A 443,122-nucleotide genomic window follows, 5' to 3' on the forward strand; every position below is an offset into this window, starting at 1 on the left:
CGGGCGCGGCCTGCACTGCTGGGGGGGGGGGGGGGGGGGCGGGGGAGGGGGGGGCGTCCCGGGCCGGGCTCTTCCCTCGGAAATGCAGGGGCTTCGCGCCAGCTCGGGCGCGCCTGGGTTTCAGCGCAAGAACAGGCTGCGATCGTCGTGCGGCTGAAGCCAAGCAGCCTAGCGGCCCGGAGGCCCGGCTGTGCGGGTCCCGGCCCCCCGCCCGGCCCCCCGCCCGGCCCCCCGCCCGGCCTCCCGGCCCGCTGCCCCGCCGACTGCCACATCAGCGCCCGCGCCGCGCCCCCAGGTCCCCGGCGGGGATGCAGCGAGCCCGCCCGGCGGCCGGGGGCGGGGCGGGGGCGGGGCCGGGGCGGGGCGGCGGCGGGAGTGGCGGGCGGCCGGGCCAATGGGCGGCCAGCAAGGGGGCGCGGCCGCCAATGAGCTGCGGCTCCGGGCCGCCGGCCCGCCGAGCTCCGTGCCCCGCGGGGGGGCCCAGATGAGGCACATCTGGACAGCTGCGCCGAGGGGCTGTGCGGCCCCTTGGCGGGCCCCACGTCAGCTGGGCACGTCCCCCACGTCCTCGGCGGCCGGCCACTTACTATTATTCATATTCCCAGAGAAGCCACCGAGGATCCCAGCTTCCAGCGCCCCCCACCCCCGCTAATTGAGACGCGGCCAGAGCCCGTCCAGCGCACAGTTTAATTTTCATGGGGCTCTGGCATCAGCAACAACAAAAGCCCAGCTGCTGTCTGATTTAACACTGGCAAAGTGAGAAAAATAGTGTGGGGTAAACACACCAAGTTGGGTAAGTTGGGGAGACGGGCCGGGGAGCTCACTGCCCCCGCGGGGCCTCTCTCCTGCGCGGCTTCGCTCCTCCGATCTGCTCCCCGCAGGGATGCAAACGGCGCGCCCCGCGCAGACCCCCCCCCCCCCCAGCTTCCTTTTCTTCTGCTTTGCTAACACTTTAATTTGGGGAGGGGGGCGGTTACGTGTGTGTTGTTTTAAAAGTTTCCTGGGAACCGAGATTTAGCGGGTATCCTGTCGTGACCCTCCCCAGACCTCGGAGCGGAATCCACTGGTGAATTTCTTTTCCGGTTTTCCTTCTGCGGGGACAGAGTGCACATTTGTTAAAGCTGAAATCTTTATCCAGTCGCCCTTCCCTGACTGTTTTGACAGAAGATTGGGAAAGTTACCAGATTTATTCCGAGTTAAGGAAACTTCTGCTTCTGTTAATAGGATGTTTAATATTAAGTAACTAACATTCTGAATTCCATAGGTAACTGCTGTGAATGTAGTTGTAACCCAAATATGTCTTTTCTGTGTTCTGCTGTTCATAGGGGGAGGCCAAATTCCTTTATGGTTGTTAAAAAAAAAAACACATTGAATATGTGACAGATGATTATATGCATTGATGACCTTATACTTGTATGTTGATCCCATAATCCTATCAAACTATTACTTAGGGTCATAGATGTGGATACTTGCAGATCATTGTGGCACATATTTCAGGATTTAGAAGGGACGTGATAGCAAATATTGAGCTAGGTGAGTGGCCCGAGGCCCATTCCATTCAAAATATCTGTAATTTTGTTTGAGCAATGCTTTGGATTTGAGACTTTGTCATATGTTATATTTACTGTCACGGCAGATCTGGCCCGAATTGACGTGTAATTTCTGGCTCAGAGAGCAATAGGTGGGGATTTGGTGCCATAATTGCAAGTTGCAGAGTGTTTTTGCATCAGGATGGTAGTGCAAACAGTGGGTGGAACAGTTTGAAGTGGTTTTCAGCGATGGGCAGGGTTAGAGGGAACAGTGTCGCCGAGCAACAACGGCAAGAGCCCGTTGGCCTGGTTCAACCCACGACCCCAGCGTTTAAACTTCGGGTAAGTTACTCAGCCCATCTGTGCCTCAGTTCCCCCCTCCATAATGTGGAGATATTCATAGCACCTGCCTCATGGGCTGTCTCGAGGACGAAGTGAGTTAACCTGGGCTAAGCCATAGTTCTGGCACCCAGTGAGTCTTTGCTGTTGGACTCCCTCTCCATTTCCTTCCTTCTCGGCTTCCTCTGCCGCCTGCCGGGGTCCCCGCCACCATTCTGAGCTCTGGCCTAGCAGCTAGCATTTGCCGAGGGCTGACCTCTTGGTCACGATGCACTGCATGAGGCTGGGAAGGAGAGAGGTCTCGGGAGGAGAGTGGAATTGATCAGGTGTCAGAGAAGTAGCTGGAAGGTTCTGGGAGTAAAGACGGTGAAAAGGGGACTTGTTATTGTAGGATGGGGTTTGGTTGGTTTTCTCGGGGAGGATTTTGCCAAGCAGTTTGGGTTGAGAGGAAAGGGATCATGGAGGAGCAGGTGGCAGGCGTTTCGCAGGAAGGGAAAGCCCGGGGAGAACACCGAGGCTGGGAGGTGTCCATCTGTCCCGGGGCCGGTGGGTTGTGATGCAGGATCATCTGTGAGCGGTTCGTGGGTGGAAGGGTTGGGGAGGTGGGAGAGGTAGGAGAGGATGGTGTGGAGAGCCTGGGGCGGGGGGGGGGGGGGGGGGGGCGGGGAGAGGAGGCTTGGGACATAGGTGGGCGGGGCGGAAATGGCAGCCGTTATATAGTGTTTCTGGAACCATCTGTCTCCGGGGTCCTGTCTCCACCTCTCGCCAATCCACTGCACTACTTCCGTGACTCCCTTGAGGGCCTGCAGGCCGTGTGGGTAGGACTGAGCAGTGAGCCTGGGCCAAACCTTCTAGACTCTGTGGCACCTGTCTGGGAGCTTTGCTGAAGTGGTCTGACCTTCTGGGCTCTTCCCCAGCATAGGTCTTAGAAACAGGTCTTGCCCAGTCTTTGCTGTGGATGTGATTGCACCCCCCACCCCCCACCGCCCCCCACACACTGTGTCTACCCCTGCTGCGAGAATCGTCTATTCCCAGTCCTTGTAACTGTGTAGTGTGCAGGGTGGCTGTGGATAAAACCTGCAAAGTGTCCCCAAGCGGAGGGGCAGTTGGGAGCGCTCCTGCCTTCTCCCTGAGGCGTTCTGCTGGGGCAGAGAGGACCGAGTCCTGGCCCTGGCACTGCTGCCCACCACCCGTGTGACCTCGGGCAGCACATGGGGTCCTTACGCCCCTCCTCGTGCTGTCATCCGTGCAATTATCTCTAAGGTCCCTGCTCCCTTGGATGACCGTTCTTCCCTTCCTCTCCCATTGCTGGGCCAGTCCTGGCTTGCAGGTGGCTCGCTGGGACGTGCGCAGCCAGCGTTTCCTGACCACTGAACACAAGGCAAACCTGACTCTGAGGGCTGACTGGGTTTTAGCTCATGCGATCCTTTTACCAGCCCCGGGACGATGGGTACTATTGACTGAGGGGACAGAGGCACAGTCATAGTGAGAGGCTTGCTCAAGGTCACACGGTGAACAAGTGGCACATGCACACCCCGTCTAGCTCTGGAGGCCAAACCCTAACGACTAGGCTACACCTCTCTCTCTCTCTCTCTCTGTCTCTCTCTCATCTATCTATATGTGGTTGGGCCACTCTTGCTTGTCCTGATGGAGTCCAGAAGTCCACGGGAGTAGGATCGTTGGAGGGGGAGGGCACATTTGGTAAAATTTCCCTGGAGGGGCCAGAATATCAACAGGTGTCCTGTGTATGGGATGTGCTGTGCGTGGAGACAGAAGGCATTTCACGTCTGGGGCTCAGCGCAGGCCAGCACTCTGTCTTTTCATTTGTCTGAACCAAACCTGCCACAATGCCCCGATGTATAGCAGACGCTCTAGAAATACCAGCTGGATGATGATCCTTTTTGAAAAGCTGGAAGTGTCTAAGAATCAGAAGCAATTGTTTCCCCTTTGTTTACCTGCTTTCTTCTCCTTTTGCTACGCTCCCCACCGGGAGCTTTCGTCGCTGGTTCCTTATATCCTTTTCAGTCCTTCTGTGAGGAGCTACTCGCAGGAACAGATCTAAACACAATTTGAAAATATAAATAAGGGGCACCTGGGTGGCTCAGTCCGTTAAGTGTCTGGCTCCAGCTCAGGTCATGATCTCAGGGACCTGAGATCCTTGGGTCCTCAGGTCCCAAGGGTTGGGTTCTCTCCCTCTGCTCCTCCCCACGCTGGTGCTCTCTCTCTCTTTCTCAAATAAATGAATAAAATATTTTTTATTTTATTTTATTTTTTTTATTTTAAATAAAATCTTAGAAAAAGAAAAAAATATAAATGGGACCACAATTTTTAAAATTGAAATATAATTCACAGTGTTATATTAATTTCAGGTGTAAAATAATTCAACAATTCTACACATTACTCAGTGCTCAACACAATCAGTGTACTCTTGGCCCTCTTTATCTATTTCACCCCTCCCCCATCACTTCCCTTCAGGCAACCCCCAATTTGTTTTCTGTATTTAAGAGTCTATTCTTGGGGCACCTGCGTGGCTCAGTGGTTGAGCACCTGCCTTTGGCTCAGGTCGTGACCCCGGGGTCCTGGAATCGAGTCCCACATCCGGCTCCCCACATGGAGCCTGCTTCTCCCTCTGCCTGTGTCTCTGCCTCTCTCTCCCTGTCTCTCTCTGTGTCTCTCATGAGTTAATAAATAAAATCTTAAAAAAAAAAGAGTCTCTTCTTTTGTTTGACTCTTCTAATTTTGTTCATTTGTTTTGTTTCTTAAACTCCATGTATGAGTGAAATGATATGGTATTTGTCTTTCTTAGTCTGACTTATTTCACTTAGCGTTACCTCCTTTGGGTCCATCCATGTTGGTGCAAATGGCAAGATTTCATTCTCTTTTCTTTTATGACTGAGTAGCCTTCCATTGTGTGTATGTACCACATCTTTATTTATTCATCAAAGAACACTTGGGTTGCTTCCATAATTTGGCTATTGTAAATAATGCTGTCATAACACAGGGGTATATTTATATATTTGAGTTAGTATTTTCATTTGTTTTGTGCACATACCCAATAGTGAGGTTACTGGATCATATGGTAGTTCTATTTTTAACCTTTCGAGAAACCTCCATACTGTTTGCCACAGGGGCTGCACCGATTAGCATTCCCAGCAATACTGCAGAGCGTTCCTTTTTTCTCCACATCTCTGCCAACACTTGCTTCTTGTCTTTTTGATTCTAGCCTTTCTGACAGGTGGAGGTGATATCTTGTGGTTTCAATTGTTGTTTCCCTGACAATTAGTGATGTTGAGCATCTTTTTATGTGTCTGCTGGCCATCTATATGTCGTCTTTGGAAAAAAGATGTCTATTCAGCTCCTCTTCTCATTTTTTAGTTGGATTATTTGTTTTTTGGAAGGTTGAGTTGTTTAAATTTTTCATCTATTTTGGATATTAACCCCCTATTGGATATATCATTTGCGAATATCTTCTCCTATGCAGTAGGTTGCCTTTTAGTTTTGTTCATAGTTTCCTTCACTGTGCAAAAGCTTCCTATTTTGGTGTAGTCCCAATAGTTTAATTTTGCATTTGTTTCCCTTGCCTTAGGAGACAGATCCAGAAAAATGTTTCAATGGCCAATGTCAAAGAAATTGCTGTCTATGTTTTCTTCTATGAGTTTTATGGTTTCAGGTCACACATGTAGGTCTTTAATCTGTTTTTAGTTTAATTTTATGTATAATGTAAGAAAGTCATCCAGTTTCATTCTTTTGCATGTAGCTGTCCAGTTTTCCCAGCATGTCTTTTCCCCATTGTATATTCTTGCCTCCTTTGTCATAGATTAATTGACTATACAAGTGTGGATTTATTGGGGCTCTCTATTCTGTTCTGTTGATCTGTATATGTTTTTATGTAAGTACCCTACTGTTTTGATTACTATAGTTTTGTAATACAAATTGAAAACTGGGATTGTGATACCTCCAGCTTTATTCTTCTCTTTCAAGATTTCTTTGGCTATTTGTTTATTTATTTATTTATTTATTTATTTATTAGAGACACAGAAAGAGAGAGAGAGAGAGAGAGAGAGAGAGAGAGAGAGGCAGAGACACAGGCAGAGGGAGAAGCAGGCTCCATGCAGGAAGCCTGATGTGGGACTCGATCCCAGGTCTCCAGGATCACACCCTGGGCTGAAGGTGGCACTAAACTGTTAAGCCACCCGGGATGCCCTTCTTTGGCTATTTGAAGTCCCATACAAATTTTAGGATTATTTGTTCTAGTTCTGTGAAAAACACTGTTGGTATTCTGATAGAGATTGTATTAAATACGTAGATTGTTTTGGATAGAATGGACATTTAATAATATTGGTCCTTTCAATCCATGAGCTTGGAATATCTTTCTATTTGTTTGTGACTTCTTCAATTTCCTTCACCAGTGTTTTATATTTTGGAGTACAGATATTTTACCTCTTTGATTATGTTTATTCCTAGGTATTTTATTCTTTTTGGTGCAATTGTAAATGAGATTGTGTTCTTAATATCCCTTTCTGCTACTTCATTATTAATAAAAATGCAACAGATTTCTGTATATTAATTTTGTATCTTGAAACTTTACTGAATTCATTTATAAATTCTAGTAGTTTTTTTAGTAGAGTCTTTAGGGTTTTCTCTATATAGTATCATGTCATCTGTAAATAGTGAAAGTCTTACTTCTTTCTTACCAATTTGGATGCCTTTATTTCTTTTTCTTGTCTGATTGCTGTGGCTAGGACTTCCAGCACTAGTGGAAAATGGTGGAAAGCTATTTTTCATCATTGTGAAATGGTGGAAAGCTATTTTTCATCATTGAAAATATTGATGTTTGGAACCACAACATATTTATTTAAAAAAATAGAGAAACTAAGATGCTCCAAGGCTTGTGGAAAAATGAGGCAGGTGTCAGGTAAATATTCTATTTCTATTTCTTGGACCTCAAAGTTTATTGTCTTATTTCTGGAGATGTTGTGGTTTGGGGATAAGAACTTCTCACTATGAAGGTCAATGTATGGTTATTTTAGGTGTCCCATTATTAGTTATACCCAGTCTGGATTTGATATCTTTTTGGCACTTCATTCTTTAAGTATTTTATATTCTTTAACTCTCAAATCAACTTTAAAATAGTATTTGAAAAATATTTTAATTTGCTTTTTACTTCAATATACTAGTGTAGTCATTCTTTTCAGTATAACACTCTGACTGAGCACAGAGACTTTGGAGTCAGACTTTGAGGGCTTCAATTGCAGATCTGCTTCATAGTAGTATACCTTGAATAAGTCACTTTCTCTAGGAGGCTTTATTATATTTATAAAGTGGGGGGTATCAATAGGCATTAAATGAGAAAAATCTATATAAAGAATTTAGTATAATGTCTTGACTCACAGTAAAGCCTATACATATAAGCAATTCATTGTTTATTGTGGTAAGAAGCATGACAAAATTTTAGCCATTTGTAAGTGTGTAGTTCAATGGCATTAAGTACATTCACAGCAACAATCACAACGATCCATCTCCAGAACTTTTTCACCAAACTGAAACTCCACAGTCATTAAACAATAACTCTCTGTTACCCTCTCTGACTGGCAACCACTACTATACTGTCTCTGGAAGTTGACTACTCTGTGTACCTCATATAAGTGGAATTATACAATACTTGTCTTTTTTTTTTTTAATACTTGTCCTTTTATGACTGGCTTATTTCACTTGGCATAATGTTTTCGAGTTTCATCCATGTTATAGCATGTGTTTTTAAGGTTGAATAATATTCCATTGTATGTGTATGCCATATTTTGTTTATCCATTTATCTGTTGAAGAACATTTGGGTTGTTTCCATCTGTGATGGCTAAGTTTTTATGTCAACTTGGCTAGGCTACACTAACCAAATAAAGCTATTCTAGATGTTTCTGTGAAGGTATTTTTTTAGATGAGGTGAACATTTAAATCAGTAGACTTGAGTAAAGCAGATAGGTCTCCATTATGTGGCCTTGTCCAATCATTTGAGGGTCTTTATAGAGAAAGACTGACGTCCCTTGAACAAGAGAAAATTCTGCCAGAAGATTGCCTTTGGACTTAAACTGCAGCATCATCTCTTCCCTGAGTTTCTAACCTGATGGCTTATCTTGAAGATTTTGGACTTGCCAGCCTCCATAATCATGTTAGCCAATCCCTAAAATAAACCTCTCTATATACACATACAGTTATAGATTTAGCTATATGTAGACAATAGATATAGACATACAGATGTGTAAATATACATAGACATCCTATTAGCTTTATTTCTTTGGAGAACCTTATCTAATACACCATCTTTTAATTATTGTGAATAATACTGCTATGAATGTTGGTGTATAATTATCTGTTGGAGTTCCTGCTTTTGGTTCTTTTGGATATATACCTAAAAGTGGAATTATAGGATCATAAAGTACTTCTTATAGGAATAAAAAAAATGCCCAGGGCCCAATAAGGTAAAATTCACAATGTCTGGCACTCCAAAATAATGAAGCAGTTGTATTTATTTATTTATTTATTTTTTTGAAGCAGTTGTATTTAAAATGGAAATATAGACACTATCCCTGACTGTCCTGGAGGTGTACTTACATGCACATATTTGTACTATTAAAAAGTCAAACAGTTGAGGTCTTCAGTATAGTAACATTTTGTACATAATAGGGCAAAGTTTTCCAACCATGATCTGTGTTGATTTTACCTTGGCTCAGTTCTCAGAAGAACTTCTGTCTCAGAAGAACAATGAATATTATTGTTTTTTAAAAAATTCTTTTTCTGTGTTTGATAACTCCAACCTCCCCATTGAATTATGGTGAGGTAAAGTCAGCTAAGAGTAATACTGGTCAAATGCATTATGCATCCTAAGGATTGGAACTAGGAGTAGGAGGTAATGGGTGGGGAGTGAGGTGAGGATAATTTATTGAGGCTAATGGATGACTCAGAATCATAGGCCTTATAGAGCAACAAGGGCCCAAGCAGGGCTGCCAAGATCTGCTGACAGATCTAAGGGGCCTGGCTAAGCTGGAGTCTAGAACCAGAAGCCTTTGAAACACAACAGAAGCACATGAGGGGTGAATTCAGCAAAGTCCAGTTGGGACTGTGACTGAAATTGAAGAGGCAGGACTTAATTTCATTACTAGAGGTATGAGGCTAGGTCAGAGAAGGATGCCAGGAGTCAGGCTTGGGCTTAAAGCTCTGGAGGTTCATAGCTGAGTCCCAGGCTTTGAGCCTGGGCTGTCTATTCTCCTGCGAATTGGACAGTTTTTCTGTTTCGCTGCTCTACTGCTTCCTTGAAGTCCAGTCTGACACCCTATCTTCTGGATATCTCTGCATAAATGCTTTGCTGCTGGAACAAACAAGTTTTTTTTTTTATTTTTTAAAAACATTTGAATATACTTCACACACAATGTTACATTAGTTTCAGGTGTACAATTTAGTAACTTGACAAGTTTATAGAATAAATGAGTTTTCTTCTGTTTGGCTGCTGAGCACCTTGTCATTCTTACCTGCTTTGTGCAGATATATTGCTGTTCTTCATACAATTTACACGTTCCTCGGATGCTCTGTATAAGGCCTATGATTCATTTCTCGGTTACATTTATTAACATGTAACCCAGATCGATTATTACAAAAGCTCTTAAGATGACAACAATATATTATTGCTATCATTTGATAGAGATTTTACTTTCTTTGGAGGATAGGGACTAAATCTCACTCTTTGGGAAAACTGGAAGTCAGTTTGTATTTTATTTTATTTTATTTTATTTTACAGAGGGAAAGAGAGAGAGCACAAGCAGGGGGAGCGGTAGAGGGGAAAAGAAGAAGCAGGCAATTCACTAAACAGAGAGCCAACACCGGGTTGGATCCCAGGACCTGGGATCACGACCTGAGCTGAAGGCAGGTGCTTAACCGACTGAGCCATCCAGGTGCCCCAGTTTGTCTTTTAAAGGAGAGGTACTAAAGTCACATTTTTTTTTATCTAGAAAGGAAGCTTTCAGTCAGATGTCTTGGAAAACTACTTTTCTTCCAGCCATGACCATACTATGGATTGGGATGCAGGGATGGATGCTGGTCAGTATTCTTATGTCACTGTGATGGTTCTCATAGCAGAAATGAATCATTTGCAGTATTTGATAATAATAGCAGCAGTAAGAACAGCCACACTAGATGATAGATGGAGTCTATTTATCACTTTAATTTCTTCCAAATCAGCATTGTTTGGAGGAGGTTCTGTTCCTTTCATGTTTTCCACTGAGAGAGAGGTAGATGCAAGACAGACTAGGAGAGCATGGGTGAGAGGTGATTTCTTCTGCCTCTATCTGATGAACTCAGGGCTGCCTTCCATACTCCTGTGCATATGAGGGGCCATGAGCCTACCAGAAAGATGCCATTCAGAACAAAGATTATGGTTTCTGGAGAGAAATGTGCAAAAACTTGATAATATGTAATTGTTATCTTATTAATTGTGATAAGTGTTGTTGGTTTTGCTTTTGGCATTATTTTTAATTATTTGTGTTTCACGATGGTAATGAGTAAGAGAGGGTGGGGTAGTGAGTGGATGAAACCGATTCTGCACCTTGATAGGTGGTGACATTCTGATTGCTTCTTGGATGGGAGTTGAGTTTTCCACAAGAGAATAAACAAAAAGCATAGTCCGACCTATAAATACAGAGAACAAACTGATGGTTGCCAAAGGGGAGGGGGTGGGAGGGATGGGAAAAATGGGTGAAAGGTTGTGGGTGGTACAAGCTTCCAGTTATGGAATGAATAAGTCATGGGAATAAAAGGCCCAGCATCAGGAATTGTAATTGTGCTATATGGTGACAGGTGGCAGGTACACTTGTGGTGAGCCTAGCATAACGTATCAACTTGTCAGATACTGTGTTGTACACCTGAAGCTAATGTAACATTGTGTCAACTACACTCAAATAAAAATAATTAAAAAAAGATTAGGGCTATCAGTGAAAAAGTACCTGCTCCTACCTTCGGAAAGGACAGTCCTACATTTTATGGAAAACAGTTTTGACTCTTACTCGGCCCACTTAAGCTTCTGAATTTTCCTTTTGGTACATTATCAATCACTGCTTGTGCTGAGTCATAAAGCATATTGCCAGATGTGGAAGTGGATTATTGTTAATGAGGCACTTGGTAAGGCCTGAAAAAAAAATTCAGGAAGGACTGTGGGCTCAATGGCTATTTGCTTTCCTACACTGTTTGGCACATCATCACTTTATTTTTCCATGTTTCATTTAACAAATAATGTTTAGAAATATCCTCTCCTCCATTATCCCCAAACCAGGTTTGTCTTTTTGTCCTTTTCCTGTGGGTATGATCTGAGAAGGAACTCATCAAGGGCAGTTCTGAATCCATGTTGACTAAAAAAAAAAAGCAAGAATGAAGGTGAACTTAAAGCCAGTGAAGAAGCAGCAGAAAGAGGAAAAAGGAAGTGACTGAACCAATCTTCTCAAGAATTTTCTTGGAAGTTTGCTTGAAGACTAATTTCCTCCCTTAGCCATAGAGCTGAGTCTTATATTTTTGTAATTAGTTCTTGTAGAGTTCGACTGCTGCTAAACTGATGACCAAAGTGGACTCTTCCTATTTTTATTAATTAATTAATTAATTAATTGATTTAGTGACTTTTCCAATTAAAAAAATATTTTATTTATTTATTCTTGAGAGACAGAGAGAGAGAGAGAGGCAGAGACACAGGCAGAGTGAGAAGCAGGCTCCCTGCAGGGGAGCCTGATGTGGGACTCGATCCCAGGACCCTGGGATCTCGACCTCAGCCAAAGGCAGATGCTCCGTCGCTGAGCCACCCAGGCACCCTCAAGGACTCTTCCAATTTGATAGAGTAGAGAAATCTCTTCTGTAACCAAAATTATAGGAAATTTTCTGCCAGTAAGCACTCAGATTTCTTACTGGGTCTGCTACAAGATTTGTCTTTCCAGATCAATCTAGTTGGTGAGGTTAATTAGGCCCAGTCAATCTTAAATTTAAAAAAGGAAAAACCATGGGATCCCTGGGTGGCGCAGCGGTTTGGCGCCTGCCTTTGGCCCGGGGCACGATCCTGGAGACCCGGGATCGAATCCCACGTCGGGCTCCCGGTGCATGGAGCCTGCTTCTCCCTCTGCCTGTGTCTCTGCCTCTCTCTCTCTCTGTGACTATCATAAATAAATAAAAGTTAAAAAAAATTAAAAAAAAAAAATAAATAAAAAAGGAAAAACCAGTTACAGAGGTAGAAGGCTTGTGAATCTCCCAGGGAAACAGACACGTGTGTGGAAGTCCAGTTCAGTATTACATCTTATAGAGAAATTGTTCTTTTCCTCTCTAGGGCCCTCCACCCAGGAGACATGACATCTGAGAGCATGTAATTCATCCACAGTTTCTCTCAGGTCTCTTTAAATCACTCAGGGGACAAATCCTTTGTCTGCAGGGCCCACTTTGCAGGTGTGCAACCTGTATAGTTGTGCAGGGTTCCAGTTTTAGGAGGGCCCCATGCTTGTTTTGATGGTCTGCTGTCACTGTTCTGAAAATCTCAGCAATTTATAAACAAAGAACTCCACATTTTCATTTTGCTCTGGGCCCTACAAATCATATAGCTGGTTCTACCTCTGCTTTCAGGGTCACTCGAGTGTAGTAAGAGTGAGAAAGTAAAATCAAGAGCCTGTTTCATCACTTTCCTCCGTTTATGTATCCAGGTGGGCATCTCAGAAAACTGTGGCTCGTTCTCTTGTCTTCGTTGATTTAATGTTTAATCTCTTTTCTGTTTTTAGAGGATCTTTTCCCTTCTAGAATAATCTCTGTACTAATTTAGAGCCTATAGTTAAAAGGGTGAGTCAGGTCTTGGCAACATGTGGTACTTCCATGCTTTGAAAAGACATGTTTTCTAAATCTCCTTGTTTTACTTTGTTTTATGGGATTTTTAAAAAAGATTTTATTTATTTATTCATGAGAGACACACACACACACACAGAGGGGCAGAGTGTTTTATGGGATTTTGATAGTACAACCTCAACTTCATAGGTGCATTGTACACACACTCCAGCAGGTCTTATTTTTAAAGCAAGAACCAAGAAATATTCTGATTGGTTGGTGGGTCCAAATGCTGAAGCCAGCAGCAATGATTGTGAATATTCATTCTGGAGTTTTCTTAGTTTTCATAGATGCCCTTGGGTAGGAGTGGGTATGAGCTAGTTGGCTTGGAAGGTTGGCCCAAGTAAGGGAAACAAAGTCATGGGTGGGCCTAATTCCTGTGGGAACCGACTTTTGCTGTGCTTACACACTGAACTTCTAAGCTGGCTGGTTGGACAGTTTCACACAAATGATTAATCAGGAGACAGACTTGGTGAGAGCAGGAATAAATGAAAGTTTTGGAGTGAGTCAGTAGTGCCTCCCTGACTGCAAAGGACAGTGTCTTTGGTAAGTGAGAACATGCCTACTAGGTTGACAATCAGACTTGCATGTCTGATGATATTAATTGCAGGGTGTTATGGGCCAGGTTTCTGTAGGTTGGGTGGAGATGGAGGCCACTGGCAGTGTACAATGCTGAGGGAGAAATGTGAGTGGGAGGAAGAAAAGAGATTTCTCTGGGGCTGCTGAGAGGCTGATGTTGGTGAAGTATGCTTGTCTTTCTTGAGTATTAAACAGCCAGGATTTGTTAGCTCCTGAGCAGCACATCTTCGGTACTTACGATCCATGAGAAATTTGGGTGAAGGTAGTAGTGTGGTAAGTTTTAATCTCGTGTTTTCCTACTACTTTTCATTGGTGTGTGAATGTGACTGAAAGGTGTCCAGTTTTAGCCTACCAATTTTTTTTTATTCTGTTGGAAAATTTTCAGCATTAATTAAGAAGCAAAGACTCGGTTTTAACTTCTTCTTTCTTATTCTTTCGGTTCCAATTCTAAGATGTTTGCTGTACTGAGAGCCTAGGGAGAATTGATCCAAAACAGTCAAAGGTTAGTTCACCATTTCTAGAGTAATCTTTAGTATGTAGAGAATAAGACATTTTGATTCATATAGATCTAGTTTGAATACTGATTCTTACCATGTGTTTGGGATATTGTGAAAATAACCTCTCTGGACTTCAGTTTCCTGATTTGTAAAATGGGAGTAATAATACCCCCTTCCCAGTGTGGCCAGAAGTTAATGAGATAATGTTGGCCAAGAGCCTGGTGTCCTATCTGTCACGTGGTAGAAACTCAATAGAAACTGGTACTTTTAAGTGTGTCAACTCCACCATCCCTCTTGAGGGGATAGTCATGGCTTGCCATTCTCAACTCCCATATTCATGAATATTTTCCCAGCCAACTTTTTATGAGCTATGGCTGATTGAGACAAAACTAAGCTTAGCCTAATTCTAATGATTCCATGGACATTTCACTTCATTTTAAGTTAGGATCTAGCATGGCAGAGCAGATATGGGGAGACCTGTGTTTTACATGCTGAATTCTCCTTGATTTGTGACATTTCCCACCTCTGGGATCTTTAGAATCTGGCAGTGGAAGCACAAATCCTGCCATCTACTCTTTCCATCCATCCATTGTCCATCCATCCATTCATTCATTTATTCATCCATTTATGCATCTGTTCATCCATCCAACACTTATGTACTGAACAACTTACTATATGCCAGGAATAGTTCTAAGAGCCAGAAATGAAGCAGTAAAGAAAAATAGAAAAACTTCCTACATTCATGGAGCTTTCATTCTAATTGCAATACACAGAATAAGTCAGTAAATTATGCTGTATGTTAGAAGGAGATGAATTATGGGGAAAATAAAGCAAGAAAAGGGGATGGGGTCTTGAGACAGTTTGAAGTTTTAAATAGATAAGGGAAGACCTCCCTGAGGTATTTGATCAAAGTCTTAGAGGAGATAAGAAGGAAGAATATTTCAAGCAAGTACAACTTGGAGGCAGAGGAGAGCCTGATGTGTTCAAGGAGAATCAGGGAGGTCAGTGCGGTTGGTAGGGAGGAGAGGAGATTAGAGAAGTGACGGGGGCTAAATCATGTGGAGCAATGTAGGCCATCATGAGGACTTGAGCCTAACCTACATTTCAACAGGATTATCCTGACTTCTGTGTTAAGAATAGTCTGAAAGGGGCAAAGGAAGAAGCAGAATCCAGTTAGGAGACCATTTTTATAACCCAGGTCTATCCCAGAGCGGTCTCAGGGGAGGTGGTGAGAGGTGGTCAGATCCTACACATATTTTGGAGATAGAGCCAACAGGATTTTCCAACAGATTGGATGTGGAAAGTCAGAGAAAGAGAGGAGTCAAGGATGACCGTAAAATTTTTGGTAAAACTGGGAGGATGAAGTTGTCATTGAGTGGGGAAAATGGGAGGTAGGAGATCTGGTCAAGGTGCCAGGAGATCTGCTTTGGACAGTTTTGAGTTTAAGATGTGTGTTGTTGGACAGCTGAGTGGGTAGTTGGATATGAGGAGTGGAGGGTTTCCGGGGAGAAGTCTGGCTATAGATAAAAATCTGGGAATCATGGGCACACAGCATACTGCTGAGTGCTGTGAAAAGGGATGAGATTCCCCAGTCCTGAGGAGATAGAAAAGAGTTCTAAAACCTGAGCCCTAGGACATTATAATTTTGAGAAGCTAGGGATTAGGAGAAGCCAGGAAAGAAGGAGGGGCCCGTGAAGAGGAAAAATATGGGATGAATATTTTCCAGGAAGTAGGCAGTGATCAGCTCTGTGAAATTCTGCTAGTGGCTCAGGTAAGCTGAGACAGACTTGACCATTGAATTTAGCAACGTGGGCGTCTTTGGTGACCTTGACAAGAAAGCTAGAATCATGTAGGACCGGCAAGGAGGGGAGAGAACGAGGTGGGGAACTGTGAAGTTAGAGATCATGCCACTGGAGCCAGAATTTTCCCACTCATCCAGAGATTTCAAGTCTCTCGATTTCCCATTTTTCTCATTTATCTTTATTTTATGTCACCGGTCTTTGTAAGCAAACTTGAATTCTTATGGAATGGGCCGGCAAATAGCACAATGGGACTCGGCCCCTGGGTAGGTCTGCTTGGGTTGGGGTTCCATTATTGCAACAGGGCCCATGAGGACTCCCTTCACATCTGGTGTAGGCATGTGGCCGCACCCCCCATCCCGAGTCCCAGCACAGCTGTGCACGCACGGTGCCTTTGCGTGCAAAACACAGGCCCTTCTAGGAGGGTGCGTTTGGGGTATGATCACGGGGAGCTGGCCGAGGCTTGTTCTTGCCGCCTCTCGGTGAGGCCCTGGCAGTACTGTCTTAGCACTTGTCCTGTTAGAGGTGGAGAGAAAATAGAACTTTCAAAATTGGCATAAACTAGAGGGATTTCAGAGGGAGGCGACAAAGCGAGCAACATGATGGTGAAAGTAGAAAAGAACTGAGGACACACAAAGAAGCTTCTCCAGCTGGGGCTGTGGCTCCTTAGGGCTCTGAGCAGACCTGTAGGACTGCAGGAGCTGCGAGTGACTGTGGAATTTGACAACTTATTTCGGGGTGGGGGGAGGCTCTTTCCTGGGCCGAGGCCAGAGGATGACTTGGCTGGATGGGACGTAGCTGGCTTCTGTTGGGGTATCAGGAGAGCTCCCCTGTAGCAGGCACACCTTCCGTCAGTCGGAGGGCCTGCTGACTCCCCCACTCCCTCCTGTTGGTTCAAGGACACCTCACCAGCTTCGGGTCATGAAAACAAAAGTTGTTTGGGAGCACAGAATATGATGTTTGGCTTTTCCTCCGGGGCAATGTTAAGATGCTGGATGGATGCCAGATACAGAGGAAATCTGTGGGTTCTCCACCCCCCCCCCCCCGTTTTTTGCTGTCCCTGCTGGTTTCTGGAAAGTGAGAGATACATTTTGATGAACCTTCACTGACACGTTATTTTCACTCAAAGCTCATAGTTTACATTATGGTTTACTTTTAGGGTTGTGCGTTCTGTGGGTTGACAAATGTATAATGACTTGTATCCACCATTATAATATCATATCGAATAGCTTTATTATTTTTTTTAAAGATTTTATTTATTTATTCATGAGAGACAGAGAGAGAGAGAGAGAGAGAGAGAGAAAGAGAAAGAGAAAGAGGCAGAGACACAGGCAGAGGGAGAAGCAGGCTCCATGCAGGGAGCCCCACATGGGACTCCATCCTGGGTCTCCAGGGTCAGGCCCTGGGCTGAAGGCGGCGCTAGACTGCTGAGCCACCCAGGCTGCCCTTGAATAGCTTTACTTGCCTTATTTATTTTTATTTTTATTTTTTACTTGCCTTAAAAATTGTTGGTGCTTTGCTCATTCGTCCCTTCCCGTCCTAAGCCCTGGCCACCACTGACCTTTTTACTGTCTCCACAGTAATGCCTTTCTAGAACATCAGGTAACTGGAATCACACAGTGTTGTAGCCTTTTCAGGTTGGCACTTCCTTCACTTCGTCATGTGCCTTGAAGTTTCTTCCATGTCTTTTTGTAGCTTGAGAGCTCATTTCCTTTTATCACTGAATAATATTCCATTTTATGGACTATTCCATTCTATTTGTCCATTCACTACTGAAGGATGTCTTGGTTGCCTCCGAGTTGCGGCCGTGGTAAGCAAAGCTGGTATGAACATCTGTGTGCGGGCCTCTGCGTGCATATACCTTTTCAGCTCTGGGTAAATATTCAAGTTTGATTTTGTGAGAAGCTGCCAAACTGTCTTCCAACGTTGCTGTGCAACATCGCATTCCCGTCAGCAACGAAGGAGGGTTCCGATCGCTCCACCTTCTCAGCAGCATCTGGTACTGCCAGCGCTCTGGGTTGCAGCCATCCTAGTATGTGCCTCCTACTGTCTCTCTGTTGTTTTAATTATGATTCCCTAATGACACATGATACCGTGTTTTAATGTGCTTATTTACAATCTGTATGTCTTCTTTGATGAGGTGCCTGAACGGTCTTTGACCCACTTTTTAATTAGACCATTGGTTGTTTCCTTTTCTATAGAGATATAATTGCCAGATAACGTTGTATTAATTTTAGGTATACAACATGATGACTTGATGTGTGTACAGACTGCATAATGATTACCGCATAAGTCCACTTAACATCCCTCATGACACACAGTTAAAATTTTGTGTGTGTGGTGAGAACTTTTAAGATCTACTTTCTTGGGCAGCCCCAGTGGCTCAGTGGTTTAGTGTCGCCTGTGGCCTGGGGTGTGATCCTGGAGAGATCCTTGAGTCCCGTGTCGGGATCCCCGCATGGAGCCTGCTTCTCCCTCTGCCTGTGTCTCTGCCTCTTCTCTCTCTCTCTCTCTCTGTGTGTCTCTATGAATAAATAAATAAGTAAAAAATCTTAAAAAAAAAAAAGATCTACTTTCTTAGCAACTTTCAAACATGCACTACAGTGTTACTAATTATAGTTACCATGTTGAGTATTATATCCTCAGGTCTTATTTATCTTGTAACTGGAAGTTTGTACCTTTTGACCACTTGTCCCCATTTGATCCCCCCTGCCTCTCCCACCTCTGGCAACCACCAATCTGTTCTCTATATTTATAAGTTTTATTGTTTTTTATTTTGTTTTGTTTTATTTTAGATTCCACATATAAGTGAGATCATATACTACTTGTCCCTGTCTGACTTAGTTTGCTTAGCATAATGCTCTCATGTTGCATCCATGTTGTCCCTAGTGGCAGGATTTCAAAATATTTCATATATATATATATAATACAAATATATATATATAAAAGAATACACACACACACATCTATATATAACCCACATGCACATACACACACTAGATTTTCTTTATCCATTCATCTGCTGATGGGCATTTGGGTTGTTTCCCTGTCTTGGCTTGTGAACAATGCTACAATAAACCTGGGGATGCAGATATCGTTTTGAGATAGTGATTTTGTTTTCTTTAGATAAATGCCAAGGAGTGTAATTGTTGAATCATGCAGTATTTCTATTTTCAATTTCCTGAGGAAACTTCATACTTTTTTTCATAGTGGCTGCACCAATCTCCATTCCCACCAACAGTGTATGAGGGTTCCCTTTTCTCCTCATCCTTCACAATACTTGTTATTATCAAGAAACAATATTTGCTTCTCTACATCCTTCACAATACTTGTCTTTTTGATAATAGTTATTCTAATAGTTGTGAGGTGATCTCGCATTGTGGTTTTGAGTTGCACTTCCCTGATGATTAGTGATGTTGAGCATCTTTTCACGTGTCCTTTGACCACTTGTATATCTTTCTTGAAAAAAATATCTATTCATTTTCTCTGCCCTTTTTTAAATTGAACTGTTCATTTTTTGTTGAGTTGTAGGAGTTCTTTATATATTTTGGATATTAACTCCTTATTAGATATGTGATTTTCCAATATGTTCTCCCATTCTATAGATTGCCTTTTCATCCTGCTGTTGGTTTCCTTTGCCTCAGGGAGGCAGTCCCACTGACTTTTGCATATTAACCTATATCTTAAAACTTTCAATACAGTTGCATATGAGTTCTAGTTTCTTGTCAATTCTTTTGGATTTTCTATGTGGACAATCAGACCATCTGTGAACAAAGACAGTTTTATTCTACTTCTTATTTCCCTTCTCTTATTGTATTAACCAAGATTTCTAGTACAGTGGTGTCTATTCCTGATTTTAGCAAGAAAACTTTTAATTTCTCACCATCAGGTATGATGTCAACTGTAGATTTCTGTAGATATTATTTATTAAGTTAAAGAAGGTCTCTTTTACTCCTAGTATGCTGAGAGGTTTTTAAAATTAATTAATTAACTGTTAATAGGTGTTGCGTTTTACCAAATGCTTTTTCTGCATCTATTGATATGATTATGTGATTTTTCTTCTTAGCCTATTGTTGTGATATATTGATTTAGTTAATTTTTGAATGTTGAACCAGCTTTGCACACTGGGATAAATTTCACTTGGTTGTAATGTATAATTATTTTTACACATTGTTGTGATTTGATTTGATAATGTTTTGCTGAAGAGTTTTGCATCTATGCTCATGAGATATCTTGGTCTGTAGTTTTGTTTTCCTGTAATGTCTTTGTCCGATTTTAGTGTTATGGTAATGCTGGCCTCAGAGGATAAATGAAGAAGTATTCCATTTACTTCTGTTTTCTGAATGAGATTATACAAAATTGTTACAATTTTTTCCTTAACTATTTGGTAGAATTCCCCAGTGTACCCATCCGGGCCTGGTTCTTTTTTTCTGAAGGTCATTAATTACTTATTCAATTTCGTTAATAGATATAGGCCTATTCAGATTGTCTATATCTTCTCTTGTGTGAGTTTGGTAAATTGTATCTTTCAAGGAATTGGTCCATTTCATCTAAGTTAAATGAAACTTAAAGTTAAGGTGTGTTTTATGGCTCAGAATGTGATCTGACACTAGTGACTGTTTCATTTGAACTTGAGAAGAATGTGTATTCTACTGTTGTTGGATGAACTAGTTTATTGATGTCAATTATATCCATTTGATTAATGGTGCTTTTGAGCCAGTTATATCCTTACTGATTTTCTGCCTGTTGGATGTGTCCATTTCTAATCAAGAGTGTTAAAGCCTCCAACTAGAATAGTGGATTCATCTATTTTTCCCTATTCTATTGGTTTTTGTCTTGGGTATTTTGAAGCTCTGTTATTAGGCCCATACATGGTAACAATTTTTTTTGTCTTCTTGGGGGAATTGACCCCTTTATCATTATGCAATCCCCCCTTATTCCTCATAACTTTACTTGCTCTGAAGCCTGCTCTGTTGGCATAATATAACTTTCTCCATCCCTTTACTTTTAATCTATATGTGTCTTGATATATAAAGTGAGTTTTTTATAGACAGCAAAGTCTTGGGTCTTTTTTATAAATCCACTATGACAATCTTGTCTTTTAATTGGTGCACTTAGACCATTGAAGTTTAAAGTAATTATTGGTATAGTTTAACATCTACCATATTTGTTATTGGTTTCTATTCATTGTCCTTGTTCCTTGTTCCTAGTTTTGTCTTCTGCTCTTTTCTGTGTGTGTGTGTGTTGTGTGAGAGATTTTACCTACAATGCCTTTTTATATAATTTTGTTCCTCCCCTACCCTGCCCCCAAGACACAGACACTCCACAGGAAACTCCCACTCTGTGCAGCTTGAAGTGAACCATGGTGGGGCTGGGCTTCTGGTTCTAGTATTTCTTCTTATATCCCTTGGAGAAGCAAGAAGACACAGACTGCCAATCTGGCTTCAACTCTCTGGACAATAGCAGCCTCTGCTTTCATCATTCTCTGTACCTGAGACAATGGGATCAAGAGTATCTCATCACTAAGACAGACCTGTCATTTTTCCTGTCTTGGTCTAGGAAGTGGAAGAGTAAGGGGAAGTATAAAAGTTGAGATTATCATGGTGTTACAACTAGGCTGGGGCCTAGATGCTACTTTGAAGTGGCAAGTGGGGATTCACATGAAGGAGACTCCCTCATTCTTCTTTGGCCCATGGTAGATGTTAACTGAATGAACATTTTATTAGCCTTCAAGAAGGAAGATATTTGCTTCCTAGTTATTTCCAATTACTGAAGAACCCCTTTAGAAGCTAGAAGCAAAATTTAGAGTGGAGCTCTGTAAATGCCTTGGATGTCTTTTAATTTGGTATTCAGTAGAGCTTAAATTCCTCTGGCATGTGCTCAGTTCCCCAGTGATAGTATTGAACAGAAGGAATTCAGGTGATTTTTGCATCTCTGAAGGAGGTTGGGTGTGGTGGGGATTAATTTTAGTTTCCCCTTTTTGTTGTCTGCCCTACCTTGACAGGGCTTATTCAGATCTCAGATGTTAGCTTCTGCTTGGTGAGGGCTGTTGAGATGCCACGCTAGCTTCAGCACGTACACACTGACACCCTTCGGGCCATTTACTCTATATTACTTTGTGTCAAATGGGTCTGGCCTTCTCCTACCTACTTAGAGCCATAGGTGTGTGATGCCAGCCAGAGCCTCGCTAAGAAGTAGGACTGGTTTGCTACCTGTTCCGAGTGAGAAGTGCCCCTTTGCCACATTCAGCTCTTACCTTCCTCCAGTACCCTGATCCTATTACAGTTTGAGCCCCATTTGCAGTGACTGTGAAGTATATTTCTGATCAGCTTAGTAACATGGGGAGAGGTGTTTGTTTTTACTTTTTTGTCATTTCTGGTTAAGTAAGAGTTCAATAGAAGCCATTATTTCCTAATACCTTTAATTGTATTTTAGGTATTATTGTGGTTCTCTGGTTATGTGCCTTCTCAGCTCTATCCAACCCTGAATTCAGACCTATGCTTGAAAAGACAAGCAAACAGTGTCAGGAGAATAAATGTGGGGCATGGGGTAATGAGTCCAGCTCTACTGACAATCATATCCTCTTCCCCCTCATTTTCCAGCTTGTTTATGAGGCCGTAATGATAGTATGCATGGGAAATTCCATGAGCGAGTGTTTCTAATTTTTAAAGACTAATTTTTCCCTGGGCCATACACTGCCAGAAGGAGAAGTGGGGAGGTGCCAGGCAGTGGTTGTAGGGCTGACTCTGGCCCCTGACCTGCCTCTCTCAATTAAGAAATTTAGGCTATTGGGGGATGAAGTGTCACTTACCTTGATATGTTTGTTTTTCAGGAGTGTGCCATTGTTGAGGACCTGGAATTTATTCTTATGGGTTACTATTATTAACTTACTTTTAGTGGTGCCGTGTACTAGTGTCCCATCTTCCATCTGAATTTTCAGAAACACCCACAGAAGTAGGCTGGTCTTGGTCTGTACTAATATTTGAGAATTCACAATCCTGCAAGGCTGTTGGGCCCAATCCTGGCTTCTATCATATCTATCACCTTCTACCCACCTGGCCCTGTCAAAATTAAATACTTTTTAAAAATCTGAAGTCTCTGATGCTTGCTCATTCACCTCATATAGTCTATGTCAATACTTCTTAACATTTTTCATGCCAGAATTTATGTAGAACATGATACTGTATAGCTGAGAGGGATCATTCCTAAGCAGTAGGCCAGGGTTGGGGAGTCGATTCTGGCTTCCATAAGCATTGCCCTCCCTTACAGTCACCTGGCTGTTTCTAGGACTGAGGGAATTTGTATTTTCCTCTGGCACAACTGTACCCACCAGGGGCACATCAGTGTGCTACATCGAAGGTTAGAAGCTCTGGCCCAACACTAGTACAATCACAATCGCAGGTGTAGCCAAGATATCCATCTATAAATATCTTTTAAGATATCCCCAGAGGGTGCCCAGGGTATTGTGAATTAGGGACAACTAAATTATTGTGGTTTGACCCTTTGCTCAGTGCAGTCTTCCACCATCGCCCTTCTGATGAGTATATGGATACCAACACTGCATGTCCCCTGTCCCCTCCAGGTTAGCATGCTTAGGCTCTTTGACTGTGTTGCCACATTCTGACGCTTAGCATGCTTCTTCCTACCTACCACATGCCTAACTATTCCACATATCCCTAACCTCCCAGGAGCTGACAGTGGGATAAGTCTCAATTTTGCTACATCTTCTGCAGAGCTTAAAACATTGCTACTTATGACATGGTTGGAGGCATCACAGAGTGCAATGCTGAAGCTATCTGCTCATGTCACTGATACCCATGCCTTGATAACTGGCCTGAGTGCTATGCAGATATTGTAAGAGTTCTCTAGTCTTTTTTTAATTCTTTGGACTGTGTGGCACCAGGTATTCCTTTTTAAACAGGGTTATGGGAATCCCTGGGTGGCTCAATGATTTGGTGCCTGCCTTTGGCCCAGGGCATAATCCTGGAGTCCCGGGATCGAGTCCCACATCAGACTCCCTGCATGGAGCCTGCTTCTCCCTCTGCCTGTATCTCTGCCTCCCTCTCTCTCTCTCTCTTTCATGAATGAATAAATCTTAAAAAAAATAAACAGGGTTATGAGCATGCTTATCAATCTATCCATTTTTTTTTCAATTTGTTTAACAGCCCTTCAACAAATGCTGGTCAATGGAGATATAAAGATAAAAGACACAATTCTTGCTTTCCAGATGCTCACAGCCTAGTGAGGGAGACCCTAGGTATATAATGATGGTTTGCATGAAAAATTCCACATGAGCATCTTGTGAACACAATAAAGGTGGCCTTCACACTTGGAGAACAGATCAGGGAGATTTCTTGGCTGGAATGGGATGACTGATGAATTGAGTTTTTTTCCATTTCTTTGTTCTTTCTTTTTTTCTTGAGCTGAGTCATGTAGGATGCATGTCAATCAGGTGAAGGAGGGAAGGGTTCTAGGTAGCAGGAGAACTAAATCGAGCGAGGAAGTGTGGTAGAGAACTTGACATACTTCAAGTGCCACCATTTTGTTTGGTCATAGTGTCCTAATGGGCAGCAGCAAATGTGATAAGGATCCCTCTTAAAGCATTTGTGGAGGAGCAAGGGGAGACTCCCACGTTGGCCTGCAATAATCAGATCATACTTTTGAAATGAGTGTCTGTGGGATTCAAAACAATATATTATAGGAGGATGTAGGCTGTTTTATCTGGATGAGAGAGAGATTTAGATAGCAGTATGGGCCTGACTAGACTTGTTATGTATGGCTTCTGTGAGTGCAGGAAGCACAATTGGGTCAGGGAGATTGCATTCTGAATCTGGGTTCTTTCACTTATAAGACAATGTGATCCTGGGCAAGTTACATGGCATCGCCAAACGAGTGTCTCATTTATAAATATGGTTCTCATTATGCCCACATCACTAGGGTTGAAGTTAGAATCAAATCACGCAACTTACTGAAATATGAAAGAACCTAACCTAAAACACCCAACAAATGTTAATTTCTCTTTTTTTTCGCTCTCCATTTTTTGATTCTTGCCTCCCTTCCCACCTTCCCTTTCTCATGAATCAACTTTTTATTAAGTAACACCTGTCAAGCATCATGCAAAGATCTGTGTGATCCATTGTGGTAGCCACTAGCCACGTATGGTCATGGAACACTTGTTGTGTGGCTAGTCCCAATTGAGACGTGCTAGGAGTGGAAAATACAAAAGATAAAGACTTAGTACAGGAAAAAAATGAATATGAACTATCTTGTTATTTTTTTTCAGTAGATCACACATTTAAATGATAACATTTTGGATATATTTTGTTAAGTAAAATCAAATATATTCTTAAAATTAATTTCACCTATTTCTTTTTTAAAAAATGTGACTACTAGAAATTCATAATTACATATGTGGCTTGCATGCATTTTATCTCTTTGGGACACCACTATGCTGGCTGTGGGGGACTCAATGGTAAAAAGAAATACTCATATTGTAGAGTTTGTAGTGTGTGTGTGTGTGTGTGTGTGTGTGTGTGTGTGTGTTGGAGGAGGTGGAAAACCGCCACTAATGAAAACCACAAAAGGAAACACAAAAGAAATTTTAAAACAACAAGTATAAAATTCCATATTGTAATAAGTACCGTGAAGAAAAGTTTCTGTGGGAAGGAGAATTGGAGGGCCTAATTGAGATTAACTGGTCATGGAGGCCTCTCTGAGGGGGAAACGTTTTTGCTGGGCCTTCAGGGAGGCCTTCCCACATGAAGTTTCCAGGCAGAAGGGGGAACAGAGTTCCAGGAAGAGGAAACAGACTGCCAGTCAATATTTATGAAGTCTACCAAACACCTGGCCTACGGTTGGCAACAGGAAAAAGTCGTGGGGCTTCCAGGCACAAAAAGGCCCCCTGTGTCCTTGGAGCTTGTGGTCTGGTGAGGAGACGGAAGAGGCAGGTTCCTGAGTGTGCAGGGTGGAGGCCACTGCCAGCCCTGGTAGTGTCTTTCCTCCTCTCTTCAGGCTGCCTCAGACCATCATGGACCATAGTCTTGGCTATGCAGCTGCCCTGAAGCCCTTCTTTCACTGTGGGTACCTCTCACATTTGTCCCATTGCCCCTCTTCCCACTGCCCTGTTGCAACTCAGGCTCATCATCTTAGTCATGAGTAGTGGCAATAGCCTCTTAACCAGTTGCCTTGCCTCCAGCCTCTTGCTCCCTTTAATGTCTTCTATGCATGGCTGGCAGATTAATCTCCCTGAAATATCATTTACACCACGTAACTTCTTTTCTTCAAAGCTTTTACTAGTTTTCTGATCCTGGTAGAGGAGCCGTATGCCAGGTACTCTTCACTTTCCTGACTTTGCCCCCTTAACCTTTTCCTTCCATTGATAATGATAGTTCCCATAGAAGCACAGCTTACAGCAGGCAGGGCCGCCTCTTCAGTGACCCTGAGCAGCCTTTGAAGCCTCACCTCTAGGCATCTTCCTGTGTCTCCACTTCTGCCCTCGATTGCTTTCTGGGCCAGGCATGCTGGAGCCCTCAGTGTCTTGGGAGGCTCAGTTGCTCTGTGCCCAGGGAGGGGTAAGGGCATATAGGTAAGAGCCTGGGTTCTAGAATCAGTCACACCGGGTTCCAATCCCAACTCTGCCATTTAAACATCTGTGAGAACATTTCCAACAAGTCATTTATCTTTTTTTAAACCTTGGTTTCCTCCTCTGTTAATACCAGGAGGCTAATAGTAATTTGTACCCCTTGGGGGTAGGTGGGCAGAAAAGACAAGACACTGTAGGTAGAATGTTTTGCAGGTACCCACTCCACACTAAGCTCTTCATCCATCACATTGTTTAAATGAATGTAAGCCACATACGTGCTGATTTACAGTGATGCCTCCAGAAATCTCTGGCCTTGCTATCTTTCTGCATCTCTGATGCCTGTTAGCAGCCTTTCCCTCCCCAAAGTCCTGTTATTGCTGGTTTATCACTGCTTTTGGCCACTTTTAAATAGATATCTTTTTTGACTTCTGTCAATGAGCAACAGGAAAAACAAAAACAAAAACCAAAAGGGCTTGAAGCTGCGAATATAGGAGACTGGTGGTTCAGTTACACCTCAGCTGTGACCCTGCAGGCAAGCCTCTCCTCTTCTTGTGTTCCTGATCATGCTTCATGAGGTCCTTCATGGAATTAGCCAGATCATGGACTTAAAAGTGTTACGCAAACTTAAGGTGCTATTATTCGCCAGTCTTTCCTCACTTGCTTTGTTGTTCCTGGACTTGGTATAAGACTCATTGTTAAAATGAGGAAGCAATGCGAAGTCTTCTCGTAGGAAACATTTAGATAGTGCTACAGGTAGACTTCAGGGAAACCAGCCATTGAGAATTCTTCTCACTTTAAATAAATAATTTTTAAAAATCACGAAAACAATTCTGACTCCCCCCCCCCCACTCCATTAGTTCTGGATTACAACAGGATAGGTCACAATTCAAACAAATCAGGTAACAAAGAACACATTGTACTTCAGAGTCTCCTAAGTAATTAAAGACTCTTTTTTAAAGTAGGATGCTTTAAGTGGAAGGACATCTTTGGTTCAGGACTGACTTTTATATTTGCAGTCAAAGGCAGAAAGTGAGTAAATATGGCTCCAATAATGTTTCTCAATATTTTTAAACCAAGTCAAAAATCTCACATCATCTATTAGTAAGTACTTTAATATAAGTATTTAAAATACGTAAATATAATTTATGATATCTGTGATTTTGAGAGTATCATCTACATCGGGAATCACTGAATAAGAGACTTCATCTTTCTTTGCATTTATCTCTTTGGAAAATACAGTATGCAGTAGTTTGTCATCAAGAGCAGAATGTAATACCTGGAATTAGTGCATCGTAAACACTCGTGAAGTGAGAATAAATGAAAGTTAATAAAAAAGTAAGTTTTTAACAATTCCTTTATGGACACCAAAATATCTATAAATTACCCCGTCTAAATTACTGTGGTATGAACCTATAGGAAAATAAATAAAATCCCAACAGGAATTCAGAAGATGTCTTATATTTGTTAAACTCATTGAAGCGAACGATAAGGTTAATATAGTGACCATGATACTTGACCACTTTTATGACCAGTCCTTCCAACTCTGAGCCCCAAGACTCTTACTCTACTTGTTCAGAACTGATTTTCAGAAGAACCAGCAAAGAACCAATGATGGTGGCTCTGATGCTAGGAATCACGAAGAGGTTGGAAGAAACACTGAAAATCATCATTGACCAATGCTTCCAACCTTATCAAATATGAGATTGACCCATTTTTAACATCAGAGGACTTTTAGGACCCCTCCCTACCCCATCCAACAATGTGATTATGGCTATACTTTTACTATCTATTGATTGAGAAAAAAAGACATTTCATACCACTTCAGGTGGCCTCATACAATGGAACCTTGGCCCAGGGGTTCTCAGCTTATCTGATGAGACCAGTTTCAGAACAAATTTCTCATTGATAAATGAAGCATAGGGGCCATTTTGGTTAAGAAATAGCCAGTGTATTATTCAGAAAATAATACAGAATGTTTAACTATAGATTTGGAAATGTGACCTTGTAGTGCGATGGTAGTGCATCTGACTCTAGAAGTCACAGCCAAATCAACTCGAGATTTGTTACTCAGAGAAACATGCTCGCCTCTTTTAATGGATTTCATTAGAAAGGGGAAACAAATATTCTTGGATTCTTTTCTCTTATTTTCATGTGGCACTTTGCTGTCAATTTCTTCCCCAGCTTCATGGGTATTGCTTGAGAAATCTCTACCTCAAGCTGTTGCAACCCAATGGAATTTCATGCAACTCATTTCATGGGTTGCCAGATAAAGCATAGGGTGTGCAGTGAAATTTGAATGTCAAATAACACATGAAATCTATGGGACATATTTATGCCAAAAAATTATTTGTTGCTTATCTGGGATATAAATGTCACTGGGTATCTTGTACTTTTGTTGTTGCTGCTGAATGTGGCAAGTCTACCTACACATGTCCAAAGTGGTACGAAGTATTGAAGGGCAGGAACTGAAGATGTGGGTGACATTCCTCTGTAAGGTAGGGGCAAAAGCAAAGGTGGATATTTCTTTGGGTTAAAGTAATGACTTTCAGCATCAAATCAAGGGAAGGGGGAAGGGGTGGAGGGTAGGAGACTTCAACTCACTCTGACCCCTCATGTTCCTGTACAGGAATCAGAGCTTTGTCCATGGAGCCTAGCGAACTATAAAACTCTCCACTTTTTGCTGTTTGAATGTGAATTAAGAGAAGGCTGGAGTTTAACTATCAGAAATGCCTATTTCTGTCTCTCTCTCTCTCTCTTAGTTTTTCTCTCTCCTATACATTACATTCAAAATAAAACCGGGACCAACTGTTTTCACTTACTTAATTTGTAAAATTGGGTATCCTAGGATTTATCTTCATTCCAAATGTAAAACCCATTATTTTATTTCAGAATCATGCAGAATACAATGACAAAGTCAAAGAAACAGCCTATTTGAATGAATATTCACATTGAAATTCTGCTACCTCATAGCAGACTTGTGAAAAAGAATGAGTTTCATAACAGGTACTAAGAGTCAGAGTTTTTGCTTTTTAAGAAGTTAGAAAGAAAGCATTACAAATTAATTGTTGTTGCATGGGATTTTGTTTCCTTCCCAGGCACTGGGATTTTGAAGTTTTACAGAATTCTCTGATGGTGAATGCCAAAGTCCATTCTCCACACCACCCCCACCCCCACCATCACCACCTCAAAGTGACATCTCAAATGTTTGATTGTGAGGGAGAAATATTTAGAATCAGAGCATATTCAGGAATTAAAAATGGAGCACTTATGGTAGGCCCTAACAATTAGAAGAAAATTAAAACTAGAAAGGGGTAGCATGAGTTAGCTTAAGCGTAGGCGTTGCTTAGACTCATTCATCCAGCACTATTGAGTGCAAGTTTGATGCTTGGATGAGTAAGAAGCTCCTGGGTAGTGAGAAGAGTCTGAGAGTGAACGTGTGAGAAAGTGCTGTGGTAAAGGGATGTGCAGGAGCAGAGGGTGCAGTGTAAATTAAACTGGAAGTTCAAGATCAAGAGTCATCTTCAAGGCCAGGCCATTCCAGCTTTAATTTCTCCCTTGTGAGCAGTGGAGTCAAAGCTTGAATTTCTCAGGATGGCCTTGGTTTCTAATATGCCATTCTGTTGTCAGATCCAGTGACAGAAAAACTGGGTCTCTGTTTGACTCTCCCATGTATTTTCATTCTTCCCAAGTTTTTAAATGGAAAATTTCAAGAAGATCCAAAAGTAGAGAGGAAAGTATAATGTACTCGTTAGCCAGGTTCGACAATTACTAACTCATGGCCAATTTTCTTTTATCTATTTCCTCATCTACATTTTCTTCCCCCAGATCATTTTTTGTGTGTGTCAGAATTGTCCAGAGAAACAGAACTAGAAGGATGTGTGTGTGTATGTCTATATAAATATATGGAGGGAGTGGAGAGGGAGAGAGAGAGGGAAAGAAATTTAAGGAATTGACTCTTGCAATCAGGGGGCCGGCTAGTCTGAAATCTGTAAGGCAAGACAGCAGGGAAGAGTTGATGTTGCAGTTTCTACTGGGAAGCCAATCTGGACACAGAATTACTTCTTTTCTCGTAAGGCCTTCAAATGAGTAGATGAGCTCTCTCTCCCCACCCACCAGGATGGAGGGTAATCTACTTTACTCAGTATCTCCAAATTTAAATGTTGAATCTTGAATGTATCTAAAAAATGCCTTCTCAGCAATATCTGGGTGGTGTTTGACCAGAAACAAGGTACCATGCCAGCTTGACATAAAATCAATCACGATTTTGAAACAAATCCAAGATGTATTATTTGGTCCATAATATTTCAGTATGTATCTCTAAAAACCAAAGATTCTTTAAAAAAAAAAAACTTAGGGATCCCTGGGTGGCGCAGCGGTTCGGTGCCTGCCTTTGGCCCAGGGCGCGATCCTGGAGACCCAGGATCAAATCCCACGTCGGGCTCCCGGTGCATGGAGCCTGCTTCTCCCTCTGCCTATGTCTCTGCCTCTCTCTCTCTCTCTCTCTCTCTCTGTGTGTGTGTGTGTGTGCGACTATCATAAATAAATAAAAATTAAAAAAAAAAACTTAGACACAGTATCACCCCTATAGAATTTAAAATCCTGAATTATTATTATTATTCAAATTAGGATGCGAATAAAATCCATACATTGCAATTGTAGATACTACTCAGAAGTCTCTATTGGTATACAGGTTCTCCCTTTATTTCTATTTTTCTTAAATTTATCTATTAAAGAAACTAGTTTGTCCTGTAGAATTTTGCATCGTTTGGATTTTACTTGTTGTATCCGCATGATGTCGTTTAACACGCTCTTCTGCCTCTGAACTTTCTGTCAGTTGGTAATTATATAGAGCCTGAATCACACCTAAGTTAATTTTTTTTTGCAAGAGTATTTCATCTTGTTGGGTTATCTCTCTTGGATATCAGCCATCTTTATTATTGGCTGAATTTATCAATTCATTAGGGCTTGTGAAATTCTAAATTCTGTAATTTCTTCTGTATTTACTAGCTAAAATATTTATACAAAGAGGGATTTCCTCTCATTATCAATTGAGGTGTAGTTCTTACTAATTCTTTATCCTAGCATTTCCCAAATTGAAGTTGATAATTCCTAGGCATCTGCTGACATGTTATTGTGAGCAGGAAAAGAAGTCTGTAAACTTTGTATCCTAATAATCTAACTCTGCACTTTCATCTCAACAAGAACTGAGAAATACAAGCATATTCTAGATCACCTGGATGAACATCTTGTATCATAGTTCAACCCATGATATCAGTGCTGGAACTTACATTTCTATTCAGGATTGTGATGGACAAGAAACACTGCTTTAGTTATCAAAGGTTGATGCATAAAGAGTATGGACTTAATAAGCTGAACAACCTTTTGGTGGAATTTAATTTGAATAGAAAAATGAGCCATTTTGGGAATAAAATAATATACATATTCTGGACCAAAAATAATATGCACTGTAGCTGTCAATGCAATAGTCATGCTATGAAAGGCCATTTGTTTTAGCAGAAATAATTGTTATATTTGATTTGCATTAGTTTACTTGATTTGTGTTGGTTTTGTAGTTTTGCTCATATTTAATTTCTAAATTTGTTTCATTTTTATGGTTGTCCAAATATATATTTTTACTACTTAAGAAGGTTTACAGTAAAAACAACTTAAGTCAAGGTGCCCGTGGTCACTTGGTAAGTTGAGCATGGGATCTTGATTTCAGCTCAGGTCATGACCTCAGGGTCCTGAGATTGAGCCCCATGTTGGGCTCTGCACTCAGTGTGGAGTCTGCTTGAGATACTCTCCCTTGCCCCCTACCCCTTCTTGCCCCCCCAACACGCACTCTCTCTCTCTCTCAAACAAACAAACAAAACAATTTAAGTCTATATAATGGCTCTGAAATATTTTTTTCTTTTAAAATATCTGTATATAGTCAAGTTTAAGAAACACTGCTTTATCCCATTCTGGCTTTCATAGGCTATTAGAAAATCTCACGTTCATGTAATTTGTCTTGTTAAGGAGTGACCCTCCTGCTGAGGGTGTTTGGAGTCCAACGGTGTGTATCTAGAAACCAACACCCCGGAACACTCAAAGAAAAAGAGTTGTACTGGGGAAAGGGTGTTTTGGGGCCTGCTGCCTTCCCTGACAGCATTTTAAACCACAAAACAGCAGGCAGCAGCTTCCTTGTATATTGTTCACTGGAGTCGTATGTGGTCTGGTAAATGGAGAATCAGGCTGAACCTATGCGTGACCAAAACAACTCTTTGGAAAGATGAAAAGCAGAACAAAAACCATGTAAAGAAGTCTTTTCTCCAAGTTTACCTGGGGATTTTATTGACATGCAGATTCTGACTCAGCAGGTGGGGTGGGGCCTGAGGAGCTACATTTCTAACCCTCCCAGTGGTGCTGCTGGCCTTTACCCTGTACGTTAACTATTTTGTTTCTATGTCGTGGTCATTTTACTTGACTTTTCCGTGGGGAATGCGTATGAAATTCTCAGCACAGTGTTGGCGACAGAGTCAGCATTCAGTAAATGATTTTTGTTACGGTTGTTACAATTAGCTTTGGAGACATGAAGGGCAGAGATGCTGGGGAAGAGGATGGGGATTAGAGGTGGACAGGCTTGAGTCAAGATTCCAGTTTTTCCATTTACAAGCTTTTTGCCTTGGGCAGGTGAGTTAGCTTTTCAAGTTTCCGTTCTGTTAAACTTAAAGTGGGGAGGAAAATGTTATTTCATGAAATGGAGAGGACTCTAAATGGCTCTCAGGGTGATGGATGCTCTAAAAGGTAATTTTCTTCCCTTACTCCTTTTGGACATAGACTTGGGGTTGGATCTTGGGGTCCAGTCATGACACATGAGTCTTGGGTCTGGTGAGTGGCATTACAATCCCTATGAAATGCACCTCTTTATTATTATCTCGAACATGGGGATAATAATTATGAGGGTTAAATTAATTGGTGCATGTCAGGTGTGTTGGCCGGTAATAGGAACCCAGTCACTGTGAGCCTTTCTCTCCCCTCCCTTCACGTTGCAGTTGGTGAGGCTGACTAACCTATGACAGTGGCATAAGAGAAGGGCGCAGGGCTTTCAACTCTGGCTAAGTAGAATCATCTGGAGAGTTTACAAAAGAAAAAAAAAAAACCAAAGTAAGATTCTCAGGCCTCACTCCCAGAAATTCTGATTTAATTGGTCAGGGTGGGAACCAGACGCTCTAAGTGATTTTATGGCTCCCAGATGTGTTGCAGTGGTAGCCACGTGGAGAACCACCGCTCTAGTAGACAGTGAAACCTTGATCACTATCACACAGCCCTTAGCGTTTCTCCTATTTTGCATGGCCCGCCACACCTTCTCCATCCCTGCTCCAGCCTTTCTGGTTGTTTCTTCTTATTCACTTGTGTAATTTGTATGCATTCCTGCAACTCCCTGCAACTCTGCTCCCCCTGCTGCCCCTCCCTTGGCACACTGGGGTTAGCTCTTCTGGAGCCCATTACAATCAGGCAGGGCAGGGGAGATTCTGCCTGCAGTATCCTCCAACCCCGCTCTTCACATCCTAGACACACACGGAAATCACACCGGGTTCCAGCCCGAGGAGGAACGAGCTTTGAGACATTTATGCAGTACCTCCTATGTGGCAGGAACTTTACTAGTATAATGACAGTTTGTCCTCAGCTTTATAAAGTGGTTTTATTAATAGCCTCATTCCCATTTTATAGAAGAAACTGAGGCAAAGTTAAATAATGTGCTTCAGGTCAAGCACACAGGGGTAGATCTGGCCTTTGAATGCAGGTAGTCTGATTCCAGTATTTGGGTTCTTAAACCTTTACAGGGAATTTTATTTTTATTTATGTATTTTTTTAAAGACTTATTTATTTATTTTAGAGGTAACGGGGAGGGGCAAAGGGAGAGGGAGAGAGAAACCCAAGCAGACTCTGCCCTGAGCATGGAGCCTGACTTGGGGCTCAATCTCATGACCCCAAGATTAGATGAAACCAGGAGTCAGATGCTCAACCAACTGTGCTACCCTGGCCTTCTGTTCTACAGAAAGAATTTTAAGATGCTGATGCCTGGGTTTACCCAGACTAATAGAAGCAGAATCTCGAGGAGTTGCGGCCCAGGCATTGGTTTTCTCAAGGGATCCTATGTACACCCAGAATCAGAAGTAGGTAACAGTGTGCTCTTGAGCCTCCCTCAGTGACGCAGAACCTCAGAGTCTGTTGAAGACTCCTATTCCTGTTCTGTTCTCCCCCACTGTCAGCGATTTTAAAAAACTTTTATTTTATGACTGTCAGAGGCCCTTCTTGTGACTGGCATTCCTAAGGGGGTGTGGTAAGCTTTGGCCTCCCAAAGACGTCCACACCCTAATCTCCTGAAACCCAGATGTTACCATACATTGTCGGGGTGGCAAAAGTTGGCCTCTCTCCATGTTAGGTTTTCAGCTGGGACTCTTTAACAAAAAGACAACAAGAGAAAAGCAAATCTTTTAACGTGTGCAGAGCACATCATTTGGGGAAACCTTAACGGAAAGTAAGTCCAACCAGCAGCTTAGAATTCTGGCTTATATAGTATTTTTAACAAAGAAGAAGAAATTTGTAGAGAAAGGATAGGACAAGATCAAGCCATTTTGCACTTTCAAGGACACCAAACTGTGGGAAGATAAATATATGGGAGGGAACAAATGGAGTAAGCTTTGTTTGCAGATTTCTCTGGTGCCATCTCTGGGCTGATAAGCATCTGCCTCCAGTGAAAAGGGAATTTATATCTGTATTTAGTCAGTAAAGGGGAAGATAAAGAGAGCTTTTCCTGCATTCCTAATTGCCTTCACCTCAAAACAATTTTTATGTTAAAGAGACATATTTTGAGGTCACATATTCTGGTTTCCTTCACATGGTAAGACATTTGGAAAATTTGATTAAGTTAAAGATTTGGAGATGAGATGATGGGGGATTATCCAGGCCAGCCCAATGTAATCACAAGGGTCCTTATGACAGTGAGGCAGGGGGATCCCAATCAGAAGGATGAGTGGCAAGAGAAGAATGGAGTCAGCATCAGCAAGAGAGAATGAGATCTAAGTGGGACCCGTTTCAGACTTCTGACCTCTAGAACCTTTAAGATGTGAAATTTGATTATAACTTGCACTACTTTGTTAAAGCAACAACAGGAAATGAGTACAGGGGTATTTTTAGAAAGAAAATTGCTAACCTGTACCCCAGAGATCTGGGTTCCTTTTCTGCCCTCTACCACTTACTGGTCGTAGACATTCAGTCAAGCTGTCAAATATCTAATGCCTCTTCTGTGAAATGGAACCAGTAAAAATGAGTAGAACTGGGCCAATGGCCTCATCCACGTCACATGCATTCTCTGCGGTAGCTTTGATCTTTCAGCTCAGCTCAGCCCAGCCTACCTCCGAACTCAGAAGTGGAACCACTATCCCCACCATCCCAAGCTGAGCCTGAGTGTTCTCACGTTGCTCTGTGTTATTTTATCACTAGCTGAAATGATTCTGTTTCTTTATTTGTCAGAGGCACTTACCAAAATCAGGTGTCATTATTTCCTAGATTGGGCCTAGTTAAAAAAAAAAAAAAAAAAAGTGAAAATAAACAGTGAGACATACATTTCCTGACACCAAGAGACGGAAAGACCGAAGAGTGATTCTGCTGACATTTCCTCCCTTACGCCAACCAACATTGTACAATGTTCAGATATTGCCATACTGGTTTCAACCTCTGCTTATTTTATTTAATTTTTTCATAAACTGGATTTGAACATGACTTCTCCCTTGCCACCACTTCCGTTATTTGAGGGTGGGCACAGAGCATTAGGCCCACATTAACCATGTTTTTTTTCAAAATGGGAAGGTGTTCTATATAGAACTTTATTTGTTTGTACCTGGTCCACAAGTAATTGGCAGTGATCATGTCCAATGCGATGTATGACATATTTAATGTGGCTCCTTTTTTTCCTTAATAGTAATATCAAACAACAAACTCAAAAGATTTTTGTCTAAAAAGTCATGGGAATCTTACAGATGGTGTTTTTCCAAATCATAGTTCTGTTTTATTAGTTACAATAATGTGTACTTTATCTTTCTGAAAAAGATGCACATAATCTCAGTTGGATTTATTTTGATACAATAGTTAAAGTTAACAGTTAAATTTGTTACATTTCTCTCTTTCCCCAAGAGAAAAGAAAAACAATCCTTTTTTATGTTAAGAGGATTTGATCCAGAGACTTCTAAACCAGTACTTCGTGAACTGGGGAAGGGGATATGATTTTGCCCCTCAGGGGACCTTTATCAATATCCGTAGATGGTTTTGACATCGTAGCTGTGGGAAAAGTACTGCAGGATCTAGTAGGCAGAGGCCAGGAATGTTGCTTAGCAAACATCCTACACAGCACAAGACGGCTCCACACAACAAAGGGTTCCCTGGCCTGGAATGTCAATTGTGCTGCTGTTGAGAAATATTGCTAGACCAGTGTTTCTCAAACTTTAGTGTACATGTGAGTCACCTGGGGATCCAATTACCATGAGGATTCTCATCCTACCTCACATGTCCCCAATGGATAGAGCTGGACTTGAAATACTGTCGTTGTTTATATTATATATATATATATATATTTTAAAGATTTTATTTATTTATTCATGAGAGATACAGAGAGAGGCAGAGACATAGGCAGAGGGAGGAGAAGCAGGATCCACGCAGGAGCCCAATGTGGGACTCATCCCGGGTCCCAAATCACATCCTGAACCGAAGGCAGATACTCAAACACTGAGCCACCCAGGCGTCCCACTGTCGTTGTTTAATAAATGTTTGTTTAAAGCATAGATGGAGAAATAAGAGAATGAATGGGTAAGCAGGCAGCCAAGAGCACTAGTTATCATCCCCAGATATATGTCTGTGCAAACTTAGAGGCACTTATTCCAAAGAAAGCTGAATTTCTTTTCCACAAAGCCAGCAATTACCAAAAGCCTTTCCCAGGGCAGGACATATTTCCTCAGATTAAAAACAACTTCTTTTCTCTGATGTCTCACACTGTCCCTTCAGACACAGGGTGAAAGTTAGTTATCTGGGTGCTCGCCAAGGCTGGATGTGTGTTGGATGCCGTGGAAAAAACTGGAGGCCCAAGCCCTGGCCTCACACCTGAACCTGCTCTCAGGGAAAAGGATCCAGATCAAATCGTATTTATGTGTGTGTTGGCAGCAGGGAGGAAGGAGCAAGTGGATGACTAGAATAGGTTTTTAGAGGAAAATCAGGTTAGAATATATTTCACAGAATTGCCTGGTAAGGCATGGACATCCACCAGTGGGCAACTGGTGGATGAGCTGTGGGAAGGGATGATGGTGTGGTTTGCAAACCTGTGAATTTCAAGAGCTCAGAGATTCATTAGCCCTCGCTGGCACATCATTTCCTTTTTTACACGTTCTTGGCTCTCTGGGCTCCTATGGATTAGCTTCTGTCTGCTGCCTGTCCACACACAGAAATCCAAAAGGAAGCCGAAATTTGAAATCTGATCCCAAAGTACCTCTCCTTCCCGAGATGGTTCCTGTGCTGTTGGAGGCAATTTGCTTAGAATCCAGACACATCTCTGCTGCCTTTCTGAGAATGGGTTGTGGTAGGCAGAAGGGAGCAGGATGCAGGAAGGTGGGGGAAGAAGTGAGGCAGCCACGGCCATGAGAATTGGGCTACGAGGTGTTCTCTGTAGATAGGCCAAGAATTCTTCCAGATGTCCTCATCAGTAGAGCTCCTGACAACAGCAACTCCCCTGGTAGAAGGTGTGATGCAAACGAATATGTCAACATTGTTGACTCAGATGTGGTCATTGCATTTTGTCCGTATGTGTTTAATACTGAGCCTGGGCCACTGGGTGCCTGGGTCTCTGCCCTGAACCACAGTGACATGGCTTTCTTTTGTAGGTGGGGGGTGGGGAGCTGAATACTGGGGTTAGGAGTCATGGCTTTGCTGAAAGAGTTCATCAAGATTGTAAATGTTCAGCACGTTCCTTGGGACTCCAAGAGATCCAAGTTTGTTATGAAGCAGGGTTAATGGAGGGTGAGATTTGGATTTCAGCAGAATGGGTTTCTGAAGGAGTTGGAGAAGTCACCTCTCCTGGACAGCTTTAAATAAAACCAGGTTCTCATATTATGGAAGAGTTTAAAGTTCTGATGCTCAAAACATTCAGTTGCTTGTTCTTGCCCATAGAAGAAAGTTTAAATTTTTTAACCTGGCATTTAAAGCTTTCTATTATCTGACTCTAAACCACCTTTTCAGGTTTTTGTTGTTATTGTTTTCTTTTTAAGAAAAACAATTTAAAATCTGAAAAGCAGCAAAATAGGAATAGAGGGGGACATCCTCAATTTGATATAGAATAGCTACACAAAACCCATAGTTAACATCATGCTTAAGTGTGAGAGCTTGGGGAGGATGCTGAATTTTTAGATGCAATATCAAGTACACAATTCATGGAAGGAAATATGTGTGAGTTTGGCCATATGAAAATTAAAAATTTCCACTCCAGGGAACCTGGGTGGCTCAGTGGTTGAGCGCTGACTTCAGCCCAGGGCGTGATCCTGGAGACCCGGGATCGAGTCCCACGTCGGGCTCCCTGCATGGAGCCTGCTTCTCCCTCTGCCTGTGTCTCTGCCTCTCTCTCTGTGTCTCTCATGAATAAAGAAATAAAATCTTAAAAAAATTTCCTCTCTGTAAAAACACTCTTTTAAAAAGATTTATTTATTTATTTACTTACTTATTTATTTATTTGAGAGGGAGGGAGGGAGGGAGAGGTGCAAGCATGAGGGGCAGAGGTAGAAGGAGAGAGAATCTCGAGTGCAGAGCCCAACTCAGAGCTTAATGTCATGATTCTGAGACCTAGATCTGAGCTGAGATCAAGAGTCAGATGCGAAACTGACTGAGCCACCCAGCCACCCTTGAGAAGCATTTTTAAGAGTAGGAAAAGACAAGTCTGGGAGAAAATACTTGCAAACCATACCTCTGATGGAGAACTAATATCTGAAATATACAAAAAACTCTTAAAGGTCAACAACGAGGAAATAAATAACTCAATTAAAAAGTGAGCAAAAGGGGCACCTGGGTGGCTCGGTTGTTGAGCATCTGCCTTTGGCTAGGGTTGTGGTCCCGGGTCCTGGGATCAAGTCCCACATTGGGCTCCCTCTCAGGAAACCTGCTTCTCCCTCTGCCCATGTCTCTGCCTCTCTCTGTGCGTCTCTCATGAATAAATAAACAAAATCTTTAAAAATCTTAAAAAAAAAAGATACCCAGATGGCAAATTATCAAATGAAAAGCTCCTCAACATCGTATGTCTTTAGGGAACTGCAAATTAAAACAGCAATAACACTACACACCTATTAGAATGCCCCAAATCCAGAGCACTGACAATAGCAAATACTAGAGACAATATGGAAAAATAAGAACTCTCTTATTCACTCCTGGTGGGAATGCAAAATGGTGCGGACACTTTGGCAGGGGTGCCTAGGTGACTCAGTCAGTTAAGTATCTGACTCTTGATTTCGGCTCAGGTCATGATCTCAGGGTTGTGGGATCGAGTCCTGCATAGGGCTCTGCACTTGGTTTGAAGCCTACTTAAGATTCTCTTTCTCCCTCTGCACCTTCCCACCCCTTTCTCCCTCTTTAAAAGAAAAAAAAAAAAAGGCAATTTGGCAATTTCTTACAAAGCTAAACATAGTTTTACCATGTAATCCAGAATTGTGCTTATAGGTATCTACTCAAATGAGTTGTGACTATCAGCGGTGTATTTATTACATGTATCTTCTATGTCTGCCATGTGTCTTTTAACTTTATTTGTGGTATCATTGTGGTAGAGGCATAGACCCAGGGCTGTATATCAATCCAAGTTCCATTACTTATCACTTCCATGACCTTGGACATTTTGGCTCATCTCTAACTTTGTCTCGGTTTTTTCCTCTGTAAAATTTAGGGGTGAATTTTACTGCATGTAAATTATACTTCAATAAAACTCATTGAAAAGTAGACACAGAGACTCCTGCCCTTTCTTCTCTCCTGTACCCTGGAACATGATTGTGATGGTTGCAACTTTGGCAGTTATCTTAGATTATGAAGAGAAGGCTCGTATTGAAGGGGAGGAGCAGGGAAACTGAAAGAGGCTTTTATAGATGATAGAATTTCATTTCCATATCACGTAAAATAGTTATGAAAATAGAGTGTTCGGGGATGGAATGGTAGATCCACAAAGTTCTCAGCAAAAAACAATTTAAATTTATTTTGTGTAACAACAGAAAAATCTTAAAACTTCTAGAAGTCAAAATAATAGCTAACATTTATTTATTGCTTTGTGTTTACCAGTTTCTTTTTTTTATTTTAAATTTTTTTATGTTTACCAGTTTCCATTCAAGTAAGTACTTTGCATTTGCATTTTTAAAAAAGATTTTATTTATTTATTCATGAGAGAGAGAGAGAGAGAGAGAGAGAGGCAGAGACACAGGCAGAGGGAGAAGCAGGCCCCACACAGGGAGCCCAAGTGGGACTTGATTCCTGGTCTCCAGGATCCCGCCCTGGGCCAAAGGCAGGCGCTGAACCGCTGAGCCACCCAGGGATTCCCAGTACTTTGCATTTTAACTTAATCTTCACAAGAAACCTCTGAAATAGATACCTTTATCACTCTGATTTTACAGATGAAATTTATTTAGAGATGTTTCAGTTTGTTCATACATTCACTAATTGATTTGGCATTTGGACTATTTCTGGGGTTTTGGTTATTATGAATAAAGCTACTGTGAGTATCCATGTACAAATCTTTGTGTGGACATAATTTTAATTTCTCTTGGATAAACACCTTAGAGTGGAGGGGCTGAGTCAAATGGTAAGTGCATGTTTAACTTTATAAAAAGTGACAAACTAAAAAATAAAAATAAAAATAAAAAAATAAAAAGTGACAAACTGCTTTTGAATTGGGCTGTACAATTTTGTGTTCCTACTTAGAGTGCATAAGAGATCCAGTTGGTTCACATCCATGCCAATATCATCAGTATTGTCAGTCTTTTTAAATTTAGTCTTTCTGGTGAGTATTGGTATTTGTTATTTTAATTAATGTTTTCCAAATGACCAACGATATTGAGCATCTTTTCCTGTGTTTCATTGCCACTCACACATAAAAGCTTTACTTTTTGAAGAGGTCAAATTTATCAGTCCTGTCCTTCCTTACTTTATTTTTTTGTATTTTGTTTAAAAAATCCTTTCCGGGCAGCCCCGGTTGCTCAGCAGTTTGGAGCCGCCTTCGGCCCAGGGCGTGATCCAGGCGTCCTGGGATCGAGTCCCACATCAGGCTCCCTGCATGGAGCCTGCTTCTCCCTCTGCCTCTCTCTGTCTCTCTGTGTCTCTCATGAATAAGCCAATAAAATCTTAAAAAAAAAAAAAAATCCTTTCCTATCCCAAGGTCATAGGGATTTTCAAATATTTTCTACTAAAATTTTTAAAATTTTATTTTTAGGGCAGCCCGGGGGGCTCAGCGGTTTAGTGCCTGCCTTCAGCCCAGGGTGTGATCCTGGAGACCCGGAATCGAGTCCCACGTCGGGCTCCCTGCAGGGAGCCTGCTTCTTCCTCTGCCTGGGTCTCTGCCTCTCTCTCTCTGTCTCTCATGAATAAATAAATAAATAAATCTTTTAAAAAAATTATTTTCACAATTAATTTCACAATAAATTCCACCTGGAATTTATTTTTTAATCTGATGTGAGGTAGGGATCTAGTCTGATTTTTATTCAGAACTAGAGACTCAATTGTAAAAACACTATTTTTTTACTGATTGGTAATTTGTATAATCATTTTTGCCATTTACCCACTTCCCATATATGTAAGGGTTCCAGGTGCATTTTCTATTGTCTTCTACTCCTGTGGTAGAAGTAGCTTCAATATTCTCTGTAAGTTTCTGCCAGCATGAGTTTATTCATTCTGTTCTTATGTCTAGAATGCTCTTCCCTTTCAGCTCAATCTTTCAAAATCCTACTCATTCTTCAAAGTCCAGCTTAAATGGTCCTTATGGTCTTATAGGATCCTATATGCCTTTCTTACTCTTCTAAATCAAATGAAGGGGCTCAGCAAACCTTTAGTATTTTATTCCTTTACCATAAATCTTGGCTCATCTCCTTGGTATCATAGTCATATGTGTTTGTCTCCTTTGTTCTGTCAAACTGTAAACATGTATGTTGTAAACATGTGTTGTAGACAGAATGATGTCCTCACCTCACCACATTCTGATTCCTGGAACGTGTGAATATATTACTTTATATGGCAAAAAAGGATTCTGCAGAGGTGATAAACTTAATGACCTTCAGAAGAAGAGATTATTCTGGCAAGCCCAGTCTAATCATCTGGGTCTTTAAAATTGGAGAACAATTGCCAGCTGCAACAATGAAAAATAGATATACTTGGTCACCATGGAGTCTTTATAACCTGAAGCAGATTGTTAGATGTGTATGTATTACTCAATCATTGTTTATTGACTTGAATTGTGAACCAGTATGAAGCAGAACCATAGGATGATTTCTTTAGGTTCTTACCACATCACTAATACTTATCTCTAGCATCTTCATTTTGTCAAGTGAAGTCACATTGCAGACAACTCAGACCAGCTTTCCTTTTGGTTAGCATCCCTGTGGACTCTGAGTCTGACTATAATAGTGGTAAATAAGTATTTAGGCTACGTGCAGAGTTTCACTTCCTTTACATGTACTGACAGCTTAATGGTGGGAAGTCCTAAAAGAACAAGCTCTTTCCTTATGGTGTTTAACCTAGTCAAAGGAACCTGATGAATGTTGTTGGGTTCATTCACAAAACTTTTCTGATCTTTGCCCTTATCTAGAGGAATAGTCTGAGATTTGGAATCAAATATATAAGACCTTGAGATTCTGACTCTGATCTTAACTGACTCTGTGACTTAAAGTAGGTTAGTAAATCTCTTGTAGTCTCGGTTTCCTCATATCAATGGTGGAAATAATACTTGCTGAGTTGTCTCAAAAATAGAATAAATGGGTACATGAGAAGTTAGTAGCATGAAGTGGATGTTCCACAAATGCTAACTTCCTTCCCACTACAGATGCACCACTACTAACAGAAACAGTCCAGGCTTCTATTTACTTTGAAGAGTTCGTTACAGGCAGGTGATTCAACATGACATTTGTTCTTACTTTCTGTTTATTGATTTTATTTTTTAATACATATGCCTTTGGATTGGCTCCTCCTGTAGTCTTTTTTTTAATGTAGAGTTCTGTTTGTCCTCCGGGATGTTTGGTTAAGAATAGCCCATGTGACACGGGTAGTTTTAGTATTTAAAGATTGACAGGGGTTTGGGTGAAAGAGGCTGGGGTATAAAAGAGATCAAAATAAAATAAAATACCCCAATAATATATGGTAAAATAAAATAGAGAAGAATGACAGCAATCCAGAATGGGTCTTATTTTCTCTTGGAGCCATATTATCATTCTGGCCTCTGGAGCAACTGTTGAGCCACATACTTCTGCCTGTATGAAGCCTGATGTGAACAAACCCATCAGAGTTTATGACAATGACACTGGTGGGAGACAAATGGCCTCTGAAGTATGGTGATAGGAAAGTCACATTTTAGTATCTTGGTGTCATTCTGCTTTCTTCACATAGTCTAAGCCTTTGGTTCTCAAAATTTAAGAAGATAAAAAAATTAACTGATGAGTGCCTATTAAAAATGCAGACTTATGGGCCTCCCCCTGATGATTGACTCAGTAGATCTGAAGTGGGTCCCAAAAATCTGCACATCAGCTGTTTCTGATACTGGTTGCCACCCAGGTCAGTGTTTCAGGGTGATGGGGTTCCAGGCAGAAGCCATCATTAACTGGCTATTTATTGAGTATTAATTAGTTGCAAAGCATGATAGAGGGTATGGCCCTTGGTCACCATGGGTTTATCATCGAGAGGGGAAATATGACTTGTATACAGATAGGATAACAGCTGCTAGCTCTCCAGGTTAGAGTTAAACTGCTGCTGCTTCTTTGTTTCCATTTCCCTCTGTGTAAACCTCACATTGGTTAGAATACTTTATGCACTTGTGTCTCAACCAGTTTGTGTGTTCCTTGAGGGAAAGTAACCTTCATTGATGACCTACAGCAATTTTGTTCCTTCATCTTTTCTTATTCTTCTAACTTTGGTTTTGGCTATGATTCCACCCCTAGCCCCTGTGATAATCTCTTCGCTTGAGGCACTGCATATTATTAGGAAATGGTTTGTCTTTATCGAACTTATCAGACCTCCTCTGTTATGTTACTGCTGCCATACCATTCTCCTTGTCTTCTGTCCATCTTGATGACCTGGAAGAGATAGCAAAGATTACACATGGTCTATTGTACTTTGGTTCTCACAGCAGGGAACACGTGTCTGAGGCTAGTGATCATGTGGGTGGGTGGCAAGGTGAGTCTTCTTGAGAAGTAGTCTATGGCACAATGTTTGGACAGGAAGTGGGATTTTAAAAGGGTGTGGCCCCAAGATTTACATTTATGAAGGCATTGTGACATATTCTGAAGGTTTAACTGCTGCCTTCATGCTGGAAAAACGTAAACATTTTGGTTTAGTCTCTAAGAAGGAAGAGTAATTAGTTAGACTAGTCAGTATCACGTTTTCCTTCTTGAAGCCGGAACCGATAAAAATTCTTGGGAGAAGAGAATTGGGTTGGACTTGACATTGAGGAAAGTGTGAAGGTAAGGATAATCTAACTAAGAGAAGTCTTTTGAAATAGTTGAAATTTGAGAGAGAATGTATGGAATGTGGTGGAGAGCTTAGATCTACAAATGCTTGTATAACTTTGTTTTGACTGTTAAAGAAAATGGTAAAGTGAAGTTCAAGATATAGTTCAAATTTTTTAGTGTATTGGGATTTGTAAATGTGCCTTGAAACGAATCACTAACTAAGATTTAGGAATACTTCATTTTGGTGGTGGCTCAAGATAAAATTTTAATTTGTTTTCCCCCCATGGTATTCATTTTATATTGAAGTTAGTATTTGGTTGAGATTCCACCAAAAAACTGTAGAATTTTTCTGTGAGCTATTTTGAGTTCTCTCCTCTTTCTGTGCAAAAACCTTGTCTGTTGTTTATGTGACTGTAATACTGGGAATTAAAACTTGACAACTAAGTTAGATCTTGGGATTTGCCCAATATTATCTCTAAGTACTGGAGTTTAAAACTATTTCCCAAAATAAAATAAAATAAAATAAAACTATTTCCCTTTAGGGTGGTGAATGAGTGTGTAAGTTTGGAGAACAGTGAGAAGAAAAGAGGCCAATGAAGGCATCAGGAGTCATTGCTAGTCATTAGCCCAGAGGATGATGTTCGGTGTCATTAGAAGCAGACACTTTCTTTTTGGATGTGGGAAGGGTATGAATTTTTGGGATAAATTGCAGCTGGAAGCCGGTGATTGAATCTTGAAGCCTACCATTTCAGGCCTGGATGAACCCCTTTCCCCAAGAGATTATTTTAAGTGGCAATATCAGGCAAGGAGGATATTGAAGAAGGACCTTTTTGTTTCTTATTCTGGTGATTTTCCTGAGGTTTCTGCTGGTTGTCTGGCAAGTATGATTTGCTATGTGGAGAAGAAAAGCCCTCCTTGTATTCTCTTTCCAAGGAGAATGCATCTGCTCTTTGGATTTAGATTGAATCAAACTCTGGACTACTTGGCTTTTTTGAGCAGTAAATTGCAACTTCAGGCAATAGTAAAGCAGGGAGCAAAAGATAGATTTATGGATAATGGTGTTCTAGGAGATCACAGCGAAGTGATATTTGAGGATTTGAACAGTTTTTTCTCTTCACAATGAAAAATGAAATAAAATAAATATCATTTTTATTACCAGGAGCAACTGGGTCTGTTGTGGCCCTTAGCCAGGTGAATGTAGCAAACCTGCTTTGACTTCATTTTTTTTTTTTTTTAAACAGAGAATAATAGAACCATCACATTGCTTCAGATTAGAAGGCTAAAGATGTAGAGATTCTATAACCGAGGTAGGAGCAATGCTTCATTTCTTTCCCTACCCTGATTACCTCATATCCCGATTTAAAAAACCATCTACTCCCCATTGCCTCCGTATCACATCGCAGTGGCTGTGCTGAAATATATATTGGTTCACTCACCTTTTAGGGGAGCAGGAACCTATTATAATGTTGGTCATAGAGGTGGATCAGGAAAATGATTTGGTCAGAGCTACACATTTAGGAAGGGCCCCAGATTTAAATTTTCATATTAATCTCCAACATAGGTGATATGTTTTACATGTGTATTGAAGGTGTTTGTCGGGTAAATCTAAACATTGCAAAGCAACCATGGTTTCTGTGACTCTGTTTTGGCATTTTCTTCCTTTTTAAAATTTGTCAGGGCATAAAAAATGGAAGACAGCCTAGCCTCCTAACTCTGAGGCCCCAATTGCCCTCTACACAGGCTCTCAAGAGTGATGGACATAGAAGCTAATGAAGAGGACAGACCTTCAATAACTAATCACACAAAGAATTCATTAAAATAAGAACTAGGTACCTTGAGAAGGTATAAGGGGGCCTTCGCCTCTTTGGGCCATCAGGGAAGATTTCTCTAAGCAGATAAAATTGAAAAAGCAAGGGGAATTAGCCAAATTTGGGGCAGGGGAGAGTTGATGTAAGGCAGTAGAAACAATAGGTCTTAATAATCAATTAGTTTTCAGAGACTTAGGTGGACACTAGGATGTTTTCATATTTTGAGTTTGGGCAAGTAAGTTATTGGTAGTGATGTTAACAAAATAAGTGACTAGGAGAAAATTATTTTCTGGTAGTGGGTGGGTAGATAAGATGATTAGTTCAATTTGTAGGTATGCTGAGTATGAGTGAGCTTTGAGACATCAGAGTAGAGATTTTTATAAATATATGATATTATATTATAAAAAGGGCTTAGTTACTCTTGTTAATTTAGAACTTCATAGTGTATAAGATGCTATCCAGGTTCAGTGGTGGAGGGGAGAAAGAATAGATTTGTGGTCCCCACTTTCAAGAAGCTTATTCTTTAAATGCAGTCAAAGAATTAAACAACTACAAAAGATTCCAATAACCCTCTAAGACAACAGCAGAAGTATTATAAACAGTACATGAATGATTGCCAAAAGAATTATATAGATGCATGTTACTTTTCAGCAGTTAGTGTCCAAGTAGAATTTCTCATTTGATTTTACTTTTGCTCTACTTTGGTAGTTTGAGGTGGGTTAGGATAACATGAGCTTGCTTAATACTTATTTGTGACTTATTTGCTTTAGGAGGAATATATTTTAATTTTAGAAGGTAGGTATTATTCTTTGTCCCATTTTACAGAAGAAGAAACAGAGTCACTGAGAAGTTAAATAATTTACCGAAGTCATGTAGCTAGTAAATAGTCAAGTTAGGATTCAGATCTAGGCCACCCCCTTCTTTTGTTAATAACTAAGGCTCAGAGAGGTTAAGGGACATGCCCCAAACCACAGCACTAATTAGAGGCAGAGTTAGGACAAGAATGGGCACTCAGTACTATGTGATACACAGTTGACCCTTGAGCAACATGGGAGTTAGGCGTGCCAACCCCCTACACAGTCAAAAATCCATATATTACCCTTGACTCTCCCAAAACTGAACTGCTAGTTGCCTATTGTTGACTGGAGACCTTATTGATAACATAATCAATTAATGCATATTTTGTATGCTACATATATTATATACTGTATAATTACAATAAAGTAAGCTAGAGGAAAGAAAATGCTATTAAGACATTCATAAGGAAGAGGATATACATTTATAATACTGTACTGTGAAAAATCTGCATAAAAGTGGGCCCAAGCATTTCCACCCTGTGTTGTTCAAGAGTCAAATGTATTGATTCAGGGTCACTTAGAAGGTTTGGATGACTCAAGGGTGTGCCAAAATGTCCACCTGAGGGCTCGACTGGAAATTTAAGAGTCTCTTACTGTTTGAGTTAACTTCACGATTCCCCCTCTGAAATTTACAGTTGTGCAGGATGCATAAGTAACCCAAAGGGGTCTTCCCTGAACTGAAATGCCCAGTACCGGCTCAAGGATATAAAGCACTCTGGTGGGCCAAGGGGAGCCTGAAATCTCCTTTCATCCGTTCTCTTACATTTGGCCTACTGAGATTCATAAAGCTGATTCTGGATTCTCTCTTCATTTTTCTGTTGATGGTACAGTACCTTTGAGCAAAGGGCTGCTCACATAATTCAAGACTGGTTCTCTATAGCATTGATAAAAAATGGAGGATATTTCTTTTTATTATTTGCCGTACCATTTACGTAACAATTGGGTAAATGGAATTTACAATTTGATTTGGCTTGATACTCATCTAGATAGGCTGGGTTAAGCTCTTAAACCTTAAAGCTTCAATAATTTAGCACAGTTAATCTGAAGCAGACTGGTTGGCCATCCATTATGTTGGGGATAAGCCATGCCAAGGTTGCCAAGGCAAGGGAGAGGAGAGTTAAAGGAGTCATGTAGGCTCTTAACTCACTCAGCCTGGAAATGACAAATGCCAAAGTCCATTGACCAGAACTAGAAACACGTTTTTTGTTTGTTTGTTTAGGTAGGATAAAATATTTTTTTCACAAGTTTCTATTTAAGTGGAAGTTAGTTAACATATAGTGTAGGTTGATTTCAAGAGTAGAATTTAGTGATTCATCACTTACATACAGCACCCTGTACTCATCACAAGTGTCCTTCTTAATACCCATCAACCATTTAGCCCATCCTCCTCCCCGACCTCCCCGCCATCAACCCTCAGTTTATTCTCTATAGTTAAGAGTCTTTTATGGTTTGGTGCGCTCTCTCTCTCTTTTACTTCTCCTATTTTCATGTTTTGTTTCTTAAGTTACACATATGAGTAAAATCATGTGGTCTTTGTTTTTCTTTAACAGACTTACTTTGCTTCGCACTCTAGTTCTATGCACATCGTTGCAAATGGCAAGATTTTATTCTTTTTATGGCCGTGTAACAGTCCATTGTGTATACATACCACCTCTTCTTTATCCATTCATCAGTCAATGGACACTTAGACTTTTTTCCATAGTTTGGCTAATGTTCATAGTGCTGCTATAAACATCGGGGTGCATGTACCCCTTTGAATCTGTATTTTTGTATCCTTTAGGTGAATACCTACTAGTGCAATTGCTGGGTTATAGGGTAATTATATTTTTAACTTTTTGAGGCACCTCCATACTTTTTAAAAACATGGTTTTGATTCACCTAAAGAAGAGGCTGTGAAAAGTGTATGGAGGAACACTTGAATATTTGATGAGCACTACTGTTCTCTCTTATATACTTGATACTTTGAAATCACTTAAAAAATTATAGGCAACTTAATGTCATTTCAAGTGTTAAACATAGGTAAAACTTTCATATTAGTTTCCTCCAAATATGCTTAAAGTGTAACTATATGGTATAGCGCATGCTATCATTTTATGAAATTCTTAAGCTCTCTATTAAAAACAACAGAACTCTTGCTTAATAGTTGTGAGATTTGCATACAATGGAATATTACTCAGCTATTAGAAATGACAAATACCCACCATTTGCTTCAACGTGGATGGAACTGGAGGGTATTATGCTGAGTGAAGTAAGTCAGTCAGAGGACAAACATTATATGTTCTCATACATTTGGGGAATATAAATAATAGTGAAAGGGAATATAAGGGAAGGGAGAAGAAATGTGTGGGAAATACCAGAAAGGGAGACAGAACGTAAAGACTGCTAACTCTGGGAAACGAACTAGGGGTGGTAGAAGGGGAGGAGGTCGGGGGGTGGGAGTGAATGGGTGATGGGCACTGGGGGTTATTCTGTATGTTGGTAAATTGAACACCAATACAAAATAAATTAAAAAAATAGTTGTGAGATTTGGGCAAGTCACTTAACTGTCTAAACTAGTTAATCCCAATTGAAAATGGATATGTTGTAAAAATATGGGTAGAGATTGTGTGTGAAATGCTTGACATAGTACCTAGCACAAGGTAAGTGTTCAACAAATACGAAGTTTTCTTCTTGTTGGTATTGTTGATATCGCAGTGAACCTACCACTGTTGACGGTGATATTGAATCCTCTTAAATCAATGGTGTATCCATACTCATCAGAAAACAGTGTATTTTATGCTAACGAGCCATGTTCTGGCTAAGTTCTGGAAACAAAATATCTTCATTTTCTATATGTTCTTATCTTGGTAGACATGGGGAGCTTCAAAGGTCATGCCCTCCCTGGAACCTTCTTCATTATCATGGGTATTTGGTGGACCGTAAAGTGTATTCTGAAATATGCCTGCAAAAAGCACAAACGGACTTCCTACCTTGGTTCCAAAGCATTATTCCAGCGAATAGAAGTTTTTGAGGGACTCATAATAATTGGCATGGCAATCACTGGTGAGTGGACAATTTCTGTATTCTGTTTTCTCCTTTTGGGTATTTCTACATACAATGAGAAAACTATGTATCAAATCAAGAAATTGCTAAAATGAATTTTTATTAAAAAATATCTCTGAACATATATTCTAATTGTAATTTCTATCTGCTATAATTTGTTAGAAGGTGACACTTCAAGTTTACACAAAGGTCTATTCCTTAATGAGTCAAAGATATTGACTTGTCTGCCCACTCAAGGTGAATTTCCTTTATAGAATTAGTTGGAAGCTCTGAAATAATTTTATATCATTTATTCTGATGCCTGAAAGAGTTAACTCTATCAGAAACCATGTTTCAAAACGATACCAAAATAATCATGTAATTGTGGGAAAGCTTCAATCATAAGTTGTTGCAGATGGGTCAGACTGAGGAAGACCTTGCTTTGTACATTCGTCCTTTTTGTGTGAATCCTAAATTGGAAAGGGAAGTTAGGCCAGATGACTTCTAAGATTCTGTGAAATTTTTCTGTGTTTTTAGAATTCCACTGTAGTCTTTCCTTTGTGAAAGACAGCATTTCCTCATTTCCCTTTGGATTTCTTCATGCTTTATTCATGGCAATAGGTCTTTACTATGGACATGAGATTACCGAGCAGCCATTTCCAAAGAGAGAAATGGGCTTGCCAAATTCCATCGAATGACAGCATTTTAAAGAAAGTTTTGCTGTTTGTGTAACTGACTAGACCATGTGCTGTAATCTGTGTTTTCTCAGTTATCCTTAATTGGGGAAAAATTGAACTCTGGTGTTTTTATTCTAAATCAAGCACAACTCCTCACTTCCTGGCAGCTATCCAACAACGAAGGAGGTGTCAGAAGGCAGTAATCAGCCTTTGTAGGATTTATCTAGTCATTGGATGAAAACGGGACCTAAGACCATCAGTGGACCTGACTGATCAGGGAGCTAAGAAGACCTGAAATGCTCAGCTTTGAAGATCTGAAATAACTATTTGTTTGACTAACGTGGCTATCTTTGACTAAAAGTTGATCATCCAAACTGGTGTTTGAACCTCTAAAACCAGCCTAAGCACCAGTGCTTAGCTGTTAGGGGACAGCCCAGAAAGAAGAATCAGGATCATGGGACACTAGATTTGAATAAGCTGTGGTTAATCGTGCATCTACCCACTTTCTTTGTGAAGTTATGGAGAAAGGTACTAAAACTGTGATACATTCCTTTGCAGGCATGATTGGGGAGCAGTTTATTCCTGGAGGGCCCCACTTGGCCTTATACAACTATAAAGAGGGCCAGTGGGTCGAACTCCTAAACTGGCATCATTTCACCATGTATTTCTTCTTTGGGCTGCTGGGTGTGGCGAACATCTTATGTTTTATCATCAGTTCACTTCCCACCTCCTTAACCAAGTTAATGTTGTCGAATGCCTTATTTGTGGAGGGTAAGTATAAGTGAGTATTTTCCTGTACCTTACACTATCCTTGGACACTTGTCTAGCCCTGTACACTAACATTCTTTTCGTGTCTTGCTGCCACCTTGGTCAGTTGGATCATCTGTTGAGCCATCATGATGAAACAGTCAGATGTCCTACATAGGATGCCAGGGAGTAAAAATCCTTGGCATGTATTCATATAGTGCAACAGGACAAGCACTATCATTTGATGTGCTTTATTCACATTTTGCATCATTCTCAAAGAACCACCTACCATGGTTATTTAAGTTTTTTCTGGAAAATATCATTATTTCCATTTTGAACAAGTGGGCTCACGGTAGTGAAGCATGAATATCCTGAAACAAGGAGACCACTCACAGTGACCTCCTAACCTACTAACCAGTCTTTCATATTAGTATAATGAAACTCCACCATCACATGATAAGTAGGGTTAAAAAAATCAGTCACATAAAAAGAAGAGGTCCTATTTTTGAGAGGTTAATAACACTTTTTGTTCAGTTGATGTCCCTGTTACTATGGAGGGAAAACAGATGTTTAGTAATTTGTTTTCTCATATTGTATTTGTAAGGAATACATTGCTTATGGAACTAAAAAAGCCCCAAATTATCAGGAGGCAGTCATTTCCTAACTGTCTACCTTCCTTCCCACATATGAAGATAAGGAATTTTTCCAACCCCTCCCTGAGAACAAAGGCTAACTCAAAGATAGGCATCGACAACCAACAGCATGATTCTCATTATCTCACGGTATCACCATATTTTGAATGAACATCTTTTCTTTCTCATCTAAATGAAAAGGTTGAAGATAAAGCTGGAATCTGCTCATGGGATTAAAAAATATAGGTAGTTACTACTTCTTGCGAGCTTCCAGAGCATCTTGTCATACCCATCAAAGATTTGTGTGTGTGTATATATATATTTGCTTACTCCAATGGACCAAATTCCTTAAGGCAAGGATTTGTCTCATTCACCTGTGTATTCACCTTAACTCTTGTTCCCCTGCCCCCATCACACTTATTATTCATCCTCCTGCATAGAAGATACTTTGAAATATAGTTAGTTGAAAATGTTGTGATACGTTAGACAAGGAAATAAAGTCTGGGAAAGGGAAAAGAAGTGTTATATCTCTATTCTTAAGAGGTAGTGATGATGCTAAAAATGCTAGAAGTTTCCATTATTATGGTAAGCAGAGAGCATTTGATATTTTGGACAAATTTTGCATCTGTACATGTGTGTGCATGTGTATATGTGTGAAATTCTATGGAGCAGGGGAGAGAGAGAAAGGAGAAAAATGGTGGATGACCTTTGGTTTCACTTAAAAAGAGAAATAATTTTCTCCCTCTCTATCAGCTTTTATCATGTATAATCACACTCATGGCCGGGATATGCTGGACATCTTTGTGCACCAGCTGCTGGTCTTGGCCATCTTTGTGACAGGCCTGATTGCCTTCTTGGAGCTCTTCATACGGACCAGTATCACTGTGGAACTTCTTCGGACAAGCTTTATCTTTCTTCAGGGGAGCTGGTTCTGGCAGGTGAGTTGGGGCCTTTAGTTAATGTAGCTGGTGTCTCCATCTGTAGTCTTTTCTCTTTGGTGGGGTATTTTGATCTAGAACTGGAGACTTCTTTCTGATGTGCTGCCTCTTGCCAGAATGTGGGTTTTTGAGAGATGGTGTTTCTTTGAGTAGCCCAGAGGCCCTGGTGGGAGTGCTGACAGAGCAGCTGTCAGGGGAAGGAAGTGGGGTATGCCCATTTTAATCACACACTTGAATACCCATAATGTAGGAATTCTGAGCTTTTGGTTGGCAGCAGTTGCTAATACCAAAGCAGCTTACAGCCTAATGGGTAATAAGCTCGAGAAATATATGAAAGGCAGGAAGGAGGGGAAATTATTAATTATTGAGAAGCAAGTATGTGCCAGTCATTCTACAGGACATTTACATACATGTTGTTTCATTTTGTCCTCACAGTGACCTAGGTATTATACCAAATTTACTAATATGACTCAGCGAGACCAAGTTATTATCCCAGACTCACACAGTAATGGAACTAGGATCTAATAAATGTGGGTCCTAGTCCCCAGGCTTTTTTCATTTTACTCTGTTGACTACCTACCCTTGTTGTGTTGTCAAAAACGTGTGTTCCAATTAGTGAACTTCTATTTTATAGAGACTGGTAAGTCTGGGGTGAAAGATGAATGTGGTCTGATAGAGGAGATGTTTAGTCACCAGAAAGCAGGAACTTGGGATGAGGTGATTGCAGGGATTTGCATTTCTCAGGAGGAGTGATAAAAAAGCATTAGTCAGTGATGGGAAGAAAGACATCATGGTCATAATGAGATAGGAAAGATGTGATAGTTAAGCATAGGAGAGAGTGGAAAGATTGTGGGGAGTGGGGGATAGTAAAGAAGCATTATTTTCAAGGGTTATTTTGAAGGGATAAGGACATCGAAAAAAGTAACAAATATCCATAATGTGATAAAATCGATTATTGATTAATTTGATCAGTTTGTAAACAAAAGTTGTTTTGTTAGATTATAATCTGCTGAAAACTTAAATAAATGGAATGTAAAACACTGTCATGCATTCTGTATCTTCTAATTGGAATGTTTTGCCATGTGCACTCGTTCCCTAATCAAAAATAAAGATGGATTGAAAAAATTTCAAAAGAACTAACTTGTGGTCACTATCACACAGTGAGTTTATACTTTGGTGTATCTCCTCTGCTCTAAACACATTACAATGACAGATGAAATTTGAAAAATACCTAGAAAACAAAAAAAGGAAATTAAAAGAAGAAAAATGTTAAATAAAAAATAAGAAAATGACCTAGCTGCACTGAAATAACACAGACAGAAACAAGGCAAGCCACCTCGTGGGCCAGACCAGAACAGCACTGGGTAGTGGGAGGAGAGCTGAACTGCAGGCCTGTGGGCTCTGGTGTGATTCAAGAGCAAGTCCTAGCATTCCTCTCAAGGTGGGAAGGGAAGGCAGGCTCTCGGAACTCTCCTTGTGCCATTTATATATTCCATCTTCCTATTTGCTTTTCATCTTACTGATCTCTCACTTTCTCATGGAGAGTTTTATATTATAGTTATGGATTTGTCCATTTCTCCTTATTTTCAGTTTTTGCTTTAATGTTATGAGGCTGTATTCTGGTTTTTTTTTTTTAGTTTATTGCTCATTTTCTTTCAGTCTTTCTTGTTGCTAAAGAAATACATCTCTGGCCGTCTACACATTATAACTGCCTCCTGTAAGATTTGATGTGCGGTACTTTTCACTCTTGGGAAATTTTTAATGTTACATTTTCCATTGTGCTTTTATCTTTAATTTGTGAGTTAACTAGGGGTGCACTTTTAAGTTTACAAAGATGTTATTTTTATTATTCATTTTCAGCTTATGCTTCATAGTCAGAGAATACGTTCTCTTTGAAATGTGTTGTGCTGAGACTTCCTTTGGGGACATAGCCCAATGTCAGTGGTAGTAAATGTTGCATGTATTTGAAAGAGGGTATATGTTGTCTTTGTTGAGTTCAGGATTCTACATATATTTACTAGATCAAGTATGGTTAAAGAGCTAAATATTTATTTATTCTTTTTAAAGATATTATTTATTTATTCATGAGAGACACAGAGGCAGAGACACAGGCAGAGGGAGAAGCAGGCTCCCTGCAGGAAGCCTGATGCAGGACTCGATCACAGGACCCCAGGGTCATGCCCTGAGCTGAAGGCAGATGCTCAACCACTGAGCCACCCAGGCATCCCAAAGAGCTAAATATTTAAATAAAGAAGGTAGAAAGTAAGAACAAAAGGGGAAACCCAAGGAGAGAAAAAAGAAAAAAAGGAATAATAAAGAGCAGAATTAATGAAGTGAATTAGTGTTCCATTAATAATTAATGATTAAGAATCTGAGGAAAGAAGCATGGGCTATCACAACTGAGAACAGGCTGACCTAATGTTGTCCCTTTTGGCAGAGAAATAATGTTTTCATATTTTACCAAAAGCTTTTCTAGGAAAGAGCTATGAGGTTAAAATCTTTGGGTGTAAATCTGTGACTATTTAAAAATCTTTTCCATCTATCAGTATGTCTAGACTAGTTTCTTTTTTTACCTGGAGGCTAGACTAAATAACGTTTGGAGGCCTAAAGGAAAATGAACATTTAATACCAATACAAACACACACACTGGCAGGAAATGAAGGTTTAGCTGTAGAACCTCCCTCTCCCCTCAGATTCCTCTGAAACAAAAATGTCTAGAGACGAAGGTGAATTCATTCTGCTTTTATTTTGATGCTATGTGTGTTATATGAATTTTATGGCCAAAACTCTGCCTTAAGCTGATAATATGACATTGTGCCTTGCCTTTCACTGTATTTTCTCTCTACTTGTCCACAGATGGTGAATCCTAGTGCATGCACAACATACACGACAGATTAGCACACCTAGGCTCTTGCAATTCTAAATAAGGAGATGCGAAATGAATGAAGCAAATGTTCAGCTTGGCCATTTTTTCCTGTCATACATAAATGAGGGACTAATAGGTCAACCTAGAGGGAATTACACTCCCAACCTATAAAAACATTTTCCTTCCCGACCCTTATTACAGTCACATATGTTTTCTCAAAAGCTGTCATGAGCACACACGAGTTGTGTCTGTCTACAATGTCAGCTTTACTCGATCATAAAGCAAAGTTAAATCACAATTATAAAGCAGGTTCAGGATTCCAAACTCAAGGACATTTCACCATGTGATTAAATTTGCCTTCTTACACAGTGCACAGAGCAGGACAGAAGACAAGCCCCACGACAAACGAGACCACAGAAGGGGGAGGAGTTGAGGAAGCACAGGTGAAGTCAGTCTGTGGGCGCTCGGTTGAGATAAGGCCTCCAGTTAGGCCGGGTCAGCTTGGGGCACTTGATGCTTTTAATGTTCAAGCAGTGAAGGTTCTCGGTTCTGCCCCCGAGATCATTCGGGCAGAGCCTTCAGTGGCAGTTGCCTTTTTTAAGGGGTCAGACATAGAAGGGCAGGTCTGAAGAGTCTGATAGTTTGCTGCCAAAATCCTTCCCTTTTGAAAGGGATTTCATCGGTTTTGGGTCCCTGCAGCCCTCTCTGGTTCAGCTTGTTCTCAGCTCTGGGGGGTCAGCTGACATTGGTCCTGGCGATATCTCCTTGCTTCCGTACCTTAGCTGCTTGTGTCATTGCTTGACGCAGCCCCTTGCTTGACATGAGAGACTCCATTTTGCTCTCCACAAAAACCTATGCATATTATGCAATTTAAAAAAAGAAAAAGATTAAAAAAAAAAGATACTCTTCAGGCCCATTCATTCCATGAATCATGGTTTCTCTGAGACTCTTTGTGGGAGGATATTTCTTTCTTTCTTTCTTTTTTTAAGACTTATCTATTTGAGAGAAAAAGGGAGGGGGAGAGAGCGTGCATGCACGTCAGCTGGGGGTGAGGGGCAGATGGAGAGGGAGAGAGAGAATCTCAAGCAGGTTCCCCACTGAGCTTAGAGCCCTGGTCAGGGAGTGGGAAAGTTGGGGGGGGGGGGGCCGCTCCATACCATGACCCTAAGGTCATGACCTGAGCCAAAATCAAGAGTCAGGTGCTCAATTGACTGAGCCACCCAGGCGCCCCGTGGGAGAAGATTTCTGAAGCTCACTTTTGCACTTTGTCATTTCCAAGTTGCCTCCCATCATTGTCAGAGTCAAGGCCCAGAGATGATCAGGGGAGGAGGAAGACTTTTGTCTTTGCTTCCCATTACTTGGAACAGTCACTTCTGGGGCATCACCCACCCACCCCCGCTAACTGCTCAGGGGACTCGTCCCACGACTTCCCAGATGGCTGAGCCCAAGGAAAAATTCAGCCTTGTTTTGCTTTTAAGAAAGATAAAAGTTTACTCAAAGATGTCCAAAAGATCTAAGTGGTAGTGGTCTGAGGTCTGAAATGGTAGATCAAACTCTCGTTTAAGGCTAATAGTGTTGAGGGCACCCTGGGTGGCCTAGTGGTTTAGTGCCGCCTTCAGCCCAGGGCCTGATCCTGGAGACCTGGGATCCAGTCCCATGCTGGGCTCCCTGCGTGGGGTCTGCTTCTCCCTCTGCCTGTGTCTCTGCCTCTCTCTCTCTCTCTGTGTCTCTCATGAGTAAATAAATAAAATCTTAAAAAAAAAAAGTCTAATAGTGTTGAAATAAGTGATTAGAGAATAAGACCTAGAATGTTAGGAAATTCAAACTCCCTATAGGAAATGGGGCCCTGGCTTGCTTGTATAGTAGAGAAGATAGTTATTTACATTTTAAACGTAATATTAAGGAAGCTTAAACTAGTCAGAAACAGATGTTCAGGAATGACCTAGAAGATACAGCAAGAAAAAATTCTTTTTCAGACCTTTTTTTGGTTGGAATTTTACATTAGGAAGCAAATTAGAACAGCCAATGTAAGAGTAGTGGCTGATTCTGTATTTAGAGGACGATTTAATGAGCTGTGGCGTATTCTGGCCATTGTTTTTCAGCTTTCCTAATTCACTTGCTTTTAGCCTGAAATGACTTTGGAATGTTTTCAAAATAATCACATCAATTAACTCAGTTCATAGGCTTCACAGTGGTCTTTGGTTAAGAATTTAGCTTTCGGTGTCAGGCTCTGAGGGTCTCAAGGAGATTAGCAATGAGAGGTATTCAACTCTTTCTTTCTTTCTTTCTTTCTTTCTTTCTTTCTTTCTTTCTTTCTTTCTTTCTTTCTTTCTTTCTTTCTTTCTTTCTCTTTTTCTTTCTTTTTGCTATATAACAGTAAACCCTTGACTGGTAGAATTGGTGATGACCAATGAAGGTGACTTAAGATATTTATTTTAGAAGCTCCAAAACACAATTGTGCTTAGTGTGTGGAAGAAGAAGTCCCTGGGAATGTAGTCAGGCAGCCATGGATCTGGAGTCTGGTTCTGCCCTGTTAATCACATGAGTGTACACTATATATTCTATGCTTTACCAGGGGCAGGTAAAGTTGAATTGGTATTTGAAAGATGGATGAGAACCACCAATGTGTTGGGCTTGAGGTTTAGGATGAGTGATACTCCTTTGCCTCTTTTGGTCTTAGCTCCTATATTAGTATCCTAGGGCTACAATAACAAAGTCCTGCAAATTGGATGACTTATCTGATCTATGTATCCAGTCTATCTATCCAATCTATCCAATCTATCTATCTCTATCACTGTTCTGGAGGCCAGAAGTCCAGAAATCAAGGGGTCAGCATGTTGGTTCCTTCCTGGGGGCCCAGCTCCCAGAGAGTGGCCAGCCATCCTTAACATCCCTTGGTGTATGGCAGTGTAACCTCAACCTCTGCCTCCATAGTCACACCTGTGTGTTTCTGTGTCCCTGTGTCTTCACATGGCCTTCCATAAAAAGGACACCAGTTATTGGATTGAGGGCCAGTTCTAATCCAGTATGACCTCATCTCAAGTTGATGATATCTGCAAAGATCTTATTTCCAAATAAGGTCACATTCACAGGCACCAAGTGTTAGGACATCAGCATGTCCTTTTGGAGACACACAATATGACCCACAACAACTGCTAACCCTTACCTCTGGGAGCTGTAGCAAATCACTCCCCAAGCCGGAGTGGTTGGGTGGATGGCATTGGGAGGACATTGGGAGGACCAATAGGTAGGAACTGGGGAGCTGGTGCATAGTACATTACACTCAACTCTCCCTAATAGATACTTACGTGACATAATTTCTCTGCCACCTTTCATGAGTTGCTGCAAGAGGAAGGCATGAGAAGCATGGGATAAAGGTATCTTATTCTTGAAGTTATTATGAGGACAGAAATATTGTGAAGTTTATGTATGAATGAGGTTAAGATGCCCCACACACAGCAGTACATCTAGCAGGTGGTACAAATGGTAATTCTCTTTCCAACTAAAGGGAATCCTTTAAAATGGGAAATGACAAGTGATTAAAGCCTAAGTCTTGTTTTTTCCTTTTACTCATGTTATTTGAAATTTCAAACAGAAATGGAATTAAAGTTTCACTCAACCTTATGGATTAAATGCTTTTTTTTTTGTTCCTATAACATTTCATTTATTAGATATGTGATCCTGGGAAAATTATGAAGCCACCCAATTTTCTCATCTGGAGGATAAAGACAATAATACATTAAAATGGGATTACTAATATCTCATTTAAAGGCCATTTTAAGGAAAACTCCCAAGCACTGTAACTGACATGTAGTTAGCCAATATGGTGGACATTCATATAATTATTCATGTAATTATCTTGGTATTGTATTTCATTTTGTTCTAGAGATCTGACATATGTCCATCCTCCCATCTGTCCATCATCCATCCATCTCTCTCTCTCTCTCTCTTTCTCTATGTATCTATCATCTTATTTTTTGTTGGGATAAAATTTACATAACAGAATTAACTGTTTTAGAATATATAATTCAGTGCCACTTAAGTACATTCATAATATTGAGCAACTCCTACCTCTATTCAGTTCATTGCCTTAGAAGGAAAGCCCAGGACCCTGAAGCAATCATTGTCTTTCATTCTCCTCCCAGTCCCTGAAAACCCCTAATTTGCTTTTTGTTTCCATGAATTTACCTATTCCAGGTAAGATGAATATTTGTTCATCTTCTTGTTGATTGTAGGGGAAAAGCTTTCAGTCTTTTATTGTTGAATATGATGTTAGCTGTGAGCATTTATTTATTTTGAAACCTTTTTTGTACCCTAGTGTTGAAATAATGGAGTGAAACTGCACAACTAAGAAACCTGGCACATTCTCTGAAAGTCTGCTAATCCATAGAGATGATTCCTATTCATATTTTGAAAATTGATCTTCAAATATCCTTAACATTTTTTCCAAAAATATTACCTGGTAGATGCTATCTGTAACTAAAGCAGGCAGTAAGGCCTGATGTCTTATCTGTGGCATCTCAGATAATCGGAGTTACCTTAGTTAAGATTAATCTTGGAACCAACCATTTTGAAATGTACTATCTTTGGGAATGTGGCTGATTATTTTAATATGTGCTTTTTGTTTTAAATTACAGATTGGTTTTGTCCTTTATCCCCCCAGTGGAGGTCCTGCATGGGATACAATGGATCATAACAATGTTATGTTTCTTACCATATGCTTTTGTTGGCATTATGCATTAAACATAGTCGTCGTTGGAATGATTTATGCCTTTGTCACTTGGTAAGTTAGTGATTTTTTTGTTCATATAAATTCTGTTCCTTGGTATATGATCATTGAGACTTAAAAGGGAACTTCATTCTTTAGTATTCCATAAGACAGGGTAATGTACCAGAGAATTATCTGCAAACCTAGCAATTCCCCCTTGAAAGAAGAAATGCTGGTTTAAAGTTAGACTCACTCAGAAGTGTCTCAGCTGTGTCTCTGACCTATGTGCCACCCCTCAGCACACTTTTCTGGGCCTTCCTGTCTTTGCATAGGCTGTTTCCTTTTCCAAATGGTCTTCTCCATCCCAGCAGGGAGCCCTCCATTTGCCCACATGTACATCAATCATAGCAATTCATAAGCTTGGTGTCATTTTTTAAACAACATTCATGTATCCCATCAAATTTGAATCCATGATTAATTTCACATTTACTCTAATATTTCTAACAGTAAGATTCAGTTGAAAAATCATGTTTTTAGACCCTTATGAAATGTTTCACAATGGATGAAGAGCAATATAACAGATTGACAAAACACATATTCCTAGCTCTACTACCTCTCATCAGTATGGCTTTGGGCAAATTACGTGAACACATAAAGTCTCAGTTTTGTTGTTTACAAAATGGGAATAATAATAGTACCTAAATGAGATATGTATTTAAACTGCTTGGGAGATAATAAGGGCACAGCAGAGGTTATTCTTCTTGTTATTCTTGTTCTTTTTATTATTTTCCACGTTCTCCTCCTTTTCCTTCTGTATCACAAAATGCATAAGGTACAGGCCCTATGGGGAGAGACAGACAATTTAGATACAGTGCAATAGGTGGAAATAGTAGAAGAACAAAGCACTATTGGAACCCAGAGGAGGCTTCCTCTCAGTTGAGAATTAATCTTTAGCTTGAAGGATGAGAAGAAATAGAAAGAATTGAACACCGTTCCTGTCTGTAAGGCTGCTAATACCAAACTGCAACAGGCCTGGCTGATTCCAACTACTAGGCCTGCAGGCTCCACACTTAATTTTTCAGACTGCAGCACCGACTTAAATCTTCTATATCTGCAGTCTTCATTTTGGTGGTCATGAGCTACCTGACTATGTGGTTATGGAGCACTTGACATGTGCCTAGTGCCGCATACAGTGCATATCTGTATATGCATAGTGACTACCATATTGGGCAGTATACATCTAGTAGGTTCTCTAGATTCCTAAAATGTGGTAGCTGCTTCTAGGTCCAGTGGGGTCTCAGCCTCTTCAAAAACTAGCTTTCTACTCTTCTCTCTCAGGTCACCTCTCTTGCTTTGTGCTTCTTTGAGCTCCACTGCTGAAGCAGCTTTGGTGCTGGGTCTCTAAATAAGAGAACTATTTTCTTGTCTAGCTCCCAGATGTCTCTGCTAAGCTTCGAGTCAGTTTACTTTGATCTGTACTCACCTCCTCTAGAGATCTAAGTGCTTTGGGTGCTGGGAGATTATAGCTTCTCATTAGATTTCTCTTAGTTCTATTTCATTCCCCCAAAGCATGCTCATGGCTGTTAAGACTGGCTCTGCCATTGAGTGAAACTTGGCTTCTTCCTCTGTTGTTCTAGGCTGACATCTGGGCCTCATCTCCTTAGGGGCTGGGCAACCTCCAAGAATAATGGCAACATTCAAGGAGCCTCTCTAGCTCACGTCAGCTCCCTTCCAGAGCCAAAAGAAGACTACTGTCTCTTCCTGTTTCAAAAGGCTTCAGACCTCTCTTATCCACTTACAGTTTTCTAGAAACCAGAAACTCCATGTTTATTTTTTCCACCTTTACCTTTTTGATCCATTAGTGCCTTCTACCTGGCATATCCAAATCAAATACCCATCTCCTTTATGAAATATGTTTCAGATGCTTTTCAGTTTTGCTCTCATATTGCTCTTGGAAATATAAGAACAAGAGCTCATGCTGTGAGGTATGTTGATAGAAACTTAAGCAATAACTTAAAAATTATAAAGATTCAGTACTGACTTTTGGTGAGGTCACATGGCAGGCTAATTCAGCTCTATAATCATAAGGAGTTTTGACAATCTATCTTTCAGGGTTTGACTGTAGAGTAGTTTGTAATTCAGTCAAGGGTGATGGATTTTTCAGGGCATTATATCAGAATTTGACAAAATGCAAAGATCGCCATGGAAACAAAACTGGATTGTGAAATCACAATTCCCCAAATCTCAGAGAAATAAAGTTTTACTTCCCAGCTTTCCAGAACAATGGTTCAAAGGTTGCCCCTTTCAGCCCCATACCTGCAGTTCTGAAATAACTCATAGGAGAGACTTATCTGTTTGGAAATTTTATTAGACGTTCTACTGTATTTCATGTTGAAACATCACTGCTCATAGGACTATTTCAAAAGCTCCTCTCTGTGGGTAGAGAAATATTTCCCACTTTCAGGCTGGTTTCCCAAGCAAGAATTCAGGTGAGCCATTTCAAAGAATAAAATAGAGATGACCAAATTCCAGGCATATGATGGTTAGGCTTCTGAAAGTTTGATTTCTAAATAGACTCTAGAAGTTCACTCAGAGTCTTGGCTCTGCTCTTTCTCTTATTGACTGAAGAAAACATATAGGAGCAGAAGCTCAGATATATCCTAACCTTAGTATCCTGGACTAACATCATTCCAGGACCTAGCAATTATTTGTACTTCCTGTTTATCATTCTAGCCTTTCATCTGTCTCCAGCAGCCATTTATGCATGTGCCAATACCCAGGGCTACAGGCTTCAGATAGAGTCTGAACATGCCTCAGCTTGGCTGGCGGCGTATAGCAACAGCAGACACAACCCAGAAAGGAGGAGTGGGAAACAGGAGGAGTCACTAGGGTCTGGGTTAACAATTAATTTGTAATAAGTTGCCATGTGTTTGTTTTATTTTCCACAAGAGCCATCAGGAATGCATCTAATTAATGAATTAACAGTTAACCCATTTCATTTAGCATGTATTGAGGTTGTGCAATGTAGAGATAAATGTGTGGATCTAAAAAATGATGTAAACACTGTCCCATCCTTTAACTTATTTAAGGCTATTGGTCTTTCACAAGAACAGTGCTTTGGAAAACTGAGGACATTGGGAGCAACATCAATAGTCAATTAATAATCAAGGCAAATTATTTTGATTGGTTTCCTTGATCTTGATGAGTCAATAGTCATTATTGGTACCACTCGGTTGTATATTGGAGGAGTTAATGCTGAGCTGAAAGTGACTGAAGAATTAACCTCTATGAATACGTGAGTTATATGGACTCTTGCAGATTGCTCCAAAGACCATTGATTAACCAAATGTGTTTTGAGCCACTGTTATGCACCAGACGCCGTTCTAGGCTCTGGCTAGCATTAGGGCACTGAATAAGATAAGGTCTTTGCTCTTATGAAATTTATATTCTAGTAGGATCTAGAGCACAAGTGAAGTCATTGGATATTCATAGGGGCAAGCCAGACCTTCACTGGAAGAAGAAGAGAGGCAGAAAATAAGGGATGCAGATAGGCAGGTGAAGTGTTTCACAAAATGAGAATGATTTTGATGATTTGGCGTATCGAACTTGTTTGTGTATTCCTATGTATTTTTGGAATTTATGTTTTATTTATATGGTCGTGATACAATGTCTTTACAAATAACTATGCACAGGAAAAGCTTTGCTTAGTTTTTGTTCCATCAGAGAAGTGGAGAGTGGAAGTGCTGAGTTTCTGCTACTAAGAACCTTCATATCTTCTAGTGTCAAAAATTATGTCACTGCTTCTCCTAGACCTACAGATCTCTTAATCTATGAAACAATCACAATGGTGGAGGACACTTCTTCCAATTCCTTAGTTCGTCCTGGATCACTACATGGACCATCACATGCACTTGAGCTGTCCATGGCCTGCACAAAAGCACCCCTCTGAAGGCACAAGTCGGACCAGACTTGACATGGGGCTTGCCGTGGGGAGGGGGTTGCCTTCATGCACTTCCATGAGAGAGGGCTTCTTTTTGCAATATATAGCTAGGTGTGGACTTGGAAAAGTTCTCTCTCCACTGAGCTCAATTTCATCTGGGCTTGCTGCAGCCCAGAGATTCTCTTGTTTGTTTTAGAAACGATCAAAGCTATGAATAATGAGGCATTTTCTGATGCCTAATCAAACAATCATGTTATACATTTAAAAGCTATACTGTATCTGTTTACTTATACCCGGCTTTAATCCATGAAAAGTTTTCAGGTAGCTCCAAAGCCAAATAAAAGTGATTTTCTTTTATGAGTTGCTTCTCCCATTTGCATAGATAATTTGGAGTTTGTTGTAGTATAGATACACATTGTTCTGGAATTTTATTAAACAACATAACATGAGATGCCTTTTATTCTCCTCAGGTTGGTTAAATCTCGACTTACGAGGTTCTGCCCCTCGGAGGTTGGACTCCTGAAAAATGCTGAGCGAGAACAAGAATCAGAAGAAGAGATGTGATTTTGATGGGCATCTAGTCTTTCTGGGTGAACTTCTTTTTTGGGGATTTTTTTGCTCATGATCTTGTTTCTTGATCTTTTGCTTGGAGAACAAGAGGCTAAGGATGATTCTTGGTATATTGTTTGTATTTCCAGTTTGGTTAAAGCATTTGAATTCGAATATTTTATTTTTAGATTTGAAAGTACTTTGGATGATAAATGCATTTTGCACATTGGTCATGGTATTTGGGGCCTGGAGTGATCATCTGAAGTTAATGTCCACACTAAGGAAAAGTGTTTTATTTGCCTTATAGATATCTTCAAGGTTCCTGGGCTTACTACAATTTGTAACTCATTGACATGGAATTACACTTGTTTATCTTGTTGCTGCAATGAGAAATAAATGAATGCAGGAACCTTGATACAGACACTTTAAGTCTTTGTTTTTTCACTTCAACTGTACATCACCCTTGCACCATGAAGGAGCAGTGTGACAAATTCCTTTTTGTGAGACTTCTCCTTCTGTAGTAGCCGAGATGTCCCCTGAGGAAAGTAGCCAGCAAGTGTCCTGAGTTGTGCAGTTTTTTAGAGAAGACAAGAAAAATGATCCCTAGGATCTTGGATGCAAAGCCATGAAAGATTAGGAAGGGGGAGTTATGATAGCATCTATAGAGTAAAAGGTAATCACCAGAGCATAGCATGGTCACCATACTGTCTCCTGAAATAGGAGGGGTTAAAATAAGGTAAAGTATTTTATGGAATACTTGGGTAAAAAGTCAGGGCTCTCACCTAGTCTTGAACTAATTAGCCTTTAGTGGAGAGTCAAGAAATTTTTTTTCTAATTCTGGATCTATAACCAACCAACTTCTAGGACTTTAGCGATCACCATGTCCTCTCTAAAGTGAGGGAATTGAACTGGATGAGGCGCTCTCTGGCTGTCATATTTTATGACTCTAGAGTCTCTGAGACAAAGTGAAGGCAGAGACAGCTAACTGGTACAATGTTAGAAAGGCCGGTCTGCCGTGACGGAACAGGTAAGGAGGGCTTCAGGAATCCTTGAGGATTCCTGAATATGGAAGAAAGGAAGCAGCCTCCTAGGCAGCAGGAGGTGAAATGTGGGCAATTAAATCCTGAAGCTCCATGGCATTCTGGAAGCACTGACAAGTCCAGAAACCTGCCCCAGGCTGGTTTTATCACAGTGATGCAGGAGAGGGAGGTGAGTAGATTCTTTAGGCCAAAGAACTGGACACATTCATTCTTCTCCTTCTTCTCCTTCTCCTCCTTCTTCTCCTTCTCCCCCTCTCCCTCCCCCTCCCCTTTCTCCTTCTTCTTCTCCTTCTTCTTCTTCTTCTTCTTCTTCTTCTTCTTCTTCTTCTTCTTCTTCTTCTTCTTCTTCTTCTTCTTTCCTTTTAATGTAAGGATTAGAAAGAACTGATGTGGGTGCCTATAGGCTTATTTTGAATAATACAACAAACCTGAATGCACTTCTGGCATATGAAATACCCACATGTGTGTGATGTCATCATGTAATCATGGCATTCTGCCCCATGCGTGTCCTCTATCTTTTCTAGTCCAGCAAGTTTCTATAACTTTAGCAAGTTTGTGGGATCCCTGGGTGGCGCAGCGGTTTGGCGCCTGCCTTTGGCCCAGGGCGTGATCCTGGAGACCCGGGATCGAATCCCACGTCGGGCTCCCGGTGCATGGAGCCTGCTTCTCCCTTTGCCTGTGTCTCTGCCTCTCTCTCTCTCTGTGTGACTATCATAAAAAAAAAAAAAAATTAAAAAAAAAACTTTAGCAAGTTTATGTTTCAAAAGCGTGAGCTGTCAGCTGCATTTCATGAAAATGGCTTTGCTGGTACATAGGCCTGAGCAGGGACTCTGGGCATAATTAGCCTAAACCAGGTGAAGGCTGGAATTTTGAAACCTGATACAAATATTTTAGCAGTCTTTATGAGAGAGCAGAGATGTCCGTTCCTCTAGTCTCTGGACAGAAAGAATGCAAGTGAGATGCAACTCTGTGAGTTCTCAGTGGGAGAACATTGAGTTCAGGTCTAGTCCACAGCCTGAGGCTCTCTGCTTGTAGTCCCTGACATGAACAATAAATTTGAACACCACTATTGTAACTTTATGAAGCCTTTACCAAAGAAGGAGTGGGAAAAGGTGCCCTCCTTATTTTTATTCGTATTTTATCTCAACTCTTCTGAAACCCTGGGGTCTCGATTCCTAAGCCTTTGTCAAACTTCCTTTGTGGCTATCTAGTGCTTCATTTGTCACAAAGTGAAGAAACTCATGTATATAATTCAGTCCAATATCAACATTGGCTGTTGATGTGACTCCAACGCCTCAATAATTTCTGTAACCTCCAGTCTCCTTTGCTTGGAAATGCGCAGTGCAGCCTCTGATTGCGTTAACTTGCATCTTATTGTTGAAATGAGAAGTTGGGTCATGACCACTGTGGTGTACTCCTCATCATTTTGTCACTATTGGGCTCATTAATTGAGGCTCTACTGGTTATCTTTGGGATGTGGATTCATAGGGTGGTGCAGAAGTAGCTGGGGACTAAGGAACCATGAAAATAAAACTGAGAAGTGAAGAATTCTCCCCAAACTCAATAGATAAAAACATGAAAGAAAAGTTCATACACATGGAGAATAGATCCAGAAATCCTATATTCTGTCTAATGTGAATTCCAGAGAGAGAGAAGATGGGAATTTCCCCCATGTAAATGGCAGTGAGGGGAGATTTTTGCTCTAAGCTTAAGAAGGTACTTCAAGAGATGGGCAGTGATGAGGGTGACTGGGTTTCTGGACTAAACTAGTAAAAATGGGAAAGGTTAATCCTTTTTATATTTTAAGTTCAATTTATAAATATTGAGTCTTGCAAATATAAACACTCGATTTTAAGGAGACTTTGATGTTAGAGCACAATTTTACATTCAGATAATTAGATTTCCCTTTAAACATCTTAAACTCTATTTATGAATTAAGTATTTTTGAAATTCTTCCAGAAGGACACTTCAGTTAACTGACAAATCTTTCCAAGTTGTTGCTATTCTTGCAAATCTAATGTATTAACCTTAAAATATGGAGAAACTAAGTGTTTTGTTTTGTTTTTGTTTTTGTTTCTTTGAGTGGGGAGGGGAGAGGCAAAGGGAGAGGGAGAGAATCCTAAGCAGGCTTCATGCCCAGCACAGAGCCCGACACAGGGTTCAGTCTCACCACCCTGAGAACATAACCTGAGCTGAAATCAAGAGTTGGAGGCCCAACTGACGGAGCCACCCAGGTGCCCCAGTGCGTAAGTGCTCTGCTACAGTGAGTAAACTTACTGAGATTTCAATTTAAAATCACAAGCCTAAATCTGTTACTCAATTAAACGTTTGTAAGTTAGACTTGCAAAACCAATCATCAGAGACACAATTATTTTCAAAATTATGAATGCCTATAGTGCTAAACGTGTATAATTTCTTTCTTAACACAAAAATATCATTATGAGTTTGAATCTCTTCAACATTACTTCTTTTTTTTTAACTTAAAACTTGCCTTTTTATTTTTATTTATTTTTTTCAATCATTTGAAGATTTTATTTGTCCATTTTACAGGTGAGAAAACTGCGACACAAAGAGATTAAATAAAGCAGTCCAAGGTCATTTAGGTAGGGAGTGGTGTGTCAGGATTTGTATCCAGGAAGTCTGACTTCAGAATCTTCATTCTTTTTTTTTTTTAATTGTTATTTTTTTTTTATTGGAGTTCAATTTGCCAACATATATCACCCAGGGCTCATCCCATCAAGTGCTCCCCTCAGTGCCCGTCACCCAGTCACCCCAAACCCCTGCCCACCTCCCTTTCCACTACCCCTTGTACATCACTTACTTCTAAGTCTTTCCATGATAACACAGGCTTACTGTTAAGGAGGTGATTTGTGTATGACAGGCATTGTGGGAAATATCTAGTCTGCCCCTTGAGCTCTTGGATCCAGATACTGAATGGAATAGGATTCTTGGCAGTGATCCTAACCGCACATGCTGAATCCTGTTATTTATGGTCACTACATCAGACTCTCCACTCGGGCTGTCTCCCAGCCTTTTAAAGCACAGGAAAGGCACCATCCTGAGGGGGAGTCATACTTCAAATTACCTGTCTTTTCCACCTACTCATGAAAATCCGCCACCCTCGCCCAGGCTGTCATGTCACTTGATGGAATTTCATTATTCTTTAACTCTAAAGATATTTAAATATATTTCCTTCTAAGTATAAAGACTTCTGAACTTGATGTTATCCTACACTTTGAAAAATATATTTCTTATTGGGTAAGACTATTCAATTTTTACAGATATTAAAGCGATAGCCTAATGAATTCTAGGTCACTTTTCTTTGAAGTCAGTAATTCAGCTAACAGCCGTGAGATTAGATGTCAGTGTTTCTTAGCTTGCTGCTGCTGTAAGGCAGGGAGACTATTGTTCAGTTGTGTGCGTGCGTTGTAGGAGGAATTCCTATGACTAATGCAAAATGTTAAAATAGAGGTGAGAAAAACACCTCTTACCTCTCATGAACTTGGGCAATTCTGGCGGTTTTCAAATGTCCTAAGGGAGGATTAAGGAGTTTAAGTAAGAAGCTTGGGTGGAATCCAAAATAATCCCTCCTTGATGATTTGTGTCTGAAGCTAAAATACATACAGGTTCTAAAATATATAGACAGAAGCTCACCCAAGTAAACAAGAGGCTTGGCAATTAGAATGGAACTCTCTTCTCCGAGGAGAAACTGACCCGGGTTCCTTTGCCTCTCAGATCAGGTCCGAGGTAACTAGCATTATGCTCCAATAAAATCACTTCACTTGAGCATAATTCACCATGCAGGATGCTGTCATACTGTCCAACAAAACCCTTGGACCAGTCAGACTGACTTCTTTTCTGGTCCCCTAAATATGTTTAATTTCTGTATCTATGTTGTATTAACTACCCTGCCTCCCTGGCTCCTTGAAGCTTATCTTCTGGAGATTCTTTGAGGCTCAGTTCAAAGCTTTTTCTTTTCTACTGCTTCATCCTACTCTTCCCTGCCTGCAAGCTCATACAGCGCTAAGTCCAGAGTGGCATTGGATCATGTTCCAGCCAATTCTTCCTTCTTACTATTTTATAATCCCCTAAAGACAGCGATACTTTGCATGTGTGTGTTTTACAGACGTGGACATTTATTATTATAAAATCAACTGGTTTAATAAAAAGCATTATAGTTAAAGATAATTTAATACAAATGCATGTTAAAATGAATGTAAATTGTGATTCTTTTTGACTGCAAACAAGTGGTTACCCAAAGAAGAAACAAGATCTCCTTAATGGTTATAATAAAGCCTATCCCTGAGAAGTCAGAGAGTATTACACAGAAGTATTTATATTGTTCTTCTACTACATCTCATACTTGCTTTTAAAGAATCAGAATTTAAACAGAATATGAAAAAATAAATTATAATCAAATATACCTGTATAAGATTTTTATTGAAGACATGATTAGCACTGTATAAATGCCTGAATGTGAGACTACAAATAAAGTAAAATGTTGAAGGACTCTGTTTTCTCAATTTTAGAAAAGGGGAATTTTCTGAAGACAAGTGTTCAAAGTTAAAGTGCAAGGACTCCACTAATTTCACACACTGCTATAAACAAATTGTGATGAAATGAAAACCACTCTTTTTAAGGCAAACATACTTTCTAATATGAAAAGCACAAACTGGGCTTTCGGAATCACAAAAATTCTGAAACAGGTAAGATGACAAAAAACAAGGTGAAATGAAGAAAAATCGTATTTTTGTGATTTCTTTTTTACACAGCTATGCTTAGTCTAAGTAAATCTTCCACAGGCATGCTTTTCGTGGCATCCAGTTGGTTATATTCCTCTGTGAGCCCTAATAAAGATGACACAGTTCCACGAAATGGCTTTCCTCCATCCCTTCCATTTGTACATAGTGATGAAGATGAGCTTTTTTTCTTGTAGAAGCTCATCAATCTCTCAGTTCCATGAAGGTAGGCTTCATGTATGTGTTATGTGCTAGAGCTAATAATGGGAATGGCCTACCAGAGGGACCAAACACAAGCTGGTTTTCCAGCCTTCTTGATTCCAGGAGACAAGCCTCAGAGGTTCTTAATCTTTCCGTATTTCTTTTTTTTTAAATATAATTTTTTTTATGATAGTCACACAGAGAGAGAAAGAGAGGCAGAGATATAGGCAGAGGGAGAAGCAGGCTCCATGCACCGGGAGCCCGACGTGGGATTCGATCCCGTGTCTCCAGGATCGCGCCAAAGGCAGGCGCCAAACCGCTGCGCCACCCAGGGATCCCTTTCCATATTTCTGCAAAATTCTGAAACCTGTACATTTCTTCTAACCATAAGGGCACAGGCAAAGTCGAGACTATGTTTAGGGTCAGCCTGAATTAGCTGGTGATCTTTACTAAAAGCATCTTAACACATGTGATTGAACCTTTGGGTAGGAATGTTAACATCTGCCAGTGTACGTAGAGGTGTTAGGCTTGACCCTAGACAATGCTAGTTAAGGAAAAGGAACTAAATTCATGCTGATTTCATTAAGGTCCATATTAAGGGGCCCTTCAAACCTTGCAGAGCTTGTTAGGTTCAGCAGCAAATTTGCCACAATGATGTTCATTGCATCAAAGGGCTTCTGGTGCTGTTTTCCAAAAAGCCCCTGAACTTGAAGTAACCAGACTCTTTGGCCTTATAGTTGTACCCAACTCTCTAGAACTCACCATGAGGTCAATTTTCCTAATGATGTCAAATAAAGATTAGTTGTCAGTGGGCAACACACAGTCTGCATGCTCATTAAATCCCTTCATTGCCAAGATGCTATTATAAGGCAAGGTTATGACATCATGCTCACCAGAAGGATAAATTGAGGCCATGAATCTATATAGTATTGGGAATTCACCTTCAAGCACCTTTAAAAGAAGTGTGGCAAGTCCAGATCCTGCTCCTCCTCCCATGGAATGTATTATATTAAAAAAAAAAAAAACCCAAAAAACAAAAAACAAGACTACGAACAATCACAGGGCTCTGCTATCTTTGAGTTTCTCTAAAATCTGTTCTTCATAAAGGCTGCCAACAACTTTGTGATCCACAATCCAATTGTTCCCTGAGCCAGAAATATTGGTGATGAGTTGCTTGCTATCAAACACACCTCTCAATGGTCCCTGCAGAATTTCACATACTACTGCTTCCTCCATGTCCATCAAGAAAGCTCGTGCTTTCAAAGAACAAATTTTCCCCTTGAAAATACTGCCAGCATCACCAACCATTCTGGTATCCACATTTCTAAAGAAGCTGCTTATTGCCTTGTCATAAATTCCCTTCTGGTTGGCCGTGGGATGCTCCCTAAGCACTGGATCCCAGAAGTGGCGGCCCATCTGGTTTCCACACTGGCTGGCCTACCTGTACGACCATCGACCACACTGTGGTGCGGTGAGATCAGGGCACTGGCGAGCCCACACTTGCTTTCATACTCCCAGCCTGGGCCACCCACCAGCAGCAACCATACTTCTTTTTTCTCTACTGTTACTCCTAAGGAACCCTTCTCAACCTGTAGCTACAGGAACAGAATAAAGAGAGAAAAATCAAAGGAAGATATTATTAAGAGAAAGTAGGTCTCAAATGGTTATCTAGAGGTGAGGACACAGATACCAGAGAGTTAGTGATTTGTCCAAGGTCATGCAGTCAATCAGTGGCTGAGCCCATGTTGGAATTTAAGTCCTCTGACACCAAAAGTTGGGGCTCTTTCCACTTTAGAGGTGACACTACTGCATAGTGAATAGTTCAGGTCCTTCTTAGATAGACCTGCCTCATTTTAAAGACCATCTCTCCCCCATCCCTGCTGGCCACAAAGTTTCTGTTCAAATATCTGGTCAGACATTGTCTTGGGTTGGGCTGCTACAACAGAGCACCATAGACTGGGTGTTTGGAGCAACAGACATTTATTTCCTACAGTTCTAGAGGGTGGGAAGTCCAAGATCAAGGCACCAGTAGACCTGGTGTTCGGTGAAGGCCTTGGTTTGCAGACTGGCTTGTATCCTCATGTGGTGCCAAGACAGATTGTCTCCCCCCAACTATCTTCTTTATAAGGAAACTAATCTCAGCATGAGGGCCCCTCTCTATCTGATTACCTTCCAAAGGCCTCACTTCCAAATACAATCACATTGGGGATTGGATTGGATGAATGGCCAAGTACTGAATATCCTGGATAATGAACCGCAGGAAAAAAACAATAGCAACAGTGCTACCCTCTAGTGGCAGAGCGTGGCAACACAACTCCTAAGACACAACCAGGTTCACATCCTAAAACGAGTCAGACCACAAACATTGTTAGAGGTAGAGTTTGGGTTATTTTTTTAAAACCTTAATTTTTAAAAACTTTAAAAAAATTTAAAAAATGAATACATACATGACCTTAAGTTACACTTAGGCTTAGCTTAATGTTTTAGACTTCAAAATAAGGCATGTATTTGAACTGGAAAATGTATGCTGAAGATAATATTACAAATGTCAGGCATGAAAATATTATCTCTCCCGACTGTTGTATTACCAGCTATAAAATGTATTCACCTTATTGAGAAACCTGCTGATAACTTGTCTTGGTTGATACATTTATGCTGTTTTATGGCCCCACATAGGTTGGCAAGCTTCCATAACAGGTCATTTTGTCATTCCAATATTCCTCAAGGAGGAATGTAGGGTAAACACTCACGGAGTAAATCATTTACCAACTAGTGACTTCTGCATTATTATCTTTGCTGTGCTTTAACGCATTATATCCCTGCTCTCTAACTAGATCACAAACTCCTTGAGTATCATACACTATTATTAAACTTTCTGGAGATTATAGATCTAATCTGGAAAATGCGTGGTGTCTGTTGCAAAATGCCCCCTGTATTTTTCAGGTTCTCCAGAAACAATATATATATATGCCAATTAATTTAACAATTAATGAATACTTATTAATTAATAATTAAATAATTATACTAGATGGAGATAATTAGGATTCAGAAAACTATCTTGTCAAGATAAAAATAGTGGAATTTTATGTAGGACATCAAAAATGCCAAGTTATCTCACCTCAGATAAGCTTATGATTTCATACTACTATTTTCAGAAGGTCTAGTGTTCACATGGGACTAGTGCTTCTTGGCTGAGACTATTTTTCCCTGTAAATTCTGGGTCTGCATTTCACCTGAGGGAGCCTTTTTAGAAGGTAAAGAAGAAAATTAAAACTTTTCCTACACTATGCCTCTCAACCTACCCATAATTGACTGATTCTTTCCTCTTTTAATCTTAACCACACACCTGTGGCTGTCAGCTCATATTTGGGGGATATAAAAGGGAAAGATATAAAAGAGGAGAAAGTGGGAAAAGAAAGATGAAGGAACAAGTCAGAAGAGACAAAGAGAGGAATTGAGATTCTCTGGAGCAAGATGCAGAAGTAAACTTCAAACTAAAAAAAGAATTTGAGAGTTCCTTTTCTTTCATCTTCTGGAACACAGAGAAATTAATTCAGGGTTACATTAATCAGAGTCCAGAATCTACTATGGACACACATTGTAGTTTCATAGGCACCAAACATCTGCAAGTAATAAGTGAATTACTTTCACAAAATGATGCTGGGTTTTCCTCTATGGAGCAATCAGTCCTCAAGAAGCCCTCAAGAAGCCCTCAAGACCCTCAAGACCCTCAAGATCTAGAACACCTGGCTCTGGAGAGCATTGGAGGCACCTGGAGAACTAAGGCATCTAGAGGAAGCTAATCTCAGCATGAGGGCCCCTCTCTGATTATCTGATTACCTTCCAAAGGCCTCACTTCCAAATACAATCACATTGGGGATTGGATTGGATGAATGGCCAAGTACCGAATATACTAAATAATAAACCACAGAAAAAACAATAGCAATAGTGCTACCCTCTAGCGGCAGAGCGAGGCAACACAACTCCTAAGACACAACCAGGTTGACGTCCTAAAACGAGTTAGACCACAAACATTGTTTGAGGTAGAGTTTGGGTTATTTTTTTTAAATCTTAATTTTTAAAAACTTTTAAAAAAATTTAAAAATTAATACCTACATGACCTTAACTTACTTACACTTAGGCTTAAAATCAGTTTTAAGCTTAATGTTTTAGACTTCAAAATAAGGCATGTATTTGAACTGGAAAATGTATGCTGAATATAATATGGCAAATGTCAGGTATGAAAGGTCAGTAACAAAGAAAGGTCAGACACCTGGTGACTTCCTTTTGGCCCAGGAAAGGTTTTTCAGTATCTTTCTCCCTGCTGTCCTTTGGCGACCAGGTAGAAACAGAGGTGGGTAGGGTTGTTTAGATCAATAAGCAGGTGAATTCAAAGGTTTCTCTGTTAGCAGTTCTGAGTTTTCACTAGTGAAGGGGCGGCCAATGTCGTTGGGAGGTTTTCCAATGGAGAAACAAACTCAGAGGCTCATCTCTAAGGAATAGCAGGTGGGGAAGTTGAGATTGGCCTTTGTTATTAGTGTCATGGGAGGTAAGGTAAGCAGGTTTCTGTGTAATTAGCTCTCTATTGGGGTCATAGTCCAGAAGGTAGGGAAATAAAAGAGATTTCAGAAGGTCTTGATGTTTTGGGGTTTAAGCTCATTATGAATCTGGTTAAATAAATGAATAAGGTACAATGAAGATTAGTGGTTTCACAGGTGACAGAAATATAGGCTGCTTGTGAATTTGAGCAGGGTCATCTGAAAATCTGGCAATCTTTAAACCCATGAGACTTCCATAAACACTAACAAAGGAATGTTCTAGTACACAAAAATGTCATTTAGTCTCTCGCCATTTGCTGGTTTACTGCAAACTTGATTCACTTGCTCTGGGAGAGCTCCTCTTGAACAGCGGTTACTAAACTTCAGCAGACATCAAGTTGGAGGACTGGTTGCTGGGCCCACCCCCCCGAGTTTCAGATTCAGTGATTTCCTATTTTATTTCATGGGTTATAACGTGAGACCATTGTTTATTTTGATGCTCAAACTGCCAGAGATATTGGGAGAAATCTGTCCTCACTTTTGGGGCAAGAGAAAGCAGAACTAGACACTTCATTCTCAGTTTTGCCCAATTCTCATGCGGAGTGAAAACCTGTGGCCTCCACGTCGGCATTCCCATCCCCTTGCTGTGGTTCTAATGATTTCCAGAGTCCCTGAAAGGGGAGATGGGGCTACCATTCACACAGAGAGTACCCAGGGATAGGTGGGGAGCCCTCAGGATGGTCCTGTGTTATCCTAGAACCAATAGGTTCTGATTTACCAAAGGAAAGACTGCGGCCCTGCCACCGAGGGCTCAGTGGGGTAAGCACGGCCACGGCTGGCCAGCCTCCTCCCTCCTTGGCCTCTTGAGATGCCTGCATTCCAAAGAGCAGACGGCTTGCACATGTGCAGTGTGCTCCAGGACTTGGTTACCCCAAAAAGCACCTGTATCCTCCACCCAAAGATCACTGCACCACAGCCCTGTTCAAACCATTGATCATCAGCCCTGAGCACGTACCAGCTACACCTGAATCACTGCTGCTTCTCTGTTAGCAGTTCTGAGTTTTCACTAGTGAAGGGGCGGCCAACGTCGCTGGGAGGTTTTCCAATATGGAGAAACAAACTCAGAGGCTCATCTCTAAGGAATAACAGGTGGGGAAGTTGAGTTTGGCCTTTGTTGTTAGTCTCTCATGTTCTGTCTCCCTTTCTGATATTTCCCACTCATTTTTTTTTCCTTTCCCCTTTATTCCCTTTCACTGTTTTTTATATTCCCCAAATGAATGAGACCATCTAATGTTTGTCTAATCCAAAGCTGTTAAGTTTCTATTTTGGGGGGGATGCCTGGGTGGTGAAGTTGGTTAAGCATCTGCCTTCGGCTCAGGTCGTGGTCCTGAGGTCCTGGGATGGAGCCCCACATCCGGCTCCCTGCTCAGTGAGGAGCCTGCTTCTCCTCCCTCTGCTCCCCTGCTCCTGCTCTCTCTTGCTTGCTCTCTATCTCAAATAAAATCTTAAAAAAAAGTTTCTGTTTTTTTTTTTTAAGGCACAATGGAAGTTATTTAGTTCAAATATTAGCTTTAAGAAGTAATATCACACCCCTTTCTTTGAAATACTTGACTGTTGCAGACAACAGTTTTCCTTTCTGAGATCAGAAGGTCTTGACTGGGGGGCTCAGTGGTTTAGCGCTGCCTTCAGCTCAGGTCGTGATCCTGGAGACTCGGGATCGAGTCCCACATTGGGTTCCCTGCATGGAGCCTGCTTCTGCCCCCCCACCCCATCTCTCATGAATAAATAAATAATCTTTTAAAAAAAGAAGGTCATGACTGTATTCATGCATTTATCTGATAGCCATTTCCCTTGGATTTTGCTTCCGTCAGAATTAGCCCTCTGTAGCTTTTCTTTTTCCATGTTTCTGATGACCTGTTTTGAAATTCTTATAGAATTCAAATTTTATCCCTTACCAAATATGTAATTCCCTTCTCCTACAGTAAAGAACTTGGTTCTCATATTCTTATATCCTTATCCTTATATCCTTATCAGATATATCCTTATCTGATATTCTTATATCAGCCTGTGTAGAACTAATTTTTGATCTTCAGCCCCACCCTGCCAATGTGTGGATACTCTTCTCTTTGTTTGGGGTCTGACTCCCTATTCTAGGCTCCACTTGGACACCCTCCTCACTCAACTCTGCCTCTGAATTCCCACACCGACCAGCCCACACATGCAGATGCCCCTGTGACCCTTCTTGGTCTGTAAAGGAATGCCCTCCTCTCCCTGCCCTGGCTTTGATTTCCCACATCAGGCTGTCTCTTGCCTGAAGGTCTTCCTCACCCCTTGGTTGTGAGGCCGTCCCTCCCTATCATATGGGTGCCTTAGTCACTCTGCTTGGAATTGACATCTCATTCGAGGTTCTCTTGTACTCTTTGCCCTCCCCTATTGGGCTTTCACATCTGCTCTGGTCTATTGTTCCTCTCTACCCCTACTAAAGACACCTGCCTTGTTCTTCTTCAATGGACTTTAGGACTGAAATTTTCAAGAAGGGAAGGCTTCAACTAAGTTGTTAAAAATATGAGGAAATAGAAGTTCAGATGTTTATGTGGCTTGTCCAGGGTCACAGAGCAAATTTGAGACAACGTACAACGTCAGTACAAATTCAGGCATTCCTGAGTGTAAGCTGTGTGAGGGCGGGGACCTTGCCTCTCTCGTCCACTCTATCATCCTCAGTACTTAGCACAATGTCTGCATTGAGTAGAACAAATAAATAAATGAATTATACTCTGTTGAGTTCTTTTCTTTTTCCTTTTTATTATCTTGATAGATGTGTGTGTGTGTGTGTGTGTGTATAAAATTGATGCCGATATACTTGTCTATAACCAATAGAAATTCATGCTCTTATATAAATGTCAATATCTAAGTATCTGTGCCTAGGATTTCTTCTATTCCATAAATTTCTAGAGTTCCTAGCTGGATAGTTGGCATGTTAGTGAAAATATAAAAGTACTAAGAAGCTACAGCCATTGTGACATCCCAGGATTCCTGCATTTCCATTGAGTGTGGAAAAGAAAATGTCTGAGCACCACCAAAATCAGTTTTTCAGTCACCAGACTACAGCCCCTTTAAAATATTTGAAATACTACCAGGGAAAAATACCATCACCATATGGCAGACGTGGGACCCATGATCAGTTTCTTCAGTCACTCTGCTCAACCTAGTAAGGTTGATCGTGATCATGGAAGGCAGTGGCTTCAAAGCATGTTCTGAAAGATCGCTATCTCTGAGAAATTCTTCTGGAGAAGAGGATTCTGTGGTCAACAATGGAAACTTGACAATTCACAATGTATGTGAGCATATTAAAGGCTCTAAGAAACTCTAGAGTTGAAGAAAACTATTACCATTGTGTAAACTAATATCACTCAAATTTCCTTAACCACAGAGCTCTTGTTTAGAGTAATATCCGCCCAAGTCTCATTTCCTCATTCATACAATGGGCAAAAATACCTGTTATGTGTGAGTAATTGTACAGAATAAATGAGACAAAGATACAGAAAATGAATAGCACAGTGCTTCTAGGCACTTCATAAGAGCTACTTCCTTTTCTTATACATTATGAATTTTAAATGGTTCCTTTTACTTTTGAAAGAATAATAGATGTATTATTATTATAATGGAAAAATATTAAATGCATAAGGTAAAAACATCAAATCACAAAAGGAATGTAAATGAAAAATGCATTTCTTAGATCTCTGAGATTAGCAAGAAGAGTTTTTTTATGTACCCTTCCAGACACTTTCTGTGCATATACAGGCAGACATCTGAGAAATGGATTTTTAAAAATCTATTCACAGCAAATGAAACAACGAATTCACATTTGTTTATTTTGTGCTGCTGCAGCATTACCTCTAAGTTCTTCCATTTTGGGGTACATCGATTTGTTTTTCTGAAATCCTTGGATGGGGCAAAAGTTAGAGGCCGTGTTCATATCCGCTGAAGCTGTATTTTGATAGAATATTATGGATAACAGGGGAAATATATAGTTGTTTGGGGGGTTGAAAAAAGTCAGCTTACATGTGTCCTCTTTTATTTCTTTATTTTTTGAAAATATTTTATTTATTTATTCATGAGAGATACAGAAAGACGAGCAGAGACAGGGAGAAGTCCTCTGTGGGGAGCTCGATGCAGGCAGGACTCGATCCCAGGACTCTGGGATCAGGACCTGAGCCGAAGGCAGATGCTCAACCACTGAGCCACCCAGGCGTCCCTAAATGTGTCCTCTTTTATAAAATCTTTCTTAACCCACCGGGAACAGGACTTTGACTGAGGTTAATAATCATTCATTCAAATACTCAGTTAAGAGTGGAGAGGGTATAGGGGAAAAGAACATGAGAGCCTGGGCAAGAGAGCTGAAGCTTCAGGGATACCAGTTTACACTGACCAGGATGTGAATTAGTCTGCTAGATTAAAAAAAAAAAAAATTAGTCTGTTAGAGCTGCTGTAACAAAGTACTACAATTGAGTGACCTAAGCACCACAAATTTATTGTCTTACCGTTCTGGAGGCTAGAAGCCCCAAATCAAGGTCTTAGCAGTGTTGGTTCCTTCTGAGGGTTCAGAGGGAAGGCTCTGTTCCAGGCCTCTTTCCTCGGCGTGAGGTTAGCCATCCTCTCCCTGTGTTTCTTCCTAAATTCTTGCCTTTGCGTATCTCTGTGCAAATTTCCTCTTTTTTTTTTTTTTTTTAAGATTTTATTTATTCATGAGAGGCACAGAGACACAGGCAGAGGGAGAAGCAGGCTCCCTGCAGGGAGCCCGATGTGGGTCTCGGTCTCCAGGATCACACCCAGGGCTGAAGGGGTCGCTAAACCGCTGAGCCACTCAGGCTGCCCACAAATTTCCTCTTCTTATTAAGGACAATAGTTTCATTGGTTTAGAGCCCACTTTAACGACCTCATTTTAACTTGCTTACCTCTAGAATGACCCTATTTCCAAATAAGGTCATATTCTAGGTATGAGGGTTTAGGACTTCAACACAGGAATTTTTAGGGGGACACAATTCAGCTCATAATAGCTGGCTCATAATACTGGGATTTGTTGCTTTACCAAAATTCACCCTGTGCTAGTAAAGCCCATATACCAACTGCAGCTTTCAAAATGTGGGCTCCTTTAAAAGAGTGCAAATTCTGGAATCATGTGTATGTCAACTGCTTAAACCTCTTGTTGATAAGAGGGAATCTGTGTGGCTTGAAGCACCTGTTAGTTTACCTCTGTGAGGTCCCCCTACAACCAAAGTGTAAGAAGATGACTTGGTCTCTATTATTATTATTATTATTATTATTATTATTATTATTATTATTTTGCTCCCTTCCCCAGCTTCTTGCTTATCTGGACATTTATACTTTGACCCTATTAACTATTCCCTCCCCTTTCTCCTTTATTACCCTGAGTTATCTTCTCTTCCCATAATTCCAACTTCTTTTTTTCATGTTCCCATTCAGCGAAGGATGAGGAAATTGCAATGAGAGCATGTACCTTTTATTAGATGATTCAAACTGCAGCCTGCCTTGATTAACCTGAAAAGTCCTAAGAAATGAGGACTCCTGCCTCATAGATCACTGAAAGGAGGAATTATTTTTATTTTTTAAGGATAGCTTCTGATTACACTTGGCTCGAGAAGAAAGAAGCTAGTTGTTTTTCCGCCAGTAGTGGATTTGTGGTTTGGCTTTCCCATGGCTTCCTGCCGTGCGTGTGACCTCAGGGTGCTGGTGGTCATTGCATGTGGACTGGTGACGATCATCATTTTGGCCCTGGGCATCTGGATGACTGTGATTACGGTCCAGAAAGGTAATATCATTTATGTTTAATTATGTTGTGTTTATCTTTTAGTTGCTATGTTTAACTCAAATCAAGAGAAGGTTTTGAGCCCTCGTTCCTCACACCTGACACACCAGGGACTGCAAATGGCCATGTCTGGGCTGAGGCTGCCCACCATGTATGTATTTCATATATGAAATACAACAGGTAAGGGGCAGCTGATGCCTTGCATATGGTTGTACACACATGAATATGAATATGTGTGTATGAGTGGGCAGGGTGATGAACTAATTACATAGTTTAATTAGCCTCTTCTTGCTCTTTTAACTCCTGATTGGATAATGGCATGATTAAAATCACTCATAACACATGTTTGGGTTTGTTTAGCTAAATCCAAGAAAGATAAATGATGATGGACCCACACAGACATATGCACATAACCAAACACATGCAGAATGGAATTTCATCTCAAGGAGAGAGTTTAGGAATGTTCTCACTAGGATTGTAACTAAAACCTGATGGTTTGTGCACAAAGTTCTCACCTTCCAAGTGTTAAAAACTACTAAAAAATTAAGATTCCTTAGAAAATGTTTTTTTTTCTGGTTTTGAATAACCAAGTATTTGTTAGTAAACTGCTGTGTGCTAGAGCTGACACTGGAAGGTGGGACGGACGGAGGGCAGTGATGTGTAAAACAATGATGTGTGAGGAAAACCCCCAACAAGGAGTTTCTATAATCCCAGTGCTGGTTCCCTTAGGCAGCAGAGGTTTCAAAGCTGGAGGTGCTGAGTATTCCCTTTTGTAATAAACAGAGAAAAATTCTAATAAAATTGAGTAAATAAGGGTAAATAATACCAGTTGAGAGAGCAGAAGGCGCAGTGGTCTACCCTCGAGAAGGTAACTGAGGAGGATAGAAGGTTGGAGGAGTCAGCACAAGCACCTACATGTCGGCAAAGTTCCACTGCTGGGGACAAAAGAAGTCAAATATATTAGCTATGGAAAGAGTGGTAGCTGAGAAGGGATCTAATCATCCTTCCGTCCCTCTCACCCCCGAGAACATTATTTAGAGAATATTGTACTAATAGGATTTGGATAAATAGCATGGGAAAATATCCCAGAACAAAATGATAAAATTTAAACTTGAGAAAAATGTGTTTTCATTTATTTTATTTGTCCATTTAAGTTTTGTTTACAATTTAAAAAATTAAAAAAAATAAAAAAATAAAAATAAATAAAAATAAACAATTAAAAAAATTATGAACAACAGATTTTACCCTATTAAGGCTGCTGAGTTTATAATATCTTTTTAAAAATTATTTATTTATTTGAGAGAGAGAGAGACAGAGAGACAGAGATCATGACAGAGATAGCAAGAGAGAGCATGAGCAGGGAAAAAAGGGAGGAGAAGCAGGCTTTCCGCCGAGCAGGGACCCTGATACCGGGCTTGATCCCAGGACTCTGGGATCATGACCTCAGCCAAAGGCAGACGCTTCCCCCACTGCGCCACCCAGGTGCCCCATGAGACCTTATTTAAATAGTATACTTCTAAGAAATCTTTCTTTTCTTCCCTTCTCCCTCCTTTCCTTTTTTATATGACATCTACTTTAAAAGGGAATTTTGTGGTGACTAAGAAAGGATACAGGTACAGTAGAACCATAAAAACAAGGACCGAAGTATAAAACATTATAAGGAAGGAAACAGAGGGAGTTGCTGAAAGTAAATACAAAACATAATCCCTGAGACATATCTCTAAACTTCCTGAGGGCTAAGACCCCAAATGAAGCATGATAAGCAACCAAAACCCCTTATTTAATGGTAAAAGCATACCAGCTCCTTAAAAGAAAAAGAAAGAAAGAAAGAAAGAAAGAAAGAAAGAAAGAAAGAAAGAAAGAAAGAAAAAGACAAATGTGTCCTTGCTCTGAATCTTTCCTAAAAATTGCTTTATTTGCTTGCAGTTTGCACACAATGTTATATTCTTACATTAGTGTCAGGTGTACGACTGATTTGACAAGTTTATGATCTCTGCTAATTTCATTTAATCCCAACAACTACCTTTGAGGCAGTTATTACTATATCCAGGGTCAGATGGGGAAACTCAGGCTCAGACAGTGTTGTCAAGCTTACATAGCTAGAGTGTTGGGTCTGGATTCGAATCTAGAATTTTCTGGCTTCAGTATCTTGCTCTTCCCTCCCACCTATCCTGCCTTCCTAGAGGGAAGATAAGAGTAACTCCATGAATTAATTCATCTCTCCTCTCTCTCTGAGGCAACTCTGCCTGAAAATGCCACTTCACAAAGATATGCAGTAACCAGTAGAAACCCTTGCTAGGCAAACGTAGGCACTTTGGGAAGTCGCATGTTTGTCTTCACATCGATGAGGTCTACATTATTAACATGGCTCAGAGAGTATAGGTTAGTGTGTTCACTTTTAAGGTTTTCTGAGTCTTCAAATGGTGTTTATAGACTTTCGGAGTAACTGCTATAGCTTTGCCACATCCTTCCACGTTTTGCCAAAGTGTTCTTTCAGCTTTGCAAGGCTACATGATGGGCTGCCATTGATCTCGTCTAGGACAGCAGGAGAGCCTGCATTCCATCTGGAGCACTCATGGTCTAGCAGTCAGTCTTGCTCCAGGTGACTACCCTTAAGGGAAGGATTTCTCACATTCATAGAAGCTCCAACATCTACTGACCATCAAACAAACCATGAATGATCTTCTCTCTGCCTAATTATTCCAAATGTAATTATTCATTAACAAGAAAAAAGAATCATTGGTTTAAACATCAAACGAGTGCTTCAGGACATGGCCTCTAGAATGGCAATGATCTTCTGTGTAGTATAGAAAAACTTCTTACTCTGTTCCTGCTGCTGAATAAGGCCTCTTGCAAAGGGGCATGGATCAAAGCTTTAGTCCAGATGAAGTTGATAGCATTTCATGCAAGTGGACACAACTTCTCTCAGAATTGGTGGAATAGACTTTGGCATTTTTATGTCACTGATGACAATGATTTTTTTTTCACCAAAGCATCACAATGAGATATGTTGTCAAGTCACACTTCTCCACCTAGGCTTTCAGGAATAAGATAGTTTCGTTTGGTAAAGATATTTTTCAAAACTATTGATGACTCTTGCAATTTCCAAAAGGAGCTCAAGACTTGAAGTTCTTCTATGATGATGTCAGTTTATTGGAACACTCTTCATCCAGAGTTTCACATGGTTGTTGCTTTTGAAGATTTAGGTCTTAGGTTAAATGCCACCTCCTCAGAGAGACCTTTTCTATCCACTCAGTCTAAGGTTATCATTCTATTTGCTCTCTTTCACATGTATTTTGTTCATGGCTTTTATCACCTGATGATCTCTTATATATTGGTTTGCTGTTTCCTCATTCTCCTAGAATGAAAGTCCCAAGAAAGCAGGCACCTGGCTTATTAATCTGCATTCCCCGCACCTAGAAGAGTACTTGGAATATAGTTGCCAGTACATAGCTGATGAGTAAACGAAAGAATCATGTAAAAACCAGAAACTGGACTAAAAGTTGTCAAATATTTGTATTCAGAAGTGAAAGAATATAGCGACCAATTTCTTGTAATTTGCCTCCAAATATTAAAGTAAATGTTATTATGGATTTGTTTTCAGCAGTTAAGCAAGACATCATTTTAGTTTTCATCCTCTGTTCCAAGCCATGTAACACCCTAACCATTTCCAGAACTTTGGCTTCAGTAAGATCTCTCCAGTTGTGTATGGCCTCTTTAGTTTGGCTGTGTGATCAGTAATCTTGTACGATGCTTTTATGTTGGAGCAAATCAAAGTTTTACCAGACCTCTAACCTTTTTCACATTAGGCATTCTTCGTAGAATATCAAATAAAATGCACCCTATCTGATGTGTTTTCAGAATGGACAACAGTAAGGTGCTCTATCTCCATTGGATTTGTGCTCCCAATAGCAATGAACCTTGTAATACAAGAAGCAGTGTGGTTTTTTGGTCCAATCACATTTGATGAAAGTAAAATGAAACATCATTAAATTTTTATGTACATCTTTCCCTTGACATTTTCCAACTTGAGCTAGGCCTGATGTAAATGTAGATATATGTCCATAAACCTGGTAGTAGGGGTTTTCCATAACTCTTAGGGAGACTATCTTAACCTCATAACATAGTAGCATTGATGATTATGCCTTTGTTGAACCATATCCTATGTCTCTTCTGGATTATAACACTTCCTCCTTTCTGCCATCATGAGTGCCTTTTCCACCCCTCTCCGGTTGTTCTGACCTTCATTTCCTATCACAGGCTTCATGCATGCCTCAGGCCAACAAGAGACTTAAGTAGAAACCCAAGGTCAAACTTCATAGCATTGAAATTCTTGCACAGTAGGAAATGTGGGTTGTGAGGAAAGGTCAAGGAGAGTTTATTGATTCTCAGAAAATAATTTGTACACAGATGTTTAACTTTCATTTTACTCCATTTCAGTACTTCCTCAAGAGGCAAGCTTGATAATAAATCAAACTCATGGGACTGCTCCTGGAGTACAGGTTGTATTTGGAGGCTCAAAAAAAAAAAAAAAAAAAAAGGTCCAGATGGAAAAGTTTGGGTTTTAGACAGCTGTAGTTTTATTTAGTCTCAATCCTGCTGTCGTAAATCACTATTCTGCTCCTTTACCAGTCTCCCTATTGCTTCCTCAAATAACCACTCTCAGTCAAGAAAACAATTACTATGAAAGGGAAGGGATTTGTTTTGGGAGGAATAAATTTTGTTTGTAATTGGCTGAAGGGCATGAATTATTTTAACATCAGTGATGTTTAAATTGCTGATACCATTTTCAAAGCCACTTTATTAAATTAAGAGGCTAGAACCTTGGCTTAGTTAGTGGATTTCTCTTTGATTTCCAGGTATTGGATATTTTTACTTAAAATTCTGAATATAAATGCCAATTTTTGATCTTTTGATAACATATGTTATTGGAGAACATCTAGTATAGAATATGGTGCTTAGGAGTGTGCACATGAGAATTGGGGGAAAAAAGTACATGAATAGGAAAAAAGAAAACGCTCTGGAGTCTGGCTGCCTTGTTGAAATGCCAGTGTCACCACTTACTGACTAAACTTGAGCAAGTTACTCAACATTTCTGTGCTTCAGTTTTCTTAATATGGGGGTAATAATAAGCCTACCTTATAGAGCTGTTATTAAATGATTAAATGAGTTAATACACTTCCAGGTTTAAGATGACATCTAGGACACTATAAGCCCTCAACAGATGTTAAATACTGTTTTTAATTTATAAATTTTTAGATAATTTAGGCACAGATTTCTCCACTCCCTGAATAGATGCCTTGAATTGACCTAGATTGGGCCTTTGGATTGAAATTCAACTTATCAAACTGAAGGTCTACAGTAGGTATAATCATTAAGTTTGACTGATTGTTTAAAACATTTTTTTTAAAGGATTTATTTATTTATTTATTTTGAGAGAGAGAGTGAGAGAGCTTGTGTACACAAAGGAGGGGGTGGGGAGAGGGAGAAGGAGAGGGGAAGCAGACTCTCAGCACACTCAGTGTGAAGTCTGAGGCGGAGCTGGATCTCTCACCATGAGATCGTGACCTGAGCCGAAACCAAAAGTCAGATGCTCCACCTACTAATCCACCCAAGTGCCCCTCAACTGATTAATTTAAAACAGAAACAGAAACAGTTCTAAGAATTGCTATATCTTCCTGCATTAAAAAAGTATTTATACTGTGCTACACCATCAGGGAAATTTTATTACAACATTTAACCAGGTTATTGAAATATATAACTGGGTAGTTCATGTTGAATAACTTTTACCTTAAGGAAAAGCTCTACTTTACATATTTTATTTGTTTAAATTGTTGAGTTTCTTTTCACAATGGAATAAGCTTTCCTAAATATTGTCTTCTCATTTAAGAGGAGGAATCTTTATCCTCATCCAAATATTTTGAATTCCTGGTCTGCAACAAATGACAGATGCCAGGATGTTACAACCCTTAAAGAATTGGAGCCAGACACTAGAGCCTTCTTATGGAATTTCTCTAAGGAAAGATAATTTTATTCCTGCACTTAATTAAACTAGATTTTTCAAAACAGATTTTAATTTTGTCTAGTTTAGAAGAAATGCGATTCATGTTTTCCATTTGGAAGTTTTAATATTTTTTGCTACTTTCTCAGGCAGCATGAAGTGTTTTACATCTGGTTTTCCATGTTGTGTGGTAAAGATATTGAAAATAAGGCTAATATTTCTGGAAATATTACTTATAATTTAAGAAAATATAGGGAAATATTAATATTATACTGATGTTATAAAAGAAAATACTTCTATTAAACACATTCCAGTGTTTGAATCCTCAAGTAACTTGAAGCTGACGCTTACCCTCCCTGTTTTCCCTGTGTGAAGGCAGCACTGTGAGGAGAGGCTGGTAGCACTTGATTAGTAGCCAAGAGATCTGAGTTAACTCCACTTGGCCATCAATTAATTACTGATCTAGAACAAGTTACTCTTTATGTAGAATGGGGATGTTGGATTAATGAATAGCTAATGTCATTTTTATGAGTCAGTAGGTTTATTTACTTTTAATTATTTATTTAATTATTTTTTAATTATTTATTTTAATTAATTATCTATATTTTATTTTTTCAATTAAATTTTAAATTATTTATCTATTTATATTTTATTTTAATAATAATATTATTTTAATAATTATTAATATTAATATTATTTAATAATAAATAATTTTATTTTATTTTAATAAATAATTTAATTTAATTATTTTTAAATTAATTTTTAATGCTTTATTTTTTAATTGGAGTTCAATTTTCAACATATAGCATATCACCCGGTGCTCATCCTGTCAAGTGCCCCCCTCAGTGCCTGTCACCCAGTCACCCCATCCCCCCCACCTCCCTCCCTTTCACTACCCCTTGTTCGTTTCCCAGAGTTAGGAGTCTCTCATGTTCTGTCTCGCTTTCTGATATTTTCCACTCATTTTCTCTCCTTTCCCCTTTATTCCCTTTCACTATTTTTTATATTACTCAAATGAGTCAGTAGGTTTAAGAACTAGTTAAACAAAAGAAGCAAAGCACTTAATCCTTCTGGGTCTCACTTTCTTTACTTAAAATGCAGAGGCTTAAGAATACCTATACTACCTTTGTAGGTAATTTAGGTATTTCAGGGGACAGGGTCTTGAACTGAGGAGCAAAAGGTGTTAAGATTGTGATTATGACAGAAGAGTGGTAGCTTAGTTTGGGCTTAATATCCTCAACCAAAATGCAAATGCCAAAGAGGTCAGTCAGCAAATGTTTGTTGAGTACCATCTATGCATCTGTCATTTCATTGGACCTGGAGATAAGAGACATTAAAACAATAAATATAAAAGAAAGTAAATTCTAAGGAAGGCTGTTTGGCAATAATGAAAAGAACAAATGGAATGAAAATTAAAAACAAAACAAAAGCAGAGATCAACAAAACCAAAAGCTTAGTTTTTCGAAAACATGAATTTAAACAGATAAATCTCCAGTGAGATTTGTCAAGACAAAAAGGCATATGTGAAAGGGAATAGAAGGGAAGGGAGAAGAAATGAGTAGGAAATATCAGAAAGGGAGACAGAACATAAAGACTCCTAACTCTGGGAAATGAACTAGGGGTGGTGGAAGGGGAGGAGGGCCGGGGGTGAGGGTGAATGGGTGACGGGCACTGAGAGGGGCACTTGACAGGATGAGCACTGGGTGTTATTCTGTATGTTGGTAAATTGAACACCAATAAAAAAATTATTATTAAAAAAAAGCAATATGTAAAAAAATAAAGGGGGTCATAACACAAGTACATTCGCAGACAAGATTTAAGAACAAGTCTAGTGGGAAAGTCCACCCAGAGCCTGCATCTTCCCTTTCAGGCTTTGCTACCTGCATCTGGGTCCTTAGGACTCCTGCTGGGCTTCTAGGGATTGTGGGTGTCATCCCCCCCAACCACCCCGAGGTCAGCCTCTCAGGGGGAAAAGGCATGCTCCCTGAGAGGTGGCTATTTATAGCTTGGTGGTGTGGGCTGGGGTGTCTACAGGTGTGAGCACAAGGCATTCTGGGAAGGAGTCTGAGACAGGCAAGGGGAGAGAAGGGGGCAGATGCAGCTGGGGCTGTTTGCCACATGCTGATGTAAAACTCCAAGGAATCCACAGTTTCTAAATTCAGACCTGGACTTCCAAGTCCTTATGAAGATATGCTCATCATGATGTTAGAATCGAGCACACGGACTTTATGTAGCAGCCTAACTTAATTTATAAGTTTTTCATTTACTTTCATATCAATGGTACATAGGTCTTCATTGTACTTTGTCCCAGACCCTGCATATAGTTGCATTGCCGGTGAAAATTCGGATTAGTACAACTCCTATGGGGCAAGCTGGATATAACTGTCGAAGTGACAAATGTGTACTCTTAGGCTCAGAATTCCAATTCTGGGAATTATTCTCTAGATGAATTTGTACAGTTGCAAAGTAGAATATGTACAGGGGAATTTTGAAACAATGATCGAGAACAACACAAGTGTCCAACAGTAAGGGGTCAGTTAAATAAATTAGGGTATAGCCATACAATGGACTATAATACAGCTGTAAAAGGGGAGATGAAAGTTCTCTATGAACCGCTGTGGAAAGATTTTCAACATTCATCGTCAAAAGTATAAGAGCAAAAGCTACAGAAAGGAGAAGAAGAAAGTAAGACGATAGATTCACATCGCTCGTAGAAAGATTGGAAAAATTGTAGAAATTACTTGTATATATTTAGGGATGACATCAAGATTATATATACCTTTGTTGTTTTTATTTTCTGGCTCTGTGAATATAAAACCTATTAAAATATAGAATAAAATAAAGTAGTGATTTAGAAAAACTAATAAAATCACAAGCCAACACCATTGAAAACCTTATCCTAGCTAATATAAAAAACTTTGGCCAGGTGGCAATTTTCTAAAAAAAGAAATATAGATAATCAAATTTACCCCCAAAGGAAGGAAAAAAAAACCTAACCAACATTGTAACCATTAAAATAGTTGACTTAATAGCAACCCTCCGCACCCCCCTCCAAAAAGCAAAAACTGACTACAAATGGTATGTATTGATTACCTTAGATATAATAATAGTATAAAATACGATATAAAAGATAAACGACAATTTCAGTATGGTGTGATCTCTGGGTGTAGAGGGAAAGGAATGTTGATAAAAAGGAGTACAAAGGGCTTCAACTCTTTCTGTAAAGTTTTATTATGTATTTCTTAAAAAGTCCAAAGCAAAGCTGAGAGAAAGTCACTATCTCTTAAAACTGGCTTTGGGTTAGTGAGGGATGTTTTATACTCTGTACGTTGTGTGTTTGAAGCATTCTACAACTTAGAGATTCACGTATTCCCTTGGTTACACAGAGAAGTTTGTCATATAACAATGATGATTAAATCTGTCTCGGTAGATCTTAAGCTTTTTGAGGTCTGGGTTGTCTCTTATTTTTCTTTTATACCAATAGACTTTATTTTTAGCGAAGTTTCAGGCTATGGTAAAATTAAACAGAAAAAGTATAGAGTTCCCATTTATTCCCTCTCTCATCACCCATTCCCCTCCATATCATCCCTTATTATTAATATCTACACTGGTGGATTGTTTTGTTATAATTAATGAACCAATATCAGTGCACTATTAATTAAAATGCATTTTGCATTAGAGTTCATTCTTTGTGTTGTACGGTTCTGTGGATTTTGACCAACACCCCATGACATATCCACTATGGCAATGTCATACAGAATAGCTCACTGCCCTAAAAGTCCCCTGTGCTTCACCGATTCATTCCTCTCCCTTTCCCAAACCCCTGATCTTTTTACTGTCTCTGTAGTTTTTCCTTTTCCAGAATGTCATATTTGGAATTAAATATGTAGGCTTTTTAGCCTGGCTTCTTTCACTTGGTTAAATATATTTAAGATTCCTTCATATCTTTTAGGGGCTTCATAGCTCATTTCTTTTTATGGCTAAATAATATTCCATTGTATGGATATACCACAGCTTTTTAAAAAATCCATTTATCTGTTGAAGGGCATCTTGTTTGCTTCCAGTTTTTGGTGGTTACATATTCAGCTGCTGCAAACATTTATGTGTAGCTTTTTATGTGGGCATGAAGTGTCCACTCATGTGAGTAAACACTTCGAAGCACGGCTGCTGGATTGTGTGGTAAAACTCCGTGTAGCTTTATAAGAAACTGCTAAACTGTCTTCCAAACTGGCTGTACCATTTTCATTCCCACAAGCACTGGATGAAGCTTCTGTTGCTCCACAGCCTGGCTGGCATTCGGTGTTGAGAGTTTTGGATTTTAGTCGTTCTAATAGGTGTGTGGTGTCATTGCACTGCCGTTCACTTTGCACTTCCCTAATGACGTGTGATGTTGAGCGTATTTTCATATGCTTGTTTGCCATCTGTATATCTTCTTTGGTGAGATGTCTGTTCAGATCTTTTGCATACTTTTAATTATTTGCTTGCTTATTAATGAGTTTTAAGAGTTCTGGGTGTATTTTGGTTACCAGTCCTTTATCAGACATGTGATTTAGAAATATTTTTTCCCATTCTGTGTCTTGGTTTTTCCTTCTCTTAACAATGTTTTTTTGTGGAGCAGACATTTTAAATTTTTTTTGGAAGTTCCACTTATCTGATGTGTTTACCTATCCTTTTTCCTTCATGGATTGTACTTTTGCTGTTATATCTAAAAAGTCATCATCAACTGAAGGTCACTTAGATTTTCTTCTGTATTATCTTCTGGAAGTTTTATAATTTTGCATTTTATTTATTTTGTTTTCGTTTTTTTTAAATTTAATTTAATTTAACTTTTTTAAAGAACAGCTGCTGAAATCTTTTTTTTTTTTTTAAAAAAGACTTTATTTATTTATTCATGAGAGACACAGAGAGAGAGAGGCAGAGACAAGGCAGAGGGAGAAGCAGGCACCATGCAGGGAGCCCAATGTGGGACTCGATCCCGGGACTCCAGGATCACACCCTGGGCCAAAGACAGGCGCTAAACTGCTGAGCCACCCAGGGATCCCCCTATATATATATATATATTTTTTTTTTTTTTGGTTTTGCAGTTTATATTTAGATTTATGGCATAGTTATTTTTTGTGAAAATTGTTAAGTCTGAGTCTGGATTTATTTTTTTGCATGTTTCTGTCTAATTTTCCCAGCAACATTTATTAAAAGGACTATCCTTGGGGATCCCTGGGTGGTGCAGTGGTTTGGCGCCTGCCTTTGGCCCAGGGCACGATCCTGGAGACCCGGGATCGAATCCCACGTCGGGCTCCCGGTGCGTGGAGCCTGCTTCTCCCTCTGCCTGTGTCTCTGCCTCTCTCTCTCTCTCTCTCTGACTATCATAAATAAATAGATAAAAAATAAAATAAAGTAAAATAAAATAAAATAAAATAAAATAAAATAAAATAAAATAAAATGACTATTCTTTCTCCATTGAGTTGCTCTTACTCCTTTGTCAGAGATCAGTTGACTATGTCTGTTTGGGCTGTTTATGGGCCTGTTTATGGGTTCTCTATTTTGTTCTAATGATCTATTCGTCTCTTCTTTGCCAATACCACAATGTCTTGATTATTGTAGGTTTCACAATGTCTTGAAGTCACATATTCTCAGTGCTTCAACTCTGTTCTCCTTTAATTGTGTTGGCTATTCTAGGACTTTTACATTTGCATATAAACTTTAGTTTTCTTGATATACACAAAACAATTTTCTGGGATTTTGATTGGAATTGCATTAAATCTATAAATCAAGCTGTGAAGAATTGCTAATCTAAACATAATGAATCTTCTTATCCATGTGCATGAAATATCTCTCTACTTATTTAGAATTTCTTTTATCAGAAGTTTGTCATTTTCCTCATATAGGTTTTGTATGTATTTTGGTATATTTATATTCATGTATTTCTTTTTTGGAAATTTTATTCCAAAATTTTATTTTATTTCATGTATTTTCTTTATATTCATGTATTTCTTTCTTTTAAATCCAAATCCAATTTACTTTTGCACATTAATCTTGTATCTCAAAATTTTACCATAATTGTTTATTAGTTCCAGAAGTTTTTTTGATGAATTACTGGGATTTCTGACATAGATAATCATGTCATCTCTGAATACAGACTTTTATTTCTTTCTCTCAACTTGAAATACCTTTTATTTCCTTTTCTTGTCTTACTGCATTAGTTATGACTTCCAGTATATTGTTGAATAAGAGTGGTGAGAAGGGAAATCCTTGCCATATTCTCCTCCTAGGGGAAAGCATCTAATTTTTCACCATTAAGTATGAGATGGGGTTTATGTTTTTTTGTGGTTGTTCTGTATCAGGTATATGTAGTTCTGTATTTTCAGTTTGCTAAGAGTTTTTAACATGACTGGAAATTGGATTCTGTTGAATGCTTTTTCTATATATATATATATATATATTGATATGATCATTTGATTTTTCTTTTTTAGCCTGTTGTTATGATGAATTACATTAATTGATTTTATTTTTTAATTAAAAATTATTTAAATTAAATTAATTAACATATAATGTATTATTAGTTTCAGAGGTAGAGGTCAGTGATTCATCAGTCTTATATAATACCCAGTGCTTGTTACATCACATGCCCTCCTTAATGTCCATCATTCAGTTACCTCTTCCTCCCACCTCCTCCCCTCCAAGGGCCCTCAGTTTGTTTCTTTTCTTTTTTTTTTTAAGATTTTATTTATTTATTTATGAGAGTCACAGAGAGAGAGAGAGAGAGAGAGAGAGAGAGAGAGAGAGTCAGAGACACAGGCAGAAGGAGAAGCAGGCTCCTCACAAGGAGCCCGATGTGGGACTCGATCCCCAATTCCGGGATTGAGGACCTGAACCAAAGGTGGGCACTCAACCGCTTAGCCATCCAGGCATCACTCAGTTTGTTTCCTACGAATAAGAGTCCCTTATGGTTTGTCTCTCTTTCTGATTTCACTTATTTTATTTTTCCCTCTCTTCCCCTATGACCCGCTGTTTTGTTTCTTAAACTCCACATATGAGTGAGATCATATGATAATTGTCTTTCTCTGATTGACTTATTTCACTTAGCATATCCTTTAGTTCCATCCATGATGTTGCAAATGGCAAGATTTCATTTTTCTTGATGGTTTTATATATATAGATCACATTTTCTTTTTCCATTCATCTGTCAATGAACATCTGTGCTCTTTCCATTGTTTAACTATTGCGGGCATTGCTGCTGTAAGCATTGGGGTGCAGGTGCCCCTTCAGATCACTGCATTTGTATCTTTGGGGTAAATACCCAGTAGTGTAGTGTAGCTGTCTTTTCAACGTTTTGTGGAACCTCCGTACTGTTTTCCAAAGTGGCCGCACCAGCTTGCATTCCTAGCAACAGTGGACAAGGGTTCCCCTTTCTCCACATCCTCCCCAAAATCTGTCATTTCCTGACTTGTTCATTTTAGCCATTCTGACTGGTGTGAGATGATGCCTCATTGTGATTTTGATTTGTATTTCTCTGTTGCCAAACGATGTGGAACATTTTTTCATGTGTCTATTGGTCATCTGTATGTCTTCTTTGGAGAAATGTCTGTTCATGTCTTCTGTCCATTTCTGTTTTGGATTATTTGTTCTTTGGGTGTTGAGTTTGAGAGGTTCTTTTTTTAAAAAAAATATTTTATTTATTTATGAGAGAGAGAGAGAGAGACAGAGAGACAGAGAGACAGAGAGACAGAGAGACAGAGAGAGGCAGAGAGAGAAGCAGAGAGAGAAGCAGGCTCCATGTAGGGATCCTGACGTGGGACTCAATCCCTGGACTCCAGGATCATGCCCCGGGCTGAAGGCAGGTGCTAAACCACTGAGCCACCCAGGGATCCCCTTGAGAAGTTCTTTATAGATTTTGTATACTAGCCCTGTATCTGATGTGCCATTTGCAAATATCTTCTACCATCCTGTAGGTTGTCTTTTAGTTTTGTTGACAGTTTCCTTTGTTGTACAAAAGCTTTTTATCTTGATGAAGTCCCAATAGTTCATTTTTGCTTTTGTTTCCCTTGCTTTTGGAGACGGGTCTAGCAAGAAATTGCTGTGGCCAAGGTCACAGAGGATACTGCAGAGTTCTCCTCTAGGATTTTGATGGATCCTTGTTTCACATTTAGGTCATCCATTTTGAGTCTGTTTTTCTGTATGGTGTGAGGAAATGGTCTAGTTTCATTCTACTACATGTCCAGTTTTCAGTTTTCACAACCATTTTTTGAAGAGACTGTCTTTTTTTTCTATTGGATATTCTTTCTTACTTTGTTGAAGATTAGTTGACTACAGAGTTGAGGGTCCATTTCTGGGTTCTCTAATCTGTTCCATTGATCTATGTGTCTGTTTTTGTGCCAGTGTCACACTATTTTGATGATTACAGCTTTGTAATATAGCTTGAAGTCTGGAATTCTGATGCCACCAGTTCTGTTTTCTTTTTCAACATTCCTATGGTTATTCAAAATCTTTTCTAATTCCATACAAATTTTAGGATAATTCGTTCTAACTCTGTGAAATAAGTTGATGGTATTTTGATAGGGATTACAATGAATGTATAGATTCCTCTAGGTAACATAGACATTTTAGCAATATTTGTTCTTCGAATTCATGAGCATGGAATATTTTTCCATTTCTTTGTGTCTTCTTCAATTTCTTTCATGAATGTTCTATAGTTTTCTGAGTTTAGATCTTTTACCTATTTGGTTAGGTTTATTTCTAGGTATCTTATGGTTTTGATGTAATTGTAAGTGGGACTGGCTCTTTAATTTCTCTTTCTTCTGTTTCATTGTTGGTGTACAGAAATGCCGCTGATTTCCGTGCATTGATTTTACAGCCTGCCGCTTTGCTGAATTCTTGTAAGAGTTCTAGCAATTTTGGGCTTGTCTTTTGGGTTTTCCACATAGAGTATCATGTCATCTACAAAGAGTGAGAATTTGACTTCTTCTTTGCTAATTTGGATGCCTTTTATTTATTTTTTGTTTTTGTTGTTGCCTGATATAGGCTAGGACTTCTAGTACTATATTGAATAGCAGTGGTCAGAGTGGACATCCCTGTCTTGTTCCTGATCTTAGGGGAAAGGCTCCCAGTGTTTCCCCATTAAGAATGATATTTGCTGTGGGCTTTTCATAGATGGCTTTTATGACATCGAGGTATGTTCCCTCTATCCCTACACTGTGAAAGGTTTTAAGAATGGATGCTATACTTTGTCAAATGCTTTTTCTGCATCTATTGAGAGGATAATATGGTTCTTGTCCTTTCTTATATTAATGTAGGGTATCATATTGATTGATTTGCAGATGTTGAACCACCCTTGCAGTCCAGGAATAAATCCCACTTGGCCATGGTGAATAAGTCTTTTAATATACCTTTGGATCCTATTGGCTAGTATTTTGGTGAGAATTTTAGCATTCCATGTTGGTCTGTAATATCTGTGATATTGGTCTGTAATTCTCCTTTCTGGTGGGGTCTTTGTCTGGTTTGGGATCAAGGTAATGCTGGCCTCATAGAAAGAGTTTGGAAGGTTTCCTTCCATTTCTATTTTTTGAAACAGCTTTAGAAGAACAGGTACTAATCTTCTTTAAATGTTTGGTAGAATTCCCCTGGGGGGCCATCCATCCCTGGACTCTTGTTTGTTGGGAGGTTTTTAATGACCGCTTCAATCTCCTTGCTGGTTATGGGTCTGTTCAGATTTTCTATTTCTTCCTGATTCAGTTTTGGTAGTTCAGACATTTCTAGGAATGCATCCATTTCTTCCAGATTGCCTAATTTGTTGACATAATTGCTCATAACATGTTCTTATAATTGTATTTCTTCGGTGTTGGCTGTGATATCTCCTCTTTCATTCGTGATTTAATTGGGTCCTTTCTCCTGTGTTTACCAATCTTATTAATTCTTTCAAAGAATCAGCTCTTAGTTTTATTTATCTGTTCTACTGTTCTTTTGGTTTCTATTTCATTGATTTCTGCTCTAATCTTTATTATTTCTCTTATCCTACTTGGTGTAGGCTTTATTTGCTGTTCTTTTTCCAACTCCTTTAGGTGTAAGGTTAGGTTGTGTATTTGAGGTCTTTCTTGTTTTTTGAGAAAGGCTTGTATTGCTGTATATACTCCCCTCTTAGGACCACCTTTACTGTCAATATGTGGAAATGAATTTCATTTGTGTATCTATTTTGTATCATTTAGTCTTGCTAAATTCACTTTTTTGGTGGACATTAAGATTGTTGAAAGCATTTGGTGATGTCACTTGCAACAAAGAATGAACATTCTCAGGTGGCTCAGTAGTGAAGCACCTGCCTTTGGCTCAGGGCGTGATCCCTGAGTCTGGGATCGAGTCCCACATCGAGCTCCCTGAATGGAGCCTGCTTCTCCCTCTGCCTGGGTCTCTGCTTCTCTCTGTGTGTGTCTCTTGTGAATAAATAAATAAAATCTTTTAAAAAATGAACATTCTATTTCCTCCTTTCTTAACTTTATGCTTTTATTTTGTTTTGTTTTACCTTTAGCCCTGGGTTCAGTACAATGTTGAATGAAAGTGGCTACAGCAACTCTTCTGTCAATCCTAAGGGAGAAAGCATTCAATATTACACTATTAAGTTTGATGTTATTGATAGGTTCCTCATAGATGATTTTTATTAGCTTGAGGAAATTTCCTTTTATTTCTTGTTTGCTGAGAGTTAAAAGAATGTCAGATGCTTTTAGGCCCCTACACTTGTTGAAATAATCATATGGTCTTCCCACTTTTTTCTGTCATATGGTGAATTAAATTATTTGATTTTCTATTGTTAGACCAACTTTGCACTCCTGGTATAAACCTCACTTGGCCATGATTTATTATCAGTTCTATGTATTGCTGGATTTGGTTTGCTACCTTTAAAGAATTTTTGCATCTGTGTAACTGAGATTTATTGGTCTGTACTTTTCTGCTTTTGTAATATTTTTGTCAGATTTGGTATCAGAATTATCTTGGCATTGTGGAATATACGGGAAGCTTCTCTCTTTCTCTATTTTCTGAAAGAATTTACATGAGGCTGGTATTATTTCTTCCCTAATTCACTGGTAAAACTGTGTGGGCTAGTAGTTGGTTGCTTTCAAGATTTTTTCCTTATCTTTGAGATTCAGAAGTTTGACCATGGTATGTGTAAGTGTGGTTTTCCTTGTATTTATTTTGCTTGGGTTGTGTTGAGCTTCTTGGATCTATAGGTTAAAGTTCTTAGCCAGATTTAAGAAATTTTGACCGTAATTTCTTTTGGTATATTAAATGTCCTATTCCTTCTTTCTTTCTGGAACTCCAGTTGTATACATATTAGACTGCTTTATATTGTCTCACATGTCCCTGGAACTCTGGTTTTTTTTTTTTTTCTATCTTATTTTTCTTCCCAGATTTGAGGGGAGTTTACATATAGACTTTGAGCCACGAAGTAGTGCCCTTGGTGGAAATACTGTGTAAACTTGGAATAGCCTTCAGTTTCTGTCTGCTTTTCATTGCTGTCCAAAGTCCCCAAGTAGTTTCCTTTCTCTTTCCTCTTCCTCTTCCCCCTCCTTCTCCTCTCCTTCTCCTTTCCTCCTCCTTCTCCTACCCCCCCTTCCCCACCTCCTCCTCTTTCTTGACAACTTTTGTCCAGAATTTAAAAGTGTTATCTGTGGGAGGCTTAAATTATACAATCTATTCCATCATTATTGGAGCTGGAACTCTGCTTTCTGTATTCTTAAGCTTAGTTAATACATTCACCACCCACCCTACCTTCAATGTAGAGATACCAGTGTGCCCAACTCAAAATAACTAGTCACCAGATCCTTACAATCCTGTCTCAGACATGCTTCCTGAATCTGTTGAGACTTAAATTCCTTAGAGCCACTGCCCTAGATCTGATCCCCATTCAACTGGCTTTCCTTGCCCCCCCACCTCAGTCACTTCCTATATTACTTGAGATATCTTTCTAAAACCACATTTTTTATTATGTTACTACTTTGTTTTAAGATCTCTCTAGACTCTTGCAGGATTAAATCTCATTGGCTTGGTCTATAAACCCTCTCACAATCCAGTTTGCGTCCTGCTGTTGCTCCACATAGAACCAATATTCCTGATTTGTTAAGCGTTGCTATGTTCCTTGAACACATCAGAACTTTCCATATTTTTGTGGTTTTGCACTTTGTATCCTGCCTATTTGGGGCTATTCTTTTTATTTGGCTTTTCTAGATTCAGCCTTAAAATCTGATTCAGGGATCCCTGGGTGGCGCAGCGGTTTGGCGCCTGCCTTTGGCCCAGGGCGCGATCCTGGAGATCCAGGATCGAATCCCACATCAGGCTCCGGTGCATGGAGCCTGCTTCTCCCTCTGCCTATGTCTCTGCCTCTCTCTCTCTCTCTCTCTCTCTCTCTCTCTCTCTGGGTGTGTGTGTGTGTGTGACTATCATAAATAAATAAAAAAAAATTAAAAAAAAAACTGATTCAAATACCACTTCTTCTGGAAAGTTCTCCCTGAATAAATTACTTCTGTCCTCAACATCTCTCTTCTTTGTTCTTGAAGTACTTACAAATCTGCATGTTGGCTTAGTTGGCTGGTCTATCTATCTATCCATCCATCCATCTCATCTATATAATCTCCCGTTTCCCCCAGTAGATACTAATCTCCTTGATCAAGGTATTGTTCTTTCAAATGTAGTTTTTTGGTCTTTATAATCTTTTGTAATCATTGTATGTACTGTTTAAATTCTCAATGTGTATTTTTGTTGATGATAATATTACAAAAAAATTACTTCTCCACTGGTACTCAAAGTAATTGTTTTACATATAGAAATCAAAGGCCACAGATCCAAAAGGAGAAACTGATCAGCCAGTTGGTGTACTATTCTATTATTTATTGTTTTTTTGTTTGTTTGTTTTTTTAAGGATCATTAGCCTCCTCATCAACCATCCCTATAGACTTCTGCAGGAATGGTGGAACCTGGGAAAATGGCAGATGTGTTTGTCCAGACTTGTGGAAAGGACGGAGGTGTACCATTGGTAAGTTATTTGGAATGGTACTAGGGTATGAGGTTTAGGTGACTTGTGTTAATAAGGACAGCAGCAAAGCTTCCTGAAGCTTCTGTTAATAATTTAGTAACAATGGCTATAATTATGGTGGCTTTGGGATCCCTGGGTGGCGCAGCGGTTTGGCACCTGCCTCTGGCCCAGGGCCTGATCCTGGAGACCCGGGATCGAGTCCCACATGGGGCTCCCTGCATGGAGCCTGCTTCTCCCTCTGCCTGTGTCTCTGCCTCTCTCTCTCTCTGTGTCTATCATGAATAAATAAATAAAAATAATGATGGTGGCTTTAAGATGTGTTTGTTAGCTTAATAGTAAAAGTGGAGTATTCTTTTTGGGCTACTTACCTGTATGTTCAATTTACCTAGTGTATTTCCCAACTTTCCAGTTTGTGTGTAACCTGACAGATGCTTTTCCTTCTTGTTGCAGTGCCTATTCAGGGCAAGGGGTGGTATGGTTTCCTCAGGTCCTTTCAGTTAGTGATACGCTATATTATCCCATTTCAAATATCACAGTTCTAACATATTTAACTTTTCTGAAATCAAGGCACATCTTCCTATCCAAGGCTATATTTAGATGAAGCTTTTGCCTTTTTATCCTTTCTCTTGATAAGATGTTATTAAATTAGTTTGACTTCAGGCAGTGTTCTCAGAATCAAAGTTCAAAGCCACTTTTTTTTTTTAATTTTTAAAATTGTTTTAAAGATTTATTTATTTATTTGTGAAAGACACACAGAGAGAGACAGAGACAAAGACAGAGACAGAGACAGAGACATAGGCAGAGGGAGAAGCAGCTCCCTGGAGGGAGCCCAATGCAGGACTCAATCTCAGGACCCCAGGATCATGACCTGAGTCAAAGGCAAATGCTCAACCACTGAGCCACCCAGGTGCCCCACCACTTCTTTTTTAAATTAAAGTACAGTTGACACACAATGTTACATTAGTTTTAGTGTACAACATAGCTTTTATGTACAACATAGTGATTTAACAATTCTATCCATTATGCTTGCTCACCACAAGTGTAGCTCCCATCTGTCACCATACAATGCTATTATGATACCATTGAACTGTATCACTTATGCCGCAGTTTTTATTCCTGTGACCTATTCATTCCATAACTGGAAGCCTGTATCTCCCACTTGCCTTTTCCTATTTTGCCCATCCTCCCACCTTTTACCTCTGGCAACCATTCTTTTATTCTCTGTGTTTATAGGTCTGGTTCTGCTTTTTGTTTTTCATTTATTTTGTCTTTTAGATTCCACATATAAGTGAAATAATATGTATTTTTCTTTTTCTGTCTGACTATTTCACCTAGCATAATACCCTCTAGGTCCATCTATGTTGTTGCAAATGGCAAGGTCTCATTCTTTTTCACAACTGAGTCATACATGCACACACACATACACACACACACACACACTCTTAGGCTGCTTTCATGTCTTGGATATTGTAAATAATGATGCTTCAAAGCTGCATCTTCATCTGCAGTATGCTTCCCAATACTCGGTACACTTTATGCTGACTGCCTAGGAGCCAGAGCCCTAGAAATACACTCCTATAATTTGCTACATTCCTACGAGTCAGTATATCTCACATGCTCCATGACTTTGGTCTTTTTTCTTTGACCCACATCCTCATGGTACCCTTTGGTACTACAGGTTCTATATCTTTAATTTTTAAGATTTCAACTAATTTGATTTCATGATCCTTCTGATGTGTCAGTGATCACATTCTACTTACCTCTACCAAGTTACATATTGTGCACATTTTAACTAGAACCCATTATCTAACATACTAGTTTTTCTAATGGTATTAGCTGAACCAGATAAAAGAGTATGAAGTGTCTGGTGGGTCAGTGGGTCCTAAAGTCTTCTATTTTCCTTCAAATTATACTGAATAGGTTTTGAACTTTGACTTTTATCTGGTTTGAAAATTTAAGAAGAAAATTATTATTTATGATGAAAAAAATGTTTCATTTTCATTACAGCTAATTTCTGTGAAAACAGTACCTATGAAAGTTTTACTTTTGACAGAATTCCAGTGGGAAAATATGGATCTTCTCATCAAAGGTGTGATAAGGACACATTAAATGGTATGTGTTTTTCCAAACATCTCCTGTGTAAGTATACGAATCACTATGCTGGGTCAGAGCTATCATCCCTCCAACTAGTATTAAGCCCCTGGAAGAGGCATCAAAGAAGGCCTTGTGAAAGGGTTTGGCTCTGTTTTATGATGCCAATGTTCAAAATTTAGGATACAACTTCACATAATTCTAATTCTCCTAAAAACTGTAATATGGATCAGTTATAAATTCCTTTTAATCCATCATTTTCCATTGGTTTATTTTCCCAGTTTCATCCATGTCCTGGAATTTGAACATATTAATATCTATTCATTGAGTTATATAATTTGTCTGAATTTTAAACATTAGTTATAGATTTGTACCATATCTACTTTCTTTTTTTTTTTTCATATCTACTTTCAAACTTCTATCTTTCTAGGTAGAAATGGTCAGTTAAGTCTGTCCACACTTGGTAGTTCTTCATCTCCTTGGTCATTTTAGTTATCCATTTTGGAACATTCTCCAGCTTCATCACACTTTTCTTGAAGCACGACAACCTTGCTTGCATAGAGACATTCCAAGAATAAAGGAGCAAATAACATTTTCTAATTTCTTATATGCTCCCTGTTGATATGTAGGATTTTGACAAGCCGTTTTATTGCTGTATTGGGTTATATCTTCCAAGAATAGCCCTTAAAAATTCAAAAATTCCTTTCCTGACAGCTCAGAGCCCATTATGCCATATGATTTTCCCTTAATGTTTTATCTGAACTTTGTTTGCATTGACTTCCATTTGACCAGTCCCCTATTTCTCACACCTTCCTGCAGGATATCATTTCCTACAGAATAAGATATCTCAGTAACACAGCCAATTCTAGATCATTTATGAAGATGCTTGATAGAAATTCTGTCAGTAATAACCCTGCTGGAGAATTTCACATTTTATTTAGATACTTCTTATTATGTATGTCAAGGGCTCTTTGAAACACTGCAGTACTTACAGGTACTGGTCTTTCTTCTTTGTTTCTTTATCTTCTTTATTCTAAGAGATTATGTAGACCAGTATTCCATTTGCAGAATTCAAATAGCCTCTGCTCACATATATCATGCCTACTCAAATATTCATGATCCTATTTACATAGGTCCTTCTAGCCTCTTGATTGAAAGCTCAGAAAGTAAAAGATAAGCGGAAGGGGTTTCATGTATTGGTACTTACTTCTTATACTGTATGGTATCCAGGAATACCTATTGTCTTAATTTTTCATGTTTTGTATATCTTAAATATTTCATTATAATTTATAAAAGAGATACAACTACAAAAAATAGCTGTGGGCTACTGAATGAGGAGCAGTATAAAAAAGTCAGTAATGTGCTCATCAAAGGACATCACATTTGTTTGATATATATTATGTTTTTGGGACAAGAGAATCACCATCTTTCATTTGGCTCTTTTATTTGGTTATATGTTTTTTTCTGAGCAACACTTATGAACAGGTTTATTTTTTACACCTTGAATTTCAAATTGAGCCTTTAAAATAATTTTAGAGATATAGATTCCAGCTATTGGCAAATTTGCTTTTAGTTTCATATTAAGAATTACTTCTAAATTATTTAAGTTGATATAGTAAATGACCAAAATATTTTCACTGATTTTGAGTGGGTATATTCATTCACATAGGTAATATATAGGAAAAAATGTATTAAACGAATAAAATTCTACATATATATTTGAAATTTTCATTATGTCATAAAGTAGAGGTGGAGCCATTATGTAAGTTAAGAGTGGCTTTAACCTTCTACTTTGTATCTCTAATTTCAGTGTTTCTAGGTGTTACCTCAAGAAGCAGCTGCTAGAAGCTACTCCTGAGAAAATTTCACCTTCTGATAGCTGTCTCTAATGAGAGCTGGAGGTGATTTTATCTATTAATAGCCTCTTAAGCATTAGCCACAGGAGGACACTGAGGTAGGGAGGCTCAGCGATAATTACAGGAAATAGACCCAATGATTCAAAAAGTATTTATTGAGAGCCAACCAGGTATCAAATAGGTGCTACAATACAGTGGAACTCTTTGCCTTTCAGGTGTTCCTCAGATTTGGATAAAGAAGGAAAGATCGATTGATTGATTCAATACTTAGTAGGAATTTTTCATACTGTTTCTGATCTCTCAACCTTCATCATATCCAATTCAAAGCCCTATGTCCCTAGTTGTTGGAAGGCACATCTTCCTTGCAGACTTCAAAAGGAGGAAATAGTTGGCTGGTCTTTTGATTTTCGGATTTAAAAATCAAGATAAGTGACATCTGCCTAAAAGTTTCCTGTAGTGACTACCCGATTCACTTTTCCATTGCTGTGTATTACATCATCCCAAATTCCATGGCTTCAAAGAATAATGATTTAGATTTTTCATAGATCTCTGAGTTGATGGACTGGTGGAATGTGCAAGATGACCTCACTCACATGGTGCTTTGTTGCTGGTTGTATGGCCTCAATTGTCTTCCACATAGCCTCTCACCCTCTAGTAGATTAGAGCTGCTTCCCCACACAAGAGTCTCCGGACAGTGTCCCAAGACAGAAAGGCTGCAACTTCAAGTCTTGAGGCCCAGGTTCTGGAACTCTCACAGAACATTCTCTTGGTCAATGCAAGTGATAAGTCCAGTCCAGATTCAGAAAATGGAGAAGTGGGAGTCGCAAAATCACACAGAAGGGGATGTGTACAGGAGCAGAAAATTGCTAGTGCATCTTGCCATCTTTGCAAACAGTCTTTTTTTTTTTCTTTTTATTAAAGCGGGCAATCCAATGGCAACGCGGCTGTGCAATATTACTAAGTATGGAGTGATAGTATTACAAAACGTGACCATAGGAAATTGCAATGAAAATCTGGAAACCCTGGCAAAACAGGTATGCCACAGAGGCCATGGGCTGGGCAACTGGAGAAAGTTCGGACTATGTAAGTCTGTTCTTTAAATACCTAATGGCCAATGCGTTTAAAACTCTCATATTAGAAATAACAAAAACTGGTAACTAAAACCACTCTTTTTTTTTTAAGTTGATATCTGTTTGTGAAAAGGGACTACTGGACCTGTTGGTTCAGCAAATTTTAGCAAATGATGATCTATAACAGATTTTAAATAGCCTCATCTTTTTAGACCAATGAAGTGTTGACTGAAAATAGATCACTGACATTTGAGATCAAAGGGAATGTATTTTGATGGTCAACTGAATCAGATTAAAAATAAAGGGGGAGAAAAACAACAACCAAAAAAGACCTTTTGAGACCCTAATGCTCATCTCAGGGCTTATCTGTGAGCCAGTGAAGTAGGTAATACATATGATTAGATATTTTTTCAATTTTTTCATTAAATTATTTTAACCTAGTGTATACCTAAATGCAAATGCATGGAATGGCTAATATCTGGGGCCAAGAAAGGGGAGGAGAAGGAAACTTTGGTCCTTCTAAGTGTAGGGCATGTCAAATACATTATCTCATTTAGTTCTTCTAGAACCTCAGTTATTCTCATAGATAATTATAGTGATTATACTAATTATTGAGCAATTACTGTGTGCCAAATACTGTGTGACACTTTACATGTTATTTTATCATATTTAATTCTTACAACAACTATATAGTTATTAATGTACCTATTTTATAGATGAGGAAGCTATCTCTGAGAGGTGCAGTGAACCATAGCCAAAAAGGATTTTTATTTTAAAGTACACACTGTATCATGCTGGCTCCCTAATTGCAGATAGACAGGGTTAGGGGTAGAAATGGGGTTGGGAGTGGAGAGTAGAGGTGGATGCTAATGCCATAGTTTGTGCCAACTTCACAAACTGGGGGAAAGACCTCATGTTCTGGAGTCTCACTAACCAGTTTTTGGCTCTCAGCTCTGACACTTTTTTTTTTTAAGATTTTATTTATTTATTCATGAGAGACACACAGAGAGAGGCAGAGACATAGGCAGAGGGAGAAGGCTCCTTGCAGGGAGCTCGATGTGGGACTCCATCCCAGGACCCTGGGATCACGACCTGAGCCAATGGCAGATGCTCAACCACTGAGCCACCCAGATGCTCTGCAGCTCTGACACTTTTAATCTGAACTCTTTTACCTCTCTAAACCTTTAAACAGGGATGAGGATGCTCCATTCATAGTGTTGTTTTGTGTATTAAATGTGATAATACCTACAAAACATCCAGGGAAGTGCCTGGCCCAGAGCAGAGACCTAGCTATTGAATGAGAGCTTTCTTCATTTCTGTACATTGATTGAATATTGTTTTCAACTCTCCTCTGTGAATGGCCTGTAATCTTGGCTTGATTTTTGAAATAATGCTGCCATCTAGTGAAAAACACGTGCACATTAACACCTGGTGTTAGCCTCACAACACCAGAGCCAGGGGGCCAGCTGGTACCTGGAGATAGGGTTTAGTGTTTCCCAATCTGCGCTGAAAAGCTGTTTTAACAATTTCCAACCCCCTGCAGACCAATAATTTTGTAAAATGTAGTAAAAATTAATTATTAGGAAAATGGGATGAAAAAAGACAGATAAAATATAAATCTTTTTTTTCCTCTTTTAAAAAAGATTTATTTATTTATTACTGAAGTATCATTGACACACAGTGTTACATTAATTTTGGGTGTACAAAACAGTGATTAGAACAAGTCTATATGTTGTGCTATGCTCACCCAAGTGTAGCTACCATCTAAATATAAATCATTGAAACGAATCATTGGGTTCACCAGCATACAATTGTGTAAGTTTCTGACCAGTTACCCTCAGTTTCTGTGCTTGCCTTCCTATGAAGCCTGTAACAAACAGTGAATCAACATTGGGTCATGGATCCCACCTTGAGGAGCATTGATCTACCTATGGCAGTTCATTAATCCTGGCCCATAGTAAGAGCTGGAAAACCCACCAGCCTGCATGTACTGTGTCTTTTACTCAAGGAGAGAAGCAAACATGAAGAACCAAGTGGATGTTCATGAGATTATCAGCTAAATTCCAGCTTATTCCCACCTGCAATTGCTTGCAAAGTGTTTAGACATAGCTGTATGAAGTTAGGGTTTTTGTTTTTTTCTTAAACAGATAGACAACATCTCGTCACAGTCTCTGAATATTTCCAATGAAGCTCAGATTTTAACATCTGATGCCAAGAGACTAACTCCTGACAATGTCACTTCTGCTACTAGAGTGGTTGGGCAGATCTTCAACACATCCAGAAATGCTTCCTCTGAGGTAAAACTCATAAGCTTTTTAAAAAGGGGGAGGGGGAGGGAAAAAAAAGACATGGAAAGAAAGACAAAACTAGAAATCACTTTACTTGGTTCAATAGTAAGTATGAGAGTTATACTACGTGTTGTGGGCTATGTTTCCACTATCAGAGCCCTGCAGTCTTACTTAGTTTCTGCTTCTGTGTGTGTCTGCTTTGGTGTTCCTAGGGTTGGGGTAGAGGTTCTGTGAAGGACCTCGCTTTGAGGCCGAATTCAGAAACCTAAGCTTCCTGAAGGACTCAATTTAAAATTTCACCATGTGTTACCTTTATTCTCTCTGCTATCTAAAATGACACCTTGAATTTTGAAAAATATCTGCCTCTAGATTACCGTTCTAATGGTGCCACTTGACCCCATAATAATGCTTGATAATGGTGGTGAGGATTGTATATGACACATGTCTTCTACGATGATTGTTTGCTGCCTTCTTCCTGGCAGGCGAAAGCTGTTGCTGTAGCCACAGTGAGTCAACTTCTAGAAGCCAAAGAAGATGTTTTTCAAAGTGCTGCTGCTGCTACTGACTATGATGATACCTTTGCAACGTAAGCACAATTCCAGTTGGTAAAGAAGACGTCACAAAGTGCTAGTTAGTTTCCTGGGTTACAGCATTGAGAAAGATGTCTTGATTTCTCTCATGGATGCACTAACTGGCTGATTCCCGGGAATGCAGACCGAAGTCTTGGCTTTCCACCTTTCCCAGATCACCTGATCTGATCTTCATTGCTTAGACAGAGTGGTACATGTGAACTCCTGTTTCCTGGGGAGGCCACGGCTCAGGAGGTAGAGAACAACTGGGCTGATTCAGATTAGAACCTCTGTTCCTAGCTTTCCCTTGGGTGTGGCCAAAGGTCAACCTGCAGGCACAGTAGGAGCTCTTCCAACTGTTTTCTCAATGTACAGAGCTAAAAATAATAGCATGACTTTGCAGGACACATTGCCAGCTGCCTGTACATGACTCAGCTAGCCCCAACATCCTGGTGTGTCTTGGTTTAGCTTTCTTTAGCTTTCCCAAGGCTACATTGGAAAAAAAAAAAAAAAAAAGAATCCAACTCTACCTGCCTTCTCTCTTTTTGATTCCTATGTTTGGGCATCTTTTAGTTGTATATTTGTAATAAAACTCATGTGCTTTATTATAGAGATCCCTTACTAGGATTCATTATGTTTTTATCTTATATATAGTTTTTAAAAATTTTTAAAATTAAGTAAATATACATACTCACCATAGAAAAATAAGAAAATATATATATGAGCAAAACTTAAAAAATTGTCCCACCTTTTTTAACCTGTTGGTATATATTGTTCCAGGTGTTTTTCTCTGTATGTGTTTTTGTGTTTGTATCATATTACATATTACTGATTTATAGCTGTTTTTTGTCACTTAATACCTTATGAACATCTTTTCAGTATAAATATCCACACATATACATCATAAATTTTAGATACTGTATGAGTGAACTTTTATTTAAGCAATTCCTCCTGAGGGACATTTAGATTGCTTCAAGTCTTTTACTATTTTGAGCAACCAACATTCTTATACATAATCTCTGTTTGTATGGCCCATAATTTTTAGGAGAAATTCCTAGAAGTAACTCTTAGTATTCTAATTTTTACAGTGAGCCCTCAATGTAGAAAAAGCACAAAATCATGAAATGGATGGAACATTCAAAAGATTATAATTCTGAAAGACGGTGGTAGAGGTGGTTGTTTCAACAGTTTTGCTGGTGTATTTTATGACTTCAGATTTCAGTAGGTGTCTGGGCCCTTCTCACTGGGAGTATAAAGACTCCCATTTTTCTTGAAGTTGGAGAAGGAAGTGGCCATGGAATTCAGAGTCTCTGTTCAGTGAACATGGAGCTTGAGAGCCAGAGTGGGCTCCCTTCGGAGCTGGAGACTATGTTTGCAGTCTTGCTAGGGAGAAAGGAGAAGGGTGGATGTTTCTTTCTGGTGAGAAAGCTGAGGAGAGAGCAACTATGAGATTCAGCTGAGAAAGTCACACATTATGATACAGATGAAAATACTATCCTGACAATAAGAAATTATGAATTTTACTGGCTTACAACATGGAGAAAAAATTGATTCTGTATGATTTATGTGCAATCTCCAAAGGCTTCAAAGGAGGTGATTAGAGGATGAGTAAAAAATTTAAATATGGGACACACTGAAACATGAAATGTTACAATTGCACTCCTAGTAATTCCTCCCACTCTGGATTTCTGGTCTGCTTACTTTTCTAATCCTGGTCTGTCAGTTGTCTCTCCCATGTGATCTTATGCATAAGCCCTTGTGGACTCAGGCCTTCATTCATTTAGATAAGGCTGTCACTTCAAGCTCCAACCCCTACATCAGCTCACCAAGCCCTTAGTACTTCTCAGGAACTGCCAGCAGAGGCGATTCTAATGTTTCTCTCTCCCTGGGGAAGGGAATTGCTTCTCTGGGGAACTCTTCCTTTCCAAACTCTGTCTCCTGAAACTAGGCCTAGATGCAAGGTCTCCTGAGAGACACTGGGCCTTAGTTGCCCATCTTACTTTGGCTGTTCCCTTCTTTCATTTACGATTTTCTGTTTGCATCTCCAAACTACTGGACTCCCCTTCTCCACTCATGGGGAGAAGTGGACAGTGTGAGAGTAAAACAGGAGAGTGACAGGGAGGGAAAAAACCTGCCCAGCTCCAGCTGGCTCAGTTTGTCATAGTGAAGTTTTCTAGCATCCGTGCATCCATTCTCCTGGTCTAAGTTGAGAGGCATCATGGGCAAAGTCTCTGCTGTTAAGGGCATCCTACTATGATCAGTGAATCTAAGACCTCATTTCTCCATTTGACCACTTGTTGCAAAGACTGATCTATCACCCTGAAACTTTGCTGTCAAATTCAGGTTCATAATTGTCTATTTACCTGTCCTTGGGATGTAAAACGGCTTCTCTAATACTGACCACCTTGTATGTTTGCATTTCACATTTCTATTGGTATTTTTGTTCTAGTCAGCCTCCTTTAGTTAAAAAATGCTCACTTAAATTATCTTGACCAGCGATTTATCCTAAAGAGGCTTATAGAATCTCATGGGAACTTAAGAACAGTATTATAATATGGTGGGCTTTATGGATCCTGGAGTAGGGAGATGGCAGGGAATCCCAGGCAGCTCTGAAAGTCCCCGTAGAGGACTATGTAGGCCTTCCTTCTGGGATAATATGATGGTTATATTGGAGTCAGACAGTCCTAGGTTCAAATCCTAGCATTGCTATTTAGTAGGTATATGATTTTGGCCAAATTCATTTCTCTTGGAAGAGACTCAGATTCTTCAGTATAATATAGGAGTAACTTTTGGGGCTCACTTTAGTAGGATTCTTGTGAGGCTTCACTGAGATAATATATGTGAATCATTTGCACGATACCTGACTTTTATATATTTGGTCTTGAAAAAAAAAAAAGGTTAACAGTTGGTCTTTATAATTAACATGACTTAATAAACTTGTATATTTCATCTTCTAGTTTCTGCTCTCTCATAAATTAACCATTTTCGCAATGTTGGAGAAATATAATTAAAAACACAATTTTTTCTCAACCCAGAAGTGCTCTCCACAAAGACAATAGAGAAGGAAAACGCTTTTCATTGCATAAGTGTTAAACCAGAATGTGATGTGTATCAATCACAGGTAAACACCAAGAGATCGCAGACAGAGAAGAATCTCACCTCTTTATACAGCCAAGCAGATATAACCCATTACATACATGTTTTCAGGTAATCAATAACTAGCCCTCAATTAAGAGAACCTGACAACGCTGTCACACATAGTTCATGTTAAGTTAACCTGGTAACTGAGGTGACCATCTGTGTTAGCTAACTGACTTTATCCGAAGGAAGAACAAACCTCTCATACCTTTGTGACAGGAGGCAGCTTTGCAACTTGGAGCAAGGTACCCACACACTAAAATTAAGCTCCCACCCTCCACAGGAACTGGGAAATAGGGGCACTAACTCCCTTGATGTTTATATTCCAAAGAGATGGCTTTCATATCCTTGAGAAAGCCATTCCTGAGTCATTAGGTAGACAAAATGCCAATCTAGTTTTCAAAAAAAAAATTATATTTCAAAGAGAAGAGAAAGACCTTCTAAAGTTTTTTCTAAAGTAGATGCTCAAAGGAAAAGGAGGAGAAAGAAATTGCTTCTTTTATTTTCAAAAAATTAAGCCTCTTATTTTAAATTTGTATTTGTCCTTACAATGACAGAATGACCTCTCTGGTCCCCTCTTACCCAGGACTTTCCTGAAATAACTATGGCACTAACCTGAAAATTCTTCAGTGAAAAGAATCTGATTGCTTCTTCCAGTTATTTGTACTGGTCAATGGCCAGCCTCTGCATTGGGTACTCTGAGGCAGACACCCATCTCTAATCTAATCCGTTAGGGCAAGAGCAGGGAAGAATCATATGGTAGAAAAAAATGGCCTTCAAAGTGGCTGTGGCTCCAGCAATGCTTACTTTTCTTTTCTTTTCTTTTCTTTTCTTTTCTTTTCTTTTCTTTTCTTTTCTTTTCTTTTCTTTCTTTCTTGCTTTCTTTCTTTCTTTCTTTCTTTCTTTTCTTTCTTTCTTTTCTCTTTCTTTCTCCTTTCTTCCTTTCCTTTCCTTCCTTTCCTTCCTTTCCTTTCCTTTCCTTTCCTTTCCTTTCCTTTCCTTTCCTTTCCTTTCTTTCCTCTTTTCTTTCCCTCTTTCTTTCTTCCTTCCTTCCTTCCTCCCTCCCTCTCCTTCCTTCCTTCCTTCCTTCCTTCCTTCCTTCCTTCCTTTCCTTTCTTTCTTTCTTTCTTTCTTTCTTTCTTTCTTTCTTTCTTTCTTTCTTTCTTTCTTCTTTTCTTTCCTTCCTCTTCTTTCCCTCAAATTTATTTATTCATGAGAGACACACAGAGGCAGAGTCATAGGCAGAGGGAGAAGCAGGCTCCCTGGAGGGAGCCCTATGCAGAACTTGACCCCAGGACCCTGGGATCACAACCTCAGTCAAAGGCAGACGCTCAACCCCTGAGCCAACCAGGTGCCCCTAGAGCAACCCTTTCAAAGTGGTTGTGAACTCTGCAGTCATTCCCAGATATCTGGTACTTCCTTCCCTTTAGCCTCAAATGCCTGAGGGAGTGCCTCTTGCTATCACCAGTGTTTCATGGGGGTATGACCTCTTAGTAGGCACTCAACAGATATTATTTGGTTGACAAATATATGAAATATGTTCTTAGAAGATGAGAATTTTGTTATGTATTCCTCCTGTGGAAAGCAGCCCTAGAGTATGATTGTTATTAAGTGGGAAATATACAATGTGGATTGCTAAAAATTCAGAAAATGGCGTTATGAAAGGAAAACATTCAAAACAAGCCAACTCAAATGTTTCCATATAAATGATTATCTATTCTCTTTATAAAAGCAATCTTTAATTATTTTAAAATTTGTCTCTTTAATACGTTAGTTGGGGAAAGGGAAAAATACTTTAGTGGCCAAAATAAAGGATTTAGAATATGGAACAAATACATTTTAATTAAATCACTTCATTTCTGGTAAAACTAGATTGAATCAGTTATCTAAGCTCTCGAGATTTTGTTTGGTCCAGTACAGAAATAGTGCAAATATTTCTTCTAGGAAACAAGGCAAATAAAAAGGTCTTAAGACTTTTCTATGGAGATCACCAAACTGACAGATTCTCTAACTCGCTCCCATTTTCCATCTAATCTTATCTCTGAAATTATCCAAAGTAGAAAAGAACATCGTGGAAACCTGCAATGTTTAGTTAATAAATGAGGCAGTGAGCTCAGAGCTCTACTCTTGCATGGTTCCAAATGAACTGTTGCCTCTGGAACCAACAGCTATCAGGAGATGCTTTAGACTCCAAGGAGTTTGGGTGAGAGGAAGGAGTTGAATAAGTGGAAATTGGTTCTCATAATTGGAGAAACATGAAGAGCATGTCTGGCCAATGATGGGTAGTAACAGGATCCTTTATATGAAGAACAACACAATAAAGACTATTTCTGTGGGGAAATTGGTCATTCTTGAGTTCCAGTTTGCTGGCATCTGTATACAGAGTATCCTTCAGGGGAGTCAGTCCATTAGAACTTTAGAAAAAGTATGTATAATAAAGCAAGACTCTGGTGAAGAAAATAAATTATTTTAAGTTGATTATGCCAATGTTGTTGTGATCACGAATTTTATGGTTGAGCCTTTCTATTGGAATGTGGGAGAGAACACACACCTTTGGTTTTATGACAAATCTCTAGAAAATTACATTGTTATGTTTTATTCTACACAGGCTTATTGAGCAAATGGAAATTTACTCCACGTCTTTGGGTAACGAGTCAGTGGTGGAACCTAATGTGGCAGTACAGTCTGTGGCTTTCTCTTCAGAAGGCACTGAGCAGTCTAAAAATGTTCGCTTCTCTGTGAAGAAAGGTGAGCGGTGTGTCTCATGTACTTAAAATAGCAGACAGCATTCTGCTATCAACCATGAATAATGCCCTGTCTATGAAAAATGTAGATTTTAAAAATTCTTCTTTTTTCCTTCTCACAGGAACTAGTGATTCTCTCACTTCTGGTTCCACAGTTGTGGAGACAAACGTGGACGCACTTAATCCAGACATAGAGACTGAGCTTCAAATCTTGCTCCAAACCTCAAAAAGTAGGTCTCAAACTTTGTGACATTAAAAAATACATTCAAATTGGGGGTTCCTGGGTGCCTCAGTTTGTAAGTATCTGACTTCAGCTCAGGTCATGATCTCAGGGTCCTGGGATTGAGCTCCAGCATCCAGGTCCCTACTCAGCAGGGAGTCTGCTTGTCCCTCTGTCCACTCATGCACACACACAGGCTTTTTCTCTCTCTCAAATAAATCAATAAAATCTTTTTTAAAGTACACTCAAATTTATGGAATTAGTATTTTAAAATCCACTGAGCAAAGAATAATATTTACTTTGTTTCATACTGCATAATTTGCATTTGAGTACATTTGAGCTCTGACAAATTATGGTAATCTCAACTCTGCTATTCTAGATGACGGAGAGGATTTCTTTCCTTTTTTTCCTTTTCAAAAATCTTTGGAGCAGAATTGAAATGCTCTGGTCATGGACACGAGTAGGTTTTCTAAGAAAAATCTAGCTAATGCAGGTCAGTTTTACACTTAAAATATATTAAAAATACTCAGTCATAAACTTTGCCCATATTTACTGATGGCATGGCACTCGTAGACTCAGATTCATCCTATGGACCTGCCTTGGGATATTTTATGTAATTGGCACAGTCATCATCTTGTAGCAACAGATTTTAGTTATCTCCACTAATATAGTGCTCACCTTGGGCTTCCTATCATCTTGCATATGGTCCTTCAGAAAATTTTATGTCTAACATGAAATCTTTGTACTTTTCAAAGCCTAAAAAATGGTTATTTTGACAATAATAGTAAGCAAAGCAAGCACACATATTTATTCTATCCCCAAATAAAAAATCCAATGTGGGGTGCCTGGGTGGCTCAGTTGGTTAAACTTCAGAAGCTTGATGTCACCAACTCAGGTCATGATCTCAGGGTTGTGAGAGCAAGCCCCACATCATCTCTGTGCTGGCTGGAGCCTGCTTAAGATTCTCTTCCTCTTCCTCAGCCCTTCCTTCACCTAAAAAAGCCTAAAACTTAAAAAGCAACCCAATGCCAGAAAGTACATATTTTAGAGTTCATAATAGCACTGATAAAGAAGGAGGTCATGATCTGGCATGTTGTGGAATTTTGCTTCCATTTGCTTTGGCTACATGCTTTGTGAAACTGGAGATTAAATCTAAGTCTTTTATGCTCTTTTCTGTGCTTTCCTTTTAATTTAAAAATATCTCATGCATATAGAAAAGTATGGAAAATAATGCATGCAGCACCCATGTACCCACCAGCAAGGTCAACTGATGTCAAATTTTGCTATGTTTGCCTCAGACCTCTTTAAAAAGGAAGATGTTGCTGTACCTGAAGTCCTGTGCCCTATCTTTTCCCATCCCTCCCCCCAGAACTTATATCTTTCTTTAGTTGGTGTGTTTCATTTTTATGGTTGTCTTTAAACTTTTGCTACATATTTATATATCCATAATAAAATATTCTATTTTGTGGGTTTTAAATATTTACCCAGGTGGTATTTTGTTGTATGGAACTCACTTTTTTTTAAACTAAACATCTCTTTTGGGAGATTTATTTAGATGTTATCAAGCTTATGAACTTTTGTCTATGTGATAAATATGTTAAAAATACTGTTATGTTCCTTTTATTATTTAAAATTTTTTTAACATTTTATTTATTTATTCATGAGAGACACAGAGAGAGGCAGAGACATAGGCAGAGAGAGAAGCAGGCTCCATGCAGGGAGCCCAATGTGGGACTCAATCCCGGGTCTCCAGGATCACACCCTGGGCTGAAGGCAGAAGCTCAGCCTCTGAGCCATCCAGGCATCCCACATACTCCTTTTTTAAAATTTAAATTTAATTATCCAACATATGGTACATACTTAGTTTCAGATGCAGTGTTCAATAATTTATCAGTTGTCTATGACACCCAGTGCTCATCACATCACATGCCCTCCTTAATGCCCATCACCCAGTTACCCCATCCCCACATCCACTTCCCCTTCAGTAACCCTCAGTTTGTTTCCTATAGTTAAGAGTCTCATGGTTTTTTCCCTCTCTGATGACTTCCTATTCAGCATTCCCTCCCTTCACCTATGATCCTCTGTGCTGTTTCCTATATTCCATATATGAATGAAGCTATATGATAATTTGTCTTTCTCTGATCGAGTTATTTCACTCAGCAAAATACCCTCCAGTTCCATCCATGTTGATATAAATGGCAAGTATTCCTTTTGCAGCTTGGATATTCAATGATACGTTAGAATTTCTTCTTCCTTTTCATGTCTTTATTAAACATTCTGATTTTGTACTCTGCGACTTGCCTATTCAAATACTATGATCATTTCTCTATTGGATTGTAAGTCTTTTCCTTATTGGCCATGTACTCTCCACACTATGTACTCTGGACACTAATTATTTGTTGGTTATAAAGTTGCAAATATCTTTCCTCCAGTCTGTAGCTTTATTTTGCTTGGCTTTTGAGGTCTTTTGTCATACCAAATTTTTAATTTATAGGGTAATCCAATATATCAGTATTTTCCTTTATAATTGGTACTTTTTAAAAGAAATACTTCTCTGTGTTAAATTCACTACAATAGTTCTTATTTTTCTCCTGCATGTTTTTAGTGTTTGTGTATGCATTTAGGTCTTCAGTGAATGTAGAATTTATATGTTTGGTGAAAGATAGGGATCTAACTTCTTATTCCATATAAATTATCAGTCTTTTCAAATGGGCTAAAACACACTGTTAAAAGACAAGGACATAGGACTGAAAGGGACAAATTTTATATGATTTTTAGAAACCAAACCCCAGAATTATCTGTATTTTAATTCCCTTTTCCCCTAAAAAGACATAATTGACATATATAAACAAAAATTGTTGGAAATATAGGGACATATTGACACACCATTCTGATAGGGAAAGATTTTAATGCAACTATACCAGAAATTAAAGATCATGTAGACAAAAATAATTAATAAGCTTGACATTTATATACATTTGAGTGTGTGTGTGATAATAAATCTGCTTATAGACAGAAAAGAGATAATAAAAATTCTTTTCACATACCCATCAAGTGCTTCACAAACTGACCATTTGTTGCTGACCACATGGTCATTTTCTATTGATCACATAGAAAAGCTTATCACATAGAAAGCATTTATAAAATAAAAGTTATGTAAGACATAGTTCCTGACCATGATACAATAAAACTAGAAATGTACCGCAAGGGATCCCTGGGTGGCGCAGCGGTTTAGCGCCTGCCTTTGGCCCAGGGCGCGATCCTGGAATCACGCGTCGGGCTCCCTGCATGGAGCCTGCTTCTCCCTCTGCCTCTCTCTCTCTCTCTCTGTGACTATCATGAATAAATAAATAAAATCTTAAAAAAAATAAATGTACCACAAAAGAATGGCCAAGATTTTATCCAATTAGAAATTTTTAAAAAATTGTTAGAAAGGAAATTAAAGTGTACATTACAAAGTATTTAGAAATTAATGAGAATGAGAATACCACATGTCAACATCTATGGGATGTGCACAAAAAATTATTTAAATTCTTTCTTACATTAAAGTCACAATGATAGTCTCCTGTATTTTGTTCTGCCTGCTTTTAGTGTTTAGAGTAAATTATTTAAATGATTTAAAGTAAAATGTATGTGCTTTAATAAATTTATTAGAAAATAAATGATATTGTCAAAAATGAACTGAGCATTCAACTAAAGAAGCATAAAAATAAAATAAATGTAAAGAAACTAAAAAGAAGGAATTAATAGGAGTGCCTGAGTGGTTCAGTTGGTTAAACATCTGCCTTCAGTTTGGGTCATGATCTCAGGTCCTGGGATCAAGCCCCACATTGGGCTTTCTGCTCAGCCATCAGTTGCTTCTCCTTCTCCCTCTCTCTCTGTGATATCTCTTGTTCTCACTCTCTCTCAAATAAATAAAATCCTTTTAAAAAGAGAAGGAATTAATAAATGTAATGGGGAAACTTAATAAAAATAGAAGTTAACAGGGCAGCCCAGGTGGCTCAGCAGTTTAGCACCGCCTTCAGCCCAGGGCGTGATCCTGGAGACCCAGGGTCGAGTCCCACGTCAGGCTCCCTGCATGTAGCCTGCTTCTCCCTCTGCCTGTGTCTCTGCCTCTCTCTCTCTCTCTCTCTCTCTCTCTCTCTCTGTCTCTCATGAATAAATAAAATATAAAAAAAATAGAAGTTAACAAATGCTAGACTTGATCAACAAAATGAACATCGACTCCATGAAAAGACTTATAAAATAGGCAAGATTCTAACAAATTTTATCAAGAAAAGGGAAAGAGAGAAAGAATATAAATAAGCATCAAGAAGGTATATCTATAAATATGGAGATTAAAAAATTTATAATGGTGAATAGAATTTCATTCTAATAAATCTGAATATCTAGATAAAAGTGATTGTTTTCTAGTAAGTGACCAAAATACTTTAAGAATGAGAAGAGGGATAAGCAGGGACTTTCATTTTTTTACTTATATATATCTATGGATTTGACTTTATTTATTTATTTATTATTTATTTATTTATTTATTTATTTATTTATTTATTTAAAAGATTTATGTATTTATTTGAGAGGGCATGCTCTCACACATGCATAAGCAGGGGGAGGGACAGAGGAAGAGGGAGAGAGAGAATCTCAAGCAGACTCTCCACTGAGCACAGAATCTGACATGGGGTTCTGTTTCATGACCCTGAGACCATGACCTGAGCCAAAGTCAAGAGTCTGATTCTTAACCAACTGAGCTACCTGGGCACCCCTGGATTTGGCTTTTCCATCAAGCATGTCATTCCTTTATATATATATATAAACATATAAAACATATATGTATATATATAACAATAATGAAAAGAAGTCTTACTGCAATTTTAGGGTTAACTTTGTCATCCAACGTTCAGAAGGAACAACTTGGCAAGGCCAATGTGCCATGAAAAAGCTCCCTAAAGCAATGTCTTTATGTCTAGGTAGAGGATAGAACATGGCTGGCTGTGGAGGATGTTTTAGGGCCTGTCAGGCTCTTGTCTGCCTATCTCTCCAATCACACTAAATAGGCTTGCCTCACTGCTACTGTTTTAGTTTTCTTGGTATCATATGTAGAGTTTAGAAAATTAATTCAGTTAAAATATATAATTATTATAATTGCTTCTGCCTTAAATATGGCCATCAGTTGTATAAAGTGTTAGGGGCATTCCTCAGGTCGTTCTGTTTGACAATTGCAATGGCCAGCCTCCATGCAAAACCTTCTACTATGGCCATGCTTTTCTAGGAAATCTGAGGAGCAACTGACCACTTTTTTCCAATGTCCTGAAGAAATATGTCACAATAGCCTTCCAGTCTTGGGAAAACCCTGTGATCATCATGAAGTAGCAGAGACCAACAATTCAAGAGACGATGGAGAGTATCTGGCTCCACGGAAGCAATCCCTGACATGATGTGAACTCCTAACTCTGTGACTGAATAGACTGGTTTCTGCTCCGTCCCTTTTAAGAGGAAACAGGTCTCACAGAGCACTTTCCTAGGCACTGCTGTCTTGATATCCACTCATTGCTGTTTCTTGTCTGATGTCTTATCAGTGGATGAAGCAGCCCTGGGCTACCTGAATGTCTTCACTCTGTTTCCCTGCATAGGAAGCAAGATGTTTATTTTATACATGAGATCCTTATAATACCCCAAATTTTTGTTCCCATTTAGAAGGTAAGGAATCTGGACCTCAGGAAAAAAAAAGTAATGTAAACGGAATGGCCAGGCACAGGTTACATATGTTAATTACATATTGCAATTAAGTAAAGATTCAGCTAGCAAACCATTTTTACTGTACTGTACTCAAATATTAAGCAGCCATGCAGTTAAACGATGACATGGGACTTTCTTTGTTCTTTGCCCTAGGATTCTTTTGTTGATTTTAGTGTTTTTTTCTTCTTTTTTCTCAGGTGACACAAAGTCATGTGGCTTTGTAGTGTATCAAAAGAACAAACTTTTCCAATCAAAAACTTTTAAAACTAAATCAGATTTTAGTCAAAAAATTATCTCAAGCAAAACCGATAAAAATGGAGATCAGGGAACTTCTGTTAACATCGTCTTTAATCCAAGGGTGAGTTTTTCCACCAACAAATAAAATTCAGGCCACTTTTGATTACAAAGCAGGGTTGGTTGGGAAAAGAAATCCACAGGAAAACTCTTTATTTTTAAAAAGCTTTTATTTAGTTCCAGTTAGTTAACATACAGTGTAATATTAGTTTTAGGTGTACAATATATTAATTTCACAGAAAAACTCTTTAAAAGAATCTTTGAAGATATTCATTTAAACATTCCACTTTTTTTGTCAGACTAGCTAAATGCAAAATGAGCTAATTTGAATTTTATATTCTTTTTCTCCCTCTCTAATCTATAACAAAGATGTTGTACTTGGTACATACCTAATAGATTTCTCATATGCTTATCTTATTTGATTTTTTTCTACCTGAGTAGGCATTTTTAAATAATTGGCTGCAATTGTCTTTTCTATTTATAGTATGACTCAAAAGAATTCCAGCTCTATTCCTATGCCTGTGTCTACTGGAGTTTTTCAAAAAAGGATTGGGACACGAATGGATGTCACAAAATTAGGGCCACTGATGGATTATTGTACTGCCACTGCAACCATACTACTAATTTTGCCGTATTAATGGTAAGGATGTACATAGTAATCTCTTTCCAGATGAGAATTTTCCTTATACATAATTCTGGAATTGTGGTAATTGGAGATAACTTTGGGGCTTAGTGTGTGTGGATACTCAACCTAGACTAAATGGATAAACAGGGAATGGAGTGATAAGACTATAAAAAGGAGGTCCTGGGAAAAGCAAGTAAATAGAGCTTTTTGCAGTATGGTCTCAGGGTGGATGAGGTCGGCACTGCATATTGAATAATGAGAAGGGAGCCCGTGTGCAAAAGAGGAGCTCACAGACTATCTAACTAACTCACATGTTGTGAAACTTGAAGTTGTTATAGCCAGAGGTGAGGCTGTATGGCTGTGTGCTGGGGATGGGCGCAGTACATACTTAACTATGGGTGGGCAGATTTTTTTTATTATTTTTAAAAAATATTTTCTTTACTTATTCATGAGAGACACACATGAAGACACACATGAAGAGGGCGATGCAGGCTCCCTGCAGGGAGCCTGATGTGAGACTCAATCCCAGGACACAGGGATCACGACCTGAGCCAAAGGCAGATGCTCAACTATTGAGCCACCCAGGTGCCCCTGGATGGACAGTATAAATCATTTACCCAAAGCTTTTTCCATTGGGATAATCTAAGTTGCTAAGTTTGTGCTAGAAGATAAAAGAGGAAAAGCTCTCGAATTCATCCAGTTTGTCCCATAGTTCCTTTATGTATTCCTTGTATCTTAAAAATGTTTTCTATGAGCATAGTTGACACCCAATGTTACATTAGTTTCAAGGGTACAACATAGTTATTTGGCAAGTTTCTAGATTGTGCTGTGTTCACCACAGTGTAGCTGCCATCTGTCACCCTACTGCTATTACAGTATCACTGACTGTATTGCTTATGCTGTGCCTTTTAATTCTGTGACTTATTATTCCTGGAAGCCTATATTTCCCATCCCCCTTCACACATTTTGCCCATCGCCCACACCTCTTGCATCTGGCAACCATCAGTTTGTTCTCTGTATTTCTACATCTGATTATGATTTTGTTTATTCATTTGTGTTTTTTTGTTAGATTTCACATGAGTTAGATCATATGGTATCTGTCTTTCTCTGTGTGACTTATTTCCCTTAGCATAATGCCCTCTGAGTCCATCCATGTTGCTGCAAATGGCACAAGCTCATCTTTTTAATAGCTTCATAATCTGTCCTACGTGTACACCACAACTTCGTTATGCATTCGTCTGTCGATGTAGTCCTTATATCTTTTTTTAGATGGGGAGGGGCAAAGGGACAGTGAGAGAGAGGATCTTAAGTAGGCTCCACCCCCAGTGTGGATCTCACCACCCTGAGATCATGACCTGAGCCGAAATCAAGAGTCGGATGCCTAACTGACAAAGCCACCCAGGTGTCCCTCCTTATATCTTTTAACTTCAAAGCTACCCTGCACAAACAACTGGTAACACTTAGCTCTGGTGTGCAGTTATAAGTGTACCTCTGAAAGTTCTTGGGCTGACTCTTCTAGGAGAGGGACTTCTGCTTATTCTATTTCCAGAAACCTATTATCCTGGTAAAACCAAAAGTGTTACTTTTTAGGCTTGATGGAATGTTTTCATATGCAGTGGAATGGAGGGGTGTAATACCTTACACTTATTAATATCATGAAGCTTCCTGAGAAAAGCAGGTGTTTTCATTTCCCAGTGTGATGGAGCCATGTTTGGGAAGCCAGTGGAGATCCGAACATACTGGTACCGCATAGAATATCGAATTATAGAACCTTGTTTTGTTTGGTTTGATTTTGTTTTGTTTTGAGAGGGAGACGGGGTAGGGAAGGGCAGAAGGAGAGGGACAGAGAGAATCTTAAGCAGGAACAGGCTCCATTCCCAGTGTGGAGCCTGACACAGGGCTTGATCTCACAACCCTGAGGTCATGAGTTGAGCCAAAATCAAAAGTTGGACACTTAACCGACTGAGCCACCCAGGTGCCCCAATATAGAACCACGTTTTATAAACTTTTTTTGAGATGACTATAGTTTTTTTATTAATTGAATGATTGAATGATTTTATGTCATCTACTTCCTTTTCTTTAATGCACTAGATTTAACTTTCTTTTAGTATCACTTTTTTTGTTTACATTCTACTTAGTTAACAGTGAGATATTGGTTTCAGGAGTAGAATTTAGTGACTCATCACTTACGTATAATAGCCAGTGCTCATCACAACAAGTGTCCTCCTTAATACCCATCACCCATTGAGCCCAAAGCTGCCAGCTCCCCTCCATCAACCCTCAGTTTGTTCTCTGTAGTTAAGAGTCTCTTATGGTTTGCCTCCCTCTCTTTTTCACGTCCCCTGTTTTCATCTGTTTTGTTTCTTAAATCCACTAATGAGTGAAATCATATGGTATTTGTGTTTCTGTGACTGAGTTCTGTTGCTTAGCATAATACACTCTCGCTCTATCCATGTCATTACAAATGGCAAGATCTTATTCTTTTTGATGGCTGAGTAATATTCCTGTGTGTGTGTGTTTGTGTGTGTGTGTGTGTGTGTGTCCCATTTCTTCTTTATGGACATTTGGGCTCTTTCCATAATTTGGCTATTGTTGATAATGCTGCTACAGATATCAGGATTAGTGTACCCATTTGAGTCAGTAAGTTTGTATCCTTTGAGTGAATACCCAGTAGTGCAATTGCTAGATGGTCGGGTAGCTCTATTTTTAACTTTCTGAGAAACCTCTATACTGTTCTCCAGAGTGGCTGCACCAGTTTGTATTCTCACCAACAGTGCAAGAGGGTTCCTCTTTCTCTACTTCCTCACCAACACCTCCTTTCTTGTGTTGTTAATTTTAGCCATCCTGACAACTACGAGGTTACAGTTTTCTTATTTTAAGAATCAAACCTTTCTTATTTTAATTGATTTTATCTTCTAGCATATTACAGAGAGATCTGCTTTCTTTTTTAATATTTTATTTATTAATTTGACAGAGAGAGTGAGCACGAGCTGGGGGCAGGGCAGAGGGAGAAGCAGACACCCTGCTAAGTGGGGATCCCAACGTGGGGCTCAATCCTAGAACCCTGGGATCATGACCTGAGGCAAAGGCAAATGTTTAACTGACGGAGCCAGCAGCTGCTCCGAGAGATTTACTTTCTTAATTAGAAAACTGTAAAGATAAAGTTTTAACTTTTTTGAGTATCTTTAAGATCATTAGTATCAGGGATCCCTGGGTGGCGCAGCGGTTTAGCGCCTGCCTTTGGCCCAGGGCGCGATCCTGGAGACCCGGGATCAAATCCCACGTCGGGCTCCCGGTGCATGGAGCCTGCTTCTCCCTCTGCCTATGTCTCTGCCTCTCTCACTGTGTGCCTATCATAAAAAAAAAAAGATCATTAGTATTATTCACTAGCTATGTAAAGCCTAGTTGTTATATATGTATACATATATGTTATATATATTATATATGTTATATATATATTAAATGATACAGACTACATTGTCATAGTTATTTTTCTTCTTCCCTCTTTCCTTCTTTTCTTTCTTTTCTTCTTTCTTCTCATTAATGTCTGAGTCTGCCTCAGTGCCTACCACTCACACCTGTAATTAGTTTGGGGTTGCCAAATTTTTTAAAAGTCTGATTAGGATTGTATGTAAAGTAGGGGCAGATAGGCTCTAAGTGAATAGATGATTTCTAATCTGACAATCTATGTATGTTCTATGATTCTTTGGTATTTCCTCAGTATACTGTACACAGGAAATAATGTGAAATCTTTGTTTTTAAAAATGGAATTTGTTTTTATTTTTGTTTTCTTCCTATAAGCAAATACATACTTATTGCATAAGGTATGAATGTTTATCAGTTGAACAGAAATACACTAATATGGAAAAATATTTATGACATCTTGAATTAAAATAGCAATTCAAATTAAAATATGTTAACAAACTGCTATATATTTGTACAAGAGACATAGATAATATTTGTAGGCATTTAAAAAAAGATCATCTTTGGAGAAGAGGTAGGATTTCAAGAGATAGGATAGTATGTGTAGCTGGCAGTTAAAAGAAATCTATAGGTTTTTAAATTTTTAAATATTTATTTATTTATTTTTAAAGGTTTTATTTATTCTTGAGAGAGAGAGAGAGAGAGAGATGCAGAGGCACAGGCAGAGGGAGAAGCAGGCTCCACGCAGGGAGCCCGATGTGGGACTCGATCCCAGGTCTCCAGGATCACGCCCTGGGCCGAAGGCAGGTGCTAAACCTCTGAGCCACCCAGGATGCCCTATAGGTTTTTTCTTTTAATACTTCCATATTACTTTCATGCTATATAAATATTACTTTCTAATTTTTTAAATTATTAAAATAAAGACAGGCAAAAATTGTACGTATCCTACTCACCCAGGGACCACCATTCCTACCTCTCCAGATTTCTAATAGCACATACTCGCATGGAATATACTAGGAATATATACTAAAATACTGGCATAGATATAGATATGTTAGACAAAGACTAGACCTCTTTTTTAAAAAAAGTTTACAGGATCATATGAACATCTTTCCAAGTCCAAAAAATATTTCTGCAACTTTATTTTTAGTGTACTAGCTTAGGTATGCAGATTTCTTCTTAGATTATAATTACACATAAAAATAATATAAGGGATAAATGAAGTAACTTTAGTCAATTTAGATCTACTGAGGAGGGCACTTGATGGGATGAGCACTGGGTGTTATATGTTGGCAAATTGAATTTAAATTAAAAAATGATAAATAAATAAAAATTAAAAAAAAAAAAAAAAAGGGATCCCTGGGTGGCGCAGCGGTTTGGTGCCTGCCTTTGGCCCAGGGCACGATCCTGGAGACCCAGGATCGAATCCCACATCGGGCTCCCAGTGCATGGATCCTGCTTCTCCCTCTGCCTATGTCTCTGCCTCTCTCTCTCTGTGACTATCATAAATAAATAAATAAAAATAAAAAAAATAAATTAAAAAATGTATGGATAAAGAAGCTGTGGTCTATGTATACAATGGAATATTCCTCAGCCATTAGAAACAACAAATACCCACCATTTGCTTCAACGTGGATGGAACTGGAGGGTATTATGCTGAGTGAAATGAGTCAATCGCAGAAGGACAAACATTATATGTTCTCATTCATTTGGGGAATATAAATAATAGTGAAAGGGAATATAAGGGAAGGGAGAAGAGATGGGTGGGAAATATCAGAAATGGAGACAGAACATGAAGACTCCTAACTCTGGGAAACAAACTAGCGGTGGTGGAAGGGGAGGAGGGCGGGGGTGGGGGTGACTGGGTGATGGGCACTGAGGGGGGCACTTGACGGGATGAGCACTGGGTGTTTTTCTGTATGTTGGCAAATTGAACACGAATAAAAAATAAATTTTTTATTAAAAAATAAAAGTTTTATTGCATGCAAAAAAAATAAATAAATTTAAAAATGTAAAAAAAAATTTGGATCTAATCTAATCCAAACAACTTTGATTTTAAACATCGAGGAAAATCATTGTTCTCAACATTATACTTCATATAAACTACTCAGAGATAAGGAATTTATTTCCTTTTAAAACATAACAGTTTTATAAGAAGATATATCTAGAAATTTTCTGATTATTTTGACACATGTAACTTCTTATGATGTTGACTTTCATAGACATTTCAGGAATGGTTATTTAAAAATATAAATCTTAATTTATTTTCCAGAGTTTTGAAAAGAAATACAAATATCCTGAATCACTAAACATATTATCCAGCGTTGGATGTGCGCTGTCCATTACTGGTCTGGCTCTCACAATTGTATTTCAGATTGTCACCAGGTAAGAAGGGAAGTAAGCTCTTCTTATGAGAGAAATTGCTCTCCTGATATTATTTCCTCTGCACATATTCTCATCAGAATACAGTTCTTGGAACTAAAAGGGAAATCAGAGTTAGTTCAACAAATTCATTTTATAGAAGAGGATACTCAGTTCTGGAGAAGCTAGGAAATACATACAAATAACTATATAATTAAAATTGTGGTAAGTGCCTTGCAGAAAAATTGTATACCGTGTAATTACAAGCTTGTCATGTAAAACTAGTATGGTCCCATTGCTCATTAATGCTATAGTTTCCCTTGTGTTGAACAGAACCGTATCTACCAATTTGCGTTGGTAAAAGAACAAAACATTGCTAAACAGCGAGTTTTTGAAAATTAAACTAGTTTACAATATATATTTAGTTTTCAAGTGGTAAAAGTTCCTAAAAGTTTTTGAATTCTATAGTTTAAAAAATCTAATTTAAAAAATTACGTATAAACATACATTTCTTTCCACCTTGACCTCCTCACTAAAGGTCCAATTTTGTATAGCACTTGTGTTTTTTTATATGCTATATTTTTAATAATCTGTAAATATAAGCTTGTTATTCGTTAGTTCACTTGTGTGCTGTTTTCCCCATCACCATGAAAATTGATGAGGACAGTGACCTTCTCTGATTTTTTTGTTGTTGTTGTTATTGTTTGTTTTGATCACTGTATCCCCAGGACTGAGCACAGTACCTGGCCCATAGTAGAAGGATACCTGTGGAGTAAGTGAGTTTATTGTACATTCCTACCTGGTTCTCCTCTTAAACTCAAGATGTCTCAAGATGAACTCATCTTTTCTTCAGAATTGTTCCTGCCTACTAAATTCCCTCATAAATGTTTTTTTCAGATGTACAAATTCAGAATTTTTTATTTTAAAAGCATTGCTGTTTAAAAATCCTTCCTGGAGTTTTAAAAATTTTTTAAATAAAAAAAATATTTAAAAAATGAAAAGCCACAGAATAGTTGAGAGAACACTGAACAATCATATACCCTTTACCTAGATTCATTAATTATTAATATTTTGCTTTATATCTTTTTTCTATTTTTTGCTCTGAAATTTTCAAAGTTGTAGGCGTCATGTCTCAGTTCTTCAAGTATTCCCTGAGAACAGGGACATTCTCCTCTGTGGTGTAATACCATCATCCTCACTCAGGAAATTCAACTCAAGCAGTTTACTATTAATATACTATTACTGTGTTAATATATAACCCATATTAAAATTTCTCTAATTGTCCCAGTAATGTTCATTATAGCTGGGTGGTTTTTTTCTCCAATTCATTCAGTTGTCATGTCTCTTGAGTCTCATTTAGCCTAAAATAATTCCTCTGCTTTTTTGTTTGTTTTGGTCTTTTAGGACATTAAATCTTTTGAGATGTTCAGGTCAGTTATGTTGTAGAAGATAGAATATTCTACAGCTTAGGATTTGTCTGTCATATTCCATAGGATTAGATACAGATTAACTATTTTTGATGAGAATACTAAATGATTAAGTCTTTCTCAGTGTGGTAGAGCATGAAGCATGTAGTGTCAGTTTGTCTCATTATTGATCCCTTGGTTACAGTGGTGTCTACTGGATTTCTACACCCTAAGGGCTCATGTTCTTTCCCTTTGTAAGTAACAGGTGATCTATAGGATGCTATTATGTTCCCCAAGTTTTACTCAGTGGTTTTGGTGTCCACCGATGATCCTTACTGGAATATATTACTACATTGGTGGTTGAAAATGATGATTTTCTTACCTGTTATTATTTTTACATTTAGTTACTGTATTCCTTTGTAAAGAAGTGTACTCTACACTGAAACCAAAGGGAATCGCTTCATGTTGTTTTGGTATATCCCCATCAGCACTTTCTTATTTTAGGTACAGCAAGACGACCCAGGCAAATTTTTTACTTTCTCTGCCTCATACTTAGAATGAGCCATTTTTTTCAAAGAGCCAGAATTCCTTTTGATTCTTCTTTACTTATCACTCTTCATGAGTCTCTTGCCATTCACTTAAGGTTTTTATACTGAGTGCTTAAAAACTAATACTTTTATACTGAGTTTTTATACTGAGTGCACCATGTGCAGACTGAATATAAAACTATGAACGAGACAAGTAAGCTCCATCTCTCATGGTATTTACATTCTTGGAGGAAGAGAGATGTTATACAGATATATACGGGATTAAGTATATAATTACAAATAGTGATAAGTGCCTTGAAGGAGAATTCCATGCCATGTAATTATATGTCTGTCATAGGAGAGGAAATGACTCTTATATTTGTCCTTTATTATTTAAAAATAATTTATTTTTTAATTTTTAAAAAATATTTTATCTATTTATTCACGAGAGACAGACGGAGAGAGAGAGGCAGAGACACAGGCAGAGGGAGAAGCAGGCTCCATGCAGGGAGACTGATGTGGGACTCGATGTGGGTCTCAAGGATCACACCTTGGGCTGAAGGCAGTGCTAAGCGGCTGAGCCACCCAGGCTGCCCCATGTCCTTTCGTTTATATTTCTATCATAGTCACTCTTCAACAATTATTTGATCCGATGTGAATAAGTTGCAGTAGCTGCATAACTAGTTTCTTTGCCTAAAATTTCACTCCTTCCAGTTGGACTTCTTTTTTTCCATTTTCTATCAATATGTTTCTTAGCACAGTTTCACTGCCATAAATGTCACTAAAAACTCATCAGGAAGCAAAAACCAAAATTTAAAAAATGGCATTGATTTTTAAATTGGGTATCAAATAGTTTTCTTTGTTCATGGACAGGATCCCACATAATTATATATAATTTATATATAAAGTGTAGAAGTTATAACAAATTATATATAATTTAAGTATAAAATATGTTATATAATATATAAATTATAAAGTATATTATATGTAAAATAAAATAATATCAATGCACAGAAGGTAGTAGAAGAGCCAGACTACTTGAAAATAGCCCATTCTCCCTGTATAAGTTATGTTTGAAATTGGAAAAAAATCAGAAACTAACTTTATTTTTATATAAAAGGATTCCTTTGAGTACTTTTTTGCAGTTCTGTTCATTAAAACTTTCAAAGACTGATTGAAATTTTGAATTATCCAGAAAATCTCAAATAAAACATCAAGAGAATGAACAGAGTTCTGTATAAATATATGGTTTTTATACATTAAATACATGCTTTTTGTGCACCTTCCCAAAAACTGAGAAGATTCATGATAGAATGTTATAAAATCATAAAGGATATGTAATTGGCAAACAGAGTTATTCATCAGATTCTAGGACATTAAAAATGGGTACTTAAAGACATTAGAATTTTAAGCACAGTAATACATTTAGGGAAATAATTATTCCAAGGAGCCTCATAGTCTGAAAATGCTGTAAAGGCTTAGATGGTGCTGAATAGAGATTCTATAACTTTAATTAATATAAGACTACATGATGTGGTATACTGACAATTGTAACATGTCATTAGAGGGGACTTAAGGATCTATCTACCTCTACCCACTAAGGAAAACAATACAGGCACAGTAAAGAGATATGAAACCTCCCATGTGAGATCAACCTTAGTTAGGGCAACCTTGAATTTTCTGCCAATCTGAAAATACACAGGTGGGCCACCAGAGAACACAGACGTGAATATCAATGCACACACACACACACACACACACACACACACACTTTCTCTCTCTTTCTTGCACTGACTTCTAAAGACTACTGGTAAACAGTGCCAGCTTGAAGACAAAGTGAGAGGATGCTCTTCTTTTCTAGCAAAGATCTTAGGTAGAAATGAAAAGAAAAAAAAAACTCAAAAGTTTTAAAGAGTACTTGGTTCTACATCCAGAAATTACATCTTCAAATGAAGGAACAGTGTTAAAGCATGTTTTATATTAAAAGGCTTATTCAGGGATCCCTGGGTGGTGCAGCGGTTTGGCGCCTGCCTTTGGCCCAGGGTGCGGTCCTGGAGACCCGGGATCGAATCCCACGTCGGGCTCCCGGTGCATGGAGCCTGCTTCTCCCTCTGCCTGTGTCTCTGCCTCTCTCTCTCTCTCTCACTGTGTGCCTATCATAAATAAATAAAAGTTTAAAAAAATTTAAAAAAAAATAAATAAATAAAAGGCTTATTCAGAACATCTTGACCATTTGACTGTCATCAAGTATTTCCTAACGTATGCTCCTTGGGACACTAGTCCTTGATGGAAAAAGGGTTATGAAATGTCTTACAGAAAAGACACATGTGAGGTTTTGTTGAGCGTAAGCCTTTCAAAGAGATAGTAATCAGCAGTCTGCTTAAAATATCTTTAGTAGCAGCAATAGGCCATGAAATAAATTTTAAATATTTTTACTTAATTTAAAATTGTTTATGGGAACCTTACTCTTTAAATGTAATGTAAACTAAATATTATACCATTTTGTTTTAAATGCATAATAGCAGTTTAAAATTATATTTGGCCTTATTGTTTTAAAATCCATACTTGATTTTTTAAATATAAAATACTTTTTAAAATGCAAGCAACTTTTTCTCTACCTTTGAACATGGATTCATCTATGAACGTGCAATAATTTCCTATTTTGAAATTTTTAAAAATCCATTTAGAGCCTTTCTATAGATAGCCTTTGTATATCCTTGCAGATCTAGAGTAGAACCTTTTATCTACTGTGGTAGAAGAAACTACCCTACAAGTTGGTGGCTTAAAACATTACTTTATTATCTCTAACAATCCTGTGTCTTGACTGGGGCTTGCTGTATGAGTCTCCTATTGGTCTCTCTTAGGGTCTCCTGTGAGGCTGCAGTCAGATGGTGGGTGGAGTTGGACTCATCGGGGCTCATCTGGGATGCTGGGATAGCTGGGTCTTTCTCCCTCTCCATATAATCCCAGAGCATTCCTATGTGGTTTCTTCAGCAGGTTAGCTAGACCAAGGGGAAAGCTTATTATGATTTTCATAAGCAGAGTGTCTTTATGGGATCCTTCTCCATAAAAAAAGATTTGAAAACTGTTTTCCAACTGTATTGGTATTAAGGTATTAATCTTATATGCTCATATTTGTTTTTTGACCTCTGAAAGTTCATTCTTGTCCCTTCTGGTTTTAAAAGGAGTTAAAACTTTGCTGGGGACTGTAAAAGTATCATTGGCAAAAGGACTACTTTATCTGCTGAGTAAGTTGGCCCTAGCTGTCAGGCCTTCTGGTGCATTTCATTAGATAGATCAAGTCACAGGCTGGCCCTGGGAGGACACTACACAGGGTATAGGTACCAGAAAGTTGCATTCAAGGCAGGGGTCCTCTCTGAAGAATAGTTGTCACCTTTGATTACAACACAATTTTTTTATTATTATTACAACACAATTTTAAGAGGGGACATATCAAACTGTTTTCTCTAACTTACTTTCTTCTGGTATACTTGGGAAGGGAGATTTACTAGCTGGCCCACTGGGCTATGAGCTGGATTTACATTGGATAATAATGTTTCTTTGTTCACTTACAATTTCACTAGAGTTTATTTTGTTTAATTATATTTAATTTGTTTTCAGGAACATCAGAAAAACTTCAGTAACCTGGGTGTTGGTCAGTCTTTGCATCTCAATGTTGATTTTTAACCTCCTCTTTGTGTTTGGAATCGAAAACTCCAATAAGAACTTAAAAAAAGATGGTAATAACACCATTCAGGTGGACCCTGATGCTAATGAAATGCTCACGCAAGATATTTATGACGTCCGGAATCCCACGTGCACTGTGGTTGCTGCCTTGCTGCACTATTTCCTTTTGGTGACGTTTACCTGGACTGGACTGAGTGCTGCACAGCTCTATTTCCTTCTCATTAGGACCATGAAGCCTCTTCCTCAATATTTCATTCTGTTCATCTCTTTAATCGGATGGGGTAAGTGTTTGCCTTTTCACTTAGAAATTTAATTTTGTTGAAGTAACTTAATTTCAACAAATACCTATTGAAGACCTGAGGGTGCAAGGCCTTGCAGGGAAATGGAAATCCAGCAGTCACTGGAATGTACCTTCTGTCTGGTTGCTCACACTCCTGGGAAGGAGACAGACATGATCAGTCACAAGTCACGTCCTGAGCCAAGCTCAAGATGTTAATTTTCTTTAACATCTCTACTAGTTTAATTTGAAATTTAGACCACGTGTGACTAACTTCCTCACTACCTTAAAAGAAATGTTTTGAGAAAATCAGAGTGACTAAGAAAAATAATTTGAAAAATTTATCAGGTTCCAGCAAAGAATTACATGAGTGATACCTAATTTAAAATTTATTCAAGTGAAGGAGGATTTAGGTTGTTTTCCCCCTCTTTTTTAAAAATTTTTTAAAATTTTACTTATTTATTCATGAGAGACACAGAGAGAGAGAGACAGGCAGAGACACAGGCAGAGGGAGAAATAGGCTCCATGCAGGGAGCCCAATGGGGGACTCGATCCCGGGTCTCCAGGATCAGGCCCTGGACAGAAGTTGTCGCTAAACCGCTGAGCCACCGGGGCTGCCCTCTTTTTTTAAATTTAAATTCAATTTGCCAACATATAGTAAGTACATCATTAGTTTCAGATGTAGTTTCCAATAATTCATCAGGTGCATATAACACCCAGTGCTCATCACAAGAATGGAAATTGTGATAAGAGTTACAAAGAAATCAGAAATGTAGAAGATTAGTATGCAGAACCAACAATACGAGAGAGGCAAACCGTTACCAAAAAATTATGTCATCCATTGACCTATATCTGTAGATCATTTAGGACATTGTCTACAGTGGAAAGAACAATACAGTCTTGAAAAAGGTTAGAAGTAGAATTCATTCATGTTCTTTTATAATTAATTCCAGTCTTGGGTAAATTATTCATTCAATGCCTCTCTTTTACCACATAGGAGTCCCGGCTGTAGTGGTGGCTATGACACTGGGAATTATTTTTTCTCAGAATGGTTCACAGTGGGAATTAAACTACAGACAAGAGGAAATGTGAGTTAATATTTTTCAAAAATGTCCATTTATTTGATAGAAGAATGTAGTTGTTCAGTGATATTGTGTCCAAGTGTCACTGTACATATGCATCTCACTTTATAAGTATCATTATAAGTGGGTATTTCAAATTCTCAAAGAATGCATTATATTTTAAATACAGTGATTTGAAAGCTTCCTGTGATAAATCCTTTTGTAAGGCAAGTAATTACTTTCTAAATTTATAATTATACTGTGTTAGATTTGTCTTCTTTTATTAGGCCTGAAAATCATAGGACATAATGTGTGTGATCCTTAGTAACCCTTTATCTTAATTTTCTTAACTAGGAAATGGGAATAACAATGATCATAATACCCACTCTGAGGTCATGGTGAGGAGTCAAGAAAGTGTGAAGACGTTTCATAACTTGAACAGCACTATCCATGCTTATGACCGGTTTTAAGTTGATAGGATTAAAATGAGTATTTTGTGATGGTTTATCACACATAAAAAATGCTCCCTGAGATTATAGTGTGATTAGTTGTTACTAATGGAAATACCCGACTGTGTGCTGATTGCTTTTTCTATGAGATGGGAGAGAAGAAATCTGAGCTGAACTCTTTACATGTATTTCTGCTACTAAACAGCAACTACTCTTTAATTTATCCTCCCTTCTCCTTTTATAATCTAACCATTCTCACCCCTTTACGTCAAAGCAACTAAAACAAAAGAAAACAGAACTATTGGAAATGTGCTAGTGCAGCCAAGGGAAGGCTGTGGTGTTAGGGTGCATACCTGCTTCCAGGGCTGACTGCCCAAGTGTAGAATAGGAGACTATCTGCCTGGCTTGATTTTAGAAGCAAATACTCCAGGTACCATTTCTTTGGGTTTAATTAGTGTTAAAAATCTCTTAGTGAATTAAAAAAAGGTAATTCCTTAATTACAGATCGGGGGTAAGATGCAACATTCTCACAGGAGAGGCAATTCGCTTCAAATTACATCACCAATTTCCTACTCTAACCCCGGGACAGGACTAGATCTACTCATAAATGCCGTCTAGAGAAAGAAGCCTACCATTTTAAATACATTCACGCTGAGCTATAAATAATTGAGAGCAGATTCTTTCCCGAGTATACTGGTAGATGTTAGGGAGGACACTAGGCAATGATAAAAAGAGGAGTTGGGAAGATGCCTCATCTTGGACCCATATCCCCTACCTTTGATCCTATACATGTGCATCAGGGGTCACATTTCTTTGGGATGTACGTAGAAAGAAGAGGGATTATTTTTGGTTTTCTGGAGTTATCCTCCCAGCAATTGCACCACCATACCCCATGCTCTCCCCCATGTTACTCCAGTAACCCCCTTCCCTTGCTGTACTGCTATCTCTGCAAGGACCCACCTGAGGGGTGACTGCAGGGCAGGACACACTCTTCTTTAACACCCCATCCCCTGATTGTCAGTACCACCATCACATAGCCTGTTTCAGACTTTTCTGAAGGATCGAGATAACATAGGAAATTATAGTGCCTGAGGGAGAAATTCTTGTTAATGTCTGCTATATATGATAAATCTGTCTTCATGGTATGTCTCATGACAAAATCACCATTGAAGTTAAACATTTCATCTGAGGTCCACTTGTGATGCTCTCTAGACATCAGGTCCATAGCTGTTTGTCAGATTAGCCTCCACTGTGTGCTCTCCAGTCTTAATTCTAGAAATCCCACTCCGTACTTGCAAGGGTTAGTCTGACCATAGGGTCTACCCATCTCCTAGACAGACTGTTTCTCAAATCTGGGTGTCATGAGAACAAATCGAGCATGACTGACCATCTCTCCAAGTAGTACAAAGGATAGAGAGGGTGAGAAGGAGTTCCTCCTAGCACACACTTCCTGACGACCATGGGTAGCAAGCCTACTTCCCCCATCCATTGGTATGAGATGGCCGCGGAATCTGCATACATTTGTGGGCTCTCTCTCTCTCACACACACACACATCTGTGTATAGTACAAATAGTAATCCTCAGAAATTGTTTCAAAACTCATACAGAGAAGGCTACATATCTAATTGTTTCATAATTAACAAGTCTGCCTTTATCCAATAGAGTTGTATTATTCATCTTCTTCCTCTCTCTTTTCTTCCCCCTTTACATTACACTCTAGGCTCCATGAATAAGAAATGTGTTCATCTTTTTCATTTAAAAGTTTTGATGAAAAACAAAACAAAATAAAATAAAATAAAATAAAATAAAATAAAATAAAATAAAATAAAATAAAAGTTTTGATGGCCACTTGCTTAGTCACCAAATAAGCTTCTAGAGATTTGAAAGTACTTCTCAGGAGGATATCATTAAATTCTCAGCCGAGTGCCTTCCTATTTCTTCTGTAAAAGAGATGACACAATAGAGAATGACAGGAGGGTCGTCCTCCAGTTGCAGAAAGGAAAGCCAGAAGTCCTGAAGAAAAACTCACTTGCTCTCACCATTTTATTTAAGGATAGACCTATTCTGTTAATGAATTATAGGCACTCTTTTATTTTTTATTTTATTACAGAAACTTGAACATTATCCCAGTTTCTTTCTAGGTCATTTAGATTAGAAATATGATTACTAGTAATTTAAATTATAACAGCTTTCCAATGCAAAACAATTTAAAAATCCTTTGACATGTACAATAATGGTCTTTTGCCTGCAGGGAAAAGAGCACGTATATTAATTGAATGCAAATATGTGCCAGAGCTTCTCACATTATTTTGTTGATATCCAAATGCCTCCTGATACCTCACTTGGGTGTCTAATGGGATATCTAGTGGTCTTCCCTACCAAATCTGTTCTCCATGTCATCTTCCCCATCTCAGTTAATGGCAATTCCATCCTTTCAGGTACTCAAGTCAAAGAATTTGGAATCAGCCTTAATCCTCCTACATCTCACATCCAACCTAGAAATAAATCCTTAGCTTTACTTTTAAATATGTCTAGAATCAGACTATTTCCTAACATCTCCTCTTCTGGTCCAAGCCACCAGATTATTGTAACACTCCTAGCCAATTTCCTACTTTTGTGCATGTTCTTCTATTTTCCCTGTATCTAGCAAGAGTAGCACTTTCCAAACTCAAGACAGATCATGTTAAGTTTCTCCTTTGCATCAAGAGTATATGCAATAACCTATAAAGCAGTGACATAATTTGCATCTTTTCACTAATGGCCTGTGCTTACTCTGTCTAAGCCACATTAGCTGCTTTGCTCTTCCTTCAGCTCTCAAATCAGGGCCTTTGCATTTGCTGTTCCCTCTGCCTAGAACGCCCTTCCCCTTATCTACTTCAGATCTTTGCTCAAATATCACTTTTTCCCATAAGGTTTTTCCTGACTACTCTATTTAAATTAAAACATTCATCGCCCCCTCCACACATATATATACACATATGCATAGTAATACCTACCCTCTTTACGTGCTTTGTATTTCTCTAAGCAATTGTCACCATCTGACATAATATATATTTTATTTATTTGTTACTTTTATTTATTTCTGTGCATTAAAATAAATTCACTAAAGAAGGAATTTTTATTTTTATTTTTTCATCATGATAACTGTGCTCTTTAATCCCCATCACCTATTTCACTGGCCCCTCACCCACCTTCTCTCTGGTAACCATCAATTTGTTCTCCATAGTGAAAAGTCTGTTTCTTGGTTTGTCTCTCTCTCTATTTTTCCTTTATTCATTTGTCTCATTTCTTAAATTCCACATATGAGTGAAATCATATGGTATTTGTCTTTTTCTGACCTACTTCACTTAGCATTATCCTCTCTAACTCCATCCATGTTGTTGCAAATGGCAAGATTTATTCTTTTTATGGCTGAATAATATTCCATTATATATATAATAATAATATAATAATAACATTCCATTATATGTATCTATCACATCTTCTTTATCTATTATTTATCCAAGTGTCAATGGATACTTGGCCGGCTTCCATAGTTTGCTATTGTAAATAATGCTGCAATAAACATAAGAGTGCATGTATCCCTTTGAATTAGTGTTTTTGTACTTTTGGGGTAAATACCCAGTAGTATGATTACTGGATTGTAGGGTAGTTCTATTTTTTTGAGGGACCTCCATACTGTTTTCCACAGTAGCTGCTCTAATTTGTATTCCCACCATAATGCAGAAGGGTTCCTTTTTCTCTGCATCCTTGCCAACACTTGTTTCTTGTGTTTTTGGTTTTCATTGTTCTGATAGGTCTAAACTGACATCTCATTGTAGTTTTTGCTTTGCATTTCCCTGATGATGAGCAATGTTGAGTATCTTTTCATGTGTCTGTTGGCCATCTGGATGTCTTCTTTGGAGAAATGTCTATTCATGTCTTCTGCCCATTTTTAAATTGGATTATTTGGTTTTTGGGTTTCGAGTTGTATCAGTTCATATATTTTGGAAACTAACCCTTTATTGGATGTCATTTGCAAATATCTTCTCCTACTCAGTAGGTTGCCTTTTAGTTTTATTTTAGTTATTTATTCATGAGAGACATAGAGAGAGCTAAAGAGAGGCAGAGACACAGGCAGAGGGAGAAGCAGGCCCCATGCAGGGAGCCCAATGCGGGACCCGATCCCAGGTCTCCAGGATCACGCCCTGGGCTGAAGGCAGGAGCTAAACCGCTGCGCCACCCAGGGATCCCTAGGTTGCCTTTTAGTTTTGTTGATTGTTTCCTTCACTGTGAAGATACTTTTAATTTTGGTATAGTCCCAATAGTCAATTTTTTCTTTTATTTTCCTTTCTTCAGGAGACATATTTAGGGAAATATGGCTATGGCCTCTCTTCAAGAATTTTTACGGTTTCAGACCTTTAAATAAGAGGTTTAAATAAGAGGTTTCAGGTCTTTAATCCATTTTGAATTTATTTTTGTGTATGGTGAAAGAAAGTGGTTCAGTTTCATTCTTTTGCAGGTAGCTATCCAGTTTTCCCTGTACCATTTGTTAAAGATATTGTCTTTTTCCCATTGGATGGCATTCCTCCTTTGTTGAAAATTAATTAGCCATATAATTATGGGTTTATTACTGGGCTTTCTCTTCTATTCCACTGCTCTATGTGTCTGTTTTTATGCCAGTACTGTACTGTTTCAGTTACTACCATTTTGTAATATAACATGAAGTCAGGGATTGTGATACCTCCAGTTTTGTTTTTCCTTTTTCAAGATTGCTTTGGCTATTCAAAGTCTTTTGTGGTTGTATACAAATTTTAGGATTGTTTCAGTTCTGCGAAAAATGTTGTTGGTATTTTGATAGGGATTACATTAAATGTGTAAATTGCTTTAAGTAGCATAGACATTTTAACAATATTTGTTCTTCTAACCCATGATCATGGAATGTCTTCCCATTTCTTTCCATCATCTTAAATTTCTTTCATCAGTGCTTTATAGTTTTCAGAGTACAGGTCTTTCTGTGCTTGCTTCAGCAGCACATAAACAGAGTACAGTCTTTCACCTCCTTGATTAAGTTTAATCATGGTTATTTTATTACTTTTGATACAATTGTGAATGGCATTTGTTTTCTTAATTTCATTTTCTGCTGCTTCATTATTATTCATTCTATAGGAATGCAATAGATTTCTGTACCTTGATCATAGCCTGCAATTAATATTATTGAGTTCATTTTTCAGTTCTGGTCATTCTTTGGTGGAATCTGTAGGGTATTCTATATATAGTATATGTCACAAAGAAGAAATTTTTTTTGTTCGCTGCTAATATCAGATATCTAGAACTGTCTGACACATAGCATGTGTCCTGTAAATACCTATTAAATAAATGAACACATTCTTACAACAATGCCAGGAAGTGATTACTATACCTCACAGATGAGGGAAAAAAACCCAAAAAACCACCAAAGCCATTTGCAGCAATAGCAACAACAAAAAACTTAAGACAGATGCAGTGAGGTTAAATAACTATTAAAATATTTTTAAACATTTAACTTTTAAAAATGCCCATTAATAAGAGACTATGTAAATAACTATAACAAATCAATGGAGTACTATACAGCTATAAAAATAATGACTGTCTATAATCTCATCTGGAGTGATCTCCAAGATATGCTGCTAAGTAAGTTATATAAATATGTTACTATTTGTTTAAAGATAAGAAAAATATGTTTGCCAGTATAAGCATAACTTGATGACTTGTGCCTTTAAAATTTTAAACCACCTTGATGTGCTACATGTTAAAAAATGAACTAAGACAACAACTTGCCTAAAGTCAGACCCCCTAGTAAGTGATGGAGTGACATTTAAATTCGGGATTGCCTGATTTAAAAGCTATTTTCTTTTCATTAGCCCATTCATCAAGAAATATCCAGAACTACTATATTTCTTTGTTTTTCTAGTGGCTAAATTCTTGAAAGTCATTTCAAATATATAGAATGCAAAGGGATATTGGCTTTTAGCAGTTCTTTCAGTAAAGTGAATGTCAATAATGTTAATAGCAGAGAACCAATATGTATAACTTTCTTAATCTACTAAAATCATTTTGTTTTTCTCCCCATAGCTGCTGGCTGGCAGTTTCAGGAAACAATGGTCTTATAACAAGTCCATTGTTGTGGTCATTCATCATACCTATCACCATTATCCTCATCAACAATATTGTTATATTTATTATCATTATAGTCAAAGTAATATGGAAGACTAACCTGAATCTGACAAGGTAAGCTTACCAATTAGTGGGACACTTCCAAGCATGACTCATTCAGTACATAATACAGCACCGTAATATATCTACAGATCCTAAAAGAGTTTTCAGACTTTTGGGACAATGGCAAGGATATGTGGTTTGCAGGGCAGATTTTCTTTTAACCTTTGTCTAAGAAAGTAAATCTCCTCTTCTCCCAACAATATGGAACTGCATTACATAACATGCTTTTGTGCTGTATGAGCCCAACTAAACTAAACCCAAAGACTTCAAAAGAAGAAATTTCAAGAAATCAGATTTGAATAATTAAAGAAATTAGAAGATTGTAAGGAGATGCTGATAACTGTATTTCATTTTACAAACTAGAAGCTGCAGGCTATATTTTACATGTTTCTTGAACCTGATAATGGCTTTAAGTTTTTTAAATTAGTTTGAAACATAAAAATTGGGAGATTTCACTTAAAAATTATATTTTCTCTTGAAAAAGTTGGGACATCTGGCAACATTTCATCCACATTTTCTGCAGGCAGGACAAGTGCTCTCTGGTTTATAAGTTAGCATGTGTACTGCTTCTCTCCTTTCCATAACCTTTCTGTCCCCCTAAGCATATTCATTGTCATCCCTGGTAAACAAAAAAGCTTTCAGTTGGACAGGTAAAGAACAGAAACTATTAAAAAAAAAAAAAAGAACAGAAACTATTAAACAGATACACCCTCCTTATCCACAACTCCAACATCACAATTGTTTAGAACACAGTGCTAATAAGGTCATGAATCCAGGTTTCATTTTACAAGACTGTGTTTACCTCCAGCTTATTTATTTATTTATTTATTTATTTATTTATTTATTTATTTAATTTATACCTCCAGTACATTTATTAGAAGTTTATCTGTGAGCTTTGTTGGTCATCAAATGGATCTGTTTAGTATGAATAGATGGGTGGGAACAACCATCATTAGTGGGAATATGATCTTAATATGTGCTTTTACTGATCAAAACTAAATGTCATCTTTCCTAATGAATGATAATCCATATTGAGGAGAAATGTGAGGGGAAAGACTATCATTGATAATCCCTCAAACCTTTGTTTTATTAGCAATGCAGAAAAATCTCAGTAAAATCTTAGCCTAATTGCAGAATAGGTTATATTTCCTTTATACAAAACAGTATTATTTTGGCCACAGACAACAATAATTTGTATTTCTAGGTTTTGGCTGATAGCTCATAGTTCTTAAATTGGCTTAATCACAGTGAAAAGTAGGTTACAATTTGATTGTTTAACAAATTATCATTCATGTATCAGATTCTTATGCAGTTTTCTTTGCTGCATAAGAAACCACCCCAAAACTTACTGGCTTAGAGTGACAATTATTAATTATTTGTCATAAGTTTGAGTGTTAGTCAGGTAAACTTGTTCTGGTCTTCACTGACTTGAATATGGATGGATGGTCTAAGACGACTTATTTTTGTGCCTGGTGGTGAGTGGGTGGTGGTTTTGAGTGGGAGCTGCTCAGTTGGGAAAGCTAATCTCTGTTCCATGTGGTCTGTCATCATCAATTAGTCCAGTCCAGGCTTCTCAAAGAGTGATGTCAGGGTTCCAAAGAACAATTAAAAAAGGCCAGCTCTATCAAACAAAATGCTTTCTAGGTTCTGTTTGTGGAACAATTGCTAACATCCCCTTGGGAAGGCATAGGGCTAAGTCCAGATTCCTACATTTCTACATTTTGATGACCTTTCATTCCCATATCAACCTACATCATAGGAAGATCCCAGATGCCCAGAGAAGGAATTTCTCACTGACTGATCCGCAAAATAATCACCAAGATAAAACTCCTTTCTAAAGAAAACATTGATTTTTACGTGTGTGGGGTACTTGCCTGCAGTAGTATATAAGGGACTGTTTATACCTGAGCCTTTAAGCAAATATCACTGTATTCCTTAATAAAGCTTGCTAAATCAGATTTTAACCAGATGTAGGTCTAACATGGTTTTCCACTTGATGCATAATATTGTTAAAGAGGATATATGGGCAGTTGCATATGTATTCTCAATTAGAGGGTAGCAATGATACTAAAAAATAAAATGATTTTAATAATAAAACTGTATTTTCTTTCTTGTTTTCTCTTACCTAGCACAAAAAAGGTTTCATCCCTAAAGAAGGTTCTTAGTACATTATCTATTTCGGTTGTTTTTGGAATTACCTGGATTCTGGCATACTTTATGCTAATCGGTAATGAGGACGTCAGGATTGTCTTCAACTACATGTTTTGCCTTCTCAACACCACCCAGGTATGGTGTGGATTAGTCTGAAAGTAGCAGATCATGCAGTAGTGGTGAGAGTACCCTGGACCAAGCTAAAGGTGACCTTGAAGGTCATTGCTCTGTTACTTTTAGGAGACTATTTTCAATACATTTTGAAAGAAGAGGAAAGAAAGCTTGTCTCACATCTTCAACTACTGAGAGTAGTTGGGAGTAGTTCCCACTACTGTGGGAAGTTGGTATCATGTTGGTTGTTTCGGGCCCTGGTCAAATATCACTGAAGAAACTAGTCTTTGATACAAAATGGAAACCATCGGGAACAGCACTAGATAAATTTGACTGGACCACAAAGGTTGAAGAGTCTGTATAGCGCAGTGTGGAAGTTGCTTGGCTGTTTAAATTGTTACCACCACAGTTAATGTTTGTAAGCCCTTTGGTGACCCTCTCCAGTGCCTCAAGTGAGGGATATATGCTTGCCACTAAATTGACTAAATTGAAATGAGTATAAGGCAGTTTTTCACTGCCGTCAACACCCAATGGAAACTCCCCAGAAGAGAAATAAATAGGGTATTGACAGCAGCCATTGGATTGCCAACTGACCCATGGGCTTGTTGCCTAGAGTGATGAGGATTTAAAAAAGTACCTGAAAGGAGAGATAGTCAGGGATATTCTCTCCTCCTACGGCAGGCACATTATAAAATAGAGGCTCATTACAAAATGTTAATACTCTCTAGTAAAATTGAGGGTGACCATATGACAAGAGCACTGGGCTAAAAAGAGAGTTAGGCTGTCATCCAGCTTTACCATTAATTATCATGTGATTTTAGGAAAGTCGTACAACCTGAGGGAGGTATGTAAAATCTAAAATGGAGGGGGGATGTTAAAATTGGTGCTGTGTTTTCCAAAGCAAGTCTGAATATTGACTACGTGAGATTTACATAGTATGTTAAAATGCTTATTCCTCAGCCTCACCCCTTACCTGGTCAATTGGAATCTATGGGGTAAGAGCTAGAAATCTTCACTTTAAATAGGGATTTTATTTTTAAGTACACTAAAGTGACTATATGTAAGGCTCCTTCTAGATTGAGTGATAGATTGATTTTTACAAAGATCTTATTTATTTATTCATGAGAGACACAGAGAGAGATACAGAGAGAGGCAGAGGGAGGAGCAAACTCCCTGCAGGGAGCCCAATGTGGGACTCGATCCCAGGACCCTGGGATTATGCCCTGAGTCAAAGGCAGACACTCAACCACTGAGCCACGCAGGTGTCCCATCCTTCTAGATTTAGAATGCTGTAATTCTGATAGACATTTACTAAGTGCTATAGATATTATTTTAATAGCACAATTTGATCTTTATGGTAGTGAGAATTGTTTGATTCATACATTTTATCTTTTTCAATAACATCTCTGGGATTTTAAGGAGTATAGAAATATTGGGATTCCACTCACACAGCTTCACAGGATGTTGTCTTCATGAGTTCTCCATGGTCTAGGTGTTTTCCTAATTCTTGTACAACTAGAAATTTATCCAGTCTTTTAAGTATAGAATAGTGTACTCCACAAAGAGGACCAGATTTCTTATATCTTCAAAATAAATCTCTCTTGAACAATCAGGATGGCCAGTAACCACTTCTGCCCTTCCAAGACCTAAGTCCCTATGCATCCTTCCTTGTGTCATCATCAGATGGGTAAATACTGCCTCTTGGATAATGATCAAGTTAATCTTCCTGTTTTTGGTCAGAGAACTGGCCAAAGGAGAGTTTTATTAGTTAAATTCTCAGGGTCTTTGGGTTATCTTACCAGAGCATCAGAAGTCTCCTACAACAGTATTCATAAGATATGCTTCTAGAAATAGATCCTTATAAGGCTTGGGCCCTAGAGATTCTAATCTGGAGAAATTTTTTTTAAGTAACTTTATTTCTAAAGAGTTTAAAACAGGAAGTTGCAAAAATAGTAGAGTTTCCCAGGCACTCTTTTCCCAGTTTTCTCCAATGCTAATATATTATAACCATAGTCCATCATCAAAATCAAGAAGTGAACATTGGCACAATACTATTACTCAACTAGTGATGTTATTTCCACAAAGGAGATAAATGAGAAATTTACAGGGGGACTCTTAGATGCTGTCATATACTTCATAATATCCTTCTATTGCAGTTACAAGCAAGAGACAGAGTAGTATATTGGCTAGAAGAGCTTTGGAATCAAATGGAGTTGAGTTCAACTCAGTTGAACTTATTACCAGTTGAGTAATCTTAGGCAGGTTACTTAAATTATCTGAGCTATAGTTTTCCCACCTGTTACATGGGCTGCTAAGGCTTATTTTATAGGGTTGGTGTTAGGATTAAATGAGAAACATTAAATGATGAGGATTACATGAAAAGCACTGTCTGATACCAATAGGACTTCATTATGTGGTGGTTTTCATTTTAAAAGTGTATATGTATACAATGGAATATTACTCAGCCATTAGAAACGACAAATAGCCACCATTTGCTTCCACGTGGATGGACCTGGAGGGTATTATGCTGAGTGAAATAAATCAATCGGAAAAGGACAAACATTATATGGTCTCATTCATTTGGGGAATATAAAAATTAGTGAAAGGGAATAAAGGGAAAGGAGAGAAAATGAGTGAAAATATCAGTGAGGGTGACAAAACATGAGGGACACCTAACTCTGGGAAATGAACAAGGGGTATCGGAAGGGGAGGTGGGCAGGGGGTTGGGGTGACTGGGTGATGGGCACTGAGGGGGGCACTTGGCGGGATGAGCACTGGGTGTTATGCTATATGTTGGCAAATTGAACTCCCATAAAAATAATTAAAAAGTGTACAGAAAATAGTATTCAGTCTTTTGTAGATTAATTTCTCATGCACATCTGATTTTTGTACATAAAGGACAGAAAAGCAATGAATAGTAGTGCTTAAAATTGGTTTTGTTCTTAAACACTGCAGACTTTTACTTGTTGTGTAGTAACTTGTTGTGTTACTAAAATGCCAAGAAATGTACAATCATAGAATGTTAGAACTGGAAGGAGAATTAAGTGACCCATAGGCAATCTGTCTCCTTCAGGAATTGAAGTGAAGTAACTGCAGTCTACTAAAACATAAATATTTGGTCTTTGTCCTCAGTACACAGTTCCTAAAGTCTTTGGAATTGATTGTCTTGGAAGTGATGAGTATCTTTTGTATGTTAATGAATGACTGGAGGCTGGGGTCCCTAGATAGCTTCAGGCTGGAGGCTTGTTGCCAGAAAGACTAGACCTGGTTTAGAAGTTTGGAACTTTCAGCCTTACCTCCAGGAAGGGGAAAGGGGCACGAGACTGTGTCAATCACAAATGGCTAATGCTATTGGGTCCTAGAGTTGCGAATCCTGTATAATGGAACCTCCATAAAACCCCCTACATGAAGGGGTTTGGAGAACTTCCAGGTTGGTGAACATATTAGAGAGCTGGGAGGGTGGTACACCTGGATAAGGCATGGAAGTTCCATGCCCCTTCCCCTATACCTTGTTCTATGATCTCCTCCATTTGGCTCTTCCTGAGTTGTGTCCTTTGTAATAAACAGGTAATGGTAAGTAAAGATACTTCCTAAATTCTGTTAGTAGGTCTATTAAATGATCAAACCTGAAGCAGGGAGGTGGGTTTGAAACCCTTGACTTTGTAGTCAAGTCAGACAGAAGTATGGGTAATGTGGGGACCCAATGTTTGTCCCCAAACTTCACTAGCACCTGAAGTGAAGGCAATCACAGGACTGTTAACCTGTGGAATCTGAAACTAACTCTTGTTTGTTAGCGTCACAAATCAATTGGTATCACCCAGTTGGTATCAGGAAGAGAAAGAGCCTCTCAATCATACAGCCAACATGTGGTGAACTGGGACCTAAATTCGGGTCTTCTAAATCTACTGTTTCCATGTAGCACTTTATATGTGAGAGGAACGTCACCTGAACCCTCTGAGATGACAAAGTGCACAGCAGCTGCAGATGTAAACTCAGGTTGGGGAGTTGTTGTCCATGATGAGATGGGCGGGTGGCAAAGCAAAACAAATCTCTTCCCTGATTCTGTATCTTAACACTGATCTAGCATAAAACTTTTATTCTATCTGCCAGGGATTGCAAATTTTTATCCTGTACACTGTCAGAACAAAAATCTTCCAGAACAAAGCTTCCGAAGTGTTGAAGTCACTGTCGCTATCCACTGGGAGAGTGAAGCTGAAGCCATCAGTGACCACAATGAGGCTGCGTGTAAGGATGTATAACATGCTCAGGTCACTTCCAACCTTAAGTGAACGCTTTAGGCTGCTGGAGCCATCTGTCATCATGGAGGAAACGACACTCTCTGAAAGTGACCAAGCAAACCCAAGCATCTAGACAGTGAAACTACTGCCTTTGTGATCCTCTTTTTATACAATTCATGTTAAGTGTTGCTTATTCTGTTTCTTTCCTTTAATACTTGGTCCTCCCAGAGAGTCTCCTTCAATATATTTTGTTCAAGGCTAAGACTCAGGTAAAACTTGTTTATTATCATCAGGGATAATGGATTCGGTATTTTTTTCTGTCATTCAGTAGATTCTTACCTGAATGAGGTAAAGAATTCCACCCAGCATTCAGGATAATTCAAGATTATCATTGTTACTTATATCATAAATGTGACAAACTTTGGTAAAAGAAATTCTTTTACAATTTACCAAAGAGGGCATGGGGAGAAAATATTTACCTTCTGGAACAAAATGACTCCTAATGAACCCTGCAGTGAGTTGCTTATATATATATAATACTTTTGATCTGTGAATATTTTAATTTGTATTTGCTTATATTTTTATTTCTACTTAAGGATTTTGTGCCAGTTTAACCTCTGGAAAGGGATACTTTTTTTCTGTTCAAAAAAGAGCATGTTTTGTGACCAGAGGATTTAGCACTCTAAGAAATGGACAGTGAGACACAAAAAAGATGAGCTGGTTACTAGAGCCTCTGTGTATTTCTTTCTGGATCTTGATACATCTGTCCTTTTATTGATGAAGCGACTTTGAGACTCAAAAAATGGGAAGTTAGTCACAAACACCACTTATGGCTTTTGAAAAATCTAACTGCTCATGGAATTTCAAACACTTGAATTATGAATGGCTTCCTGAATAAAAAATGACCTCTACTAGAGTGGGAAGCACTCCCACTAAACGTAGGAGATATAGTCTTTGAATTGTTGTATTCTGTTTTGTCATAAACTAGGCAAGTGCTATGAGTGCACTGAACTAAGGGACTATCAAATGTCATGTGACCTGTGACATACCCTTCTTATCCTACCCTAAAGAACACGTGAGGGTTTATATATATATATATATATATATATATATATATATATATATATATATATAGGGGATCCCTGGGTGGCGCAGCGGTTTGGCGCCTGCCTTTGGCCCAGGGCGCGATCCTGGAGACCCGGGATCGAATCCCACATCAGGCTCCCGGTGCATGGAGCCTGCTTCTCCCTCTGCCTATGTCTCTGCCTCTCTCTCTCTGTCTCTCTGTGACTATCATAAATAAATAAAAAAAAATTAAAAAAAAATATATATAGAAATGGTTGTAAATGACTGTTGGATTCCTAGACAAGCTGAGAGCCTATTTCATCTATAGTATAATTGAGACCTTATAGGCTAATGGGAAAAAGTAAAGCGAAGAAGATACAGAAGAAAAGCAGTTCTCAGAGGACAGTGTTTTTAGTAGTGGTATAGTAATATCCCTAGATAGAGGTTGGACACGGAAAAATTATAAGATCTGGTTGACCTATTCTATATCCCAAAATTTATATTCAGATGAAAGTAAACTTCAAATAAGGGCCACTTTAAATTGGAAAAAAAAAAAAAAAAGATAACTAAAGAACCTCATTTAGCCTGAGTGGAGTATATGTGGTTTCCTCAGTGATTTTAGTTTTCTTTCTTTTTTTTTTTTTAATCTTTTTTTCGATTTTAGTTTTCTTTGCACTTTTTCAATCTTCTTGGGAATATAGCAACCAAAATTCCCTATAATTTTCCTGGAATGGCTATACCAAGAATGTGCAAACTTTACAAATTATGAGGATAAGACAGGCAGATATTGATGTTTGTCTGCCTACCCTAAAATCCTACCATTTATTGATTTAGACCTTAACCTCATGCATAGGTCAGGAAGTTTAGTGATAGAGATCAACTCAAAGTAGGTTAAGGGTCAAAGATAATTCAGTGGCTCAATTAATTATAAAGTCCAAAGCCTGAGTTGGTTTTGGGTGGGGTAACTATATGTTTTAGTTTGCCTGAATTGGTTCTAATTTGTGCCTATTTTCCTGACTTATGTATTACTAGCAGTCCCTATTACTCTCAAGTGTCCTGGTTTAGGACATAAAATATATGATATACTAACTTTAGGCCTAGAGTTCAAAAGCAAGGAGTTCAAAGAATATGTTAGGATTATTTTTCTCTCCATGTTTCCTGGGTCTTTGTTCTGTGTTTGGCACCATCCTCAAATTGGATTACATGGCTGAACATTGGCATCCCCTCTCACCTGCCCTGCAACCTCCTTTCATTGAAGGCCCGCTGAGCCCAGAACCTGTGCGGCTCGGTTCCCTGTGACACAGAGTAAAGCAAGGGCAGGAAGAGGAAAGGACCAAAGAACTGGCACACCTTTATTGGTCATGTGCCCACAGGCATTGTGTTTGGGGATAATTGGGCCAGCCTGAGTCCCATGCCCACTGTGAAGTGGAGGAATGGGGGATGACCTAGTTGACAGGCTATCCTGGGGTGAAGAGTGGACAGTTACATTGAGGACAGGCTCATCAATCATTTCCCTTACTCTGATAAGCCTGTTAGGTCTTTGAGAAGAGTTTGAATGGGGTGGGTAAGGAAAAGCAAAAATTAATTATTCGGTGCTTTGGAAGTTTGGGAGCAAGTACAGGGACTGTAGGAGCCAAACAGTGACTTAACATAAAAAGATAATTTCAGGAAGGGGAGACTCAGAGTACTTGTTCTCATGATATTCCATGGAGCCAATTTTCCATGTTTCTTATTTATTTTGTGTGATAACAGTGCCCCATAGCCTTTTTTGCTTGTGGCATCTCATGTAGTTTCTTTGGGGAACCAACTATCCTGACCTTTAGATTTTCCTTCCTGGGTCTGAACTGACAGTTCAGAGCTCATTGTTTAATTGTTGGAGGTTTGGGTTGCTTTTTCTCTTACCCTTCCCACTTTGAAGTTTACCTGACCTCTTGTTTTCTGTTACCGACCAAGGAAGATTATTCTCAAACTCATTGCCTCATTCAAAAGAACTTGGCATTCTTTGCAAATGTTTGGGAAATCTGGACCCAAAGTATTAATTGCATCATACCAGCCTGGCAGCCACTGGAGCTCTCTGGTTCTGTGGAACCACTTTAATTCATCTGCCCAGCACCTCTAGCACCTGGCTCCTCGGATGAGGTCCAAGACAGAGATGCCAGGATTAGGTTCCATTCCTGGAGCGAAGATGGGGTAAAGGGGGACAGTTAGTAAGAGAAGAAATAGCTTCCTAGCTGCATTTTTAAAACAATGTGAAGTTATGACAATTTTGGAAGATATTTACAAAGTATATTTTTTTCAAAAAAGCAAAATTCATAATTCCCTAACCAATCAAAGATGTCTGTTTTCTCATGTTTTCTTATGCTCTTTAAGAATTTAAATAACTATAATTATAGTAAATGAAATTTCATCATGATTTTCATTTGTTACCCAATAATGCAGTCCTTACAATAATCGATTGCATAATATAGCATAAGTTACTAAGTTCTATTGGATTTCCAGCTTCTTTAAATTTTTAATATTGTAGTCATGCATGATTAATAAACTGGCATATTTATATACATGTTTTTTCCTTTCTTTTAAATTATTTCCTTAAGGTAAACTCTAAGGATTAGGATAAATGTGTCAGAAGTTATGGACATTTGTTTACATTCCTTGTATGTATTATTATAATGCCTTTAAAACATTGCAGTAATTTATAATGTCGCCAACATCTGGAGTGCCATAAACATTTTTTATATACTCATTTACTTTGGCATTTTATTTTTTAGTTATTTGTGTTGACCATTCATCAATTGAGCTATTGTTTTTTCTCATAAACTTATATGAATTCCTTTTATTATAGTTATTAGCTCTTTAATGATTACATTTGGTGAAAATATTTTCCCATAGTTTACCATTTTCCTCTCTTTTTAACATAATGAAACACTCACTCTGCATTTGATTCAAAATCTGCAAAAGATTGATGGAGCATTCAGCATTTTTTTGAGTTTATATGTCCTCATAGAGGCAGAGTATTTTTCATTTTGTGTTAAGGAATATGTTCAGGACAATGCAGAAACTTCTAAAATGAAGAACAGAAGCATAAATTTGCCAACCAAGGACAAATAAATCATGTATGACAGACAGACACATGACATCTTTAACTCTTCATTATATTGTACAGCAGACAGGTGGCCTTCCATGACAATGTTAAGTTTTCCTCTCGAGTGCATTTTCTCTGTGTCCATCCACCTTTTCTTAAAAATAAAACAGGGATCCCTGGGTGGCGCAGCGGTTTGGCGCCTGCCTTTGGCCCAGGGCGCGATCCTGGAGACCCGGGATCGAATCCCACATCGGGTTCCCGGTGCATGGAGCCTGCTTCTGTCTCTGCCTCTCTCTCTCTCTCTCACTGTGTGCCTATCATAAATAAAATTAAAAAAAAAATAAAAATAAAACACTAAATCTTGGGAGAGGAGAGAAATTTTATTAGCAATTATTTATTAAAACACACATACAAAACTCAGATTCAAAGTAGTGTTACATTTGCATCATCTATTACTTTATTTTACATACATGTAACCTGTTAAATGTGTATTTGAAAAAAAATATATAAAAGCTGCTGAAAATTATGAAGTAAGAAGGAAGGGAAAATAATCATAGGAGCAAAGAGAGTAGTACCCAAGAAACATGTCATATGGTCTTGTATTTTTGCTAGGAGTGGGCCTCAGATTAACCATAAACTTATACCCAAGATAAATAGGGAAACATCACACAAGTCACATATGTCTTAACAATTAAAGAAATCAATAAACCTACCTTGACAAAAACACAGTTATTCCAACACTACTTGAGATTGGCATTACATTTCCTTCAAAGCGTCCCCCTGGGTATATCATTTGGTAATGAGAGGGCCCACTATTTTGAATGAACAAAAAGGCTATTGCACTTGGAAGTGCAGCATGTTCACATCCATGCCAGTTTGCCGAGTGCACACCCTAAACAGTCATGTGTTATGTTCAGTACTGCTCCACAGTTCTACAACACTATGTATATACAAAGACAGGCCCTGGTACCACAGAAAATTTCAATATTACAAGTGGGCCGCTGAAGATGGTGCTGTTTTGTTTGTTTTAAAAAATATTAACGTGGTTTTCCTTAATTTTGGCTGTTGGGATTATTTTTCTGTTTTATTTGTTTGTTTTGGTAGGGGGCTTGCTTTTTTGTATTTAAAAAAATATTTATATATTCATTTCATTGATAATTTACATGAACTAAAATGAACCCATTTTAAGTGTTAATTAGATGTTTTAACAAATGTATACACCTGTGAAACCACTACCCTTGAAAGATTAAGCACTTTTTCATCAGCCTATAACATTCCCTCATGCTCCTCCCCAGTTAAATCCTCTGCCATCCCCAGTCCCAAATAACTACTGGTCTGCATTCTATTACCAGGCATTTAGTCTTGCATGTTCCAGAAGGCCATAAATGGAATCATGTCGTCTTTTGAGCCTGGCTTCTTTCAGTCACCATAGTATTTCTGAGATTCATTCATTCATGCTGTATCAGTGGTTTGCTTCTTTTTATTGTAGTAGTATTCAGGTTTTTTTGATAAATCACATTTTGTTGACGTTTTCACCAATTGACGGGCATTTGGTAATAAGTTTTGAAAACAGGGAATAAAGCTGATATAAATATTTTTTTTTAAAGATTTATTTGAGAGAGAGAGAGTGGGAAAGAGAAGTAGGGGCAGAAGGAGAGGGTGAGAGCATCTCCAGCAGACTGTGCTGAGTGTGGAGCCTGAAGGGGGCCCAAATCCACGACTCCGAGATCATGACTGGAGCCAAAACTAAGAGTTGGTCACTTAACTGACTGTGCCACCCAAGTGTCTTTGGGTACATATATAAATATTCTTGTATAAGTCTCAGTGTTTTCTTTTCTCTTGAAAACACCTAGTAGTGGAATTGCTGAGTCATAGACTAAGTGTATATTTCACATTATAAGAAACTGATAAATGGTTTTCCAAGGTGGTTGTACCATTGTGTACTCCCAATAGCAATATATGAACTTGGAAATTAGTTTTAAAGTTCTTATTTGTGAATTATTTCAAAACTGGAAATAGGATGTACATCTTTCTTGCTACTGATCATGTGTCTGAAAAGTCCCATTGCTTAATATGGTAACCCTTTATTTTAATGAAGAAGAAGAAAAAAAGAAAAGAAAAGCAGAGTGGTATGATTTGATGCTGTTATCACTTACAAACTACATTTCCCAGACAACTGTAGTCCAATTCTTATCTTCTTCCAGTACAGCTTTGTTACACGTGGAAGTATGACATTGATAATTTGCTGAACTTTGATAGAAGCTGCTATGCAACCATGTTGTAACAATTGAGACCTTCTGGACCTTTGCAATGACAAAAAAAGAAAAAAAAGGTTGGTTCTTCTGGCCACAGTACTTATCAAGCAGTTCAGATTAGGGAAGCATTCTGGACCGGGAGTTATGGTCCCAACTACAAGTTATATGACTAAAGGCCATACTTGCCTCTCTGGGCAGAAGCCTGCCTCTACCTTTTTAAAGGTATGGGCAGAATTAGGTGAACTCTAAATCCCCACCACCACCACCCCAGCTCTAAAATTTTGTGACTTTTAATGCAGGATGAAATGTTTTTTAAATTAGCATAAAATATTTTCCCATCTAGGTATGACATGGTATATTTTACTTAAAAAAAAAAAGAAATAAAGTAAAGCATACCACAGATGGAGCCCAAGTGCCCTTTGACCAATTTTTACCAAATCCAGGCTTTTCTTCCCTTCCCTCCCTGTCTCCTCACATTTAATCACTCTAGTAAGTTTGGTGTGGACCTTCCAGATTTTGAGAACTATGCATACATAAGCTTATGTACTCACAGAAATTCATACTCTTGTGCTCCCCCCACCCCTTTTTTTCTATAAATGGTTTAGGGAACTAATTCAGTAGTCCCCAAGACCACCCTCTAGGTACAGTGATTCACTAGGAGCACTCATACGACTCAGCATAGAATTGTATTCATGGCTATGATTTATTATAGCAGAACATGATATAGCAAACTTAGAGAAGAAAAAAAGTCCCATGGGCTGAAGTCAGGAGGACACCAGGCACAAGTTTCCAAAAAATCTCTTCCAGGGCAATCACATGGATGCGCTTAATTCCTCCACAGTGAATTGGGACAACACTTATGAAACGTTGTCTACTATGACCCATTAGAGACTCAGTGCCCAGGGCTTTTATTCGGAGCTGGTCACAAAGGCACCCTCTGACTGGTATATCCCCAAATTCCAGACTCCCAGAAAGCAAGCAGGTGTTCGGCATAAACTGCATTGGTTGTACAATTTGGGTTCAATGCACCATTCATATCAAAGAATAGTGGGAATGCTCCTGAAAGCCAAGTCCCTAGACCCTAGCCATAGGCCAATCATGCAAGCAGTCCTGTCCAGGGATAGCAGTTTCGGTTTGTATGTTAACTCTTTCCTGTGTAGTAACATAACTTTCTGAAACTTGCTTTTTTTTCATTTAACAGAGTGTTTTTGAAGTCTGTGTATGTTTCTTTTAATTGCTGTATAATTTTTTTTTCCTGAAAATAACACAGTAGGGAATATCTGTGTTCTCATGTGCCAGGGTTTCTCTGGTACCTTAGAAATAGAATTGCTGGGTCATAGAGTTTTGGCTCTTTTAGATGTTAATGAATATTACCATACGACTCTTTAGATAGTTTGCATCAATTTCTGCCCCCACAACAAGGCGTGAATTTCTGTATTGCCACACCCTTTTCTAGAAAATGTTTTGAAACTTCTTTTAATCAAACTAATTTGTGCAAATTGGCATCTCATTGCTTTACTTTGCACCTTTTGTAATAAGTGAGTTTTTCCTTCATTGAAATGGCTTTTTAAAAAATGCCCTTTAATTTGTCATTTATGTGGAGGGACTAAAAGCAAGATCATTGGCATAAATGGTAGAGATGTGAGAGCCTCTTAGTATCCGGACTATGATTTGACATGCATGATTTCTAGAACCTGACATCTGGGTTTCTTAAAAGAACTGGGAAAAAACCTGCTCTTAGTCAAATGAAAAGTTGTGAGATCTCCTTGTACGTCTTGTGCCATTAGTCTTTCAACCAAAGCTCTGACAGAGGCACAGGTGTAATTTGGCACTGTCTCCAGGAGATACAAATAAAGAAAAGTGAACAATTTCAAATTTCTCAGAGATAAAATTCTATACTGCTAGGAACTCACCAGGGATGGCTGCTTCGTATTTCTGGAAGCTTACCCTAAAGAATGGTAGGGAACTTAGTATTCTTTTATTCAAGAAATATATATCAAATACCTAGGTGGTGCCAGCCTCTAGGTACATAAAATCTAGAAAGAAGTGCCTACAAGGAGCAATTTCTCTAAATAGGGGTTGGATACAGAGCCCCATGGTAAGCCCCAAACATTTTAGGGTCTCAGTGGATACACAGCTGGTGTGACAAACTGAAGTATTTTGCTTAGCTTGTGCTGAGAATGACTCCCTTAAAGTTACAGAATAAAAATATCATCCCCCACTCCCCCAACCCCCGTCATTATCTTTGCATGGAGTGGCAGCTTCATTTGTTTACACAAACAGATCTTCACGTTTGGCCAATGGAAGGGAGGGTGACTTGACCAGCTGGCTCCTAGTGGGAGTGTCCCCTTCTGTTTGGAGTTCTCTTTATTTAGCAACTGCTGCCACAACACAGCTGATTTTCCGGGAGGGACATAACTTAAAATCCTCACCCCAGGGCAGCCCCGGTGGCTCAGCAGTTTAGCGCTGCCTTCAGCCCAGGGTGTGATCCTGGAGACCCAGGATCGAGTCCCACGTTGGGCTCCCTGCATGGAGCCTGCTTCTCCCTCTGCCTGTGTCTCTGCCTCTTTCTCTCTGTGGGTCTCATGAATAAATAAAAATCCCCCCCCCCCCCCAAAAAAAAATCCTCACCCCAGGAGGAACTCATGTCCTTTCTCTTGTTCCCCAGGGGGTTGTAGAGATGATCGAAAAACTTTCAACATGATTTAGACTAACTACTGACAGCATGATGGAACAGGTTTTATCCAACTTGCTACAAGGCTCATAGTCTTTATCCCGCTTTCCATCCAGTCTGAGAATCTACCTTTTTCATTCTTAGAATCTTCCCCTTCTATTTGAAGAGTTCTAGCCACACAAACTTTCAGGGAGAAAGAAATGGTACGTAAGTGAGTTGACTGTCTTTCTCAAAACCACAGTTCGAATCTACCCCTTCTTCAGAAGCCCATAAACAAGGAAGGTAACCTTTGAACTAGTGCGTCAGTTCTCTCCTTGCTACGGGTGGGTCAAAGGTACTTCCTTACACTGTTTTGCCCCTCTTCACATGTTTCCAATATTTCTGATTCAAGACTATTCTTGGTATTCTTCGCAAACCAGATTCACCTGCACATAGGACAGCTGGCCAGGTAAGCACAAAGTTCAGTTTTCTGACTCAGTAGCTTTCTAAACTCTACACAAAAAAAAGAGGGTAAGATGTTTTCCAATAGCATTTTATTTTATTTTATTTTAGTCCAATAGCATTTTAAAGGTGAAATTAGAGACTCCTTAGAACAATCTTCTTAATGGTTTGATTGATGCTTATCCCAATAAATGTGACCATAAGTATTTAAAAAGTGATAATTATATAACTTAGCCTTTTTGGCTTCGCTAATGAAAGGCAGCAGTACGTAAAATCAGCGTCTACATGTGCAGTGGGAGAAACCATGTTCTCCACAGACGTGGTAACTCGTTCAATCAGGTTATCACTCCCTGGCCAGTTATCACCTGAATTTATTGGAAGCCTAAGTACAGAGACCTGTGGCACATTACAGAAATGGTAATAAGTATTTCATTGACTCAACAGTTAACTCATTGAGTGCCTATTGTTCACTGAGGTAATCAATGCCAGATGCATTGATGAAGGAGAGAGAAAGAATACAATCACAGCCTTCAAGTTGGGTGGAGGAGAGCACAGTGGTGAACAAGATACTCAAAGACAGAATCATACGTAAGGACACAGAACAATCACATGAGATTTCATAAGGGACCAAAAGTCTAGATGTCAAATGTCTGGTACAAAAAGTCAGAGTTATAATGTAATCTTTATGGTCAATAAGACCACGGAACGTTACCATTTATCCCTTCCTCCCCCACAAAAAAGTCCTAGTGATACCAAGAGTTGGCATTATCTTATACAGCTAAATGTTTGCATAATCTACCATTCAGTAATCCATGTATTAGCATCTAACAATTGATACTCATTTTTTTGAAAAAAGATTTTATTTATTTGAGAGAGAGAGCAGGAGCATGAGCAGGGGAGGGGCAGAGGAGCAGGGAGTCAGACGTGGGACTCAATCCCTGGAGTCCAGGATCATGACTTGAGCTAAAGGCAGATGCTTAACCACCTGAACCACCCAGGCGTCCCAAGAGATACTCTTGTACACAAGACACACTAAAGGATGTTTATGGAGGCACACAGCAGGAACTGGAAACTATTTAAATATACTTTGATAGGGTATCCCTGGGTGGCTCAGCAGTTTGGCACCTGCCTTTGGCCCAGGGCGCGATCCTGGAGACCCAGGATCGAGTCCCACATCGGGCTCCCAGTGCATGGAGCCTGCTTCTCCCTCTGCCTGTGTCTCTGCCTCTCTCTCTCTCTCTGTGACTATCATAAATAAAAACATTTAAAAAAAATATACTTTGATAGAACAGATTTTAAAAATTTGTGGGTGGATCCCTGGGTGGTTCAGTGGTTCAGCGCCTGCCTTTGGCCCAGGACGTGGTCCTGGAGTCCTGGGATCGAGTCCCGTATCGGGCTCCCTGCGTGGAGCCTGGTTCTCCCTCTGCCTGAGTCTCTGCCTATCATGAATAAATAAATAAAATATTAAAAAAAATTTTGTGGTATACTCTCCCAAAGGAATATTATTCAGCAATGAAAACAAATGAATTCCAGCTACTTGTAGCAATATGGATATCTCAGTAACATAATACTGAGTGCAAAAATTGTTCCAGAAAACCGCAGAGATGATACTCTACATAATGCCTATCAACAAAACTGACAACATATCCTATAGGCCCATATATATGATTAAACTCTATAGAAGCTTTAAAAACAAAAAAAAAACCCATGCAATATTAAACATAAAGTTCAGGAGAGAGGCCTGGGGACCACCTTGGGGAGAGGCACACAGGAAGACATGATTTATTGGGAATGTTCTAATACTTGGGTTAGGTAATGAGTTCCTGCTGTTCATTATGCTCTTAATTTTTAAAATGTGATTGTTTTGTAGGATCAAGGATGAGGAAAGATTACTGAAGTTTTTGGGGGCAATTTAGTATTAAGCTGAAACAAGGAAATGAACTGGATATGGTTTTGGTTATTAAAGTTGTTTATAATCTGGAGGGGCAATTTGACACATTCAGCTGCTTCTCTAAACCTGCTCTATGACCTATAAATAAACCCAAGTGTCCTTGATTTCAAGCTTAATCACATTGTAAGCCTGTATCTGCGATAGTGGGAGGTGAGATCTTTTATAAAGTTCTTCATTAGGGACACCTGGGTGGCTCAGCTCAGCGTGTGATCCTGAGGTACCGGGATCAAGTCCTGCATTGGGCTCCCAGCGGGGAGCCTGCTTCTCCCTCTGCCTCTATGTCTCTCATGAACAAATAAATAAAATCTTTTAAAAAATTGTTCATTAAAATTTTTAAAATGTATTTTTTCTGGAGAATCCTGGGGAAATACTTTAAAGTTACTTAGACATCCTTCTTGCCTCATGTCACCTGAACCTCTGATCTGGCTTCCAAATGACGTTTTACTCACCCATTTCTCACTTCTTGCCTTGTGCAGCAACTACTGATCCTTTGACCTGAAGAGGATTACCGACCGCCCCATCTCTCAATTTCCACAGTGGTAGCTGGGAACAGGTTTTAACATTGAACAGGACTTAAGGCATTTGGAGATGAAGCATGAAGGGATTTCAACATAAAGAACCTCAAGCTGCTTTCAGAGTCCAAATGCACCAGCCCCTCCACAAGACCATACTATGGGTGCCTCTTTCCTAGTTTCTAGCCAGTCGCAGTGTAAGAAGGAGCAGGGTACTTCGGCGGGACTTGAGGGAGTGCCCCTTTCCTGGGAACCTAAAGAGAAGAAATTGTTTCCCCTTATTTCAGGCTAAGGTTCCTCTCCTTGTCTCCTGCCCCAGGATCTATCCTCTTTTTAGAAAGACTGACAGTGGTATAATTTGATGTGGGGAACAAAGGCAGAAGAAAAATTATTAAATTTCCTTACTACCTACAGCCCATCGACAAGTCCTTGAAACAGGCAGAGTGACATTCCTGCAGGGACTCAACCGCCTTGATGCTCATACTTTGCTAAGGGCAGAAGGCAAGCTTAGCCGGATCCCCAGGGCCCTGTAAGCCTACTTTAGCACATAAACATTCCTTTGGAAATTCCCTTTATTTCTACCCCCCCAAGACACATCTTGGCGATCACTGCCCAAGCACATGGCCCACTGATATACATCTGAAGGGTCTCATGGCTAAAGTTTTATTAGATGGTAATAAATGACCTTTCCCCAACAGTAGCTACCCTCCTCAAGGTCCTGGAAAAATTGCTTCCAAAATTTGAGACTTACATGATCTCTAACACCTTCCCAACCTCAAAGTATGTAAGGGGCCACTCATAACCCGAGGGCAGCTTTCTGCCCTCGGGTCCTCTTCCCCTGCTTTCATAAGAATTCCCTTGGCTTCAAACCCTAACATCTTTTCCTGCATCATAACTCACTTCCTTCAGGGGATATTTTACCTCCCTCCGTATCTGTGTGCTTTTATCCAATCTCAAACCATCTCAAAGACATTAGAATATTATTACTGGACAATTGCACAATCCCGTAAGTCTGGATTATTCAGTTCTAAATAACAAGTCGTGAAGAACAAAAAACAGCCTTTGGAGAAAGTCAGGAAATTTTTTTTTTTTTTCACTCCTTCATTCCTCTGCTCTTCAACCCCTGCAAAGCAATTGCTCAGAGGGCAACACACGCAGCGTTGGAAAATATAATTCAGAGGCAGAGAGCATTCCGAAGTCATATATATTTCACTCTCAAACGGAATTTTTCACTTTTAACTGAAAAAAAAAAAAAAAAAAAGAAGAAGAAAAAAAAGGCACCAGTCTATTCATAGTACTGAAAGAACCTAAGTCGTCTCCCTGGATTCATTTCATTTTACCCCAAGTCCGCCAGGCAGGACCTGGAGCACCGGAGGCCTCGAGCTCGTCCTGCCTTCCGCTCAGCGCCTGGCGCGAGCCAAGGGTTCCCGGCCACCCTGAGGCCCGCAGAGCCTCCCCAGCGACTCCCAACCCCCTCCGCGACCCAGCCTGGGCTGAGCCGGGGCGCTCCGCAGCAAAACGCCCACCGAAAACGAGCGCTTTAGGGGGTCTCCGGGTGGCGCCGCCTTCGGCCCAGGGCGTGATCCCGGAGACCCGGGATCGAGTCCCGCGTCGGGCTCCCTGCATGGAGCCTGCTTCTCCCTCTGCCTCTCTCTCGCTGTCTCTCATGAATAAATAATTTAAAAAAATAAAATTAAAAAAAAAGATAAATAAAACGAACGCCTTAGATAAGAAGAGAGGAGAGCCCATTGGGCAACGCTGCCTTATTCTCCAAAAAGGCCTCCGCAATTCTTAGCGGCCTTAGTTTTGCACTTTCCCTTTCGCACACGCCCAGGTCCGCCCGGTCCCGCCAACGCTCCAGGAAACTCCTTGCTCTCAAACCCATCATCCCCATCATCCCCATCCCCATCATCTTCCCCATCATCCCCATTCCCTTCCCCATCCCCATCATTATCTCCATCATCCCCATCCCCATCATCCCCATCATCCCCATTCCCTTCCCCATCATCATCTCCATCATCCCCATCCCCATCATCCCCGTCCCCATCATCCCCATCCCCTTCCCCATCATCTTCCCCATCATCCCCGTCCCCTTCCCCATCATCCCCATTCCCTTCCCCATCCCCATCATCATCATCCCCATTCCCATCATCCCCATCCTCCTCATCCCCGTCCCCTTCCCCATCATCCCCATTCCCTTCCCCATCATCCCCGTCCCCTTCCCCATCATCCCCATCATCCCCATTCCCTTCCCCATCCCCATCATCATCTCCATCATCCCCATTCCCATCATCCCCATCCTCATCCCCGTCCCCTTCCCCATCATCCCCATTCCCTTCCCCATCATCATCTCCATCCCCTTCTTCATCATCCCCATCCCCATCATCATCTCCATCATCCCCATTCCCATCATCCCCATCCTCATCCCCGTCCCCTTCCCCATCATCCCCATTCCCTTCCCCATCATCATCTCCATCCCCTTCTTCATCATCCCCATCCCCATCATCATCTCCATCATCCCCATTCCCATCATCCCCATCCTCATCATCCCCGTCCCCTTCCCCATCATCCCCATTCCCTTCCCCATCATCATCTCCATCCCCTTCCTCATCATCCCCATCCCCTTCCCCATCATCCCCATCCCCATCCCCATCCCGGTGCTCGAAGCAGCGTCGCGGTGCCCAGCAAGGAAGGAAGGACGGAGAAACGCATTCGTTTTTTTCAGGACACGACTAAGAGAATGACAATGATCACAAAACCCCCCCAAAACAAAAAAAACCCCACCCCACCCAAATCTGGACAAACGCCCCACTTTGACCCGGGTCCGCGCCCACAAGCGCAACGCACGCCCCACCCACGGGCGAGAGACACGAAAGCCGAGCTTTCAGGAACACCGGAAGTGCCTGGTCACGCCTTGCGCATGCGCGCCCCCGGCCGGCTCCGCCGTCCAGTGAGAAGGCGGAGACTCCGGCCGGCGCATGCGCGAGCGCCGTCAGCGCCGCGCCACCGCCGCTGCGCATGCGTGCTGGGTTGGCCGTCGGCCGGGAGGCGGAGCGAAAGGGCAGTTCCCCCCCCTCCGCTCTTGTAGCGCCCGCCCCTCTTCTTCCCCCACTTGCCACGTACTGGGCCGACATCGCGCTAGGCTCGGTGGGTCGGTGCGATTGGCCGGGGCCCGCGCGAGCCGGCTGGTGGGGTGCGGCGGCGCGAGCGGAGGGCAGCCGAGTGGGCCGCGACCGCAGCCTCCGCGCGACGGCCCAGCGCCCCGGCCCGGCCGGCGGACACCCGCGGACAGGCGGCCGCAGCGGCCTCGGCAACCGGTATGGCCGCCGGGGGGGACGGGGACGGGGCCGGGGCCGGGGCCGGGGGCGCGGCCGCTCTGGGCGAGGCGGGCGGGAGACGGCGCAGCGCCGGGAGGGCCTCGCTGGAGCCGGCGGCGGCCCGGGGCGGGGGTCCGGGGCGGGGCGGCGGGTGCTGCGCTCCGCGGGGTCGCGGGGTCGCGGTCGCGGTCGGGGTCGCCGTCGGGGTCGGGGTCCGGCAGCCGGTGGACCCCGGAGCGGCCCGGGCGGCCGGCGGCGAGCGCCTCCCCCGCGGGGCCCTGGCGGGGGGCGCCCGGGGGTCACCCGGGGGTCACCCGGGAGGACCTGGCCCCTCAGCCGGGTCGCGGCTTAGCCAGCGCCGTCCGGAGGCCCAGCCCAGTTTTGCAGCGATGCTGCTGCTCTGATAGCGAATTTGTAAGTTTACTTTACCGTGAGCCGCGCCGAGTTATTGTAGATGCACGGTACCGTGTCATCATCACGAAGATCCTTTAAATTAGACGTTCTCATTTTGCACACGATGAAAGTGAGGCTTGGGGAGGTACCTGCCTAAGGTCACGGGTGGGAGTTTTTACCATCTTCCTGGTCCAGCAGGGTTTGTGGCTCCTTGGATTCCTCGGACTCCTCAACGATTGGTTTTGCTTAGAATTTCTTGAAACGGCTCCGCGTGGAGGTGCCCAAGCAGGCCCCTCCGAATTCGAGCGGGCTCTGCCCCCGGGGAGAGGGGAGCTGAGCCTAGACGCGGGTTCAGGGCGCGGGCCTCGTGCGCCTCTGGGCAGGTCGCTTTATTCTTCAGGGCTTAGAAGCGCTGATGCCGTTGGAGGGCCTCGTGGGTCGGTGGCTGTGTCGTTGGTGCACCTCGGAGTGGGGTCCGGACCGGATGGGAGAAGACCGTGCTGTCAGGACCTCACCTGGCAACTGGGAGTTCATACCTGTTTCTACCTGGCGAGCTGGAGTTTGAGAAAAAACAGACTTGAAGACTGTTCCACAAGGAAATGTGGGAATGGGATTTCCCCAGAAAGGGAAAATTTTGTGGCGTCCTTAGCTTTGTGATGATTGTGTGCGTGTCTTGAGATGGCTGCACAGACTGGGGACAGCTTTATGAAAGAAGCCCTGGTTCCTGGACGCAGGGAGTTTACAGCGCATGGGAAACACCCAGGAGTAAGGGAATTTGCAGGCAAACATGGTGGAAACAAAGTAAAATAGAATAATGTTTTCGGATCCATTGGAAATGTGCCTTGAACAGTCCCCCTGAAATTAAAAAGACGTACTGTTCATTACATTCAGTATTGGAAATTTTTTTTTTTAAGATTTTATTTATTTATTCAGAGAGAGAGAGAGGCAGACACACAGGCAGAGGGAGAAGCAGGCTCCATTCAGGGAGCCCGGCGTGGGACTCGATCCCGGGACCCCAGGATCATGCCCTGGGCTGAAGGCAGGTGCTAAACTGCTGAGCCCCTGGGGCTGCCCAGTATTGGAAATTTACTTAGGACTTGGGGGGAATCACTTCCGGCTTCATAAAGAAGGTAGAGTGTGAAGGTCCGTCTTAGGGGCTGACCCTAAACAGTACAGCTTCTCCCAGTCCCCCTTATCAGAACTTTATTATTTCCCATTCATCTTTTGCTGAGGGAACAGGACAAGTCTTTACATACCTGTTATATGTCAGGCACTCCTAAGAGGTGCTGCTCAGAGTAGGTAGTAACATCTCGCTGAAGCTAAGCCCTGACCCTTAATTGTTTATTGCTGGTTTACGCCACAGGAGGAAGTAACATACATTGACTTTACTGAAGTTCTTTGTTTCTTTCAGACTGTAAGGTCAACAAGGTGGAGTCTTTACCATTTTGTTGAAGTAGTTACACTTCAGAGCTTGGCACATAGTAGGTATTAAGTAGATGTTTCCTGAATGAAGATGGCAGTTTGGCTAACAGGTGGAAGAGGTTATATGGAGTCTTCCGTTAATCACAGTGTTGGTGAGAAGCCCATTGTGAGAACTGGCAGATAAAAAACTATTCTGTTTTACATTAAGACCAGCTAAGCATCCAGATCTAGAAACAATCCGCTCTGTTCTGAACTGACTTTAGAATGTTAGATTCAGTATCTAATGCCTCATCTTGAAGTTATTAACACAAGCTCTAAAATACAGATAATACGAGTACAGAAATAAAAAGGGAGAAGGGTAGAAAGAATCAAGGGAAGGACAAATCATGGAGGGTATTTAATATTAGGCTAAAGGGAGCTTAAGTTTCATCCTGCTGATAAAGGGAAAAATCTAAGGATATAGGCCTTCAAGTCTGACGACTTTGAGTCCACACTAAATGGCAAAATTTTAAAGAATCTGTTACAATAACTGGGAAATTTATTTCCAAGCTATCACTATATGATTTGTTGGTCAGCGCATCATGGGAAAAAGTATTTCTAAGATTAAAAAGAAAGGATGTTATTAATAAATGTAATCTCTTCAGAATATGACAAGGAGGACTAGAGACATTCAATTGAGTAGTTGGAAGGACATAGGGCATTTATAGTAAGAATATTAGGGCGTATGTAATATTCACGAAATGAATTAGGATTCATGAAAACTTCAAGTATTTGAAGGGTAGTTGGGGTGGTTTCACACACAACAGAAATAATTGTACAGAAGCACGAAAACCCACTATAATGTTAAAAAGTTAAGAGGAGAAAACAGAAACCTGCCAGTAGTAAAGTATGAGGTTGAAACCAGAATGTGGCCAGTAGGAGATTGTAGGGCACCGTCAGCAGTTTGAGAGAGCATTTCCTTGGGGCGGGAGGAGACGGGAGTTGAAGCAGGAAATGCTCAGTGGTTGTGGATGATGTATTCAGGGACATGGTCTTGAAAACAAGGGCTAGGCCTTGAGGAGAAGGAATACTAACACATTATTTAATTGTAAGTGGGTTTTCTATAACTATAGCAACCATGGTAAATTGCTAGAGACCTCAGACTGTATTTTGAGTTTAGAATTACAGTGTTGTTACAGGATAATCACCCTGAAATAATAACCTGAAATTAGGATTAAAGTAAAACCCAAGAAGGGAATATTCTGTAGTAAATTAGTATCTAGTGCCTAGTTCTCTGATGTTATCTTCTTTTTGAAAATAATGCAACCTGATCATACACATCCACTAAGGCCTGCGGAGGGCTGACTTAGGTATTAAGAGGCAATAGTGTACAGTCTTACTAGAAAGCTCAGAAGAATGTCACTCATTTGTCTCTTCTCCTTAAGACCCTAAAATTGGAAAATTAGAGAAAATGTTAGTGAAGTCTTATTTATTTTTAAAAGATTTTATTTATTTATGAGACACAGAGAAAGAGAGGGCGGAGACTCAGGAAGGGGGAAAAGCAGGCTCCATGCAGGAAGCCCGACATGGGACTCGATCCCAGGACCCCGGGATCATGCCCTGAATGGAAGGCAGATGCTCAACCGCTGAGCCACCCAGGGTCCCATTGAAGTCTTTCTTATTTAAAGAGAAAAATTTGAGACCTCTCTTTTAATGTTCACAAATGCTTTTCTCTTCAGGATTATCATTTAGTTACAGGCTAAATAGAGTGTGGAAGTCAGTATTATTTGTCCTCCAGGTAACAAAATTGAGTAAGTACCAGGTGTGAGGCACTGTTCTAGACTTAGGAATACCATGCACAAAACCAATTACTTCTTTAATTTTTAGTGGAAAAGACCATACAAAATTAATGCATTTTTAATGTCTGATAGTGATAAGTGCTTTGAAGAAAATTGAAGCAGGATAAGAAAGTGAAAGAGGATCCATCTTAGTTTAGGTCGTCAGGACAGATCTCTGAGAAGTGAACATTTTATCAGAGATCTGAATCTTGAGAGTTCTGACAAGGGCTCATGACAAAGTGAACAGCAAGTGCAAAAGCCTTGAGTTGAGAAGGAGAACTTAAAGTATGGGTGCAGTGGTGTAACCAGGGAGAAAAGTAGGAAATGAGGTTAAATACTTGGCTAGGGGCCAGAGGCCAGATCATGACCTTATTGGTCTTTTACTAAAAGTGAGATGTGACTGTATTGGGGAGATTTTAAGCAGAGTGACATTAGATTTTATTTAACAGGATAACTGATGTTGAGAATAGCTTTTAATCTATTAAAACTGATGTAATAACTGATCAACTGATGTTGAGAATAGATTAAAAGGCAGGCCAGTTAGGAGTCTTTTGCAGTAATGCAAGCAAGAGTTGATCTGGCTTCGATAAGTTGGCAGAGGTAAAGGTACTGAAATGATTGGAATATAGAGCTATTTTTAAAGTAGTGGCAGGTTTTTGGCTATTTGGTGGACTTTTTTTTTTTTTTCTCATAAACAGCTAGAGGGAAGAAACTAACATAAAGACAACTACAGGAGAAGCAAAATTTGCGGGGAAGATCAGGAGTTTGTTTTTAGACAAGTAAAGTTAGAAATGGTAATGTCATAAGCAGTAGGTATGTGGGTAAAATAATAATAAACATAAAATAAAACTTGTTTTCTTAAGCACGTAATAAAGTTATCTGTGGACCATTTTAACATGATGAATGTGGTAATATTGGAACAGTGAATCTCTTTTGAAAGCCAGAATTTCTTAGATTCTAATAGTATTTTTGCTTTTCAACTTTTAAGAGATGTTTTTAGAGCTGTTAATCATCAAAACTATTTTATCAGTCTTTCCGTAGAGTTATATATATACACAACATCCTGGAGTCCACCATGAATGGACAGTTGGACCTAAGTGGGAAGCTAATCATCAAAGCTCAACTTGGGGAGGATATTCGACGAATTCCCATTCATAATGAAGATATTACTTATGATGAATTAGTGCTAATGATGCAGCGAGTTTTCAGAGGAAAACTCCTGAGTAATGATGAAGTTACGATAAAATACAAAGATGAAGGTAAGATTGTTTCTAAAGTTAGTCATTAAAAGTCTAAGTATTATATGTGGGTGTTTTTTTTTTTTTTTTGCCTATCTTTTATTGAACTAGCTCAAAAATCTTATTCCCTTCTGTTATAATTGAGTACCCACTTTAATTAGATGTTCATGTAGTTAATTATAAGTCTTTTATAAGTTAAAAATAGCTAAGTGATTTATTATTAGAAATGGGGTTTTAAGTGATAGAACTATCATATATATTTTTATAAGCATTTTTGTTTCTCTTCCTGCTCAAGCAATTCTGGTTTCCTTTTTGCTTTTAAAACCGAACTTTCACTCATATTTCCCAAAGTGAAAGAGGTATCAGTAGATAATTGAATGATAAAGATTTTCACGGTCAACTAAGTGTGGGAAAGCTGGTTGAAACAGAAATGTGTTTCTTTAGTGCAGAAATTTTCAGAACATGTAATATGCTGATGTACATTGTCAGTTTATAGAATGCAGTGTCCCTAGATTCATTTGACCACAAAACCATTTTTATGGCAGTGGATTTTACATGACAAATGTTGCATCAAACATACAGTGGAATTTTAATAGTAGATTATCCTTATTTCATTTACTTTAAACCTGTCTTCTTTGTAAACATCTCTACTGCAAATTGTGCTTTAAGTGGTTACCAGTCTTTCTTTTTTTTTTTTTTAAAGATTTTATTTATTCATAGAGACAGAGAGAGAGAGAGAGGCAGAGACACAGGCAGAGGGAGAAGCAGGCTCCATGCAGGGAGCCCGATGCGGGACTCGATCCCGGGTCCCCAGGATCACACCCCGGGCTGCAGGCGGTGCCAAACCGTTGCGCCACCGGGGCTGCCCGGTTACCAGTCTTTCTTACTGCTGAATTTATTTTTAGTCTGTTTCATCTTGTACCCATACTGTCTTTTAAAAAATACTCTTATCCCTTAACATCTTTGACTCTGCTGCCCTGGTTTTCTTATCACTAACAGCTGCTTCTCTGTGTCTCTGTGTGCTGGCTTGAAGTAGTGTCAGCTCTTGGTAATAGAAATCTTAAAATTTCAGTGGTTTAACACTTATTTAGAGATCCACAGTGACAGAAGCTCTATTGTGTTCAAACATGGCTTACAAGCTCACCTGAAGCATTAACATCAGCAGGCAGATGGACGCAGACACAGTGTAGAGGGTTACATGGGGCAGTTATAGTCTCTAGGCCTTGAGGTAATGTATATCATTTCTGCTCACATCACATTGGCCAAACCCAAATCACATGGCTCTGCTGAGATGTCAGTGGCTTGGAGTATCTCCCTAGTTGGCCCACTTTCCAACAACCTACACTGTGAAACTGATGATTAGCTAAGCTGGCCATTTAGCTACAGGTGTAATTTTTTTTAAATAAAATATGATCTAATCGTACCCAAAACTAATTTTGAGAGTCAGTAGGACAGTAAAGGAGTTACAAGTAAAGGACAGTAAAGAAGAGCAATTTCTTGGAGTTTTGATGATTTGGAACAGCTATAAATCTCATCTATTTATATATAATACATTGACTTTCACCTCTTTGACTTCCAGGTATGTGCCTTAATTTACCTCAAACTTGGTTAACTTAAACTGACCTATTTATCTGGCTTTTTCTTAACTGCCTTATTTTCGTTTAGGACAAGGCTTAGCAATCATTTCTTTAAAAGATCAGATAATATCTTAGCATCGTAGGTCATATAGGCATCTATTTCATCCACTTTTCTTTAAAAGCTTTTAAAAAGTGTAAAAAGTGTTCTTGGCTCACAGTCCTATAAATGTGAGATTTTGACCATTGGGATCAGTTTGTGGGCCTTAGCTTAGGGTATCCTTATTGTTGAAACTTTGTCCTCCACATCCGGTTATCACATTGAATTTCTTTTTCATGGTGTTTCTACATGTTTTGAATTGTACAGATTTGTGTTCCATAGACTGTTGGGTATTAGGGCGGTGGTGTAGGGTAAAGTTCCTGCTATCATATGTATTGTTTCTGTTGTGAAATTCAGAAAATAAAAATGGTAGCTAGAAGTTTCCTTCTTTTACATATATACTTCATTAAAAATATGTATATGAGTAGAATCCCTGAAGATGAGCATTAGAAATGTTATAAGAAGTGGGTCTGGTTTTAAAGATCTAAAAACAATGATAAAATTCTCAGTTATGGCTTTTGTTGCCACCTTTGTTCAAAATAAATCTGTTTAATCAGTGTTAAAATTGGTGTAGTGGAGCATCCTTGCAGCAGCCTCCCCAGGACAGAACTATCATCCTCATGCCCCAACCCACCTGTGTGTGTGAAGATACTTGGCAGAGGCTCCTGGTCATCTCCTTGCCCGTGTCTGCTTTTCTGTTCTTGTTCTCTCTAGAGAACATTTTTTCCCCTAGTCCTTTGAAAGCTTTTGAATCAAGAAGCTGATTATAATATTCTTTAACCTTGAGATCTAGGAGATTACAGAATCTTGTATATATGAGTATTTTTTCCTAAGGAGAGTTAATAGTTTTCATCTTCGTATCAAAATGATCCGTGATCCTTTTACTTACTCTTATAAAGCTGCCCCTCCATTGGTATCAGTGGTATTTTACTGTACTTAGGATTAAAATTTGAACCTTGGGAATCTATATTTTTTTTAACTTTTGATAAATATATTTAAATTTTTTGGTACGGGAAGATTTTAGTCTAAACCAGTAATTTGTTATATTGCTACCTTCAATGTCCTAGTAATTTGTAAAAGATCATTCAGTACATTAAGCTTAGCTGTTTTGGGTTTTCTTATGAGGATATGGTAAATAACCTTGCTGTAAAAGTAATAAGCAAAATGGATATAGTATCCTTTTGAATAGATCTTTCCCAGATCCTTTATTGTTTAAAGTTCTTATGGGAGATTCTAATTATGTTCTGTGATCTACAGTTAGATTTTAATTAAAATGTATATCCTGGTTTACTACTGACACATAAATCTGAAACTTACTTTTTTTTTTTTTTTTAAATTCCAGATGGAGATCTTATAACCATTTTTGATAGTTCTGACCTTTCTTTTGCAATTCAGTGTAGTAGAATACTGAAACTGACATTATTTGGTAAGTGGTAAACTTTCTAATAAATTTACTATATTGTATTGTTGAAGTTTTTTTTAGCTTTTTCCTTTTATTTTTATTTTTTAAAATTTTTATCTGAGAGAGAGAGAGAGAACAAGCAAGAGAGAAGAGAGTATGAGTGGTGGGGAGGGGCAAAGGGAGAGGGAGAAGCAGACTCCTCACTGAGGGAGCCCTGCTCCACTCATGGCTGGATCCTAGGACTCTGGGGTCATTACCTGAGCTGAAGGCAGACGCTTAACTGACTGAGCCACCCAGGCACCCCAGCTTTACTCCTTTTAAACATTCAGAATTAAGTGATAACTTTTTCAGTTATATCTGAATTTTTGAATTATTAGGTATAAGTATTCTTTTTTCCTTCGGAGATAAATAGAAAGTAGGCATGTTTAAATTCTCCTATTTGCTCAGTTCCCTACATTATAATGGATGCCACTTATAGAAGAATTTCCAGGATTGAAAATGCAGGTTTAAAACTACCTTTATTAAGTTTTAGTTTTATTAAGTTTATTTTATTAAGTTCTTAGTGTATATAATTATCTTCTATAACGTGTTTTTGCTTCTCAAGGCTTAACATATAGGACTCAATACTGTAGACATTATTTTTCAAGGAGTACTTAAAGATTAAATTAGAAGTAGTTTGATAAAACAAATAGATTAATTTTAATATTTTAGATTTGTTTTCTTAATAGACATTAACAAATTTGTAAGGCAGGACTCCTCAGGGATAAGATAGAAGTGATTAGAGTTAAAGTGGTAGTATGATTATGTGAAAAATAAAATCTGGACCTTTTTTCGGAATGTTTTATTTAGCATTTTTAAAAAGTACTTGGCATTGAACCTTACAGTTCCATGAAACATGATGTTGGCCAGTTGATTTAATTTGTATTTATTTCATTTCCACCTAGGAAGGATGAATGTGAATCAGATTTTAAAATGCTAATAACAAAAACTGCTTAAAAATTTTTTAGATAGAAGGTATCTTGTTACAGTATTGAATGCTTAACCACTGTTAGCCTGCTATCAGGATAAACTGAAAGCCTTCCTTCTAGAAATACTGAGGACATCCTAGATCAACTACTACAAATGTGTTTTTTGAAGTATAGAGAAATGTTCAGGGACCAAAAGATACCTGGAATTAAAAACCAGGACCAAAAGTACCAAAGGCTGAGACTTGGTATACTTTTGGTGGTGATGGTCAAGGTTTTATTCTACATAATCTAAGGACTAATCACTTGGTGTTTAGAGACCTTGGGTCATAGGCCCTCAGTGTATCTAGGGTCATAGGCCCTAGATAGGAAAAAGGAAAAATACCTCTCTATTGATACAGAACGAGTCATGGAATTGATACAGGAAGCTCTTGTACCCTGGGCTGTTGGGTTTGTGAAAGCTCCCTTAAGGATTTATAACTGTGGGCCTTAGATGAGTTGGGTTTAAATTTAAACGGTCTACATAGTTTGGGAACTTTCAAGCCCAGAAAAAAACATAAAAAAATGTTAAGGATAGGCAGAAATCTCTTAGAAGGAATATATTCTCAATCCAGGTCATAGGCTTCTCCTAGATGGGATCCTGTTGATGAACTTAGAGTTCAGAATTGTAAGACACACGTGAAACAGTCTATATAAGCAAGAAACAATGGCCACAACTAGTAATAGGAGTAGACTTCTGAGAACTTCAGTTAATAGAAGTGATCATCTATGAGATACGTGTTAAAGGTTATTAGATACAAAAGAAATAAGAATGTTAGAACAAGGCACTATGGAAAAAGAATAAACAGATTTTAAAAACAAATCAAGGTAACTTTTGGAAAAGAAAAATATCATTAAAATTAAATACAGGGTGGAGAGGGAGAACAACTGATTAGTTGTTGAGAGTTGAAGAGAGAATTAGTGAACTGGAAGGTAGTCTAAAGAAATTCTAGAATCAAGCATAAAAACAGAGATGAAAAATATGAGATAGAATTGGAGAATGAGAAAGTCCAGCCTATTTCCATTAAGACTTTAAAGAAAGAGATAAAGAAGGAGTGGAAATATTTGAGGAGATAATGGTAAAGAAATTTTCAGAATTATATAAAAGATACAGATTCAGGAGGCACAGTGAGTTGTGAACAGGATATGAATAAAACTCCACTGGACATGCTGTCACGAAACTGGGAAATATGTAAGGTGAAGAGATCTTAAAAAGTAGCCTGAGAGACTTAAGACTCATCACCTACAAAGCAATTAGACTGTGTTGGTAGACTTCTTCATAATACTAGTAGAAGCTAGAGATAGAGTACCATTTTCAAACTGATCAGAAAAGTAACTGGAAAAGTAGTTTTCTGTAGTCTGCTAGGCTTGAGGAATAAGGGGAGATAACAATTTCTGGGTGCCTGGGTAGCTCAGCCAGTTAAGCATCTGACTCTTGATTTTGGCTCACATCATAATCTTGGGGTCATGGGATCAAGCCCCACATTGGGCTCTGTGCTGGCAATGGAGCCTGCTTAAGGTTCTCTCTCACCTTGTGTGCTCTTTCTCAAAAAAATAAAAATGAAAATAAAATTCAAGTAAAGACTGAGAATTACATCACTCATGGGCCTTGTTGAAAGAGTTTTTTAAAATAATACTTAGGCAAGAAGGAAATTTGAGTCCAGAAGAAGGATGAAACATGCAAGAAGTTGTGAGCAAATAAACTGGTTAACGTGTAAATTTAAATGAGCACTGATTATAAAAAAAAAAAAGTTTTAGGAATATAGAAACAAGATGGGACAAAATACTGATTAATAATTATATGTAAGACAGGAGAGGATGATAGAAATTTAAATATTTTAAAAACTTGTATTTGGGAAGAGGATACTCATTAACTTTAGATTTTTAAAAATTGAAGTATATATGTCTAAAATGTTAAGTGATTAGGGAGAGACTAGAAATAACCAGTTGAGGGAAAGGAAAGAAGGAAACAAGAGTACCTACGTGGTTGACTAGATGATGAGGAAAAGAAGCCAAGAGAAAGCTTGATAAATAGCACAAAATAATACACATAAATGGACCAAAGTACATGTTAAAAGATCGATTTTAACTGGAGTTAAGCAAAGTCTTGTTACACACTGATTATAAGAGACATACTAAAATAATTACTTTGCAAAGTTTGAAAGTAGAGGGCTAAAAACATACTAGATAAACTCAAAGCTAGTTGTCAATACTTATAGAATGGACTCTAAGTGAAAATATTCATTAGTAATAGTCACTTCATAATAAAAATACGATTCACTGAGACTATATAATCATTCTAAACAGTAATGCATCATAGCATTAGATTTTTCTTAGATTTTTCCGTAAGGAAAAATAATTTACAATCTTGAAAGAGATTTTAATACTCTTTCCTTAGAAACTAGTAGATCAAGCAGGCTCCAAATTAGTAGGGATAGAGAAAATTTGAACAAATCAGATACAGGCTTGGTCTTATGCATCTAGCAATCAGGAAGGAGTATAGCTTTTTTTAGTACATGTGGGTATTTATAAAAATTGACCATATAGTGGTTTTTCCAACAAATATCAATAGATATCAGAGAAGAGATATCTTAGAGATTATACTCTCTGGCCTCATTAGAAACCACTGGACAAAAAAGGTAGCACAGACTATGGGACTTTTGAAGAAAAAAATACGCTTTTAAGAAACAAGTCAAGAAATTTTAATGGGAATTAGAAATAATTAGTAATGGTTTCTACATAATGAAGTTTTTATAGAGTGTGCTAAAGCTAAACTTGAAGGGATATTTTGTAGTATTCAATACAAGAAGGACAAGTAACTTAGGAAAAAATAATACAGAGTAGAAGTGAGCTAGAAGTTAGGGAATTGATAGGATCAACAATTTTGAGAAGATACAAATTAGCAAACCTCTATTAAGATTAAAGTTAAGAAAAAAGGCTCAAATAAGCAATGTGAGGGATGGAAAAGGAGAATACTACAGATACATTGCGGTGAGGGAGGATGAATACTATGAACAGTGGGGTGTCTCAGTAAAAGTATTAGGATTTTTCATAGGCTTGGGTTTATGTTAGATGATTTTGGATAAGGTTCCAAGAAATGGGCCCTGCCCTTAGATTGGATGGTCATGTGATTGGGTATCTTACTAATAAGTCTTATGCAGAAGCTGGAGGAATTAATTGAGGCTAAAGCTTCAGTTGGTAAAACAAGCAGCAATCATTTTAGCCAGCGATGTTGGCCATTTTTGTGGTTTGGTTATTGTTCTTGTTTTGTCCGAGTTCTCCCATGAGTATGCAGTGGCTCTATTTTTGTCTTCATCTGTCACAGTCCCAGAGTATCTTCTGTGATTGTTGATGTTCTTTGAAATTGTTCATGTTCATCAGGAGAACACCGCAGCTTACTTGTGAGTGCCAGCCAGCCCAGCTTCTGGCAGTACCAAGGCCTGTCTTATTGGACTAGGCCAGTTCCTGGTTGTCAGGAGCTGCTTTTCTTCTTTCTAGATATTAGAGAAAACCCAGTAATACCCTAAGAATGAGTAATAAATGGATGTAATAGAAAATTGTATTGAACTTCCTCATAACTATATATAGGGAGTGTGTAAAAATAGGGTTGTCTTCAAAAAACTTAGATTTGATGTTTGCAACTTAACAAAGAATCCCTGAACCTCTATTTTCAAATGGATTTCCTTTTTAATTTGTTGACTTGGGAATTTGTAATATGTGTACCAGCAGTGCATAAACTATTTTCGCTTAGTTTAATTTTTGAACTCTTATCTTGAAGCTTGCACTCAGAGCCTTGCTTTACTTTTTTTTTTTTTTTTGCTAGTTGAAGGATTTCTTTTATTTTTTTCCTTTTTTAGGTTATTTCGACTAACTGAGGTAATTGTCTTCATTAAAAAAAAACCTCCAATGATTATTAAATATCTCTGACTTTTTATAGTTAGTATACTGCTTTTGGAAGTAACTACTTTGAAGAACAGTAGTGATTTGGATTCAAGAATTCTGCTTTTTTTTTTTTTTTTTTTTAATACTTTTTAGGTCAGTTATTTTAGGTGGCTATTTTTTTAGGTCAAAAATAGGCAAGGGGGATAACAGACCTGTCAGTCACGTTGTAGCTTTTAACATATATGTATAGAATAAGGTGTTTATTATATTACTTCAAAAATATAAAAAGAACAGTGTGGAGAAAAAAAGTGAGCTTTTGAAGGTACATAATTTCTATTAAAATATATATTAAAATTTTAGTTTATTGTAGTTTCTCCTAATAAAACTTTTTTTAACCAACATTATCATAGGCCATAGATGTGCATCAACAAAGACAGATTAATATTTGTTTTTTCAAAAAGTAAACTATTAGTAATAGTAATAATAGTAATAATAGTAATAATTATTAGTAATAATTCTTTCCTTAAAAAGAGTTCTCATTTAAATGACATCATTTGGTATCTTGTTTTTGTTTCTCTTTTTAAAGAAATTACATTTGTTTTTTCTTATTGCTGTTATTGTGTTGATATGTTAAGAACATTGCCTAATTTTAAGCAAATTAATGTTTTTATTCCAGTTAATGGCCAGCCAAGACCCCTTGAATCCAGTCAGGTGAAATATCTCCGTCGAGAGCTGATAGAACTGAGAAATAAAGTGAACCGCTTATTGGATAGCTTGGAACCACCTGGAGAGCCAGGACCTTCCGGCAGTATTCCTGAAAATGGTAGACTGTGAATCCATTTTATTCTGCTTTATTCTTCCTTTGTCTTTCTAAAAAAATTTATTATTATTTTAATTCCAATATAGTTTACAGTATTATATTAATTTCGGGTGTATAATATAGTGATTCAGCAATTCCATACATCAGCCAGTGCTCATTATGACAAGCAAATCCCCATCATCTGTTTAGCTCACCTCCCCTCTGGTAACCGTCAGTTCTCTGTAGTTAAGAATCTTTTTAGTTTCTTTTTTTTTTTCCCCTTTGTTCATATTTCTTTCTTAAATTCCACATATGAGTGAAATGATATTTGTCTTTGACTTTTTGCCTAGCATTATACTCTATATATTCGTATCTTTTTGCAGATTTTTTAAAAAACTGTTTATGTAGGAGCACGTTGGCATCCTTGTTACCCTTTCTTATTTTTGCCTCTGTCCTTTAGGATTACCAGGAGGTTTTATTTTACTAATTCCTGGATCTCATTGTAAATCTACTAAAGAGCAGGGCCGAAGAATCCCATTTTTAAAGTGCTCTTGGGTTAATTCCTTACAACTAGTCTTAAACCCCTGGGTTTATGAATAGGTCAGTTTTCAAACCCCTTTGACTCTTTTGAACCCTTTCCATTGTAATAATTACAGTGTAATTACAATAATTAGGAATTGCAATAATTTCATGTGTTTTATGTGGCATATGAAGTAATTTTAAATAAATAACTTGAGATTTGTATGTTCAAATGGAAAATTGTAAAGTTTACTTAAACATAGTTTTTAATCATATGTAAAGAAAAGCTTATTTTTTCCACTTTACAGATGATATGTAGTGTGTTTATATTAAGATAAAGTAAGATTTATTGACAAATTTGGAACTGACAAAGTTTTTGGACCAAATATATTTAAAAATGTAGACTGAAGTTTGTGTATTAGGGCTTGAAAATAGATTTTGAACAACTGCTTTCCTCAACTTTTAGTATTCTTAGATGTTGCACTTAAAAAACAAACTTGTGGGTTTTTTTTTACAATTTTTGTTTGCATATAAATTATATGCTTAAAGTTGCATTATGAAATAGTAAGTTTTATAAAGTCTGGATGACTGTATATAAGGGACTTAATAGAAGATGATTTTGTGGGAAAGTGGCATTGTATAATCCTTGCAGCCATTAGATTCTCCTCCTAGATTATATTTTTTTGGCTCCATTTAAGTTTTGGAGTTGTTTTCTTTCTTTAGTTTAAATACAGTGTAGGGATCCCTGGGTGGCGCAGCGGTTTGGCGCCTGCCTTTGGCCCAGGGCGTGATCCCGGAGACCCGGGATCGAATCCCACATCGGGCTCCCGGTGCATGGAGCCTGCTTCTCCCTCTGCCTGTGTCTCTGCCTCCCTCTCTCTCTCTCTGTAACTATCATAAATAAATAAAAATTAAAAAAAAAAAAAAATAAATACAGTGTAAATAAAACTGCATTTTCTGTAATTTTCCTCTTCCTCTCTTCCTCCAGCTATGTGGAATTGTATTAATGGTAGATTCTTTTTTTTTTTTTTTAATTTTTATTTATTTATGATAGTCACACAGAGAGAGAGAGAGAGGCAGAGACGCAGGCAGAGGGAGAAGCAGGCTCCATGCACTGGGAGCCCGACATGGGACTCGATCCCGGGTCTCCAGGATCGCGCTCTGGGCCAAAGGCAGGCGCCAAACTGCTGCGCCACCCAGGGATCCCTAATGGTAGATTCTTAATAAATACTTGGTGATTAGTTATTTCTAGTTCCACTTCTGTATTTCATTTTTTTTTTTTTTTAAAGATTTTATTTATTCATGAGAGATACACAGAGAGAGGCAGACACAGGCAGAGGGAGAAGCAGGCTCCATGTAAGGAGCCTGATGTGGAACTCGATCCTGGGACTCCGGGATCATGCCCTGGGCCCAAGGCAGACGCTCAACCACTGAGCCACCCAGGTGTCCCTACTTCTGTATTTCAAAGCATATTAGAGATTTGCTGAAATACTATAATAAGATCTTCCTGACCTTTTCTTGATAAACTTTTAATATTTCACGTCAAGGCAAATGGCCTTTTCTGAACCCTCTCTCTCCAGACAAAAAGCTCCAACTTTAGGTCCAGAATCTGAAGAAAACTTTTGGCCATTTTGCCAGAGTAATTCATAGATGGCTGACACAACAACATTTGCTTATAATTTCAGAGGGTTTGAGCATCTGTAGAATATTATGTAACTTAGATGAAAATTCAACAAGTGTAGCTGGTACTGTGTAAAAATTACCTATTGTAGCTTATATTCTGCTGTAAGGAATAGAATTATAAACTTTTATGTTTGGTGAAACAACCTTTCTGTTCTTATGTATTTCTTGCCACTGTTTTTATTACCTCACTTTATTAACCCTTTATTTTCATTTTTCATGTTTTATTATTCTCACCGATGTTAATGTAAAAGATGTTAAAACTGGTTTCTTCTCTTCATCTTGGAAATTACATCACGCATTGTTCCTTTGTGTGGCCTCCCTTCTTGTCAGAGTGTCCTATCCCAGTTATCTAATGAGTAGAATAATGCATGCTGTGCTTTGGCTTTGTAGATGGTTGTAATTCATTTTTTGTTTCCTTTCTTGTCCTTAACAAGATCACTAGCTCTTGACCACCTGCCTTCTATGAAATTTAAAGCTTCTAAACTTTTAGAATATATCCTGACTTAATAATCTTCTCAAGAAAATAACATAAAATAACCCCCCCAAAATGCTACACCAGAAACAGTCTAGACCACGAAATGGTGTTGTCAGCTGTGAGTACTCCTTAGAACAATGTGGTTTGGCCTCACCCCAAAACATGTGGCTACCTACGTTCGTCAGTGGTCTGCCTCCACAGTGGTTCTTAGGTACTTGCTTTCCTTTCTGAGGAACATGATGTGTAGGCTACTGCGGGCACTGGATTGATCTGTTGTGGTAGCCGGAGCAGCTAGTAGGAGCAGCTAGAAGGCTGGTAGGCATAAAGTATTGTGTTTCCTGATGGATTTAGTTTGTGGTAAGAGGAAGGATGCACAGACCGTGAAGGGGAGTAGCATGAGGGGGAATAACTTACAAGATTGGTGTGATACACTTTTGGGCTATATAGCCTTGGAATTAGGATTAGGAAGGAAATTGGTGAGGAAGATGAATAACTGGTAGACTTATTTTAAAGGAGTACTTATGGTAGTTTTCTTCCAGAAACGGAGGAAATATTAGTGTAACCAGTGGAATCATAGGAATGAATAAGAGTTGCAAGCCCATGTGTGCTTATATTATACTTAGAGTTTTTCACAAACCGATCAGAGATAACCTAATAACTGATGTTCATTTATTTGCTTGGTAACAGGAAAAAAATCGAAAATTATTAATTGAGTAGATGGTTAGCAATATTCTTTTTATTTATTTGTTTTGTTTTTAATATCGTTTTGGTTTCAGGTTCCTATTTGTAAAATGTGGGTTATTCTTGAATCCCTTTTCTTTTACAACATAGTGGTACAAATGCCTGTTGAATACCTTAGTATCCTTAGAAGAAAAGCATAGTTTTAAATTGATCATGCTCATGTTTAAAATTTTATTTTTCTATTAAAAAAATTCTTTATGGAAAAATGTACAAAAGTAGACATAATACTCTCAATCTTGTGAAACCCCCCCCCAACTAAAGTAATTGTCAGCTCATAGTATCATGTTATCTAGACTCTCGTACATTTCCACCCCTCTTATTTTGAGCAAATCTCACACACATCATTCCAACTGTAAAGTATTTTAAACGGTGACGTAACAAATTAAAAGGATGTGTTTAATGTATTGGTTGGCTTGAGATTTCCATGTAATTAATGATGAACAAATAGACAAGTAGACGTAGACCATCAATGTTGATATCATAACTTCAGTTAAACTTCTTTATTCTTTTGCAAAATGAAGCATTAGTCCTCAATGTATCTGGTAGTAGGATATATATAGGCCATGGGGCTCCAAAAAAAGGGGCAAGTGTTTTTCTGTGTTAAGGAGCTTATATTTCTTTTCCTCATCTAAAATTCTTAGGAAAGGAGGTAGATAATTTTTTTTTTAAAGCTGCTTTTTAAAATTTTTCATTATTTTTTATTCTGATTTTAAAAATTCAAGTGTAAAGAGGAAAGTAAAATTAACAATTATATTCAGAGATACTCTGAACATTTCAAGCTATATACACATATATTTTTCCCTATTTTGTATTTTTTAGGCTTTATTGAGTATAGATAAAATGGAAACAAGTTTTTGTTTATTCCTCTCATAGATACTGTGGATGGTAGGGATGAAAAGCCTGCTGCTTCCGATTCTTCTGGAAAACAATCTACTCAGGTTATGGCAGCAAGTATGTCAGCTTTTGATCCTTTAAAAAACCAAGATGAAATCAATAAAAATGTCATGTCAGCGTTTGGCTTAACAGATGATCAGGTTTCAGGTAAGTTAGTTCCTTCCTCTTATCCTTCATTCCCTTTCTCCTTCCTTCTCCTTCTTTCCTTCTTTAATAGAAGGCTAACAGATACAGTGATGTGCACAAATCTTAGGGGGTCAGTTCAGTAAATTTTTACTTTTGTGTATATCTATATAAAACACCAAGCAAGATCAAGATCTAGATGATTTCTAGCACCTGGAAAACTTTCTTAGGCATTCTCCCTGTCATAGAACCTGCTGTAAGAATAACCAGTTTGGTTTAGGTAAATTCTTTCAAAAGTAGAATTCAGAGAGTTTATTTTTTTAAAATCTGAACCATTTTATAATCTTATTAAGGATTTGTTGTAGGATTTAAAGTACACTTGATGTCTTCTTTCTTTGGATGTTAAATTGGAGAAATTTAAATTTAAATGTAGCTTTCTGGTTAACTTGCTTTTGTGTAGAAAGTGCTCTTATGGAAATGGTTTTAATCTTAAAACAGCACCTATACTAGGATTTCTTTTTATTTTTTGACTGTTACTTCAGAATTTTTTCTGCTTTCTTTCTCTTTGGATTCTAATTACACATACAGCTCTAGAATTTTCATTTGATTGTATAGTATTTTTCTTTTGAGGTTCCTTTGCATTAAGACTGTATTTCCCTATAACTCATTGATGCATTTTTAATTCTTTAAAAATACAATTTTTTAAAAATAAAATATTTATAGGAGCTCTTAATGTTTGCTGCTTCAACATCTGAGCCTATTTGGAGTCCACTTTCTTTTTCTTGCCTTTTTCTTTGATTGTGGGTCACATTTTCCTGTTTCTTTGCATATCTGATAATTTTTTATTGAAAACGGGACATTATGGTTAAAGTGGTGACTTGGGATTCTTTTAGGTTCCTTTGAGGGCTTTTTGTTATTGTTGCTCTGGCAGTGAGTTATTTTGTATGGATTCAAACTACTTATTCTTTGTCCCGGTGGAGCATACCAACTAATCTCTCTGCTCAGCCCTTTCAGTTCTTGGTGCGGCTTTTTTTCCTGAGCTCTCTTATGTGTCTACCTCTTAATTTTATGACCAGCTGAGGATTTTGGGCAGAGCTTATACTTGGTTTTTAGGTCTCCCTCTTTTGGTGGCTCTCTTAATCCAGGGATTTTTTTTTTTTTTTTCCAAATTTCCAGCCAGTTGGCTAGCCATGAAGTTCACATTATGGCTTTCTGCTGTTGGGGTTGCAGAGGTCAGGGCTTGTAATTCTTAGCCACTGTAATTCAATTGGGGGTAAACGTTTCTGGTTTCTGCTTAACATTTGGTTGACTTCCAGTGATTTCAAATAGTTGTTTTCTGCTATTTTGTCCAGGTTTTTAGTGGTTACCCCTTGACCACTTACTTTGCCATTATCAGTAACTGGAAATACAGGATTCAGTCTATTTTCTTTTTCTTTGAGACTTCTCTGGGATTATTCACTAAAGAGAATTGTGTGAAATTCTGGAAAGACAAATATTAGTATATGATGTATGTTCTTGGTGAAAGAAGACATCACACAAGTGATACATCTGAACTTAGAGCAACTGAAATATGAGTGAATATGTCTTCTTGTTAAGCAATGGCAGATAGAGGAATAAATAGTTATATATAAGGTCAGGCTTAAAATTTGGATTAGAACATAGTCTATGCCACACCAGAATAACATGATTAATATAATTCACATTATTTGAAGTAAGAAAAACTGCCCATTGAAAATGCCAGGATACTTTGTAGTTATTCATGTCTGCTGTTGGGAAAAGCTTGACTGTAATAGTGAATTGTGGACATTGGAAGGAGGAATAAAGTATTACAAAGATAGGTTGGCAACGTTGACTAATAGGTTACATACAAGAGAGGAAAGAAGGATCAAAGTAATGTACTTTCTTAGGTCAGTAATGGTGTTTTTTGTAGGAAAATGTATGTATTTACGTACACATATGTAAATATCAGTAACATGAGCACTTAACCTGTTTTACTCTGGTAACCATCAATTTCTCTGCATTGCCACTCTGAATCCTAGCCTAGGTTCTTGTCAGTGCCTGGACTCTATTGGCCAGCCACACAGTTGCCTAATAAAGTGCTGAGTTCTGGGATGCAGCAGTACAGAGGGTAGAGGTTTGCCCTCGGGGAACTTAGCTAAGTAATAGCAAGTCCCTATGTGGAATTTTCTAAATGGCTATCACTCACATAAGCTCTTGTGATATAATCACTCTTATAAATATTTGCTGTAAGCTCTTGTTAGCTCCTGATCCCTACAGTAACCTTAATGAAGTAGAAATTAGTATTTTTCTTGTACAGATGAGGAAACTGAGGCACAGAAAGAGATGAGGTAGTATGTCCAGAGCTACTAAGTGGCAACACTGGCATTTGAAACTAAGCAGTTTGGCTCCATAGTCCATGCCTTTAACCACTCCTCTATATTGCCCAACAGAAAGAACTTAAAAGAGTAAATAAACATCTACAGTTGTCCTCACAGTGTCTTTTTTGACTGTCACAGGATCAGAACTGTAGTAGATTCTCACCATTTACTTCTTTGTTCATTATTTTAGAAGACTTTGAGAGGTAGTCTTTGTGAGGCAGACAAAAAGAATCAGAAAGGAGCCTGGCCCAAATAGCTTGTGTAATCTAAGAGGAAGATGAGAGCTGTTCAGAAATGAAAAGTTGAAGTTGGTAAGGGTCATAATAAAAGTATACTTCAGAAAAAGTATGAGTGAAGAAGGTTTACTGGAAGTGTGGGGTAATAACTGGATGTAAAGAACATTATATTTAATACATGAAAATGGGACAGGAGGGAACAGTGATAAAAGAAATGGAAGGTTAGTTTCAGCTAACAGGGGGCATGGCATGCAAGAGGAGGAATTGTGAGAAGTACTGTTTGGATCCTTGACTACCAAACCAGAGGGTTGAACTTGATTTATGGGCAATGGAGGCCCATTGTAGAAGGGAATACTTATGCTTGACCTACAAAATGAATTCGGTAACACGAAGTGGAGGATAGTGGTATTGCAGAGATGGGTTTTGATTTTTGCAGAGAGAGGTTAGTACTTAGGAATATAACACTCTACACTGTATAGGGAAGGATTTCTAGTCATAGCTTTGGATTCTTAAGAAGTGTGGAGCAAAGGAAGAAATGAAGTATATACATTCACTGTAAAAGGTTGCATTTGTGGTTATTGCTTGTTCTATAGTACTTTTGGTTTGGGTATCTTTTAAACAAACTTATTAATTGAGCTTGCTGGGGAAGGGTCTTATATTGGGAACTAAACTGATTTTTCATGATCATTTAGGGCCACCCAGTGCTCCTGCAGAAGACCGTTCAGGGACACCCGACAGCATTGCTTCCTCCTCCTCTGCAGCTCATCCACCAGGAGTTCAGCCACAGCAGCCACCATATACAGGAGCTCAGACACAAGCAGGTCAGAGTGAAGGTAAAATAGAAATAAGAGCACTTATTTGGGGAGGTAAATGTGCAGAGATGTTTATTGCAGCATTGTTGGTGATGCATGGTAAAGAGCTTACATAAGCATTCGTTTTATGAATACAGTTGTAGAAATTTCTGATTTACTGATATGGTATGCTTTTGGGTTAGAAGTCATATATGCTTCTGATTATTGAAAAAAACAAAACCAAACCTGAAAAAGTGCTTATGTGAATATAAATACATGACAAAAGGTCAGGAAGGATTCATACCAGTTACCAGTCAGTGGTAACCAGAGGGTCCATGGTGACTCCCTGAGGTGACACTTCATTTTGCATAATATTTAGGTGCTGTTTTATTTCCTTTTCCCTTCTCTTCTTGTTTCTGTGTATTATTTTTGTAATTGAAAAGATTTTTAAAATAGAGGTAAAGCATAACTTAAGTGTAGTTTTTTGAAAGATAAATAGCCCTTTAAATATTTGTGCAGTTAGCAATATGTCTTTTGTGGAAAAAAGCAGTGTATTTTAAATCAAACTTGTCTTCTCTAGGTGAGATGTCCTTGGATGAGCAATTTAATCTCTCTGGGTTTTACTATTCTCTCATTTAAATTATGAAAATTGGACAAAACTATTGGTATTAAAAGAATATCTCTAGAAATATAACTTGAAGGCTCTGTATTTAAACAGATAAAGGGGTTATTTCCATGGTTGAAGGGGATTGAGAGACCACAGCAAGCTCAGGAGAGCAGACACCTGAAGTTTACAAACTGAACACATTCCACTTTAAAACAAACACCAGGTGGTGCTCTAACTATTTGTATAAAGGGGCCAAGTAGGTGGTATGCTGTATTTTCAGCACCAGAAGCAAGTGACTGAGTTTTATCAATCATATTTAAAAAAAAAAAATTCACAGCCTAAAATGAATGCAGCACTTATATAATAGAATCGTAGTCATCTTGTGGCTCTATATTTAGTCTTCTTGTTGAATGAATGCTAGACAACATAGGATCTAGCATGTGATAGTTGTCTGATGAGTGGGTAGTTTGGGAAGAATTTCTTTCTGCTTCAGCCTCTTCTCAGCTAACTTTAGTTACAGTCTTTACTTTGTACCAAGATACAGCTGCCCTAACTCGAGCAAACTAGAACTGAAGCAGATGTGGGCTGAAACAAGGAGTAAAAGCAGAGTTTTGATGGGATGGGAGTTTAGTGGCTACTTAAATTCTGTAAAACGGGCCTTGGAATTGTAAATATTTTTCCTAAGAATTTTATTCTTAATATGTTCTTCAGGTGAACTGACATTGGTGTTTTTTTTTTTTAGAAAAAAATTCCATCTTAAGCAGTGTATACTGTTGTAGAATGGCAGTTGGAAGGACAATTGTACCAAATAATGTTTACTGTTCACTTATAAAGGAATGGGATTTAATGCTTTCTTAATGTCTCACATTATTCTATTGGGTTTATTTTAATTGAAAAATTATTTTCAAGTAGGTAAAAATTTGAAAATATAAAAGGATAAATAGTGAAAAATCAAATACTGTCTCTCCTACCTCTGACCCCTAGCAACCAGGTTCCTTTTTCCAGAGGCATCCAGTTAATACTATCTGATATTTGTTGAATTCTTTAGGATGGCTTTGTGTGCCTTGCTGAAACTCTTTTTTTAACTTTACGCTAGAAAAATGGCATAGTTATTAATATGTGACCTCAGTCAGTAGCATTTTGGAGGTGAATCTCTAGATCAATTCTCTCCAGAAGAAATACAGTAGAAGACATAAGTAATTTTTTAATTCATCACATTTAAGAAAGTTTTTAAAGTAAAACTAATGTTAATTAGACATTTTGCTTAATCCTGTATCTGGCATATCAACATGTAGTTATCGTTATTAATGTTTGCATTCTATTTTTTGTACTGCACATTAGAAATCTGGGGTATGACACCAATTTGAAACACTTCAACAACCCAATATGTTATAGTTCAGCTATATTTCTGGTGCTTAGTAGTTGTATGTGGCTAGTGCCTATCGTATTGGATAGCATAGTCTAGGTTAAGATACCAGTTATTTATAGGATGAATTATAGGCTTTTAATGAATACTTTTTCACATATGATGTATAATGAGTCCCTGACAACACCAGTTAGATCAGTTGCTGGTTAGAATTTGAATAGAGGGACGCCTGGGTGGCTTAGTGGTTGAGCTCAAGGCATGATCCCAGGTCCAGAGATCGAGTTCCGCATCGGGTTTTCTGCAAGGAGCCTGCTTCTCCCTCTTTCTGTGTCTCTGCCTCTCTCTCTGTCTCTCATGAATAAATAAATAAAATCTTAAAGAAAAAAAGTTTTTAAAAAGTTAAAAAAAATAGTTGTGCCTGTCAGTTTTTATTGAGGAAAACAATTACACTTTAGAATCATTGATGGCAACAGCCTATTATGTGGAGCCTTAATCTCAGCCTTTTTAATGATACCTAAGCTAATATTTATCTTAAATGAAATAATGTGTACATAACTTCTTTTAAACTAAAGCTGTAGAGTTTTGTTTGCATCCCAGTAATGGTTCATACTAGCTGTATTGACTTGAGGTAAACTGCTTCATTTTTCTGTATCTGTATAGGGATTGCTAGTAAGGGTTTACTTTTTCCCTTCTATGTATTTATTCTGTTCTTTGCTCATTTTTGTATTGTAGAGTTAATCATCCTAATTTCTCAGAATCTATTATCATAATGCTGTACATATTTTTTCCTTTTGATTATATTTCTGGTCACTTCTGTCCTGAAATTTAGTTAGGAAATACAATATAGGATTAAGGTGGTATCTTCCAAGGTAACAAAGGTTCAAGCCTTTAGAATAAATATGGTGTTGGGGAGAGATTTAGGAGCTATCAGTTATATTTGTTCCTTTTCTCAGATTTTTACTTCGTGATTTTTGACTTGGTTGATTTTTACTGAACATTAGCAGTACATATCTGTTGGCAGTTGGGTTTGAAAGCATTTGTTTTTCTGGAATTTATGAAGTGACCACACTAGTGTTATTTGCTGCTGCTGAGAGTTCTCTGCAGTCAGTTCACAGCAGAGCAGCTATGTTTGTCCGTAGATACTCTTGTACTTCGTAGCATTTAAAGGGGAACAGACCCATTCCTGTGTCTTGTTACCAAGTGTACTTATGTGTTTGGATGGGGAGAGAATGAGATGTGCCTTAAAAATATTTCTCTCTGCCAAATTAAACCTGCCTCTTTTCCTTGGTTTGTTGTTTTTTAGGCCAGATGTACCAGCAGTACCCGCAACAGGCCGGCTATGGTGCTCAGCAGCCCCAGGCGCCGCCTCAGCCGCCACAGCAGTATGGTATTCAGTATTCAGGTGAGCATGTGTGCAGAGGGAGAGGACTCATGGATTTTGAGCTATTTCTGTACCCATTAAACTTTAATCCTTTCCTCTGTTAAGGTTTGGTTTATAATACACATTGCTATAGGAGGTGTTAAGTATTGATTTGTTGGAGGAGATAACATTTAAATATTTTGCATAAACCTTTTATTGTAAATCAGCATTTCAGTCAAGAGTCATAGTAGATAATTTTGTATAACTTGTATGAAAACATTTTTAACACAAGCTATTTCATACTGTTAGGATCTGCTTTTCTCTTAGGTGACTTAGAACTGCAAAAATGCAAGACTTATTTTTCCCATTCTATGCCACACATAATTCCAGTGTACTGTAAAAATATTAACATTTTCCTCATACATGAAAAGAGTCTTGGTTAAATAGGAACCAAAATAAGCTACTTAGGTTTTTAAATATCCCTGAGTATGTAGGAATACCGAAAATAGGCCAAAAAAAAAATCGACTTGTGTCAAATGTAATCCAGGCAGCTTAAGAAGGTTGAATATGGTTGTTTTAAATAGGCATCCTGGGTATTTTCTTTGACCTTCTGTCCACTGAAGATTACCCATATTTAAATATGAAATCTCTGTAGTGCAGCTTTGACCGTGATGATTGTAAATCAGGTAATTTTACATTTGTTATGTCAAAGAGTTTATGCTTAACTCTTGTTTCCCATCCAAAGATTTAAGTATCAAAAGGTCATATAATTAAAAATAACTTCTAAGTTGAATCTTGCCAGAATTCTATTTTATGGAGTTTATATATATAGTTCAACTAGAGCAGGAATTAGCATGCTGTTACCATGGGCCAAATATGGCATGTCACCTGTTTTTGTGAATTAAGTGTTACTGGAATACACCTACACCCATTCACTGCTGTGCTGTTGCTTTGTAATGGCAGAGCTGAGTAGTTGCAACAGAGACAGCGTGGCCCACAAAACTTAGGATATTTATGCAGAAGCTGTTCACAGAAGTATGTCATGACCCCTGAACTAGACCATAAAATTCTATCTTTAATTGGAATTTTGACATACTTTAATGCATATAGTGAGTTCTATTTGGATTGTATTTGCTATAGTGTGATTGAATGTGTAGTTGGTAGTTTTTAATTATGTAAAGCAGGTAGATGAATTTAAGCCTGGATTATGATAATATTAGGGTTATTTTAGGTTTGAAGTTCTTTAAAGTCAGAGTGTTAGAAATTATATAATTTGTAGAAATAATAGATACCAGAGCTGAAAAGACATAGTCATCATTGTAATCCAGGGGATTTACTCCTCTGTGCTTCAGAATCACCTGGAGAGCCTTTTTTTGAAAGTTAAGGTGCCTAAGCCCTACACCAAGATATTTTGTTTCACTTGGTTAGTAGTGGGACTCAGGCTTGGATACTTTTAAAAGCATTGCAGGTCATTCTAAAGTGCAGACAAGGTTGGAAACGATTTGTCCTTGTGTTACCCACTTACATTATAAATGAAGCAGTTAGGGCTTAAAGAGGTTTTGACACATGAACACGCAGCTCCTCTGGTGGGGGAGCCCTGTCAGAGCCAGTATACACTTGACTTTGCTGCTAATCGCTTCTGTCATTCTTTGTTCTCCCACCTGGGCCAATGGTAGCAGGCTTAGCTGCCACAAAAGGCTAGATAAAATTTTTTTAGGCTTCGTGGATCATATGATCCCTTGTCCTACACTACTCATTAATTTTCTTAAAAATCATGTAATTTCCATTTCTTGAGATTTTGTTGTTCTTCACCAAAGTAGTTTTTCAAGGGAGAGGGTGGGGCTTGGAGAGAAACCAGACACATAATAGAAGCATTGCCACATTATAATCAAAGACTAACGGGTTGCTAAATGAAATGGCATTTTAGGCCCATAGCAGTTATTACTCCCTCTGTTGAGAAATAAAGATCTGGTTGTTCCCAGACTCAGTTAAAAAGCCAGTTAAAATTTCAGTTGCCAGGATGAAAAGGCAGCATTTTTTTGCTCATAGTCTTACCTTGTATGTAGACATTGTTTCAGTATGAATGCTGAGTCCTTCTGTTTCTCCAAAAACTTACAGTAAAAAAAATTAAGCAAATTTTATGTAGGGGATAGACGCTATATGACATTCAAGATTTTATCATGAACTGACTTCAGTATTTGGATGCTACCATAAGTAAAATGCCTTAGATACTTGATTTACCTACTAAAAGTTAAGCATGTTCTTAATGATTTTATTAGTCAGGGTCTTCATTCGAGTAAAGTTTAGTTTTCAAATCATCATTTTTGTATTTCTGATCCCACTAGTCCTATTAACTTGAATTTGATTGGGAGATGTGGAAATAGTCAACTAAACACTCTGCTTGGAGACTGTAAATGGTGGTGGTAACATTGGACCATTTTTGACACTGTTGGTTTGGCAGTTTCCCTCTGACCTTTTCCAGTTTTACTCATGGACTATGTCAAAAAGGTTTCTTTCATGAGTAAATTTTGAACCCAGGTTCAAGGTGAGTTCAGAATATACTCCAATTCATTCAATCCTTTTTTTTTAAATGCAGGGTTGTACATATTTTAATAATTTTCTTATGTATCTGGTATTTAATGCTGACAGGATTCCAGTCATTGGAGAGGTTTCATTGCAAGTAGCTGCAGGTGTGTTTCATGGTAGAGATAAAAGTTTTTAGTGAAGCAGACTTGTTATTTTAAAAAAATTTACATCCTAGTAAATAATGAATATAGCTATTGATATTGTGGGGCAATATGGTATGCTTTTTATGTGTTATGCTGTTACTCCTAAGTCAAAATTCTGAGTTATAAAGGCAAAACGTCAGATACCAAATCTAAAAGATTTTAAGGATTGTGAAAATGGGTAATGCTTATTCTTAAATGGCTTATTTTTTATAGAGTGAACTTTAAAGCCTCTTATTAGCACAGTAAGATGTATTTGTAGCACCATTGTTTTGTTTAAAAATATTCATTGTCTCAATGTGTTTTTACTTGGTACACTTGTTAAATAGGCCTTCCCTCCACTCCAGGTTAATGACTAGCTTTACGTTAATTCCTGCATTGATCATTTGAGCATCTGTTCTATACTAGGAATTATACTAGAACAGGTGTTTGCTCTTAGGGATTATGTAGTATAGAAACGTTTGTAATGAAGAAATAGGTAGTGGTTTCAATTTAGATAAGATGGTTTCAAAACTTGTGTAGAAAATACCCTTTTTTGATACTCCTTGGTTTTGAAGTAACATGATATGATGGAATATACTACTCTACTTGTTATATAAATACTTAGGAATAAGCGTTTAAATTTCTCTTTTTTTGTCCAAAGCAGTAAGACTAATTCTCTGGAAAACTTTTCACTGAAAGGAAAGTAAGCTATATATGTACTTTATTTTGCCTTTTCAGCAGGCTATAGTCAGCAGACTGGACCCCAACAACCTCAGCAGTTCCAGGGATATGGCCAGCAACCAGCTTCCCAGGCACCAGCTCCTGCCTTTGCTGGCCAGCCTCAACAGCTGTCTGCTCAACCACCACAGCAGTACCAGGCGAGCAGTTACCCTCCACAAACTTACACTACCCAAACTTCTCAGCCTACCAATTACACTGTGCCCCCTGCCTCACAACCTGGAATGGCTCCAAGCCAACCCGGGGCCTATCAACCAAGACCAGGTTTTACTCCACCTCCTGGAAGTACCATGACTCCACCTCCTAGTGGGCCTAACCCTTATGCACGCACCCGCCCTCCCTTTGGTCAGGGCTATACGAAACCTGGACCTGGTTATCGATAAAGAGGCTCAGCTACACTGATGAATGGTAGCTGATAACTCTTAGCCTCCCAAAAGACTCCAATACTACTATTTTAATTTGTATTGAAATTGAGAAATTTAAAAAGCAGGCATTTTTTTATGATATCATTGTTGCTGTTAATTGAAAGTATAATTTGCTGGAATACAAAAAGACCAAAATGAAAGTTTTTTTTTCTTCCCTTGCTTAAAAGTGTAGCAGCTGCCTAGTTATTTTGGAACACTACTCTGATGTGTGTAAAGTGATTGACTTTCTAGCTTGCCTTGTCCAGAGGATATTAAAACGCTAGGTTGAAGTTTAGCCATCGAACTTGGCTTTTTATTAACATGATGTACTAAAATAAATAGATCCCTTTGAGAAGACAACTAGGTATTATGTACAAAATGTAACATTGATAGGTTAATAAAGATAATTGAACCCATTAGTGGTCTTGTATATGTTAATGACTAAATTAGATTACATAAGGAAAAACATAGTTTTCTATTTCAAGAAACCCGGTGCCGTTTGAGTTTTGTCCTGACTTTGAAAGAAATGGATTTAATAGTCCTTGGTTTAAAACAATGAAACTTCTTTAAAATAGGTTTCAGAGGAAGATAACATTATATATAAACACAACAGATACCAGGGGGGTTGGGTAGATCCTGAAAAATCTATGATGTTTCTTTTTAGACTTGAATCATTCAGAAATGAAGAACTCCGTCTTAAAAAAACTACATCTCTTTATTGCAGAGTTGATACTTGCTTGAAAAATACAAAACATAGCGTTGATAAAATTGAAGCATGTTGAAGGGTAAGCAGAGGAAAGGTCCTTTCAGAAAGAAAGAGGCCAACAAATGCAGCATTCCCATGTCCCTCCCCAAATGAAGGACTTTTTTAAAGTAAGAGATTTTCATTACATTCTCTGATACATTCATTTCTAGAGGTCTTAGGTATTAAAAAAAGTACGTACTCTAAAATGGTAGGGATGTCATGTGGTATTTTTGTGCTCAGACTTCACATTCAGTCTACGTTCAGCTTCATCAGAATTACATTAACAACAGTAGGAAGACAGCTGCTTAAAGGGATAGCTTGACAGAGTACATTCAGACATGGTAACATGGGTAAAGAAAGAACAAAAATGTTTTGAAGAGATCGGGTATTCGGTATGCAGCTGAAATCAATTTGAATGATTCAAACAATCTTTTCAGTACTTTGCAAAGATTTAAGGACATGTATGTCAGCACGAGTGCTTAACTATTGAAATGCTTCAGGAAAGCTATTTGGCTATTGCTAAAAATTTGAAGTTTAAATAAGTGTGAATATTAGGACCTTCCCCCCCCCCCCAGATACAAATGCTGAAGATGATTTGATCTAATAAGTTAAACCAAGTTGAGATTTGTGGAATTAACTCACCAGTAAGAAGCATACACTTTAATAAAAGTATTTTTTTAAGTATATTAGTTTTTGATGTTAAATTTGTTATAAAAGTATCTCAAAACATCATTACAACAGTGCGATAAATAATATACAAATGATCTCTTAAAATACCATGAATTAGGGAGCCAGCTTCCCTAAAAATGTTATTGTTAATGTCAATATCTTGTTTTCTTAAAATGATTTTGTAAAACCTGATAAATATTCTCAGCAATATTTCTAATAAACATCTACTATTGCTATTAAACTTTAATACATAGTAAACATAACAGCTTTAAATGAATGTGACCAATACTATAGTGTTTCCAATTACTTCTTTGCCACGGTAAAACAGAAGGCACTTTTGATCACGATTGCAGCATCTACCATTTTCCAGGAATTGTGGTCCCACACTCATACCACTGGACGTAATTGATTTGGGTGTGACCACCTATTTCTCCAAATTGGACAGGTTCCTGACGAACTGCTCTGAAATAGCCTAAGGAGGAAAATAATTTCATTTTAATAGCTGCTATATTTTTGCCCTCACCATTCACAGATTGAAGGGTGTCCTCGAAGGGCTGAATGTTACTCTAGGTGACATGGTCGTATTTTAGAAAAGGGATAGCAACAGAGAGCCTGGTGTCTTCCCTGAGGTGGGAATAGCTGGCCAGACCTGAGGCTGCACCTGAAACTCCTCTGACCTCTGCCTTAACAAGGTGGGATGAGCTGGTTGGTAGTGTCTGAGAGACAGGGCTGAAAAGGGGCAGGAGCCAGAGGGCTTTCATGTTTTGAGTGTCAGTGACCATGTTCAGTAAAAAGAAGGGGGTAGTTCAACAAACGATAAGTTGCTAAAAATTACACTTAGGTGAAATCTTCCTTCGAGGACTCTACAAATGTTGCTGCGAGTATAAAATGTCATGGCGGTATCACACTTCATAGCGTGTTTTTTATCCGATTCCTGAGGGGCAGCAGTTTCAGTTTCCTGTTAATGGGTTCACCGGTAAAAACACCAGCCATGGTAAAAGAGGACTTAAATGCCATTGAACGAAATGTATGGCTGAATCAATGAGTCAAATAATTTAGAAACTTCTTAGTGATTGCTGAGTAATACGGACATTTAATTTACTCTCCCTCTTGCCCTGCCTGGATAAGGATTAAACTTTCAGTCTTTTAAATCCTCGCTTAGTGCTAATACGTCTTTAGCAAGGTACAGTGGTTATTCATTACTCACCAGAATCGTTCGATTTTAATTATATTTATATGGCAAATAATAAGGGTATAGAAAAAAATGCCGGTGTGCTCTATAAGGTAATACAGGAATGATTTATGGTTGGGAAAGACTCCTCCTCTACAGCTGTTTCTGCAAACTGTTCTTGAAGTAGAATGTCTTTATAGATGTCTGGGGGTAATTTCCTTTAGTTCTAAGGAACAGAGTCTTAAGGGACTGGGAGGAAAGTTGAGAGACTTCTGTTAAGATCCTAATGTGAAAGTCTTTTTCTAGTCAGATAAAAAGAGCAGTAGTACTCTAGAATGATTTTTAAAGCAACTGCTTTCCTCAGCTTGAATTCTCTTTTTGTTAATTTGTAAAATCCTCTTGGCTGAGAAGGAGGCTCAGAAAACATACCTTCTTTGGTGGGTAACTGGTCAGAGCTGAGTTGCTGTCCTGTGCGACCATCTAAAAACGAGTCCACAAACTGGCAGTGATCTTCTCCGTGGCCTCTCTGATCGCCTATGTTATAAAATTTTCCTAGGGAACCAGAAATTAAAAGGATCATGAAGTGTTACTATCTCGGATTTTACTCTTGCCTCTCTCTCTCTCCCCCTCCTCTTCCCAAAGATCAGTCATCTTTTAAAAATGCAGTTCAAAAAAATGTTGCTCCTCTTCAAAAATCTCTCCTGCAGTCTCCTATTATATTCAAAGGAAAACCCCAAATCCTTACCTGGTTACAAAGCTCCACATGATTTTGTGCCTGCCTGCCCGCCTTTCCCCTTGCTAACTAGGCATGTTCTGGCCAATGCCTTTGCCTCTCTCTTCCCTCTACCTCTAGTGCTTCATCCCTAGATTTTTGCAGGGGTGGTTCCTTCTCACAGTTCTCAGCACAAATCTTAGCATTTCAGAGAGGCCATTCTAACTAAAGAAGCTTCCGCTCAGCCATTTTCTCTCACCCTTTCTAATTTTTCTTCAAAGCACTACATGGAATCTTTATTTACATATTTGTTGACTGTCCCTGCTAAGTTAGGAGCTGCAAGAAAGCAGCTCCCAAGCAGGAAGAGGTTTTGTGTATTGCTTTGTCCTCAGCACCTAGAAATCCTCTGGACAAAGCAGCTATTTGTTGAATGATCACATGTCTACCTTTTCATGTTGGGGCTAGCCTTGTTTAAAATTTTTTTCTGTATGAATACAGAGGAGAAAAATAACAGTGCCACTGAGTCTACAGCAAGGAGTTAGCACCCTTTCGGTACTGTGTTTTGATCTGGTCTTAGAGAAACTCAAAATCTTAAATATAAGATTCCTTCCATGATTACTGTTACATACACTCATTGTCAGTAGACTCTGTCCTTGGTGGCTGTAGCAAAATTGAGCTTCCATGTGGCAAGTGCCTTTACATTCAGATTTGCCTTGATTTTGTTTCAAATTGCATTTTCATTATTTACGTTCTGGTGGCATGCCTCAAATCCCAGGCCTGGTACTCCAGGAACATCTCGCTCAAAAGGAAGAACTGTGTTTACATCACACCTTAGTGCCTGGAGCCATCCCCTAGAAAAGGCCAAGTTACAGGACGCTGTCTGGAGGCTCGAAACAGAGCCTGAAGTTATACTGTGAAGTAGCCTTGCTTACCTGTGAGGGAGTCACTCAGGTAGATCTTGTATCGGAGAGAGTTGCACAGCTGCACCCCTACAAACTTTTTATACCACGTCCGTTTCACATACTGTTTGCCCTTACATTCTGAGTAAGAATCTGAGTTAAAGGGTCTTTCAGTCCAGATGGCATCTCTTCCTGCTGCATAAGGAAAACATGGTTTGAGTGTAGCATCTGCCTTTGGGGATCAAAGAGCCATCCTCAATGCTTTATAATAAAGCTGTTTGCACAGTTCATTGTCAACCACCTGCTGATCCCCGGTTTTCTCCAATGCTGAATGCTGGACCCAAAATATAGGAGTTTAAACATAGAAACTCCCAAAATTAAATTCCTGTGACTGGTGAGATAGGCAGTGTGTTTAGGTTTCACATAGTCCATGCAGGGCTAGATGTAGATCCCATCCCCTTAGGAGCAAATTTAGGTTTTTGGGTTTGGTTTTGTTTGCAGCATAGTATAGAATTTAAACAGATGCTTTAATGTGACTTGTTATTAAAAGTGGAAATCAGGTGGTTATATCTTATCTAACAAATTTTGAGCTGTCCTGCACCTGAATGAAAACGACCTTCAGAATATCCAGCTTGTTCCCCAAACACAGATTCTCAGTGTCCGTGAATGTTTATCAGCCACCTGGCTGATACTCTAAATGGACTAAAATAAAATCATGACCATTCTGCTGTGCCTGGAAGCTGAATATCAGTTTAGAGAAGCATGTAGTTGGGTTCACACAGAGCCAGGTACTTACCAGAAACTGGCTCGCTCACTCTTGGATCCGCTGAAGAGAAAAAGCAGAGTCAGGTGTTACAGTAGGTCAGTAAGCACTGGTGTGTCAGTGGTATAGTGAGGAAGGTGAATGCTGACAGTTAAGTCTGACTTGCAAAGTGGTACACTCTTGCTAAAGACTGAATTTGAAAGTGGGTTTTGGTTGTAGAGTTATTTTCCATTAGACAGTCTCTGCACGGGACTCAGCTGTATCTTTTGGAATCTTTGTTGCTCTTCAAACTCTCACTCCATTTTAAAGCTTCCTCTTTTTAGATTCAGACAGGAAATATTGATGGTAAAATCACCAAAATGCCAGGAAGTGCCGTTGGTATAAAAATTACACAGATAATGCTGTGAGTTCAGATGTATCTTTTAAAGGAATTGGGAGTGTACACAGTCAGAAAATTTCACAGCTCCTTATCAAAAAAAACGTCAAATGAATGCCCTTTCTGGATGTCCTATGACTCGAGTGTGTCTGATATTTTAATTCTAGGCATTGATTCTAAGCATACAGAGGAGCATTCATTCATTCACTGGTTTTTAGAGTAGACACTGATAACACTTTTCATCTTTTAAACTGATAGGCCTTTTTTTTTCTCTAACATCAAAATAAATTAGAAAAAAAATGTTAGTGTTTCCTTAAGGCTACCTTTATCAGATTGCTTTTTCAAAGTTCGAGAAACACTTTATACACGTGTTTATTTAGCTGGGTTTCACAGAAGCTCCTTATGCAAAACATTGTGGCCCTTTACATCCTTATTGGGAATTACCTGATTGATGTGATTACTTGATTCAGTACTGAACGCCACTGTGATTGTGATGTGATTACCTGATTCAGTACTGAATGCCACTGTGTTGCTGGCTGGGCCTTCTCCAAGTGGGTTTTTGGGTTTCACCTGGAATTCATAGCTGTGTAGGAGAAAAATTTTTTTTTTAAAAAATCATAGTATATTATTCAGGGGTAGGAAACAACATTCCTTTGTTATACTGAAGTCCTTCCTGATTCTATTTTGAAATCATGAGGACAGTGAGCACACAAATATTTGACAACCACTATGACGAAATAAACTCTTTACTTTCCAAACACGTTGTCTAATGTTTTGTATAAGGAAAGGAGTTAATAAAAAAGATTTGGAGTTTAAAAGACCGCTAACTAGTAGGAACAACTAGGCTTTCTAGATTTAAAAGGTCTAATGAATGCTCAGCAAAAGAAAAAAAGAAAAAAGACTAACCAAGCATACCAGTTGAAAAATTTCAAGAGTATTGGAATATAAAGATCTTAGAAGTTTCTGAGAAAAAAAAAATAGGTTTCATTCAAAGGACCCAGACTCAGAATGATATTTGACTTCTTAGAAGCACTGAAAGTTCGAAAACAATGGAAGGGGCGCCTGGTTGGCTCAGTTGGTTAAGTGTTCAACTCTTGATTTCAGCTCAGGTCATGATCTCAGGGTTGTGGGATAAAGTCCTGAGTCAGGCTCTGCACTAAGTGTGGAAACTGCTTGTGCCTTCTCTCTCTACTCCTCCCTGGGTCACTCCCCCTCTCACTATCTATCTCTAAAATAAATCCTAAAGTCCCTAAAAAACTCCAAAACAATGGAATGCCTTCAGCAGTCTTCATTTTATTCTAAAATCTGTGTCTGCCCAAACAATAGTATCAGTAAAACAAAGATATTTCCAGACATGTAAAAACTCAAATATATTATCTTCCATGATCTAAAAATACATTTCTCAAGGAATGCCACAAAGGGAGGCAGGAAAAGAGGACAAAGGATATAGGAGTTAGGGGAGCAACACAGAAGCAAAAGATGATGGTGAGGGATTCTAGGAGATATTACCATAAACGCATCGAATAAAGAGATGATGTACTTTGCTTTTTTGAGAAATAGTCTAGAAATATGGCAGAAGAAATAATTAATTAGCAAAAGAAATAGCTAAAATAATTGAAAAAGAGTATAGTTGACCAAGATGGTGAAATAGGAAGCTCCTGAGCTGCTCTTCTCCCACAGGCACATCATATATACAGCTAGCTGCACATGGAGCAGTTCTCTCTGAAAGATCCAGAAACTAGCCAAGTGACTCATACACATCAGGCAAATGAAAGAACACCCACATTGAAATGGGTAGGAAAGGCTAGGACACACTCTTGGCAAAAACCCTGCTTCTGGCACAGCGTCCTGTAATTGGGGGCAAATCCCCAACTCACAGCACCTCCCTGAGGAGCAAAGGGTTTGGACCTCCCATCTAGTACCCCAACTTTTAAGACTCCCACCTGAGGAATGAGGCCCATAAACACCCAGCCCTAAAAGGCAATAGGGCTTGCATTCACAATTACCAATGACTGTAGTCAAGAAGCAGTTCTTAACCAGCCAGACCCCCAGGGCTTAGCACAGAGAGAACCGGCAAAGCCACCCATATACCAGTCTTCCCTGAAAAAGGTTTATTTGCATACCTTAAAAGTGGCTATCTGATGAACATAGGGGAAGGGAAGGAAAAGATAAAAAACAGAGAGGGAGGCAAATCATGAGAGACTCTTGACCAGAACAAACTGAAGGTTGTTGTTGGAGAGGTGGGTAGGGGGATGGGGTAATTGAGTGACAGGCATTAAGGAGGGCACTTGATGTCATAAGCACTGGGTGTAATATGCAACTGGTGAATCATTAAATTCTATTCCTGAAGCTAATAATACACCTTATGTTAACTAAATTGAATTAAAAAAAATTTTTTTTTAAAGCTGGTATCTGAAGGTGAGACTTCTAACTATAGCACATATGTATTGGCTGGCTGCAATCGTCAGAGACTGAAAAAATGGTGGACACCTTCCTTGCCCCTCCCCCCAGCCTGCTCCAACAGTAAAACTAAGTCACCACTATCTCTCTGGAAGGAGTTTACAAATATTTGGCACCCTAGTTTTTGTGGCTGCTGTTCAAAGGATGTCGGCTTACCTGGCTCTGAGAGCCAACGGGGCTTGCATTCTTGAGTCCCATACTACTGTAGCACACAAAGCAGTTTTTAACAGATACAGGAGCACTCCTCCCTCATGGGTATATCAGCATGGGCTGAACACAGAGAGAGCTTGCAAAAATGCCCATCCTCCAGGTTTTCTGGAGGAGGATTAAATACATAGTATCCTAGCTGCTATCTGAGGGTCCAGTTTATAATTAGCTTGCATCCAGGTGCTGATTGCAGTTCTCACCTTTGGGACACTGATGGGTTTTGGAATACCCTCAGCTATGGCAAGCCACTAACAACAGAGAAGGTGGCTTGGACAACCTCGGAGGTTTGAGGAATAACCGGGAACTTGGGCTGGGCTGACCGAAGAGATTTATTTCCTACACAAGACCATTCTATCAAGACTGGGAGGGATGGCTGTTCTACCTAATGAGCAGAAATGAACAAAGAATCAAGGAAACTGAAGAAACAGAAGAATATGTTCCAAACAAAACAAGAAAGTTTACAAAAACAGATCTCAATGAAATAGTGATTTACCTCAGAGTTCAAAATAATAGTCATAAAGATGCTTACCAAGGTCAAGAGAAAAATGCATGAACAAAGCAAGAATTTCAACAAGGAGAGACTAAAAAAATGTACCAAACAGAAATCACTTAGCCGAAGAATACACTAACCGAACTGAAAAATTCATTAGAGGAGTTAAACAATAGACTAGATAAAGTGCAAGAAAGGATCAGCAAACTTGATAACAGGGCAGAGGAATTCAACTAATCAGAGGAGTCAAAAGATAAAAGAATGAAAAGGAGTGAAAATAGCTAAGAGACATATGGGACACCATCAAGCAGATATGTATTATAGGAGTCCCAGAAGAAGGAGAAAGAAAGGAGCTGAAAGTTTATGTGAAGAAATACTGACTAAAAACTTTATCCTGGGGAAAGAGACATCCAAATTCAGGAAGTCCAAGGAGTTTCATATAGGAGAATCTAAAGATACCCACACTGGGACACATTATAATTAAACTGTCAAAAGTTAATACAGCGAGAGAATCTAAAAGAAGCAAGGGAAGAGCACCTTGTTTCATACAAGGAAATTTCCATAATACTATCAGCAGGGATCCCTGGGTGGCGCCGCGGTTTAGCGCCTGCCTTTGACCCAGGGCGCGATCCTGGAGACCCGGGATCGAATCCCACGTCGGGCTCCCTGTGCATGGAGCCTGTTTCTCCCTCTGCCTATGTCTCTGCCTCTCTCTCTCTCTCTGTATGACTATCATAAATAAATAAAAATTAAAAAAAAAAAAAAAAAAAAAAAAAAAAAAAAAAAAAATACTATCAGCAGATTTTTTCAGCAGAAACATTCAGGCCAAAAGAGAGCAGACCTGACATATTCAACATGCTAAAATTAAAACAACAAACAGGGATCCCTGGGTGGCGCAGTGGTTTAGCGCCTGCCTTTGGCCCAGGGCACGATCCTGGAGACCCGGGATCGAATCCCACGTTGGGCTCCCGGTGCATGGAGCCTGCTTCTCCCTCTGCCTATGTCTCTGCCTCGCTCTCTCTCTCTGTGACTATCATAAATAAATAAAAAGTAAAAAAAAAACAAAAAACAAAACAACAAACAAAATTACCCAGCAAAACTGTCCTTCAGAATTGAAGGAGAGGTAGAGTTTCTCAAACAAAAGCTGAGGATTCATCACCACTACAGTGGCCTTGTAAGAAATGTTAGAGAGTTCTAGCTGAAACTAAAGGCTGCTAATTAGTTACAAGAAAACATACAAAAGTATAAAACTCACTGGTAAAGATAAATTAATAGTTAAATTCAGAATATTCTAATGTAATCATGGTGGGGCAAATCATTTATAACTAATGTGAAAAAAGGTTAAAAGAGGAAAATATTAAAAATAGCAATGCTGCAACAATTTGTTATCGATTATAATGATGCAAACAAAGTAAATTATGGTATCAAAACAATGTGGAGGAGAGAGTGTAAAAATGCAGAGCTTCTGTATGTGTTTGAAGTTGCTATTAGCATAAAATAAACTGTCATAAATGGTTTATGTAAGTCTTGTGGTAACAAAAACAATAACTTACAGGAGATATATTAAAGATAAAGAGAAAGCAATCAAAGCATACCTCTACAGAAAATCATCAGATCACAAGGGAAGAGTGCAAAGAGAAAATAAAGGAACAAAAGAATTACAAAACAATTGGGAAACCATGAACAAAACAGCCGTAGTAAGTCTATACCTCCCAATAATTACTTTAAATGTAAATAGACCAAATTCTCCAATCCAAGGACAGAGAGTAGTAGCTTAATGGACAAAAAACAGGAACCAAGGAAATGCTGCTTATAAGAGACTTACTTCAGCTTTAAGGACACACACAGACTAAAAGGAAAGAAGAGGAAAAAGATATACCATTCAGATGGAAAACAAAGGAAGCAGAGGTACCATCTGGACAGAAAATCATTATGAGACATTGGACTTAAACTACACATTGGACTGGAAAGGTCTAAGAGACATTTACAGAACATCCATCTGAATACATATTCTCAAGCACACATGTAACATTCTTCAGAATGGATATTTTAGGCCACAAAACAAGTCTTGAAAAACTAAAAAATGCTGAAATCATATCAAGTATTTTTTTTCTTACCCTAATGGTAAGAAGCTAGAAATTAATTACATGAAGAAAACTAGAGAATTCACAAATATGTGGAGATTAAACAACATGCTTCTGAACAACCAATGGGTTCATGAAGAAATCCAGTGTAACAACAACAAAATTCCTTGAGACAAATGAAAATGGAAATACAACATATAAAAGCTTATGAGATACAGTAAAAGCAATTTGAAGAGGGAAATATATAATGATGAATGCCTACATTAAAAAAAAAGATATGAAATAAACAGCTCAAGGATCTACAAGAGTAAACTAAGCCCAAAGTTGGTAGAAGAAAGGAAGTAACAAAGCTCAGAACAGAAATGAAAGAGATTACAACTGATCCCCCCCAAATAAGAGACTAATATAACCAATTATACTCTAATAATTTGCATATTGCAGAAAAAAATGGATATGTTCCTAAAAACATAAAACCTACCAAGACTGAATGATAAAGAAATAGGTAATCGGAACAGAACATGATCAAGTGGGATTCAATCCAGGGATAGTAAGATGCTCAACATCCACAAATCAATCAATGTGATATACCACCTCAACAAAATGAGTGATAATCTGTATGGCCTCAATAGATGCAGAAAAGCATTAGACAAAATTCAACATACTTTCATGACAAAGACTCTCAAGAAAGTGTTATGGAAGGAATGTGTCTCAACATGATAAAGGCTATAAGTGACAAGCCCACAGCTAACATCACACTCAACAGTGAAATGCTGAAACCTTTCCTTCTCAATCAGGAGCAAGACAAGGATGCCCACTCCTGCCACTTTTATTTGACATAATCCTGGAAATCCTAGCCAGAGAAATCAGGGAAAAAACCAAATACTGTCATCTAAAACAAAGTACAACTATTTCTATTTATGGATGACATGGTATTATATAGAAAACCCTACAGACTCCACAAAACCACCATTAGAATAAACAAATTCAGTCAAGTTGCAGGATACAAAGTCAGTATATAGAAATCAATTGTGTTATATACCAACAGTGAACTTTCAGAAAGAGAACTCAAGAAAACAATCCCATTTATAATATCATCAAGAAGAATAAAGTACTTAGGAATAAATTTATTCAGAGAAATAAAAGATCTGTATACTGAAAGCTGTAAAAAATATGAAAGAAGGAAACCACAGTGAGGAAAACACAAATACATGGAAAGACATTCCCTGTTAATGGATTAGAAGAATTAATATTGTTAAAATCTCTCTACTATCCAAAGCAATTGATAGATTTGATGTAATTGCTATAAAAATTTCAATGGCATTTTTCACAAGAACAACAATGGATCCTCTAATTTGTATGGAGCCATAGAAGAACCAGAATGGCCCAAGCAATCGTAAGAAAGAGCAAAGGTGAAGGCTTCATGGTCCTGGATTTCCAGCTCTATTACAAAGCTTTACCAATCAAAAATAGTTTGGTATTGGCAGAAAACAGATACATAGATTAAGGGAACATAACAGCAAAGAAATAAACTCACCCCTATATGGTCAGTTTATGACAAAGGAGACAAGAATATACAGTTGGGAAAAGGACGGACTCTTCAATAAATGGTCTTGGGAGAACTGGACAGCTACATACAAGAGAACAAAACTGGACCACTATCTTACGCCATACACAAAATTAGCTCAAAATGGATTAAATGCTTGAATAGAAGATCTGCAACCACAAAAAACTAATGGAAGAAAACACAGAGGGTAATCTCCTTGACATCAGTCTTGGCAATGATTTTTTGGATTGAATACCCAAAGTAAAGACAACAGAAGCTAAAATAAGTGGGACTACCTAAAACTAAAAAGCTCTGCACAGCAAAGGAAACCATCAACAAAAAGAAAGGCAACCTATAGAATAGGAGAAAGTATTTGTAAAACATGTATATGATAAGGGGCTAATATACAAATATATAGGGAACATATGCAACTCAACAGCAAAAAAGTAACTGTATTAAAAAAAAAAGGGGGGCAAAGAACCGAAATAGACAATTTTTTTTTTAAGAAGATATACAGATGGCCCATAGGTACGTGAAAAGGCACTCGACATCACTAGTTGTCCAGGAGAGCATAATGAGGTATCACCTCACACCTGAGACAAGAGGTAACAAATGCCTGTGAGGATGTGGAGTAAGGAATCCTTTGTACACTCTTGGTGGGATGCAACTGGCATAGTCACCCTAGAAACTGTGTGGAGGTTCCTCAAGAAATTAAAAAGGGACTGTGGACAGTTCCTCAAGAACTGTCATATAATCAGGCAATCTCACCTCTGAGTATTTATCCAGAGACAGTGAAATCATTGTCTCAAAGAGATATTTGTACTGCCACATTCATAAGCAGCATTATTTACATTAGCAAAGATATGGAAACAACTTAAATACCCATTGATACGTAAATGGATATAGAAAATGTAATATTTTCTATTCAGTCTTAAAAATGAAGGAAATCTTGCCATTTGCAGTGACATGGATCAACCTGGTGACATACTGCATGGTATCACTTATGTTAAAACTCAAAAAAAGTCAAACTCACAGAAATAGAGTAGAAAAGTGGTTGCTAGGGGTTGCGGGAAATAGATCTTGGTCAAAGGGTACAAACTTTCAGTTATAAGATGAATAAGATCTGAGGATCTAATGTATAATATCGTAACTGTAGTTGATAACATTGTATTATATGATTGCAATGTGCTAAGAGTAGACTTTAAATATTCTTACCCCAACCCCCAAATAGGTAAATATACGAGGTGCTGGTTGTGCTAAGTAACCTGATTAAGGTGGGAATCATTTCACAACGTGTATGTGTATCAGATCATCATGTTGTATATCCTTTAAATATATTAGTTTTGTCGATTATACAATAAAGATGAAAAAAATTGAAAATGGTTGCTTCTGTGAGGCAGAATTTGGGAAGAGGAGTGAACAGCTTTACACCATTTGACTTAAAACCATATACAAATATTTCAGACAAAAACGAAAATTAAATTCAGGGCACCTGGGTGTCTCCATCAGTTAAGTGCCTGACTCTTGATTTTGGCTCAGGTCGTAATCTCAGGGTTGTGAGGTCAGGTTCTGCACTAAGTGTGGAGTCTGCTTAAGATTCTCTCTCCCCCTACCTCTTTTTCTCTGCCCCTCCCTCCTCTCATACTCACTCTCTTAAAAAAAAAAAAAAGATTAAAATTTAAAAAGTCACTTATAAGACCTATGTCATTACCACTAGTATCTATCTAAATGGAGTACAGTCCAGATGACAGCCAGATGTCACCAAAGACAAACCAAGTGAGTAACACCACTGGCACAATGCCATGCCAGGTTCTCCCTGGGTGGAAATGGGTCCAAGCAAAAACAGTCTTCCTGACCCTCCCTCTCAGGAGGTAGCAAGGTATAAAAATACCTTTTGAATCTTTTTGTGAGGAAGAAATTAGATAACACATTTAAAAGGAAGGTGCCTGGCACATAGTAAGTAATTATAAATATTCTCTAGTATTAAATTTCTATCTCTAGAAAATTTTTTAAAAAGTAGTTATATTATTGGGGAACTTGACAAACACTGCCATAGAATTCTAGAGACAGAACTCTTCTATGTCCACATTCTTGCTTTTGGGTTCATAAAGTTTATAATAAGGGTACAGCCAGTGGGTTATTGAGAAGAATAAAAATTCAGCAGGTGAATCTTTCTACATAGGTTAAGAAAATAAAAAGTTCTAAGATTTCAATAAGGAGTCTAGAAAGTGCTAAACCATTATTCCATAGGAGTGGGGTAATAAAGGGTAGAATTTGAAAACAACTGTTGAAAATCAGCATAAGATTTAAATACCAATTCACTGAAAAGTGAAAAAAAAAACTAGGATTTCAATGAGCGGGATCTGTAGAGAGACAGGGACACTCCAACCTGTAGGATCTGACCTGAACCAATCTTCAGGTTTGGTTAGCGTAGACACTTATTTCGATCATTTCCTACTTTCCCTTCCTTTATTTCTCTCTATAACCATTTCCCTCTATTTTTTTTTTTTTTGCCTATAAAGGAGTTTTAGTTTTTATTATTTGATGAACTTTTTACTTATTGACTCCCAAGGATTTAAAAGTTGGTTTTCACTCTAACAAAGGTCTCAAACTTCAAGCAACCTGCCTTTTATATAGAAAGGCCACCCTGCAGCTGCTTGTTGGTTTGAGTGGTTTGGCTACTAATTTTACCCCTATGAAGTTTTGAAATATTTGAGCCCTATTCAGGTAGGCTTCAGTCAGGGGAAGAGAAATGGAAAAGTAGAATATGAAAAAGTGAGTAACAGGCGCTCAAATGAGGAAGGAGAAATCCGATCAATCCATTCTCCAGGCATTTCTGGATGCCTGCCACATGTAGACATTGTACTGACCTGGGAATACAGATAAGGAGCGCAAGGGCAGAGCTGCAGGGACATTTATTAGAGAATAAAATAAGTCCTAATCAGGGGCAGAGGGCAGAGGAGCAGAGCACCAGCAGGCATCAAGTGTCATCAACCCGGTGCCTCGGACGTCCTCAGGAACATTCTTGTAGCTCCCATTTCTACGGGTACAAGCAATTCCCGGTCTGGGCTACACTCCAAGTCTATATAGTTGCTATGCGTTTCTGGCACCGCCCTCCCCCCCACACACCCCCATACTAAGCAATTCTAAGTGAAAAGCAATGAAAAGAATATATTCATGTGAAAGAATAATTGCTCTCTTTATAGACTAGTGGAGTTCCATGCTCTTAGCTATACTTTTGCCAGAAGAAAAGTTGCAAAACTGAGCACTCCTCTACATTTCTTTTTTCTTGAATGATGCAGCCGTTGTTCTGCGGCCCACACCTACAATAAAACTCAATAAAGTACCTAATGCTCTGGTAGCTTATTTTGCTCCTTTCCACAAAGCCCATAAGATGTGGAAAAGTTCGTAACAGAATCTGCAGAGACCAGAATATTCACACACACACACACACACACACACACACAAAAACCCCACCATGAACGAGGACATAATGGCTATTCCACATGCCTTCTTTGTTCAGCCAGATTTATAGTTATGAGAAGCTGCTGTCTCTATTCCAGTTTACTTTTGGAGCCAAGATTTTATTAAATCAAACAACATAAACAATAGTCCCAAACTGTCCTTGCTGTCAGGTACAGGAAATTTCAGTAGGTTTTCGTTTTAGAGGCAGGACTGTTCTCCAGGATCCTCCCAGGCTACAGAGGAGAGCAGAAGTCCTTGAATGCCTTAAGTGAACTTGATTTATCTTAATTACCAGACAGAAGACATTTTCCATAGGAAGTTGCGGGGCCACATGGAAATCTGGCACACAAGGGGTTGATTCTTCAGGGGTTTTTAAGTCAAGTTAGGAGAGGAGGGCTCATGTGAAGACATGATAGTGCTTTTTATTTTTACCGTGGAGCACGTGTGCATCCATCTATAGTGTCCAACCTATTTAGCAGAAGAGCCCCATCTGTTGGATTATCCCAACGTGTGCTAGAAACAACCTGTCTGAAAACAAACGGCAGACCACAGGCCTAGCTTCAGAGAAATATGGTTTATCCGAGCGATTCTACTCGCTGTAAGACTTAGATTCAGGGTTTGTTTCCAGTTCCAGTTTCCCACTGACTCTGTGACGTCTTTGGATATCCTACAAATGTACCGTTTTCGAAGTTGGGGAGGCTTTGGGATCAATAAGTTACTTCGTCCTTCCTGTCCCCTTAGGCAGTGGTGCAAGGCTTACTGTTTTAGTCCTATGCTTTCTCAGTTCTTCTGTTCACAGAACCACAAAGGGTTGGCTGCGGACAGGAGAGGCCTAGTGTTTTTCTTTGGCCTCAACAAGAGCCACACATGCGGTTTCATGGGGGAAATAAATGGACAATAAATACTGGGGAATGGGTTGGTTGGGTACTGGTTCAGCTGGACGCCAACATATCTATATTTTCTTTGTTATCTGGGGGGTAGGGGTGAGAGAGGGGTTCTGGAAAGAAAGAGATGGAGTTGTGACATAGCAGCGTGCCTCTCGTAGCTCTCCTGCTTCACCTAAGACGGTTCCAACTCCACACCTGCAGCCCTTCTTCCCTGTGCACGTCTATGACCAAAGCTCACCATAGCTGCAAGCGTCTGTGGGCAAGGCTGGGGTAGTCCCCACTGTGACCCTGGGAATGCAGCCATGGGCTCCACCCTCTGTAGATAGAAACGTCTCACACCAGGTGTGCAGCCAAACTCTCCTGCAGCCAGACAGCTGCTGGATGGCCCCTCCCAGTGGGCATTTTTTTTTTTTTTGAGCTTCTACACAGGCAATAAAAACCTGGCTAAGTTGTAAAAACAGGCAGGGAGAGGCATGGCATGCATGGCGAGAAGAAGAAGGTAACACAGTCCTCCATGCTTTTGGTTCTAGACTCTTTGGAATTTTTAACCTAAAAGGCTCTGGTGATCTATATTCTCTGCATTGATTATTTTGGGGGTTAAATGTTCTCTCACCAAGCTCTATCCCTCCCCCTCCAGTGTGTAACAAAGGATCAGCCAGGGATATTTTTAGATCTCATGTTTTTCAGTCCAGACAAATGATGGAAAATGCTACCTAAAATTATATACATGCGTCTCCTGGACACACATGTATAGGAACCCAGCTACAGTAATTCTTTCAAAAGTTATTATCTTCTAGCTTTTCAAGTAGGGAATTCCAGAACCTCATGGAAGGGTGGTGGTGGTGGTGGTGGATTTTAACAACGATAATTCAAAGTTTGCCTACTGGGAATACAATTTTCCCCAAGCACTGAAATGTGACTGAAGTCATTCTTTATGGGTAATAAAAACCACCTGGTGGCTGCACCCTATACATACTTCCTCTTAATTTTACAGCATGTCTTTTATTAGTATTAATCTTGGATCATGGTTGGGGCAGGAAAGATACAATGGAAAGAAATCTTGCCTTAACAACATAAGATAGTATGGAAAAAGCTTGCATCAAAAAAAAAAAAAAAAAAAAAAAAAAAAAAAAAAGAAAAAAAGAAAAGAAAAAAGAAAGAAAAAAAGGCCAACAAACCTATATTTGGCGCTTATAATTTTGTTATTCCGACTGTAGCCCTGCTGTGGGTAGTAAGTCTGAGGACTACTTGTAATTCACTCAAGTCGTGCACATGGCCTTGATCCGAAAAAACAATAGTGTTCTTGCTCTTTCTTTTCTTGCCAATCTGTCCCATTCAGTGATATCCTTTACCATAAAGGTCTAGTCTCAAGTATCCTGTGAGGCTTTCTCTCCTCTTTTAAATTGCAGAACTTCAGTGTAAGCCCTTTGCCATCTTTTATGCTGTCTAACGGTGCTTTCTGGTTGTTTCATGGGTGTTAGTTTTGTTTCTACAGGTGATTCTAGGCTTCAGAAATCCCAAATTAAATGAAATAATTCAACTTCAGTTTATTCTTCCTTAACTTATTAAGCTATTTTGATTAATAGATCAAAATATTGTGTTTCAACACATAATATTTCAGCTGAAAGCTTTTTTTTTTCCCATTAAGTAAACAAATGAATCTCTAGCATATATTTAAGAGAGCACAGATGCGTTCCTGTTCACTGGGGACTGGGATCTCCTGAACTACTCGACCACCACAAAATTCCACAAATTGTAGACTAAACAATTTTCATGAACCTTTATATCCATGTGTGTCATATCTGTGCCCAATGGGGAAATGTTTTCAAACTGCTGATATACAACTTTTATTTTATTTACTTTTTATTTTTTTATTTTTATTTATTATTTATTTATTTATTTTAATTTAATTTAATTTTTTAAAAAATTTTTTATGATATACAACTTTTAAATCATGACCCAGTAGGGACTATCAGTATAGTCCTGGTCATTCATAGATAGGAATTTTAAGTCCCTTTTTAAAACAAAACAAAACAAAACAAAACAGTATTTATATCTGAATGGGCTTCATTCAATTATACCAAACTCTAAAAATAACACAAAATAAGCCAAATAGAAACACCGAATGGACCCAGATTTCTGCCAACTGGCAAAACTCAGCATGGGATTCTGATTTCAGGGATTCCTAAATTTAATATTACTTTTTCCCAAAGACAAATCCAGAAAGAGCCTCTTTTGGGCTCTGCTTATTGGGATAGTAGAATGGGTTCCTCCTCAGAAGACCCACCAATGAAGGACACGAGTAACAAGCAAGACATATACCTTAGGGCAGGATAAAAGGGACAAGGCTCTAAACTCCAGAAACAATTAGCATAAGTCCTACAACAATTACACCTGGAAGCTAGATGTGGATCCCGTGACTAATTAGTCCTGTGATTCCAAAATGAAATGCAGCTTCGCACTTCTTCTGCACCTATTTCTCTTATGCAAACTATTTGGCCAATTAGGCAAGGTGCCAAATGGCATTCTTGCAAGACACTAAAAAAACTTTTTGTTACATTTATTCTACCCACAGATACCCATGATACATAGCTCCAGTATCAAGAGTGATTATTCCAACTAAATCAAAGTCAGGAAAAAAACCAAACTAAAATGAAACTTGGAGCACACTCCCAGTTACCATCTTTCTGGGTCTTATCTATTGACCACATTCCCTGATCTGACACAGACTGTCCTCTACATCCTGGCCTCCACTGCTTGTGGCTTCCACTGCCTCTGTCCACTTTTCACTGCACACACCATGCCTTTTGGTCCTCTGCACCGACCTGTACTATTCTTTCCCCTCCCACAGGTACCTAGCTAGCTCCTTCCTATGCATTCTTCAAGCTGCAGCCCAGCTGTCACCTCCTCCAGGACGTTTTCTCAGTGTCCCCAGACTTTGAAAAATGCCACCCACTCTGGGCTCCCCTTGCAAGCTGTATGTATCTTTTACGGGAGCTCTCACCACTTTGTGTAGAATAATTGATTACCAACTGCTCACCCTCCTCAAGGGCGGGCACCACGTTTATTCACGTTTGCAGTTACAACACCAATCACACTGTTGGCACTTAATAAATGTTCGCTGAATGGAAACACAAACCTTTTACAAACAAAGGAGGCTTAAAAATGTCACTGAAATAATTATTTTTTACTTCTGATCATGACTAATAGGTGAACTCGGAGAAGATTTGAGAATAGCCTAATTCAGAAAAGGAACACAATGAACATTTAGAAATTAGATGTTTTTCAATATGCTTTCCAATGTATTAAGTGGAATAAAAGCAAGAATCTGTAAAGAAAAACCATCCACGTTCTGTAAGCCCAAGTCCACCTATCAAAAAGTCCAAATTAAATAACTTTTTCTTTTTTATTCTTTCCTTAAGATATATTATGTTAAAAATAGTCTCTCTCTCTCTCCCTCTCCCTGTTAATCTCACTAAGGAAATAGAACCAAGATCATCGAATGGGCTTTTACTGAAATACATGCTTATTTTGGCTAACTTAAATCCTTTAAAAAAATTAGTGGTTGTAATATTTTCCATATTACAGTTGAAAACAGAGAACTTTAAAGAAAAAAGATGCTGTGGAAAATGTTATATTTGCAGCATAGAACTACAGTTTATACACAGCAAACCATCTAGAATGAACTAGATGCTTCCTTTCTTTCCTGAAAAGAGAAGAGTTTCCTTGGTATCAGAACTGTAATAGACTCTTTCAAGTGTCACAGTCAATACCTGACTCAATTCCATCAACTGAGGACAATGAAAGATATAAGTAAAACTTATGAAAAACATTTCTAATGCTGGAGTTCCGGTCTTTGCCTCTGCTGATCTTTTTAAATACCAGGAAACCTTATCAAGCTATGAAGTATTCAGTCTGGAAAAATTCCTGATTAGGTCTCTCTGAAAACTGATCCATGTTGCTTGGCATACTATAACTTACAATGTGAGGATGTTTTCATTTTAACTGACTGCGTGGACAGCTTATCAAACAGTGGTCTGGAGTTTGAGGAAAGAAATTGATTTTCCACAGAGAGTGATATTTAGTCCCCAAATGAATTCAGTACATTGGCTTTGTTAAGGAAATGCTTGGCTGTATCCATTTGAGAATCTCTTTGAGCAATAAATTTGATGATTTAGCCATGTAAAACAAAGCAAAACAAAAGTCTTTTCTATTACATTTCTAGAAGTGTGTAAGGCCCTTTTTGTGCAATACAATGAGCTGATAAAATTGGATATTTTATTTTTTATTTATTTATTTTTGTATATTTTTTCTTGGAGTTCTATTTGCCAACATATAGCATAACACCCAGTGCTCATCCCATTAAGTGTCCCCCTCAGAGTGCCCATAACCCAGTCACCCCATCCCCCTGCTCACCTCCTTTTCCATTTCCTCTTGTTCGTTTCCCAGTTACATGTCTCTCATTTTAGATTTAAAAAGAAATGACTAGGTGATGGGCATTAAGGAGGGCATGTGATGTGATGAGGACTGGGTGTTATATGCAACTGATGAATTATTGAAAACTACATCTAGGAGCACCTGGGTGGCTCAGTGGTTGAGCTCGGGTTGAGCTCCCCGCAGGGAGCCTGCTTCTCCTCCTCCTTTTTTTTTTTTTTTTTTTACTGTTTATTTTTTTTTATAAATAAATTTTTTATTGGTGTTCAATTTACCAACATACAGAATAACACCCAGTGCTCATCCCGTCAAGTGTCCCCCTCAGTGCCCGTCACCCATTCACCCCCACCCCCTGCCCTCCTCCCCTTCCTCCACCCCTGCTTCTCCTTCTGCCTGTGTCTCTGCCTCTGTGTCTCTGATGAATAAATAAAATCTTTTTTAAAAAAAGAAAACTACATCTGAAACTAATGATGTACTATATGTTGGCTAACTGAATTTAAACTAAAAAAAAACCAAACAAAAACAAACAAAAAAACAAACAAGACCATACTGTAAAACAAACAACCTGGCATCAATGTATAATAAGAGATGCCAAGAAAAGTTGCTTATTGTACAACATTGCTAATATTATATATTTCTATTTTCAAAAATTGATTCTCATTTGTCTGCAATAAAAAGACCCAAACTCAAAGGACTGCTATACCTGGGAATGGTCTGTAGCTATTTGAAGCATTCATTATCACAAACGTTCATCTACATTTGTGACATAGCTTGGATTTCCTTGCCTTCCTTTTCCCAGCATGCCAAGCCAAAATGCTTCTGTTTTCAGATTTAGTTTACATCATTCACACTCCAGTTATGTCTGGTCCACAGACCTTTCCTTCTCTAAATTTTTGTATTTAATATCAACATTTGGTGTTAATGACCTTCCATTTTTCAATGTTCTTACATGGAGTGTTAACTCACAAGACCATCTTGTCAGCTCTTGTGGCCCCACCAATAACTTGCATATTTGCAAAACATGACTCTAGAGGGATCTCCTGCTATGCACAGTAAGCCGAAGAATGAAATGCAAACTAGACTGCCCTTTAAGATAGAGATGGATGATGTTATTTCATTCCTTTGTTATGACTTTTGCACTCTCAGAACAGACCTGTAACAGCACAGGCAGCTTACCTTGTGTCTGGTTTCAGATTTTCTACTGTGGAGAAGGTTTGATTTGTAATTTGGATGGACTTGTTCTTCCCACTGAATGACCCATTTTCTCTGGATATGACTTCATATTCTGAAAATCGAAAAAGCCAACAAATACTTGTCTTTATGTCCTGGCTGATTTAATTGTTCTTAAGGCTAACAGAATCATAAAGTCGCTCTCATAAAAGTGAGCGATTTAGATGGTAGTTCTTGAGGCGCAATTTTCAGATGAGGATGGTCAGTGGATGACAAAGGTCCCAAAGCATTTTGAGAGTTGCTCATTGACCATATCTACTTTTCCTTTACTGGAACACAGAGGCCTGTAATTGTGAAGACCGATGAAGTGCCTGTGGTAGCTTTGGAAATTGGTAACCAATGATTTTGCTAGGCAAGTCAGAGTGTGCCATTGTCAGAAAGCTCAGTGTGGGGAAAGCACTGTATGAGGAATGGTACTTGAGTAGAAGCCACGTTTCCTGGTCTACGGAGCCATATTATATAGCTGGGGAAAGGCTCCTGCATTCATGCTTCTGCTACAAAAAAACTTTTGCGTTTCAAACTACAGAATTAGGAGATTTTTGGATCTACTACTTACGTAAGTTATAAAGTTCTGTATGTATTGGCTTACATATGCATCCTTTACTGTTTTTTTTTTAAATTATGACTAGAAAGTATACATAGAGATCTACATAAATTTCACTTAAATGTATGTTTCTATGAACTTGGAGGGCTTTGACTGAGAAAGAAAGACTTTCAGATTAAGAACATAACTTATACATTTGTTAGCTGCTTTTCCTTGCTTTCAGTTGGGGTTTAATTTAACATATGTGACAAGATCATGCTGACGATTAAAAACTCAACAACAAACAACAAATCCTACTCAAAATACAAAGTAGTAGTCATCAGGGAAATGTGGGAAGGCCACAAAGGAGGTGGCAAGTTACTAGGGATTTCTGTTATTAGTATTGAAACGAAAGATGGGAGATGAAGACTGGAAATAAAACTGAAACTATGAAAGACTCAGGGAGATATAATTGTCAATTTTAATTTGGGAAGGGTTTTTAATGGCATATTTTAGAAATTAAAAAAGGAGGATAGCTCTTTCTCAATTATTTTATATGATCATCCTTCCAAAAATTCAAAATTAAACCAGAAGGCAATGGCTATTGTATCTGGACACATTAGCACAGTTACCAAAGGGCTAATGGCTAGTATTTAGTATGCGTTTTCCAGATCTTTCTATTCCCAACCTCTCAGTTGGCTTTATTTCTCACAGATGGTGGAAAGGGAGGGAAAGGGAAGACCCTGAATTCAAATATATTCCATTTTATATATATTTCTCAGCTGTGAAACAATATTTACTTAGAAAAATATGGGAGTAATTAAAATGTAAGTAAAACTGATTTTTTAGAAATGGAAATTGCTTGTTGGTTATGGCATTTGATATGCTGCTGATACGAGGGACCCAAAACACTCAAGACTTTTCTATTAAAGTAAAGGTATGGTGTGTGTGTGGGGGTGCTAGTTAGTTCCCTCTTTAAAAAACAAAACAAAACAAACAACAACAACAACAACAAAAAAAACAGGAAACTGCATGGCTACATGACAGACCAAGTCATGTGGCTTCCATCTCAGTCAGTTTTCCCATCAGTAAAATGTCAATAAGCTCTCTTCATAGTATTGTTTGTGGAGATTAAATTAGGAATGTATGGAAAGCACTTAATAGTATTCTGCATATTTTTTTTCAATAGGTAGTACCCATTATTGCTGTTAATTTTATTATTCCTTATTATCCCTGAGTTGTGTTTTGAAACTAGGGTCAAAAAATTGGAAAGATTTCAATTGGAAAGATTCCAGTGCTGCTTAGTCATCCAAAGAAAAATTTTTATCACACTCCAGTTGATTATGCATGAAATTAACCTCCTTCAAAAAACATCTTTGGCTTAGGATGCTTCTCACCAACTGTGTAATATTCTTTTTAAATATTGCTCTGGGCTCTTAAGTACTACAAACTCTTACTGCATGTCTTCTCTAACTTTCCTTTGACTTATTTTTAAATACTAATTTAATACTATTTTTATCCTGAAAGATCAAGTTTTCAAAATGGATATAGAAGTTACCTTCATAAATAAAAAATATTTAGAATTCCTCTCAGAATTCTAGCTTTGTAAATATATCTTTCATTTGTAATGCTTTAAAGCAATCATAGCTTTGCCATAAATCCACCAATGCCATAAAAATGGAATATTAATGTTTGGAATGAACATCTATAGACACATTCTGAGTATATTTCAGAAGGTAAAGACACTTAATATGTGTCCATATTTCTTGTTTTAAAATATGGGATTTATAAGTTCCATAATAGTAAAGATATAAGGAATCTATAAAGAACTAACACTGAAATATTGGTCTTTTTTCCCCCTCAGAGGGCATTATTGCCCTCTTATGAGATAATTGACTTAACAGAAAAAAACTGTTTATTGTAAAGATTGGAAAATCAGAGTCTGGTCATGAAAACAGCATGAAAATAGTAACGGTGATATTATTTCTACCAATTCTATTATTGCTATTACTGAAAAACATTAACAGTTTCTAACTCATGTGGCACATTCAAATTCTGTTTAATTTTATCCTCATGAGGGGCACCTGGGCAACTCAGTTGGTTAGGCATCCAATTCTTGGTTTTGGCTCAGGTCATAATCTCAGGGTTGTGAAATCAAGCCCTGAAAATGTTGGGCTCCAGACTCAGCAGGGAATCTGCTGAGATTCTCTTCCTCCCTCTCTCCCTTCCCCTTTGTTCCTCCCCCAGCTCAAGCTCTCCCTAAAATAATCAAACAAAATCTTTTTTAAAGGGATCCCTGGGTGGCGCAGCGGTTTGGCGCCTGCCTTTGGCCCAGGGCGCGATCCTGGAGACCCGGGATCGAATCCCACATCGGGCTCCTGGTGCGTGGAGCCTGCTTCTCCCTCTGCCTGTGTCTCTGCCTCTCTCTCTTTCTCTCTGTGTGACTATCATAAATAAATAAAAATTTAAAAAAAATTAAAAAAAAAAAAAAGACTTTCTCCTCTTTCCCTCTCTAAAAAAAAAAAATTATCCTCATAAGTTAATAACAATGGGAGGAGTTATTCTTATTACCAATAAGGAAACTAAAGCAAAGAGGTTAATTGCATACCCAAGTTGCACAGAGCCAATCTGGGATTTAAATCTATGTTGCCATGTTCTTGGCATATCACAAAGCACCATCTTGTAACTAACTTAAAGTTGTCCAAGGACCCAGGCTATGGCCAATTTCTCAGGTGTATCTATTTCTACTTTAGTGTGGAAGGGACATGTAGAAACAGCCATATATGGATGTATTAGAGGGACTATGTGTCTGTCAATTAAAAGACAGATTCCTGACAGAAACCAACTGGAGGACTAAAAAATATGTATCACTCTTTTTGTTATCTTTCTCAATCCTTTCTTATAAAACCATTTCCAGTGATTTGAGAATTAACCTCTGTTTTATCTGAGCTGCTGGTTTATAAAAGATTACATTTGAAATCAGTGATATTTAATAAAACACTAAAAAGAAACAGTGCAAAAAATAGAACAGACCTTCAAGATATATGGTCCAATATTTAAATACAGACTAGGTGAGTAATGATTAAAAATGGACTTATTTCTACCTAGAAAATATTGTAGCTAAAGAGATATGGTTCTTATCCATGAAAATTGTTATTATAAGTCCAGTATGTTGTGAAAGATCTTAAGCAGCCCACTAACATTTAGTATAATATTACAAAAGTAATTGGCTAGATGGATAAAGTATACCCTATTCATTATTTTTAGAGATTACAAGTCTCTAGAACTAAAAAAAATAGTCACATGACAAACTAGAAAGGAGAAATCTTTCCCTTCTAAATAGTTTAATCAGATATTGAAACACCAAAGGGAATATGTATTGGATGTATTAGATTATTAGATATATTAACCAATTCCAACTTGATGTCGTCCCACATTTTAAAGGCAAATGAAATATATAATTTGGTTTTATGATAACTAAGCCTCAGCCGATCACGAGAACTCCTCCTTATCAGCACAGTATATGTATTGGGAGTTTTGGACCTTTTAATCTATTTACATAATCAATGCTTAGAGATTGATTTTTTTTTTTTTTTTTTTTTTTTAGATATTGGGATGTTAGCACCCACTGACATAGTCCCAAGTAAAGAAGCAGAACTAGACAAATTCCTAGGAAACATGAGTAATGGCTGGTTCTTTCTCAAAACAAAGGCAAGGTCTGCATGAAAAATGAAATACACAAATATGTTTTTAAAAAAGCCAGCTAAGCAAAAAACAGGCTGCTTATAGCAGAATTTGGTCAGACCAAACATTTTTGTCTGAGGAGAAATAACTGCTGTTTTCTTCTTTATTCACAGAAAACTTTTTGCAGCTGCTGAAGCTCTCCCTTCCCATTTCCCTTGTGCACTTTGCTTTATCCATCCTGACAGCCTCTCAGTAGGTCCTACTGGACCCTGTCTACCTGTCCCAGGCATGGTAGGACATGGACAGCAGGGGCTTTGGGTACTCCCATTTGCTGTGTTCCTTGAGCTGATTCAGCCTCTTAGTCTTTTCTCCTTCCACTCTAGTTTGACTGACCTGTTCACTATGAAGAAATAAATTCCCATATACTAAATTCAAAGAATGACTCATGATTTCTTATTTTTCAGAGTCATTTTTAGAGGGATTAGGTGAGTGATAGCAGAATTATAATTTCCTGAGGTGAGTAGAAAATTGACCAGTATTAAAATTCTAAAAATATTTCTTTTAAAATAATTGAGTAACTTTTAGCCTGATGGAAAGTTCTAGGCCAATCTAGAAACTGGGTTGGTGAAACAAAAACTAGTTTAAGTATCATTAGCACTGCTAACTTCTATGTTATCTGTAAATTTTTTTGATAATGGAAAGATCAGATCTATCTTTATTCTGTGAAGAAGAGTTCTGAGAGGAGACGGAAGGGATGCAACCTAAAGAGATCAGTTAAATTAACAGGAAGCCCATCATTGGTACATAGATGATCTTTTCCCATCATATGACACTTTTGGCAATACAGATTTGCTAGGATTTGCTACCCCTGAGATATACCTCATTGGACATAGTTTGACCCAGGTACCACATTCACATATCAATGCTTCTGACCAGAGTTACCAGTCCTCATGCCATAATCTTACCAGTGACAGTATCATTTAGTGGCTTATCCCAGTCCAGGATGACAAATGAGGGACACCCTTCCACAGTGACCACAGTGAGGTTGGTAGGTGGGTTCTGTGGTGGGCTGGTGGCATTCCCCTCGGTGGCATCCTCTTTGGGGAACCGTTTGACAGAATCCGTGATGGAGCAGGGCCTATTGTCAGGTTTTTGGATGTATCGTACATGAGGACCTAAGAGAGAGAGAACTCTGACAGTTAGCATTGTTTGAGCTTGTACAGAAGGTGGAGATAAACTCAAATATATTTATCTGTTTCAGGATATTTGGTTTCACATTATAAGCAGATAGATGAAAGCAGCAGTGTGGGTTGTTCAAACTAGTGAAAATCCAGAATTCCTGTCTCTGGGATACCTGATACGGATGTTGTAACTAATTTACTTTTATAAATAAGTTTAACTTATGCTAATATTCAAAAAGTAATTTGGTCCCCCCTGAGCATGTTTTAAACTGCATAGTTTATGGGGCATTGGACAGAGTACTCAAAAGTGTGTTGCCTTAGTAGTGAGGAGTAATTAGCCTATACTAAACACAGTTCTGGTCCCACCTAATAAATCTTTTAAAATAAGCAGACTTAAATCTTAGTGGTTTCTTTTTTTTTTTTTTTTTTAAATCTTAGTGGTTTCAAGTAATTTAACTATACCTAGAACAAAACTCAAGTATATTTTAGGAATAAAAATATATAAGATAACAGGAAAATATTATACATAATGAGAAAAATAAATCATTTGAAATCAGTCTAGAGCTTGCATGGATGTTAGTTATCAGACTAGGACAATAACACCATTATTATCATTATAAGCCACATGGTCAAAAAAATTAAGACATGAAATATATAAAGAAAGACCCAAATCAAATTTCTAGTGGTGAAAACTAAAATGTGTAAGATATAAAACAGACTGGATGATAGTAGTACAGATATAATATTGCAGAAAAAGATTAGTGAATTTGAAGACATAGCAATAAAAAGTGCCCAAAATAAAAGTGGAGAGAAAAAAAGAATTAAAAATAATGAACAGAGGATCAGGAAGTTGTGGGATGATTTCAGGCAGTATAATGTACATGTAATTTCAGTTTATGAGTAGAGAAGAGGGGGCAGAAAAAATTTTTGAAGAAATAATGGTACAAAAATTTCCAAATTTGATAAAGCCTTTAAAACCCACAGATCCAAAAAAATAAAAAAATAAAAAAATAAAAAATAAAACGCACAGATCCAAAAAGCTCAAAGAAACCTAAGCACAGCCAACATGAAGAAGCTACACCAATATAATCAAGTTTCTCAAAACCAATGATAAAGAAAAAAACCTTTTAAAGGAGGCACATCATATATGGAACAAAAAAGTAAGAATCACGGCAGGTCTCTCATCGAAAAGAATCCAAATGAGAAAGCACTGGAGCAACATCTTTACTGGGAAAAAACAAAAAACAACAAAAAAAAACCAAACCTTATCATCTAGAATTCTATAACTAGTAGAAATACTCTTTTTTGTTTTTAAGTGTAATACCTTTTAGACATATGAAAGTTTGACAATAAAGATGAAAGGATGTTCAGGTAGAAAGAAAATGATGGCAGATGGAAATATGGATCCACACAAAGGGACAAAGAACAGTGGAAATAGTAACGCTATGCATAAATATGCATAATATTTTTAGATTTAATTCTTTCAAATGGATTATTTACTATATAATCATAAAAATAACTATTTAGTGTGATGTATTAACATGTAAAAGTGAAATGTTTAACAATGATAGGCAAGGAAGAGAGAAAAGTTGCTATACTAATAAAAGAATCTTGCACTATTTGTGAAGTTGTAGAATATCACTGGAAGGTAGATTGTGGTAAGTTTAAGATACATACTATAAATCCCAAAGCAACCACTAAAATAACAAAATAAAGAGTTACAGCTAGTAAGACAACTAAAGAGAGAAAATAGAATCATAAAAAAGACTCAATCTTCAGAAATAAACCCATGCCTACATTTCAATTAATCTATGACAAAGGAATCAGGAGTACACAAGAAGGAAGATAGTCTCTTCAATAAATGGTGCTGGGCAACCTAGACGGCTACATGCAAAAGAATGAAACTGGTAACTACACTTGTGGTGACAGATGGTAACTAACTACACTTGTGTAACAGTGTTGTATGGTGACAGATGGTAACCATACTTGTGAACTACACTTGTGACAAATGGTCATAGTATTGTATGGTAACAGATGATACCTACAATTATACATGGCATAATGTATAGAAAAGTTGAATCACTATGTTGGCACACCCGAAACTAACGTAATGTGTGTGAACTATACTTCAACTAAAAAAAAAACAAACAAACAAACAAAAAATCTAAAAGGCGGCTGAAAAACAGAAAAAAAGGAACAAAGGTTAAAGGGGACAGATAGAAAACAAATAGCAAGATGAGATAAATTCAAACCTAACTATATCATCGGTCATGTTAAATATAAGATTCTAAATACCCAAAATAAAATGCAGAGATTATTAGATAGGATAACAAAGCAAGAACCACTTTAGATATTCAGAGACTAAAAAAAAAAAAAAAAAAAAAAAAGATATTCAGAGACTAATAGATTAATATTAAAAGGATGGAAAGAAGAGATGCATAGTAACACTTCTCAAAAGAAAGCATGAGTGGATATGCAACATCAGCAAATTGGATTTCAGAGCAAATAGTATTCCCATAAACAGAATTTTATAATGAAAAAGGATCAATTCATCAGTTTATTAGAAGAATCCTAAGCAATTTGTCTGTCTCTAAATACAGACTTTTAATATACATGTAGCAAAACTGATAGAAATGTGAGTAGAAATAAATCCATAATTGTAGCCAGAGATTTCAATTTCTTCTGCTTTTTAAGTGATAGAAAAAGTAGACAGAAAATCACTAAGGATATAAAAGAATTGCATAATACAACAAAACAATTTGACTCAGTGGACATCTATAGAACATTTGTTAGGTAAATTGCTCCCCTAAAATTCCTGTGCTAAAGTCCTAACTCCCACTCTGACTCTATCTGGAGCTAGGGTCTTTAGAGAGGTAAATGAAGTTAAATGAGGTCATAAGGGTGGGATCCTAATCCTTTGTGACTGGTGTCCTTACTAACAGGAAAAGACCCCAAGGATATGTACACCCAGGGGAAAGGCTATATGAGGACATAGTGGCCATCTGCAATGCAAAGAAAGAGGCCTCAAAAGACTCAAGTCTGGTGATACCTTGATTTCAGCCTTCTGGGTTCCAGAACTGTGAGAAAGTAAATTTCTATTTTTTTAAACCACTACATCTATGGCATTTTGTTACAGCAGCCCTAGCAAACAAATACAACACTCCTCTTAAGAAGAGCAGAATAACATTCTTTTCAAGCACACACAGAAAATACACCAAGATAGATCATATTCTGGGCCATAAAAAAGTTTCAGTAAATTTAGAATGATTTAAGTATCTGATAGAGCATGTGATAACAATGGAGTTACATTGAAAATAAGTAACAGAATCATCTCTAGAAAAATCTCAAGATATTTAGAAATTAACTTATATATATCCAAATAATGAGTCAAAGAGCAATCAAAATGGAAATTAAAAAGTATTCAAATAGAGTAAAAATAAATATACAACATCAACATTTTTGGATGCTGCTTAAATAATATCTAGTGGAAAATTTGTAGCCCTAAATGCTATATATTCAAGAAGAGAGGAATCAATGAGCACATATTTTACCTTAAGGAATTAGAAGAGCAAATAAACCACATTAAGAAGAAAAAAATAATAAAGATCAGGGTAAATAGACAAAATCAATGAAACAAAAAGTTGACTTTTTCAGAAGATCAAAAACATGAATAAGCCTACAACCAGTCTGATTAGGCAAAAAAGAAAAAGACACACATTTTCAATAACAGGAATGAGAGATGTGAAATCACTACAGATTATACAGATAATGAAATAATAAGAGAATATTAAGAACTTTATGTCAATAAATTTGACAACTTGGATGAAATGGACTAACAAATTGAAAGACAAAAATTACCAAAATTCATTAGGGAAGAAAAAAATCCTCTTCCCTAAACATTTAGGAAGAAGCAATACCAATTCTAAACTCTTTCAGGAAACAGAGAGTTCAGCATTATTCTGACACTAAAACTTGACTTTGACATCACAAAAAAGAAAACTACAGACCAATATGATTCACTGAATACAATTCTCAACAAAATTTTACCATATTAAATCCAACAATATATTAAAATAAGAATACATTTTGACCTAGTGGAATTTGTCCCTGGAATTAAAAGTTAAAAATTCAAAAACAATTACTTCGTTATATTAAAAAAATTAAAAAACAATTACTCTATCATATTTCTGTGTATATATATGAAGAATCATCTTCATAAAGGCAGAAAAGTCATTAGGCATAATCTTTTTTTTTTTTTTTCATTAGGCATAATCTAGCACTTTTCTTTTCCTTCCTTCCTTCCTCCCTCCATTTTTTTCTTTCTTTTCTTTCTAGATTTTATTTATTTATTCATGAGACACATGGAGAGAGGCAGAGACATAGGCAGAGGGAGAAGCAGGCTCCATGCAGGGAGTCTGATGTGGAACTCGATCCCAGGACACTGGGGATCATAACCTGAGCTGAAGGCAGAAGCTCAACCACTTAGCCACCCAGGCGTCCCTCTAGCACTCCTTTCTGATAATAAGTTACCACCAAAGTAGACACAGAAGATAATTTTCTCAACCTTATTTTTTTTTAATTTTTATTTTTTTTCTCAACCGTATAAAGGGCATCTATGACAAACCTACAAGGTAACATATTTAATAAATTCAAGTGAGAGGCTAAATGCTTTTTCCTTGAGATCAGGAATAAGAAAAGGGTACAGTCCATTCTCACTATATCTATTCAGTATTTTACTGGAGGTTCTTGCTAATACAATAAAGCAAGAAAAGAGGCACCCAAGTTAGAAAGGGAGAAATAAAACCCTACTCCCAAATGACATGATTCTATATGTAGAAGATCCAAAAGATCTACGTTACTGGGTTTTGCAAGGTTGCAGGACATAAGATCATTGCACAAAAATAAATTTTTTCTATATATTAGCAATGAGTAATTGGAAATTGAAATAAAAATGCTTTTTCTATGGTTTTCTGTACACTGAAAACTAAAAAACATTGGTCAGAGAAATTGAAGACCCAAATAAGTGGTGAAATATGCCACTGTTCATAGGTAGGAAGACTTACTTAACTGTTGTATAGCTGTCTATTTTTCCCAATGGACCTATAGATTCAATGCAATTCTAATAAAAAATATAACCAGGCCATTTTTTAGATAGGGATAAGCTGATGTAGATACAGGGAACCCAGAATCATCAATACAATATCAATACCACAGTAACACAAACATGGTGGTATTCATGTAAAGGCAGATAAACAGATCACAGACTAGAGAGCTAAAACAGTTCCATATACATATGGACAATTCATTTTTGACAAAGGTACAAATGAAATTCAATGGAAAGAATAGTTTTTCAACAAATGATGCTGGAATAATTTTATATCCATTTGCAAGGAAACTGATTTGTTTCATATTGACACAATATGAATCATAGACCTAAATGTAAAAGTAGAAAATTTCTAGAAAGAAACAGCAGAGAAACTCCTAGAAGGAAACAGAGGAAGTCTCAATGACCTCTGATTGGTCAATGATTTCTTAAATACAAGACCAAAAATACAGTATATAAAAATCCAAATTAATAAACTGAGATTTATTAAAATTTTAAAAAGCCATACACTAGGAGAAAATATTTGTGAATGTGTATCTGAAAAAGAGGTCTTCTACCAAAAAAATACAAAAAATCTCAGGTAGCCTGAGTGGCTCGTCAGTTAATTGTCCAACTGTTGATTTATACTCAGGTCATGATCTCAGGGTCCTGGGATCAAGCCCTGCTTGCGGCTCTGCACTCAGTGGGCAGCCTGATTGAGGATTCTTTCCTTCTCCCTCTGCCCTTCCCCCTGCTCATGCTCTCTCTTTAAAATAAAAAATAAATAAATAAACTTTTAACGACTCAAACTCAACAGTAATAAGCAATACCATAAAAAATGGACAAAAAATTTGGATACACCAGAACAGGTGGCAAATGACATGAAAAGATGCTCAGCATCCTTAATCATTAGAGATACACAAAGTAAGATAACAATCAGACACTATACACACCTATTAAAATGACTGAAATTGAAAATACTAACCATACTAAGTGTTGTCAACAATGTGGAGGAATTAGGACTCTGATACACTGCTGGCAGAAAGGTTAATAGTACAACTACTGTGGAAAAACAGTTTGTGGTTTCTTAAAATGTTAAATATACACTTATATGATCTAGCCACTGCTTTTGTAGGCAGTTGTCAAGAAGGAATGAAGGCATATGTTTATACAAACACTTGTACTTGAATGGTTGTAGCAGCTTTATAGGTAATGTAAAAAAATAATTAGAAAAAACCCAAATATCATAAACAGGTTTAATAATTATATATCTATATAATAGAATACCAGTCAGCAGTACAAGAAATGAACTATTGCTACATGTTGCAACATGGATGAATCTTAAAATAATTGTGCTGAATGAAGGAAACCAGACTAGGGACACATGGGGTGGCTCAGCGGTTGAGCATCTGCCTTCGGCTCAGGGCATGATCCTGGGATCGAGTCCCACTTCGGGCTCCCTGCCTGCTTCTCCCTCTGCCTGTGTCTCTGCCTCTCCCTCTCTCTCTCTCTCTCTCTCTCTGTGTGTCTCTCATGAATAAAAAAATAAAATCTTAAAAAAAAATAAAAAAAGAAACCAGACCATAAAAATCCACAAAATCATACATATTTATAGTAAAGCAGATCTGTGACTATCTAGGAATTAGAGATTTGGTGGGAGGAATGAGATGGAGGAATTATAAAAGCACATGATGAAACTTTTGGAGGTGGTGCATGTATTTAATTAAATTGACAGTGATGATTGTTTCATGGGTATATACATATGTTAAGATTTATCATATTCTTCAGAAAAAATATTACAAAAGGAAATACTGGGCTTGATATCAAAGCTCTCTTACTACGGTAGATTTTGATAGTGTTCAAAAATATTCTCTATATCCATGGAAGGAATATGCTTCTCCAATCTTTGATTTAAGGTTGGCTATGTGACTTTCTTTGGCCAATAGATCCTGGCAGGTATAAAACAAGGAGGAACTTGAAATACTTTTGTGTTTTTGATCTTCCCACTCTTGACTTTGTATTGTCATTAAAATGGTTTCTCCTGAGTCACTGTTGGTTCCTCATCTTGAGCACCAGAATGAAAAAATATGGAGCAGAGCTGAGCTCAAGCCTTAGGAAGCCCAGCTGTACCAGCTGCTGGAAGCAGAATCACTCAGTGAAGCACAGCGTAGATCAGCTGACCCTCAGGTGATGTGGAGACATATGAGAAATAAGTCTACTCATCTATAGTCTACTAAGACTTTGCAGTTATTACACAGCAAAAGCGAACTGATAGTTCCACCAAACACAGCATTGTTGAAATTGAGGTTTGGAGCCAATCATACATACCTTTGAATCTGGGCTTCCCAAGAGGATCAGTCTCTCTTGTTGGACTTGAGCTAAAGTCAGTTATATTGCCTGAGAATAGAAGATAATAAATGATTTTAGCAATATATAAAAGAGCTCCTCAATAAAATAAAAAGTATCAAAAACTATAAATATTTAATATGCCTTCTGGTCAATTGCTTGCAATCTTGATTTCCCTTATTATACATGCTAGTCACAATAAGAGGCCTTTAATTGTGTCCTGCTGCAGGTGTTCTGAGTATACTAAACAATGATTTAAGATTAAAGTAGGTAATACTCACTAATAGATTAATATATATAGGATTTATTTTTTAATTAGTTTCCACACCCAACGTGGGACTTGAACTCATGACCCTAAGAGTAGCATGCTCTACTGACTGAGCCCGGCAAGCACCTCAAGATATGTATGATTAATAATAACCTCTGACTTAATAAAAAGCAATGGGTACTCTAGATCTTTTCAGAAAGACTACTCTAAAAAAACCCGGTACTTTCTCCTATGTCTAGGAAGGGAAGGACCATGTTCTATCTCAAAGCATTAAACCCAAGTATAATTTCAAAATTTAAAAAGACTCCTATTAATCACAAAGTTGAATAAAATAGATAATCCAGAACTGAGACCCTTTCCCTCTAATTTGAAATTTTTTAGTACTTCATAGTTAAGCATCCAGTGTGAAGGGGCTGACATACTAACCAAGATCTTCTCCTGAGGCAGGAGCTGTTGGTTGCTTTTCAAATGTCTCTGTTCTCTCTGAAGGAGCTTCGGTAGGCCTGAGTGTGGCCCTCGGCGGTGGAGAAGTTACTTGGCCTGATGAAATGACTCCTGTGATGTAGAGCCAAAGTAGTCAGGCTTTATAGGAACACTGCCAAGTTCCCCATTTATCTGTCCCATAAATATTTATTCAGCACTTACACTATATGCCAGGCTTGGAGAGAAAACAAAACCTGTGTCTTTGATCGAAATAGATGTGTGAGCCAAACATATTGAAGCATTATAGATACTGTGGAAGAACTGGATAAGGCCACTGAGAAAGTAAGCAGCGAGAGCAGTAATGTCTATGGGAAAAGGTAAGAGGTGGGTGAGGGGAGGGTAGGAATGTCTTCACAGAAGTTGTGCCAATAAAGACGTGAAGTACTTAGCAGGTAGGTATGGGAGCTATATTCTAGGCAGAGGTTGCAGGAAGAACCAAGTCAGGGAAGCATGAAACTACTCGAAGTGTTGAATCTGAAGGGGTGAGAGCCAAGAGTACTTTGGCACGCAGCGAGAGCTAACTGTGCAAGGACAGGGAAGGCCAGATCATGAAGGTCTTCCATAGCATAGGATTTGGATATTGTTTTTAGGTGACAAGGACCCACTGAAAGATTTTCACTACGAAAATAAAACAATGAGATGGGAAGGGGATGAACTGATCATTCAGACTTCAAGTCTGGTGGCCAAGAGGGAAGTCAAGAGACTAAAGTAGTTGTAGTAGGCAAAGGCACAGCAGGTGAACTACCTATGGAGCGGTGAGATGGGATGGGAGGGGTTTCACATGAAAGACAGGAAGGAGATGCAAAGTCTCCACCTGGAGAGTAACTGGCAGCCATGGATCATGGCTGGAGAAGCAGGAAAAAGATGCTCAACATAGCATCTGTTAGGTCCACTTCTACGATATATTCCTGTCTTGTTGCATAGGCTAGAGCTGCCAGTGTTTTAGGCCTCAGTCTCCCCTTAGTACCATAATACCGGGGCCAGCACGACTGCTGGTGAGCAGGGGAGCTTTCCATGAGGTGTATGGGATTTCATTTCAAGAGATGATGATAGAGAGAGGACAGGACATCACATTTTCCATTACCCCAGTGGGTTGGCAACGTACAGTACCTCGTCCAAAATAATCCACTTGTTGAAAGGCCTGAATGAGCTTCTGTCTCACAACATTTAAAAAGCAAACTGGCCTAGATGCCTAGGGATGGTTTCTGGGACCTCCCCCATGCAGAATCAGGATAGAAGCCCAAGGTCCAGGGAAGTTACAGCGTCCAGATTTGGAGGCCAACGTAGGCACATGTGACACACACCGAGGACTTGTCTGTTGCCGGGCCAGCACCACGAAGGACTTGTGATTGTCCAGTAAAACTAACATCACGGAGGGAGAAGGTATATGACTGACATACCTGCACTTCCTGGCTTCCCAGTGACATTATTTGGTGGTAAAGGTTTTCTTCGTGGGGGCACAGGTCTAGGTGGCAAGGGTGGGCGGCGCGTGCCTGGGATTGCGGCTAAGAGATTATAGTACAAATAAAGCCCTTGTAAGGATTCACTCCACAAACATGTCAGGCTTTAAAAAATATAACATCTGATAAGCAGCAATTGGACGACAGAGATTCCACAGAAAAGTGTCCATGGGTAACATTCCGATATTCCTCTAAATTAATGTTGGTAATATACCCAGGAGTAACGAAGCCCATTAACATATGGAACAAAATATCCTCTAATTATAGATCTATTTGCCTTCTGAAATTGTACAGATAAAGACAATTCAACATCTTAAGTTTCTCACACAGGCTCAACAGTATTTCTGAGTTTCATTGTCCCTCATCGCCTTTGATTTTCAGACAATTTCTTATGTCCTTTTAGTTTTACAGTGTTACAGGATATAATTTCGCCTTCAGTGGATGCTTTCCCCCCACCACACCCAAATCTATTGTAGAATTATAGTTGAATAAACACTTTCAGAACTTCTCAAGAGATTACAACAGAGCAGCCTTGATGGCAGAAGCAGTCAGCCTGTGGCCGTGGACAGCAGGGGCCCTACGAACAGTTGTGCATTGTACAAGGGCACCCAGCTAGGGATGTGTGAGTGGGAGCTGAAGTTTAACACACACCCTGCTCATTTGTCGATGAGCCCTGGTGCAAGCTTGCCAGCCCAGAGGAAGGGCATATTCTACTGGACCATCTGCCTACAGGGCAGGGGGAAGAGAGATCTTTTTGTGATATGTACAAATTATCTTTTTATACTTTGCATCTTAACCCAAATTTTCAGTCTTGTATTATAGCTTAAAAGTGCACCTCTTTCTTTATATAATGCACGTTGGTTAAAAAAAAAATCTTCAAGTAAAACTGACAATCTAGGAAAATGCCCTGTGACATTAAGTACTCCTTGGGAGACCAGCAAGTGTGCACTTGTGTCCATACAGAGTTTGGTAACAGAGTAGATCTGTAGACCGGACATTAGTACACCAGAGGAAGTTTCATAACAACCTTTTAAATGGCATAGAATTCTCACTCAGTGAAAACCTTTCCAAATTACCAGCTTCATAATTTTGGCCCATTACGAAGAGCACAGTCTTAAATTAGGAATATAAATCCTATCAGGCAAAAGGATATCACAGTAAATTGCACAAGAACAAAACTTGAACATGATGAACACTAGAATCCACAGAGACACTTCAGCATTTGTCCATCGTGACCCCTCAGATCATTATACAAAGTGATTCTTAAATTAGTATCCCGTTAGAGGTACTTATTAATATTTGATGTGTGCATAGAGCACTATTCATTACCCCAAAGATAATATTTTTTTAATTTTTAATTTTTGGGGGAGGGCAGGAAGGAGAGAGCGTGCGCAAGAAAGAGTGCAAGCACGTGCAGGGCTGGGGAGGGGCAGAGGGAGAGAGAATCTTAAGCAGACTCCACACCTGACAGCTGGCGCAAGGCTTGATCTCATGACTGAGATCATGACCTGAGCCGAAATCAAGAGTTGGATGCTTAACTGACTGAGCCACCCAGATGCCCCTAAGATAACAGTTTAGAATGTCCCTCTAGCGGCACCCATGGACTGTTGGCATGGGCTGTGAGGAGGATGCTGTTTTTGCTACAACATTTGACATGTGATTACTGCCCAAGTAGCAGAGTAGAGCAAAGTAAGGGAGTCATTATCTTGCTTCTTACCTGGTTTTTTTGTGGAGTGGGGAGAGTCCACTGATACATTTTTACCAGCACCTGATGGTTTTGGTGCTTGCTTGATCCCTATGAGTAGAGATAAGGAAAGGGAGTAAGTACATAGCAAAAATGTGTTAAATGTTTTTTTCATACAAACTTGGTAATGAGTGATAATATGCACTCAATGCGGAGCAGTGTCATTGGTGTCTTTATGCCCAGACATTTTAATTGGCTTCTCCTGTCTGCATATAGAAAATATTCAGTCCTATATTCATGAACTGTAATGGTTTTTCTGAAGGGTTAAGTGTTTGATTGGGGATCATGGATGGTTTTGTCTTAATTTTCCATGATGTCCACTCTGCACCACCTTCCTGGGTGGTATGGTCTCACCAAACAGACTTCATCTTCAGTGACTGGGCATTTTTTGCCAATATTCATGAGTACATCCTGTGGTTTCAAAAAAGTTTTCCTTCAACCCCTCCAATGCTCGCCCCCAAAACCTCTTAAAATTCCAACGTGTTTGGATTTATACTTGGTAAATTGACTTTAAAAATATTCCGGGAGAAGCCTTGGTTGTTACGCTGCGTAGGCCACAAACTGGATCTGTTCCTTTGGGATTTGTGAATTAGTCCTGGGCAGGGCCAGAGCTCCAAATTGTGATTTGGAAGAAATTGATCTGAAAATTGTTTTGTGTGATATTTTATCTTCTAAGTCTCTCAAATGCAATCTGGTGGTTATTACTTAGTCATTCACATAAATACCCATGCTTGGAGTTTGGATCCTAAGGAGATCCCTATCCTAAGGAGAGGGGGAGCCGATTTAAATTTTGTCTTTTTTTTTTTTTTGACATATTATGCTTTTATATCATAAAATAATCCTTCTCGATGTGGCTGAAAGTCATCCTTATGAGAGGACAGAAACAGACATTATCCATACAAACAGTCAAGAATCCATACTCTGAGGACCTGACTATAAACATATTTAAAAAATTAGAATGTTTAATGTACTAGTCTGTACATTAACAAGGACAACCAAAACCACAACCTTGTTTTGAGTATTCACGTTCTAGGGACTATGTAGTGACATTACACACTCGATCTCATTTAATGTGCAGGCAGATGAATTAAAATAATATTGATTAAAATACAGGAGAAGGTTTGCTTGCCAAAAATCAAATATTAGCACATTGATAATTATAAATCAATATTTTATTTACATAGTAATAACATAATTATTAGCATAATCATTATAATTAACATGAATCTACAAATCCTAGTATTGCAATCCCATACTCTCTGCTCCTTGAATAAGGGATGATATATAAAATCATGGAGAATGTATGGAGTCATGAGTTAAATGTTGCTTATTTGTAGTAGGAAGAATATGTTTTGGGGGTCAATGACTATTTTGTGGCTAATCCCACAGGCATGGCAAAAACAAATGGCTCATTAGTTTTTTTTTCCTGTGCCCACTCTCAGTGTAATGTGGTCAGAGAAAGGATTTGGTTGAGTGGTTTGGTTGGAAAAGAACTCATTTGTTCTTGGCATAGAGGAATGGAAAATATTTCCCTTTATGTCCCTGGGATAACCTGGCTTGGTGAGACGGATTTACCACTACTTTTTCAGAGTAAAAAATGCATTGCGTATTCTAGAAGGCTAGTAGATTATGCATGCCTTTACTGATTCTTCTTCACAGCATTTTCCCAAATCTTTCTAATTGAAAGATTGAAAAACACGAAGTATTTTGGCTCAAAGCACCTTCCATATTCACTATCTTATTTGATCCTTACAATGTGGGAGATACCGCTCAGGTCCCCGAGGTGAAGAGACCCAAGGCAAGGGAAGATTAAGCAGCTCACGGCTAGGAAGATGGGACTCAGACCCAGCTCTAAACCTTGCTGTTAACCACTAAGTGGCATAGCACAGCGTCCTGTCTTCTTGTCAGGTTCTTGCTTCTATCGGTCCTCACAGAGATGCTAAGAAACTTTAGCTTTAAAGTCCTATCCTCTGTCTTTCGGGTGGTTTCAGGCATCATGAGGCATCAACATTGTGGTCAGGTGTCTCTGGCTGGCAAGCATGTGTCATCCAACCTCGTCACTAGTGTGTGGGACTCGGAGGACAGCAGATCTCGGCAGCAGACAAGTTCTCTAAGCCACAGGGACTAGTGAATTGGAGATACAGGAGAGAATCCAAAATTCTACAAGATTATGAGTAAGACCAAAGATACAATTTCCCTGGCTTTTTTTCTAATGAGAAAAATCAGCAGAAACCAGCTATTGTGTCACTTTCTGTACAGAGACAGAAGCATCTTACTGTTAGGATCCTTAAACATAAGTACCCAATTTGATCAGTGGCTAACTTGGACTTTCTTCAGCCTTCAGAAACATAAATGTTGGCAGGGTCTATAAATCTTGGTAAGAGCCCTGCCAAAGGCAGCCATGGGGCTCAGGGAAAGGGTATCGACCTGGGGACAGGAGGATGAACTCCAGCTCTGGCCATGCCTACACCTTGCTGTGGTATGCATGTCAGCCAGGCAGCAATGTGAGCACCAGAGCCCAGACATCAGTGAACTTCTTTTGCTCTGAATCAGAGAGCAAGTGAAGGCCAGAGGTAGCAGAGAGGCAACGGGAAGGCAAAGGAGAAAGCCAGGAAGAGAGATAATATGGAGAAAGAATTCTCAGGAATTGGCACTTAATCAGCCAGTCTGGCCCAGGCTGTGACCTGAATTCTTTTTCCCTCAGGCAGGATTAATCAACATATTTTCTAAAGGGCAGAGTTGGCTCTGGAAGCACCAAGTGGAGCATTAGCAAGCCCCCAATTGCCGTATGGGAGTTCTCCAAAAATCTCTGGATTTACATAGTTTACCCTTTAGCAATTTATTGTCAAAAATGAAGTAATGATTTGGGTATTTTTAACCATGGTAACAAAAAATGTTGCAAACAAACACAGTAAACTGAAAATCCATTTCCAAATGTATTAGACACTATTCCCTGTGACCAAAAAGGGGTGGCATTTATGCATGATTGGTCTCTGTGCCTTTGTCTCCAAATCTTAGCACCTTGCTAAAAAGCCAGGAGTGATGAGCCAGCAGACTGGAAGGGTTAGCCACAGCCCAGAAAAACACATTCCTCATCTCAGAGGAGTCTGGTTTTTGGTTGTCAAGCACGCTCTGTGGGGGCAATCAAGTGTGGATTCCTCATTAGGAGGCAGAGAGAGAAGTCTCAGGTTCAAGTATTTAACATATCTGCTAAACCACATGTGTCAAGTTGGTTTCCAGACTACACGGTGCCTGAAACATAATGGGCCTTCAATAAATAGTGGTTGGATAAAAGAGTACCTGGTACAGCTCAGGAACTTCCTTCTACAGGGAGAAAGTTGGAGATTAACCCTTGATAAGAGAAGCTAGCCTACTCTGTGCTGGGCAGACAGTAAACATTTTCAGCTTTGTGAACCGTACTGTCTTGTCACAATTGTTCCTACCATTCAATTATGAAAACAGGCTATGCTTCAACATAACTTTATTTATGAAAACAGGCCAGCTTTAGCCTGTGGGGCTACAGTCTTTGTTATCTCCTGGTCTAGCGCATGCTTGTTGCATCTCCACGGTGTAGATCTGAGATGGGCTGTCATTTTTAGAACACATCAGTGGAGCTAAAACACATCTCTGGAAAAACTATAGAAGCAGAGTACTGGAAAAATAACCTACCTATAACCTCAGTGTTTGTAGGCTACTTGCAGACTTTGAAGTGGAGGCATATTTACAAATAGAGCTAAGAAATGTATATAACCCTGGGCAAATATCTGTAATGATGTTATGAAATAAGAAACTTGGCTCAAGATGGTTTAAAGATTCCTGGGGTTTATGGAATCATTGCAAGATTTTTGTAGAGGCCTGAATAATCAAAAGTCCATAGTTTTGAGGCCTCAATCTCTTTTTTAGTCTTCCACAAGCATGATTTTAAGTGGCATAAGACCATGAAGAATATGTCTTATAAATAATCCTAAACACTTTATCAACTGTTTGTTTTTTTTTAAGATTTTATTTATTTATTAATGAGAGACACGAGAGACAGAGGGAGGCAGAGACACAGGCAGAGGGAAAAGCAGGCTCCAGGCAGGGAGCCCGATGGGGACTCGATCCCGGGTCTTCAGGATCAGGCCCTGGGCTGAAGGTGGCACTAAACCACTGAGCCATCCAGGCCGCCCTGATTTTTCTTTTTAATGTAAAATATCCAGGCTGAAAATTTCAGCATGAAAAACTACAGGAAAATGTAGGAGAGATGGATGAATAATAAAGATAAGTAATCTGGGCAAGATGTCAAAGTTGATTAGGAATCAGATGATGCAGAAATTAAGTCTCATTAAGACTCAATAGAAGCATAGTGGGACTGGGTCAGAGAAGAAAATTAACAATGTAAATAACTACATTTCTGGTAAACAAGCCAGAACCAAATTATGCAGAATCAAATTAATGTGGACACATGTAAATCAATATTCTAGAGAGAAGATATTTTATTTTATTTTTTAAAAGATTTTTATTTATTCATTTGAAAGAGTGAGAGAGAGAGAGAGAGAGCACAAGGCAGGGGAGGAGCGGAGAGAGAAGCAGACTCCCCACTGAGCAGGGAGCCTGATGCAGGGGCTCCATCCCAGGACCCTGAGATCATGAGCTGAGCTGAAGGCAGATGCTTAACCAACCAAGCCCCCCAGCCACCCATTGAGAGAAGAGATTTTAAAACATTCTTTTTCTCACAAATTTTTAAAAACCTTATTTCGAAGCAAATAGTCGGAGAGATATTAAATTTTCTTTCATAATATCCTACATGTCATCTGTAATTTTCAATGTTTATACCATTTATGTCTTTTTTGCCTTATCGCATTGGCTGAATACTTCACTACTATTTTCAGCATAAGTGGTAAAAGTAGGAACCCTTGTGTTCTTGATGTTAGGAGAAAAATATTCACTATTAAGTATGATGTTAGGTGCAGGTTTTTCAGATGTCCTTTATCAGAGTAAGGAAAATTCCTTCTATTCTTAATTTTCTGAGAATTTCATCACTAATGGATTTTGAATTTTTTTTAAAGATTTTTATTTATCCATTCACAAGAGATGGAGAGACAGAGACATAGGCAGAGGGAGAAGCAGGCTCTCTGTGGGGAGCCTGATGTGGGACTTGATTGGGGGACTTTGGGATCACAGCCTAAGTCAAGGGCAGATGCTCAACCACTGAGTGACCCAGGCATCCCTGGATTTTGAATTTCATCTAATGGTTGTTTTTTGTATTTATTGAGGTGACCGTATGACTATTCTCCCTTTCTCTGGTAATGAGAATTATATGAATTTGTTTGAATGCTGAGCCAACCTTGCATTCCTGAGGCAAATATCATTTGGTTGTTATGTGATATTGTAGTAGACACGGAGATACATAACCCAGAAACCCAGACCTCCAATCAAAGCACTCTCAGCTGAGGCTGATCCTGAAGGAGGTGAAAGAGAATGCCATCTGCTGACTTCATTCCCCACAGATGGGCAGCATTTCATGAAGGGGAATCCCAACAGACAATAGAACATAGAACATGTGCAATGCATTTTGGTTAGGAAGGGAGGTAGAGCAAAGGAAGCAGACAGTGAGCTCAGCTTTCTCTACCTGTGCTCACCAGCCCATTTCTATTAGCAACCAACTAATTAAAATGAAGAAGCTCTGCAAAGAGGTCATCCTTCCACAGTTTAATCAGATGAGTTAATACTACAAAGCTAATTTCATCTATACAAATGAGTAATAGATGTCAATTTGTGTTACAAGGGGCTCTGAAAAAAATGTTTATATTGTAGATAGACTTCTAATAATACTGTTTTCCTTCTGGAAGACAATTGGCATTTTCCTAGTGAGAATCAATACTTGGTAACACTGAAGGTTAATGACTTCCAAGTTTGATCATAGCTACCTGTTCTTTCATTTGCTTTGTTGACACAAATGCTTTCTTTTATTTTTACTTAGACAAACTCCAGGGAAGCACTTTGACTATTAACAAGGTGGTTCTGTTTAGAGCCAGATTGTTTATGTCAATCTGAGAAACTATGCATTGCCTAATCCCACAGTTGGGAATAGTAAAAGGAACAGCTGAGCACAAATAGATGTTGGAAAGCTTTCTTGCTTTTCATGAGTCAGGGGTTTATAGTTATTGCCTCATTAAATGACTTGAAGGAAAGTGGATTCCTAGAACTTCACACACTGTAATAAACTAGTAAAAAAAAAAAAACATTTTAAAACAAATCTAAATTATTTTTAGACCAAATATCTTTAGGTATTATACACATCTCTTTCTCATTAGGGAACCATCATGGATTAAATATATACACATTAAAGACATTCTAATTTCTAGGCTTTTTTCCATAAGCAAGCACATGATTTGTACTATTCCAAAAAATATTGTGGGGCACTGGGGTGGCTCCATTGGTTATGGGTCCAACTCTTGATTTTGGCTCAAGACAAGATTTCAGGGTCATGAGATAGAGACCCATATGTGCCTCTGCACTGGGCATGGAACCTGCTTAAAATTCTCTCTCTTGGGGATCCCTGGGTGGCGCAGTGGTTTGGCACCTGCCTTTGGCCCAGGGCGCGATCCTGGAGACCCGGGATCAAATCACACGTCAGGCTCCCGGTGCATGGAGCCTGCTTCTCCCTCTGCCTGTGTCTCTGCCTCTCTCTCTCTCTGTGTGACTATCATAAATAAATAAAAATTAAAAAAAAATATAAAAAAAAAATCTCTCTCTCTCCCTCCCATCTCTCCCAATCTTTTAAATGAATGAATGAATACAAGGAAATTCATTTTTCACACTGCCAACAAAAGCAGGTCTTTTTTTGGGGGGGGGGGGATTTTATTTGAGAGATAAAATTTATCTGAGAGAGAGAGAGAGAACACAGGGAGGGAGAGTGAGAGGGAGAAGCAGACTCCCCCACCAAGCAGAGGGCCCAATGTGGGCCTTCATCCCAAGACCCTAAGATTGTGACCTAAGCTGAAGGCAGATACTTAACCAACTGAGCCACCCAGGTGCCCCCCAAAATGTAGATCTTATAAAAAAAGATAATGGTACTTGTGAAATTGCCAACTTAAAAACCAAGTGATTATAGTCTTGAAGACTGAACCTGTATATGGAAAGTGGTTTTGGAATTAGAGAAAACAACTATTTTGATATTATCTTTCAATAATACATATTATACATATTTAATCAGGAACTTTTCAAGAATCAAGACTATATATGGTAGCTGATTGAGTGGTCTGAGTTTAGAAAAGAAAAATTCTTTTTCAGTGTTTTCAGAGACACACCAATTTTTGATGTTGGAATGTTACAATTTCCAATTACAGATATATTAAGAACTTCCAAAACTGGTAAAAAAAAATAAATTGAAGTGTGAATTCAACAAAAGTACATATTTTGAATAAAAACATTTAAGTTTAGAGAGGATCAAAAAGGAAATAAATTTGTGATCATTACCTGTTCCCATTCCATTCCCTTTTGGCATCCTACTGGGTTTGAGTCTACTAGGTCTTGTAGTTGTCTTGTTCAGAACTATAATAAAGTGGGAAATAAATAGGTTAGAAATTTTCCTATTAAAACTTTGCAGCCAAGGCAAACAGAAGTTCTCAGAGAATTGGAAGTCATTTAGGCAACTTGCTAATGCTTGCTTACCAAAAACTATTGCTTTATAATATGGAAACCACAATTCTGGTTTTTAAATCACAGACTTGAATTTGGGCATAGAGACCTGATGTTTTTACTCTGAGGTGATCACTGGGCTTAAAGAACTAACTGGCAAGGGAGTATATACAACTAAATGGGAAATCCCTCACCTCATTTATAAGCACTAGATACATTTCAAAACAGAACTGAAGAAAAATCAGGACTACATATAAACCCAATTAGAAACCAAAACTTGAAGCATCTTTATGTGCCAAGGCCTTAATTCATAACTCATAAGTTGGTGGGTCTCTTGCCGGGGTCTTTAGGTACAGCCGTTCCCTCAACCTGGTACAAGTCCATTGTTGAACACAGAGTATGATGAAATCATTTTAATTTGTCTCCTGCTCTATGGAGAGACAGAGCATACCAATACTTTAAGAGGTCACCTGTCTTATCCTCTGGAAGACTCTTCAAGGAAAAGCACCAAGGGTGTTGTGGTTGAGAGAGCAAGTTCCAGAGGCAGATTGCTTGCCTTCTAGTCTACTTCCTAGCTATTCTCATGCCTTGGCTTCCTCAACTGTGCCCCACAAGATGCATAGCAAGCCTTTAGTCAATGTTAACCACTGTTGTTACAGTTTCATTATTTTGTAGAAATACTTAATATAACCAGCCACACATTAAGCTCTCAACCAGCTATCATAGTACAGAGGGCACATGGAGATATATTTGTTGATAAAAGATGTCTGTGCCTAATTACCTTTAGATATTGGAAAATTACTGCAAAAAAAAACACATGGAATATCCATAAACCAAAGGATAGAAATAATTGTTTCTTTTCCCACATCCCTGGAGAGAGGTTGACCAAGAACATTAATTTATAAGCCAGCTTCATGATTCAGAACTTTAAGAAGAAAGAATTGCAGCAACAAAGGGGCAGAAAAGCTCAGTGTCTTTGGTCCAAATTTTGCTTTAGCACAAGGGCAATTTACATGAACCAGACCAACCTCTCCAAGTTAACTTTCCCTTAACAAGCTCCAGTGAGGGAGATCCTAAAACTTTTGGAGAATTCAATAAATGTAAAGTATTTCCCAATGTTTAGTTATCATTTTTACTGTGTACAACCTGTAAATGTGTCTATGTGTGTTTTATCACCTGAAGGAATCAAGTACAAATGTTCTCCCAGAACAAGAATCTTTTCTATTAGAAGTGACCATCTCTTCTTAAAGAACATTTGAGAGCTAGTAGTATCCAAATAGCTAACTCTAATGCTTTTCCTATAATTGCCATAGAAAATTGGAGGAGTATGTATGAGATTTACATACAAATGCTATTCTAAAAATGCTTCTATGTTGATAAAGTTCCATGGAATCTTTATATCTGCTCATCCTTAAAAGCCTTAGTCACGTTTTATCACTACCATGTATTCATCGTTACCTCTCTACTTATCTACAAGGACCGGAATTTCTGCACATCGTTTATTGTCATTTAAGGATATATATCCCTCCTTTGGTGTATGTTGCTGTTTCAATACATTTTATACCTTCCCAGGTATGCTAATTATTTAGGTCACTGGAAAGAGGAACAACTTACCGGGTCTGATGTGTACTTTGTCTGGTGTTCTGGGCCTCACAGAAGTAGTATACAACCTGTGTGGTGCTGAAACAGAGGCAAAGCTTCATAGTTAGTAACTAATATTTCATCAAATGGGGATTTAGCATCCTAGGGACCAAAACTCATACATTTTGCATGGAAGTAGAAAGGATATCCTGAAACCTGCAATCATGCATTACAGCACTGCTGCTAAAGAAAATAAAACAAGTAATCATCTTCATGACTGGAAATAAAGGCACACACAGACTGAGGTAGGTCATTTGCAATATGTGGTAAGGATTAGTCTGCATTTAGTCCATGTTTCTCAAGGGTATTTATTTTACCCAACGGTTGCTTAACATGGTAAATATAAGCCAACTAGCCATCCATCTAGCCTCCTGTCTGTCTGTCCGTCCGTCCATCCATCCATCCATATCTCTCAATTAGGAAGTCATAGTGGAACATTATTTTGCCAAAGAAGACAGGTAATCTCAAAGTAAATACCTGTATTTAGGTAGGTTAAAAGAATAGGAGCATGTGGTCCTAACTCATGAGCCCTGAAATGAATACTCATTTAGTCCTATCTGTTAAAGCTTTAGGAATAGGAGACAATGACCTCTGTTGCCCCTGCCTATCAAGAGAGGGCTAGTAAGGAACAAGAACTGGGACAAGCCCTAGAGAGCAAAACACTGCCTGTCATTTCCTGCTCCTTGGTCCTTAGGGCCTGGCATAGTGATGACTCCTAACGAAGACTTGCCGAATAAATTTTAAAAAATGAGCGACCAATGTAAGCAGGCAAAATCATAACAAACTCCGCTGAAATACTTTTGCTTCCTAAGGTTTTAAAGTGTGGTTTCATCCTGGAATTCCTTCATCTTTCCCTTCCCTACTCTCCTCTTTGACATACCGCACTGCCTCCTTACCACCAACTCTCTTGGTAATTTAATGCTTTAAGACTGGAAAAAATTTTTCTTGCAAACTGTGTGAGTAGATTACATCGTTTTGATGATTCTGTTCACATCTTGAGTGGGTATTTATATAATCATAAATCAGCAATGCTTTGCCTACCATGTTAAAAAAAATACACCTGTGAAACAGATTATAATGTAGCTCATTTATAAGCTTCCAACGTGGAGACTGATGAGCAGAATTTTGCCATACTTCAGGCCAAAAACAGCAGACACATGCTGAAATTCTCTGTAGGGTTAGTGTGGGCCTTTCAAACTGTAGCAGCTGGAGTGAACAGAGCACAGAGGTTATACAAAATTAATTCTCATTACACCCTAAAATGTGTAATGATGATTTGCAAATGCTTGTCTTCAAAATTCCCTTTGGGAGTGGTAGGATTCCCTGTGAATTTCAGCTATTTCTGTTTTTCATGTTAATTTCCTCAGTGTTAGATTATTTTAAAGTAATATAAAGATCATGGTTCTTATTAGTCTCATTCTAGAACAAATATGAATTTGAAAACTTTAGACAGGAAAGGGATGTAAAGCAGAACACAAATAATCAAGCCTATACTCAGTATTTCAAAGTCACAGGATCAGAATTTTTACTTTACTTTCCCCCCATAATCTTTACTTAAATCTAGACAATTTTTCATATGAGAGTTGGAGGATTACTTCAGTTTAGACTGTGAGTAATTCATATAGTTCATCACTGAAAAACACATGGCCTTGAGAAAATTGCTCTAGGGTTTTAATTTTAAACTAAAAAAAAAAAAAAGACAAAGGAGCTTTGTGAACATATGTCCGCATAGTTTTTAATGACAAAATAATTTTAAAAGATGCTTTTGTACCTATTTTTATAAAAATCTATTTAAGAAGAGCATTAAGAAATACTATATGAAGATACTATCAGAAAAAAAAAAAAAAAGGATTATAGGAGAAACACCTTGAAGATCTCATGCTCTGCCCAGCACAGGGAGAGGGTAAGGAAGATATAATTTTCCTGGGTGGGGCAAGACTAAGGGAGTGGAAATGAGTCAAATAAACAGTGACCTTAAAGTATCTCTAGTCAAGTGGATTTCTATTATGGTTTGAGAAAGGCAAAGAAAAGCTTGAACATTTCAGGGCTTTGGTTCTGGTGTGCTGCAGGGAATTGTCAGACAAAGGGGCAAGGGTGTCACAGAGAAAAGGAACTAGAGATTCTCCTAGTGGGCTCATGCTGCAGGTTTTAGGCACAAAGTTTCTTTGGAGCACTTGGGTCCCCCATCAAGGAAGGTTTGGAGATCAAAAAGCCACACAGGCCATGGTACATGCATTGGGAGAGAGCAAAGATCAAGAGGAATCATTTCACCCCTCTGGCAGCTCTCTCAAATTGCGGTGTGCTGTCTTATGCCTTTAATGCCTGATGTTAAAAACACAATACAAAAACCAAAACAGATGACTGACGTCCTCTTCAGCAGAGCTCAGGTACACATTTATGAGGGTTTTATGAGGGTGACACATAGCATGGCTTTGTGAAAGTGGACCTTCTTGGGAAATGCAGTGTATTGGGCTGGCCCAGATTGTGAATGCTACTCCCTTAAGATGGGTTCATTCCTAGGGTGTTCTTTGTCACCTCATACTAGTGAATCCCTGGTGAGCTCACTCTAAAGATCCTTGGTCCAAGCCTAGAGAAGTGATGAATCCTAGGGCAGCACAGTTTAGGCCAAGCTAATTATCCTCAGAACATACAGTACATTGTATAAATATGTTAAGACATTTCATATAATGATATCAGATCCTGGATATACATCAATCATGAAATTCCTATCTAGTAAAACCATGTTCTAGAAAGAATGATAAAAATTCCACATACACTAGTAATGGTGACACAATACTGATATTCCCATTAAAATAAGAAAAAGCAAAGCAAGGAAAATCAAACCTCTTTTATTCTTAATTCTGAAATCTATAAAGCTCTAAAAAGCTGGAATCTTTTTCACTTGGCTATACAACCTGAATAGTCTTTTTTTATGCTATTTATAAATATTTATATATTTTGCTGCAGAAACAATGTTTTTCATTTTGAGAATCCAACTATCTTCTATTAAGACACTAATTGTTTCTATTAAGCAAAAATACAAAAAAATAAGCATACAAAAACGAGGGCGTGTTATGGATGCAACGTGATTGACCATCTGTTGGTAATGGTTGAAGCTGGTCAGGAGGACGTGGGAGAGCTGTCATGTTAGGTTTCTTCTGTGTGGATTTATAAATAAATACAAAGTTAATAAATAGAAAGGTAATAAGGAAAAATAACAAACGTTTAAAACCTAATAAAAAATGAAACCAAACAAGTAAAAAAAGATTGAGAAAATTTACAAGAAGTGTCCTATGCCATAAAGTGTTCCAGTTATGTTTATTTAGCATAAGTACTGCTCTGCTTACTATAATATACCTTAACATTAGATGTTTAAATAATTTTTTTTACTATTTCAAATTTCTTGCACCAAATTTTTGCCACAAATTATGACTGACAAGAAGTAAAATAGATGGGTCTTCCAACTACTTAAAAAAAGTTTACTTTTGGGTTTTGGGCTTCCTACCACATGATAGATGTAGAGATGAACAAAAGCAATAATTTAGAACAAAAAGAAAAAAAACACAAAAATATCAGAAATCCACAACTGATTCTCACCTAAGTAAGATAGAAAAATACAAAAAAGATAGACTTCTAAGAACAGGGTGATAGAACTTTGTGTAGGTGAGTTCACTTCCCAAGAAGTAGAAAGGAAGAAATAAAAGGAAATCTCTCCCAAACCCTCCCCTCGATATTTAAATATTAAGTCATCTTTAAAAAATGATTCTTCTTAAAAAAAAATGATTCTTCTTGTTATGAGTTTCCTTCCTCAGGCCACAATATCAATATGCTCATGGAGAGGAGGAGATGGGATAGAGAGAGGCAGGGAGAGAGCGAGCAAGGGGGAGGGAGAGGTGAATGGGGAAGAGAAAAAAGCTAAAACAGACTATTCTTATTTAGATGTGGAAAATGAGGCAAATGAAGGTTAAACAAAGAAAAAAGGCCAGATGGGGGAGGCTTTCCTTCTTAGTTCTCAGCATCATGTGGTCAACCCTATATTCAAAAGCCAAGTTCTAACTGAAGAAATGGTCTTCCCTACATTCGAGTGACATTCCTATTTGGCTGATGTCCTGCACCTACGAAATGATGAAAACGAATTCCACTATGATGAAAACTGACACTCTGAAAAGAAAACTTCTTTCCTGCTTAAAAATGAAAGAAAAGCACTTTACTATACGGAAACGAAATAGCATTACCTGGAGTTGTCTTTGCCAATTCAGTTGTTAGTGGAATCTTAGTTGTGAAGACTCCTTGGGTGGATTGGTGTGTTTCTGCTGGGGAAGAACACAGTAAGGCGGCTGGCTTTCAATAATTATCACCCTGAACATGTCAAAAAAATCACCCCACATTTTCCACCCCGTGCATTGATGAAAGGGAAACTGCATGTATAAGTATGCCTCATCATCACAAAATCTCAAGGTTAAAGGTACATTTTAATAGCTCATTTATTAAGTTTTTTATCTTCTGGTTCTATTATTTTAATGGTTATTTTAAGGATTTCCAAAAGCTTTTTGTTCACGATTACATTTCATGATCCTGGACACGGCTGTTCTTAAATTGTGCCTCTTAACTGTTTTTAGATATTATTATCCTCACGCCTCCTCTCTATTCCATAAACTCCACAAAAGTTATTTATGTGAGCTGGAAAAGAAATATATCATATGAAAAGAGGTGAATTTACACTATGTAAGAATAAATATTCTTCTATTTATGTCCTGTGAGAGTCAGTTTATTGACATAGATACACTTCTCCTGGCCAAAGTAAAAAAATAAGTGTGGCTCTACTTTTACTCCCATGTTATCTCGAAGTCATCACAGCATCACATAGATGTAGCAAATTACTTTGCCACACACTGTACTCAAGAAAATACTTGGTGCATAGAACACACTGGCATCTTTTTTCTGCCCTGCTTTATAATCTGGATTCTTCTCATAACAGACATACTTGGGACAGTTGGCAGGTGAGGGTTCTTGCTTCAATAGACTGAAGTACATTAAAAACAATAGGGAGTAGAAAGTAGATAATTGGTATATCCAGCAGTGGTTCTAGAAAAGTATGTTTGCCTTTGCTGCGCTGGGTGATGTTCACTTTGTGGGCCCTGGCTAGGATAGACGAATATTTGGAAATTAGGATACATTTGGTCAGTTTTAAATTTTGTCCTTTAAAAAGGATTTCATTTTGAAATGTGATCTCTCTCTCTCTCTCTCTCTCTCTCACACACACACACACACACACACACACACACACACACAGAGGACAGATTTATTTGAAAAGGGATAAAGGAAAGAAAAATAAGGCCACTGATTTTAAACATAGTCATGTGGGATGTGTGCGGACAGGGCAGGGGAATTAACAATAACAAGCAGGGAACTCTTGTTTTCTGATTCAATTTCAATTGAGGGCGAGGCAAACTGGGGTCTCCCGTGAAGTGAAGATGTCGGTGAACTTTTGGAAAAGCATGGCCCACTCATCCTCACCAACCTTCCTGACACACCTAGCCCAAGTCGCATGCTCATCAGATTAGCCTGACAACCATTCTCTGAATTGCCTCTCTCCCATCTGTCTTTAACCTGAAAGAACCCTTCACATCTTTAACTCTCACTCCAACTTGAAAATCCAGGGTAAATGTCACCTCCTCTGTCACCTCCCCTAATGCACCTAGTAGTTTGCTTGCTTAGCATGTTGCTCATTTCTCTATCACACTCGTATGTATAACACGGGGGTGAATCCCAGGAGCTCTGGTGACTGAAGAGGTGGGTTTCAATCCAGCTTTGACATTAACTGTGTGACTTGGCCCAATTTTTTAAGTCTCTCTATGCCTCAATTTTCTAAGCTGTAAAATGAGGCAAGTAATAGAACTTGCTGTGCGATTGTTATGTGGTTTAAAGAAAAATGTTACACACAGTGCTGGGAGGTACTGAGGAAGCCCTACTCTCACTAAATCCTGTTTCTTCATATTAGATGCTGAGCTCTCCGGAGTAAGGGCTCAACCTTAAAACAATTTCTTTTTTGGAACTCTCATTGCTTAGCATTTCACTTACCACCCATAAAATAATAATTACGAGATGAAATTTTCTTCCCAAAAGCAATTTCAAATATGGAAAAATCAACCAAGAAGTATAGCACTGATACACACTGGGAACATTTCTTTTTTTAGAGCAGTTAAAATTTTGAAAAGGTGTTTTAAAATATTCTCATTTTATATTGAAAACCAGCATAAATACTAGAAGGACAAATATATGGTTAATGTAAAAGAATCAAGTGGAAAGGATTTTTTTTCTTATATAATGGTAAGAAGAGACCCTTTATTGTTTAGAAACATCCCATGAACACAAAGTACGTATGGCAACTTCAAGGGCAATGCCTAAAAGGTAGGTCTTCGTTGGACTGAAATATGAAAACAAAATTTACCCAGAGTGGTTGGCAGTTCCGCTTGACTAGTACTTGGTGAAATCATGGGTATAGAAGGGCTGCCTCGTGTCTCTAAAGGAGCTGCAAAAGAAAAGTACCGGCATTTTTAATCTTTAGATGCAAAAGCCAGCACCAGGCCAGAATAATATTACATGAGATTCCTTCATTTGAAACAGAAAAAAGGAAAACATTAGGTGGGTCATGAAGAAGAAAGTTAAGTGTAATACAGAACCTTCAGGAAAATGACCGTGGAATATAAGAATAATGGTTCTCAACAGTTGGTTTTTGTTTTTTTTTGTTATTTGTGTACCAGGACAGGTAAGAAGTAACACTCAGGGCTTGACATACTCCATGACCATCCCTGGTAAGGATGGGGTATGAATGAGAAACAGATGTGGTCAGCTGTAGCTGTCTGTCTGTCTCTCCCATCAAGAGAACATACAGGATTATAAACTGAGTGAAAATATTCGTTATTGTCACAGTCACCTGGAGTCTCCTCAAGTTTATTTTTAAAAATAAACCATTAGCAAAGTTCAGTATTTTGGCCAATATTAATAATAATTACATGCCAGAACCTTTCATAACTTGTCACATGCTAGTGTGTTTTAACACGACAGCCGAGAACCACTAAACATGCAGAAAATGTTAACTAGATGGGCATGAGCACGTGGAACCATTTCGAATGTGGAAATAAATGAGGTAGGTGGAGATGAACTCAGTAATGAGTAAGTAGTCTTAAGCTGGTCTTCAGGGCAAAGTCTTTACAACAGTGAAGCCATTGCTTTTCTATTTTGGAAAGAGTAAGAGTAATGAGAATGAGATGATGAAGTGGATCGAGAAGAGATGATGTTTCGAGCTGATAAGTTGAGAAAGACCTGCAATTGGACTGTAGCAAAGAAAACAATTAGAGTTGGTCGGTAGGGGAGACACATTACCTATTGTTGTCTCTGGTGCATCAATTCTAAAGGTAACAGGTTGCAGAACTAGGTCAAAAGCAAACCACGGAAATATATTTATGAGAATTACTACCTGGTAAAGTAAACAGCATTTCTGCATTTCTAGATGCTTCCATTTGAACACTTAAACATCTCAAAGAATCATAATAAATATGATAAAATTCTATATATTAGATGCCACTAAGGAAATTTGGTTTAGCTAAAACTTGAATCTCATTCACTGCGACTTTGAGGAAAATTTTTGAGTAGGCACACACATTTTTGACTCAAAGTACACCCACAGTTGGAACGTAGTTCTATTTACATTTTGAAAGAAGGTAAAAATGGTCGGTTAACAAGCATGTCTTATAATTTTAGCACAATCTCCTTTTCGATGGAAACATTTCCAGAGGAAAATAAGCTAATTATATACTATTCCCTCACATTAACCAGAGAAAAAAATTCAAGCAAATTATAAGATGAAATCTTCACAAAAAAGAAATACACATTTTATATCCATAATACTCTCCAAACTTCTTCCATATCACAATGATTTAAAAATATATTTATCTCAAGAACGTTTTTTGAAAAAACACACCTAACTGGCAAAATAAAACAATTTGTTTACCAGGTTCACTCTGAGAGACTTCAGGGTCTGGTTTAGGGGGAAGGAGCACATCTCTTGGAACTGAAAGAAAAAGATTATAAAACACTGTACTATAAATGCCACATCTGGAGTGAAACCTAACCTACAGATAAAATATCCTGGAAAACATGAATAAAACAAAGGCATTTTCACAATTGCTAAAAAGCCATGAAAATGGTTGTTTTTTTTTCAAAATGGAAAAAGTCACTGTGTAAGGAAAGCTCTGATGGTAGTTAAACAATATTGGTCACCGTTCTTCATGAAGCCTTCCTTGAGGGGAAGAGGAAATAACAAAAGAGGAAATAACTAATGTCATTAAACACAAGAGGGTGGCTTAGTCAGTAGAGCATGCTACTCTTGATCCTCAGGGTTGTAGTTTCAAGCCCCATATTGGGTGTAGAGATTACTTAAAAATAATATCTTAAAAACAAACAAAGAAACCCCAAGAAAACCAGAAAGTTGACTCTTGCCTGAGGTGGCTCGCTGCCATTTGATATTCAGACTCAAAGTCCACAGAGAGCAACAGAAAAATACATTATCCTAGTAATATAGGCATAAATGGCCCATAAATTAAGGGAGACAGCAAGAAAGGCAAATTCTTGAATATCTGAGAGGAGAACAAAATTTTATTCTAAAAAGCACTCAGAAAATGGAACAAGAGGTGCCTATCCATCATTAGAAGAGACCACATGTAAAGTCTATGAAAGTGCTTGTTACGTAGTAAATGCTAGGTACATGTTGTCATTTTTGTCATTCTTGGTGATGTGCCTTCTAGTAGATTAGGTTTCAGGGCCTCTTTGACAGTTGAGTGTGTGACAACTAGGGACCAAATGTCAGGTAGAAGAGACACACTTACAGTCAGTCCTTGATATCCAGTACATTTTTAGAATTTATTTTGGCAAAATAAAACAGTAGACTGGGAATCTGACACCTTATCTCTCACTGAGGAAAATACCAGGGTAATTTACCTACTATTAGTACCAGATTTTTATGACAAAGTCTCCTTCCAAGAGAAAGGTAAAGTGATTCTTTGGCTCAGTTTCACCATAAAGAGGTTCTTCTCAGTCCTACTGTCTTGCTGAAAGGTTTTCCTACCACAATGAAGATCTGGTAAGTACCAGAATCCCTTTGGTAGTCATCTTAATTTCCTTGCATCCTAAATGATGCTGGGGGAAAAAATTTAGGATCCAGGGTAGAATTCTATCTCAGAAAAAGAAATCTTTTGCACCATGAGGTGCCCAAGCACCACTTCCCCATTAGTGTAGAAATAGTTTATATAGAACTGACACTCTCTTTGTACTGCTTTTGGAGATCATATTTAACTTGCATATCACTTGTGTTCTCAGTCTAGGCCGCTAAGTCCCAATGCAGTTATAGTTGTGGAATTTGGTACAGTGAGTAGAATCTTGACTCAGAACATTTATGAGCTAAAAGGAACTTGAAAATTTGATTTTTTTTTAAAGAGGAAAAAAAAAAAGCTTTAAGAAGATCAGTGGTTGGTCCACAAAAACTAGAGAAAACTTACTACAATAGTGAACATTTGACCTTTGCTATGTAGTGTTTTTGAGATTCAAAGGGTAAAATATGAGAAATTTCCAGTTGTAAATCAAACTAAATGTTTATCTAGAGGGCGAAAGACTTTGCTTTGGCTCTGTGAAGATCATGGCCATACAAAGAGGCCTGTAGTTTCTAAATACCCTAAAAGGCTACAGTTCTCGACGATACAGAGAGGAGCTGGGATTAAGGAGAGGCTGAGAAAAAAATGTGCTACCAATAAATCCACCGTACTGTAAATACATTACTCGCTGCCTGCTTTCGTTGACTGTGGAATGTAGGCCAGGGTAATGTGAATTCCTGCTGCTGCAGTTGGCACTTTTTAACCATGAACTGATGATTTAATAAACTGTCACTACAGACTTTCTAAAGCAGGTGAAATCAGTGGAAAGGAAAGAAATAGAAATATTCACAGGAAAGGGATATGAATCATTCTTACTTGGTCAACTGCAGCTCCAAGAAATGAAACCTTTTTTTTTTTTTTCTTTTTCCCCTGTGTGGCATTCCTCCATATTACATTGAACAAAAGCATGATTCCTAAAATCTAAATCTTCCACGTGGGGAGAAACTTAGTGTATTAATAAAGAAATGTATATAAGAAGGCGGTTTTAATTTCCTTATAAGAATATTTTTATAATATACTAATATATAATACTGGAATTCTATTTTAGACTCAATTATATTAGCTAACTTACCATTTATATTGACTAACCAATGATATTAACTGTCTTTTTGGATAAAGTGCACCAATCCAAAGAAAGATTCAACTAAGATGATCACAACTAAGGTCTAGGAGGGACAAATGCAAATGAATACACAAGAATGTTTTGCTAGAGTAAAGGAGAGAAATTAATCTGTTAGTCTCTGATAAAGATGATGAAAATACAAAGTTTTCAATGAGGTTTACTCTTGCCATAAGCTACCAAGTGACTTATCTTGGAAAAGTAATACAAGTGGGCTATACGGCATTTCCACCTCCAGACTCTCTGTTCCTTTATTCTAACCTTGTATCTTTAGGTCCAGTCTGGGAGGAAGCATGTCTCATGCCTGTTCAGAGGCAACTTTCAGAGCATTTCTTCTGCCATCAGGCCACCCTCTCTTCTAGAGCCTTTTATCTTCCATTATTTCCATGATCTTTCATGTCTCGCCATTAGTCCATATTTCCATTTATCCATGATTTCCTCCCTCTTCACCTATGAAACAGTTCAAAGGCTCCAACATTCTCAAACTGATAATCCTATTCCCTTGAGAAGGCCTCCCCTTCAAACCATCCTTCCCTTATACTCATTCCTATAATCAAAAGACTATCTGCTTTGCTACCTGGTCTCTCAATTGTATCTTCATCTGCTGTGGTCTGGCTTCTACTTCCCTGAACCCTTGCAACCATGGATCTCCAATGATTTATCCATAGCTCTGAGGTCCAAATGCTCCATAAACTTAGTTTTTTTTTTTTTTTTAACTAATTCGACAGCAAAACCTGACTAGACCTGACCTAAGGCTAATTACATTTTTTATTCATCTGGTGTGGCACACTCACACTTTTTGCTGCAGACATATTAATATATCTGGCATATGTTCTGTTTTACCTTTCTAAGATCTGGAAACTGCTGGATTCTGAAGCATGGCCCATGGGTTTCAGTTACGGGTTTCTGGATCTGCACTAAAAAGTCCAGCATCTCCTCTGATCCCTCCATACCTCAGTGTCATTTCTGAGCACCCCTCCCTGCCTTACCTCCTGAGGCCCTCCTTCCTGGTACTCTCCTATATTTTCAGCAGCAACTTCTGCTGGCTACTCAATCCTTATCCATTTCTTAAGTGTAACTGTGTCCCCCAAGCCTTTGATCTGTGAACTCTTATTTTTCTTGGTCTATACTTTCTTTTTGGATGACATCATTCACACACAAGATTTAATAACCTGCAATCTGTAGACAGGTGACTCCAAAATCTATATCCTATATTTTCAGTTCAGAAATCCCCAAATACATGTTGACTACCAGTTAGACATTCCCGTTTGAAAGTCCTATTGGCCCTCCACACCCAGCATGCACAGACACAAGTGCTTATTCCCCTGTGTTCCTTGCCTTAGTAGCATCATCATCTCACCACTTGCCCAAGTAGAAGCAACAGTATCCTCTTCCTCTCCATAGCCACAGTCATGGCCTACATCCTACCTAGTGATTCTATCTCCAAAGGCATTTCAGCATTCTTCTCCCGTTTCCTAACTGCAAAAATGCATAAGTGTGGCTGCAAATTGGAATTTACCAAAGCAAATAGTTCCACAGAACACCTGTGAGGACTGCATAACTTGCCAAAATCTTGATTTTCTTTCTGATTCACTTCCAATGACTGAGGCCTATCCAGATACCTATGGACCGGAAGAGTCACCACAAATCTCTTTAATTTTTAATTTTAATTTTAATTTTTAAGATTTTATTTATTCATGAGAGAAACAGAGAGAGAGAGAGAGAGAGAGAGAGAGGCAGAGACACCTGCAGAGGGAGAAGAAGGCTCGATCCCAGGTCTCCCGGATCACGCCCTGGGCTGAAGGTGGCGCTAAACCTCTGAGCTACCCGGGCTGCCCAGCTATTTGTTTAGAAACAGATCTACAAAGAAAGCACCTGTTGAGCCAGGTGTTAGGGCAAGCCCTTTGCTCTGAATTTGAAATAATTCCTCTGAGGCAGATCTGAAGCAAGGACAGTTCTGTTTTGGTTCTGGATGTGGTGTATGGACTCAATTTTTCTAGATTCCTCATTAAATGCTATAGCAAGAATTCAACTGAGTGGCTGGAAGGTGGTTTTTTAAAAGCCTAAGCGGATGAAACTGGTGTCGAACCTAGGAATCTACAGAATAGAAGGACTGTGTGGCAAATCCTAGGCTGACTTACTGGATACAGATCTAAAAATTCAAGTTTGTTACTCTGATATCACTCAGAATAAATTTTGAGATAAACTGTGATAAAACATAACTCTTGTCTTGATTTCAGCACTACATTTTACATTCTTAGATTTTTGCTGAGCGTCTATTTCTTAATGTATTATTTCAGTACGTATTAAATATACATGTTGTTTCCCCTCTGCTTTCTGAGCTATAACCTAGAGGAGCTTCTAAACAAGATCCTGGGCTCATTAGGATGCAAACTTGCACCTAGATATGACCCGGAAACTGAACATAACAGAGCCTATTCTGTTCAAGCACTTGTGAGAAAACTGAAGATTATTCCTGTAGGCACCACACCCCTCCAGCAACAGGGGAGTCCCTAATCAACATATGGTGGGACCAGCACCAGGTTTAGAGATAGGATTCTAACTGAACACGTGAAACTGGAAAGTCAATGGGATAAGCCCAATGGAGGCTCCAGGGGGAAGTTTTGCTGTTGTTCCAGTGCTCAAACTTACAGGTTAGAGTTTCTGTGAAAAATAATGTAGAATTAAGGCAAATATTAGATATCTAAAAAGAAAAAAACAATTTAACTATAAGGCATAATTTACTATTAGATATGGTTTAACGAGATTAAGTCATACCAGGACCAACAGTATTACTTCTCTAACAAAAAGGAAAAGCAAACAAAATCACTCAAACCTCCTCTTGTTATCATTAATGACTCAATTGCTATTACACTTTTTTCCTGCAACTCAAAATAAGAAATTGATCTTTTGCAAGTGGGAAAAATCAGCTTTTTTTCTTATGGGTATTTATTATATTGGCTGTTGTGTTTAGTGATGTAAATTGAAATTCTAGACTTCAGAGCACAGGGGCCTCTCTCTGGCTTACGGCCACCTGCAACAACCAGACTATCCCACAGCAGCAATAATACAAATCTGGAAAACATTTATAGCAAGTGAATTCCACCTTGCTTCCAAAATGCCATCATTTCATGCTATGGCTTAGAAATCCTTTAGTTCTGGGAATGTTCCATAGGCTTCTAGGAGCATCTAGAAATTTATAATAATTGGACCTTTAAAAAGAAAGAAAAAATTAGAGCATTTTCCAGATACTCTTTCTCATTAAAAATTAGCTTCATTTGGGTTTTAGAGAACTGTTCCTCTTACAGTGGCTTCCTAAGGTCACTTGAGGATCTAGAGCATTGGTGGCAAGACTCAGGAAATGTCTGGGCCCTTGCGGTTCCCACATCAACTACTTCCACGAATATAAAATTATTTCCCCCCCCATAAATGGACAAAAGAACTTCTCAGATAATAAGCAAGAAATAGATTTATAGCTAAAGAAATCCCTTGTGTATGCAAAATTTCTTATTTCTCAACCTAAGCTATTGTTCCATGAATCGATAAAGTCTAATATTTTTAAAAGATTATTTATTGATTGATTCATGAGAGACACAGAGAGAGACAGGCAGAGAGACAGGCAGAGGGAGAAGTAAGTAGGCTCCCTATGAGGGGCCTGATATGGGACTCGATCCCAGAACCCTGGGATCATGACCTGAGCTAAATAAAGGCAGACACTCAACCACCGAGCCACCCAGATGCCCTGACAAAGTAGAATTTGACCAAAAAAAAAAAAAATCTTCAGTGCTGGATAGTGTAAAATTACTCAACCAAAGATAATGGGTGAACATCATTTCCTCTGTTTGCAAAAACATTTTATTTTTTTATGGAAAAAACTTCAAATTATTTTATCTTATTTCAGTGAACCATTTGAACATAGTATAATTAGCACTGGTAGGTTTATTATTTTTTTTATAGGTCAGAAAGTATGAGAACTTTAGTTCTAAAGGAAAAATCTACCCTTGGCATAATTCCCTATCATTTGATTGTCTCAATGGCTTGCTATAGGAGAAACCACATAACTAGCAGAAATTCTGAGATCATACCATGGATGATTCAACGTGGTGTGGGAACATGAGTGAAATATTGACCTCACATCTATCAGCTCTCAGGTGTCATTGCAGCCGAGTGTGACCGGAGAATGCATTTGGCTTAAACAAGAAATAAATCATTTACCAGGTGGAGTATGTGATACTTCTGGACTTGGTGATGTTTTTGGCTTTGAAGTGACACTCTGGGACACCTTTCGAGCTGAAAGAGAGAACTCAGATCATGAGTCATTTTGTTTCAGCATCTCCCAGTCTTGCTAAACATGGGAGATATGACAAGCTATAAGCCTGACCAGGGATTTTAAAAATGAGAATTAGATAGAAAAATAAACCTTAAGCTCTAAACATTTATCTAGAATTCCAGATACTTTTAGAAAAACGATGTCTGAGATATCACAAAATATGATTAAGCATGAAAGGTAGGATGTAGTTTTTTTTTTTTTTTTTTAGATCTTCTTTTCAGAAGAGATAGATAGCAGTTACATTAAAGGAGGACTGTTCCTCTTTTCTGGATGTTTGCTTGACTCCTCAAATCCAGCCTCATGTCTTTCTGTGAAGATGAATTCAGTGAAGTCAGAGCAGAAGTCACTGAAGCACGGACAAGACAAGCTTAAGCTCAGCTCAGGCAACAGCCGAAAGGGAAGCAGGAGGGCCTAGAGTGAGCAGGCTCACATTCCATGATGGCCTGCAGTGCTTAGGCCCCAAATAAATCTTTAAGCAAATTCACGAACTAAAATTGTCTTCCCCCAACTGTTCCTTTGGAGTAATGAGGTGTTAATGTAACAGATACCAGAAAAAAGGTCTCATTTATTTATGGCTCATTTTACAATTTTAAAAATGGTTTTATAAGGATTATGCTCTTTGATTCTTACCATGATGATGGAAGGAATAATGAGCTTCACTTTAATGGCTTGGGTTAGTGCCTTTCTGTCTGAGGTTACACAGTAATTAAGTACCAGAGATGAGACTTAAGCTGAATGCTGAGGTCCAGACATGAGCACAGGTCCAAACACTTGGGTTCTCTAGAGATCAGTGCTGAGGTCACATTTTACCTTCTTTTTTTTTTTTTAGGCGGAAATAATAAACCTGCCTTAACCCAAAGGATGGTTGTGAAAAGTAAATGTGCAATGTCAAAATGTGAAAATTATGACTATAAATTTTTTTTCCATTTCTAAAAGATTTTTGCCAACTTGACATTGAAGGGTCTGAGTATATTTTGATTCTCATGTTCTTTGCCCTTACATAACCCAGAAGCACCCATCGTTTTGATGGTTATAGGATTTCTAGGTATAAAATTAATAATGAGGTTGTTTACTATTACCTATGAACACTGGAATCTAAAAATCAAAGCTTTATTCAATGACAAAATATTCTTGATGATTTGTTATAAGCTTTTTATTCCACTTTGCCTTTAAAATATTGGCATCTAAGTATACAGAGGAAGAAAGGTTATATGCCCAATTAATGGAATTTCATTCTGAAAAAAGTAATGGAGGAACACACTATGTTGTACTTGAAGTTGTACACACTACTGTGGGGATACCCAACAAGTCTAACAATAATAATTTGCATTCACTATTGTTATACACAAAATATTGTTCATCTAAATGGCCTTTTGAAATTTCTAAGAGCTAGACAAGGTAAGGGAGAAAGTACTGGGATTTGAATATTTATCTTTACAAGATTTAGTTCATATGTGCAACATCTTTAAAAGTCTCTAAAAACCTCCTGTATTGCTAGGATCTATTTAGTAAGATCATTCCCTTGGGTAAGGGAATTCCTAATTTCACCTACTTTTATGTGGAATAATTAGAATGCATTTTCTTTTTCACGATAGATTTCCCAAATCTTTATCTTGCATTAAGGAACACTGGCAAAGCCAGAAGTATCTGGGTTGCAGTTACTTTCTATCCTATTATGGGTGGAATTCCGAGCTACTACCTCAATTAGGCACAATTTTGATGCTGCTAACATTTTCCTTTCCCCAGACTGTAAGTGGTAGTGAAGGTTCCTTTTCTAGGAAATTGGAGAGGTACACCCTCATACTTTTTGAAGCAGACCATGTCACAAATGATATAATTAAATGTATGTGATAGGCCTAGACTGTAAATTCCTTGACCATGGAAAGATGCAATTTTGTCTCATATCCCCAGTGTCTGGCATAGTCAGCATGCAATAAATATTTGTTGAGTGACTGATGAAATGAATTAATCATTTAAGCATTAAGGGGTGATATAATTTGAAATTAGAGAAAAGAGATAGGAGATCAATGGGAACAGACAAAGCATGACCAAGTACATGCTTGGCATAGGCGCCAATGCTAGAAATGTTTGGAAGAACGAAATGCATCCTAATTATTAACAGATGGATTACAGAGGCTGGTTGAGGAATAAAAATTAGATGTCAAATACGGAGAACCTACCAGAGATGTAAATGAGAAACTGCAAGGAGGAAAAGATGAACTTTTTTTGAGGCATGTCAAGTTTATATGGTAGCCCCAAATAGAGATCCTCTGAGGCAGCTGGAGAAACTGGACAAGATCTTGGTTGAGAAGTTAGGGTTAGATTTAATCATTGAGATAAGAGCCTCTTGAAAAGAATCAAAAATAGTTTATATGTTTTTTTTCTCTGGGCCCTTACCAAAATTTTACAAGCAAAACCACTAAAGCAAAGTTATATGATCATTATGTTTTAGGAGAGAAGAAATATATAAAACCTTCATGACATACTGTTAAGTAAAATCTATTGAAAGTTAAAAAAATTATATGGGAATGGCAGGGAGAGGCACATTCAAGGACTGTGGAAAGGACAGGTATTCCCAAGCTCAGAGAGGCAATGGGAATAGGTAATCTACTCTTTAAAAAAATCCCATTCTTCTCCAGCTCCTTTTTCAAATAACGTAACTATAAGGAAGTCTCCTGGAATAAGCTATTCCGATAGCATACTTTTTGATGAAGTTCAAAAATAAATGTAAATATTGTTTAGATTTCAAAGGAAGATCTGTTATACAAGAGTTAAAAAACCCAACTCGCTGTAATTCAATAGAATAATTTCACTAATATCAAACTCTTCAGGCCAGAATATAAAATATGTATTTACCTGGCTGTGTTTGTGGGATTCTTGGATGTGGAGATGTTTTTGGTTTGGGAGGAGCACGCGGTGTCTGCTTGGGAGCTAAAAGAAAGAATATAGGTTTGGAGCTCTTGAGCGCTTCAAGAATCACAGTATCTAAGCTTCTAGGATCTCAAAAATGAAGACCTAAATACACAGCAATTAATGCAATTAAAGCTTCCAAAGAACCACAAAATACAGGAAGATAAATTTCTTATATTATTATAATGGAAAGCAAAACAAGAAACTACATTACTACATTAAATGATGTCCAAGATATTCACTTGGCAAATGAAAGTGTTGGAATTTCAGAAATATCTAATCAAATACCTTTTCAATAGATTAAAAGTAAATTTCATGATAGTAAGAACTCATCCTAATTACAAGTTTATACCATTTTACCAGGATATCCCAGTACAATATTTTTAGGTGCAGATAAATACAATTTCCTCTAAAAACAAAGTTAGCATGTTACATTCCAAATATACCTAGAAAATAAATGCATTTTAATAAAGTGATAATGGAAAAATCTTATTAAGCAAAGCACAGTTTTCCTTGGTCATACTGGGGAAGAAAAACTGAGCAAAAATGGAAAGGATACATTCCTGAGAAATTTATTCCTTTCTTGGGCAATTCTTAAAGTAGTTCTAGGACATTCACTGTAAAAACCAATGGTTTCTTTACCAAGAAAATTAGAAGTATATCCTGCTGGAGAAAAGGAATGATTAAATGGGAGGTTGCAGCCTGTGGAAACACCTCATTTGGTATAAACAGCTTAAGAGAAACAAAACGTTTTTCAGGATCATGGAGTTTCCGGCACCTTAAGGAAGGCTTGCTGAAAATAAGAGTTTTTAGATACCAGAAGTTTCTAACAAGTCTGCATATAGTGGTTGCAGTGGAATCTTCAGTGGAATTGCCTGTAGAGAAATGAACACCAAGATATGCAAGAAATTGTACTGGTATAGGAGTGTGAAGATTTAGAGCTTCCTTTGTTAATCGCTCAGTCTATAGCCTCACGTTCTCCACCAAAAGTAACAAGAGTTTTAAGAGCCCTTCCAATCCTGAAATTCTAATTCTAAGAGTTCCTTTCAGTCTTGTGACTTTCTCCTTGCTTATGGAGGTTCCTGATAAGCTATTTGCTTCTCCCAGGATATGAAGTAGGTACCACTAGAAGTACTCACAATTAAACATTTCAATCATATCCATTAATACAGTTATTTAAAAACACTTGGGAAAAGTTAGAGATAATTAGCACTGACCCAGTTAATGCAGTTAGTGTGAAACTTTGGTAAAAAAAACTGTAAAGTTGAACAGGTAAAATTTAATAAGTTATTTTAGAGGACAATGTAGAAAATTAATATTCATATCACCTTTGGAAATAGACCCATGTGAAATAGTTTAATGACAATCAAAACACAAGTTTGGGCTTATTTTTGATAAACCATCAGTCCAAGAAAGCCTACAGATATTGAGAGGTTTTTTTCCTTGTAAGAAGCAGCACATCACTTAGTTATTCATGTCAGTGATTTGTTTCCCTATATTTCAAATTCCACCATCAAGTAAACCTTTATGACTTGCCAACTAGCTAGTTCGACTTCATTTTTTTTTTTTTTTTTATTTACGTGCAGTGAAATGGCAAAACTGCGGCAGGAAGAAGTGTAGAATAAGGATAAGATGACGGGCCAGTTGTGGCCCATCCTTTATGTGGATTGCACAGTGAAATTTGTTTCTGGAGGTTTCTGTTAATCTCAAACACAAATTAGATAACTTAAAAGATTTTGTATGTGACCAAAGAACTTGCACTACTCAAGGTGATAAAGTACTTAAAATTAGAAAATATATTTATATTTAAAATTCGAATATAAATGTCCTTCTCCAGAAACATTACTATGTCCTGTTTGAAACACCTGCAGAGTAGCTGAGAAAGGTTTTTCAGCCATATCCTGAAGAATATCACAACACCGTCATGTGAATGGCTATAGTTTATACATAAGAGAAGTGAGGCATCAGAAAAGTAGGATCGTCTATCAGAGAATGCGAGCAAAGTGATTAAGTTAGGTGTTTTGATGTCCCATATTGTCTTTCCACTCTTTAGGTTCTGTGAACACTCACCTTCTACGTAAAATACAAAATAATATTTACCAGGCTCGGTCGGAGGCTCATCTGGGCTGGGTAGGATTATAGTTTGGGAAGGCAGAGGAGATGTCTCTATGGTAATTGAAGGAAAGTACCTGGGGTTATGATAGTGCTTCACAAACTTTAAGTACAGATGACAGAAAGGACGGTAACAATTAAAAAAAAAAAAAAGGAGAAAATTGCAGCTCTGTAGCAAAATAACATTCCTACTCCTTCATAATGTATGCAATTTTAAAAATGCTGAGATGCCAGATTCCAAAATACTTTCAAAGTAAGCAATATCCTTACTTTTTAAATCTTCACTTCAAACTAATACCTCCTTCAACAACCCCAGAATAATATATTTACTAGTAACCTTAAAGGGAAAACCCAAACAATAAAAAATGTTAAAGCATGAGCCAGGGAAAAAGCATTGGATTTCACTTAAAATTATAGCAAAAAAAAAAAAAAATCAAACAGGTAATGACTATGATGGAATGAGTGTTAATGGAAAGTATGTTGCTAGGGCAGAAATATAAAATGGATCACCATACAAAAGGAAAACTGAAATATTCAACACGATACAAGCTAGCAGAATGTTCAATGTTAGGAAAAAGATGCTTTAGGTGTAACAGTTTCACTGACTTAAATGGAGAAAGAGGCCAACGTCTAGATACAAAACTGAGCAGAAGAGACTTTTTGGACGATGGTTATGAATAGAAGCACCTAGAAAGAAAATTAACTGCCATGACAAAGAATGATGCTGCAACATGAATTCACAATGAGAGAGAACCTGAGGTTCTCAGGTGATGGTGGCGACGAGGACAAAAGCTGCAGAGGCATGTCATTACCTAGTGTGCTCTCGGGTAGCTCAGACACATTTGTAATAGATTCCACAACTGTAGCAAAAAAAAGGAGAACAAGTTTAGAAAACTTTCAGATGCTAAGCTACAGCCAAGTATTTCTCTCTTGAACTTGAATATAAACACGCCTCATTCTCTTCGGAGTTTGCATCCTATTTTAACAGATAGGACAATGGATTTAGAAAAAAGAGAGGACCAAGGGGGGAAATCCTATTCTATCACACTCATTCTTCCACTAATATTAATGTTTTAACTGTCCTTATCTGGCCGTCAGGCACTATGATGCCTCAATATTTTGATACCATAGAGAAACCAGGATTTCTATATTCAGAGGTTAGTTATCATTGCAGTTTTAAGAATCCAAGGATTTTGGAAACTATCGCTCTTCAGTTGAATTCAGTTGTAGAACAAGTATCGCAGCTTGAACTTTCATGTTCCATGGACATAAGAGATGCTAATTTAAAAACTGTTGAGTCATTGAATCAAAGCATGAAAACCTTTACCACCTTCAGTCTTTGGTTCCTCTGGACTGGGTGGTGCTTTGGCAGAGGGATACAGATAATCTGTTACAGTTGGTGCTACGGAATAAACAGGGAATGGCTGGTTAGTGGTGGGCAGGGCGTAACACACTGTCACAGAACACTGTATTTAACTTGAAAACAGAGGTTATCCCAAGTAGATACATTCATGAGATTACATAACATTCAGGTAGACTAGGAATGACTACAATTTAAGAGGACAGAGATGAAGGCAGAAAATCAAGGCAGTGTTCAGTGTGGGCATGTGCACACACACACACAATAACTGGCAGTGTCTTTAGCAATTTCTACCTGGAGCAAAGCGGATAATTTCACTTCCTTACAGATTTTGATTAAGGATTCTAGTAAGAAAAAGACAAAGAGCGAGTCCTTGAAAACATAAAAATGAAAAATAGGATGTGCATATTCATATTTAAGGAGTGATCAGATTGTTAAAAAATTAAATCTTGCATTCAGAGTGAAAGGGAACCAAGGAAATTGCGAAACTTGCATAGCAATACAGCAGGCATCAGCACAATGCGCTGTAGGTAACATTTAAGAGTCACTGGATGAGCACACACAAGATGTGAGGAGCTGTGAAATGTCACAAAGCGTGAGGATGACTTCTGCAATGAGATGGAAAAGCACATATATCTTACTTCTCATTGGGAAACATGTTTACCTATAGCTTCTTTTGATGACTCAGTGCTTAATGTAACCGATTCCAAGACTTCAGAAACTAGCAAAGAACACAAGATGATACAATTCATCAAGGATGGGTTGTTGCCCCATTGAATGGATGCATACAAACTGAACATTTAGAAAAGTGTCTCCTACCTATAGATGTTCAATGTTGGCTATTGTGATAATAACAATATCATTAATAACACTAAGGGAGGCTCCAATAATTGAATTGAATTAGCAGTTTTGTAAGTGTTGTAGGTAACTGTTAACAACCATACCTTCTTCCATCATGAGCACTAAAATGACATTTATACTATATGTTGGCAAATTGAACTTAAAACAAACGTAAAAAAAATTCGAGTTAATGTACTTGGGTCATAAATTTTAAGTGGGTCATTTGGAATTGATCTTTTGTATTATAGTAAATAAATCATAATAAACCATTACAAAAAACAAACAAAAGAAATCCTCCCCCCCCAAAAAAAATCCAAAATGCCATTTAACTAATTAAAGATACGTAAAGAAGTGAAAAGGAATTATAATCCTATGCTAGAAAATTTAAGAGCTTGCGTTTCAAAATATATGTCAGGTGTAGCAACCACATTGTTGACTTAAAATATTTGTTTTCAATTTTGAAGGGCAATATTGTATAGAGTGGTTTTGTTATCTTTACTTGAGTGGGAACTTTCTCCTTCCTTGATGGTCACAACTGAGCTAGCATTGTTTTTCACATAGTAGAGCACTAATTTCACTTACTACTAAAGAGAACTACGAGTTTGTAACCTTTAGTAAGAAATAAAGATAAAATCAATTTTTCTAAGTGTTTTTATTGACTATTTCATCACGTACTTGATTGTTCTCTATGTGATAGAGTAAGCACAAAATAAAATGAAGATAAGTGTGTTTATCAGTTGAATAGCAATTGCTATGAATATATTACTAATGGAATACCAATAGAACATCATGGAAAGAGTCTATACAAATATATAGAGTTACTAAATGTGTATATTTGCTTTTTTTTTTGTATTTGGAAATCAACACTTGGAGTATGTCCCCTGAAGCTCACAACAGTGAACCCAGACAGAAAAAAAAAGTCTAATTACCAGGTTGACTCTGTGTCATTTCTAGGCTTGGTGATGTCACCGGTTTCAAAATAAGAGTTTGCAGTTCAGTGGGAGCTGAAAGAAGAGCATCTAAGTTGTCAAAGTAATTTTGGATATGTCACAGATTTTAGATAATGGGAGCAATGAATTGAAATGCATAGATCTTCAAAATCACAGGGTTATGGAGAGCCATGCAGAGTATACATTATTTAAAGCAGCCATTGACAAACTGTGGCCCTCCCAATCCAGCCCCTTGTCTGACCTGTGAGCTTTTGAATTTTTGAATGGCTTTTGTATTTTTCAATGAGAAAAAAAATTTTAGAGTAATATTTTGACATGTGAAAGTGGTATAAATTCCAAATAAAGCTTTATTGGGACATAATCACAAACTAAGATGATTCAAAGCATATTTTACATATCATTTAACATATTGGTTTTGGTTGCCTTCAACTGAGATACTACAGCAGAATCAAGTAGTTGTGACAGAAACTGAATGGCCCACAAAGTATATTTACCACTTAATATCCTTACAAAAAATATTTGGAAAAAAAATAGGTTCTCACTGACTATTGTATCTGAATCTGAATTCCCACAAGGGCTTTCTTTCTAAGAGCTTCCTACCACTGATTTTATGGTATCATTACCAAAATATGTAGTACCATTTAGGAGCATGTTGTTCTGTGTTCTAGTTTGACCTCCCCCTTGGGCAACCTCATTAGGTATTGAGAATTTTTGTTTTATTTTTGCTATTCCTATCCTTCTATGTACTAATACAAAATACTGAAGTCATTTCAAAGCCCAGTGTTCTCTATAAGTACACATAGGTCTTTCACGCATTTAAATATTTTCTTTATTTTTACCACTCAGTTAAGCAAGTTGCTTTTGTATAAGAAAATTGCCTTATATCTAAAACAACAACAACAACAAAAAGCCCCTGAGAACAGGGTTTCCTCACAATTATATCGTACTCCTCTCAAGAAGTGAAACATATTCTTATTTTTGATCTCTACTTCTGTTCCTCACCTCACCCCACTCCGCTGAACTGGTATTATGATGCTGGAAACACAAAGGGCAAGGAGATTTTTGTTTACTAAGCCAGAGAAATATTGCTAATTAAAAAAGAATGGAATGGAATGGTAAGAGAATTGAGTAAGATGCATCTTTTGTTGGAGATAATCCTTATGCAGGGCATATGATGAATTTGGCCACCATAGAGGTCTCCCAACCATGAACCTTCTGGTCAACATGCAATTGTAAGGATGCTAACTACTGTTTGTGTCCTTTCTTTTAGAGGGCATAGAGGTGGGAAGGGGAAGTGAAAGTCAACAAGCCATATCATTGTCACTCCTGGGATCCAACTGCAATAAGCTAGAAGGACTCAAAATAGAAATCATGGACTTTCTTAGTTTCAACTGTGAAATTTTGCTAAGTTTAAAGTGTGGGAGGAATATTGATTTTTCCCCTATGTTTTTGAAACTAAAGGAAGAAAATCTTGGGTTGCTATTGTTTTTATAGGTGGAAAAACCATCAAAAGCAATTACATAGACTTATGTTTCCTAAAACATATTATATTTTCTTGAGTTTACTATCAAGTTTGAAAATTTTTACTTTTGGGCAGCCTGGGTGGCTCAGCGGTTTAGCACTGCCTTCAGCCCAGGGCCTGATCCTGGAGTCCTGGGATCGAGTCCCACTCAGGCTCCCGGCATGGAGCCTGCTTCTCCCTCTGCCTGTGTCTCTGCCTCTCTCTGTGTGTGTGTCTCTCACATGAATAAATAAATAGAATCTTAAAAAAAAAAAAAAAGAAAATTTTTACTTTTCTTATCTAATTTGCTTATCACTACTGATGGTGTTTTGAAAACCAAAATAATAACAAAATTTGTTAAAGGAATAGATATTAATATGATTAGACACTCAGAGATTCCTACTTAGTAAAGATTAAGAACCAATCCAAACTGTGGTGGAACAAAAAGAATAACCAAATTCATCCATGGCAGGGAAAGCCTATAACTTACATTTGCTAGGATTGGCACTTCTAGGAAGCAACTTTTTTTTTTTTTTTGGATAATTTAATGTAACAGGGAGAAATCATCCTAATATAAGAAAAGAATAATGAGAATGTTTCAAAAATCTTATAGAAAGTAAGTTGCTCAGAAAGAGTGCATGGTATTTCATTATCATCATTTTATAAATCTAAATACCAAATAGATGGGTTGTAATTTGGACTTCAGACATTTCCTTCGATCAGATAATGAAATTTCAAACAGGGTTTCATGGCAGATAGATTTCCTTATCTAGGTCCAGGGACACCTGTTAAAAACAATAGGTTGCACTTGAATTAAGAATCCTGACTACCCCTAAGATAAAGTATGAAACAGAACAACAGCAGTGTAAGGAAGCAGGAGCAACTCTGGCCATGACAGTGATGGAGTAGGTTTTTAATAAATATAAAAGCATATAATGAGGTCACAAAAGTCATTACCTAATGTTGTTTCTGGAGCCTCAGAACTACGAATAACAGGTTCAAAGCTTGTAGCAGGAACTAACCAAAAGCAACAATATGAACATGAGAAAGTTTAACCACACATGAAAAAATCTTAATTTTTCTTTCAAAACACTAGTTTCAAATGAATAACAATTTTTTTAAACTTTTGAATTGGCAGGAAGTAGTTTCTTTTTGAGGATTTGGTCAAACTAATTGGAAGTATTCATTGCAGAAGGTAGTCACAACCTTTCAGTTCGACTCGATGTTATTATGGTCAACATGAGGTTTTCCTAGGTATTTGATTTTGTGACTAATCAATATGAAAGCTTGCTTTGGAAATTCCGTTAAGGCAAAAAATGAAAATATATGTGAAAGTAACTTGTTGAAGTTTTTGGAAGCCGAGAAAAATACTTATGCTTCTATGATCATGACCACAATAAATAGATCATGTGTTTAAATGCAGATATAGCATTAAATAACTACGAGTCACTATTCCAGTCTTATGATACAACACATCTTTAAAGAGACCAAATATTTCACTCAAGTATGAGCTGCTAACCATACCTCATGCCTTGACCTTTAGAGACATGGAGACTCTTACTTCCCATCAGAGGCATTTCCTTGAGATCCCACTGGGACAGACTGCTAGGGTTCACCCCTCAAGCCATGGATAATATATTTACCCTGTTTGGTCTGAGGTGCTTCAGGGCTTGATGTGGTTTTAGGTCTGGGACGTGGACGACGGGTTCGTTGTGCTGTTTTAGAAGCTGAAGGACAAAACTTCAGATTACTCCAGTGAAGGCAGTTTTGGAAATTAGGCTCTAGATCTTCTAAAATACATCATTTTGTCTTGAAATTCCAGGTATATGTATTTCAAGACTGATATATTTTCTTTTTTCTGTTAATGACTTTTTTTTTTAACCACTGAAGATTCTTGAGAGATAAAACTCACACATAAAACTACATCAAGGAGTGAGCAATCTCATAAATCCGTAGCTTCCAAAACAGGTAAGGACTATAGCCAAGCTGTAGGTGGTGGGATTTTAGGTTCACACCAAGAAATGAAACTTTTCTAAAGAATCTATGATATCATGAGAATTGTTATGGTTTGGTTGGTCAAAAGAAAATACAGACATTACCGACTTTGAAACTCAGCTTTAAATTTGAGCCCTGTTTAGACAAAAGTACATGATGCAAGTTCAAGATTACATGGTTGACAGATATTCCTAGGTCCATGCATAGCTTTTAAAAACAACAGATAACTTCTTTTAAGAGTTCTCAATGCCCTTAAGGAGAAAAATAAAGTTGAAAGACAGAAGATGACAAGACAGTCTTATAAACCTGGTGACAATGTCATTATGATTATGATAGAGTGAGTTGATGATGAGCAGGAAAAAACTGTTGAAGGAACACAGAATATCATTACCTAATGTTGTTTCTGGGGCCTTGGTTCTAAGAGTGACGGGTTCAAAGGCTGTATGAAGAACTGGCCCAAAATAATAAAATAAACCAGAGAGAATTTAAGGATTCACTTGAATACTAACTGCAAAAGTCAATTTTTAAGCTTTAGGACTGACAGAAAAGAGACACTCTGCAGATTTGTTCACATTTTGCAAAATACCCATTAATCTCATAAGATAGGTATAGCATTATTCTCTGCTAAATATCACTGTGGTCAACAAAAGTTCTCCTAGATGTTTGGTTATCTGATTATTGCTAATATGCAAACTTCTGCTAGACAAACTTTTTATAAATTTATATATATTTATATGTTTCCAGCTATATTGGAAAAAGCATTTATCAGTCTAGTTGTACTTCTGTACAAGTTGAGACAAATGCCTATTATTTAAGTAATCATGGGTGCAATAATGAGCTTATTTACTTGAAAGCATGAGGATCAATACATTATGCAGTGTGCTCATCAATGTTTCGAAGTAGTCTTTGACTCAAGAAAAGTTAAACATTGTTAAGCCCTCTTAGCGAAGAACAAGGAGCCTACTCTTATCATGAAAGCCTATCATTTAAACTTTCAAGACTTAGGCACATTTAAAATTTTGACAATTAACTAAAAACATCGTTTTTTGAAACAATACATCTATCAATATAATCACACGGACCCTAACACAATAAAAAATAATGTAATTAAAGAACATGGAATTTCTGTAATTGATGAAGTATAAGCAGTGTAAAGGGGTGGATGGAAATTCATGTTTGAAACGAAGCTTAAAGTAGTCAATGCTGTTTCAGCACATGCACGTTTTCACATGAAACAATGAATTAGTTACACGGCAGTTTGATGTCCTGAAATGAGCATATTCAGTTTTCTTAAGTTCAACAAATAACAGAACTTAGCATAATTTCAAGATAAAGACCACAATGGAAGACAACAGAGGATGTTGAAATGGTTTTGCGATGCAAAAGAATCTTTAGCCACAATGATATGACAGTGACCAGGAAAAGCACTATTTTAAGGACACACATTCTCATTACCCACGATTTCTGGAGCTTTAGTTTTAAGAGTGCCAGGTTCAAGATCTGTAGTAGGAACTATGAAAAGCAATGAAATAAACACTTGTGAAAAATCAGCAAATTAAATCTAACCAGTACAACATTGCTTCAATAAATGTAGAGCAATTACATTTTCTTTCTGAAATTAAATACTTAAAGATTTGGTCACCCTATAACCAGGTAAACATTCTCTCAAGAAATAGTGATAGCTTACATAATCTAGTGAGCATCTCAAAGTCAACACAATCTTCTCTTGGGTGTTTTAATACGTAATTCCAACTATTGCCCTAGGAAACTTGTTTAAACGTTTTACCAAATATATACTAATAAAAGCGTTCAGGCAATTGTTGGCTTTTCTATGGAAGCTTTAAGAAGATAGCATGGCTAAATAAGATGGATACAGTAAATGACTTTTATGTTTGAAAGGAGGCATAGAAAAGAACAAAGCAAAGTGAACCATGCTCATCTTGTGAACTCCTAAGTGGAAATAGGCTAGACCCTCACATGATGCAAAGGCATTCCACTAATCAGGATGAGTAACTATCACTCAGTGTGTGGTGCCCAGGGGAGCAGCTCTCTGCTTTAATCACAAAACTGGTACCCTATATGTGTGGAAGAGATTGCAGGGAAGGCCACTAATGCTTCTAGGGTCACATCCAAACTTTTGAGTCGTACCTTCAAGAACTTTGTTCAACTGCTCTCTGGACTCTTCCAAACACTACACTATCAATTACCACTTAGAAGCATGAGGCCTGTGCTCTCTGGCTGGCCTCAATACCTGCTTCCTTCTTGCCTCTGTTCAAATCTATGAATTTAAGACCCACCTTCCTCCTAACTCCTTATTCCTGTCCTTCACAAACTTCTCGCTAAGCTCATAGATGTTTATAACACCTGCAAAAAATAATCTGGAATTGCATAGACACATTGCCTTGGTTCAATCTTTGAATGTTTCCTATTGGGGCAGGTTTTGACTTTGACTACAGAAATAAAAACAAGCTGCCTACATCTGGGATATCTTCACAGCTGTTGATGTAGCTGTGGGGAAATTAAAGGCACTTAATGTTTCTTGAAATAAAAGTGATTAGTTCTACTTAAGACATTTTATCTTTTAGAGAAGTATGGAATGAAATAATCAAGAATAAATATAATACATATTAAAGTAGAAGATCCTATGTATAAAGCACAAGGAATCCAGTTGCCACACATGTCTCCTCAAGTCATGTTTTCCTTTGCTAACTCAATGGTGGGATTCAGTACAGATCATCTTCTGCCTTCACCTATACTGGGGTCATATGGGCTATCACTTCAGCCACTGGCATCAATCCCAGACTCCCAAGAGCTGCCAAGACTCACTCCTTTAACCAGAAACCCACAATTACCCGGTTTTGTTTGAGGTGCTTCAGTAGTTGGTGTAGTTTTATGTTTGGGACGGGGACGACGGGTCCTTTTCGATATTTTAGGAGCTAAAGAAAGAAAACCTTTGGTTACTAGAGTGCATAGTTCAGAAGTGAAGGGTAGCATGACACATGACTCTAGATTTTCTAAAACTTACTACATGTAGTAAATTTGCCTTATCAGCCTTTTAATTTGAAACTTTCAACCTTAGTAGTATATATTCTTTTATAAATGCAAGTTCATTGTGAATGAGTCATATAGAATCAAGTTATTAATTCAAGAAGCAAAATAGTGTTTATAGTTGTATCAAACAAAAGGGGTAAGTCCTGCTGCAGAAACAGTATGGAGTAGCCATAGTCAGATACAAACTCTGTGACAATTTACTAAGATAAGGCCATATAATTAACTAAAATATTTATCAAAGGACGGGTATTACACAGAGACTTAAAAAAAAAACTAGAACTTCAGATCCACAGAGAAACTTCCTGATACCCCAATAGTCATTAGTGTCAAAAGAACTGCTTCTTAAACCCAGCTTTAACAAGACAGGGTTAAAAAGCACAGGAGATGACAAAACAATTTCAGATGGTTACTTGTACAACAGATGACCTGAGTTAAGTTTATGTGTGGCTCTCTTAAAAACAATAATTTGTTTTAAGAGTCAGAGTTCTCAAATACTTGTAGGATGAAGAATTTAATGGAGTGAGAACAGATGATGACATAGCCCTTATGAAGAAGAAGGATAAGAATCTGTAGCTATGATGTCGACAGAATGAGCCTGACAATCAGAAGGGAAAGCACTTACTGAGGAGTATGTGTTATTACCTTGTGTTGTTACCCATGTCTCAGTTCTGAGCATAACAGGTTCAAGGTCTGCAGTAGGAACTGACCAAAAATATTAAAAATGAACAAAATGAACAAAATGATTGATTAAAATTTTAAAAACCCTCAAAACATTTACTTCAAAATGAATCTTACTCATATGCTTTCTAGAACTATGTGGCAACTTTGAAAGTTAAATTAGAAAAGCAGACTGTTGATTTCCTAAAATTTGGCCAAGTCTAAGTGAGGTAACTATTTTCCTTACTTCTCCTTTGATGATCTGATTCTAACTAATAAGTCAAAGCGGGATGTGTGGGTATTACTAACAACTCAAAATCTGGAGAGTGAGGCTGCAGCATGATGAATCGAGCAGATTATTCCTCCATTCTAGGCAAAGAAGGAACATGCCTTCATGCGCAAAGAAGAGCTTACTATTTGTTAATTTGAACTGAATATGCCTAATTTTTCTAAATCAGTTTTATTTTCAAGACATAAACAGAAATTAATAAAAGGCACAGTGATAGAGATTTCACTCCAGAAGCATGAGGCATTCAGTTGCCCCACAGATTCCCCTCTACTATGTTCCTCTTGCCATCCCTACAGTGGGAACTTCTATTTAACACAAGTTATATCTTCATTTTTATGGGGCCTATCGGCTACTTCCAACCATTGGAATTACTCTTGAGACCCTGTTGGGTTAGGCTGCTGAGACTCTAAACCAGGAGTAATTTTTACCTGGTTTGAGCTCAGATGCTTCAAGACTTGGTGTGGGTTTTGGTCTGGGACGTGGACGATGTGTCTGTGGTGATGTTTTGGAAGCTGAAGGAAGAAATCCTAAGGTTACTACACAATGACATTACCTCTGTTCTGGAAGCAATGAGAGGTGAAAACATGATTCTAGATTTTCTACAACTTGTTAGACATCTGCTTTTCTAGTTTGAGACTTTTGTCATGTATACCCCTTATATAATTTCTTTTATCACAAAAGATTCTTTGAAGAAAAAAATCCATTTTTAATTCAAGAAATAAAGATTAGTAATTATAATCAAAGTGTCATAGAGCCAATTGATTGGGCAACAGAAAGGTTAAGAACCATTGCTAAATTTTAATGGATTATGAAGGATGTCATATTAAATCTGAGATTTATAATTCAACTTTTCAACCTTTCTGCACTTTCTATGTAACTACTAAAAACAAGAACACATCATTACCTAAATAGAAACAAAAAAAATACCACAAAAATAGGGGGAAAAAAAGATGTGAAATAAATGGATCCTCTTGGCTTCATGATAGCTGTTATTAGGCTTTATCTACCTATATAAGAGGTAGAAACCCATCATATGTTTGAAAACCAGTTTTTTGTTATTCATTGTTTTTTGTTTTTACCACCAACACTGCTTAAATAAAAAACAAAATAATGTTAAACAATTTCAAAAATGGTTACATGGCAAATAAATGTTGTGAAGTAGGTTCTCTTAAAAATGACAGTTTTAAGAGTTTTCATAATTTTAAGAATGTAAATGGAATGGCCAAAAAGAATGACATATGATCACATAATACAAGATGAAACTCTGGGTTTGACAAAAGCAAAGTCTTCTTGAAAAGATAGTATATCTATTATTACCTAATGTTCCTGGGGCCTCAGGTCTAAGAGTGACAGGTTCAAGAACTGTAGCAGGAACTGCCCAAAAAATACAGTAAATCAAATACATTTTAAAACGCATGAAAAGTCTGAATATTCACATCTAAACAAATCTACTTGTGTATCAATCTGTCTATAATAACAAAGAAAAAAAATTAACCTCCTAACTGAAGGAAAGAGAAGATGATTATTCTTTGAAGATTTGGCAAATTATAGTCATGGTCTTAGGCTCAGCCTTTGAACTATCGTAATTGTCTTAGTCAACATGAAATTCTCCTAGGTTTTAGCTAATGGGTCCTCATATGGAAAACTCTGCACTGGAAAATATTCTTATTCATTTACCTAACTACAGTTGGAAAAGGAATTATCTTTAAAAAAAATCTGATCTATACCTAATTCTACTGTTTTAGAAAGTCTCCCACAGATGGCATATCACCCACAATTGCCAATATTGGCCCAAAAATACGCAAGGGACTTATAATTTTTTGTTTACTTGAACTGGATATATTGGCTCTGCTAAAGAAGCTTTATCATTAAAATTTGGATGGAAGTTGGTAGCAAGAAAAATACCAAATGCATATCAAAGAAGACTTTCACATAGAAAGAGTAAGATATTTTAGCACCAAATATATCACACGAAGCCACATTCTCCAACACCTGGGTGAACAGACACTACTGACCATGCCTCATGACCTCACACTTAGAAGCCACTAATAGTTTGGCACCGTTTTGTGTCCCCGCCAGGATAGACTACTTGGGTTCACTCTTAAAGCAAGGAATCACATGTTTACCAGATTCTGTCTGAGGTACTTGAGGGCTTGGTGTGGTTTTAGGTCTGGGACGTGGACGACGGGGTCTTTGTGATGTTTTAGTAGCTGAAGAAAGAAAAACTTTGTGTTACTTTACTTTGTGTGGATTCTGAGGGGAGGTTTTTTTTTTTTTCTTTTTTTTTTTTTTAAAGAGCTATTAGATTTCAAAAGTTCTAGGAAATTTTCTGTAATTTAATATTTTTGAAGACTTAATACCAATGTGTCTTATTTTTATCATTGGTGATACTTTGGGGGCAAACTCATGTATATGGTTGAACTGTTCATTCAAGGCATGAAGATTAGAACTGAGAATTAAACACTCGAAGAACTTCCTCATTGGGGAAGAAATGAGAAGGAGGGTTCAACTCTGGTGCAAGGGGAGGGGAGGTCACACTAAGGAAAAGGCTTATAATTTAAAATTTAGGTTATTTCCTATTTGTCAAGTTAGTAATAGAGCATGTCATTATTTAAAGCACCAACAAAGAAACATACCATGCAAATAGCTTTTTAAAACCTTAGGAACTTAGACGTGCAAAGGAGCATAAGAATGGCTATTATTGCTGATCAGCCTAGATAAGAAACACATCCCATTTTGTTTTAAACTTAGCTTTAACACAGAACACTGTTCAATGAAGCATGAGATAAGACAATGTCAAACATATCAAATGGCAGCAATGTTTTGAATTAAGCTAATGTCTGCTCTCATAAAAACAACGAGAAGCTTCAGATGAAGTGACTGAAAGGCAACAGAGGATGATGGTGGCTGTCCCATGAAGGAGGAAAGGCTGGGAGGTGGAGACCGAATGGAATGTACAATGAGCAGCAAAAGCATGTGGCGAATTGCATAGCATCATTACCTAATGTTGTCCCAGATGTCTCAGTAACAGGTTCAAGGTCTGTAACAGGAACTGAAGTAATAAAATAAGCAAAAGAGGTTTTTAAAAAATGTATAAGGAGCTACAATATTCACTTCAAAATGTATTTAGCCAGTGTAACATTGCATCTAGAATTACTACTTTATTTCTAGATGACATGAACTGTGGGGTGAACTGTGTCTCCCACAAATTCCTATGTTGAAGCATCAACTCCCAAATGTGATTGTATCTGGACATAGGGGCTTTGAAGAGGCAATTCAGGTTAAATGGAGTTGTAAGGGTAGGTCCCTAATCCAATATGACTGATGACATAAGAATAGGGTGACACACAAAGGATGGTCACACACAGAGGAAAGGCCATGGGAGGACACAGAAAGACGAGGCCATCTACAAGCCAAGGAGAATGGCCTCAGGAGACGTTAAAACTGCTGATACCTTCATCTTCAATTTCCAGCCTCCAGAGCTGTGAGAAGTAGATTTCTATTGTTTAAGACACCCAGTCTATCTTGTTATGGCAGCCTTACAAGCTTCCTTGCAATAGGAAATCAATTGTTTGTCCAGACTTGGCTAAACTGTAGTTCAGGACTTGTTCATCTTTGAGATAGTCATTACCCGTGGTCTCTGTTTAGCACCACAAGGGGGAAACAGTTGCACTAGTTAGTCCTTGATTATTTGAATCCAACACGGTAGACTCTAGGACGTTTTTAGGCTTTTACTTAAATACATTTCTAACTATCTTGAAAAACACATAAGAGTCTAACTTGCACTTTATTGGGTGCTGAATGAAGAAGACATCTACTATGTTTATCAACTTATGATTGCAGAAAAAGTCCCTAAATATCCACGCAGTCATTACATAAATGACCAGAAAGGGCTATGATGACCTTGCTGAGAACTCAACTTTGGAAAGATCTTGTGACTTGTATCTAAAGAAACGTACTCAAGAGGACTGAGTAATGGGCACCCATTCAGTCTATGGCATCCAGTAAAGCACCCATCCACTTGTAGTACCGGGAAAGCCTCAAGCAGGGTGGAAAGAAGAGATTTCTGATGCTCATGAGAACAACATCAGACTCCTGAGTGGAACATTCAAGCCCTCCTTCAACTTCTTGTGGTATTATTCAAATACAGAATCACCCACGATATGTTTTGACTGACACTTCAAAGAAGCAGAACCTCTGCCCTCTGGTTGTCTCCATACATATCCTTTTTTTTTTTTTTTTTGGTCTTTGTTTACTCTCACCTGTCCACTCGTGCAAATTCTGATGTGATGTCAAGATCCAAATTCCTTCCCTGATTTACTGAGGCTCAAAATGATGCTTTACTTGTTTAAGACCTTATATGATGAGTACCCAAGAAATATCTTCAATTTGCAAAAACACCCTGCCTTATTTTCCTTCTCTATGCCTTTTATGCAGGAAAAGGCTTTGTGTATAGCTAGCCTGAAGACTAAGTAAAACATGTTTCCTACTACCCTGCGTTAGAGGAAAAATTATGTACCTTCCAAACATGTACTTCTCACCAACTCTGAAGGGGAAAGGACTCTTCATGATTCCTTCACTAGAGGGGATGTGGATTTACACTTTCAACCAGTCACAGGCTCTCAGGCTCCTGAAACCAAGGACTGAGCTTTCATCTGGTGTAGTCCCAAATTCATCAAATTCATCTGGACTTGGAGTGGTTTTAAGGTTGGTTTGTAACTGACATGTTCATTGGGATGTTCATGGAAGTGTAAAAAGATAACCTTTTGTCACTTTAAAGTTTATGGTTCTGCAAATTATGAAGTTTAAAAAATTCTTTGTTTTCTACAGCTTGACAGATTTTTCTAGAGTTTAGTAAAATATGGTTCTAGTGTGAAAAAATTTGGCCCTACTATGCTACTGTATCTTCTCCTCTTATTGATACTTTGGGGGCAAAACTGACACAAAAATGAAGCTTTTAATTCTGAGGGTCAAGATTGGTATTTTTGATCACATTTTTTAAAAGATTTTATTTTTTAAAGTAATCCCTACAGCCAGCATGGGGCTCAAACCTGCAATCCCAAGATCCAGTCCCATGCTCCACCAACTGCGCCAGGCAGGCGCCCCTTTATCATATTCTCTTAGAGTCCCTGACTGCATTAAAAAGGTTAAGAGTCATTTATAAACTATGCTGGAGAGTAAGAGGTAGTCAGATTCACCCCAAGGGTGGGGCTTACTTTTTAAACTTATTATCCTTGACCACATTATCTGTTAGACAATTTGCTAAAAACATATTACTCAAAAGTTAACAAAAGACAGGCAGATAAAAAAGGTACATGTACAAAGGAACAAAGGATGAATTAAGAAACTTCCCTGTCACAGCTCAGTTAGAGAGATCTGGATCAGGTGCTCACATGAATATATGAAATTTGTCTTAACGGAGAACTCAGATTAAGCCAAAAACAGAAGGTGGCATGAAAAAATTTTAAAGTCAGTTACATGGTAGGAAGGGATCCCAAACTAGATTCAGGCATGACTCTCTCAAGAACAAAAGGTAATTTGTTTTATGCACGTTCAACTCAAAAGATAAAGAATATAAATGAAAGGCAATGAGTGGAATGGGTTTGACAATGAGCAGGAAAAGCTCTTGCTGAAAGTCAGAAAGTGGCATTACCAAATGTAGTCCCTGGAGCCTCTTTCATGGGAGTGACTGGTTCAAGAACTATAGCAGGAACTGACCAAAAATAATAAAAAACAAAAATGAAATGTTAAACATTTATACAATCTCAGAACTGCAAAATAATTGTGCCTAAGTAATAATGCATCTAGAGCACACAGCAAAAACTATTCGCTTTCTGAATTGAGGGATATGGAGTCAGTCTCTCATTCAGGTACCAATGTATCACTTAGTTGGGGTTGTCTTTGTAGCAGACAATTGTCCCCGTGAAGTGCCCCTGAAGAGTCTCACTTTTTCACAATCCTAGAATAATGTACCAAAATAGACCCTACCAATCTTGCTGAAAACTCATCTTTGGAAAGAGATAGCGAACTCTGCCTAATAGGATTAGGCTGGTAGCAGTAGGCTCATAAGAGAGCAGGATAAGGGACAGGCACTGAATCTGAGCTATAGAGGTAGCTTTCTGCCCAACGCCCAGGGAAAGTGTGACCATATACAGATACTGATGATTCTTACATGAAATTCAAACTCCTAAGTTGATTATTCAAAATACCTTTTCGACTGGTCCTTTGGGCCCATTTAGCTGCAGCAGCCTCAATGAAATGTTCTAATTGACACATAGAAGACTGACAGCCCCAAATGCTCCGAGAAGCCTCTGCCTCCCCTCACTGGTCCTCCACCCACGTCCTTCCCTTCTGCTTCTCCATCCTCCTTTGCCCCAGTCATCCAAATCTACAGTGATTTCAACACTCGATCCTTCCTAACTATTCTGGCCCACTCTGTTTCTTTAAACCAAGGGGGGGGGGGTTAAATCTCACCCATGGCTTATTTGTATGCAGCCTATGAGAGCTAAAATGATTTTTTCCCATTTTTTAAGTGGTTGTACAATTAAAAAGGAAAATAAGAAGAAAACGCAACAGAGACTTCATGGCTCACAAAGCTCCAAATATTTACTATCTAGCCCTTTATAGAAAATATTTGCCGAGTCCTACCCCAGATATTTATCATGACTTAACTTTGTAGTTAACAAGAAATAATTTCCCATTTCCCCAAACATACATTCTGTAGCTATTCCATTCCACCACACATGGCCAATATTTAAAGGATGAATAGAATTGAATGAGAAATCAAATAAACAGTAAATTCCAACTCACAAGTTTAAGAAATTCAGCGACCACCTAAACCCTTCCAACCATGTTCTCCTGCTCACTCTGGAGTAGAAGCAGCTGCTACCCCTGACCTGCTCCTTCACTTTTTCTGGACCCCACAGGATGGGTTTAACCAGGATCTACACATTTACCCAGTTCAGTCTGAAGTGCTTCAGGACTCCCTGTGGTTTTAGGTTTGGGATGTGGATGAAGAGTTTGTTGAGGCACCTTGGGAACTAAAGGAAGAAAACCTCAGGTTAACAGAGTGTTTTTAGTGCCAGGAGCTGTTGATAGGATTACATTTGTTCTAATTTTTTGAGCTATAGAAAATTTTTCCTTTGAGCTTAAAGTATTTGTCTCCATTTCAATAACTCCCTCTTTATATCATTTACACTGCTCTGAAAAGCAAAGGTCACACAGAAATATGAGTTTATATATTGAGGATATTCTCATAAGGATCTCTAAATGAAAAAAGTTCCAAAACTTTACTGAGTTATGGTGGTGGTGGTGAAGGTATAAGGTGAATTTGAACTAATAATGATGCCACTTATAATTTAAGTTTCTTAGCACTGAACACATTTTCTATTTCACATTTTACTGAAAGAAGACATCGTTACCTAAAATGGCAAAACAAAATCATGCACATAATAAAAATGTGGGAATCTAGAGCTGTACAGGAATCACGTCGTACTATAACAGTTATGACAATACTCTGCTTAGATCAAGGATAGACACCCTCACCCCAACCCTCATAGGTTCGAAACTCAGGAACCAAAAATGTGACTAATAGGTTACATGGAGGTGAGATGCCATCAATTCTAGTGCATTACATTGCAAATGCGTATACCAGACTAAGTTCGTACTTCGCTCTTACAAAAATAAGTAAGTGGTCTTAAAAGTCTTCAATATGTGAAGAAGCAGCTGAATGACAACAGAGAAGGACACACAAGTCTTGTGAAGCAGAAGCAGCTGTGCGTATGAAGGTGATGAACTGGGTTTCAAATGAGCAGGAAAAGCAGATGCTGATGGACATAATGGGTCATTACCTAGTGTGGTCACTGGAGCCTCGGTTCTAAGAATAACTGGTTCAAAGACTGTGGTAGGAACTGATCAAAACCAATAAGAGAAACCAAAGAGATTTTTGTGAACACATGAAATGTCAGAAAATTCATCTTACCAATAAAAATAATGTTTCTAAGCCTTTTAAGGGGGAAAGAGCAGGAAAAAGGTGGATTACACATTCCAAGATTTAATACCAAGAGGCAGGAACTAGGGGTGTGGGAGGAAGCAGGGGTGGGGGTACTGGGTCACCTTGGGGCCTGTTTACCACACACACTGTAGAGAGCCAAAAGGAAGCTGATACTGCACTCGCTAAGAGATTAGGCTCTTAGTGAAAAGGGTGGCATTTGATACAACAGAGTGAAGAAGAGCCTCTGTTTGTGATATCATATTAAACTAGGTATCCCCTCAGGGCTTTTTAAAAAAGATTTTTTTTCTTTGAGAGAGGGAGGGCAAGCACAAGTGGGGGGGGGGGGAAGGGCAGAGGGAGGAGGAGAAGTGGGCTCCCCACGGAGCAGGGAGCCCAACTCAGGGCTCATTCCCAGCACCGGACACTTACCTGACTGAGCCACCCAGGCACCTCAGTTTTAAGAACAGAAAAAGCATGGTCCTGTGCAGAGGAATCACTGAAGCCCAGTGGGTCCAATTTAAACTCGTAAGTAGATACCTCAGCCCCCTTAAATCCATCCTACGGGCCCATTTGACTGGAGAGCATCAAGTCATCCTCTGTCTAGGAGGCCAGCTTCAGACACTCTCTGCTTGTCAGTCTTTGATCCCTTACCCATATATTCATCCAAACTCTGTACTGGTTTCTTCCTAACATCCTGAGCCTTTTCCTGCTCCAGATATTAACCAGGCTCCTAGCACATAGCATTGTACCATTTGGGAAATTACATATATAGACAGACAGACACACACACACACATGCACACACACTCTTGTATAAACATTGCTGCCTTGTGTGATTTTCTCTGTTTATGCTGGAATGGCTTTTGTTTACAACTATAGCACACATTAAGAAATAAAACATGCTTCCTACTGCTAATATGGTTATAGGGGTTATGTGGGGATAATTAAAGTAGTAGACTTGAATTGATTATCCTCTTTACTAAGCAAGCTTTATCTTTAAGGCAGGAATGGAATCTGGGTAGCCTGGGTGGCTCAGACAGTTGAGCACCCAACTCTGAGTTTTGGCTCAGGTCATTATATCTCAGGGTCATGAGGTCAAGCCCAGGACTGGCTCAGCACTCTGCGAGGAGTCTGCTTGAGATTTCTTTTCCTCTGCCTCTCCCTCTCTCATTTGAGCATGCACTGTCTCCCTGTCTCTCTCTCTCTCTCTCAAAAAAAAAAAAAGTAGTATATATTTTTTTAAAAAGAATGGAATCAAATAGCATGAAAAGTAATTAAGATAATCATTGATGGAGATTCCCACACAGAAGCACAAGATAATTATCTCAAGTTCTGCTCATTAACCAGCAGTTTTTACGCTTAAAAGATCTATTGGGCAAGTGCCAATCATGCGCATAGAATTTAAGGTCCCAACTGGGGTAGACTGCTTGAATTCCTTAAACCAGAAACCACGTATTTACCCAGTTTGGTCTGAGGTACTTCTGGATGGGGTGTGGTTTTAGCTTTGGGGCGTAGACGACGAGGTTTCTTTGTTGTTGCTGAAGGAAGAAAATTTAGGATTAATACTGTGTTGATGGCTCCATGAACTCTGAATAAAATGATAAGCTAAGCTTTCTAAAATTTGTCAGAGTTTCTTTGAAGGGAGAAAACTTTGTTACTTTGGTTTAATATTTTCTCCCTTAGTATATCAATAGGTTTCCTTTTATAATTGAGAGTTCGCCAGAGGTTAAAAAGTACAATACAATTATGTTTAAGAAATGAAGATGAGGAACCATCATTTCTTTGAAAGTGTCCATAATCCAAAACTAGTTACAAATTGCTCCTAAAATATGATGATGTGAGAGAAGTTCATATCCTATTCACTTGTAAATATAATTCAAAACAAGTAGGCTTCGGAAAATTTTCCATCTGCTAACTTACTAGAACAGGCATACAGAATTTGATGGAATATCCATTAAGTGAAAGAAAGATAGAACCTGAGATACAAAAAGAAAGTAAGAAAATTCATGGTATCCTAATCGATACTTTATCAGTGGTCTATAGAGGGCCTAGTGGAGAATCACATTCAGACCTTAGCTCTAACAAACAGTAGTATTGTTCAAACAGACTCAGATTGACATGACGCAATCTGAAGCTGGGATGTGGGGTAGAGAGTGTTGTTCAATTAAAGCCATACACATCTCTGTTAGAAAGAAAGTCTTTTATGTTGTAGGATGATGCTAGGTTATGACATCATCTAAATAGCACCACAGATAACTCTGACAATGAATAAGAAAAAGCACTTGCTAAAGGACATAAAGGATCATTACCTAAAGATGTCCCAGAAGTAATAGGTTCAGAATCTGTGGCAAGTAAAGATCAAAAGTGATTGGAAAAAAGGAAAAAGAAAAAAAAAGTGATTGAAAAAAAAGTTAAACCCATGAGAAAAGTCATCAAACTCTCCTGAAAAAATGAACTTCACTAGTGTGGCATTGGTTCTGCAACCAAAAAGCAAACATTTTTAAAATTTTGAGGTCAGGGTACAAAGATATTTGTTCTTACGAAATGGTTATATTCTTAGTATCTCCACATAGCTCCAAGTTTTGCTTTTTATATTATCTGATAATACAAAAACAACAAGAAAACCCTGCTTAGAGAGATCTTTAGGCATCTTTCTAGTAATATTAGGTTTAAAAATGATGAGAAAAGAATGTAAAAGTATTATTTATTGGAAAACAAGGCCCTAGATCATGATAGATGAAATAATTGATATATTTAAGTAGCTATATAATGACGAGCCAAAATAGATGATGTTTTTTTTTTTGTTGTTGTTGTTAAGAGCTCACTTTGGAAGAAGACCAAGACTTCTGTCCGAACAGAATCATAGAAAAGAACAAGATACAGAGGGTCATTCAGTCTGCAAAACTTGTCAGTGCATTTCTCTGTTATCAGGACAGAAAAGGCCTGACCCCAGGAGGATAGGAGAGTATGGTATAGCCAAGTGACTTAAATCCAATCACTGAAATCAGGCATTCAAGGTCCTCTTCATGGACCATCTAAAAGTAGCATCACTGACCACAATTTCTGAGCATCAGCTAAATGAACATTGTCTTTCCCCTTTCTCTCAATCAGGATGCTCTTCTAATTCCTATCCTTCTGCTGTTCCCCACACGTATGGTACCTCTCCGCCACAGTCTATGCTAGTCCCGCCTATCTCTGCAACCTATCTACATGCTGTAGAAACTTTGAGGTCCATATTATACTTAACAGCTCATGAATTTTTTACTTTTCTAAGAATTAACTGTGTGCCTGACAGTTGGTAAAACTTAATAAATACGTTGCTTCTGTCTGTATTCCTTTTTATCTATTTATAAGAAACTTGCTTCCTCAACCAAGTGAAGTCATTTGTTATTTCTCAACTATTTTTCACAGATGCTAGTGTAGCGCTTAATAAAATGTGTGGCTAATTGAACTAAATATGCTAGTCGGATATTTAACTAGGTAGGTTTTTGATAAACCAGAAAGAGGAAAACACAATTTTCAGAGAAATAAACAAAATACAAAAGTACAAGAAGATACCAAGCAGCATAAGGAAGTTACAGTTATTTACTAGAGCTCTTGTTACCTTGGCCTTCACACTGAAGGCCTCACCGAATTGTGAGCTATTTGGTGGCAAGTTAAACCGCCACGCAAAAGTCACATCCAGGGGGTTCCACGGGTACCAGGAACCACATATTTACCTAGTTTGCTCTCAGATGCTGTTGGGCTCGGTGTGGTTTTATGTTTGGGACGTGGACGACGTGTTCTTGGTCGTTGTGATGTTTTGGGAGCTGAAGGAAGGAAACTGGTTAATGTTGTGTATAATTCCAGAAACTCAAGAAAGGATGATACATGGCTCGAGGGTTTCTAAAATTTTGCTAGGTTTTCTAAGTCTTAATAAATTAGTCTCTTTGGTTTTAGAATTTTGTCATCTATATGTAAGAAGATTTGGTGGTTGGAGGGGGTGCTGTCCACTGACAGTTCGAGAAAGAATATATAAAATTATTCTAATAATCTAAAAATCTCATTATTATTGATGTCAGATTTTCAAAAAGGATCCTGACCCCAGAAACGTAGCATGTCTATACAGGGGAGAACCCAGGCCCCAGGCTTACCTGCTTTTAGGAGATTGTACTTAGAAATTATTTGGTTTACACATACATCCCATTAAACATTAGAAAAAGCACATTTCATTTCTTAAAATCATTGGTAGACAATAAAAATGCCCTATCTTAATACAACCTTCTGTCAATGTCCACAGAAGTAAAATTGATGTGTATGAAGCAGCCGCTCCTAATTGTATTTGAAATTCAGCTTTGCTACAGAACACTGAGCAGAATCACAGGCTCTGTAAAGCACTAATAGAGCTGGATAATACGCAAGATATATGCTCTATCCGAGGTGCATGCAAGCTTAACCAAGCAACTAATCAAGTAACTTATTTTAAACATCTTCAATATTCAAAATGAAGACTATAGTTGAGTGACAAGGGAGGGCGATGAGAAAATCTTAGAAAAAGAAAACCCCTTGACCAAGATAATAACAGAATAGACTAGACAATGGGCAGAAAATGCACTTGCTTAAAGACATAAAAAGTCATTACCCAATGTTGTTGTGGGAGCCTCAGTTCTCAGAGTTACAGGTTCAAGGTCTGTGGCAGGAACTGACCAAAAGCAATAAACAATGGAGATTTAAGAAATATAGAAAAAGAAGGAAAATTATCTTTAAAACAAATCTTGTTTACCCTGTAATGTTTAAAAAGCATTTCTGAATGCTGTAAAAGTAGTATTTGGTCTCTAATTGACTATACTCTGGTATCCATTTATCTCACAAAATAGATATACCTGTGTATTTTGCATTCTTATGAGGCCAGTGAAAAGCTTTTCTCTGTATTTCATTATCTGATACCAGCTACATTGGAAACTTGGTTCCAAAAACATTTCAGTTGCCTAATCTGTATCTTAATTTAATCTGAAAAACTGCAAAAGCTTCTTTCAGTATTTGGAAGGCTTTCACCACCATTGCTATTTGTTTTGAGGAATTGTGGCGGTGAGAATTTTTTTAAAATGTTCTCAATTTGTCTGTTTATTGGACATGTGTGACAGTCATGCAAAAGGTAAACGTGTGCCTTTTCTCCATAATAAATGGGGAACTCTTTCATACTCTTTCTCTTAATTCATTTATCTCAAATGAATAATTAGGAGATAATCATTCAAGTGGGCAACAAACAGATCATTAAGAGAAAGGTCTGAAGAATAATAATTCAACTTTTATCTATATAAACAGGATTCCTGTAATTCTATAATATTCTGAAATGATTGAATTATACATATCTATGAAATTGTGATTTGTAACTCCTTGGATTCAAATTAGCATCTCCATTTGTCATTAAGTTCAGAAGACTAAATGTAACATTAAACATCTCATCATGAAAACACTGTGAGCTTTTGTATGAAGATTGCCTTTCACTAAGATAACAGCAGAGTTGGTTTAAGCCACATCGGACATCTTCTGAATTAATGGAAAATATGGCCTACAGAAGAGATGAGGAAAGTGAACACAATAGGATGAAACAATATCGAAAACTGATTGCCTTCAAACAAAATAGGGAATCCCTGTTTTGCTTGGAAATCAGCGTTGCAAGATGAATTTTTCAACAGAAACATGCACGTGCATTTGAATAGTACAAAATTCAAGAGGAAAGGACTTTTGCAAGAAAGGGATAATTGGGTATTACCTCAAGCCCCAACCAGATTTTTAACTGCTCCTCTCCCATAACCATTAATTATACACACATAATAGCAAAAATCTCAAAGACTTCCTGGATTGCTGATGGTTGTGCTCTCAGTCCCTGTGACTTTCCTCAACATCAAGTGCTACAAGCAATCTGAATGCCTTTGAAGGTGATCAAAGGAAGAATGACATTCAGGGGTTATAAACTGAGCAGCAGAAGTAAGAATGCCTCTTGATATTGAAAATTTCCCTGTTGAAAATAATAAGCAATTTCTGGAAATGAATGAAAAGATGATGAACGACTGTTTTTTACATAAAAGAACACAACTCAGGACAGAGATGAGAGAGGTGAGCTCAGAGAAACATTGATCAAGAAGGAAGAGATCATTACCTACAGTTGGGGAGGGAGCTTCGGTCTCAAATGTAACAGGCTCAAAGACTGCATCATAAAGTAAAAGAAGTTTAAACTTTTAAGTGGTCATTGATGCTTAAATTCATAAGATATAGAATCTGGTTTATTCTAAGTTGATATATATTGTCTTCTTCATAAGTTCTTTATAATATCTTCTTCATAATATCTCATATGAGAGATATTTTCTTACTAAACAAGAATTTTGTATTTACTGGAATCTTAGGAGAAAATGTCAATTGCAAAACAGTTGAAATTTTAGAACTCTTATATAAATACCTTTCTTCATAGGAAATCACTTAGGTAATAGTTACTGTTTAAAATGCCATTAAAGTATTTTAGAGGAAGCCAATTTCTGATTATGTGCCTAAAAAGCATGAACACAGTGTCAGCCTTCCCAGTCTTATCTAGTGGTGAATGCTGAAATCACTTTCAGGTATGTTCCAAATACAGAAAAATCAGACTTCTACTCATTACACATCCAAACTCAATACACAAAGCCTAACAATGTTAACAAAATGGAATCTATCAGACCATCAGATATAAACCTCACTAACTTCCTACACATTGGCTTGTTCATTTCACAATTGGTGTTTTTACTTTGTAAAGATAACGAACAAAATCATGGTATTTGTGTTTCTATGCTTTATACAGTATGACAAATCATAAAAATTTTCAACAACATTTCCAAAGGAAAAACTTCTTAAACTAAAGCATTGGCAATTATGTTTACCGGATTTAGTTGGTGGCATATCTGGTTGTGCTGGGGTTTGGGGTTTAGGAAGTAATTGCTTTGGTGGTTTTGAATCTGAAGAAGAAAAGGTGCTATAATTAGTGTCATAGCAGAGCTGTGAATGTCAAGAGTAATGTTACTTACACTCTATTTTCCTAGTTATAGATCAAGGCAGTGAAAGTAGTGATTACCAGGCTGGATTTGAGGTGCATCTGGTCTATGTGTGGTTTTAGGTCTTTTGGATGGTTTTGATGCTAAAGAGAAAGGTATTAGAAATTAGCATAATGATCATGGCTGTAACTGTCAGAATAAAGACACATATGCTTGAGTAAAGATACTATAAAACTTCACTGATTATACAACAAAATTAATTCCTGGGGTATGAGAAGGATGGGAAATGTGTCCATTTCTCCTGATTTTTCCAAAGTGAAAAGTCTTCAGGAAATGCTCAAAATGTGCCTTTGAGCAAAGTAATGAGAACTATAATAAAATTTCTTTCTATATAAGTAAATTCAAAGATGACAAGTACAATACTTCTATTGATTAGTTGTTAGGTTTTTCAACATAAAAATAGTAAAGTAGAAATTTGAAACTTGCTTAGGAGACCTGGAAAATAATCCATAAACACTTTAAATTATACAGAGGTTACATGGCTATAGATTTCAGGAATTTTCCAAAGTAAAGCAAATTTACTGTGAATGCTAAGAAATTATAATGAAATAGTAATAGTCAAATAACATTAGTACCCAAAACAATAAAACAAATTTGGCACTTCTATTGTTCTCAAGTTATAAAGACCACGCTATTTTAACATTGAACTCTAGAACAAGAACAGTGTTTATCACTCTAGTTATCAAAATATACTCAAAAACATTCTTCAAAGAAACAGAAAGCTGAAGAAGCCATTATCATGCAGCTTTTTAAGAGGGAAAAGATCTTACAAGTTGAATGAGTAAAGCAATGAAATGATAATCACGGCACTGGAATAAAATTTTGCCATTTGCCAAGTCCAGGACGAGCACAGAAGTCCCTGGTCTGAGAAAGAGCAGAAGGTTTTATCAACAGAAGGACATGGAAGGACAAAGGGTTTGTGGAGAACCAGGAAGTTCCGTCTAAGACCACAGAACTTCCTTAAAGAAGCACACAGGAAGGATTCTTCTATAAGTCTCCTATCTTCAGGCTCTTCAGACCCAGATAGGAAACACGAGAAAAAGTATGGAATAAAATTGTGATGATGTGATGGAACTGCAGTCATGCCTGGGTGGAGAGTAGGAAAAGCAAAAGTGGCATTCCGTGAAAGCAACTGGAGGAGAGTGGAATTACCGACTGTGGGCATCCAGAGCTCCGGTTGTACCGTAGTGGGTTCCAGAACTATGGAAGCAAAAAGTAAGAACACTAATTATATCAAGAAGCAGCATCTTGAGGAAGGAGACAGTACTCTTCATTCCTCAACCCTATTTTGTGAATGTGATTTTCCCTTCCACTTTCCCCATTTATCCCTCTTCCTCTCCCACACCCCAGCTGCCATAAATATGCATCCTATGTGAGACTTTTAGGGTGCCCGACTTTAATAATCCAGTCCGGGGTGGGGCAGCCTACTGCTCTGTGCCTAATAGATACAAATGAAAAATAACAATGTATTATCAACATAGGATTGATGAGTAAATATAAAAGTCAACTATATTGGTTCTTAAAGCCCAACTATTTAGGTAGTAGGTAGCTACTGTATCAGAAGCCTCCATATTCCATTTTCTATGTTAATTGGAACCCTCAATGTCACATTTACCAGGTTTGGACTTGGGCACATCTGGACTAGGTGTGGTTTTAGGACGGGGGCGACGACCTGGTCGTTTGGTCTTTGGTGGAGCTGAAGAAAGAAAATTAGCTCATTAATACAAGAGCACTAGCTCTACAAACTGACAGTCAGTACATATATCATAGAAGCACATGTAAGTCCTCTGGCTTATTGTGGGCATATATCCTTCTGTTTTGCAACTTTCTTTCAATCATTTAATCAGTTAAATGAGGTCTTGAATAATATATGTATATATATGTTAAAGACCTCCCTATTCTTTCCTTTGTAGAGCTGAGAGAAGGCAGTCTCCTGGAAGTTTTGAAGGTGTATGTTTAACAGGAACATGAAGAAAGCCACCTTTAAGGAGCCACTAGGGACACAAATTAAAATTTATTTGGCCTAACATTGAAAAGGAGTTTTCCATTTAGCATTAAAAAGTTCACAAGTCAGCAGCATGTATAAAAAGGCTTTGAGTTCAGATATTACTTCAGGCAAGGCAACTTTTAAAAAATGAGATACAGTTTATAAAACTAAAGAATTCGAATTTTTTTTCTCTGCAAGTAAGAACAAAGAACACACACACACACACACACACACACACACACACACACACACTGATGGATATCAGTGGATGAATCCATTAATGTGAGCCTGTTCCTCAAAATACTAGCAGTTAGGAAAAGAGGGAACAAAGGTCACTCACTCACTAACTGCATTACCTAATGTTGCTGAAAGTTTGGTTTCCAGAGTTCCAGGTCCTTAGAGGGCATGAAAACCATCAAGAAGGAATCAAAAATCAAAGGAAAAGTGATAAAATCTATTCTAGTATGAAAAATCCTTATTTTCTAATTACAAAGTTGTGAGATTATATATAAATGGTGAGACTTTTTATCCATGTAAGACAGTCCTTTCTTAAATAGATTCACATGCTTTTAGACAAAATGAACAAAATGCAGTCTCGTCAGTTAAGTTTGGAAGGAGAAACGGAAAAAACAAACAAACGAAGGCATGATTCTCATTTGGAAGACATGAATGCAATAAAGTGACCAACAGTTTGGGTTGTGAAGGAAAATATGGGTAATTGGCTGAGATGGCACCAGCAGAACACAGTTTTTTTTGCTCTCTTGAAGAAAAAGAAGCTATAAATATTGGGGTTCATTTTTCTGTTTCTCTTAATGAATTGCCTAGTAACCCATCAGGGTACTTAGATCTGGAAAGATCATACTACTTTTCAAGAAAACCTGCAAATGTTAGAGTTTTAAAAGATAAACACCTCTGAAAGTGAAAAGACAAAAATGTCTACAAATAGAGGAAAGCCAAGGTCCTCCACTGGAAACAACTATGTTAAAATGAGCTCAGGACACAGTACTCAAACAGGAGGAGGGACAATACAGAATGTGTCCAATCAAAATCAGTATGGCTTTCAGGGCTGTTCCAGAGCCTCTGTTTAGTTAGCACAAGCAAAGAGTATATTCTTCTGACCAAAATGGCTGAAATAAAGATCTGAAGAACTTAAGAAATTTTTAAAAGCCCAAGCTAAGGACGAAATTGCACATAATGAGTACTAATGAAAGAGTTTTTTTTTTTTTTTTTTTTTTCACTCAGTAAAGGAAACTTCATTACCCATTGTTGACTATGATGGTAATAGAGTCAGAGGTTCTGGGGCTATAATGAAACAAGTAGTATCACAGGCCATGCTGAAGATCACCATTTAAGACAAATTAAAGTCCTTTACTAGAAAAGCTGTTCTCTCACTGGTGAACAATCAGGTTCTGTGGTTTATTACATTAAAGATCAATCATCTCACATCCTTTCCACAAACCATAATAAAAGTAAGAATTGAGAATTCGGATTTTTCTTGTTGATTTTTAATTATTTTTCCCTCTACCAAATAGTCTGAAGATTTCTCCTAGTGCCTGAGGAGATACTGTTTTAACCTCTCCAAGGTCATCCAAAGCATCACCTGCCATTTTGTTTTCATGTATAACGGTCAGGTCAGGTTCACCCAAGGAAGTGGGAAGAGGTAACAGACCCATCAGACCTTTAGCCAGGTCTGAGATCTGTTAGTTTTGGATGATTTTTGCCTGGTTGGATATGATACTCTTTCACACATACACACACAAAAAGGAGTAGGACATATGGTCTATAAAGGTAAAAATTGCCGTGTGTTTATATGGTGTTCCTCCTATTTACTAGCATTTATTGCTGGTGAACAAACTGGTTTGTATATGAAATTTAGTCCATTCTGGTTAGCAAATCAAAGAAGTCAAAAAGTAATTTCAGATTTCATCACTTAACAAATTAAATATTATTTAAATATTCTGAAAGACAACAATCCCTATGTTTTTCAAATTGGCAATAAGTAAATGATATTTCAAACTAAATATAGTTTGGTTACAATATCTGTTTATGCTTTTAAAAAGACCATCTAGTAGATTTCTTATTCTATGGAACAAAAAGAATTATTTCAAGAAGAAAATTAAAAAGGAACTAAATTTTTGAAAAAGAAAAAGTGAAGATTCTTTGCCATTTTTTTTCTTACAGAAATTAACTAATATGGCAGCCACCAACAAGCTTAACAAAACTTAAATCATTTTGTTTCTTATATTTCTTATACTACATTTACCAGTATGACATTTCTGGACTACCAGCTATGGAAAGATTTGAGAAAGTAAGCAGAGACTCTTTAGTATCTAAGGAAAGAGAAGATTGCAATGAATAGTGCAGGGAGAGAATTTTCATTTTTTCTAAAAGTAGCGTATAATAGGCACAAGGTGTTCTGAAAAATGGTGTCATTCTTTAGTATGTCTGTAGCCAAAACATTTTTTTTTTTATTTCTCAAGAACTTATCCAGAAAAAGATTAAAACAGATGAATGGCAAAGGCTGAAGTGATGTATCTGATTGAAGTACACATAACAACGCAAAAAATTCTGTGTGTGTGTGTGTGTGTGTGTGTGTGTGTGTGTGTAAGAGAGAGAAAATAGAGCATGGGAGGAGCCTGGATGTCTCAGATTCTACAGGAGAAAAGGATAAATAGTAAGTGTCAATACCTTAAATATAACTACCAAAAAAATCTTTATCTGAAAATAGTAAACAAAAATTCTTTTTGAAATTTTGAGGTTGTAATTCATGCTTTAATTTCTACAAAGTTGCCATCTGAAACTGAAAAAGTAAGTAAGATTTGTCATTTGTAGCATCTTACAGGATTTATAAAGATTAAATTTGGTGGTCTCAAGAATTTTATAAAGAATTTTATAAAGTAAAAAATCTGTATTTTTGAGTTCCTGACTGACAGTGAGACCAAAGAGTTTTGAAGCCTCATCAGTTAAGCTTCTAATTCACCTGCACATAGAAATATCGAAGTCAGGGTTTATTAAAAGCAAATACATCTTCTGACAAGATCTCCTCTATTTTATAATTTTAAGGTGTTACCGATAAAGGAATAAAAATGTTAAGTGGCAGGCAAACAACTATACCATTCACCTCAGCCCAAAAGAAAAATATACCTGGCTCACAGATTTGTGACTAACCATGAGAAAAATTTATCATTCTAGCCACCATGTCAGAGAACTATGTAAAAAGTGTCACAACAAAGTTAACGACTCAGTATGAAGGAAGCAATTCTCATGGTATGAGGCAGACAAGTTGGGACATGCTGGATGGTGGGATTTTCAAGAAAGCAGTGGATTATGCTTATAAAACAAGCCAAACCCAATGTGGGTTTTTATTCGTTAGTTTAACCTCAAAGGAAAACCAAAGGAAAAGCAATCTGCATGGAAAGTGAAATGGAAAAATAGCAGAGTGTGAGGACAGGGCTGGGGAAGGCAATGAATCACTGAAATAAAAAAAGCTTTTAGTGGTTTATTTGCTCTCCTGAACCTTGGCTAGCAACAGAAATCTTCTGCAGAGCTATCTTGGTGGCCTGCCCCAGAGTAAAAATAAATACATTTTTAAAAGCTAGAACCCAAGCCCTGGTTTGCAGAGATCTGTTACTCTGTGTTGCTCAGACCATTCAACGTTAACTCCAGTTGGTGTCAAGTTAGGCACAGATTCTGAAGCAGTAATACTTGATGCCAGAGGGAAAAGCATGGCTATTCTTAGGTGAGCAGAAGGCAGAAACCAGAGGAATATAAAATCATTAGCTTCCAAATAATTTGTCACATGTTAAAAGGAAATGTCAAACACCCTAGAATGATAAGAACACATCCTCTCCCGTTATTTGTATTAATGAATTTCTTTTAAACCTTCCTTTAGAAACCACTGAAATTACTAATATAACTAATGATTTTTAAACCATTAAGATTATCTGAAGATTTTTTTTTTGCTATTTTCATATTTTATCTTGTAATAACAGAAATACTTAGATTGGAAAGACATTTATTTAAGTTTGGTGGTCTAAATATATGGTAATATTTCTCAATCTGCCTGGTAGTAGCCCTCTATTCAAAGTATAACTTAAGTATAATGGTTATTATCTTATTCCAAAGCCCTCTAAAGCATGATTGTTAAATAAATGTACATTAAACCCTCTCTCATATAGCTGTCAGAGTTCTTTGATTTAAACTTTTAGGGTTCTTGAGTTTGATTAACTATACTTCTTTCTCCAAATAACCCCTCTGAGTAAGAGTACTTCATTTCATTTCTCTCACTTGGAGACCTCACTGATGTTCTCTGCTTCAACTACACTCCCTTCGCCTAATCCCTAATTTCCTTCGGTTTAACACCTACACCTGGAACTCTCACACTTCCTTTTTCTTTTCTTTCTTAAATATTTTATTTATTTATTCATGAGACACACAGAGAGAGGCAGAGACATAGGCAGAAGGAGAAGAAGGCTCCCTCTGGGTAGCCTGATGCGGCACTCGATCCCAGGACCCTGAGGTCATGACCTGAGCCGCTCAACCACTGAGCCACCCAGGTGTCCCTCACTGCCTCTTTAAAGGAAGTCATGAGAATTCTTTTTCTGAGCAGTTACAATTTTCTTCCTTACCCATTTCGCTGTAAAAAAAAAAAAAAAAATCATGTCCACTGAAGTAGAAAATCTTTTGTTTTGATAATCCTACTTTGTAAACACCCATTAATGAAAAATCCATTGGACATGATAGGGAGAAAAATCCTGGAGCTCAGGGCTTAAAATTTGGATAAAAATGATTTGTAGTGACAGAGTTCTGTGTGTAAGGGGATACTTAGAAGTCAACATTTAAAGTGCTATATAGATTCTGGATAGATAGAAAAAAACGAAAGTTTGGTCATTCAATATGTCCTGCAATCTATATGCAGGGGATTGTCTCTGTTTTTAGTTACTTAAGTAGAATAAGCTCTCTGCGAAAGAGCCTGATTTTCTTTAGCAAAAAATCATTATGATCTCCTGAGAAGTAAACAAAAGTCAGTGTTCAGAAATCAGCTTCATTTCAGGGAGAAGTCATGGAGCATTAGGAAAATACGATCCTTTCTAATCCTGCAGCTGGAGAACTGAGAAACCCTAAAACAAGGGCAGAGTTTTTAGGGGATGGAAACACTTCTCCCTTTTCAGGCTGAAAGGCTATTGTTTAGTGTGATCAGAATTCCAGTCAACTTTGGTATTGGAAACTATTTCATAGTCCTAGACAAGGGAGTCCTCAATCACTCCCATCCCTCTATTTCTGTATTTTCTCTGTGATGGTCATGAACATAATGATCCACCCAACAGCTGAGAGCAACGCTGTGATAATATCAAAGGGGTTGGTTATAATGACATCATTTCATTGCATTTTTGCACTTTCCACGGAAAATCTGTATCAAGTAACAAAAGACAAATGACAAGTCCTTGCTTCAATGACTGGCATGAAACAATTTTTCAACCCTACTTTTGGAATTAAAAAAAAAAAAAAGTTCAGGGTAATTACCAGGTTTGGTGTATGTCACTTCTGGGATGAGAGGAATTTTAGGTTTCAAAGAAATAAATTGTGTTTTACTGGGAGCTGGAAAAGTAAAGAAAATAATCAACAAATCAATATTTAGGCATTTCAGTGTCTAAAACCACAAAAGGAAAATCTATAACTAGAATGAACCCATCATATTGGAAGGTTTTTGGAAATATTCCTTTGAAAGAATATTTCACAGGCCAGCATTTAGTGGAAATACAGTGACAAATTTTCATTTGGTTTGAAAAAAACACTTTAAGAGTATATTTGAACAGAAATAGCATTGCTACAAAGCCACAACTACACAAAGAAAATTAATCCATTATTTAAAAAAAATCAGTATACTCATTTTGCACCCTTATTTCACATTTCTCAGCCACATCCAAGTCTTTAAGCACTAGAAAACAGGCATGTTTTAAAATTAATAATCACTGATAGGTATGCTATGATCTACATTATAAAGAAATTCTACTAACATCCTAATAGAATACTGTTCTTCCAAATGAAGTTCAGAGTTGAACTTGAGGGTCTCCTTCAAAAAAAAAAAATGTAGGACTGTGTTTGAGACTCAAATAAAATGACTGAAGGAAGAGGAGGAATCAGCAGTGGTCTGCCAGCGTTCCAAGGTACAGGATAATATCTGATGCTCAGTTCAGAAGCACGGACTATGGGCAACGATCCAAAACCATGAAAGCCACAGAGCTGTCATACTCTATGAGATTCTCAATATTGTCAAAATGATCCAATAAGAACAGGAACGGAGACATTTCATAAAAGCTAAGGCACTGGATTTTAATGGTAAAATGAAGTAACACATCTACCAAGGACATATCATTACCCAGTGTTGTCCATGTAGGTTCAGGGCTTTTAGGAATTTTAGATGTAATTGTTCCAGGACTTGTGGTTCTTTCTGGTGATGGAAAGGAAAAAAAAAAAAAAAGTAAGATATCCTAGAGACATTAAAAAGATAGTCTCAAGAAGAACTGGATGACCCTTTTGAAATCCTGCCATATTTAGCTGTCAGTATTTTACTGACAGTATTTTACTCAGTGAGTAAAAGTTTTGGGATAGTTTCTAAGTTCAGTCATAATAGTAAGGCAAAAAAAATACTATATTTATTCTATCATAGAATAAGCAAAACTTGATTTGTTGAGCACAATTCTGAGTGTATTATTTGGCAATGAAAAAATTACTTCCAGATAAGCTACCTGTACCATGCAAATTCGTGCCATAATGTATGTTGTTCCCTCCTTCTTCTAATTTGTCTACACCTATACATATTTTGAGACTTACATCCTCAACTCTGAGGTTCCACATAAGTATTGTATAGTCTTATAAGCAGATTGCATAGTTTTATGTTGATCTCTCCTTCTTGCTGTATGATCATTCTAAGATTATAAGCAATTGGAAAGTCGGAGTCATGGTCTCTCCTCTCAGCCACTGCCCCAGTTCAAAGCTGAAACAAGAACTGTCAGCCTAATAAACACCTAAATATACATGCATATCAAGGAAATGAATTACCCAATATATCTTACTCTTTAACCATGTGACATTAGGACTTATTTCTTGGTTTATACCAAAATTCCCAGGCAAGAAATCACTGACATAATTTTCAATAAAGTCGTATTGAAAAGTTGATTTCTTTATTTTGAATTATTCATCTTCAGTTAATTTCAAATTTTATGAAGACATTTTGACCTATAGAATCATATAACCTCTTTTTGTGATAATGAGATAGACATTCTCTATTTGGAATTAAATATCCTAAGAGATTAAGGAGGCAGTTATTTACCAGGTTTGGTTCTTGGTGTTTTAGGCCTGATGCGTCGTTTAGGTGTAGAAGGGATAGATGTAGTTTGCTGGGCAGCTGAAAGAAGATTTAATATAGCTTTGATAAATAATATTTTGCAGGGGCCAATCAGGTGATAACTGTAAATTTGTAAACTTCTTGAGTCCAAGAATTACTTTTTATTTCTTCGTTTGATAAATTGTCTATACGAAAATTGAAGGTATACTGTTGAGTTTTTAAATGTACTGGGAAATGGGCACTCTCGAGGGATTTAGGCCACAGGGTATAGTTAAGAACTCAAAAGACAATTTATTGAACAATAGGGGAGAAGCACAAATATTTGGGATTTAGAGAATGGAAGTTCAGAACTTCTTTAATTCTGTAGCTCATGACTAACGTCACTAGGAGTTAATAGTTAATGGACTTCATTATTTTAATAATTTTCTATTATAGAATGTAGGCTGTGTTACTTCTCGTACCCATCTTTCTTTGTGCTCTTTTTATTTTGGGCTCTTTGTATTTAGACTACTTTGAGAAAAATACTCTGACCAGGTGGTATCTAATTGTGCTAAATAGGAGGGAATCTATTCCAAAATAATTATCATCTCAATTCTATTGCTATTTTCTGGTTGGCAGAGTTGAAAGGATTGCAGAAAGAAAATAATTCTTTAAATATATGGACACCAAGATTATGAAAAGTCTTTGAGAATTATCACAAGGCAAAGTATGATCGATAACCCAATTCTTGGAAGAATTTCATGGTAGAGAATGAAGGGAAATATTTAATACTGAAAATATTCTGGAGGTCCAATAAAACGGATCATTTTCTTGTCACTTTATCTGCTCTTTCGAAGTACACAACCACAAAAATGTCATTATTTACCAGGTGTTGTAGGTGGCATTTCAGGACTGGTAAAGATTTCCAGTTTTTGAGGAACAAATGGTGTTTCACTCGGAGCTGAAAACACAAACACCCCACCCATCAAGTAATTCCGGTTATAATGAGGTATTTTAGAAGTTTTAACATGCTTTTAGATGGTATTACAAAGCACATGCTACAAGTACGTGATTAAGAATGAAAAATGCATGTAGTCTTGAAAGCTGGTGGATAAAATAATGATTTAAAGAAGAGAAAAGGTCAGAATGATAATTGTTCAGTGGCTGACTCCGGGAAGGCTCAATGCATGGAAGGAGGTGATACAGGCCACAGACACATGAGATGGGATGATATGGATGATGAAGAGGTCCATGCAGTTTTCAAAGCTTTTCATTCCTTTAAGGATGAAAAAAATGATGATCTGTTATAGCTCGAGAGAGAGAGAAAGAAAGAGAATGCCCAAAATGAACATAAGATGCCTGCATTACAGGAAAAAAAATATATTCAGAAGTAAGAATGAAATAAATGATTAGATGTGATGGAATGAAATGGTCATTTGGAAGAATGGCATTCACATGGATTTTCTTTTGATGGAAAACAAAGTAGGATTTTTCTGTTAAAAACATTACCCAGTGTTGCCCTTGGCTGTTCAAGAGTTCTAGAAGTTTTAGGTGGGACAGAATCCAGAAATGGATCACTTGTTGCTGTTGGAATAAATGTCAACATTTATAAAAGCAGAAGGCCCCAAGAATAAAATACAAATTCATGAGTAATAAATTATGCCTCACATGGGGAAAAGTATTAAGAACACGTAAAAGAGTGCCGACCAACATTTTTAAACTAGTGATTCATTAGGAGCTGAAGATTAACTCATTTTGAAAAACATACATACTTTAAACATTAAAAGCCATGAAAAAAACAACATTGCATATATTCAACTTGTTTTCAACTAGTTTTTCCGGTTTCTCACCTTTGTTTCTTAACTACTAGCTGAACCTACCCTTAGCATTCTATTCCATTTCTTTCCTTATTTTCTGCTTCTATTTAGAAATGTTTGCCTTTATCATGGCACAAATAATGCACAGACAAGGCAAAACATGCAAAAAATATCAGATATATATATCTATGTCTAGCAGAGACCAGTCATATTTACTCCACATCTCTCAGAGTACCTAATTTAGTAGGTGCTTATAAAACACTTGCTAAAAGGAATAATCAGATTGGGTTAAACTTCTTTGTAGAAGGATTAGTAAGTGTAAGTCAAAGATTAGACCCAACTGAACTTCTATAGACCAACAAATGACATAATTGCTCTAGGGCAGGATTTCTCACCTCAGCACCACTGTCATTTAGGGCTGGATAACTAACTCCTTGTTGGGTGGGGAGCTGACCTGTACATTGCAGGGGTTGACAGTATCCCTGGTCTCTACCCACTAGGGGTCAGTACCACCTTCCCCAGTGTGACAATCAAAAATGTTTCTAGCCTTTGCCAAATGCCTCTGGGGGGGGGGGGGGGGGGAGGGGGGAGAGAAAAGTAATCCCCATTTGAGAACCACTGTTCTACAGAAACCTCCCCAAGAATCTAAACCTTTTTAGAATGATATTGATAATAGCACAATAGGCCATTCCATGACCTTGGCTCAGTGGCATCCAAATCTATCTGTCCCTCTCACATGTGTCAGAGCTTGTTATTGATGCTCAACTGAGAAATGGGTAGAGCTCATCTCCCTGACACAGACTGCCATTTCTCCCCTGCGGAGTTCTAAGGAGCGTGCTTTCTCACGCTGCAAAAATTAGAGAAAGAACTAGGTGCAGTGCTCTCAGAGTATCTGGCATCCAAAGAAAGACTTGAGAAGCTGGATATACCTGTATGGGGCTCTGACATTTCAGGCTCATCTGATGGCGTAGGGCTTGAGAAAACATCGTAAGTTGCTTTTAAGAGAAAAGGTAAAACAAAAGAGAAGATGTTAATTTTGATTAATTTTAAAAGATTTCATGACATAATTTAATGCTGGTTACAAGAGAGTGTTACATAGGTGCTAGTGAGTTTTGGCTCTGGGCTACTGGTCTTGTCACTACCACGCAAGCCATCACTAAGACTTCCCTCCAGTCTTTCCCTGATCTAAAGGCTTTTCAACAGTGAGTCCCAACACTGGCCTCAAGGGTGATGTGCACGTAGTGCTGTATATTTACAATGAAGTAGTGCCAGCTCTAAATCAAAGAGCTTCAAAGAGTATAAACATATATGAGTCAGAAGCAATTTAAGCAGAGATTTCCAAAGAAGGAAAGAGCAGTCACATTGAAGCTCTTTGCATCGAGGCTACTGCTTAGTCTTCCTACCTAGTAAAAGTACCATCATGGAACCTTACGTTTGGACAAGACTTTTCAGTTGGCACAACACTGTCTCACAAATCGGCTTGCTTAACCCTCTCAACATCCCTGAGAAACAGGTGAGGTAGAAATCATCCCCATTTTCCAGATAATGGGGTGTTATCTCTTGTTTTCCAGAAACAAAGTTGAGATTTCATGGTGGCCAAGACATTTGCCAGTGGTCCCACACTGGGATTGTTGAGTTTGGCAGATTTTCCATCCCATTAACAGGGCCAGGGAGAGTGAGTGAGTTAAGACCAGTCCTCTCCTCTTGCACCACGCCTCCTGCCACTTTAGCTAGAAGCAGCTTTCTTTCTACATTCCTTGTAGCCCTTCGACAGTCTAGGTGGATTTTAGGACCAATTTCATAGTCTATGTGGGATAAAGAAAGCAGGGCAACCTTAAAAAAAAAACAGTTGGTTTTAACACAGGGATAAATTTCATGTCCACGTAAGAGTTGACTGCAGGCAATAACAGCACCAAAATAAAGATGTTCTTCTTTTCTGCACAAAGAGCTGTCACCATGGTAAGGAGAGGTGTAGAGGAAGCATGAATTGTTATGAGGTAGATGCTACTTTCCTTACCCATTCAAAATGGCTGCGTAGAAATAAACTAGAAAGGCAGGAATTCACAGGAAAATTTACTCAGCAGGGTTACTTGTACTTCCCTGACACGGTAGTGATTTTGAACCAGTGCTAGCTGAAGGCCTACGAAAGGTAATATCCCACCGTGTGACACACTCTGAGACACAGAGAGGGCGGCTTGCTTTGCATCACACATGAAAGAAGCGGGAAAGAGATTTCAATTTGTGAAGGACGATCCACTGCTTTGCAAAATCTTCAAAAACAGAACATTATGAGTCATGAAAATGTTCTAAGGGTAAATCTATGACATAGTCATGCAAAGTTCTCTTGCACCTAGCTACAGTTTTTAATGATTAACCTGTCCTTTTTTTTTTTTAATATTTTATTTAGTTGAGAGAGAGCACATGAGCACAGAGGGAGGGGAGAGGGAGAAGCAGGCTCCCCAGGACTCCAAGATCAAGACTTAAGCCAAAGGGGGATTTTTATCTGACTGAGCCCTCCAGGCACCCCAAGAATGGTTAACCTTTTAAAGGACAAAACTGCTGGCAGTTGCTGATCTGAGACTCCCTTTAAGCCAATTTTAAGTTATGGATCTAGCAAAGTCAGCTCTATCTGATTCTACACAAGTTAGGAAAACGTTACCGACTTCTATTTAAATTTCTCATACCAGAGATTATGAATAAATAGCTTGATTTTTAATATTTTTAAATATTTTTATATTGTTGCTTGCTTTTGGAAAATGCCACAACCTTTACCCTAAGTCCCACATTCCCCTTCTATCCCTATCTATTCCCTTCTTCTGTTAAGAAACAGCTTTTTGTCCCAAGAGATTTTTTTTTTTTTTACCCTCATTCTACTTCTTCTCTATATTTACAATTCCCCTTTATTCTGCAGGTTCCAAGCCAGGCTGGCATTTTCCCTCATGTTGTCCTTAGAAGGTACAATACTGGAGAGAGAAGCCTCCCTTCTATCATCCTCTGGCCTTTGTGGCTCATGTTGGGAAGTTCCCAAATGTCAGGGACCTCTTATTTCCAAATATTTTCTCAAATACGTTTAAGATTAAAATAACACATCTGCTAAGAGGCTTGGTCCCTGCTATTTCTATTTCTGGAGTCTCTGAGAGTTGAGTAAGTTAAGAACAAGAGGGCTAACAACTCATAGACACAACTTCTGGAAGTTTTCTGTTGTTTGGGCAGCTTTGAGAGACACACCACCACCATCTCACTTGACTCACGGATTAGACATGCTTTTTTGACTTGAAGTACTAGATGTCAGAGGACAGAACAGTGTCAAAAATGGAGTTCTCTAAAAATCAACAGCCCTTAATTGCTTTACAAAATTCCTGTGTATTTCTATACCAGAGTGAAATGTGTGAAGTAGTTAGACATCCCTGGCTTTTTAAAAGGCTACTCCAGCTATAAAAGAGATAGACAGCTGAGAGTTAAGAGCAAACCCTTCTATTTCTTACTCAGTATCTAGAAATAGTACTCTAATGGTGCACTATTAGATATTTAGAGGAAAACATCTTCTATCACCAATGTTTACTTTAGTGGGTGAAATGCTCCTATTTGACAGTAAGCACATTCTCTAATCTTGCATTCACAGAACATAAATGGGACCAATTACGGTTGCAGGACCAATCTAATGCAAGTAAAATAGGTAGTTCAATTCAAAGGTTAGAAAAAGCAATTATTAACTTTCTCTCAAAAAAAAGTAATGACTTAGCATAATCAAATTTTGCTTTTGTATTTTTTAGAGAAGATATTAGTATGAAATAAGCTACACTGCCATTTGCTCACAACTCCCTAAAACGACCTTTGTTAAATTGTTTTGTTGGTTGTACATTTTTAGTTTTTAAAACCTGGTTAGATGCAAATTCCATCATCAAAATGCTCGGTATTGCTTGGGAAACTACGATGGTGCACAGATAAAGTATTTCCAATTACCAAGAATTTATCAATTTATTTTATTCAAATTCCATGGGTATTAGTAACTACGTGAAAGACTTTCTTTTTTAAACAAAGTGTTACATGAAAGACCTTATTAGGACAAAAATTGCATCAGTCATGCTCTTAGGCACCCCTAGGTTTATTTTACTCCAGAGCCTGGTACGTGGTGGAGGCTTGATAAATTAGAAATAATTATTCTATTAATCAATGGAATTAATAGTGTTAATCTGCAAGGTGGCCATTACAATGAAGAAGTAACAGTGGGTTTGACAATTGGGTAGTTTATGCTCTCAGGAAGGACAAATGAAAATGAATGAATAGGCCCCTTTAATTGTTTTATGATACACATACTTGTGCACACAGATCTCTTCCTCTACTACACAATTAATTACCTGCCATAGGCTTATGTGGCCATACTCTGCCATGGAAATAGAATCCTAAAAATATAGATGAAGGAGCAATGGGAAAATACAATAGGACTATCAATAAATAGCTAGACGAGAAAAAAGATTATGAACACCACACACAGAGTTCTCAGTACCATTTAAATAAATAAATAAATGCTATTCTCAGTTCATGGAAAAATAACATACCTTTCTGGTTGGCCTTGAAATTTGTGAAAATAGTGCCTACGAGAAAATGTTCATGAAGCAAAACCAAAGGCTGAGGCTGTAAATCTCAAAGTGAATCTGTAGACCATCTGCTGCACTTGAACCCTATTTTTCCTACTCTCTAAGCATCAACACCACCACTCATTCCTACTTTTTCTCCTCTCTAGGGCTTAATCCAGTTGGGTGGGCCAGATCCTCGCTCATCAACACCTCACAGGGAGGCACTAAGATCCAAATGTAGATAGAGTTCAATCTCTTTTCAACCACCCTAAGCAAACCACCTGTGGCCACAACTTTCCAACCAGTATACCACTCCTCGGGTGTGCTAGTCATTCAGTTTTCAGGTCTTTAAATGATTCATAGAGCTTAAAATCATATTGTAATTTACTGAAGTTCTACAAAGTAGTGAGTGTAATTAGTGATGAACTCCTAAGGCAGCTCCCAAAGTGGATTCTAATGAAGAGATGAAGCTGACTATTCTCAGTTCTGACTCTCTTGCAAAGGGAAATCCTCTGAAGAGAACTGCTTATTGTTCAAGGGGAAGGAATTATGCCAAAAGGAGGAGTCATCTTAATAATATGTCACAGTACATTTGGAGGGAAAAATCAATTTTGTCTGGACATGCTGGGGAAAGAATAGGCAGGAGGGTTTTCTAAGGATGAAAGTAATCATGTCGAATCATCTCGGGTTATAAAAATAAACCATTTACTTTGTTTGAATTAGGCTTTAAATCTTTCCTGGTATTAAATGATGGTTTTTCTAAGGGGATGGAGGAGGTAAGTTAAGGAGGCTTAACACAGATGACATTATGAAGCCAGAAACGAAAGGCTGATGTCCATCCTACCCCTCCAATGATACAAGGGAATTAGAAATCATGCACGTGCCTTAGCTTGGGATGATACACACATAGCATTTATGCTGCTTCTCCCAGCCTCTGATGCCCATGGAAAAACACAGCCATTTAGGTTCTTTATTCCCCGAACCTAGAAAGGGTCAGAGTTTATAGAATGATTCAGGCTGCCACTCTTGACAGCATAGCTGTGTGATACATTCTTGCCATGGGGTTAATAGGACATCAGACCACTTCATGGAGAGCAGGGCCTCTTTAAATAACAATACACATACCTTTTCTGTTCTTTGTAAAAATGTTTGAACAAGTGAAATGAAGACCCAAGAATCATTTAGTTGGCTTATATACCAGTTTAGAGTCTTTTAATTTTCTCTCTTCCTTCCTTCGTTTTAGTAATTTGTTATTATTGTATTATTATTACTATTTGAGTGCCTGGAGCAATTCAGGAAGTCTGGGATGGGCAGTGTGGTGGGAAGAGAATGCATTCAGTGCAAGAGTCCCTTGCATTCAGGAAAGGATTACAGGGCACCTCATATGTACTATGAATCTGTGAATTAGATTTAGTGACTTACATTTTTTTTTTACACTTAAGTTCTAAGACATAACAACCCAGTGGAAAAATTGATATATTATTTCCATTTCATAATGGGGAAACTGAGGCACTAAGAGGTAAACTTGTCTACAATCACAACACTGTCAAATAGTTGAGTTGGTTATTAATCCCGCTTTGTCTCACTCTATAGTACACAGATTAGTGATCGCATTCAAATTAAGAATGAACTTCAGAAACTGGCCAGCCTTTCTCACAGACCACTTAATGTTTCTCAAAAATCTATAAGGCACCTGGCCCTAATAACATTTAATTAACTCTTGGGAAACTGTTCAATGATACATTTCAAAGCAAGCTGTATGACATCGTTTCAGTCTTAACTTGGAGTGCTTTGTTAGAGAAAAGCTTAAGAAAGAAACGAATGAGGATCTAGTTTTTGCTCCTCTATCCATTAAGGGGTAAGCCTCTCACTTACCTCCTTGAAAGAAAATGATAGCTCTCTTTACTTCCAGGGACTTCAGGAGGATCAATATGATGCTATATATGTACAACCCTTTGAATCTCTTAATAAAAAACTGCCGTCCAAATACAAAATTATATATTTCCAATGAAGAGGTAATCCAACAAGTACATGTGTGTGAACGCAAATGCATGATTCTTCAGAGAGTGGAAGGTACTGGGGGCTCTTCTAGAACTCACTGTATAGTAACACAGAAATCATAGACAACTGGCCACTTACCAGTAGGATTTAGGACCAGTTCTATTGCATCTTCAGAAAAATATACTTTTCTGAATGATTGTTACAAGCACATACATATTTCTAAAATGTGGCCAACTTTCCTTTAAAATAGATTTTAAGAAGTATATATATTCTAAGGGTTCCTAGGTGGTTCAGCTGGTTAAGGGTCAGACTCTTTTTTTTTTTTTTTTTTAAAGATTTTATTTATTTATTCATGATAGTCACACAGAGAGAGACGGAGAGGCAGAGACACAGGCAGAGGGAGAAGCAGGCTCCATGCACCGGGAGCCCGACGTGGGATTCGATCCCGGGTCTCCAGGATCGCGCCCTGGGCCAAAGGCAGGCGCCAAACCGCTGCGCCACCCAGGGATCCCAAGGGTCAGACTCTTGATTTTGGTTCAGGTTATGATCTCAGGGTTGTGGGATCCACACTCAGAGTAGAGTCTGCTTATCCCTCTTCCTCTGCTTCTCCCCAAACTCGTGCTCAATCTCCCTCTCTCACTCAAAAATCTTTAAAACAAAAATCTTTAAAGAAGTATATATTCTGGTGTATAACTATAGAGCATATCTTTATCATCTCCTTTCTATACTTTAAGAAAAAAATGGTTTTGCCAAGGGAATAAAAAAAAAAAATCAATCTTACTTAAACAGACTTTAGAGAAGGCTTAAAACAAAATACAATTCCAAATAATGAGATCACAAAATACAGTACTAATGAAAGATTAGGGCAAATAGGCTAAAAGTGGGGAAGAATATGTTTTATAATTACAGTTCTCAGATCTTGGGGGATATTCCAAGTTCCAAATATCCTGTCCTACTCTTTCAACAACTATTGAAATGACCTCGGGATTTAAATAGCATGCAAGTTAGAATTTCCATACAGCTTTTTATATCCGAAAGTAATACAAATACCTTTTTGAGAGCATGAATTCTGATGATTTGATATAAAATATGAAGTAGATGTGGAAAACAAATCCAGCAAAAGCCGAAGCAAAAGGAGTTTTACAAAAGGTGTTGATAAATCACACTTCATGGCTGATTAAGAGAAAAGCAGCCCCTGACATCCAGGAGCTGGCCTGGTACCTACAGCTAGATTGTGGTGTGTTCCTGCTGAACATCAACAATTTGAAACAACACCAACATCAGACAAGACCATTCCATGACCAAGATGGATCAAGACAAAAACAAAACCATTCTGTAATTGTGGTTTTGAAACACAAATGTATAAACACAAAAATTACTGTCCCCACCTTCTGGCTAATGAATTTACCAATCACAACTTTGCTTCACTCTGTTCTTCTTGCCTTCTAGTTAGGAATTAAGATTGTCAGTTACAGAATTACTCCCACTTCCTGGCAGCAGCCAATCCAGAACAAGGCATCACTTCCTTGGACCCTCCCAGAATCACCTAAAACAAGGGCACATCCTACAGTAAGTTCTTTCCAGCACCCTCTTACCAAGAGATCCCATAGTTCCTTACACTCTACGTTCTCTATTGTCGTCATTCATGAGTAAATACATCTAACTTTGTTCAAATACAGGTGTAGTTCTAGTGGTCTTTGATTGAAGGGAATAGATATAGTAAGTACAAATATGCTGTATCCCGGGATCCCTGGGTGGCGCAGCGGTTTAGCGCCTGCCTTTGGCCCAGGGCGTGATCCTGGAGACCCGGGATCAAATCCCACATCGGGCTCCCGGTGCATGGAGCCTGCTTCTCCCTCTGCCTGTGTCTCTGTCTCTGTCTCTCTCTCTCTGTGACTATCATAAATAAATAAAAATTAAAAAAAATGCTGTATCCCAACAGAGAAAACAAAATGTGTTCATTTTGTTCATTCATACCAGCTAAGATATATCATTTCTTCAAAGGATATAACGACTAAAAATAGGACCAATGGTTTTATGGACCAGCATTCCAGTACTTTCTCTACCTCTCTCTTAATTTCTAAAACAATTGCATTAGGAAACCACGGTAAGTGGAAAGTAAAATAATCACACACATTGAAACTAAATAGGAAATAGAAATGTACTACAGGTATAAATTCACACGCAAGAAACATGAAAGGCTGAAGTGAATGAAAAGATGGCCTGAGTATATCAACTCTTCAAATCACAATATATAGGACAAGGTTTAATTTGAAATTTAACATGTTAAAAAGATGCCACAGAACTTATATAAGAGAAAGAAGCATTGTGTGCATTAGTACAAACAAAAGATATTTAATCACCCACTTTGAGAAACTAATCTTATATTGACTTGAGGCCTCTCATCCTATAATTGACCATATTTGATGATTCTTACCTACATCATGTGAAATATTTTAGACTAGTGATAAGGTAGTGCTTCTCTAACTTTACTGTCCATACCAATTACCTGGAGATCTTGTTTAAAAAGCATGCAGTAGATTTGGAGTGGAGCTCAAGTTTCTACTTTTTTAACAAGTTCCCCAGTGATGCCAATGCATCTGAGGATCATACTAAGTAGCAGAAATATAACACTTAAATGTTGTGGAGAAAGGCTAGGAAGTTTCTAGGGCCAATGCTCATGCCTGAAATCATTACCTACTGAACCTTTACAGCCTGTGACAAGCCCCAACACTTCATCCAGAGGGGGTTGGCAGTCAGTAGTTGGAAGTTCTCTGGCAGCCTAGCGTTGCTCTGGCAGTAGTGAGGTAACTGAATAATGCAAGTGCTTCCTGCTGTATTAGTCACTATTCATACTCCATCAGAGCAAGACCAGAATATTCCTTTCTGGAATTAAAGGCAGAAGGAAACTTTCCTTTATTAAGATCTTTAATCTCATCTATCTTTGTCTCTTTGCAACCCTACAATCCTCACTCCCCAACATATTCTCCTCACTCCCCAAAGCCTGGTTCAATTTCGGTTTCATAGTCAGGATAATTTCATAAATGGTTTCCCTGAGGTTTTGGTCAGTTCACTCTTCAATAGTCACAGACACCCGAAAACTATAGACTGCTCAAGGAAAACCTAGTGACCCTGTGCCCCCAAGGTTAATAACCCAAAAGCTAAGAGATGAAAGGGACCTAAGAGTTCATCTAGTCCACTTTGGTTTGAGAGCTATAATCCTCACGAATGGTATGGGAGTCAGGCTAGGCATGCCACAGTGAGCAGAGAGACCACACACAGGCCCACAGACCAGTTGTTGCTCCATGATCACAGTGCAGTGCCTATGAGATGGCTCAGTATGAAACCCTACACATAACCCAGATTTAGATTCAGGTGACCTGAAATGCTGAAGACATGTTTGCACCCACATCAAGTAATTGCATTAGAGTTTCAGGGTCAGCAACTAGGGGAGTGAAGCCTTAGAAAGACCCAATTTGAGATTTCTCTGGATTGGATGACAACCATAGCCAACTTTCAAGTGTTTTCCCACTGGAGAACACCCAGGGGAGACTGGAATAGACATGCGTACTTCATGTGGTGCCATCTTTTTATCTTTTGCTGAGATCTGAACCCATCACATGTAACAGAGAGAGAATAACTTGACTAAAATCTATGCCTCTAAAGACACATTCTCAGTCTTTCTCAAACCAGCCCTCTGCTGGAATCCTTTCTGGAGAATACCACAGAGTGTCAGTGTACTTAACTTCATTACATGAACTTCTAACTACATCATATACTGCATCATGCTTACTCAAAACCATCATAATGACAAAGTTCACAAAAATTAAAATACAAGCCAAATTACAAAAGAAAAACAAAAATCCAAAAAAAAAAAAAAAGAAAAAAAAAAGAAAAACAAAAATCACGGAAGTATCACACAAAGCGGTTTCCAAGATTTTCTTATAATTCTCACATGCTGACCGTTCTCTTTAGTTGACTGCTAGACAGCAAAGGAAAGATGTATAAACGATCACTTTTTACGTAAGGAAATCTGTTTAAGAGGAAGCTGTCTCCCTCATCAGTTTTAGCTGTGGAACACAGAATTCTCAGGAGAAAAAAGCCAATTGCCTCAGTTGACAAAAGAACAAATTAAGACCCAGGACAGTAGAGAAAAAGCTCAAGTATATCGTTAATGGGAAAGCCAGAACTAGAATCAAGGTCCATTATTAACGCCACGACCTGTGGTCTTTCCTTCATGTCACAATATGCTTACAGATTTTAGGATTTAGCACTAACTTGCATATAGTGAGCTCTCAAATGTTCACTGAATATTTTTGTTGGAAAAAAGCAAATATCTGATACATTAATTACTTTGTTACTGTTCTCAATGTCATGAGATGTCTCTACAAAATCCATGAGCCAATTCGCAGTCCGTCTTCTAGCCACACTTCCAATTGTCTATCCAAACATTAAAACACAGATTTTTTAAAGCAAATACAAAACCATTTTGTTGCCGCATTGAGAAAAACATGGCATTCCTCTAAGTATCAAGAATGGATGATAGCTTTACCATGTACTACAAGTATTTTGATAATCAACTAGGGAACCTATAAAAATAAAAAAGAAAGAGAGAGAAGTTATTCAATACTGTTGGTCCAATCTATTTTTAAAAAAGAATGAAATTACCAGTTTGAGGTGGGAGAAGTTTGGAATCTTCAGATGTTTTACTTGTAGGCCCAATCCATGGCTTTTCACTTGAGGCTACAGCAGAAAGAAATGGAATTCATTGAAGTTCTTTGGTCTTGTTTTTGAGAAGAGAAAGGGACAGAAATAGGTTGCTGGTCTGGTTAAGTGGCTGCCCAAAGCTTGCAATAAAAGCCACACCAATCCAATCAGAAGTCATTTTACATCAAGAAATCAGTATGTGTCTACTCAGAGAGCATTTGACTAGAGATCAGAGAGAGACCAGAATTTGGAGGTGCCTGGGTGGCTCAATTGGTTAAGCGTCCAACTCTTGGTTTTGGCTCAGGCCTGATCTCACGGTTGTGAGATCAAGCCCTGTGTCAGGCTCGCCACTCAGTGCTGTGTCTGCTTGAGTTTCTCTCGCTCTCCCCTCCCCACTCTGCATGTGCTCTCTTTCACTGAAATAAACAAATTTAAGAGAGACAGACAGACACCAGAATTCAGTGTCATACTTTCAGCAATTTTCAGGACAAAACCCAAACCTGTATAAAATTAACATACTGATGACTATTACTGAATTTGTAGAAAATTTAATCAACAAATGAGTTTTTTTTTTTTTTTTTCTGTTTGTTTTTAAATCAACCCCTTGTCTGCCTGAGTTAATGGAATTCATCAGGTCATCGAGATTTGCTAAGATTGGATTCAGTAAGCATGTCCTATAGAATTAAGTGATGGCCACCCCTATCTTAATGCCAGCGTGAAGCTGCTGCTATTACCCAAGGTGCCCTCAGGCTTCTCAAAGGGGAAGGGTGTGTTTGCCTGAGGAAATTCTGGAAGCCTTTTTGGAGCTGCAACAAAACACATAAGAAACGTTATAACCTGCGGTACATGTAACAGAGAAAACAGTTTTCAAAATCTCAAGCTTGCAGAAACAAAAAACAAACATAAAAGGGTAAATACTTATGTCAAGTAAGGTATTGTTAGTAGCCTTTCTTACTCGTGGTCTTGAAGCCGGATACTATAACAAAGCTTCTTTTTTTCTATTTTTTATAGTCAAGCTGCTAAATTTGAGGAATTTGGGTTCTTCTTTTCACCCTTACTACTCTCCTAATTTCTTTAGCTATGTGTATGTGTGCCTTTACACTTTAACTCAAATCAAGCACCAAATACGTCTGAACTAAAAAAGATCCATCTAATGGAAAATAGAATTTCAGTAACTATGTGGCTTTATATCTAAGCTCCCACTCCAACATCAAAAATAAATTCGATAAACTCAGATTCTCAGAAACAGTCTGCCAAAATAACATACATATCCTCTCTGTCTGGAGAAACAATTAAGTAAAAAGATATTTAGGAAAAGTATGAAGAATAGTTAATTCGGTGACACAATGATTTTGGATAAAAAGAATCAAATATGGTCTCAAAATACGGCGACCAAAAGGAAAAACCACCAAAGGATTAGTCATAAAGACCCTTTAGGATCCTAAACTATAAAATAGTTTGTAACATTTAAGGGCTTGATGTTGGGGAGCTTATTGCTCTATAAACCATGTGTCCTGTCTTTCCTATGCGATAAAGTCTGATTGAATTAGCCTAATGATTGAAGGCATGCATAAAATTTCCAAGGTAATAACAAGCTGCAATGTTGAATAATTTTTACCTAGAGTGCTCAGTGGCAATTCAAACCTAGGTATTAGGATAGTTTGCAGGGCTTCCGGAGTCCTTTCGCTGAGAACTAAAACGAAGAAGAATTCGGTCAGCAACTCCCTGAGTCAGGATTTGACATTGCAAGGTTACGCTTAACCATGTGAAGCCTGCTCATAACACAGCGTGCACAGGGCAGCTGATGCTTCTCAGGGAAATAGCTGGCTCCCCAGGAAAAGCTTCGCATCGCTGTTAAAATGTGAAGGTGTAGTTTCAAAGGGTGTGATGGGGCATGGATGACCAACATCCCAAGGGCACAGCAAAACACACGCTGATGCTCTCTTTCTCCAGCAGAAGAGAACAAAGCAAGACTGTCTTGGGCCAAGAAGCAGCTAACTTGCAGGACATGAAGTTCTTATTAAAAAGCATGACACTTTCAGAGACTCTCCTCAAGCTTAGTGCACATAAGACTTGGGAAGCCAGTTGAAAGGAAGCACAGACACAGACAAGACTTCCAGGTTTCCCCCTCCAAGATGTGTGGGTGGAAAGGCTGGCATTGGGAGTTTTTTTCTATACATCCCAAGGGACTGGTAAAAGGTATGTGTAGTCAGCATCTAGCATCCAGAGCTGCCTAGAAAACCAGTCACCAGGATCAAGGCATGTTGTTAACTCTGGAATGGAATTGGTCCAAGAAATAGGATGGCTCATGACTGCCAGTAAATGGGGGGTGAGGTGGGGGATAAAAGGAAGGAGGGAACTAAGGCATTGGGGTTATTTTTTTTTTTTCCTATGAGTGTTGGGAGTTATTTAAAAAAAAAATTCTTAGAATTACCCAGTGTTTTTTCTGAAAAGTCTAACGCGCTAGACACAGTGGGTTTCGTGGTTCTTGGCATTGACTCAGGAGTCACTAGAAGGTAAAAAAGACAACTTTACACATTAAGATAAAATAATGAAGTGACCAAAGATCATAAGGTGATTTTGTTGCCCTTTCGAATCCATAACTGACACTTCAAATGACCAATTCTTTTTCAAGTTAATGAAGGACTCCCTGGCTCGAGCTGACACTTTGTCCACCCCCGCCTTGCTGAGCTCCGTCCACTTTCCAAGTGTTCCAAAAACCACAGTGAATGGACCTTGGTGAAAATACTTATTCATCATAATTTTTTCCTTGCCTGCCTTCTTATTATCTCCAGGGCTCAGCACCATGTCTGGGGTATAAGTAAGCAGGCATATGACAAATATTAAATGGGCAAATAAAAGAAAAAGGCTTATTTAGAACTATTACATTAAAGATTTCTCTCTTCCAAACTGCAGTCAACACCCCAAAGCTTGGATTATAATTATGGTAAGGACTCAAATGCTCGGCCACAAGACACAAAATAAACACAACAATGAATAATAAGATATGGTGTTTGCCTAAGTGTTTCTGAAGAGGGAAATTCTGAAGAAGGTTTGGCAGAGAACTAAGAAATCTGTAGACTCTCCCGTCAGATACCGTGCCAAGAGAGGAAAGTATAAATGGGAAAAATGGGTTGGATCTCTGGGGCAGAAAAGAACTTGGAGTCATCTACTGGGTCATGCCTGTGCTTTTCTTGGTAACCACAAATCATATTGAAATTAGAAAAATTACTTAGGAATTTTATTTGAATTGATTATGCCAGCATCTTAGATAGTTTGTACCTTTGTCCCAACACCCATGAAGGTGGGGGATGAAAGGTCCATCTCCCATGCCGGTAGGAGCCTTTACTTCTTACTCTGTCAGAAATATTCCTATTTGAATAGGTTTCTTGAAATCAAGTTGTTTTGTTTCCCTGCCAATCTATAATCTATCTTTTCTGGGCCGGTTGTGAATCCAATAGTTTAGTGCAAGGTAACTATCCACTGATCATTCAATTTATGGCAATTTTATGGATTAAAAAACCCACTTTAGATTGGAGAGATTTTACTAAATGCAGTATTGGGGAAATTCTTGCCAGATGTTTGTTTTATTGGGTTGTGGATGAGGTGGTATTGCTCTGACAAAAACTCTGTGGTTCAGACAAAAATGTGTCCCCAGTGGGCTGGACTTGGGCAGTTCATTCAGAGAAAAAATGCTGAATGTTAGTAACAGCTGATAGATAAACTATGGGGAAAATGTATCCCACATTTATTCTTGAAGGGATTTTCACCAAACTATTATTAATTGCAATGTTCTAAATGATTCTAGGGTACTTTCCTAGTTACCAGGCTGTGGATTTAGGAGGGATTATGGCATTTTTGCTAAACCGATCACTTGTGAAAGAAATGAAAAATGAGCTCATGTCTTCATATACAAGGACACGTAAACCCTACTTTTAGATTTTACCATAAAAATATCTCAAAATGTTGAGGTGACAACTTTCAGTTACGGTGAAAAATATAACTTCCATATTACATATTGGGTTGTATGATCCCATTGTTCCTTCTGCAGCAGTTATTTTTCCAAATGTTAAAAATTAAGGATCTACAATCTTTTATTGTTTGTGCTTTGGTAAAAATTAATTTCCTAATGGCCCTTCACTAAAAAAAGTACAAGCTTGTCAATCATTTACCATTTCAAGAAATATTTCTTCTCTCAAAGTTAACAGCATAGGGATATCCTTACCTGTTATGGGCTGTGCTGGGATTTTTTCTACCTCTGGTGTTTTCGATTCAGCAGGTAATGCCAAGGTTTCATTCTTAGCTAAAAAGTCAGAGAACAAACAATTCACCTCACTTCTTCCTAACACAGTGTCCAAATATAATTCATTCAAAACATAATCAAGTAACAGATTATTTCGAGAAGTCTATTTTGCTCTTAATTCTTTCCACGAGGCAGGCAGTGGTGAGATGCACAGATTTATTGTGCACTTGCACCGGGATTCTTCAGAATTAAATCCCATGAACTCTAGGTAACTCTTTTAAGATTTAAATTGGCATTGGAATGAAGAAAACAAAAATCACAATCCAATACTTGGGCAACTCTCAAGTCATTCTCATTAATAAATAAGAGTTTCTGGAAAGCATAGGTTATTTTGCAAATACTCCCTAGAATTTTATATTTGAGCACTAATTTAAAAAACAAAACAATGCAGAGATTCCCCATTATTGTATATAGTAAAAAAAAAAAAAAAACCAATAGGTTATGACACTGAAATTTTAGAAAAGCAAATAACTCACACAGGAAACTAAGATATTTAAAGATATTTGTGGCCAAAAAATACCAACAGCTATTATTTGAGCCACACGTTAACACCGATCTTTCCTTTTGGTCTCTATGGGAATTCAGCATAAAGAATGAAAAATTTTCCCCCATGTTTTTAACCTCTTCAGTATTTAGGAACCTTTTTTCTAAAACATAGGTGTTCTTTTTCAAAGAAAGCACATTCCTATGCCAGAGATCTCCACTTATTAAGGTACTTCCCATTTTATTTATTTATAGGTTGTATTTATTTATTCATGAGAGATGCAGAGAGAGAGAGAGAGGCAGAGACACAGGCAGAGGGAGAAACAGGCTCTCTGCAAGGAACCTGATGCAGGACTCAATCCCAGGACCCTAGCATCATGACCTGAGCTGAAGGCAAACACTCAACTACTGAGCCACCCAGATGCCCTGATATTTCCCATTTTAAGAATGCACTTAAGATGATTTTTATCCAGCTATTTAGCACACTGAATCAATGACCTACTTGTAATATTTTCAAAGTCTAGAAGTAGGAAAGAATTCATTCATCCTCAAGATACCCCAATCATGTCAACTTGAAATGTTCATAATCAGACGGGATGATGATGATGATGATGATGATGATGATGATGATTAGAGTCCTAAACTAGACAGGATTTCTTGGGTTTCTCAACTTTGGCACTAGCAACATTTTGGGCTGGATAATTCTTTCTTGTTGGCTGGAGGGCTTTCCCGCGTACTACAGAATGTTTAGAAGCATTTCTGGTCTTTATGCACTGGATTTCATGAGCACTTCCACAATTTTGATGAGCAAAAATGTCTCCAGATACTGCCACATATCCCTTAGGGGACAAAGCTGCCCTCTGCTGAGAACTATTGATCTAATCAATTCTCTCACATTTCTTTAAGGATGAAAATCTTTTAACTTCCTTCTGTAGTTCACCTCCCTGCTGTGAAGACCATTTGCTTATTGGTTAACATGGGCTATGAAGTCTTTATTTACTTCTGAAGGACTTGAAGACAATAATGAAGTCGTCCCTTTCACAATGATAATGGAAGCAAATCAGTCTTCAAGTCTGTATTATGGAAGTCGACACTAGATTTTTCCATAGAGCTCTGTATTTTCAGGAGTGTTTTAAAATGCCAGACACAGGTGTCACAAGCGCTTCTGTGCCTGCTGTATCTAGTAGTCAGGTGTGTGTTTTAGGTTCACAAGTACATAAAGTTGCACAGCATTTCTGCACAACAGAAAAGTTAACTCCCGTTGTTCAAATTAATTGAGCAGGACACAAAGAGAAGGGACTCTCTGAAATAACTAAAAAAGCAGATCCAGTAGAATTTATAATAGATTCCAGTCTTAAAATTTCTAAATTTAATCAACTTTTTTTTTTTTTTTCTGTTGCTGTCACAGCATGGAGATGGTTAGCAGAGGAAAAAACATTCAGATTACAGATCTTTATGAACTCTGGTCCTGTTATTTTCAAGATGAACCATGGGGAGGTTGGTTTTTTTTTTTTTTTTTTTTTTTTTAATGTGAGATTGTAAGGTTTTTCTTTAGTGCTCTTTAGTTTTTCAGGTCCTCTTCTCCCTCCAAGCACCTTTGCTAGTCCTCTCCTTCCTGTGTAGTATCATCCTACACTCTTAGTGGTTTCCCTGGCTGACTAGGACTATTTATTTATTTTTACTTATAGATCCTATACTCTCAAACAATGCTTGGAATTCCTTTGCTTTAGCTCCTTATATCAAAAACATGCCCTCGGCTGGCAATCACATTAACCTATAATTAGGCTGTTAATGAAAAGGAAAAAAAAAAAAAAAAAAAAGGTAAACTACCTTCCCAAGGGACATTTGTATTCTTTACACATCACTAATTCCTCTTAAAGGCGTGCTGTATTGCTCAATATGGCATTTCAGATGTCAGAGAAATTGGTAGACGGGGAAGGTGCTTGCACAAGAGCACCTTTCTGTCTCTTCTCAACCCATGAGCTCTCACCTACACTGTCTCTGTACAACTGCAGTCTTGCCAAAAGCAGAGTAAAATGCCACCAGAAAATGGCCTAAAACCCAGGAAATTCCCTTTCCACTGATTTTCCTGTACCTTTTTTCAACACAGTTGTTTCCTTTCATTTTTGGCAGGCTAAGTCTTGGCTTTGGCAAACCCTTTGTATGCCCCCAGGGAGGGGTGTGTGTAATACTAGCTCTCTTGTTTATTTCTCTCATTATTCACACCATGTGTTCTTAGAACAAACACTATTAATTTCCTGATGTTCCATGATGGACCCTATTGGAATGAGGATATTGTTTTTAGGATTTACCCCCCTCAAAAAACCAGTACTTTTCTGAATTGCAGTGTTGAAGGAAAGTTTATTTCTCCTTTGGTAGTATAAAGAACTAGTTAAACAGTATCTCTTTTCATTGAAGGTGGTAAACTTAAAATGTAATTTTTTTAAGATTTATTTATTTATGAGAGACACAGGCAGAGGGAGAAGCAAGCTCCCTGCAGGGAGCCCAATGCAGGACTCGATCCCAGACCCCGAATCATGCCCTGAGCCAAAGGCAGATGTTCAATCACTGAGCCACCCAGGTGCCCTAAAATGTAATTTTTAAATACAGTTTGTTAAGGTGGTACATTTGATGGATTTACTGGACATTTCCAAAGATAGTATCAAACTCTCCAATGCATAAGAAATTTGCTGTGTGTTAAGATGGTGTTTCCACAGAAAAACAAGCTAAAAAAGATGTACTGTTTATATGCCATTTTTCTTTATCGAAATCACACTCAAAAATTCGGAAGCTTTAGTGAATCATATCAGAAAAATAAAAGCAAAAACAAAATAAAACAAACCCACTGTTTTATTCTCTAAGGAAAACAGAAAGCCTGTTCTCTAAAGCCTGAATGGGTATTATGGCAGCATGTAGAACTTTGCAAAAACCACAAAGTTTAGGATGTGTCACTCGAGACTAAAGAAGGAAATATCCTCCAGTTCAAAAGTGACAGTAGTGGTCTGGGGAAAATTGCTCACCTTTAACCTCCTTCACAAATTCTGCATTTGGCAGTTTTGCTGCATGGCTTAGGGAGCACATCAGTAAGAGATTGGCCAGTCGTCATTCCCCCCCTCCCCCTGCCTTCCAAATAAGACTTTCCTTGGGACAGGGCAAGGTGTATAGGCTCTGGGCAGAGAACAGGTGAGCACTAGAATACAGAGCACTGGATTCCAAACACAGGCTCAGAAGGAAAGTTAATTTGGAAGGGTCCTGCATTTTATCCCAGCATTTAGATGATACAGAGGTTAGTCACAGAGTTTTATTGCTCAAAAGGAAGTGACCAAGTCCAATGTACAAATTTAAGAAATGATGTCTAAGGTCACTCGTCTCCATTCTCAGAATGAATATTTCATAATAAAAATGTAAGGATGCACAAAATCACAAATATTGGCGAGTATTTCCACATCTTAATAAAGTGGTGATGTGTAAGTTCTGAAAATTTTTCTAAAATTGGTAGGACTGTTAAGTCTACTGACTAAGCGCTCTTCTACTCAGTTAAGGTTTTGTTCCTCCTCCTTCCAGTAAATTCTCAAATTAACAGCTAAGGAGGGGAAAAAAAAAAAAAAAAAAAAAAAAAAAAAACAAAAAACAGCTAAGGAGAACCAAAGAGTCCATTTCTTGGAAACTGTTCCAATCTGCTTGCCTAGCATCAAACAAGCAAATGGGTCAGGAGAAATGAAGTCTCGTGTCCTGATACGGGCAGGTCCTCACCACTATAGGGGCCAGCAGTCCTAAGTTCTAAAGCATTAAAGGGCTTGCAACCCTGCCACAGAGTAATAATAATTATGTGTTGAATAAATGTTGCCAAACAGGGGCTCCTCCGGAATCTCTTTCTGCACCCACACAAGGTGAACAGTCATTTACACAAATATTGAGGTTCTTGGCTAGTGCCTAATTCAGAGAAAATATCTGCATTTTTTAGTTTTGCTCAGTCTCTACCCCATCATGCCACCTCCTTCCATATTTATCAACAGCTCAAGACTTTCTCCAGAGACTATGGGGGCGGGGGTTTCAAAGTAGGACTCTAGGCAAGTGGCTTCAGGATGTCCTAGGTGCTAGCTAGAAAGGCACATTTTCAGGTCCCATCGCCCATCCATGGAATTGTGGGGGGTGGGTCCAGCAGTCTGTGCTCACCAGCCTGCCAGGGCTTCTCCTGCTCCAAGTTCGAGATGCTGTCTATATACAGGGTCCTGAGTCCTGACTGAGTTGATACTCAACTGGAGCAACTACTTTACCCCAGTTGAGCACGACAGGAATTCCCTGGGCTCCGTCTAAAGGGTTTTGCTGGCTTTGTTTCCCTCCAAATTGTTAAGTTGTATGTGTTTAAAACACTGAAATTATATCGAGTTCTTTCTAGAGGTAGGAGGCAGTATCAATTTCAAGTAAATAATTCTAACACTCCTGACCTCTACATCAGTTCTCATTGAAAATACCTACTGGCCCCTTTAGAGTATGGGACTATTTTCAAATGTTACCTAAATAAACGTGTGTATTTAGGATAATTTGACAAATGTTAACTTTTTAAAAAATATATTTATTTATTCATGAGAGACACAGAGAGAGAGAGAGAGGCAGAGACACAGGCAGAGGGAGAAGCAGGCTCCATGCAGGAAGCCTGATGCTGGACTTGATCCCAGGACTCCAGGATCACGCCTTGGGCCAAAGGCAGGCGCTGAACTGCTGAGTCACCCAGGGATCCCCTTAAATATATTTTATATAACATATAATAACTATTTGCCGATAGAATGTGATCTACATAAATACTTTCAACACACCAAGCCTTCTGCCCCTTGCTGTTTTTTTTCTAAATTTTTTTTATCACGGTAAAATATACATAACATAAAATATATGATCTTAACCATTTTTAAGTCTACACTTCAATAATATTGAATACATTCATAATGTTGTGCAACTATCACCACCATCCATCTCCAAAAGCCGTTTTATAAAAGTGTAACTGTATCATTAAACACTAACTCCCCTGTCTCCTCCTCCCTCAATCCCTTGCCACCACCATTATATGGTCTATAAATTTGACTACTCTAGGTACCTCAGGTAAGTGGAATCATACGTTATTTATCTTTTTGTGACTGGCTTATTTCACTTAGCGTAAGGTCCTCAAGGTTCATCCATCCCGTAGCATGTATCAGAATTTCCTTCCTTCTTAAGGTTGAATGATTTTCCATTATATATACATCCCACATTTTCCTTATGCATTCTTTTTAATTTTTTTAAAGTTTTAACTTAAATTCTAGTTAATATTCAGTATGATATTGTTTCAGTGTACAGTGTAGTGATTTTTAAAACTTCCATATATCAACTGGTGCTCATCACAATGCCCTCTTTAATGCCTATTACCCGTGTAACACGTCCCCACCCACTTCCACTCTAGTAACCACTGGTTTGTTCTTTATAGTTAAGAGGCTGTTTCTTGGTTTGCCTCTCTCTCCTCCCCACACTTTCATTTTTTTCCCCTTAAATTCCACATATGAGTGAAATTATATGGTATTTGTCTTTCTCTGACTTAGTTTACTTAGCATAATACTCTGTAGCTCCATACATGTTATTGCAAATGGCAAGATTTCATTCTTTTCTTACGGTCAAGTAATATTCCTGTGTGTGTGTGTACACATCTTATCCATTCATCAATCGATGGACATTTGGTCTGTTTTCATAACTTGGTGATTGTAGATAATGCTGCTATAAATATCGAGATGCATATCCATTCATTTGTTGATGGACACATGAGTTGCTTCCATGTTTTAGCTATTGTGAATAATGCTAGTGTGAACAGAGATGTCCAAATACCTCTTTGATAAGTCTTTTCCAACTATTTTCTTTATATACCCAGAAGTAGAATTACTGGACCATTCCACTGGATGGTAGAATGGAACCATTGCTGGATGGTAATTCTATGCTTAATTTTTTGAGAATTGGTCATAGCGTTTTCAGTTTTCAATAGGAGCTGTACCATTTTCATTCCCATCAATAGTGCACATGCCTGTCCCTTACTTTTTACTTTGAGATGTCCAAACAGCTCATTTGCTAGATTCCTTGGGTATCCTAGGATTATCAGTACTAATACTCAGTCATCCCAATGTTCAAATATGGAACATTGCTGCTTACCTAACTGTGTCTTGATTGCATCTGAAATTTCAAGCATTATGGATGTAGGAAGTTTTACAGTGGTTTCATTAAGGCCTGGAATAATAAGATGGACTGCAAGGAAAAAGAATAGGGTAAGAGAAAGAAAATGGGTTATGACATAAAATAAAACTCACAGTATCAGATACTATCAGATAATAGAAACTATGACATTTAGCACTTATTTGGCTTAATCAATTTTAACCCAAACCTAAACAGATTTTTTTTTTTAAACCTAAACCTAACTCAAACTTTAAACAGATTTTTTTTTTAAATGTTCAGAACTGAACTAAAAAATCCTCTGGCTTTTAGTCCTTAGAATAGAAAATTATAAAATGGCTGTTTAACATATTAAGTGAACAAAACACAATTATTAATAATAATATTTTAAAGAACAGTTCAATACACCAAGGATTCCCTCCTAAATGCAACACCATGGGGCAAGTAGGATGGGTGCCATCGTTCTCCCAGACATGGGCTAGAGTTGTTTCTCTAACACACACTAAAACAGGTAGCATCTCTTGGCTCCTAGCCTGGCATGGACACAAGCCAGAATGCTTAGTACTGAAAGGAAATGAACCAATATCAATTTAATAGACCTGCTAACAGTGTAAAATTCCATAAGTGCTCTCTTATCAAAAAAGAGCCTGACTTGTTTACTGGAGGTATAGATACCAAGATACACTCACACTCACCTAATATCGTTCCTCCAAAGGGAGTCTTATCTGGGGATTTAGTGGAAGCCCTGTGAGTAACATTCTGAATCACTGTGGAAATACAAAAGTAACAACGTGATGGGAAAAGACAGGAAGGAGTAAATAGTTAATAATGTGAAGCCATTGCACTGGGGAAGCTCTAATATACTTTTTAAATTAATAAAGTAACTCTTTGGGCTGGTACATGGCCAACGAAAGGGCTGGAAGGCACATCTCACCTTCACACCTATGTCTTTAAATAACAAAAGGTTATTTCCGAATCATAGTGTTCCACTCAAATGAGCTGAAAATTTCCTTCCCCATTACCACTCCCCACAGCCTTCCCAAATTAAAGAAATAGCACAAGATGAGGCAATTAATACAGTAAATTTTTAAAAGTGAAAATATATATTCTCAAAGCTAAGACTCTCAATTATTCCAATACTGACACTGTTTTGAGAATACACTTGAGACACTGGGTTTTCTTAAAATGAATAATTATTTTAAGTATCCAATCTCTTCTACCAAGAAACTTTCTGGAAATAATGGAATCACTTCAATAATTTGAAAAACTGAAATGCAAAACAAAAGCAACGGGATACTGAAGTGAGATAAGACATTATAATTCTCGAAAACTCTAGGTCTTTAATCTCCCTAAAGGGACCATTAAATCAGTTTTTATTTCACTAATCCAAATACTCTATCAATGATTTTCTTCATGTATGCTAACTTAACCCTGAACAAAGCCGCACATACTCAGTTGGCTTTTAAATTTATTTATTATGGTTGTTTTGTATCAAAAGTTTTACTTTTACCAAAGTGACTTGCCAACCAATGTGACTGCCAAGACTTGGCTTATTAGTACAAGATGCAAAATGATCTATTAACTTCTAATTTGCTAGACCATATTGATTTCTTTACACTTTTGCTTTAAAATAATAATCAGAAAGATTGGGGGGGGAACAGTACTATATTTAATCATCTCAGTAAAAAAGCATATGACAAATAGTTCTAAACTGTTAACTATACCGGAATTAAAATTTTTTTAAAAAGATTCTAAACATACATCCAGAGCAGACTCATACAAATTACCTTGTTTGATGACCGTTATTGGGATTAGCTTCCTTGGGACATATGCTGGCTGAAAAAAAGGAGAGTTAGCTTTTAGTTAACTTAAAAAAAAAAAAAAAAACCTAGCACAAAAAACTGAGTGTAGCCCTGTCTTATCTACAGTTTCTGGAAAGACCTTTAGCGCATATATCTACCTCTATTTTATTGAATTTGGTTTTCCCCATAAATGTCCAAAGGCTTGAAAGCAGTTTCTGCTGAGCTCCCATTAATTTACTTTACCTTGAAACTATAATGAAAGGAACTAAACCATGTGGACTACTAGTTCATCTATCACTTGAGATGTGACCCAACAAAATACTGTCTACATTTTCTCTCCAAAAGATGCTAAGCCATCTATTATCTTTTAAAACTGATCAACATCCATTGTTTGAGTGTACTCAAGTGCTGCTGCTGCTGCTGCTACTACTACAATCTGACCACCATGAGCTCCCAAGACCAAGCATCTCTTTGTCCAAGAAGGCAGAGCTGGGACTCAGATCCAGACATTCCGACCTCCAAATCCTGTACTCTTAGCCATTCTGCACATATTTATACACAAAGGACCTCAAACTAGGAAGGCAGTTCCCAGGGTACTCCCTCTCCGCTCTCCCAAATTGCCTCAGACATCCCACAAGGAGTTTTGAGGTCATGGAGTGGCTTGAACAAGGAACAGGTTTAGTGTTAACTTTAAAGTGGAGTCATCCCTGGACAACATTGTGAGCCAAGGATAAGACAGCTAAGGGAGAGATATAGGAACAAAATAAGGGAAGCAAAAATATACAAAAGAATTAGACTGAGTCAAAGAGGGGAGCATGGCATTGATTTTTTTGAAGCTTGATTTAAGTTTTATACGTGATTATATTATACATGATAAAGAGACTCTATATACCAGATCTGTGAATAATCCAGGAAGTGCTGAATGAAATACCACCTTGGTGTTTCAACTGTAAGCAACAGAGACTTGTTACATGCTACCATTTTAGCGAGTAATGTGCCCATAATAAAGAAGGTCCACAATGCCAAGCTTACTGTTGGCTATTTTTCTTGTCTTAAAGTCCTTATGTTTAAAAATCACAAAAAAATAGAAGTTTACTCTCCAATCGGGTTTTTAAAACTGTTTGTACTTATAGACTCTGTACTATAGACTGAATGCTTATATCTCCCCCAAAATGTAGATGTTAAAACTTAACTCCCAAGCGTGACGGTATTCAAGGTAGGGCTTTGGAGAAATGATTAGGTCATGAGAGGTCCACCCTCTGAATGATATTAGTGCTCTTATAAAAGAGACCCCAGAGAGGTCCCTGCACCTTTCTGCTCTGTGAGGACACAAGAGCAAGCTCTCACTAGACATCAAACCTACCAGCACCTTACCTTAATCTCAAACTTCCCAGGCTCCAGAACCATGACAAATAAATGTTTGTTGTTTAAGCCACCCAAGTCTGTGGTATTTTGTTACAGCGGCCCTCATGGACTAACACACCCATAACAATGTACCCCAATCTAATCTAATCCTAAACTAAGGAATTCATCAAGATGAACACCCTTATATATAAATTATCACCACTATGCGAAACTACATCATCCAAAAGCAGAGCTTTTATTAAATAAATGGTTTCAAAATTTTGAGATCTAAGAAAGTGGAAAATATGCATAATATAAATAAATGCAAAGATCACAATTATATCCACTATATAAAATTACTATAATTTTATAACAAGTATGTATACACAAATTATCAGAAATAGATCATAGTTTTTTTTAACAGTGGTTATTTTTATAAAATGATTTTTATGCTTTTCTATATTTCCAAATTCCTTACAACTGTGAATTACATTTTAATTAAGAAAACTTATTTTTTATCAACAGTCTGTTCAGTTACTATATATGTAGCTCCTGTACTGTGTAGCTTACGTACTATTGATAAACAAGAGAATGACCGAAGTGTGATTTATATACAATTTTTCTCAGGAAATGGGAAGGGAATAGTAGAAATAGAAGTATAACTTTCAGTGGGAGAGAAAAAAATTCTTAGCTTTGATGTCACCCTGTCAGCAGGATTTCTTTCAGCTTTATCATAAGAAAATTAAATAGGAGCACTTGCAGGACCATTTTCCAGAAAGGCTCTGCCTCACATGTCTACACTACTTCCACCTATCCTGCTTTAGTGAAAGGGTTGCCAACACACAGTCTTTATCGTTTGAGAATTTTAAATGCCAGCTTTGCCAACCTCCAGCCACATGGCAGCTACTTACTGGAGGAGCCACATTGTCTTTCCAGGTACTAATAACCATTTTGGTTAGAGCTGTTGCTACAGTTCCAAAGATTTTTTGAATGGCTTGTTCTCTATCTCTAGGAGTCCTGCCATTTAGTGCACATTTTGCAGAATGTGGAGCTCTTCATACACATTACAATTTAGTAGAAACACCTAAGTGTTGCTGTGTTAGTTGCTTTGGAATTTCATTATTTCAAGTTTTAGTTCCTTTGCTCTGATCATTTGTTTTAAACAACTTCTGACAGGGACAAATGGAAAATATTCCATTCTCCACATGAACAGCACGAAGCTTCTCTTTGAGCTCTTGATTATCTACCAATGTTCTATTAAGATGATGACAAGACTATATGTACAGTATGTGCTGCCAAAAACAAGGAAATAATTTAGCTGCAGAATCCAATTCTTTCTAAGACCTATAATTACTCTCTTGCTTAATCTGCAATCCAAAGATGCATCAAGATTGGCTTTATGAGCAAGTAGCTGCCTCTTTGTAAATAGGGTTTTTAGGATCATCAGGAAAAATACTCTTACCTAAAATGTTTATGCTGAAGGCTCTAAATTCCCAGGAAGAAGTTGACACTGTGAATCCTTTCCCTGGTGTCTTATTATACAAATGTAGGGAAGTGTCTGTTATGGGGATTCATTGAGAAATGAAATACTATCAAATTTCCAAGTTAATAGCATTTAACCCATTACAACTCAATTTTAATTGAACTGTTCTATGTACAGTATTTTTAAAAAAGGTACCAGTAACCCTTCCTTGCTGTCCCAGCTTTGGCTGTCTTTTGGCTCTTGCTGGCTCTCTCTTCTGTCGATCGTTTGTGGACTCCCATTCCTGTTGCAAGCCTTCATCACTGCTTCCTTCTACAGCCTTCATCCTCCCTTCATTTAGTAACTGTTTTCTTTGTGTTTACTACCAGAAAGTAAACATATTTCCCTCCTGCCCTATAAGAAGTGTGGTATTTTAATGTTGTGGCTGAGTCTCAGTGGGTAGATTCTTTGGGGAGATATGGGAAGAGGCAGCTGCTGTTGTAAACAACAATGAACTGATGACCAATTAGGGCTGATTTTAGTCCTGGTTAAGAAAAGCCTATGCTTATCCAGAAATATCCATGGCAGTAGTAATCATATAGGATGAGGGACTTTCTATTCATTCTGCATTGTACTAACTTCCTCCTGATATTATTTTGAAAATTAGCTTTAATACACGTAGTGCTAATGCTGTCCTTTGCAGGCTCTTTTTTGTAGGTTTGTCTATTTGATATTTTTGTGGTATCAGAATATTCACTATAAATTCAACTTTATTTTCAGGCCCTGAGATTTAAAAAAAAAAAAAAAAAAAAAAAGCTGTCCTTTTGGGCAGTGGCAAGGGTTGCTCAAAATCAAACTTCAATAGTTTAAGAGCCAAACCACATGAGAAGAACTTAGGCCTGTTACATTGCGGTTTTAATTCATTTTTAGGATGTTCTAATGAAAGTTACAAAACATATTGATTTAATCTAATGTCCTGCTTGCAAAAGTCTTCATATTTCTGGTCATTTAGAGAGGAATCAGACATATACTTTTGATAATATTATTGGTCTAGATATACATTTTTTTAAGTTTCTGCTTAAGACAACCATTACTAACAACAGAGGGATATCTGATATATTCATTGTACACAATCTTGAGGTATGGGTGGGAACCCCATGGTATTGCTCCTTACTCAACTCACTCATCTGATAGCTGTTACACTTTAAAAATTGGCACCACTTCTTTTTTCACCAATAACAGACATGCTTTTTAAAAAGATGGGTGGATCTCTGATGGGGAAAAAAAAATGGAAGGGTGAAAACAGAGGTCATATATTAGCGGAACACTTTCTCTAAGGAGATTTGGATTAAATAACTAAACATATTTTAAAATATTAAATGTGTACTTCAAAAATTGATTGTTTGCTAGTAAAGTAGTAAGATGATTAAGTTTTTTATTTTTAAATACAGACATAATGTATTAAAATTCGGTCCTTTCAGCCATTGTTCATTATTGAGTAATGTTGTGTGTGTGTGTATAATATATAATAACACCTGGTAGTAAAAGTGAGGTTTCATCTCCATAAAAAGTGTTTCTAGATTCTCAACAAGAACAAAATAAGAAAAGGATAAATTTTGTTTTTTCTTTCACAATATCATAGATCTCAAGTAATATAATTTATATAGAAAGAATTGGTTTTGTTTATGTACCTTTTCTCTCATCTTTTTGGAGGCATAGGTAGGTAGAGGTGATATCTCAAAGTATTTAACAAGTGGTAGAACAAAGGCACCAAATAACCGGAAGAGACCTACCTCTGATACATGTCCCTGGCACAAGTGCACCAGGGCTTGCCTGCAGGGCACATGCTTAGATATATGAATTACATATATAATGTAACCAGAATGCTTAAGGAAGGTGCTTATTTAACATCCAAATTTTTAACATACATATTTTTTTTTTTTTTAACGGGGAAAGTTCAAATTGTTTTTCTCTTTTCAAATATCTCTGTTTAGAAGATGCTGAGTTTTTGCTGCCTTTAAGTTTTAGGTGTAAACATATATAGGTGAATGAAAACATTTTTCAATGCATCTTTTGCTTAAAACTCTAAATTTATTTCCTATCTTTTAAAATATTGCTCTCTGAAAGCAGTCTCTGAGATGTCCGAATATTCGGATTGATACTGACTTTATTTGGATAAAATATACCTCTAAAATATCAAATCGATTTTCAGGATCAATTCTAAGTGGCCACGTAAGATGGTCAGAGGCTATCCCAAATGATTCATTTTCAACTTTTCTGTGTTCCAGAGCTACCCAAGAGCACAGATGGCTTTCCAGAAGGTGACAATGGAGAAAGTCTCATGGAGAAATCTTAAAATAGCCGTTCAATTAATCTGGGTTTTCCTTTGGAAATAACCAAGAGTTTCAAACCGCAGCTCATCACAGCTGGCTGGAGTTGGGGGTACTCTGCCTCACAGCTCGAAGTGATAAAATGTCTGGCTTGGGGTCATAGATGCAGGAAGTTTCTTCCTGAACCTTCTCATCATGGCTATTTATGATATGAAAAAGAAATTAAACTCCTTCGGAGTAAACATCAATCATCCTTCTCAATTTTGCTGAGTAACTCTCACTAGATGAAATATTTTGCCACAAGATGTTACTGGGATACGATTGCTGGAAAAAGGAATGAAAGAAATGACATCATTAAGTCACATGTAAGACAAAGTAAGACAGCCAAGAGGGTGGGAGATAAGATATGCCTCCTAGGTAACCGTTCATAACATGAGTGAGGATTGTTCTAGAAGAGGAACAAAGAGCAACTCTATTCTCTGTGATCGAAGAGAGAAAAAGCCAGAGAGACCTTAATAAGGAATGGCGCAACTCAATACTTAGTACAAGGCCAAAAGATTGTTTGCAAAGGAACAAATAAAACCAAAAACCCCACTCACGTAACCTAATCAATATATAAACTTACTACCTGCAATATAGCAAAGTAAAACTCATATAGAGTTTAATTATCACAAAAATCAAACCACTTGTAAAACTAAAAGCAAAATAGGGAAATATTTGTCTGCTCTCTGGATAGGGAAGGGCTTTCTAAAATATAATGCAATTGAAAATATGACAATGGAAAAGACAATTTGATTAAACACATTTTAAGGCTTGCCTTTTTCAAAAAATTCCCATGAAGAAAATTGGTAACAAATGTGAGAATAATGTTCCTAGATGATATCACAGAGTTGATGTTCTTTAATCTATAGTCTTTAAACTATTCAAAAAACCCAAGAGACTCCCAATAAACTAGGCACTAAAACTCCAGGTCATTAAATGGAAAATACAACTGGCTGATAACCCAGTGAAGAAAGTACTATTTTAGAAATCAGAGAAACAAATTTAAAAACCCATTTCACGCTATTATATTAGCTGAAAACTCTGATGGAAATAGAGAATTGTTGATCATCAGGGCACTAAAGCAAGGTAACTCGGATACTTTGATGGCAAGATTGTAAAGTGGCCCAGCCTTTCTAGCAAGACATTTGATCATCTACATTAGGAAGTTTTCCAAATGTCAGTGCTTCCTCCACCTGTTCAGGACATAACTGCCTTCACTTCATAAGTGGGCATATGACTTAAAAGCAGACATCTCTGTGAGGGTTATAACAAGGGCTTGCATTTTAACAGGTAATTGCGTAAATGGTGCGGTGCTTCCTGAGGAGAGATTTTGAAAAGCAGAGGGAAAGAGAGCGAGAGACTGAGTTTCTGTAGTGAGACAGAAGCGGGGGGTCTGGGTGGGGGCCAGGCACAGTAGAAAGCCCAGCCAGTTGCTTCATGGTTTTGAAAAGGTTGGCTTTTCAAGTAGAAAGTGAGAAAATAGAGGTAAGAAGAGTGAGGATAAAAGTGAATAATACCAGTGTAAACAGAGCATGTGCAAATTCACTGTGGAAATGTGTTATTTTAAAAAACAATCCACTGCACAGAAGATAACAAGCATAACCTTAAAATACCTAGAATATGGAAATCGTAGAGTAACTATGTTGAATATCAGTATTTTAGAGCTTTAAACCTGTTAGATAATCTGGTCTCCTACTTCCACCTCTGTTTTCTGAAAAAGAAACAAAAACCTAAAGCATTAAGTACTTTACACGAAGTCCTGTAACCAGTTAATCCTACTAGACTGATTTCCTTATAAAAACAAAACAACAAAAACACAATGCAGACACAATCTCTTAAAAAAACCAAAAAGTTCTCTGAGAATAACCTGGTACCTACCACTGTGTGGATTTGGTCATAGGTGCTTTGGATCTTCCCGTTTACTTTGTTTTTACCTGACAAAAACAGGGGGGGGAGGGGAAATAACATTATTTTCATTCTTTGGTCTTCCTAAATTAATTCTTCATCTTCATTATGAAGAACTCTACCTCCTGCTCTAACTCAGGCATGTTAATCATGTTACTTGTTTACTATCATTTCAACCACTGATTCCAATGAAGGGATCACAGGAAGAAAGCCCAGGGCCCCCTAACATCTTAACATTCTCTTCTCCTGGCCTGGCTTTCAACTCCAAACACCTGTACCCATTACTGCTGTTTTCCTTCAGTTGATGCCCTGAGTGAAATCAATCTGAGGCTGATTTACAACACTGCAATGGCCAAAGAACTGTTATCCACTGTTATCAACAGAGGCCTCAAACATCAGCTTATCGTTTAAAAAACCCACTCATTAATATACAAGATTCTGAAATACCAATACTCAACTTCTGTTCACATTTGTATGTTTTTTTTTTAAATGCCAGAGGGTGAGAGTTAACTCATCTCATACTTAAGAATAAAAAGATTAAACATTTGGTACTTTGCAGAAGGAGGTAAGAATTACAGAAAGCTCACCAAAGCCGCTGGGGTACTTACTGCCAACAACAGTCTTGTGATTGAAAATCTTACTCCAAATCCCACCTTCTCCATTGTCCTTCACTCCGAACTCATAAACTGTGTTGGGTTTTAGATTTTCCACAATTGTTTCAGTGGCTGGACAGATTTGAAAGACCCATTTCTTTTCCTTATCTTTTTCTCTATAGCGAATTGTATAATATCTGTTGAATAACCAGAGTACGATGCTTTAAATTCACAGGGAGGTTCAGAATGCTATTTCAAGGTTTTTAAAATATCACAGACTCTCATCTACTTCAGACTATATTTCACGCTGGCTTCTGTTTTTATTTTTTAGGAATTACAGAAAACATGAAAAAAAATAGCTTAGCGAGCACATAAGTTTTTAATTTCGAATTCCAAGTTGGAAACCACGCAGCGGTGCAGTTACAGTCTGATAGAACTCAGACCTCTCAGTTCTATCATTTGCTGCTTTGCAAAATGCAAGTTGGAAAGTGCTAGATGGGTCATTTTTCTCCAATTATGCATAGAGCAGAGCAAAGATATAATTTTAAGTGCGTGGTATCGTAGTTTCACAGCTGGATGGGTTGAAGCCTGGAACTGTATGGATTTTTGCCACAGAATGTCCACTAAGGAAGTATCATTCAATTGTGTACAAGAGAAACCTGAAGCTCTAAGATGCACCGAGGACTGCATTTTAAGGGTAAAATTTTCCTATCATTATAATAGAATCAAGACCACAGCCAAGGTAAGGGTACAATGAAAAAAGTGAAACAATGCAAATTTAAGATCACAGTTACGTTTATGCTTAGGGCTTTGCAACATTCAGCTCTATTTTTGGTAAAGCAATGATAATCCTCACCACTGTTTTTTGGCACTTTTATCACATGCGAGGTTTTATGTATATCACTTCATTCAATTGTCATAAAATCATCTTAAGTAGAAGTTACTAATCCCATTTTACCAATGTGAAAATAGAGATGCAGAAAGATGGCTCAATTTGCCCATTGTCACCCACTAAGTGACTTTAAACCAGTGGCAGAACCAGAAGACAAAGATTCCCCTTGACTCTGCTCTAAATAGTCTCACAAAGTGGGGCAGCAGACAGGATGAGGGGTTTCGTTAGTACTGTATATAGTAATAAGAATGAATGAGCTAGAGCTATGTGCACCAATATGAACAATTCTACAAACAAAACATTGAATGAAAATAGCAAATTTCAAGATGATAATACAGTCTCATATGATTTACATAAATGAAATGCTCACAGAAAAAAATGCATTACCATATATTATTCCTGGCAGTGTGAAGGGACAACATAGACTCCAATGTTAATTTATGTTAGTGCTTTAGTTCAGGAAGAGGAGATTAGAGGTGAGGCCAACAGGTAAATCTTACCTGCTTTTTATTTGTAAATAAACAGTAAATGAAATACCTGGTCAGTATGATGTTGGAAAGATGTTCACTGTACTATTTTAGGTTCTTCTATTTTAAATTTTCTCTCAAATATTTAGTACCTCATCCCCATTCCCCACCCTCACATATTTTAATGGGCTAAGCTTCAGGCTAGTGGCTTTTATTTAAAGCCTTACAGAGTCACACATATACTTGTGCTAAATTACATGGACGTGCCGCCTCTCAGTGTCAGACACAAGTTGTTGATACACAAAAACAATTACCCAGAAGCTCTGGAAACAAGGGGGTCAGGACTGGCCTCATAATTTGTGAGGCTCATTCCGAGATGAAAACATGGGACCCCTTGTTCAAAAATGATGAAGAATTTCAAGACAAAGACAATAGAGCACTAAACCAAGCATGGGCCCTTCTCAGGAGGGGACCCTGTGCAAATGCACACGTTCCACGCCGGCGAAGTCCGCAGGGGGTGTACAGAGAAGGGGGATGAATTTGTGTGCTTTTCTGTACAGTCGTATTTTGAACATATTTGTATATTCAGCCCACTTTCCTACTAGTTACAAGCTACTGAAATGTTTGAAGTCATTCATTAGCTTGCTGCTTTCTAGTAAAACTACTGTCAGGGCTCCAGTCCCCAATTTCAAAGGAGCAAAAGACAGAATGAGTGAAGGAGGCTGTTCAGCCAAAAATACTAACTGCTACTGGGCACAAACATTATAGAATACTAATCCTCTGTGTCCTGTGGGTTGAAACATCAATAGAAATTTATGAAACATTTACTGACAAGTATGCTGCATGGGAATTTTTATTGTTTTTTCCCTGCCTTGGATACTACAAGATGCCAGAGAAGTGCAGAGAAGCTACAATCAGACCAGATGGGCTGCCAGGATTATGCAGCAGCTCTACTTTGGATACATTTCTCAATTCTTCCATTGCTCATGTGATCTCATAGTGGTTGGGGGAGGGTGTCAGTAAGGAGTGCTGCTAACACAATGATCAAAGGCCAGATTCCATGGTTACCAATAAGCTCGATTTTACATCATCTTCCTAGGAATGAAATGGTATAAAAAACGTTCTACAGGGATCCCTGGGTGGCGCAGCGGTTTGGCGCCTGCCTTTGGCCCAGGGCGCGATCCTGGAGACCCGGGATCGAATCCCACGTCGGGCTCCCGGTGCATGGAGCCTGCTTCTCCCTCTGCCTGTGTCTCTGCCTCTCTCGCTCTCTCTGTGTGACTATCATAAATAAATAAAAATTAGGGATCCCTGGGTGGCGCAGTGGTTTGGTGCCTGCCTTTGGCCCAGGGCGCGATCCTGGAGACCTGGGATCGAATCCCACATCAGGCTCCCGGTGCATGGAGCCTGCTTCTCCCTCTGCCTGTGTCTCTGCCGCGCGCTCTCTCTCTCTCTGTGACTATCATAAATAAATAAAAAATTAAAAAAAAAAAAAAAAAAAAAAACGTTCTACAAACTTACATGTTAAAAAAAAAAAATCCATCCTGCAAATTTTCTTTATATTGATCACAAAGCATTCTAAATACCCTCTCTGATACCAAGTTTATCAGGAAAAATAAATGTACAGGCAAGCCGATGTTTCTGCTTCAGGGATGTTATCCTTGTCAACAGTGGCTTGATAATTATATAATATAGGCAAGTTCTAAGTGTTAAGAGTCAACAAGACTATTTAGTTGTAAAGTAATAAATCACATTTCCTTGATTTTAAAGCTAGATCGAGGCCTCATGATAATAAATTGTGCTGTACAAATCTAGCACACAGAAAGTACTCCATAAATATTTGTGGAATGAATAGAACGGACACTTGGGTGCTCATGGGGTCATTCTAAAATTAGAATATAATTACTCTAAATGGCCAGTAATTCCATCACCTAGAAACACTGATCTAAGCAATCAAGATTACAATGATCTTTTCAGCATGTCATCACACAACATTTCACTTACCAAACGCAACATTCCTATAGAATCCATGCAAACTGAAGGAAAATACGATAAACGTCTACACAGAACATCTACAGAGGGCTTAAGATTTTAAGGTGTGTTTCAGTTTATTCATACAATAAACTCTGAAGAATTATAGAAGAAAAAAAGAGATGATAATGTTTAAGTTCTGACAATCAGTGACCAAGCCAGGCAAATGACTGTTTTCTGACTCCCTTAGTACTGCCCTGGGCTTTCTTTCTAGTAAAACTACTTGAGTGGCAAAAGGAGATTTAAAAAAACAAAACAAAACAAAACAAAAAAAAAACAGGGAAAATCACTCAGAAAGGAAGAGGACAATCCCAATTCCTTTTAACATTACTTAAGGTTTATTATTTCATTGTATATTTACCATAACATAGAGTCATAAACTTCCCATTATTGTCTGAGGATATTCAGGATCAAAGGTTGATTGTACCCTTCTCTGTGGATGATTAAGGACAATCATCATATGGTTTCACTCATACATGGAATATAAGAAATAGTGAAAGGGGTTATAAGGGAAAGGAAGGGAACTGACTGAGCGGGGAAAAATTAGAGAGACAAACCATGAGAGACTCCTAACCCTGGGAAACAAAGGGTTGCAGAAGGGGAGGTGGGAGGCGGGGGATGGGTGACAGGCACTGAGGAGGGCCCTAGATGGGATGAGCACTGAGTGTTAAACTATATGTAGGCAAATTGAATTTAAATTTAAAAAATGTAAAAATAAATTAAAATATGGCAAAGTTTGAGCTCAAAAATCTTTTGGGAAAATATCACCATGAAATTCCCCATAGCACCACTTGAAATACTGTGTATTCCATCTTCAATTAATTTTGGCATATTTCATTACATGGAAGCCAACCTCTCCACCCCCCACCCTGCCCCGACTTCTTGTAGTTTGTAATTATTAATGGAAAGTATGATTATATTCAACTTAGTACTTTGCTGTACATAGTCTTATATTGTTCTCTAATTTTGCTCCTTATCTTGCATCATCATGCATCAAGGTTGCATGCTAGAGAGTAAGAATATAGGTTATGTACTTTATTTCTTTTAGCTCAGCTATGACGGTACCAGGCAAACAGTGGGGCTCAGTAAAAGCTTGTTAATCATGACCCTCAAAGCTCTCTAACTGTACCTCTAGCTTTCCTACAGACTCAGGGAATAAAAGGAACAGTAAGTCAAAAAAAATTTGAACACAAATGCAACAAGTCTATTAAAAATATAGCTAGCAGTCAGTGAAGGTCATCAGATCAGACCTCTGGAAGCCCTGCCTCTAGCAACTTGGACCTTAAGAACAAGAACATCTTGTGTCCTATGGGGTAAGAAACTGTTGAGGGTAGTGTTTGGTTCAAATAACATTATCTCTGCTTGCATCTCCCTAATAGTATGAATATTGACAATAATGGTTATTGTAGCTTTAGAAAACCCTCAAAATGTAATGGAGTGGGCAGGTAGTGGCTTGGCTTGGATATTTGTCAGCTGCAAACTAATAGCCTGATTTCAGGGGAGTGTTTGCCCACTTATTCATCACTTCTCTCCCTCAAAAGAGAATGGGGGAGGACTAGACAATCTTGGAGGTCCTTTCTAAACCAAAAGATGACTGTAGCTGCAAATTAGACATTTTATTCCAATAAAACACAGAGGCAGAACACAATGGTAGAAATCCCATAAATGAAATTTATGGAATAACTGGCAGTGAATTATCAAGAGGAGAAATTGGTAATTTTTGACAAGATAAATTTAGTCAAGATACATTTAGTCCTTTCACAAACGAGCCTGACTTGAGGCATGTGGTTGGCCATCATTTGCGCTGTTTTTCCAGCAATATTTTTGTTTCCTTGTAATTAACAACTATTATATTTCGTAAACATCTATTCTGCACATTTTTTGCTCTCTTCCCATCAAAGGACACTTCCTTGATACTCCCTTGTTTCTTGCCTTGTGGAGACTGTGCTACTGGTATAAATTCGGTCCTCACTCCATTCTTCTCAAAGTGTCTTTCCCAATCATTCCCTCCTGTCCCCCTTCTGACTCTAGGGTTCACTCTTCAGCTAACACATAAGCATCTAGGTAATGTTATACCCTTTCCTTATTCCATTCACTCACTTACTGAGCTGAAAAACTGTTTAAATATTTTTCATTCTAACAAAGATAAAATGAATATTCCCTTTTATCCCTGCTATCTTTTAACACAAACATTCTTCTAAAAGGTTCTATTTATTTGAGAGAGAGCACATGCACACATGCAAACACACAAGCAGGAGGAGGGGCAGAGGGAGAGGGACAAGCAGACTTTTGGCTGAGCAGGAAGCCCAACAGGGAGCTTGAACTCAGGACCCTGGGATCATGCTCTGAGTGGAAGGCAGACACTTAACCGCCTGAGCCACCCACATGCTGCCAACACAAAAATTTGTTCAAAGTAATCTACTTTATCCCACTTTCTCACCACTCATGACGCCTAAACCCTTGTAATCCTTGTAATCTGGTATCGGATTTGTTAATAAAATCTTTTGATCAAATCTAATCATTTAATCCTCCATGAATTTCCCAACTACCTTAAAATCTACTCATATTCTTCTCCAAATCTGCACCTATTCCTGTTGACTTCAGGTGCCCTCTCCCTTCATGTGCAGTCCATTCTCAAGCCCAATTAGGTTTCCCTGCATGATCCCTCTTTTACTTGTCTCTTCTCTATTTCTATGTGGTACTTAAGGGATCAGATTAGGTCTTTATTATCTTTGGACTCTTAAAATAATTTTCAAGCTGGTCAAAAATTTCCAAGATCCTTCTTTATCATTTACTAGTAGCTGGCTTAAAAACCAGCAAAAAGGAATAAGTGATTTTAGTACTATCTAAAATGGAATAGCTTGCCTGAAATGGTAGTTATAAAATAAAGCAAATAAAACCCAAACCAACAAGAATAGCAAACACAGTACCATTTATTGAGTGCTATGTGCCACTTAACCATTTTACATGTATCTCATTAAATTCTGACAACTCTATTAGATAGTATTATTATTACTCCATTTTACAGATTAAAAAAAAAATCAAGGCTTAGAGCATTTAAGTAACTTGTCTAAGGCCATTCTGCTAATAGAGCAGGATTTTGAACTTAGGTCAGTCTGACCAGAATTTGTACCCTCAATGTCTATGTGGTTACCATTGCTGGAGATACTCACTGTGGACTCTGGATGGGAGATGTTGCAGAAGAGGTTCAAGAGCTAGATGGCCTGACCAAATGATAGCATAAAGCATGATGCTAGGATCCACATACAATGGAAAATGAGCAGGACATTGTAAAAACTTCAAAAATGAGTTAAGTATAGTATAGTGAGGGGTAGGTGTACAAATGGATAGAATGAAAGGGGGTAGGTGTACAAATGGATAGAACGAAAGAAGTCAGGATGAAAAGCACAGGGTCCTGAAGGTGGCTGGGTATGGCACTTGGCAGCCTGAACTGTTGAAATGGACAGATCCCATCTCAGAGTGTGATTTAAAGCAGGACATCCTACGTAGGTCCAAGAAAACAAAGTAATCTAGATTTAAAACTCATGGCAGGAACACGACTCATACATTCTTGGAGATAGATTGTATAGGAGATTCTAGGATTTCTTTGACCAGGGAGTGGGGAGCTGGTAGAGATTCTCCAGCTGGTGAGCAGTGATGGAGGCGAGACTTACCAGCAGGGGAAGAATTAGAGAGAAGTGGGAGGGAAAAATCTCAATTAATGCACCGTAGTCCAGATATGAGAGAACAAAGGAATGAACCATAGAAGAAGCAAAATGAAGAAAATAGATCAAAGTTATTTCCACAAAAGAATTGATGAGGCTAAATTCATTATGGGATATGGGTGCTAAGAAAAATAAATACAAATCAAAACTGAATTTCCAAACTTGAAGGAAACTAAGGGAATGGAAAGGAAGTCTTTGGGTAGTGTAGAAGATACGAATTTAGTTGGAGTTTGAGGTACTAACCACCATTATTTGGCCCCTCTAATGGAGAGAATTCCGTGAACTAAAAATATAGTCTTAGAAACTTTGGAAGTGAGTCAAGGTCAGATGTCATCACCTGACATCTACATCCTTGTCACTCCCACTGCTCTCAGTGCAACAGCAACATCAGCACTTCCTGTGATCTTTTAGAAATGCAGAATCTGGGGATCCCTGGGTGGCTCAGCGTTTCAGCACCTGCCTTTACCCCAGGCGTGATCCTGGAGTCCCTGGATCGGTCCAGTGATGGGGCTCTGGGCATGGAGCCTGCTTCTCCTCTGCCTGTGTCTCTGCCCCTCTATGTCTATCATGAATAAATAAATGAAATCTTAAAAAAAAGAAAGAAAGAAAGAAAGAAAGAAAGAAAGAAAGAAAGAAAGAAAGAAAGAAAGAAAGAAAGAAAGAAAGAAAGAAATGCAGAATCTCAGTCTCTTCCTTAGGCCTACACAATCAATCTGCATTGTATTTGCATGCAAAATTTGGGAAGCACTGTTCTACTCAGTGAAGACAGCACCATGGGTTAAAGGGGAAAACAAAGATGAGAGATCCAAGGTTAAAACTATTCCATTCTGGGGAGGTAGGATAACAACTGGCACAAGAAGAAAAGGCTAAGAGGAAAATCTAAGTAAAAATGTCAAAAAGGGGGCACCTGGGTGGCTCAGTCAGTTAAGCATCCAACTCTTAATTTCAGCTCAGGTCTTAATCTCAAGGCTGTGAATTTGAGCCCCGCATTGGGCTCCAAGGTGAGCATGGGGCCTACTTAAAAATACTTTTATGTATCAAAAAAGGAAGACGGCCAACAATTCCACAGAGAGGTTAAAAAGGGTTAAGAACTGCAAAAATTCTTTTGGATTTAGCAATTCATTGATCATTGGTAACCACAAAGAGATATTTCCGTGGAGTGATAGAAAGGGAAGGGAAGCCACTGAAAGGGAATAAAGAGTATAGGGGGGTACAGAAACCAGGACCACTTTGAGAAGTTGTGGAATTAAGAGATTGAAAAATCCCTTGGAAGAGCTTTCAGGATCAATTGAAGATGTTGTTTTGGGATAGGGAAATCTCCAACATGTTTGCAAGCAGGAGGCAGGGCCCCAGTGTCAGCAAAGATGCAAATGTGAGGGTGCAGGCTTACAGGGCCTGGAAGGGATGAGATGGGGAGCACTGTATGAAGTCAGAAATGTGTTCCTTGGAAACAAGAGAAGAAAGATAAACCTGGAGTGAAGAAAGTGAGCTGATGATGGATAATCTAAAATTTCCTACAAATTGCAGAAGTCAGGATGAATTGGAGTAGGTAAGAAGCCAGATAAAGTAGCCTGGATGCGATTCCCAGGAACCAGGGTAAGGTGACAAGTGTCTGAATTAGAATTATTGGCATGGACGTGGGGAAATAGAAGACGCTGATGTGAGTACTTCCCAAAGGCAGAACCAATAAAACCTGGGGCCTCATTAGCTGGAGGAGAGGAAAAAAATAAATGAATCAAGCTTTAAGTTAGAGTGAACTTCAGAAAGTACTGAGAAATGGAGCAGATATATCAAGAGAAAAAGTAGGAGTTTGACTTTGTGTTAAGTTTGAAGCAATGGTGAGACATCAAAGAGAAGATGCTGGCATTTTACTCTTTATTCATTCAGCATCAAGATTTACCGAAGGACTACTATGTGCCAGACACTGACTCAGGGACTGGGAAGATTAAGCTGGTTAAGATACACATGGTCCCTCTCCTTATAGAGCTTAAAATTTACTTGGAAAGACAAATGGGTAACAAGGTAATGGGCTCGATCAAGTGAAAATGCACAGACATCAAAAATACTTGCTTCTTAAAAACTTGGAGGGAGCAAAATGAAAGATGAGGGTCTGCTCTGGATTGGCCAGAAAGGAGGGGCCTCACTCTATATTAACAGTAAATAAATATAATATGAAAAAGTTAGGAAATGTGAAAAGGATTTCTAAACAAATCAAAGCTTTAATAAGTTGGCTAAGGAGTGAGAACTAAGGCAATCTTGAACACTTTAACAAGCTGGAAACATGGGAAGGAAAAAATAAGCTATTAATGAGGAAATAAATTTTGGTTAAAAACATGTTTTATTCTTCATTTGGGCCAATTTGGAAAGCTCTCTTTGGATCTTGGCTATATTGAGGACAAATGTGTACATCCTTCCATTCAGAGCCTATTAAGAATAAAAACTATAAATTATGCACATCTATCTTCCAATGTGAAATCAGAAAAGGATTTAAAAACATGGACACCCATATGGACTCTGTGCAATAAGAATAGAGCCACATGTCATGAAGGATAAAGTGATATTCCATTAATACTTCCAAACTTAAAACAAGATGAAACATTGAGGTTTTCTCCCTGGAAACTTACTACACAGAACTTGGATACAGAAAGTCCAATTTCAGAGTATAAAGAAAAAAATTTTCCATAAAGAAAAAAAATTTCCAGTAAATTATTTGCTTTGCATAGGATAAATGGGGCTACATGAATCAATGAGAAGTGATTCTTTTTTTTTTTTTAAGAATCAGAGACTTTACACAGGGTGCCAGTATCAGAATTTGATAGATTACAATGACTATCATTGCTACAGGTGTTCCTGTAGCAAGCCAAGGGCATTCAGATTCCAAGGATTTTTTTTTTAAGATTTTATTTATTTATTCATGAGAGACACACAGAGAGGCAGAGACCTAGGCAGAGGGAGAAGCAGGCTCCATGCAGGGAGCCCCACGCAGGACTTGATCCGGGGACTCCAGGATCACACCCTGAGCTGAAGGCAGATGCTCAACCACTGAGCCACCCAGGTGCCCCAAGATTCTAAGGATTTTTTTTAAGAAGGTAGTCATGAAAGAAAAACTCCCGATATTAATCTTCCAGTTTTTGAGAAGTAAGCATTCCCTGTAGCTAATATTTGTTATTCTAACTGCCTTTGTTGAAATTCTAAAAACAAAATAAAAAAGCACACACACACACACATGCACACAAACACACAACACTCAACCCACCATCATGTAGGGGTAGATTTCTCCAAGTCTGCTTCTTGTTACATTGACTTAGAATCCTGGTGGATTTATTTGGGTGTTTAGAAGCTCTAGAACTACTGTGCATGTTACAAACAAGGACTACTACTTTCTCAGATTCTACCAAGATTTTAAATGCCAGCTCTTTATTAACACAACTAAGTAGGAAGAAAGGAAGCACGTGTAAATGAAATCTACAAGTACTCCAACTGTTTTTTTGTTTGTTTGTTTTTTCCACGCATTACCATTGAATTCTTCCCTTTTAGTCATGTCCTAGGAGTCCCTTATTTCTGTCAAGGATACCTTGCTTGTGCCACTCATTCAAGTTTGAAAGTTTACAAGCATCTTGATATGCTATTATGGAGTCTTTTAAAAAACTTTTTTCTAAGTATTGATTCTGCCTGTGATAGACCATCTATTTGATGGGGGGAGCAAAGCCAGGGTGTGTGAGCAAAAGGGTGAGAGTAGCACCCGTGGTCTGAGTAGCTTGGGGCTTCTGATCAATTGCCTTGGTTAATACCCTAGTTTCACCAGATCATCTGTTCCTCTCCTTCTCCCTATTATTTCCTGGTGTTATCAAACTATGACAGTATCTACAATTAGAGCCAGCATCAGATAAATGCTTTCATGGAGGGATAAGTCCAAGTGAAATTGAAGGAAAAATTTGAGGACAGGGAAGAAATCTTATATAAAGCTTGCTCTATGAATTTGCAGGTCACTGAATTTCATGAATTTATCAAGTAAGTTAAGGAACTATTAAAATCAGCTCCATTTTGCTACAAGAGCACCAAATTTCCTTTCTTACTTTCTTTCCCCCTTCTGTCTTTTTAAATTAGAGACTAAAGAAAGAAAATGAAAAGGAATAAGAAAGCAATCCATAAATGTTAATTTTCTCAGCACTGGCACCCTGGACCAATCCAGTAAAAGCTGGAATTATCACAAGAAAGCAGGTTCTTTCAAGAGTCCATTTTCCAAACAAAATAAGTTATGGACTTAGTGGTGGGTGATAAAGGAACACTTCAGATTCTTTGAAACATCTCAAGCTTATTTTTCAAAAAAATTGGTTTTGGCACTATCATCCACATGGCTTTTTCCAATAATTTCTTCCTTCAGAACTATGAACATGTGAAGGAAAATCTAATATATATTTTTTTTAGTCTAGATTTCCTAATCAAAGTCATATGACAGGTACTCTTGAGAACTTATAAACCTTTTTAAAGGTCCTTCTTTTTAACTCAATTTAGATAAATAAGAATAAAACACCACACAAGAGAGATCTAGCCAAAAAGCATATGAAAAAGTGCTCAGTATTGTTAGTACAAGAGAAGTGTGTATTAAAACTCTAACAAGATGTTGCTATGCTAGAATAGCGAAAATGCAAAATGCTCACTGCATGAAATGCTGGTGAGGATGTGCAACAATCAGAAGTCTCATATTGCTTGGAATGTGAATTGAAAAGTCAAGCCAAAAAAAAAAAAAAAAGTTAAATATACACTTTCCCTGTGACCCAGCAATTCCACTCCTAGGTATTTATCTAAGGGAAATTAAAAGATATGGCCACAAAGTCTTACACAGAAATAACCCAAAACAAGACACAATTAGGTACCCACCAGCAAGTGAGTAGATAATAAATGCTGGAATATTCTCATAATGGAATACCAGTCAGAAATTTAAAAAAAAAAAAAAAAAAAGGAATGAACTGTTAATACTTGCAAGGTCATGAATGAAACTCAAAAACATGCTGAATGCAAACAAATGGGCACAAAAAACATGTTGTAGGATTCCATTTATGTGTAATTATTCTATAATGATGGAAATATAGAAATCAAATCAGTGGTTGCTTCTTGAAGGTAATGTCTGGAGGGATGACAATGTCCTATTTCCCAATGGGGCATAGGATACATGATTATGTGCATTTCTCATAACTGATCAAGCTGTGCTTTGTACTGGATTTAAATTATACTCCAACAACACATTTTTTTTTATTTAGAAAGGAAATCAAACTTTTATAATTTAAAAATCACTTGAGTCTTTTAAAAATTAAAAACAAAATTAAATGCTTGGGTGAAGCTTGAGACTTTGGAATGCTTGTCAGATGCAAAGTTTTGAATTTTAAAGATTATGCAGTAAATATTTACAATAAACAACCATGTCATTTCCCAGCTTCAGCATGTAGCACAGTGCCCTGCATATAGACCATGCCAGATATATTTGCTGGGTGGATGAATGGCAATCATTTAAAAAAATATATTTTCATATTTTGTCCTGCCAACAAAGATAAGAGCTTCATCTCCAAACCTGTGCTTTTACTCTATCTACATCTTCACCCTGAGTGTATTCCTACGGTTTTCTAAACCAGTGATTCACAAACTTAAGTGGGCATCAGAATCTTCCAGAGAGCTTTTAAAATACAGATTACTGGGCCCCACTTCAGAGTTTTCTGATTCAGTAGATCTGGAGGGGGCCTTAAGAAACGAACCCCACTGATTTCGATGTCACTTGGTTTGGGGCCACACTTTGAGAACTACTGCTTCTAGCACTTCAACTGTTAAATCAAAGATCCATCCCTTTTCAACCAACCAACATTTCCTACTTTTAACCATCTTTCCTAACTGCCTTGGGCCTCATCCTCTGAGCTTTTTAGCATATGTGCTACTGAAGCAAGCATACATCCTCTGAGCTTTTATTATTATTTTTCACGGATACTCCCAGGTTGCCATTTGGCTCATTCTCTCTTGTACTTTATTCTTTGGGAAGGAAAAACAAAACAAAACAAAACACTTATAGGTGTTTTCTATTCAGGTAGATAGAATACCTCTCAAGGGTAGGGACCCTCACTTCATATCTTCATTCCTCCCACACCCAGAACAGGCTGTATGGCTAATGGGTGACTGCTTTGTGCTGATGCCCCTATTTAGACATTCTTCCAAAGCATGTACAGATACTATTAAAGCAAGAGTAAATTTTCAGGTAGAAAAATATCTTCTGTTAGGGTGAATTACCTGTCATTGGGACAGTGACTCGGCAATGTCCAGTCATGGTGTGGGTTAATGAGGAAACCCCAGGACAGGAAGACAGAGCTTGGTGTCAGAGTGCCAACCACCAGCTGGAGAGGTTTGCGAGAGCGTGCTTTACCTACGGAGGTAACATCCAGGTTAATTCTGGTAACAGTATACTTTTATGATTGGGGGAAAGTGTGTAAAAATGACGAGAAGATGACTAAGAGCGTGAAAGCATAAAATTCCTTTTCTTCTCGTAGAGTACACAAATATAACCAATTTTTTGCCCATAAATTTAAGCATAAACCAAAATATCATTTGAGATTTATTTGCTTGTGTATATGTGTATACATATGCATACATTATGTGGGTAATGTATGCATATAAACTATATGCAATCATACCTAGGTTTTGTTTTCTTATGGGTTAGGGATGAATATGAAAATTGTGGCTATAACCAGTGAAATAAATAATGCAAATGCCTTTGCTCACTTCATTTCTTTTATGAATACAATAAAAGCATGTTGGTTTCCCTTCTCCTAGGACTGAATTAGTGTGAAAGAGCGTCAAAGATGAGAAAAGAAGGCTTAACATCTGGCTTGTGAGTTGTATTATTTTTTTAAAACCAATTTAGAAGCATAAAACCCCTTGTCATACTATTAACATAAGGTTTTTCTGTTTTGCAATGAGTGTCTACATGAAAAATGTATACACTTTTTTTCACATTCTTAATAATGCTGGAACAGTAGGGATGATATAAGAAGCACAGTTGTTCTGATGGGACTAACTGGATTTGGGTAATGCCAAGTGATGGTGATAAAAATAAATAAATAAATAAATAAATAAATAAATAAATAAATAAATAAATAAACCACTCTAGATTCTTTTCTACTATATGGGGGGGCAGGTATTTGCATTTTCAAAGATATTCAAAACTTCAGGAATGGCAGACGGTGATAAAGAGCAATGAAGACCTTTTTCCACAGAAACCAACATTGGTTCATTTAAAAATGTGTAGATGACATAAAAATGCGAGAAGATATCTAATAAGGATAGATATCAGGACAGAAAAATTCTTTTTATTTCCATTGGATTTCCTCTTTCACTTCATGAGACCCTGCCTGTTATATTTTCTATAGGAAGAACTTGTGCTATTTTGATCTAATGCAGTAGGAACTAACAGGTTAGTGAAAGTTATCTGAACCAAATGCCCTTTAAAATTGTGCCATCCTTGCTGCTTCTATTAGATTTAAGTTCTGGAAGTTGTTATTCTGGTGAAAAACCTTCTCAGCCAAGGATTTATATAGCCTAGTGGTGGCTAACTGTTTCATGGTAACATAGCTGAATTTTTAAAAAGATATTTGAAACAATTCTCAAGGATAGTTATTTTTTTGGTGGTAAACATGCTTTTATGCTCCTTCATAAAATTTTCCAACCCTACCTGTAATACCGTCTTGTAGGATTGTGATTCCAAGAGCCCAAGTCTGACTCCCAAAGAGGGTAGATTAGAATCTCGTGAGGGTAAGGGGTTTATGTAGTTTGAAAATTCCCTGAAGGGATTCTAATATTTCTTTCTTTACCCCCAAGTTGGTTTTCACTAGTGTAATACTCCTATCTCATTTTACAAATGCAGAACAAGGCCCAGAGAAGTTTCAAGGGTATCCAGGGTCATACCAAGGGCAAGAACAAGAATCAGATTTTCATCTTCTGAATTGTAATTTAGTTTTCTTTTCTTTCTTTCCTTCTTTCTTTCTACTATATCATTGGCATGGCTCACAATGTGTAAAGGTTATGCCATTTGGAGACAAAAGATACACTTTCCTTTCTCTAAGGGAACCTAAGGCCTACATGACCATAAAATAATTATTTCACTAAGTTTGGACCTTAATATAAAAATGATTAAAAATTATGTGGTGGGTGCAAATATAAAATGAATTGAAGTTAATGCATTAGTCATGAGTCATTCTCAAATGCAGATTACAAAAAAATTATATCCGTTGCCTGAAAGGAAAGGTGGGGTATTATATCCTGAGCATGATGAAACAATTTCCTGAGCTGGTCATCACAAAGGGAAAAATAATTTCAAGACCAGTATCATAGAAGTACCAAATGAATTTATAAAGTGTAACTAAAGCGTAATCACTCTTTTAACATCCTTTACACATTTTTATACGTTTGTATTAAGAAATAGTTTGATAAATATGAAGCCAGAATCACATGGATCCTACTAATGCCTCTTAACTTTATCAGATATTTTGAAATAAAGTCTTGAAAATGACGATTATCATTATAAGTTATAAGGAGTCACTGAAATTTCCCTCATGCTTTGGGATAACTTAAGAGGCCAGGGAAAGGAATTTTTATTTTTCAAAATGCTTGACTGTTCACTGCTTCTCTAAAAGAAGTGAAAACCAACAGAAGGAGGGGGAGGGGACCATGGCAACAGATTTCTGGTAACTGGCTTGGCTGATGCATCCAGAAGTCAATACACAGCTGCAAAGGGCCTGTTTGCTCAGTGTATTTAAAGATCTGTATGCTCCCTCAACCCATTTCATCCCTTTAGAAAGATAGAACAAACAAAAGAGATCCTTTTTTGGTTGACATCTAGTGTACTACAGAGGATAAACATGATTAGGAAATATTAAGAACAGCTCGTATTAGAAAAAGAAAAACAAAACATTTTTATCGACTAATTATGGTTAGGGAGATGTGACATTGGACAGTAAAAGCATATTCCTAGCTTCTATGGGTTCTTACAGCCATGGGCTGGTTATTTGATCTGAGAAGAAATTTTCATAGTGAAATTGGAACAACGTAAGATTTTAATCTTTTTTTAGTCATGCAGAAAGTGTTTCTACTCATTTATTCGCATGTTCTTTACTCTCCTGTTTCAAGTCTTCCTCTCCCTGGGAGTTTCAGCCTTGCACTGCTGTTTTAGGAAAGCAGTCCTTGCTCTACTGTTGGGCTACATACAAGAGTCCAAAGGGAGAGATGAGGAGGAAAGTGGAACCCAAGTTCCAACCCATTTATCATGCATATAAAGGAGTTATGCTTTTGAAATGTAAATAGTCTCCTTCAACCAAGGTTAGATATCAGATTTTGCCCTTAAGGTCTGGAAAGTCTAAGAGCAGGCCTGAGTTCACACCCTATAAAGAAGAGCTAGGCTACCAGGCGCTAACTCTAAGCGAGCATTTATTATGGGCCAGGCCCGTCCTAAGGCCACACATGCATGAACTCCTTGAAACCTCACAATGACCCTCTCAAGCAGTCTCTACAACCAGATCATAAAAGTTGCAAGTGGGGTTATTTGTTGACATGGGGCCAGCTATGGTACATATTCTAATCCACGTTCCTAAGTTATCCCCAAGGTACTTGGTCTCCAAGGATAGAAATAAAAAGGCATGATTGAAAGTTAATAAAATCTGAGAAATGAACAAAATATACCTGAGCAGGACTTCTTTTGACTTGGAGGAGGAGCGGGCCGCACGACAATCAGATATTTAGGCTCCGCATCTGGAAATAATAACATTATTTATCAGTAAAATTCTCTGAGAAGGAGCAACATTCTCAACAGCACATGCACGTCCCAACTCCACGTTCTCCAGCTTTAGTCATTGCAACCACAGCACCAGTGGATAAGAGGATCCAGGAACTGGGAAAGTTATATACTTCCTGAGAAGGTTCCAGTCCACTAAGCTTTTAAAATGAAATTTAAAGCCAGATTTTCAAGACCAAATGGACAGGAGTTGGGGGAGAGGTCTTGAAACTTGCTAGACACAGATACTGTACCACATTTTCATCAATTCTCTCTGCAAAGAGATTTTTTAAAAATCAGATTATTCTGTTTTGTTATCCTTCTCTTCACAGGGGGTCAGGGAAGGAAAATATGACATTTGAGACACAACAGGATCTCATCTGCTGTAGGATCGGAAACTGCTCACTTCCAAGGTCATGTGAGTATTTGTAATGTTCTATTTATTTTATCCTATTTGCATAATTTCTCAGCCTGGTATCATATTCAACCAATCATTTTGTGAGCAATGTTTCAACAAAGTCACAATTTTATGTTGGGATACTTTTCACCTACAGTATATCAATGGAAAATAAATTAAAAGAGAATTGCTTTTAAAAATATTTAGGCTTTAGGGATGTGTGGGTGGTACAGTTGGGTAAGCATCCAACTCCTGGTTTCAGAACTCAGGAATCGTGAGATCAAGCCCTGCAGTCCTGGGTCAGGCTCTGTGCTCAGTGTGGCGTCTGCTTGAGATTCTCTCTCCCTCCCCCTCCCACTTGTGCACATGTGCATACTCTCTCTAAAAATAATTAAAATCTTTTAAAAAATTTAGGTTCTAAATAAAATGATGTTTAAACAATCAGTATGCACTAAATCAGGAGCTAGTAAGTTATCAAATAACCTTTTTCTGAATTGATATTTCCAAGATGGTTGACTTAAATATACATAAATAAGCCAAACACACATTGGGCGTAATAAATAGCTTTTCATAAGCATTTCTACTGGACTGATAGATGAATACTATCTAAAATAGTTCTTCAGTAACTCTGGATCCTGAAATTCACTCTACACCCAAATTCCATCTGGATGCTGCCGTCAACAAGAGGTCTTCCCAGTCGTCTCAGACAGAACTGATAGCTTTGTTTTGTTTTCATTCTGAGTTTAAAGGTCTCCCCTCTGAGTTTGAAGGAGAGGGCTTCTCTGCCTGGGGCTTTACAGAACTGACCTCAATCTCAGAGACAACCTGGCAATTTAGTCACTTTTAAGGACGTGAGTCTTTGTCTTTTTCTGGACACCTCGCACAGCCTTCTTTGCTATAATCTGCTTCAGTGATTATACTGCATAAGGTAAACCAGGTAACCTCTTGAACTGACCTCAGAGCTTTACCTGCTTACTGATAACAATTGCCTCATGACCACAACACAGATAAAGGAGCATTCACTGTATTTCAGAGTCTCGTGTTTGAAACCCTGTCTTGCTTAGTGGAGCTTATACGAGGAATGCTTCACCTAAATCACGGTCCCTAGTGGGAGTATAATACATTTCTTGATATTTATTTGGGATATAAAGCAATGGAAGTATTAGGAAACTACCTATATTCAGTATTTTCTATGTGTAGAGTACTTATTAAGCACTTTACATTTGTGACTTAATTACTCCTCCTGGCAATCCTACTCGACATATACTATTATCACTACAATTTGTAGAGGAGGTCCCTGAGGCAGGATCAGCTATATGGGCGTGCAACATGCACAGGGCCCCATGTCCAGAAGGGGGTCAGGCTTGGTTTAATATGCCCTTCTGTCACCATCTTGAAATCCATAATAGTTTTATCTCTGAATCTGTGTTTTGTAAGGGCAGTCTGGAGGGACAATATAGCATGTGTGCCATGTGTGCGAGCAGAGGAGACGGGAACAATATGCGCACCTGCAGTTTCTTCCATTCACACACCGATTGAAATGCCCTATCAGCACAGCATTCCAAGGGACCCACAACACATGGGAGTTCAGCAAGACTCAAAGATCAAACAAGGCAAGCATATTGCATCTCTGGCTAAGAGGGCATGGAGGGGACTCGTGAGGACATGCTATTCAACCAAACCAAAACTTGCTTCGAGGCAGAAGGCAATGGCATTCTAGCAAATGACCAAGCAATCTTGGTCCTTTCTTACTCTTGTTAGTTCTCCATATTTGCAACCACTGATACGGGAAAGGATGACCTAGAAGAAAAGGGGAAACTGGAACGATCCCTAGTGCCCGTACTTCTCATTTCTATATCACTTGTAAGTAAGCCAAAGGCAGAGTTATAGAATGTCCACATATCAGAAAGTGAAGGAAAAAAAGATGGGTTAGTTTGGGGCATTTCCACTCTTCTGCTAAGGATGAAATACACACATCAACTACAAAGTACAAATGGTGTGATTTGTGATTTTGCTGAAGAGTTAAAGGCCCATATTTACATTTAAAACTAGCATTGCACAATCTAAACATAAACAGCAAAATTCATGTTAATTTAAAATTTGTTTAATGACATTAAATAATAAAATAATGCTACCACAAGTTGAGAAACTGGGAAGAAAGGAAAAATTTTATACTTTAGGAGCTTAAATGACAATTTTCTCCTGCTTTTTGAAACAAGGGCCTTGCATTTATTTTGAACTTGGCCGTGCAAATTATGCGTTATCTTAATCTCATCCCCAAAATGCCATCTTAATACATCTCTGGGATGCACCTGTAGAAAACAAAGCTACATCTCTATTTTTAAGTTATTCTCACTGTGGCAGCGTGTCTTAGGCCTAGCTTTTCATTTTCTTCCTTGATGCACATTAATTCAATTATGCCACAGTGGTTTAAAAAAAATAAAGGCCTGAAATACTAGAAAAATAACATATGCAGAAGCCAATGACAGTGCCATGATCCAAGACATATGGTTATATGAGCAATTTAAAAGTAATTTTTGTTATGACCAGTCATTTTGCATAAAGCCTAGGCTGTAACAGCCAATTACAAATTGGAACAGATTTCAGAAACTGGGTGCAGATACGCTGCCTCTCACCACTCATTAAAAACTTCCAACATTCATGTATTTCAGCAGTCTTTGCACTCGATTTGGAACACAGACATGGAAAAATAAAACAACTAAAAAACATAATTTCTACTTCAGTTCTGTACTATGCTATTCTTTGCGGATTTGCAGCAGCCTGGAAATATGTACAATTGTAGTTTGATCAGCAATTTTGCCAACACAAGCCAAAATAGACTACTTTTTTATTCAGAAAATGTATATAATTGTCAACTTAAGCAAATTTGCGTGGAATGTAGTTACTTTAACCAACTTTCCATTGCTAGTCAATAAGCCTATACCATGTTCTAGACTAATTACATGGAGTTTGCTTAAGAGTTTAAAAGCCCTGAGGTGAAGGATCCAGACAGCTGTTTAAGGAAACCTACTGTTGAAATCCTTTATAACGTACTAGATTTTTTGCAAATGCAAATAATCCTCCCCTATTTGCTATGTTCTATAAATCCCAATTCTCACATTCTTATTAGAGGACATCCACATTGCAAGCCACACTGCTTAAAAATGAAGTCATGATGAGGTTTATTTCTGCCATGCAAGCTTCCATAAAGTAAACATTTAATAAGCCAGGATGATCCTACAGGAAATTATCTAAGGGGCTTGAACAAAAATAACTTGCCCTGCCATCTTTTTAAGAATTTGGGTTCACGTCACTCCAAATCTCTAGACATAAAGGCGTGGACTCTAGAGCCTGCTTGCCAGTTGCTTATACAAGGTGAGTGAGTGCTTAATATATGTGCACCTGTTTCCTCACTTGCAAAATGGGGTGTACCTGGCTGCACAGGGGTCTTAGTAGTAGTGCCTAATACATAGAAGGTGCTAATTTAATGAGAGCTATCACAAGGACAATAATGACGGTTTCTTGAAAGCAGATATTTGTGTCGTAAGAGGCCCTAAGGACTTAGAAAAAAAGGAAAGTGTTCAAAGCTGCCCCCCTTTTAAAGGCAATCACCACAGACTCCAAAATGTAAAAATTTCATAAAAATAAAATTATACACCATACCAAGATTCTCTGTCCTGCCTAAACTAAAATCCCGCTCTTCTGAGCTCCTTTTCAATAAGGTCTTGATATGGGGGCTTCCTTTGTGTTCATGTCCGTGTCCTCCAATTCTATCAAATGTTTTGCTAAAGTGGGTTAGCTAGAACCCCCCTCTCCTCCATATTTGATCACACTTGACCTCAAATGAGGATCCTCATCCTCCACCATCCCCTCATCACCCTTGGCCTGGCTTCAGCAAGAATCCTGTCAGGTTAGTTTAACCAGATTCCCCTGGCCCTTACCCTCATGTTTCTTCTTAGTAATTACCCATCCACACATTCCCACCATGCTCCTTGGCTATAAATTCCCACATCTCCTTGTTATGTTCAGAGTGAAGCTCAATCTGTCTCCCACACTGCAATATCCCATTGTCGTCGTCCCTACACCTATTACAATAACCCTCCCTCCCTTTTTTTTTAATATTTTATTTATTTATTCATGAGAGAAACAGAGGGTGGGGGGGAGAGGCAGAGACACAGGCAGAGGGAAAAGCAAGCTCCATGCAGGGAGCCTGATGTGGGACTTGATCCCGGGTCTCCAGGATCATGCCCTGGGCTGAAGCTGGCACTAAACCGCTGAACCACCCAGGCTACGCCCCCCCCCGCCGCCCTTAAATAAAATCTTCCCAACATCTTTAACAAATGCCACTGAGCTTTTCCTTCTCACTACTCACATCAATGCAAAACATCCTAGGAAACATATTGGTACACAGAATGTGGCGACACATAATACAATAACATATAATGGCCAAGTGTAGTTTATTCCAGAAATGGATTAAAAAATAGAAGCCTATTTCAACAGATATTAGAAGTCATTTGACCAAATTCAACACTAATTCTTAATTAACAAAATAGATCTTAAGACATCTGTCCCAACTTTCTGTAAAGCACCCTACACATACATTCCTGTTGAGTATCTCTCAGAACTAGGGTCTTGGGGCAGGGAGGGGCGGGGCTGTAAATGGAATATTGAGCCCCAGGCTCTTGTGCAGAAGTTGGATGAGCTTCCAAATGAACTCTACCAGCCCTTCAGAGTTTGCAAGACTGGGGGAGGGGGATGGGGGAAGGAGTCCTACAGAGAAGAAACCTGACTTCCTTCTAATCTAGCACGTGAGAATTTACTTGATTTGATTTGGAGACATAAAGGCAACATAGTCTTACCTGAATTCCAAATGATTATTTAACAATATTGAAAATAAGGCTATTTTATGAAGAATGGCATATTAAAAATTCAGAATACCATAGTTCAATGGCTCTAGGGCATACGGTCCTCCAGCTTTTGACATTTCTCAAATGCAGCCTACAACTGATGGTCTCTTACACCGTTCAGGAGCAGTTGTGACCTGACACCTTGCCCAGTAAGGTCAAGAAACTGACAGTTTCAAAACTGGCTGAAGAACATCAGTAATTTGGAAGAAAACCCAGTAGAGACGGGTTTCACATCTACTGCATCACCAGTGTTCTTGCGGGCACAGTGAGTGTTGTGCCGTGAGAAAACAAGGCTACTGAGAACTCAGGGTCAAAAGGTGAAACAGAAGGTTCAGAATCTCAAGGTGAAAAATATTTAGCAGTTACTGAATTTTTTTTTTCAGTATTTACTTTAAAATTTTTTTAAATTATTATGTTCCTTGCTCAAGCTCCCAATCACAGTCTAACCATGAGAAAAACCTCAGATCAAACTAAATTGAATGACATTCTACAAAATATCTAGCCAGAACCTTTCACCAAAAACAGAGCAGGTCGAGAAACCTGTCACTGTCCACCAGAGCCAAAAGACACATGACAAAATATAACACAGTATCCAGCATAGAGTCCAGGAGGAAAAAAAGGACCTTAAATAAAAACTAAGGTAATCAAATGAAGGACAGACTTTAGTTAATAACATACCGATATTGGTTCATTAGTTGTGACAAGGGTATAATATCAGCCTAATATGTTAGGAATAGGAGAAGTTGAAGTGTTTAGAATTGTCTGTACTGTATGAACAACTTCCCTGTAAATCTAAAGCTATTCTAACAGTTTATTTAAAAAAATAAAATCATATCTCTTTACCAAAAAAAAAAAAATAGATAATATGAAATTTATGTAGCAATAGGGCAAAGGAAGTTGTTTCACTAAGTATTAAATAAAAGCCCCTGGGGAGGCAAAAGCAGTGTTATTAACCAACAGCTTTATCGTTTTTTAGTTTTATATGAAAGAGTGGTGTGATTTATAGTTACAGGGGTTTTAGAATTTGATAAAATAAGGGAACTACTTACTTTTACTGCATGTCAATGTGCTACATCATAAGACTACTAACAAATTAAGAATAAAGTCACCAATAAAACAAAACCATGGCCAGGAAAGTATCCACACACGAATATCATCAATCCTCCTTTGCATCCCCAAGTATCCACATGCCACATTTGGCTGTGATCGGTCCTAAAGGGGCACACTCCAAATTTAGTATTCCCTTTAGCTTTTAGTGTTTGGCAGACAGATCCTGTGCCTTATTTCATCAACACTGAACACTGAGTCATGTCTGTTTAAATAATCCCCTTGAAAAGCCTCCTTGTGTTTGAAGCCCAGGCACAGAGTTCCACTTACCCACTAGTCAGTTCTGGAAGAGAAAAAAAAAAAAAAAAAAAAAGGCATCTCCGTAGTGTGGCCATGGAGGGGATAAGCCAACCGAGATCCAGCTGAGGCCCTGGGCTCCACAGTTCCACCTCACGTGCCTTTGCCTAGACTTGCAGACACTGTCCGTGGCCTGATGGCCCACGAAGGGAAGAGGGGAGCCTCACTGAGAAAGAGAGGTGTGCAAGCTGGCGGGGAGTTAGAACATAAGACGACAGTAAATGCTGCTTCTCTGCTCATTTCTTGAAAGGCCACACAGGATTACTTCTAAATTTCAGTGGGGTAACCAACCTTACTCCCCACCTGCTCCACCCATCCTCACGTTGCAGTAATAAAATAATAACACATTGATACCCCTCCACCAAATCAGTTTCAGCAATGAGGTATAAAGGATTAATATTTGAACTGCAGTCCGTATCCATTCTGAAGCCAAGTTACTACAAAAGGAAAAACTCCAATATTATTGATGCATCCCTCCAGGGGGGAGTAGCAATCCAAAAACTCACCGCAAGATACCATCAGGAAGTGACCCTAAAGTAATTAGGTGTTTAAAAGCTAGAACAGGGGATCCCTGGGTGGCTCAGTTTAGCACCTGCCTTCAGCCCAGGGCATGATCCTGGAGACCCAGGATCGAGACCCACTTCGGGCTCCCGGCATGGGCCTGCTTCTCCCTCCTCCTGTGTCTCTGCCCCTCTCTATGTCTATCATAAATAAATAAATAAGTCTTAAAAAAATAAAATAAAAGCTAGAACAGCAGCAATTGATAGACTCAACCAACTCAGGAACATCACTGATACCCTTTCGGGAAGTTCAGTGTCCCTTCTGGAAAAAAAATGGGGCATTTTTCTAGAAAATTGGGCAAAGAGCAATGTCTGCTTAGGCATGTGCAAGCTTGTAGTTTTGCAAAGTTTCGTGGCAGCCAGAAATCTAAACAGAAGGCAGAGTAGTTGCAAGTTGTGTCAGGAGTACACAAAATTTACTGGTTTAACTATGAACATAAAAGTTTAGTAATTTTTCATAAATCACTTAGATTATTAGCACTTTGCCCTTAGCTGCACAAAAAAAATGAAAGTCTAGAGAATCATGAATCACAAACTAATAAAAGTCCTCTGCCTTAGAGGTCTCTAAGCCCTATAGGGTGACCTGGTGGGCTAAGCATGACGTCAAACCTAGCCCAGACTCAGCTCAAGTTTTGTTCATTTCTGGACCTTAAAACCTGAAAACAGTAATTGCACAACAAACGTTTTCTGAAAGAATGAATGAATCTGTCCTCCCCACCCCCCCATGCCTTCATTGCCTGGGCTGAGAGTAAAGATGGAAGAAATTCCATCTTTTCAAGAATAAAGGAAAAAATAATTAGAGGTTTGGGATATAGCAAAAGCAAATCATCTTTTTTTTTTTTTTTTTAAAAAGGTAGTAAACTATAATCGCTGAATTCTTCTTTGACAAGCCTATCTGTAGAACACCTTTCTTTGAAGTTTTTGTTTATAATGTGTGGTTTGCATATAAGACTTATCCTTTCACCTGAAAAATTTCAAGCAAAACTGAAAGCAAATCCTACACGGTTCAGGAATTATTTCCACTAACCATTACAAAACTCAGTTGAACACCGAACCCATCCTCACCCTGACGGATGTCCCGCTCTGCCCCAGGCCCAGAGGCCTGGCTGCTCTGAGCCCTTGAGAGCAGCCACAGGCCCTGCCTGCCAAGCAGCCTGGGGCGATGCTGGAAAGGGCCGAATGGTACCCCAGAGCAACTGCTACTGCAAACGGGACGAGGAGCAGCCTCCACTGGGGGGATTCTAGAATGTTCAGTGGAAGACTTGTTCTGAAGGGAACTCTCGGGCATGTGTGTTTGCTGTGGGATGTGTTGTTCAGACTTGTTGGAAGTTGATGGCAGTGAGGAGAAGCACCCCTCACCCCCACGCTGCAGTGGACAGAGCATGGTGGGAAGGACCCTGCAGCTGAGGTTATAAGAGAGGATCCAGGGAAGGAGGGGTGCACGGAATGAGGGGGAGGGGGAAGAGGGCTCCTCCTCAGCACAATCCAGGGTACTCCCAGAGGCTCCGCGACAGCCCTGCGCTCCTCACAGCTTTCCTGAAACAGTCTTGTATACAGGAAAAATGAATCTTTTCCAGAAGGACATTTCAAAGATACATTCCATGGAAGAAGACATTGCTGGAAACTTTTTCTGAGTTTTATTTTAATTTCAGTGAGAAGTGGAGAGTCAATGTGTGGGTAATACACGTCAGCCAGTGCCAGCTATGTTCTCTGCAGGCCTAGTCAATGCAAATCATCATCATCATCAAAAGATGAAACCCCTATTTTTATAAGCAGAGAGTGAAGTGACATGAAGGACAAAGCATAAAACACTTCCCTTCTCCCACAGTCTCTGCCTCGACCTGTCAGGGCACGTAGCAGTTATTTAACACTGCACCTGCAAGTCTGCACCTGCAGACTCTCTTTTCCCCTGTCTGACTGCGTGGAACCTTTTCCCACCAGCAGCAGGAACAAAACCCATTACCTCTGACCTCACCCCCCTCAGGGCTGAAAAGTCAATCTCCCCTTCCCGTGGGCCTGCCATCCCAACCCACCGACTCCACAGGATTGCAGTCTCTGAACTGAGACAGACTGTATAGGTGAATGGGGGGAGGAGAGGGCCTGCACCTGCCCCACAACCCCACAGGTGGATGCATGCGGCCACGCTAGCCCCTGCAACAACTGCTGGAGCCACGTCCTGCCAGAGGTCACCAAGTCCCTCCTGATGGCAAAGTCAGTGGTAGTCACCAAGTCTGCATGTGGAGAGGAAGGCCTTGCAGGAGGGGCGGTAGGGGACCAGGCATCCAATCAAACCAGAGGAGGAGCTGGGAGGTCGGGCCCAGGAGCCCAGGAACAAGCCCTCAGTACGGACACCTGGTCTCATCTGACCTCATTGAGAAAGCAGCAGCGACAGCAAAGCAGCAAACTTCTAACGCAGGGCCCTCCGGAATGCACTGGTCACACGTGCCCACAAAATCCGCCTTGCCCTGACCCTACGTCCCCAGTCCCCGCATACCCACCCCAGCCGTGATGTACCAGGTTGCTTCTAGTTTCCTGTGGTCCTGGCATCCACCAGTCTGGAGCATCTCAGCCACTGTCCCAAGATAACCCTGCCTTACTTTCCAGCTCTGACCAATTCTCTCCCAGACACTGGAAACAAATATTTAACGAACTATTTCTCTTACCCACTTGCCTCCACATCCAGTCCACATCCTTTTCTAGTTTAGGAGACCTGGTAGACATTAAAATCGTTGACTTTATTGCCTGTGGTTTTTTTCTTGCCTGTGTTTTGTATGTGCACCCCACAGAGAACTGTAGTGTAGGGTGTTGTCTCTGTTGTCTTAGAACTGGTCTAAGGTTTGGCAAGGGCTTGCTTTTGAAGGGGAGGCTTAATGCGCGCGCACACATTTTCCGGTGAGTTCATCACTTCATTATTATCTCTATAGGAAGTAGTATAAAAAAAATCAGGACTTCATTTGGGTAGTTTTCTTTCAAATAATAAAAGCTAGGTCACATTAACTATCAGGTAAAAAGCCAAAGCTTTCAAATCAACAGTTTTTTTTCTTTTTTTTTTTTTTAATTTTTTAAAAAGATTTTACTTAATTCATGAGAAACACAGAGAGAGGGGTAAAGACACAGGGAGAGGGAGAAGCAGGCTCTATGCAGGGAGCCCCACGTGGGACTCGACCCTGGGCTCTAGGATCACGCCCTGGGCTGAAGGCAGCGCTAAACCACTGAGCCACCCGGGCTGCCCTAAATGCTTTAATCGATGTTACCATGTAGAGGGGAGAGAGAGGATTTTACTTCCGTGAATCCCTTGGCCCAGCACATTACAGGTGCTCAACAACATTACATCATCAGTAAACAGGGTGGTGAGAACTTCTACTCCTGCATTTGTTGAGCAATCTCTACATGCCCAGGCTTCTGAATGGAATTCATCAAAGTCAAACCTGTAGCAAATCTCTTGATTTTGTTCCTCTTTTCTCATTGAGGAGTGTTCCGAGTTGCAGGGGGGAGAGGCTAAGCTACCAGCTTGGAGTCAGATGGTGAAAGACTTGGGGTCCATGCCAAGAATTCAAGGCTTTCTCTCAAGTATATATTAAGCATATAATTTTTAACTAAATTGGGACACTTGAAACAAAAGGAAGCAGTATTAATTGTGGCAAGAAAAGAGGTATAAGCTCTAACTGTGCCTAAGAAGTAGGGTAGGGTCACAAGGTATTAACCTAATTGAATAGTTTCTTTTTTTTTCCTCCCAGAGATTACCACCTTGAACAAAGAGAGAGGTTTTATCTTGTTGACTGGGAGACTCTCCAGCAAACCACCAATCAAACTCTGGGTAGTCAGCTCCTATATCCAAAGATCTATTGACCCTGATTGTGGAGTACATGAGGGAAGGGGAGGCTCAGCTCTGATCACAAGGAATTCACTATTTAGCAAGTCAGATAGGGCACAAATGAAAACAGAACGAAACAAAAATAACAAAAACAGAACAATCCAAAACAGAATATAACCAAATGTTGGCCTTCACGACATAGCACTTCAAGTATGATCCTTAAGTACCAGGTATCCTGTGCTCAGGGAAAGGAAAATGTATAAGGAAATAAGTGGGCCATTAGGAGACCGAGATTTGATTATATTCCTTAATTGTGAGATGTATTCCTAAAAGTAAAGGAGATTTCTAAGTCTACATATGATCTTGTATATCTGTTCCACATAATTTCCCAATTTATCCTTCTACTAGCAGCTGTCTTTCCATTTAAGATATCTTCACAGCAAGTCTCTTGCAACAAATCTGGGATAGGGCGTGCTTTTGTTTTGTCCATGGCCAAAGGGTCATAAACCTTGGGTTGGGGAAACTCTTTTAGGTATAATTAGGAATGAATTTTTTTATTTTTATTTTTTTATTTTTTATTTTTTATTTTATTAGGTTTCTTTTTTTTTTTTTTTTTTTTTTTAAAGATTTTATTTATTCATGAGAGACACAACGAGGTAGTGACACAGGCAGAGGGAGAAGCAGACTCCATGCAGGAAGCCTGATATGGGATTCAATCCCGGGAATTCAGGATCATGCCCAGGGCCGAAGGCAGGCGCTAAACCACGGAGCCACCCAGGAGTCCCAGGAATTAATTTTTTTAAGTTAGATTTCAATCCCAGTGAATTGTGCGATACATCTGAAAAAAAATTTCATGCTTTATATTGAAATATTATAAATTCTTTTTATTATATTTCCAAGAAAAGAAACTTGGAGACGGTTTATCTGTTGTTTGGTGAGGTCAGGAAGACCATGAGAACATTATAGTTGAATCCAACAGAAAAAAAAAACTTTGAAAAGATGTTATCTGTATCAAAACATGGTGAGATGGTCATCTATTATGAAATTTCTGGTGTCAACTCATGGCAAATTGCTTAAATGATGGCTTCATATTTATTAAGAAATTGATACCCGCTAGGCCAATTTCTTTAAAATTGAAGCTTACTTAAGTCCGGCTAAATTTTGTACCTCGGAAGAAAATCAAGTGATTGTGATTGAGAGATTCCTTTATTTTTTTTTTTTAATGAAAATTTTGGATTAATCTTAAAGATTCAAAGCCAAATACTTCCCAAGTGGGAAAACCATTTCCAGAAAAACAAGTAGGAATTAGATGACATTCTGAAAATAGTTCTAAACAAAAGAGGAAAATCCATCTTAAATATGACCCACCAGTTTTAGACTTTTTGGGCCTTTCCCTTGCCTTTCTGCCATTCATTCATTCATTCCCTTTTTACCTGCCAGTGATGACACTGGAGGTAAAAAGGGAAAGCCTCTAGGGTTCTTAACTCCTAGGGGTTTTCTATCTGGATGGAACATGGGAGCAGACAAGATACCCAAAAATAAAAATAAATAGCCATTTATTAAGAATGATGGTGAAAGAAAATACTTAGCCTCTAGGATATACATAGAAAGGGACATAAATGTTGACTGCCATGGCCAGAAATGGCTTAGCAGGGAACAGAGAAGGTAGGACTTAACAGATGGGGAGCTCATAACAAATAGGTGGAAGAGAACAAGTTTTCTCCCAATAGGTTGGGGAGAACAAGTTTTAAGGGCACAGCAGGTGCTTTATGTACTTTAACTCATTTAAATCATTTAACTTAATTCATTAGGTAGCCAATGGCTCCTTCTAGAACATATGGCTTTTTTTCCCCCTATTTGTTTGAAAGTCATTATAGAAGCAACGTATGAGGGGCTATGGACGATCTACTATAGAAGAACAGATAAAGTTCTCAAAGTTGTAGAGGAAGTAGAGTGTTTCAGAGCTCAGTTTCTAGAGCCAGACTCCCTGGGTTCAAATCTTGGACCTGTCATTTACTAGCTGAGTAAGTAAGTTTAGAAAGTTTGCTTAAAACTCGGAGATTCACTTCCTTATGTGTAAAAGTGAACTAATAAGACTGACCACCCCTGCATAATCAGCATCCCAATGTGCATTTGAGGACTACCTTGAAATCATTGCTGGCTGCTACTTTGCTGTCTCCCCTCATACCCTCTTGTTTAAAGTCACTAATCCTTAAGTACCTGCCAAGAAAGAGAGGGACTGAGCTGGCTGTAATAGCTGGCTCTTTATCTTTTCCTGCCATTAGCTCATCCTGCTCCTTTTTCACTATTTGTCAACTTAATTAATTCCCTCTATAATTCCTTCCGTTATTTTCAACCTTTCTTTTCAGGTATTTTTCTTCAGTGAATCCACCACCACTTTCCTTGTGACACTTAGAATAAAAGTTCACTTGTTTTTGTCATTAAGGTGATATATTTATTTTCAGTGTAATAAATGGCATTCTCTATTACATTTCATCCCACTTCCATAAAAATGAGTAGAGCATACTTAAACATTTTTATGAAAAAGATACAAAAAAAAACCTTTGAAATTCTAAAGTTTGCAATGATGAAAGAAAAAAGAAAAGCATCTTTCTTCTTTCTATACAAATGTAAAAATTAAGGGTAGAACGTGTAGAGGGGGTTGAACAATTGTAAAATTTGTGTAGAACCACAGAAGACCTCAAATAGCTAAAGCAATCTTAAGAAAAACAAAGCTGGAAGTATCATGTACCCTTGTTTCATGTACCCTTGTTGCATTACAAAGTTATAGTAAGCAAAACGGTATGGTATTTGCATAAACACACAGACATAAGATCAGTGGAACAGAATCACAGCCCCAAAATAAACCCACACATACACAATTTATGACAAGGGAGTCAAGAATACACAGTAGGGAAGGGACAGTTTCTTCAACAAGTGGTGTTGGGAAAACTGGGTTTTTGGATATGGGATAGCCACATCCAAAAGGATGAAATTTGATCACTATCTCACAAAAATTAACTCAAATGGATTAAAGACTTGAACATGAGCCCTGAAACCATACAACTAGCAGTAAAGATAGGCAGTAAACTCTGACATTTGTCTTGGCAACAATTTTTTGGATTTGATGTCAAAAGCAAAGACAACAAAAACAAAAATAAACAGATGGACTACCTCAAACTAAAAAGCTTCTGTACAGCGGAGGAAACCGTCAACAAAATGAAAGGACAAGCTACTAAATGAGAGAAATATTTGTAAGTCATGTATCTGATAAGGGGTTAATAACCAAAATATATAAATAACTCAGCAGCAAAAACAGACAATCCATTTAAAAATGGATAGAAGACTTGAATAGATATTTTTCAAAAAAAGACATACAGAAGGCCAAGAGACATATGAATAGACGTTAAGTATCACCAATCATCAGGGGAATGAAATTCCATACTATAATGAGAAATCACCTCACAACAGTCAGGATGGCTGGCATCAAAAGGGCAAGAAATAAGTGTTGGTGAGGATGCGGAGAAAAAAGAACCCTCATGCACAGTTGGCAAGAATGTAATCGATGCAGTTGCTATGCAAAATAGGATGGAGATTCCTCAAACATTAAAAATAGAGCTACCATGTAATCCAACAATTCCACTTCTCGATATTTATCTGAAGAAAATGAAAACACTAACTCAAAAAGATATATGCATCCCCATGCTCACTGCAGCATTATTTACAATAGCCAAAACACGGCAACAATCTAAATGTGCATCAGTGAATGGAAACACACCTTCTCTCATAAGAATATTATTCAGCCATAAAAAAGGAGTGAAATTTTGCCATTTGCAGCAACCTGGATGGACCTTGAAGGCATTATGCAAAGTGAAGTAAGTAACACAGGAAAAACAAATACTAAATGGTATCATTTATATGTTTAGATATATCTAAAGCAAACAAAAACAAAACCAAGCTCATAGATTTAGAGAATGGATTGGTGGCTGCTGGGGGGACCAAGGGAGACCAAATGAGTAAAAGGGATCAAAAGATACAATAAACTTCCAGTTGTAACAAGTCATGGGAATATACCGTACAGCATGGTGACTATAGTTAACAATGTACTGCATATTTCAAAGTTGTTGAGAGAGACCTTAAAAATTCTAAGGAAAAGAATATTTTTGTAACTGTATGACAGATATTAACTAGACTTATTGTGATAATTTCTCACTATATAAAACACCAAATCACTGTTTTACACCTGAACCTAATACATTAATTATACCTAAATTAAAAAAAGTCACAAACGTATAGGGGAGTATTCATAATCTACAGGAATATAAGTAGTATCTTAACCATGCTATATATATTGCTCTGGATCATTATAACTAACTTTATTCAAATTTTTATAATCGATTTTCCCCTGTTAAATAAAAGACAGTGAGAAATTTCAGAATAAAAAACTGATGATTAAATTTTGATCTGAGGGCAGCCAGGTGGCTCAGCGATTTAGTGCCGCCTGCAGCCCAGGGCCTGATCCTGGAGACCTGGGATCGAGTCCCATGTTGGGCTCCCTGCATGGAGCCTGCTTCTCCCTCTGCCTGTGCCTCTGCCTCTTTCTGTGTCTCTCATGAATAAATAAAATCTTAAAAGTTTTGATCTGAACTTGCTGAGATAAAATTACCCTCAGTCTAGTAACTGCTTGAGTGTCGTGCTTTTATTTTGACCTATATTGAGTAGAATATGTCAAAATGTTTACTATGCTCTTGCTAAAAATTGCTTCACTAGAGTAAGAGAGTGGAAAAGTAAAATTTAGTGATGACAAATCCTTTCAGTTGTATCTTTTCAGGATCATCCCATTCTGCTTTCAAGGCCACAGCTATGGAATTCCAGGAGTCACGTGAAGGCTCTATTCAGCAGAGGGCACCAAACAGGAAATTCCCCTTAATTATTAAAAGGTGATCACAACTACAGGCAAGAAGTGAGTGCACCAAAGGTGCTGTGTCATAGTCTTAAAAGTTTCTGGCTTCTTTAGTTTCTTAATCTATTTTGGGAGTTGTCCCTTCTAAGACAACATTTGTAAGGTACGACAAAGCGAGGAGTTTGGTTACTTCTTTTAGTTACTGACAGCTTTGCTAAAGCAATATACTTCTATAATTTTCCTGACTGCCCCCCACCCCACCAATAAAACAAAACAGAAAACAAAACCACAGGGCTACCACTTAGACCAAGGTTTTCAACCTTGCACTAAGTCTGAGCAGACCAGAACTTTAGTGGTGATTGAGCCCAGTTACTATTAGCAATTGAGACAAAGCTCAGGAAGGTTAAAATTATCCAAGACCATTTGGCATGTTAAGAAAGTAACTGACAAAATTTATAAAGCCCACTGTTCTGTACTAGGGTTTATATTAGCTGCCTTATATAATTTATCCATAATCTTCACAACACCAATGAAAGATTATTCTGTATTTTATATTAAAAAAATGAAACAGAGAACTTATAGGACTTACCTAGAACTACTCCACCATAGATTGTTGTATGGAATTTGAACCCAGATCCGTTTGGCTCAAAAGTACATACATGCTGTTTCCCCACATCATACTGCTTCTCTGGGTGGAGGTGGATCTGTCCTAGAATGCACGACAACATTCTAGGCCAGGCTCCATCCAGTGTAGACCATATACCGAGCAGTTAGTACTGTTAGTACTTTCCTAGCAGTTAGTACTGTTAGTACTTTCCTAGCAAGCTCAGAAATCACTCTCCAGGGCTAGCAGCAAGATGGCAACTGGGGAGAGCAGCTGAGGAGCCCCTGGCTACAGGTGAGAAGTCTGCCCTATAAGCGCAGTGAGTATAAGGGTTAGCAGTTGTGACTAACAGGACAAGAAATTTGTCCTCTTAAATCCCTTTGAGTGCTAACACCTTGTTAGAAGACTAATTCTTTAGTCAGAATCCATGGAAGTGATGACTATATGATTTATTTTGAATTCAAGCTTTTCTTGCAGTAAGGATACTAAAATAACTCCTTACCTTGCACGACATAATTGGTGGACAACTCTTTCCCTCCCAGGTGATACCGATTAAAGTAGCTTTAGCAGTCAAGGGAACATCATAAAGTAGGAGTCGATAAAGATTCAATGTCAAAAAAATCTCACGTTTTACTTTATTGAATATTTGCAAAATTACTAGCAGCTGAACTTATAAATGACAAAGCATTGCCTGAATGAGTAAACCAGAAATGAGAACATTCATGGTATGGGTTTTAAAAAGAGGATACAGGATCCTAGATCTACTAAATATGAATCATGTTTTATCACATCATTGCAAGGCTCTCATGGTTGTTAATGGCTATTCATAGTCACCTAGGATAATACTTTTTTTTTTTTACTGTTCCAATTAATCTAAAATCTTAGAAGATTTTGCTGAAATACATTTTTTTACAGTTCTATACAAATTATATTTTTCAAAATAGCAAAAGGGAATATTTTATTATTTAGTTTTACATATAAGACCAGTATGTAAGTTTTGAAAATGCCTCTTTCAATAATAGATAAACCAGTATTAAAAGAAATATAGAAATATTTATAGCAGATTATTCTGTATGAGAGTTTTAGTCCACTGGTCACTAAATGCTAACTTATTTCTGAATGATCCACAGCTTCTCATCTCAACAGTAGAATCTTTGAAACACATCAAACAAGTGAAGTGTGTGTCCAATTGTGGCACTTAATAGTGGCTGGAAGATGAAAATGAGTTACTCCATTTGGGTCTAGTTCAGTGCAACTGAAAACTATTAGTTTACTAAAACTTCTTATTACAGAAAAGAGTAAAAGGAGAGGCTGTAAGTGATGCTCTTTTCACAAAGGAATGATTCTTTGTTATTGTAGAGCTGCTTGCACTCAAGGGATTTCAACTCATCACTTGGTAATCATGAATTCACAATGCACCCACAGCACATCTGTGAAAAATAGACTTTATTGCTGTTACAGATGAACAGAGTTGAGAATAATCATACAGTCAACTGGTGGCAGAAAGAATAGAGACACAAATTTCAAGTGTGTATAGTTTGTAGCAGGCAGAAAAATGGTCCCTCCAAGACTGCCCAAATCCTAATTCCCAGGACCCGTAAATATGTTTGGTACATGACAAAGAGAATTAAGGTTACAGATATAAATAAGGTTGCTAATTAGTTGACTTAAAACAGGGAGAACAACCTGGATTATCCAGCTGGCCTCAATATAATCACGAGGATCTTTCAAAGTAGAAGAGGGAAGCAGAAGATGAATTCAAAGACATGTGGAATGAGAAACACTTGACTCACTGTTGTTGGCTTGAAGGTGGAAGGGGAATGTGGCAGTCTCTAGAAGCTGCAGAAATCAAGGAAACAGATTTTTCCCTCAGAGCCTCCAGGAGAGAACCCACACTTTGATTTTAGCCCAGAGAGAGCCAGGCTGGGCTTCTGACATACAGAACTGTAAGAAAATAAATGTGTGATGTCTTTTTTTTTTTTTGATAATAAATGTGTGATGTCTTAAGCCACCAAATCCGTGGTAATTTGTTATAGCAGCAACCAAAAACTAACCAGATAGGAGTTTAGGACTGTTTAATACAAAACAGTCATTAAGAAAGACTGCAAATAATAAACTGAAGCAACCAAAGAATCACATTTAATTTGGAAACGTAAGTCCATTTTGAAGTAATAAAAGTAGAAGCACACAGATTCTTTGGCATAAAGAAAGATGGAAAGGAAAAATGTGAAAGGAATTTTTTTTCCGCTTCCAGTAGAATACTAGAAGAGAAAGGAAATTATAAAAGAACTCATTTTTCTAAAGGATGAGGTAAGAATTTTTAAAAGGCTACTTGGAATAGCCTTCCAGGAGAAGTTTTGGAATCTTTGTCCCTAGAGATCTTTAAGATACACAGTGATATATTTTACCTACCCTGGATGGCTAAGATATATTCTTGCCTGATGACAAGGGCTCAGACCAGACAATCTCTCCTGGCCTCCTCCAGCCCAAATATTTGACACAGATTTGAGTTTATTCAATTCAGTGCCACAATTATTTACTGCCTATCTACTCAATGTAAATCATTCTGCTATGATTAACCAAAGAATAACATAAACCCTGACTTCAAGAAATTCACAGTTTAATAGTAAACCAAGGTGAACAGCCAACCCTATGCACGCTAGACAATGAGAAGACTCATAAAGGTTGGATAAATAATATATTGATTAAACCTCATTAAATATATAAAAGTCAATGCACTCTTATTGATCATAAAACATTATTATAGGTTATCACTGGAGATTATCAGAACACCAATAGATTACAATGAGAAGCTATCCTGTCCTTCCCAAAACTCTGTAAGGAAAATTTTTTAAAAATACATTCTTTACTGTAGAATTTCAGACAGATTATATCCAGAATGTATCTAGAAGTAAAATTGCCATAATAATGGATCTGGGCAATACTTTTCCCATTTATTGCTGATTAAGTGAAAATTTGATGGCAAATTTTATAGTGGAGGGATGAGTGTGAGACCACCTAAACACACCGAACAGCCTTAACATCACAAAGTATGACACCAGCCATTTATGTGCTTCTTTTTGTGAGTTGTTAGGAAATACACAATGCCATCTATAAAGTCTTCTTTCTCCCAAGAAGCTGAATCCAAATTTAACACAGCTTCCAAATCTATTTTTTTTCCATGGGAAAAAATACAAGACAGACGGACCAGTCAAAAATTACAGAATGCAAACAACTAGTTAAATGCAAATGTAGACCAGGATGTATAAGCCAAGAACTTGAGACAATCAGTGACATTTAAAAAGGGAGGAGAGAGAGGATTGTTATAGGATAAAAGTTACTTAAGAGACATAACAACCAAATGTAACATGTAGACTTTGTTTGGATCCTGATTCAAAAAAGAACTCCAAGAAGGCATTTTTAAGATCAGCAGAGGAATTTAAATATGGACTTAGTACTCAATGATATCATACAATTATTATTATAATATGATAAAGGCATGACATTACTCAAAATATTTATCATACTGAAGGGTTCACAGATTTAAAAATATGATAACCAGTTATGCTTTAAAAATCCCCTAATAAAAAAAATAAAAATAAATTTTAAAAATCCCCTAATAAAAAAATTGTGCATGTGAAGAGTACATAGAACAGGATCAGCAAAACCGTGATATATATTCAAGTTGCATGATGAAACAGGAGGGTCATTGTAATATTTTCTCTCCTTAAATGTTTGAACTTTCCTTAATAAAAAAAAAAGTTTAAAGGACAGCCACAGTAAATAAATAAACATGTACTGAATCCATTTGATTATCCCTCATCATTCAGCTACTGATAAGCTTGGTCCATTTATATCAGAAATTTTCTTTACTTTTTTGTACATGTGTTTTACTAGCAATCTGATTTCATCTTTCACCTCTTAGGGAAAGGAAGTTTACAATTGACCAAATAATCTAAATAACCAAGGGGAAAAAATATCGTAAATAAAATACTACTTCTAATGCTCAATAAAGGAGCAATAGGCCTGTTGGTACATGGGGCAAGTATGCAGCATCCAAGTACTTTTTGTAGTCAAGAGTGAATGTGGTGGGGGAATATTTGCAAAATTTTAAATTCTTTTCAGTTTATATGGTCAGGGTTAGTATTATAACATTTGTCAAAAGTGCTTAATTATCACATTTTTTGGCAACAAACTATGTGTTTGCTTTAACACAATTATCTTAGGTAAAATCCAGTCTAGACATATATAATTAATAATGTCACTCCCCTGTCTGATTTTAAAGTATAACAGACCTCTCTTTGAGGAACAAGGGGCTGCAGGGAAAAATATATTTATCTTCAGTGTTCCCTGCATATATGCATGAATGCCAGATCTGATCTACGATAGTTCATGTGACAGGGTTACACATGGGAATCTCATGGCACGGCCCTTTAGCAATAATCCTAGCAATGGAGCAAAATACAAATCTCCTCTGAGACTGTTCAGAAAGTTTTGAAGGCATTCATAATACATGATTCCCCTTTAAAAAAAAAAGTTATGCTTTAAAAAAAAGGTTTTATTTGGAAATAATTTTTCTGAATGAGGCTTAAAGATGCTTACACCCTCAAACTACATTGCTAATGGGACTAAAACATTTTCAAAAAAAATGTAAAATTTTATGATACCTGTAAAAGCTCTTAATCTTTTTTAATCTTTTTAAATTAAAAAAAATTTAAATTTTCTTCTCTTTCTTCCCTTTTTTAAAGGCAGCTTCTCAAAAAAAAAAAAAAATAAAAAAAAAAAAAAAATAAAGGCAGCTTCTCATGAAGAGATGCCCAGAAAGCTATAGCTGTTATTTTCCCCCAGAAGAGTGTAAAGACAAAACAGGGAGAAACATTAATCCAAATAAACAGGTAATGTTACAGAGATCTAAACCAGGCGTTTGGGCCTATTTATTCCCTTGTGCAATTTAAGTTCTATGGTCAAGGATTGTGGGTATAGTGGCAATGAAGGTGAGTATTTCTGCAGCACACAAAGAATTCACATTCTGTATTTTTTCATGTAAGGACCTATGCTCTATAGGCCACAACAATTATGTAGATGGTTTGTAATTTTGGCATTTGGTTTGGCTGAGATGTAGAAGATGTAGAAGAAAGGGTGCTTGCCTTCATGATTTACAGTCCGTGTGGCACCCATTACCTCTTTTCTTCCCATGCCCGAAACCCAAACCTCTTACCGACCACAGCCTCCGTGAATTTGCCTTCTGCTGGAAGAGGGAAGTACTGATTTGGTGACAAGTTGCTACCATATCCTAGGAGAAAACCTTCTAGTTTTACATTTGGATTTGGACGTAGGAACTTCAAGAGGATGGAGTCACTCGTGGTATTGATGTGGACTTTCAGGCTTGGCCTTTTACCTAAAGATGGAAACAAAAAATGCAGGGCTGTTATTTTGCCACTTTAGCATCCCAGGGCAAACTGGAAGTGAAGGTTAGTTGCTAGAGGTATTGTTACTAGAAGGCATGCTACCTACTTGGCTACTCGATTTTCCAGCACATACACCCAAACAGCTAAAACACGGGTAATTTTGAGATCCAAAAATCCAAACTAAGTAACATAGATCAAATAAAGCTATCTAAATTAAATAATATAGACTAAAGCAGTCTAGAACACAAAAGTAAAATCTTAGGGCTTAGTATTTGGTAGTTTATTATTGAGCAGGTGGATGGGATTGAAGGCTCTTTTATTTATCCACAAGAGTCAGAACCTTCCTTTTATACACTGTTTGTGAATGTTCAAAGGATCTGAAATTTCTTATTAGTAAATTTAACTACTGTACTTTGAAACCCCCCAGCCTCATCAATGCTGCCCTCCAGCTGTATCCCCACAAGATTTAGTAATTTATATACAGAGCTGGAAACAAAGGGACATGGATGTGGGGGGGTCATTTTAGGGAGAATAGGGAACTCTGAAAGAGTTGATGGTTGGAGGAGAAAGATCTTTAGGTCTATTTGGGTCCTGCAGGGTCAGTGAGAAAACTACATGGAGATGACCCACAGGAGGTTGAATAATCAAGGGTGATGCTCAGAAATAGAACACAGATCCATCTGGATGTCATCAGTTTCTAAATAATCACTGGATGAACTTTCCCAGAGAGATTGTGCAGCGTGACAAGAGAAAACTTAAAAAAAAAAAAAAAAAAAAAAAAAAAAAAGCCTTGAAAATTTAATTAACTATGTAGGCAACAGCGGCAGATTACCACACCAACCAGAAGTCTTGAGCAAGCAGTGAGTAAACAACATTGTCTTTTGTCTTTGGGACCAGAAGGAGCAGACTTCAAAAGCCAACTCTGCAACTTAATCATCAATGGGCCTCTGGTGAGTCCCTGAACATATTCAACCCTGAATTTCTTGATTTGTAAGTTATGAATACTAGATAACGATGTCCACTTTGATGGATTGTTTACAAAGATTAGTGCAAATGGCACGGTCTTAAAGCAGGCACATAGTAATTGCTCAATAATTGGTTACTTAGTAAAACCCATTCATAACCTTTTAGCCACAATACAGAAATCCAAAATGGCTTTGTAAGATTTTGTATAAATTCATATTAAACTAATTTGGTAATAAAACCCAATCTGAACCATAATGAGGCCACTAAATCTTTCTCAACTCCCACTGAATAGTGTAACTATTTTGTGTAACTATTCACATGTTTAATTGTAGGAATATTAATTAACATAATTAATATTAATATTAATTAACATATTAATAATTAATTATAATTAATATTAATCAACATATTAATATGTTTAATTAAGGCCCCACTGAAGAGGCGCCTTAATATCTAGTCTAGGCAACCTAGTACATTTCTAAAATTCAAAGATTTTCTGAATTCTAAAACATGTCTGACCCCAAGGACTTTAGATACAAGATTGTAGATCTCAATTATTTTCTTCCTTTATCCCACAGAGATTTAATAATTTTAAAATAGTTTGCCCATCGGAAAGATTGCATTTATTAATTTAGTAATCCACATTCAATTTCTTATGAAGACTTATATTGCATTAATACCAGTCAACACCTCTGAACAGTATGGCTTCCAAAGTTATCACATTAAAATGTACCATTCCAGTTAAAATTATCCTGGACTTACTCAAAATAGCTACATAAATGAATTCCAATAGGCCTTTGCAAAAATAGAGAAATACAGATAGCCTCTTCTTGGATACCAGGTTGTAGGAAGCACTCTCTTACCTCAGCAGCCCATACTACTATTTCCAGGTATGTACACAGGTCTTCGTACTTCAAGAATTTGATGAGATTTCTATAAAGTTCTAGATTATCAAATTGCTATTCCCACATTTGTGGCAGAATTGAAGCCCAGAGATACTGGGGGGCTTATCCAAGTCCAAAGAAGATTCATCTAGTGTAATTCTCTCATAGCATAAACAATGCATTTGAGGGCACCCAGTCTTCTTGTCACTCTGCAAGTTAAGTGCAAGGTCAAAACTGGATCTCAGTTTCTCACCAAGCTGCACTTCCCGCTCTGTTTTTATGGAGAACATCATCATTTCCCAGTGGAGTAAAGGAGTGGCTAACCCCCAGACAGTAATGCTCAAATTGATGCTCACCAGTGATGTTTTGTCCTACCTTCACTAGATTTTGAGGAGGGGATTTATACTTCAGCTATAACATAGCTTTTGTCCAAGCCAATTTTCCCATCTTAGTTATGTACCTAGATTAACCCTAGAATAACTCTATCCTGCTCAGTGGAATGGAACAAATTTAGGTCAAGGGCATAATCCACTACCTTAGATGGTTATTAGGTCCCACAGTAAATCAAAACACAGCTGGCCTGTTTCCAACCCCTTGTTAGGAAGCAGAGAATAAGGAATCTTGATGTACTTAGGTTGTGCTCATATTTGACTAAGCATCATCAAATTAGACCTTTGCTCATAGACTTTGGCCTAATGTACCACATTACTCTTCCACTTGGAAAGTGGAAAGGATGGCTGTACCGAGTGAGGAAAAGGAAGGCTGTAAACAGAATTACTGACCAACAAAGGTGGAAGTGTTCTCATTTCCTCTGCATGGGAATTTTCATGACTCCAGTCTTTCTCCCTTTGGCTAATAATTTATGTCAGTAAATACATCAATATCCTGTAACTTTTTGAATGAGTTGGCATTTAGCTGACCTATTTTCTCCAAAATTCCTAAATCATACTCCCCTCTGGAGCTAAACTTTTAAAATTTCTGAGAAAGAGAGATGCACGCAGACAAATCTTAACTCAAAGCAGGATCACAAACTTAATTATTTTGAGACTCTCATCCCAGTTCCTTATTTGAAGCTAGAAATTCAAGCCCTTTCATTATCCTGGCACACATTACTTCCTTTGTTACTTCTCAACATATCTTATTTCTTTTGGGCCAGTATAATCTTCTCACATCCTGCAATGCACTTTCACCTATGCTTATATTGTCACTCAGGATGGATTCCCTCTATCTTTGGTTTGTCTTCTCTACACCACTTCAGCCACTCAGTTATTACACCATTGGTCTTCAGTGCTCAGCAAAAAGTTCAAGCAATTTTTGCTCTTTCATCTGATTAAGTTTGTCAATCATTTGTTCAAATGAATGTTTGGACTAGTATTCAATTTTATACTACTGGACAATTTCCCCCAATATTGTAGGGTATATCTCTATGCATCTTATAAGAATTTTTAATTTTTCATAAGTTAGTTATTCTTCATTCTGAGTAATTCTAGTTTAATGGTTTGGAACACTAGTCATGTGATGGCAGTGACCTTTCAATGTTAATGTGAAAGCCTCCGGTGAATGATATAAGGTAGAATTAATAGAAAGACAATATAACATGATATGAGCTTAGCTAGGAAAACATTTATAAGTAAAATGGCAGATATGTTACCCAGAATAGCCCAGAAGTACAGAGTAATTAGAGTATTGGAAAAGCGTTTTATTGTATATCTCGTATGAGAAATAAAGTCTATGCCAATCAATTGTGAGACAAAGAATGTAAATATTCCAGGAAAACACCACCATTATGGCTGAGAAGAAGATTGCACATTGGTAAAGTAGAACCCTGGACCTAGGACAGTTGTTTCTAATCCTCTTTTTGTAATATCCTAGCGTATCTCTAAATAGTTCAAAAGGGTGTCCTAAAATACTAACAGAAAAAAATCTTTCAGAATCAAATTAGAATTAATTCTCTTTTAATTTTTAAAAGTAAATACATGACCTGTGGCATTAAAATCAGTGAAAAACCTTTCTAAGGTTTTTATACTTTCCAAAATATTTCAGAATGTGGCCTAAAGTTTGGTATGTAGTTGGTCAAGTTGATAAAATCGCTTCAAGAGAAAACTGATACTAAAGCTCTTTTTTTAAAAGTAAAAAGTATCTATTTGTGTAGCAGCAATCATTGGTTTATGTGCTCTCAGTACAAAACACTATAGAAGACATCAGAAATACTCTAAATAGCAAATTTAGGAATAAACCAGATCAGCATTAATTTACGAGATATTAAGTAAAATAATAGCTATAATACTGATGTCAATAAAATAATGACTTAATTCTTTCAGGACTAAAAGAATAAACATTATTATTATTATCCGTAATGTTTCCCTTTTTAAACACCCATTCCATTTATACCGCCATCCCCTAAACTTAGTCACTTTTTTCATACAAAGTCAAATTTTCTAAGATATCAAAGTAATTAATTCCCATCAGTTCAGATATGACAGCATAGATTTTAAAAACTGATAAAGCATAGATTTAAAAAAACTGGTAAAAAATAATTTAAAATTTGATCTAATTCATTTTTAAGTTTTTATTTAAATTCAAGTTAGTTAAAATATAGTATAATATTGGTTTCAGGAGAATTTAATGCTCCAACACTTACCTTTAACATCCAGTGCTCATCACAGTAAGTGCCCTCCTTAATGCCCATCACCCACTTAGCTCATCCCCCCACCCACTTCCTCCTCAGAAACCCTCAGTTTGTTCTCTGTAGTCAAGAGTCTCTTATGGTTTGCCTCTCTCTCTGTTTTTATCTCATTTTATTTTTCTTTCCTTTCCCCTATGCTCATCTGTTCTGTTTCTTAAATTCTACATGAGTGAAGTTATATGGCATTTGTCTTTCTCTGACTTATTTCACTTAGCATAATATACTCTAGTTCCATCCATGTCACTGCAAATGGCAATTCTTTTTGATGGCTGAGTAGTATTCCATTATATATAAATACTACGTCTTCTTTATCATTCATCAGTTGATGGATACTAGGGCTCTTTCCATAGTTTGGCTAATGTTGATAATGCTTCTATAAACTTCAGGGTACACCTACCCCTTCAAATCTGCATTTTTGTATCCTTTGGGTAAATACCTAGTAGTACAATTGCTGAGTTGTAGGGTAGTTCTATTTTTAACTTTTTGAGGAATTTTTGTACTGTTTTCCAGAGTGGCTCCACCAGTTTGCATTCCCAACAGTACATGAAGGTTCCCCTTTCTCCGCATTGGATCAAGTTTTTTAAAGTTTTGAACTTGAAAAGAACAAGAGAGATAAAAGCCAAACTACAGATTGGGAGAAAGTATTCCCAACACATATATCTATTTAAAAACTTATATTCAGAATGTTTAAAAGAATTCTTTCTACTAAATAAGGAGATAAAATATTTTTTAAAAAAGGGAAAAAGATTTAAAAAGATTCCTCACTAAAAAAGATATGTGATAACCATAAGCACATGCTCAACAGCAGTATCATCAGATGTTCTCCATAAGGGGTCAAATATTAAATATTTTAGGCTTTGTAGACCAGATGTTCTCTACCACAACTATTCAACTCTGCCATTGGAGCACAAAAGTAGCTACAAACATTATATAAGCCAAGGGACATGTCTGTGTTTCAGTAAAACTATATAGTTGACCTTTGAACAATATGGGGGTTAGAGGTATTGACCCACTACACAGTAAAAAATATGCATATAACTTTTGACTCCCTAAAACTTAACCACTAAAAGTCTACTGCTGACTGGAAGCTTTACTGATAACATAAGTAGTCAACTAACTCATATTTTGTTTTCTATATTTATATTCTTACAGTATATTCTGTATTTGTATTCTTACAGTAAAGTTAGCCAGAGAAAAGAAAACATTAAGATTATAAGGAAGAGAAGATACATTCACATATAAGATACATTTACTGTATTTATCAAAAGGATCTGTTTATAAGTGGACCAGTGCGGTTCAAACCCATATTGCTCAAAGGTCGACTTTACTTGTAAAAATTGTCAGTTGGCTGGATTTGTTCACCAGGTTCTAGTTTACCATCTCCTGGTCAACATAATTAGTCTTTAGGGAAAGGCAAGTTAAAAATCACAGATACTACACACTCAAAAATGGATAAAATTAAGATAGTCAATAACAACCGTTAGGCAGTATTTAGAAAAACTGGAGCCCTCGTACATTTTGAATGTGAATGTTAAGTGGTATAACCACTTGTGAAAACTGTTGGACAACTACCAAATAACCTATTAATTTTATTCATAGTTTTTTTTTCTTTCTTTTTTTTTTTTAGCAAAAAAAGGAAAAATAACACTATACTAAGACTTGTATGCAGATAATTCAAAGCAACACCAAACTGGAAACAGCCCGAATGGCCATCAATGGTCAAATGGATAAACACATTACGGTTTATTCATACAATGGGATAGGACTCAGCAATAAAACAAAACAAATTACTTATGTAATTCAACATGGTTGAAACTCTCGTCTGGCAAGATATCATGCCTCTGTAGCATGAGCATGACTTTCCTCATCTGAGTAGTAGGCCTTTCTCAGAGATGGAAGACATTCCTCTAAAGGAAGATCATTCAATTGTCTTGCCATTACAGCACTTTGCAAGAGTTTTAATAGTGCCTAAGATTATTACACATTCAACCGATGGTTCATATATAAAATCAGCAAGTCCTTTTTAGACATTATCTTCCCAGAACTGACAGTTCAAAGTTTCAAATGTATTCTATATTCTTCTTACACAATACACTGCAAGTAGAAAACATTCCAATGCTTTTATGATCACATCTTCAGTTTACATATTAAACAGGGCAATTACTGTCTGACAACACGTTCAAAAGCTTCCAAAAACCATATTTGATGGCAGAGATTATATGTAATTGAACTGTAATGCTAAGTTATACAAACCATAATTTTAACATAGGACTTGGCAATAATTTAACATTTGCTTTAATTCCTAGAGAGCCCAAAAGAGATCCTATAATAGGCAAGGTACTCAAATGACTCCCTGTCCTGGTATCATGATCCAAGAAAATATGTTAGAAGGGAAAAAAAAAAAAACCCATATGGAGTTTCATTGATTTTCCTGTGGCAGCCACACTGTGAAGGGAGTGGCCAAAGTCAATTATACAATAATCTTCAATTGTTTCTGATCCTTAAATAGAAATGTGTTGTCTGTCGTCTATAGCATGGCTTTTCTTACCAAAAACAACAAACTGAAAGCCAGTGATATGAGTGGAAACTTTCCATAGCCGAAAAAGCTTGACAGTTTTAGTTAAATATTTTAAGGAAAATAAAGATTGTTTCCATCAACTAAATACAATTAGACATTATAAAAACTACTTCCAGCAGTGCTATAATAGCAAGATGCTTGTAGAATATTCCATTAGAAGAGAATCTGTGCAAGGTGGTTATGAAGATAAAGGAAGGCATCGCCCATTCTGCAGTGACATGATGGCATGCCAGACAAGACAGGTAGAGGGAATGAAATGGCTTTGTGGTGGTGGTGGATAAGCAGAATTATAATTAAAAGCACTCACAAAGTACTTACTAGACAAATCCTTTTACGATTTCAATTTATTGTATTCCATCTATCATCAATCCCATATATCTCATGGTATCCTGAATCTCTGGCTTCCAGAATGGAATTCCTTCTCAAAAACCCACAGATTCTCTATCACTCTCTTCCCAACTCTTTGGGAATGAAGTTTTACCAAGGCTCAGTGGATAATTAACGAGAGCTTGCAAAGAGCTAGTGTGCAATCAACGTATAGCAGCTTTACAACATGTCTTCCAGAAACAGGGAGGCCACTGACAGTTGTGTTGTGCATTGCAAATCTCTAAATGGCATTATTCAAACCAACTTTTATTTATGGCCCTATACATTACCCACACTCACAAAGACCATGCAGAAATAGTTGCTGCTTACAAAAATGGGTGATTTGATAAGGGTAACTAACTTGAAAGCCTCTAAACTCTTCCCATAGGCCTCAAGCTGCTCCTTCCCACTCTTCCTACTTCATGCTTTTGATTTCTATCAAAAGATAGAAGATTTTCTATCTTCCCTGCCTCTTGATTCTGCTGACACTGGTAATAAGGGATATGGGTGTTGGGATGCTTTGTGTAAGGAGGACAGGGGCTCAGCCACAAACATCTTGGACATTCTGCTCTCTAATATACAAATGAAATTACTTTGCTCAATATTCACAAGTCAGGTGATGAATCAGAAATCTAAATAAGAACAAATGAAGAGATCTAGGGCATTCAGGCAATCAATTAATAGCACCCAGATTTAGAGATGAACAGAAGGCATCCCTACTTGTGTTTCATTAACTCAAATCTAAATATGTAAGGGGAAAATCCTGATGAAAATAGTTTAGATAAGGTAAAGCAAAACTTTTAGAAATCTACAGAAAAAAAATGTCATTTTTTAAAAAGCACAGAAAAAAGCTGTGGTAAAGTCCCATGAGCTACATGAACAGCTGCCAGCCTGTGGGAATGGGAACTTTCAAAGAAACTCAGAACTTGACTTTACACATACATGATCAATGTGAACAGGAAGCTCAACCTACAACATTTTGTGATCTCTGCTCCAGTGCAAGCAGAACAGCCTGTTCTCTCTCCAATGCCTTGTGGGGAATTTGCTACTGGAAGACATGTTCCTGCATGCAACACATACTTTCAGAGTGCAGGAAATAAAAAGTCCCAGCTCACCTGAAGAGCTCCCTTGATAGAGCCACACCCAAACAATTCCCATTGAGCCTTAACTCCCAGGTGTCAACTAGTAAACTTTTTATTAGGTTATTATGGTCACCAAATACCTGGAGAATATTTGCTACTGAATTTAGAAAGAAATGGCATCTTGCTAGAAATCTGAGAGGGAAAATGTTTTCTTGTTTTCTTCCTTAATGGAGCACTTTATATCTGTTTGCCCAGCTGTTTGTATAAGTGAGTTCCATTTCAGCAAAAACAACCACAGTTTCCACCTTGGTCACAATTCCCAGTGCCCTGATTCCTCAGGCCAATACTTCACCGTCTGGTGACTTTGGATGACTGAATGAGACAGATTGAAACCTGCCAATGTTGACATTTCAGCACCACTTGGCAGGACTAAGAGTTTTACCAAAGGAGCAATATCCTTACCTACTTTGTAACCCAACCAACAGCCAAGCAGGGAAGTTACTTTTCATAGACTACCTTTAAGTCAACAGCCTTTCATTCTTAGGGCAAAATCTCATCCTGTTGTCACTTGCATACACACCCTCAATCTAATTCTCCTAAAATCACCCTTTAAAGTCTGAAGCATGTTGAAGGGGCCAACCACCTGCAACCAATAGCCACATATTTGCTATTTGGAAAGGGGGGCAGTGACATGGTTTACGACAAACAACATCTAAATAAATTCTGTATCTGCCACGGGAAATGTGTATATTCATGCATCTGCTTTTCATTTTATCTATTCACTCACTACTAGATACTAGGCATTAATGATACCAATTCAAATATGATCACATCACAAAGATTATGCTGTCTAGTAAATTAAACAAATGGGTAAGTCTATGATTTCAGTGCAGCAAATTTGTACAGTTAGTACAATGTGGCTACAACAGAGAAACTCTAAATCTGATGGAAGAGGGATAAAGGCTGTACAAAGAAAGTGTCCCCTTAGCTTTGCTAAACTAGTCACAAAAAATGTTTTTATTCCATGAAAATATGCCAAATGCAAGTAGGGAAGTAGATCTCAAAGTCTACTTTGTAATACTTTTCCTACCACTTTAGATAATTGATATATTCTTATTATTTTAAATATATATAAAATTAAAAAGAAATCAAACAGGCTAAGAGACTTAATAAAACTCATTTTTTTCTTCTTTTTCTGATTTTTCCACAAAAAGCCTGGAGTTGATCTGCTTACATCTTCTTGCTATGTAAAGTAAGGAGTGATAGCAATTGGTGCTTCTGATGAAAGGTAGGATAGACTCCATGCCAGTATGCTTCAAAGAATTGGCCCTCCAAAACGGCATCAGCCTCACCTGGGAACTTGCTAGAAGTACAAATTCTCAGACTTCACTCTCTACATCTTGAATCAGAAACTTTGCTAAAATACAGATTGCTGCCTCCACCCCAAACAGTAATTCCAACGCATTACTCAGGTTTGAGAACTATGACCCTTTAAAATTCAGTGCATCAAAAAATATAATTCATGGGCCCAATTTCTTTTGAAAGAGATTTACAGATACAGTTTCAGAGAAAAAAAACCCTCAGCTATCACGCTGTTAAATTTCCCATCATGAGAATTTTACATATATTTTGATCTGTGAACAAACTGTGAATTAGAGTTTTCTAGAATCATAAATTCTGGAGACTCCTAATGTAAAATATTTAATAATATTTGGAAAGTTTCTCTGACTTCTAGCATCAGTTATAAGACTTTACCCAAATCTATTTAAAGACTTAGAACTACGATGAGCTAACATTTCATTATAAAAAATTTCAAACAGAAATGTTGCAAGAATTGTGCAGTGCACAGCCATAGAGCCACCACAGAGACAATAATGTAAATCTTACTGTATCTTTTTCATCATATTTATCTACCTCTCTACCCATCCATCAGCCCATCTTATTTGTAAATGGATTTCAAAATCTATTTCCATATTCTTCACTCCTCAACACTTCAGTGAGTATATCATTAACTAGAATTCAGTACATTTTTCTTTTGAGATAAAATTGTGTATAAGAAAATATCTAAACTTTAACTCCACAAGGCTGATTTTTCCAAATGCCATGTGTATGAAATCCAAACCTAGACAAGATTTACATTATCTTTACCTCATGTCCATTTCCACCCCATCCTCCCAGAAACAACTTCTGTTCTGATTTTTACTAAACCATAGATTATTTTTATCTGTTCTAGACCTCAGTGAAATTGAATCATATGATACGCACACTTATGTAAGGATTCTTGCACACCCATAATGTTTTGGAGATTTATCAGTTTTATTGGATGCATTAGTAGTTTTGCTCTTATTTTTACTGAGTGCTATTCAGATAATTATTAAAATCAACATTTTTACATATTCCTGTGTCTTCAGAGTATCAACCTCTCTTGATTTAGTATATTTTAAAATGTTGATTAAGTTGTAATAAAATTTTCTCTGAGAACAAAGGGAAAATATATTTTTTCTTTCCAGATATTTATTTACCTTCTACCACTTGCCAGGAAAATAAAACTATACACTCTGTCATTTATAATATATGTTTAACTTTTAAGACTCAGATCAATGATTAATAGTAAATGCAGACAAAACTATATAATGATTTCATCTTCACCAGAATGCTAAATACTGGTCACTGATACTCAAGATCTTGGATATCTTTCCCTTTTACTCCTAGCTAATGGAACACCAGGTGGGAGTAACAAGCCTCCTTTGACAATAAAGTGTAATATTGACTTTCCTGTGTCAGAGTGATTTTCACTGATACAAAAGTGTTAAGTTTAAACGTGTCATTTAAAAGTAGCTCATCCTAACAATCTCAAAACGGTCTGGTACCAAAAAACAGTCATTTAGATTATTCAATTTTCCAAAAGGACCAATGCTCTTTTTTTCCTGCTCTCAATAACTCCAATTTCAACATACATTAAATTCCACTAACCAAGTAGAAATCAAGTTTATCAAAGTGCTACTTTATAGGACAAAGAAGAAAATGCACAATTTCCACCAGCACTATAAGAAATCCTCCACATAGAAGATTCCATATTTACATTTGTAAAAACATTGTCCCAGAAATACCCTTGATAAAAATGAAAATTTGCCCTTATTATAAAAAACTGTCAAGCACTAACAAAACTTTCTTAAATAAATCTAGCTTTTACTCATTTATTTTTGCAGTCTGACAAATAAAAACAAGAGAGATAGCTAGAACAAATGGTTTCATTCGCCATCACTGTTTAGACATTTGAAATCTTCAAGAATTGTAGTTTGTTCGGTTAATAAATACCCAGTGCTGATGATATACAGCTGCTTATCTTGAGATTTCATGCATCAAAAGCCTTCCGTAAGCTAGATGAAAATGGCTAAACCATCATGACAGTTTGATCAGTGTCCTCAGAACAAGGCAGAGTAGGTCATGAGACTTACAAGGCTCTAGGAAGGGCCACTTGCTAAATGACCCCATATTAATTCTTCTCTTTTTAATATATCCTAGAAGAAACAGAGGGGTTCTGGCATCAACCTAGCCTTTCATTGTGTTTGACCTCAGTCACCTGTCCTTTCTGAGGCTCTTTTCTCCTCCGTAGAATGAATTGGAGAATCCCTAATCCATATTTAATCTCATATTCAAGGATAGCTCTATTACATCATCCAGACAGAATCATTATCTTCCTATTCAAATACAGGAAAAAAATTAGAAAATGAATTTGTTTATAGAAACACTATCTTAATAATTTCCAGATAATATTTTTTACAGAACTACCAAAATTTACCTCAAATATGAAAAATACTTTATAGACATGAGGAAAGAATGTATGTGACTGTCATTAACATTTTTTCAACAGCTTTTGTGAGTTATATAGAATCACACACCATAAAATTCACCTACTGTAGGTGAGTTTTTAAAATTCAGTAATTTTTGGCAAACTTTTTGAGTTTACTAAATCTACCACAATCCAGTTTGAGAACATTTCCATCACTCTAAAATATTCTCCTGTATCCATTTGTAGTCAACAGGCATATCCTTAGCTCCCACCTCAGCTCCAGGCAGCCATTGGTCTGCTTTCTGCTTTTCTGGTAATTTGATATAAATGGATTTATACAGCATGTGGTCTTTGTGTCTGGCTTCTTTCATGTGATATGATGTTTATGAGATTTATCCATCCATCCATGGCATATCATTTATTCATTCCTTTTGATTGCCTGATGGCATTTCATTTTGTGTATCACGTTTCGTTTATCTATTTCCTAAGCTGAGGAATAGTTGGATTGTTTCCACTTTGGGGTTATTATGAATGATACTGTGATTATCAATAATCCTACAGTATTTGTGTGGACATATGTTTTCATTTTTCTTGGATAAATACCTAGGTGTAAAATGGCTGGGTGGTATGGTAACTATGTTTAAAATTTTAATATAAAAATGGAAAATAAATTCAGCAGTTTATGAATTTTCAAGATTATAACTATTACTCTTGCTTGAGGACAACATGAAGTTGTAAACATCCAGAAAATGAGCTATATTGCTTTATCACTAAATATGTTATATAATAAAATCAATAACTTTAATAAAGCTGAGATTTCTATCCTTAGTCATTAATGAAACAACACCACTTACCTTGTTACAATAACTATTTAAGATATAGCAACTCCATTTATCTCAAATGCATTTTGCTTTTTGCAAAATAATAAGACGGTCAATTGACATTCTTAGCAATGACTATGATACAGGATAAAATGAGTTGTCTTCTCAGTCCCTAGTCATTTACATTTAAAAAATTTTTTAACCCTATACCAAGTTGCAAATATTTGTTCACCAGAAAACCAGTTCTGGAGAAATTGACTTTATTATTATTTACACGTAAAATCAAAGTGAAATTAGATATAAACTCTGGCCTTGTGAACCAAGTGACAGCTATTTCTCTACGTAATCAGAAGAACCCGGTAAACTATAGTGACTTGGATGTATCATTATTTTTATATTTGTCATTGTTTCTTTTTCAGTAAATTCAAATTCAGAGTTAAAACATTTTGAATTTCTAAAATGTTTTCCAGTACTATTAAAATATGTCTCATTGTTAACCTTTCTGTTAGTTCGTGATTCATGTAGCATTTTCTAGGTGAGAAAAAGACAACATGGCTTGAAAATTCCAGTCTGACATTATTAAAATATCCCAGTCTGCATGGTAGATGTTACTCAAGTTTAAGTCTAGGCACTTAAAATAGAGTTTTATAATATTTATAAAATGTTAATAAAATCTAACCAAGTGAACTATTTGAGGATAAAATCTTCTTGACTTAAAATTATAGAAATAAAAAGAAAAGTCTTCCTCATAACTCTTTTTTATGTGACTTTTTTTTTCTTTTCTTGTATTTAGAACTTCAGAGCTGTATTGAATTACTCCCACTCCATTCCAAATTCTAAATTGGGAGATGAAGAACTGAGATTGTCCTTTGAGTATTCCAAGTACTATGCACAGGAGATTATTCTCTAGACACTGAAAATGGGAATACGTCAATTCCCACTGGTCACACTATTCCCTAGTGTGGGACAAATACATTTGGTTGTAAGAGAGGTAGAGGAAAGAGGCCAGGAAACAGAATCAAGGACCAAAGTAAGTTGAAGTTGAGATAGTAAACTGTTAGGTAGCAGCAGCTCTGAAGCTGAGAAAAAAGAAAAAAAGTACCTGACAAGGCAGCTTATTGGTACCAGAAACAGACAAAAGGGATACTAGAATAAAAATCCAGCGTGGCAGTACAAAGATGCCTAGCCCTTCCAGAGGTCCACAACTCCTATGAACCAAGGAAGTGACAAATATAAAAAGGGTGGATACGAATTAGTCAGCCAAAGTGTCTGTGTACATCTGGAGTGAGGACAGAGAAACAGTAATTGATGCATTTAGAGGCACTAAAGAAGGTCAGTGCTGCTGGGGTGTAATGGGGCAAGGGGCGCATAGTGATGCTTCGAAGGACAGAAGGGGTCCCTATAGGCCACATTAAAATATCTATCATTGTTTTAAAAGCAAATCTAAAATATTTTCCTCCACTAAGCTACACACACACACACACACACACACACACACACACACAGTTTTTGAGAAATGAATAAGGCAAAAATGTAAATCTTGGACGGTTCTAAAATATATCCACATGGTAGAAATCTCGTTTCACATGCACTTAGCGACTAGCAACTCAAGTAAAATGCTCAGAGCAAAATTTGTTTTGAGTAGGAAAAAAATGCTGTTTTTTAAAAAAAGAAATGGAAGGTATTTTACAAATAGATTACAGCTTAAATGGAGTGCAATTAATACAGGTCCCTCCCACAAACATCAGGTGTGTTATTAAAATCAATTGTTATTGCGACCAACTCAGCCAGATTTATTTGTGAGACAAGGATATAAAAACTTACTTCTCTTAAAAAAGCAAACAAAAAAGGCAATTGTTATGAATTCTATTCTTTAGCCAAAAGCTAAATGAAAACAAAGCAAGTGGGTCTAATTGACTCTATTGGCAGGAACATCCTGAGAAGTATGCCGCTTACACTTACTGTAGTTCTGTTTCCCAAATTATTCCTTTATTGCACTTCCTCCCAGGCTGCTAGCACATTTACTATTCCGCTGCCTGGCATATTTTCACCTCCTTCTCACCTACCCCAATAATAATCCCTGCATGGACTTGTTAACATTAAAATTATACAAATAACACACATTTGTTTTAGTTAACAAAACTAAAAGTTGCAAAAAGAGATAAAACTTGTTTTAAAAATTACCTGTTATCTAATACACAGTGCCAACTTCTGTAAAGATTTTTAATGTCTCTTCCCAGATATTTTTCCTGGGTATGATAAGTATGCCAGATTACAAAGACAGAGTTAGATCTTAAGTGCTGTTTTGTAACCTGAACTTTCCTTGACAGGAATATACTTCTGTAATACTCATTTTTACTGACTGCACGGTCTTTTAATTATTCAAACGAATCTTCCTCTGATAATAAACATGCCATTTCACCTCCATGAGTGAGTAGAGTTTATCATTTCAATAATTCTACAATTGACTTTATTTTGGCAAAACCTGGTATTCATTTTAGAGCTGAGGACTTGATGTAATAAGTTTGTATAATTAGTTTGAGCCTGGTTTTTTTAAAATCACATTTGGGACCTGTCATATTTAATCCACTGACAATTGGATAAACTCATTGTATTGTTGATGAGATTACTGCTAACATTTTTGGGCTGTGAGGGTTATGATATTTCTAGGTCTTTGAGATTCTTTGCCTATTCCTATAAGGAGTGGTATTTTAGGGAGAGAAGACTCCATAGTAGGAAGACATGGGGTTTGGAGCCAGAAAACCTGTGTTCAGGTTTAATCCAAGTTAAATCCAAAATTGCCTAGTTATTTAAATAGTTAACTTAATGGCTGAATGCCACATTCTTCTCTATAAAGTAGGATTAATCCTACATAGCCATCCACTCAGAGTTGCTGTTACGATTAAGTGAAATTCTTTGTACCACTGTACAACTCAGTGACAGTTGTTACTGATGTGACCTTATTCAGGGGTCCTTTCAATTTGGCTGTACTTTGGATTTTTAAAGTTCTTTGCATTTTCACAAAATATTCATTCTGTAAATATAGACACAACTTACATATGATTGTAAACCATATGAGGACTCAGTCCCTGGCACAGAGAGTATTTAATAAATATTTTTTGAATGAACAAATACATACTTTTCTCAAATGAGTAATATCGTGCTTGATAGGAATCAATGCCAATACACAAAAGAGGTTCCTCAAAGAAAATGTATTATATTAGAGGATATAAACTTGTAAGAGTTATTACTCAATACAGTCAATAAATTCTACATAGAGGAATAAGCCTCAAGCTGAGGTAATTCAGAGGAATGCTGGCTAATTACAAAGGGATGGGTCAGGAATGGCATCATAGAACAAGTGACATCTGAACTGGGTCTTGAATGTCAAGAAGGACTTGTCCAGAAAACAGAAGGAAGAGAATTTCAGACTGAGAAAAAAGTAAAGAGATGTGTTTGTGTGCTGATGTCTATGATAATCTATTCTACAAGGCATTGTGTAGGTCATGTGCTACCAAAACCTCCTGTTCAAAAGTCTTTCCATCCACCCTCCAATTTAAAATTCATATAAGATCATAAACCTTTGACACCATTTCATATCATTTCCACATGGATATCTTTCTTCTGAGTGGGGAGTTATTTTTAAGGGTTCCAAACATCAAAAACTGTATTCACTTAATTTCTTTCATGTCCATCCCATTCCAGGCACCTACTACTAGTCATTCAGGGTAATGTAATACCCAGTTTCATGAAGCTGGGACAGCATGGCAAGGTGTCATGACACTAAACAAAACATCCTTTTAAAAAAAAATCCTAAATTCAATCCACAAAGAATGAAAAGATGCACTTCTGTTCTAAGGAACGATGGTGGACTAACTCTTGACATTTACCTGTGATAACAACTCTTCATAGAAGAGCAGCTAAAAGTCTATTATTTCCCACAGTAGTATTAGAACCATTTCAATGGTTCCAAAGATTCTAGAAGTGTCTGAGACAAATCTGGTACAGATTGGAGAATTCCAGGTTTAAGACACTTAAGTTTCCATTCTTAATGAAACACCACTGTACATTTTTCTGTAACATTTAACACCACTGACCACCTCAATGCATGTGCTTTCACATTTGCATCTCCTCGTACGCACACCCAGCCACCCAACACCCACTTTGGTTTCACCCTGTGACATAGTGGCATCCTGGATCTGATTTTTCTAAGACATTTCTCCATCTCTCTCCTTTACTTTTCTTCTTCTTCTAGTCCTTATAACTTGGCAATTCATTAAGATTTAACCTTTTGGTCCTTCAGAGAACTCCTTTACACCCAAGTGTCTTCCATATTAACAGCCACTAACTACCATGTAACTTAGCTTATTCTGAAATCTTCAATACTCAGCTCTAGTCCTCCAGACTTCCTGAATTACTAATAATGTCATTAATGACACCAAAATCCAACCATCACAATCTTCAAAAACCAATTCACTTCTCTGCCTTTCCTACTCCCTTTCTTCTGCCATAGTCTCAAGCACCTGCATCACCTTTTGTTCCACTCTTCAAATATAGTTCTCCCAAACCCACACATATGATGGCCTCACCATTGTATTCATAGAGTTAGCCTAAAGACACCACAAATCTTACTCATTTTTGTGATTGCCAAATTCATCACCTCTCCAATCTATTCTTCCTAATATTTCCAGGTTAATAATCATACAATCCTGCTCTGTTATGCTACCCCACGCCCCTTCTACTGCTAGCACCAAAATGGTAGATGATTCCTGAATTCTCACAGAATAAAAGGTTTCCCATCATAAATGGGAAAGAGAGGCATCCCTGGGTGGCTCAGCGGTTCAGCACCTGCCTTTGGCCCAGGGCGTGATCCTGGGGTCCTGGGATTGAGTTCTACATCAGGCTCCTGGCATGGAGCCTGCTTCTCCTGTGTCTCCGACTGTGTCTCTGACTGCTTGTGTCTCTGTCTCTGTCTCTGTCTCTCTCTCTCTCTCTCTCTCTATCATGAATAAATAAAATAAAATCTTTAAAAAAATAAATGGGAAAGATGTGCCTAGGATGTTAACAAAGTAACATCCTAGGCACAAGCCAAATGACGTGCATGCAAAGATGAGTAAGACATTTCACACCTTGCACTTCAAAAATGAGGAATTCTCAGTAACGAGGGATACTGATCTCCAAGTCTCTAAGTGCTAACTCTAAAACATGATAAAAGCTATGCCTAGAGTGTTACATTTGCAAAGCGAAAAAAAAAAAAAAAAACTTTTCTGAGGCCTGGAGGAAGACACTTAGGAGCACATCTTGAAGGAAGTAATATTATTTTTGCCCTTGAGGAGATTACCAGATAGTTGGAGAGACCATTGCTATACTAAGCAATGTTTGCCACATACTGAATTTACAGGAAGTAGAGATTACCCTCTAGGGAAAGGTACATGAGGAAAGTGAGGATTCAACTGAGCCTCAAAAATAAGAGCCAAATGAAAAGCAGAATTTGGAAGAACATTTCAGGCAGAAAATGATAGAAACAGAAACCCATGTTAAACTACAAATTCTGTGTATGGTTACAAAAAGCAAACAGGCCAGTTTGGTTGAAAGAGAAGGATATGTTCATAGTTACTTGGAATCTTAGAGTTGGAAAATGCTTAAAAGCAACTGTGTCAGTTCTCTCTCTCTCTCTTTCTCTCTCTCTCTCTCTGACACTACACAGATACAGGAAAGCCAGACTGTAGATTAGCTCTTAATATGAACCGAGAATCATTCTCGCTCCTAAACACTAATTTGTGTAATAAAGGCCCAGGGTCAGTGATCCAAGGCACTGCATTTCTGGTTTTCATCAGAATATTTTCCTCTCCAACACAGTATTAAGATGTGCAGGGAATATTTGCCTTTTAGAAATGGTGCAGTGGTTATTTCAAAGACTTATTGTTATTTTCTATTGTGACATATTTAACCAAACTTTGGAACCACAAATACAAACAGGAAGCATTAACTTCAGGCCAAAAAGGCAACAACTCTGATTTTTTGGCAAAATTATAAAAAGGCTGAAAAGAGCTGGGAATCATGAAATGTTGGAATTACCCTTTGGATAGAATTTCACTGGTTAGCTGTTAGTCACAGAATCACTTCTAATCAATTTAAGGATCATTTTCACTTACATGCTCTTCCTAAATTCCCTCCATTATATTTATTTTTAGAATGGCCATTGCTTAGGAGCCTCTCCATTTCTTTTTCCCTCCCTCTGTCACTCACTGTTATAAATATGAATTATGCAATGAAATAAACGAAGTATCAATAAACTGACCATGGTAAGGAATTACGGATACTTTTCAATTGAAGTTTTAGCCTCTCCCTTCAAAAATACATCGTATGAGACAACACAAAATCCACAGTTCCACAGGCTTCTACATTACAGTTAGTCTTAGTAAATAATCTACATTGGATCATTTTAGCATGAAAGTTTTAATCTGTTAAGGGGACAAAAAAATATTAGTTTATCTTCATAAGTGCTCTTGAATGCTCTTCTTCTTTTGGGACCCAATGAAAGTACCAGACAAATTGCCATAAAAACTCATGAGGCACAACAGCACACATGGAAATCCCTATCAGCAGCTCTCAATGTAATCAGAAAGAGCACATTTCCACCAAGCCCAGGGTAAAGTAAAATGTGTTTGTCATTCCTTCCATTTTTTTTTAAACTTTGGTTTTATTTTTTACAGAATTTTCACCTTGTCTGGCAAGTGACTGGGCAGGGAAAGCAGGACATGTCACCCTTATAAACTCAGTAAAGGTTCTCCATAAGCACACAGAGCAATCAACACATGTGTCATTGGGGAGAGAGTGGTGGCAGTTTTGATGTGGAGAATCCCTGATGCATATTTCTAGCTCAAAGAACTTGCTGTCTGCCCAGGAAAACAAGATTCAGCCCAAGAAAGAAACAAAGTTCTAGCCCTGAAAATGTCCAAGCAGTATACTCATTGTATGTCAGAGTGGTCACAATGGCATCATCCGAGCAGGGTGGGGCACAGGACTGGCCCTAGAGACATCATCCTTGAAGATGACGAGTGGACTTTTTAAAAAATGAAGTAAACTTTACTATCATGAATGTGCTAATCCCGTTCTCCTCTGCAGCATGTTCACTGTGTGACCTCACCTGCACCTTTCCTATAAATAATATTAGAAGATTTCCACTACATTTATCAACTTATTGGGAGCTATATTTGGTCAGATGCTTGATCTGTTATTTCTCTTCTTCATATAATTTTAAATTACACTTTTTAGTGTTTGAATCCTCATTTTTCAATATTTTCCTTTTCACAGATGTCCTCTAATTAGAATTATACAATAATAATTGATAATATTGACAATATTTCACACACGGAATCTTTTTGCATCTTTTGACATATCTATAGCGGTGGTAGATTTTTTAACATCATTGTATAAACTCACTCATTCATTTATTTATTTAAAAAATCTATTAAACATCCAGAATATGCCAAGCTCTCTTCTATGAGCTGAAAATATGGCCATGAACAAAACAAACAAACAGTTAGGTTTTCACTGAGCTTACATTCTAGTGAGAAGAGATAGACAAATCATAAAGAAGATATATGATATATCAGATGATGGGGCAAATACAGCTGCTGTTTCTTGGTGATCCAATTCCCTTCCTATTCTGGGCACATGAAAAAAGTGTGTGTTTCCAGCTCATAGAAATTAGTCATAATCATGTAATTAATTCTCAGAGGAGGCTGTGGGTAACAGGGACATATGCCACTTTCAGGCCAACATATTAAACTGTTGGTGCAATATCTTCTACGTCTATTCTCCCACTACCACAGGGAAGTAAATAACCAGATGGAGCCTGGGTCCTCAAGAACTACAGAGAGCAGAGAGCCCTGGCCATAATCGTAGATATGTACTTGACCAAGAGGTATGTTTTTGTCATTTTAAAACCCTTCATATTTGGAATACGTTTGTTGGTGAAGCAAAATCTAGCCTACCCTGACTAATACAGATGATGATGCATGCTGTGGAAGATAATAAAGCAGGGAAGCACTTTGGAGGTTTCAGGGTGGGAAAGGGGTACAATCTTAGGTAGAGGACAGAGAAGGTTTTCAATTAGGATAAAGACCTGAAGAAAAGGAGGTGGGAAGTTGTTCAGATACCTGGAGAAAAGACTATTACTAGTTTAAGGAACTCTAAGTGTAAAGGCCCAGATAAAAGGACATTTGTGGCTATTGTGGCTGTAGAAAGATGAACGGACAGGAAGCAGCAAAAGGTGAAGCCGGAGGTAAGTGAAGCTCTTTGAGGGAGAATTTGGATGTTTACTCTGAGACAGCAAGTATTGGAGGATTTTGAGTAGAGGAATGACAAGACTTGATTTCTATTTTAAAAGGATGACTCAGTGTTTTGTTGAGAATATTCTAGGAGGTGAAAGGAAGATCAGTTAGGACACTAGAGCAACAATTCAAATGGACATGATAGTAGCTTAAATCAGGATGAGAGAGCATGTGAGAGAGAAAAATAGAGACCTGAAAATTCTTCATAAATTTTGAAAGTAGAGTTGAAAATGTTTGCTGATGAACCAAATGTGAGATTTTTAAGAAAAAAAAAGAAAAGGAGTTACAAATGTCTCCAGTTTTGTTTGTTTTTAACCTAAATGAAAAGATGGAGTTGTCTTTGGCAGAGTCCTAAAGAAAGACTTTAGGAGAAGCAAGTTTGAGGCAGAAGGCACTCAGCAACTTCATTTTGGATAGGCTAAAACCTAGGTGTCTATCAGAAAGTCAAGCAGATTTACTGAGTTGTGACTTAAATAAATAGGTCTGAAGTTGAGGGCTGTGGTCAGGGCTGGAGGTATAAATTTTCAGCTTGTTAGTGTATAGATGGTATTTAAAGACATTAGACTATGAGATCACCAAAGGAAGGAGAAGAGATAGAAGAGAGAAGTTAAGTTATCCAAGGACTCACTCCTGGGACACTCCAATTTAGGAGAATGGTGAAATGAGGAGGAACCAGCCAAGGAGACTGAGGAGCAGCCAGTGAGAAAAGAGGAAAACCAGACACAAAAGGAAACTAACCCCAAGAAGTGTTAAGTTACTTGCCAAGGGAGAATCAACCCTTCACTGTGATCTTGGGCTCCACTGTTCACAGCTCAGCTCATAGCGCATGGAGACTGTGCTAGAACTCAGTGTAACTGCATATTATTTTTTTTATGGAATATCTTGCAAAGAAAAAAAAATGTCCAAATGGAGAAACATGTGATTGGTGCATAAACAATAAATTGCCTAAGAAATGAAACAGAGAACAAAGAAGAGATTATATGAGTGGGAAAGACAAAGCAACTGTTGGAATAAGCATTTTCTTTGCAGCCTCACTCCATTAGAGAGAATGTAATTTGAGGATAAACTTCACCAGAGGGATAAGCAATACAGTGTTTTTATCCAGGATAATTCTGCTATATGACCAATATCCCCTAAAGTACTATATTGGAAAACTAATGAAAGGAGTATGCATACCTATAGTTTTAAAAACAAAAATATAGTATAAAAGTGTTACAAAATTTCTCTAACACATTGAGCAGTTTTTAAAGATTTATTTTTAGAGAGAGAGAGAGTGCTAGCAGGGGAAGGGGCAGAGGGAAAGAATCTCAAGCAGACTCTCCATTGAGTTGGGAGCCTGATGCAGAGTTTGATCTCATGACACTGAGCTCATGACCTGAGCCAAAACCAAGAGTCATTCAACTGACAGAGCCACCCAGTTACTGCAAAGCAATTTTTTTTTTAAGAGAGAGAAAGAAGGAGGGAGGGAGGAGAAGGATAGGGAGAGAGAGACTCTTAAGTAGGCTCGATGCCCTGCCTGGAGCCCTGTACCAGGCTTGATTTCACAATCCTGAGATTATGACCTGAGCTAAAATCAAGAGTGGGACACTTAACTGACTGAGCTACTCAGATGCCCCTAACATACTTAACTTCTGATTTCCACTTAACAATGTAGCAAAGTAGAAAAAACTTCATTCCTACCCTATAATAACCAAAAAAGAACCCCACACCATCTTCAAATTTGCAGGTTTTCTTAAACTAATCAAAACTTTGAAGTTGCAGGAAAATCTGAAATCTAAGAAAAATAAGCACATCCAAAGAGAGATACCACCAGATTGCATTGAAACTAGTAAGAAGAATTTGGTTGAAAAAAAATTTAATTTGTATTTATTTTTTTTATTTGAGGAAAGTGGAGCAGAGAGAGGGGGAGAGAGAATCTCAAGCCGACTCCCCACTGAATGGAGAGCCTGGTACAGGGCTTAATCTCATGACGCCGAGATCATGACTTAAGTTGAAATCAAAAGTCAGAAGTTTGACTGACTGACCCACCCAGGTGCCCCTGATTAAAAATTTTAATGAATTCCTAAAGAAAGAATTGAACAGAAGAAATTTTTGAAGAGAGAACTGGTGAAATTTTTTTATAAATCAACGATGGATACCAATCCACAATTCCAAGAAGCTCAGAAACTACCAAATAGAATAAATACAAACAACAACAATAGCTAGACATATCATTTTCAAATTGCTGAGAACCAAAGAGAAAAACCAGAAAACAACCCGGGGGGAGGGGGAAGGGTGAGCAGGGAAGACACTTACAAGTAAAAGAGCAAAGATAAAGCAAATGGTAAAGGAAATTTGTAGATGTAATTAAGGTAGTGGATCTTAAAGTAGGGACTTTGTCATGTATTATCTGGGTGGGCTCAATCTAATCACATGACTCGTTAAAAGCAGAGAACTTTCTCTTGCTAGAAGCAGGAATTATGAGACAAAGAAAAGTCCGTTGGATTCAAAGCATGCAAAGGACTCAACCCACAATTGCTGGCTTTGAAGATGATGGAAGGAGGCCACAGGACAAGGAATATGAGTGGCTTCTAGATGCTAATGACCCTCAACCAACAACCAGCAAGGAAACAGGAGTCTCAGACCAACAACTACATGGAACTCAATTCTGCCAAAAACTTGAATAAGCCTGAAGTGGATTCTTTCTCAGAACCTACAGGTAACAGCCCACATTAGCCAATGCCTTTATGTCACACCCATCTGAACTTTGACATACAGATCTTTAAGATAATAAATTTGTGTCATTTTAAACTGCTGTGTTTGTGGTTTAACTTCTTATGGCAGCGATAGAAAATAAATACAGTGCCTTCTATCAGTCCACTCAAAAGCAGTCTTCATAAACAGCAAGAAAAGATCAACAAAGGTAGCCCTAACTGCCAATTATTCAATACAATAAGGAGCAAAGAAATAATCATGAAGGCCCAGTTTCAAACACTGAAAGGTTCTACCCAGTGAAATATACTTTATGCCAGCTGACCATCATCACACTTGAATTTCCAATTTTGAATCACAAGTCAATAGAAGATACTTGTGTTACTAACAAATAAGATATAAAGAAGGCATGATCCCCCCCAGGGCTCAGCTATAAATCACACATATTATGAAGTGATAGTTTACTATAGAATGGGTGAGGTTGGCAGGAGCAAGCACTATTTCAAGGGATGCAGAGGAGAAGGGAAATGTAGTCTGAGAGGAATGTTTGGATGCAACAGTAGGCCTAGCTACCAGAGTGAGTATAAAATTGATATATGGGAAAAAAACTTGGCCTAATTCACAATTAGTGGTATGGCAAGATCCAAATATTATTGCCCCTGTTACAATGCAAAAGGTCAAACTCTACTTTTGCAAAATTTAAGGTGTTTACAAACTCAGAGCTTTTTATTCACAATATTCTCAAATAAATCAGCCTTAAAATTACCACCAATGAATCTAGTCTACCTCTAGAATTACTAATTCAAGAATCCCAGATTCTAACCACAACTTTTTTTCCTTATTTTTTTCTTTTAGTACTTTATTTCTAGGATCCAGTGAATTTTAAATTAGATATTGCAGATATCAAAGTTTCTCTTTGCTTATTAAGCTACTTCCACTACAGCCTTTCTTAGATATCATTGGAAAAGTGTCTTGATGGGCTCTTGTCTGCTTGTCCCTATGCACTTCCTCCTGCTTGTACTCTCTTGTTCCCTCTCAAATAAATGAATCTTAAAAAAAAAAAAAAAACTACAGCAAATTATAGTTTCCTATTCCCTATGTAAGGAGCTCAGGACTTATTCTAACAATAAGTAACAATCTTGTCAAACTGAAAAATCAATAGCTCTTCTTGCATACATCAGAGAGGGGAAGACACAAGACAAACAGCTGTCCTCAAGATTGGAGAGACAGACAAGCGAAAACAGAAAATCATGGCTTACCTGAACAGAGTCTCATGATAAGTAACTGCTGCAGTAACCAAAGTTATAATTGACATATTGCTGAAGGCTCAGTGTAGACAACTCTGAGAGTTAAAAAGTCCAGTCACAGTCCCCCCCCCACCACTAAAAATTTTATGAGATTTACCTCTAGAAGCTCAACCAGGTTCTAACACAAAATGTCAGAGCAAAATACCCCCATCCTTCAGAGGGAAAAGGCACCATTTTGAAATAAATCAGAGCATTCTGTTCTTTTTTTTTTTTTTTTTCAATTTATGATAGTCACAGAGAGAGAGAGAGGCAGAGACACAGGCAGAGGGAGAAGCAGGCTCCATGCACCGGGAGCCCAACGTGGGACTCGATCCCGGGTCTCCAGGATCGCGCCCTGGGCCAAAGGCAGGCGCCAAACTGCTGCGCCACGCAGGGATCCCCAGAGCATTCTGTTCTTAATAAGGCCTGCCCTCAGGGGAAACTAATTACCTAGAGCATAACAAGTTAGGGGTATTATCAGACTCTAACAAACATGTAGAAGGAAAATACCCAACCCTAGCCTACACTAGTGATCCTGTCCCTCATAAGGGGAGAGGAAAAATACTGAGAACCACCTTTGCAGCTCACAGTCTAGAGCCATACGCTCACTACAAAATTATAGTCCTAATCATGAGACTATAAAATGCTTCTCCTCCCTCCACACCTCACCACTACATTACTACAGGCCTATTTACAGCAGTTTCTTTCATCTAGTGTTTCATATTCTATAAAGAAAAAATTACATAGAATACTAAAAGAAAACAAAAACAAGACAGAAGAGACAGACAAGCATCAGACCCAGACAGGGGAGGGATGTTGAAATTATCAGAATGGAAATTTAAAACAACTATAATTCATATGCCAAGGGATCTAATGCATAAAGCAGACAGCATGTAAGAACAGATGGGCAATATAGAGACTTGGAAATCCTGAGGGAGAAACATAGAGAAATGCCAATGATAAAAAAAAAATTAACAGATTTTTAAAAATGATAACATAAATGAAGAATAATTCTGACTTATTATTGGGCTTACTTATAGATTGGCCACAGCTGAAGAAAGAATCTCTGAGCTAGAGAATGTACTAATGGAAACCTCCAAAACTGAAAAACAGAGATTAAAGACTGAAAAAATAAACAGAACAGAATATCCAAGGATGATGGAACAATTACAAAAGGTATAACATATACATAATGGGAAGAAAGTGAAAAGGGAACAGAAGAAATATTCGAAAAAATAATGACTTAGAATTTCCTCAAATTAATGTCAGATAGCAAACTACAGATTCAGAAACCTCAGAGAACACCATGCGGGATAACTGTCAACAAACAAACAAACCTACATTTAAGTATATCATTATAAATTATAGAAAATGAAAGATAAAGATAACCCTGAAAAAAAAACCCAAAGGATAAAACTTACCTATAGAAGAAAAAAGAGAAGAATCACATCTGACGTTGTAGAAACCATGCCACCAAGAAGAGAGCAGATAAAATATTTAAAGCATTGAGAGAGAGGGAAAAAAGACAACCCACCAACCTAGAATTCTCTAGTCTGCAAAATTATTCTTCAAAAATGAAGGGAAAATAAATACTTTCTCAGATTACATAAGGCAAAAGCTGATAGAATGGCAAGGAGAAACAGGTAAATCCAATATCATAGTTGGAGACTTCAACATCCCTTTACCAGAAATGAACAGATCCAGCAGGCAGAAAATCCATGAGGACAGTAGTCAAACAGCTCCATGAATCAACTGGATATAATTGACATATATAATCTAGTCCAAACACATTATTCTCAAGCTTGAATTGAACATTCAACAAGATGGACCACATTCTAGATTATAAAGACATATTAACAAATTTAAAAGAATAGAAATATACAATGTCTCTCAGACCACACCAGAACTGAACTTGAAATCAATAACAGAAAGATTATTTGATAAACAAAATATAAATCAAAGAAAAAATCTCGTAAGAAATTGAAAACTATTTTTAACTAAATGGAAATGAAAACACAATTTACCAAAGCTTGTGGTATGCTGCAAACGTGGTGCTTATAGAAAAATCTATGGCATTGACTGCATATATTAGAAGAGAAGAAAGATCTAAAATTAATAGTCTAAATTTTCACTTTAGTAAAAGAGAAAAAAGAGACTATTAAATCTAAAGTAAAAAGAAGAAAAATAATAATTATATCACGAATCAATGAAATTGAGAAAAGGAAATCAATAGTGAAAATCAATAAAACTAAAACCTGGTTTTGGAAAGATCAATAAAATTGATAAACTGGTAGCCAGGTTAATTAGGAAAAAAGAGAATGGATACATAAATAATATCAGAAATGAAAGAGGGGACATCACTACAGATCCTATGAATTATTAAAATGATAATCAAGTAATACTGAATATCTTTATGCCCACAAATTTCATAGCATAAATGAATTGGAACAATTCTCTGAAAGATACAATTTGTCAGAAATCACACAGAAAGAAGTAATCTGAATAATCCTATTAAATCAGTAATTAATAACCTTTCAAAACAGAAAGCACCAGGCCCAAACGGGCTCACTAGTGAATTTAACAAACATTTAAGGAAGAAATTATACCAATTCTCTGCAAACTCTTTTGGAGAATAGAAGCAGAGGAAATATTTTCTGACTCACTCTATGAGGCCAGTTCAACCTAATACCAAAACAAGGCATAAAAGACAAGAAAGTTTCAGACCATTATCTTTAATGAACATAGATGCAAAAATCCTCAAAAATTATTGGCAAATAAAATCTAACAATGTATAAAAAAAATCATACACCATGACAAAGTGGGATTTATCCCAACTGTGCAAGGCTAGCTCAATGTTTGAAAGTCAATTAATATATTTCATCACTCAACAGACTGAAAAAGAAAAATCATGATTATATCAATAGATACAGAAAAAGCATTTGACAAAATCCAATACCCAGTCATGATTTTAAAAAACACCCTCAATAAAACTAGAATGCAATGAACTTCCTCAACTTTATAAAGACTATCTACCAAAAAACCTAGAGCTCACATCATAATTAATGGTGAGAAGCTTGAATCTTTTCCATTAAGATCAGGTAAAAGGCAAGAATGTCTCCCTTACCACTCCTTTTCAATATGATACTGGAAGTCCTAGCTAATGCAATGAAAAAGAAAGGAAATAAAAGGTGTACAGATTGGCAGGGGTGGGGGGGGGGCGATAAAGCTGTCTTTGTTCACAGAGGATATGAATCCAAAAGAATGAGCAAATAAACTCCTAGAACTAATAAGCAATTATAGCAAGGTTGGTGGATACAAGTTTAATACACAAAAATCAATAAGTTTCTTATATACCAGCAATGAACAAACGAAAATTTGAAGTTAAAAACACAAAGCCATTTATATCAGCTCCCCACAAAAATGAAATACTTGGGTGTAAATTTTACAAAATACATATCAGATGTATTTGAGGAAAATTACACAATTCTGATGAGCAAAATCAAAGAACTAAATAAATGGAGAGATAGTCTACACTCACGCACACAAATAATCAATATTGTCAAGATGTTAGTTCTTAACCTGATTTATAGATTCAATGCAATTCCAATCAAAATCCCAGAAAGTTATTTTCTGGATGTGAACAAATTGGCTGTAAAGATATATGGAAAAGCTAATGACCCAGAGTAGTCAACAAAAGATTGAACAAAAAGAACAAGGTTGGACAACTGATGCTACCTGACTTTAAGACTTACAGGAAAGCCACAGTAATCAATACAGTGTAGTATTGGCAAACAAGTAAACAAATAGACCAACCTAACTGAATAGGGGGCCCAGAAATAGATCCACATACATAGTGTCAACTTATCTTTGGCAAAGAAGCAAAAGCAATACAATAGAGCAAGGATGGTCTTTTCAGCAAATGTAGACATTACACTCTTAAAAAAGAAAACAAACTCAAAAAAAAAAAAAAACTCAAAATGAATCACAGATCGAAATGTAAAATGCCAAGGTATAAAACTGCTAGAAGGTAACATAGGAGATAACCTAGATGACCTTGGGTAAGCGATGGCTTTTTAGATACAACACCAAAGTCACAATCCACCAAAACAATTGATAAGCTACACTTTATTAAAATAAGAACCTCCGCTCAGTGCAAGACAATGTCAATGGAGTGAAATGACAAGTCACAGACTAGAAGAAAATATTTGCAACCCAATAAGAAGATATACAGATGGTAAATAAGCATATGAAAGATGCTATGCATCATAAGTTATCAGGAAAATGCAAATTAAAACAACAATGAGATATTATCACACACCTATCAGCATGGCAAACATCCAGAGCGCTGACACCAAATGCTGGCAAGAATGTGAGACAACAGGAACTCTCGTGCAATGCTGGTGGGGATGTGCAATGGTGGAGCCACCTTTGAAGACAGTGTGGTGGTTTCTTAACAAACTAATTATACTCTTCATTTGATCCAGCTCCTTGGCATTTACCCAAAGGAGTTGAAAACTTCTATCCATACAATACATATGTGGATGTTTATAGCAGCTTCATTTGTAATTGTCAGGTTGGAAGTGACTAAGATGTGCTTAAGTAAGTGAATGAATAAATTATGGTTTATTGAGACAATGGAATAATACTCAGTGCTAATAATAAATGAACTATAAAGCATCGAAAAGGTAGGGATAAACTTTAGATGCATATTCCTAAGTGAAGGAAGCCAGTCCAGAAAGGTTACAGAGAGAGTAAAAAGTTCAACAGTCGCCAAAGTTTGGGTAGCTGGAGGGATCACTAGGTAGAGCACAGGGGATTTGTGCGGGAGTGAAAATGCTTTTTATGATCCTGTAATGATGGGCACATGTCACTATACACTCGCCTGAACCCATCGTGTGTAAATACAAAGAGCGAACTGTAATGTAAACTATGGAATTGGGGTGCTTATGATGATGTGTCAGTGCAGTTCATCAACTGTGACAAGTGCACCACTCGGATGGGGGATGTTGATAACACATGTAGATACAGGGAATATATGGGAATCTCTGTACTTCCCTCTCAGTTTTGCTGTGAACTACCTTTTTTTTTTTTAAGTCTTATAAATAGACAATGGCAACAAAACATTGTCCTCAGCTGACCTCTTACTCCCAGTTCCTGCTCCCTTCTCTCTCCTTCATGGCCAAACTTCTCAACTTTGTCTTTACTTCCTCTATTTCCCTCACTATTCAGCCCAATATGATGTAGCTTCTGTGTCAATTACACAGATAAAAATGCTCCCCACAAGGTCAGCAGCAACTGCATTTTCTAGATCACTAGATTCTGTAGACACTTACTTTGCACCCTACTTGACCTTTTGGCAGCATTGGACACTACTAACCACCCCCCAAACATTCTCCTGCTTCTCTGCTCCCTTGTGTGTCTATAATCCTCCACCTGGCCATTAAATATCAGAGGACCTTGAAGATCATTCTTAAGACTTTTCATGGTGATTTTGTTTAATTCTATGACTTCAGCTGTCACTTACACACTGATGTCTCCTGACTTATAACTCTAGTCCAGACCTTGTCACTGAATTCTAGTTCTATATGAAACTCCCTACTCAGTACTGTTCACCAAGAAGTCACAAAGGCACCTCAGACTCAGCCTAAGACTGAACTCAGATTCTTTAGCCCTATAACTGACCCTTTTTTGGTATTTCTTCTCCCAAAGAATGACCCTCACCTTTTAGTGATGTGATCAGGTGTTGTTTAAATACACTAACTCATAACCCTCATTGCAACTCTATGATGTGGCTACCATATTATCTCCATCTCAACAATGAGAAAGAGGAATAAAGAGTCATTTTAGATCATACCATTAGTTAGTAAGTGGCAGACTTGAGATTTGAAGAGAGGCAGAGTGAGGATACACATTCTCAAATTTCATTTTTTGTGTTTGCTATAGGTATATCCTAGAAACCTAGGGGTTCTTTTTGATGCTTTCCTTTCTCTCCAAATATCTGTTTACCGAATCTGTATATTTTCACCTTTTCACAAAGTCATTCCTTTTTATTCAATCTTAAATTATCACATCTATCCAAACTATTACCAGCTCCTACTTTAGCTGCTAAAATAAACTCCACACTCCAAACAGAGATGCCTTCTTAGAACATAATTCTGCTTATATCATTTGTGCATAGAACACTTCAAAGTTTCCAACTCTTGAGGTGATGACCAACAGTTGTCATGTAGTTGACCCCCCAGTGCATGATTTAGCCTGCATTGTCAAAGTTGTAGTAGTGTAAGTAAAGTGATTAGAGATAATCTGAGAGTGGAGGCTTTTTACTGGTCATTTGCAGTGTCTTTTCCCCACCTACCTCCTCTTCCACACATAGCCAGCCCTTTTCAGTATGAAAATAAAGCCAAACCTCAGATGTCTGAACTAGCAGAATTATGAGTGTAAGGTAAATGTCCACAATGGTCCATGATAAACAGATAAACTCTAGAATTTGTAAGGGTTTAAAAAGAACACTAAAGATTACTCAGGTAAGGCAAAATTATTTTAGCAGAGCTAGTTCTGTTCTTGACTAGCAGCGTTATCACAGTGAAACCAAAGAACCCTAGGTTTTTAACACTCATTTCAAGTCCTTGAAGTCTTGTACCTCAAGGCCTAAGAGTATTCAGAAACCTTTATGGGTATTGTGACAGGATTCTGGGCAGTTCAAACCATTAAATGCCCTAATTTCTTTAAATAGCAGGGTTCATGAAACAATTTTAGCAAAAATCTTTCAAAATAAGCAATTATTTCTGGACCAGAGTACATTCTAGGAGAGTTGCAATAGTAATGACATGAAAACATAGAAAGCCTTTCCTCTAAATGAAATAAAGCAAAAGAGCAGAGAAAGTGTTTCATTTACCACCAGAACAATGAATGATAAGGCCGTTCTTTAAATTTAAAACTGAGTTTCTACATTATTCATTTAAAAGGGAAGGGGGATCTATTGAGTAATTTCTGTGTGCCAAGCATTATTCTAGGTGCTCTTCAGAATGGACTCGTGATGTGTTAGTGATGGAAGAGCCTTAGGTACCTAACAGGTGAAACCAGCAGAAGCCTAGATCAGTGACATGACTGCCCAAACGCCACAGGTAGGAAACAAAGTTCCTGTCCTCATTGTGCTCAATTTTGTATTCAAAATTATCTTTACAAATGGTAAATGCTACCATCATTGCCGAGATGTCTGAAATGCATGAATACATGCATCTGTCATGTCTCTAGGTAAAGGGAGGACTTCACCCAAGGCCAAAAATGGGTCAAAAAAAGTCCATGAACTAAGTCTAGTTTTGTGACTAGCTTAGTATTCCTTCTAATTTAATCCTAAAAGAGCTACATCAAAAAAGCAGGATCAACTTTATAAGCCTGAGAATGCTTCTGTTCTCCAACATTAAGTGGTCACATTGGACTCACAACACTAATTTTTTCCATCATGCACAGCTGTTATCACAAATGGAGAACCATGACTTCATGTGTGGACTATGAGTACAGGCAAGAGATCTGCTATCAATAAGACCAGTATCTCAAACTTCTTCATCTAGAAAACCAGGCAAGACTTTTATCCAACAGCATAGCTTTGCCAACTTCTCTCTGGTGAAATGAAGCAAATAAAGCGACATTATCTCTTAATTTCATGCTCTAAAGGGCAAACTGTGGCCCATGGACCAAATCCAGTTTGCCACCTGTTTTGTGAAAACAGCAGAATTGAGTATGAGAAATACTATATGGCCCACAAAGCTGAAAGTGTTTACTAGCTGGCCTTTCCCTGAAAAGTGTGCCGATTCCAGCTCTAAAGTGAAATAATCAAATAACAAAAACAATGTAGGCAGATTCTTCATTATCACAAAGTTGCATTACAAATGAAAGGTTGGTAATTTGTTAATACAGTTTCTTAGTTAAATGTATGAAACTACAATACAGATTAAACTATAGGAATTTCATGAATGGAAAAGCTCAAATAAAAGCCCCTGAACCTATCACATGTAGAATAGAGTGGTCTGAGAATGCTGTTCTCCTCTCAAGACATAAACTATTATTTTGGACATCAGGTTTGATGCCTTTTATTCATAATTACTTTCCTATAAAACCATATGCTATGCCTTTGTCCCGCTACCCCTACCATGAAGAGCACAAGGCTTTACACTATGGAACTCAAATGTTGTTGCATATGCAGTGAATTTTACAGCTCTAGAATTTATAAGGCTTTTTTTTCCCCTAAATAATACTAAATATTACTCAGATATGGGAAAGTTACTTTAGCAGACATAGTTCTGTTCTTGACTAGCAGTGTTATCATAGTTAAACTTAGCAATCATCTTCCTACACCCCAATTTTCTCATCTCTGAAAGGAAAGGCTTGAACCATATACCTTCTGGGGTTTTGGGCTCCAAACTCTATGACCAGTAGGAGTAAATTCCATTTGATTCCTATCAATTTTAAGAGATGGGGTAAATTATTGTTGTATTGGAATTTTATTAAATCAAATATTATTTGAAATTAATACTGCCTCTTAACCTCTTGGAGCACCAACATGACAAAGGACAATTTATCCTGTGAATATGCAATAAAAATAATCAATTCTAATTTTATGGTGATGTACCCAACTCTCTATGCGATTTTCTTTCTTTCTTTCTTTTTAAAGATTTATTTATTTATTTTATGATAGAGAGAGAGAGAGAAAGAGAGAGAGAGGCACAGGAGGAAGGAGAAGCAGGCTCCATGCCAGGAGCCTGACGTGGGACTTGATCCCGGGACTCCAGGATCGCGCCCTGGGCCAAAGGCAGGCACCAAACCGCTGAGCCACCCAGGGATCCCTCTATGCAATTTTCTGATTTCAATCACTGCAAAAACAGTTCAGTGAGGTAGAATGATCACAAGTAGCTTGACATTTAAATTATATTTATAGGCAGGAAACAACAAATGTTGGAGAGGATGTGGAGAAAGGGGAACCGCCCCCGCACTGTTGGTGGGAATGTGAACTGGTGCAGCCACTCTGGAAAACTGGGTGGAGGTTCCTCAAAGAGTTAAAAATATACCTGCCCTACGACCCAGCAATTGCACTGCTGGGGATTTACCCCAAAGATACGGATGCAGTGAAACGCCGGGACACCAGCACCCCGATGTTCACAGCAGCAGTGTCCACAATAGCCACACTGTGGAAGGAGCCTCGGGGTCCACAAAAGATGATGGATAAAGAAGATGTGGTCTATGTATACAATGGAATATTACTATTCCTCAGCCATTAGAAACGACGAATACCCACCATTTGCTTCGACGTGGATGTAACTGGAGGGTATTATGCTGAGCGAAATAAGTCAATCGGAAAAAGACAAACATTATATGTTCTCATTCATTTGGGGAATATAAATAATAGTGAAAGGGAATAGAAGGGAAGGGAGAAGAAATGTGTGGGAAATATCAGAAAGGGAGACAGAACATAAAGACTCCTAACTCTGGGAAACGAACTAGGGGTGGTGGAAGGGGAGGAGGGCTGGGGGTGGGGGTGAGTGGGTGACGGGCACTGAGGGGGGCACTTGACGGGATGAACACTGGGTGTTATTCTATATGCTGGCAAATTGAACACCAATAAAAAATAAATTTATTTAAAAAAATAAAAAATAAATAAATAAAAAATAAAAAATAAAAATAAAAATTATATTTATATTAGTCTTGGAATATAAATGTCTCAAAGAACATTTAATAAGGTAAAATTTTAATCTGAAATCAGCCAATAGTTTTCAGTGTAGCCTAGTATTCATAAAATACGTACATTCACACATGAGAAAAAAACTGTAGTTATCTAGGTTAGTAGCCATATAATTTATTTTGAAATCTACTAAAATGAATGAGTTTGGAAAAGGGCTAAATAGCAGATGATCAGGGCTAGTATCAAAATGGCTATGTTGGAGTGGAGGATATGGGCAAAGAGTGCCAAGAGTGAGCTCAGGGAGTTCTACTAGGACAGTCTGGCCATATGTGACCCAGATTCTTCGTATGATAGAAGATATTTCCAGCCTATTATTCTATTTGTATAATATACAGTTTTGAGTCACAGAATCCCATTAAAAAAATAAACAAATCCTGAATGATCCATTTCAGGATCTTAAATCTGCTACTCTAAAAGAAATATAGATTATCCTTTGTGAATTTTTCTCTCGGACAAGGGCTTCATGCAAATTATTCCCTTTGGGATTTGCTGAGCTTTTTAAAACTCGTAGGAGGAATAATCTATTTATTCTCAGTTCACCAGCAGAGTCACTCGTGCCTCATGTTACACAGATCCAGTGTTTGACACGAAGGGTGGGGAGAGACAGACATAGCCTTAGTGATGCAAACCATGAAGCAAGAAAGTGACAGACCAGAGTGAGGGCCAAACCGCCCACACATTCAGCCACAACAAGCCACAAAGGCAATTCCCCATCTTACTTATAGAGTGCACCACCCTGAATTTTAGAGATAGAAAGGAGTTTTGAGATTGTAGAACATATTCTTCTGAGATAATCGAGGCCAAGTGAGATTAGGTGACTAATGCAGGGCTCAAGTGGCACTGCCAGAACAAGACCACTCCTGACTACTAATCAGCCCCATGTCACACTCCCCATGCTGCCCCCATGCAGAGAGAACAAGAGCCGAGTACCAAAGAGACAGGTACACTCAACAAGCATGGCCAGCAGCAGGTCCTTGACGCTGGATTTTATTCTGAACTTAAAAAATTCTCCAACAATCTCAATATATAATAAAAGCTGTACTCAGTACAGCAACTTGCTCCAAGAATGTGCATTTGAAAAGAAAGGCAGAGAAACTCTAGGATCTTCAAATCTCAAGGCATATTAAAACAGAAAAGCAGATCTATGTCATCAAGAAGAAAAAAAAAACATGCTTTTTTTTGAAAAAGAAGAATGGATTTTGCTGGAATAGACTCAGGGTGGGGTAGGAACATCTGAGGGTGTTAACTCATTTTTATAAACCATTTGCCAAAAGTCAGAGGAAATCCCCAATAATCTCAGCAAAGGAAGTATTTTTTAAAGATTTTTTTTGAATGCATCTTTTTTAAATGTACTCCCACACCCCCACACCCCACACTCATGTAAAGTTAGCCTCAAATTAAAAAAAAAACTGTGTTACAAATATGCTTCAAATTAACTTATTATTAACTGGTCTTTATTTACAACCTTCATATTAAGGAGTTACTGCATTTCTTTCAATAGAGTCCTCCTGCAGGGGCATTCCGTCAAGTACAGATCTATCCAAATCTTGTCCATTTCTCTATAGGCTTGCTGAATTCTCTGACACCACATGCCTGGATGGCCTATAGCCTCTGTAGTCTATGTTATAAAAAAAGGAAAGGGCACTCTTAACCATACTCATTCTCTGATAGTGCTTAGGCTATAAAAGGTTATTAATAAGTATTTGTTGAATGAATTCTTACTGAAGCAGAAATTAGGCCTCATATTCCATAACAATGCTCAGTGGCAGAATCAGAAGCATCAGTTAGGCTTTGACACATGTTGGTTTTTGCTTCGGTCAAAAGTGAAATGTTCAATTGGACCTCTGGGGAAGTAGTTCTAGTTCTTCTAAAGTGATCCCACTAAAAAATGTGACCAAGCACATGAAGCCCTACTCAGGTATCCACTTGCAGAGTAGTGTCACATTTAGAGATATATGGACCTAGGCTGGGATTTCAGGTCTTACATTGCCTCTCTGAAATGTTTAGAAGAATCTAAGAACTTAGAGTCCAGCAACTTTTATTAAATTTACCTGTTCTCGCTCACTCTAGAGAGAGTGCCCAGGCTTTCACAGGACTACACCTCTCTCATGTGTGCCATCCAGGTGGCGCTACATGGCCTCTCTTGTCCCCCTCTCCTCAGGACTGAGGGCTCTTGAGCACTTAGCATGTTGTCCCACCTTCCAAGAACAATTTGTGCTGAAAGCTTTCCTCTGTACCTGTAGCACTGCTCCCCCTCCATAGGGATTGGGGAGGTGGAAAAATATAAGTGGGCAGAAGAGACTGGGAGGGTTGTGAAGTCCCTCCTGTTATTAAGAAATTCTCCATCTCAGTACCCAGACAAAACACTGGGAGGTGGCCCCTCACAGGTCTTTATGTCACATGCTCCAGGCCAAGAGTTTTCCTTTTGAATCCTAATTTTAAAAGTGAGCTACTCCAAGGAGTTCATCAAGCAAAGAGACCTTAAAGCTGCTTTCTTGGTAATTATACCTACTGCAAGAAATTTTGGTGGTTGCTGATACCGTTATTTGTGGGTGAAATATACAGCCTTTCCCAACATGCCTGGCAAGTTTCCAAGGACTTTTCACAGGGAAGGTCTTACTTGGTGCCTTTTCCAGGACACATGGGACATATAAACAGAATAGGCTGCCACTTATCTGACGTGATTTGAGAAATGTAAGAAGGGCTTTCCTGCTTTAACAAGTTCTTGCCCTCAAATCCTACTTGGTGGAAATCTTCCTGTTGGAGACGATAGATTCTCTTGCATTAAAGCTTTATTCATACAAGCATCTTTAGATAAAAGTAAAATGTTTCAGAGAACTAAGACCTATAGCTGTTACCAGCCATTAATACCTTACTATGAATGAGAATATGAGATTATTTTTAAAGAGTAGACTAGCAGGAATGCGGCAGTGGCTAGAGAAGTTTTGACAGATGGGATAGTCTGGAGCTGAAAGTATTGTAAAGATTTGTAAAGAGCAGGTAAGTCTGGTGTGGGGCAATAGAAGTCTTTAGGTATTAAGCTCCAGGGAGGAGAACACCAAGAATGTGGGTGGGCCCCAAAGGCATGTTGATACCTACCACCCATTCTGGAGTTTTACCCCCAGTTGTTTTTTAAGATTTTATTTATTTATTCATAAGAGACACAAAGAGAGAGGCAGAGACCTAGGCAGAGGGAGAGGCAGGCTCTTCGGGGAGCCCGATGCAGGACTCCAGGATCACTCCCTGAGCTGAAGGCAGACCCTCAACCGCTAAGCCACCCAGGTGTCCCTTCACCCCGTTTTTTTTTTTTTTTAATTTTTATTTATTTATGATAGTCACAGAGAGAGAAAGAGAGAGAGGCAGAGACATAGGCAGAGGGAGAAGCAGGCTCCATGCACCGGAAGCCCGATGTGGGATTCGATCCCGGGTCTCCAGGATCACGCCCTGGGCCAAAGGCAGGCGCCAAACCGCTGCACCACCCAGGGATCCCCACCCCGGTTTTTAAAACTGTCTTACATAGAATTGTATCACACAATAAAAATAGAAATAACTGACAAGAATAGAGCTTGAATATATGTTAGAAGTTTAGTACATGTTGATAAAAATTGAATTTCATTCATCTATTTATCAACTTGTTTGTCTGTCTTTGTTCTCTCAAAACCACAGGTTTTTTTTAAATGAATGGATCAAGAGCAAGGTCATTAAAAACAGATTTTTTAAAATGGAAATTAAAACAGAAAAGAGGTGTGAGGGTTCTTGCCAGTCAAATCAGTTAGCACTTTGTCAGCAAAAGAATCAAAGAAATGTGGGCTCAGAAGGGTGTGCCTTTCAAAAGAGGAGTAGAAAGGAGGGCAACTGGAAATGGAATGTCGTCCCCTTAAGCACCAGATTCCCACAAAAACACTTCTGCAAGCCGATCATTTCACCTCAGTAGCTCAATGCATCCATGTAGTTAGTTTCCTTGATTTAATAGAGCTAGCATTGCCATTAAAAACACATCTATATTATATTTTAGAAAATGAAACACCATAGAAATTAAAATAAGCAAAATCAAATTTTTGTGTGAAAAAATCTAGCTGTACTGAGAAGAATCCACAAACAAACTGGTGACTGAAAATATGTATAAAGCACCTCTGAGATGTGAAAACTACTCTCTGGGCCAAGAGGGCCAATGATGGATGACCACATAGTTTAAAAAACTATTGTACAAGGCACCTGCAAATGTGCACAAAAGCAATCAGGTTCCAACAAGCCTTCACCCATCTTAAAGGAATCAAACAATGGGTTTATTATTTTTGCCAGTCAAGGCTATTCAACATGATGTTATCTTTATATGTTAATGCATATTTTTAAGTTCCATTAGGTTCTATGGTTTCCTAATCTGTTTACAGTGGTTGAGGCCCAGTGAGAAACAAAGTATTAAGACTTCCTTTTTTTTCCTTATAAATGTTAGATTTCCTAGGCCTTGGCTGGAGAGAATTCTCTTGCTCAACCATAATAACAGCATCACCATATCCATTCACTGAAAAAATATCCTTGATCCACCCTGTAGAACAAGAGTAGAGAATATAGTCCAAAATTTGAGCTACTTGATGTGCTATTTCCAGCTGAGGCTGGACAGGGCAATGCTCTGCCTCATGTCAGCTCTCAGACTGTAAACAAGCATCCTTTGCACAGTCTGTTTAGTGCTATGTTTTTTCCCATGTTTGTACTTTTTGTTGATGACTTCCCTGTTTAAAATGGCCCCCAAGTGTAGCTCTGAAATGCTGTCCTGCGGCCTTCCAGAGTAAAATATTATTTTATTATTATATTTTATTATAAAATGTTAGATAAGTTCTATTTGGGCATGAGCTGTAATGCCTTTGGCCTGATTTTAATGCTAATGAATCAACAACATATATTAAATAAGTTATCTTTCAATGGAACATATGAAAAACAAGGTTATATATTGATGGGTTGACAAAAATGTGATCAGAGACTCTCAGAGACCTAATGCTCTATTTCCCCTAAAATAGCTCAGTATTTGCTGATAAGCATTTGCAGCACTTTACAGAACATAACTACTATGAGTAATGAGAATAGACTGTGTTGTGGTCCATGGTTTAAGGAGAGAAAAAAAAGACCCAGAGAGACTAAATTATTTCCCTCAATGTCACCCACTTAGTTAGAAGCAGGTTAAAGACTAAAATTGAAGTGTTTTATTTCCAAGTTCAGTGATCAGTTTTTTGCCTAATACCCCCTTTCTCCAATTATACATTAGTTATGGGTAAAGAGAAGGCTTTCCTTTACACATTGTAATGCGCAGATTGATTCAGCATTTTCCTGTCCAGAGCACTGTCTTCCAAAGTGTGTCTTTTAAAATGAAAGGGATGCCTGGTTGGCTCAGTTGGTTAAGCATATTATTCTTATCATCTGCTCTGGTCATGATCTCAGGGTCGTGAGATTGAGCCCTGTGTTGGGCTCTGTACTCAGTGCAGAGTCTACTTGAAATTCTTTCCCCCCTCTTCTCTCTCCCTCACTGCCTCTCTCCCCACTCACTCTTTCTCTCTCTCTCTCTCTCTCTATAAAATAAATAAATACATACAGTCTTTTTTTTTAATACATACAGTCTTTAAACAAAATATGAAAAACAGCTGAAATTGAATTTTGAACTTGAAAGGGGCAAAGACTACACGATAGTTCAACTTAGGTGGTGTAATTTTAATGTTTCAGTAATGATGACTCATGAACAGAAAATATAGGGAAGGAAGGAGATAAGATTTGACTTTATTGAATGTTCCTTCTGTGCCAGGCAAATAGAGCCAGTTCCCATATTTTACCTTATCTAATAAGAAATCTGTGGGTTCAGCAAATATATGTACCTGTTATCTTTTAAAAAAGATGGTGGTTTCTATGAAAATTGACCTCATATTTTTTTAAAGATGCCTAACAGTATGAACAAATCTCTAAGGAGGAGAGGTATAAATTCAAAATTTATCTGACTCATTCCTGTTAAAATACCTAAAGTTAAAGAAGAAAAAAACAAAAACAAAAATTGGTAATACCAAGGTACAGCAAGGATATGTAACAACTGAAATCTTCATATTTTGCTATAAAAAGTATGTAGCTACTTTGAGGACAGTTTGGCATTTCTTATAAAGCTAAACATATACTGAATATGTGACAAAGCAATCCTACTCCTAGATATTTACCCAAGAGAAATGAAAGTATATGTAAAGTATATCTTCACACAAAGACCTGTAAGCAAACATTTATACCAGTTTTATTCATACTTGCCCCCAAATTAGAAACATCCCAGAAGTCCATCAATTGGTGAGTAAATAGTGGCATAGCCTCATAGGGGAATCCTAGTCAACCAATGAAAAGAACTACTAATACCTGCAACAACATGGATGTATCATAAAAGCACTGTGCTAAGTGGAAAAAATCCAGACAAAAGTCTATCTAATATATGCTTCTACTATAGGACATTCTGAAAGGGAAAACTATAGAGACAGAACTCAGATCAGTATTTGTCAGAGGCTGGGAATAGGTGGACAAGATTGACTACGAAGGGGCACAATGGAATTTTCTGGGGTGATAAAAATGTTTTATATCTTGACTGAAATTGACAAAATATAAAAGCTTATCAGATTAGATAAAATAAAGGTAGATAAATAGGAAACAGGGACATCTTTCATAGTGTGTTTAAATTTTGAAGGAAAGAGGAAAGTTGCTTATCCTCTACATTAAGCTATAACTAGCTTTATTCATGAGAGACACACAGAGCGAGGCAGAGACATAGGCAGAGGGAGAAGCAGACTCCCGGTGGGGAGCCTGATGTGGGACTTGATCCCAGGAACCCTGGATCATGACCTAAGCCAAAGGCAGATGCTCAACCACTGAGCCATCCAAATGCCCCCAAAAATAATATTTTATTTTTTTAAAAAAGATTTTATTTATTTCTTTGAGAAAGTGATAGTAAATGAGTATGTGTGAGCAGGGGGAGGGAGAGGGAGAGAAAGAATCCTAGGCAGACCTTGCTGAACACAGAACCCAACACAGGGCTCTACCTCACAACCCTGAGACCATGACCCGAGCCAAAATCCGAAGTCTAATGTTTAACCAGCTGAGCCATCCAGGTGCCCAAAGAATATTTTCTAACTAGCCAAAGTAATGCTAAAATAAGCCACATTTAGGTTTAGAGTGCAGCATGTAATAACAGGTATTCCGAGAGAGGGGCACTGTGAAAAGTCAAACTTGCCCAAGATGCTATTTGAGATTCTCTTTCTCTAAGATACAGTAGGCAAGTTGTTGGCAAACAACCTAGGCAAACTATTTCTTCTGTTTGATAAGAAGTCAGTATTTTTAATATATTGATCTGAAGATAAATAATTAGATGTATTAAAAATGGTATAGAGAATTTCTTAGATATGGTTATGATCATGTTATCTTAGAAAAAAGAGAAAGATGTGGAGAAAGTAAAAATGTTTACATTTGAATGTAGATAAAAGCCTTTAATCATTGGAAGTTGCTTCCCTGTTTTGTTATACTGTAATAAAACGGTAAAGCAAGATGACAAAAATGGGACCTAAAAGCAATACACTGAGTCCAAGGAGCAAAGTCACTTAGGAGTGAGTGCCACTGCCTCGGAGGAGAAGAGCCAGTGGGGATGAAGGGTCCTTCACTTCCCAGGACAGAGTGGAAAAAGGATTCTAAAACAGTTGATCTCTAGTCATAGTTGTGACTCTTCTAGTGTGGCACGCTGCCTGTTGGGATGATGGTTCCAGATTTGACTCAATTTTTTGGCCTTCCCTGACTTTTTTCTTTGCCATAGCATCCCTCACAAGTAGAGTCTGCTTTAAAAGCCTGAATGTTTTGCTTAATTAGGTGTGCTCATCAACAGTGGATAAAGGCGTGGTAGGAAATGAGCTGTTTTTACTGCTGAAACAGCCCTTCCTTGGCGACTATGATAAGATGCTCTGGGAAGACCAAGCCCATGGTGCCTTGAACCTACATGAAAGCAAGAAACCACATGGAGCCTTGTGATTCCTTGAATGATACACATTAGTAAAAGAAGACATGGACTCTAGACTGGGATTTGGTCTGGGAAGAGGGACTGAGCAGAAAGACTCCTTATCCCTTGTGACCTATATCATCCAAGAGACCCAGATATTGACTGGCCGGGGAACAGGCCAACTGGATGGAAGCTGCTTACCCAATTTTATGTTTTGTTATTTGCTTTGTTAATAAGGTCTTAGCAACTGATGATAAGTGTCTGTGATTTTTCTTTGTAATCATTTTATAAACAATGGTATTTTTGAAGGGAGCAAATGAGTTCAGCTTAAAGCACTAATCACATTTATTAACGAAGCACTCCAGAGGTAAACTATAGCTAGAGCATTTATTACACTGTAGCATCCTGTTTAGTACATCTGTTTCTTTTGCTAGGATATAAATTCCACAGGAACGGTAACCATTATTCTTCTTTATATCTTAATTCCTCCTATTATAATGTTAGGTACTTATAAAATGTTTTTCTATAAGAGATAAGAAATCTCACAAATGCCTACCCAGGAAATATAATTACACGAGGAATGCTATGACATAAACTTTAGCTTGAGGTCAAAGCCAAGGCCAAAGGCTAAGGAGATAACAGCCTGACCTGATCCAAGTTTGTCCCAGGAGGCCCATTTGTTCCTCAGGGGAATTCAGGGATATAGGTCAGCTATGGGGTGGATCTTGATCTGGTTCTCTTTAAGCTATCTTGGGCATAGGTCGACTTTCCTAAATGATAGCAGGACCAATACAGACTCACCCTTGGCCTTAGGCCAGTCCTGAATTGGCCTCTGGAATGAAAGTCAAGGATATCTATTAAGTCCTCAGAAGACCTGGTCCTTTTTCTTTTTTTTAAAGATTTTATTTATTTTTTCATGAGAGAAACAGAGAGAAAGGCAGACACAGGCAGAGGGAGAAGCAGGCTCCCTGTGGGGAACATGATATGCGACTTGATCCCAGGACCCCAGGATCACAACCTGAACCAAAGGCAGATGCTGAACCACTAAGCCACCCAGGCATCCTGAAGACCTGGTCTTCAAACTGCTCTAAACTATCAAACATTTTCTGTGATTACTTTAGAAGGATATTTGTTCATAAATTGTTTCCAATCACTCTTTGGTCAATATTCACACCCAGTTTTTTTGATAATGGATCCAAAAATTATCCTCCAGAATTTATTTCCTCTCATTTTTTGGCTATGGGCAAAGTTACATTTCCAAAGCCATATACCAATAAAAAAAAAAAAAAACAAACAAAAACGATCTGTGCTTCTCAATTTTCACTCCACCTAAATCATCCTTTAAATTATAATAAAAAGGCACTATCTGTATTATCTATTGTAACATAGTAAATTAACCCAAAGCTTAGAGACTTAAACAACAAAAAGCATTTATTATCCACACAGTTGCTGTGGCAGGAAGGAACAATTCAGAATCTCTCCTGAGATATTGTCAAGATAACTGACCAGAGCTGCAGTTATCTGAAGGCTTGACTGAGGCTGGAGGGTGCACTTGCAAAATGGTGCATTCATATGGCTATGAATGGAGGAGGAGGAAGTCACAGTTTCTCACCACGTGGACCTCTCCACAAGACTTCCCCAGATTGAGTGATCCAAGTTCAAGAGCAAAGTGTGAACTGCAATGTCTTTTATTACCTCGTCTCAGAAGTCACACATCTTCATTTCACTTCCTTGTATGCTAACGGAATACAGGCCAGCATGTTTCAGTGTGCGAGGGAATTCAAGAGGCATAAATACGAGGAGGGGAGAATCATTGAGGGTCATTTGTATACTATACTTCCACATTTAAATGTTCTGCACCACGACAAAATCAACTGCATAAAACAATGTGTTCACATCTTAGTTGTGAAGTTTGAGGATTTTTCATGAACCATGTCAAAGCCCTTTCTGTGTGCTCCATGCATATAGTGGTAATCCTTCTAGCCACTTACTTGATACATCCTAATTCTAACTCAGTAAAAGGCACCTGCTTAGACATACGACTCTTAACTTTTATTGGTTTCTAGGCATCTTTGAGAATCTAAATACCTAGGAGCCAATACCCTCCAAGTACACTACTTTCCATACAGCTTTAAGAGTTTTATGGATTCTTAGAGCTAAGAAACTCTAACCTGCAAGCTACATACAAGTGTTTCCAGCTGGCCACCAAATACAAACGTCATAGCTAATGCTCAATGATAGGTTTATATCCAGTACTAGCCAGCTCCTTGGCTAGTACTGGACACAGTCTATGTAAGTCAAAATAACAAAGAACTTTTAAGCTAAGCATCAAATTCGTCTTCAGTTTCACAATTAATTGTTCTTGACTGACCTGGTAAACTGTTTATATTTTATAGTGAGATTTCTTGAGTTTGGGTTACACTTAACAGATGCTTCAGGCTAATATTAAGCATTAACTTTAATATATATATGAATGATTCTCACTAATATCTCATAATATCACCAAAAACTTTGCTGCCCCAGTTTTAAACGTTATTCACTACCAAACAAGATTATATTAATGGTGAATGCTGCTCAGGGCTCCAGCCAGGTATGCAAAAAGGTGGTTTCTAGGTATAAAGGCAGATGGAAGTTCATCATAAGAACTAATGATGAGGGCAGCCCCCGTGGCACAGCGGTTTAGTGCCACCTGCAGCCCAGGGTGTGATCCTGAAGACCCTGGATCGAGTCCCACGTCGGGCTCCTGCGTGGAGCCTGCTTCTCCCTCTGCCTGTGTCTCTGCCCCCCCGCCCCGTGTCTCTCATGAATAAATAAATAAAATCTTTAAAAATAAATAAATAAATAAATAAAAAATATTAAAAAAAAGAACTAATGATGAACTTACTGTCGCAAACTAAATTTTTTTCTGCCGAAATGTAGCCATACTGAACAATGGAAACCATGGGTTCTTCAAGTGCTATAATAAGCTAGCTAAGTTCCTCTTAACCAGTTTTTTGAATTAGTGTCTCAGTGCTTGGTGCTGATTAGATAAAAAGATCAGTATTATTTCTCTACATACAGTAGGGAATGAGCAGTTATAGTTGCTAAACATGCAGATTACCAGACCTACTAAGTCAGAATCTGGTATGCATGTACTAAGGGAAAGGTAGGGCTCTGCATACTTAGTCAATGGCTTGCAAAAATGTGGTCCCAGGGCCAACAGGACCAGTGGCAACTGGAAACTTGTGAGAAATACAGATTCTCTGGGCTGCCTCATCTCTGATCTACTGAGTCAGAAACTCTGGGGATGGTGTCCAGCACTCTGAGGTTTAATAAGCCCTCCAGATGATCCTGATACTCACTCAAGTTTGAAGACCACTGTGCTTAGTGAGTCCTTGCTCCTAATATAGTCTGAGAATTATTATCTCCAGGTTTATTAAACAGTCGTATCTCATAAAACAAAATTCATAGATTTATTTTCCTATTCCCATCTTCCACAACCAGAGCTTGTGGAGGGATGTAGGATGCAAGTGCCATAAAGGAGGAAAGATAGATGGGAGAGAGATAAAGCAGATAAAATGGAGATACATGTTCCTCCCCTTAAAAAAAGAATAATAAGGAAGAAACAAACACTTTCATAAAATAGGAAAGTACCTAGAAAGAAATATACCTAAAAAGATCTTGATTTTGCTAATGCTTATCCTTTAATGCCTTTTAAATTATTTGATAATATAATTTACAGGAAGTTTATTTAGTGTTAACGTTTGTGGTCCCTTTGTGGCCTGTGAACCTCTGGCCGTGAAAAGGAATGTTTGAAATGGATGTTTCTGGGACACCACAAAAACCTTACAGATGACATGTGAGCATGGGTTATGACGACTTTGGAAAACACTACAACAGTAAATACTTGTTGTCTTAATTTTCTGACATAAGTGAAAACAGATGCTTGGAATGAATGGCCGATTAAGAACAAGTGTTATATAATGCAATTCAGCTGACAAATTTAGGGGATTATAAAACTAAATTGTGTTCTTTGTAAAGAGCTGAGAAAGGCACCTGAAAGTATTTGAAAAAGCTGGTGTTGGTGAAAAATTTTTAAAGTGAAATTTCTTGCCAAGAGTATGTATATGGAGAAGGAATTTTGACTAACCATGAGGGTGAAGTATTGTTACTTCTTTAAGTGATTCAAGGATATTTTTAATTACTCTTTCCAGTGATTGAGTTGTAATATCAATATTTAAAATTTGAGTTACTGTTTTCCAAAACAGGATATTAAAAATAATCACTTGCTCCAGATGAAAGACTATTTATAAAGATTTTTCAACTAGATTGTTCCATATAAGAGCAAACCCCTTAACCACAGTAATATCAGTACAATTGATTAATCAAAAATCAGTGGTGCATCACACCACGTTTAATCCATTTCTAGATCTTTTACCTATTTCATATTTATTGGTTTTTGGTTTGCATCTCAAAGGGAACCAGCACAATAATGCAGCATGTCCCACACATGTGTAAGTACCCACATCTGGATCTGGAAACCTAGCTTTATATATATATTTTTTTTTTCTTTTCAGTCATTATTATGGTAGGTCATAGCTGAAAAGGTCTAGAAGCCAATAGAGTATATAAAGTTTCTGTGGCAGAGAATTCTAACCCAAGCACAGGGTTAGAATTTGAAAAAGACATGAAAGCAGAGAAGAGGCTGGAAAGAGAAAAAGATTTAGAAGTCATCTGTTGAGTATAGCAAAGCAAGGGCGGAGCTAGAGAAACAGAGATCACAGAGGGAGATTTTTACATTGAAATGGTATTAAATGCCTGCAACTGTGATCCAGTTGCCAATTTGAGGATCACATTTCATGGGGACATTTGATACAGAAACTCAGTTTCAAGGAAATGTTGGCTACCCATGAAATGAAGAGAAACATGGTGTTTGAACTTAAGACCTAACTCAATGAGCCTCGGGAAAACAGCAAAGTTCTCTGCAAGTTCTTCGAAACATCAAATTCCAACAACTACAATGGAACAAATAGAAAAGCGACCTTGCAAAATAACACTATTGTGTTTGGCTTTTATTGCGCATATGTTGTTGCCATAATTCAAGAGATATAATAGCTAATGCCATCTTCAAACCCATTTAAGAATGAACTGTGGTGTTAACATACAGTTATAGTGTGTCCAATCTGATAGGCATAGAGCCTATCAGATGAATGTAAATTTATGCTTTTTGTAAGCTTGCTGATGCTAAGATAAATGAGTGGGAAACCATATTTTCAGTCAAGTGGAACATTTAGTATGACATAGAAACACCCAGTGCTGTCTCGAAAAAATTATGAAGCGTGCATTGTTTTCTGAAGGGATGATTCCTGCTGTATCTGAACAGATAAAGTGTCAGCTGTGAGGTGTAAAAAGGGTCCAAGTGGCCTGCAGAGAAGGCTGGGAGTGGAAGCCAGGAGAATGTTCTGAGGATTCCTTTGGCATTGATAGAGGGAGAAAGAGGAAAGGAGGGAAATAAGAGGAAAAGGGAGGGAGAAGGAGGATGAAAGGAGAGGAAGATTAGGAACAAAAAGAGAAGGCAAGAAAAAAATTCTCATTCAGTGGCTGATCAAACCAACACAGTACCTGAGAGTCACTAGATAGAGGGTAGCAGGCATCCAGGGGAAATTCAAGTCCCACAGAAGTGCATCCCAAGGATATGTGGAGATAGAACTCACCAAGAACCACAACTCACGCTTCCAAATCTCTCATAATAAAATATAAATCTGCTCTAAGTCGGGCCTTCCAAACCCCTGCAGAGAGTTGGACAAAGAAACAGGAGTAGGATGCTGATGGAAAGAATTATGCTTAAAAAATCCACAATGTCATGGTTCCTCTCCTCAGGCCCTGGGTTCCCATGAGTCTGACCCACTATGGGCCAAGGCCCGGGAAACTGCCATCCAGCAATGGCATATTCTTATAGCTCAGCATCCTTTTAGGAAGGGTCCAGGGGACTAAAGCATGGCAGGTAGAGATTTTCCAAAACTGCGTCTGGTCTTCACATCCTCTCTTATTTAGGTTAAGAAAGTGACTACCAAAAAAACAAAACAAAACAAAAACCCCAGTTAAAATCACCCTACTGAAAAATAATAATAATAAATAAATAAATAAAAATAAAAAATAAAAAAATAATCACCCTACTATTATTCATTAGTGGAAGGTAAAAAAAGAACTGTTGTTTTTATTATACCCTTTTCTCAGGGAAGCAGATCGAATTTCAGCAAGGTCAGGTCACTTGCCCACTAGTCCCTATTGCTATTTTCCAATATTTGCCATTTCAATTCATGATGAAACTCCAGACTAATCTGCAGTGGAAGAACATGGGCAGCATCATTTTCCTTCTAATTCTGGCAAAAATATGAGTAACTAGGGAATTATTCTGTGACAACAGGATCATTGGGGTGTTAGAGGATGAACCAGCAGAGGGAAGGAGCGGCTGTTCTTCAGATCATCCGACACCTTGTCCTCCGCTTACTACCTAGAGATGCTTTAACTCCATCTGGGAAAGTGAAAGGAGGAGAAAACTCTGTCTCGTATCCCCTGCTGGCATATCTGTAACAGGACTGAATTCCAGAGCTCTCTGCCAGCATGACTTTGGCAGGTGCCCCAAACTCCTCCTTCAACGACAGAATCTGCTGCTCTCAGAAAAGGAAGGCCTGTTAGGTCTCGCACGCCCACGCACACGTGTGCACAGTGGGCTCTCAACAGGGCCCTTAGAAAACCAGAATGTTTTCTTATCAGTTAGCAGAATGGAAAAATCAAAGAAGGGCATTAAGGAGAAAGGAAACCTGCAACTCTATTCGGGCATCTTGTCCGAAGCGAAATACCCCAAACTTTTGCTAGCAAGAGTTTATTCTCCACTTAGAAAGGACAGACCTTTCATTTTATGAGAAATTCAGTGGAATACATTTCAAAGATGTTTCAGATTAGAAGCCATCCTATGTGCTCACAAATTATCCGTAACATAACACAGACAGAAGATGAGCTGGAATGTACATGGTAAACGTGCACAACTAAAGGGACAATTGCCAAAGATGATTCATACAACCTGGGCCTTCTAAGTAGGGAAATTAATTGTGCATTTGCTTAACTCCTGTATTTTGCATTAACTGGGATCGTGGAGTGCTTTGTTTTTCTTAATATATTATTTTTTTCTTTTATTTAGATACATGACTTAAAGCTAGTACATGGCAACAGTGGACCAGCATAACTCTTGCAAATTTTGTCTGGTAAATAAGGATAAAGAATTGAGACACAGTTTCATCTAGAAGAAAATTAGTTTTCTGCGGCCAAATAGTTTTAGATACAACTTTCTCAAACTCCTTGAAGGCAGGAAATGTCTTACCCATCTTTGTAATCCTGATATCAATTTTTTTAAATGCTACTTGAATGACAGAAGGAATAAATTTAAGTCCTGTCCTGAAAAACATAATCAACCATAGTTTCTCAGATCTAACTTCTGAGACTTTATAAAAGAAGAGATTAGTACTTATGTTCTAACACCAAAAACAAAGGTTTATCCCAATTTTAAACATTTCCTTATTCTGTGTAGTTTGAGAAGGGAGTCTCAAAATTTTTCAAATAAGGCTTTAAAGTCCTAGAACAAAGCAGCAAAAATTTTTTAAAAATTATCTGTGAATTGATGTTAAAACTTACATAGCAAAATACTTCACTTCTAACTTTTAAATTTTACACTGCACTCATCCAGAAAGACTTATCAAGCACTTGAATATTCAAATTTTCAAAACTGTAGATTGATGATTCTCAACTCTGGTCATACTGGAACCACCAGAGAAATTTTTAAAATTCTCCCATCCCAGGCCAGTCGAATCATAACTAAGTAGGGAAGCACAACAGTGCTGATACTTTTTTAAAAAATATTTTATTTATTTCTTTGAGAGAGAGCAAAACAGAGAGCACAAGCAGGGGTAGAGGCAGAGTAGAAGAAGCAGCAGGCTCCCCACGGAGCAGGGAGCCCCTATGTTGGGCTCCATCCCAGGGCCCTGGGATCATGACCTGAGCCGAAGGCAGACGCTTAACCGACTGAGCCACCCAAGTGCCCCAAGAGCTAAACTTACTCTAAAAGAAAACATTGAATTTTTATATCATCAGTGAAGTTGGAACTGGACCTCAGCTTTATCTATAATTAATTTCTAATCTGACCAGTAGGTGCTTGGAGTGGGTGGACTTGGTCTGCTTTTCTAATGAATAGACTTTCGTTATATAGTCTGTGACTGGAGACCAATAACGAACCTTCTATGAAGCTGTCACATCTCCTACCTCCTTTTCAGAATTCCACAGGGAGGAAGATTAGCTGACTTCATGGCTTGCTGTACCAAGAAAGCCTAAAAACCACAGGCTAACTTTAAGGTCCCTAAACGTCCACCAAAATCACTGGGAATACAAGTCAGGGTTTTGTTAGTTCAGGGAAACCTACAACACACCCTAAAATTCTCACTGTGGAAGCTTCTTGGTGGGGACACACCAAGCTAAGAGGTGCAGCAGAGTAAGCCCTGATTCAGTCTTCCTGTCCACAGGACCTCAACAAAGTAAACCGAGACCATGAAGTTTACCCTTCTTACAATGTACCTCATAGGCCTCCAGGACAATCCTAACAAGCCCAACAATCCCAATCTCTGTGGGCTAGAGAAACACACACACACACACACACACACACACACACACAGGATTCTCTAGTATTAAACATTCTACAAGTTTCTGGATATCATGTTAAGAATATATCCTGCGTACAACCTACATTCTGTTTTGATTCCTAGAGCATATGGAAGAATTTTATTAATAGCAAAAAGGATCTAAAAGAAGCTCCTTTGGTTCATCCAGTTGTCTCCATCACATCCATGAATAGAAGTATACTTTCTTCCTCCAAATCCAAATTTAATTTGACCTTACAACAATTCTTCCATTTACTGGAGACCCCACCCACTGATGTTTCAGAAGCATATTTTATGGGGACTGTACCATTCACTCATTAGGGGTTACTTTCTTAATATTTATCTATTTTCTTAGAGAAAATTTTTGTCTCGTGTTTTCTCTTTCTGTTTGAGAGATGTTGGTATCTAAGTCTTACAATGAAAAGTGGAGCTTCTATCTGGGGAGAATTTACTTTGCATATCCCTCCACATGGGATCAACCACATTTGATGTGCCACAGAGGAAATCAGCAGAGGAATCTAGGCATTGACCGGATTCTTGCATACAGAAAATTATGTCCTCAATATTTGACTTAAGGCTTTGCACTCTCACCATATTTCTCTCTATTCTCAGCGATTTCCTAGAACTGACCCCAACCATGGAGGGAGACAAATTGGCAGCGTGCCTAATGGGCATCTGCCACTAAAGGCCAAATTCTATGGGAATTGGATGGGTGCTAATGCTCAAACCCCAATATTCTCTGGAGTTATATTTCCTAAATTCATACTTCCACTATGTCACTTACTAGCTAGATAACCCTAACAACCATTGACCATTGTGAGGTGGGTAGGCTCTGAGATTAGTCCCAATAATGCCCGTCTCCTGGTAGTCACTCCCTTGTGTAATCACCTTATATGACAAAATCTATGAGTTGCTTCTAACCAATAGAATATGGAAAAGGTGATAGGCTTTCATTTCCAGGATTAGGCTACATAAGATTATAATTTCCATCTTGCCTGAAGATGTGTCTGGGTTTGTACACTCTGATGAAACAAGCAGCCATAATAGAAAGGCCCATGTGCAAAGACCTGAAGTGACATCTGGCCAATAGCCAGTGTTCCTCAAGGAACTGGATTCTACCAACAAACACAAGAACTTGGAAGTCAATCTTTCCCCAGTCAAGCCCCAACCCTGACCAACTCTCTGTTCAGCCTGTGAGAGACATCCAAGGAGAGGCTTCAGCTAAGCCAGACACACTCTCCTAACTCACAGCAACTGTGAGATAATAAATGTGGGTTGTTTTAAGACGATGATTTTATGGTAATTTGTTATGCATCAATAGATAACTAACAAACTCTTTAAGCTTAGTTTCTCATATGTGGAATGGGAGAAATAACAACATATCTTTCATAGGCATGAGGATAAAATGAGATAATTTATTTAAACACTTAGCATTAAACACTGTGCCTGCTTTAGAGTAATATGGTTGTTATCCTATTCTTTTTTTATTAAACAGTTTTTTAAAGATTTATTGATTTATTTGAGAGACAGAGAGTGCATAAGTGGGGTGAGGGGCAGAGGGAGAGAGAGTGGGGAAGCAGACTCCCCACCAAGCGTGGAGCCCCACATTGGACTCTGAGGACCCAGAGCTCATGACCTGAGCTGAAACCAAGAGTCAGATGCTTAACCAAGTGAGCCACCCAGGTACCCCCATTATCATATTCTTTAATGTGATTTTAACAGAATGTATGTATTCAAACCATTGTTTTTCTATTTTTAGCACATTCTTTCTTTAGCTGATACTTTTTTTACATTTTTATTTTACTATTCTAATATCTCTCACTCTATCCTACTTATATTTTACTTTTACATTTATTCTTAGATTATTTTTATTAAGTTCATATATTTCCACATTCTTTCTTTTATATCTACTTTTATAAAGACATTCAGGAAACAAGCAAAAGGAAAATCTTTCTGAAGATGGTGACCCAGATAGAACAGTGGGTCACATCTCCTGAATGACCCCCTCTTTATTAAACACCTTACTTTTGTCTTAGACAAATTTTCTGTCAATGCATATTGGCCTACAAAAACATTTTAGCTGTCTTTTCTGTAATACAGTATAGATAAATTCTTCTATTCTCAATTGTTCCACTGTGCCTCATTAACTTGAAAGAAGGAGGAAGGCTAAAATTCCTTACTGTTCAGTGTCTTGTAATCCTATATAGCAGCTCACAAAATGAAACAAAACCAGTGAATGTATAATTAACACAGGGGAACTTTATTTTTAAATCTTGGGTCCTAAACATGATAGTCTCAGCGTAAAAACAAATTAAATTTAATCAATTTTTACATTCCTAGTACAAGTTTCTTTAAAGCAAGAGCGAAGTCTCATTCAGTTTTACCTAGTAGATGCTTAATAAACACTGCTCGAATAGACAAACAAATCAATAAAACTGCCAAGAAACTTTGGAGCTTTCAAAGATGCTAAAATAATTCTCCCATGGTTTTCAAACTTTTTTGTTTCCTTTTAGCAGGGAGTCATTTTTTTCCAATGTGTTCTCTGATGGTGATGCCAGTACATAAATATATACCACTTATTAAAAGGACAGTCCTACCCACTAGGCTTCTTTTGCACTTCCTACTATACCCCTCCTCAATATCCCTGCCCTAAAATTAAAGAGATCCTCTCCAGCCCCTCACAAGTATCAATTTCCTTTTTTGGGAAATGGACTGGGCCATTGAAGGGACACATGAAATTTTCTCAAAGTGGGCTTGGGAGTTATCCATGGAGAGTGAGAGCCAGGCCCCAGATAAGTGTCTAGGAAAGTTTACAGAGCAAGACATAGGAGTCTTCCTCTCTAAAGACAAGCTTCTATTCCCTCTTTATAATCAATCTTGGGGAGTTAGGGCAAATAGAGACAAAGAAGACACAGTTGCATCCTGTATGGACTCCCCAGTCCTGGCTTCTTCTCTGAGTACTTGTAACACCTGCCAAGCACTGGCACCTGGGGGTTACCAGTGCTCAGAGGCCCTGCAGCTGCCTCTTTTGGAAAGCCCCCTCACCTCTCAGCCATCCCCTTCCTTGCCCCAACTTATATTTGTCTTCCAGGCCACTACTTAAGGGCTTTATGCTCTCCTAATTCTTGATCCCTCCAAGCCGGATTGAGTCCTTCTGGCTGTTCTCAAAGCTCTTTCTGCTTCACCTAAATTGGAGGATAATCTCACTCTATTGTCAGCTCCTTGAAGACAGGAGCCGAGCTGTGTCTTCCGGCCTCAGTGCTCGGCATATACATGGGATCTAACTTATTACTTGAATAAATTAGCATATCTTCATGTAAAGCAGGGAACTGATATTACACAGAAATTAAGGGTATAGTCTTTTGCCATTTGCTGACTGTGTGACTTTGGGCAAATCACTTAAACACTCTGGACACAATTTTATGCTCTGTAAAAGAATGGTGCTTAATAGGGAGCTTTGAGAATTTAGATTTTTCCACATTAGAAATACTTAGCCCTAAATTACCACAGGCAATCTGAGCTCAAAATATGTTGATGAGCGTTATTAATAGCCATGGTAGTTATTGTTATTATTACCATCTGCCCCTGTTTGTGTCTTTGGAATCAACGATTTCTATCCTGTCAGGTAAGAACCCGAGGCAAAGAGCCAGCTGCCTCTTTGCTCTGCCACATGCCAGAAGTCGCGCCCAACAGCCTTATGCCTTCAGGCTATCTGATTACACTTGTATCTTGAATGTTCCTCTGTGATTTTCCTCACACGTGCCTCAGGACTGATAGAGTTAGCTAGAAATAGTAGCCTTCACCTTCTGGCTGATTATAATCTTCCACACACAGGAGTTTCTGCAGAGAGGTATGTCAAGCCCCTCATGTCCCACTATAAGCTTTTGTTGGCTGCCTTCACTACCTATTGTTCCCTGTGGTTTTTATCTTAGCTTGGTATGCAACGGGGGGAAGAAAAGTTCTGTGGTGCCAAGAATAAAGATTCCAAGAGGTAGCTGGAGCACAGGGGCTTTCAAAAGTGTAAAACAATGTAGTGATTCTTCTCAGGGCCTGTACGTTATGGTTTAAATCTCTTCTTGAAAAACAAGTTCAAGGGAGATCTCTCCAGGAAGCTCTGTGAGGCCTTACCAATCCCCAGGGAAAGCTGATTCTGAGGCAAAAGTGCAGCTTTCCATGGAGAAGAGCAACATTTGATCTTGACAATCAAACATTGGGTTGATGATGGTCAGGCTAGCGTCCAGGAGAGGTCATCTCTCATTGTCTGTAGAGCAACAGTTAAGTCTCTCGCCCCACCTTTCTGCCAAGAACATGACACCTAAATTTACTGCCCTTCAAGAGATTTGTCTGACAATTTGGACACAAGATCACAAATTATAGTCTACATATTTTAAAATATTGATCCACTTTTCTATGACCCGACTAACATTTTATCTCATCTCATCTAATTCTAAAACACTATGAGACAGTTGTCACTATTCCCCTGACAGATGAGAAAAACAAGGTTTAGCAAAGGTAAATGATTTACCAAAACACATACTCATTGAGTAGGTAGAGGGGAGAAGAGGTCCATTCAAAGCAATCTCTAACTTTACTCTAAGCTTTTGAAAAGTAAGAAAGACTCTTCCAATATCGTATTTTCTATAACAAAGTGTGTGGCTAGGTATGCAAATAGGCATAAGACAAGGAACAAATGATATCTTAGTTAAAAAATATTTTTCTTACAAATTGCCAACTATAAATATAGACCAACTATATATGTCAACTATACACATATAAAACATATAGGTATTTGTGTTATAGGATATGTTCTTGGGAAAATGTGAAGATTAAGATAATGGCTCTGATATTTGCAGGACCCATTGGATTCACCAGGAGGGTAGGATTCACACATACAACTGCACAGTGTAACTCCTAAGGTTTGGGGTAGAGAAACCAGCTCACCAGGTAGGAAATAGGCAGACCATGGATTTCTGACTTGAATCCAGTCCTGGTTCTGCCATCGATGGGGAAAAGTTAGTAGCCCTCCTGCTTTTCGGTGTCTTCATTTGTAAAATAAATAGTTAAGCTAGGGCAGTGGCTCCCAAATATTGGCCTATGATGAAATTTTCATTAGTTTATGATGAAGAGAGAAAAATGAAAACAATAGACTTATCCGTACAAAGTCATTTATTTATAAATATGTTAAAAATGGCTTGCTCTTGTGAACAATGGGGATTTTGTTTTCTCTTTGAACATCCTCACAAGACTCAAGTATGTCCTCTGTAATGGAACCCTGATAGTAAAAATGTATCTGTATTTTTACCAGTTCATAAATCGAAAGGTCCAGCAACCACTCAATTAATGACTAATGTCCTGTCTAGCTTCAAAATTCTATCCTCTTCTTAGATCACAGATGATATATCACTAACTGTGAAGGAGGAATGGAAAAGAAGAGAAACCCTTCCTTTTATCCTTCCCCACCCACCCCTTTATTCTTGTTTAGCTCAGCATTTCCCCAAGTGTGTTCTGTGAAAGGCAAGCCCCTGGCAAGATATTCCATCTGTTCACTAGAAAAAGGATTCTTAGTCAAACGAGTTTAAGCAACAATAGGTTAAAAATGTTGGACAGATTTTTTTTTTTTACTGAGTAATTTTCAGAACTTGTGAAATTCTTACATCTGTTGGGACTCCCCAAAAGACGACAAAGCATGAACAGTCCTTACGTTATCGGTGGAAAGCAGATGCATGCCCAACCCCAACACCCCCCCCCCTTGAGGGCAGTACACCTATTCTTGGAACACAGTTTGAGAAAGGTGACTTCAGCTAACAGAAAGTTCCTCAGTAGCTTCCATAATAAAGATAAAACATACCCCAGAGACAAGGGGACTGCCAATTATTTTATATAATACAATTATTTTAATTTGACAGGGCTTTTTAACAATTACCAAAACTATGGATTTTCTTAAGATTACAAAGGAAACCTGGATAAAAATTCTTCAAATTAAAGTGCAATAAACTAGACAAAGTTTTGTGGCCATTTTGGGCAACTTTTCTCTTTCTTTTTTTTTTCTTTTTTTTTTAACCGCAACAAATAAAGGAAAACTGTGTCAAGAGATTTGTATCCAGTGATTGCAACATGATAATTAAAGCATTTGGAATTTGCAGAAGTCTGCAGGAACAGAATGATAGCTATCATCCCTACACAGTGAATCTGAGGTAAAATAAAACCATCTGGTAGGTACTGAGCCTGAGAAAACCCAAGTGATGGGTCCTTGTTAAATATTTCAGGAGGAACAATTCATTAGAAATGCCTGTGCCTCCTGACTGATTTACTTAAACACTTTCACTCTGATCAAGAAACAAAATTCGTGATAGAAGAAAAAAGAGCTAATAGTGTATGCATGTATGTATTTTTGCATAATGATCTGATCAGAGATAAGAAGGTTTACTTGGCCCTTTTTCTTGCTTTTTACTTCACTAAGCGAAAGGTTAGCTAGCTAGCCCCTCCAGCCTTCACATTCTGGATTCAAGTTACACTTAACCACACTGAGGAGAGAACAGTTTTCACTTGGGACAAGAGATGATTTTAGAACAAACTATCCAGAGGGAGGAACTAGGAAGGGTCTCCTGGATATTATGACACTAACAACCTTTCTTTCTGATTCTATACACACCGGGTTTTTGACAAGCCTGTGGCTCTGCATTACCTCCAATATTTTCCATCACAGCTGTATAGTAGGTTCAGCCTGTTTTTCATAATCCTGCTGACTACAACAGTCTGCCATAAAAAGCCTTCACTGACCTGGAGTTGGCTTAGAAAATGCCTCTGCAGAGAAACAAAAAAAAAAAAGTACATGCAACATCTAGGTTCAGGAGAGAGAGAGGCTAGCTCTCGTGGTGGTGCTGATAGGCGCAAAAGATTTTTAGGGTCTAAATTTAGGAAGTTTAATTTTCTTTTGATGCCATTTGTAAACAAAATACCAACACTAACATGAGAGCAATTTAGCCAGGAAAAGGGGGAGTGTCCCAGTCCAGCATATCAAACCCTCTTCCAAACTGCCCTGGAGAGAAGTGTCTACAAATTAGCACATGACCCTACTTTGGCATGCCCTGCCAAGTCCCTCAACCCCTAAGTTAGCAAGTACGCGTGAGGTAACACCATGCAGAGTTTCAGAATTAGCCTTTTTTTTAGACCTAAAGCCAGTCCTGGTTTAGTCTCTGGGAAGGGGAATAAAAACACCAAACAACTCTTTTTAAGAGGCTCTCGTTACCACCTACATATGATTCAAAAAAATACAAATACTGTAAGTTTGAATCTGTAGGAGTCAAGCTACCATGAATATCTCTTCCATGGAAGAGGTTGGTCTTCATTTTTGCATTAAAGAGATCCAGTTGAAAAGTAAGTAACAGAAGGGGGGGGGGAGTAAAAGTTTAAGCAACTCCTTCACACAGCTGAACTTTTGACTCTCTACAGCATAACTGTATTCCCTCCACCACCACCTCCCCCAGTTTGGTAAAGTAGATCACACTGAATAGCAACATTTAAAAACTCTTAAAAATTATTCTGAAAACACAAAACATCAGAGCTACTTGCCTTTTGGCAATTTCTGTGCATTTCCCAGGGATAGTGCAATACTTCCACAGAGAAGTAGACACCCCAAGCTGGAGAGCATGTTGCATTTGCCACCTCACACGGGGAGTGATGCTGGTGGGTGTCCTGCAACCCTGGAGCTGCATTTAAGTGAACTGTCTCCCAGTGACAGAGGCGGGCGGCTGCACTTAGCTGTGCTGTGGGCTTACTCACAGGGGGTGGAGACAAAATGACATCACACCCTTTCCCACACACACACACACACACACCAAAAAAAAAAAAAAAAAGAAGAAGGCACAACAGCAAAAACATCTCATCACATTTCTCTCTGCTAGGTTGTAACTGTCTCTTTTCCCTGTGATTATAAAAACTGAAATTTTGGCCAATCTATATTGGGGAAAGAAAAAGCAGTTAGGCAGTTCTTAACCATTTAATGAACTACTTTCAAAAATCCAGAAGAGACATACCCAAAACCATTAGAACAGAATGAAACCTTATTAAGAAGGAAACTGGTTTTAATTATCTAGTAAAACAATCCAATTCTTCTTTTAAATGGGAGTAAACTCGTAAAAGGACACTTTGAACCATTCCGAAGTTTCAATATCATGAGAAATTTTTAAGAGGAAGTCATTGGCTACATAGCAATTCATTCTACATAACACTCGTGTGTGTAAGTGTGCATACACACAGATACAGGCATGTACTCTAGGGGTGTCGGCGCAGAAATGGAGAAATCACTATTACTCCTCGACCGTCAGCTGTGGGCCAGGCTCTGGAATAGTGTCCTTACCTATCTGAGTGCATTTTAACCTTCGCAGTGGCTCTCTAGGAGATATGGTGTTATTCCCATTTAACCAGTGAGGAAAACTGAGGCTGGCGGGGTGAGGTCTCCCGACCATGCTGGGGTATTCTAATGGCCAGTCACTTGGGTGGGCTCTGGAAAAGAACAGTCTGCAGTTTAAATTTGGATGCTATGGGCTTCTGAGCAAATCTCTCCATCTCCTACCTCCTGTCTCATCAACATTTTGTAAACCTCAGGGTTTGCCCCTTGCAAGGCACTGACCTGAGCAGTCCACATGGACTAACACATGTAGTCCCCAAAGTAACCTGGCAGCCAGGCATGTCATCACCTCCGTTTTCCAGACGGGAGAATGGGGCACAGAGAGGTTAAGCGACAGGCCTGAGGTCACCGTGCTGGTCGGCCACCACGCTGCTCCGTAGCCTGGCAATCCGGCTCCAGAACTTCCACTCTCCACGGCTGAACTTTACATTCTAAACTAGACGTGCTGGTACCAAGTTCATCAGTTTGCTAGCTGGACTTCGGGACAGTACTCAGCACAGCACCTGGCGCACAGAAAGCACTTAACAAAAGACAGGCACTGAAGCGCCAATTATGAAGATAACAAAGCCCCCAGTTAAGGAGAACCAGGATCTGAGCTGCACCCATCTCCCCAAAAAGCCACCCACCCCCCCCGTGTCCTCGCTCCCTCACCCCCCTCTGGGCTAAAAAGCTCTTGAGATGGCATCCAAACATTTATACCAACTCTGAAAATAGCTCGTTTCATGGGTTCCCTGCAGCTGAACCAAGACACCGAGTGGGAAGCAGAATCATGCTGCTCAAATCGAATCCTAGTCCAAAAAGGTACCAAACGAAAAATCGAAGAGACAGCCCCATCTTCCAAAAAAAGCGTGAGAAGGCACATTGTTAAAGTCATTTGGAGCCGGCCAGGTCTAAGCTCTCCCCATAGGAATGCTCTGGCACCGGCTACGGAAGGGATTGGGTTATTTAACAGGTCTTTTTCATCTGTGATTTTTTACTTGGATGGGCAGCTCTCGCAAGGCCAAGTTTGGACATTCATCCAGCTGGCACCGCTGTCCCGGCTTCTAGATGCCAGTGCCATCAAGTTAAGCCAGGGAGGCCACTGTGCTAGCAGGAAACGACAGGTTTTTCTGAGAGGAGGTGGGGGGGAACCTCAGCAGAAATATTGAAAAGAGGGCTGGTTCTTCCAGCAGTGGGAGGGGCCCGTCCAGGGTTAGGTAATGGAATTCCAGACTCAGCCTCTGCTTGGCCCGCAGGCCGGTCCCCCGACGTGAGCCATCGGTCTTTGCAGTTCCGACCTGCCCGGGGGCTAATTCAATAAAGGGCGATCTGCAATTATTCTGGCACAGAAAGCTGGCCATGCTACCCTTGCTGGGAAGACAGGGAGCATTCAGGGAAGACGCTCGACTATTCCAGGTCTCCTCGGACCAGGCAGGAGGAACAGCCTAGAGAAACGGGCCTTGCCTAGGAGGTAATTCACCCCCGCAGACAACATCAAGGTTTTGGTCATGTTCCCACCTAAAGAGGAGGTATTCCAGATGCTCCAGAAGAACCCTAAGTGGCCTGCTAAGACTTCAGGGTAAGACTTCAGGGCCATGGTCATGTCATCGGGTGGAGAGTTAAGGCCATTTTCAAGGAAGAATTACCCCCTGACAACAGGTACACTGGAGATGATACCTGTGGGGCAATCTGTGCATCTCCTTGAGTTAAGGCCATTTTCAAGGAAGAATTACCCCCTGACAACAGGTACATTGGAGATGATACCTGTGGGGCAATCTGTGCCATATCTTCTCCTTCATGGGAGAAGGTTGACGTGAAGCCCTAGTCCAACTGCCTCTGCAGGCACTTGTGTTTCTATTTATCTAAAAATATGAAATGTGAAGCTGTGTTACTTGTGAGATGGTATAATATTGAATTAATTGTCACCAGTGTTCACGGAAAATCTTTTTTTATACATTTGGTCAAACCCATAGAATACACAACATCAAGAGTAAACACTGGTGTAAAATACAGTCTCCGGAGGGTAATGACCTGTCAGCGTAAGTTCCTCAGTTGTGACAAACATAACCAATTTGTAACAAACTCTGGCAGGGGGTGTTGGCAATGAGGAGGGCAAAGGGGTGTATCTCTGCATGGGTGGGGGTAGGGGGTAAGGGCATAAGAAGTCTCTGCACATTCCCCTCGATGTTGCTGTGATCCTAAAACTGCTCCACAAAAATAAAATCTATTACCAAAAACAAACAAACAAAAAATCCCTGTCGAGAGGACATTTAGGAAGAACGGCTGGAAAAACACATGAAAGATATTTGTATTTTCTCTATGTTCTGTGAAGGGATGAACCACGCCTCTTTGTCTATCGCTGTAGCTAATGCCTAGAATATAATTAGGATGCAGTATGATGAGTAAGCTCAAATGAACCAAAATCCCTCCATTCCTCCACATGGTCGAAAGGGCTCAAGCTAGAGAAAGCTAGACTATGACCTGGAATGCACAGTGGGTGGGGGACGGTTCTCCAAGGGACCCTCATGTTAATACGTATCTTATAAGCAGAGGTACTGATTTCCTTGCCCCAGATTCTCTTTTCAAAGATGTTTGTCTAAGAACCAGCCTTGGGAGATGGAAGCTTGTTTACTGTCCCATAGAATAAAAAGCCATGTCTCCCTCTGGGGCAAAGGGAACACATGCTCATATCCTATTATCCAACAGTCAAGTTCCCTAAGCTCAGGGTTTCCACGGCACATGTAGGTATATTCACACACACACACACACACACACACACACTTTGTGTGTGTGGCCCTGTGGGAATCTGAGCTCTTCGGATGGGAACAAATGCTGATATTCAGGCTAATGCTGTTGTGTGAGTAAATCAACTGTCCTTTGTCTTTGACCCTGGAGTCTTGTGTCTCCTGCCGACCTTAGTGAACTGTGCACATTAGCTTACCCATAGGGTAAAATCTCAACCCTTTGTAATTTTTGGATAGGCGCACTCCAAAATATTTTTTTAGATAAACCTTGGTATAACCCCATCACCAACATTCAAGTCCACCATAAGAATCAACAAGGAGGGCAGCCCAGGGCGCTCAGCGGTTTAGCACCACCTTCAGCCCAGGGTGTGATCCTGGAGACTGGGGATCGAGTCCCACATCAGGCTCCTTGTATGGAGCCTGCTTCTCCCTCTGCCTGTGTCTCTGCCCTCTCTCTCTCTCTCTCTCTGTGTCTCCCATGAATAAATAAATAAAACCTTTTAAAAAAGAATCAATGAAACTTTGCCATGCCTAGTATGAGCATTGTTAGTCATCGCTTATCAAGTCAGATAGTATCCTCTTTATAAAAATTGGATGGAAAAAAGTTCTGGTCTTTATGTGAAAAAAAAAAAAGACTAACTTTTTTTCCTGAGCAACTGTATTTATTTTGTGATATTGTAACCAGGTTTCTCTTTCTGTGTTGACTGATAGAAAACCAGAGCCAAATGTGTCCCCCACCCATACTCAGTGTATAGGTCTTTGGAGTGTGCATGTTTTTGGCATCATTCCTAGCTTTGTGTTTCATCCCACCCTTATTTATTACTTATTTTACTTGGAGTCTTAATTTATGTAGTTTCATAAATTGCTTTCATTGTTTTTTGGGAACAAAGTGAGACATACACAAACTCGATACACAGGAGTTGTGTCAAAAATATGTGTCAAGATATGTGATGTGGGAATCTGGGAACTTGTTCTCTGCTTTCCTTTTCTGCACTATAGTAAGCCCCGATGGAATTCTGGCCCAATGATCATATAGCATCACCTCTTTATATATGTTTTCTCTTTGCAAAGTAGACAAAAGACAGGAGGAAATCCAGAACACTACTCTAAATACATGTCATATTTTTCAGTCATTTCACATTTGGACTTTGAAGCATTCAATATTAATTCCATTGTTTCAAATGAGCCTTCCACCAAAACTCATAAATCTTCCTAATCTTGGACATAAACTCTGTGCAGTCGTTTTACCTATCGATTCGTGGGTTTTAGTCTCTCATAGTTAAGGTTCAATGCTAGGACATTTTAAAAAGCTTATATATCTACAATTAGCATTATGCAGAGATATGCTGTGGTTTTTCTATGGGCTGCTAATAAAAATAATTTTTTATTAGGACTCTTATTTGAAAGAGGTACCCCAATGTTCCATATTTTTAGCCCAAATGTTGTTTCTGTCATTACTGTGCTGAATGAGATTCATGATTCAATTGTACAAATATCCTGCTCCACTGGGGGGTACATTTGACCAGAGCATGAAGTTCTCTTCCACGATGCTCTTTATGGCCCAGGGAAGTACTGCCCCTTAAATGCCAGAATTTGTAGGTCATTTTTCAGTCTGTCTAAAAGCATCTGGACCTCTAGATTTTTGGCTTCACAACCTTGAGGTAATAAGCAACTTATATTGTATTTATAAAAGGATATAAAGAATCCTTTCTATTAAACTGAGCTGTAAGATTTGCCTTTCTTGTTTTGTTTAAATTCTTCCTTTTTTTATTATTGAAGTATAGATGATATATATTAGTTTCAGATACACAACACAGGGATTTGACTCTTCCGTATATTATTCAAGGGCTACCATAAGTGTGGTCACCATCTATCACATACAATGTTATTACAATATCATGGACTATATTCCCTCTGCTATACTTTGATCTCCATGACTTATTTATTTTATAACTGGAGGTTTGTATCTCTTAATCTGCTTCACCTATTTCACTCATCCCCCCCACACACCTTCCCTTTGACAACCCTTAGTCTCTTCTCTGTTTTTAAGACTCTGGGTTTGTTTATTTGTTTTTTAGATTCCACATATAAAAGAAATCATATGGTTTTGTCTTTCTTTGACTTATTTCACTTAGCATAATACCCTCTAGGTCTATACATGTCACATATAGCAAGATCTTATTCTTTTTTATGGTTGAATAATATTCTGTTGTATGGATACCTATCTTTTTTTATCCATTCAAATATCGATGAACACTTGGGTTGATTCCATGTCTTAACAATTATAAATAATGATGCAATAAACGTGGAGGTTCATAATTCTTTTCTAATTAGTGTTTTTTATTTGGCGATGGGGAGCAAATACTCAGAAGTGGAATTACCATATCCTATCAAAGTTTTATTTTTAATTTTTTGAGGAACCTCCATACTGTTTCCCTCATTAGTTGCATCCATTTACATTGCCATCAACAAGACACAAGGGTTCTCTTTTTTCCACATTCTCACCAACATTTTTTGATCTCCTGTCTTTTGGATAATGGCCAAAATCAGAGAAGGAATTTTAAACCCAAGGATGTGCCAAAAGCGGATCCTGAAAGTTAGAGTACAGTATCAAGAATCTAAGAGAGCATGGGGAATGTGGAGAGGAGGCAGCAGATGGGACACGTCAGAGGATTTTGGTCCTGGGAACATACCCTCAATAGGAGATTTTGCCAGCAGGCTGACTTTTACACTTTATTGTATGTGGTATATTGAAGGCCTGATGTGTTTTCAAAGCTGGAAGGAAATAGTCATGATCATAATCTCTTAAACCATAGATTCCAGATCTTTTTAGCTTCTCTGGACACTGTCCAGCTTTGTTTGCCTTGTTTTTAGGTGTGACAACCAAGCTGCAAGCAGAGGACGCCCAATGCTTTGTCATATAAAACTGAGGTTGAGAATTACATTATGTAATACTGTCTCTAGTGAGAGAATAAAAAGAAATTTTTTTATAAAGGGCCTTTCTGAAGCAAATTTTCAGATACTTCTCCTTGACAGGACAGACATCTGTGAACCCTATAGCTACCCACTGAAATAAAGTACGGAACAATAATCTGAAGGAAAGGACATGTTTCAAATCCAATTAGAAAACAAATCCCGAGGGATCCCTGGGTGGCGCAGCGGTTTGGCGCCTGCCTTTGGCCCAGGGCGCGATCCTGGAGACCTGGGATCGAATCCCACATCGGGCTCCCTGCATGGAGCCTGCTTCCCCCTCTGCCTATGTCTCTGCCTCTCTCTCTTTCTCTCTCTGTGACTATCATAAATAAATAAAAATTTAAAAAAAATTTTAGAAAACAAATCCCGAGACGAAAAGAAAAGACGTAGTAAATGAGGCTGAGAATAATAAATTGTTCCCAGAAAGTGACAGCTTTTAATAGTTAAATGAACTTGAGTATATAAAGTAACAAACACTGATAAGGACAAAAGTGCACAACATTTTAATTTGTGATATTCTGTGTTTGACTTTGTGACACTCTGATTTTCTAATCCCTATCTCTATTCCAGCTTTAAAATAATTGTGTTTGAGGTTAAGGAAAAAACTAATAATTTGATGTGATTATTAAATACTTTAAGGATATTGAAAATTTGAGGTTGAGAATTACACCACATAGTACTGTCTCCTAATAAGAGAATAAACAGAAATAAGAAAGTGAAAAAATATTTCCTTGCTCTACATTTATGCTGTTCAGTAGGGTAGCTGTTAGCCACATGTGGCCATTTAAGTTTAAATTAATTAAAGGTAAAAACTCAGTTCCTCAATCATTCTAGCCACATTTCAAATGCTGTCATATGTGGTTACTGGTTATCATGTCAGATAGCCCAGATGTGAAAGATTTCCATCACTGCAGTTCTGTAGTATGGCATTGATCCTGAGCATGTCAGCTAGCATCAAACTTCTACTCATGGATAATGATTAACATTCATATTTTGAATTGTCATTTAATCGATGAATGAAATACAATGAATGAATCACTCTCTTTTGCTTTTTTGTCTCTCTTTTCAAAATAAATAGAATATGCATTTATAATTCTTTGTTATTAAACTTCAACTAATATAGGAAGTTCTCAAACTGAGAAAGTAACAAAGGACAAAGGAATTTCATCTACAAATTTCCAGCTCCTAAAGTGTCAGGGAACCATCACTGAGAGGACATAATCTTGGGTTTCTGGCAGGATATATTAAAGTGACCCAGCCATTGTTGGTTGCCAACCCAAAACCCATTCTTTGTCCTTTTTTCTCTCCGACAGCACTTGCCTCCCTCATAAAAGAAACCTTGGGAGTCCCATGTGAATAAGTTCTGGCTCATAAATTTTTTAAAGAGTCATTTATTTATTTTAGAGAGAGAGAGAGAGAACATGTGTGCAAGTAGGGGGTAGGGCAGAAGGAGAGTCCTCAAACACACTCCCCACTGAGTGGGGAGCCTGACTCGGGGCTCAATCCCACAACTCTGAGATTATGACCTGAGCAGAAACTAAAAGTCAGATATTCACTGACAGAGCCACCCAGATGCCCCAGTTCTGACCCATAAATTTAAAGGGATTTTGCCAAAGCACTTGTAGCAAAGATTTATTTTCTGATAAAAAGAAACTTATAAGAAGATGGCTCCTTCCTACTCCCTTTCCCTGATTAATATTGTCAATATTAATATTATTATTACATAAGAAAGGAACACTTAGAGGTATGGCAGCCAACTCGTAGCCATAAGAGAAGGACCTGAAAAGGCACAGAAAAAATTCACCTAGGGCCTATTTGCTGTTGACCTTAGGACCAAACCTGGAATGTTCTATCTATGGACTTGTTATAGAGAAGTTATACAGTAGATAAACAACAGTGTATTTACTTAAGCCACATCTGGTCAGATAATTTGATATTTGCACCTCTTTGTGCTTATTCTATAAATAGGCATAGCAGGCCTCTACCTCATAGGATTATTGTGAGGAGTATATGGTTTAATATATGTAAAATGTTTAGAACAGTTCCTGGCCCAGGGCAAGCCTTCAGTTACTTTTGGTTATTGGTGCTTTGGTTGTTGTTGTTATAATTATTGCAGCTGAAATTATATGGACACATTTAATGAAGAGTATTCCACATGTAGGCCTGCTCTTCAGCAAAGACATCAATTCAGAAGATGTGAAGTGTATAGGAAAGATTTAACCAGGAACACCTGGGTGGTTCAGTGGTTGAACGTCGGCCTTCAGCCCAGGGCATGATCCTGGGGTCCTGGGATCAAGTCCCACATCGGGCTCCCTGCAGGGAGCCTGCTTCTCCCTCTGCCTGTGTCTTTGCCTCTCTCTATCTCTCATGAATAAATAAATAAAATCTTTTTAAAAAAGTAGTGGGGATTGTTTTCTTATTATAGAGTTTTGAGAGTTCTTTTAAGTCCTTTATCAGATACATGCTTTGCAAATTTTTCTCCCTAATGGTAACTTGACTTTTCATTCTTTCAACGGTGTCTTTTGTAGTGCAAAAGTTTTTGATTTGTACAATTTTCTGTTAAGGATTGTATTATTGGTATCATTGCTAAAAATCCTTTGCCAAATCAAAGGTCATAAAGATTTCATAGTCTTAGGTTTCACATTTAAATCTAGGATCCACTCTTCCCCCGAGTGGCCTGAGGTGATGGTTCGCTACTCGCTGGACCCAGAAAACCCTACAAAATCATGCAAGTTGAGAGGTTCAAATCTTCATGTTCACGTTAAGAACACATGTGAAACTGCCCAGGCCATCAAGGGTATGATATTTGAAAAGCCACCAAGTATCTGAAAGATGTCACTTTGCAGAAGCAGTGTGTGCCATTCTGTCGCTACAATGGTGGAGTTGGTAGGTGTGCGCAGGCCGAACAGTGGGGCTGGACACAGGGTCGGTGGCCCAAGAAGAGTGTTGAATTTTTACTGCACATGCTTAAAAATGCGAAGAGTAATACTGAACTTAAAGGTTTAGATGTAGATTCTCTGGTCATTGAGCACATCCACGTGAACAAAGCCCCCAAGATGTGACGTACAACCTACAGGGCTCATGGCCAGATTAATCCATACATGAGTTCTCCCTGCCACATTGAGATGATTCTTACTGAAAAAGAGCAGATTGTTCCTAAGCCAGAAGAGGAGGTTGCACAGAAGAAAAAGATATCCCAGAAGAAACTGAAGAAACAAAAACTTATGGCCCAGGAGTAAATTCTGCATGGAATAAATGCAAATAAAAATTTAAAAATAAAATAAAAATCTAGGATCCATTTCGATTTGAGTTTTTTGCATATGATGAATGATATAGATTCACATTCATATTTTTAAAAACAGAAAGCCAATTATTCTAGTACCTCTTGTTGAAAAGACAATTTTTTCTACTGAATTGACCTTACGTCATCAAAATCATTTGTCCATATATACAGAGGTTGATTATGAAGTTTTTGTTCTGTTTCCTTGCTCTATTTGTCCTATTTAATACCAATAAAACATTTTATTGAATACTGCAGCTTTTAAGTCTTAAAATCAGGTAGTATTATTTTACCTGTGAAGCCATCTGGACCTTGAGTTTTCCCTTTAGGAAGATTTTGGGTTTGGGGGGAATTCTTTTTATTTGCTTTACTAAAACTACAATTCCTTCAATAGACACAGAAATTTTCAGATTATCTCTTTTTTCTTGAGTGAAGTTTGTTAGTTTATGTCTTTCAAAGAATTTGAACTTTTACATAAGTGTCAAATGTGTTGACATAAAGTTATTCATAATACTCTCATATTATCCTTTTAATATCTATAGAATCTGCAATGATCTTGCCTCTCATTCCTGTTACTGATTTGTGTTTTCTCTGTCCTACTCAAACAAAATTTAAACCTATTGCATTTTTATTTTCATTCGGTTAAAAATATTTCTATTTTACTTGTTTCTTCTTTGCCCATTGGTTATTTAGAAATATGTTATTTTGTTTCCAATATTTGGGGGATTTTTCTAGGAACCTTTCTGTTTTTAATCCTAATTTAGTTCTATTGTGGTTGAGAATACACTTTAAATGACTTGAATTCTCTTGCATTTGTTGTGAATTGTTTTATGGTCTAGAATATGGTCTATCTTTGTGCCCTTGAAAAGAAAATATATTTTGATGTTGTTCAGTGGAATACCCTATAACTAGGATATCTGTTGTAATTCAAGTAGGAAGCTAACAGGAAAGTATTGGTCTCATTCATGAAAGCAGAATTTAGCATCTGTGTAATTATAATGATGGTGATGATAGTGATGGTGATTTTGATAAATAGGAGCTATTGTTTATTGAATGTTCAATGCTTTTTTTCTAAAATTTTTCTTCCTATTTTATTTCTAGAAAAGCTAGTCTCTTTTTCATTATCATTTGCAAAATTCATTCACAAACAACAACAACAAAAAAAACCAAAAGCAAAACCCCTGAATGATCTACTTATTCCTCTAGCATTCCCCTGGGAGTACTCAATTTTAAAATTATTTCCCAATCCATACATTTTTTTACACTGTCTCATTCTCATTAACAACTCTGTGAAAGTTTGAGGTGGAGAAGGCATAACTCAAATGACTTGAGACTTGCTCAAGAAACAGAGTGAGTCAATGGTGTAGCTCAAGGGGGGTTGAAATCAGAGGGCTTAAAACATAAAATTTCTTCTCTTATTCACTATCTTAAATCTGAAATTATATTTTATAGATCTATTTTGGCTGATAGAAAAAAAATTGAGAATCCTTAGAGGGGTAACTTTGTGAGATAGTATATTACCAGCCTTTAAATCTTAGAGCTCATGTAGACATTCAGGACAGATTGGAGGATAGAGAAAGAGAAACTGGATACTTGAGAAGAATGAGAAGGAGTTGGAAAGGTATGCAGGAAGTTAAAATCAGAATCATTCTAAGGACTTGAGTGGAATCCAGGCCTACATGAACCAAAGGTCATTAAAATGTAAAAAGGACCTTGCTTTCCTACCCCTTTCTCTTTTAAGTCCATCCATTTATTGAACCATCCATTCCTTCTAGCTTGTTATTAGTTCCATATTCTTCTAGTCTCAAACACAAGAACTTAAGGAACCAAGGAATAGCAGTGAGGAACCACCTAGGCATCCCTAAGTTATCTTCAATTCAAGAACACCTGTGCACCAACACAAACTTTCTGAAGTCAGCTTTTCAAGGTTCCACATGATATAGTGAAATCAGTTGTTCTTAGGCTACAGGCTATTCATTCATCACCAAGCAGGATCTCAGGTCTAGTGAAGGAAGAGAACAGGAACACTCAAAGAATTTCTTTTCAATTACAAGCCCAGGCCAATACTGAGAACATCTTTTTCTTAACTTTTCTTTGCTAAAGTGAAAGAAAACAGCCTTCCTTGAAATTATATGATTCACTAAAAACATCTGATATTAATTCCAGGAACAAGGGCTTGAAATACAAAGACACAGAGAAAGCAACAGGGAGGGTCTGATAGAGAGTCAATGAGATGAGATGTGGCAACTTCTTACTCTATGTATCATCAGCTGTCACTGCCTGAACATAAAACTGGTGCCCTTAGACTTGTAAAATACCTCATTCCCAACACCAGTGCTCAAGCAAGACATTTAATTGTGTCAAAGAATGCCAGTCACATGAGATGATACTGACAGGGATTTGAATTATTATTAAGAAATTCAGGTCTTCTGGGAGTAATTGTGGAGATACTTTTTCTTGTATTTTTTTTTTTTTTGTAATTTCAAAAACTTATTCATGACAAGCAAGTACCTCTTGTGAAATTACTGTTAGGGTCTGAATGTATCCCCCCAAATTCAAATATTGAAATCCTAACCTCCAAAGATCATGTTATTGGTAGCTGGAGCCTTTGGGAAGTGCGTAAGCTCTGAGGATGGAACTCTTATGAATGGGCTTGCTGCCTTATAAAAGAAGTTCCAGAAAGATCCCTAGCTCCTTCTACCATGTGAGGACACAATGAGAAGTCTGTGATCCAGAAGAGAACCCTCACCCAATCATACTGCCACCTTGATCTTGGACTTCCAACCTCCAGAACTGTTAAGAAATAAATTCCTATTGTTTATAAGCTACTCAATCGTAGGTGTTTTGTTACAGCAGCCTGAATGAACGAAGATAATGACAAAATGTTCTAGAAATAATTTTTTATTTCTAACCATCCCAATAGTCAATAGCAGTAGGTAGATCTAAGAGGGTTAGATGTGAACCCAGTAGATAATCCAGTCCCCTATGGTTCTTGCCCAAGTGTGTTATGCACAACACATAGGGCACATCACAACATATCGTGTTGATTCACATACTCAACACAACAAAATGAAAGAAATCACCAACCAGAGGCACCTGGGTGCCTCAGTAGGTTACCCATCTGCCTTTGGCTCAGGTTATGATCCCAGGGTTCTGGGATTGAGCCCTGTGCTGGGCTCCATGCTCAGCAGGGAGTCTGCTTCTCCTTCTCCTTTTCCCACTTCCCCTCCCCACCCCTGCTTGTGTGCTCTCTCTTTCACTCTACTCTCAAGTAAATAAATAAAATCTTTAAAAAAAGAAAGAAAGGAAATACCAACCAGTCATTGTCCACATCAATCACATAGGCCAAGGCACAACTGCTATACTGTCCTAGGTTTAGGTGAGAATGATGGGCTTCAGACACTGCACTGAGGGGTGGTGCCTAAGAAGGCCTCATTCAGAAGAGAGGGGCTGATGGTGGCCATTCTAGGAAAGTCTAGCACCAAGTTCACTGCCAATATTCATCATCATCTTTGTCATGTTGCATCGCCCACAATACAATTACTGAGAAACAGGATTCAGTGGTCCCCAACTTCCAACTGTCACATGGAAAGGAACAAAGAGAAGGGAGAGGCACTATTCTCTATTATACTCACCTCTGTGTCTGTGGATATGGGTATGAGTGTATATGAGTGTGCGTGTGGGTGTGAGTGTGTGGATGTGAGTCTGTATGGGTGTGGGGGGTATGAGTATGTATGGGTGTGTGTGTGGGTATGTGTGGGTGTATGGGTGTGAGTATGTATGTGTAACCTCCCTTCAGTCTTGCACCACTGTTGCTATTTTCTAAATTGTTGCCAGTTTTCTGGCTCTACCACCTCAAATCTAGCAAAAATTCCCTAAATCCCACAGCCCTGGACCGCTGTTTCCTCCCCCTGATTTAGTTTTGCTGTCTGTTCCGACCACTAATATTTAGTGCCTGCTATGTATTTCCAGTTTATCTTTCCAGTTTAAGTATTTGTCATTTGTTTTTGCATGTTCATTTGCATAATGGATATGTAATATACTTAAGTAACAAATTATGACTTTTAGACTAATAATGACTTCCCTCAGATTATTTTCATCCCATTCTACTTCATGCATGAGAGAAATGATGGATAAAAAAAGAAAAATTTGTTCAGTGTGAAATCAGCCGAGTGATGACCATAAAATATGTAATTAGAATCAGAGTTAGACCACTGTCTGGAAACCCTGGCCTCCATCTCAATCTTTGGGAAAACATAATTATTTAGTTTAGGGATTTAAATGTGAATTTACTTGGGAGAGGGAATTGGTAAGCTATTTTTACTCAGTATGAGTGAACCATTATTTTTTTCACAACCCATTTGGATAGGAAGGAAAAACAAAAAGAAAATATAAGGATGACATCTTGGAAGTCACAGAAAGGGCGGCATCCAGGTAAGGAATGACATGGGAAATGGAAACAGAGGCAATGAAGGTCACATAATTACACTATTTTGCTTGTAGCTGGCCTTAAACATACTCATAAACACAGTAACATATCTTGGTTTGCCAAATCAAGATGTACACCTTTTGTTTGTTTGTTTGTTTGTTTGTTTTTAGAGAAAGTATCTGTGTGAGTCGAGGGCAGTGGTGAGGAGAAGAGCGGAGAGGGTGAGAGAGGATCTTAAGCAGGCTCCATGCTCAATGCAGAGCCTAATGTGGGTGGGGCTCTATCTCACAACCTGAGATCACAATCTGAGCCGAAATCAAGAGCTATAAGATTAACTGACTGAGCCATCCAGGTGCCCCAAGGCTTATGCATTTTAATGCAGCATCTCAACCTGGTGATCAGGAAATCACAATCCAGCTGGAAAAAAAAAGAGAGAATTCCAAAACATATATCCCATGGACTGGAAGTGTCAGGAGAAAATGTACTTTCCTTCTCTTTCCCCAAAGCATGAAACCTGAGGCATCTTAAACTAAGAATGATTACAGAGCACATGACTCTTTGCTCATAAAACATCTTGGAAGAAACTGGGGCTATACTTTTGGCTCTAAGTTGTAGATGAAGCAGGAAATGTTAAAATATTCTGGACTCCTTCACAAAGGCTCTCAGTCTAATACTGAATAAGGAACTCTTTTGGAAAAGATGAAGGATTAACAGGTGTGGGTTTTAAGTGTGTGCATTCCCCTTAGCTGACTCTTAGACATGTCCCCATGGCTCTGTCTTTGAGCGACAGAAGGAGATGAAGCCTTAGGCAGGCCGATGCACAGATACAAAGATGCTTATGTTGTCAGGAGCAAAAAGGAAACCGTGAGTCACATAGAAAAGAAGGATTAAGTGTCTTAATGAGTTGTTTTTTTTTTTTTTTTTTTTTTTTTGCTTTTGCTTTTTCTGGAATTCTTACTAGGAAAAACAGAGCAGCTTTTCCTTTCTTAATGCAACAAATATTATTTTTTAAATTTAGAGTTGAAGAACATGTTTATATGTACAAAACTAAGTGATTTTTTTTCCAATTCACACTTCTCCTTCTGTTTCATTAAGGTCAAACAACACACCTCCTAGGAGATGAACTGCTACATCTTTAGACTTAAAAAACCTAGAGTACTTAAGTTTACACAACTAAATCTTATAACATTTCTGTGCTTTTAGAGGCAAGGGTATGTTTCCATTAAACACTAGTTATGATGGTTCTATACTGCTGAAAAATATAGCGGTTTAAAAGAAGAAATTCTCACCTTGGTTTCCCTTAAGTTTACCAAATTTACTGAATTTTATCCAAAGTGTTATACTATCAGCAAAGTATGTGGCAGATGGTGAGAGAAAAGAAGCAAAAGAAGAAAAATGTCCTAAAAACTCTTATCCACCTTCCAGCTTAAAGTACTTTACTTACTGTTTTTAGTGGAAGATACTCAGTGGGGCTTAAACCAATGTTCACTAATGCATACCTCAAGAAACTTGTGCTTTATTGGATTTTCAAAATATGGGCAATGAGGTTGGTAGACAGGCTGCCAAGCCCACACTAAAGGAATTAAACTATTATATATGAAACTAAGGTTTTTCTTTAATCTTTAAGCTCATCTCCTAATTTGCTATTAGGGGAAACCTCCTAATTTCCTGAGGTTTCCCCCACTTAGGGGTCTTCATACTTTTAAGTTATTAGGAAAATGATGTTTCTCTGGTAGTGGCTAATGGTTGGAGTGGCCCCCTGTTCTGTATGAAGATCTTAAGCACCTCTGTGCCTCATACATTTTTGTCAGATTTGGAGTCTGGCCAGCAAGAGATAAACTAATTCAAACAAAATAGTCATTAAGGAAGTAAAGTTGGAATCATGTTTTCCTGAAGATAAAGTTGAAACTTCAAGTTTTGAGGGAAAAGGGGGGAAAGTTTAATTTTGAAGAGTGACAGTGGTTTTCACATTCCTCCCTCAATAATGAAGAATATATCACATTATATGAATTATATCAATTGTACTTATTATTTTAATGACTGAAGTCCATCTTCCATCGCCCATGGAACTAGAAGCTTTTTGTGAACAGAAACTGCCTCCTTATCTTTGTATCCCCACAACCTACCATAGTGCCTGGAGACTGGAGACCTTTGACAACTACAATTGGATATCACAATTATGAGAATAACTGAAATTAATGGCAAAATGTGACAAAGCAGTGTTTGAGGAGGAGCATTTGTCTACATTCCTAAGACTGCCCAGGGAAGAGAACACTGATCAGTGCAACCATTCCAGGTCTTTGGTAAGAAACACTAAACATCTAATATCTTGTAGAAGTTAAAACAGAAAAAAAAGAGCTACCTAATAATTACAACCTACAAAATATCATGAGCTTTCTGGGAGCCACATCACCGTCAGAATTGTTTAACAGAGGTGTCATAAACAATTAGAGGAGATGTTGTAAATGTATTCGGTGAACATCGGATTTTTGGTCTCCTTCCAGATTAAGAGTTAAATTTTGATTCCTAAAACAGAG

General features: G+C 38.1%; 4 protein-coding genes and 2 pseudogenes across 57 annotated transcripts; 4 read left to right on the top strand and 2 right to left on the bottom strand.

The window, feature by feature from the left end:
* The first annotated feature begins 472 nt into the window (after positions 1–472).
* TMEM45A (transmembrane protein 45A) lies at positions 473–66,080 on the top strand. Of its 9 annotated transcripts, none has more exons than XM_025416474.3 (7): positions 473–793; positions 46,156–46,221; positions 50,430–50,621; positions 51,836–52,048; positions 53,410–53,594; positions 61,098–61,243; positions 65,579–66,080. In XM_025416474.3, exons 3-7 carry the CDS (start codon positions 50,432–50,434, stop codon positions 65,670–65,672), a joined length of 828 nt encoding a protein of 275 aa, XP_025272259.1. In that variant the 5' UTR covers positions 473–793; positions 46,156–46,221; positions 50,430–50,431; the 3' UTR covers positions 65,673–66,080. The 9 variants fall into 9 exon arrangements, with proteins under 9 accessions (XP_025272259.1, XP_025272240.1, XP_025272274.1 ...); XM_035710136.1 differs by lacking the exon at positions 473–793 and adding an exon at positions 13,432–13,608; XM_025416470.3 differs by lacking the exon at positions 473–793 and adding an exon at positions 44,763–44,926.
* A 5,381-nt stretch (positions 66,081–71,461) lies between these two features.
* LOC112641029 (tubulin epsilon chain-like) lies at positions 71,462–80,151 on the bottom strand (annotated as a pseudogene).
* Positions 80,152–81,660: 1,509 nt separating this feature from the next.
* ADGRG7 (adhesion G protein-coupled receptor G7) lies at positions 81,661–148,520 on the top strand. 2 transcript variants are annotated; one of them, XM_025416379.2, is made up of 16 exons: positions 81,661–82,005; positions 100,905–101,018; positions 103,026–103,130; positions 105,887–105,999; positions 108,183–108,332; positions 108,806–108,909; positions 114,639–114,778; positions 114,897–115,004; positions 120,925–121,085; positions 121,506–121,661; positions 127,342–127,454; positions 132,985–133,331; positions 134,325–134,415; positions 140,931–141,086; positions 143,204–143,360; positions 147,447–148,520. In XM_025416379.2, the coding sequence occupies exons 1-16, from the start codon at positions 81,891–81,893 to the stop codon at positions 147,705–147,707; spliced, it is 2,391 nt and encodes a 796-aa protein (XP_025272164.1). In that variant the 5' UTR covers positions 81,661–81,890; the 3' UTR covers positions 147,708–148,520. The 2 variants fall into 2 exon arrangements, with proteins under 2 accessions (XP_025272164.1, XP_035565885.1); XM_035709992.2 differs by lacking the exons at positions 81,661–82,005; positions 100,905–101,018; positions 103,026–103,130; ... (1 more) ...; positions 108,183–108,332; positions 108,806–108,909 and adding an exon at positions 108,938–109,147.
* A 14,076-nt stretch (positions 148,521–162,596) lies between these two features.
* TFG (trafficking from ER to golgi regulator) lies at positions 162,597–191,941 on the top strand. Of its 5 annotated transcripts, none has more exons than XM_035709994.2 (8): positions 162,597–162,701; positions 167,534–167,762; positions 170,758–170,841; positions 176,380–176,526; positions 180,794–180,961; positions 184,244–184,372; positions 187,619–187,717; positions 191,125–191,941. In XM_035709994.2, the coding sequence occupies exons 2-8, from the start codon at positions 167,579–167,581 to the stop codon at positions 191,502–191,504; spliced, it is 1,191 nt and encodes a 396-aa protein (XP_035565887.1). In that variant the 5' UTR covers positions 162,597–162,701; positions 167,534–167,578; the 3' UTR covers positions 191,505–191,941. The 5 variants fall into 5 exon arrangements, with proteins under 5 accessions (XP_035565887.1, XP_048961561.1, XP_025272175.1 ...); XM_049105604.1 differs by having other exon boundaries at positions 162,598–162,701; positions 184,244–184,384; XM_025416390.3 differs by having other exon boundaries at positions 162,599–162,701; positions 184,244–184,384; positions 191,122–191,941.
* Positions 191,942–192,221: 280 nt separating this feature from the next.
* On the bottom strand, positions 192,222–426,528 carry LOC112640164 (ABI family member 3 binding protein). 41 transcript variants are annotated; one of them, XM_025416019.3, is made up of 65 exons: positions 426,343–426,528; positions 366,670–366,849; positions 344,772–344,840; positions 341,331–341,463; positions 327,958–328,139; positions 327,323–327,378; positions 320,252–320,300; positions 319,160–319,231; positions 318,447–318,539; positions 311,718–311,795; positions 309,927–310,001; positions 309,111–309,185; positions 308,227–308,298; positions 307,454–307,528; positions 297,137–297,202; positions 295,900–295,974; positions 295,277–295,351; positions 294,397–294,471; positions 293,443–293,514; positions 292,587–292,661; positions 286,692–286,772; positions 286,229–286,276; positions 285,097–285,159; positions 284,906–284,980; positions 284,155–284,202; positions 282,634–282,693; positions 281,732–281,821; positions 279,473–279,550; positions 277,871–277,930; positions 276,977–277,060; positions 275,674–275,733; positions 273,022–273,072; positions 272,147–272,230; positions 271,338–271,394; positions 270,449–270,532; positions 269,717–269,776; positions 268,876–268,959; positions 267,479–267,535; positions 266,415–266,474; positions 265,672–265,755; positions 264,986–265,045; positions 262,507–262,581; positions 261,402–261,458; positions 260,708–260,779; positions 260,190–260,237; positions 259,366–259,431; positions 257,212–257,286; positions 254,241–254,315; positions 247,711–247,770; positions 247,083–247,130; positions 246,148–246,228; positions 243,932–244,009; positions 239,670–239,735; positions 237,894–237,968; positions 230,406–230,483; positions 228,629–228,733; positions 227,172–227,300; positions 226,460–226,528; positions 218,833–219,042; positions 213,607–213,715; positions 197,364–197,443; positions 196,518–196,547; positions 195,755–195,916; positions 194,540–194,662; positions 192,222–193,411 (listed from the first exon to the last, which is right to left on the bottom strand). In XM_025416019.3, the coding sequence occupies exons 1-65, from the start codon at positions 426,419–426,421 to the stop codon at positions 193,296–193,298; spliced, it is 5,241 nt and encodes a 1,746-aa protein (XP_025271804.1). In that variant the 5' UTR covers positions 426,422–426,528; the 3' UTR covers positions 192,222–193,295. The 41 variants fall into 41 exon arrangements, with proteins under 41 accessions (XP_025271804.1, XP_035565847.1, XP_035565846.1 ...); XM_035709954.2 differs by having other exon boundaries at positions 243,932–244,006; positions 259,336–259,431; XM_035709953.2 differs by having other exon boundaries at positions 259,336–259,431.
* Positions 426,529–435,561: 9,033 nt separating this feature from the next.
* LOC112641315 (60S ribosomal protein L17-like) lies at positions 435,562–436,115 on the top strand (annotated as a pseudogene).
* Positions 436,116–443,122: the final 7,007 nt, after the last annotated feature.

This window comes from Canis lupus, chromosome 33 (genome assembly GCF_003254725.2).
Source record: "Canis lupus dingo isolate Sandy chromosome 33, ASM325472v2, whole genome shotgun sequence".
Lineage (NCBI taxonomy): Eukaryota > Metazoa > Chordata > Mammalia > Carnivora > Canidae > Canis > Canis lupus.

Bases quoted from the DNA above. Each gene is read 5' to 3' on its own strand.
- TMEM45A (XM_025416474.3), top strand. From the start codon at position 50,432: ATGGGGAGCTTCAAAGGTCATGCCCTCCCTGGAACCTTCTTCATTATC. The intron at 50,622-51,835 runs GTGAGTGGACAA...ATTCCTTTGCAG, and splicing joins AATTGGCATGGCAATCACTG to GCATGATTGGGGAGCAGTTT. The intron at 61,244-65,578 runs GTAAGTTAGTGA...TATTCTCCTCAG, and splicing joins ATTTATGCCTTTGTCACTTG to GTTGGTTAAATCTCGACTTA.
- ADGRG7 (XM_025416379.2), top strand. From the start codon at position 81,891: ATGGCTTCCTGCCGTGCGTGTGACCTCAGGGTGCTGGTGGTCATTGCA. The intron at 121,086-121,505 runs GTGAGTTTTTCC...TTCTATTTATAG, and splicing joins ACATCGTCTTTAATCCAAGG to TATGACTCAAAAGAATTCCA. The intron at 141,087-143,203 runs GTAAGCTTACCA...TCTCTTACCTAG, and splicing joins ACTAACCTGAATCTGACAAG to CACAAAAAAGGTTTCATCCC.
- TFG (XM_025416390.3), top strand. From the start codon at position 167,579: ATGAATGGACAGTTGGACCTAAGTGGGAAGCTAATCATCAAAGCTCAA. The intron at 167,763-170,757 runs GTAAGATTGTTT...TTTAAATTCCAG, and splicing joins GATAAAATACAAAGATGAAG to ATGGAGATCTTATAACCATT. The intron at 170,842-176,379 runs GTAAGTGGTAAA...TTTTTATTCCAG, and splicing joins ACTGAAACTGACATTATTTG to TTAATGGCCAGCCAAGACCC.
- LOC112640164 (XM_035709953.2), bottom strand. From the start codon at position 426,421: ATGCTCTCCAGCTTGGGGTGTCTACTTCTCTGTGGAAGTATTGCACTA. The intron at 311,796-318,446 runs GTAAGCAGCAAT...CTGACTTTTTAG, and splicing joins TGCAATCAAGACACAGTTAG to CTAAGAATGAAACCTTGGCA. The intron at 271,395-272,146 runs GTAAACATGTGA...TTTTTTGGGCAG, and splicing joins AGTACCTCAGACAGAATCTG to TTCCTGCTACAGTTCTTGAA.